Here is a 576,716-nt window from a genome sequence, read left to right on the forward strand (position 1 = left end):
CTTTTTAGTTCCTCTTCACTTTCTGCCATAAGGGTGGTGTCATCTGCATATCTGAGGTTATTGATATTTCTCCTGGCAATCTTGATTCCAGCTTGTGTTTCTTCCAGTCCAGCGTTTTTCATGATGTACTCTGCATATAAGTTAAATAAGCAGGGTAAAAATATTCTGTCTCAAATTAAGAATAAATATTGTCTAATATTTTTGATGTTAATGGGAGATTGGATGTACAGAGATTCGTGCCAGATTCTAAGCGTTAAACAAACAGCACTGTAGAGAGGATGAGTCTAATCAGAGCTCCACCTGGGAGCACAAAGATGCAGACTGTGTATGTGGGAATCAACTTTTCTAGTTTCAAATTCTTCACTTAGAAAAATATGGGGATACAAACCCTGCAGAATATCAGCTCCTGTCTTAAAACTCAATTTGCCTAGTACCTTCAGATGGGCAAAATGTGTCACCCCGAAATATGTCTCTTTGGAATGAGGGTTTATTTAGCCTGACTATTTTTAACATCCAAAAGTCTCAGAAAAAACTTTTGACCTTCTCCCTAACGGCCTAAAATAATTTAAATAAAGGGCTTGTTCCCAGAATAGAGGGCTTCCCTGGTAGCTCAGATGTTAAAAAATCTGCCTGCAATGCAGGAGACCCGGGTTTGATCCCTGGGTTGGGAAGATCCCTGAAGAAAGAAATGGCAACCCACTCCAGTATTTTTGCCTGGGGAATCCCATGGACAGAACCTGGCAGGCTACAGTCCATGGGGTCACAAAGAGTCAAACACGACTGATGGTAACATTTCCACACTCTCAGTATACAACTATTAGAGAGATAGTGTCCTGAGGAAACTCAGGCAGGGGATAGATATCAAGTCCTCTCTATAAAAATATAGATTTCATTGCCTCTACATGGCCCTGCAAATATTTGTTTGCCAACCATTTGCTTTTCTATCTTCATATGAATTGCCTTCCTTCCCTTTGAAGTCCCAAACCACTACCCCCAACATCCTCTTTTATTTAGCTCAAGATGGTATTTAAAGTGAGAGCTTTGGCCATTTTGGTGAGTTTACTCAGTTTTCCTGGGTTTCTCTCATGTACACATGTTACCAAAATTTGGATTTTCTCCTGATAATCTGTCACATATCAATTTAATTTTTAGATCATCTAGCAGAACCTAGAAGGACAGAGGAAAATTTCTTCCTCCTCAGCATTTTTCTTCAGAAAACCCTTTCTAAGTACCCTCTTGCCATACAGTAGTGAATATTCCCTCTGTAGTATCATCAATAGGATATGATGATAGGAATGGCATCATACTATCATCATATGTATCATCATACTATAATAGGGAATGGCATATCATCATACTATAATAGGGAATGGCAACCTACTCCAGTATTTTTGCCTAGAGAATCCCATGGACAGAGGAGCCTGGTGGGCTACAGTCCATGGGATCACAAAGAGTCAGATATGACTTTGCCTGTGTGTACTGAACTGTAACTTCCTCCAATTTTAAAGAAAAACTAGAGAAACATGACAACAAGTGAAACAAGATTGGGCATAGCAGTCATTGTTTTCACACAGTAGAACAGTTTTTAAAACAAGTTTAACCATGGAGTACTTTTTGAAAATAATACATTGATAAAATATTTAAATGTATTAATACAGCCTTAAAATATAGCAGAGAAATGGTTTCACATATTGCCAGTAGAAATGACCAAATTTTTATTAACCTAGTATGCAGTAAATGGAGAAGGCAATGGCACCCCACTCCAGTTCTCTTGCCTGGAAAATCCCATGGACGGAGGAGCCTGGTAGGCTCCAGTTCATGGGGTCGCTAGGAGTCGGACACGACCGAACGACTTCACTTTCACTTTTCACTTTCATGCATTGGAGAAGGAAATGGCAACCCACTCCAGTGTTCTTGCCTGGAGAATCCCAGGGACGGGGGTGCCTGGTGGGCTGCCGTCTATGGGGTCGCACAGAGTCGGACACGACTGAAGTGACTTAGCAGCAGTATCAATATCACACCCATATATGTATTCTACATTTGTTAGAGTTATGTACAACCATAGATGGCATGATTTCCATCGTTTCTATGACAACTGAGATTCAGAAAAGCCAAAGGACTTGCCCATTGCCATACAGCTCGTGTATCAAGACAAACTCAAAACTGGTGGACGCCAAAGCCCCTCTTAATTATATTGATGTCTAGACTAAGATTTTAAAGTAATATTTTCTAGCTTAAAATTTTAACTCACTGTTTGCTACTGTTAACAAAAAGAAAAATTAGACCAATAAAAATCTATCTTAAAGGCATAGAAAATTATATAGTTGAACTTCATTGGAAGGACTGATGCTGATGCTGAAGCTCCAACACTTTGGCCATCTAATGCGAAGAACTGACTCATTGGAAAAGACCCTGATCCTGGGAAAGATTGAAGGCAGGAGGAGAAGGGGATGACAGAGGATGAGATGGCTGGGTGGCATCACTGACTCGATGGCCATGAGTTTGAGCAAGCTCTGGGAGTTGGTGAAGGATAGGGAAGCCTGGCGTGCTGCCATCCATGGGGTCACAAAGGGTCAGGCACAGCTGAGGGACTGAATAACAACAACATATAGCAGATCTGAAAGTACCTGACAAAAGCACTTCCTAAGCATATTTGATGAAGTAGATCTGAAAATATTTATCAAAAGCATGCTACAACAGGAGACTATTGCTGTTTTATTGAGCAACATTGGAAGCCTGTGGCATGCTAGAGAAGAGATGGCTTTTTCCTTTGTTTTGCTGTAGCTACGTTGCAGTTGGGACAGAGTCTGGGAACGTTAACTAGTTTTATCTGCATGGACAGTCAATCAGGAATCAATTCAGGAATCAATCACACGTGACCAATTACTCACAGGACCTGTATCATTTAACTTCAGGCAGATCACGTAATCTCTATGCTTTATTTGCCTCATCTTCGAAAAGAGACAGCAAACCAAATCTTTTCAAAGGCAGTGGTTCTCAAACACTAGTACCCATTAGAATAATCCCACAAATTTTGAAAACTCCTAGAAACTTCCCTGGTTGTCCAGCAGCTAAGATTCCATGCTCCTCATACAGGGGCCCCAAGTTCAATCCCTGGTCAGTGAACTAGAGCCCACATGTTGCAACAAAGACAGAGGATCCTGCGTGTCACAACTCAGACCCTGTGGAGCCAAATAAACAAAAATGTATATTTAAATAAAGGAAAAAATGCCAGTGTCAAGGAAATAACCCATAACAAATAAATCTGAATTTCTGAGTGTGGAATCCAGGTTTCAGCACTTTAAAAATCTCCCCAGACATTTCTAATATACAACCAAACTTGAAATCCAGTGTTCCAAAGGCACCATCTAAGGCGTTTAAGTAAATAGTGCAAGCCTTAGTAGTTGGTTTTCTTTCTTGCTTTCCTTTTTGGGTGATACAAATGTCTGACTTAAGCTTTGATTTCCATCCATTTTAAAGAGGCATCTACTTAGAGATGCAATCTCACTCAAACACACAGCCAGCCACTGGACTAAACCTCCCACCCTGCAGCCTTCCTTCCAGGCTCCTTTGGTTTATCTTGGTTGATTTTGATAATTCACCATTTGGGTCATTTGTTTGTTTGTTTTTTCTTCCCTTGCTTTACATTCCTGTTGTTAGGTTTTCAATTCACCACCAAAGAATGAGTTCTTAAAACTCTAGGTTTTAAGGATTTAAGAACCTGGGAACTCTAGGTTTCCACCCCCGACCCCAATAAAAACTGAACTCCAGGAGCTCTCTTTTGCTTTCTCCCTTCCTCTCTCTCCTCTCCTGCACCTCCAGCAACGTCATTCTGTGGCAGCAGGGGTGCCTTGTGCTTTCCAGGACCCGTGAGTCATAAATCTTTTCTTTTTCTAGTAGTCCTTTGATGGTTATTTGCGGAGGGTGTCTTGCTATCATAACACGAACCACAAAAGTCACTCCAGCCACAACACTGGCTATCAGTAGACCATCAATGCAAAACAAGGTGTTCAGTTGGTCTTCCATATCTATGAGTTTTGTGTCTGCAGATTCAACCCACTGTGGATTGAAAATATCAAAAAAGAAAAATTCCAGAAAGTTCCAAGAAGCAAAGTTTGAATTTACTGTGTACAGACAACTATTTACATAGCATTTACATTGAATTTGCAACTATTTACATAACATTTACATTGCATTAGATATAAGTAATCTACAAATGACTTAAAGTACACAGGAGGATGTGGATAGGTTATATATAAATATGATACCTTTTAATATAATGCACTTGAGCATCTACAGAGTTTGGTCTGGTGGGGAGGTGTCCTAGAACCAATCCCTCATGGACACTGAGGGATGACTGTGTACGTATCAATTCAAATGGAGGTAGTTCACAGAATACCATGGAGTATTACCCAAACTTGAATGTGCTACCGAAATCTCTCCATCCCCATTTTTCTGTCCTGATAGTTATAAGAAAGTTAGCATGCGAGGTTGCTGAATACTATGAGATTACATTCAGTGCCACCCACGGAGAGAGGGTGAAACTGGATTTGAATTTTAATTCTGCTACGTACTGGTTTTGCTGTCTTAGACAAGACACTTAAACTCCAAAAAAGCTCAAACAGAGAAAAACAAAGAAGAAATTACAGTGTTGTAGGTCATAGTGAAAGTGAAAATCACTCAGTTGTGTCAGACTCTTTGAGACCCCATGGACTATCCAGTCCATGGAATTCTCTAGGCCAAAATACTGGAGTGGGTAGCCTTTTCCTTCTCCAAGGGATCTTCCCAACCCAGGAATCAAACCCAGGCTTCCCACATTGCAGGCAGATTCTTTACCAGCTGAGCCACAAAGTAAGTCCTGCAGGTCATGAGTGCCATCTATATTAAAGTTACATGCAGTGGAAAGACCTTTAGAGATGAACCACACCCAGGGAGGATTTCAAGGTAGAAGAGATGGCTGAACTAAATCCTGAAGGGTAAGTGGTATTTATTAACTCAGGGCCAACATGGAGAAAGGATGACCTTGATAGAGGGCCTGATGGGTGTTCTCATTTAGAAGCTACCAACAACATGGCGTGTTTATGAGGGAATAGATTTCAGAGTGTGCTGAATGGGAGACAAAGAGAAGTTGCCAGTGGGGATAAATGAAGTAAGTGAGGTGAGCAAGTGAGGTAAGCAGTGAGGTAAGCAAGAGTCAGATGGTGAAGGGCCTGTGTATAACATTCACCAACTTCGAACTGATTATAAAGCTAATGAAGAATCTCTGAAAACTTCAGAGCCAAGGAATGGTCTGATAAGGTATATATTTTAGGAAGTTCTCTCTGAATGCATTGTAGGAAGCAGCTCAGAGGTAAAGAAGACAAACAGAAGGGTAGCTGGGAAAGGAATCTAGCTAAAGGACAATAGACGTCTTGAGCAAGGAAGTAGAGAGAGGTTTATGAACTATTTGGATTTGAAGCAATAGATCTCAGTGATTAATTGGCAGAAGGGCCTGACACAGAGAAAGAAGTCCAAACAGAGAAATTAGATGAATGGCAGTAATTTCAGGAATGTAGGAAGAGGAAGTTGTCTGAGGATAAATATGATTTATGATGTTTTGTTGGGCTTCCCTGGAAGCTCAGACAGTAAAGAATCAGCCTGCAGTGTGGGAGACCTGCGTTTTATCCCTGGTTTGGGAAGATCTCCTGGAGGAGGGCATGGCGATCCATTCCAGTATTCCTGCTTGGAGAATCCCCATGGACAGACAGAGGTGCTTGGCAGGCTACAGACCATGGGGTTGCAAAGAGTCGGATATGACTGAGCGACTAAGCACAGACCATTGTGTTTTGTAGTTGTTAAATCTCTGATCTACCCAAGTAGATATATCTAGAGCTCAGCTGATCTGATCTGGGAGTTATTAACACATCTGTGAAACTTGAACCCATAGAGTGATGAGCTATATTCGGAAGGTTAGAACGAGAAGAGAACCAAACAGGACCTCCAGAGCAGGAAAGAAAAGTCTATAAGTAAAGTACTATTAATATAAATAAAAGTAAAAAATATAAAGGAAGAATAAAGGACAACTACAAGTCAGGAGAAGAAGCCACTTAAAGAGGATTATCATGGATGTACTTATGTTCCCTTAACTTCACAAAAATGGAGATAAAGCCATAGATCTCCAGGAGTTGTTGAAGAATAAATAAGTCAGGTAGAATTCTAGAGGATCTAAAAGTTCTTACACTTGTCATCACAGATTTTTCATTTAATCACTTTCTCTGCACTCCCTCAGCTCTTTTAAAAGGTAAAATATCCAATAAAAATGAAGTTCAGATTTTTGTGTTTATCAACGTGCCTCCGTGGCTTCAAATACTATGGCACCAGCAGTGTAAGGTGAGGTTAAAAGTCACCCAGATCCTGTCAGTCATTAATGGCTACACATCTGTGAATCTGCCTAGGGAGCTGGTCATTAGAAAGATCATGATTTAACTTGTAAAATGGAACCAATTAAATCTGGACACCATCCTCAGGTTCATATCCCCAGTCTCTTCTATGCCTTCCAGCGCAGTTTATTTCTTGTCCCTGGAATACTAATTATGTATTTTTCAGCTCTTGCCTTCTCTTGTGGCTGGTGATCATTTGGCCCCTACGCAGCAGAGACTATTTTAAAAGTATCAGATTCACTTCTTGGCCTTATATAAGACTATCCTGAAGCACTTTGGACAATGTCATTAAAAATGGCCAGACACTAAAATATTAGTTCCCATATTCAAATTCTGTGACTCTGATGCCTTGATTCCTGATATACTTGTATAAACGCCGCTTGTACGGGATGCTTGGAGAAGGCGATGACACCCTACTCCAATACTCTGCCTGGAAAATCCCATGGACAGAGGAGCCTGGTAGGCTGCTAGTCCATGGGGTCGCTAAGAGTCGGACATGACTGAGCGACTTCACTTTCACTTTTCACTTTCATGTATTGGAGAAGGAAATGGCAACCCACTCCAGTGTTCTTGCCTGGAGAATCCCAGGGACGGGGGAGCCTGGTGGGCTGCCATCTATGGGGTCGCACAGAGTCGGACACGACTGAAGCGACTTAGCAGCAGCAGCAGCATACAGGATGCTATATGTCAGGAGCACAAAGTTCTGGAGGACAAAGTCTGATAATTCAGTGATGTATGCCAAATGCTGGGAACTAGGTTTTCACTGTTTATCCATCATTGAGATGCTTTGAGAGGTAATAAGAGCAAGATCCACTGAATTCTTGAGAAGAATTCAGGTTCTTGCTGACAGAAGTCATTTAAATTTTGCCTATCAAGGGTTCAGATATAATTTTGTGCTCCACAGTTCAGCAATAGGCTCTTGCTCCATTCTTTATATGTTCTCTCTCCTCCGTATTCTCTTCTCTCATCTCCTCTCCCTGGATATTATATCATATCATCTATAGCTCCTATCAAATATCTTGTTCATTTTTATCTACACTTCTCTGAATAGTTTCTTGCATACTGAGTTTCTCCTTCCTTAATTTTCTACAATCCACAACTTGCCATCTGGCCCTGTCTTTGCCCGGAAACTCTTTTCATTGAGATCTTCATGACATCTGAATTCTCAAGCTTTAGGAGCCCATTTCATTATCTTCCTGGACCTGTTTGTACGTTATTCTGTGTTCACCTTTCCCTCTCTGCTATGACTTCTCTTTGATCTCATGATACCACTCTGTTTCCTGCTTGTTTCTGAACATCCCTTCCTCTTCCTATTTAAAAAAGCATCCCACTCTATTTCATTATCAGCCTAACACTTTCCTCCTGCTCTGGAGTTCAAATCCTCCTACATCGTGATTAACAGGGATACATAAAATACCAAATTTAAATACCACATTGAGATATCTGCCATGATTTAGAGCCCCATCATGCTACATGTAAGATGTATCATTTTGTATAAGCACAACAACACATCTTGATACCCTCAAATACAACTTTTTTCTTTAATGTGTTGAGTTTGTTGTTTTATTGACTGTTCCTCACTCTACATCACCCATCAGGTTGTGTTAATCAACTCTTGATGGTCTACTTTACCTTTGCTCTTAATACATCCAGAATTGTCTCAAAAAATAGTAAACAAAATCTTATAAGCAGAACTTAGCCCCTTCCTCCTCTGGAACTCACTAGTTTCTTTCATATATCAAAATTGCTTGATGCGGAACCTCTGCAAGCCTTTAAACTCATCATTTTATCACTCTTTCATGGGACTGTGAGTTCCCCTGGTGGCCATAGCTCACCAATGACTAATTTTGTTTCTTGAGATGGTGACCTTGTAACCATTAGCAGGCCAGGCATTCCTACAAAAAAACACAGTGGGGGGCGGAACAATGCAGGAATTAGAGATGGCCAAAGGTGAATTTTAATCTGGCTCTGCCACTACCAGCAAATTGACATTCAATAAATTGCTTAGTGAAAAATTGAAAATGTTGTCAGGAACATATGAGACATGCTTATGAAATGTTTAGCAGCATGCTTAGATGAGTAACTGGTAATTACTGAGGTTTTTCTCTTTGTTTTCTGTTTTTGGTATTATATTTTATGTCCATGTCCTGATTAGCCAAACTAGATTTTTATTGATTTTTTAATACTCTTGTCCTTGTTAAAAAATTGGGTCTGTCTGTGTGTGTTTCTGTGTATGCATAGTGGGGAGAAGTTGGGAGTATCATTTTAAGACCATGGTCTCTCTGCAGCAAATAGGAGTTAATGTTGAGACTGTGACTAAGTATGGTCTGCTTCATTCCTTGTTCTAACAAGTGAGCAGATGCCTGCCTTGAAACAGACTTATCCTTACGTTTCCGCCTCACTGAACACCCTGAATAACAAGATAAAGTGAGGGACATGTGTAATCATGCCTGTTCATATGTTTGTGGAGATACAAACTTCAAATCTAATTATTTGTATCCTGCCTCTCTCTGGATTCAAACTGGGGGTGAATGTTAGGAAGTTTTTCTCTCAGTTTCTGATGATTCACCAACATGAAAGGTCCATTACCAGCAAAGAGAACAGGACTGCAGACATAAAAGTTATGTGTCTCCAAGACTTAGGCTTACATTTTAGGCAGAATGTAAAATATTTAAGTTATACATTTTAACAGTGATTACTCACAAGCTCTGTTTTCTGGGTGACACAAGTCTAGATGCTTGAAGAAGGAGAGTGATTTGGGAGCACTCCTACGCTATAACTCCTTGGCTCATGATAGCACATGATAATCAAAATAAAATTTTTTTGACAAACCCAACAAGTGCCCAGAGCACAGCAACAGCACTGAAACTGGGCTTCCTTGATTAAATGCCAAGAAGAAAGGAGCCCTTTTGAAACCTTATTAAGGGCTTCTCCTAAAGTTCAGTCAGTAAAAAAATCCGCCTGCAATGCAGAAGACCTGGGTTCGATTCCTAGGTCAGGAAGATCCTCTGGAGAAGGAAATGGCAACTCACTCCAGGATTCTTGTCTGGAGAATCCCGCGGGCAGAGGAGCCTGGTGGGCTACAGACTATGGGATCACGAGAGTCGGACACAACTTAGTGACTAAACCGTGAAATCTTATCATTCTGTTGGCTGAGCTTTTATTTTCAAGGTCAATTGAAATTTTATTTTAATTATTGAACACTGAAATACAGGAACAAGTTAAATATGTGGAAATAAATAGATGTCTCCCAAAACATATTCTACTTTGGGATAAAGACTGCTTGTCACTAAACCTTCTCACTGGGACATGAGCAAAAGCACCCCCGACCACTTGGCACAGATTCTCTGTCTTCCTACTTGCCTGTCCTCTCTCTTCACTGACGCAACTCTCTTGACTACTGAAGTTGTGAATTAATTTTTCATCTTCTGCTCTGTTCTTTGTTCACTTCATTTAATAACTTACTTACTATACTCAATGAGTCTTTTGTGTGAAAGATAATGTGTAGAGTGGTGTTTTGTGATATTTTACACTAGTATGATATTTATAGACAACCCTAGTGGTTCATACCGGAAAGAACTAAAATAATTGCACAGTTTTTATTTAGGTATTTTGGTTTGGTTTCTTTTGTTTTAAAGCAAAGGCTTTGGCTTTTTTTGTTTGTTTGTTTGTTTTCATCCAGCATCGTGCATTGAACCTGGACTGGCATCTCGTTTCATACATGACATTTCACATGTTTCAATGCCATTCTCCCAAATCTTGCCACCCTCTCCCTCTCCCACAGAGTCCATAAGCCTATTCTATACATCAGTGTCTCTTTTGCTGTCTCGTATACAGGGTTATCGTTACCATCTTTCTAAATTCCATATATATGCATTAGTATACTGTATTGGTGTTTGTCCTTCTGGCTTACTTCACTCTGTATAATAGGCTCCAGTTTCATCCACCTCATTAGAACTGATTCAAATGTATTCTTTTTAATGGCTGAGTAATACTCCATTGTGTATATGTACCACAGCTTTCTTATCCATTCATCTGCTGATGGGCATCTAGGTTGCTTCCATGTCCTGGCTATTATAAACAGTGCTGCGATGAACATTGGGGTACACGTGTCTCTTTCCCTTCTGGTTTCCTCAGTGTGTATGCCCAGCAGTGGGATTGCTGGATCATAAGGCAGTTCTATTTCCAGTTTTTTAAGGAATCTCCACACTGTTCTCCATAGTGGCTGTACTAGTTTGCATTCCCACCAACAGTGTAAGAGGGTTCCCTTTTCTCCACACCCTCTCCAGCATTTATTATTTGTAGACTTTTGGATCGCAGCCATTCTGACTGGTGTGAAATGGTATCTCATAGTGGTTTTGATTTGCATTTCTCTGATAATGAGTGATGTTGAGCATCTTTTCATGTGTTTGTTAGCCATCTGTATGTCTTCTTTGGAGAAATGTCTATTTAGTTCTTTGGCCCATTTTTTGATTGGGTCATTTATTTTTCTGGAGTTGAGCTGTAGGAGTTCCTTGTATATTTTTGAGATTAGTTGTTTGTCAGTTGCTTCATTTGCTATTATTTTCTCCCATTCTGAAGGCTGTCTTTTCACCTTGCTAATAGTTTCCTTTGATGTGCAGAAGCTTTTAAGTTTAATTAGGTCCCATTTGTTTATTTTTGCTTTTATTTCCTAAAGACTCCACCAGAAAATTACTAGAATTAATCAATTATTATAGTAAAGTTGCAGGATATAAAATCAACACACAGAAATCCCTTGCATTCCTATACACTAATAATGAGAAAACAGAAAGAGAAATTAAGGAAACAATTCCATTCACCATTGCAACGAAAAGAATAAAATACTTAGGAATATATCTACCTAAAGAAACTAAAGACCTATATATAGAAAACTATAAAACACTGGTGAAAGAAATCAAAGAGGACACTAATAGATGGAGAAATATACCATGTTCATGGATTGGAAGAATCAATATAGTGAAAATGAGTATACTACCCAAAGCAATTTATAGATTCAATGCAATCCCTATCAAGCTACCAACAGTATTCTTCACAGAGCTAGAACAAATAATTTCACAATTTGTATGGAAATACAAAAAACCTCGAATAGCCAAAGCGATCTTGAGAAAGAAAAATGGAACTGGAGGAATCAACCTACCTGACTTCAGGCTCTACTACCAAGCCACAGTTATCAAGACAGTATGGTACTGGCACAAAGACAGAAATATAGATCAATGGAACAAAATAGAAAGCCCAGAGATAAATCCACGCACATATGGACACCTTATCTTTGACAAAGGAGGCAAGAATATACAATGGATTAAAGACAATCTCTTTAACAAGTGGTGCTGGGAAATCTGGTCAACCACTTGTAAAAGAATGAAACTAGAACACTTTCTAACACCATATACAAAAATAAACTCAAAATGGATTAAAGATCTCAACGTAAGACCAGAAACTATAAAACTCCTAGAGGAGAACATAGGAAAAACACTCTCTGACATACATCACAGCAGGATCCTCTATGACCCACCTCCCAGAATATTGGAAATAAAAGGCTTTGGCTTTAAACTAACCAAAATTTAAACCTCAACTCTGTCAGCCAAAGCCAGGCAAATAGTAAATTATATAATCTATAAATCTATGTTCTCCAAATTGTCAGATGGAAAACATTAAATGTATGTTCACGTTCATTTTAAAAACAAATGAGATAATCATTGTAAAGTGCTTAACCCAGCATAGAAACTTGATGAAAGAAAGTGAAAGTGTTAGTCACTCAGTTGTGTCAGACTCTTTGAGATCCCATGGACTGTAGGCTGCCAAGCTTCTTTATCCATGGAGTTCTCCAGGCAAGAATACTGGAGTGGGTAGGCATACCCTTCTCCAGGGGATCTTTCTGACCCAGGGACTGAACCCAAGTCTTCTGTATTACAGGCAGAGTTTATAGTCTGAGTGACTAGGGAATAACAACTTTATTTGGAAAGCCATCAGACCCAGAAGATAGTGAACTAGTGCCCCAAAGAAACACCTTACCAAGGTTAGGAAAATTCATGCTTCTTTTATACTAAAAGAAGAGGGATATGGTTGCTTGTTACAAATTTCTTGGTGTAGGAATCCTTTGTTCTTGCAGCTATTCATATAGGTCTGGTCACGATATTCCTGTAAACCTCCAACATGACAATTGTTATTTTCTGTTCTGCAACTTTTTATCTCTAGATAAATGGAAAAGTGTTAAAAGTTTCTAGGTCAAGCCTGAGAGGCAGAGCCATGAGAATGGGCTATCATATATCCTTCAGGCTACAGGCAACGTTCTTTTAGAAAGGTGCAGAGCCAGCATGACTAAGCACAAGCGACAGAACACAAAGGTTATAGCCAAAGGAGCAGATTCTGTGTTGTTCTTCTCTGCCACACAAGTGCTTAGCTGTTTATCTTCTACCCTTGAGTAAAGATGTAGACAAATACATATATGGGTTGAAGCTCTCTCCAGTAGGTCCTGTGTAGACAAATGGTGAGAATTCCCAACTTGGGCACTAGCAATAATGAACTCTCCAAAGGAAACTTAACATACGGTTTTGCTCACAAGTAAAACTGCAAAAAAAACCACTCCCACCTAGAATAGCACTGTCAATGAAGAAATCAGGAATCTGACATATTTTTTTTTTTTGTCCCCAACACCTATAACACTGCCAAACTGTTATAGCAGCTTCACAGACCAATGAATGAATGGTTAAAATAATGGATAGCTATTTCCCTTCTGCCAACTTGGCCAGTATACTTTCTGGATATTTTGTATTAAAAACAAAAAACAAAAACTTTATGATCTCCCTCTCTCTCTTTCATTCAATACTTTTTGGATCTTTGATCAAAACAAGTGAGTTTGTGGAGTTATTAGAGAATGTGAGTTTAGACTTCACCCTGTCATAAATTAACTCAAGAACTGAGGCAAGTAGCATGACCTATCTAGGTTTAATTGCAAATCTTAGAGCTGAACTATAGCCTATGGCTGTTTTAGCTCCCAAATAATATTATCACTAATATTTCTTGATAAGAGTTAAAGTTTTGTTTTGTGGTTCCAGAATAAAGCTAGGTAATCAACCCAGAAGTCAAACTTTTAAACACAATATACTGTCTTAAACTTCTGAGATAATTAGTCTTGCTCAAGCATTGGCTTTGGACAGTGCATATCTAAAGTAAAGAAAAACAATCAATTATTCTGCGTTCAATACTACATTCTACATATGTTCATGTTCTTTGTTACTCTTTTCATTGTGATAAACAGTAAGAAGAGAGAAAATAATGAGTACTTTCCTCTAGAAGCTTGTCTTTTCTGTTTGTTTGGGGACTGTGGATATTTTTAGCTATTCATTCTTCGGGAAGTTGGATATACAAGATGAAAGGTTGAGACTTTTGTAGAAAATACTCTGTCTTTATCTGAGAAATCTGTGTCATGATGCCTTTCAACCAACAATAATGAGCCAATTCGTCTCTTGTTTCTCAGAGCATTCCCTGCCTTATTAAAAAAAATAGTTTGTTATAAATAAAAGTAAAGACAACAATAGAACATGCAATTAAAATGAAAAGTTCCCAGGGTCCAAAAAAGACCTAATTAATTTAAAAAAGAAAGTAAAGGCCACAAGAGGCAAAGATGTTCACTTCAGTGGTTTGAGATGAGGTCTCACAAGTGGAAAGAAAGTGTTTAAAATATTTACTGATATGTGAGATATTATTAATTATTAGAATATTTTTGTTTGACAAAGGCCAGGAAATATCTCTCAACCATATCATAATGTTGTCTTCTAGCTGTAAGTTTTCATCCAAAGTTTATAAGTTAGGAGGAGAAATGGATAAAAAAACAAAATGTGTTTATCGTCATAAAGTTGTTCTTTTACAATACCATTAGAATGAAAAAAGAAACTTTTTCTCCCATTTCAGGTCATCTTTTTTCATTTGACTATGTCATCAATGCAACAGTTCAGTTCAGTTTAGTTCATTTGCTCAGCTATGTCCGACTCTTTGCAACTCTATGAACTGCAGCACGTCAGGCCTCCCTATCCATGACCAACTCCCGGAGTTTACCCAAACCCATGTCCATTGAGTTGGTGATGCCATCCAACCATCTCATCCTCTGTTATCCCCTTCTCCTCCTGCCCTCATTCTTTCCCAGCATCAGAGTCTTTTCCAATGAGTCAACTCTTTGCATCAGGTAGCCAAAGTATTGGAGCTTCAGCTTCAACATCAGTCCTTCCAATGAACACCCAGGACTGATCTCCTTTCGGATAGACTGGTTGGAACTCCTTGCAGTCCAGGGGACTCTCAAGAGTCTTCTACAACACCACAGTTCATAAGCATCAATTCTTCGGCACTCAGCTTTCTTTATAGTCCAACTCTCACATCCATACATGACCACAGGAAAAATCATAGCCTTGACTAGGTGGACCTTTGTTGGCAAAGTAATGTCTCTGCTTTTGAATATGCTGTCTAGGTTGGTCATAACTTTCCTTCCAAGGAGTAAGCGTCTTTTAATTTCATGGCTGTAGTCACCATCTGCAATGATTTTGGAGCCCAGAAAAATAAAGTCAGCCACTGTTTAATGTATATCTATGTGGCAATTTGTATTTGCAGAATACATTGTACTGTATGGTAAACTTATCAGGTAACACAGACCATAGGAATATAGCTTAAGAAAATAAGATGCTATAAATATTGTGAAATAATTGAAAATGTTGGTAGTATATCTAATAATGAAAATAATACTGATTCAATAGATACTGATGCACAATTTTTCATGTAAATAAAGATTCTCTACGTAATTAATTTTTACAAAAGATATGGTAAAGATAGATTATAGTCATCTACTTTTTTCTGAGAAATGGTTTTCTGGGATAAGAATTATTATCTCATAGTTTAATTTTTCTGTGTTTTAAATTGGACACTATATGTACATTGCCTCATAGACTTGACATATTTAAACCAGATAAACTATTTTAAAAGTATAGTTTAATCTTGAAAGTTCAAAATCATCGACTTGAATATTTTGCTTAAAAATTTAATAATATGTGTGTCACTAGAAGTATAACTTTCCTTTTAAATAAAATTATTTGTGTAGGGTTTCAAAGAGTGAATCATGAATCCCTAGAAATGCTTTTCACAATAGTCTGCATTGTAGCTTTGATTTCATCTTAATTTGGCCTACATTTAATGTTTCAGAAGTATGTTAACTTTTAATTTAATCACTAGGCAAGGTGATTTTAACTTGTAAAATATTTTTTAACCTCAAACACCCTCTTCCAACAACACAAGAGAAGACTCTACACATGGACATCATCAGATGGTCAACACCGAAATCAGATTGATTATATTCTTTGCAGCCAAAGGTGGAGAAGCTCTATACAGTCAGCAAAAACAAGACCAGGAGCTGACTGTGGCTCAGACCATGAACTCCTTATTGCCAAATTCAGACTTAAATTGAAGAAAGTAGGGAAAACCACTAGACCATTCAGGTATGACCTAAATCAAATCCCTTATGATTATACAGTGGAAGTGAGAAATAGATTTAATGGACTAGATCTGATAGATAGAGTGCTTCATGAACTATGGATGGAGGTTTGTGACATTGTACAGGAGACAGGGATGAAGACCATCCCCATGGAAAAGAAATGCAAAAAAGCAAAATGGCTGTCTGGGGAGGCCTTACAAATAGCTGTGAAAAGAAGAGAAGCAAAAAGCAAAGGAGAAAAGGAAAGATATAAACATCTGAATGCAGAGTTCCAAAGAATAGCAAGAAGAGATAAGAAAGCCTTCTTCAGTGATCAATGCAAAGAAATAGAGGAAAACAACAGAATGGGAAAGACTAGAGATCTCTTCAAGAAAATCAGAGATACCAAAGGAACATTTCATGCAAAGATGGGCTTGATAAAGGACAGAAATGGTATGGACCTAACAGAAGCAGAAGATATTAAGAAGAGATGGCAAGAATACACAGAAGAACTGTACAAAAAAGATCTTCACGGACCTAGAGCCAGACATCCTGGAATGTGAAGTCCAGTGGGCCTTAGAAAGCATCACTACGAACAAATCTAGTGGAGGTGATAGAATTCCAGTTGAGCTATTTCAAATCCTGAAAGATGATACTGTGAAAGTGCTGCACTCAATATGCCAGCAAATTTGGAAAACTCAGCAGTGGCCACAGGACTGGAAAAGGTCAGTTTTCATCCCAGTTCCAAAGAAAGGCAATGCCAAAGAATGCTCAAACTACTGCACAATTGCACTCATCTCTCACGCTAGTAAAGTAATGCTCAAAATTTTCCAAGCCAGGCTTCAGCAATATGCCAACTGTGAACTTCCTAATGTTCAAGCTGGTTTTAGAAAAGGCAAAGGAACCAGAGATCAAATTGCCAGCATCCGCTGGATCATGGAAAAAGTAAGAGAGTTCCAGAAAAACATCTATTTCTGCTTTATTGACTATGCCAAAGCCTTTGACTGTGTGGATCACAATAAACTGTGGAAAATTCTGAAAGAGATGGGAATACCAGAACACCTGACCTGCCTCTTGAGAAATGTGTATGCAGGTCAGGAAGCAACAGTTAGAACTGGACATGGAACAACAGACTGGTTCCAAATAAGAAAAGGAATCCGTCAAGGCAGTATATTGTCACCCTGTTTATTTAACTTATATGCAGAGTACATCATGAGAAACGCTGGACTGGAAGAAACACAAGCTGGAATCAAGATTGCCGGGAGAAATATCAATAACGTCAGATATGCAGATGACATTACCCTTATAGCAGAAAGCGAAGAGGAACTAAAAAGCCTCTTGATGAAAGTGAAAGTGGAGAGTGAAAAAGTTGGCTTAAAGCTCAACATTCAGAAAACGAAGATCATGGCATCCGGTCCCATCACTTCATGGGAAATAGATGGGGAAACAATGGAAGCAGTGTCAGACTTTACATTTCTGGGCTCCAAAACCACTGCAGATGGTGATTGCAGTCATGAAATTAAAAGACGCTTACTCCTTGGGAGGAAAGTTATGTCCAACCTAGATAGCATATTAAAAAGCAGAGACATTACTTTGCCAACAAAGGTTCGTCTAGTCAAGGCTATGGTTTTTCCTGTGGTCATGTATGGATGTGAGAGTTGGACTGTGAAGAAGGCTGAGTGCCAAAGAATTGATGCTTTTGAACTGTGGTGTTGGAGAAGACTCTTGAGAGTTCCTTGGACTGCAAGGAGATCCAACCAGTCCATTCTGAAGGAGATCAGCCCTGGGATTTCTTTGGAAGGACTGATGCTAAAGCTGAAACTCCAGTACTTTGGCCACCTCCTGCAAAGAGTTGACTCATTGGAAAAGACTCTGATGTTGGGAAGGATTGGGGGCAAGAGGAGAAGGGAACAACAGAGGATGAGATGGCTGGATGACATCACTGACTCGATGGACGTGAGTCTGGGTTAACTCTGGGAGTTGGTGATGGACAGGGAGGCCTGGCGTGCTGCGATTCATGTGGTCACAAAGAGTCGGACATGACTGAGTGACTGATCTGATCTGATCTGATTTTTTAACCAGTAAATATATACTAATTTGTAGCAGAAGAAATATAAGTCAATCATCAAAAATGTGGTGGTGGTTGTGGTTTAGTCACTAAGTCATGTCCGACTCTTGTGACCCTATGGAAAGTAGCCTGCCAGGCTCCTCTGTCCATAGGATTCTCCAGGCAAGAGTACTGGAGTATGTTGCCATTTCCTTCTCCAGGGAAACATAACATGTAGTAATAACACTGAATACACTGCATATAATACCTATAGTCAAAGTGTCATCTAAACTGGAACACTCTAGCCAAGAACCCTTCTGCTTCTCATCTCTATCAACCAAATGGACATGTCTAATAAGGATCTATAATGCTTAAAGGGGATTTTAACAATTGAAAATGCAAGAGATTAAATCAATGGTAAAAGGAACAATTTTATCATGTCGGCTGGGACTCTGACCAGCAGAACAAGGTAAGTAGGAAGAGATGATCTACGGATTCTGAAATTAAAAAAAGCATTTTTTAAATTCAAGATCCTTTCAGTGTTTCTTGCATGGTGCTGAGTCCCACTGTGATAGTCACTTGTGACTATATATTAGCAATACCTAATCATACATATGGGTTTCTCTGATGGTTCAGATGGTAAAGAATCTGCCTGAAATGCAGGAGACCTGGGTCAGGAAGATCCACTGGAGAATAAATGGCTACCCACTCCAGTATTTTTGCCTGGAAAATTCCATGGACAAAAGTGCCTGGTGGGCTACAGTTCATGGGGCTGCAAAGAGTAGGACACAACTGAGCGACTAACATACAAATAAGTAAACAACTGACAGTTTTCTTGTAATTAAAAAATAATATTTGGACTTCCCTTGTGGAGCAGTGGATAAGAATCCACCTGCCAAAGCAGGAGACTCAGATTTTATCCCTGGTCTGGGAAGATTCCACAGGCCATAGAGCAGCTTAGCTGGAGCTCCACAACTACTGAGCCCATGTTCTAGAGCCTGTGAGCTGCAATTACTGAAGCCCGCGTGCCTAGACCCGCTGATCCACAAGAGAAGCCACCACAGAGAGAAACCTGCTCACTGCAATGAGGAGGAGACCCCAGTTGCTGCCCCTGAAGAAAGTCAGTACAAAGCAACAAGTGCAGCCAAAAGTAAATAAATAAAAATTCAAAATAATAGTCATAATAGTTAAGATACATTCCTACTATCAAACCTGAATATCTCCATTCAGGATACTATTTTTTCAGTAATAGTAATTCACATAAAATATATTAAAGGGAAGGTGCTAGAAATGAAATATAGAGTCTGCTTCCTTAGATCATCATTAACTGAGTGTGTGTGAATATGAAAACTTAAGTGTCCCTGAGGGGGCCTCAAAATGCTAAATAAAACATTCTAGCTTGGTTGCATTTTATGACTCTAATATTCAAGTCAATTGCATCCATATAAAATTAACCTGCACAATATTTTCATGTTCTCTATGTAATCAAAGGGATAATAATATTTCACCTTTAGCTGTAGTCTTAAGGGTTGCTCTTAAAACACATAAGTCATCTGAATAGAAGCAGCTTAATCTGTCATACAGATGATATTTTATTTATAGCATATCATTATGAAATCAGATAAAATTAAGAGAGCTAGATAATTATATGTTTTCAATTAATTTCTTAGCATCTTTAGTGCAATATCAGTATGCTGTGGCCAATTCCTTTAATTTTGCTGGGCATTAATTGAGTCCTATAGGAAGGAGGTTACTGTTAGCCATAGATCATTGTTCTCAAATTTTTGAAATGACAGGCAGTCTATGTTTATAAATCTAAGATGGAAACAGCTCTCTTTTGCATCATTATTTCTCATGGAGTTGAGGCCTTTAATATGTATCATATAACAACGAAATAAATTTGACCCAATCATGATGATAGTAATGATGATGATTATGGTTGCAGAGATGTTGCTGGTGATCATTTTTGCAAATTGATTAAATCAGTGACATATAAATGCAAAAAAAAACCAGAATAATTTTGTTTACTTATGGAAAATTCAAAATATGACTAGGAAGAAAGTACTTTTTAAAAGGGTGTTTCTTAATTGTTAATTATTTAAATAATATTCTATTTGTAATTGTGCCAAAGTTTCTAAGACATTTTTAAAATCAGATTGGTACTAAATCTATAGGGGTACAAAGAATAAGATGGACATTATTATTAAAACTATTGTTATGCTTTGGATAATACAGAAATATTTCACATATATGGAATAAAATGTTGGGCATCTCTTGTAAGCTTAAAATGAACTCTTAGGGAAAATGTTTAAGACCATTGCAGATGTTCTCAGTCAAAATAATGCTCTCGTGAAACATTATTTCAGCTGTTTAACTGATATAACATGAAACCCGAGAGAAAATTAAAAGGACTAGCTTTATGGAATTTAAAAACTAAAAAAAAAATTAAATCTACATGTGCTACTAGTCATTTGCTTTGGAGTTGGGCATCCTAGCCCATAATGGGTATAAACTTAGACTTGAAACATGCTACCTATTAATTTGCTTTCTTTTCCACCTTGGCATATTTTACATATACAATTTAAGAAAACTATATTTATATTTGAGAAAGTTATTGATCTCAGACCTCTGTTAATATTCAGTGACATTGGATTAAATACATTTATATGTCTTTCTGCTGTTAGGACAAGTAGATTTATAAGCATAAGATGTCCTTGTGTGTGTGTTAGTTGCTCAGTCGTGCCTGACTCTTTGCGACCCCATGGACTGCAGTCCCCCAGGCTCCTCTGTCCATGTAGAAGGGTAGTATAGCATCAAGTGAAAACCAAGTGTTCTGTAGCAGGACTATCTCTGTACCTGCTGGGAATCTCCTTCCTCTACTAGCTCTATGATTCGGGGCAAAGTATTTCATCACTCTGTGCCTCAGACTCATCTGTGAAATGAAAATAATTGAATCATTTCCTTATAGGTTTGTTATGAGGATTAAATTAATTGTATAAAGAAGTGCTTTGTACAGTGCTTGTCACACACAAATGTTATTATTATTATTATTAATAATATGTTGTTATTATCATTAATATTATTGATAATAATAATATATTATTATTATCATTTTGCTGGGTCTCATAGTTTTAGAACATATGCTTGAGTTGTAAAAAATCTGGATAATACTTTTAGTCTTTATGAATTCAATCACTATATAACCAACAAAATGATTATAGACTGACCGGTTTACCTAAAAGTGAACAAGATGTGAAAGGCAATTGTTGGAACTCACTAAATGAGAATAACAGGTGAAGGAAAAAAGACTTCCAACAGAGCTAGAGAGATTCTGTCATCCAAAAGGGGAAGGGGAAAATGCTGTCAATATCCATTTGTCCAGTGTTTCCCACAAAGTGTGGAAGGAACATTGCTAATTGAGAGGAAGATCAGAAGGATCTGTTATACAGCTCAATAGTATTTCACCAAACCAGTGCACGGTGCAGAAAATGGTAACACTAGCATCAATTCTGGGGCTCAAATTGTTGGAAATACTGCAATCTTATTCATTTGTTTAATTTTATCTAAAAGATGATAATGTTTAGGGTAACAGATGCTCAAGGTGAAAAAAATTTTACAGGTCCAAACTTGTATAAAAAAGTAAAAGTTATTATTGGCTCTGAAAACTATCCAATGTTACTTATGCAAACAACATTAAGAGCGAAACCACAGAGTTTTTTAGTGGAGAACATACATGCATAGATGTTCACCAGGCAGGACACCAATAGAGCATTATTTCTGCCTCCATTTCCAGATGAGTTGCTCATATAATAGAAACCAGGTTGTTACACTGAATATGATACAACCTCAAACACCATAATATATTACAGAGCTTATTTGGAAACATGAGAACAATTTGTGAGTTTTGAACCCTGTAATTCTCTTAGAGAATATAGAAAAATGAAGAAAGTGGAAAGAATATTGTCAGGATATTAGAAAAGGGATGATGTTGGCAATAAAGGACACGTAAGTGAGAGGCTCAGCTTGGGGCCGCTCAGGGCCCTAAAAAAAATGATTTTTCCTAAGATGTAACTGCGGTAGATAAACTCTGCAAAAGTATCACATGCTTTTGCTCAGAGTATGAAGAAGGGTCAACTCAAACCATCTTCCAGGCCCACAGTGCTTTACATCTCACTGAATCTCATCCATATTCTTTCAGCTTCCCCACTGCATCTGAGAAAGAGCAGACAGGTGAGCAAGGAGAAGGGGAAACGCTGAGCAGGAGGGAGTAGAGATTTACCAGGACCCCATCCTCTCTCTCCACTGCTGGCTTCCAGAATGAAGTAGGTCCTAATTAGGGATGAAGAGAAAAGTTTAACACTGAGTCCATTTAGAAATTTCTATCGATTTCTTGACTGATTAAAAAAGGTTGTAGAAATGTCTGCATTACCTACAAGAGAGCAGAGAAGGTACAGATGTGCAGAGTAGTCAGAAAAAGGAGCTGGGGAACATAAACTTCTCAGAACACATTTTAAAGGGAGGGTATGAAATCTGCATTAAAAATCTATTTTTAACAAAAATGGGATCACTACATGCAGTGCCTTCACTGCTCTAAGTCTCTTCTTTTATTAACCTATTTGTTTAGAAGAATATATTTTTATATCAGCATATGTAGATAGCTCTAAAATCTCTTTCAGAAGATAGAAGTGGAATATTTTCTAACTTATTCTGTGAGACCAGTATTACCCTAATACCCAAACCAGACTACAATAAAAGAAAACTACCAACCGATATCTCTCATGTACATAGATACAAAAACCCTTAACAAAATATTAGCAAATTAAAACAAATAATGTATAAAACAATAATGTATAAAAAATTAAATCAAATAATGTATAAAACGTAGTGTATAAATGTATACACTACTACCAAATAGGATTTTTCAAGTTATTTGAGGCTGGTTCAAGGATGGGCCACCAAGTGAGAGTCCTTGCCTTCATGCAGGAAAGAATTCAGAGAAAGCCAAGGCAAAAAAAAGTTCACTTAGAGATACAAATTTCATAGGCAAAAGAGCCAACACAATATTGAAGGGGAAGAGCAAAATTTGAAGACCAATGTTACCTAAATTCAAGAGTTACTAGAATACATGGTAATCAAATAAAGGAACATTTGTGAAAGAATAGACAGACAAACCAATTGAGTGGACTAGAGCTCACAGAAATAGACCCACATAAATATAGGTAACCGACTTCTGACAAAGGGTACTGGCAATACAATGGAGCAAAAATTTTTTTTTTAATAAATTATTTTGAAACAATCAGGTATCCAAATGCCAAAAAAACAAACAAAAAACTCTAGACACAGATCTTATATCCTTCCCAAGAATTAACTCAATATGCATCATAGATCTAAATGAAAAATTATGAAACTCTTAAAAGGTAACATAGGAGAAACCTATGGCATGACATTCACTTTTTAGTTACAAGACTAAAGACACAATCCATGAGAAAAATAATCAATAAGCTGAATTTTATTAAAATTAAAACTTTCTGCTTTGTCAAAGACAGTTTCAAGAGAATGAGAAGAGAAGCCACAGACTGTGAGAAAATATTTGCAAAAGACACATTTGACAATGGTTATCACTTCAGTGCTCTTGCCTGGAAAATCCCATGAACAGTGGAACCTGGTAGGCTACAGTCCATGGGGTCGCAAAGAGTCAGACAGGACTGAGCGACTTCACTTTCACTTTCTTCTTTTCACCAAAAATTTATAGCAAACTTTTAAAACCCAACAGTAAGAAAACAAACAACCTGATTAAAAACTGAGCCAAAGACTTTACCAGATGCCTCAACAAAAAAGTATATAAATGGAAAATAATCATATGAAAAAAATGCTCAGCATCATATCAGAGAAATGCAAACTAAAATTACATGAGATACCACCACACATGTCTCAGAATGGCCGAAACTGTAACCCTGACAACAGCAAGTGCTGGTATGAATGTGGAGCAACAGGAATTCTCATTCATTGTGGTGGGGTGAAATGTTACAGCCAATTTAGAAGAGTTTACCAGTTTCCTACAAAACTAACCATAGTAAATGATCTTGCAGATGTGCTCCTTGTTATTGATCCAAGTGAGCTGAAAACATGTCCACACAAAATCTTGAACAGAGATGTTTATAGTAGCTTTATTTATACTTGCCAAATCTTAGAATCAAAATAATCTTCCATATGTGAATGAATGAATTGTGTTATATCTAGACATGGAATGATATTCAGAGCTAAAGAAATTAGATATCAAATCTTATAAAGCCATCAGTTCAGTTCAGTTCAGTCGCTCAGTCATGTCCGACTCTTTGCGACCCCATGAATCGCAGCATGCCAGGCCTCCCTGTCCATCACCAACTCCCGGAGTTCACTCAGACTCACATCCATTGAGTCAGTGATGCCATCCAGCTATCTCATCCTCTGTCGTCCCCTTGTCTTCCTGCCCCCAATCCTTCCCAGCATCAGAGTCTTTTCCAGTGAGTCAACTTTTCGCATGAGGTGGCCAAAGTACTGGAGTTTCAGCTTCAGCATCATTCCTTCCAAAGAAATCCCAGGGCTGATCTCCTACTGATGCAAGTTTATCAATTGTAGCAAATATACCACTCTGGTAGGGAATGTTGATGATGGGGGAAGCTGTACACCTGTGGAGGCAGAAGATGTAAGGGAAATCTCTGTAGTTTCCCCATAATTTTGCTGTGAACCTAAAACTGACCCAAAATATTAAAATCCGCCCCCTCAAAAAAAGGAAGACTACTACCTTGAAAGTAGCATCCAGATTTAGAAACAAAAATTATCAAAACCCAGAAATTTTCCTTGTGTCCCATTTCATTGGATAATTCAAAGGTAGTTATTATCTTGCGACTAACATTACCTGATTTTGTCCTTTGGAAAAGTAGAAATATACTGCATGTATGATTTTATCTGGCTTATTTCTCATCACAGTGTTATGTTTGTGAGATGCTTTTATATTTTTGTATGTAGTTATAGATCATCCATTTTTATCCTGCATTGTATTTGTGTGAATATAGTACATTTTAATTTTTACATTAAGTTTCAATCAGTATTTGTGTTATTTCTAGTTTGCAGTCTTACAAATAGTGCTGCTTTAAATATTTTAGTATATACCATTAGAGTTACATTTTTCTTCAGCCTTTAAAATAAAGTATGTATATTTGGTGAAAAGAGGGAAAATATTGTACTTGAATCGAAGTGATGGATACTTAAAATTGTCTTATATTCAAGTAGCATATTTGAATATTATTAGATACACCTGGATTTATACTCTTTAAAATTGTAATCAATGATAAAATACATTAGTGAAAAAGAGAAAAAACGAGAACAGCTACTGCTATAATAAAAAGAGCACATTCCAAAATCATGCAAAAAAGCTCATTGATGCTGGATTTACATCATGAATTAATCATGTCTTTGCTCTTTAAAATTATAGAAGTTACCAAAATTTCTCTGTGCTTCAGGTTCTCAGTCTGCAAAATGGGAATAATGGTAGTGTCTACTCAAAAGCATTGTGGAAATGAAGCGAGTTGATATATATAAAGTATCTCGAGCAGTACCTGAGTGCCAGTAAGTGTTTATTTTTATTGTGCTGAAGGAAAGCTCCAGTTCAGAAAACTAAGAGAAATTTGTAAATAGTTTTTGGTAATGTACCCAATAATTGTGAAGGAATAGTTCCTTACATTAGAATGAAACTTGAGTTTAAAAATTCTTTCAATCTCATTAGTTGTCTTCCAAGAGGAATTATTCCTATTTTAAAGAGGAGAACAGGATGTCTCAACAAATTTGTATACAGTCAGCCCTCATTTCCTGGGTTCTACATCCACAGATTCAACCAACTGCAGATTCAAAATACTTTTTAAAAATTTCCAGAAAATTTTGAAAAGCAAAACTTGAATTTGCCATGATAATTATTTACATAGCATTTACATTATATTAGATATTACAAGTAATCTAGAGGTGACTTAAAGTATAGGGAAGATGTGCACAGGCGATAGACGAATACTGTGCTACTTTATATAATGGACTTGAGCATCTGAGGATTTTTATAACTGAGGGCTTCCCTGGTAGCTCAGCTGGTAAAGAATCCACCTGCAACGCGGGAGGCCTGGGTTGAGTCCTCTGTCAGGAAGGTCCCCGGGGGAAGGGATAGGCTACCCACTCCAGTATTCATGGGCTTCCCCGGTGATTCAGATGGTAAAGAATCCACCTGCAATGTAGGAGACCTGGGTTCAGATTCCTGGGTTGGGAAGATCCTCTGGAGGAGAGCATGACAACCCACTGCAGTATTCTGGCCTGGAGAATCCCATGGACAACGAGCCTGGTAGGCTAAAGTCCTTGGGGTTGCAAAGAGTCAGGAAGGTGATGCTGTGAAAATGCTGCACTCAATATGCCAGCAAATTTGAAAAACTCAGCAGTGGCTGCAGGACTGGAAAATGTCAGTCTTCATTCCAGTCCCAAAGAAAGGCAATGCCAAAGAATGCTCAAACTACCACACAATTGCACTCTTCTCACACGCTAGCAAAATGAAGTTCAAAATTCTCCAAGCCAGCCTTCAGTAGTACGTGAACCGTGAACTTCCAGATGTTCCAGTTGGATTTAGAAAAGGCAGAGGAACCAGAGATCAAATTGCCAGCATCCGTTGGATCATGAAGAAAGCAAGAATGTTCCAGAAAAACATCTACTTCTGCTTTATGGATTATGCCAAAAGCCTTTGACTGTGTGGATCACCACAAACTATGGAAAATTCTTAAAGAGTTGGGAATACTAGGTCATCTGACTTGCCTCCCATGAAATCTGTATGGAGGTCAAGAAGCAACAGTTAGAACTGGACATGGAACAATAGACTGTTTCCAAATCATGAAAGGAGTACCTCAAGGCTGTATATTGTCACCCTGCTTATTTAATTTATATTCAAAGTGCATCATGTAAAACGCCTGGCTGGATGAAGCTCAAGCTGGAATTAAGATTGCCAGGAGAAATATCAATAACCTCAGATATGCAGATGACACCACCTTTAAGGCAGAAAGCGAAGAAGAACTAAAGAGTTTCTTGATGAAAGTGAAAGAGGAGAGTGAAAATGTTGGCTTAAAAGTCAACATTCAGAAAACCCTAACAGTTGCTTCTCAGTATATTCATAGCTTTATTTTGAATTGAGGTTAAAAAAAAAAAATGCCTCCCCTTTAAGGGAGAAACACAGTGAGATAAAGTGGCCTGCATCCTACAGTCATTCACACAATACATAAAAACCCTCAGCAAGCTACAGGTATAATATGACACCCCACCCCCATTGTAGTGAAATGGACTCTTTGTGGGGACAACATAGTCTCTCAGAGTGACATCTCTCAGCTCTCTCTGGCTGGATGCAGGAATGATTTCTTCCGGCAAATCTTTAGTTATCACTAATAGTTCACAATGGCAATAGAGAAATTGCAGTCCTTTACCCATGAGACCTCTAATGTTGAGAAGGGTAACTTCCTGATGCTGGAGAAAATGAACTCCTGATGTGAGATGTCCTACCAGGTCAAGTTGCTGGATATAAAACAGTTCCATGTCAGAAGGGCTCTGAAAGCAGTGTTGAGCCCGATTCCCATTCCCATGTTTTCCTAGATGGTCGACTAGTTATTCAACTGCTTCCAGCTTGTTTTTTATCTGTAAAATAATACTTTTAATATCCACATGACAGATAAGTTATGAAGATCAAATGAGATAATCCATGTAAAGTGCTGAACATAGAGACTAATCCACAGGAAGCACTCAGTGTTAGAAATTTTTAATTTTGTTATTTCTAAAAGAAAATCAGTCTTAGATAAAAACTCTCTCTAGTCAGCCTATCTGGTGATTGTCAGTTTCACTCTTTCCTGGCATTTGTTTCAAATTCATGATAAAACTCAATACTATCTGCCTAGAGGAGAATAAACAGTTTTCTATAGATAGGGGCTCTGGAATTTCACTCAAAACAATTTTTTTCTTCGGAATGGTAGTCTAAACACATTTGTATTTTATGGAGCTTAAAATGACTAGATAACTTGTTAAGGACAAAATATCTGATGACCCTGCTTCTTAAGGTTAAGGTTTAAAATATATATCAGCAATAAAGGAACCTCTAAGAATTATATTTTAAAAAATAGGCAAAGAGTAGTTCATCATACCAATAAACGTTCATCATACCAATAAAGGTCACTAAGTGGAAATAAAGTTTGGAAAGACATAATATTTTAAAAGTTTTGGTGTGATATGAGAAAGAGTAGGGCTTCCAGAGTCCCATTAGAAGAGCACAAAGCCTCTGGAACCCATTTGCTAATAGCCTGGATGCCTATGGCAGGACCCCAAACTTCTTAGATTCCAGGTCCATGTCTGAGTAGGAACAATTTGCTGATTGTCCTGGCTCAGATTCAAAGGGAAGAGTGAGTACTAAAGGGCAGTCAATACACACTAAAAGTACAGTAAAAAACCTAGGTTTTATTTGGTTTCTATTTTAAAAAGTGGTTAAAACACTTGAGATCTATAATAAGGAACCGAAAGTATCTCTGTGGCATCATTGAAGGATTAGTGATATCTGAGTGGTATCTAAAATGCAACAGACATGCTGAAAACAACATAATCAAATTAAGAAGAAAATCGCAATATAAAACAAAATGAGAAGTCACTAAGGGGACTTGTGGGGAATAATTCTGGGGAATGATACTGACCTAATATGGGTTTCTCTTCAGCAATGCCAGGGCACTCTTGAGAGGTTTTAAAAAGATATCTTAACTCAATCCAGAAGGAGAAATATTATTTATGAGAAAAAAAATTTATAGCAGACATTCTTTGGGAACTTTTCTGCTTTTTCACTTTCTAAAACAGCTGTCATCATCCTATAGCCCGTGGACCAAATGTGGTCTGTCATCTGTATTTGTAAATAATAAAGTTTTATTGGAGCAGAGTCACACTCATTCAGCCACACATGGCCTATTCTGCTTCCACAGTACTAGACAGAGCTGAATATTTGCCACAAAGACCCTGTGGAGCTTACAACCTGGTATTTCAAGAGAAAGTTTGCCAGACTGTGTTCTAAAATACACTTTATGCATCTCTGTAAACACAGGTTATATTTAATTAATAATGCAAGCATCAATTTTATACATTAGAATAAGAATTTGCAAATTATGGAATAAAAGTAAAATTAATCTAGTTTATCATGTTGTTAGAGGGTTAAGTATTGAACCTTTGACTTTTACTTTTTCATCTAGTTAGGCCTTATACATTCTCTTTCGTGTTTTTTCTTATATAAAGAGAAGTTGTTTATTATCTTTAATTATTTTTCATGAAACACAAATCATATTTAACCTCTTTGGATACAGGCAGCCTGTGTTACACATTCTTTGTTAATTCTTTCACTCAAATATTATTTTTGTGAGCATCTTACTAACTGCAAAGCAGTTTTCTTGATGTTAAGAATATAGAAATGAATCAAGGAGAAAAGACAGCCCTGCCTTCACTTCGCTTCCCTTTATTATGTAGCCCAGGCCACACTGGGCGCTGGACTAATGTTCGTGAATGACTGACTCCATTGCTGAGTGATACACAATGGCTTCAAATGGCACAGCTTCCTTGTGGGGAGATAAGAGAGGAACTCTTGAGAAATCATCATAATGACTGCATCTCCAGTTTAGACTTTCAAAAACTAAGAGAAGGACTTCCCTTGTGGCTCAGCTAGTAAAGAATCCTCCTGTAATACGGGAGACCTGAATTTGATCCCTGGGTTGGGAAGATCAGAGAAGGGAAAGGGTACCCACTCCAGTATTCTGGCCTGGAGAATTCCATGGACTGTATCGTCCATGGGGTCTCAAAGAGATGGACACAACTGAGTGACTTTCACTTCACTCAGTCAAAAACCAAGAAAAGCCTAACCTCTTTGAGATGTTTACCCATGAGATGTTTATATATATATATATATAAATATAATGTTATGGAAATAAAATTTTTGCCAACCCAATATTTAGTTGGCTAAAAGTGTGTTTGTGTATGTGTGTGTGTGTGTGTGTGTGTGTGTGTGTGTGTGCATGCTAAGTCACTTCAATCATGTGTGACTCTTTGCAACACTGGACTGTAGCCCACCATGCTCTTCTGTCCGTGGGATTTCCCAGGCAAGAATACAGGAGTGGGTTGCCATTTCCTTCTCCAAAGGATCTTCCCAACCCGGGGATCGAAGCCATCTCCCACACTGGCAAGGGGGGGTCTTTACCACTCTGCCACCAAGGAGGCCCCACATAAACACATACATGTTTAATGTCTGTTTCTGTTGACTTACAGAGAAATATACTTAACATATATGGGACTAGAATTCTCTGAAACATGCACATAATTTTAAAAATTAAGACTGTTTATCATATGTAAAGCAATACTTGCATCTGAATTAAGGAGAAAAGTTTGCTCATTTACCTCAAAAAACTGTCCTGTTGGAATTTCTACAAGTGAAATGCTGGAATTCTTACACACTTATATCCACTACCTACTTTTATTTATTTTGATGTATTATTTCTGACAGGTTTTGTGTATATAAAAAAAAATTAAATGCAGTAAATAGCAAAATAAAGAATCATTCAACAAGTTTACAACCTACCACAAATCCACTTCTGCCTAAAGGAATATTCAAATTATCACTATTACTACACACCTAATCTTTTGCTTTGATGTCTGGAATATTAATTTACAACACCATGTCAACCTGGCTATTTGCTTTTCATGTAAAGATGATCGCCAAATAAAAATCTCCTTTAGACTCCGGCTCTGAACATTAGGGCATCAATGAATATTGGATTTAAAAAGTCATATTTCTCAGACTGGGAATCATTTGGGGATTGGTGGGGAGACTACATGCTTACCTTTCACTTTAAAGGAAGTGGATTTTATTTCTGAACAACTATACATTGCTAAAACTTTGGCTTTTGCCCTATTTTCCAAATGATGTTTATCCCTGTGGCCATTATGAAGGATTGCTTTGCCATTTTAATAATCAGATCTGCAAATTTCCATTTACCATCAAATCCAAACAATCCAATCTGCCAGTGATTGACATCTCTGCTTGTGCATCGACATCTATTAAACCAGATGTTTTACTTCTTCTCCTGCCAAGAGTGAGCATCTCTTTATGATCAATTGTCAAGGCAGGTCTGTCAATCAAGGCATCGCTAATGTTTACATAGAAGAGCGTAAGTCACTCAACTGCAGTCACGCTATACCATCCATCTAGGCTGTCACCATTTTGAAATTAGATTTTTTTTTTCAAGAAGAAAATCAGTTGAAGCTTTCCCTGAAAATATCTGCTAATGTCAAAAGTGCCTTCTGACCCTGAACAATATAATCTAATTGCAATCAAAATGAAACTCTTGTTTATGTGAGGGACTAACATGAGCAACAAGACTGCTAGTGACTGTGAAAGTTTCCATAGGTTCCTCTTAAATTTAGATCCCTGCAACAACTTTTCCTTTTGAAAAACACATTTCCTTCTCGATTAAATTCGGTGGTGCAAAAATTGGGAACCAGTGCACAGCTAATAATCTTCTATAGCATCATATTCACATGCTTCTTCCCAACATAAAATAATGCATTGTTGAATGAGTGCAAGAGGATAATGTTTTAACATGGCATGGAACTATGCTGATGACAATATCAACAAGAAAATATTATCTCCTACACTTAAAATAAATTTAAAATATACTAGTCTTCTTCAAAGACTGTTGGCAAATAATAAAGGTGGATAATTTTTCCCTTGGGAGAATACTTCATAGTTATCTGAAGGGGCCTTTATAAAATATTTAGTTCAAACCTTATCCTGAAATGAAATATAAACACAATAGAAACGAATTGTTTATTCTGGAATATTTTAGGAATAGTAAGAAAACCTTTAATCTCAACAGTCAACTCTTATTGCACTCAGTGTTTTTCAAAATCCCAACAATTTTTGGAGTGTATTCTATATATATGTATATGTATGTGATGTGTTAGTTGCTCAGTCATATCTGACTCTTTGCAAGCCCGTACAGTTTATGCAAAATTACTTGAAGGAGTATAAGGGAATAGAAAAATTGATAAATATTTTCAAAAGAACATGGAATGAAAGCAATTAAATATCAAATTCTTCCTTTGAGGTTTAAGAGTGTTATGTTCAGAACCAGTGAATGGCAGGCATGTATGTGTTACTTCATTAACATTAAGTTCATTTACTCACTTATCACATTAAGAATCAGTACTGGCTGAAAACCTCTGTCAATTTTTAGCAGTACTTATGAAAGAAGTCTAAGATTGTACTCAGTTCTGAGATAACTGACAGATGAGAAAGTTTACCTCTCTAGCAACAATTCTTTTAGAGACAGAATCTGGGAAGAGATGAACCAAAGTATGATGATTCTTGCTTACCCCACACATTTAAAGTAGCAGAGTAATAAAACATGGCAAATTTGAAAGCTTGGTGATATTAATTTTCTTGGCCTTTCCCGTTTATAGTACTTTCCCCCTATTCTTTTCACTTCTTTTCTAGACAATGGCAGATCAGCCAAATTCTTTCACAAGAATTAAATCTGAAATAGGAAAGTAGATTAGCAAAACATATCAATTCACATGCTCTGATTAGTTACATGAACGCTTTTAAAGGTTATCTGTATTACCATCATCAGACAAATGGATAAATAAGATATATATATTTATATATATGAATATATATATTATGATGGAATATTACTCAGCCATAACAAATAAGTGATGCCATTTGCAGCAACATGGACGGACCTGAAGATTTTCTTACTAAGTGAAGTAAACCAGACACAGAAAAATACCATATACCATCACATAAGTGTTAGTTGCTCAGTTATGTCCAACTCTTTGTGATCCCATGGACTGTAGCCTGCCAGGCTCCTCTGTCCATGGAATTCTCCAGGCAAGAATATGGGAGTGGGTTGCCATTCCCTTCTTCTGGGGATCTTATCAACCCAGGGAGTGAACCTAGGTCGCTTACACTGCAGGCAGATTCTTTACAATCTGGGCCACATATGGAATAAAACATGATATAAATGAATCTATTTACAAAAAATAAATAAATTCACAGATGTAGCCAAAAAACACAGTTACCAAAGGGGAAAGGAGTGGGGAGAGATAAATTAGGAAGTTGGGATTAACATATACACACTGCTGTATGTAAAACTGATAATCAACAAGGAGCTATGTATAGCACAGGGAACTATACTCAGCATTTGGTAATAACCTATAAGGGAAAAGACGGGAAAAAGAATACGTGTGTGTGTGTGTGTGTGTGTGTGTGTGTGTGTGTGTGTGTAACTGAATCACTTTGTTGTACACCTGAAATGAAAGCAACATTGTGAATCAACTATGCTTCAATAAGAAGTAAAACAACAAAAGATTAAGACAAAAAAATGTTTAGATGTATAGAGTTCACATGAACGGATTCATGTAAATACATTCAGATGAAGTACAGCAGGTAAGGTTTAGTAGAACTCTGGGTAAACTGAGTCTTAGTGGCAGCAAAGCATAGGTTATGTCCAAAAAAGAACACACCTCTTCAGAGTCTCAATAAAAGTGTAAAATTCTTTCAGACTTCTGCCAGTGCATTTCCCTTAACAGGGCACAGCTCACAGTGAAAGACCTGCAGAATGGCCTCCATAAAAACCTGACTGATGGGAACAGAAAGAGAACACCTGCCAGGACCCATGATGGTCACCCTTTGTCTTTAAAACATACTGCTTCTCCTAGGGATGATTTTACACCTGTAAAGACAGACACTTGGAGAAGGGAATAGCAACCCACTCCAGTATTCTTGTCTGGATCGTCCCATGGGCAGAGGAGCCTGGTGGGCTACAGTCCATGGGGTCACAAAAAGTTGGATGTGACTTGAGCACACACAAAGATAAATACCACTTAATTTGGTTTTACATATAGTCTGAGAGGCCTTTGTATGTGGAAGACTAGAGAAATTAGTGAGAGATTTAAGTTAGTGAGGGTTGTCTAGAAGGATCGTGAAACTGAATGAGCCTCTTCAGAACTCTGTGGGAAAGAATACTGGTGGCTGGTGGATCAGAAGAAGAAATCTGGGCTACGCCAATGTTGTCCTAAGATCATCGGCTACAGAGAACATTTTTTTTAATTGGAATATGATTGTTCTACAATCTTGGGTTATGGGTTAGTTTCTACTGTACACGAATCAGCTCTGTACGTCCATGGATCCCCTCTCTCTTTGACCTCCCTCCCAAGCCCCTTCATCCCACCCCTCTAGTTGGTCACAGAGCACCAGACTGAGTTCCCTGTGCTTTGCAGCCGCTTCCCACCAGCTGTCTCTTTCACACGGGGTAGCGGATATGTATCCATGCGTCTCTCTCGGTTTGTCCCGGCCCCCTTCCTCCCAAGTCCGCACGTCTGTTCTTTAAGTCTGCCTCTCTTTTTCTGCTCTGCAAATGATTTCAACGGCACTATTTTCCTCGATTCCACGTTTACGCACTCGTATAGAATATTCGTTCGTCTCTGTCTGACTTACTTCGCTCCGTATGACAGACTCTGGGTCCATCCACGTCTCTACAAATGACCCAGGTTTGTTCCTTTTTTATTCTGGGCACTGTTCGGAAGGTGAGAAAGACCTCCTGCTGCTCGTGTTGTCTTCCTCTTTGCAATAGCTTCCCATTGCAAAATGGTAATGTGAGGGGAGGTTTCTCCCTGAACTACAAGACAGAGGTAAAGAGAAGAGAAGCTTTTGTGATAAAATATGAATTTGTGATTCTTGAAAAAAAATAAGGTAGGACAATTCCTCTTGGTCATTAGTTGGTGTGATTTTCTTTCTTTGTTGCATCCATGAACCTAGAAACGGTGAGGAAGGCAGGAAGAATGGCAGGCTCTTGAAACAAGCGACATCAGCTTTAAAAGGCCATTTGAGCGGTTCAGGACAAGTAAGAGATGTATGCCCAACTTAGTAACAAACTAATCAAAAGGTACGAGTGTATTGAAACAGGTTCTTTTTTTTTTTTTTTTTCTTTCTTAAATGTTTGTATATTTTTGCGATTGCCTGATAGTCTTCACATGGCCCAGATACTCCATAAGCATTTTTTTATGTTATTCTTTTCAAAACAAAACAAAAATGAAAAATGTTAAATGTTACAAATAATCTGAGTAGGCTGAGTCCTTTTCTGGTTGTTTCTTCAGTAAACTTTTAGTGACAGGAAGTTATTTATATATTTTTTTTGTCCTCAGCACCTGAAATGAAATGTCTAACTCATTTCAGGTATGAGACTAGGGATTTATCTTTGTGAGTGCTAACAATGCTCTGTTTAGGGACCTATTTCAAATCTCAAATACATAAATTTTTATGTTTGAGATATCTTTCAGTGAGAAATAATAATTTTTTCAATGGTTTCCTTCTCTGTGGGCAATTAATTGATTCCGATATACTTTTTGCAGTAGGAAAAAAATGAAAATACACACAAAAAATAACACATATGCCTTCAGCGTAAGTTGAAGGCACCTGAACTTCAAAATTACTAAAGAAAAGGTGAATAAATTCTAGGGATCTAATATACAGCATGGTGACAGTAGTTAACAACACTGTAAATTTGCTATGAGAGTAGATCTTAAAAGTTCTTACAACAGAACCAAAAAAGGTAATTATATGAGGTGATGAATATATTAACTAACCGTATCATGGTGATCATTTCACAAAATATGGTACATACATCACGTTCTCTGTCTTCAATTCATGCCATGCTGTTTGTTAATTATATCTCAGTAACCATGAAAAAAAATTACTGAAGGAAAACCCAATAACATAACTAATATTTAAAATTATAACCTAAGAAACTTTCCATGAATTATAAAACATTCAAACATAAACCATTATTTTAAAATAATGTGATATACTCTATGTACTGATGTGGAAATATTTTAAAGGTATATTTGACTCAAATAACTTAATAGTAAAGGGTATCAAAAGAATGTATGTGAATATACTTTGTGTGTACACTTTAAATAAATGGGAAATTTCTAAAAGGGTATTCAAGAAATTATTTTTCTGGATTTATACAGAATATCTGTTCTTGAAAAACTTTAATTTCATTTCACAATATTCATGCATTATTTTTATAGTAATAGTCAAATCAGTAAAAAACTAGAACTGGTTATGTCAACTGTAAGTGCAATGCTAGTTCAGACAAAGAGAGAAGAACTAAGAAAACTAACAAATCATTGTAAGTAATTTTGACAGGTAAAACCTATGAGAATTTGACTGTGTAAACTTTAAAATATAAAACAATGAAGCAGACTCAGTCCCTGCGAAAGTTTGGTCTTCTCAACTCACAGCTAAGAAAATGGAGCTAAATTGTTCTCTGAGCTTGGAATCCCGTAGTTTAGTGTTTGGAGGGAACTTTGTGATCATCTAATAGAAATTCTCATTTTATAGATGAGGAATGTAGAAGATGAAGTGACTTGCCTTGGTTCACACATAATCAGTGACAGAGCTATAATAATAAGGCAGGTTTTCTGATTGCTCCATTGGCCATCTTCCTTCTAAATGACAGAGAACAACCTATTTGTCATTAACAGAGAAAGTGACGCATCTGCTAATCGAGTACCATTACCGAGTAACTTGCATTTGTCATATCATTTCTCTGCTGCTGCTGCTGCTGCTAAGTCGCTTCAGTCGTGTCCAACTCTGTGTAACCCCATAGACGGCAGCCCATCAGGCTCCGCCGTCCCTGGGATTCTCCAGGCAAGAACACTGGAGTGGGTTGCCATTTCTATCTCCAGTGCATGAAAGTGAAAAGTGAAAGTGAAGTCGCTCAGTCGTGTCTGACTCTTCGCGACCCCATGGACTGCAGCCTACCAGGCTCCTCCATCCATGGGATTTGCCAGGCAAGAGTACTGGAGTGGGGTGCAATGCCTTCTCTGATTTCTCTGCTAATAATTGCAATTATGGGAAATGTTCCAAAAGAAGCCAAAAAAAAACAGAAAAAAAACTTAAAAAAAAAATAAGAGAATGAGGACATGTTTTTATCCATGTGTACAATGAGTTTTGTGCAGGTATGGTTTGAGTATGTTGATAGAAATAATCAATTCACTTTTAAAAATTCACAATTAATTGACTTAAAAAATAAAATCAAATGAGTTTTATGAGTAATCAGGGTCTCTAAGGTCCTGTCTCCAGAGGCTCTGAAATCAGAATACTTAAGGTAAAAATAGGCCCAAGTGGTTTGACTTGCCAGTGTCCAACATAACTAAACCCCAGAAAATCTATAAAATGCTTCCAACAACAATTTTCTGCATCTAACTCTGATTGTTGACAAAATCTTTTGTTTTCATAATAATCCCACTTGGTGTAATTTGGTCCCTGTTTTATCTCTAAGAAATTTTCCGATGCCTCTAAACAAGTTCTGGTCTGTTTCTGCCTTCACTTCCCAAATTCTTCTAAGTTTCCTATCACCTTCAATTTGCAGGCATGCTTTGTGAATCTCATCGCGCCTTCAGGAGCCCACCTAGGGATTCAAAACATAATATCAGGTTCCAGTTGTCATCAAAGACTTAGTTTGGAAAGTGACCCAACTTCAATAAGGTCCCAGTTTACCAATTACACAGCTTGATTGGATTGTTAGCGAGGTGATGCTTCAATCACCAACTGGTTGTCAAGAAGAATCAAGAATCTTCGCAAACACTGGCTGTCATTTTCATCAGAATTCCCAAGAAGGAATGACAAATGAGGAGCAGATTCACAATGACCCTGAGCTCCTGATGTCCATGCGAATCTTGAGGCAAGCAAAAGTTTAGAACCTTGGTCACATTACCCCACATTTAGCTGAGTCTGTCCAGAGACATGAGAGGGTAGAGAGAGTGGGGAAGGATGCTTTGTTCCAGAGTCTTCCTCATGCCTGTGGCAACTGTTAGATGCACCTGGGGAAGATGAAGGCAGACTCCAACCCAAGCCATCTCCATCAGAATTCTCCCATGTTGCAAAACTGGCCAAGTGATTTAATGCTCACAGGACAAATTTCCTAGACTCATTTATGGCCGCCTGAACCGCAAATGGGATGAGGGTTCTCCTGCTGGAAAGTTAAGGTATAATGATTCTCCTGGGGCAAAAATTCAATATAACATAAAATAAAAGTCAGTAATAAGACATCCACTGTTGCATTAATGGTGTTGAACTATGGTTATTCTGTCACCTCACTCTTTGAGTAGAGGTCTGCGATGAAGTCATGATTTTATTATTATTATTTATTTTTGTTTGTTTCATCATGTTTTGATTTTGGATGCCCTGGTGTTTAGATCATCACAACCTGAGCTAAGGCCTGAGTGGCCAAACATCTTTTAAAACATCATTTTGCAAGTTATTAGATTTGGGGCATATATAATGTTTTAAAATGGCTAACCTTTCTTTTAAAAAGTAAACTCATCTTTCTCCATTAGACTATTTCTGTAAGAGTCAAATAAAAGGGTCATTAGCATCATCGTGTTGCTCCTTTTCTTTTAGCAAATCCTGGGTGAAAGATTAACATCTAACAGTCCTACAGCACTTACTACACGTCAGAAATTCTTCCAGGGACTGTGCAAATACTAAAACCATTAACCCTTCCAACAACCCTGTGAGAAAGGCACTGCTGTATTTCTCACTTCACAAATGAGGAAACAGAGGCAAAAAATGGTCAAACTACCTGATTAAGGTCATGCAGCTGAAAAGTAACAGCTGCAGACCCCATCACTGGTAGTCACTTCTCCAGACAGAGATCCTCTGTGGGAGGCAGGATAGACCTCTCCCCAAAGAATTCTTGTCCTTTATATCATTGAGGACTGATCACTGGAAGGACTGGTGCTGAAGCTCCAATACGTTGGCCATCTGATGCAAAGAGCTGACCCATTGGAAAAGACCCCAGTTCTCAGAAAGACTGAATGCAAAGGGAGAAGAGGGGGACAGAGGATGAGATGGTTGGATGGCATCACCACCTCAATGGACATGAGTTTGAGGAAACTCCTGGGATAGTGAAGGACAAGGAAGCCTGGTGTGCTCTGTTCCACGGAGCTGCAAAGAGTTGGACACAACCTGGCTACTGAACAACAACAACACACTTGTGAAGGCAGGGAAGAACACAAGAATAAAACAGAAACCCTAAATTAGACACTCAGCAATTTAGACTCTTAGCTTCTAGGCATCCAGATATGTTTCTCACTGGAGAAAGTGAGACCAGGGACTCTGTATTATACAATTTTGCATAATGAACAGCACTTTTCATGAAATTCAGGGCAGGCTCTGATAAATGCTTATGAAATCAGTTTGGACACTGTGCCCTCCTTAACCTCACCAGTGAGTGTGTCCCCTCTGCTTATCTGTGCCCATTTCCTAGGGTTCTGTGTCTGCTCCTCCGTAGGAATGCAGCCTTGGACTGCCCAATTCACTGTTCTATGCCACCTACACAGATTGCCTTTTGAAGTCAGTGTCCCAACCTCTGAAATTATTCCTCTCCTACCTTCCATTAGTAGCTGGAAAAAGATGTAATTAATGGGATGGTGAATTTAATATTTTACTCTCTGGAAAGTATTTTATTATTGTTCTTGTTAATTGTTTGTTTAAAAAAAAGACCCTGTGATGAGACTCTGATGCTTGTATTTAAAGCACAAAAGCAAGATGACAGAGAGGAAAGATTTAAGTGAAAAACCATATATCTGATTTCTGGAATCAGGCAGTATGGTCAGTTCTTGACTCTGCCTACTCATGTAAGTATCGTCCACTTCTGAGGACAATCCTTGCAAAGGAGTTCTGACACTTGAGCTGCTTTTTCAGGCTGACAATCAAACAAGCAATTGCAGTCAAGTTGTGACTTATTACTCTGCCCCTACAGCTGGGTATTGGTGCTGGGTATTAATAGATCCGGTTGAACAATGCTGGCCCCCCTTTCCTGAATATGCAATACTTCTGACCTTTGTGGATGCAGTTTTGCCTGAATAACTTTCCTCCTGCCTGCCCACAACCCCCTACATCCAACCTTCCCCTTACACTGAGTACTGCTATGGGCGGGACACAATTTCAATGAGAACTCATCCTCAAAGTAGTAAAAAATGCATTTCATTTGTGGCCATGTCATACTTATCTCCTAAGTGTCCCCATAAGGACCAGAGTGTACAGCCGCATCACAAATGGACAAAGAACTATTTTCTGTACAGAGTTTCTGAACATAGATAGAGTGTGATTTTTACCTTGGTTAATTTTTCACATGTATTTATTCTTTGCCTTATATTTGCCATTCTCTAAATCAATTGTATCATCTTTCTGGATCTATGTTAACAGTGGGCTTCCCGGGTGGCACAGTGGTAAAGAATCTGCCTGCCAATGCAGGAGACATGGGTTTGATTCTTGGGTTGAAAAGATCACTTGGAGTAGGAAATGGCAATCCACTCCAGAAATCTTGCCTGGGAAATCCCATGGACAGAGGAGCTGGGTAGGCTGCAGTGCATGGGGTTGCAAAAGAGTTGGACACGACTGAGTAACTAAACAACGATGAACACTGAACTCTGCATTATGAAATCAATGAAAAAAAGAGGAATTTAAAGAAAATTATTTTATTTTACTGCATTTTACAATGGGAGAAAAGATAAATATACTCAAATTGCCTAAAAAATTAACCTGAATTTATGCCACTTTGCCAACATGGGCTGCTACTGAAGATATTTTAATTATTGAAGATAAATAAGAAACAAAAGCCAAATATCTTCTAATAGTGTATTTCAATTTAAGTCTATGTTGTACTTATTAAATATTTGCTATGACCTATGTAAGGCTTCCCTGATAGCTCAGTTGGTAAAGAATCTACCTGCAATGCAGGAGAGCCAGGTTTGATTCCTGGGTTGGGAAGATCGGATGGAGAAGGGATAGGCTACCCACTCCAGTATTCTTGGGCTTCCCTTGGGGCTCAGCTGGTAAAGAATCTACCCACAATGTGGGAGACCTGGATCCAATCTCTATGTGGGGAAGATCTCCTGGAGAAGGGAAAGGCTACCCACTCCAGTATTCTGGCCTGGAGAATTCCATGGACTGTAAAGAGTTGGACACGATTGAGCAACTTTCACTTCACTTATGACCTATTTACTTTTTAGGTTTTGAAAATAGAGCTGAATAAGTTCACAACAGAGATTAGGAAGAAAAAAGTAACAATGAATCTGATTTAATGTGCTTTCATAAATGTAAATTTTCAAAAGCCAAAACTAACCTGTAACGGAGGCTAAGTTCTACTGTCTGTACCTTTGTAAGGCCCTCTACAGTCCTGGCTAATTGCAGATACTTGAAGTGGAAAAGACCCAAAGACACCAGGGGTGGATACTTGAGTAAAAGGAGACTATGAAGCGGTGAGAGAAAAGGCCGAATAAAAGCTCTACCCTCTAATTAGGACCTTTAGTGACACCCCGCTGATGCAGATGATACACACCCATCTGGAGTATGACTCCTGAGTGATTCCTGCCAGATTAGTTATCAGTTATCTTCAGGGCATCAGAGAATGAAGAGTGAAGGGAACCAGGCTAGGAAAAAGTGCCGAGTGTGTCAAGAAGGATGAAGGGAAGGAAGGAGGAGAGGAAGGGAAGAAAGGAGGGAGTGAGGAAGGAAAAGAAGGAAGAAAAATGTCTCTAATTGAAACATACACTTGTAATACATCCCTTCACCGCCAATATGTTCTGTGAGCTAATTCCTCTACCTCTTCATTTTCCCACCATTTCATCAGAATGCCCTTCTGAGAAAAGTATTCCCTTTTTGGCTGTCTTGGTGTAAAACGTTTTCCCTCTCCTTTGGTGCAAATAGATAAGCCTATCTGGAGCCTATTTGTTCAGGTGGTTTGGAACAAATCCCATATGAGCTTCTCCTCCATTGAGACATGGCTGAACATTAGGTCATTCCCTCTTCTATTTCCTGTATTTTGGGAAGTCACTCATGCAGCAGCTGTAGCCACTCGCAGAGTGTTCAAGAGGCACTTCTCCTCCAGGTGCCATTTCCCCAGTTGTATTAATGTTTTCCTTCCATATCCTGTGTGTACTGATCAGGTCTTGCCAAGTATAATATTCTCCTTTCGTGTAGAAAATAATTTTCAATCCTAGTATCCATCTGAGAATGACCTAAGAACTTTCTAGAACAGATGACAATTTTGCCAGTGTGAAAATTCTCCTCCGAGGTAATGCTTATAGATGTTCTTACATGTAGATTTTCAGATGCTTCATTTTATGAGTGAAGAAAAATCATTTATCAGAAAAAAATTATGAAGAGAGTGTGGTAGTTTTAATATTGAGAAAGGTGTGTTAGTATAACTGAGATTCTGGCAATTTTTCAAGAAAATAAACTGCTTTATGGAAAAAAAAATGTATGTTGTTACTAGAACCAAGTAGAAGGTCAAAGTCCATTCAGAGAAATAAGAAAAGAAAATTGAGTTAACAGATTTTGGTGTCTAGGTGAGAATGACTCCATCCTGCTCAGGTTTAAATTTCCCTGGATTAAGAAAGGACTAATCTCAGAGCCTGAGATAGACTTTGACCCATGCACAGGAAGCAAGTGGCCAACAGCTGTGGAAAATGGAGGACTAGTACTACTGGGATCATATTTCTTTGTGTAAAATAAAGATAAGTCATACATGCTATGGCCATCACAGTCTCTTAGGTACTCTGGAAAGGATTATCAATAAAGCTGTCCAAATACCCATATTGAAATTAGGTCTACAGAATCTAAAAACTAATATTCATGTGTTGGTGTGGCACAGCATAAGGGTAAGGAATAAGAATGACTTCACCAGGGAAAGGGAACCCAAATGTAACATGAATCAATAAGGCAGACATATTTCATATGAACTCTGTTAACACAATGCTTTGAAAATTATGTCCTAGTTTATTATTTAGATGGAATTCTGAGCCTGCCATGACTCCACAGCGTGAAGTTTCATGAAATTCATTTCTTAGTTTCTATTATCCTTTTTTTTTAATTGGAAATTTGACTAAGACTTGATTTTTTTTATTTTCTTTAAATTTTATTTTATTTTTAAACTTTACAAATTGTATTAGTTTTGCCAAATATCTTAGAAACCAAAAATAATACAAAAGGAGAATTTAAAAGAGATAGAGGGTCACTTGAAAGTTTCTTCAATTCAGAAGCAATAAATATCATTTCTAGTTTCTTTCTGTTGCTTATGTGTTTAATACCATATCCAGACTTTGGGATTCCTTGATTACCCCTTTAGAAATTATGATAGCCTATGAATTATCTTTCAAAACATGAACATTTTGTTAAATTATGACATTAACATGCATGCTTAAGTGAATCCAGCATTATGATTGAATGCTAATAAGAATGTTTTCCTATCAGCCTTTTGGATTAATTTTCATTTTTTTCTGATAAGAAAATCCTTACCAAATGTTACACTCCAAAAAAAAAAAAAAACAGCAAATGGTCAATTGTGCATACTATAATCACAGATAGATTTCACTTAAACCATTACTTAATATATAAAATAAAGCATCAGCATAACATAAAACAAAAATAAGAACATTTTAATTGTGTCAATTTATATTTTTCAGCCAAGTTATATTGAGTAAGTATCTACTATGTTCCAAGTTATATTACTATCTTGCTTATATCCTTTCAATAACTTCTCATTGTCATTAGAATAAATGATGATGTTCTTTTTTTTTGTTTCATCTGTTTATTTATTTATTTTTTAATTTTATTTTATTTTTAAACTTTACAATATTGTATTAGTTTTGCCAAATATCGAAATGAATCCACCACTTCTTAACATTTCCTCCAAGATCTAACCTGAACACATGCATTTCTCTGACTCACTATTTCTCAGCAAGCAGCTCTCCTTTCTGTTTCTATAAATCCCCAAAGTCCAGAGTTTTTGCACTTACTGTTATGTCTTGCCTCTTGGCAACACCCATCCCCTCCCTACCCCAGTGGCCTAAACCTCTGCTCCTAGAATGACTGATTGTTTTTCATACTTTACAACTGAACTCAAGTGTTACTTCTTCAAAGTGGCCTTTTGACAGCCTTCATTTAATTCTATCTTGACTTTTGTCATTAATTGATTTTCCCCCCATCGTTTGTTTACTTGTGTTATTTTTTACTTTCTCTACTTTGAGGGGAAAGAATTTGTAGATGTTGTACTTATTTTATTCTGAATACCCCAAATAGTGTCTATCATAAAGTAGATTATCCATATTTCAATGCCATTCTCCCAAATCATCCCACCCTCTCCCTCTCCCACAGAGTCCAAAAAACTGTTCTATACATCAGTGTCTCTTTTGCTGTCTCGTATATGAAACGAGTCGCCAGTCCAGGTTCGATGCACGATACTGGATGCTTGGGGCTGGTGCACTGGGACGACCCAGAGGGATGGTATGAGGAGGGAGGAGGGAGGAGGGTTCAGGATGGGGAACACATGTATACCTGTGGCAGATTCATTTTGATATATGGCAAAACCAATACAATATTGTAAAGTTAAATAAAATAAAATAAAATAAAAATAAAGTAGATTATCAATAAATACATTTTGCATGTTCTAGATGCTAGGGATTTAACTGTAAACAGAGTTGTGGATTTGACCTTAACAGAGTTTATGATCGCTAATGAATATGATCCAAGTTTCAAAGACATAGTCAAAGAAAGGTATATTGCTGTTTTTGCTGTTATTTATCTACAATACCATCCAATCTTGCCGAGTGAGCACAGAACTGTATATGTATAGTCAAAGCTCTGGCCTTATTGCTGTGTAAGTGAGTTTCTCACACAGCAAAGAAGAAAAAAGGTATCTAGTTCATATTTATTGCAGAGAAAGAAAGTGTTTAGGCTTGGAATTTTTTTCCAGAGAGTTGTAACTCATTTACAATGTCTCATTATTCCTAATATGCAAATATACCTTTATTCTTGCTTGACATTTGTTTCATAATCGAGCAATGCTCACAGTTTAAAGATGCAAGTTTTGGGGGCAAATGTTTTCTCTTTATTATCTTAAAGGTAGATTTTATTGCATTATATGGGTTGATACAATGTTCATATCGTGAATAATGAGTTCAATCCTTCCATTGTTTCATTTCTGAACATTATTTTTTAGATGTAAGTTATAACATCATTCTTTTGAAAGGAGAACAAAGAGATTAGGAGAAATCAATAATAAAAATATTGCTACATTATTGCCATGATGTTTATGGCTAAAGTTGTATTTGCAGGTAAGCAAATATCCAAGTATAAAGTAAAACTTAATTTACTTAAAGTAAAACATCTAAAAACTTAAGATGTTTTAATGTGACACTATTGAACAGATATGTTTCTAAAACTTCTCATATTTTCCCACTCTTTTGAATGAGACTTCAGGAGATTTTTCCCCCCAAAGAAGAAAATTCCGAATGCCTCAACTGTTTGTTTTTACTTTTCTTTATTCTTTATAATTTCTTTTATCATTGTTCATATTTTTGTTCTTTATTTGCTCTACTATTCTAACTTCTAAAACTTACTGAAAACACTATTACTCATATGTGATAAGTAGTTCTTATCTTATTTCCCTTAGGGATTATTGTCGTCATTTTTGTTGTTCAGTCACTCAGTCGTGTCTGACTCTTTATGACCCCATGGACTGAAGCACGCCAGGCTTTCTTGTCCTTCACATTTCCTGGAGCTTGTTCAAACTCATGTCCATTGGGTCAATGATGCCATTCAACCATCTCATCCTCTGTCACCCCCTCTGCTCTCAGTCTTTCCCAGCATCAGGGTCTTTTCCAATGAGTATGGTCATTGACTATCCTCATAGTACCAGGTACATTTGCAATGCTTTTATTCTGTTTGGACCTGTTTTGTACATTTTCTATAACTAGTGTATTTTACGGGCTTCCCTAGTAGCTCGGATGGTAAAGCACCTGCCTGCAATGCAAGAAGCCTGGGTTAAATCCCTGGGTCAGGAAGATCCCCTGGAGAAGGAAACTTGCAACCCACTCCAGTATTCTTGCCTGGAGAATCCCATGCACACAAGAGCCTGGTGGGCTGCAACCCATGGGGTTGCAAATAGTCAGACATGACTGAGGGACTAACACACACACAGTATATTTTAAGATGCCTGAGAACAGGTAGTGTTTTCACTCATAGTTGCATTCACTTAACACCTAGACTGGATTCTGGGTAGTAGCATTATTCAGTACATCCTTTGTAAATTTAATGTCTTTGTGGTTTAAGTTCCAAGAGCATTACAAAAGAGGTTATCTTGAGAACCAGATGTGGTGGACCAGTTTGGATTGACAACTGCATTTGATATCAATAAATCTTGTTCCCTGATGAGTGTGGCATTTAATTTTTCCTGATGTCAATATGGAAAAAAAATGCCATAAATTTAAACCAATAACATATTAACAAGAGAACTGAACATTACAGTTTACTTAATTTCATATTATAACATGTTAAAATACAAAACAGGTACAATTTCCACAAAACATCTCAGTGCCTAGTGACTTTTGAAGAAGAAAAGTTTCTTCTATAGTGATTATTTTTACTTTGCTTGTTAAATTACACGTGGTATAAGCAAACGAGCTTGTTTTCCTCTTTAGATATAAGATTGCCAAATACACAAAGTATTGCTTCCAAGCTATATTTTTTCTAATTTACCATCACTTTATTTTAGACTTACATAATATCTGTCCCAGATTATCAGTTCAGGTCAATCATTCAGGTGTGTCTGAATCTTTGCAACCCCATCCCATGGACTGCAGCACACCAGGCTTCGCTGTCCATTGCCAACTCCTGGTGTTTACTCAACTCACATCCTTAGAGTCGGTGGTGCCATCCAAACGTCTCATCCTCTGTTGTTCCCTTCTCCTCCCACCTTCAATCTTTCCCAGCATCAGGGTCTTTTCCAGTGAGTCAGTTCTTCGCATCAGGTGGCCAAAATATTAGAGTTTCAGCTTCAGCATCAGTCCTTCCAATGAATAATCAGGACTGATTTCCTTTAGGATGGACTGGCTGGATCTCCTTGCTGTCCAAGGGACTCTCAAGAGTCTTCTCCAACACCACAGTTCAAAAGCATCAATTCTTTGGGGCTCAGTTTTCTTTGTAGTCCAACTCTCACATCCATAGATGACCACTGGAAAAACCATAGCCTTGACTAGACGGACCTTTGTTGGCAAAGTCATGTCTCTGCTTTTTATATGCTGTCTAAGTTGGTCATAGCTTTTCTTCCAAGGAGCAAGTGTCTTTTAATTTCATGGCTGCAATCACCATGTGCAGTGATTTTGGAACCCCCCAAAATAGTCTTTCACTGTTTTCGTTGTTTCCCTATCTATTTGCCATGAAATGATGAGACCATATGCCATGATCTTAGTTTTCAGACTGTTTAGTTTTAAGCCAACTTTTTCACTCTCCTCTTTCACTTTCATCAGGAGGCTTTTTGGTTCTCTTCACTTTCTGCCATAAGGGTGGTGTCATATAACCATTCTCTCTGCTCCTAGTGTATCCCATCTCTCACATGTCTCCATATTGCCTTTTTAATATCCAAATATAATCATGTAACATTTGTGTTTAAAAGTTGCCTCCATCTTACTATTTTATGTAGATTTACTCAAAGAAACAAACTTTGAGTAATTCTCACTGGTCACTCTTTCTTGAAGTCACACAATTTTTTTTATTGTTTATAGAAATATTGACTAGGCATTTCCTGTCTCCCAAACCCCATTCTTATACATCATGTGTATATGTCATGTGCTCAGTCACTCTATCGTGTCCCACTCTTTACGACCCACCAGACTCTTCTGTCCATGGAATTTTCCAGGCAAGAATACTGGAGTGAGTTGTCATTTCCTACTTCAGGGGACCTTCCCAATCCAGCAATTGAACTCTCATCTCTTGCGTTTCCTGCATTGGCAGGCGGATCCTTTACCACTGCGTTACCTGGAAAGTCTATACTTTATATTTATCATCATATTTATTCCTTGTAGTGGACGCTGCTGATGCCGCAGCTAGATACCCTTTCCTGGAAGGTACCACCCTCTGTTTCAGTGAGGGTTGGATGCTAACGACTAATAAAGACTAGCCCTGCATCAGATGGAAATCACTTTACACAGGAGGTTACACACTACTCACTCACATTCTTCATCCCACCCTCAGCCTGTGACTGAGGCATCAAAAGCTGGCTGTCTTGTCTCCAAGTGGGAATAGCTCTGGAGACTTCATGTTCTTCAAACTCTCCATCTGATCAGATGAAGGCTGGGGCTGACCCCTAGCTGAGACTCATCTTTGCTTAGATTACATTCCCCTGTCTTATCCATGCATCACGTTTTCTGCCTCCTTAGGGAACTCTTTCCACAAAGCCTTGGCACAAAAATCTGTTTCTCTGGTTCAACCTTCAGGAAAACTAATTTAAATTATTTTTCACTTGAATGCCATGAAGCTGATATTGTTATTGTCAAGTTTTCCTATGAGAAACTTAGGGTTTAAAAAAATAAGTTACTTCTTTCTCTATTCTTTAATGATCATTGATATATTACTTCAGAATAATTGGTAAATTGCTACAGTGGGTCACCAGTACAAATTGTTTTATATTTCATGGAAGTTAATATGCCTGTGAATAGGCTGGAGATAAGACACTATATCTTTGAAATCGTTGTTGAAACGAGATCTCAGTTCACCACAAAATCCATTTAGATTTTATTGTATTTTTTAAAATGACTTTTATAGACAAGAATTGATCTTTGGCTGCAGGTTTGTAATTTCAGTCCCAAAGTCCCAAATGGATAAGGGCATATGTTTCCATATTTTTACTTTCTTTGAGACACCAGATGAAATGATTTGGCATGTGATCGGCTTGAGCCTCCACTGTACCATGGAAACTGGATATTTGTGATAGACAGATGCTGTTGCTTTTGTCCCTGGGAGGCAGCTCTCCCCTCTTACTCACACTCGAAGCGCTTAGCTTGTACCATGATGGCTGAAAAGGTCAGACTCTTTCCTAGTCTTTCCTGTGACTAGGAATGGTCCTGCAACCTCTCCTTTGGAATTCTGGCAATGCATATCTCCTTGGCTAAAAGGAAAAGAAAGTCAATAAGTAAGCCCCATCTATCATTCCCGGTGTGTCTGTGCTCACAGGGATGCTCCAGCCATCTTCCAACCACAAAGGATGACAGCTGGCGACACAGTGACGGTAGAGATCGGGGAGATGGTGAGAGTCGGGGCACCAGAGGAAAGATAAACACGAGCCCTGAACCAATTCTGGAACTCTCCCCTTCAGATGCTTTTGTTTTGTTAGAGAGAGAGAGAGTGAGTGAGAGAATCCACTCTTTGGGCAATCATTGTCAGTATTCTGTTATTTGCAGCAGAAAGCCTCCTGACTGACGAGCTAAGAGAAAAGTCTCAGGATAATTTTAGTGGCTTAATAACTTTTTTAATAGTTTGTTGGTGAGAGTGATAGCATTCAGATTGGGGCCACCTGAGACTTCTGTGTTGGAGAAGGCGATGGCACCCCACTCCAGTACTCTTGCCTGGAAAATCCCATGGACGGAGGAGCCTGGTAGGCTGAAGTCCATGGGGTCACTGAGAGTTGGACACGACTGAAGTGACTTAGCAGCAGCAGCAGACTTCTGTTGCTTCCTTCCAAGACATCATTGTTCAAGGAGACTGCCACATCTTTGTATAGTTCACATTAGGCTTCTTTCAAATACTATGTTGACCAAATGGTCCAGGACATCTGGATCACACAGTGATAATAAGCATAGGGAAGAATATTTTGCTGAAGTATTGAGAGTGAGCACCCAGCTTATTTCTCTTTAAAATATGAAAATAAACTTTTGCTACCTAAAGGAGTTGGACCTCAAAAACTGCATACTTTTCTACCTCCTGTTTACTTTTCTCTTGAAAGGAAATCCATATGAGTGAAGAATAAGACAATTTGATTCAAATATTGATTCTCAAATTTTTGATACATAGGGGATATTTTCCATATGCAGGAGATTTTTCAAAAGGCACATTTAAGTGATCTGGAAAGTTTAGCCCTCTGCCTCAGCACACGTAGTATATAGAAAAAGTGAAAATAAGAATAAAGTAGTCTTTATACTACTGCCTGAAAGTAGTCTCCAAATTCTTCATGAGAGGTAAATACGCATGCGTTTAAATAGAGTTTTCTATAAAATCATCAGTGTTGTTAAGTCACTAGATTGTGACCAACCCTTTTGCGATCCCATGGACTGTAGCCTGCCAGGCTCCTCTATCCATGGGATTCTCCAGGCAAGAATACTGGAGTGTGCTGCCATTTCCTTTTCCAATAAAATCACCATATCATTTGCATTAAAGAATATTTTTCATAATGAAGGTATCCTCTGTTTGAACATTTAAGTTTGAAAGAGTAAGTGATTTTTATGATCAACGTGGCATTTCTATTTCTCAGGACTTTTATCTGTGTATTGCAAAATGCCTACCAGTTTTTATTTATTTATTTATTTTAAGAGAGAGAGAGAGACCTCTGCATGAAACTCAATAATCATGGTCTTATTAATACAGTGAAATTTCCATCTAATATATCATAGATAATCACTGCTACAGTGAAATGCCAGAAAAGTGTAAATACCCAAGAGGAAATAATTTAGAAGGAAGATATTTGTTAACAGGATGAAATTGAATAAGGGCAAATGAAGAATAAACAGTTGATTATTAGAAAGACTTCAATAGTTTCCCAATCAAGAGACAGCAACTATTTCCTTTGGGAAAAATCAGAATAATTTCAAATGTTCCAAACTAATTTGATTAAAAAAAAGAATAATGCTGCTTTTTATATACTCCCCTGCAATTTAAAATGCATTACCATGCACATTTTATCATTTGATTGTTACAATTTTCCTAAAGGGTATATAGGTTAAGGATTATTATTTCATTATGTTACAGATGACAAAACTGAGACACAAAAAAGATACTTGTCTGGGTCACAGAAAGTAATTGGAAGATTTTGGTTTAAACTCAATTTCTATTCTACTGTTTCTAAATTCCACTGTTAGAAGTTCTGAATAACTCAACTTGAATAAAATATAGATTTTTCTGAAGTTTCTATTTTAGTTGCTAAGCAAAAGATGCATTTTTAAAAATATATATTTCGGAGCTATTTGCAATTTTTATTGTATAGAAGAATACAGAAGGTTGAGAATCAAGTTTCTTCCCTTAAAATTGAAAAAGAATAAAAACAAGTAAAAGGAGATAAAACTCTGCAATAAACTGAAAATATTTTATATCTTACTCTAAGTGATGATTACACAGAGCATATATGTGCAAAAATTATCAAGTTGTATGTTTAATATTAATATACTTTACTGAGTAAGATTTATCTTACCTAAAAAGGTTCAGTTCAGTTCAGTTCAGTTGCTCAGTCATGTCTGACTCTTTGCAACCCCATGGACTGCAGCACACCAGGCCTCCCTGTCCATTGCCAACTCTGGAGCTTACTCAAACTCATGTCCATTGAGTCGGTGATGCCATCCAACCATCTCATCCTCTGTTGTCTCCTTCTCCTCCCACCTTCAATCATTCCCAGCATCAGGGTCTTTTCCAATGAGTCGGTTCTTCCCATCAGGGGCCAAAATATTGGAGTTTCAGCTTCACTATTAGTCCTTCCAATGAATATTCAGGACTTAATTCCTTTAAAGATGGACTGGTTGGATCTCCTTGCAGTCCAAGGGAGTCTCAAGAGTCTTCTCCAACACCACAGTTCAAAAACATCAATTCTTCAGCACTCAGCTTTCTTTATAGTCCAACTCTCACATCCATACATGACTGCTGGTAAAACCAAAGCTTTGACTAGATGGACCTTTGTTGGCAAAGTAATGTCTCTGCTTTTTAATAAGCCGTCTAGGTTGGTCATAGCTTTTCTTCCAAGGAAAAAGAGTCTTTAAACTTTATGGCTGTAGTCATCATGTGCAGTGATGTTGGATGCCAAAAAAATAAAGTCTGTCATTGTTTCCCCATCTATTTGCCATGAAGTGATGGGACCAGATGCCATGATCTTCATTTTTTGAATGCTGAGTTTTAAGCCAGCTTTTTCACTATGCTCTTTCACTTTCATCAAGAGGCTCTTTAGTTTTTCTTTGCTTTCTGCCATAATGGTGGTGTCATCTGCATATCTGAGGTTATTGATATTTCTCCCAGAAATATTGACTCCAGCTTGTGCTTCATCCAGTCCAGCATTTCTCATGATGTACTCTGCATATAAGCTAAATAATTAGGATTACAATATACAGCCTTGAACACTCCTTTCCCGATTTGGAACCAGTCTCCTGTTCCATGTCCAGTTCTAATTGTTGCTTCTTGGCCTGCACACAGATTTCTCAGGAGACAGGTCAGGTTGGCCTGGTGTTTCCATCTCTTGAAAACTTTTTCACAGTTTGTTGTTATCCATACAGTTAAAGGCTTTCGCATAGTCAATGAAGAAGAAATAGATGTTTTTTCTTGAACTCTCCTGCTTTTTCAATGATCCCATGGATATTGCCAATTTGATCTCTGGTTCATCTGCCTTTTCTAAATCCAGCTTAAATATCTGGCAGTTTATAATTCATGTACTGTTGACACCTGGCTTGGAGAATTTTGAGCATTATTTTGCTAGCGTGTGAGACGAGTTTAATTGTGTGGTAGTTTGAGCATTCTTTAGCATTGCCTTTCTTTGGGATTGGAATGAAAACTGATCTTTTCCAGTCCTGTGGCCACTTTTGAGTTTTCCAAATTTGTTGACATATTGAGTGCAACACTTTCATAGCATCATCTTTTAGTTTTGAATTAGCTCAACTGGAATTCCATCACCTCCTCTAGGTTTGTTCATTGTGATGGTTCCTAAGGCCCACTTGACTTTGAATTCCAGGATGTCTGGCTCTAGGTGAGTGATCACACCATTGTGATTATCTGGGTCATGAAGATCTTTTTTGTAGAGTTCTTCTGTGTGTACCTTAAAAGTTAAATATATATTATATATAAGTATATATGCATACTAATTTGTATATATATGTGAATGCATATATTTTTCTCTCATTTTATAATGATTTCATGCATACATGTAGAACTATTCTGTATATAACCCTAATGTGGCAAAAACAGCATTGTTCAATGCTCACTTTTTTACATAGCTATAAAGAAATAGTATTTTTAAATTGTGCATATGACAAACAATCAAGAAGAATATAAAACTCACTTTTATGATATGATATACATAGAATCTAAAAAATAATACAAATGAACTTACAAAACAGAAATAGACACAGACATAGAAAAAAAAACTTACGATTACCGAAGGGGAAAAGTGAGATCAAGGATTAGAAGTTTGGGATTAACACATACACACTTCTGTAAGAAAAATAATAAGTCAACAAACACCAAGTATAAAGCAGTGCTCAATACTCTATAGAAACCTACATGGGCAAAGAATCTGAGAAAGAATAATATGTGTATATACATAATGGATCACTTAGCTGTACATCTAAAATGAACACAACATTATAAATCAACTATACTCCAATATAAAATAAACATTAAAACAAACAAATAAGACATTAATCATAAACAAAATGGTCAATTTATATATACAGCAAAACCTTTTTCAGAATGGTTTTATATTCTCCACTCTAATATCTAGAAGACTAATGAGCACCGGAAGGGTATTTAACAAATATATGCCTTCTGAACAAGTGAAAGAATTTCATCACTACAAGCCAAATCTTGGAAGCCTCATTTCTTTCTCTCCCTATTTCCTGACTAACTCATACTACACGTGCTTCTTAATGGTGAAGTCACTGTATCTTCTTTGGTCAATGCCCCTCGATGCTCCAAAGATTTCCATAAAGCTACCTCGGCTTGTTCCAACGAAGCATGCATGCCTACAGTCACAATTTTTGCTCTTATATGTAAAGTGACCTCAGTTAGCTGTAAGAAGGGGATGGGTAAGGGGAGTGTATGTGTGTGTGCAAGTGTGTGTGTATCTGTGCCTGTGTGTGTGTTTGTGTGTGGTAGGGGAAGGTGAGCTGATGACAAATGAGATAATAGTTACTATACTGCATATATTACATATCTTAATAATCCTCACAAAACTGCAAGATAAAAATTGATCTCAAGCTAATTATTTTGCCAAAGTATGTCCATTTGAATAAAGCTGAAAAGAAAAACCAGATATGTCTCACTTTGAGGAAAATTTTATTATTATTCGATTATTATAATAATTTTTATCCATATTCTACTAAAATTATGGAACTCTTTTTACCTTGGGGCTTTCCAGGTATAGATAGATATCAGACTGTGTGAATATTTTATATATTTCTAGACAAACATATATATATATATAATATATATGGTTGGATGACATCATCAAGATGGTTGGATGGTATCATCAACTCAATGGACATGAGTTTGAGCAAACTCCGGGAGATAGTGAAAGACAGGGAAGCCTTGTGTGCTGCAGTCCATGGAACTGCAGAGTCGGACATGACTCAGTGACTGAACAACAACAGCAACAATAAATATATATTCCTCAGACTATTGCTTTCTTGCTTCGCTATAGTCATTTCTGACTCTTGACAACCCTATGGACTATAGCATGCGAGGCTCCGCTGTCCATGGGATTCTCCAGGCAAGAATACTGGATTGGGTTGCCATTTCCTTCTCCAGGGGAGTTTCCCAACCCAGGGATCAAACCCACATGTCTTTCTTCTCCTGCATTGGCAGGCCATGGGATCACAAAGAGTCAAACATGACTGAACAACTGAATAAGAACAACAATCTATATTCCTCAGACTATATACATAGATATATTCCCATAAAAGCAAACTACTCAGTATTCCAGTTAATTAACAAATTAATTAGGACTAATATGTAGATCTTTCAGTTACTATTCATTTCTCTAACATGAAGTACTAAGGTGCTAAATATCCACCCAATAATGCATCACTTCTGCCAAGAGCTAGCAATAGTTTTTAAGACTATTGGAAAGAAAAACATATATAATTTGAAGTAAAAAAATCCATAATGGTGCTATAACTCCAGCCCTCCAATACATGTATCATAGTCATTTTTTTCACTGTTTTTTAATCACATGCATTTTCTCACTTCTCATAGTAGTCACAGAGTTTTTAAATTAAAATCTGTTTTGTTTGGTTTACTTTTTGTTCTTTAATTCTGGGGACGAGCTTGGCATATACTCTGTACACAATACTGGTTGCTGAATGAATGAAGAATGAATGGTCCAGAGGATGGAGAGTGGCATTCTGGTCACCATGATACTAAATGAGGAAGTTTTTTATAACCCAGGGAAGCTTTGAGCTACCTTGAAAATATCACCTATATGACAGCTTACTTAAACGATAGGTAAGAACAGCAGCCAGGGTAGAAATAAATCTGTCATTCCCACAGTGGCTATCTGTCATTACAAGAGGTACACATGCTTTATCCCAAAGGAGAGAGATACAGTGCTTCCATTCACTGGATTTCATTTCAAGAAAAAAAGGTGGTGATATAATTCAGAATATTGGCCAAAACAGACATGTTAGTTTTAATCGACCTATGTGATAAATCATTTCAAAAAGATTATTAGATTTTGTTACAATTCTGTTTTGTTTTGTTTTTTTTTTTCCCACATCTTGCAGCTTGTGGAATTTCCATTCCTCAACCAGAGATTGAACCCATACCCCCTACAGTAGAAGTGTAGAGTCCTAACCACTGAACTGCCTAGGAAGTCCCTGCTACAATTCATTTTATATGCTAATTTATAAGAATAGTTTCCCTATCCCAAAAGGAGTGAAGGTGAGGAGATTGCAGATTCCTTCCATTTTTCTTATAATTGACAAGATCTACCCTTCTTTTCAAAGATCCTTGGTCAATATATCCTTCCTAGGTCAATTAAGATCAGATGCACAACCAAAGTGAGTTTCTTCCCAATAGTCAGTGGGTTTGCTGCATGGAGGTCACTGGGCTTGAGGTTATGGATACAGATGTTGGAAATTGTCAAAGAAATAAGACAGATGGAAGTGGCTGATTTTTTCTTTTTTTCTCATTTCAACAATAGTATGGTCAAAAGTCTGATTAAGGATTCATAGAGCATCTTGGTTAGATTTAATTATATAAAGCAGTTTGTCAAGTCTCTGGCAAATTTTATGAAATGCCATCACCATCTGTAATGACACTGGCAGTCCCTACCCTGAAAACGAATGCCTGGTTCTTGTGGTCACCATGAGAAATATTAACATACAGCCTCACTGGAGAAGAGAAATTAGTTCCTGGGTGTGAAATTAAATGAGTGCATGCGTGTGTGCACGTTCAGTCACTCAGTCGTGTCCCACTCTTTGTGATCCCATGGACCATGGCCCACCAGGCTCCTCTGTCCATGGAATTTTCTGGGCAAGAATACTGCAGTGGGTTGTCAGATCCAGGAGATCTTCCTGACCCAGAGATTGAATCCACATCTCCTGTGTGTCCTGAATTGCAGGTGGATTCTTTACCTCTGAGCCACCTGGGAAGACCATAAATGATGAGGCAGATAAACTATTTTCCTGTTTGTGCTTAACAAGGGCTCTTGCAAAAATTTTATTTGTATATCACTGAACTTCACACTGGGAAGAGATGTAAATGATAAAAGTCCCCTACCCATCTACTGTAGTAGGAAAAAGGAAGAGAGAGTGCATCTTCAAATTCTGTTTTCAAGAAAACAAGCTGCTCCTTTTGAGCTCCCTATAGGCCCTTCTGAAGGCCAAAGACTCCAGGTTGCCTCCTTCCAGCCCTAATGCTGATTGAGTTTAAGCGCTCAAAGTTTGGCAGATTAAGAATGCCCTCTCTTTTTTCTATTCTGTACACTGCTCTCAAGGCAACCTTCTAAATCCACAGCTTTATGCTGTATGTGGTTAGTGGGGAAAGTGCCATTATCCTAGCAGGAATAAGAAAGGACCTTCTTTCTCTGCCCCTTGCTATAAAAACAATTCAGACCTGGACAAAATCCATTTTCTTTCTGCTCTGCCCATTTAGCATGACAGCATCTTCACTACAGGACTATAGTTGTCATATATAGTTTACTCAGATCCAAAATCTACCAATGACAACACCTGGAAGGATTTTTTTTTGTTTTGTTTTGATTGTGTTTTTCCTTTTCTCTTTTTTTTTATTCATTTGTAGCTTTGCAGGAAAATATTTTGTTTCAGAATGACTTAAAGCTATACTATGACATGTGAATTGCATACAAGTTTCTCTAAAGCTACTTTTAGCACTGTGATGCATAATATTCTATTCTTCCTTATTGTGTTTTAATAGTGTTTCCAAATCTTCATGAATAACTAGTAAATATCTTTGGTCGGTTAGAACTGAGTCATTGTTTCAGACCTAATTTTCCCTGTCCTCCTCATTTCCTCATTCCCCTCGCATTTGCTTTTCCTCTTCCTCCTCCCCCTCCTCTTCCCTGCCTCCTCCTTTTTCTTGGTCTTTCCAATTTTAGCTAGGTATTGTTTCACACAGAATTACACATGTGTCTTCTGTATAAGGCTTCTCGCACTGGTGTCTTTATTACTATTTATGGAATATCTCCGTATGTATACCTGTTTAAAGGTGATGGTTTCTTCCTTCAAATTTTTTAAATTGAGTTGAAAAGAATAACAGTACATAATATTGTATCTGTTGTGATGCCAAGAACACAGTTACTAAAGGAGATAATTGAGCAAAAGGATGCAGGTGGGGAAACAGATGTCATCAGGCAGGACAGGGTTTAGTTGTTGAACGGAGATGAATACGGGACATATGCAAAGGCAGGCTGAAGACAGGTTGGGAGGACTTTGCCTGTCAGGTTAAGTGATGTCAAATATTTCCACGTGTCATAAAGCATCACTGTGGATCTTTGATAAAGAGAGGTGCTTACTCAGAGTAGTAGTAGTGTTAGTCGCTCAGTTGTGTCTGACTCTGTGACCCCACAGGACAGAATCCATGAGATGCTCCAGGCAAGGATACTGGAGAGGGTTGCCATTTCTTCTCCAGAGGATCTTCTGACCCCAAGAATTGAACCTGGGTTCTTTGCATTACAGGCAGATTCTTGACCATCTGGGCTCCAGCTTGAATAAAATGTTCACATGGGGTGATAATCAGACTCTAGAGCAAATGCTAGCTACAGAGTAGGGAGAGAGAGACTTAAGAAGAAGACCAATAAAGAGGTGATTACAAAAATTTATGCAAGTGCCGATGAAGGTCTTAACCAGCAGAAACAGTATCTGGGCAACTGCCATACACAATACCAGAGACTTGGGGCTGAAGCAAAGACATTTATTTCCTCACAGTTCTAGAGGCTGGGAAGTCTAAGATTAGGATATAGGCTAATTCGATTTCTGGTGGAAACTTTTTTCCTGGTTTGTGGATGTCATATTTCTGGATGTGTCCTCACATGGCAGAGACAGAGGGAACAAGCTTTCTGGTGTCTCTTCCTATAAGGGTACTAACTCTGTAGGGTCAGGGCTCCACCCTTATGACCTCTAACCTTTCATACCACGTATAGATGCTTTATACCTCCAAAGATGCTTGCTCCTTGGAAGAAAAGCTATGACAAACCTAGACAGTGTATTTAAAAGCAGAGACATCACTTTGCAGACAAAGGTCCACAGAGTCAAAGATAAGATTTTTTCCATAGTCATGTACAGATGTGAGAGTTGGACCATAAAGAAGGCTGAGCACTGAAGAATTGATGCTTTTGAACTGTGGTGCTGGATAAGACACTTAAGAGTCCCTGAGGCAGCAAGGAGATCAAATTCATCAATCCGAAAGGAAATCAAGCCTGAATATTCATTGAAAGTACTGAAGTTGAAGCTCTAATACTTTGGTCTCCTGTTGAGAAGAGCAAACTCATTGGAAAAAACCCTGATGCTGGGGAAGATTGAGGGCAGGAGAAGAAGGAGATGACAGAGGATGAGATCGGTTGCATGGCATCATTGATTCAATGGACATGAGTCTGAGCAAACTGCAGGAGACAGTGAAGGACAGGGAAGTCTGGAGTGCTGCAGTTCATGGGGTCACAAAGAGTTGGCCACAACTTAGCAACTGAACAACAAGAGCAGCCTGCTGAAGGCTCCATCTCCAAATACAGTTATGTTGGGAGTTAGGGCTTCAGTATATAAACTTGGGGCTGCTGCTGCTGCTGCTAAGTCACTTCAGTCATGTCCGACTTTGTGCGAACCCATAGACGGCAGCCCACCAGGCTCCCCCGTCCCTGGGATTCTCCAGGCAAGAACACTGGAGTGGGTTGCCATTTCCTTCTCCAATGCATGAAAGTGAAAAGTGAAAGTGAAGTTGCTCAGTTGTGTCCGACCCTCAGCGACCCCATAGACTGCAGCCTTCCAGGCTCTTCCATCCATGGGATTTTCCAGGCAAGAGTACTGGAGTGGGGTGCCATTGCCTTCTCCAAAATCTTGGGAAGGGGACACAATTCAGTTTATAGCTGAATGGGAGAAACCTCATCTATCTGCTCCTCTCTTCAGGCCTCTTCAATGTCACAATGTCCGAGTTTTGGGGTCATATGTAAATTTATCAGCTCATTCTACTGTTACAGGCACTGGAAAGAACTCTAATATTTGAAAAGCTGCATTTAACACTGGAAATAAGCTTGTGCAGTACTGAAATAAGTTTTATAAGTACAAAACCGGGGAATGTTCAGGACATTGGGAAGGAGGAGGATTCTCCTCGTGTGTGCAAAGTTTCACCTTGGTAACCATAATGGATGTTGACACCCCCCAAGCAGCCTCAAGAGTAAGCTCCTCAAAGTCTCCAGATTTCTGATAAAGAGAACAAGTGGCCTTCCAGCTCCATAACTCCGGGAAATCATGTAGAATTTTTTTTTTTAATCTGACTGTGTAGGGTCTTAGTTGCAGCATGCAGGGTCTTTGGTGGTGGTACCTGGACTCTCTAGTTGTGGCGTGTGGGTTCCACAGAGCACAGGCTCAGTAGTTTTGACTTAGCTGCTCCATGACATGTGGGATCTTAGTTCCAGACCAGGGATTGAACCCGAGTTTCCTGCATTGCAAGGTGAATTCTTAACCACTGGACCACCAGGGAAGACCCATGTAGTATTGTTTGTATCCACACATTACATTAGCTCTCTACAGAGGGAGCCTGAAAATAACTAAAATTCTATGGTTCTAAAACCCCAACTGGGAATGGCTTATTAGTCACATGGAAAAGTTCAAGGAGAAAATTGGAATCCTTTGGTTCCTCCTTCCATGATGATCTGGCAGGAAATCCTGTCTGGTCATAGAACCCACTTTTTGTCCCGAGACCCATGCTGGACTGCTTCTGCCTCTTGCCTCTCATTAGGAGAGAAATGGTGGGTGTCTCTGGAAAGGAGACATGTATGCAGTTGGTGGTATGGTTTTAAAGCATGACCTCAAATCTAAATGCTGGCCTTCACTTCCAGTATCTCTGACTGAAGGTAAATGATGGTTGGACTGTTTCATTCTAGACACAGTGCCATGCTTGTGAGTCCAAGCTATTCCAAATGCTGATAAGAATCCTGAATCCTTTCAATTACAGGACACACGATCATATATCTAATCTTATATATAAACAGCAATGAATGCGACAGGTTTCTCAACCACTCTGCTGTCTGTCCACATGACCTGCATTTTTAAGACCTCCAGACACTTGCATTTTTCCTAGAATTTTCATAATTTAAAGATGTGACATGGTGCATGTGGCTTCCGACCTATCCCCTTCCTCTTATTTCCAGGGAGCTAAACTGGTCTGAGCTGCTAATGGGCAATGGCATAAGAATCAATTGTGGGGAAATGAGAAACTTTCTAATTTTGTTTGACCTTGAACACAGAGGTACATTTGTACTAAGTGAGCATTTATCTACTGTGCCTTGAAGACCCCAGGATAAGATGAAAGTTTTGAGAATAGCTAGTTTGTAGTAATCTCATCAAATCTATAAATTCATGCTGTTGATACAGAATTTATAGTATAGTGAATATAAATATGATGGAGTTTTTCCTGTTATTTATTGGCTTAAGTTTGTGTGATTAGGTGGGGACAATTATTGGAAGAATATCCATTGATTTGGGGATTATTAACTTAAATCATTCTACATGTCATATGTTCAATCCTGAATATATTAGATGCACAATTTTTAAAAGAAATTATTAAGCAGAGTTTAGTTTATATATATATGTGTATATTTTGTATCTCATATGTACATCATATACATCATATATATGTATGTATATATGTGTGTATATCTTGTATATCATATATATATCTTGTATATATGTGTATCATGTATATCTGATGCCACAAAGTATTTAAAGTAAATATAAAGTAAATGGCTTAGGCTATTTGTCCATTTTTACTAACAGCAAATACATTGGATTCTGGCCATTTCACCAGTATGTCTCACTTTAATATAAAGTCTGAAGATTTTTACCCCAATCCCGGTAATGTCCTCCCTGTCTTGATGTCCTCTGCTGTGTTTTATTGGATTGCTTGGGGTAAAATATTAATTAAAGGTAAAAGATGAGGAAGTGCAGCAGCAAATATTTGTCATTCTGTTGAGGACTTTTGCTCTAAAGAGGAAATGAGAAAGTCAGTAGTAGCTGGAGGGGAATATAGAATCAAGTGGGGTTTTGATTTACAGTGAATGTTTTTTGCTTTTTTCATGTTTATCTATTTAACGCAGGCCATTCTGCAGCAAGTTGGCCTTATGTAGAAATAAACAAGAATAAATGAGAGAGAAATCTGACTGCCACTGAAGGAGAAGAGTTGACAATGGTTCCACTGTCTTTAATGGTTAGTCTTTTTCCTTGGCTGGCTATTCTGTAGAAACTGATGTGTGGCTTTTGTTCCAGGCCCCATTATTTAAATCTGCCCTATTTCATTCCAATGAACTTTATTAATACACGGGGCTAGATCATTCCACATGCACTGTTTCATTTAAGCCTTACAGAAACCATGCAAGTTTTAGATGGTCAGTATCCCCATTTTACTGAAGAGGAGACTGAGGTTCAGAAGTGTGAAAGAATTTACTAACAGCCTTACTACTTGAAACTATTGGTTTTGCAATTAGAACTCAGGTAATAACATTTCCTCCAAAGGCTGGCTGTGGTCCTAGTCATGTCACTGGTAAATAAAGCTTTGCAGAGGAATAGGAGTGGCCAGAATTTGGACTCATCAGGGCCAAACTTGTCAAACTAGAGTTTGACACAAGGCTGAAAAGTAATAAAAGACAAGGGACTGTTGACACTTAAGTCATTTCCCCACTAAGTATTAACTTTTAATAAAATTATAGAGGACAATCTGATGAGATGTAGAACAGGTCATCTCATTATGCTGTAATCAAAATCAGCTACCTGAAATAATTACCAAAACTTCTAGTGGCTGGATGCCATTTGATATACCCAGGGCCCGGTTGTTTGAACTTGAATATCTGTAAATTGTTAGAAGCATCACTCCCTCAGTTATGTGAGGATCAGTTACAATGCTGTGCTTTCCATATTTCAGCATTGGAAAACAAAAGAGAGAACTGAAAATATGAGGCAACATGCACACTGCAAGCCATCTGCCAGTGCAGGCTCTTGGAAGAACAGGCATCACCCTGTGTATCCTCTTTAGAACAGCAATAATCCTGGAGTCCATTTTCCTAAAGTTCTGGAGGCAGAATATGGAGGTATTTCATGTTAACATACCTCAGTTCAGTAGAGAAAACCATTCAGATTATATATGAATGAATGCAAGAATTTCTTGGATAATCCAAATATCATTGCTTTTCTTTATTTCTCCATTGCCATGGTACCAGCCTTTTAATTTCTAAAATATTTGTAAGACATATTTAGAAAGTCTCCCTTAACATTTTTACCTCTGACAGAGGCACTGTGATCATATACAGTTGGATCCAAATTGTTTTCTTTATAGAAGAAATATGTGGATTTGAGAAATACCTTTTTTTCTTGAGAATAAACCATGAGGAACTTTCAAGGATGGTGGATTTTTTTTTTTGTAAACAATTTCAGCTTTCATTTATCTGACTGCCAAGAACCCGGGCTACTTCAGTGAATTGAATGGAAGTTTACTTTTCAAAATTAACTCTTTGGGATTATGGTTTATTACTTTACTGCCAAGATAGAATCAATATTCAACGAATGTAAATTAGTTTTGTAGCTTTACATCATGCATTGCTTGGAATCAAAGATTTTTAGAGGGCTGTGCAGCTAAAGAATTATCATGTCCGATCATTACAATCTGTGAATTTGGGAGCAAAATTCCAGGAAAAAACAAAAAACCAAAAAACTACAATACATTTTGTTCTAAATCACAGAGCAGGGAAGAGGCAGAGCCAGGACTAAACCCACTTGTCAATTTTGACACTGAATTTATTCCTGTAGAGCTCTCCTTCACCATCATGACAGGGTTACAGATGAAATGCTGAGTTTAGTTGAAAGGATTAACATTAGACAACATTAGTTGAAAGTACAAAATGCTTAGAAATAAACGGTAATATCAAGTGAGGCTTTGTTCCTGTCTTCTACTGTTTATTAAGAAAAAGCCCAAACACCACTGCTTTGATTTCAATCTACTTAATACTTCAAGGTTATACTGAGAATGTAAGGCTCAGTCTATCAATTCTTTTCTATATTCTTTCTATTTCTTTTCAGTCTATACATTTTTTACACCAAAAGTCTTTTATCAGGGGTGGCATTATCATGGTTTACTTGTATGTGACTCCTGATTATGTCCCTGAAACAAGCTAAATAAGTACATCATTGTAAATGCATTCAATGATGGGGTACCAAGAAAAGAAAATTGTAGTACATTCAACCAGTCCATCCTAAAGGAGATCAGTCCTGGGTGTTCACTGGAAGGACTGATGTTAAAGCTGAAACTCCAATACTTTGGCCACCTGATGAGAAGAGCTGACTCATTGGAAAAGACCCTGATGCTGGGAAAGATTGAGGGCAGGAAGAGAAGGGGATGACAGGACGAGATGGTTGAATGGCATCCCCGACACAATGAACATGGATTTGGGTGACTCTAGGAGTTGGTGATGGACAAGGCCTGGCATGCTACAGTTCATGGGGTTGCAGAGTTGGACAGGACTGAGCGACTGAACTGATCTGAACTGCTCTTGTGTCTTATACTTGAGTTTGTCTCTTCTTAATTTCTTGGGAGGCAGATGAGACCTGGAGTGCCACCAAGCTGTGACACTGTGGCTTGAGAAGGAGTCACATTTCACAGAAACGACCCTGTGGTTAGGATGCCGGGGCTCCCTGCCTCTTCTCCTGGCTGCACCCTCTTGAATGTCCACGATCTGCTTGCTTCCTAATCTGATGTGTTTTCTTCCAGTTTCATGGAAACCTTCTCGATTTTTCCAGTCCATAAAATAGACCTGAATTCCTGCATTTTTCAGGGTCCTTAACATTTTACTAAGTCAGTTTTCTATTGATGTTAAGTAAATAGTTCTTGATAATAGAAAAAAAAAGGTTTATGTAGAAAAATAATAAATTTAAGAAAATCTTAAAAAAACAAAAACATACTAAATCTCCTACCTTCAGGGAATGCTAAGTACATTCTCACACAATCATTGAATGAAATTTACACAACTACTTAAAAAGTTTGTGAACACTGAAATAACATAAGAAAATGTTTGTTTTATACAAAATGAAAAATATATGACTCACAATTATAAATCAGTATGCCTCATGGCTCAAATGGTAAAGAATCTGCCTGCAATGCAGGAGACCTCGATTGGGAAGATTCCCTGGAGAAAAGAATGGCAAACCTCTCCAGTATTCTTACCTGGAAAATTCTATGGACGCAGGAGCCTGGTGGGGTACCATCCATGTGTCACAAAGAGTCGGATATGACTGAGCAACTTTGACTCACTCATGATGATTATAGAGTTTTTAAAAAACTTCTGCAGAAATGTTCTGGAAGGATATACACAAATTTTTTTATAGTATTTTCACATGGGTAGTGGTATTTTGTATGATTAAAAGTTCTTCGCACTTTCCTGTATTTCTCAAATTCTACTTAAAGTATTCACTCAACAAATATTTATAGAACAAAAAATGTGTACCAGGTTCTTTGATAAATGTTGCCAACAGAATTGTGATAGGCAAAGGGAGTCTGCTAACTGCTTACAAGGAATAATGAAAGACAATTCGTATGCAGCCAGAGCATAATTAACTAAGAGCAATGATGAGGTAAGCCAAATTTTGTAACAAAATATGAATATCCCAAATCTGTGAGGAGGTGAAGGAAGGGAATATTGACCAGCATGCCTTCAGCTGCAAATAATAGAAGCCATAATGCAAAATGTTTTTAAAAATAAGAAACATTTTGATTTATGTGGGTTGAATTGTATTCTTGAAGAATATATGCTGAAGTTCTAACACTATACCCATAAACCTTATTTGGAAATAGGGGTTTTATAGATGTAATCAAGTTTAAAATTGAGGTCATTCTGGGTTAGGGTGGGCCCCAAATCCATTGACTGGTGTCTTTATAAGCAGGAAGAGATTTGGAGACAGAGATCCATAAGAGATGCACACATCCAGAGGGAAGCATACGGTGTGATATCGGAGGCAGAAGTTGGAGTGCTGCTACTCCATGCCCTGAAGAGCTGCCCTGAGAGACAAACTTGGCTATAAAAGCTACCTGGTGTCCCCAAGGAATGGCTTAAGGAGAGTTTGGTTCAGTTCATAAAATGCCCACATGCTTGGCACCATTAGGCGGTGCAACCCACTCCACCCCATCCCCACCCCCACCAGCATCTCAGTATAGTAACCTTTTTAATGTTGATTTCATTGCTTCTCTCTAGCTTCCTATTCTGCAGTCTTTTACTTAAGCAGTGTGCTTGATCCATGTTTGATGGAGGCTTCATTGCCTTACAGGAGGCATCATGCAAGGATGGAAACCAAAAGAGCACCCAGTATGTTTTATCTTTGCTCTTTTCGAAAAGACAAGTATATTTTATTTTACAAGAATAGAAGATTAGGACAATAGGAGGTATGTATGGAAAAGTATTCAAGAAAATGATTGCCGGCCATTCCAAAACTCACTGTTCAGACCTTTCCTCTTCAACATTTGGACATAATCAGGGGAGTCACCCGATTCGGTGGTTTTATTGAACACGTTTCACAGGAGAACAGGAGGGCGTTTCCTAGCAAGAGGATGGAAGTTGCGGTTCCTAGGGGGAACACATAGGACAGACGTTTATTTGTTATCATTTCTCTTTCAACAGGAAAGGTAAGTGGAAAGTCAAGGGTGGTTTGGCCGTAAAAATCCACGGTGAAATTCCAGCTCACTGCAATTGTGATACAAGTGCAGCTGAGGAAGAGCAACAGGGCGGACGCCTTGTAGCACAATCGGAGGAAATCAGGGTACGGGACCTTGATCCTGCTGACGAAAAGCGCCACCGAGCTAAAAATCAGGGCCACTGACATCATAAAATTCGCCAGCAGCATCAGGCCCTGCCCATACGAGATTTCATTAGAAATGACCCAGCTTGAGTTGATCTCGCTGTACGTCGGTAACTCAACCATTATGCCAGATATGTTAAATTTTTGCTGGTAGAAAGCTTCCCAGAGTCCAATGAACACGACGGAAACGATGTCGCTGTCAAACTCCCACACTCGCCAGGATCTGCTGTGGGCCAGGCTTAAGCCGAGCACCCAGACCAGATAATTAAGTAAAACGCGGACCGGTTTTAAGAAGCACTTCATTTCGGGTCGTCTAAAAACACGCAGGTAGCCAGAGACGCTAGAACCGCACCGCCCGGTTGCTGCCTGTCCCGCTTGCATGGCTTATTGAAAGATGGTGAGCAGGCGATGTCCTCTTTCTTCTTCCACGAAGAGTGAATTTCAGAAGACGGCGGCAGTGATGTCATGATTGCTGTTAAGAAGCTGTGTTGAGAATCCTTCGAACATTCTCAGTTGTTAGGTCAGGGGCGCCAGGACTACAGTTTCTTTTCTGTTGACCATCCTGGCGCGACCTCTTCATCTTCTGTCTTTTTATCAGCCTGCCCTTGTTCAGACTTCACTTATCACCAGTGTCTTTGTTTTTAAAGCCTAGTTCCTTGGGAAAATTAACAGAGTATTATGCTTACGGATGGTGGACAGGGAATAGGGAATGGAAATGGGAAGATATTCCTAGAAATACAGATGTCCCTTGATGATTCAGGAAAAGAGAAGGGTTTCTACCAACTGGAAACCTCTTCCCGGAGGGCTTGGGAGAGAAGAAGGGGAAGAAGAAAGGAGGGAGGGAGGCAGATAGAAACCTGAGGGTTTCAAGTGGAAAAGGAGAACTAACATTACACAGTATGCTTAGGAGCATTGCCCGGGATATGTCAAGATTCTAAAAACTGTGTGTAACGATGGTATACATGTGGGCAAGTAGAAAATAGGCACTCTCACAAAAACACAGATGCTCTGCTGATAAAGCAGCAACAAAACCCCTGTGGACTTGAAGAGGCCATGCTAATAAGCCCAAGGACATCTCATTCAACCCTGTGAACCTGTGACTAAGACTGACGGTTTCCCTTACTCCTTGATGCCATACACAGCATAGGACTCCACACCTGTTGTTAAGGAAGAGGAAAATTGGGAAAGGAAGACTTGTTTTTTTGTTTGTTTGTTTGTTTGTTTAATCCTGCCACCTAGTAGAATAATAAAAGATAGTTCCATTATTTGCACATCTGAACCTGTGGACTAAAATCCATATCCACCTGCCATTTTAAAGAACTATATTATCAACTATTTCAACTTCAATGCCATTGTCAGGACTTGCACTGTATTTTTCATCTAGCTTGTTTTAACCTGCTAATAAAAAAAAAATACAGCTTTAGAAAACAAATTTTTGTTCATTTTTCTCAAAATAACAGAGAGACATTTACAGCTATGAGGTTGAGACATTCAGGGATGTCATCTGGCACCAAGCGTGTTATTTCCACCAAGCCTACTTAGTCTCACAGTCATGCTTGTGTCATTATCTCAACCTCTGACATTATGTTCATGTTCAAAGTACGTTTAAAAGGGAAGGTAGGTGCCAGATATGCTGCTGCTGCCAAGTCACATCAGTCATGTCCAACTCTGTGCGACCCCATAGAGGGCAGCCCACCAGGCTCCCTCGTCCCTGGGATTCTCCAGGCAAGAATACTGGAGTGGGTTGCCATATCCTTCTCCAATGCATGAAAGTGAAAAGTGAAAGTGAAGTCGCTCCATTGTGTCCGACTCTTAGTGACCCCACGGACTATATCCTACCAGGCTCCTCCGTCCGTAGGATTTTCCAGGCAAGAGTACTGGAATGGGTTGCCATTGCCTTCTCCAGCCAGATATGCTAGAATCTCTTTATTAGAAAAGAAAAAGATTTCACAGGAAGCTCCAGTTCATCTCGTTTAACATTTAATGGTGTGCCTAGCTATACGGGATATTGGAGCTGATTGCTATAATAAATAAAATCAGGATAATGTTAGTAAGGAATCTTCAGGAATGGATATGGGTTATGCAACTGATAGTGTTTCCAACTCACTAATAGAGAAGTTAGACAAGGAAAAAACCCTTTCCTAATTGTCTCCTATTACTTGTCAACAGTCTCTCTCATTTACAAGCCCAAAGTTTACTTGGAGTCTGTACAAGTCTTAGGACAGCACAATGAAGTAGGTAACTTAATATGGCTGTGCACTGATGATGGATTTTATGTTCATTATTTGATTGTTTTCTCACTGCCATCTCTGTTTATCAAACACTGATTGGTATCAGACCTCTAAGCTTCTAATAAAAAAGGAAGAAAGAAAATATTGGCTCTTTTTCTGTTTATTTTCTATTTATACTCTGAATTAAAATAAACTTTAGCTGTGAGTATAAGCCATATTCTGTCAGGGTTGGTGAGTTTTGATAATACTTGACAAATCCTAAATTGAGAAGGTACACTTGAATGCTGATTATGAAGCCTAAAGGCACAGCAGCATAAATCCGTCTATAGTCATTCCCATCTGCGAGGAGAGGGAGCAGAAATGGTGGGGCTTGGGGACAGTGCTTCAGATGGCTTATTTAGCACCCTCTCATTGATGATGGTATGATAGAATCTATCACATTTTGACCAAAAAAAAAATGCCCTACAAAACTGCAAAGTACAGGTAAGCAAGAGGAAAGACGAGAGTGTGATTTTTAAAAATGTTTCTTGGAGTATCATTGATTTATAAAGTTCTGTTAGTTTCAGGTGTGCAGCAAAGTGAAATATTTACACATATACTTAACACATTGGGAAAGGAAGAGTTGATTTTTTTTTTATCCTGCCACCTAGTAGAATAATAAAAAACAGTTACATCATTTGCACATCCGAATTTGTGGACTAAAATCCATATCCATGCGCCATTTTAAAAACTATATTATCAACTATTTCAACTTCAATATATCCACTCTATTTTACAAGACTCTTTTCCCCTCTAGGCCATTACAGAGTACCGAGTAGGTTCTTATTGTCTATTTTATGTATAGTAGTGTATATATGTCAGTCTAATCTCCTAATTTACCCCTCCCCCACCCCCTGAGTTTGTTTTCTGCATCTGTGACTCTACTTCTGCTTTGCATGTAGGTTTATTCGTACTTTTTTTTAAATACTCCACATATAAGCAGTATCGTGTGACATTTGTCTTTCTGTGTCTGATTTACTTCACTCAGTATGATAATCTCTAGGTTCACCCATTGTACTGCAGGTGGTATTACTTTGTTCTTTTTCATGGATGAGTAATATTCCATTATCTTTATGTACCACATCATCTTTATCCATTCCTCTGTTGATGGATTGTTTCCATGTCTTGGCTATTGCAATAACTAGTGTTATAACAAAGAGTGGGGTGAATGTGTCTTTTCAAATTATGGTTTTCTTTGAGTATACTCCCAGGAGTGGGATTGGTGGGTAATATGGTAGTTGTTCTGTTTTCAGTTCGTTAAAGACTATTCTTTCACCAAGTAACTCTTCCTAAGCTAAGAGAATTGATGGATGTCAGCTCTAAAATTAAAACTGATTAAAACTATAAGTTTATATATTTTACTCTTTTGGGAGAAGGATAGACTAGTCCGGTAAAAGCTATATCATATGCTGACTTGCTTTGGCCTTTACATTTAAGCCTATGGTCATACCAAAGCCTTTCTTGAAAAAGTCAACTATGGCCTAAATATGTTAGATCATTTTAATTTTTAAAAATTTATTGGCCTCCGTTCAGATTCAAGCTGTGTTGAAAGGATATTCTCACTCAAAGTTGTGTACACCTGTGTACATGTTTTTGTGTTATTTGTTCTAGAATACTTAGTTGCATTGATTCATTCACTAACTTTTTATTCAACCACCAAACATTTATTTATTATCCACTTACTTGCTTGGTGCTGCAGATCCCGTGGTTAACAGACAAAGGAACACTCTGGTCTTCTGAACTGATACAGCTCTTTGTGCATCACAGCCTGGCACCAAGCAACACACGTGAGCATCACACCTCCTCCCCATGCATAGACATAGCACTGCACCTAACTGGTAGTCAGGTACGGATATGAGAGTTGGAACATAAAGTAGGCTGAGCACCAAAGAATTGATGCTTTTGAACTGTGGTGTTGGAGAAGACTCTTGAGAGTCCTGAATATTCATTGGAAGAACTGATGCTGAGGCTGAGGCTCCAATACTTTGGCCACCTGGGGAAGAGCCGACTCATTAGAAAAGGTCCTGATGCTGGGAAAGATTGAAGGCAGGAGGAGAAGGGGACGACAGAGGACGAGCTAGTTGGATGGCATCACCAACTCAATGGATGTGAGTTTGAGCAAGCTTCAGGAGATGGTGAAGGACAGGGAGGCCTGGTGTGCTGCAGTCCATGGGGTGGCAAAGAGTTGGACACGACTGAGAGACTAAACAACACGTGCTTCAGTTCTTTCCTGACCCCTATCCCCAGACAGAAACACTCTACGTTCTGCCTGTCTCTTAAGTGAAAGAATTAAAAAAACAAGCTCTTTTCAGTAGAGCGTCTCTCTTTGTTTTTATTTTTGTCCTTATTCTAAATTCCATGATTCTGTACAAGAAACAGAAACCCAACACCTGCCTCTGGGTCATTTCAACATAATCATTCTCAATCTTCCATCTTCATTAATATTTAGTTGCCAGTAAAAGGAATTTATTAAAGAAAGCAGGCTTCCCAGAAATTTGTGTCTACCTGCTTCAGATATTTTGTCACTTGGTGCTCTCGTAAAGAATTCTAAGTTTGAGTTAAATGTGTATAAAATATTTGAAAAAAGCTCACAAACTGGGGTAATTTTACAGTGTGTTTATATCGCAGTATAATTCTTACTTGAAAAAATGAAAATCACTTTAATACCATCTTAGATAATGACTTCATGTTAATCCAAGAATGATAATGGTTAAGAATTTGTTTTTCTAGAGCTGAAATGACCTTGAGATTATCTAATTTAACTGCCATCTTTAGGCAATAAGAGATTATTAATTTTATAAAATGCAACAGAGGCAGTAAAGGTTGAACATTTGCTGAAGGCCACACAGCAGGGTTTTATACCAACTGAGCATTTCTGTCCTCCTTTTATTTTACTTTTTCTTCATCATTCTAACTTTTTTATACTAGTAAAACTTGCTTTATGACCTCACATTAATTTATATCCGAAACCTTGATTTATATCATACTAGCAATACAGCTTTCTGCAATCTGCTTAATTTGTTAAATATCCTTATTTTAAAAAATGTGGAAAACTCCTATTCTGAAAGTAGGCTGTAAAGATTGGAAATTACATATGTAAAACCCTTTTAAAAAGATGCCCAAATAATTGTTGCCATTTTATATCATTTAACACACAATATTTACTGAGTACTTAGTCTATGAAACAATATCAGACATTAGGAAAATAAGATGAATAAGACACAGCCATGTGAAAGTACAGCTCACAATCTTAGGGAGGAGCAAAAGCAACATATAATTATTTCACAATACAAAGGCTTCCTTGGTAGCTCAGCTGGTAAAGAATCTGCCTGCAATGCAGGAGACCCGTTTGATTCCTGGGTGAGGAAGATCCCCTGGAGAAGGGAAAGGCTACTCACTCCAATATTCTTCGGCCTCCCTGGCAGCTCAGACAATAAAGATTTCACCTGCAATGAGGAAGACTTGGGTTCAGTTCCTGGACTGGGAGGATCCCCTGGAGGAGGGCAGTATTCTTGCCTGGAGAATCCCCATGGACAGAGGAGACTGGCGGGCTACAGTCCACGGGTCACAGAGAGTCAGACACAACTGAATGACTAAGCAGAGCACAGCACAAGGTCAAAACTTCTTTAAAAGGTGTCTTGAATTCTTGTGAGATACGTAAACCCAGACCTTAACTTCTGTTTTGGTCGCTACAGTGATCTCTAGACATGAAAGTAGGAACCTGCTTTAAGAATTCTGTGAGTTTCCCATAAAATTCCTGGAAGAAAACCTAGATAGTAAGCTCCTTGACATCAGTCTTGGCAATGATTTTTTTTTTTTCATTTGACCCTAAAAGCAAGGCAACAGAAGCAAAAAATACAAAAGCAGGACTACATCAGACTAAAAATCTTTGGAATAGCAAAAAAAAATGGTCAACAAAATGAAAAGACAAACTATGGAACAGGAGAAAACATTTGCAAGTCAGATATCTGATAAGGGATTAGTATACAAAATATATAAAGAACCCAACCAAATCAACTGCAAAAGACACAGCCAAACAACTGGATTGAGAATTGGGCAGTGGATCTAAGTAGACATGTTTCCAAAGAAGACACACAGAGAGTCAAGATGAAAAGATTCCAAACATCATTAATGACCAGGCAAATGCAATTCAAACCTATAATGATGACATATCACCCCATACTTGTTAGAATACCTCTTACCAAAAATACAAGATGTATGTGTTCGCAAGGATGTGAAGAAAAGAGAAGCCTCAAGCACTGTCGGTGAGATTGTAAATCGGTACAGGCACTACAGAAAACAGTATAGACGTTCCTAAAAAAAAAACTAAAATTGCATCTGTTATATGATCCAATAATTTAACTTCTGGGTGCTTATTATACGTATATAAAAACATTAACTCAAAAGATACATGCATCCCATGTTCACTGCAGCATTATTTTTAACACGGTATTTATTTTTTTATGCATTTATTTCTTAGCTGCACCAAGTGGCTTATGGGATCTCAGATCCCCAGCTAGAGATTGAACCCACGCCCTTGGCAAAATGAATAGAGAAAATGTGGAGTATACATATATATGTATGTGTGTGAATATACTTCAGCAATAAAAAATGAATGAAATGTTGCCATTTGCAACATTTGGATGTACGGATGGACCTTGAGGGCATTGTGCTAGGTGAAATAAATTAGCCAGAGAAAGACAAATATCGTATGATCTCTTGTATGTAGAGTATAAAATTTTGTTTCAAAAAGCTCATGGAGATAGAGAACTAACTGACGGTTGACAGAGGCTGAGGCTGGAGGGTGAGCAAAATGGGGAAGTAGGTGAAAAGGTACAGACTTTCAGTTATAACAAAGATGTGGAGGTGTAACATATCACATGAGAACAGTAGTTAACAATACTGGATTTCATATTTGAATATTGCTGAGAGTATATCTTAAAAGATACCATTAAATAATTTAAAAAAATCTGTATGTATGGTGATGTTTGTTGACGATATAGTGTGATGATCCTTCTGCAAAATATACAAATCTCAAATTATAATGTTGTGTACACATAACTAATATAATGAACATAAACTATACTTCAAGTTTTAAAACTCATATGAGTTTCTATGTGGCAGTGATGACCTGAATCACTGAACATTTTTGTTCAGAAAAGTCGACTATTTCTCAAATGTTCTCACTTTTTCACTACGGAGGACTCTCAGTCTTGGATGAGTGGCCCCTACTTCTGCTTCTTTGAGCTCAGCAACATAGCTGGTTAATAACTTGTGGCAAATAGTTCTTTCCATCCTCAGATTTTGCTAAGGTCGGCAAAACCAGGGCACTTCCTTCTGAGTCAGTCTTGCTAAGAGAGGCTTATCTTGCCCCTGGTAAGATATTTGCATAATCTCCTGACCATAATCTTGATTTTCAGAGCTAGTCAGGCAAAAATCTGCAATTCCTCAAGCTGCGTGTGTGCCCTCCACTTCTGTGCCCCTCTGCCTGAATGACTGGCACCGCTGAACCTCAGACCAGCCATTTGAAAGCATTGGGAGGACCCTGAGCCAACCCACGAGAAGTGTGCCCTTTCTGGTCTGGCACCTGCCTGTTCGTTCAGTTCCATAAACTGGAGACTTGCAGGAGCTCCTCACACAATATGTTAGTAATAATCCAATTATTGAAGTTTAGCCAGGACAGCTAATCCCGAACAAAGTAGTGCAGGTTGGCATTCAAAAGAAAGGGGCCAAGCAAGGCAGGAAGCAAGGGGAAAAAAAAAAAAGACTTTGGAGCTGCCAGAGCAGCAGTGCCGCAGAATGACTGATTAAATTCTTTTTGTCTTTTCAATTAGAGCTTTCACATAAAGAGTAAAGAGCATCTCTAGTTGCTGCGAATCTGGGCATCTTTGACAGCGGGGTTTAATTCGGTCTTGCTTTCTGCCTGATGCGGAGTGACACCCTGTACAGGCTGGACAGGCTCGGCAGATGGACGGAATTGCTCGCGAGGCCCTTCAGCCCCCAGGTTCCTGCCCAGCTTCCCAATCTCAGACCAGCAGGGAGGTGCAAGGCCCTGAATCCGGGTCCCGGGAATGAAGGTGACACTTTCTCGCTGGAAGCGACTCCTAGAAGCTGAGGGCAGAACTGAATTGACAGGTGACCTTGCTGATCAGTTTTATTCTGCATTTCAGAATCCTGGTTCAGAGCGCAGGTTCTGAACTGGATTCTGCTCCTTCGCCTGACAAAAGCGATTCCACACCTCTTGGCCTCAGTTTCCTCATCCCTAAAATGGGGGCGATATCAGGTCATACCTCAGAGGCTTATGGGGCTTCCCAGGAGGCTCAGTGGTAAACCATCCACCTGCTGACAGTGAGAATTAATTCCTACCATGTTCTTAGCAAAATAGTGGACAGAAATTGTGGACTGAATTAGTGTTTCCAATCAGCAGAATATATTGTGGTTTAATAATGATAATACCTGGAGAAGGAAACAGCGATCCACTCCAGTACTCTTGCTTGGAGAATCCCATGGCCAGAGAGGGCTGATAGGCCACAGTCCATGGGGCTGCAAGAGTCCAACACGACATAGTGACTAAACCACCACCAATAATAATAATAACATCAATAGTGTGGTTCCTAGATAGAAATAATTTGGATACTTGAATGACACTAGCCTACAGATTGTCTACCTAATGAAAATGGTTACTCTGACCTCTAAAAGGCCGTCAGAATGTTATGCTTTATTTAACATAAGTGAGCTGAGCATTTTGCAGCAGCCTCCATAGGGTCTGTTTATTAACTGGTGAGGAATCAGAAATCCCCAGAAACCAGGCAAGTTGGGCCCTTGCCATGTAAGCCCAGTTAGAGATCTAGGTGGGAATCCAGTTATGCGCAGGGGCAAATTATTATTGCTGAATTGCACTCCAGGAAAAAGATGGGAAGGGCAGATGCTAAAGCTGATCCTTTCACCTGGATTATTCCATTCACAGCACCCCTTGCTCTTTAAATGTCAGAACTCATAGCTTAATGAAGGGTATATATGGTAGCAAAGGGGAGTAATGTAAAGTCTAGAAATCAATGTGGAACTCCAACCACTGTATTTCTTTAAATCCAAGGGAACAAACAACTTTGAGAAACATTTTTCAGCTTCCAAATGTTTCTGTTTCCTTAATTTGGCATTTACAAAAGGATATATGAATTGGGCAAACTAAATAGAAAACAATAGATATAAAATGTGAATTGGCATGAAACTTGTACATGAAAATATTTTCTTGTGATGTGCTTACTTTAATGTGTGTGCACCTAATACATATAAATACAATGTCTTCCCCTTCACTGACCTACTAGAGGTATTTCCTATAATCTCTAACTTTGCTCACCTGGAATATTTAGAATTTTCTCAGGTGGGCTTATATGTTTATGAATCCTGGCCCCAGAGATTCTGTTTTTAACTGATGAACAGCCTCTGGTGCTTCTGTTTTCTAGCCTCCCCAAACAGCTGCTTACCCCACTATCCATATCCATTTTCCACTGTGATTTTGCACAATTCATTGCTAACATTTTATTAGTGATTCAAGAAACACACTTCTACTGAGACTTATAAACAGTTGAAAAAAAAAGGTAACAGTCTCAAAAATAGCTGGCCTAAAGTACCTGAGTCTTTTCTAATATGATTGGTATGTTTACCCTCTTACTTGCCAAACAAATAAGTTATTGAAAATTCTCTCCAAACATTTAATTGGATCCTTTTGTTAACTTTCTTCGTCTTCTACTTTCTCCATCACCACAACTCTGGTCTCCACCTCCCTTTTAAGGAAGAATTGAAGCTCTTGTTACTTAATAATCTTCATTCCAGCTCACTTCTACCAGGTTCCAGAAATGACATGTGTATATTTTAAAAGTTGCTAAAGTACTATATCCCCTTCGTAGATCACAGCCTTGTCATGAAAAGGGGCTTGTGTAACTCAATGAAGCCATGGGCCATGTGGGTACAATGAGCACAATTGTATGGTAGCTGGAAGATTCTTTGGCATGGTCCTTCTTTGCGACTGAAATGAGAACTTACGTTTTCCAGTCCTATGGCCACTGCTGAGTTTTCCAAATTTGCTGGCATTTTGAGTGCAGCACTTCAACAGTATCATCTTTCAGGATTTGAAATAGCTCAGCTGGAGTTGGATGGCATCACTGAGTCAATGAACATGAATTCAGGCAAACTTGGGAGATAGTGAAGGACAGGGGAACCTGGCCTTCTACAGTCCATGGTGTTGCAAAGGGTTGGACACAACTCAGCAACTGAACAACACCATCAAAAGCACTATGTAAAGCCATAAGGTCATCTATCTTGGATTTTGAAATACCACCTACCTCTTCTTTTAAGTCATACTCTGATTCACATTTCTAGAAAAGCATCCCTCTCACAGAAGCAAATCCCAGAGACAACATGGAATGTGGAAAGATCCCTTTCATTTATAAGAATGTAATATATGCATCTTCAATAACTGCAACCATTAACACTTGTAGAGAGCTCACAGGATGCCAGGCCCTGTGCCAAACTCTTTTTTTGCCCCAATTAATAAGTCCTTGCAACAAGCTTTGGAGGGAAACGGTATTATATTTTCCATCTTCCCTTTGAGGAAATTGAGATTTGGAGAAGGGGAGTAATTGACTAAAGGTGGCAGTGGTTACGTTGGGGATGAAACCCAGATGGTCTGACTCGGGAGCTCTCATTGCTGGCACCGAACTGCTACCTGTGTGTTATGTTAACCTGAACCATGTGAGAGTCACCGGGCCAGACAGAGGACTGTCCGTCCATTCATAATGAACTTGGCCTAGCCTCGTGCCTCAAGGTCAACCGAGTTTAAACTTGCCATTTGTGTTCTGACTTTGGTACAGGAAGGTGTTTCATGCAAAGAGAACCAGAGAGAGCCATAGATACAGCAAATACATGACCTTAGAAAAAAATGTTAATATACTTGGGTCTCACTTTTTCATCTGGAAATTGGGAGAAAAATAACTTTCCAACTCTCTCCTATGTCATGAAACACCAAATCTGAAATGTGAAAACTCTGTAGAAATGCCTGCCACAGGCTCATTGTACAGTTATTAGTAGTAGTCTTTTATATGGTTGCATATACCCAAATGTTACTGCAGACAACCAGTCTGTCCATTTCCCTGTCTCTCCAAGGTTTTGCTGTAGCATTTAAGAGTTGCCATTCAATTTATATTTAGCAGAATGTGGAAGATTTGCAGACTGATTTACAAAGAGAAATTTGCTAAGGCGCTGTTTTTCTACATTCAATACCATTTTTAATAGTGTCACACACTCAGTAAAGAGCACGGTTTATATGCTTCCTGTGGAAAGACTGAGGAGAAACTGGCCCCAGGGAAGTTTCTGGCTCTCCATCACTCATATTTTTAGTAATTAGCCTATGGAAACCTCGGTGTAAGTGCAAATATGCTATCAGTCTTGGGGCTGATCTCAAGCTATCCCCTCTGTGCTAAGAGTCTCTGAATCCCTCTGCAGACTTTATTTTCTGGGATGAATTTCAAAGCAGATTCATTATCAAACATCTGCCAGGGTCACTCTGAGTGTGATGTGGGTATTAGCATTAAGTCAGCAGTGAAAAATCAAAGACAGATGCCCCCATTTTTATTCTAAAGGAAAATATTTTTTTTTTTCCCTTAAAAACTAAGTTTATAGCACTTAATTTTATTTCTTTTTAGGCAATCAGTTTATCCCTTCCTACCACTAGGAAGCAGAGAGAAGACCCAAAACTCAACCCCAATAGTCAGAGCTATTTCTGTGAAATACACTATCTCATGTCTCTAGGGGCCGTATGTCCTGAATGCAAACCTTCTTTTTTGATACATCCATGTACTTGACCATACCAGACCATATGCCTAAAAGAAGCACTACAGCGAGGTGTTAGGGTGTCCAACCTTGGTTTTGGTTTCGGTGGCTGGAACTACAGAGTAGCTTAGAGAGGAGTTATGCAGAATGACAAAGCACTTTCACCAGCTAGTAACACAAAAGACCTAAATGGTATTTGAGCACCAAATAGCAGAGCAATAGCTGGAACAACCAAGGTTATCTACTCAGCAATGTTTTCCCATCACTCTGTACTTGACCTGGTACTGAGTAAAACTTCACTAAATGATATATAATAAAGTTAATGCAATAAAACATTGATTAAATGAATAAATGACTGAAGAAAATAGAGAGTAATTAAATCCCTAGGTCAACATTTCACTCTCAAACTGAATCCTCCCCTTCTATAATTTCTTTTTTCCTTTCCGAAAGAAACTTGCAGTTCATTTAAGCAGTCAAAGCCAAACACATATGCACACGCGCTCACACACACACACACTCACACACACACACACTCAAATATGCGCTAATCAGGTGGACAAAGAACGTGCTGGGATTTGTCCGATAGCATTCATGACCTTAAGAATGAACTTGGCTTTGCCCCAAAGCACCTAATTCAGCAACAGACTTCACTGCTCAGTCTCACAAAAAACCAACTCAAGTAGAGGAGAAACAATTGTGTATTTTGTCAGCTGCTAGTCTCAAAATCTCTACTTACCCTTGGCTAAAGGCCGAGGTATGACTCTTGCAAGAGCCTCTCTTTGCTGAAGACAATAATAAGGACAATGAAGGTGAAGGTTTGAACACGGGGCATGTAGCCCAGCTCCTCTGGCTTTCACGCATACCATCCTAAGTAAGAAATGCAGATATAGGTCACCCTCCCTATTGCCATTTATTCTCAGCCACAGGGCTATAAGAAGGAAAAATGCTTTTTAATGGGATTCTCTAGAAATTCTAAAAGATATAGAGGTGGTAACTTGTTTCGGAAGACTGAAGAAAGTTAGAAATGGAAAGTATCTGCTCAAGGTTTGTTGTGCTTCTCCTTGAAAATGACTTGCAGTCTTTAATTGGAATTATAATGTTTAGGTAGAGAAATACATAATTGTATGTTAGAAGATAGAGACATACATGTTATGTACATATATAGCAAATATTATCCATAGACATGTATATTTTTATTTACATTTACACATAAAAATATATATTTAGTACTTCAGCAAGTTCTCGCCTCTCTTGAGGTTTTTAAACAAAGGTCCATGTGCTTTACTGTGTTAATACTGGTAGCTATACTTTTAATCTTTCTTTTTTTTAATTTCCCTCTGAAATAGTGACAGTCCTCTTTTCCACTTGATTTTCCTTCATTTCTTATGTTCTCATGAAGTTGTCAATCATGGTGCCAGCATCCCATGGCCATATGGATGGGCACATAAGCCTGGAGCAGCAGCCACTATAATTCACCCGCTGGAGTACTCTCCCCATCATGACGTCCAGAGTGTTGCTGTGCTCCAGACAGACTCCAGACTCCTCACTTCAATTTTCCCCAGAAAATCCTGAGATGGCCCAGGGACTCCAATGGCCACTGTCTCTTCTAACTTATGGAGAGACTGTCAGAAGCACAAAGCTTCAGAGGAAGAAAGAGACAGAAACACAGCAATCACTTTTCTCCCTGAATTTTGCACTAAGTTAGACCTTAAAAGAGCTCCATGCCTGCCTGCAGGAGCCACAGCAACTGAAGGCATTAAGAATAATATCTTGGTAATAGTTGAGTAACCAGGTGGAAAGTTCTATGGTCTTGGAGTTGGGTATCAGAATTTCTTCTTTATTGGGAAGATACTGGTGAGCCCTGGGGTAAGTCAGCTTGAGCTAAGATTTCTGACTGGGGAAGTATTATTCTACAGAAGGGACAACAATGTGTAGTAGGTGGGGTGTACTGGGAAAAAGGGTATTAAGAGGAAATAGAATAGGAAAGATGGAAATGAGGACTTTCAGGTGAGTACAAGAAGGGATATAGAACATACGGATTACCCTTCCCTGCCCTCCTGCAAAGACTCACTCATGGCCCTGAATCCACTGGAGTTTTGAAGTGTTTGTACTTTTGCATGCAATGATAAGGGGTGATGCCTTCATGATAGGGGCAAATGTTGCATAGGTCTTCACTGGTCACCATCAAATCCTAAGTCTTAGAAAGGGACAAAAAGGTATTTGAGAAGAGATGGGCTTTCACACACAGCAGAAGTAATTCCTTACTAATTATACACAGATTTCCGAGAACTCGACACACACTGGCTGACTTCCGGGTTATAGTTGTAAAATGAATGGATAATACCTTGAACACTGGAAGATGAGTAAAGAGGGATATTTCTCATTTGAAGAAACATCACTCTCTGTAGGCCCATTTCCAAGACTGTGTTCTAGGATTTAGGTCCTTTGCAAACCCTTATGAATAACAATGCTTTAAACACAATAATCCTTGCAGTTTTTTCAACTTTAAATAAATGACATATTGCTTAACCAAATTCTTCTCGCTAACAGCGGTGAAGATTTGGAGCTGTCTTCCTGACCTGCTCTTGTACATCTTTCTCTTCTCAAAATGCATGGTTCATCAAACCCGAGAAAGGACAGAACTAGGGTGGGTTACAACACTGTCAAAATGTAAGGCCACTAAACACCCCCCCTCCTCTTCCCGTTAAGTGTACCCTCCCATGTCAGCTTCCACTAGGCTGAAGAACTTCATTTTCATTGCACGGGAAGGTAGCACTCTAGAAAAAGACGAAGCTTGGTAAGAAAGCATTTAATCTAAGGAGTCTGATCACTCAGCCCCCACCAGCTGGTACCAGTCCTAGAGTCCCCTTCTCATCTTCTGATTTGCTTATCTTCTATTAGATCTTGAACTCCTTTTCTCGGCAAAAATGCCATGTCCAAGCATGCGATGACCACTCATAATTTATAATTTAGTGAAAAACTATCTTCCCCAGGAGCTTTCCAGCTATCTCTTACATCTTCTGCATCATTGATCCAGTTTTCCCTCCCACTTGTTTATTCCCATCAGCACTCAAATATGCGATAATGTTTCCTTACTTAGTTTCTGCTGTCTCACACCGGTCTCAGCTATTATTCTGCTTCCCTGTCTAGTAGAACTTCAGGAGTTGCTTGTCTATACTAGATGCTTCTATTGTCTCTCCTATCATTCCTTAATCCAATCTGAGTTTTTCAGTCCCCCCACCCCTATAACTGAAAGCTACACATGACCTCTACATTATACAATCTGTTTAGTTCTCAGTTCTTTTCTTACTAAAACTCACCACACAGTTAAAGTTGAACAATCTCTAATCTATAATGAGGAACACTAATAAGATACATGCTACCATATGTAAAGTAGATAATCAACAAGGACCTACTGTATAGCACAGGGAACTGTGTTCAATATTCTGTAATAACCTATATGGAAAAAGAATCTGAAAAAGAATGGATATATGTACATGTTTAACTGAATCATTTTGCTGTACGCCTGAAACTCACATATCCTTGTAAATCAGCTCTTCTCCAATATAAAATAAAATTTTAAATAACCAAATGAAAGATACAGAAATTTTAAAAAATGGTACTGCTCACACATATAATACTAGCTATTGCAGGATTGGGGGTCAAATCATGCAGCAAATGTGAAAGCATTTTGTAAAACAATTAGCCATTATATGCAAATTAATTTGTTGAGAATATTATGCAAAACCCAGCTCACTAAATTATCTTTAATACTAACAGAGCTGAGGAAATACAGGTGACCATATGCTATCCCTTATTCTTTATAATCTTGAATTTGTGGCATGAGATTTTATTCTATTTTTTTTAAAAAGCCTTAGTTTTATACCATTTATAATTGTTTCTTAGTCTCACTCTCATTTTGGAAAGCTGTCCTAAAATGAAAATAATGGAATATAAGCATGTAAAGAGACATGCTCTCGGAACAATCTGTGTAAAGTTCACAGTTGTGATTTTACTGTTAGGCCTCTGTTCCTATTTCAATGACCTCAATATTAATCTTCCAATTCCTACACTTTAAAAATAAGACAGAATGTTCCAGTTGGAAGGACACTCAAGAAACAGCAGTTTAAAATCTTAATTTGTAGATAGAGGAGACGTAAAGCCTCATAGCAAGTTTTAGAGAATGGGAACTACTGTGATTCATGGATATTGTTCCTTGAACCCATCTTTCCTTTGCTTTGCCATCTAATCTGCCTTCCTAAGTCAGACTTCAGAAAGTTTGGGGTATGATAAGCCACCGTGGTAGCATATTAAAATAAGAATAATTTGTCATAGTAGCTTCTGGACTAGACTCTTAAGCCCTTCCTTATGTAACTGTAGTGCTTTAATCATAGTGAGAATCCCTTTCACCAAATAGTTTCTAAGAAGACCAAGTCTATAAATTTGGATATTTTGCAACAAAATGACAGGAGTTGGGGGAGAGATCACCTTTGCTTTCTTCGCCCGCATCCAGTAGAACGTTCTCAAGTTTATCTGTTTTCTTCTTTGGAATAGATGCTGCTGGGATTGAGAGTGTAGCCTCTTTAGATTGTAACCTGGTTGCCCCAGGTCCCGGTATTTGCTTTCCTTGCGGTCATGTGAAAAATTACAGCTAAGTCAGTTTCAATTTCCCAACTGGAAAATTCACTTCTTACTAGAGTCTCAAACTTACTTGTTCTTGTTTGTATCTTGCTGATCCCTAAAGATTTTTTTACTGAATCTGAGGATCATTGATCATTGGCTAATTTGTTCCTAAGATCCAATTGAAGAGATAAAATCTATAAGTCATCTTTGACTCAACTAATTTTTCATACTTTGCACAAGAGTGTTTGACTAATCTTCAAACACAATATGCTTTTCTGATGAGATAATTTTAACCAGTGCAGAGATATCTTTGATGACAATGAATTTGAAAATATAGGTACACAATATGTAGCCTCAGCCTAAGTAATGTGATTTTCTATCTCTTTTTTCTAAGAAGAAGAGTCATAAAAATATTCTGTAAAAAAATTCCCATTCATAGACAGATACCCATTGTCCTTTTCATTATACTGCAGATGAGACTTTTAAGAAATTGCCACATTTTGTGACAACTACTATTATTGCTGCTGTTGTTGCTTTTGAGGGCTGTCCAAGAGAGAACAAGCCAGATGTTAGTAAAAGGTGATAAAGGCAGATTTTATTCAATGATAACTTCTGTAGTAGTGAAGAGAGTCCAGGGTAAACTGAGCTTAACATCACCAAAACAAAAGGGAGGAAGGCGACTTTTTAAATGCTGGGTGTGCTAAAAGAAAGACATGGAAGGACATTGAGGGGAAGTGGGTCCATGTGAGTCAGTCATCTGGGTTTGCTAATTACTATTTGCCTGCATGCTAAGTCACTTCAGTCGTGTCTGACTCTTTGCGACCCTGTGGACTGTAGCCTGCCAAGCTCCTCTGTCCATGTGATTCTCCAGGCAAGAATACCGGGGTGGGTTGCCATTTCCTTCTCCAGGGGATCTTCCCGGACCCAGGGATCAAACCTGCATTTCTTACATCTCCTGCCTTGGCAAGGAGATTCTTTACCACGAGGCCCACATAATTACTGCTTATGCAGGGGAAAAAAAGACTGCTCATATCTTGTGACAAGAGATAGTTGTGCAAGTTATAGCAGGGCGCCCAATGAAGTTAGGCCCTTACCCTTCCAAAGGAACTGCAGGTGAGGGCTGGTCTCCTTGAATGTTTGCATTTCAGAGAGACTGTTCCTAAATCCTTGAGAAGACAGTTCTGAGTAGTAGAAGATTTATGTTTCAAACAAGCAGAGAAAAATATATATAATCCCAAACTTTCTAAAGGAACTGCTCTAAGCAACAGTTTAGAGGAACTATTCACCTATCACAAGGTTTCGGCTGGAGCAAACAGCAAATTCCCCTGGCAGTCAAACAGGCATTTAAGGACACCTGGGGTCATGTTAGGAATATGGCCTTAAGTTTCTAGAAGGCATATTAGAGTTTGATCAAGTCTTTGAATGTAGGAGTTCAGATAAAATCATTTTGTGCTGAGTGTTTTGCAGTTCTTAGGGCCTACTCTGAGTCAGGTATAGAATTTGTTGGAACATTGCATGCAATATTGAGTTCACCCCCACCAAAACCCTAAAAGGGACTATTTTCAATTCCTTTCAATGTCTTCATTAATTTAAGTTCATAGAAAGATCTCATGATTATCAGTTGGTAGGCCTAGGAGTTGAAACCAGTTATGTCTTCAATGCAAATCTTACTGATTCTTCAAAAGGTAAAATGTATAAACTCAGTCATTTTTTTCAGATTCTTGTCTGAAGAAAATGTTTTTCTGATAAAAAGTATTTTTCTAAAATTACTTCAAACTGATTTTTTGGGTGGGTATATAGGCTTCACATCCTTTTATCATCTCTTGTTTGCATTGAATTAGATCTTTGAGTAAAGCAAAATTAAGAGAAAATGAGATCCATCTTACTTTTTTTTCCCATTTTTTTAAATTTTATTTTTTAACTTTACAATATTGTATTGATTTTGCCATATATCAACATGAATCCACCACAGGTATACACGTGTTCCCCACCCTGAACCCTCCTCCTTCCTCCCTCCCCGTACCATCCCTCTGGGTCGTCCCAGTGCACCAGCCCCAAGCATCCAGTATCTATTGTGCATCGAACCTGGACTGGCGACCCATCTTACCTTTTGAATTTTCTTTGTGCTCTTTGCTTTTATTTTCTCTATGTAGTCATGCTTTTTTCTGTTAGGAGAAAAAATGGTGACTAGCAGAAGAGAAACATGAGACTGTAAATGAACGAAAGCAACAAACTGCATTTTAAGAATTCTTCAAGTTTAGGTAAAATGAGGAGATTCTCAACCGCGACAGTACTCACATTTTGAATCAGACAGTTCTTCGTTGTGAGGGTTCTCCTGTGTATTGTAAGATGCTTAGCAGCGTCCCTGACCTCTTCCAACTCCATGCCAATAGCAACCTCCCCTTGTAATTTGTTGTAGTTACCAAAAATATTTCCAGATTTGCCAAATGTCCTTTAGGAGCCAAAATGGTCCCCGGTGAATATTATTGGATAAAGTAACCAAAAAAAAAAAAAAAAAGATGAAAAACATCCTACTTAATCTGTGTCTCAACTGCTGCCCTGGTGGGTTAGAAAAGTCTTTTGAATTTTACCCTAGTGCTTCTGGAATATGATCTTCCTCAAACCCTGGCGAGTATCCTCACAAACAAGTTGGCTCAGTTTTCACAGGACTCATGGTCTGGCCCAGGTTCATCGCTGAGTCCTTGCTTTGTTTGGTTCTTGTCTCATACCCTGGTTTCCTTTGATTCAGTTTTTTTTTTCCTTTAACATGGAAATAGCAACATTTCCAGGGATTAAGGTACTGTTCTGCCCCTCCAGCCTCCTTGAGTGAGTGAAATCTTTATTTCCCTGACTTAGCCCACTGCAGTGCTGGTTGCCCACCTGTAGGGTGTTCTGCACCTTTCCTGCCACCAAACGCTTTTGCTGCTGTGCCCTGTTCTCCTGCCTAGGCCTCTAAGCCTGGCACGGGTACTTCATAAATAAAGCTGCTCTCACTGCAGTATGCTTCAAAAATGAAACTATAAGACCCAGATCTAAAAAAAAAATACATAAAATCCTGGAAAAGTTGCAAGGACTGACAAAAAAAAAGAACACAATTGATTTACAGAGGGAAATATGACAAACTTAGCCTCCATGAGGAGACCACCCACTTCCACAGAAAGAGCTCCCAGGCTGCACAGTAGAGCAATCAAAGAAGCAGAACTGAATTTTTAAGAAGGACCTCCACCCCCCACCACTAGTGAATTGCTCTTTCAGTCACTTTACTCTTCTCCCTTTTTATCTGTTGGTAAGGACTTGTTCACTGCTATTAATTATTTTCTTAGTTTGGTTGTGTTCTGTGTTCATGCTCAGTCATATTGGATTCTTTGTGACCCTGTGGACTGTAGCCCACCAGGCTCCTCTGTCCATGGGATTCTCCAGGCAAGAACACTGGAGTGGGCTGCCATTTTCTACTCCAGGGTTTCTTCCTGACTCAGGATCGAATGAGCATTTCCTGCATCTGCTGCACTGGCTTTACCCCCGCGCCACCTGGGAAGCCCTTAGTTTTGTTAGGTGCCTCATATGTGCTCTGTGGTTGTGAGATGCATTTAGAAATCTTTGGTTCTCATTTCCCCAGTATGATTCAAGGCACCACATTATTAAACAGCTGCTGATCCCTCAGTTTCAGTTCTTGAATGGATTATGGGTAAACCAAAGATATCTCCATATTTTGGGGCCTAGTTTTGTTTTGAATGGAGGACAATTTAATTCAGAATTCAAAGTAAGAACATCCTGAAAATTAAATCAACAACTTCACGAATTAAATCAATAAATAAGAAAATCTTTCACATGCAGCTTCTGAAGCTCCTATCAGTTTCTGAAAGTGAAAGTGAAGTCTCTCAGTTGTATCCGACTCTTTGAGACCCCATGGACACCAGCCTCCTCCGTCCATGGGATTTTCTAGGCAAGAGTACTCGAGCAGGTTGCCTTTTCCTTCTCCAGGGAACTTCTCGACCCAGGGATCAAACCCAGGTCTCCTGCATTGTAGACAGATGCTTTACCGTCTGAGCCACCAGGGAAGCTCCAATCAATTTCTGAAAGTGAAAGTGAAGTTGCTCAGTTGTGTCCGACTCTTTGTGACCCCATGGACCATACAGTCCATGAAATTCTTAGGCCAGAATACTGGAGTGGGTAGCCTTTCACTTCTCCAGGGGATCTTCCCAGCCCAGGGATTGAACCCAGGTCTCCCACATTGCAGAGTGATTCTTTACCAGCTGAGCCAAAAGGGAAGCCCAAGGATACTGGAGTGGGTAGTGTATCCCTTCTCCAGGGGATCTTCCTGACCCAGGAATCAAACGGTGGTCTCCTGCCTTGCAGGTGGATTCTTTACCAACTGAGCTATCAGGGCCACATTTAACTGGTTACTGTTCCTTGACCTAGCAAGCACTTAGGGAAATGTATGTCATGTAGTGGGAGCCACCCTTACCATAGTCTCTCTTGATTTAAAACTGGGCTAAAATAATTCAATTTCCTAGATCATCATCTGTTGTTGTTTAGTCGCTAAATTGTGTCTGACTCTTTTGTGACCCCATGGACTGTAATCTATGAAGTTCCTCTGTCCACAGGGTTTCCCAGGCAAGAATACTGGAGTGAATTGTCATTTTCTTCTCTAAAGGATCTTTCCAACCCAGGGATTGAACTGGCATCTCTTGCCTCTCCTGCATTGGCAGGCAGATTCTTTACCACTGAGGCACTGGGGAAGCCCCAGGGCATCTTCCGAGGGCAGACAAATAATATATACTTTCCTTTCGACCTTTACCTGAAAAGTCCACGGAGATAACTTAGCAATCCACATATTTATTTCATCTTTACCAGAAATTCTTGTTCTAGAAGAAATTTAGAACAGAATAGCTTAGAGATACTTAATACACTTATACTAAAGATTAATATATCCAGAAGACACACAGTGGTTTACAGCAATTGTGTATTTTGCAAAAGATATGGTTTTTTAATTCTTTAGGAAAAAATTCTGTCCCTCAATCAGTGATAGGCTCTAATTGCAAGCACTAGGAATCTAAAATTGGTGGTGTATTTCTTTTTGACCTTTCATTATTGGTTACATTAGCTTATTAAGTACATTTCTTGTTCAGAAAAGTCCATTGCTCTACTTACTCTGAATTAGATTTCTAGAAAGCTTATCAGATCGTTTTCTTCTTAAAATAATTAGAAATCATTAGCAGTGATCTCACAAACTATTGATAACACCCAGTATACATACTGCCTGAATTTACAGATTGGATTATGTAAAGCTTTTTCAAATATCTCTTTGGTAAACTTGAAGTTTCAGTTATTTGATAGTGTACTTGATTTTTGCTGTTACATATATTTCTCATTAGACTATCATAAGAGAAAAAAAAATAGTTTAAAGAGAAGTTTTTTTTTTTTTTTTAATAATAGGAAGAAAAGCACCATTTCCACTACTGGTCAAGAAGACAGGTGTGCGTGGCATGCTCAGTTGCTCAGTCGTATTCGACTGTTTGTGACCCTATGGCCTGTAGCCCTCCAGCTTCCGTTGTCCATGAGATTTTTCCAGGCAAGAATACTGGAGTGGATTGCCATTTCCTCCTCCAGGGGATCTTCCCGACCCAGGGATTGAACTTGCATCTCCTGCCTTGGCAGATGGATTCTTAACCACTGAGCCACCTGGGAAGCCCCAAGAAGATATGTTCAGTCCAGTTCAGTCACTCAGTTGTGTCTGACTCTTTGAGACCCCATGAATCGCAGCATGCCAGGCCTCCCTGTCCATAACCAAATCCCAGAGTCTACCCAAGCCCATGTCCATCGAGTCAGTGATGCCATCCAACCATCTCATCCTCTGTCGTCCCCTTCTCCTCCTGCCCCCGATCCTTCCCAGCATTAGGGTCTTTTCAATGAGTCAACTCTTCACATGAGGTGGCCAAAATATTGGAGTTTCAGCTTCAGCATCAGTCCTTCCAGTGAACACCCAGGACTGGTCTCCTTTAGGATGGACTGGTTGGATCTCCTTGCAGTCTAAGGGATTCTCAAGAATCTTCTCCAACACCACAGTTCAAAAGCGTTAGTTCTTCGGCACTCAGCTTTCTTCACCGTCCAACTCTCACATTCATACAAGAAGATAGGAGGTAGTAGAAAAATAGATTTTCTTAAGGGTCCAAAATAATAATAATAACATGCTTAAAAAAATAACTGTGTTTTCAAGTACGGCTAGAGTTGGGCTTTTAGAGTATGAAAGAATTTCCCTATTTCAGAAACTAAGTAATAGCTAATTACAAAGTACATCAAAACCAACAAAGGCCAGTCTACAATGTACAAAGCAGAAGATTTAGCTGTGACTTAACAACATGAACATGAAGAGCAGGAAAGATTCATGAGCAAGGCACAGATTTAGAATGACTAAATATCACTGTCATCTATCATAGTAATATATAAACTAGCAGTGCAATACATTGAATAAGCCAGCACAGACAATATAATCATGAAGCAGGTTTTTTTTTTTTTTTTTTAATATCACACTTATTTTTTCCCCCAAAAATGGAAACAATAATACTTCATTCATTCACTTGAGTGCATGAGTGCTCAGTTGTGTCTGATTCTTTGCCATCTCGTGGACTGTAAACTGCCAGGCTCCTCTATCCATATAATTTTCCAGGCAAGAATACTGGAGTGGGTAGCCATATCCTCCTCCAGGGGGTCTTCTCGACCCAGGGATCGAACCTGAGTCTCCTGTGTCTCTTGCATTGCAGGCAGATTCTTTATCTCATCAGAAGGGATTAGATGAAGTATGGTACATTTATGCAATGGAATACTATGTCATCATTTTACAATGGAGTAGATTCACACAGCTGGACTTTGAAAGAGATATACATATATATATATATATATGTCTTACATAAAAAAAAGATTGCAAAGAGCAAATTCTTTCCTTTCTCTTAGATGAAAATCTGGGAAGCCATTGCAGCAAAACTAATAGTTGGTTGCCATAAGTCTTAAAACACAATCTCCATCAAGTAACAAAAACATCCATCCCCATGAAATCATTAAGGTCAAGATGTGATTTAAAATTCAGTTCAGTCACTCAGTCGTGCCCGACTCTTTATGACCCCATGGACTGCAGTACACCAGGCTTTCCTGTCCATCACCAGCTCCTGGAGCTTGCTCAAATTCATGTCATAAGGGAGGCTTGTTCATTGTCCCACCTAAATCTGGAAAAATCTTAAAATTTGGCAAAGAAAGCAATAGCTTCCTTCCCACACATCCCCTAGCTTCCTTCCTTCCAATCTTTCTAATTTCCCATTCCTTTTCCCCTTTTTGGCCGTCCTATTCCTTACCAGCAGCATCTAGAAAAATAACAAGAGCCGAAGTAATAGATAAAGAAAACTTCTCTGTGGACACTGGATTAACTAGTGCTCTCTAAATTTGGCAGGTATTCAAGGCTGACTCACCTTTACGGCTCTTGGCCAACCTTTCTAATCCATTTTGAGGAATCATTTGTGTGCAGTCCTCCTGACAGGAGTAACTGCCTCTATTTCTGCTGTCCCTTCATCTGTCCTCATCACTAAGGATTGTCCCCTCTATTTTTTTTTTTTTTCTCATTGCCATCTATTTGTCCTTCTAGACTGGGTTTTAGATAAGACCTAAGATCACCCATGGAAGTTCTCGCTCATTCTTGGCCCACAACTGGCTGGACAATACTGCCAAACTCTTGGAGAATGTCTTCTAACACAGCCCAAACAAGCTCTCCCTTTGCTATGGTTGTTGTTCAGTCGCTAAGTCGTGTCTGACTCTTTGCAACGCCATGGCTTGTAGCATGCCAGGTTCCTCTGTCTTCCACTATCTCCTGGAGTTTGCTCAAACTCATGTACATTGAGTTGGTGATGGGATCTAACCATCTCACCCTCTTCTGCCCCCTTCTCCTTTTCCTTTGATCTTTCAGCCTCAGGGTCTTTTCTAATGAGCTATTCCATGTTCAAAACAGCTAGTTAGGAATCTCTTGGCCTTAGGTCTTCCAGGTGTCAGTCAGACCTCAGTTTTTTCATTCCCCAACCTTTAGGAATACACATTAAAAAAAAATTATTTATTTACTTGGCTGTTTTGTGTCTTAGTTGCAGCATGTGGGATCTTTCGCTGCAGTACATGAATTTTCTAGTCGTGGCATGCTGGCTTTGGTAATTGCAGCTCACAAGCTCTGGAGCATGTGGGCTTAGTTGTTCTCCAGCATGTGAGATCTTAGTTTCCTGACCAGGGATCAAACCCATGTCCTCTTCTTTGCAAGGTGGATTCTTAACCACTGGACCACCAGGGTTTAATAGTCCCCCACAGTAACTATTAAATGTTCTCATTGAACCCTCTTAATTTTGTTAAAGGGGAATCAACTTCAATGTTGCACTCCTTTTTGAATAGAAGATAATCCCAGTCCACAAAAAAATGTCTCTGAATAATTCATTGGAAGTTCTTCTAACTGGTTTTGGAATTTGGAGGTAGCCACAAAACTCCCTACCCTTTGGTGGAGCAGGACAAAGAGATTTACAGTACAGCTCATTCCTGATAAATTTTTAAAATCCTCTCTCAAGCTCAAAGTCTTATCACCTGCTATATCCTTGTTATGAGTGAGAGGATCAAAGTTTATGGAACATACTTCAATAGGTATACTAAATGTTTTCATTGTTTTAGCCTCTCCTTTGGTGTAAACCTCACCTGTCTTAATATTTACTTCTGTATTCTGTCTCAGATCAACTGTAGGTGTTCTTTATAGTTTGTATAAATTATTACAGTAGCACAATTTCTTTCCTTCATCTTTTGCTATGATTGTCAGTGCTAGTAAATGTTCTGGGAATGTTTTTTTCCTCACATGGACTTTAACTTTCTTAATCTTCATTAAAGTAGTATCATGTCTCATTACCAAAACAAGTCATTTTCTTTTAAAGTCTTTCATTATTCTTTTTTCTCCATTAAAACATCATCAATCTCATCCTTAAAGTTAAATCATTGTGACTTAAAGAGAAGTTCATCCAACTTCTATAGACGAGTTACAAAATTAATTACAACTTTGTCAAAAAAAAGGAATATAAATTGGGATGGATATATGAAATGACATGATATTGAAATGATATATGTAGTCTGTTGAGTAATATTTGATCCTGCTAATTTCCTGGGAACATTCATATTCTCAATATTTAAATTTCAAGCTATGACAGTTGAGATGAAGCACATTTTATCATCATGGGTAACTATCATTATATGACTATCATTTAAGAAAAGGATCCATATACTCATATTTCAAATCTTTCTAAAACTGGATGCTGTTTTATTGTTTAAAAATTTTGGACAGCTTTCGTGAATATATACACGAGCAAGGAAGATTCTCCTACTTTGTTCTGAGGTTTTACATTCAGGGTAGAAAAGAAGAAATATTTTCTGATATTTTCCCCACTCCACTTTCCCTTTTTTCCTCTCTCTCTTCCCTTCCTTTTTCCTTCCTTTCTCAATATTTGCTTTAAATAAAAAGGAAGTTGATACAATACAAATTTGCTTCTCCTAAATCATTTCCATTAGCAATGTATATCATATCTACCCCAAAGTTTGTTCAAATCACATATACCCTGGCCACTCACTATTTAAAGTTAATTTCTGCAAGTTAGAGAGAGCAGTAGCATTAATGCATGCCATATCACCCAATTTCTTTCCTCTACATAGAGAAAAGACGGAGGGAAATGTTTGTTCCCAAGTGCCTCAAACTGCTTAGTGTTTAGGGGGAAAAAAAAAGGAAGGTAATTGGGAAGTGCTTCTAAGAGAAATTAGTTTCTCTTGTCAACTGTCATTAAGATGAATTACACTCAGTGGCATCGCAGAAGCAGAAATGAAATCTAACATATTTGCAACTAAGACAATAGTGTGCATGTTTTTAAATTGCATCAGGTAGGGCCCATTATTTAAGATTCGTTGCTACTGTCATTGTCACAACATCCTACATTATTCAAGCCAAGCATCAATTCCATTAGTCAGTCTCTCCTTCGCTGTCAGAGATGCAAACATAGGTTTGTGTTCCTTAGAGTAAATGTATCATCTGAATGGAAATGTGTCAGGAAATATTAAATGATATGAGGTATGATTCGTGAAATAAAATCAAATAAACAGATGAGTCCCTCTCTCTCCCCAAAAAGGAAAATTCTTTATAAAAAGCTGTAAGGTTATGAGTTCTTTGTAGATGAGAAGAGTAATACAACCATTTCTGTATTCCCAGTAAATAAGGTGTAGCTGGTGTTAAATAGGTACACAATACATATTTTTTAAACAAATTAATTCAATAAGTAAATGAATGAATAAAGGAATGAAGATCAAAGTAATCTTGCTTAATATATTAACAATACAGTAAGGAAAAAAATTTGGCCTATTAACATCTCCCTGGGTGATCAAAAAATATGAAATAAATATGCATTACTTCAAATTTTCAAATAGCCTATAATGGGTCATATTAGTCAAGGCTATGATTTTTCCTGTGGTCATGTATGGATGTGAGAGTTGGACTGTGAAGAAGGCTGAGCGCCAAAGAATTGATGCTTTTGAACTGTGGTGTTGGAGAAGACTCTTGAGAGTCCCTTGATCTGCAAGGATATCCAACCAGTCCATTCTAAAGGAGATCAGGCCTGGAATTTCTTTGGAAGGAATGATGCTGAAGCTGAAACTCCAGTACTTTGGCCACCTCATGCGAAGAGTTGACTCATTGGAAGACTCTGATGCTGGGAGGGAATGGGGGCAGGAGGAGAAGGGGACGACAGAGGATGAGAGGGCTGGATGGCATCACTGACTCGATGGACGAGTCTGAGTGAACTCCAGGAGTTGGTGATGGACCGGGGGGCCTGGCGTGCTGCAATTCATGGGGTCGCAGAGAGTTGGACACAACTGAGCGACTGAACTGAACTGAACTAACTGTACACATAGGAACTGGCAATACTTCACTCTGATGAGCAAGACTGAAGTGCTCTCATAATTAACTGCATTTGAATGGATTCTATCACATATTTGCTACTTGCATGCTTTCATTAACATGTATATCCAGGAGTTCAAAACACCAGGGAAATTTTATTTTTGTCAGTAAGAAATATTAAATCAAGATCCATTTCATGAGTTAAGGATGAAATGTACAACACTTTCGCCAGAGCTAATTCTCCAGACATCAGAAGTAGCTATTGGTCAACTGCTTAAAAGGTTTTGAGTTCAAAGTTCACAAAAATGATTCTGTTAAAACGTGGAGACTGTCATGTAAATTTAATCAGATTAATAGAATATCTGCTTTGCTTAGAAAACTTATGTAAATGCTGTAAGTGTTTTTATTTATTTGATGGATGATCTAATTCTTTCACACTGTATTATCTATGTAGTTAGAAAACACCACATTTATTTTACTTTACTATAACTATTTATTATATGAATATTTTGCTAAGTACTTTGAAATCTGCATATAATGCCTCATGGAGTCCATGATAATATAAATTTGAAAAACAATTTTTGTAATACTAAGTACTAAAAATAGTGATTATTTATTGCAAATATATTATACCTCATGCAATTTACAGAGTACATCATGCTTCTGATGCCAGGCTGAATGAATCACAAGTTGGAATCAAGATTGCCTCAACAATCTCAGATATGCAGATGATACATACCACTGTAATGGCAGGAAGCAAAAAGGAACTAAAGAGCCTCTTGATGAGAGTGAAAGAAGAGTGTGAAAAAATTGACTTGAAACAACATCCAAAAAAATAAAATCATGGCATCTGGTCCCATCACTTCATAGCAAATAGATGGAGAAAAATTGGAAAGAGTGAAAGATTTCATTTTCTTGGGCTCCAAAATCCCGGCAGACAGTGAATGCAGCCATGAAATTAAAAGACACTTGCTCCTTGGAAGAAGAGCTATGACAAACCTAGACAGCATAAGCAGAGACATCACTTTATGGATAAAGGTCTGTATGGTCAAAGCTATGATTTTTCCTGTAGTCATGTATGAAAGTGAGAGTTGGATCACAAAGAAGGCCGAGCACCAAAGAACTGATTTTTTTTCAATTGTGGTGCTAGAGAAGACTCTTGAGAGTCTCTTGAACTGCAAGGAAATCAAACCAGTCAGTCCTAAAGGAAATCAACCCTGAATATTCATTGGAAGGACTGATGCTGAAGCTGAAGCTCCAATACTTTGGCCACCTAATACGAAGAGCCGCTTCGTTGTAAAAAGCCCTGATGCTGGGAAAGATTGATGGCACGAGGATAAGAGGCAACAGAGGATGAGATGGTTGGGTGGCATCAGCAATTCAACAGATGTGAGTTTGAGTAAACTCCGGGAGACAATGGTGGACAGGGAGGCCTGGCATGCTGTGATTCATGGGGTTGCAAAGAGTCGGACACGACTGAGTGACTGAACTGAACTGAACTGAACATATACACGGGGGCTTCCATGATGGCTCAGGTGTAAAGAACCTGCTTGCAGTGCAGGTGACAAAAGATTCAGTTCCTGAGTTGGAAAGAGTCCCTGAATAAGGAAATGGCAAAAATCAAATTACAAAGTTTTTTTTAAATGACAATTTCATCATGTTTTATCTCAGTGGCAACCTGCTGTATTTAAACCCTGAAAGGAAAAAAAAAATTGTGCCTACAATTTTTTCTTTATGAACATATGGGAAAACATACATTTAACTCTTGCCTGGAAAATCCCACAGTGAAGGAGCCTGGTAGGCTGCAGTCCATTGGGTCACGAAGAGTCGGACACGACTGAGCGACTTCACTTTCACTTTTCACTTTCATGCATTGGAGAAGGAAATGGCAACCCGCTCCAGTGTTCTTGCCTGGAGAATCCCAGGGACAGGAGAGCCTGGTGGGCTGCCTTCTATGGGGTCGCACAGAGTTGGACACGACTGAAGTGAAGTAGCAGCAGCAACTACAAATAACATAAATATTGACATCTGAGTAACTATTTCTATGTCTGGGCATGAAACATTTAATTTTAATATCCTAAATGTTTTACATTAGCATCTGTTTTTGCAAGCATAGTCTTATAAATTACACTGCCATACTGAATAAAGTATATTCTTAATTAGCAAGGGTTAGGTAATCCATAGGGTGCAAAAATATGCATTATCTTTACATTAGACTTGCCTCATGTTTTCCTCAACTAGTCTGTTGATGGAATTACTGTATTCTAACTTTATAGTAATAACCTAGCACCTTTAATATATATGTCTATGTAGCTGGAATTTCCACAACAGAAAAATCACACCATAAAAATTAATTATGACTCAGTTCTGGTGTGTGCCTCTAAAAGAACGGATATAAAAAATAAAATAAAAAAAAAAAAGTAAATAGGATCACTCATGAAATAACTTACTCATCTGGTATGACTATGCAGATTCTTTTGTTTCAGCTCATCCAGGTCTCTACTTCTCTGCTTCCTGCGTTTCAATTGACCAAGCATATGATACACAGGGTAGATAAAGAGCCTTAGTAACTCCAATCCAAGTTTTGGCATTTGAGCAATATGAAATCTCCAAAAATAAATATTTGAGGAGTAATATTAACATGGACTTTTTTTTTTTTTTTTTGGTAAAGATGAAGGTGTGAAAATGAAGTCATTTTCTCAGGTGACTTGATATGTCACAGTATACAGTGGAACTTTTTATTTGCTTGTTTGTTTTTTTTTTCAATCCTTCCGCCATTGTGCTCAAGGTACCGCCTCAGCAAGTGCAAGACATCCGGGAACTGATTCTTCTCAGAGTCCCTTAGCCTCTACAGTGGAATTTTTAGTTAACAAATAAAATTATGAAAACTGTGTTCTTTAGTCATAAAAATACATTACTTTTTTCTTTTTATTCTTATTGTGTATTGAGAATAATAAAATTCCATAAAAATAGACCTACCACAAACTTCCTATATAAAATCTACAGGGGAAAAACAAAAACGTCAGGGTTTTGTAAAGATATATCATGTGGGCATGCATAAAATGACAAGCACGTGTAAGCTGAAAGAAATGTCTTCTAATAGGTAAAATCAGCAAAAATGAGCAAAGATATAATCTAGGGATTTTAAAAGACACTTAAAAATGAACTTTCAGGAGTGGAGGAATTTTCACATCAGTTATTAAATGTTTATGAATGATCATTGGGAGACTTCCCTGGTGGTCCGGTGGATAAGACTTCACCTTCCAATGCAGGGAGTTTGGATTTGATCGCTACTGGGGGAGCTAGAATCCCATGTGCCTTGTGGCCAAAAAACCAAAACATAAAACAGAAGCAATATTATAACAAAATCAATAAAGGTTTTAAAAATGATCTACATTAAAAAAAAAACTGTTAATTAAATAAAAAGATATCATTGGTTTTGCCAAGACTCAGTGATAATTACCTGAGTTAACCTCCCATAGAAGATTCTTACAGAGGTGGACACATTACAGGCACCAACTATTGACACTGGATGAGAGATAGAGCAGGGTTGTGATTCTTAAGAGAAAGGAAACACATAAAGATGAGCTGCATGTTCTCCTGGGTTCTCCCTGGGATCCCTTTTCTAAACTGAGAGGATGGAGTCCTGAAAGAAAGAAGTCATCTTGCCTGGCAGAGGAAACTGAAGTTTAAATTCAGAGATGCAGAAGAAAATGGAAAGAGGAGTGTAGGTTGCCAGAGAGGAGGGAGTCACACAGAATAGAGACTCTAGCAATCTGCCGAGAGTTCCCTTAACTTTTTGACCAAATCTAATAATCTCTTCGGAAGCTTTTGTTGACAATGATGGCTACTCCATTTCTTCTAAGGGATTCCTGTCTGCAGTAGTAGATATAATGGTCATCTGAGTTAAATTCACCTATTCCAGTCCATTTTAGTTCACTGATTCCTAGAATGTCGACGTTCATTCCTGCCATCTCCTGTTTGATCACTTCCAATTCTATTTCTGCTTTATTGACTATGCCAAAGCCATTGACTGTGTGGATCACAAAAAACTGGAAAATTCTGAAAGACATGGAAATACCATACCACCTGACCTGCCTCTTGAGAAACCTGTATGCAGGTCAGGAAGCAACAGTTAGAACTGGACATGGAACAATAGACTGGTTCCAAATAGGAAAAGGAGTACGTCAAGGCTATATATTGTCATCCTGCTTATTTAACTTATATGCAGAGTACATCATGAGAAATGCTGGGCTGGAAGAAGCACAAACTGGAATCAAGATTGCTGGGAGAAATATCAGTAACCTCAGATATGCAGATGACACCACCCTTATGGCAGAAAGTGAAGAGGAACTAAAAAGCCTCTTGATGAAAGTGAAAGAGGAGAGTGAAAAAGTTGGCTTTAATCTCAACATTCAGAAAATGAAGATCATGGCATCTGGTCCCATCATTTCATTGGAAATAGATGTGGAAACAGTGTCAGACTTTATTTTTTTGGGGCTCCAAAGTCACTGCAGATGGTGACTGAAGCCATAAAATTAAAAGACACTTACTCCTTGGAAGGAAAGTTATGACCAACCTAGGTAGCATATTCAAAAGCAGAGACATTACTTTGCCAACAAGGGTCCGTCTAGTCAAGGCTATGGTTTTTCCAGTGGTCATGTATGGATGTGAGAGTTGGACTGTAAAGAAGTCTGAGCGCCGAAGAATTGATGCTTTTGAACTGTGGTGTTGGAGAAGACTGTTGAGAGTCCCTTGGACTGCAAGGAGATCCAACCAGTCCATTCTGAAAGGAGATCAGTCCTGGGTGTTCTTTGGAAGGAATGATGCTGAAGCTGAAACTCCAGTACTTAGGCCACCTCATGTGAAGAGTTGACTCATTGGAAAAGACTGATGCTGGGAGGGATTGGGGGCAGGAGAAGAAGGGGACGACAGAGGATGAGATGGCTGGATGGCATCACTGACTCGATGGATGTGAGTTTGAGTGAACTCTGGGAGATGGTGATGGACAGGGAGGCCTGAAGTGCTGCAATTCATGGGGTTGCAAAGAGTCGGACATGACTGAGTGACTGGACTGCACTGAACTGAACTGAACTGAATAATCTCTTCATTTGCAAGGAATGACCCAGCTATATCATTTGTTGTTGTTCAGTTGCTCAGTCGTGTCTGACTCTTTGTGACCCCATGGACTGCAGCACGCCAGGCTTCCTTGTCCTTTGCCTCTCCTGGAACTTGATCACATTCATGTCCATTGAGTTGATGATGCCCTCCAACCATCACATCCTCTGTCGTCCCCTTCTCCTCCTGCCTTCAATCTTTCCCAGCATCAGGGTCTTTTCCAATGCGTCATCTCTTTGTATGAGATGGCCAAAGTATTAGAATTTCATCTTCAGCATTGGTCCTTCCAATGAATATTCAAGACTGATCTCTTTTAGGATGGACCAGTTGGATATCCTTGCTGCCCAAGGGACTCTCAAGAGTCTTCTCCAACACCACAGTTCAAAAGCATCAATTCTTCAGGGCTCAGCTTTCTTTATAGTCCACATCTCGCATCCATACATGACTACTGGAAAAACTATAGCTTTGATTATATGGGCCTTTGTCGACAAAGTAACATCTCTACTTTTAAATACGCTGTTTGTCATGGTTTTTCTTCTAAGGAACAAAGTTCTTTTAATTTCATGGCTGCAGTCACCATCTGCAGTGATTTTGGAGCCCAACAAAATAAAGTCTGTCACTGTTTCCATTGTTTCCCCATCTATTTGCCATGAAGTGAAGAGAAGGGATGGCATGATTTTAGAGTTTTGAATGCTGAGTTTTAAAGCAGCTTTTCCTCTCTCCTCTTTGACCTTCATTAAGAGGTTTGTTAGTTACTCTTGGCTTTCTACCATAAGGGTGGTGTCACCTGCGTATCTGATGTTATTGATATGTCTCCCAGCAATCTTGATTCCAGCTTGTGCTTCATCCAGCCCAGCATTTTGCATGAAGTACTCTATCACATCATAAATACAGATATAAAATTCCTTAATGTGATTTAGTAATTGAATTCAACAATAAATAAAAACATAATACACAAAAACCAAGTGGAATTTTCTCACAATATCACTAATTATTAGTGTAGTGTGTATACGTATTATTGAGTAATGGAGACAAATTATATGATCATCTCAGTAGATAAAGGAAAATACTTTAAAATACTCAAAATCTATTTATAATTTAAAAAAATCAACATAGTAGAAATACAGAAAAACTGGTCTAATCGGATAAAAGGCATCTGTAAACAACTTGCAGCTAATATAGTTTATGGTGAAAGACCAAACACTTTACCCCTAAGATTTGAAACAAGGTTTTCAAAGACTACAGGAAGTTTTATAGTGTCTCACATGATCATTTTGCTGACAGAAAGGACCTGAGCAGTTTTAAACCCCTAAATGTTATAGGATGAATAAGATAGATAGAGGAATAGATCAAGAGATATAGGTATATAGATACCTGGATATATAAATAATTATATAATATATAAATAATCAACATTAATCATATTAAATCATTATATATGTGCATATAGTTATCTGTTGTTTCACAAACTGGTTCCCATACACAAAGAGCAAGAAGATAGTGAAGAAAGAGACGGACTGCTTCATATCATTAGGCGGCAGGTTTAAGAAGCAAGGGAACTTCTGTGCCAAGTTTGTCTGGGCAGCAAGGCTAGTAGCAGATCCCTATCCCCACCGGAATCTTACAGGTTTATACACAGGACTTACCTGGGTTCAGCCATATATCCAGCACAGATGGTCTCACAGTCCATTGCTCTCTCAAAGCCGTGTCCTTAAAACGCTCCTACTCTGGCAACTGTGGGCAGAATGTATACTCCAAGGACAGGGAAGGAGTGGGGAGCCTAGGAGTTCCCAGGTCCAGCTCGCAGGTCAACTGAAACTCACATTCTCTCCATGATCCCCTCCAATGCTGTCTATCTTCTATCTGTCTGCATCTATCTGTGTTCTATCATCTTTAAACACTAAAGGAAATGTTAACACTATTGTGAATACTAAAATTAATAATCAAATATATCTCATACTTTGAAAACTTCCAAAGAAATAAAACAAGAAATAACAAAGTTACACTCATGGAAATAAACATCTGGCTTCTAAAAGTGTTATTCTGAAGGCGAAATACTGATTTAGATGTTAAGTTTCTCATCTGCCTGCAGACAAAGACAGTTCATTGTTCTTGTTACATATGCTGAATTAATAATAATTAATTGTCACAAGGAAGCTTGCCCACGTAAAATAAAAATATGATATATATTAAAGGCCTCCTCAATATGCTTGCAATGCATATTAGGTGATCAAACAGTCATCATTTATTCCTATGCTTGGAGTCATGCATATTCTGATGAACAAGTATGCCTTAAATCCAAATATCTTCACTAATTAATTAAATTAACTTTTGATACTTTCCACAAGACTATCTACAAAGTGATTTAATTACAATATGATAGCAGTAGTTTTAATCTTAATATAATGCAGAAAAAAGATAATTTTCTAGTGTGAGCAGAAAATTTACAATATTTCAAAGGCATTATTGTGTAATGTCGTAAGAGCTCTGCGTTGAACCCAATTGCTTTGGTTCAAATACGAGCTGTGCTACTTAGTGTTTTTTTGCTTTTTTCTTTAAGCTTGATAAAATTAATTTATCTATGCCTTGGAGTCCTCATTTATAAAGTGTGAGTGATCAGAGTATTCCCATTTCATTGATTAAAGGTGATAATGAACTGATATATTGAAAGTTTTAACTATTACAAGGAAAAGTTACTTCATGACCTATGAGAAATTCTCTATAAAGATTCACCTGTACTTTTATATCTTCTTCCATGGATCTGTTGTGAGATACTCTCTTTAACTGGCCCAGTCTTGAACAGTGGATTGAATCACATCACTATTACATTATTATAATCATGTTAATTATGATTAGTTGATCACCCAATATATACAGGCTACCGTGATAAAAGCTGCCTGCAATGTAGGAGACCTGGGTTCAATCCCTGGGTTGGGAAGATACCCTGGAGAAGGGAATGGCTATCCACTCCAGTGTTCTTGCCTGGAGAATTCCATGGACAGAGGAGCCTGTTAGGCTACAGGGCTATAGTCCATGGGGTAACAAAAAGTCGGACATGACTGAAAGGCTAACACATAATACTGTGATAAAGACTTTATTTTACTTTATTTATTCCTCATTAAAGTCCTATAATATGGCTACTATCCAAGTTTAACTGATGGGAGAAATGAGGTTTAGAGTGTTTAATCAATATTACTTTCAAGAGCTAACATTCAAATTCAGGTTTATGTCAATTTCAAAGTATTATTTCTTTCATTAGGATTACTAATTTATCACATTTTCACTCTCTTGGGCTTCAATCCTCATGTATTTCTGGTTATGAAATAAAAATTTACTGGTTACTCTTTATCAATGAGCAAAACAGGTAGTAAAGTGTGTTTTTCTTGTTCCCTTGTCTACACTATATAATAAGCTGCCAATAATATGCTATGAATAGTCTAATTAGTAGCAGCTGGTGTTTTTATTGCAGGCAGGTAGGTCACTTTTATAGAAAAAAGGAAGAGCTATACTAAACACAATATATTTCCCAATTAAAAGGGTCATTTCTCTAAAAACATTGAAAATATAATAAAATCTGGAGATAAAACAGAATGGCATTCATTGTACTCTGCTGCGGGATCTAGGGGAGACGCGGAGCTCACCTGTGCTATGCCACACAGCTCTTCACCAGGTGGCCTTCTACAGCCCCTCTGAGTGGCTTGCTCTTTGCACAGATCCTTTCTCTGATAATTCAAAGAGGAAGGGTGACCTTTCCATGGAAGTCCCCATTTTCTAGCCATAATTAGTATGATTAAGCCATAAAGAGAGAAAAAGCATCCTCACTACAGGACTCCAGACCAAACCGTGGATGAGTTATAGCTCTGCTTAACCTCAGGTAGTACTGACATTTAAAAAATTGAACTGCTTAAGACATATGCATAAATCTCTAATGTTGGAATTTCAAAAGAAATGTTTTTGAGCAAAACTTTCCCCTTGGAGCCAATAAAAGTGTTACATTTTGGGTGAGAACAGTCATGATTCTTTTTAAAGATAACTTTGAGTTTTGGTGGACATCTTTTCACATTTGGTTGATGCAGTCCTATGATAGCATGACTTGCCATTAAACGTTGCCAACCCAGCATTTTCCAACCCTCTGTTATGGTTGAATCTTTCAACAGAAGACAGAAACTCTCTCTATTGTTATTGTTATTCATTCAAAATGATTCCTCAAACATATACTGAGCATCTTCACAAAGGCAATGAGTGAATACTATTTCATGTCCCTGAAATCTGTCTTCCCTTCCTACTTCCCATAGCCTGGCTAATGCCTTCTAGTCCTTTCAGTCACAGGCAAGATGTCATTGTCTGCAAAGGAGTTTTCAAGAGTCAATAAGGTAATTTTGCACTTCAGCAATGTATTCAAAATCTATTGCCCTCAAAAATGTAGATATTCCTTGACAACAGCAACCATGGCATGCCCACTTTTGTATTCCCAAAACATAGAAAATATGCGTAGAGTGAATCAATGAGAGATACTGTGCGGAAGACAAGGAAGATGGCAGACTATCAGGGGACTTTATTCTTTAATAGGGACTATATTACTGTTCCAGAGAAGACAATGGCAACCCACTTTAGTACACTTGCCTGGAAAATCCTATGGATGGAGGAGCCTGGTAGGCTGCAGTCCATGGGGTCGTGAAGAGTGGGACACGACTGAGTGACTTCACTTTCACTTTTCAATTTCCATGCACTGGAAAAGGAAATGGCAACCTACGCCAGTGTTCTTGCCTGGAGATTCCCAGGGACGGCGAAGCCTGGTGGGCTGCCGTCTATGGGGTTGCACAGAGTTGGACAGGACTGAAGCGACTTAGCAGCAGCAGCAGCATACTACTGTTCATTCATTAAAACTTAAAAGTGAAAAACAAAAACGATGACCTCAAGGGTCAGATGCAGATAAAATTCTCTATAAATGTTTAACACTTTCTATTTCCAATCACAAATCTGGGAAAGGTTAAAGAAAACATACTCTTCCTTATCACACAATTATTCATCATTTTACTTTCTTACAGGAGCCATTATAATCTGAAATAATCTTGGAAAAAATAGGTCCTAGTATTTGTAATATTTAATGCTTATTTTCTATTAAAAACCCCAGAGGAAAATCCGTCAGGTGTTTAATCATGTTGGATTGAATGTTGATTACACAAACAGAAATTGTCACTGGTTACTGTGGAGTATGTGCCTCATAAACTATTGATGCTGCTGCTGCTACTGCTGCTAAGTCACTTCAGTCGTGTCCAACTCTGTGCGACCCCATGGACTAGTGATAGCCTACTTAAAAAAAAAAAAAAAAAGATAAAGTGTATTATTGATGAGATATTAGTGTAAGTAATAAATAAATTAAAATATAGTGTAAGTAATGAATTAAGATAAATTAAGATAATTGCCCATGAGATTCCCAGGTGGCTCAGTGGGATTAATCCCTGGATCGGAAGGATCTGTTGCCGGAGATAATGGCAACCCACTCCAGTATTATTGCCAGGAAAATTCTGTGGACCAAGGAGCCTGGTAGACTACAGTCCTTGGGGTTGCAAAGAGTTGGACAGGACTGAGTGACTAAGCATCCATACACACATGCATGCAACATAATTGAGCATCCTACAATCTGAGGTCACCGCCTCTGGATAGCTGTGTTCAAGTGCATATGCCTTATCTGAAATACTAGCATACATCTTGAGATCAACAGTTAGTGGGATAAGAAATCACAAGCATCAATGTAAAGTGAGGTTGACAGAGAATTGTGCATCCGCACATCCTCTGACGGGAAATATACTGTCAGTATCTGTGAGAAAACTGTCAAAAGTACATGGATCCATCTATGTAAAGTGGGAAAGCCACCATGGTTCTATTTGTTTTGTGATGTAGTTAACATGACTAAATTTCCAGAAACAAATTGTCAAAGGAAAACACACACACACACACACACACAAGTATTGAGAATAACTAAAGTCACCCAATGTCCATATTTTTGAGAAATAATTTTGCCTCTATGATAATCCCCTTTACGGGCTGAAAACAAAATAGTTCAAAAGTGAAGGCACAAGGATACACTACATATCATTCCAGGCTAGAGATCAGTATTCAAATGGCAGAGGAAAAAACCTGGGCATTTTTGTGCATTCTATGGACTTCGAAGACCTAGATCTGTCTTGTCAGATCCTAGGAGGTAAAATAATTGTATCAGAGAGCTTCAGAAGACATAAGGGCAATAAGCATCAGACGGCAAAAGTGTCTTATTCCCACAGGTTGCTTTAGTGGAAGAACCCTGGAGACCTCCATTCTAGGAAGCTAACTGCATATAATCCTGGTGCTTATTAAGTGCAGTTAAGTATTCAATGGCAGCAGGCTGCCTATAGCCAAGCAAATGCCAATCATTTCAAATTACGCTTCTAAGGCCAATTTTGCTTCTTTAGACACCACAGTGAGCCAAAATTCACACCAATACATTAACGTAAAGTTTCATCATCCTACTTTTGAGTTTCAAATTTTTATTCATTTAGAGGACAGTCAAGTGACTTCCTAGAAAAGTCATGGGAGTTCAGAACCAAATTATAAATGATCTTTTGGATCCCTATCAATGCAAAGTCCTGAAATCCAGGTCAATTATTATAAATAAGCTGGTCTCTCACAAATGTCTCTCTTCCCCCTGAACCCCCAGCCCCCACACCCAGGCTTCTCAAGCCTTGCTAGGTGTAAACTGAAACAGATGTCACAAGAGACAGGCCTAACAGAAATGTAATCATCACAGTCAACACATACTGAGCTTTCACTAAGTTCAGGTACTTTCGTATACGTTTGCTCCAACTTTTAATTTTAGAATAGTGTTAGATTTACAGAAAAGTTGCAAAGATAGCACCAAGAATTTCCTTATATCCTGCATCCAGTTTCCTCTATTGTTTAGATCATATATTAACATGATACATTTGTCAGAATTAGTGAACCAATACTGATACATCATGATTTACTAAAATCCATAATTTATTTGTCTTTCTTTTGTTTTGGCTTCCCTGGTTGCTCCAGTGGGTAAAGAAACTGCCTGCAGTGCAGGAGACCCAGGTTAAATCCTGGGTCAGGAAGATCCCCTGTTGAATAAAATGGCAACGCACTGCAGTATTCTTGCCTGGAGATCCCCATCGACAGAGGAGCCCAGTGGGCTACAGCCCATGGGGTCACAAGAGTCGGACATGACTTAGCAACTAAACCACTTTTGTTTTTACCTAATAAACTTGTTTTGCCCCAAGATCCCATCTGGGTACTATGGGTACCATCATCATGTCTCATTAGGTTCCTGTGTAACCATTTCTCAGGCTTACCTTTATTCTGATAATATTGATAGTTTTGAGGGTACTATTCAGGTATGTTGTAGATTTCTTTCAACTAGAATTTGTTGGATGTTTTTCTCACAATTAGACTGGAGTTATGGGTTCGGGCTGGATGAAGCACAAGCTGGAATCAAGATTGCTGGGAGAAATATCAATAACCTCAGATATGCAGATGACACCACCCTTATGGCACAAAGTGAAGAGGAACTAAAGAGTCTCTTGATGAAAGTGAAAAAGGAGAGTGAAAAAACTGGCAAAAACGCAACATTCAGAAAACTACAATCATGGCATCTGGTCCCATCAATCCATGGCTAATAGATGGAGAAACAATGGAAACAGTGACAGACTTTATTTTCTTGGTCTCCAAAATCACTGCAGATGATGGCTGCAGGCATGAAATTAAAAGACACTTGCTCCTTGGAAGAAAAGTCATGATCAACCTAGACAGCATATTAAAACGCAGAGATATTACTTTCTTGATAAAATTCCATCTAGTCAAAGCTATGGTTTTTTCTAGTAGTCATGTATGGATGTGAGAGTTGGACTATAAAGAAAGCTGAGCACCAAAGAATTCATGCTTTTGAACTGTGGTGTTGGAGAAGACTCTTGACAGTCCCTTGGACTGCAAGGAGATCCAAGCAGTCCATCCTAAAGGACATCAGTCCTGAGGCTGAAGCTGAAACTCCAATACTTTGGCCACCTGATTCAAAGAACTGACTCACTGGAAAAGATCCTGATGCAGGGAAAGACTGAAGGCAAGAGGAGAAGGGAGCAGCAGAGGATGAGACGGTTGGATGGCATCACTGACTTGATGGACATGAATTTGAGCAAGCTCCGGGAATTGGTTATGGACAGGGAAGACTGGTATGCTGAAGTTGCAAAGAGTCAGACATGACTGAGTAACTGAACTAAAGCTGAATGGTTTTGGGCAGGGGAAGACCAGAGAGATAATATGCCATTCTCATAACATTATGGGTCTTCCCTAGTAGCTCAGATTGTAAAAAATCTGCGTGGAATGGAGAGATTGCATGTCCTGGGTTGCGAAGATCCCCGGAAGAAGGGAATGGCTACCCACTCCAGTATTCTTGCCTGGAGAATTCCATGGACAGAGGAGCCTGGCAGGCTATGGTCCATGGGGTCACAAAGAGTTGGGCTCGACTGAACAACTGACACTTATCACATCATATCAAGGATATACACTGTCAACATTCCTTAACACTGTTGATATTAACCTTGAACACATGGCTGCAGTAGTGTTTATTAGTGTTTCCCCTTGCATGGTTCTTATTTTCCCATTCTCAGACTGCACTCTTTGGAAGGATGTACCATGTGCAGCTTGCTCTTAAATGGTGGAGAGTTATGCTCCACCTCCTTGAGAGGTATCGAATACATCTTTCACAGATTATCATATTGAATTTTCAAGATAAATACTATGAGGTAATGCTTATCCATTTTATAGATAAGAATGGGTTTCAATAAAGAAAAAGTGCCCCCAACTGCACATCCAAAGTTGGTTGGTCTCCAACAGGAACTTGAGCACCCTGGTTCCAGATCCTGAGCTGAAAGTCAAATGTGCAAGTGAAGTCCAAGTGGTCATCAGAGCATTAAAGTCAAGTGGATGAAAGCCCATCATAGAGAGGAAACTGTATATTTGTACCGGGTACTCCAGGGAGACAAAACAGAACCGATGGATGGAATACAAAAGGAGAAGCACTTCAACACAAACTGTTGAACAATAAAATTAGAATTTAATAAGCTACCTGAGACTAGCAGCACTTGGATGGCAAAATTATTTCAGAAAGAATAAAAGAATAAGAATGAAAACATAAGATCACTTAGAATGGTTCTCCCACTTTTCATAAGTGTTTTAAATGCATTTACTCATATAATAATCACAAGTCTACAAGGTACCTAATATTATTATCTCCATTGTACAAAGATAAAATTGAGGCCCAGAAAGTCTAAATAACCTGCCCAAGTCCACACAGCTAGTAAGCGGCATTCAAACCCAAATAGTCTTAGCTCCACTGTTCTTGGTTTTACCACAGCAGGTTGGTGTAGCCCTCACTCAAAATCTGCTAGATATTGTGGTATCTTCAGTATTCCTAATCCTTAAGTATAAAAGCACTGTCTGCTTATCATTAAAAGTTTTATGAATGCATGTTAATGCTTATAATTTTAAGCTATAATTTCCTTGAATTAGTGTAAAGACGGATCAACTCCTTCCATCTTATTTGAGAAACTAAATCTTGAAATAGGAGACCAAAGATGAAGTCATCAGTTTAGACAAGTGAATACATATTCAAATCAAGAAAAATATAAAACAGGTACATAATATATATCTTTACAATACCACAGTACCCGATGATTTTTTTTTCCCTAAGTGTAGTAAAAGTCTTGCTCCTGGAAATTAAAATTCTCCCTTTTCTTATTTGTGTTTTTGTAAAACAAATGATAACAAAAATCTGTCACTCATTTATTTGGAACCAATTTCAGGGATGGCATCTGGAATTAACTTCCAGTTCCTGGAGCTAAGGGTTTAAAGAAATGTTCAAAAACAAGATTAAAATATATCTCCATTCCCCAAACTGAGTCTACCTAACTGAGTAAAATTCCACTCTTAATGGAGAGAGTTAGAGCAACAGGCTGAGAAGTCAACTAAGCTCAGCAGAAAGCACTGCTTTCCCCTAATCAATATCATGATTACACAAAATTAAAAGGGTGAGAAATCTGAGCTTAAGGCAGAAGAGAAAAGAAGGCATTATTTTGTGAACCCCTACCAGCACTGAATCGTGGCCCGAACAATGTAACAAGCGGAGATGATAAATGCAATCCTGGGGTTCACCTTTCAGGTTTCAGAGCCGGAAGGTTAGTTGAGGTCTCCAGAATTGATCCGGATGCCTGCAAACAGGAGGCCTCCAGGAAGTGGGGTAATGAAAGGCTTTGTCGCCCACCCACACACAGCGCTGGGCTGCTGACAGTGTAGAATCCACTGGGCTTCTCCTGATTGACACATGTGGTTAATTGAGTGTCACATTGTGTTCCTGCTTCCACCTTTTTGAAGCACACAACAAGAGATCACTCCTGACATGTGATAGCTCAGAGCGGGAGCATAAATAAAGCATTTCATGGATCCGGCAAGGGCCGTAGATAGACCCCAGGGCCCATCTCTTTGACAACCCTTGCAAATCCTGAGCAGTGTAATCTTTTTCTCTCTCCCTTCCTTTCCCAGTATGATTTAAACACACGGCCATTTAGATTGATTTACTGGCCACCAAGATGCTGCTGCTTTGTCTACAGCAGGATTGGGAGCCTCCACCCTCCCAACCCACACCCCTGCCCCCTGCCCGAGTCTTTGCATCAGGAAAAGTTTGTTTTCCAGGAAGAAATGCTAGAAGTACTGCCACAAGGCTGCCAGTTGCAGTTACACATGAGGAATCGATAATCTCCTTAAGGGGCTCTGACAGCAAGTGGGTGGGGACATGGGGAGGAGAAGATGGTAGGGAGAAAGGAAGGAGCAGAGGATTAATGCAATGTTGGCTAAATACTCTAAGCCACATGTTGTCCATCAAGCCCTGCCTGACCCCCCTCAAGCACAGCTTGTCACATTAATCATCTGTGTTACCATGGCAACTGAGCAGATCCATTTTACTACATAATCATCTTTTGCAAGTAGACTTTGAACACACACCAAAGTGTGTGCTTTTGGAAAGCTATATTCTCATTGCTTCAGGAGCTATACAAAGCAGAGCAAAGAGAAGGCCTTAACTAAGAGTTTGGTCGAAGAGTGTAATCAACAGTGGGAATCTGTCTGCTCACTGCTCCAAAGCCAATAAAGAGGCTAGGCTGGTGGAAGGGAAGGTGTCCTTTATTTTGGACGGTGGGAACCAGGAGGGCAGACTTCTATCTGAAGACTGACTCCTGTCAGCCCCACCACCCTGCGGACAATCAGTGGGCAAGGGCTTTTATAGAAGGAAGGAGGGGGCTACATGCAGAAACAGCTCTGACAGTCATCTTGAAATTAGTTACGTGGTGGTGTGATCAGGGTCATCTTGACTGTTTTAAGTACAATTAATCTTCAGTTCCAGGGTCTGTTTTGTCCCATCACCTTGAGGCCAGCTCTTGGAATTGTGGCAGCTCATGTCATGGCTACAGTCTGGATATCATGTAGTTAACTCCTTCCACCTGCTGGGGGTTTCAGTATCTATATGGCAGCTCACAGGGTATGGCTTAAAATATTAGCTATAGCCCTGAGAAAGAGCTAAAGGCCCTTGGCTTTGCTTAATGACTAAGCTATCATTGTTTGGTTTCCTTGGAGTTTTCCTTTGTGTCTGTATTTTCTCATTTTTCTGATTAAACATATTCTTTGGCTAAGATTTTCCATAGAGAAAAGGCAGTTGGAGGACATGACATGGAAGGCCTATAGCGTCCCTCTCCATTTCAAGAGTATGTGAGTAATGAAAAAAGTCAATGTTAAGAGCAATCAATAATTTACTAATTCACATAAATTAGAGGTCCTAAAACATTTCAGCCTCAGGACCTCCTTACGCTCTTCAAGTATCAGCCACCTGAAGATCTTTTGCTGATGTGGATGGCATTTAAAAGTATATGCCATATTTTAAAGTCTAAGACAGTTTCGGCTTCCCTGGTGGCTCACATGGTAAATAGTCCACTTGCAAGGCAGGAAACCCAGGTTCGTTAAGATAGTTTGGGAATATTTATGTATTGATTCACTATAAAAGAAGAAGTAAACCCATTATATGATAAGATAAATACTATATTTTATAAAAAATATTATAATTTCTATAATATAATGAATTTATGGGGAGAGTGGCATTTTATTTTTTACATTTTTGTGCATCTCTAACATTTTGCTTATTCAAAGATAGCTGAATTCTCATATTGGTTTCTGCAATCACTCCGTTGAAAAGCCGCACATAATGTGTAACCTGTATAATACACCACTGAACATTTTCAAGACAATGACAGTGATAAAGGCAAATGACTTTGTAGTATTATTATGAAAATAGTGTTCATACTATGGAACCCCTGAAAGGATCTCAAAGACCCTGAGGTGTCCCTGGATGACATTTTGAGAAACTCTAGTAAGTGTTTTTAAATTCTATTCACTTTCAGTGACACTAATTTCCAATGAAATGTTGCACAGAAAAAGATGAGCTAGTCTGTGACGCTGAATCTGAGGGTCCTGTTGGTAAGGCTGTAAAATTTTGCAAAGGTGGGTCTTCACATTTAACTCTTCCACTCACTTCCTCAATTTCTGTAAATTCCATGCTTGAAAATGATTTTGTCACAAAGCAAGATCTAGCCATCCTCAGCTCCATCATCCAACCACTTCCCCATCGGGACCTCTTTTTGCCCACGCATTTACAGTGTCTTGTCTCTCTAGCAAATCCTTGGCTGAGTCCAAAGTATCAGAGAAATGAAAAATTATTCCTTTTCTCCAAAGGTTTGGAAATAAATAAAGGATACAATGTTTATTTTGAAGACTAAGCATAAAAGAGGATTATTATTTTGATTTTTTTTTAACCTGGAAGCCTGAAAATTGCACCTGTCAATCTTGGCTCTTTGTTACTGTCTAAATTTAATTTCAATTAAATAGGAATGAGATTCCCAATACCCTTAATAGCAGAATCGTATGGCCTTACAGCCAAGTATTGCTTAAAAAAGAAGGAGCAAATCAGAAACTCCCCCCAAGGACATGGAAGCTAACCCTATCAAATGGACTATCAATAATTAAGGCCTTTGATGCTTGGAATCATTTAGATAATAAGATTGCTTTGAAGTAAATAAATATCAAATTAGGATTTGTGGCAGTCACAGGTGTTTGGCACAGCTAGCCCATAATCACAGAGAAAATGAATGCATTTTATTCAGCATAATTAGAAAAAGAAATGAAGTTTATATGCAAATTGTAAACCACTTTAGTCCAAGATAACCGGTCAGACTGCTTTTGGTAATTTAAACTTTCATTTAGATGAGAATTTGCAAAGTATCTATTTTCAATGCAATGTGAGTGCAGCTGGTTGCACTCTCAGTCGACTGAGAGGAAAATTTAAATGTCCCTCATAACCCTCCAGTCCTGTTTTGGTGCCGACAGAACAACACATGCATTTTTTAAACTTGACTTCTCTCACTCTTGTCTGTATAAGACGTCAGTTCTGGAAGGTTGTATGGGATTTTTTTAGGGCCCAGTAGAACTCTTGCCTGAAAAATCCCATAGGCTAAGGAGCCTGCTAGGCTGCAGTCCATGGGGTCGCTAAGAGTCGGACACGACTGAGCGACTTCTTTCCCTTTTCACTCTCATGCATTGGAGAAGGAAATGGCAACCCACTCCAGTGTTCTTGCCTGGAGAATCCCAGGGACGGGGGAACCTGGTGGGCTGCCGTCTATGGGGTCTTACAGAGTCAGATACGACTGAAGTGACTTAGCAGCAGCAGCAGCACCAGCTTTAAAGGAACTTGTGGGAGCCAAGATGATAAAGATTAAGAGGAAGAAATGTCTGAATGGATGTAAAATTTAAGTGTTCTAGGAACAAATTAAATATGCAACCATTGCTGGTGATTTCCTTTTTCCTCAGCGAGAGCTACATGCTTCCAAACTTTTCTTAATTTCTTTCTGGTATTCTTCTGCCATGTTGTAATATTTACTTACTTGTCTTTTCTTCTTCCTGTTAGGCTAGAAACTGCTTAAAGCCAGGAAAGTTTGAGCTACTCACCTCAGTTTTGCCTGAGTAGCCTGGACCATTATCTGCCCTAAATAGCTTATTTTTTTCTTTTTCTTTTTCCTTTCATTTACAACATTGTGTTAGTTTCAGGTGTACAGCAAAGTGATTCAGTTATACATATAGATAATATAAACATATACATCCTGTTTCAGATTATTTCCCCTTACAGGTTATTACGGAATACTGAGTAGAGTTCCCTGTGCTATGCAGTATGTCTTTTTTGATTACTTGTTTTCTATATAGTGGTGAGCATGTTAATTCTCACCTTCCAATTTGTCCCTCTCCCCCTCCCCTTTTTGTAATGATGAGTTCTCTATGTCTGTGAATCTATGTTTTATAAATAATTCATATGTCTAATTTTTTCCAATTCTACATATATGTGATATCATATGATATTTGCCTTTCTCTGCCTGGCTTACTTCACTTAGTGTGATCATCTCCAGGCCCATCTATGTCAGAGTAGATGGTCTAAGATGGTGAGATGGCACCTGGGAAATGTCTGGATGACAACACCATACCTTTTTTTCTGCCCCCTTTCATCTACCTATCTGGCACAGAGTCTTGTTTATAACCAGACACATGTAGAACAAGTTTGTAATATTTATCCACATAATTCACAGGCAGAGGTTGGCACCTTCTTGTGTGACATGCCCCCAAAAGAAGGCAGCCTTTGTGGGTCAGAGCCCAATCAGTCAGATGCCACCTACCACACTTTTCATTTCTTCCAACTGTGAAACCTGAGTGTTTTACAAATAAGCAACCATTGACTCTCTAGGAAAATCTTAAGGACAGAGGTGCTCTTGATTTATCCCACTTCCCCACCCCCCACTTTTGTCTTCATTCTTGAATCTTAGCATGGATAAGCAACATGGAACCCAAGATAATAAATCTATAATGAACACTTGTTAATGAGACAAGAAGATGCTTGCTACTGTTCTGTGTGTGCTCAATTGCTTCAGTCATGTCCAACTTTTTGCTGATTCATTTGAAAAGACCCTGATGCTGGGAAAGATTGAGGGCAGGAGGAGAAGGGGATGATAGAGGATGAGATGGTTGGATGGCATCACCGACTCAATGGACATGAGTTTGGGTAAACGCCGGGAGATGGTGATGGACAGGGAGGCCTGGTGTGCTACAGTTCACAGAGTCAAATACGACTGAGTGACTGAACTGAATATCAAACTAACATTTTATTTCCTTTCTTGTGTTCTTTTTTATGTATCTGGAAGCTTATAGTCACCCTCAAAATTATTTTTTATTAATGTTTTCCTTCTACCTGTGTTCACTTTGTCTTTTATCCTTTTTAAAAAACTCAACACCTCCTAGGCATTATAGCTCATTGAGTCCTTAACTTGATGTGAATGGGTTTCTAAGCTGCCATCCTTTCTGACTGGAAAGTCTGGTGAGTCAGAGAACTTGGGAAGGTTGAACAGAACGTGGGGAGTGGAGAGAGCAGCAGGAGCGATAACACACTCAGAGTCTGATGAAGAACAGCTCTGTTGAGATACCTCGCTGGAATCAGAAGACCTGAGGGAAATCCAGTAAGTCCCCTTCAGTAAAACTAAGTGAAACCCCTTCAAAGAACAAAATGCTGTTTTCTAGAATCATTGTTTCTCCTTTTAATCTAACTCTCAGAATCTACTTATATCTAAAGCTGTTGTTAGTCACTCTGTCATGTCCAACTCTTTGTGACCCCATGGACTGTAGTCCGCCAGGCTCCTCTCTGTCCATGGAGTTTTCCAGGCAAGAATACTGAAGTGGGTAGCAATTTGCTTCTCCAGGGGATCTTCCCGACCCAGGGATAGAACCTGGGTCTCCCCCATTAGAGGCAGATTCTTTACCATCCGAGCCACCAGGGAAGCCCATCTAAAGCAGCTGGCCATAACTTATTGCCTAGAATTCATTTTCCAGACCAGTACTGAAATGTGTTGACATCATAGACTATTTTTGCTATTTCCCAACTGATTAGGCCAGATCCAAATCTTCCATAATTAATCTTTCAGCACATTTTTTTCCCTACCAAATAACCTTGCTTATTAAGTTATACTTATATCTTGAGTTGTAGTCTAATTAATACATGCAAATATCAAAAGTAGAATAATTAAAGGAGTATGTATAATACAAAAGAAAAAGTGATGCAGTAACTCGAAGAATTTCTGTTATTAAACCTTATTTACAAATTAACTCCTTCTTGAGTTTTTCTGTATAATGTCTGAGTTGTCAGGGTGTTTATTGTAGAAGAAGCCAAATCTGACTGAGTGATTAACACCTTTGCCTTTCACAGTTTTTAAAGCAATTTTCAACTTCTTAGCACTACCCTTGGCTGCCAATCTTTTATCATCATGATAGCATGGGAGAAGACCTCACAAAGTCAAAAGCTACCAAACACCTATGCTTCAAAGATGTAGGAGTGGATAATTTACATAGCTTTAATGAAAAGAGTAGCTTATTTTTGTTTGCTTCTGGCTCTATACAAAATACTTAATCCTTTTAACTAAATATTGTACTCACAGTAATCCCAAGAGGCAGATAATACTACCATATCATTTTGCCACAGAGGAAATGGATTGTGAGAGACTGGACTTAACCAGGGACTGTGCATCCTGGATTTGCCCCTGTCTGTGTGCTGTGCTTAGTTGCTCAGTTATGTCAACTCTTTGTGACCCCATGGAACGTAGCCCACCAGTCACCTTTGTCCATGGGGATTCTCCAGAATGGAACACTGGAGTGGGTTGCCATGCTCTCCTCCAGGAGATCTTCCCAACACAGGGATCAAGCCCAGATCTCCCGATTGTAGGCAAATTCTTTACCATCTGAGCCACCAGGGAAGTCCCTGCCCCAGTCTGCTGCTACTGCTAAGTCACTTCAGTCGTGTCTGACTCTGTGTAACCCCAAAGATGGCAGCCCACCAGGCTCCCGTCCCTGGGATTCTCCAGACAAGAATACTGGAGTGGGTTGCCCTTTCCTTCTCTAGTGCGAGAAAGTGAAAAGTGAAAGTGAAGTCGCTCAGTCGTGCCCAACTCTTCGAGACCCCATGGACTGTAGCCCACCAGGCTTCTCCGTCCATGGGATTTTCCAGGCAAGAGTACTGGAGTGGGTTGCCATTGCCTTCTCCGCTGCCGCAGTCTACCAAACACCATATCTTAAGTTCACACTTCCTATTCTGCTCTATTTCCCAAACTTCATCCTAAGATCTCAGGAACAAAGACCCCATAGAGAAGCCATGTGCATTCTGGTTTTTGTGTGTGGGGGGGGGGAGGTAGAATATAATATAAATTTTTAATTACCATTTGTGACAGCAAGTGTTTTTAACAAGCTGAAAAGATCTCACTCAAATTACCTTCTTATTGTCTTAACTGAATTCCAAATTTCTAGCTTCTTCTTTTGGTGAAGATTTTCTTTATATCTGTGCTATTTTAGAAGGTTAACTTTTTACAACCTTAATTTTTCAGTTTGAATGAATTTATTACTATTTTTTCTCTCCACCACCACAGAATCTGGAAATATTGAAATGCCTATGACTAAACAATGAGTTGCAATTCCCCGAGTAACATGGGAGAACTTAAGAAAAATACAAACTTCAGCAAAAAACTGTATGCATTCCATTTTCAGATACCTCTATATTAAGGTAATCTGGCAAGAAATAGAAAATAATCTATATAGATTTTGATAATGTGGGTAAGGTGGTCTGAAAAAACATAAAAGTGGGCATTGTTAGAAAGGCTACCAGTGGGTGCCATGGTTTCTCACTTTGCTTAACCCAGTGTGGACTGACCTGACTTTCAAATTCCCTTCTTTAAAACCATGTTGAAGACTTTTTTTTGCATTTTGCAATTTCAGAATGATTGAGCTTCGGCTGAAAGTAAGGCATCATAATTTTTCTTCTCTTATCTTCTAGGTACCTTACGTTATTGTGTTTTTTGCTTTATGTTATTGAAGAGTTGGCTGGATTCTTTAGCCCTGTGAAGATTATGTCATTTTCTTACAGATATTGTAAAAATATATTGCTTATATATATTTTTACCTGTTCATCTTGGTTTATAATCTGGATGAGTAACTAATCACTTTTTTTTTTTTTCCCAATGTCCTTTGTTCATGTTATACAGTAAGTGCCTACGATTCTAACGCAGCAATGTGACTTTGGCAGTTTTAGAGCTTCAATCATACTCAGCATTAAAATGAGATAATGTTTTAAGCCTGCCAGGAATATTATTTTTTTGACCTTATATTTGGCATGAAGAGGTTAAATTAATATCTGGGGAACGTTCATTGCAAACATCAACTGATACTGAGAACTTTGAACTCTCTAGTTTCTTTACAACATAACTTGGTCTCAGAAAATGGTACCAATGAATGTTTTCTGGTAAACTCCATGTACATCAAAGCAAGTGAACTTGATTCTAGGAAGTCATTTAGATTAGGTTTGAGTTTATAATGGACTGTTAAGATCATCCATTTGATTTCAGTTACTATTTTCCCATCTAGATCATGCTCATTAAACATGAAACAGGAGACAGCAAGAGCAGACTAGACTGGGTAGTAATGGCAAATCAGATTATTCTCGTAATACCTGATGAAGTTAACAGAAACTTTTTAAAATGGTGATCGAAGGCGAAAGGAGAAGGCGTGACAGAGGATGAGATGATTAGGTAGCATCATCAACTCAATGGACATGAATCTGAGCAAACTCTGGGAGGTGGAAAAGGACAGGGGAGCCTGGCATGCTGCAGTCCATGGGATCGCAGAGTTGGACGCAACTTAGTGACTGAACAATGGCAAAGCAAATCATGTGGGCAATCAAAACAAGAGCATAGGGCTAACACTACATATCAAAGATAGAGCTATTTTATATAATAGATACAGAGAGAGAGAGAAATAGAGGACAGACACGGATACGAATTTAGGATTACTGCATGAAATTTAGACACGTTGCCTTAACCCCCAAGCCACGAGGGCAACTGCTAGACATTCTTACAGATGTTACTAAGTCTGAGAGTACAAATTGAGTTTTTGTCTATATTTTCATTCTTCTGGCCTCCTAGGAAAACTAAGCAAGGCACAGAAGCCTTGAGGGGGTGGTTCCATAGGTTGACACAAGTTGAAGACCACTTCAGGGAAGGCTTCCTGAAGATGGCAGCCTTCTTCTTTTCTTTCTTCCTTTGATTGTCTATGAGAATATTTTTCTTTCAATTTTTTTTTTTTTGGATGATGATGATGACTCAAGGGAAGAGGAAACATATTTCCTTGGATACCATGATATTCTTTTTCCATGTTTCTTCATCTTGTATGTCTTTCCCAGACACATTGTTTTGTGTCAGACCAGATCCCTTGAGAGCTCTGAAAAGCCACCTGTGCCTGGGTCTGCCTGCTTGATGGAGCTTGATGGGAAGTCCTGTGTGAAGTAAAAGGTACCCACAGTGGGTGCACACTCACTCACTTCAAGGTGCTGACACTGGAGGCATCAAATGGGAAAACTCTTCACCTATGGATGCCTCAACCACCTGTGGACAAGGCAGTCCTGGTGAGCACTTTCTGGGCATAGTGGAAAATGTTCTGTGAATTTCTAGTGGAACCTTTAAGTGGGAGACACTATAAAGATGCTAATTCTATGATGGGAGAGAAGACTCCAGAATCTGAATCAGGGAAAATGTTCTGAAGCCTTAGTATTGGATAATCAGAATTCACCCTTCCACAACAATTGATGAGAATGCTGGTACAGACTTTTGTGATACTTCACAAGGGAGAGAAGTGGGCAAACAGTCAAATATCTTATACAACTTTGTTTCACACATCTTTCTTCTCCATATTCTCAGATTACTTAAATTATGTCAAAATATGAAATACCCAGAAGAAATGAGCTCTTATTCTTATATTTAGGAAGAAAAAATAAATCATATACATTATATCAAAATAAACAGAAGATCTGAACAAAGACATACAAAATGAAGTAAGATAAAAAAAGAATCATGACAACCAAGAAAATATATGTCTTCACTCTCTTCATCATAATCATCAAAAAAAAAAAAATTGAAAGAAAAATATTCCCAAAGACAATGAAAGGAATAAAAGGAAAATAGCATGATAATTTATATGGACAAAACAATCTATAATAAAATATAATGTAAGAATTAAGGTGAAAGTTTCTAAGATATGATTTAGGTTGTAGAAAAAACTTAATAAAAACATATATTCAATAAATATATAATTTAAAAAGATGATAAAATAGCAAAATGAGCTTGCAATGTGCTGAATTATGGCTCCCAAAGATATGTTCATCCAAAAATTTAGCCTGTGGCTTTATTTGAAATAAGAATCTTTGCAGACACAATCAAAGATCTCAGATGCAAGTTCTGTGGATTGGTTGAAACTTAGTTCAAACAAAGAGTATCTTTACAAGGCAGAAAAGGATAGAAACACACAGGAGAAGCAGATGTAGAGAAACAGGAGATAAGGCCATGTGAAGATGTAAGCAAATGTTGGAGGTATTGCAACTACAAGCTAAAAAATGCCAAGGGTTGCCAGTAACCAACAGAAGCTGAGAGAGAGGCATGGAATAGATTCTCTCTCAGAGCCTTAAGAAAGACCCAACCTTGTGTTATTTCAAGCCACTGAGTTTGTAATAATTTGTTGCAGCAGACCTAGGAAATGAAAATAGAGATGAAAAGTGAGATTGCAAAGCTAAAGAAGCAAATCAAAGACTAAACAAGATTATTACAGAACTAATAATTAAATTAGAAGCAGTGAGGATAGATAAGCTAAACATTAAATTAATAACAGAAAATGTATTAGAATCTCTCGGTTTTCTGTCAGTGCCTCTACACACTTTTCCTTGAAAAAACATCTCTCAAAAGACGTTTCCTGGTCTCTGTTGCAACTAGATGGCACAGTGCTACTTAAGTTCTGGTCATGGGGTAAAAATGGAAGTACATGTATATTTTCTAAGGTGCCATTAAAGAATACATACATTAATCTTTCCACTTGCCTACTGGTTGACATGCAAGGGTTATGGATGGAAACAGAGTAATCATCTTGGATCCAGTAACGGTCCATGTTCAGGCTAGTATAGCAACCAAATTAAGCCAGTTGGGTTTCTGACAGTGAAGCACTTCCCTATCAGCCATGAGTGGTTTATGCCAGGCTTGTTGCCTGAAAAACAAATGGGCTTCTACCTTGTTTAAACCACTTATATATTCTGAGCTTTTGTTACTGAAGCCAGAACATTCATGTTAAGTAATGTATCCAATTATGACATAGAGATATATCGAAAGTTATATTTAAAATATGTTAATAACTATTATTTGCTTAACTCTGCATAATATCTTTTTACTTAATAAAAGAAGGAACAAACTTTGAAATTAAACTGAGATTTAAACTATTGAACTGTCACTTGCCAAATGATCTTAGAAGAATCGTTTCATCTATTTGAAACCTGATTCTTCATCTATGAAATAAAGAGAAATCTACCTATTTAACTTTCCCTTGCCTCAGTTTTCTAAACTTTAAATTGGGAATATTAATATTTCCTCTTTCATATGGTTGTTCTCAGGTCCTGTTTAAAGTCCTTAGAGTAATGCCTGGCTCATATTAAGCACCATATGATTTCCAGTTTTCATCAATGTCATTATTGTCATTCCTAAATTTTATTTCCTAACAACAAAAATGTCATTTCCTGGTAACATATGAAATTTAAACATGCTAAAATATATAAAATATTTAGCTTAATTCCCAACAAATAACAAATGCTACATGATAGTCACATTATTTCAATTATTATTTAGTAAGCACATTAAGATGTGTTTTCTCATTAGTCTCTTCCTGTCATTCTAATTGAGGTCACTTAAGATAGATGACAGAGGATGAGATGGCTGGATGGCATCACTGACTTGATGGACGTGAGTCTCAGTGAACTCCGGGAGTTGGTGATGGACTGGGAGGCCTGGCGTGCTGCGATTCATGGGGTCACAAAGAGTCGGACACGACTGAGCGACTGAACTGAAGATAGAACACAATCTTCATTTCCTGTTTAATATTCTGATATTTTTATTTCTAATGGCTTCTCTTTTTTTTCATTTCTTATATGATATTATATATGTTTTAATGCCATTCTCCCAAATCATCCCCACCCTCCCTCTCCCAGAGTCCAAAAGACTGTTCTATACATCTATGTCTCTTTTGCTGTCTCGCATACAGGGTTGTCGTTACCATCTTTCTAAATTCCGTATATATGCGTTAGTATACTGTATTGGTGTTTTTCTTTCTGGCTTACTTCACTCTGTATAATAGGCTCCAGTTTCATCCACCTCATTAGAACTGATGGCTTCTCTTACTTCATTTCATTTTAGTCAATTCTGTCAGGTTAATCCTTTTAAAGCTTGACTTGGTAAAATCACTGTTTTGCACTAAAGGTGGTGTCTTCCCAAAGTACATGCTGAAGGCCAAATACCCAGCTTGATCATATTTGAAGCTGGTGGCTTTGGGAAGCAGTGGGGCTCAGAGAGTAAAAAAAAAAAATCTGCCTGCCATGCAGGAGACCCAGATTCAATCCCTGGGTCAGGAAGATTCCCTGGAGAAGGAAATGGCATCCCACTTCAGTATTCTTCCCTAGAAAACCCCATGGACAAAGGAGCCTGGAGGGCTAAAGTCCATGGGGTTACAAAGAGTCAACAGGACTGAGCAAATAACACTTTCACTTAGATAATGGTGATAGAATCCTCATGATAGGATTCAGTTCAGTTCAGTCACTCAGTCGTGTCTGACTCTTTGCAACCCCATGAATCGCAGCATGCCAGGCCTCCCTGTCCATCACCAACTCCCGGAGTTCACTCAGATTCACATCCATTGAGTCAGTGATGCCATCCAGCCATCTCATCCTCTGTCATCCCTTTCTCCTCCTGCCCCAAATCCCTCCCAGCATCAGGGTCTTTTCCAGTGAGTCCTCTTCACATGAGGTGACCAGAGTACTGGAGTTTCAGCTTCAGCATCATTCCTTCCAAAGAAATCCCAGGGCTGATCTCCTTCAGAATGGACTGGTTGGATCTCCTTGCAGTCCAAGGGACTCTCAAGAGTCTTCTCTAACACTACAGTTCAAAAGCATCAATTCTTCGGTGCTCAGCTTTCTTCACAGTCCAACTCTCACATCCATACATAACCACTGGAAAAACCATAGCCTTGACTAGAGGGACCTTTGATAGCAAAGTAATGTCTCTGCTTTTCAATATGCTATCTAGGTTGGTCATAAATTTTCTTCCAAGGAGTAAGTGTCTTTTAATTTCATGGCTGCAGTCACCATCTGCGGTGATTTTGGAGCCCCCAAAAATAAAGTCTGACACTGTTTCCACTGTTTCTCCATCTATTTCCCATGAAGTGATGGGACCAGATGCCATGATCTTCATTTTCTGAATGTTGAGCTTTAAGCCAACTTTTTCAGTCTCCTCTTTCACTTTCCTCAAGAGGCTTTTTAGTTCCTCTTCACTTTCTGCCATAAGGGTGGTGTCATCTGCATATCTGAGGTTATTGATATTTCTCCCGGCAATCTTGATTCCAGCTTGTGCTTCTTCCATCCCAGTGTTTCTCAGGATGTACTCTGCATAGAAGTTAAATAAGCAGGGTGACAATATACAGCCTTGACGTACTCCTTTTCCTATTTGGAACCAATCTGTTGTTCCATATCCAGTTCTCTAACTGTTGCTTCCTGACCTGCATACAGGTTTCTCAAGAGGCAGGTCAGGTGGTCTGGTATTCCCATCTCTTTCAGAATTTTCCACAGTTTATTCTGATCCACACAGTCAAAGGCTTTGGCATAGTTAATAAAGCAGAAATAGATGTTTTTCTGGAACTCTCTTGCTTTTTCCATGATCCAGTGGATGTTGGCAATTTGAACTCTGGTTCCTCTGCCTTTTCTAAAACCAGCTTGAACATCTGGAAGTTCACAGTTCACTTATTGCTGAAGCCTGGCTTGGAGAATGATAGGATTCAGTTCAGTTCATTTCAGACCCTCAGTCATGTCTGACTCTGTGACTCCATGGACTTCAGCACTGTCCGTCACCAACTCCCAGAGCTTACTCAGACTCATGTCCACCAAGTTGGTGATGCCATCCAACCATCTAGTCCTCTGTCAACCACTTCTCCTTCTGCTTTCAATCTTTTCCAGCTTCAGGGTCTTTTCCAATGAGTCAGTTCTTTGCATCAGGTGGCCAAAATATTAGAGATTCAGCTTTATTAGTATCAGTCCTTCCAATGACTATTCAGGACTGATTTCCTTTAGGATTGACTGGTTTGATCTCCTTGCAGTCCAAGGGACTCTCAAGAGTCTTCTCCAACAGCACAGTTCAAAAGCACCAATTCAGCTTTCTTTATGGTCCAACTCCCATGATAGGATTAATGTCCTTATTTGCAGAGATATCAGAGAGATGATCTCTTTCTACATCATGTAAGAGGAGATCGCTGACTGTCTGCAAGCCAGGGAGAGGGCTATCTTAGACATGGAATTAGCTGACACCTTGATCTTGGACTTCCAAGCCTCCAGAACTGAATGAGATAAATGTCTATTGTGCAAAGCCAGTCAATAATATTTTCATGGGCTTCCCAGTGGTAAAGAACTCACATGCCAATGTAGGTAATGTAAGAGTCATGGGTTGGATCCCTGGGTTGGGAAGATCCCCTGGAGGAGGAAATGGCAACCCACTCCAGTATTCTTGCCTGAGGAATCCCATGGACAGATTTGCCTGATGGGCTATAGTCCATAGTTTCTCAAAGAGTCAGACACAACTGAAGCAACTTAGCATGCACGCACACATGTGGTGTTTGTTATAACAACCTAAAATACCATCATACTCCTTGAAGCTTATAGAATCAAGTAGAATTGCTCATTGTCTTATAAATGTTTTCATAATATAATTCCAACATTGTTTTGCCCCTTTGACTTTTATACCTGTGTTCAACACTCAAGTCAGATAGAGAAGCTGGAGTAGGAAATGGAAACCCACTCCAATACTCTTGCCTGGAGAATCCCATGGACAGGGGAGCCTGGTGGGTTACAGTCCATGGGGTCGCAGAGAGTTGGACACGACTGAGCATGCATGCATTCCAAAAATATTCCTCACAACTTGCCCCATCCACAGCTTTGTTTATGCTATCACTTTCACCACTTGGAAAGTCTTCTTTTCTTCTTCCATTATACACAAACATTAAAAGGTTCTCTAAGCAGTTACTCTTCTACTGGTTCTTTCTGAGCATTTCTGAGTGGATGCACTTTCTCTCTCCTGATTTTTAACCTCTTTGTAACAACAATAGCTATGTTGGATGTGATGAGGACTGGTCCACAAATTTAACTGTTCACTTTTCTCTCTACTTAGTACCATGTAAAATTAGCTACAGACATATAGAAGACAATATTAATAACTAAGTGGGAAATTAATTACCTTCCTCAGTTACTCCCCACTCCCACTAGGTTGCCTAATGTAACATAGACAAGGAAGCCAAGTAACTCTTCCTTTAGGTACAGCATCGATTCTTAAAATGAGAGGGAAAAAATTATTGTGAATTTTGAAATTAGCCAATAATTTAACATAAAAGCTTGTTGCTGTTGCTCAGTAGCTGTCGTGTCTGTCTAACTCTTTGTGACCCGTTGGACTGAAGCATGCCACAGTCTTCGGTCCTCCATTATCTCCCAAAGTTAAACTCCTTACTGACTATTAGAATTGAATTAATTTATTGTGCATAATTGGAGAAGGAAATGGCAACCCACTGCAGTACTCTTGCCTGGAAAATTCCATGGATGGAAGAGCCTATAGGCTACAGTCAGCCCATAGGGTTACAAAGAATCAGAAAGGACTGAGCAACTTCACTTTCTTTCTTTCTATAGTTCCTTTTGGAGAAGGAAATGGCAACCCACTCTAGTGTTCTTTCCTGGAGAATCCCATGGACAGAGGGGCCTGGTGGGCTACAGTCTATGGGGTTGCAAAGAGTCGGACACGACTAAGCAACTAACACACACACACACACACACATTGTGCATAATAAGTAATACCTCAAACAGAGAGATCAAAGGGCCTACTGATTTGAGCTTAAAATATTAAAAACCTCTACTCTACATATTATTCCATAGGTTACAAGCTTTTATGGTTTTGAAAAGTTGTCAGAATCTTTTATGATGGATGTCATATGTTTCAAAGTACATACATAATATGAAGGCAAAGTCTAATGGTGGAAAACATATGCCTTTATGTTGTAAAATAGATGACATCAAACCAGGTGATTGATTTGATACACTGACTACAGAATTGTGGCAGACATTCTCCACACCTCCTTCTCTGTGAGGCAGGGTACTAGATAACAGGGATATAAAGTTAGATAACTTTTTCATGCCCAAGAGGGTGGACTCTAGTGTAGAAGACAAGCTGCTTATACTAATAGCTGTAGTGATATTGGGGGAGTTGATAGGGGAGAGAAGTCCTACATATCTTGGGATAGAATAAGAATCAGGAAAAGCTGCAGAGAGAAAAGGGCATGTGTCATGACTTGAAGACTGGTCAGAGTTTTACCAGCTAATGAAGAGGAATGTATTCATCGGGGTTCTCCAGAGCAACAGAACCAGTAGGATATTTTCTTTATTTATGTATTTGTTAACTGCAGGAATTGGCTCAGGTGGTTATGAAGGCTAAGAAGAACCACGATCTACCCACATTGCTAAGGGTGGATCTCTGCTCAGTCCACAAATCAAACACTAATTTCTCCCAGAAACACTCTCAGAGACTTACCCAGAAATGTTCTTCCAGCTATTCTGGATGTCTCTTAGGCCAGTTACACTGACACATAAAAATAACCATCACAAGGAAGGAAAAAAAAATCCAGGCAGGGGGATAATTCTCTGAACCCTAAAAGATCAAGTCTGTGTAAAGAGTCATGAGATGCTCTGTCCCAGTGGGTGGTAGGAAACGGCAAGTCCTGCCCATGAGGCAGGAGAGCCCAGGGGTTAAGAACATGGCTCTGGTCTCTGATTCCTTGAATTCAAATCCTGACCCCACAGTTTATTATCTGCACCTCACTGAACAAGTGATTTAACCTCTCTGTTCCTTGGTCTCCTCAACTGTAAAATGAAAATAAATTTCTTACCAGATTATTGTGAGGAACATATGAGATAATGTTTGTATTGTGCTTAAAATGATGAAATGTGTCTAGTACAGAGTAAACCAACAAAAAGAGAGCATTAAATGTGTTTCTACAAGGTCTGTATTGTATGAACTGTGCATATTCAGTTCAGTTCAGTGCAGTTCAGTCGCTCAGTCATGCCTGACTCTCTGCGATCCCATGGACTGCAGTACACCAGGTCTGCGCTGTCCATGGGATTTCCGGGCAAGAATACTGAAGTGGGTGTCCATTTCCTTTTCCAGGGAAACTTCCTGACCCAGGGGTCAAACCCACATCTCCTGTATTGCAAGCAAATTCTTTAACACTGGGCCATCAGGGAGGCCTATATATATATATATATATATATATATATACATACATTTGTAATAGAGGGAGGAAAAAGACATAATATATAATACATGTGTGTATATTTGTAGAGGGAATGAATATGAAAATGTCTGGACATATATATATATGTGTATGTGTGTATCCTTGTGTGTGTGTGTGTGTGTGTCTATGTCTGTGTATGGGAGGGGTTCAGAGACATTACTTTGCCGACAAAGGTCCATCTACTCAAAGCTATGGCTTTTCCAGTAGTCAAGTATGGATGTGAGAGTTGGACCATAAAGAAGGCTGAGTGCCAAAGAATAGATGCTTTTGAGCTGTGGTGTTGGAGAAGGCTCTCTAGAGTCCCTTGAACTGCAAGGAGATCAAACCAGTCAATCCTAAAGAAAATCAATCCTGAATACTCATTGGAAGGACTGATGCTGAAGTTCCAACACTTTGGCCACCTGATGCAAAGAGCTGACTCCTTAGAAAAGACCCTGATGCTGGGAAAGATTGAAGGCAGAAGGAGAAGGGGACGACAGAGGATGAGATGTTGGATGGCATCACCAATGCAATGGGCATGGTTTGAGCAAACTCCAGGCGATGGTAAAGGACAGGGGAGCCTGGCATGCTGCAGTCCCTGGGGTCACAAAGAGCTGGACGTGACTGAGTGACTGAACGACAATAATAGGAAGGGTGCAGGGAGAGACAAAGAGAGAAAAGGCACTGATATAATTTTGTAGACAAAAGCCTACATTTTAGATCATGACTTTGAAACAGCTAAACTATAGAAAAGCTTTAATATTTTTTAAAGATGGATTTTTTAGTTAACTGCATATTAGAAAGGGTTATGCAAGAGATAATAAAATGGCTTTCCAATTAACTACAGTAATTCAACAAAACCACTAGGTAAGGTCACAGACTCAAAGGGTCATAAAGATAGAATCAAATTCTAATTCTCGGCCTCCTATTCCTCTATCTTGACTCTTTTTCTTGTGTCATCCCAGATCCCTACAACTCTATGACCCACCCACCAAGATCATGCATACCCATTTTGCTTATTTAGTTCAAAGTTTGAAAACTGAATGTGGAGGAAAGAAGTTCTTAGCCTCTGTCTTTTGTTACTTACTTGGCCAGCCCAGTATCCTCCTGATACCCTAAAACTACTCTCACTCATTCACGTCACTTCCTTTGGCACATCATTTGCTCCATTTCATGAGATGTTTTATCTACTGTGTGTATCCTGGAGAAAGATGTGGTTCCTTAGCTATTCCCTTAAATAACACATGATAAATGAAATTACTCTGAGACATTAACTGCTTAACATGTAATGATAGCCTGGTATATGTGCATTTTTACTTTCTTTATGCCACCTGAGCAAATTCATAAGCCTTCCTTATACCTTCCTCTGGTTAGTAGGAGAGCCCTTCTAAAATCATAACTCTCCACCAACTCCTATGAGTCACAGTAGTCTTGCTGCAAGATCTTTCCTTAATGCCATGTATTGCTGAATATGATGCAGTTGATTCTGCTTATAGGTGAGCTGAATTCAAACCATGAATTAAATCTTAACAGAATTAACCTTCAGTTGGGACTGGGTAGGAGTGTGGGGGAGCTTCTTTTCTTTTTTCCTTTTTGGTATCTTAGTTTGAAAATCATATTTCTATTCAAAAATTTTTTCTTGACAGAATAGAGTTAAGCACATCATAAGGGATACCAGGGTTTTTCCTCTGAGTGTTTTTTTCCTTCATCATCACTGCTTTTTGCCATTCTTTTTAATCTTATTATAATTAGTCCCGTCTGATGCTACTCTGCTTCCTTCAGAAACTTTATTATCTATTTTTTTCCCTCAAAACAAGAAGGACATTGATTGGATTGTAATGCTTGAATGGCTTACAATGTTGCAGTTTTCTTATTAAGAGCATCTCATGTCTATGAACATCCACAGAGAGCCTTGGTGTTTTCATTCACCAAGGATTGAGGCACTCATTTGCTATGCTTTTTGGTTCTCTGCCATTCAGTTTTAAGGGGAGGAAAAAAGTATACAGGGCTGGGAAGACTGACAGAACTGAAATGAAGCGGCTTTGATTTTGAGGTATTGCAAACTTCACCCATGCTTGCAATTTTTAAGGACATTTTAATTTTCTTTGGTGTGGCTTTCATAATCACTTAGACTCTGGGAGAGGCACAGTATCTGACACATGAAACCTCTTTCAAGCACAGAAGAAGAAGGTGCATATTTGAGAGAACACTCTTCAACAAAAATGGGAACACGCTATCAGATCTTTGGTCTGTAATCTCTGGTAAGGTCAGGAATCTTGTCTAATCTGGGGATCACATTTGGCATTTGATAGATGGTCACACAGTCTCGAAAAATTAAAAATAGATCTACTATGTGATTCAGCAATTCTGCTAAGCCACAGAGTGCCAAATCAAATGTAAAACAGATCTTTCATGGGTGAAAGACAGGTCTGTACATATCAAGAAATGGGGAAATGATCAGACGCAATGACTGGCAAGTCCTGACAGAGGATAGAAACTGACTAGTCTTGAAGTTAGGCAGAAGGTACAAGGCCTAACATACAGGAAACAGGGGAATCGGCGTATTTCATCAAATGTATGATGTCACTGATTGTAAGACACATTTTGTGCATCACTAAAGGGGAAAATGGTACCAATTATGTTCTGTGTTATCTCTTTGATTTTTGTAACTTTATATTTATTTAAAAAGCTCCTTTATACTCATTTGGTTGTAAAAGAAGACAAACCATCAGCAGGCACATGAAAATGTGGTCAACATCACTAATTATCAGGTAAATGCAAATCAGAGCCGCAAAGAGCTGTCACTTCACACCTATTAGAATGGCTGTGTGTTGGTGAGGACATGGAGAAAAGGAAACACTTGTATTCTCTTGGTGACAATGTGAATTAGTAAAGTCACCGTGGAAAACAGTATAGAGGGTCCTCGAAAAATTAAAAATAGATCTACTGAGTGATTCAGCAAGTCTGCTAACTCAAAAAGATATCCACACCCTCATGTTCATTTCAAGACTTTTACAATAGCCAAGACATGGAAACAACCTAAGTGTTCAATGATCTGGATAAAGAAATCCATATCATTGATGGATAAAGAAAATGAATGAATAGATAAAAAAAAATAATGTGTGAGTGTATGCCACACACACACATATGTATGTATATATTTTTCAGCCATAGACATTTGCCATTTGAGACAATATGGATGGAGCTAGATAAAGCTCCGAAAAATAAAGTGGTCAAAATGGATGAAGGGGATCAAAAGTTACAAACTTTCAGTTATAAAATAAGTAAGTGCTAGAGATTTAATGTACAGCACCACCATGGTGACTGGTTTACAAGACTGTACTTTGTATTTGAAAATTTTCTAGCCAGAGAACTTGCCAGATGTGAAACTGGACTCTGAAAGACTCATTATAAACTAAATAATCCCTCCACTTGATAACTGAATATCAAATGGCCCAGGTTTATACCAAGTGAAAGTGTTAGTTGCTCAGTCATGTCTGACTCTTTGTGACCCCAAGGACCATAGCCCACCAGGCTTTTCTGTCCATGGAATTCTCTAGGCAAGAATACTAGAGTAGGTGGACATTCCCTTCTTCAAGGGATCTTCCCAACCCAGGGATCAAACCTGGGTCTCTTGCATTGCAGGCAGACTCTTTATGGTCTGAGCTACCAGGGAAGCCAGGTTTATACAAAAGTAACATTGCATGTTATATGCTTTTGTTTTAGTTCTCAAAGAGAGAAGTAAAGGATTTTATTTTTTAAATACCCTCTGGTTCACATAGTGAAGGGGGCGGGCGGGGAAAAAAAAAAGGACATTTCTGTTTTCTCACCCAAATAGCTATGATTTACTTTGAATTTTCATTTAAATCTTCCAAGTGACGGTACTTATACAATATCTCCTTCAAAAAACAACCAACTGCCTGCAGTAAAACAGAAAGAGAACAAGCCAAAAAGAGTGTGGCTCTTCCAGTTAGGAACGATATTTAAGATTCTTATTTCCTACCACCTTTACCATACAGACCACTCTGCTGCAGTGACTGGGGAGTGGATTTCATTACTAAACCTAAGGTCACAGGTGGTTTTGCATTGAAGCATAATTAAATTGTGCAGAAAGAATTTAAGTGGTTTAGCAAATAAGGCCTTCTTAATTCAGGATGAATAGGACAGACAGAATGCGGTGCCATGTTCAGGCTACAACAAGGCAATAGCTGAGCCCACGGAGATTAATCTGGAGAGCAATCACTTGATGATCCCTGACTATGAATACTTAGTTGAAATTATTCCTCAGTCACCCTGGGATGAGGAAAGCAATCACTCATAATTAACAGGTCACTTTTTTTGTAGGAATATTTATGCAGGGCACAGAGAGGATGTCATAAGAGAAACCTCTCCTTGTTTAGGGAAAGATTGCTATGTTAGCTTGGGATGAACATAATGATTAAAAGCTATTAAAGAGAAATGGAATTTATTAAGGATGGAGAAGTCTACTTAATTGCATATTTCTGCATGTGAATTTTGACTTTGGGGAGAGGAAGGGGATGAAAAGTGCCCCTGCTAGGGTAGGTAGCAGGTAGTGAGAAACTTTTCTCATTTTGAGAGGAATCTTTTAGACTTTGAGGAAAGACACAAATAAGCACATTTGATACTGACTGTTCCCCAAAGAACAAGGAAATCTAAATATAGAGTGAATCCTAACCCCTCAGATTGCAAGGAAAAAACAAACAAACAAAAAAAACACAACTGTATCTCTAGTTCAATCCTAATGCGTCCTTTAAACTACTTCTGTGCTGTGCTCTGCTGTGCTTAGGTGCTCATTCCTCTCTGACTCTTTATGACCCCATTGACTGTAGCCCACCAGACTCCTCTGTTCATGAGATTCTCCAGGCAAGAATACTGAAGTGGGTAGCCTATCCCTTCTCCAAGGGATCTTCCTGATCCAGGAATCGAACCGGGGTCTCCTGCATTGCAGGCAGATTCTTTACCAGCTGAGCTACCAGGGAAGCCCAAAACACTTCTACATTACCCCAGTTAGTTACTTGTCAGGGAATTAAAACCTTCAAAATTACCACCTAAAGCTGCACTTTTTTTTTTTTTTTTTGGACATTTCCTTCAAAATATACTATGCAACACTGATTTATAACAATATTTTATATGCATTATGTGTGAAGTGTGTGTGTATATATATGTGTGTAGTATTAATTGTTAAATAAATCCATGAGCAAGTAGGAGAGACCAGCTGTTGACTTACTGGATAGGAAAATGTAATAATTTTTACTAGTGTACCGGAAACACTTAAATATAATGATTTGTCTGATTATTCACCATGTAGGGCTTTTAAAAGATTCAGGCCACCAACTGGATTACTTACACTGCTGAATTCTAAAATTTTCAGTAGAGATATAAATTTTCCTACTGCTTTACTGCTAATCAGGAGCAGAGTTTAACATAGCTGTTAGTTAATTTATTTTTTAAAATACATGCTGTTCTGGTATATTACAAAGGATTCAGAGTATGTAAGTACAAACCACAATTTTTAATACTGTTTAATTTCTTCCTACCTAATCCAAACACCTTATTTCAGGTCGTCATCCAATAGGTGATAAGAGGTAGGTTTTCACAATTAAACTAATTTACATTCACATTGGGTCATAAAGAAAGCTGAGTGCAGAAGAATTGATGCTTTTGAATGGTGGTGTTGGAGAAGACTCTTGAGAGTCCCTTGGACTGTCAGGAGATCAAACCAGTCCATCCTAAAGGAGATCAATACTGAATATTCATTGGAAGGACAGATGCTGAAGCTGAAGCTCCAATACTTTGGCCACCTGATGTGAAGAACTGATTCATTGAAAAAGACCCTGATGCTGGGAAAGATTAAAGGCAGGAGAAGAAGGGAAGGACAGAGGATAAGATGGTTGTATGGCATCACTGACTTGAGGGACATGAATTTAGGCAAGCTCTGGGAGTTGGTGATGGACAGGGAAGCCTGGTGTGCTGCAGTCCATGGGGTTGCAGAGTTGGGACATGACTGAGTGAGGAACTGAACTGAACATTAATGGCTGATGATGTTTTACCTATGCAAGAAATAAAGTAACATTTAAGGTGGATTAATGGGCTTCCCTGGTAGCTCAGACAGTATAGAATCTGCCTGCAATGCAGGAGACCTGGGTTCAATCCCTGGGTTGGGAAGATCCACTGGAGGAGGGCATGGCAACCCACTCCAGTATTCTTACCTGGAGAAGCCCCATGGACAGAGGAGCCTGGTGGGCTATAGTCCATGGGGTCCCAAAGAGTCAGACACTACTGAGTGACTAAGCACTGCACAGCACAAGGTGGATTCATATGAATCTAAATAAATGTGGTAAGCAAATTAACATATATAGGTAGTTTGAAACTATTCAGTAGGCACAGATCGATTCTGGAATTGAAAGCTACTTTTAATACAGTTCATCCTCTGCCTTCTTGGTCAGTTTTCTTTACTGATTGTTACTTTCCCCAGCTTCTCTCTTAAGTTATATACATATATTTGGAGTGTATTTTGTTTCTTTAATATAAAAATACTACATCTATGTTTGCATCTGCATGCATACTCAATCTAAGTAGCGAGAGAGAATGAATTAGTTATGAGTTAAGAAGGACATCCTTTACAAGAGTGAATTTCCCATCAACAAAGCCTGTGTTTTCAGAACTAGAAATAAACCGGAGCTACTCCTCAGTTTGCCTGAGATAGACCGTGTTTACATCTGTTGCCCCACTTTCCAGTCCAGTTTTGCATTTGCTCCTGACTTTCTTCATTTTAAGGGCTTCCCTAGTAGCTCAGGTGGTAAAGAATCTGCCTAACATTCAGGAGATCCCGGACCAAATCCTAGGTCGTGAAGATCCGTTGGAGGATAGGATACCCACTCCAGTGTTCTTTGGCTTCCCTGGTGGCTCAGCTGGTAACAATCCACCTGTAATGTGGGAGACCTGCTTCAGTTCCTGGGTTGGGAAGATCCCCTGCAGAAGGGAAAGGCTACACACTCCAGTATTCTGGCCTGGAGAATTCCATGGACTGTATAGTTCACGGGGTCGCAAAGAGTCTGACACGACTGAGCGGCTTTCACTTTTCTTCATTTTAAAATGTTATTCAAAATACTTTCTTTTGGAAAATTATGGAGAACTCGGGGTGGGTAGTGCTAGGGAGGTCTCCAACGTTGTGCCTTCCCTATTCGCGGTTGCTTTTCTCCCAGTTGGTGGTTACCTATGCTACCAGGGCTTCCCCGGTGGCTCAGAGGTTAAAGCATCTTCCTGCAATGTGGGAGACCTGGGTTCGATCCCTGGGTTGGGAAGATCCCCTGGAGAAGGAATGGCAACCCACTCCAGTATTCTTAGCTGGAGAATCCCATGGACGGAGGAGCCTGGTCCACGGGGTTGCAAAGAGTCGGACACGACTGAGCGACTTCACTTTCTTCTTTTTCTTTCATGCTATTCCTGAATCACCCACCTGGCTGGTTCTCCAGGTCTCCATTCATACAGAGGCCTCCCTCGAGGTAACGAGTTGCATCGCTCCAATGTGACCTCATGCCACTTGGACTTGCCCCACCCATCGCAACTTGCCCAGCCCACTACGGCTTGCCCCACACATCACGACTTGCCCCGCCTATCACGGCTAGTTCCCTGGTTTCCAACAGACAGGATGCAGTCGACCGAGACGACATATACTTGGCGTAGTGGAATTGGTGTCCACTACGCCAATCCTAGGTGGTGAGCAGAATTGTGTTGTTACTCCTAATTACACTTCGATAAGCTGTTATGAGTTTGGTCGACCTCCATTTTCCATCTAGCAGTGTGTGAAGTGCATGTATGGGAAACAAAGTTCCTACTTGAACTCTTGGTAAAATAAGCATAAATGAGCAGAGATGCCTCAGATCTCTTTCTCCCGATCCTTTCTAGTCACATATGTGTACACACACATGTGTATCCTCCACTTTCATTCCAGGGACCAAATACATTCATTTGTATAAGTGCCCTTGAAACAGAAAGGTGAGTGCTTCTGTGCCCCTCTAGTCCCCAGATGCTTGGTTTAGCCGCCAAAATTGCTGTAACCTGTGCACCTTAACCTTTAGCCATGAGCTGGACATCATTCTCCCCAAAAGCACGTAATATATATATGTATGTATTTAGCCCTGCAGGGTCTTAGCTGCAGCACTGAGAATTTTTCTTTTTATCTTTGTTGTAGCACGTGGGATGCTATAGTTGTGGCATGCGAGCTCTTAGTTGTGGCATGTGGGAGCTAGTTCCCTGACCAGGGATAGAACCCAGGCCATCAGCATTGGGAGTGTGGAGTCTTAGCCACTGGACCACCAGGGAAGTCCCCAGTGAGCACGTTTAATGAAAATCAGGAAATTAAAGAATGGCTTTACATGAAATGTTTTGGAAATAGAGGTTGAACGTGTATGAGACATAGTCTGTATGGAGAATAAATGAATGTACTTGGTAGCTGGTTTTGTCATTTATTTTAAGATGTAAATCTATAAATATTCATATTTTTGCTCAGTAACTTATTTTAAGATTTTTTCCAGAGATCCTTTCAACAGAGTTGACCTTTTGAAATGCATATTTAGTAAAAATGTACGTATAGTATTTCATTTCTCAAGAAAGTTTTGTAAATGTGTGAACTGAACAAAATATTGTTGGCATTTATCATCCACCCTGGAGGATGTAGCAAAATCACTGACCACATAAAAACTGGCAGCAGCAGCCACATTAAAAAGTGGTCAGATTTAACTTGTGTTACTGCAGAAGGTGCATTTAAAATCATTCTGGGACTTCCCTGGTGGCCCACACTTTCATTATTGCCCATCAGCAAAGAGTTTAGAAGTGCCTGAGCTATTGAAATACTACTTGTAAAAGTCAACCAGTATATCTCTTAAAGGCACTGCATAACTTTTGAAATGAGTTTTCTCAATTACAGTGGTATATTGTTCAAGGTAAGTTGAAATCCTTAATTAATCAACTAACACAGTGCAAAAACTTCAGATTTTCAAGCTTTTAAAAAATTGCAGTTATTGAAAAAAAAGTATATATAAACAGGAAGTCATTGACAAGTATCCCTAAAAAGCAAGTGAATAGCTAACAAATTAAATGGCAACCCACTGCAGTACTCTTGCCTGGAAAATCTCATGGACTGAGGAGCCTGGTAGGCTGCACTCCATGGGGTTGCTAAGAGTCGGGCACGACTGAGCGACTTCACTTTCACTTTTCACTTTCATGCATTGGAGAAGGAAATGGCAACCCACTCCAGTATTCTTGCCTGGAGAATCCCAGGGACAGAAGAGCCGTGTGGGCTGCCATCTATGGGGTCGCACAGAGTCGGATACGACTGAAGCGACTTAGTAGTAGTAGTAGTAGTAGTAGTAGTAGTAGTAGTAAGAGCACTTGTACTGCACAATATTTAATATTGGAATTCAATAATACAAAGATTCTTTAGAATTTTTCAACATCAAACACATCTTTTAGTTAGAGCTCCATTTATTAATTGTATAAATTTTATTTCATTCAAAAGTCATGCAACTTTGAAACTTCAAAATTTGATGAGCTGTATTTTTAAAGTCATAAATATAAGCAACTGATAAAAAAAATCTAGAAATAGACCAGTACCTATAGCATATTTAAATGAGATATTTACATATATTAATATGAATATATGCAGTGAGGCAGTGACTGTGAAAATATTTTGACTGAAATAGTTACATTTAATATAAATACTGCTGAAATATTCTCTATTCACCGGATTTTATCTTTTAGTAGTCACCTCAGAACCTGAAAAATCGTTTTCTCAATTCAGAAATATCAAGTATTATGTACTATGGAAAAGACAAGTTTTAAAATTACAAATTTACTACCTATAAGACACATTTTGAAGAAAATTATAGGCAATATTACGATTAAAAATAAAGCTATATTTATAAGCATTTTTTATGAAAATACAGGCAAAGTTAAACTGTTTTACTTATGTAAGTAAAACAAAATAACTTGTGCTTGGTTTGTTTCTTTACTGTTCAGAAATCAGTATGCTGCTGCTGTTGCTAAGTCACTTCAGTCGTGTCCGACTCTGTGTGACCCCAGAGATGGCAGCCCACCAGGCTCCCAAGTCCCTGGGATTCTCCAGGCAAGAACACTGGAGTGGGTTGCCATTTCCTTCTCCAATGCATGAAAGTGAAAAGTGAAAGTGAAGCCGCTCAGTCGTGTCCGACCCTCAGGGACCCCATGGACTGCAGCCCACCAGGCTCCTCTGTCCATGGGATTTTCCAGGCAAGAGTACTGGAGTGGGGTGCCATTGCCTTCTCCGTCAGAAATCAGTATAGAGATTTTAAAATTGTGCTTTCATGTACTCAGAGATATATGTTTTTACTTTCAGAAATAATTTTAGTCTTGAAAATACACTTCAGTAGGACTATAAACACAATGTAAATGACATAAGTAAATAATATAAAATAATAAATACACTAAAACCCAAAATTATCATTTTTTAGCATCCTTTTTTAACTTTAAGATTTTTTTTGGTAAGTTTGTATTATAATTTATAGTATTTTCTATGTATAGACCCCATGCTAATAGCAATCAGGGATATTAACCAAATAAACAGTGGTTACAACAATAAAGAAATCCTAATTACTTGTATCCCATGAGTTACTTTTTCATGAGTTCTATCTTTATTATTAGAGGGCCTAGGATGATCCTGCCTTCAAATACTCTGGGTGGCCAGTAGCTCAATGTTCTGCCAAATATATATGCACAGACAATATATTATGTTATCATTTATTGAACAGGCATATACAAATAGCATGCAGGCATTTATCGAGTATCAACTACATTGTTTTTCTAAGTTAAATATTTACATTTTCATTCTCAAGTCCAGATTTTACTTATGAAACCTTCAAAACAAGGTGAATAGACCCTGAATTTGCCCATTAGAAACGTTGAAGTAAGAATTCAGTAGTAAATTTGGAAAAGCAAATCAAACATATTCTTGCCCTCCTTATTAACCCATTTACCTCTTTATGTGCCAGTTAGAAAAAGCTACTTTCTTTGTTGTTGTTTTTAAGTAGACTTTATTTTTAGAGTAGTTTTTTGGCTTCACAGCAAAACTGCACAGAAGATGCAGAGATTTTCTCCTTACTCCCCACCTCTACACACACATTTGTTGTTCTTCTTTAGTCACTAAATTGTGTCTGACTTTTTGCAACCCCAGTGACTATAGCCCACCAGGCTCCTCTGTCCATGGGACTTCCCAGGTAAGAATACTGGAGCGGGTTGCCATTCCCTTCTCCTAGGGAAATTCCCGACCCAGGGATGGAACCAAGTCTCTTGTTTTTCAGACAGATTCTTTACCACTGAGCCACCTACATGACCTCCCCCATAATCACCATCCACCACCAGAGTGGAAACAGCTACTTTTAATCTATGCTTTAAGATACGTTTAGCCTAACTGTGTGTTAAAAGTAGAATGTTTGTACTTTTTTTTTTTTTTAATCCTTTTCCATTAAAATCTTCTTAGCTGACTTTCTCCCCACTATCCCTTAGAGCTTAGCTAGCAAGTCTGTTTAGAGCAAAGGATTGGAGAGAAAGGCTTATTCTAGCTTTCTTTGTTGGCAGAGTATTTACACTGCCAAGGGCATCCCACCCTCTGCTAACTATTGATTTTAATGGATTTTGTTGGTCATTCCTAGTCCATCTGTCTGCAATAAAACAAAGATCCCTTCAACCCCTATAGGAATTTCAGAGCTATGAAAACTCCGAAAATGCCTCCTGGGAGATGACCTCCCTTTTTGGCAAAGATTAGCGTGTTTCTCTGGGATTGATTAGTGCTCACCCAAGTTTTGGAATAGCTACTTTTCTCACAACTCAGGAAAAAAAAAAAAAAAAAGATCCCCAGTGAGATACCCCCCTTACCAACCCCAAAATGCTGGGATAATGATATTCAAATACATGGACTAATGAACATTTCTCTGAGGAGATCTATTGTAGCGGGACCAAGTTTACCTTTAAAAACAGAGACAACATCCTTGCATCTCGTCTTCACTCTGAAAGGGCATCTCCTTTTTTAACCTTCTGTTCATTTAACATCCTTCCAAGTGGCTCAGTGGTAAAGAATCTGCCTGCCAAACAGGAAACTCGATTTCCATTCCTGGGTCAGGAAGATCCCCTGGAGAAGGAAATAGTAGCCCACTCCAGTATTCTTGCCTGGCAAATCCCATGGGCAGAGGAGCCTGGTGGGCTACGGTCCATAGGGTCTCAAAGAGTTGGACATGACTTAGCAACTAAAAAACAACAGTAAATACATAATTCTTGTTTTCCTTCTCTGTGTCATATCACCAGGAAACCAAAAGAGAGTGGAAGAATTTAACTCTGTAGATTCTTTGGCTAAAGTCAAATGTTTTTACTCATTGCTTAACCCAGATTATAATTCCACGATGTTTCTGCACTCAAATCTTAGAAGATAGAGGGGGATGTTGCCTTCTGAATTACCGTGGAAACATCCCAAAGTCTTTGGGCATCTTATCCCAGGGCAAAAACAGTGGATGCTTGAAAGTTTAGGAACAGGTGTAAATAAATTTCAGCTCTTCTATAGAGGCTGAAACTCTGAAAACAACCCCAGGCTCTCTCTCACTTACATCTTTAATTCTTACTTCTGCAACCCAGTGGGAGCAAAATTGACTCCTGGCTCCAGAGCTGCAAGCTTTCAGTTTCCAGAAAACTTGTGGATTTAAGCTTAAGGAAAACAAATGCCAAGATGCTGTAGTGCCTATGATTTATACTTCCATTCATTATCCTTAATATTTTTCTTCTCTATCATAAATGTCTAGAAACTGTCACATGAAATCTAAGGAATGTTATTGCTCAAACAACAAAGGGAATAAAGTGACTTAATGTACTTTATCACTTTATGGGAGGCAAACTAAAGTGAGTAAGTACCAAGCATCATAAAAAGAACCATATTTTTAAAAAGCCAAATAGAGAGGTGCTAATAAAAATGCAAGCTTTCCTAGCTCACTCAGCCCCTGCAGAGAAAGAAAAGGAAAGCATTGAAGCTGAACTGAAGCTGAGAGGCTTGGTACTCTGAGCCAGGGGTCATGCACAGTTGTCTAGGTACTGCTTTTCACCCTCCTAAGATCAAGATCTAAGATCACACATGCCTGTGCGGGGCAGCTAACATAGTCTGGAGGACTATGTCAACTTAGAGGAGATGAGTAAAAGAGGTCCTTGGAGCCAGATATCTTCAGCATGAAAGATCTGTTGCTTTTGCTGGTAAAGCCTGTCCCCAGCCTGGTCATCTCCCAACTCACTTTACCAATGCAGCCACTGTCTGTGAAACACTTCCAAGGTCCAGACAGGGATTGCCCTTCTAGCTGCTGGTCAACAAGCGGGTAATGAGGTATGCATGGTTAACTGACAGTGGCTGCAGAGAAGGCATGGGCTTCCTTCTGGAGGGAATGTCCAGTTGCCTTACCATTACGACAGTCAGGAGATTTTCTGTCCTCCCTATGCGTGCTTGCTAAGTCACTTCAGTCGTGTCCAAAACTCTTTGTGACCCTATGGCCATAGCCTGCCAGTCTCCTCTGTCTGTGGGATTCTCCAGGCAAGAATACTAGAGTGGGTTGCCATGCACTCCTCCAGGGGATCTTCCTGACCCAGGGATCGAACCCGTATCTCTTATGTCTCCTGCACTGGCTGGCAGTTTCTTTACCACTAGTGCCACCTGGGAAGCCCTCCCTATGGAATGAAGCAAGGACAGTCAAAACCGTCTGATTTAGGAGCATGAACTGGGATTCCTATGACGATTTCAAGAGACCAGGATCAAGACTTCCAGTTTGAAGTCATTCAGCACTGCTTGTTATCAACTGCTGGTTTCCCTCAGATTTGTCTTTAATGTTTGGGCATCTACAGGATTGTGCTCCTAAAAGCAAAAGACAGATATTTGCCTTGATGCCCTGAATACAGAGTTGACTGGTCAGTTCATCATATTCTGTATATCTAAAAACATGATATATATTTTTTGAGGGAAAAAAAACTTCCATAGTAGTTCATTGAATATTAATGATTTTCATGGGATAATTCTCTGATTAAAGAGCGAAAAATGTACATGCATATTGCTGCTGACTTAGACTCCAGTAGGGGTAAAAGGGAAAAGTAGACAGCTGAAAGAAGCTAGAGACAGGAAATACATCTGAAGAGGGAAGAAGTGGAATGTCTTACCTGTGATGAAACCCATGGGAGTAATTTGGATTTCATATAGAAAATATTTTCTCTCATCTTTTCCAAAGGGAGTGTAGTAGAACATATTTCCCAGCAAAAATAAAACAATGTATTGAATGGTGGGACTGTGCATAACACTTGTGTGTTAGAGGCTGGCATTGAAAAATATTGGGTTGGCCAAAAAGGTCATTCAGGTTTTTCCATAAGATATTATAAGCTTTATGGCCAACCTAATAAAAGAGTGTATATGGGCATAAAATTTTAGTAAATCTTCTTCATTGGAAAAAGTGATTAAATTTTGTTGTAAAAAATGCTTAAAAAATGCAGTTTCGTATTTGGCCAGCAGAAGGTAGGCTGCGCAAAGGGCTGAATTACAAACTAGCCTGGTACACAGGTCTATAAATCAGTTCGGATAGTAGGTTGAGTTATGTTCTTAATCAGGGAAGGATACTTTCGCTTGAAACTATTCTTTCTCATATTTCTAGTAGTCGCTCTTATTTATGGGCATGCTGGAATCTGGCCAGGGCTTTTCCCCTTGGTAAAATGACAACGTCTTAATTAGGAATGTTTGGTCTGTGGCAAGAGTTGCCAGAGAGCCGTCCATTGTTCTAATGCACAGACATCCATCACCAGCCTGCAACCAAAGCCCACAGCGCAGTGGGAGAAGCACAAGGCTGGAAGACATCGGAATTACTTTTTGGATTCCAGGACTGCCCAGTTATATTTTAAAAAAGGCAAACGGTACTCTCCCTGGAACTCAGCCATATTATCTTTCAAGTGGCTATCCCAATTCCTAGTAGAATTGTGAAAATTAAATAAATTTAAATCAAAGAGATAAGTTCCCCCCATTAAACACATGGGCTAAACAGATGTAATGTAATGTTGATAGTAATCTTTTCTGGAGCAAAGTATTATAATTCTCAGGTGAGCAAAATAAATGTTATGTTACGATTTTAGCTATTAATTCCTTACCTGTATAATAGAAAATCTGAATTTCTTGTAGGCTTGCAATCTACTCATCTTAAAAGTCACAGAGAATGCATGCTGTGTGCTCAAGAAGTATTTGTGAATGCAAAGGAGAAGACTTCATAGCAAAATAAAAACAAGCAAAAACTCTGAGAATACTACAAAACACCCATGAAAGGTACATAGAAGAGCAAAACTTTCCCTGTGAGCATCTGAACATTACATGATATCTTATAAGAAAATGAGCAAGGATCTAAGAAAAAGCTCAAAATGTTATTTCCAACATCCCATGTGTAAAGGAACAGAAAAGTGTTTCTTATTTGTTATATATCTCCTAAGAATTTCTTTGGACTTTAAAGGAAACTTAAACTGGTGTGTGTGTCTGTGTGTCTTAGTGTGTGTCTGTGTGTGTGTCTGTGTGTGTGTGTATGTGTGTCCTGTAAGGAATTGTGTGTGTATTGGAGGCGGGAAGAGTTCACAACTCAGGGCAATATGAGAAAGTGCTGGTCTGTATCAAATTGTAGTGATTTCAGAAATAAGGAAAATTCTAACTTTCTGAAACACACTGGGCTGCACGTCTTATGACAAAATATTTTGTTTTTATAAAGATTGACACTTGTCAAACTTTATTCAAAAGTATTTTAATCTTCAGGCCTGCCACCTTTGTCAAATCCTTTAGAAGTGCAAAGCAAATTTTCCTTCAGAAAGACCTAGGCATATATGAAGGCCTGCTCCGCTAGCACTAGGTAAGAATGCTGAATTCGGAAAGACTTGTCAAATCATGCCCCGAGTCACAATAAAAAATGATGCAAAGATCAGAAACATTAAGATACGTTTTAGATTAAGAATACCAACTCCTTATTAGCAGTGTTTTCAAATCTGGTACCACTTACTGTGATAGCAATAGCTAATGAAATGCAAGAGGCATTTTGTTGATCTAAAACAGGAAAGATTTTTAAAAAACGTAAAATAAGGATGCCACTTCAGCTTTTCTTCATTGATTTCTGTTGTTCATTGTTTTCAAAGATTAAATGCCTGGTCACTCTTAACCTTACTCTTGGAATTTTTTTTTTTTTTTAAGTGATAATCTAAGTGTCCTTTTTTTCATGCTTGTTATTTTCAAATAGGTTAAGACTCACAAGAAGTTGCAGAAATGCTACCCAAAATTCCCATGGACTGTTAACCAGCTTTCCTCAATGATAATATCTTACATAAATATAGTACAATGTCAAAACCAGGAAATTAACATTGGTACAATTATATTAACTTAAATAGAGGCCTTATTCAGATTTCACTAGCTTTTCCATGCACTCTTTTTTTTTTTCCCCCTTCTGGGAATCTTTGAGTTACTTAAATCTCTAACTGGTTATCAATAATAAATATTATATGATACAGAAACAAGTCATTGACCAGCAGCGACACTTAAAATCAACAGTGCTAAAGCGTAAGTCCCATCTGTTTTCACTTACTTCAGAAAGTTTCTGTCTTTAGGCTACTTAATCATTCCTACCCCCTTCCCTCTTCAAGCCTCCCTCCCAAGACCAGGATTCAGAGAGCAACTGCCTAAAACACGATTTGACACTTTTTAGTGTTTTATCTTTGATAAGCTCAAGGGGGTCATTTCTATAAATTCTCCAGATGCTTTTAGGCATTAATACTGACAAATTAAAGAAATGAACACAATTTGTAAATCTAAGAGCTTGTCAAAGATAGAGGACATTTATTTCTACCTGGTGAACACCTGGGTTTAACTTGCTCAGGAACAATGAGCATCATTGTTTGGAACAGAAAAGCTAGTGTAAGGGAGACTCCCCTAGTGCTAAGTGGGCACCAAGGCAGTTCTTTGGCATCCATGAAGATGACATACTGTTTGTGCCATACTTAAAAAATAGGAAAAGAGATCATCGCCATTTGTGACCATTAACTGCATCGTACGTGTTCTTCTGGTTGAATGGTTAAGCATCGTCGCAATTTAGTATATCATAATGAAGGATCAAGAAGTTTTACAGAAAGAGATAATGAACCACACAGACATCAGTGGATAGGTGAGCAAATCATTGCCATTGTGCACAAATGGAGGAAAAATTGACCGATTTAACTAAAATTACGTAAGCTAGATTGATAGTTTAGAAAACAAAAAATGGGCAACTTACGGCCATTTTTTCTAAAATGCTTCAGTGGAGAAGCATGAAACCCTGACTACTTTTTATAAAGCATCAGCCAAACAACCTGGACAAGAGCAAGGAAGTCCACATGAGGAATAATAATAATAATAATACAGACAAGACTGAATTTTTTTTTAACTCCTGGAACATTAAAGCACCTTTTTGGGAGACTCTTTTACTTATTGCTTATGTAATCAGCTAATAGAGGAAAATTAAAAGAGATTATAATTCATCACCCTACTTTCTCAGTCCTGCTTTCTAAGTTCTCAAGTGAAGACTAGAGTTAATAGCATCTATTTTCACTTCATTCTTTCTGCCATAAATGCAGGCAGATGCTGTTGGGCTGTGGCAGGCCTGAGTGGGGAATAGCTTCTGGGGAAGGACAGCCTGAGGTGAGTGGACCCACAAGGTTAGACTTCTGAGTATAGGACACGTAAGAGTACACGCTGGAAGGGGCTTCCAAGTAACAGAAGAGAGTGAATAGCTCTACAGAGATTTCTTTTTGCCTGCATTATGGTTTTCTTTCGCTCTTTGCCCTAAATAGTACTTCTGATAAGGCTATAGGAAAATATCCATGTCAACCTCAGGAATGAAGGACACTGAAATAGAAGAAAATAGAATGATTGGGCATCTTAAGAGTGAAGGGAGATTTACAGAGCACTGTCCCTTGTGGGAACTTTAGAGTCTGCAAAGATATCAAAGAAGGTTGGGCCTTCCATCACCCAACACTTGCTCTCGCAACAATTTATCCAGCTTGATTTACTGGAATATAGATACGTGGGTGTGTGTAATTGCTAGGATCAAGAGGTCTTCTTTTTCAAGCTATAGAATTCAATTGTGAAATAAAAAGTTGTAAAATAGCATCTGAAATCTAATGATTAGCTACTGGCGATCTCATTGGGGTAGGCAAGCTATGGCTATGATTTCAATTTGTGTTTGTCAAATCTAATGTTTAGCTGTTCGGTTCCTTTTATGAAGATACATTTATCATTTTTTAGTCATCAAGTTACTGATAGTTAATATATTGAGTATGTAATATATTAAAAAAAATCAGATACTGAAAATAAACTGTTCTTCATAGACCAAAGTTTGCAGTCTGGGTTTATATAGGCAAGAAAAGATGCAGAGTTCAGTAAAAATGGTAATAAAGTTTGCCCTGAGAGCGAACAGATAGCGTAGGAACCCCGGGCAGTGGGAGGAGAGGGATGAGGGGCCTTCCCAAGGCTCTTATATTCTGATGCCCCTCACATGCACGTGAGTGAAATGAAAACCATCCTCAAAGCTTTGTGATTACCTCTCCTGTCTGATCCCAGAGCGGTGGTTGTCTGTAGCTTTCATGGAGCATTTGCATTAAGTTGTCTTTTCATGTGTATTACTCTGTCATCCTTGTTACACGGTGAGCCCTTTGAAGCCAGAAACCTGCTTTTCTTTTCCAGCCTCACTGGTTACGAGTACTAATGGAGTCATGCTAACAACAAATTTCACAGTGCTCCGCCAGTGTGTCCTGCACATTGCGACCCCATGGACTATAGCCCTCCAGGCACCTCCTTCCATGGAAGGATTTCCAGGCAAGATTACTAGAGTGGGTAGCCATTCTCTTCTCCAGGTGGTCTTTCTGACCCACTATTATTATGTGAAAAATCTCATGGACAAAGGATCCTGGTGGGCTGCAGTCCATGGGGTCACAAAGAGTCGGACATGACTGAGTGACTGACAATTTTACTTTTAGGGATTCCCTGATGGCTCAGCAGAAAATAATCCATTTGTGATGCAGAAAAAAAAGAAAGTATTAGTCGTGTCTGACTCTTTGTGACCCCATGGACTGTCACCTGCCAAGCTTCTCTGTCCATGGAATTCTCCAGGCAAGAATACTGGAATGGGTAACTATTCCTTCTCCAGGGGATCCATCCAGGGATGGAACCTGGGCCTCCCCCACTGTGTACAGTTTTGTTATCATCTGAGTCACCTGGAAAGCTTGTGGTGTGGGAGACTGCCTGGGTTGGGAAGATCCTCTGGAGAAGGAAAGGGCAACCCATTCCATTATTATTGCCTGGAAAATTCTATAGACAGAAGAGCCTGGCAGGCTATACTGTCCATGGGGTCAAAAGTGCTGGACACGACTTAGTGACTAAACCACCATGACCTGTGTAGGGGCAGAGAACTTGATGTCCATAACTAAAATTCTTAAATGGTGGTTTCTGAGTGTTCTTAGAGATTTTTTTTTAATAAAAATTCACTTACCCTCGGATTATCCCCTACACCACCACGCTCCATCAGCCCTCTGCCCACTACTGCACAGCTCTGAAGTATCCTTCTTCCATGGCTGGTACTCACGTGCCAATGACACACCAGCCCTAAGGAGGCTGTCTCTTAACACGGCCCATACCATAGGCATCCTGCTCTCAGATTACCCTCTGCTCCTTGAGCAGTGATGGTGATCTCATTGTGGTCCTTGCGTCTCTGTAGATCTAGTGAAACAGCTCTGCACCTTTTATCTACTATCTTCACATGCTTAATCCTTGAGGCAGAGCCTGGAGACTTGCACCATATGTGTTGCTTCCATTCCCTGGCTATACCTGAAAAATCATAATCACTGCTGAATCCAGCGGCTTTCCTCCGTCCAATAAATCACTTCATGCAAACGGATACCTGAGGTATATTCCTTAGGCTCAGCCTGCACGCCTGCTACGTTAGCATCACTGCTCATGGTCATCTATGAACAATCTCTCGATCAAGAGAGGTGTTTACTAATTGACTCGTGACAACATCCACTATGAGATGGCACCACCTAATACCAGGCAGTTGGGAAAAAACAAAACAAAATGACTTTTTCCTGCTTGGAAACCAAAGCAAATATATGTGGTGTGAACAAAAAAAGGCATCGCACTGTGCCACGAGACTGACAATGTGACAGGAATATGTGTCTGTCCACTGCCACGGCCACAAATTACCTTCTCATTTCATCTCTGGATTTACTGTCATCCTTTGGCTGGGAGTACACTTATGAATGAATTGAAGGTTTTCTTGCATATAGTATTAGAAATCACAGGATTTGTCTCATAGTTGATTATATGAAATCAAATGAAGGAACATTCTTTACTGCATAGGGTATCTGAATGAGGTTTCCGTAAAATCCATATGAAAGTATTAAATGCTATAAATATGGGCACACACACACCCACACACACTGAGGCACACACGCCTGCACAGTCTCTAGTAAATTTACAAGTGAAGATGTGTCCATTGTTTGCTTTAGCGTCTATGTCAGAGTTTCTTGAAAATAACTTAACTATCCTTCATTAAAACGTTTCAATTAGTTGATACTGACTGAGATGAGAAGCAGAATGTTGTTGTTGTTCAGTCGCTAAGTGGTGCCTGACTCTTTGTGACCCCATGGACGGCAGCACCCCAGGCTTCCATGTCCTTCACCATCTCCTGGAGTTCACTCACATTCATGTTGACTGAGTCTGTGATGCCATCCAACCACCTCATCATCTGTCACCCTCTTCTCCTTTTGCCTTCCATCTTTCCCAGTATCAGGATTTTTCCAAATTTTTCTTTGCTTCAAGTGGCCAAAGTATTAGAGCTTCAGGTTCAGCATGAGGCCTTCCAATGAATATTCAGGATCGATTTCCTTTAAGATTGCTTGGTTTGATCTCCTTGCAGTCTAAGGGACTCTCAATAGTCTTCTCCAGCACCACACTTTGAAAGCATCAATTCCTTGGCACTTAGCCTTCTTTATGGTCCAAGTCTCACATACCTGCACGATTACTGGAAAAACCATAGCTTTGATGAGACAGACTTTTGTCAGCAAAGTGATGTCTTTGCTGTTTAGGTTTGTCATAGCTTTCCTTCCAAGGAGCAAATGTCTTTTAATTTCATGGCTGCAGTCACCATCCTCAGTGACTTTGGAGCCCAAGAAAATAAGATAAAATAAAATCAGTCACTGTTTCTACTTTTTCCATTTCTATCTGCCATGAAGTGATGATACCAGATGTCATGATCTTAGTGTTTTGAATGTTGAGTTTTAAGCTAGCTTTTTTCACTCTTCTCTTTCACCTCATCAAGAGGCTCTTTAGTTCCCCTTCACTTTCTGCCATTAGAGTGGTATTATCTGCATATCTGAGTGAAAGTTGCTCAATTGTGTCTGACTCTTTGAGATCCCATGGACTGTAGCCAGGTTCCTCTGTCTTTGGAATTTTCCTGGCAAGAACTGGAGTGGGTAGCCTGTCCCTTTCAGAGGGTACCTTCCCAAAGCAAGGATCAAATCCTGCATATCTGAGGTTGTTGATATTTCTCCAGGCAATCTTCATTCCAGCTTGTGATTCATCCATCCCAGCATTCCATGCGATGTTAAATAAGCAGGGTGACAATATACAGTCGTGACATACTCCTTTCCCAATTTGGAAAACAATGGTTGTTCCACATTTGGTTCTAACTGTTTCTTCTTGACCCACATACAGGTTTTTCAGGAGACAAGTAAGGTGGTCTGGTATTCCCATTTCTTTAAGTCTTTTCCACAGTTTGTTGTGATCCACACAATCAAAGGCTTTAGTGTAGTCAGTGAAGCAGAAGTAGATGCTTTTCTGGAAGTTCCTTGCTTGCTCTATGAGCAAATAAACTTTGGCAATTTGATCTCTGGTTCCTCTGCCTTTTCTAAATCCAGCTTGTACATCTGGAAGATCTCAGTTCACATACTACTGAAGCTTAGCTCAAAGAATTTTGAACAAAACGTTACTCACATATGAAATGAGTGTAATTGTTCAGTATTTGAAGCATTCTTTATACAGTTCTTCTGCATATTCTTGCCAACTCTTCTTAATCTCTTCTGCATCTGTTAGATCCTTACTGTTTTTGTTCTTTACCATGCCCACCCTTGCATGAAATGTTCCCTTGATCTTTCCAGTTTTTTTTGCAGAGATCATAGTCTCCCCTATCTATTGTTTTCTTCTATTTCTTTTCATTGTTCACTTGAAAAGGCTTTCTTATCTCTGTTTGTTATTATCTGGAACTCTACATTCAGTTGGGTTTATCTTTCTTTTCTCTCTTGGTTTTCTCTTCTCTTCTTTCCTCAGCTATTCATAAAACCTCCTCAGACAACTGCTTTGCCTTCTTGCATTTGGTTTTCTTTGAAATGGTTTTAGTCATCACCTCCTGTACAGTGTTATGAACCTCTGTCCATAATTCTTCAGGCACTGTGTCTTCCAGATCTAATCTGTTTAATCTGTTCATCACCTCTACTGTATAATCCCGAGGAATTTAATTTAGGTCATTCCTGAATGGCCTAATGGTTTTCCCTACTCTTTTCAATTTAAACCTGAATGTTGCAATAAGGAGCTCATGATTTGAGCCACAATCAACTGCAAATCTTGTTTTTGCTGACTGTATAGAGCTTCTTCATCTTCAGCTAAAAGAATATAACCAATCTGATTTTGCTATTGACCAGTTGGTGATGTCCATGTGTAAAGTCATCTCTTGCGTTGTTGGAAAAGGGTGTTTGCTCTGATCATTCTGTTTTCTTGACAAAACTCTGTTAGCTTTTACCCTTTTTCATTTTGTACTCCAAGGCAAACTTGCCTGTTACTCCAGGTATCTCTTGACTTCCTACTTTTGCATTCCAATCCCCTATGATGAAAAGGATGTCTTTGTTTGGTATTAGTTCTAGAAAGTCTTGTATGTCTTCAAAGAACAGGTCAACTTCAGCTTCTTTGACATCAATGGTTGGGGCACAGAATTGGATTACTGTGATACTGAGTGATTTACCTTGGAAATGAACTGAGATCCTTTTGTCATTTTTGAGTTGCACCCAAGTACTGCAGTGGGCTCTTCTGTTGACTATGAAGGCTACTCCATTTGTTCTAAAGGATACTTGCCTCCAGTAGTAGATATAATTGTCATCTGAGTTAAATTCACCCATTCATGTCCATTTATAGTTCACTGATTTCCTAAAATGCTCATGTTCACTCTTGCCATCTCCTGCTTGAGCATGTCCAATTTATCTTGATTCATGGACCTAACATTCCAGGTTTGCATGCAGCATTGTTCTTTATAGCATCAGACTTGACCGTCACCACCAGACACGTGCACAGCTGAGCATCATTTCCTCTCTGGTCTAGCCGCTTCATTCTTTCTGGAGCTATCAGTAATTGCCCTCTGCTCTTCTCTGGTAGCATATTAGACACCTTGCAACCTGGGGGTCTTCATCTTCCAGTGTCATATCTTTGCCTTTTCATACTGTTCATGGGATTCTCAAGGCAAGAATATCGGAGTGGTTTGCTCTTCCCTTCTCTAGTGGACCATGTTTTGTCAGAACTCTCCACTGTGACCTGTTCGTCTTGGGTAGTTCTGCATGTCATGGCTCACAGCTTCATTGAGTTATGTAAGCCCCTTTGCCACGACAAGGCTGTGATCTGTGAAGGGGGAGAAGCAGAATATTGGCCCTCATTTATCAAAGGACTTGGCATGTGTATGTGAGTATGTTGAATACAATGTCATGGTATAAAGGTAAGGATACTACTTAATGTCTGAGAATTCTTGTGTCCACGCAGGTAGCTGAATACTCATGGAGACTGTGACAGATTAAATAACTGATGCTTTTTTTTCCCCTCATGGTGTTAACAGAAGTAAAAAGAGTTCACAGGAAACACATAAGCCTTCTTAAGGCCTAGACTCAAAATTCAGAACTATCTCTTCTATGTCATCCCTTCGACCAACACAAAGTTTAAGTGGTCAACGTCAGAATCAAGTGATGGAGAAACGTACTCCGCCTGTGATGATGTTTTGACAAATGTATGGAATAAGGGAAGAATGAAGAATTTAGACCAACAGATCTGTCAGTCGTATCATTATTTCCTGTCACGTTCCTATTTCTGGCCTGCTTTTCTGATGAGCATGCATGATTAGAAAATTCAGTGTTTAAAACAGAGCCTTACTTAAGATTGAGGAAAAATACCTACCACAGTGGTTCTCGAAATGTAATACAAGGTCCACTGAAGGGCTATAGGGAGCCTCTTGAAAAACTCCAAACATAATGGCCACCTCTAGTCTTTAAAAAAAAGAAATTTGTTACTGGAATATGGCTGATGACTGCAGCTCTATAAACGTTTAGTTTTGAATAACATTAAGGAGCATGTATTGGTAAGCCATCAAGTGTGTTATTAAAGGTGACTAAAAGTGAGTCTTCAGGATACTGCAGTGCAAGGTTTGGGTTTTAAGTTCAAGGCTAAAGTCTGGCACGCCATGTTAGCCTTGTGAAACTCCTAACACACAAAGGAACAATAAGGATTCTACCATTTGGAACAAAAATGATGTGATATAAGAATTGTTTCACACTGAAAATGGTTTTAAATTCCCGTTTCCTTTTCAATTATAAATAAGTGTTGATGTATTTTAACCATCATTAACTTTATTTGTTGTATGCTTACCGTTAATAAAACTTATTTGTAGCAGTAGTATTTTAGACTTTTTAAAAACTCTATTTTAAAACACACGCATGTTGTGGTTCAAATAATGGTCATGCATAATTTTGTTTTTATTGTAATTCTAGTCATGCACAGACATCCCCTCATGCACAGACATCATACACACACGCAGACTCCACACACACACACCACACACACACACACACACACACACACACACCCCACATACCCCCCCACACACACACCCCCCCCACACACACCCCGCATACCCCACACACACCACACACACACACACCACACACACACACACACACACCCCACATACCCCACACACACTCCACACACACACACACACACCCCACACACATACCACACACACACACACCCCACACACATACCACACACACACACACACCCCACACACACACACCACACACACACACACACCCCACACACACACACCACACACACACACACACCCCACATACCCCCCCACACACACACCCCACACACACACACCACACACACACACACACACACACTGGAAGATGAGGTAGAAAATTTTCATGACAGGGTAACTTTTCTGATGAAATGTAGGAGTGGACTGATAAGAATAGGGTGCCATAGGATTGTCTGTGCAGCCTAATGGGATGTACTTTCAGAGCTAGTCATCTAGAGCAAAGTATATCATATGATTTGGACTGAATCAAGGAAGGCTGTAAATTCAGCTCAATGTCTGAAACTGCCTTTATTTCTCTCTACAGAGTAGCCCTCATTTGACCTCTGCAGTCTCAGGTATTATAGGCAGCATTTCTGATGATGTGTTTCATATTACAGTAACCTGGTAGCATATAGCTTTAGGTGGTGTTTACTGATGCAATTCCCAAATTATTATTGAAACTCTAGTCATTGGGTCAATCGTCCAGAGGTTCCCTAAACCACAGAGATAGTTCTATGCATACAGTTATTTGATATAAGTGGTTGAACTTTTAAATTTTGATCCAGATGTATTGGTGCTAATTAGTTGTAGCTGTTATTATGAATCTGACCTTTTCAAGTGCTCTGGTATGTATATTAAGAAATCACATGTCATGTCTTCTTTTAGTTCAAGGGTAGGACACCCACAAAGATTTAAAACGATAAGCTGAGATTCGTAAAATTTCTTGACAAAGGCAAAGAATGATGCTGACAGTGTATAATAGCTTGCATATTTATTGACCTTTACATTATATTACTAGATACGACATAGTGTACTTTGAACTGACTTGGTAAAGAATTACTTTGAGTTTCTACCTTAATTCAAGTCTTTAAAAACTTGTGTGGACTAGTTACAAGCCCAAGATTTGCTATGTTGAAGTCTTAGGGCATAAAATTGTTTGTAAGATTAAGTGAGTATTATGCAAAAAAAGTCCCAAACTTTAGGGTCAGGGAGAAATTTTTCATATATCAATTTTAAAACTGTGTATTGTATAATATGGACAAGTCACTTAGCTTTGATAAAGCATAGCTTCCTCACAAATGATATGAGAAAAAATGTCTAGCTTGTAAGATGGTTATAAAGATTAATGGTGGCATATGAACAGTGATTTCCATTAATTTCCCTTAATAAACAGTTTAAAATTAATTAATTTTACTTTAAGTTAGGAAATGATTAGATCTTGTATAGGAAGTCACCACATCAGTTTCATGAATAAACTAATGATTGAATTCTTAGAATGCCTGCTGCTACTGCTGCTAAGTCACTTCAGTCATGTCCAACTCTGTGCAAACCCATAGATGGCAGCCCACCAGGCTCCCCCATCCCTGGGATTCTCCAGGCAATAACACTGGAGTGGGTTGCCATTTCCTCCTCCAATGCATGACAGTGAAAAGTGAAAGTGAAGTCACTCAGTCGTGTCCGACTCTTAGCGACCCCATGGACTGCAGCCTACCAGGCTCCTCCGTCCATGGGATTTTCCAGGCAAGAGTACTGGAGTGGGGTGCCATTGCCTTCTCCAACTTCTCCATACAATGTCTACTTCTCCATATTAGCTTCTTGCTTGGATTTCACATCTCAGTCTTATAACAATTAGGTCTAAGAATGTCATGATGATGAGAGCTGGATTATACTAAAGAGAAATAAAAAGATAATGGGAGATGGGAGTGAAATTGGGTATATAAGCAATTAGAGTAATGATCAGAAGGGTAAATTTTGAAGTTATTCAGAGTAAGATTCAATGGGCTCTAGAGATTATTTTGTTTTCTTACCTTTCCCCTAAAATTATAGGCTAATTCTAAATCCTTTGGGGATGGGAGTTTACCAGTACAAAAGGGCTAATTTCCACCCCCCACAAATATGCTGAATTACTAGTAAAAAATAGTGTATTCTAAGTTGCACCAGTCATTGACTCTTTGCGATCCCATGCACTGTAGCCCACCAAGCTCCTGTGTCCATGAGATTCTCCAGGCATGAATACTGGAATGAGTTGCCATTTCCTTCTCCAGGGGATCTTCCCAACCCAGGAATCGAACCTGTGTCTCCTGTGGCTCCAGCATTGCAGGCAGATTCTTTACCACTTGAGCCACAAGGAAGGGAGTTTAAGGAAAACATTAACATAAGACTCTATCTTTTTGCAACAAAAATATCTTGCAAATTCCTTTTATGTAGCAAAAAAAAAAAAAAAAGATAATTTGATGTTAATTTTCAGCCTTTTAATGTTTTGTATAGTGGGGAGCTACTGCTGCAGTGGGACATGAGGGACAAGTTATGGGATGGGATCAGTGTTTTTGAATTTTGCTTTCTGCAGTTTCACAAACAGTTCAACTAAAAGTAAATAGAATCCCACCATTCTTTTAAAGAGTGCTGAGATACTGTAGTGATGGGAACTGTATCATATATGTATATACTGTATATATGAATGAATATATTTATTAAACATGTCTGTTTTTCTCCAACAATTTATTTATTCAGCTAATGAATCCAGTGAATTGTGACTTTACTCTGCTCTCCTGAAGTGCGGTTCTTGTTTCAGTTATATACTGCCATGTAACAACACATTCCAAAACTTACTGGTTTAAGCAACATTTTATTTGTTTTTGGTAATTTGATTATTTATTTTGATTATTTGAATATTCAAGCTGAGCTAAGCTTCTGCATTTACCTTGCTTTATCTTTGGTAGTAAGATAGGGGAACACTAGTTTTTGCATGGACACCCTCACAAGAATGTTTGTTTAAGAACGGGGTAGGGAAAGACTAGAGACCAAGGACTCAGCAATTATAGGACTTCTGAAACCCAGCCAGGCATATGGCACTTTCCACTATTCCCTGTTCTGGACTACAGCATGCAAGTTAGTTGGGACCCATTTCTCTTCCTCTTCATCTTGGTGTAAGTCTCTTCTTGGCTTGATTTTGAACCTGGACTCCTGACATGAAGACTCTTAAAAATTTTGGTTAAAACACTTAAAACTTAAATTCAACATCGTAACCGTTTTTAAGTGTCCAATTTAGTGGTATTAAATGCATTAACATTGTTGTGCAATCATCACCACCTTCATCATTCATCCCTATAACTTTGTTCATTTTGTAAAACTGAAACTCTGTATTCATTAAATAATAACTTTTCATTTACCCCACTCCTCAGCCCCTGTCAAATATACCCGTGATCAAAATAACATTATTTCCAATAGCTAAAACAGAATCAACTCAAATATCCATTGATGGATGAACAGATAGCAAAATGTGCTGTATACATACAATGGAATATTATTCAGCCTGGACGTTTGACTCTTAATAATTAACATTCCATAAGAAATGATTAATGTTTGTATCTGGGTAGTTTTCTCAAGTCTGCTTCCTCACATTAGAAGTTTTGAAATCCAGAGGCTCATCTGTGCCCTGTACTGTCTCTGTCTCTTTTAGACCAAACTGTTATAATTCCTTTAATAACTTTGAGGACCTTTCAAGACTAAATCTTAACTGCAATTCACTTCATTAGACAAAAGCCATGCCCACAAATCTCTCTTAAGACAGGTCCAACTCCACTTGGACCTAGAGTCAGGAAGCCCTGTAACAGTATACTTAACATTTCCAGAAGCTCTTTCTTTCTAGGTGAGATCTATGAGGCATGCTTTTAATACCACTAGAAGTCCCCTTTTCTGTCTTTAGAGGGTCTGAGACGCTCTGCCTTAAGTCCTTTTGAAGTCTTTACAAAAGTCTTCAAGTCACATCTTTGACTTGATTTTACTCTAAATCCACATTTGGTTTTTGTCTTGAATTGGAATTTTGCCCTGGAGCCATTTCTATTTTGAGAACTTTTTGCTAGATGCAGATGCTATGAATTAAAAGTTTTTATTTTCCAACCCAGCAAGTCCAGATTGGAAATGTTTCCTGTAGATTCTGCTGGAAAAGGAAACAGTTCCTTCTTCAGTTTATTTCTATCTATAATTTCTCATAAAAAGCAAGGAAGCCAATAAGTGCTTGCAGAATTCTCCCTAGAAATCCTCTTAGCAAAATTATTTAGCTTATTAGGAATGTATTATAATTACCATAGATGACAGTTCGTCTAATTAGTCTGTCAGTAAATTATTTAGACTCCTTTCTTCAACCTCAAATTAGGTTTCTTCTTGCTTTCTCAGCCTCCATTAATACACTCCTTGGAGTCCTTTATGGGGGAACAGAACGTGTCACCCCAAAAGATGTCTTTGGGATATGGATTATTTTAGGCAGGTTATCTTTGAAGAAAGAACAGACATGGGAAGAGCTCTGGAAACCAAGTAGAGGGTCCCCTTTATGAAGAGACATTTACATGTCTAAAGAAAATTTTCATTTGTAAGGGTAACTTTCTTGCTGTATAGGCATACCTTGGCAATATTGCCAGTTTGGTTCCAGACCACCACAAGAAAACAAATACTACAATCTTAAAAAAGCAGCTCACCTGAATTTTTTGGCTTCCCAGTGAATATAAAAGTTATGTTTACACTATATTATAGTCTATTAAGTGTATAATGATATTATGTCTAAAAAATGTACATACCTTAATCGAAAAATACTTGATTACTAAAAGATGCCAACCATTGTCTGGGCCTTCAGAGAGTTATAATTGTTTTGCTGGTGAGGATCTTGCCTTGACGTGGATGGCTGCTGACTAATCATGGTCGTGGTTGCTGAAAACTGAGGTGGCTGTGGCAATTTCTTAAAATAAGATAACTGTGAAGTTTGCTGCACTGATTGACACTTCCTTTCATGACTAGTATCTCTGTTACATGCAATGCTGTTCTTTCAAAATTGAAGTCAATCTTAACCCTGGCTGCTGTTTCATCAACTAAGTTTATATAATATTCTAAATCCTTTTTTTTGTTGTTGTTTCTATAATGTTCACAACCTCTTCATCAGAAATAGATTCCATCTCACGAAACCACTTTATTTGCTCATCCACAAAAAGCAAATCCTCATCTGTTAGTTTTATCACGATATTGAAGCAAGCCAGTTCACATCTTTGGGGCTTCCCTGGTGGCTCAGTGGTCAAGAATTTGTCTGCCAATGTCAGAAACACAGGTTCGATTTCTGGGTTGCGAAGACCCTCTGGAGAAGGAAATGGCGTCCCACTCCAGTATTCTTGCCTGGAAAATCCCATGGATAGAGGAGCCTGGTGGGCTACAATCCGTAGGGTCGCAAAAGAGTTGGACACAAATCAGCAATTAAATAGCAACAGTCACATATTTAGACTCCAGTTCTAATTCTAGCTCATTGAAAAAATAAGTGATTTAGTATAGCTGCTGCTGCTGCTGCTGCTAGGTCGCTTCAGTCGTGTCCGACTCTGTGTGACCCCATAGACGGCAGCCCACCAGGCTCCCCCGTCCCTGGGATTCTCCAGGCAAGAATACTGGAGTGGGTTGCCATTTCCTTCTCCAATGCATGAAAGTGAAAAGTGAAAGTGGAGTCGCTCAGTTGTGTCTGACTCTTCGCTACCCCAAGGACTGCAGCCTACCAGGCTCCTCTGTCCATGGGATTTTCCAGGCAAGAGTACTGGAGTGGGGTCCCATCGCCTTCTCCGTTAGTGTAGCTACTTTCATTAATTATCTTAAATAGATCTGGATAGCTTGCTAAAACTTCTCCACCAGAGCTTGCTGCTTCATCTTGCACTTTATGTTATAGAAATAACTTCCCTCTTAAACCTCATGAACCAAATTCTGCTAGCTTCAGATTTTCTTTTCTAGCTTCCTTACTTCTCTGCATCTTCATAGAATTGAAAAATTATGCTCTGGCTTAAGGGAATGTTGTGGCTGGTTTGATTTATCTAAGACCACTAAAACTTTCTCCCTATCCACAATAAGGCTGTTGGACTTATCCTGTGTGTGTCCACTATAGTTTGAATTCACAAGTTGGCTACTGTTTGGTGCAAGAGGCCTGGCTTTCAACCTTTCTTGGCTTTTCCGCCTTTTCCCCTTAGGTCAATCACTACTAGCTTTTGATTTAAAGTGAGAGAATACACTTCTTCCTTCCATTTGAACACTTGAACATTGTAGATCTTATTTCAATATTGTTTTGTCTCAGGGAATAGGCAGACCTGGAGAGAGGGAGAGAGATCAGTTCAGTTCAGTTCAGTTCAGTCGCTCAGTCCCTGTCCGACTCTTTGCAACCCCATGAACTGCAGCATGCCAGGCCTCCCTGTCCATCACCAACACCCGGAGTTCACTCCAACTCCCATCCATTGAATTGGTGATGCCATCCAGCCATCTCATCCTCTGTCATCCCCTTCTCCTCCTGCCCCCAATCCCTCCTAGCATCAGAGTCTTTTCCAATGAGTCAACTCTTCACATGAGGTGGCCAAAGTACTGGAGTTTCAGCTTTAGCATCATTCCTTCCAAAGAACACCCAGGGCTGATCTCCTTCAGAATGGACTGGTTGGATATCCTTGCAGTCCAAGGGACTCTCAAGAGTCTTCTCCAACACCACAGTTCAAAAGCATCAATTCTTCAGTGCTCAGCCTTCTCACAGTCCAACTCTCACATCCATACATGACCACAGGAAAAACCATAGCCTTGACTAGACGTACATTTGTTGGCAAAGTAATGTCTCTGCTTTTGAATATGCTGTCTAGGTTGGTCATAACTTTCCTTCCAAGGAGTAAGCGTCTTTTAATTTCATGGCTGCAGTCACCATCTGCAGTGATTTTGGAGCCCCAAAACAGTAAAGTCTGACACTGTTTCCACTGTTTCCCCATCTATTTCCCATGAACTGATGGGACCAGATGCCATGATCTTCGTTTTCTGAATGTTGAGCTTTAAGCCAACTTTTTCACTCTCCACTTTCACTTTCATCAGGAGGCTTTTTAGTTCCTCTTCACTTTCTGCCATAAGGGTGGTGTCATCTGCATATCTGGGGTTACTGATATTTCTCTTGGCAATCTTGATTCCAGCTTGTGTTTCTTCCAGTCCAGCATTTCTCATGATGTACTCTGCATATAAGTTAAATAAGCAGGGTGACAGTATACAGCCTTGATGTACTCCTTTTCCTATTTGGAACCAGTCTGTTGTTTCATGTCCAGTTCTAACTGTTGCTTCCTGACCTGCATATAGATTTCTCAAGAGGCAGATCAGGTGGTCTGGTATTCCCATCTCTTTCAGAATTTTCCACAGTTTATTGTGATCCACACAGGTAAAGGGTTAGGCATAGTCAATAAAGCAGAAATAGATGTTTTTCTGGAACTCTCTTGCTTTTTCTATGATCCAGCAGATGTTGGCAATTTGATCTCTGCTTCCTCTGCCTTTTCTAAAGCCAGCTTGAACATCAGGAAGTTCACAGTTCACATATTGCTGAGGCCTGGCTTGGGGAATTTTGAGCATTACTTTGCTAGCATGTGAGATGAGTGCAATTGTGTGGTAGTTTGAGCATTCTTTGGCATTGCCTTTCTTTGGGAATGGAATGAACACTGACCTTTTCCAGTCCTGTGGCAACTGCTGAGTTTTCCAGATTTGCTGGCATATTGAGTGCAACACTTTCACAGCATCATCTTTCAGGATTTGAAAGAGCTCAACTGGAATTCCATCACCTCCACTAGCTTTGTTCGTAGTGATGCTTCCTAAGGCCAACTTGACTTCACATTCCAGGATGTCTGGCTCTAGGTCAGTGATCACACCATCGTGATTATCTGGGTTATGAAGATCTTTTTTGTACAGTTCTTCTGTGTATTCTTGCCATCTCTTCTTAATATCTTCTGCTTCTGTTAGGTCCATACCATTTCTGTCCTTTATAGAGCCCATCTTTGCATGAAATGTTCCCTTGGTACCTCTAATTTCCTTGAAGAGATCTCTAGTCTTTGCCATTGTTGTTTTCCTCTATTTCTTTGCATTGATCGCTGAAGAAGGCTTTCTTATCTCTTCCAGCTATTCTTTGGAACTCTGCATTCAGATGTTTATATCTTTCCTTTGCTCCTTTGCTTTTCACTTCTCTTCTTTTCACAACTATTTGTAAGGCCTCCCCAGACAGCCATTTTGCTTTTTTGCATTTCTTTTCCATGGGGATGGTCTTCATCCCTGTCTCCTGTACAGTGTCATGGACCTCATTCCATAGTTCATCAGGCACTCTATCTATCAGATCTAGGCCCTTAAATCTATTTCTCACTTCCACTGTATAATCGTAAGGGATTTGTTCAGGTCATACCTGAATGGTCTAGTGGTTTTCCCTACTTTCTTCAATTTAAGTCTGAATTTGGCAATAAGGAGTTCATGATCTGAGCCACAGTCAGCTCCCAGTCTTGTTTTTGCTGACTGTATAGAGCTTCTCCATCTTTGGCTGCAAAGAATATAATCAATCTCATTTCAGTGTTGACTCTCTGGTGATGTCCATGTGTAGAGTCTTCTCTTGTGTTGTTGGAAGAGGGTGTTTGTTATGATCAGTGCATTTTCTTGGTAAAACTCTATTAGTCTTTGCCCTGCTTCATTCCATATTCCAAGGCCAAATTTGCCTGTTATTCCAGGTGTTTCTTGACTTCCTACTTTTGCATTCCAGGCCCCTATAATGAAAAGGACATCTTTTTTGGGTGTTAGTTCTAAAAGGTCTTGTAGGTCTTCATAGAACCGTTCAACTTCAGCTTCTTCAGCGTTACTGGTTGGGGCATAGACTTGGATTACTGTGATACTGAATGGTTTGCCTTGGAAACAAACAGAGATCATTCTGTCATTTTTGAAATTGCATCCAAGTACTGCATTTCGGACTCTTTTGTTGACCATGATGGCCACTCCATTTCTTCTGAGGGATTCCTGCCCACAGTAGTAGATATAATGGTCATCTGAGTTAAATTCACCCATTCCAGTCCATTTTAGTTCACTGATTCCTAGAATGTCGACATTCACTCTTGCCATCTCTTGTTTGATCACTTGCAATTTGCCTTGATTCATAGACCTGGCATTCCAGGTTCCTATGCAATATTGCTCTTTACAGCATCGACCTTGCTTCTATCACCAGTCACATCCACAGCTGGGTATTGTTTTTGCTTTGGCTCCATTCCTTCATTCTTCCTGGAGTTATTTCTCCACTGATTTCCAGTAGCATATTGGGCACCTACTGACCTGGGGAGTTCCTTTTTCAGTATCCTATCATTTTGCCTTTTCATACTGTTCATGGGGTTCTCAAGGCAAGAATACTGAAGTGGTTTGTCATTCCCTTCTCCAGTGGACAACATTCTGTCAGATCTCTCCACCATGACCTGCCCATCTTGGGTTGCCCCACGGGCATGGCCTAGTTTCATTGAGTTAGACAAGGCTGTGGTCCTAGTGTGATTAGATTGACTAATTTTCTGTGAGTATGGTTTCAGTGTGTCTGCCCTCTGATGCCCTCTTGCAACACCTACCTTCTTACTTGGGTTTCTCTTCACTTAGTTGTATTTCCCTCTAAATAGAATCCCTATCTCCAGATGAATGATGAGATCAGATGATTGAGTCTATGGGAGAGACTGTTAAGTGGGCACCGAAGTGGTTTCCTCGTATGGACGCAGAGCTGGATGGCATTTCCGAGTCCCCAGTGGATGGGAGTAGCCCTATTTAGAGTTCCAGCTAATGCAAAGTGAGTGGAAGGAATGTGTTCCAGTTCCAGGCCTGGCTTATAGACACCTCCCTGTGTGATCTCTTTTCTCTCCTCAGAGGCTGGCTAGTTGGCAACATTTGAGGAACCTAGGATGGGGCATGATGAAATTGGTGGGACTTCTGGCAACTTGGGACACTGAACGACTGTAACTAAATGGAACAGGGGAAACCACACTTCTGAATGTATTTAACGTGACTTAGGAATAAACTCCTATGTGTTAAATATGGTGTTTTGTTATTTGAAGGTTAAAACAAGCATTCATTTTTTAGAGTCTTAAGACAGATTTTGCCAAATTAAGATTTGTTTTCCTTTGATATCAGTTTAGGAAGATATTAATTGATAAACACTAATTGCTAAATTAGTCAAATGTGTGCATGACTAAATAGTTTGTCCTATTCTGATTTATGTTCCTTCTCAGTGTGGCTTATTATTGAAGTATATAAATGCAAAATTTTTATAAAAAGAATAGTACATATAAGATTTTTAACTTGATAAAGATATATGACAAATATATATGTACATATAAATAAGTATATATTATGCTATAAATGTGAAAATTCATGTAAAGGGAAACTTTTTAACTACTGTGTTGAAATGCTATGGCAGGTACTGTCCAAGGTCCTGAAAATATAACAAGATACCACTGAGAAAAAGTTATACCTTTGTGAGTCTTACATTCAAGTAAAGGAAAAATAAAATGATTTTTAGTATGTCTAAGAAACATTTAGTATAATTATTAACTACTCATAACAATTATTGTTTTGATATATTTATATAGTTACATTCTTAGATCTCATTTGTCATACTCAATATAAACCTCTGTGGCCCACAACAAATATTCTTTAATAAGCATGATATAGCTCTAGTCTTAAGGACAACATTCACAGTTTAACAATTTATTTTAAACCAATCACATTTATTTACTTCTATAAACCTGTTTGAGAATATATAGTAGTTGTTATAACTTTATGCACTAACATATTAACTTTGTTGAAGTAAATAATAATTTTCAAGGATAAATTTTAATTAAAACTGTTATATGGAGAAGGGAATATATCTGTATAGTTATTCAATAGATAAAAAAAGGAATTAATTAGTCCTTTGTATCTGCCCATCTTCACATATAACACAGGTATTTGTGGTTTTATCAAGGACATATACTTTAAGTAAATTTTAGTTTGAAATGACTTGCACAGTTGTTTCTGTCTCTTATCTTCATTTTGAAATCTAATAGATAGGTCACAAGTTTTGACACAAACTCTATTTTCCTCTGTGAAGTTTTCTTTAATGACCACTTTCCTTTGCATTTTTTTCCTTGGCATTTCTATGACAACTATTATCCACTGCTCTCACTGATTAACCATCCGTATTTGTTTTCACTTTCAATTATGACAAACAGTTGCTGCTCTTATGTTGCTAAATTTTTGTTCAAGAAGCAAATTCTTAAACTTAAGTGTTTGGCAATAACTGAGTGCAGATAAGTGCTTAATGTCTTCAGATATACTAATGGACAAAATAAAGGTTAATTGGTTAATTAAAATAATTTTAAAGATACTTAAATATCTTGCCAAGACATACTTTGGGAATACTAATGTGGTGTTATCAATACTTCAGAAGAAAATACAATAAAAGACTGCAGTTTGCTTGGAGACACTTTAAGGTATTCTTCCCATGAAATCTTAGTTCTCAAACAAAGAAAAGCTGAAGAAGTTGTTGGTAAGGAAGATAACATTCTTCTACCCTTTATGTTCTTCTGGCTGGTCTAAGAGTTGAACTGAAATGAGACAGATTAACAAAAAAAAATCAAATTTAATTTTGTACATACTAGACTTGCACAACTGGAGAAGGAAGTGGCAACCCACTCCAGTGTTCTTGCCTGGAGAATCCCAGGGACGGGGGAGCCTGGTGGGCTGCAGTCCATGGGGTCGCTGAGAGTCGGACACGACTGAGTGACTTCACTTTCACTTTTCACTTTCATGCATTGGAGAAGGAAATGGCAACCCACTCCAGTGTTCTTGCCTGGAGAATCCCAGGGACGGGGGAGCCTGGCGGGCTGCCGTCTATGGGGTCACGCAGGGTCGGACGCGCCTGAAGCAACTTAGCAGTAGCAGACTTGCACAAACATAAGAACTTCAGAGACAGGAAGGTAAAAGTTATTATATATGCCATCCTGAGCTAAGGAATGAGTTAGGGCCCTGGCTTCCAAGGACAGGAGGATCTTTCTTAGAATGTTAAGAACAGATGTTTGATAATTAGATATTTGCTCTGCCATAAAGACGGAGCCACTCAGATAAAATTTATCTCCAGTAATACCTCTTATCTGGGGAAAAAAATTAAATTATTCTAGGCAGTTAAGGGAGGGCCAGTAGCTTCTCTTGAAGCCTTGGGGTCTCAGTTGCCTTTAGCTCAAAATAATCTGCATGTAAAAGTGACACATTTTGAGAAGGTTCATTCTCAAGCCCCATAAAGTCAACAGAATAAATTTTCACTGAGGTGAAAAGAGTTCCTAATCCTCCTTAGTGGAATCCACAGTAAGCAACTTGTTTTGCTGGCTTGTGGGTTTTTCATCAGTTGATCAAAACCAGTAGGCATATTTCAGCCTGTCTTAAGAGTAGAGGTCATAAAGCTAATAATGTTTCAGCTTAAAGAGGAAACATTTCTTAGGAATGCTCAAGTGAAGTTTTAAAAGGCATCACATTTTTCATTTTACACCAAGTTCTATAGATCTTCATCACATAAATGTATTTATTCTTTTTTTTTTCATATAAATGCAAGTGCTAAGTAGTGCTCTGAGATATGTTAGCATTGTTCAATCTCATTTCTGTCTTTTCTCCCATACACGCAACCCTCTGAGTAATCTAGATAGCTGGTTTTCTTATATGGCTTATATCTTCTCTCATAAATAATCATAGTTTTCCTGATTCTTTTAAAAATATATTTTGAAATATTCTGTGTAAAGGCTTATATAATAGGTTAAGAAATTAAAAAAAAAAAAATAAAGTTAGTACTCCCTTATGTACCCGGAACATACTCCTTTTCCTTACTTTCAAGATAACTACTCTTCTGAATTTGAGATTTATGATTTCCATAAATGATAAATTATTTCTTTATATTTTTGTTACATCCACATTATTTCCTCAAAATCATATGGTTTGAAAACATGCATTTTAATTTTATAGAAGCTATTTAATAACAGTCATAACCTTTTAAAACTTGGTGTTTTTTCACTCTATTATCTTTGTAAGACTAATGTATGTCAATACAAGTGACAAAAACTGTCTAGTTATGCATTTTTTAAAAAAATCCATTTTGGTGTGGAGGGATCACACGGACTCTGTTTTGCAGCCACCTTCATAGATAGGTGGGGCCATATGATTGAGTTTTAGGTAATGGAATGTGAATAAAAGTGACAGTATATTTCTGGTCAGTTAATTTTAAGTAACAAGGAATCTCTCTGACGTTTTTCCATTTCTGCTTGCAGAATGAGAATGATGACAATGTCTTAGAGGATAATGGGACCACAAGATGGAAAATGCATAGTTCCTGAACTACCACTTGGAGAAAAGCTGACAGCTGAGGAGAAATGCATGTGAATAAGGAATTCTTTAGTGTATTTGAACTATTACACAAAACATGTAATGTTCTTCTGACTAATATGACACTAATATAATACAATCACAACTGTAGCTCATTCATTTTGTTGCTCTATTTCAAGTACAAGTAAACTAAAATTATTTATTTCTTCTTCACTTAAAACACATTTAAAAAATTATTCTTATGAACAACGCTGCAATAAATAATGTGTACATCATTATCATTGAAGCTTTATTGATTGTGGAGTGAGGCATAGAGAGGGGAATTGATTAATAACTTGTCATTCACCAGTTGTTTATCTTTGCATATCATCTAATATTCTCATCAATTCTAGAAGGTAAGCAGGAGACCATTAAAAATTTACCTCAAGAAAAAAAATGGAAAGTAATCCAAGTTGATGAATCTGTGACTATATATGGAATTATAGACAGAGCAAATAATACATGCATGGATATGTGTATTTGATCTCGAGCCCCCTTGACCTGCAGTGGCTTGAAGGAAATTGAGGTTGGACCGTGGCAGTGACAGAGCTGAATCCTAGCTGCTAGACTAGAGCTCAGTGACAAGACAAGACCCTGGCCCCCCAGCTTTGCAGAAAATAATTCCCACAAAGATGGAAAGCTGTGAAACAAGTAATGTGTTTACTAGGAGGGAAAAGAACAGTACGCACATGTGGATAGACATATGTGTGGATACACACGTGGGTGGACTCAGACAGCTGTGTGCTTGTGGTAGTTTCAGTCACTTATATGAGGCACTTCTGAGTTTTCTCTGGCCCAGCGTTTTGAGTTGCCTTGTTCTGAGTCCTTATTTGGCACATCTCAGGAGCCTCCCACGTGTGCGCATGCGTCTCATAAGCAAGATGGATTCCCGCAGAATGGCTTATGGGTAATTTGGTGTCACTCCCCTTTTGACCTCCAAGGAGCTTTCTAGTCAGAAATGTCTCCTTGACTTTGAGAATGAAAAATATGTGGTATTTTATTTCTTATCCGGGCAGGGCCCAGCCTCCTCTCAATTCCTATTTTTGCCGTTTCTGTCCACAAGGAATGAACTCAAGCTGCTCACCTTGAAGGGGTTGATCTATCTCCCGCATCAAATTCATTGTATAAAATAATCATAGTATGTAACTTATATAAATACAGAGCATAACATGGAAACATTATGTCAATCAACCAAAAATCAGTAGGGGTCTCTTGTAATTTTAATATTCCAAAGTTTTGTGTTTTTGTTAATATTTCAAGAGTAAAAATAATAATTAACATGAGGGTTTGCCAGCTTAGTGGATTTATGCTAAATACATATGGTGTTTATTGAAAGAATTGGAACTCATTTTTAACTTCAAAACTATGAAAGAAAATCATTTTCGTAGGTCATACTCAGCATTTTGAAAGAATAGGGGAAAAATCAGTATGTGAACTGTACATACTTTGTAAATATTATTTTATAAAATACTTGGTTAAGAATTACCATGAAGAGAAAGCTTTACAGATTTTGTTGTATTAGGTTCAAACATTTCTCCAGAGGAACAGATATCCAAAATGAAGTCAAAAAGCATATCAGAAAAATATAAAAAATTTAAACATTGTGAAAAACAGTATATTGCTGTCAGTAATACACTAATGGTGTCCATAAATGGATGAGAAGTTACTGAATAAACCTGGGCAAAGAACATAAACTGATCATTCACTGAAGAAAGGACAGTAAAGTTTCAGTTGTGCACAGAAATATCCAGATGTCACATGTAGCCTAAAAATAGGTAGTCACAATCTGAAAGTAGAGAGGTGTTTTATTTGGTGGGAATGTTTAGGACTCTGAGCCCAGGAGAGCGTATCAGTGTGTATGTGTGCTAGTCGCTTAGTCGTTTCCGACTCTTTGCGACCCCGTGGACTGTAGCTCGCCAGACACCTCCGTCCATGGACTTCTCCACGTAAGAATCCTGGAGTGCATTGCCATTTCCTTCTCCAGGGCGTCTTCCCAATGCAGGGATTGGACCCAGGTATCAAACCCAGGTCTTCTGAATTACAGGCAGATTCTTTACCATCTGAGCAAAAACTGCTCCAAGGAGACAGGAGGGAAAGTCAGACTACATACAAGTTTGCAATAGAAGGAAGAGGCTGTCTAAATATCAAAGATCAGAAATCAAGTTAAGGGATTTAGCATTCTATTTATGGGAAGATGCAGGCCTCTGGGCTCATTGAATTCATTCCTTTCATATGTAAAATGAAGATCATGGCATCTGTCCCATCATCTCATGGCAAATAGATGGGGCAACAATGGAAACAGTGACAGACTTTAATCACTGCAGATGGTGACTGCAGCCATGAAATTAAGTGATGCTTGCTCCCTGGAAGAAAAGCTATGACAAAACTAGACATCATATTAAAAAGCAGAGACATTACTTTGCCAACAAAGGTCAGTCTAGTCAAAGCCATGGTTTTTCCAGATAGTCATGCATGGATGTGAAAGTTGGACTATAAAGAAAGCCAAGCACCAAATAATTGATGCTTTTGAAGTGTGGTATTGGAGAAGACTCTTGAGAGTCCCTTGGACTGCAAGAAGACCCAATCAGTCCATCCTAAAGGCAATCAGTCCTGAATATTCAATGGAAGGACTTATGCTGAAGCTGACACTCCAATACTTTGGCCAACTGATACAAAGAACTGACTCGTTTGAAAATCCCTTGATGCTGGGAAAGATTGAGGGCAGGAAGAGAAGGGGACAAGAGAAGATGAGATGGTTACATGACATCACCGACTCAATGGACATGAGTTTGAGCAAGCTCCAGGAGTTGGTGATGGACAGGGAAGCCCGGCATGCTGCAGGCCGTGGGGTCCCAAAGAGTTGGAGCAGACTGAGCTACTGAACTGACCTGATATGCTCCTGGGCTATCTGGCCAACTCCATTTCCTTGTTCACCTTGCTTGCATTGCCCCAGTTCTTCAGCAATCCTCTGGATCACAGTTATGGGAGCCCTCATTAACATTTGGAGGCCAGAAATCACTGACGGCTGTGAAATTTCTTGTTTATTGATTCCGTAGGAGATATTTTCATTTCACACACATATATTTAAAACAATGAAATATTAACCTTTTACTACTATATTGCTTTCACTCAAATTAATCTTCAAACTATATAGGTTCAGGACAAATTACAGGAACATAAAATCATCATGGATTTCTTGAAATTGTTCAGCATACTTTTGGTAGGTTACAGAATGCTTAAATAATGGTTACATTTTGGAAGTAGAACTACTTTTCTTATGAGAAAGACATTTTCATCATGTACTCTCTGTTGTCTGTGTTATTTTTATTATATGCAAATATATATTTTTGAATTTGGTGCCTGAATTTTTATTTAATTAATGCAATTATTAAACTAGCTTATTACTGCTTCATCTGTCACAAATTACTACAACTGTAGTGGCATAAAGCAATGTGTATTTATTATACAAACTTTTGTTCTGTTTTGTTTTTTAAATCAGGAGTCCAGATAAAGCTTAATTGGATCCTCTGCTTTCATTCTCATAAGCATAAAATGGAGGTGGCGATTGGGCTGTGTTTTTTACGGGGAGGCTGAATTAGGGGAAAATCTGTTTCCAAGCTTACTCAAGTTGTTGCAGAATTAATCTCCTTGAGATGATAAGACTGAAAACCCCAACCTTTGCCGGTTGTTGTTGAAGGCCAGCCACCCCCAGCTCCTAGAGGTTCCACACACTGTCTTGGTTTCTTCAACATGGTTGCTTCCTTCATCAAGCCATAAAGAAGCATCTCTAGATTGAGTTTGAGAGTCCTTATGGGCTTCCCTGGTAGCTCAGACAGTAAGGCGTCTGCCTACAATGTGGGAGACCCAGGTTCGATCCCTCAGTTGGGATGATCCCCTGGAGAAGGAAATGGCAACCCACTCCATTATTCATGCTTGGAAAATCCCATGGACTGAGGAGCCTGGTGGGCTACAGTCCATGGGGTCGCAAAGAGTCGGACACGACGAGCTTGCTAGATAGAGATTGCTATCACTTGCTTGCTAGGTAGAGATTGCTAGCAAGATGACATTTTATATAATGTTATCACAGGCATGACATCTAATCATTTTGGCCATATGTTATTGGTTAGAACCACTTCACAGATCTCACCCATATTCCACAGAAAGATAATAAAACCAGAAATGGTACTGGCGGTGGGGATCATGTGTGGCCTAGAGTTGATTTACCACGTAAAGAGAATAGAAGGAAATAAAAGAAATGGCTGACATAATAACTATTCTAAACAAGCCATCTCACAAGCAAAAAGACAGAATAAAAACAGTATCTAGCATTTCCTATATGTAATAATCTTATTTACAGTAATCTAAATTGAATGTATTATAAACTTTAGAAAATTTATTTCTTTGCTTTTCAAGATTGTCTAAATGTCTTTATATATAAGATAGAATTAGAATTTTAAGTAAGAGCTGTTTCTCCAAAGATGTGGATATCATTAACCAGATATTCATGAAAAATTTGAATAAATTCCTAGTTACTTAATGGCCATCCACTCCAGTATTCTTGCCTGGAGAATTCCATGGACAGAGAAGTCTGGTGGCTACAGTCCAGTCCATGGGGTTGCAAAGAGTCAGACACAAGTGGCACTTGGGTTTCACACACACACACATAACACATCACCTATCTTTGTTGTTGTTTTTAATTTTAGTTGTGCTGAGATACATACTAAGTCAGTAGGAGAGAGAACTCAGAGAGGTTATGTAAATAACCTTTGGCAATAACACTTGTGAAGCGAACATACATATCAGTAAAAATAATTATCATTTTCTATTCCCCTTTAGCCAAAGATTGCAATGGGTAATTTAAAAAACATTTGAAATACTTGCATACTATTCAGAGTGTTACCTTTTCTTGGGTTCTCAGTTTTAACAGACCAAGCCGCAAAGCTTATGTATATGAGTAAAAAGAAGCCTTCTCATCAGAAAAACAATATTGGGCTTTATTATTTATTATTATCAGGCTTAGACAATAAGCTGACTTCATAAGGTGTCGATGTTTGTCCTTAAGTGTTTAAGGAAATTCACCAACAAAAAGTCTGACATAGATGACAATGTATTACTGTAAGAACAGAAAATCTGTCCTGATTTTATTTGTGTGTCAATACAAAGTCTTCACAAAGAGTAAAACAGGAATATAAATGGCAGCTTTTTTTTTTTTTTTTGGCTATGAAGCATTCAAGTGAAGTCAAAGTCTCTCTTTTTTCCTTTGCTACCCTGTGGACTGTAGCCTACCAAGATCCTCTGTCCATGAAATTCTCCAGACAAGAATACTGGAGTGGGTAGCCATCCCCTTCTTCAAATAGCTCTTTAATTATTCAAATAGCACTTTAACTATTCAGCCTATTTCAGGCATTATTGAAATTCCCTTAGATTTTTTTTAATGCTTGCTTAATTTTTTAATAAGATTCATTTCTTTGCTTGTTTACTTTTGGCTGCACTGGGTCATCATCCCAGCATGTAGGGACATCCTGGCTGTGGGGAGCAGGGGCTACTCTGTTGCGGTGCATGGGTTTCTCATTGCAGTGGCCTCTCTTGTTTCAGCTCATGAACTCCAGGGCACGTGGGTTTCAATATTTGTGGTGCACAGGCTTAGTTGCTCCATTACATGTGGAATCTTCCCAGACTAGGGACCCTGTGTCGCCTACATTGGCAGATGGATGCCCTAATGCTTTTTGTTGTTGTTGTTATTGTTGTCATGCACTTGAATATATGTTAAATGAGATTATGATGTCTCCATCATTAAGAATAGTCTCCATTCTCCATGACTGAAGAATATCATACCCTTTTATTGCAAGGAGGTAGCCACCAAAGGTCCCTTTTGGGACCTATGGTTTTCTTTTGACATTTGATTTCATAAATCTGATTTGTTTTCATTGCCTTGAGGTATTTAGGGGGAATTGCTGTGCTTAGTTGCTCAGTCGTGTCCAGCTCTTTGTGACCCATGGACTGGAGCCCACCAGGCCCCTGTGTCCTTGGTGATTCTCCAGGCAAGAGTACTGCAGTTGGGTTGCCATGTCCTCCTTCCGAGATCCTTCCAACCCAGGAATCGAACCCAAGGTTCCCACATTGAAGGTGGGTTCTTTGCTGTCTGAGACACCAAGGAAGCCCATGTTTATTCTAATGTCACAGATTGGTTAAATGATACATTGAAGGAAGGGAGAAAAGTACCCCAACATGCTGATGTTGGTTTTGTTCTCCTTTGCTTTCTTGGGTCTGTCCTCCTCTTCTTCACTTTCCAGGCTCACACCTTGCTATTCTTGCTTCAGGAATAGATAGTGTATTTTGATTAAATATGTAATTCTCTCTTCCAGATATTCTATGTAAGATGGATTGTGCCAGCTTCCCATTTCTCTGGAACCCCGCCCCTTCTCTACCCACCTGTTCTAAATGTGGGCTTCCTGCTAGATCGGTGATTCTTACCAGAAGGCAGACATGATAATTTAGCTATTCATGACTTAATTGGGGCATTAAATAAGTTAGCGTATGTAAAGCACTTTAAAAAATGCAGGAAGCAAAATAACCATAAATGTTAACAAATATTTGTGATTCTAACTGACACAACTAGTCTACTTTAAGAATGAGCTGAGAGGCAGAGCCTGTGATTTAATCCTGTATTCTCTCAAATATAAACAGTAGCCAATAATTCAATTTTCTGTTTTCTATTGTTAGAAAGACTAAGATAATGAATATTGTTAAATAAATATAGCACTGAACAAATTAAGCAATATTTTACTTGAGAGTGTTGCATAGGGGAGAGAGAGTTCAATTTCTCTCCCCTATGGGGTTCAGGACATGTTACCCCAAACTATGGCATCTTGGCATATTGAATATTTTAAGCTGAAGCAGTTGAGAAAATTGTGGGAGAAGATGGCCACTATGTCCTCCTTCTCCCCTCCCCTTTCTTTATTGAACAGGTCACAAAATCCTTCTGAGAGATATGCCCTTCTATCCTTGTTTCCAAAAACAAAGAGAAGGCAAGAAGAATCCTAAAAAACAGGGCTTGCTACCTTTCTCCTGGACTTCCCAGGTGCCTTGGTGGTAAAGAATCCACCTGCAAATGCAGGAGACACAGGTTTAATCCCTGGGTCAGGAAGATCTCCTGGAATAGGAAGTGGCAATCCACTCCAGTATTCTTGCCTGGAAAATTCCACGGACAGAGGAGCCTAGCGGTCTACAGTCCACAGGCTTGCAGAAAGTCAGACATGACTGAGTATGCAGGCACACAATTTTCTGCCCGTTTTCTCCCATATTCCTTAACCCATCCTATTCCTCTGCAACTGTTCACTCTTCATCAAACCTGAACTTGTTTAACTTTCATCAAACCTGTGCACAAAAATACACAGGTCTAACTTTTTCCTTGGGTCTTTATTTCTTGTCTAAGTCTCCCTTGTCATGTAAAACTTACAGTAAATAATTTGTGTGCTTTTCTCCTGTTAATCTTTTAGTCAGTTTAATTTTCAGATGCAGCTAGGGATCCTAAGAGAATCTGTTTTCCTTCCCTACATACTCTGTTGAAAAAAATGGTGGGGGAGTTGTTCAGAGTTGAGGTGAGCTAGTGGAGTAGTACTGGGGGATGTGAGGAAGGTTGACAAGGAGAGTGAATAGACCATCTGTGTTTGGTATTTGGTGTTTATCTAAGCTCCTACTCTGTCCTGGCTTTCTGATCTTTGAGAAAGACATTTCTGAACTGTAAAACAGGCAGAGAAAGAAAGAAGATTTACATCTCAAAAGAGCACAGACAAAATTTACAGTTGCAAGTAAAGTGCTCTAAGAAAAGGGAGTATTAGAAAACTGTAGTAAAGCAGAAACCTATCTAAATTTTAGTGAAGCTGAGGGAAATATTAAAAGGCCATCTTTGTCAATACAAAGTACTTTATTACAGATGGTTTATAGTATACCAAGATCTCTACTTACCAATAAACATGATGATGATGATGACTTTGTGGGCTTGCTTTTCTTCTTAGGTATTTAATTCCAGATCATAGATCAAATGTTACACAATATAAGAAAGGACAGATGTTTAGAGATGACCTAGTTCGGTTGCCCCACTTTGTAGTTGAGGAATTAATGATCTGTTACAAAGATGCTGAGTAAATGCATTCTTGAATAGAAATTTTGACACCAACAAATCATATCTCATGATAGCAGCTCCAAAGGACATAAAAATAAAAATTGTATTATGAAGAGAGCAAGCAAGTGGAATAAGGAACTCGGAGACTTGTGTTGGTGTGGAAAGTGTTATTTGCTCAGTTGTGTCTGACCCTTTGCAACCCCATGGACTGTAGCCCGCCAGGCTTCTCTGTCCATGGGATTCTCCAGCCAAGAATACTGGAGTGGGTAGCCATTCCCTTCTCCACTGGATCTTCCTGAGCCAGGAATGGAACTTGGGTCTCCTGCATTGTAAGTAGATTTTTTTACCATCTGAGCCATTAGGGGCTGTCTCTGTGTTGGTGTTATCATGTTTAAAAATTAGGCTGCTCAGAGTTGCTTGGTTGCATTAATGTGTCCAAATTGAGTGACCTTTCAGATTAGTAGAAACTGGTGATCCAGAGGGAAAAGGAGATTTTGGACTCTGGTCTCTTTTCAGTCCTATTGGCAGTCCCTGTTTAGAAAAGCAGGGAGACAAAATTATAGGCATAAATAGCCGGCTGCCTTAAATCCATTTAACTTCTTTGCAAAATGGAAAATAAAATTATACAGTGTCATTTTTTCCATCAATTATCAGAGAACTGAGGATTCAGGCTGTTGGTTTTACTAAATTAATCACAGTAACTTCTGGGCCAAGAATATGACAATATCATAAATACATGGAATATTTTTGAGACATTAATATGTGAATACTTTTCCCATGCAGCATTATTTGGCCTTGAATAGACTTTCATCCTTTGTATTTTTTTTTTAAATATATCTTTTATTCTCACCTGGAATGTTTCCTTCCATGACATGCTATCCAGGTAAACATCAACAGGAAGAAGACCATCATTTGGAGTTTCACTTGGAATTGAGCAAACACAGTCAATCATATTATGCTCACAAAATATCAAAATCATCCAGTGGATTATTACTGCTACTATGTTCATTTCTCATTTGAGGAAACTGAACTTCAGAGATAATAATAATGTATCTATGATCCTTGACACTTCAGTAAATGATGACACTCTGGACCAGCAAGCTATTCAGTCTTCAATCCATCAGAGTTTAATTTGAAACAACACATACCTATTATGTGCCAGAAAGGGTGATTGGAGCTCTGGAACACAGGGGTGATTTTCTGTTGTTATTGTGATACATGTGTTCTCCATATTTCACTGTCTCAGCTCATGAGCGTTTTTCTAGTTTATTTGTCTTTCTGACTTTCTGATTGTTATCTTGAATGTCACTTATCTGCATGTCCTTTGGTTTTCTCCCTTTGTCATGATCACTGGTATATTGCTTTTTTGATTTCTTTTTGTTTACACAGACTCACATCTGTTCTTGTCCTACCATGCTGACCAATGTGTATCCTCCATGTATGATACTGGTACCCTCTCTTTACTTGGTCTTAAGGTAATGCTTGATGTGTGTGTTAGCTTGTCTGACTCTTTGTGGCCCCATGGACTGTAGACCACCAGGCTCCTCTGTCCATGGGATTCTCCAAGCAAGAATACTGGAGTGGGCAGCCTCCAGGAGATCTTCTTGACCTAGGGATAGAACCCAAGTCTCCTGCATTGCAGGCAGATTATACTGTTTTATTAATCAGTACTTACCATTTTGGAAGGATGAAGAATATTCTTACTGCGTTTTTATGTGAGTTTTTGCACTTCTCTCTGAGATTTTCCTCCATCTTCTTTCTCCTGCTCATAGTCTAGAAGACAGATAAACAGAGTAGTTTGCATTTCCCTACTGAAGCATACGACTGATCCTTTTGGCAAGTCTTATTGACAGGACATAGAAGAAAACATTAGCTTAGAAAAGTCAATAGCAGTATGTAACATGAGTCTCAATTTTTCTTTCTTCGTTTAAGGTAATGAGAGTAAATTCAATCCAAATGTGTTCCTGCAGTCTGGTTTATTTTAGAGAAATTTAAGCAATAATTCGCTACTGTAAGGCTCACGTTAAACTTTGAAATCGTCAGTTTAGCAATGGTGAGCTATTATCTTCAGGTTAATTCAGATTCAATTTCAGTGGTTAAAAATACAAAGTAACCCAAATTACCATCTTCCTGGTTCACAGATAATTCTGGGAAAATTGGAGCCTAGATGACAGGAGAACATCTTCTCCAAAGTTAATTTAAATTAACAGATTCAGTTTCATATGTGTTACGAGCTACCTGAATTTCCAGATGGGGACTGTAACATTTAAGCAGAAATCCCACCCAGAAGTTAGTCTCTCCACTGGCACATAATTTTGGTAAAATCATCTTTCAGAAACACGTCAACACAGGTGCAATGGAATATAATCAACATAATTTTCCATAACAGATGTGACTTTTCTAGGAATGCAGGAAGAAAAGAAAGGCATTACTGAAGATTTCAGAGGTACTATATTTCAAGCATGTTTATTTTGAATGAGAACAATATTCGATAATATTGCTATTGGATGAAATCAAATAAATATATTGCTAGACAAGACTAAAGCCAGGAATCCAATGTGCAATAAAGAATGTCAAAAATCACTGAAGTATTTATAAATAGTTCTTAATATATAGTTTCTGGAGAGGTTCCTTTACTTCACTTTTACAGTTATTTTATGACTTAAATATAGCAGCTTTTTAATGTTAGAATTGGGGCATGCTAAATTTGAAAATATTTCATTATCTTGTAATAATTGAGACCAGATTTAGGTGACAATAAGAAGAAAAAATATTATTTGCATAAAATATACAGTATGACTGAGGATTTACATGTATATTAAGACATATACAATCATACACAGGCATGGTATAAACGTCTATATTTTAGGTTATAATATAAACTATGTTTTTTCTTTAAGATAAATTAGATTACACCTTCACCTATAGTCAAACTATAGCACTGGGAAAATTAATAAGATTGCCATTTGAATACCCATTGTGTGCCAATTTCACATTCTTTTTCAAATCAAATTCCAAATTGATATTTAGTCATTGACATCCTTGAAGCAACAAGTCATAATTTGAAAATTCTGTCCTTAATCTTACTACTAATCTAGAATTTGCTTTTTCAGCCCTTTCCTTCAGTTTGAACATATCATGTAGTATGTTCTTTTCAGTCTGACCTTTTTTGTACATGTCATCAGTTTTACTTTGTAAGAGTTCAGTAGAAAATCAGTAGACCACAGGGCTGTGTTTTGCCTTGTACTGGTCTGTACTATCTAACCTCTAACCTTCTGACCATCAGAAACTCATGTTATTTCAGTTCGTGCATGCTTTGTTTCCCCCTTCTGATGCCCATATGGTAAACAAGCTAACAGACACACTGCAACTCTCATGAGGGGTTTCTGTCTGTGGATTTCCCACAGAATCTTCTAGCGTCTTTAATGCATGGATATAAGACCATTTACAGTAGTTGGTTTACAAAGATGGCCTTCATATCTATCCTTCTTTCCAGTATTCCTGCCCTCCTATGCTTTCTTCTTCTTGAATCTGTGCTGCCCCTTGAATTCTGAATCAAGAAAATAGATTGTTGTGATGTTTAAGTTCTCCTGAGGCCAAATTAGAAGAAGCTTTGAGGTTTACAGTTGGACCCCTTTGCATTGTTCTTGGGGTAATCCCTCTTGGAAAACAGTCTCCCTGCGGTGAGCTGCCAAGGACATGCAGAAAGGCCAAGTGCAGGTACTCTGATCAATATTCCTGGCTGAATATCCAGTTGACAGCTATTATTGTCTTTCACCAGCTATGTGACTGAGCCATCTTGGACATCTATCTCACCCAAGCATCTGACTGACCGTGTAAGAAATCCCAAATGAAAGCTGCCCAGCTGAGTCAAGTGGACCCACATGTCTGTGAGAGATTAAAAATAAATAATTGTATTGAGACAACCCCATGGACTGTAGCCCATGGGGAAGGGAATGGCAACCCACTTCAGTATTATTGCCTGGAGCATTACATAGACAGAGGAGCCTGGTGGGCTAGAGTCCATGGGGTTACAAAGAGCGGGACATGATTGAGCAACTAACACACAAACACAATAAAATATCACATTTAGACAATAAAATATCAAGGTGATTGCCTACTTAACAGGAACCATGTAAGGAAAATAATAGTTCTGATATTTATACTATTTTTATTAGCCAAAATCTAACAAACTAATTATATACACTGCACTACTAACACTGTAGCCTATTATTTTGCTTAAAATGGTTATTCAACTAATTCAGAAAATTGTTTCAGTTCTTTTTGCTAGCTTCTTTGTTGACAAGACAGTGAAATCAATAGATCTATAATGATGACGGAGCAAGTACAAAGAATTAAATAAATAAATAAATACTGACAGCAAAGTATTTCATGACCTACTGAATAAATTAGACATGTCTGTTCCTAACTGTCAAAATTATACAAAAGTCAGTAAAAGTGATTTAAATTGAGCATTAACCATAATTTATATCAAGTAGTATATTTGTGTGTCTTTAACATATTCGGGCTATTTCCCAGTAAATTTAGTTCAAAGAGTGCTGTTAAAAGTTATTTAAATGAACCCTAAGTGCACATCCTCCCTGTAACTCATGTTATGTCTTCACACCTCTTACAAGGATACTATTTAAAATCTGTGTATGTGTGCAGGTGCATGCGTTCACGTCCACACCATTTACAGTTTCTGTCCTATTTATTTCACAACTCTTACCCATTTTATAGAATGTCTTATTTCCTAGCTTCCTGGTGTTCCCATAACTTCAGAATATAAGCTCCATGAGAGGAGGGGTTTGGTCTCTCTTGTTATCCCCATGATAAATGTCCCACCGTATTCCCTGACACTTGAATGTTGTTGAGACAATCTAGACCTTCAAGAATACTTGTGAATGTACTAATGAACATTAACACAGTAAGGAATGCTTTATGTTCAGGCTTCTATATTGCAGGCAGGAGAAAACAAACAAACAAACAAACAAACAAAAAAACTCTTACACTAAATAAATACTTTTTTCCCCCCGTACTCTGCTTACTTATTCAATATGTATCTTCAAAATATTCTTCTCTTTAGTATATCCCAAAAAGTTTAACTATTTTGTAGGAAAAAACCTAAAGAAACATGGGATCTTGTGCCTGATAGAGATTTCTGACATAAGTTGGGTTTGTGGTCAAACCAAGTGGTAGAAGTTTGCTTCATTTTAGTATTTAAATCATCACAGCCTGTAAAGTGGTACCTGGATTTGTTTCCTCCTGTGTTGTTTTGTGTATCTAACAAAAAGAGTTCACACAGGTATTTTGAAAAGTTAAAATTATACAAAAGTAAAGTAAAAGTATTGCTTACCTTTAATGTTATTCCTATGTCAAACTTAATTACACACACACAGAGACAGATATATATATATATATGTGTGTGTGTGTGTGTGTGTGTATGTGTGTATATATTAGGAACAGTGCACATAAAATTACTTGAGCACAATGTAATGACTTTTTTAAAATTTAACAATATAAAGGCGTTACTTGAGAACTGTTTCTAAAATATCTCACAATATTCGGATAAAGAGTTCACCTAAAATAAAATTGCACATTATCTAGAAAAAACAATTTTGAAAATGTGTAAAAACCACTGGAAGACAGCTGAAGCACAGTTTACATCAAAATGCTTTGTCTATTTTGATTTATTAACATAAACCTATATGCAGGTCAGGAAGCAACAGTTAGAACTAGACATGGAACAACAGACTGGTTCCAAATAGGAAAAGGAGTACATCAAAGCTGTATATTGTCACACTGCTCATTTAACTTATATGCAGAGTACATCATGAGAAATGCTGGGCTGGAAGAAGCACAAGCTGGAATCAAGATTGCTGGGAGAAATATTAACCTCAGATATGCAGATGACACCACCTTTATGGCAGAAAGTGAAGAGGAACTAAAAAGCCTCTTGATGAAAGTGAAAGAGGAGAGTGAAAAAGTTGGCTTAAAGCTCAACATTCAGAAAACAAAGATCATGGCATCTGGTCCCATTACTTCATGGGAAATCAATGGGGAAACAGTGGAAACGGTGTCAGACTTTATTTTGAGGGGCTCCAAAATCACTGCAGATGGTGATTGCAGCCATGAAATTAAAAGACACTTACTCCTTGGAAGGAAAGTTATGACCAACCTAGATAGCATATTCAAAAGCAGAGACATTACTTTGCCAACAACTGTACGTCTTGTCAAAGCTATGGTTTTTGCAGTGGTCATGTATGGATGTGAAATTTGGACTGTGAAGAAAGCTGAGCACTGAAGAATTGATGCTTTTGAACTGTGGTGTTGGAGAAGACTCTTGAGAGTCCCTTGGACTGCAAGGAGATCCAACCAGTCCATCCTAAAGGAGATCAGTCCTGGGTGTTCTTTGGAAGGAATGATGCTAAAGCTGAAACTCCAATACTTTGGCCACCTCATGAGAAGAGTTGACTCATTGGAAAGACTCTGATGCTGGGAGGGATTGGGGGCAGGAGGAGAAGGGGACGACAGAGGATGAGATGGCTGGATGGCATCACCGACTCGCTGGACATGAGTTTGGGTGAACTCTGGGAGTTGGTGATGGACAGGGAGGTCTGGCATGCTGCGGTTCATAGGGTCGCAAAGAGTCGGACATAACTGAGCGATTGAACTGAACTGAACTGAACTGAAGAACTGATTTTAAAAGTGTTTATATTAAGCTTGAAATTTCTAAATACAGAAAAAGAGAAGACAAGGATTAAAAAAGAAAAGAAGTGAACATTAATTCTTGTTTTTATTTTTCAGTGGAAAGCTACTATATAACACAGAAAGCCTAGCCCGGCACTCTGTGATGATGTAGAGATGTGGGATGAGGATTTGGGAGGGATTAGTGAAAGTGAAAGTGGAGAGTGAAAAAGTTGGCTTAAAGCTCAACATTCAGAAAACGAAGATCATGGCATCCGGTCCCACCACTTCATGGGAAATAGATGGGGAAACAGTGGAAACAGTGTCAGACTTTATTTTTCTGGGCTCCAAAATCACTACAGATGGTGACTGCAGCCATGAAATTAAAAGATGCTTACTCCTTCCAAGGAAAGTTATGATCAACCTACATAGCATATTCAAAAGCAGAGACATTACTTTGCCAACAAAGTTCGTCTAGTCAAGGCTATGGTTTTTCCTGTGGTCATGTATGGATGTGAGAGTTGGACTGTGAAGAAGGCTGAGCGCCGAAGCATTGATGCTTTTCAACTGTGGTGTTGGAGAAGACTCTTGAGAGTCCCTTGGACTGCAAGGAGATCCAACCAGTCCATTCTGAAGGAGATCAGCCCTGGGATTTCTTTGGAAGGAATGATGCTGAAGCTGAAACTCCAGTACTTTGGCCACCTAATGCAAAGAGCTGACTCATTGGAAAAGACTCTGATGCTGGGAGCGACTGGGGGCAGGAGGAGAAGGGGACAACAGAGGATGAGATGGCTGGATGGCATCGCTGATTTGATGGCGTGAGTCTGAGTGAACTCCAGGAGTTGGTGATACACAGGGAGGCCTGGCGTGCTGCGATTCATGGGGTCACAAAGAGTTGGACACGACTGAGCGACTGATCTGATCTGATATATATATATATATAGTTATGGCTCATTTGCGTTGTTGTACAGCAGAAACCAACACAACATTTTAAAGCAATTATCCACCAATTTAAAAAATAAAAACAAACTATATATATATATGTATATATATATAGCCACTCTTTTCACTGTTTTTGGTAATATCTCAAAAAAAATGGAGAAGGAAATGCCAACCCACTCCAGTATTCTTGCCTAGAAAATCCCAGGGACAGAGGAGCCTGGCAGGCTACAGTCCACGGGGTCACAGAAGTGTTGGACACACTTAGCAACTAAATGCACTGGTTTTATAAACACATATATGTAACCTAATGAATTTCCACATGTGGTTATAGCTTTTTCACAAAGAAATAGCTCCATTTTTGAATGTGCTGGCATCTTATAAGACAGAACTTCAATTCATGTGCGTGCCCGACTCTTAGAGACCCCAAGGACTGCAGCCTACCAGGCTCCTCCATCCATGGGATTTTCCAGGCAAGAATACTGGAGTGGGTTGCCGTTGCCTTCTCTGAAATATGTGTATACACAAGTACATACATTTATACATATTTATATATCATTATGTACTTATAATAATGTGATAAAATCCAACTCACAAACTTTTAATGAAGATAAATGCATTTGTTATTTATGTTTTCAAGTCTTATTATGTGCTTGCTATACACTATTCTAATTGTGTGAAATAAAGCCCCAAACAAAACACAAACATACCTTTCCTTAAGAATATGTATTCCAATTTAATTTTAAAAACCTATCCAGGTAATGAAACATGCACATTATTTTCATTTTTTTATCAGCAAATTATTTAGATACTGTTAGAAGCATGCTCCTAGAAAGGTCATATTCAACCATCCCTTGTATTCATTTAGCAAACTTTATTATTGCACTAGGTTTTGGGGAAACAGGTGTTACTACTACACAGACCAGAATTATAAGATTCTCACAATCTGTTGGAGGTGTGTGGGGTGGAGAGGAGACAAGAATACAAGTATTGTAATGAACTGCTATTTGTTCTCACGGACTATTTCAGGTAGCACTGGGGCAAACAACTGAAAGATGGCCTCGTGCTGCTGATAGAAAGCTGAAATATGATGAATGATCCTCTTATTACTTATATTTGTGCTGGTAGAAACATATCTGAATGGTAGGATGAGGTAGGTGGCTTGTAATTTTAAGCCACTGTAGATGGCTTCTTTGAAGTCATAGCAAAGTCTTCCTTTTTTTTTTCTAGATTTTAAAAGCCTATCAGGCCTTTAAAGGCAAGATAAATTTGTTATTTGGCTTAAAATCAAATGGAAAATATTCTCTGAAGGGTAGTAAAGCCTGCAAAACATACTGGGAGACATGGTTTAATAAGTCTTTTTTTTATTGGTCCCATGCTGCGTTGCTTGTGGGCTTTCGACAGGCAGAGTATGAAGTCCTAACCACTAGACCACCAGGTAATTCCCCCGCTTGGGGTTTAGACTCCAATTATTGTAAGTAGTTTAATTTAGAATGACAGCAATGGCAAAAGCTCACCTATACGTTTCTCAGAATTATAAGCCAAGAAACAATGAAATATTGTCAGGTACATGGATTTTACAGATGACTCTTTTTCATTTGATGTTGAAAAGTCAGTAGGAGTAAAATCTTTGTGGTTCCATCTTTCCAGTTCCCTTGAGAGATTCTCTGAACATCTATACATAAGAAATCAGAAGCACTAAAACTCAATAGAGCATTTAGTGAAATTGGTGTTGGCGTACATTCTTGGCATACTTTTAAAGCTCATCAATCACATAAGGTTGTCATGTGAAACTTGAAAATAATAGCTTTTAAGATTTAAGAACCATCGGTCATCAGAAATATTTACCTCTTCCTTTTCATGGCAAACAAATGGGGGTTAGTGGGGAATTCTGTCATTCCCCTCTGTTGTGACAAAATACAATTTAAATTGCTGCTGCTAAGTCGCTTCAGTCGTGTCTGACTCTGTGCGACCCCATAGACGGCAGCCCACCAGGCTCCTCTGTCCCTGGGATTCTCCAGGCAAGAATACTGGAGTGGGTTGCCATTTCCTTCTCCAATGCATGAAAGTGAAAAGTGAAAGTGAAGTCGTTCAGTCGTGTCTGACTCTTAACCACCCCACAGACTGCAGCCTACCAGGCTCCTCCGTCCATGGGATTTTCCAGGCAAGAGTACTGGAGTGGGGTGCCACTCCCTTCTCCAAATTTAAATTGAGGTAGCCCTAACAAAAGTACCTCACCAACACATGCATATACTTCCCCTCAGATGTTCCGTTTAATATGTAGCCACTTTGATTTTTTAAAAAGCTCTAGTTTTTTAGTGTAAAGTGTAAAATGTTGCTCTCATGATCAACTTAATCTCTTATTATGAGTTTATACCATTCACACAGAAGAATCCGTTAAAGTGCTATATGTGACAATTCTCTGTAAGTTATTGGGCTTTCAAAAAAGTTTATTAGTAGTTCTTTACCATTTAAGCTTCAGAAAGAATGAAGCACTATGAAATTTTGATGTAGTGACTATAGTAAAATGATGATTTCATTAAGTCAGCTACTTCTCTGGATGCTAAATGGAGAATCTGCTGAAAATGTGGTTAATGGTAAGGATGTGGATGACAGAGCTGTAAAGAAAAGCTAGGACAACGGTAAAAGATATGGAACATAATTAATAGGTGCTCCATACATGTCTATTTCCCTTTGCCCTACTTTATAATTTTGATTTAAGCCAGCAACAAGCAGGATCAACAGCTTTTATATACTTGCCTAGGAAGGGCTCATGAAAATCAATGAAGAAACCTTTGAAAAATGAACATTGCTTCATAATACTAGTACTCTGGTGTAAGTCAGGAATGCAATGTCCTTGGAGTCAACATTATATACTCAGGTTCATCTTATCTTGCTGCGTTCTACATATTCATAGTCCTTTTGGTACGTACTCACCGCTGACAGCTCAACTCATTATAGCCATCCAAGGCAGACCGAAGACGTAGTGCAGACATATATCTCAGGCCCCGCGCTGTCAGTGAAGGACAAAGCAATCACGTAGGGAAATTTCTTCTCATTCAAGTTGGGTAATATCCAGTCCTATGCATCCCATTCGAACTTATACATCAGCATACGGCATTCTGAAATTTTGAATCGGAAATTTAAATAATTTTATATAATACATGAGAATGACTAGAAAAAAAAGGTCAAATGGAAGCATGTAAAAGGCAAGAATTATTATTTTAAAAGGAATCTGAAAGCATTATTTTGATGTGGCAAAATACAGAGAACAGGAGTCTTTCACATTAAGATATAACTAATAATGATTACTAATGAAATGTAATAATAAATTCAATTCATATCTTGTTTATGGCTCATAATTAGCACACTTAGCAATTAACTCACAAGGGGAGATAGACTCATACCACACTATTGTCAAACACTTAAATTGAAAACAATGTTTTTTGGGGAAACAAACTAATAAGCAGAAAAATCCACAGAATACACATGGAATCCTAGCTTTCAGTATACCATGGAGAGAGAAGCTTACACTTGGCAGTCAGGCTGCATGTGCCATGGTCAGGGTTCCAGTAGAAACTGTGTCTAGTCTGTATTTTTAAGGATGCAAGCAAGAAGCCTGAGTATGGATCTAAAATAATGGAAGTTCCTTAATCTAGGTGATGGAGATTGTGGTCTTGGTAGAAAGGGAGGTGTTTGAGGCTCAGGGGCTGGTTCTTTCACTGAACATAGATCTCATCACTTCTACTGACTAAAGTGGGGGCGATGGGCCTTCAAATTGTGTTTTGTCCATCCTCAGTAGGTTTTATAAGCACTTTTATAGATTGGAAAATAGACACTCAGAGCTTAAGAAACTTACCCAAGTCATAGCAGGTTCTTAATGATGGAGTTGAAGTATTAGTAGAAGATGGACCTATAATTTGATTTTACTTATCCGTTCATGTAATGAATTGAGAAGCTTTCTTTGGTATCTTCTGAATCATTTGGGTAAGATACAAGTTTTCAGTTTCTTGTGGGTGTTGTGAAATTCATGTGAGGAAACAACTGGGAGGTTTTTTATTATTTTGGTTTTTAATTTTTTTGTTTGCTTTTGTGTTTTATTTCTGTTAGGAAATAGTGGAGGTAGTCGAGGATTGTTGATTAACAATTCAACATCCTTAATTATTGGTTTGTTTATGTTTCTAATTCTTCTTGAATTAATATATATACATAATCTTTCTAGAGAAATTTTCTTATTGTGTTTTCATCTGTATTATTGTAAAATTATTTTTATAATTTAAAAATCTCTGCTGATCTGTATTCATGTTAATTTTTCTTTCCTATGTAGTTTGTTTTTCTTTTATTTTTATTGATAAATTCTCAAATTTGTGCCTGTTTTACATATCTTCTGGCCATGTCCTCATTATGTTTTCTTTAAGTCATAAACATTTTTGTAATTTTAGCTTATAACTGTTTTAAAGTTTTATTCTGTTCAGTCTGCCATCTTGCTCTTTCTGGATATATTTCTTTTTTTAACTTTATTTTATTAAATTGTAGTTGATTTACAATTGTGTGTTAATGTCTGCTGTAAAGCAAGGTGATTGTTGTACATGTATATGCACATCATTTTTCATATTCTTTTCCATTATGTTTTATCAAAGGATATTGGATATAATATCCAATAACTCCCTCTGTTATTCAGTAGGATCTTGTTATCTATTCTACATATAATAGCTTCCATCTGCTAATCCCAAACTCCCAATCCATCCTTCTCCCAGTTCCACCTCCCCTTAGCAACCACAGATTTGTTCTCTGTGTCTTTGAATCTGTTTCTATTCTGTAGATAAGCTCATTTGTGTCATATTTTAGCTTCCACATATAGGTGACATCATATGGTGTTTGTCTTTCTGTGTTTCTGATTTATTTTACTTAGTATGATAATCTCTATTTGGATACATATTGCCGCCAATGGCATTGTCTCCTTCTTTTTCTTTATGGATGAGTAGTCTTCCATTGCACAAATGTCTTCTTTACCCATTCATCTGTCAACAGACTTTTAGGTTGCTTCCTATTGTGAATAGTGCTTCTATGAACATGCAAATCTGGGTGCATGTATCTTTTTGAATTATAGTTTTGTTCGGATGTATGCCCAGAAGTGAAATTGCTGGATCTTTTGGAAACTCTTATTTTTAGATTTTTTGGGAACCTCCATACTATTTTCCATATTGGCTGCACCAACTTATATTCTCCGGGTGTACATTTATTGGCCATCTGTTTTACTCGATTTGGGTCATATTTGCTTCACATGCCAGTAGTATTTAGTGGACATCTGACATAATGGGTGATTCATTCTTGAATGGATGGGACTTATTATTTTTGTCAGGCTTGATCCTTTCAAGACTTGGTTTTAAGCTTCTTGTAGAGCAAGATTAAATTTCTGTGACTATTCTAGTTTTACTCTTTAAGTTGACTCTTCTCCAGTTTCTATTGATTGCTCTGAATGCTCAGTGAGATTTCTACAATCTGGCTGCTTGGAACTTGGATATCTCTCAGCCCTTTCTTAGGTCTGGACATTGTTCACTTACAGCCCCTTGCATTTGCTATTTGCTTGGCTTTATAGAGTTTCAACTTTACATGCACAAATTAGTATGGATTCAAACATTCAAGGGGACAAAATAAAGATTTGAGGAATTAAATCTCTATCTTGTAAATTCCCTCTGTCTCAGCCTCCTGATAAATGTGCTGTGCTCACTTTCTTTAGTCATGTTAGATTCTATGTGACCCTATTGACTGGAGCCCACCAGCTCCTCTGTCCATGGGATTCTCCAAGCAAGAATGCTGGAGTGGATTGCCATGCCCTCCTCCAGGGAATCTTCCCAACCCAAGGATCCCCTGGAGGAGGGCATGACAAGGATGGAACCTGGGTCTCCTGCATTGCAGGCAGAGTCCTTACCATCTGAGCCACCAGAGAAGCCTTCCTGATAAACATGCTTCTTCAAGTCAGAAATCCCATCATTCTCTGCTTGCCTTCCTCACTTCTAAGCCTTGATCCAGAAATTGCCTCTAAGCAGAAAGCCAAAGCAATTGTAAAACTCACTTGGTTTCTGTTCTCTTGAGGATTATGGCAGAGAGGAAACCAATTCTCACTCCATGTTGGAAACTGTTTCTTTGACTTGCTTTTATTATTATAATCATAGTCAATGGCTTGCCTAGAAGACCCTGCCCCTCTGTTTGACTGTAAACTAAAGTGCCTCTATTCAGCTCCAGGAGAGAGAGCTTTGTCCCTGCCCACCTGTGAATAGAAGAGATTCACATATGGCTTCTCAAGGCTGGCCATCCCCTTGGTGATGTTTTCCAAGACAAAGGCCCGTTCACTTTACTTCCCCACTGCCTCTCTCTCTATTCTGCCTTTTGATTTTAGTTTCTCATTGCTTCTTTCTCTGTGATCTATAAAAGAACCTGCCATCCAGACCTCAGTAAGATGGTTATTTTGAGGCCCTAGCCTGCCTTCTTCTCAGTTTGCCAGCTCCCCGATTAAAGTCTCTTCCTTGCCTCAGCACCTCATCTCTCGGTTTCATTGGCCTGTTGTGAAGCGAGCAGAGCGAACCTGGAGTCAGCAGGATCATAGTCCTGTTCTACTGGTTTCAATGTCTGAAAGCAGTTTCTTATAGTTTGGCCACTTTTCTAGTTGTCTTGCAGATAAGAAAATTCCCATTTAGCTATTCCTTCATGAATGGAAGTAGACCTATATCCCACTAGTTTTAATAACCTTATGCATTTTTTTGCGGTTTAATCTTTGCCTGGTGGTTTAGTCGCTAAGTTGTGTCCCAGTGGGTTGCCATTCCCTTCTCCAAATTTAGTCTTTAAGGCCATGTAATTTTCAGTATTTTTTAATATATTAATTATTTGGAAGTGGAATTTCTAGTTTCCAACAATCTGTGTTCTTGAAGATTATTTTTGTTATTGCATAATCAGTGTATTTCTTTCATATCAGTATTTGTCCTTAGATGTAGCATCCAAAATACCAGTGAAATAATGTGCTTTATTTTACTGTGCATGCAAAGTTGTGTATGTATTAATTATATATTACTGTTGAAATAATTTAATCTGCAAAGATTTGGGCTGTTTATGCTGCAAGGAGGAAGCGAATTCTGACTCCGTGTAGGAAACTGTTTCTTTGGCTTGCTTTTCATCGTTTTTATCACTATAATCATACTCTTCCTTGCCTCAACACCTTGACTCTCAGATTCATTGGTCTGTCATGAGGTGAGCAGAGTGAGCTTGGACTTGGTAACATTTACTCTATCATTTTCAGATTGAAGAGTTTCGTAACATTCCATTGTGATTATTTGATGTCTATATCTCCTCTGTATAATGGTTTCCATGCAGTAAGGTATTTTTTTGGTTCAGAATTTTTATAGCTTTTATTGTATTAATGAGCTTCTCTAGTGGCTCAGATGGTAAAGAATTTGCCTGCAATGTAGCAGACCTGGGTTTGATCCCTGGGTCAGGAAGACACCCTGGAGATGGAAATGGTCACCCACTCCAGGATTATTGCCTGGGAAATCCCATGGACAGAAGAGTCTGGCAGGCTACAGTCCATGGTGTTGCAAAGAGTTGAAAAGGACTGAGTGACTAACGCTTTCACTTTCACTGTATTAATTGTCTTGTTGTTGTTCCATCACTCAGCCCTGTCCAACATTTTCAAACCTATGCACTGCACACCCCAGGCTTCCCAGTCCTTCACCACTTCCTGGAGCTTGCTCAAACTCATGTCCATTGAGTTGGTGATGCCATCCAACCATCTCATCCTCTGTTATCCCCTTCTCCTCCTGCCCAAAATCTTTCCCAGCATCAGGGTCTTTTCCAGTGAGTCAGCTCTTCACATCAGGTGGTCAAAATATTGGAGTTTCAGTTTCAGCATGAGTCCTTCAGTGAATTTTCAGGATTGATTTCCTTTAGGATTGACTGGTCTGAACTCCTTGTAGCCCAAGGGATTCTCAAGAGTCTTCTCCAACACCACAGTTCGAAAGCATCATTCTTTGGCGCTCAGCTTTCTTTATGGTCCAACTCTCATATCCATGCGTGACTATTGGAAAAACCACAGCTTTGACTAGACAGACCTTTGGCTGCAAAGTTATGCCTCTGCTTTTTAATATGCTGCCTAGATTGGTCATAGCTTTTCTAAAAGGAGCAAATGTCTTTCAGTTTCATGGCTGCAGTCATCATCTGCAGTGATTTTGCAGACCAAGAAAATAAAGTCCATATCTGTTTCCATTATTTCCCCATTTATTTGCCATCAAGTGATGATATTAAATGTCACGATCTTCATTTTTTGAATGCTGAGTTTCAAGCCGACTATTTCACTCTACTCTTTCACTTTCATTAAGGGTTTAGTTCCTCTTCAGTTTCTGCCATAATGGCACTGTCATCTGCATATCTGAGGTATTTGATATTTCTCCTGGCAATCTTGATTCCAACCTGTGCTTCATCCAGCCCTGCATTTCACATGATATACTCTGCATAAAATTTTTGTATTTTTTGTATTGCTCTATATATTTTTTATTTTCAGCCTAAAAAAAAAAAAAAGAAAGAAAGAAAAAGAGACTAATACATTTTGTGATTGGAAAGGATTAATTGGAAAAGACCCTGATGTGGGAAAGATTGAAGGCAGGAGGAGAAGGGCATGACAGAGGTGAGATGGTTGGATGGCATCACTGACTCAATGGACATAATTTTGAGCAAGCTCTGGGAGTTGGTGATGGACAGGGAATCCAGGTGTGCTGAAGTCCATTGGGTCACAAAGAGCTGGATATGACTGAGTGACTGCAATGAACTGAACTGAATATATATTTTCTGCCCCCCCACCTTTTTTTTTTTTACCTGAAGAGTCATTCTGCTATTAAAAGAATATTAATTTTCTTCCTGAAAGAACTTAAAATAACTTTAACACATCAATAGATATTTTTCATGGGGTACTCAAGACAAAAATACTGAAGTGGCTTGCCATTCCCTTCTCCAATGGACCACATTTTGTCAGAACTCTCCACCATGACCCATTTGTCTTGGGTGGCCCACCATGGTATGGCTCATAGTTTCATTGAGTTGAGTTAGACAAGGCTATGGTCCACTCAGTTCAGTTCAGTAGCTCAGTTGTGTACGACCCTTTGCGACCCCATGAACCACAGCATGCCAGGCCTCCCTGTTTATCACCAACTCCCGGAGTTTACACAAACTCATGTCCATTGAGTCAGTGATGCCATCCAACCATCTCATCCTCTGTCGTCCGCTTCTCCTCCTGCACTCAATCTTTCCCACCATCAGGGTCTTTTCAAATGAGTCAGCTCTTCACATCAGGTGGCCAAAGTATTGGAGTTTCAGCTTCAACATGAGTCCTTCCAATGAACACTCAATATGCCAGCAAGTTTGGAAGACTCAACAGTGGCCACAGGCCTAGAAAAGGTCAGTTTTCATTCCAATCCCAAAGAAAGGCAATTCCAAAGAATGCTCTAACTACCACACAATTGAACTCATCTCACAGCCTAGTAAAGCAATACCCCAAATTCTCTGAGCCAGGCTATAACAACAGGTGAATGGTGAGCTTCCAGATGTTCAACCTAGATTTAGAAAAGGCAGAAGAACCAGAGATCAAATTGCCAACATCCGTTGGATCATAGAAAAAGCAAGAGAGTTCCAGAAAAATTTCTACTTCTGCTTTATTGACTATGCCAAAGCCTTTGACTGTGTGGATCCCTACAAACTGTGGAAAATTCTGAAAGAAATGGGAATACCAGACCACCTGATCTGCCTCTTGATAAATTTGTATGCATGTCAGGAAGCAACAGTTAGAACTGGACATGGAACAACAGACTGGTTCCAAATATGGAAAGGAGTACATCAAGGCTGTATATTGTCACCCTGCTTGTTTAACTTATATGCAGAGTACCTCATGAGAAATGCTGGGCTGGAGAAAGCACAAGCTGGAATCAAGATTGCTGGGAGAAACATCAATAACCTTAGATATGCAGATGGCACCATCCTTATGGCAGAAAGCAAGGAAGAACTAAAAAGCCTCTTGATGAAAGTGAAAGAGAAGAGTGAAAAATTTGGCTTAAAGCACAACATTCAGAAAATGAAGATCATAGCATCTGGTCCCATCACTTCATGGGAAATAGATGGGGAAACTGGAAACAGTGGCTGACTTTATTTTTAGGGGCTCCAGAATCACTGCAGATGTTGATTGCAGCCCTGAAATTAAAAGACGCTTACCATTTGGAAGAAAAGTTATGACCAACCTAGATATCATATTATAAAGCAGAGACATTCCTCTGCCAACAAAGTCTGTCTAGTCAAGGCTATGGTTTTTCCTGTATGGATGTGAGAGTTGGACTATAAAGAAAGTTGAGTGCTGAAGAATTGATGCTTATGAACTGTGGTGTTGGAGAAGACTCTTGAGAGTCCCTTGGACTGCAAGAAGATCCAAACCAGTCCATCCTAAAGGAAATCAGTCCTGAATGTTCATTGGAAGGACTGATGTTGAAGCTGAAACTCCAATATTTTGGCGACCTGATGCGAAGGACTGACTCATTTGAAAAGACCCTGATGCTTGCAAAGATTGATGGCAAGAGAAATAGGGGATGACAGAGGATGAGATGGTTGGGTGGCATTGCTAACTCAATAGATATGAGTTTAAGCAAGCTCTGGAAGTTGGTGACGGACAGGGAGGCCTATCATGCTGCAGTCCATGGGGTCTGAAAGAGTGGGAAATAACTTAGCCACTGAACTGAACTGATCTGTAGACAGACCAATTAGATCAGATCAGATCAGTCACTCACTTATGTCCGACTCTTTGCGACAAACCAATAGCTTTCCACTATTCACACACCAGTTGAGCCACAGCATTCCATGATCTCCCGCTTAGGAATCAGTTAAATTCTCTACTGAGAGAATGTGTATCATTTGGTTTCACTATTCGTAATATATTTGCCTCTTTTTTTTTCTGTAATTCCAATGCTAATATCAAGAGAGTTCAAAACAGAAATACAGGAATATATAAACTGAAGGAATATTGTACGAATTTACAGACTAGTTACTGCCGATTTTTAAATCTCGTTATTATTATCTGAGTCAGATCAGATCAGATCAGATCAGTCGCTCAGTCGTGTCCGACTCTTTGTGACCCCATGAATCGCAGCACACCAGGCCTCCCTGTCCATCACCAACTCCCGGAGTTCACTCAGATTCATGTCCATCGAGTTGGTGATGCCATCCAGCCATCTCATCCTCTGTCATCCCCTTCTCTTCCTGCCCCCAATCCCTCCCAGCATCAGAGTCTTTTCCAATGAGTCAACTCTTCACATGAGGTGGCCAAAGTATCACTTTCAGCTTTAGAATCATTCCTTCCAAAGAACATCCAGGACTGATCTCCTTCAGAATGGACTGGTTGGATCTCCTTGCAGTCCAAGGGACTCTCAACAGTCTTCTCCAACACCACAGTTCAAAAGTATCAATTCTTCAGCACTCAGCTTTCTTCACAGTCCAACTCTCACATCCATACATGACCACTGGAAAAACCATAGCTTTGACTAGACGGACCTTTGTTGGCAAAGTAATGTCTCTGCTTTTGAATATGCTATCTAGGTTGGTCATAACTTTCCTTCCAAGGAGTAAGCATCTCTTAATTTCATGGCTGCAATCACCATATGCAGTGATTTTGGAGCCCCCCAAAATAAAGTCTGACACTGTTTCCACTGTTTCCCCATCGATTTCCCATGAAGTGATGGGACCAGATGCCACATCATTATTTTTATATGTTCAACCAAAGTTTGCAATTTATTGGCACTTAAAGAAATCTCACTAAAAATCACTTTTACATTTCAGTTCAGTCACTCAGTCATGTCCGACTCTTTGTGACCCCATGGACTGCAGCATTCCCATCTTCCCTATCCATCCAACTCCCAGAGCTTGCTCAAACTCATGTGCATAGAGTCCGTGAGGCCATCCAACCATCTCATCCTTTGTCATTCTTCTCCTCCTGCCTTCAATATTTCCCAGCATCAGGGTTTTTCCCAAAGAGTCATTTCTTTGCGCCAGGCGGACAAACTATTGGAGCTTAAGCCTCAGCATCCGTCCTTCCAATGAATATTCAGGCTTGATTTCCTTTAGGATTGATTGGTTTGATCTCCTTGCAGTCCAAGGGACTCTCAAGAGTCTTCTCCAATACCAGAGTTCAAAAGCATCAATTCTTCAGTGCTCAGCCTTCTTTATGGGCCAGGTCTCACATCCATACAAGACTACTGGAAAAACCATAGCTTTGACTAGACAGACCTTTGTTGGCAAAACAATGTCTTTGCTTTTTAATATGCTGTCTTAGTTGGTCATAGCTTTTCTTCCAAGAAGCAAACATCTTTTAATTTCTTGGCTGCAGTCACCATCTGCTGTGATTTTGGAGCTCAAAAAAATAAAATCTCTCACTGTTTCCATTATTTCCCCATCTATTTGCCATGAAGTGATGGGATGAGATGCTGTGATCTTCCTTTTTTGATGCTGAGCTTCAAGCCAGCTTTTTCACTCTCCTGTTTCACTTTCATCAAGGGGCTCTTCAGTTCCTCTTCAGTTTCTGCCACAAGGATGGTGTCATCTATGTATCCGAGGTTATGGAAATTTTACCCAACAATCTTGATTCTATCTTGTGCTTCACCCCAGCCAGGCATTTCACATAATGTATTCTGCATATAAGTTAAATAAACAGGGAGACAATATGTAGCCTTGACGTATTCCTTTCCCAATCTGGAACCAGTCCATTATTCCACTTCCGATTCTAACTGTTGCTTCTTGACCTGCATTTAGATTTCTCAGGAGGCAGATCTAGTAGTACTCCAGACCACCTGGAGTACCAGGTGGTCTGGTACTCCCTTCTCTTTAATAATGTTCCACAATTTGTTATGATCCACACAGTATAAGTCTTTGGCATAGTCAATAAAGCAGAAGTAGATATTTTCCTGGAATTCTCTTGCTTTTTCTATGATCCAGCAGATGTTGACAATTTGATCTCTGGTTCCTCTGCCTTTTCTAAATCCACATTGAACAACTGGGAGTTCACAGTTCATGTACTGTTGAAGCCTGGCTTGGAGAATTTTGAGCATTACTTTGCTAACATGTGAGATGAGTGCAGTTGTGCAGTAGTTAGAGCATTCTTTGGCATTGCCTTTCTTTGGAATTGGAATGAAATCTGACCTTTTCCAGTCCTATGGCCACTGCTGAGTTTTCCAAATTTGCTGGTATATTGAGTGAAGCACTTTCACAGCATTGTCTTTTAGGATTTGAAATAGCTCAACTGGAATTCCATCACCTCCACTAGCTTTGTTCATAGTGATGCTTCCTAAGGCCCGCTTGACTTCACATTCCAGGATGTCTGGCTCTAGCTGAGTGATTACACCATCGTGGTTATCTAGGTCATGAAGATCTTTTTTTGTATAGCTCTTCTGTGTATTCTTAACGCCTTTGCTTAATATCTTATGGTTTTCTTAGGCGCATACCATTTGTGCCCTTTATTGTTCCCATCTTTGCATGAAATGTTCCCTTGGTATCTCTAATTTTCTTTAAGAGGTCTCCAGTCTTTCCCATTCTATTGTTTTCCTATATTTCCTTGCACTGTTTATTGAGGAAGGCTTTCTTATCTCTCCTTGCTCTTCTTTGTAACTCTGCATTCAGATGGGTATACCTTTCCTTTTCTCCTTTACCTTCAGCTTCTCTTCTTTCCCCAGCTATTCGTAAGGCCTTCTCAGACAACAATTTTGCCTTTTTGCATTTCTTTTTCTTGGGGATGATTTTGATCACTTCCTCCTGTATAGTGTCAGGAATGTCAGTCTGTATTTCTTCAGGCACTGTGTCTATCAGATCTTATCCCTTGAATGTATTTGTTATTTCCACTGTGTAATTATAAGGGATTTTATTTAGGTCATACCTGAATGGTCTATTGGTTTTCCCTACTTTCTTCAATTTAAGTCTGAATTTTTCAATAAGTACTTCATGATCTGTGCCTCAGTCAGCTCCTGGTACTGTTTTTGCTGACTGTCAAGAGCTTCTACATCTTCTGCTCCAAATAATATAATCAATCTGACGTCAGTATTGACCAACTGGTGATGTCAACATCACAAACACCATACAAAAACCATCTAGTGGAAAAACACACTAGACAGCTTTGCAATATAGGTTTTACATGGGAGCATGCTTTAAAAAAAAAAAATCACACTGCAGTGTTCGAGTCACAAAGTAAAATCCTCAAGTCACAGTTAGTCATGCCGACTCAAAAGCAGCTGCACAACATGAGGGTTGTGAGCTAAGTTTTCTCTGGCATAAAATGAGGACTGCATCCTGGGAGACGGTATGTCAGAAAGTTCTGAGAAACTGCTGTAAAGAGGAATGGGGGAAAATCTGTGTATATGTGATTTTGGTGAATGGCAAGTTTATGCAATCAAGCACATATTCTTTTGCAGAAGGTTCCGGCTGGTCGTAAGGAGCAGGCATCACCATGAAGGGTTTTCGTGCTTTTCTAGACCTGAGGAAATATAAAAATTGGTCTCATAAAATCACCTCCTGAAAATATCTATCTGAAGATATATTTTGCCAGTTTTGCTTATATCACAGAGGGCTTCATGTCTGATCTCTACCCTGAACTCTTTCAGGGTGTATTGAAAGTGTGCAGCTATAGCAGCTCGTGATTTAATCCCTGTACTGGTGGATGGCAAGTGCCAATTTGTTGTGGACAGTCATTTCTTCATTCATTCAACATATATTTTGCCTATCCTTATGGAAGTTACATTCTAGTGGGAGAGAGAGTCAATACACAGATTTAAAACAGGAGAGAAATAGGATATCATTATATAGGGATACATGGGGTGAAAGGTAATATAGTTGCAAAGAAAAGGTGAAGGGGGTTGAACTTCCATATAAGTTGTCTAAAGAAGCATCACTGGGATGTTATAGGAACTACCTGAAAGAGATACTTGATAACTGTTGTCAGTATTTGGGGATGGACATTAAGAAGAGCAGGTGAAAATACTCTGAGGCAGGAATGCGTGCTCTGTCGCTTCAGTCCTGTCCAACTCTTTTCAACCCTACAGACTGTAGCCCACCAGGCTCCTCTGTACATGGGGTTCTCCAGGCAAAAATACTAGAGTGGGTCACCATGCTCTTCTCCAGAGGATCTTCCCAACCCAGGGATCGAATCCATTTCTCATGTCTCCTAAATTGGCAGGCACATTGTTTGCCACTAATGCCACCTGGGAAGCCTGAGGCAGGAATACAGCTACTGTGTTCACAGGATAGCTTGGTGACCAGTGTGGCATTATGTCAGAAAGCAGATAGGACAAGAGGAGGGACGAATTATACAGAACATTGCAGGTTTTAATGGGAAATTTGGATTTTTACTATGGGTGGGTGAGACAGCAGGGATTTGACCAGAGAACTGGCATAATCATTTTTAAAAAGTATCTTTGGATGTTACATGAAGTGTAAACTTTATGAAGGCAAAGGTTGAAACTGGAAAACCATCAGGAGGCTGTTGTAAAAAGTAGAGAAGGTTGTCACATGGACTCTGGTGATAGCAGTAGAAAGATGAAAAGAAATCAGATAATTGATACATTGTAAACAGTGCACTGGCTGAATTTACTGATAAACTGGAAGTAGCATGTGAAAGTCATAAAAGAATAAAGGATTTGAACTGAGCAATTAGAAGAATGGTTATTTTTCTAAAAAGCTTAATCTAGGTATATAATAATTCAAATAATTCAAGCCAAAAATTAACATGTGGAGTTGGAATTAATTACAGTGCTTATTGCCAAATCTGGCTGAACAACTGAGTCACTGGGGGGGGGCTATATAAAAATATAGATTCTTGGCTCTGTTTCTAGAGGATCAGATTATGTCTGAAGTAGAGTTCACATGTATATATATATATATACATTTATATATATATATATATATATATGCATGTGTGTGTGCATTAAAACAACCAAGTTGACAAGAGAAAAAATGTAATATAAATTATATTTTACTTTGCATTCCCCAATATAGAGGTATTTACTAAATCAGTAATGGGCAAACTATTGCTTACAGGCCAACTGCCTAGTTGTATAAATAAATATTTTTTGGGAACACATCCATACTTGTCTACATATTGTCTTTGTCAGCTTTCATGCTACAAGAGCAATTTTAAGTGGTTGAGACAGAAAGCACATGACTTACAAGGCTAAGATATTTATCTGGTCATTTAAAAAAAGCTTGCTGATCTTTGCTTAGAAATGTTTTTCATAAAAGAGCTGTGCATTTACATGGCAAAGAAAATGATTTGATGGGTTAAATTCAATAATTAAGAACTAGAAATGAACATCTGAAGCTGGATGTGGATTTTACTAGCTGATTTAATGCAACTCAATAAATAAGCATTGGTCACTTAATTTAAACTTGTTCTCTGTTAGTTGGTCTAGTCTCATGGACAACATGATTGCCATCAGGATCTTCACGGACATACAATCATTTAGATTAAACACTGAACAACTCTGGGGTGCTGTTTACATAGTAGATTATAATATAATTCATGCTCTTTAGTTTTGTGTAATGTGATACCTCTGATTTTCCTGTATATCTCAAATATTCCTCACTTAATTCAGTGTAGCAACCTCAGTATTTGAAAGATCATCTTGAATTTCTGCATAATTTCTAAATGCAAACTTCTTTACCAGCATGCAGAAACTTCAACAGAACATCATCCTCTGGGTCCATGATGTGTAAGAAACTTCTGTGTTGGCCTTTTTCCAGGACTTCCAGAGCAAATCTGCATTAAAATGACTTTTGTGACCTAGAAAATTCTAGATGTGGTGTTTTGCTTGACCTACCTTTACACAATGGGGGAAAAAGCACTTTGGCAGGAAATAGATCAGTGAATAGTTAGTTATTTCTCAACATAATCTGATCACTTAATGTGGTTCACCAAAGCATTTTTGCACTGTAGAAGAAAATAGCAAAAACAAATCATAAAAGCTAATGAATAATTGGTGACTCAAGATTATTTAGATAATGTTTGTAAATAAAGAAATCTTTTAAATCCAAACAATTCATGTTCTACTGCTATTATTGTTTAGTCACTAAATTGTGTCCGAATCTTTTGGAACCCCGTGGACTGTAGCCCACCAGGCTCTTCTGTCCATGGGATTTCCCAGGCAAGAATACTGGAGTGGGTTGTCATTTCCTTCCCCAGTGGCTCTTCCCTACCCAAGGATCAAACCCACATCTCCTGCTTTGGTATGTGGGTTCTTTACCACGAGCCACCATGGAAGCCCTGATCTGTTGTAAGCTAGTCAATATCCACACTAGATGAGTTAAGGAGAGTGGGTGGAAAGTTGATTGAGACTGGGAACTATACCAAAGACTGTCCCTGTGAGCTGTACAAACAAATCATCTGTTGAGCTCTAAAACCTTGCTCATTTCACTAAACCAGTAAATACAAAGAAAAACAATTTTTTTTTTTGACATAGACTCTTGAGAGTTAATTACTCTCCTATTGCTTAGGCATGCATACCTTAATGTGCAATACTTAAAAGCATCTTACCCTTTGGATGAATGGATAAAACTATTTCTTCAAAAGAATGTATAAAACAATTACAAATTAGCAGGTCATCATGAAATGCCGATTACATTCTAGTCACTCAAGACCCCTAGACCCACAGCATGAGCCTTCGTCAAGGTTTCTCAGCAAAAGGATTCAAACTTAGATAGTACAAAGACTTTTTAAAGCTTTTAGAGACTAGGAATAATAGAAAGCAAACAGCCTTCCTGGGTTGAAGTCTACAAGGAGGAAGTGGAAGTATCAGGGGCCTGCCTTTGGAGCCTACATCCTGGAGGACACAGCCACTGCCATCAGCTCAGCACTGAGTCAGAAAGGATCCAGGGAAAAGCATGCTGGTCCTCCACTTATTCTCTATCCTCGGGCAACTTCCTGTTAATAGTGCCTTGCATCTGGTAAAGGCAACCACAAATCAGACTAAGGGATACCAGGGGGGATGAAGTCCAGGGCGGAAAGCAGGGAGGAGAAGGGTGAAGAATGGATCAAGAATGATGAGTGAGTGAAGCAAAGGGAGACCACACAGCATATCGATGTGGAAACAACAGAGACAACATTTCTTCAGTTGATTGCTTTCTTCGGTGTAGTTTTGTTTTGTTTTGTTTTTTTCCCTTTTGGATTGCCCCTTTTGATGTTGTTGTTATGACATGTACATTGTACAGTATTGATGGAAAGTTAATGAAGGAACACTAGAAATTCATTTAGTTTCTTACAAAGCATGCACACTTAAAAGGTATCAACAAGTGTGACATAACATTTACAAATCACTGTATTCTCCATGCAGAACATCAGGAAGCCTGCAAAATGAACTGTACCACAGGTGAAAAGTGCCTTGAGTAGAGCCTAATCAATCTTAGACTAGCGGACAGTTGAAACTGGAAGACCTGCTGAGCACTGATGTGAGAGAGTCTAATCCACTGGATAAATTGTTCCAAGAAGAACTCATCCTTGTGAAAATATACTATCCTGATTGCAAAACCAAGGCCATCATCCAAGGCAGTTACTGGCTTTGTAAATGCCGGTAGCAAAAGTGAAATATACCAGAAGATTGAAGGTGAAGAAAGAAATAGGTGATCAAATAAAACATCCAGAGAGAGGGAAATGCCCGCCTCAGATCTGCCATCCTTATCTCTAAGACGTGGCATTCCTGTGATCTGCCTTGGCTGGTGCCCCCAAACACTGTGTTCAGATGTATGTAAAAGAGAACCTAAGAGAATTTCCTCCATGTAAGTTAATAACTGTATCTTGGGATAAAGCAACTCAGAGGTCACAGAAAGTCCTAAAAGGAATGACACTGGCAATAATAATAACAGATCAGAAGACAGAGTTTATTACAGTCTTGGAGAAGAAATCTTCTTGCCTTTTGCTTTATTTAGTAAACAGCTTTAAACATTACTTTGTTAAAACACTTTATAAAATTTTAATTTACTTGAGTTGCAAGTGCAAGTGTTACTTGCTCAGTTATGTCCAACTCTTTGCAACTCCATGGACTGTAGCCCACCAGACTCCTCTGTCCACAGAATTCTCCAGACAAGAATACTGGGGTGGGTTGCTATGTCCTTCTCCAGGGGATCTTCCCAACCCAGGGATCGAACCCAGGTCTTCCTCATTGCAGGAGGATTCTTTACCGTTTGAGCTACCTGGGCAGCCTTGTGTTACTCCTGCATATATAAAATATAAGTCAAGTTTAATTTCTGGGTAACTCAAGCAAAAGAAAACTAAAGAAAACGATTTTGCTTTTGGTGGGTGAGGGCTGCTACCAACAAAATCAGGTGAGAGCCCTATAATCTTTGACTCACCCAAATCCTTCATCTTTTGCAAACACAGATACAGTTTTAGAACTTGGTGTTTGTCAAAGCAAGGAGACGGATAATCTCCAATTAAATGCAAAGTTGGAGTAACTTTCTGGGCATCTTCAGTGGAAATACCCACAAAGAAAATAATTGGTGCTGTTTGTCTAACTGGATATTGTCTTTGTGTTCATAGATGCTCGTAGACCAGTCGACAGTAGCTGATGAACATGTGTCATGTGAAAACAGGAAAAGATTCAGACTTTTCCACCTTGAGTGGTTTATCTGACTCTGCAGCAGTCTGGTTGTTACATTCATTGGTCTCTTTGCTCTAATTTACCCCTTGTCATCTTTCAGGGCATTTTTGTGCAACAGGATGGTAGAATGATGGTAAAAATGACACTTAAAATTACTTATTTATTTGCTGTACTGGGTCTTAGTTCCAACTCTTGGGATCTCCAATCTTTGTTATGTTGTGTGGGATATTTTAGCTGCAGCACATAGCATCTAGTTCCTGGACCAGGAATCAAAGCCTGACCCCCTGCATTGGGAACACAGAGTCTTAGTCACGGAACCACCAGGGAAGTCCCCCAAATGGCACCTTTTAACCCTGATTCTGATAAGAGTTCTGTCACACTATGGCCTGTCTATGTTATATCCATGACAACTTGTTTCACCTATTTATGCTGCATTTTATTTATCTGGAGATGGTTTATGTAATTACTGATGAAGTAATGAAGTATTTACTAACACACACAGTTTAATTGCTAAATTGTGTCCTATTCTTTCGACCCTGCTCTTCTGTCCATGGAATTCTCCAGGCAAGAACACTGGAGTGGGTTGCCGTTTCCTTCTCCAGGGGACCTTCTCGACCCAGGAATCAAATTGATGTTTCCTGCATTGCAGGCAGATTCTTTACTGACTGAGGTAGAAGGGTAGCCCATATATATATATATAAAACTATATACCATTTACTATACACTAAAATCTAGTATTTACTAGAATATGTGTGGATATATTCTAGTGTGGATATATTATATATATATATAATATAATATATATATTACTATATACCATTTACTATATACTATAATCTAGTATTTACTAGAATATGTGTGGATATATTCTAGCAAAAACCAAATGGTATTTTTTTGAAGACTGAATAATTAATATTCATAAAAAATAGTCAAAATCTTTAGAATCCTTGACTATTATTTAGTTACTTTTTAAGATAATATTTTCTTTTTTTGTTGTTTTTTACTAAAAGCACATGACTTATTTAAATTTTTTAGTAATACATGTTCATTAAGACAATCTGTAAAGTATGAAGACATGAAGAAAAAATGAAACTTTCTCACATCAATGAATATGTAGTCTGGTAGATTTACTTCTTTTCTAGACATATACATTCTGTCACACATACAGACATTTTAATAGAATAAAATTATGTTATTTCACATAACACTGTGCCACATACATTTTCAAACATTTAAACCTTTAAAAATTATTTTGTTATGACATATTGTACCATTCTATTGATTTATCACAATTTAATAAATAATGGCCCTATTTGTAGAAATATAGGCCTTTAAGCTTGGAAGAAAAATTATGACCAAGCTAGATAGCATATTCAAAAGCAGGGACATTATTTTGCCAATAAAGTCTGTCTAGTCTAGGCTATGGTTTTTCCTGTGGTCATGTATGGATGCGAGAGTTGGACTGTGAAGACAGCTGAGCACCAAAGAATTGATGCTTTTGAACTGTGGTGTTGGAGAAGACTCTTGAGAGTCCCTTGGACTACAAGGAGATCCAACCAGTCCATTCTGAAGGAGATCAGCCCTGGGCGTTCTTTGGAAGGAATGATGCTAAAGGTGAAACTCCAGTACTTTGGCCACTTCATGCGAAGAGTTGACTCACTGGAAAAGACTCTGATGCTGGGAGGGATTGGGGGCAGGAGGAGAAGGGGATGACAGAGGATGAGATGGCTGGATGGCATCACCGACTCGCTGGACATGAGTTTGGGTGAACTCCGGGAGATGGTGACGGACAGGGAGGCCTGGTGTGCTGCGATTCATGGGTTGCAAAGAGTTGGACACGACTGAGTGACTGAACCGAACTGAACTGAATGCCTTTAAATGTTGTCTTTTACTTGTTCTTAGAAGCACAACTGTGATGAACATCAGAGATAGGTCAGAATCTACATGGGCACCTCTGTTGATTTTAGGGGCAAATTTTTTAAGAGAACATATTGAGTCAATGTTTAGAAACATTTTCAGGTTTTGATGCATTGAGCCAAATTGCTTTCCTAATGATTTTCATTAGTTTATGCTCCACCTGCATCAGATATTTGCTAAGATTTACATACTTTCCTTGTTTTATGTTATTTTACTAAATAACTTCAAAAATTAGCTAAGGATAAGTAGATAATGTATGGATGTGAGAGTTGGACTGTGAAGAAGGCTGAGCACCTAAGAATTGATGCTTTTGAACTGTGGTGTTGGAGAAGACTCTTGAGTCCCTTGGACTGCAAGAAGATCCAACCAGTCCATTCTAAAGGAGATCAGTCCTGAATGTTCTTTGGAAGGACTGATGCTAAAGCTGAAATTCCAATACTTTGGCCACCTGATGCAAGGAGTTGACCCATTGGAAAAGACTCTGATGCTGGGAGAGATTGGGGGCAGGAGGAGAAGGGGACAACAGAGGATGAGATGGCTGGATGGCATCACCAACTCTATGGACGTGAGTCTGATTGAACTCTGGGAGTTGGTGATGGACAGGGAAGCCTGGAGTGCTGCAGTTCATGGGGTCACAAAGAGTTGGACACGACTGAGTGACTGAACTGAACTGAACTGAAGTAAATAATATCAGAAACTATTACATCATATTCAATATTAGGAGAATCCAATAAGAAATACAGCACACACACAAACACAGATAGAATATACATATATACCTAGAATATAAACATATAGACATACATGTATGTACAAAAGAAACGCATATAAATCAAAGTTCTTACTTTAGTAAGTACTGAAAAAGGTCTGGGTTAATAAGAACAAACAACAAATGTGGTTAAATATCTGATTAGAAAACCTAACATGTTTTGATTGCTTTTCTGCTGTAATGGAGATGGGTTTTATGGGGAATATAAAAACGTGTGATCTGGTTGTGTGACTTTAGGACTGGGAGCATCACATTGAAGCTGTCAGCCTAGCAAATATTTTAAAAGGCTAAAAATAGCAGGTGTTGACATAGGTATGGAGCACTGTGAAGTCTCAGGCACAGCTGGAAAGGTGGAAGTACAAAATGGTCAAGGGCAGAACCACCTTGAACAGATTTCTTTGGCAACAGCTCAGAAGATGAAGGTGTGCAGAGTCTTTGATTCAGTAATCCTGTTCGCTAAGTATCTACTTGAAGGAGTTAATCACATGCCCCAAAAAAACATTATAAGATTTACACTACAGCACTGATTGCATTGATTAAAAAAAAAAAAAAATGAAACCTCATAAAGGCCCTTTGAAAGGAAAACTGTGCTAATAAATTATTGCATATGCATAGTTCTCACATTGGAGCTCTATATAGCAGTTAAAATTAATACATGCAATCATAGATCTTTTTGCAAATAGTGTATTTTTGACACATATTTATTTAGTAAATTTTTGTAAAGTGCATGAGATTGAGTAAAAAAGTAAACCCAGAAGTTACCTTTGAAATGGGAGGGGGGAGTTCCCTGGAGACCCAGTGATTAACACTTAGCCTTCCAATTCAAGGAGCACAGGTTCGATACCTGGTCAGAGTGCTGTGATCCCACATGCCTTGTAGCCAAAAAAAAAAAAAAAAAAAGAAGCCAATAAAATATTAATAGAAGCAATATTGGAACAAATTCAATAAAGACTTATAAGACAATCCACATCAGAAAACAAAACAAAACAAAAAAGCTCTTAAAGTGGGAGCAAATGGAAAAAGATCAAGGAGGGGTATAAATGGGAATAGGATGTTACACTTTCCTATTTTAACACTCTAAACAAGGTAAACGTAAAAATAGCACAGAATGCTAAAACTGGTCAAATTGAGTGGTGAGTACATTAACGTGCCTTATCAGAGTCCATCTTTCTTTGTTTGAAACATTCATTTGATAACCTTTTGAAAACTGCTGATATATCATCAGACAAATCACAGTGTTTGAATATTTTCCTCTCTCATCTAAACACAGCCGCTCCCCCTGCACACCCCCTACCCCGCCCCCAGCCCGCCATCCTCTGTTGGTTTCCTTGTTCTGTGCCTATGAGGAACCGGGTGTGAAGTTTTGTCTTCATTTTCCCAGGACTTCTTTGTTGCCAGAATCTCATAATCTGAAGGCCCATGCTCACGTCTAACCATCACTTCCTACCTTCTTTGTCATCTCATTGTTTATGATTGGTTTTTCTGCCTCTTTCATTTTTCCTCCTGAGATCCTTATCAACCTCCTAGTCCATTGGTCTTTTCTTGATCTTGCAAGCTTCCCCAGTGAATAAAACTATTTTAATATTTTCATTTTAGCCCTACTCATTGTTTAGAGTGCATGTTCTATCTAATACCTGTTGCTGCTGCTGCTAAGTCGCTTCAGTCGTGTCTGACTCTGTGAGATCCCATAGACAGCAGCCCACCAGGCTCCACCGCCCCTGGGATTCTCCAGGCAAGAACACTGGAGTGGGTTTCCATTGCCTTCTCCGATCCAATACCTGCAGTGACCATTTAATATTGAATTAGAATACATCTAATAGAGTATATCTATAGTCAGTGGAATACAATCCAGACTCCTTTCTGTGGCCTAAAAGTCCTACATAACCTGGCGTCTCTAACCTCATCCACTAGTCCTCTTCCTGTAGTCATTAAAATCCAACTGTACTCACTTTTTTCTTCTTCAGACATAAAGCTGTATTTATTCCTCATACCTTTGCATCTTTTCCTCCACTCTGCCTATTATAACCTTTACTCAGATCTTCATATGAATGGATTCTATGTTTCATCAATATATCCCATTAAATGTTATATCCTTAGGGAACCCTTTCCTTACCACTGTATCTTGTCTCCATGCCATCCTTTATTCTGTGGACTATAGCCCTCCAGGCTGATCTGTCCATGGGGTTTCCCAGGCAAGAATACTGGGGTGGGTTGCCATTTCCTTCTCCAGGGGATCTTCCTTACCCAGGGATTGAATTTGCATCTCCTGCACTGCAGGCAAATTCTTTGCCATTGAGCCACTTGGAAAGCCTGGTGGCTTCATTGTCCCCGAGTTTTCACTTTTGTACTTGGCAATTGCCTGTCTTCACACTAGAATGAAGCAACACAGAGAAGACCACACTTTAAAAAAACCTTGTAACCATAGTCAAAAGACTGGTTTTTAGATCCTCCATTTTTTTCCCTTGTCATATAAATATTTATGGAATGATCATTTTGTGTATATACAGTTTATTGCCTTTTTATTTAAATTCTTTTGGGTTTAACTCCATGAGACACTTTAGTTTAAATTGATGGAATAAATGTTTTATGACAAAATTTAAAAAAAAGAGACTGAAAAATTATCTGGTATGTAATTGATATTTAATAAATATTATTGAATGAATGAATGAACTATATGCTTTCCATACCACTGAGCAATGCATGATATTTTTTCTAGTTGATCCTTATCTGAGTGACTAATGCAGCTGTTTTAAAGCTTTTTTTGTGCCCCCAAACTTCCAGGCATGACTTTGCTTCTCTCATTTTCAGATAATCACTATGTTGCCTACTGGACTGTAAACATTAGGCCATTTATTATTTTCTCCCTTTCTTTCTTACAAGGATTTGTCCATGTTTCATCCTTTCTAGTTCCTAATGTCCTGTATTTCTCAGGAAGGCAATTTTTTCCCACTTTGGTTAAGGTTAATCCTTCCATCTTCTGCACGATATTATAAGTCTTCCATCTGTCTATTCTTTAGTTTCTTTGTAGTGTTTCCTATGCACACAGCAAATGTGCTAAATTGGCTGTGACTTGAACAAAAGCAACAACAAAATCTCTAATTCTGTTTCCTCCTCAGAATAGTGTTATCTTTGCTTCTATCGACCAAAGCTTTTCTAAAATGAGTAATTTTCTCATGTTGTATTTGCTTCCTCTTCTGTCATCTAGTTTTCTTTCTCTCGCAGTTTGGATCATCTCTGCTACCTGGCATCTTCCACATGGTGCAGTGGTAAAGAATCTGCCTGCCATCGCAGGAGATATAAGAGGTGCCGTTTCTATTCTAGGCTTGGGAAGATTCCCTGGAGAAGGAAATGGCAACACAAGTCTAGTAATGTTGCCTGGAAAAATCCCATGGACAGAGAAGCCTAGCGGGCTATATTCCATGAGGTTGCACAGAGCTGGACATGGCTGAGTGACTTAGCACACACACACACTATTATCTCTAATTTCTTAATAATCTGCTTCTAAGAATGATCAGTTATTTAGTCACCAAATCCACTGGCTTCATCTAAGAACTTGTACTGCTTATTGGTTGATACTATGTTCCGTCTTCACCCTAATAAACCAGCTCCTGTCACCCAAGGGCTGGGCCTCTGTGACCCTCCAGACTTCCTTGGTTCTTATTCAGCTCTGCCAGAGAGAGACAATACTGTGAGTTTTGAAGGACTAAGATAAAGAAAGGCCATAATTTTCCCGAGGCAGTGTGAAAGCTGAGGCATGGAATTCTGCTCCTGTGTTTTGGTGAGTCGCCTTTTGTGAATCACCCACATCCAAGGTGCAGACACCTGAGATTTTTATCAGTGCTTTTAGGAACTCTGGACTTTCCCTTGAGAATCATTCAAACTTTACCGACCCTTCCAAGGATTGCAAAAGCCTCTAATTATCTGTTTTAAACTCTTTATATGAGATAATTCATACAGCTTATTTTTTCAAGGCTGAAGTTTATGGATACAGTCACCATATTTTTAGAACACTCTGGAATATTAGAAAGTGTTACTGTTTTTCTCGTATTCTCAAAACTGTCTTCTCTTGATTTCTGAGCCTTGCCACACACCTTTTTTATTCTTCTTCCTGGTCTTCATGTTACTGTAACTCATTAGATCTTCTTCTTCTTCTTCTTTTTTTTTTTTTTGCATTTTTGCCTATCTTTTCATTTACTCCTGAAATGAGAGCATTTATTATACTAATCTTCTCAATTCCTTTTTCTTCTTAGTATACTGGCATTCCTCTATTTCACACAATCGCATCGTACCTCTTCTCAAAAACGAATCGAAAATGTATGTCTGGGCTTCACCTGTCTTCTGGATTCTCGACCGTCACTGCCACCTGCTATTAGGTATCTTTATTGGCACATCTCACAGGACTTTGTGCTGTGCTGTGCTTAGTCGGTCAGTCGTGTCCGACTCTTAGCGATCCCATGGAGTGTGGCCTGTCAGGCTCCTCTGTCCATGGAGATTCTCCACACAAGAATACTGGAGTGGGTTGCCATTAACAAACCCACCAAGCCTGCCTAACTCCTCCTGGTCTTATTATGCTGACTAGCGACATCAAAGTTCTCTCAGTTTTTCAGGTTTCATGTTCATACCTCAACTCTACTTAATATTCTTTTTACTTTTTTTAAACTTTTCAGTGCATCTTGCTTCTTATCTTTTTATTTTCTCGTGTTACTATTTAGTTTATTTACTCATTATCTTTGGTCCTAAACAGTTTCCTTGCTCTCAATCACCCCTTCCTACACATTACTCTAATAGCCCTTTTCTCAAACGTTCCTTCTGACCGTGGAACTACCAAGCCCAGTTTTCTAAAGCTTTTACATGAATGCAACACAGAATTTCACATGGTCTGCCTGGAATTTAATGTCTTCTTATATTAAGGACTCAACTTTTTGGCCACCGTTTCCTTCCTATAATTTTCCCTGTCATATGTTCACTCACGTGTATCCTTCCCTTTAGCTGTGATAGATCAGGTACCATTCTCCCAGCATTTACCATTCTTTCCCTGTGGCAGGTGTACAATCCAACCTCAAATACACATTTCCTTCCTTTGTTCCAAATGGCAGATCCATATCTCTAAGTCAATTTAAAAAGCCCGTTCCTCCAAAAAGATACTTCTCAGATCTTCTGGTAACAGTTAATCTCTCCTTTAGGCCAGAGTCCACATTCGGTGCATTTTTGTTCCTTTAGAAAAAAATCTGTTTCATTGGTTTCTTTAAATAAATGCTTTTTCTTGCCAGATTGTGAGAAGCAAAAGCTGGGAGCTGATTCACCCTAGCTTCCCTCCTCAGCACCTCAAAGGGTGGCGGGCACACTGCAGGGGCTCCATACATGCATTTTGGATTTAATTGAATTCTGCTGAAACTTGAATCAATGAACACTCTCTAGTACAGGGATGATTACACACTGGACCTGTTCTTGTCAGCAGCTGGGGCTTGAAGCACATTTTCTGGTCAAACCTCGATGGTAGCAGCCCAAAGGGAAGTAGATGAAAAGAAGCAAAGGGCTCTCCTAAGTGGCGGGAGCAGTAGGCAGAGAGCAAACACGTGTCCTCTGGGTGGGCACTCCCTCCTCTAGTGCCCGAGAGGGAGTGGCGGTTGGAGATTCACCGGTGCTTGAGTGTTTGAGCATGTCGGGCTACAACCTGCTTTGTGACTTGACTGCTCTGATGTTTTTCTTTCCCTCCATTCACGCTAGGCTCATCGAAGGAGATCCTTACAGGCAACAAGTGCAATCAGCAACATCCAAAATGTTGCCTGCTCCAGCCCTTGGAGGCTGCCTTATATGGGCTTGATTTGGGGATTTTGAAATTTAAACCAGGTAGCTAACAGGTAACGAAAAAAATATCAAACAGGGCATCTAGAGAAACTCTTAGTTAGTAAACCACTTTCGTGTGCATGACATTTAACTTTCACAGCTCCCCTGGGGAGCCTGGGGGGGCCTTATATTTTTATGTTTCTATAATGTGCTGCTTAGTTGTGAAGACTGGGGATTTTAGAGTCAAATGATCATAGATTTAAAGTTCATCTCTCTCTTTTTTAGCTTATAAATAAGAGATATTTATTTCTCACAATTTCAGAGCTTGGGAAGTCCAAGATCAAGGCAGTGGAACATTCACTGTCTGGTGAGGCATGCTTCCTGATTCACAGACAGTCGTCTCTTGCTATGCAATTACTAGCATGCACCTTTGGACTTATTGATATACATTTGTGATAGTTAATTCTACGTGCCAATTTGACTAAATCAGGAGCTGCCAGGATATCTGGGATATCTGGTTAAACATTATCTCACTGTGTGTCTATGAGGATGTTTCCAGATGAGATCAGCATGTGAATCAGTGGACTCAGTAAAGTAGGTGGCCCCACTCAGTGCGTTTATGTGGGGATTGTGGGGTGGGGTTGGCCCATTCATTTAGGACCTATGAATAAAACAGGAAGGTAGAAGAAAGAGGCGTGCTTTTCTTTTACTGCTTCTTTGTTTGACCTGTGACGTCTTTCATCTTTTCCTGCCCTTAGAGTAGGATTCACGTTGTCTCTCCTGGTTCTCTGGGGTTAGGGCTCTACTGAAGCATCACCACTGGCTTCCATGGGTGTCCAACTTACAGACAGTAGATCGTGGGACTTCTCAGCCTCCATAGTCGTATGAGACAATTCCCCGTAACACATTTCCTTTTATATCCTCTTTTTTTTTCTGAAATAAAATATTTATGAAACAAGTTTTGTATTTTCCTTTTCTGGGCTAAATTTAAAATTCCATAATGCTGGTATTTCTTACAGAAAAACTTAATTTGCTTTTTCTGAAGAACCCTGACTAATACAGTATCCCCTCGGTCCCTTTCTCCTCTGATTCATTCTCTGGAAAATGGATACTAACAGCATTAATTGTCCATAAGGATGTCTTGAGGAGTAAATGACTAAAGACATTTCATAAGGTTCACTTGGATACTTTCAGATAGTAGAGGAAGTTTGGGATAATGAAAGAAAAGGTCTTCGGGGTGAGAGCTATGTTAAATCATGAGCTAATTGTGGAAACTTGGGTACTTCACACACCATTCTGAGCTCTATTTTCAATACTTGGAGAACTGGGGCTGATCCTTGATCTCATGGCTTGTATGAGGAATAGATGATGTCATCACTTTGAAAGGTACCATCTGGTAGGAAGTTGTGCTGCAGAATTCATTCCAACAAAGTTTCCTTCATCTTTCAATGAGCCTCCTTTAATATTTTATCTATAAAATAGAGATAAATATTATCAGTCTCATGGATTTATTTTTGAGGTCAAATTAGTTTATGAATATACTTTAATACAATTTTAAAATGCTTAGTTTATATTAGGTTTTGATACATCTTTGATCAGGTTTTTACTTATCTATACCCACTGGGGAATCTTAACTCTCTCTCCAAAATATGCCAATAGATTTGGCCACTTTTTACTTTCCCCCTGATTCCACGCTGTCCCCATCTCTGCTCTTTTTCACCTGGATGACCACTTCCATCAGTGCCTCCCACAGGCTCCTCTCATCTCCATAGTGGGGGTGAGCCTTGTGTTAATATATCATCCTGCTTGTCCTGTCATACTTCTGTTCAAACCCTTGAAAAATTCTGCTTTTCACTTAGGGAAAGAAAGAGACTTTCAATGCAATACTTTAAGTGATCTGTCCCCCACAATCAGTTATTTCATTACCTTTCTAGTCTCTTTAACTACAATCCTCTGCCTTGCACATTCCATTTAATTTGTGTCTGCCTCATTGATATTCTTTGATTGTGTCCTGCTAGACTCCTGGTTTGGACCGTTTATAAGGGCTATTCCCATTATCTGGGCCTCTCTTCCTTAGATATCAGGATGGTTAAATCCCTCACCTCCTTCAAGTCTTCACTGAAATATCACTATTTTTATTAAGACCATCTTGACCATGCTATTTAAAATTATATCCTCCTTCACTCTTGATCCCCTGAATTCTTTTTTCCACCTTTTCATCCATCATACTTATCAACTTATAGAACTTATTTATTTGAAATATTTTATTGTCTGTCTTATCCTATGGGAATATAAGTTCCATTAGAGGTTTAATTTTTGTTCACTGATGAATCCAAGCTTCTAGAACAAGCCATCAATAAATATTTGTTGAAGTGAAGTGAATTGATAGGGACAGAGGTCGCCTTTTTAGAAAAAATTCAATTTGCAGATTATCATCAAAGGACTCAGTGCTCAGCATAGCATTATGCATACATGGAGCCATGATCAGACCATTATCACTTATATTTGCTACATTAATTTTTGGTCCTTACAGAAGCAGCCTCTCTCTCCTGTAATTGGAGTTGCTGTCCACAATTGCATTGGCATCTCTAGAGAGAAATAGAAACTTGGAGCTGACTTTTCAGAGTTCTGATAAAAAATGCATTGCTCCATGGCTGAGTGCACTTAATTTTCTTATATATTAGAAGCTAATGCTTGCATCCCACATAAAGGTAAAAGCCATATGCCAAGTAGTTATATATCCCTGGAGAATGGTCCCCTAAATTGTAAGCTAGTTTGCATTTTAAGGATGCTAACTTATCAAATTCTACTGGCAGAAATGTATTGGATATTTTTTAAAAGGAAACAAACCTACTGAATTCTCAATAGGAAAGTAGTCTGCTATATTGCCATTTTTAATAATTAAAAATCAAGCATGACTTTAGATATCCTTTATAATTCATGTTAATGATGATTGTTTGTGAAGCATCTCTGACTTGAAATGCATGTGGTTTTGTCATATCTGGATATTGAGTCTACCTTGAGGTGCTTAGAGTGAAAAATAATATAAAATAAGTGGCTCTGGCAGGAAATTAGGAGATTCCCTTTTAGCCATGAAGCTCTTCCGTAGGGATTATAGGTTGAAAATGTCAGAAGAATCAGAGAGTGAGACTTTAAACTACTCAGGGTAGAAAGAGGGTGAGCACATTGACGCTGCTGCTAAGTCACTTCAGTCGTGTCCGACTCTGTGCGACCCCACAGACAGCAGCCCACCAGGCTCCCCCCATCCCTGGGATTCTCCAGGCAAGAGCACTGGAGTGGGTTGCCATTTCTTTCTCCAATGCAGGCAAGTGAAAAGTTAAAGTGAAGTCGCTCAGTCGTGCCTGACCCTCAGTGACCCCATGGACTGCAGCCCACCAGGCTCCTCTGTCCATGGGGTTTTCCAGGCAAGAGTGCTGGAGTGGGGTGCCATCGCCTTCTCCAACATTGACACTGGAAGGCCTTAAATACAAGAATCAGTGATGGGATTGGGATCCAACGGAAGGTCTTTTGACAGCTTTTTTTTTTCTTATTCGCATCTCAAGGTGATACTTTCATCCTATTCGTCCTCTCCTTTCCTCTTTGTTCTGTCCCGTTCTGTGCTCCTGTTTGTGGGAGTGTGGGTTTGTGCTTCTGTGTACACGTGTGTGCAGGGTTGGGAGTGATGGTGACAATCAAGGTTAAAGACGAGCAGGAAGTATTGACAGTGATTTACAGAAGCGTGGCAGTATTTTTCACTAGTCCATCTTGATTTCTTCCTCTGCCTCTCTTTTTCATGTCTTATTTCCATGTTCTCAGGACAGATCTGCAATTTCTTAATAGTAGAGAAACGTAAGCACCGTTGATAAAACAGCATGCCATTTCTTCTTCTACCAATAAGCAGTAATTCCAGTGAGTAATTTTCAGATATCTTTGGAGAAACTACTTGTTTTGATTTCTTTATATCTTTCTGGACCAGAATTGTTTCAGAAGAAAGACCTAGTCAGATATAATAGGGAAAATAAACTGCCATTTTTAAATCCTTTGAATCAGGTTAAAACAGGCCCAGAGGCCACTACTTGAGGGATCTGCCTTCCCCGACCAGAGAACGACCCTGAGTCATAACAGTGAGAGCACTGGGTCCTAACCAGCAGACCACCAGGAAATTTCCCCATAGGCCACTTTTAGAAGTAATCGTAGGCATTAGGGAAAACTGCTATCCTCAGGAGCTGTGGTCCATTTACCTAATTTGTTAAAACAAAAACCATGGAAGGCAGATTACAAATACAGATGGGTGTCACTGTTGACATTCCTTTGAGGGGACAGACATTCAGAAAGCCCTGGAGTTGCCTCATTGAAGCCAACAGCACTATAATACTGTCAATATGACATACACAGGTCTCTATGAAGGATGAACAGAAGGCAGAGGTCAGCTTTACCGTGGGACTTGTCTTTCTATAGGCAAGAGAACTCTGATAATATCCACAGATATATTGTTTTAATTATCCGAAATAAGACTTTTCATGTTACTCATTTTTCTACAGATGTTTAGAGAGAACAGGAAGAGATGCAAACAGACAAGACAGGGACAGAAAACAAACACAAACATGCCCTTAGTCAAAAAAAAGATTCTGATTAGACATTTTGATTAAAGAAGTAATAAAGAGATGGTGGAATTCATATAGTGGAGAATTCTCAAATCTATGACCAACAGTTCAAGTGACTGCAGGGCATATATTTATGAAGTAATATAGCAAATATTGCTAAATGTCATCTTTCTCCAAAATAGAAGGAGCAACTTTCTCATTGCCATGGCAATTTAAAGAGGGTGGAAGTAGAGAAAAGAAAACTAGCTTGTGTATGTCTTGATTGCCATGATGAGAAAGCTGTGATGAGTTACCCAAATCTCCATGAGAAAAAAACATTTCTAAGAATGAGATTTGTAGGACTGTGGAAAGACATATTGTAGTAAGTCAACTATAGATAAGTATTTTCCAGCTTTTTTCACTAGAGTAATTAAACCATGTGTATTTGCAAATTAAGGTGATAGCTCAAATAAGATGCAGCCTTGACAAAATCCATATTTCAAAACATAATTAAAGGACTGTCAATACACTGCAAAATGCAAAGCATAGCGCATTACTCTGAATGTTTTACTCTGAAGATTTGCAAAATCTTGACAGAACTGAGGGCAACATTTCAAAATAAATACTTCACTTAAACAGGTACGCCATAAAATATCTATGAAAATCTAATGGGAACTTATTCCCTCTGAGTGCCTCATATATCACTATAAATTTTCCCCCACCCAGAGAATCTATTTTAATGAGGAAGAGGAATTCAGCTCTGTGGTGTATTTATAAATTCTGAGAAGAAAGCCAATAACAATTAAAAAAAAAAAAAGAACTTCAGTATTTTATTGAACTTTTTTTTTTTTGGTCTACTTGTGAGAACATAAGCACCAGTTCTTTAAGCCAAATAACTTGTGAAGTAACGATTAACTGTAAGACCATCATGGAGGGTTTAACTATCAGATGCCAAGACTCAATTACTCTACCTTCTTTTCATTTATGTGTGGGTGCATGTATGTTTGTATACATCTGTAACAATTTTTTCCACAGGTAACCATGTAGTATATTTATAAACCATTTAATCTAAATATTAGCTCACAGAGGTCATGACAACGAGATCAATGTTGAGGCAGGCCGAGCGTGGGTTGTAAAAGAATTTCCAGACACAGAGCATTTAAGAAGGGTGTGGGTTTCAGAACAAAGAGCAGAGATAATGAAGGTACTGCAAATGAAGCGAGCAGACCTTCAGACACATCGGGGAGAGTCGACAGTTTCTGTGGGTTAGTAGTCAATTTTTATGGCCTCAAGACAAGAAAAACTCCTGCTGGAAGCTTGGTGTGAGGTTACTGGCTAAGGCACGATAGGGCATTTGCTGGAGTGCGCATCTTTGCCTGATTTGGAGTCAGGAAACTTGTTAGTGATGATCAGGGAGTTTTTGGCAAAGGTTTTAAACAGGCTCAACTAGCTTGGGAGGTGACCTTGGTGCAGGGCTTGCACCTGCACCCCTGAGGCAGGAGTCTGTAGTTTAGACCAGTAAGATTAATTGTCTTCAGCCACTTAAACTGCAACCTCTTCTTACAGTGTCTATACTTATTTATACCTACTGTAGTTGTTGTTCAGTTTAGTTCAGTTCAGTTCAGTCGCTGAGTCGTGTCCGACTCTTTGCAACCCCATGGACTGCAGCACGCCAGGCCTCCCTGTCCATCACCAACTCCTGGAGTCTACTCAAACTCATGTCCATTGAGTCAGTGATGCCATCCAACCATCTCATCCTCTGTCGTCCCCTTCTCCTCCTGCCTTCAATCTTTCCCAGCATCAGGGTCTTTTCAAATGAGTCAGCTCTTTGCATGAGGTGGCCCAAGTATTGGAGTTTCAGCTTCAACATCAGTTCTTCCAATGAATAGTTGATGAGCACGTACTATATCCTAGGTACTTAGTATGATTTACATGGATTATCATTAAGCTTAATGACATTTCTATATTAAATGTAATTTTATCTAAATTTTTCATGTAAAGGAATTGAATCTCTGAAGCTAAATATTCAATATCTTTTAACTAATATTTAGCAGAACAAGATATCTAACTCAAGCCTTTTTTTTTTCCCACTATAAAGCCTATATATTGGAACACATTGTCTTTTGAAATTGTTGGTCATAAGTAAGACTGTACCAAATTTAGGATTAAATTAGAAACTATTTTTATATACTTCTTCAATAAGTAAAATAAATTTCAGAATCAATGTATAAGTGTAGATTTCAAGAAATTAGTCAAAACTTTTTGGAGAAGTCTAGGTCTGTAAGGAAGTGAATTACTGTTTCAGAGTAAAGTTCTGGGGTCTCTAGTCTAAACAGATTAGAAAAGGCAAAGAGAGGTTAAAGAAAATGAGACAAAATATGAGCAGAGGATTAATCATGGCTATTTGACTGTAAGTTTTACCAACCGAGAATAAAGAAATGGCGGCAAGGCAGTCATAAAAGTGATGATCATATGACATACACCAGAGCCAATGAGCATACAAATTATTTATTGAAATAAATAATAAGCACCCATCACATGTCATCAGACAACTTGGGAAATACTTCAAGAATCTTCTGAATTGGAGGGAAGAATGAAAGAAAGATCCTTAAATGTTCCAGAGAGAAAAATACTTTTATACAAAAAAAATAAATAAATAAAAGTCAGAGACTTCAGGTTTTGGTTTTTAGTCTTTATTTCCTTGTTAGCTTTTTGCTTTTATGAGCAAGAGTGGATGCTAGGGGCAAAAAAAAAAAAAAAAAGGAAATGCCCTCAAATTCCAAGGACACACAATTTTGAATCTAGATTCTATACTAAGCTTAAAAAGCCATCAAGGGTGATGATGAAGCACATATTTTCAGACATTTGCAAAGACATAGTCTTAGATTTAATAAATATAGTTTGAGTAACTGCATTATTCCAGGGATTCTTTTCAGCACTGAAGATAATGTGGTGAATGAAACAGGCAAGGCTCCAGCTAGATGAATCCCACATTTGAGAGGTAGGAGTTGGAAAAAATCAACTGGAAATGGAGATGGATAAAAGAGATCACAGCATCTCAAGTTCTCTGTTGATGAAAGCATCAATACCAAAGGTCTTGCCTCAAGTCATGACTGTTCTTAGCATCCTGATTCAGTCTATGACTAACACAAGATAAGTCAAAACTTCTCTGACTGGGAAGTGGTTTGTGTGCCTCTTTCTCTCCTTTTTTTCCTGGTCCTCTTATGTGCTTCTTTTTCATGTTCAGTTTCTCTGGATCTGTGATAAAGCAACATGAAATCTCTCAAAGTAGTCTCCCCTTTTGTTTACCATTAAGCAGCTGTTCTAGACTCTTTGCTACTGTTCTTTCTGAACAAATCCTAGGGCAACGAGTAACTTTGTAAGTAAACCATTTTGCATTACCATTTGTCTCTCTGAATTTAACTCTGTTACTGTTACTACGAGATTTTCTTTAACTCATTATTTCATCCTTAAACAATTGGTAGTCTATTATTTTCGTTTTAAAAACTAGTTTCTTTTTCTAACTCCTGGTAATTCTCTCTCATCTTAGGGTCTGTTTGCTATTTTGGGCAATGCTTGCCCTTCTGCTCCCTGCTGAGATTCATAATTGTTGCTTGGCAGATGAATCTTGGCATGGCTAATCATTACTCTGAGCTTTCCACAAGCCCAATTAGCAAACAGCAGTAGTACAGGGGGCGCTTCTCAAGCAAAACCTCAGAGCCACCCTCTGAGTTTTTAAATTTGTAGTGACTCACTATAATTATAGTTTTTCATAATTATAAGTCATCTGTGTCTATGTAAGGCTTAATCACGGTATTATATTATCCTTATTTCTCTGAGCATCAATGAGGCCAGGGCTTGTTAAGGAGCATTGACCTAACTCCATAAATATTTGTCAGAGATTAGTTGGTGGAATTTTTAATAGTCCAAGCAAAGACATCTTTAATTCAAGTGAAATGGAAACAACAGAGGATTAAAACTTACCAAAAGTCAATAATATTGAAAATAATATCTTAATAGAGAATAATTTACCAAATGAAGAATACACCAGTGAAAGATTATCAGATCTATTTTTCCCTTCCCTCTATCACACTGATATTGATGTGTAAAAGTTCTCTTTTAAAGATACCAATTCTGTGTGATATATCATTCTCAGGTTATCTTGAAGGTTGATTTTGGATATGGCCAAGTAGTTTTGAGTAGTTTAATTTAGCTGTATCAGAGCTTACTCTTCACTTTTGATTCTGTATCTGGCAGGGCTTCCCTGGTGGCTCAGTGGTAAAGAATCCACCTACCATTGCTGGAGATACAGGTTCAATCCCTGGATCAGTAAGAGCCCCGGAGACGGAAATGACAACCCGCTCCAGTATTCTTGCCTGGAAAATTCCATGGACAGAGAAGCCTGGCAGGCTATATCGTCCATGGGGTTGCAAGTGAGTCAGACACAACTTAGTGACTAAACAACAATATCAACAACATCAACAACTGGCAGGGATACAGTGCGGCATAGTGTAAAGGCAAGGAGATGGAGAAACCCATATGGGCATCCTGACTGTGCCCTTGAGAGTTGGGCACTTAACCTTTGGGAGAGTTACTATCATAAATCAGCTGTAGGTACCCAGTACAGGAGTAATAGTGGTTGGCTCATAGAACCTTTATTGAAGTTGAAGACCATGAGATTAAAGCTTAATGCCAATTTATTATTGAAAGTTTGTTGTTAGAAGGCAAAGGTTCAAAGAAAAGGAGGGAGAGATTTATCAAGGTTTTGGTTTGGTTCTCTCTTGAAAGTGAAAGTTTCTCAGTTGTCTCCAACTCTTTGTGACCCCATGGACTGTATAGTATATTCCATGGGACTCATTTTCTGGGGTGGGTAACCTTTCCCTTCTGCATGGGATCTTCCCAGCTCAGGAATTGAACCCAGGTCTCCTGCACTGCAGGTGGAATTGAACCCAGGTCTCCTGCACTGCAGGTGGAATTGAACCCAGGTCTCCTGCACTGCAGGTGGAATTGAACCCAGGTCTCCTGCACTGCAGGTGGATTCTTTATCAGCTGAGCCATAAGGGAAGCCCAAGAATACTGGAGTGGGTAGACTATCTCATCTCCAGGAGATCTTCCCGAGCCAGGAATTGAACCAGGGTCTCCTGCATTGCAGGTGGATTCTTTACCAACTGAGCTATCAAGGAAGCCCTCTTCTCTGATAGCTATCAGGGAAGTTCTCTCTTACTTTATAGTAGTAAGATTTTCAAACTGTTAAGGAATTTAGGAACTGTGGATTACTATGTGTATGAAAGCAATATAACATTTCACTGTGATCCAGGAAAATTTGCTGCTCTGAGCTTAGAACTAACTTTGTTTAAATTTTCACAAAGATGGAAACAGCTATTACTAATTGTTGATACTTGGTAATTCTCTATTAAAAAGATATTGATGTAGATTCAGTGCGATCCCAATGAAAATCTCAGCAAGTAATTTTGTGGATATTGGCAAACTGATCCTAAAGGAATAGCCAATACACAATACTCAAGAAAAAGAATAAAGTCAGAAAACTGCATCATCTGACTTTATGACTTACTGTAAAGCTATAGTGATCAAGCCAGCATGGTTTTGATAAAAGTATAAATGACTCAATGGAAAAAATAGAGATCCCAGAAATAAACTTACCCAAATACAGTCAAGTATATTTGACAAAGGAACAGAGGCAGTGTAATGGAACAAAGATAACCTCTTAAAAAAAAATGGATGTCTACATGCAAAAAAAAAAAAAAAAATCTAGACACAGATTTTATACAATTTACATACTTCACAAAATTTAACTTAAAATGGACCATATACCTAAATGTAAAGCATAAACTATAAAACTCCTGGAGGATACCATAGATGAGAACCTAGATGGCCTTGAGTATGGCAATGACTTTTTTGATAGAACCCCAAAGGCATGACCCAAGAAAGAAGGAATTGATAAACTGGACTTTATTAAAATTAAAAACATTTTCTCTGTGAAGGACAGTGTCAAGTAAATGAGAAGACAAGCCATAGACTGGGAGAAAATGTTTGCAAAAGCCATTCCTGATGAGAGGGTAACGGGCAGGAAGGCCAGGGGTCTCCAAACGGAGGAAACAGGCTGCAAGTGTCAGACATTTTTCTCTCTCTCGCTTAAACAGCAGGAGGAAACAAACTCTTCCTGGAAATTTCTTAAACTATGTTAATGAAACTATGTATTTGCTTTGGAATTTGCCTTTCTTCAGAATGGTTCCACCTAAGACTAATTTTTTTTTTTTTCTTTTCTCAAACCATGGGCTGATAATCGCTCAACAAACCAGTATTCATATCAATTGTTTTATGGCCAGGGGATGACACACCTCATGCCTTCCTATCGCAAAAATGCGCATTGTGGGAGAGGGGCCTGGTGAAACTCGTCAGCCTTGAGGGGTCTCTCTTATCTGATTAATAACTTTCAAACAGACATAAATCAGCTTGCTAAACTAGCAAAGGGGGCACTCTCCATCCCCCTTCTGATGTCCATGTCAGAATATTTCTCTGTCCCTTTTTATATTTTAATAAAACTCTGCTACACAAAAGCTCTTGAGTGCTCAAGCCTGGTTCCTGGTCCCGAAGTTAAATCTTCTTCTTCAGAGATCACAAATCTGACACCATTCACCATCAGCTATCACTGATAAAGAGCTCTTCTACAGTATACACTCAGAACTCTAAAAACCCAACAATTAGAAAGCACCCCAATTAAAAACAATGAGACAAAGACTTTAATAGATATCTCACCAAAAAGAGATGTAGATGGCAAGTAAACATATGAAATTACTCTCTACCTCGTACATCCTGAAGTAAATGAAAATAACAGTGAAATACCGTGGCAAGCAGGGCTTCCTTTGTGGCTCAGCTGGTAAAGAATAAGGCTGCAATGTAGGAGACCTGGGTTCCATCCCTGGGTTGGGAAGATCCCCCGGAAAATGGAGTGGCTACCCACTCCAGTATTCTGGCCTGGAGACTTCCATGGACTATACCAGTCCATAGGGTCACCAAGACTCAGACATTACTGAGCAATTTTCACTTCACTTCACCATTACAAGCTTATTAAAATGACCAAAATCTGGATTCATTGCTGCTAAGAATGCAAAATGGTACACCAATTCAGAAGATATTTTGGCAGTTTCTTACAAAACTAAACATCCTCTTACAATAAGATCCAGCATTTGTACTCCTTGTTACTTACCCAAAGGAGTATAAAGCTTACATCTGCACAAAAACCTACACACAGATGTTTATAGTACCTTTATTCATAACTGCCAAAACTCAGAAACACCAAGCTGTCCTTCAGAAGGTGAATGGATAAATAAATTGCGGTACACACAGACAATGGAGTGTTATTCAGCATGAAAAATAAATGGGCTATCAAGCCAAGAGAAGAGCTGGAGGAAACTTAAATGCATATTTACTAAGTGGAAGAAGTCACTCTGAAAAGGTTACACCCTACAGGATTCCCTTTATAGGCATACCTTGGAGATATTGCAAATGTGGTTCCACACCACCAGAATGAAGCAAATAGCAATAAAGGGAGCCTTGTGAATTTTTGGTTTCTCAGGTCATGTAAAAGTTATGTCTGTGTTATAGTGCAGTCTATTAAGTTTGCAAAAGCATTGCCAAAACATGTATGTACCTTAATTTAAAAATGCAAAAAAAAATTACAATAGAAACGTCAAAGATCACTGATTACAGATTACCATAGCAAATATCAGTTCAGTTCAGTTCAGTTCAGTTGCTCAGTTGTGTCCGACTCTTTGCGATCCCATGAATTGCAACACGCCAGGCCTCCCTGTCCATCTCCATCTCCCAGAGTTCACTCAGACTCACGTCCATCGAGTCAGTGATGCCATCCAGCCATCTCATCCTCTGTCATCCCCTTCTCATCCTGCCCCCAATCCCTCCCAGCATCAGAGTCTTTTCCAACGAATTAACTCTTCGCATGAGGTGGCCAAAGTACTGGAGTTTCAGCTTCAGCATCATTCCCTCCAAAGAAATCCCAGGGCTGATCTCCTTCAGAATAGACTGGTTGGATCTCCTTGCAGTCCAAGGGACTCGCAAGAGTCTTTTCCAACACCACAGTTCAAAAGCATCAATTATTCGGTGCTCAGCCTTCTTCACAGTCCAACTCTCACATCCATACGTGACCCCTGGAAAAACCATAGCCTTGACTAGATGGACCTTTGTTGGCAAAGTAATGTCTCTGCTTTTCAATATGCTGTCTAGGTTGGTCATAACTTTCCTTCCAAGGAGTAAGCATCTTTTAATTTCATGGCTGCAATCACCATCTGCAGTGATTTTGGAGCCCCCCAAAATAACTCTGACACTGTTTCCCCATCTATTTCCAATGAATTGATGGGACCAGATGCCATGATCTTAGTTTTCTGAATGTTGAGCTTTAAACCAACTTTTTCACTCTTCTCTTTAACTTTCATCAAAAGGCTTTTTATTTCCTTTTCAGTTTCTGCCATAAGGGTGGTGTCATCTGCATATCTGAGGTTATTGATATCAATAATAAAAAATTTTGAAATATTGTGAGAATTACAAAAACCTGCCAGAGACACAAAATAAGAAAATGCTACTGGAAAAAATAGCACTGGTTGATTTAGGTGCAGGATTATCCCCATACTTGAATGTATTAAAAACACAATATCAGCGAAGCACAAAAAAGTGAAGTGCAATAAAATGAGGTATGCATGCACATGACCCTTAATTTGCTGTCCAAATATGTGACAGGTGCCAGGCAAGGCATACATATTCTTGATATGCTACATCAGATTTTACGTGTTACATAAACCAGTCATGAGTTTCTTTGAGCTAAGTTGTGAATAATTAATTCCCAGGTTAACTAAGGCAATATTAACACAATATCAGAATGAATGATTATAGAGAAGAGTAAAAATATAGTTAATTTTGTGTTTGTTCAGAGAGAAGGTATATCCCAATAACTATTTCAAATAAGTAAATAAATATCTTATTTTCACTTATTGGGTTTATAACTCTTTAGTTTGTGTGTGTGGACATGATTGGACTGATGTAATGATAAAACTGACCAGCATTTGTGTATGCATATGTTAAATGCCAGATACTACAATAAACACTTTATGTGCATTGACACATTTGATCTTATGATAACCCATGTGTTGGGTAAAATTATTATGTTCATTATACAGGTGAGAAAATTGTGGTTTTAAATGACTGCTTTCCTTTAGATGACATGTTACTCTTTGAGGCATTTCCAATAATGTGAGTCTACAGAAAACAAAGGTAAGGCACTTTTCTAGTAAGCGTCCGTTAGTACAACAAATGGACTGAAACACAGAACTGTCAACAATTAAAAGGAAAGAGAGATTTGTGTATATTGAAGAATGCTTGCATCCCTAGGATAAACTCAATTTGATCATGGTGTATGATCCTTTTAATGTGTGGCTGGATTCTGTTTGCTAATATTGCAAAGAGTTGGACATAGTGACTGAACCACCACAACAATAATATTTTGTCAAGGATTTTTGCATCCTTGTTCATCAGGGATGGGGTCGGGGTGGGAGGGTGAATAAAGATGGAGGGGTATATGTATACTTATGGCTGATTCACATTGTTGTATGGCAGAAATCAACAAAATATTGTAAAGCAATTATCCTCTGATCAAAAATTTTTTTAAAAATGAGAAAAAAAGGAAAGAAAATCATCGGTTGGGCAGGAGCAGGGCAGTAAGGGGTATGTGTAGGGGAGAAGAGTTGTAGACTAGAAATGCATAGATAACCACATCAGGAACCTGGAGTTCCCTTCTGTGAAGATTTGTAACTTTATATTAACCTGTTAGTGAAAAAAGGGCCAGTATATAAAAAAGAAATCAAAGTCCTAGGGGGTTCCTTTTTGACACACTATTGTATTATCTTCAACTAGCATTTCTTAGTGGCTCAGTCGGTAAAAAAATCTGCCTGCAATGCGGGAGACCTGGGTTCAGTCCTGGGTAGGGAAGATCCCCTGGAGGAGGGCCTGGCAACTCACTCCAGTGTTCTTGCCTGGAGAATCCCATGGACAGAGAAGCTTGATGGACTACAGTCCACGGGGTTGCAAAGAGTCAGACATGTCTGATCGACTAAGCACACAAAACATTTTAAGTATTCTATATGTCCCTTCCATTATAATTAACCCCAAACTTTTTAAAAGTAAGGGTGATTGGAAGGAAGTTAAATACTAGAGAACTTTCTGAGGTTAATTGCCAATTACAGAGAATGCTCTTGGAAAAAAAAGTTCAAAAAGCACTCTGCTTCTCATTTATGGAGCTGTTTGAACACAACTCAGGCAGGTCAGGATCTGTTGACCTAAATTTAGGATATTCTCTGAAGATAGAAACAATGGCAGCTACCCTGCAGAGAAGAAATCAAGAGAAATGTCACATTTTAAAGTAGAGAATGACTTGTGTTTTTCCACTCAGTTGATTGCTAGAACTTTGGCTGTGACTGGTTGAAAAAAGCCAACTTGCTATTGAATATATATCTAACATTGTTTTCCAATGATCCATATTCTAAATACTTCAAATGCCTTGTCACTATTTTGTAACATTTCATATTTTAAAATAACTCATGTCAATCGCTATTAACATTTTCTTGTGTTTCTTTCTTGAAATGTTCTCAGAATATACAGACACACATATGGGGGAGTTAACAGTACATGCTCATTTTTGCTTTTTTCTTACAGTTATCAACATATAGTTCCTATAAATCTCTTTCCACAAATTCATACTTTCATGAAATGTAGCTTTATTTTTTTAACATTTCCATTCATGTCTTATTGGAAACATCCATTCTCCCTGGTTGCAGAAACAAGAATCTTGCCAAACTTAGGGACTCTTTATTGTTTATCCTGAAATGGCATTTTAGAAATATAGGAAGTGTTCAACTTGAGGGTTGGGAAGGAAGTAGTTACTGGACTTTCTTCAATCAACATGCGGTAGGGTGCTGCCTACCATCTCAGACATGTCATCTACAGAGGTCACTACTAAGCTCACTCTCATTGCTGTTTGCCCAGCTTCTTTGAGTCAGGCTCTGTGCATCTCCTGAGGGCACAGGAAGCGTTTTTCTGACTCAGCAGGCCGTTTTAGCATGGCAGCATCTTCCCAGATGTATCCTACAGCCATTCTTTCTACTACTTCATACACCCATTCTTTCTACCACTCCTTGGTCAGTCCCAGTGAGCATATGTGATGAGGGGATGGAGAGGCTGAAACTTTGATGTTTTTCCAGCTTCAGCTGGGAACTGAGACTCACATCTTCTGTCTTTTTGGTTAATCTTTTGGTCTTTTTGGTTAAGCCCCAGTCATCTTGGGGCTCTGTTTCTCCATTACTGATGGAGAGTTTACTAGAGTACAGGAGTAAGAATTTAGCCCCAAACAATTTGCATCTCTTGTTATTTTCATTGCTTTAGGGAAGAAGGGCCTAGGTCTTGGCATAATTGGCTTGTTAGCTTCTTGTGGTCTACCTTCCCTGAAACCATGAAGGCAGAATGCTTTACAACCTAAATCTTGAGAAGGTAGGGGAAATAGGAAGTTTGGGGTGGGAAAGGGAATGTTGCATGGGTACATATAGCAAAAGAATACGTGTCCATTACTGTATGTTGTCAGCCTTTTCATAGACATACTATTTTAAGGTTGTTGATAATATTATAATAATTATGTATACTGTATTTTATGTATTTAATACTTTTTCTGTTGAAAGACACTTTTGGCTGATATCAGTAACACTAAAGGAAAAGCCTAATACATTCATTTCCCACATATATCAATATATCTCATTCTAGTTAAATCCCTAAAAGTGGAATTCCTGGGATAGTAAATAAATGCATTTTGCATTTTAAACGTGATTGCCAAAATGCCCTCTAAAGAGGTTGCTTCAATTAAAAATCCCATTTTAAATGCATATTTCATACAATTGAATTCAGTAATGGTCATAACTGATTTTATAAAAGGTATAGAATTCAGAGGCTAAGTTGGACATGCATTTTTAGTTACTTAAAATATAAATGATGATAAGAGTAATCATCATGTTGTGTTTGCATTTTGCAATGAATATCCATACACAATCTCTTTCTTGTGTTAGAAAACACATAAAATTGGTCTTAAAGATTAGCTAGACTATAAAATCTATGAGACAGGGAGCTGGTCTGTTGCTTCAGCATATAGGGATCTGATATATAAATATTTGTTAAATAAGCAGATAATAAACAAATCACAAAACTGATAAACAGTTGTTCCACTAAGATTTTCAGAAATGTTGCACAAAATCAAAGCACTGATGATTCACTTCTCCTTGTAGATAACCTTGTAGACGTGATTACCTGAGCAACGAGCTTTTTAGATTTCTCTTTGTAACAGCTTTTACTAATTCAAATTAAGTATTAATAGTAATGATATGTGGAGAGAGGCATGGTACGGATTTAGAAGTCATCTGCTAACTGCACCTTCCTGAGTACATTCTATTGATAATTCTGTGACTCTGTAACTCAAAGAGATGTAACTGCTGGGATGTTCCATTTTATTCAAGGAAAGTGATGACTGTTAGAAAACTTTTATGTGTATTAAGATGAACCCTGTCCAAATTGGACTTCCCCACTGTTCTGCAGGATTCTTATAAGGACTGTCTATATTTTACTCTTCCTGTATTTGCAGAAATATTTGCATTTCCCAGATTCTCCTTTGGGTCTATCATCCAAGTTAAATAACCCCATATCCTTGTCTTTTTCACCATGATCATTTCAACTTAATTTCATTGTGTTCCTATCTGTACTCTTCTGAGTTGGTAGGAACCTCCCATATAAATAATAACAAAGTAAGTCCTGCATTTAAAGTATGCCTGTATTAAGTATTAGTATATACTGTATTAGTATTAAGTAATAATACTGTATTAGTATTAAGATCTTTGAGAGAGAAGGAGGATATATAAGATCTAAATAAGGACTTGGGTTTTAATACCTGTATGGAGAGAACAAGAGACAGCATACCGCCTAACTGAACTGGAGTAGACTATTAAGATTGAGCATACATCAAGCCAGGCCACTCAAAATGCCTTCTATTATGGAATGTTTGCCTTATTCAAGTTGGTGTCCATGTTGAAAATTAAACTTTCTTGAGAATCTATAATTACACTTCCCCTAAAATTAAAGTGTGAATTTATACTGCCCATGTGGTCTTGGAATCCCTCAACAAAAGTCCTTACATATTAAAATAAATGTAAGTGGTTCCTGGCCACGGATAAACCTGCAGTACTTGTCAGAAACAGAAACAAAATTATGGCTGAAGGTTTATATTCTCAGCTACTGACACACAGCTAAAGCCCTGCTGAAGATAAGCTGAGTCTGAATTAACTTAATAAGTAAGGGGGTGATTATAGCATGAGTGGGAGTCAGAAGTTATAGGAAACAATGGGAAGAACCTCAATAAAAGAATCAAATAGAATCCCTATATATAAAAATGTGAATATTTTCTAATGTTTAAAATAATTGCTATTTTAAATGTTTTTAAAATAATTAAATTGAAAAGATTATTATCTTGGACGAGCATCCTGAAATGAAGCATGGGAGACAAAGAGATGAAAACTATATTAAAAGATTAAGGTATCTGAATGATCAGATCTCTTGATGATTCGGAGTTCATTTATAATGAGTTTATTATGAGTTACAAAAAGAAAGGTCAGGAAGAATGCTAGAGTGGTAAAAATAAAGTAATAATTAATGAGAATTTCTAGACTTGAGAAAGGTAATTATTAGTTCCCAAGACGATAATGAATTTCTAACAAAGTAAATACATGCTCAGTGTATACTTTTTAGTGTATTAGTTGTCTACTGCTATGTAATAAGTTACCCCAGATTATCCCAAAGCTCAATGGCTTGAAATAATATTTATTTTCACACAGTTTATGTAGGTCCAAAATTTGTAGCCTGGTTCTTACTCAAGATCTTTCGAAAGTTTGCAGCCATTATGTTAACCAGGGCCACAGCTATCCGAAGGCTTATCCTGGGCTGGATCCACTTCACAGATGGCTTGTTCACATGACTGGCAATTTCTTCTCCACAAGACTCTCCCAGGAATGCTTGTGAATTCTCATGATACGAGGACCAACTTACACCAGAAAAAGTTATCCAACAGAAAAGAGAGAGCTGTGTCCTTTTTATCATTTAACTTCAAAAGTCACCTAACATCAATTCTACCACATTATAGTAGTGAGAATTCAGATAGAAAGCCTGTTCCACATTCAGACAAGGAGTGTCAAAAATTTGCAGATATATTTGCAAACCACCACATTAGACGTATTGAAATAACATTGCAAATCACCAAAGCAGACCAAAGAACCAAATACCAAGATAAGTTCATAAAATATTCAGAAATGAATTTAAACGAATAATAGATAGAACCTTAAAATCAATAATAAAATTTGGGAGGCAATTAAATAATATCTTCAAAGAGTTGAGAAAATATAACTGCCAACATAAAATTCTAAAATGACATAAACTATAATTTAAAAATTAGAAAATAATATAGATGTTTCAATCAGAAAAGAAGATGAACTAATTTATCATCATAAGGCCTTTTCTGAAAATACAGAAGAAATACTTAGGGAGTGAGACATTGCTGTTAGGAAAAGAAGATAAATAGAAGAAAGAAAAAGCAAATGCATGGTTATGTCTGGATACTTGCAAAATATTTGGAACTAATTTGGTAATTACTAATTTGTTATGAGTGAAATCAAAGGATAGTTAAATACAAAATTAAGACATGGCAAATAGATGGGGAAACAGTGGACACAGTGGCTGACTTTATTTTTCTGGGCTCCCAAATCACTGCAGATGATGCAACCATGAAATTAAAAGACGCTTGCTCCTGGGAAGGAAAGTTATGACTAACCTAGACAGCATATTGAAAAGCAAAGACATTACTTTGCCAACAAAGGTCCACCTAGTCAAGGCTATGGTTTTTCCAGTGGTCATGTATGGATGTGAGAGTTGGACAGTGAAAAAGCTGAGTGCCTAAGAATTGATGCTTTTGAACTGTGGTGTTGGACAAGACTCTTGAGAGTCCCTTGGACTCCGAGGATATCCAACCTGTCCATCCTAAGGGAGATCAGTCCTGGGTGTTCACTGGAAGGACTGATGTTGAAGCCGCAACTCCAATACTTTGGCCACCTGATGCGGAGAGCTGACTCATTTGAAAAGACCCTGATGCTGGAAAAGATTGAGGGCAGGAGGAGAAGGGGACGACAGAGGATGAGATGGTTGGATGGCATCACCGACACAATGGACATGGGTTTGGGTGGACTCTGGGAGTTGGTGATGGACAGGGAGGCTGGCTGCTGCGGTTTATGGGGTCACAAAGAGTTGGACACGACTGAGCGACTGAACTGAACTGAAGACAGAGGAAAGCAGGGATTCTTCAAAGTTAAGGTATTATAAGATCCTGACACTGTTTGGGGATGGCTAATGACTTTTATTAGTTTTGGAATTAACTTCATAAAATCAGATCAGATCAGATTTTACTTCATAAAATAAAGTAGTTCAAACAGAATACAGGACATTGCAGTTAGTATAAAAAGAAAAGGGAATAGTAGTATACTTAATCTTGAGTATTTGCAAGAGAGGGCAGCATTAAAAAAACATGTGTGGTGTGTGTGTGTGCTCAGTTATGTCCCGCTCTGTGACCCCATAGATGGTAGCCCACCAGGCCCCTCTGTCCATGGCATTTTTCAGACAAGAATGCTAGAGTGGGCTGCTGTTTCCTTCTCCAGGGGATTTTCCTGACCTAGGCGTTCAAACCCATGTCTCTTGCATTGCAAGCAGATTCTTTACCACTAGTGCCACCTGGGAAGCTCCCCTGCTCAAAACTCCACATGTCTAAATACTATAAATAGAAAACAAAATATGATGGAGGAAACACTGATATATAATTATCACAATCAATGCAGATTGATTTTCAAATCTGACTAAATTTTCAAATTAAGATCATTTAATGGACAAACTCCATTTATAATATTTGTAAGTAAAGGAAGTGAAAGTGAACGTTTCTTAGTCATGGCCGACCCTTTGCGACCCCATGGACTCTACAGTCCATGGAATTCTCTAGGCCAGGATACTGGAGTGGGTAGCCTTTCCCTTCTCTAGGGGATCTTCCCAACCCAGGGATCCAACCCAGGTCTCCCATATTGCAGGCAGATTCTTTACCAGCTGAGCCACAAAGAAAGCGCAAACTCCATTTATAATTTTCATAAGTAAAATTAAGGAACAAAAATGTAAGAAATAAAATGATTAAATAGAGATCAAGATGGTACAGTAGGAAGATGTGGAACTCAGTTCTTCCACAAACATAAAAAAATACATCCACACGTGGACAGTTCTCGCTGACAACTAACTGGAGATTGGCAGAAAGACCTTGTGGAACAAAGGCTGTGAGAAAGATCTGTATGGGATAAGATGTCTATATGGACCCTGTGGAATGTAGCTTGCCAGGCTCCTCTGTCCATGGACGCCTGCAGGCAAGAATGTTGAAATGAATTGCCATTCCCTTCTCCATGGAATCTTCCCAACCCAGGGATCAAACCCGGGTCTCCTACAGTACAGAGAGATTCTTTAGCACTGAGCCACCAGGGAAGCCCCATCAATATGGAAAAGGTAGGGAAGGAGAGATGCGATCTGGTAGAGACCAGTACACAAAGAAGAGGAAGGGGATTGCACAGACAAAGATGCTCTCTGGGGAGTAAGGAATTTGAACGATATACTGGGCTCCCTATGCTCGGGTCTGATGTCAGGAAGATGAGTTCTTTTTGTTGGTTTGAAAACCAATGGGACTAATAAGAAGGATGTGAGAAACCTAGACTCCTCTCATAAAGAGCGCACGCGCACACACACACACACATACACACACACTTGTTTACAGACATAATAATGATATCAAAAATAAATCAACTTTAATACAAACTTAATATTTGTCAAAAGGTGATTGTTATGTGATGGTGTAAATTTAAGTATATCCATCAGATATAAAATTCTAAACTTGTATTACATGTTTAAATGATCTTGAATTAAAAGCCAGTACTTTTTTTCAAAATTACCAAGAAAAATTGACAAATGGTCAAAGCATAGTGAGGGATTTTATCATCTTTCAGTAACCAATAGGAAAAAAAAGAAAAAAAAATTAGTAAAGCTTTTAAATATTTGAGCAAGGTAATTAAGAATCTTAAACCTATGTAGACTCTAATCTTAAGCTATTGCAGAATATATATTTTATTGAACTACATTTTGGAAACTTCATGAAAATTAACTAAGTATCATATGATGTAAGAATTCCCAACAGATATCAAAAAACTGATATTGTATATTCTCTGTACCTCTGTATATTCAACTGACAAGGAAATCAATTAAAAGTTATATATATATATATATATATACACACACACACACACACATATATATGGATACTTAATAAACATCCTACTTTTCAGATAATAAGATATATTTTAAAATTATATTGTTTAATATATTGCTGTTTTGGTATTAAGTTAGACAGCTGAACAAAGAAAACACAACAGAAAGCCCAGGAACAGACCAAGCATATGTGAAAGCTTGAAATATGACAACTAGGACATTTTATATTAGTAGGAAAAGAAAAACCTATTCAACATGGTGATGAGACAATTGTTTATCCATATGACAAATAAGTTGAGAAATAGCCACAAAAGGTTCTTTTATTATCATAAATAAAAATAATTTCCATATGAATTAAAGGCATAAATCTGAAATGAAAATTTTATGCTTTTAGTGGAAAACAAGAAATTATCTTCATGGCCTTTTGGTAGGTATGAGATTATACAAAAAGAACAAAGAAAAAATGAATGTAGGTTAATAAATATTACTATGTCAGCATTTAAAACATCAATATGAAAAATGTTAACACAAAGGGAAGGAAGATGTTGTAGAATAGGAAAATAAATTGTCAATTGTATAAACAAAAATGAATTATTTTTGCAATATATTAATGACTTCTACAAATCAATAAGAAAAGAGAAAGAGGTGCAAAAATATGCTGTAACAAAACTGATATTATGTATGTAAAGATATGCAAATAGGAATATACACACATAAGCACATTTCAATATCATTAATACTCATAACAGTGCAAATTAAAAGAGCAAAATAATACTATTTTCATCCTGTAAGGCTGTCACAATTTCAACATACATATACCAGGACTCAGAAGAATGTTCTTTTCATTATTGTTTATAATAGTAAAATATTGAAGAAAATCAATAGTGGAAAAGATAAACTTTTTTGTAAAGGATGATTGGCATTGAAGACCGGATCAATTAATTTAGAGAGCAATGTACATATGTAAAGTTCTAAAGTTACTGGACAGTACAATTTGTTAAGTCGTGAAATATACATATAGTCAATTCAATTTTCATAGACTATTAAAATTTATATAATGCCATTTGACATATCTGTGTTTACATTTTGATATATCCACTACTGACATAGGCTATATAATATGAAACATTGCAATTTATCTGCAATTCAGAAGACTGCCTATAATGCAGGAGACCTGGGTTTGATCCCTGAGTCAGGAAGATCCCGAGGAGAAGGAAATGGCTACACACTCCAATAATCTTGGCTGGGAAATCCCATGGACAGAGAAGCTTGTCGGGCTACAGTCCATGGGGTAGCAAGAGTCAGATGTGACTTAGTGACTAAATCAAACCAAGTAACTGGAATCATTTAGCTTTTTATTAGAAGTATACGTTATATTCTTGTGAATTTGTCATTTTATATTTTTATTACAATTCCTTTCACATGCCTTCTATTTCTAACAACTGAAAGTGAAAATGAAAGCTGCTCAGTCGTGTCCGACTCTTTGTGACCCCATAGACTATACTGTCCATGGGATTCTCCAGGCCAGAATACTGGAGTGGGTAGCCTTTCCCTTCTCCAGGGGAATCTTCCCAACCAGGGATCGAACCCGGGTCTGCCTTATTGCCGGTGGATTCTTTACCAGCTGAGCCACAAGGTACAAGAATACTGGAGTGGTAGCCTCTCCCTTCTTCAGTGGATCTTCCCGACCCAGGAATTGAATCCGGGTCTCCTGCACTGCAGGCAGATTCTTTACCAACTGAGCTCCCAGGGAAGCCCATGATTTCTAACAATTACAGTTTACAAATCAATAAAGGGTTAGCCCTCAGATTTTTCTTTGTTATTCAAAACACTTTTTACAAAGTAGATACATTAAAAATGTTTGTTGAATAAAGTACTTATTGTGTCCTTGGATTGTTTGCAAGATTAATGCTTTTTCCTAATGCAGCTGATTAAGAAAAACTAATCAAATGTCCCATCAGTAATTCAAATACTGTGGTGAGAGTAATCGAAGCAGAGTTATAAAGGGCTTTTTTGCTTTTCTCCTACTGATCTTACTTACCATACAGAATTTCTATAGGACTTGGAACACCTCTCTGCACTTACCTATCATTAAAAACATTTCATAGATTTTTCCATGAAATTTAGCCTTCAAGAGTTATCACTAGGGAGATTGTGATAATCATCTTTCCCTTGATAATATATCCCAATCTTTTTCTCAACCAACTGTCCATTTTATTTATGGTTCATAAAATTTCCATTTGATAAATTTTTAATGATTTAAAATAGCTTTATGGAACTGAGTTGTAAGGAAATATTATAATGTTGAACTATTCTGAAGATTCTGAAGTGACAAAAAATAGTTTGGTAAATCTGTTTGCTATCTGTTTCTTTTTACTCTTCTTCCAGTAACTCTAAGAAATATGAATTTGTATAAATTTTTCTTAGGTAAGTTTAATTAACCAATTATAAAATTATTGGAATTGGCAAAGAAGTTAGAAGACTTCAGAAAAAAGGAAAATATTTCATAGCACCAGAAGATATTAATAAAAGATTGCTGTTTTTAGGTATATAATCCTGGCAACATGAAATAGACACGTTTTGGGCTGTGAAAGTGAAAGTTGCTCAGTTGTGTCTGACTCTTTGTGACCCCAAGGGCTATACAGTTCATGGACTTCTCCAGGCCAGAATACTGGAGTGGATAGCCTTTCCCTTCTCCAGGGGACCTTCCCAACCCAGGGATCAAACCCAGGTCTCCAGCATTGCAGGCGGATTCTTTACCGGCTGAGCCACAAAGGAAGCCTAAGAATACTGGAGTGGGTAGCTTATCCCTTCTCCAGCAGATCTTCCCTACCCAGAATTTGAACCAGGGTCTCCTGCCTTGCAGGCGAATTCTTTACCAAGTGCTGACAGTTTAATATCCCACTTCTCACTGGAAGTAATCTCCCCTTTGTCTCCTTCTGAGAAAGATAAAGACATACCACTGTTTTCTCTGTGTGACACTGACCCTTGCCTTGTTGTCCTAGAGTGTGAGCAGCTGACTCAGGCAAAGCCAGTAATATCAGTTCTCCAGGAATTTGGAGCGAGGTTAGAGACACTGATATCAGATTCTCCATACAGTTATAGACTAGAAATTAGAAAGCAGTTATATTATGGTCCTGTTTCTTAATGATGTCTTCCAGTGAATTTCAGAAAACTAACCTAGAAAAATAAGAGTATAGAACCAGTGCAAAGTGAAATTGAGGTGAGTAAAAACTATACATTTACTTTGCATGATTTTCAACAAATATGTTATATTTAATGATAAAAATGGATAAAGCCGTAAATAAAGCATATTTTAATATTTTATAACATTTTAAAGTTTGAATTTCTTTTTTTTAATTTAAATTTATTTATTTTAATTAGAGGTTAATTACTTTACAATATTGTATTGGTTTTGCCATACATCAACATGAATCCGCCACGGGTGTACACGTGTTCCCAATCCTGAACCCCCCTCCCACCTCCTTCCCCATACCATCCCTCCGGGTCATCCCAATGCACCAGTCCCAAGCTTCCTGTATCCTGATCGAACCTGGACTGGTGATTCGTTTCTTATATGATATTATACATGTTTCAATTTCTAAATGAAATAAACTGTTAGCAAAACACAGTTTATAAGCACACACATACACATACAAAATAAATAGAAATTCTGAATATATCTAGTAAAAAAAATGCATTTAAAATAAAAATCTTTTCCACAGGGTAAACATCCAACTCTCAGTTAATTACATAAGTGAAGTTGATCAATTATTTTTTTATTTAACAGTTTTTATGTATTTTTTAAATTTATTGAATAAAAGATTCTTTAGATTCTATAGTTCTTTACAAATTTCACACAGATGACTTCATATGATCCCATAATCACCCTTTTTCCCCTTACCTCTTTATTGTCCCACCACCCTTCCTTCTCCCTGCTGGTAATCACTAGTTTGTTCTCAATATCTGTGAGTCTGTTTCTTCTTTGTTGTAGTCACCAGTTTGTTGTATTTTTTTTATATTCCACACACAAATGAATCTTATTTGTCTTTCTCTGATTTATTTCTCTTTTTAGATTACCCTCAAAGTCCATCCATATTGCTATAAATGGCAAAATTTGATTATTTTTTATGGCTGAGTATTCCATCATACACACACACACACACACACACACACACACACCCCATAGATCTTTACTTCTTTATCTAGTAATCTGTTGATGGGCACTTAGGTTGCTTCCATATTTTGGCAATTGAAAATAATGCTTCTATCAATATTGGGGTGCATACGTCTTTTCAAATTAGTATTTTTTTTCAATTTATATATCTAGGAGTAGAACCTCATGTGAAGAGTTGACTCATTGGAAAAGACTCTGATGCTGGGAGGGACTGGGGACAGGAGGAGAAGGGGATGACAGAGGATGAGATGGTTGGATGGCATCACTGACTCGATGGACATGAGTTTGAGTAAGCTCCGGGAGTTGGTGATGGACAGAGAGGCCTGCTGTGCTGTGATACATGGGGTTGCAAAGAGAAGAAGAAGCTGAAGTTGAACGGTTCTATGAAGACCTACAAGACCTTTTAGAACTAACACCCAAAAAAGATGTCCTTTTCATTATAGGGGACTGGAATGCAAAAGTAGGAAGTCAAGAAACGCCTGGAATAACAGGCAAATTTGGCCTTGGAATACGGAATGAAGCAGGGCAAAGACTAATAGAGTTTTGCCAAGAAAATGCACTGGTCATAGCAAACACCCTCTTCCAACAACACAAGAGAAGACTCTACACATGGACATCACCAGATAGTCAACACTGAAATCAGATTGATTATATTCTTTACAGCCAAAGATGAAGAAGCTCTATATAGTCAACAAAAACAAGACCAGGAGCTGACTGAGGCCCAGATCATGAACTCCTTATTATCAAATTCAGACTTAAATTGAAGAAAGTAGGGAAAACCACTAGACCATTCAGGTATGACCTAAATCAAATCCCTTATGATTATACAGTGGAAGTGAGAAATAGATTTAAGGGTCTAGATCTGATAGATAGAGTGCCTGATGAACTATGGACAGAGCTTCGTGACATTGTACAGGAGACAGGGATCAAGACCATCTCCATGGAAAAGAAATGTAAGTAGCTGCTCAGTTTTCCCAATATCACTTATTAAAAAGGCTGTCTTTTCTCTACCATATAGTTTTGTCTTCTTTGTCATAGATACATTGACATTAAGAGTGTGGGTCACTTTCTTCATCTATATTCTTTTCCACTGATATATAACTGTTTTTGTGCCAGTACCATACTATTAGAATTATTTTACCTTTATAGTATAATTTGAGGTCAGGGTACATGGTTCCTTCAGCTCTTGTTTTTCAAGATTGTTTTGGTTATCAGTCATTTAAGGAAGAAATAAAGACAGTACTTTCAAAAATTTCTTAAGTTAAAAGAAAAATAAAAGTATTTAACAGTTTGTGTGGCCAGTGTGACCTTGATAACAAAATGAAAATAGTGTTACAAAAGAAAAAAAAATACAGGCCAACTTTTCTTGTGAATGTAGTCACAAACAAAACAAGTATAAACATTACTATAGCAAAACAAAATTAATGATACATAATTTAGCAGTCAAAAGTCAATATTGATGAAATGATATATTTTAAAAATTATGGACGTAACAGAATAAAAATTATAATTAATAATTCCAATTGATTATTTGTTGACAATAATAAAATTTATAAAATGGAATTTCATAATTTTTAAATTTACAAATTAAAGAATTTGAAGTTCAATATTTTACTAATTTTAAATTCATGTCTTATTAATGTCCATCCTGCAGTTAATGAGTGCAAGGAGATCAAACCAGTCAATCCTAAAGGAAATCAGTCCTGAATGTTCATTGGAAGGACTGATGCTGAAGCTAAAGCTCCAATATTTTGGCCACCTGATGTGAAGAACTGACTCATTGGGAAAGACCCTGATGCTGGGAAAGATTGAAGGCAGGAGGAGAAGGGGATGACAGAGGATAAGATGGTTGGATGGCATCACCGACTAATGGACATGAGTTTGAGCAGGCTCCATGAGTTGGTGATGGACAGGGAAACCTGGTGTGCTGCAGTCCTAGGGGTCGCAAAGAGTCAGGCACGACTGAACAACTGAACTGAATGTCCACCCCAATTAACTTTCAGTCAGTCAGTTCAGTCAGTTCAGTCACTCAGTCGTGTCCAACTCTTTGTGACCCCATGAATCGCAGCACGCCAGGCCTCCCCGTCCATCACCAACTTCTGGAGTTCACTCAGATTCATGTTCATCAAGTGGGTGATGCCATCCAGCCATCTCATCCTCTGTCATCCCCTTCTCCTCCTGCCCCCAATCCCTCCCAGCATTAGAGTCTTTTCCAATGAGTCAACTCTTCGCATGAGGTGGCCAAAGTATTGGAGTTTCAGCTTTAGCATCATTCCTTCCAAAGAAATTCTAGGGCTGATCTCCTTCAGAATGGACTGGTTGGATCTCCTTGCAGTCCAAGGGACTCTCAGGAGTCTTTTCCAACACTACAGTTCAAAAGCATCAATTCTTTGGTGCTCAGCTTTCTTCACAGTCCAACTCTCACATCCATACATGACGACTGGAAAAACCATAGCCTTGACTAGACGGACCTTTGTTGGCAAAGTAATGTCTCTGCTTTTTAATATGCTGGCAAATTTTATAAATTTTAATGCCCATTTTGATTTAAAAAAATATCTTAGCAAAAAAGAACTTGATGAAATCTTCCTCAGTCCAAAGCAAATATTTTGTAAAAATTCATAATTAATATTGAAATATTAAAAGATTTATATCTGAAACCATAATAGGATTAGAATTCCCAGTTTTATTATTTTTCTTCAGTGTTGCATTGGAAGTCCTAGTCAGTGCTATAAGACAAAGAAAATAAACATGTCTATTCTTAAATATTGGAAATTAAAAAATAACTCTGCCTCTAAATACATATAAGTGAAGTCAGTCAGTCATGTCTGACTCTTTGCGACCCTATGGACTGTAGCTTACCTCTGTCCATGGAATTTTCCAGGCAAGAGTACCGGAGTGGGTTGCCATATCCTTCTCCAGGGGATCTTCCTGACCCAGGAATGGAACCCAGGTCTCCCACATTGCAGGCAGACACTTCACCATCTGAGCCACCGTGGAACCCCTAAATACATACAACAGGGTTATAAATACAAAGTTTTTAAAACTATATATTATTAAAAATTTTAAGTGATTTTATCAAGAATCGTGACAAAACTGGAATAAAAGCTAATTATACTTTCCTATCACAGCAACATACAATTAGAAATGGAAATTATTAACGATTGCATTTGAATAGTAGAGAATTATAAATCTTAGATAAAATTCTTTAATAAATTAACACTTTTACACAGATATATATATAATCCATTACTGAACAAAATATGAAAAATTCTCAATAAATTGAGGGTTACTCCATTTTATTAGATTGGAAATCCAATTGAAAAAATATCAGTCCTCCTCAAATCATTCTGTAGATTTTATGTAGTCCCAGTAAAAAAGAACCCCAGCAGCTTTTCTCCATCTGTGATGATTAATTTTACATGTCCACTTGATTAGGCCACAGAATGCCCAGATAGCTGGCAAAACATTATTGCTGGTTGTGTACGTGAGGGTGTTTCTGGAAGAGATTTGCCTTTGAATCAGTAATGAAGTAAAGAAGATCATTGTTATCAGTGTGGGTAGGGACCATCTAATCCACTGAGGGCAGAATAGAACAAAAATGTGAAAGAAGAGCAAATGTGTCCTCTGCTTTAGTTAGAACATCCATCTTCTCCTGCCCTGGGGTATCAACACTTCTGTTTCTCAGGCCTTCAGATTTGGGTGGGACTCATACCATCGGTTCCCTTGGGTCACAGTCCTTTGGACTTAGCCTGGAATACCACCACCAGCTTTCGTGGCCATTTAGCTTTCAGACAGCAGTTCCTGGCACTTCTTAGCCAATCACTCATAATAAATATCTCGCTCTCTCTATCTATATATATACGGTGAAAGTGCAAGCCACTCAGTCATGTCCGACTCTCTGTGACCCCATGGACTATACAGTTTATGGAATTCTCCAGTCCAGAATACTGGAGTGGGTAGCCTTTCCCTTCTCCAGGGGGTCTTCCCAACCCAGGGACCGAACCCAGGTCTCCCACGTTGCAGGAAGATTGTTTACCAGCTGACTCACAAGGGAAGCCCAAGAATGCTGGAGTGGGTAGCCTATCCCTTCTCCAGCAGATCTTCCTGACCCAGGAACAGAACCGGTGTCTCCTGCATTGCAGGCGGATTCTTTACCAGTTGAGCTATCAGGGAAGCCCCACGTATAAGGTGATATGTAAGTATATATCCATTTTGTTCTGTTACTGTGGAGAACCCTAACTAAACATTCTTCTTTGATGGGAATTAAAAACTTATTCTGAAATTTAGGTGGAAGTGCAAAAGTTAAAGTTGCTCAGTCATGTCTGCCTCTTTGTGACCCCATGGACTATACAGTCTGTGGAATTCTCCTGACCAAAATACTGGAGTGGGTAGCTTTTCCCTTCTCCAGGGAATCTTCCCAATCCAGGGATCGCACCCAGGTCTCCCGCATTGCAGGCGGATTCCTTACCAGCTAAGCCACAAGGGAAGCCTGGAAAGGCAAAGGGTACATATATTTACCAATGAAAAGCAAAGTTGGGAATACATCCACTTCCACACAGAAAAGCTTCATGTGATGGGGCACTTTACGACAATCAAAATGAAAACCTACTCTTACAAGCAACAGGAGGAGTCTCACATACAATGTGGAATTAAGAAAGCCAGAGATATGTGATAATATAGTGAAAATTTGATTGAAAAATATATACTTTCAGGTTCATAGTTCTGTTAGGAGAGGAGAGAGAGGGAAGTGACTGGGGAGAGCATGATGGTAATTTCTGGCACTCATAATACTCCATTTCTTCAATGAGATAATAGGTACATAGATATACTATTTTGTAATCAGTGATTTATATGCCCATTTTTTTCTGCATGCATTGTTTCAATTAAGAAAATGAAAAACAATAAAAACAATTATATATTTCTATCGGCCACTTTATCTTGAAGTCTGCATTCCTAAGCAAAAATATGCATATCTTTTAACACTGCAATAAATAATGCAGCATAGACACATTATATCCAAAATACATAGAGACTGATATATACCTCAGGTTGTTTGGGAGTCAGTTACTAAAGAGCGCCTGTGTAGAAACATGGCCACAAAGCCAGCAGAAGTATGCCCTTTATGGGCTGTTACATAATTGCCTTAATCTTTGGTAGGACTTTTCCCCTGCCAGACGCCATAGCTGAAGAGTAGGAAAGCTGGTAGTGAAAATAGACTCTCTTGTACCCAAACTCAGTAAATTTAAAAGTCCCAAAGGCCATCGAATCATTAGATATATTGAAAATTCTTTGTCTATTATTTGTACATAATCAGGAATAAGAGTTTAACTAATGCCAGAAGGATCAGACCTTCTAACTTCTTGATTCCTATCACAGCAACTGTATATATTAGGCATCCAATCTATAGCATTGACATTTTTGTTAATATATTTTTGTTGTTTTATTGTGTTTGTCTTGGGGCATTGCTGGTTGCCAGGAGACCCTAGATATCCTGTCAGGCTTTGAGTCAAGGTTTCAGTTCCAGGAAAAATGTGCTGCTCTTCCGAGATGGGAGACAGCTTGTAGAGAGTTAAAATGAAATAATCGGTCAAGTAAAAAGTTTCCCTTTACCCAAGATAAACAAAGTAAAATCGAGTGAAATGTGCCCTTTCTCAATTATTTGGGAAATGCAGGCATGTCCACATTTGGAACAGGTGTTTCAGAACCCAGCCATCTGTTTTTCAGGGAAGCTACAAGGGAGAAAGGAACCAAAGTGGACACTGATTCATGCATGAAGAGGTTCTGACTTCCCATCTGTGTACTTAGCAAGAAAGGGAAATATTGAAAGACAAGATGGTAATTCAGTAAGTATCCAAGAGGAGGGGAATTTTATAAAGACTTCCATCTCATTTCATCCCTCCCTGCTGTTGTAAGTGAAGGCAAAGAATCCAAATTCACTATTGGCAGATTTAGAACACACTGATGAAACCCTTAACCTCCATGCACCAGCTTTCTATGCAGTTAAATGCTATCTTAATATCTGATTGTAGGCAACTAACTTTATTTACACCATTTCTATCCAATAAAAAAAATCAATCACTATAGAAATTAAAATGCCAGAAATAGTTTTTAGAGTTAGTAGTAATAGTCACATTTGAAACTCTCAATACTGAGAATTATTCATGAACTGTAATAACTTTAGATTAACATATATAAAAATAGCAATGACGTACATTCTTTAAAGCTTTTGTGAGTAAGGAGAAATCAGAAGCATTTCCATGAAGGCTTTTTGCTTGCTTATTTTTAATATTAGGTTTAAAGAAGTACATTTGAGAACTGAATCACAAGGGGAAATTCAAAACATGTCAATATCCGAGTCTTAATCTTACTTGGTGTTTGTTTGGCAAGGTTCAGTTACTTAACCTACTAATTTTAAAACAAAGATAAAACAGTTACTATAAATATCACATCTTATTTTGTCATAAGAAATGATACTGAAATCAATTTTAACTTGACATCAGCCTCATGACAAATAATGCAACACGTTATTTCTCAACAATGCAATTTTCTTACTTTAAATCTTGTACACCCGTGGCGGATGCATGTTGATGTATGGCAAAACCAATACAATATTGTAAAGTAAAAAAAAAAAAAATCTTGGAAACATCTTTGATTCTTTCTATACCTCACTTCCACATACTACTTTATTTTCAAATCCTATCTGCTTGAATTTCAAACGCATTGCTTGAATCCTCTCTTGATTATTATAAGAGCACTCTAATTTCTTTCTTCTCCTTAGGGCTCTTATTTAATCCATTATACCATCCAGAATAATCTTTGTGATTAGGTCACTCTGCAAATAATAGGTAGAATTTATTTGGAAATTATTATAGTCCAGACATTCAAATGTTTATAAAGAAGTGTCATTTACTCTGTAGTCATTTCAAAGTTACCATTAAAATTAGTATTATTTTGATTATTAAAATTGGGCCTAGAGAGGTTAAGAATGCTTGAACCCAGATCATTTGGCTTCAAAGACCATGATTCAAAATTCCTGCTTTGCACTGTCTCTCCACCATCTTCTTGGAAAAGAATGATATAGCAAGCTCCCATATATTCATCACCAGCTTCAAATATTATCAATTCATTACCAATCTGATTTAATCTTTAACCCCAAATATTTCCCTCTCTTCATACTATCTTATAGCAAATACTAGACATTATTTAATTTTAACTTTAAATATTTCAGTATGAATTATAACTGTACATATATTGAAACTTCTTAAAACTAGAAAACCAGTTTCACAAAAAAGTCTTAATATCATCCATATTTTTTATTGCATCAGAATCTAAATAAAGTCCATATATTGCAGACAGTTAACGTTTGCCTTGCCTCTTTTATTTGCAGAAATCTCCTTGCATATTTCTTCTCTCTCTTTCCCTCACTGATTTTTGATTATTTAAAAAAATATTTCTTCTATCATCCTCTTTTTTCTCCTCTAATCTGCTGACTGCAATTACATATTAGACATTTAAGTTGTTCTGCTGCTCACTGATGCTCTTTTAATGTTACTGAATTTTTATTTTGTACTTCCCATTATTATATCTTTAAGCTCACTAATATTTACTTTTGCCATACTTAATTATTCATTTCCAAATAGGAAAAGGAGTACGTCAAGGCTGTATATTGTCACCCTGCTTATTTAACTTATATGCAGAGTACATCATGAGAAACACTGGGCTGGAAGAAGCACAAGCTGGAATCAAGATTGCCAGGAGAAATATCAATAACCTCAGATATGTATATGACACCACCCTTATGGCAGAAAGTGAAGAGGAACTAAAAAGCCTCTTGAGAGAGTGAAAGAGGAGAGTGAAAAAGTTGGCTTAAAGCTCAACATTCAGAAAACGAAGATCATGGCATCTGGTCCCATCACTTCATGGCAAATAGATGGAGAAACAGTGGAAACAGTGTCAGACTTTATTGTTTTGGGCTTCAAAATCACTGCAGATGGTGACTGCAGCCATGAAATTAAAAGACACTTACTCCTTGGAAGGAAAGTTATGACCAACCTAGATAGCATATTGAAAAGCAGAGACATTATTTTGCCAACAAAGGTCCGTCTAGTCAAGACTATGTTTTTTCCAGTAGTCATGTATGGATGTGAGAGTTGGACTGTGAAGAAAGCTGAGGGCCGAAGAATTGACGCTTTTGAACTACGGTGTTGGAGAAGACTCTTGGAGTCCCATGGACTGCAAGGAGATCCAACCAGTCCGTTCTAAAGGAGATCAGCCCTGGGATTTCTTTGGAAGGAATGATTCTAAAGCTGAAACTCTGATACTTTGGCCACCTCATGCGAAGAGTTGACTCATTGGAAAAGACTCTGATGCTGGGAGGGATTGGGGGCAGGAGGAGAAGGGGACGACAGAGGATGAGATGGCTGGATGCATCACCAACTCGATGGACGTGAGTTTGAGTGAACTCCAGGAGTTGGTGATGGACAGGGAGGCCTGGCGTGCTGCAATTCATGGGGTCACAAAGAGTTGGACACGACTGAGTGACTGAACTGAACTGAATTGTTCATTAATTCCATCCATTGTATTTTTATCTCAGACATTGGAGTTTTAATCTCTCAATTTTTTATGTAGTTACAACATCTTCCATGTTATAAGAAATGTATCATAACAACTATATAAATTCATTATCTGCTAATTTGAATATATATATATATATATATATATAGAAGTTCTAAGTTTCAGTTGATTTATTTTTCTCATTAGAGATCAAATTTTCCTTCTTTTCATTCCTCATTGTCTTTGATTAGATACCAGATATTTCAAATTTCAGAGAAGGCAATGGCACCCCACTCCAGTACTCTTACCTGGAAAATCCCATGGACAGAGGAGCCTGGAAGGCTGCAGTCCATGGAGTCACTAAGAGTTGGATACGACTGAGCGACTTCACTTTCACTTTTCAGTTTCATGCACCGGAGAAGGAAAAGGCAACCACTCCAGTGTTCTTGCCTGGAGAATCCCAGGGACGGTGGAGCCTGGTGGGCTGCCGTCTATGGGGTCGCACAGAGTTGGCCAGGAGTGAAGTGACTTAGCATAGCATTTCAAATTTATCTTGTTGGGTGCTGGATATTTTGGTTTGCTATATATTTTTTCATCATAGTTAAATTACTTGCTAAGTGTTTGAGAACAAGAGCTGTGTTTAATCTAGGACTAATTTTTTCCCACTACTTGGCACAATCCTTATAAGTACCCTACCCAAAGCTGTGTCCTTCATGAAGTTTTTCTGTCTGACCTGTGGGGACATGCACCATTGCCCTGCCTATGTCTAATATGTGCTTTATTGTGGTGATTTGGTACCTAATACACAATATTTCTGAGCAGTGTGCCTATACTTTATTAATATCTTCTACAAGTCTGGATTTGGTTTTACAGCTTGAAAAACATTTGAATAAAGCTCCATTATCACTATTTTCCAAAACAAAACTTATCCTCAAAAATGTCACAAGCATTAACCTAGATGCTATAGTATACTTGGGCCATAGTCTGTGTTGGTAGGCATAGTTTTTTTTTTATATATATTTTTAAAAATATTATTTATTAATTTGTCTTGTCCACACCGGTCTTCACTGCTGCTTAAGCTTTTCTTTCGTTGCTGCAAGCGGGGGCTGCTCTTTAGTTGCAGTGCCCAGGCTTCTCACGACGGTGGCCTCTCTAGTTGCAAAGATGGGCTCACAGGCCATGTGGGCTTTGGTAGTTGCGGCACGTGGGCTCAGTAGCCCTGGTTCCTGGACTCCAGAGCACAGGGTTAGTGGCTGTGAACATGGACTTAGCCGTTGCATGACATGTGAGATCCTCCCGGACCAGGGACTGAACTCGGATCTACCGCACTGGCAGGCGGAATCTTTACCACTAAGCCATCAGGGAAGCCTGGTGGACATATTTTGTTCTTTAGCCGAAATACAAACTGATGATCTCGCCTGAGCAATTGTGAGAGACTTTAACATAAGCATCGTTTCACGATTCGTTAATAAGAAGAATAGCACTTTCCCTACCACTTTAACATCTCATCGTGTGTCATTTATTTAGGTTCTCTCACCCTACCATATGTCTAAATCATCTTGAAATTTATTATTCTACTTTGGAATCATCCACTCATAATATCCTCTGTATTTCTGAGACTTATTCCTTAGACTAAGCTCTTTGAAAGCAAGACCCATACATTTTTATTCGCATCCTTAGCACCTGGAACATTGAAGATGAGTGTGTAAAGTCCTGAGGAAACACTTCAGAAACTTGTCTTGTAGCTCACCAGTAATGAAATCATATTTGATATAACAGAGTTTGTCTCGTTATGGTAGAATCAAGAACACAGCTTAATATTTCTTGGTCTTGTTGGTTCTTGATTATACTGGAAATCATTAAAAAAAGGGTTTCTAAAAGGCCTTAATTACAAGTAGAGGATTAGAATTAGAGAAAGTCATACGTCAATGACATCAGAAGATGGCAATTACTTCCTCTGTTCCATTTCATGTGTAGAAGCAAAATGATCTCTTCTCTCCTTCAATAAAAGAAAACAACAAGAATGACAAGCATAGGAACTCCACTTTCCAACTGTATGTAACAGAACCATTAAAATTATAAAATATTCTTTAAAAACCAGGAATGAGATGCTTTAGTTCGCTCTTATGAATCAGGATTCTTATATTAACTTAATAGAGGAATATACTCTGTGAAATAAGTGAAAAAAATAAAGCACATGTCGTGTTATTGTCTTCTTGCTGATAGGAAACATTTTGACTGCAAGAGTACTGATTAATGGATTTCTGTAAAAATATGTATGCTCACACCAGCAGTGATACAGTTGGTTTTTGAAAATTAAGAAGTTCACCCCATTCTCCATTAGAATGGAAATCTGCATGCACTCATAATACACATCATAAAACTGAATGTATAAAATCAGGTCACAAATTCTAATAGTAAAACTTTTTGAAAACAGTGCTTAATTCAGTTAAAATTAAACCTTTGCAAAACTCAGAGTATGATTGGAGTATAATTGCATGTTTAACCCTTTACTGCTCTGCTCTATTGCAGAAAATTTTGGAAAGTTCAACTGATTTTTTTTTTTTAATGACAGATTTGAAACTCTGGGTTTCATCACATAGATACTTATTTATTTCATGAAAAAGATACTGGAACATTAAATTAAGTATCTTTATTACATATTTAGATAAAACATTTAGAATAATTTCAAGATAATTGTCCCAGATTTTATTTTAATTTTTGCTAATTCTTTTCTTAACCACCCTGGCTCCACCCTAAACTTCTCATTTAGTAACCCTTTTATCCCTTTTTATTAATGTTGTGTCCACCATAGTCCCAGAATATAATCACAATTTTGCTCCCACATATTTTTTTTAATCATCATTTGATAGTTTAAGGCAGATAAACCAATCATACGTTAACCAAGAAGGAGCAGATGTGGCTAGTATTTTTCATCCAGTTGATTGCAAAAAATCCAAGGCAAAAAACACTTCTCAGAACTTGCTAACCTGTTTTAGGCTACCGTGGACTCTTATACCATATAGTTATAAGTAGGAACTCTGCAGTCAGACCATCCTAGTTAGTGGCTGCATCACACTGTGTAACTTACTTTATCTGTACATCAGTTTTCTCAGCATTCACCTGGGGATGATAATAGCCGCTATACCATTATGTTGTTTTGAATATTAAATAGGTTAATACTTGTGAACCGCGTACAGCCATGGTTTTTGCATAGTGAGCTCCCAATAACTCTTAGCTGTTACCAGCCTGCCTTTGCTTTGAGTACCCCCTGGTGTATGCACTGTCTTACCTTATACATTGTCAGTATTTTAGCAACTCAAGATCTGGGAAAATTGTTTTTCTATGTTTGGGCGTCCAACCCCTCATGTTAGCCTGTAACAGTCACTTAAGAAATACGTTTCAGATGCAATCACATTTCATGGACCCGTCTACAGTGACCTCTTCATTCTACCAGGGAGATTTTACAATGTCTTCTGTGCCCACCTTGTTTACCAAGCTGCTCTTTCATAGTACTTTTAAAACTTTAGTGAAAGTATTAGTCCCTCAGTCATATCCAACTCTTTGTGACCCCATGGACTATAGCCCGCCGGGCTCCTCTGTCCATGGACTTCTCTCGGCAAGAATACTGGAGTGGGTTGCCATTCCCTCCTGCAGGGGATCTTTCCAACCCAGGAATCGATTATTTGTCAGTTTATTAGCTTTCTATTGCTGCGTAGCAAATTATCCCACAATTAGAAGCTTAAGTCCACACAAGTTTCTTAGTTCTCAGTTTCTGCATGTCAGGAGTTTGGGTGCAGGTTAGCTGAATCCTCTGGTCAGGTTCTCACCACACTGAAATCAAGGTGTTAACCGTGGCCACAGGCTCGTCTGAGGCTCAGCACTCTTCTCCAAGCTCGTTTGCTTTTTGGCAGAATTCATTAACATACCCTTGTGTGACTGATGTTATGATCTGTTTTCATGAGAGCTCTTGGTGAGGAGCTGCTGTCCGTTTTTAGAGGTCACCCTCAGGTCCTTGTCATATGGTCTCCTTCTCTCATAACACGACAGCTTACTCCTTTAATGGCAGCAAACTAGTGTCTGCTGCTGTTGCTTGTCTCCTTTAACTAATTAGGTCAGACCCACCCAGAGTCATCTACATTTTGATTAACCTGAAGGCAACTGATGTAGGGCCTTAATTAAATCTGTAAAATTTTTTCCAATTATCATGGGAGTGATATTCCATTAGCTTAAAAAAATCCAGTCTACATTCAAAGGGAGGAAGTTATACAGTGTGTGTGTAATCTTGGTGGTCTTCAAATTCTGCTGATCACACTCTGTACCCTATGAAATAATGAAGAAATCAGGTACCATTTTTCTCCTTATTTCTATCACCTAGTGAGAGTCGGACACGACTGGGCGAGTTCACTTTCAATTTTCAATTTCATGCGTTGGAGAAGGAAATGGCAACCCACTTCAGTGTTCTTGCCTGGAGAATCCCAGGGATGGGGGAGCCTGGTGGGCTGCCGTCTATGGGGTGACACAGTCGGACACGACTGAAGTGACTTAGTAGCAGCAGCAGCAGCAGCAGTATAGTATCCAGTGGGTATTTGTTGAAAAACAACAACAGTGAAGAAGAATGAATGAATGCATATTACTCTTGTGGCAATTTGCTTATGCTAAAGATAACGTTGGGCTTCCCTGATGGCTCAGATGGTAAAGAATCCGCCTGCAATTCAGGAGACCTGGGTTTAATCCCTGGATCAGAAACATCCCCTGGAGAAGGGAATGGCAACCCACTCCAGTATTCTTGCCTGGAGAATTCCATGGATAGAGGGGCCTGGCAGGGCATGGTCCCTGGTGTTGCAAAGAGTGGGACACTACTGAGCAACTAACAGCACTACTACACTACACTAAAGACAGCTTACATAGTGCAAACATACATTGAAACTGCTAATTTTGCTGAGATTTTGGACAGTGAAATATGATGCATGACTAGTTGCTTTTGTCGTGTCCAACTCTATGCGACCCTATGGACTATAGACCCCCAGGTTCCCCTGTGCTCCCCTCCAGGGGATCTTCCTGACCCAAGGATCGAACCTGTGTCTCTTATGTCTATGTTCATTGGCAGGGGGGTTCTTAACCACTAGCGCCACCTGGGAAGCCCAGTGAAGTATGGTAAAGTGGTCATTTTGATGCATGTTGATGTATGGCAAAACCAATACAATATTGTAGAGTAAAAAAAATAATAATAAAAAAAATGTTTTCCTGGATTGATTTTAAGCAGTTTGTTACAGTTCTATTTTTCTCCATAAATCAAAATTAGTCAGAATTTTTATGGTTTCTCTACATAAACACTTACTAAAATCAAATCATTGTTTCAAACACATCCTCAAACCACTATCATTGTCTGAAACCCATATCAATCTGAATTCACAACCCCTTCGAATGAAAGTAGGGTTCCAGGATGTTCTAGGAGGTGGCTGGTGTCTAATTGGTTTCCCCTCTGAGTATAAGAGGGTCTTCCCTGGTGGCTAAGACAGTAAAGAATCTGTCTCCTATGTAGGAGAACCAGGTTCGATCCCTGGTAGGGAAGATCCCCTGGAGAATGGAATGGCTACCCTTTCCAGTATTCTTGTCTAGAGAACTCCATGGACAGAAGAGCCTGGTGGGCTACAGTCCATGGGGTCACAAAGAGTTGGGCACAACTGGGCAACTAACACTTTCACACTTTCACAGAGTATAGGAACTATACATCTATCAACTTTGATAGATGTTTGAAGAAATAAATGCATATTTTTTATTTATTTGAATATTCCCTAAGAAACATCCAAATGGAATATAACTGAATGTAAGTACATTGACAATTTAAAACGGGAAAGGACTAGTTGGGCCATATGAATGATATGAACTTTTACTATGTCCTATAACAGGTACGTGAGACCAGAGTCAAACCTATTTGTTTTAATGTTCTCCAAATTCTAAAGATCTCTTTAAAATTTTTCATTTCTAAGTAGTTGGAACAGTATTTACACATAAGGAGAATGGAGTATTTTAATTTCCTTGTTCTGATTGCCTTCAGGAGAGTTCAGGAAAATGCTAACTTCATTTTCAGTTTGCCCCCTCTTCTCCCTGAGACATTTCTTTTCATCTGATTCACAGGTCAGGGTCAACTATTACTGTTTTATATTTTGAGGGACATTCTGAATCTAAATACCAGTGACATAGACCAAACCAATTTGGAACAATGTTAAAAAAAAAAAAAACCACTGTAACACAAATAAAAGAAAAGGCAATAGTGCATTGAAGTGCTTTTTATGCATGCTTTTGCATAATTTTTCTGCATAATTGGCTATTAACCTTTGTTATCCCTCAAGTCCTGTACCTTCAAACTGATTTTCTTTCCAAATGGAGGGGACACTGATTATTATTATTTTTTCTTGAAGTGCCTCCATTTTGGCCCTTATAAACTTTGCCTAGTGAGAAAAATTAGTATTTCCACTGAAGAATATGCATTAAGAGTTCATTCATACTGATTTGCACATAGGAGAAGCCATTTGGGTAAGAATCAATTTACTAGAAGTGTATATATGTTGCACCATGACTTTTGCTTTAAGATATTATCGAAAATATTTTTTAAAGAGTGACAGTTACGAGGTTGCCTGCAATACTTTGAGGAAACATGGATATTTAGAGAGATCTAGACTCTGCCTGTTCTTACCCACCTATACATTTTTGGAAATGTTGCTCCCAGTAAACTCAACACTACATGACAATAAGTGTATCAAATCTTCTTGAAAATCCTGCAACATTACATTATTTCTTAGGTCTTCCCTTGAAACCTTAGTAAATCTGGTTTAGAATAGATTTTAAATAGGCTTGGAAACTTGAAGGAGTAATCTTTAGTTACTTCAATAATACATAGATGGGGCTAATCCCACTGCCAAGTGATTCTTGAGTGAGTACTTAATCTGTATTTTTGAACTGCTTTGGCAAACAAAAATACAAGTTTAAGACATTTGGCATCTCAGAAACCTCCTAATAATAATATAGCTTGTTGTGTTAGGTCTTTTTTACAAATTCTTTTTCTCGGATTTCTCATGATTAAAAAGCAGTACTTCTAAACTCTAGATGTACATCAAATCACTTTATTATTATTATTTTTGAACAATGCTCATATCTAGTCTCTACATCATACCAATCAAATAAGAAATTCTGCAGATAGGACTAGATATTAGTATTTCTTAAAGTTCCCTAGAAACTTTTAATATGAAGACAGGGTTTATAATCTTTGGAATAAGAAGAATGATTTTTCCATGAGTGCACACACAACTGAAAATTACATTGTAATTTTTGTGTCCACTTTTGAGTAATGCTTTTATCAAAGATATCTGTAACATATTATAAAATATATGAACTCAGTGAAAGTCCAACTTTCATAGGGAAAGGGAATATGGCATATGGCATAGGGAAAGATGGTGGATTTGTCACTAAGTTGTGTCTGACTCTTACGATCCCATGGACTATAGCCCATCATGTTCCTCTGTCCAGGCAAGAATACTGGAGTGGGTTACCATTTCCTCCTCCAGGGGATCTTCCTAACCCAGGGATAAAACCCAGGTCCTTTGCATTCCAGGCAGATTCTTTACTGACTGAGCCAATAGGGAAACCCTAGGGAGAAGGTAAGTTGTTTTTTATGCAGTTCAAGGGTGAGACTAGAGATCTCTTCAAGAAAATTAGAGATATGAAGGGGACATTTCATGCAAAGATGGGCTTGATAAAGGACAGAAATGGTATGGACCTAACAGAAGCAGAAGATATTAAGAAGAGATGGCAAGAATATACAGAAGAACTGTACAAAAAAGATTTCATGACCCAGATAATCATGATGGTGTGATCACTCAGAGCGAGATATCCTGGAATGCAAAGTCAAGTGGGCCTTAGAAAGCATCACTATGAACAAAGCTAGTGGAGGTGATGGAATTCCAGTTGAGCTATTTCAAATCCTAAAAGACAATGCTGTGAAAGTGCTGCACTCAATATGCCAGCAAATTTGGAAAACTCAGCAGTGGCCACAGGACTGGAAAAGGTCAGTTTTCATCCCAGTCCCAAAGAAAGGCAATGCCAAAGAATGCTCAAACTACCACACAATTGTACTCATATCACACGCTAGTAAAGTAATGCTCAAAATTCTCCAAGCCAGACTTTAGCAATACGTGAAGTGTGAAATTCCAGATGGTCAAGCTGGTTTTAGGAAAAGCAGAGGAATCAGAGATCAAATTGCCAACATCCACTAGATCATGGATAAAGCAAGAGAGTTCCAGAAAAACATCTATTTCTGCTTTATTGGTTATGCCAAAGCCTTTGACTGTGTGGATCACAATAAACTGGAAAATTCTGAAAGACATGGGAATACCAGACCGCCTGACCTGCCTCTTGAGAAACCTATATGCAGGTCAGGAAGCAACAGTTAGAACTGGACATGGAACAACAGACTGGTTCCAAATAGGAAAAGGAGTACCTCAAGGCTATATATTGTCACCCTGCTTATTTAACTTATATGCAGAGTACATCATGAAAAATGCTGGGCTGGAAGAAGCACAAGCTGGAATTAAGATTGCCAGGAGAACTATCAATAACCTCAAGTATGCAAATGATACCACCCTTATGGCAGAAAGTGAAGAGGAACTAAAAGCCTCTTGATGAAAGTGAAAGAGGAGAGTTAAAAAGTTGGCCTAAAGCTCAACATTCAGAAAACTAAGATCATGGCACCTGGTCCCATCACTTCATGGGGAATCGATGTGGAAACAGTGTCAGACTTTATTTTTTTGGGCTCCAACATCACTGCAGATGGTGATTGCAGCCATGAAATTAAAAGACGCTTACTCCTCAGAAGGAAAGTTATGACCAACCTAGATAGCATATTCAAAAGCAGAGACATTACTTTGCCAAGAAAGGTCTGTCTAGTTAAGGCTATGGTTTTCCCTGTGGTCATGTATGGATGTGAGAGTTGGACTCTGAAGAAAGCTGAGTGCCAAAAAATTGATGTTTTTTAACTGTGGTGCTGGAGAAGACTCTTGTGAGTCCCTTGGACTGCAAAGAGATCCAACCAGTCCATCCTAAAGGAGACCAGTCCTGGGTGTTCATTGGAAGGACTGATGCTAAAGTTGAAACTCCAATACTTCGGCCACCTCATGCAAAGAGTTGACTCATTGGAAAAGACTCTGATGCTGGGAGGGATTGGGAGCAGGAGGAGAAGGGGACGACAAAGGATGAGATGGCTGGATGGCATCACCGACTCGATGGACATGAGTTTGAGTGAACTCCGGGAGTTGGTGATAGACAGGGAGGCCTGGTGTGCTGCAATTCATTGGGTCGCAAAGAGTCAGACACGACTGAGTGAACTGAACTGAACTGAAGTGTGAGGCAAATCAAGAACGGGGTCTCGGGCTCTGATAACTAAGTTGTGAGAATCCTTTCTCAGTATTATCAAAATACAATGCTGCTGCTGCTGCTGCTAAGTCGCTTCAGTTGTGTCTGACTCTAAATACAAACTATAAATACAATGATTTATAGTAAACAAGACTACAGGGATCCACAAAAACTAGGAGCAATTTAATATGTCCATCTTGGTGGTCTTCCGACTGGGACACATACACTTCTGAAAGTATACAAAGACTCTTCATACAGACAGTCTTTAGAAAATAATTTCCCAGACTGTCAGTCTCCACATATACTTTCCTCTAAGATGTATCTTCGAGAGAATGGTACCCACGATCTGCCACTTCTCCTTTCACACCAATTATCTTATTGTATTAAAGACAGTCTGCCACATAGCCTGAATCTTGCTTTCACAGTGCTATACAGGCCTGGTGTAGTTACACAGAAAAAGTGCTATTTAAGAGGGCAGAGCTCCTGATTGAGAGTTCCTGGAAACAAACAAAAGCAAAGAGATGTTCTATAGAAATAGTAACTGGTTTTATGCAAGAAACACTCATGGCAATTTTGTCAGTTCTCTTTATTTTTATATCTATCCATCCATCCACCCATACATTAGATTTATATTTTAGAAGTGAAATGACTGTCATATTGAATTGTATTAGCTTGTTTATTGAACTTAAAAGAAAAAGTCATAAGGGTGCATTTTCTACAGAAAGTCTGATCTAATGGCTTAATGATGAGGTCTAACTTACTATTGAAATTATGTGGCAACACACATTCTCCATAAAGTAAATTAACTTAATCAGCCTCTTCTGATTTTGATGAGGGTATATTTAAATTAATATGCAGACAAGTAATGGAAGAATTCATATTTTATTAATTATAACCTCACGAAAATTGTTAAAACGCCAACTAAACTGTTTGAAGACCACAAGTCTAGCTCATGCTACCTTGGGAGGCAGATTCAGATGGAACTTTGGGGTGTTAATAAAATGCATAAGTAAATCCAAATGAGATGGACTTTGCTAAAAAATAAGATTTTTTTTTTTTAGCTTTGAGTTTGCTAAAGAATATCTAAGGTGTTGCTGACATACAAGGACTGGAAAGTGGAAATTAATGAGATGCTTATCAATTTATGTAGCCTATCTGTTCTAGTCAGTTACATCTACAAGGAAGGAAGCCTCAAAGCTCATTTTCAAAAGTGAATGCCTTTAAGAATAAGTCTGTGGATAGCAACTGAGGCAGACGCCGGAGCAGTGGTGTTGCTCTGTTCAAGCGGGAGACACGCTGGCTTCCTCTTGCCCAGAGTTTTTTAAGTGCCAATGCTGGGAGTTTGCTCAGAAACTGGGAAAACTTCCTCTCTCCCATTTATATTAATGCTATTAAAACTGTTTTCAAATAAAATCATGCTATTTGTATAATTTCAGAGAAATAGTACTTTGCTTTTATTTATTCTCTTCCCCTTTCAGCTGGCTGTGGAACTGGGCCAGGATACATATTTGAACAATAAATATTAAGTTTTTCAGAGTCATCCTTGCTCTCCAGCAGTCCCTAAGGGTGAATTCTCCTGTTGTAACTTCCTTAGTCCTTCTTTTAAACTGTCTAGCAGGTAAGGCTTGGCTGCTGAAAGACTGTTAGACACATGCCTCAATCTCAGTGGTAGACACAAATTGGGTATAAACTGTGATCCACATGACATATATAAAGAATCTAGAGTAGTGGATGACATGTACAGGCTCAACAAAATTAGGTTTCTTTCCTTTATCACCCCTTTTCTATGGCAAATTCAAAAATATTTTAGGAAAAAACTTTCAAAGTGAAGCACACATATAACAGCATTATTTCTAACAGCAAACATCCAACACAGTAAATGTTCAACCACAACTGAATGGCTAATTCTGGCAAGATAAAATTTTATCCTTAAAATGATGTACATTGACCTTTTAACGATAGGAAAATACATAGGCTATAATTCTGAGTAATAAAGCAGGATTATGAATGACAAATACATTATTATATCAAATATATGTATAAAGAAAAGCCTGGATCAAAATGTCTTTCAGTTAACAATAAGACTTCACTGGGTAGTGAGATTTTGCATGACTACTGTTATCTTCTTTGTAGTATTTGAGACTATCTTCCAAAAATTCCAGAGGAAAGGCATATCATCTTTATGTTGGAGAATGAATAACTTGATTAAACAGATGTTCTAAAAGCAGCCAATTTGCTGATGCTTTCCAGAAAGAGGGATTTTCCTGATTATAAGTTCTTCAATCTTTCACTGAAATATTCACCTTTCTGCCCAACTCCTCAGCTATCTTTAGGACAAGTATAGTGGATATATTATTTTAAAAGTCCTCACTCCCTTAGCCATGCCTAATTTGGGAGAGGAAAGAGCTTCTTTTCAGGCTCCTCAAAATCTGGTTTCACCTAATAAGCTGTTTTTCTTAGGACTGTATGTCTTTCTTCATGATTAGAAGTCTTATCTTGATTCTAGGTCTCATTGTTCTTTCCAAACATATCCGCTTCACTGAGGTGCACACTATTTTAAAATAAGGGCTTGATGAAATCGCACCTGGTTTGCTTGTTCTTTAAAACAACAGTCTTTATTCAAGGACATTTGAACTATTCACTAATTATACTCCTGTGGAAGGAAGCTTCTTCTCATTTTGAAATCCAGCTCCTGAATCTAATAAATTCTGTCTCTTCCTCAGTAAGTAACTGACAACTGTAGCTGGAGAGATCCATATTTCACTGATCTTGGTCAAATAGCAAAATTAAACTTGGCTGCCAAATATGATCAATGCAAGCCTGCCTGCCAAGGTACAATCAAAGACTCGTGACAAGTTACATGGTTCTCTAGGCCCATCCTTACTTCCCAAGGGTAGGTAGACAACTCTCTGCCTCTTTCTTCCCTTTTATCCTTCCTTTTAGAAATCCATATATTTATCTTAAATCATTATAAATATATCTCTGAAGCTTTCAGTGTCTAAGACTTAGAAACAAACCAATTTCCTGCTAAGCAAAACATACTACATAATAATGGCTTTAGGCTAATAGTATAGTTTTTGTAGTCAGTGTTCCAAAATGTTTAAACACATTTGCTAACAAAAATTACAAATGGCATCAATCTATAAATAATAATTCATAATAAAGAATTGCCATTTTTTTACTGAGTGATTAAAAAATATGTTAGCCTGTAGGTCATGTCAGCATGCATGCTAAGTCGCTTCAGTTGTGTCCACTTCCGCGACCCTATGGGCTGTAGCCTGCCAGACTCCTCTGTCCATGGGGTTCTCCAGCCAAGAATACTGGAGTGGCTTGCCATGCCCTCCTCCAGGGGTTCTTCCCAACCAGGGATCAAATCCATGTCTCTTATGTCTCCTGTATTGGCAGGTGTGTTCTTTACCTCTAGCACCACCTGGGAAGCCCAGCCTATAGATGAGCTATGTCTAAACAATATAATGCCACAGTTGAATATGTATATATATATATAGGTATATATATATAGTTATATAGTTATCAGTAGAGAAAGGAATGTGGAAGGAGCTTAAGTGGATTTTTCTGGGTTTTTGAAACTCAGGGTAGTTATTGACAGGAGGGATTTACTTATGGTCTACGGAGTGGAAATTGCATGCGGTTGCCTGGGAGGGAAGGCAGGGGGGACACGCTGAAGTGGAGTACAGTACGGGTATTGTTCTCTAGCCCAACTGCAAGTAACAGTTCTGCAAGTAACAGAACCCATGCCTCCCAGAAAGAAAGGTGCTTCTGGAATAAATGTAAGGGGTCCCCATTCTCTAGAATCCATTTATGATTCAGAGGAAAAGGCAATATTGCTTTGAGACAGAGGTAAATGGTACAACACATTTTTTGCTAGAGACACTCTGCTCATTTATGCATGAGATTCAGCATCACAGTGAGAATGAAAAATGGCCATGTAACATTCTACAGCTATAGGACTGCAGCTTTGGTGGCCATGGGAAGAAGCCCTCTAGATGGGAAGACACACAGTCCTCCCTTGGAGAGCAGCACCAGCTGTGAACTGTCCAGCAAGAGAAAGGACGTGGGCCATTGTAGCTGAACACCTGCATGAGACAGGCCTGGGCTGCTCAGAAATACCTGATGAGGCTCCATCTTCATGGACAATTGAAAGCTTGTGGTATCTTATATAAAAACCCCATTCTTATTCACAGATTCCTGAGGCTGATGGCCATTGATTTTCCACAAATTTCTGGTGAAAACCTTGATTTTTTTTCCAACCTTTGCAGTCCTATAGTGAATGCAATAGTGTTCTCATGGTAATACAAATGAATTATATCTCAGAGAGACCAATAAATTTCCCATTCTTACCCAGCTAGCAGATGGTAGGGCAGGGTTTGAAACCAAATCCTTTAATAGTAGATCCCAAATGTTTTCACAGTACATATTAGATCTTTACTTAACATTTTTCTGATTGAAAGGCAAAGATGCTATGTCTCCATATTCTAGGATTATCTCTAGGATTAATTCAGAAATATTCCCTTCTTTTGCATGAGTATACCTTTCACTCTCCCTGAAAGGAATAGCAATGGTGGTTATAACATAGGTAAGACAACTGTACATTTTCAAGGTCAAAACAAGTAACTAATTTAAATAGAGGGAGGTGAGAAATGACGTGTGCAGTTTAGCTCAAACATAAGATTCTTGCTGATCACTCCTGTTTTTCACCATGCCTCATTACCCATGTAATAGGACTATTCTCTGGTTCATCACTCCAACTTGGATTTTCGGGACCTGTTTCACTGCCAACTCCTCTGATACTGAATCTGAAGGACTACTGAAGCCAAGTCTTTCACTTTCCACAAATACAGGAATTTCACATATTTTAAAAGTACAAGTATGTTGAGCCAGGGCCATAAATATTTTTTAATTAATATATAACTAAAGAAGCTGAGTCTGAAATATGACAAGTTTGGTGCAAGGTCATATAGCCAGCAAGAGACAGAGTTGGCACTTTCTCTTAAGATGTAGTCAGAGCCTTCTGTATCTTCCTGAATATCAACATTTAATCAAGTCAAACTACCCATTTGGCCAGAGAAAATAAATGCATTCAGGGAAGTTCATTCTGTGTCCTATTTAGTCATTTCATTAAGGAATTTTTATTACCAATCAATGCAGATTATACCCCTAAGAGCTTCCTGACTTAGATCCCTACCCTTTTTCTACAATTCAAGTCTAGGAAATGTGCCATGGCCTTCTAATTCTTTCTATACATAGAAAAGTTAGCATTCTTATTCAAACTTTGTTCACTATTTTGTGTTTGTAAAGTGCAAGCTTGTTATTTTCCTGGAGAGTGTTGTAATGTTAATTAGCTGAGAAACAAGGCATTAATGGTGATGGTCTTTCAGTGGCTCAGTAGGGTCAATAAGAGCCCTTTATGAAGCAAAAAGATTTACAATAGTCTGTATTATTTGTTTTGTTTTAAATAGTCAGTTTGTACAGAGAGAGGCTATTAAAAAGTATAGTAAATGAATTGATAGTTAGCATTCCCAACATCCATTGCCACTTCGTCTAGCAAGAACCTCAATTTTCACTTGAGAAATCTCCCCTATTTAACTCTTAACTCATGCTGTCTAAATTGACTTCATTCCCACATGACCTCAGTCAAGTCAGGAAGTGCATTGCATTTTCCTGGCCAGTGTCTGGGGTTTAGGGATGGTGGGGAAATATCCAACTTCTATGAGAATGACTAGGAATTCTGTAGGCTTATCTTGAAAACAGAAATATATTTTACTTATGGTACTAAACATGAAAGGGTATGAGACTGAGGTTATTATAGACACATGGTCATCAGGAAGCAGTAGTCTATGGCACTGGGGAACCGCCAAGTGAAGCCTGAGAATGAAATCAGTAGTGAGAAGGCAGACTCAGGAGAACCTAAGTCCTAGTGGCTTTGTTTGAGCCCTGACCGAGACCCTTTGATTTTCACTTATTTGAATTAGGATTTTTTTCTTTCCCCTAAATCATCAAGAGTTTGCAGTGTGTGTGTATTCTGGTTAGAAATAAGTAACCATAACTCATAAAATAAGGAAGCTAAAGTTGCTTACAGGTTGGATAAATGTGTGTTTATCCATCAAGGCAAATTTCATCCTACCTGATGATTCTTCCTTGTCTGAAAAAAAGTAATTGTTGAATATTTTAGATAAGTGGTTGTCATTCTGAGATACTTTAATCTTGTTATTCCATTTCTTTTAGACTGTCTGTTTGGAACCAACAAATTATAGTTTTTTTTTATTTTATTTCTCAGTTCTATTATCACTGGAACTATTTATTAAAGATTTCACCATCACTTTGGAGAACATTCAAAGATATAATTTATTTTTTTATTGAGTTCTACATCAAAAGAGTAGCGTAACTTACATTTGCAAACAGGAACTCTCATGAGAAAACATTTCTCCCCATTCAAAGAAAGAAACGACAATAAGTAGGCGATTTTAGAATCTGCCAAACTAGATATGTAGTAGGTGTTGCTTATATTTATAAATTCACAGAATATATTTGGTTGAAGAGACTATTTCTAGGTGAATATGAGGAAAGGCAAGAGAATTTAATATGTGCATACGTGCTGCTGCTGCTAAGTCACTTCAGTCGTGTCCGACTCTGTGCGACCCCATAGACAGCAACCCACCAGGCTCTGCCATCCCTGGGATTCTCCAGACAAGAACACTGGAGTGGGTTGCCATTTCCTTCTCCAGTGCATGAAAGTGAAAAGTGAAAGTGAAGTCGCTCAGTCGTGTCAGACTCTTCGCGACCCCATGGACTGCAGCCTACCAGGCTCCTCCGTCCATGGGATTTTCCAGGCAAGAGTACTGGAGTGGGGTGCCATTGCCTTCTCCGGCATACATGCTAAGTCACTTCAATAGTGTCTGAGTCTTTGCAACTCCATGGACCATAACCCACCAGGCTCCTCTGTCCATGGGATTCTCCAGGCAAGAATACTGGAATGGGTTGCCATGCCTTCCTCCCCAGGTCTATGGAGTCACAAAGAGTCAGACACAATTGAAGTGACTTAGCATGCATGCACATATTAAATCCTCTTGTCTTTCCTTATATTCACGTAGAATTCCCAAAACTCTTAATAGTGACATCTGTGCCTAAGTGGAAAAGGATTGAATCATACACTTATTGCCGGGTTCAATCCTAGTAACCACAGTCTCATTAGAGCTCAACAGTCTCTGCAAAAGGTAGCCTTGAAATTCATTTGCCCATATCTCCTATGCTTGAAATTGAAGTGTGATGGGATTCCAAAGGAAAAAAAGTTAGTTCTATACACAAACATGCTTCAGGTGAAATGCACCCAAGGATAATCTGTATAGATCTAAAAGAAACAGGAATCTTAAGGTAATGCTCCTAAAAAGAAAAGAAAAATCTCTACTTGCCCTTTGGAAGTTATCCCATTTCTGTGACTCAGGTTAAACATTTGATGCCTTAGCAGCTTCAATAATCCCGAAAGCTCTTCTTAATACAAAGTACAAGAACCACAGGTAAGGCAGTACATTGCAAGTGCCAGCCTGTACCTGAGATGCTTCAGCTCTGTCATCATGTTAGCTGTTTGATAGAAAATTTCTGAATTTAAGGGCGTGTGGGAACATCCTTTAAAAGCCTTCAAGTGTAATTGCTAAAGTGTTCATGGATCCAAGATAAATTAATGCCCTTGGAAATGAGAACAATACTTATGACTTGAAATATATTTTTGCCATTACTATAAAAACATAAGTTATTTCTTACATGCACTTTCTTAATTTCTAAAACAGTAAATAATCTCTGAAAATGCTGAAAAGCTCCAAATGAAAAAAAAAAGTTTATAATCTCATCACCTAGAGGGACCTATTTATAATATTTTCTAGTTTGGCTTTAGTCTTTTACCTGTTGTACTTCCACGTAAAGGAGTTTCACTGTCTGATGGCTTGTACGTAAAAAAAAAAAAAAAAAAATCTAAGGTGCTTATTGTTTGTATTGTGTTTTTCTTATTTCCATGAGAAGGCCCAACTTCATGAATACCAGTTGATCACATGGTTTTTAATGAATACTTATAACACACACACACACACACACACACACACACACAGCTTCCCAGGTAGCTCTAGTGGTAAAGAATCCACCAGTTAATGCAGGAGATGAAAGAGATTTGGGTTCAATCCCTGGGCTGGGAAGATTGCTTGGAGAAGGAAATGGCAGCCCACCCCTGTATTCTTGTCTGGGAATTCCCATGGACAGAGGAGCCTGGTGGGCAATAGTCCATGGGGTTGCAAAGAGCTGGACATGGCAGCACAAACATGCATAGAGCACACACACACATATTTAAACAATCATATGTTGTTATATGCTTAGATTTTTCCAGAGTTCTCCATAATGAGGTAACTCATGTCAAGCATCCTTTATTTCTCTGATACTGAAATTCTTTTTATAAATTTAAAATTTGAATCTTACAGCAAATCAGAAGATATCAGTGGTATTGACTTTCAGTAGGAATATCCCAAGAATATTTTCACTGTTTCTTTGTTGATCAATTTGCTTCTCCTATTAGTATATAGTAATTGGTTGATTATATGCTTATGTCCTGCACTAGACTCTAAGCTCCTTGAAAGCAAGAACTATTTTTTTTTCCAGCTCACCATTACATCAGTAGCATCCCTCATAATATAGCACATTGCAAGGATTCAATACTTATTATTGAGAAAGTGGGAAAAACACAGACTAAGTTTTCTGAGACAATAAGGACTATGATAATAAGAATGTTTCAATGGTAAAATCATGTGTTAAACCCTATTTTTTAGACACTACCATGTTTTAAGTACATTATTTAATACACGTGACTGATATATTACAGTTTATTTTACAGATGAAGAACTACAATCAAGCCCATTAACTAACAAGTTTACAGAGATACTAAGTGGAAGATTCATGATGCAGCATACGGTTATCTAGTTCAAAGTCCATGTTCTCAATGACCATTTGGTACTGGTGGCTTTTTATTGTATTAGCATCTCTATTCCCAAGCTACCTCAAGAGATTTAAATTGATATAACTTACTAAATGTTTGTATATGTAAATAAGTTTCATAAACAAATAATTAAATGAAATTAGATGCATTTTCTCTTGGCAAATACTGAAAGCGTGTCCTACACTATTGTGCATAGTAAGCCATTGTCCCTGCTCTTTCTGCGCCTACCCCCTGGTCCCTCAGTTTCCTCCTTTCAAGATGTGCTACACGGGTACTGTTATATATCATACTGAATCTACATTCTTTCAGATATATGTTCCTGTTTATGTAAGGCTGGAATGTAACTGAAATGAAATGCCATTTTTTGTTGCAATTTTTTTTCTCTCTCCTTCAATCAGTTCAGTTAAGTTGCTCAGTCATGTCTGACTCTTTGTGAACCCATGAATTGCAGCATGCCAGGCCTAACCCTGTCCATCACCAACTCCCGGAGTTCACTCAAACTCATGTCCATCGAGTCAGTGATGCCATCCAGCCATCTCATCCTCTGTCATCCCCTTCTCCTCCTGCCCCCAATCCCTCCCAGCATCAGAGTCTTTTCCAGTGATTCAACTCTTCCATGAGGTGGCCAAAGTATTGGAGTTTCAGCTTTAGCATCAGTTCTTCCAATGAACACCTAGGACTGATCTCCTTTAGAATGGACTGGTTGGATCTCCTTGCAGTCCATGGGACTCTCAAGAGTCTTCTCCGACACCACAGTTCAAAAGCATCAACTCTTCAGCACTCAGCTTTCTTCACAGTTCAACTGTCACATCCATACATGACCACAGGAAAAACCATAGCCTTGACTAGATGGACCTTTGTTGGAAAAGTAATATGCTATCTAGGTTGGTCATAACTTTCCTTCCAAGGAGGAAGTGTCTTTTAATTTCATGGCTGTAATTACCATCTGCAGTGATTTTGGAGCCCCCCCCCCCCAAAAAAAAAAGTCTGACACTGTTTCCCCATCTATTTCCCATGAAGTGATGGGACCAGATGCCATGATCTTTGTTTTCTGAATGTTGACCTTTAGGTCAACTATTTCTCTCTCCTCTTTCACTTTCATCAAGAGGCTTTTTAGTTCCTCTTCACTTTCTGCCATAAGGGTGGTGTCATCTGCATATCTGAGGTTATTGATATTTCTCCTGGCAATCTTGATTCCAGCTTGTGCTTCTTCTAGCCCAGTGTTTCTCATGATGTACTCTGCATAGAAGTTAAATAAGCAGGGTGGCAATACACAGCCTTGAAGTACTCCTTTTCCTATTTGGAACCAGTCTGTTGTTCCATGTGCAATTCTAACTGTTGCTTCCTGATCTGCATACAGGTTTCTCAAGAGGCAGGTCAGGTGGTCTGGTATACCCATCTCTTGAAGAATTTTCACAGTTTATTGTGATCCACACAGTCAAAGGCTTTGGCATAGTCAATAAAGCAGAAATAGATGTTTTTCTGGAACTCTCTTGCTTTTTCCATGATCCAGCTGCTGTTGGCAATTTGATCTCTGGTTCCCCTGCTTTTTCTAAAACCAGCTTGAATATCTGGAAGTTCACCTTTCATGTATTGCTGAAGCCTGGCTTGGAGAATTTTGAGCATTACTTTACTAGCATGTGAGATGAGTGCAATTGTGCGGTAGTTTGAGCGTTCTTTGGCATTGGCTTTCTTTGGGATTGGAATGAAAACTGACCTTAAAACTTCTCACATTAGAGCATAAGGGTATATAATTTAAGACTAATTTCAATTCTGAGCACACATGAAGTCTGCTTTGAATCCCACTGATAGTCTCTACAATTTTTCATTTAGCATTAATGTATTAGTGTTGTCACATTTATATAACCATAAAATTTACAGTCAAATTGGTAGAATTAGCAGAAACAGCAAACACATGATTCATATCAAATCAACATATTTGGATTTGTTTATTATTTGCATGCAGAGGGAGAATATCAACATTTCTAGAAAAACTAGTCACAGAAAATAATTTCCCATTGTGCAATATACGAGAGCCATGAGCTTTTGATGTCTTGTGTTACTGTCCCCATTGCAGGATTTTAAGTTGCTTCTGTACTTTCTTAAAATTTCAAGATTTAATCTAATGAATCGTCTGGATTTTTCTCTTTTGGCCAAAGATCCAGTCAACTATATTTTTCTAGGAGGTTTCTTGGTAAAGAAAAGTCATCCACAAATACAAGGTCTTCAGTGGACCTACCAAGGCAGTTGATGGGTCATTGTGTAGCCATAGCTCAAGATTAAAGTTTTGTAGCCATTTGTCCTTACTGCTATCCCCAAATAAGGTGTTTTTGAGGGGTTATTCATAGAAGGATTAATCAAGATTTATTAAATATAATAAATAGAATCTTATAAAATATTATTTGAGCAAGTTGCCTGTGATTAGTTTCCACATATTACTTCAAAGCTAGTAGAGCGAATGTAACACAATTCACTCTTGGTTCCTAGGTCTGTATGGTTTCACTTTATTATGTCTACTGGTCTAAGAAGGCCTGGTAAAGGCAGCTCTGTGACTGAAGTAACCCCTCTCTAGAGAGCCTCATTATTTTGTAAGTGTACTGGGCATGTTTGGGGGCTATTTCCACCTCCCCTGGGAGGAAGGCTTCAGGTGGGTGACTTCCAACCAGCCCCTCTAGACAAGCAGGTAAGAGGTCTGTTACTGGGAATTATACTTGTCTCGTCCTATAGACTAGCAAGATCGAGACTGGACTTATGTTGGAAAGTTAAGAACTATGTTGGTGGTGGTTTCAGGGTTGTGTGAAACACTGTATTGTAACACTCAGAATCTCATTTTGGGACTAAAGCAGTAGTTTCTGCAGCTGCTGAGAGGGTTGGGGCCCTCAAGCTGGGGTCTAGCCCCAGAAGGTCTCCTTCTGGAGATTATCTGAGTTTGAGAGAGACATTTTGCCTAAGGTCAGGCCTCATCCAGTGACTGGTTGACATGGGGATGGAGGCCTAGTATTTCACACCAACTGAGGCCACTCTGCTATGCCATCCCAAATCCAGCATTCTATCCAATCACTTTCTCGGAGTCTGTTTCCTGGGGAACCAAACATGCCTCAAAGACACAGGAGAAAAAAGAAGATGATAGGTTGCCTTTAATTCTGCAGAACAAGCTATCTCTCAGTCAGAAAGACTTCTCTAAGTTGGTCAAACTGCATAAGAAGGGACTTCTATTAGGATTTGGGTCCAAAGTCTTCAGAGTCACAGACAGAATTCATTTACTAGTCAATATTCACTGCACAAATAGTTTCCCAGTAGATATCACGAGACAAAAAAAAGTATCTAAAAAAGGAGAATTACAAAAAAAAAAAAAAAAACGTCTTTCAGATGTCATAGCAATGATGAGAAATTTTAATGTTACTTTTAGCACTTACAATCACCACCCCCACCTCCCACACACCTCATTACAGTAAAAGGTATTATTTGCAGATATCCATTTTTTTTTATCTTCAACTTCATACATTCTGTTTCTTCTGCATGGGACATCTTCCACCTCTCACCTCCATCTGTCTCTCCTTTAAAATCTGTCTTGTTGTGACCCCCTTTCTAAGATGGGTTTGATGCCCTGTCCCTGCATTTCCAGAGTGTCATATACTCCAAAGCCTCAATGTGAGCCTGTTGTTACATATGTCTACTGTGACTCTTCCACTAGACTTCTAGTGCCCAACAGCATGCCTGAGAGTAAGCATGCAATCTTTTGAGATAGACTCTTTGTCAGATTACTGTTTGCAGCTCCTTATATATTCCCTGTAGATACTATGAATTCTATAGATGATGCTTATTGAGTAGTATTAGAGAGCCCTAAATATCTAAAAATATGATACTGTTATGGTATATTCTCCAGTGAAACTTTCTGAACATCAGTTACTTACTATTAAAATATTGTTATGCTTTTCTACCCTTGTGTTCTCAACTATATCATTGAACTCTCAATTATAAACTGTTGTTGCCTTGGTGCACTTTATTCTGCAAAATAGACTGTAAGCTTTCTATGGACAAAGTCAGAAATTGACATTCCACTGTTTTCCCCCACTCGACTAGTACCCCATTAAATCCACAGCAAAATTTTCATTTTGTAATTTATTCTTTGAGCAGATGTAATGGAATATCTTTATTTTCTTTCATAAATATAAATATTATCCAAAATATCTCTACTTAGGATAAACTAAGAACTTTATTCCTGTTATTAACAAAGGGAAAGTTGCTTTGGTATAAGCATTTTTCTTAAGTTTCTACAATCTCCATTTATTTCACTGAGACAAAATAGTCACAGATAAAAGCTATTTTTTTCCCCCAAATGTACCTAATGATTGCATACACAAAAATATTGCTGAATGTATTAGTTTTTTTGTGTGTGAAAAAATTCATTAGTGACAATTTTATTTTGTAATTTACCTAGAAGTCTATCTATGGATACTGCAATAAGAAGGCTTTAATACTCTTCAAATTTGCTTCCCTAATTATGGTAAATATCATTAGCTGTGATTTCACATGTTCAGGGCTTCAAGATAATTATATGTGAGCTAGTCTGATCTTTATTTTGGTATTTCTTATAAGGAACCGATGTGGTAATAAAGTGCAAACAGTTTGTAATGCAACTATATATACTGTATTTATGTTATGAAAGAACACGTGTTTGAAGGGTCTTAAAGCTTTCAGTTACTCTTTCCTTATATGGAAGAGATATTACCCAAATAAAGACCCTGAGGGATGGGATGGGAGGGAGGTGGGAGGGGGGTTCAGAATGGGGGACACATGTACACCCATGGCTGATTCATGTCAATGTATTGCAAAACCGACTACAATATTATAAAGTAATTAGCCTCAAATTAAAATAAATTAAAAAAAAAAACAAAACAGGAATCCGAATAAAAGTAAAAACAGATTCTGAGCAGTCAGATTAGAAGTCACATACTTTCACATTCAGGTCACTCCTGAAGACAGTCATTGCAAGTCCATTCATGCAATTTAAAAGGCTCCGTTGCTTAGGGTCCCAGTTACACAACATAGAGAATATCACAGCAGAATGAATAGGAGTACCAGTAGAAGAAGCTGAATAGCAGACAATAAAAAACCCACATGGCAGGCAGACACCAAGTTGGGTACTTGTAAATAAGAAAAGGATATATATACATACCTATATATATATAGGTACATGGATCCCAGAGGAGTCACTTAGTGCTATGAATGGGAAAGAAAGAAAAGGAAAGGGAAAATCACTCAGTCATGTCCGATTCTTTGTGATCCCATGGGCTATAACCTGCCAGGCTTCTCTCTCCATGATATTCTCCAGACCAGAATAATTGAGTGGGTAGCTGTTCCTTTCTCCAGGGGATCTTCACAACCCAAGGATCAAACCCAGGTCTCCTGTGTTACAGATGGGTTTTTTATGATTAAATACCATATATATGTCTAATGATCAGTACAGTTCAGTTCAGTTGCTCAGTCATGTACGACTCTTTGCAACCCCATGGGCTGCAGCACACTAGGCCTTCTTGTCCATCATCAACTCCTGGAGCTTACTCAAACTCATGTCCATTGAGTCGATGATGCCATCCAACCATCTCATCCTCTGATATCCCCTTCTCCTCCTGCCTTCAAGCTTTCCCAGCATCAGGGTCTTTTCAAATGAGTTCGGTTCTTCGTATCAGATGGCCAAAATATTGGAGTTTCAGCTTCAGCATCAGTTCTTCCAATGAATATTCAGAACTGATTTCCTTTAGGATGGACTAGTTGCATCTCCTTGCAGTCCAAGGGACTCTCAAGAGTCTTCTCTAACACCGCAATTCAAAAGCATCAATTCTTCAGCACTCGGCTTTCTTTTTAGTCCAACTCTCACATCCATACATGACTACTGGAAAAAACCATAGCTTTGAGTAGAAGGACTTTTGTTAGCAAAGTAATGTCTCTGCTTTTTAATATGCTGTCTAGTTTGGTCATAACTTTTCTTCCAAGGAGCAAGTGTCTTTTAATTTCATGGCTGTAGTCACCATCTGCAGTGATTTTGGAGCTCCCCAAAATAAAGTCTGTCACTGTTTCCATTGTTTCCCCATCTATTTGCCTTGAAGTGATGGGACCGGATGTCATGATCTTAGTTTTCTGAATACTGAGTTTTAAGCCAACTTTTTCACTCTCTTCTTTCACTTTCATCAAGAAGCTCTTTAGTTCTTCTTCATTCACAAACAGTTAATAATAATATAATTTTCATTCAAAAAGTGATTTTAATAGATGCTCAGAGCTGATGGTCAGCGTCCATTTTGTCCTTATCAGATTTTGAAGTCTTTAGTGTTATCACTGCTTGTGTTACCTCTTTTAACCTTTAATTAAGGCTCTCCCAAGTTGCTCTCTGTTGCAATTGGAATTATATAATAAGCAGGTTATCTTTGTCCCTATGCTTTTTATTTTAACTACCTTGTAGGGTGACAGGATAAGTTTACACCCAATAAAAAGTAGTATGTCTCACAAGTGTAATGGGCGAGGTAGGTTGATGTTCTCCAAAAGCTTGTTCTCCTGGTCCGTCAAAAGAATATTTGCTAGGGAATGGCTGCTCAGCCAACGACTCAGTCTCTTCTCCCTGCTTTCAATAGTTTCCTCGTCCCTGCCTGACCCCCTCATGTCTTGCTCCCTCATTTGTGTCACTTCCAGGCTGAAGTGTTGCAAGTGTGCCTGCTCCATATCGCTGTACTCTTATTTCCTAGTCTCAACCCTAGATGACATAACACACAGAGGGAGCGTCCTTAGTGGCTCAGATGGTAAAGAATCCGCCTGCAGTGCAGGAGACCCAGGCTCGACCCCTAGGTCAGGAAGATCCTCTGGAGAAGGGGCTGGCTACCCACTCCAGTATTCTTGCATGGAGAATCCCATGGGCAGAGGAATCTGGCGGGCCCACAGTCTAATCGGTTCCAAAAAGTCAGACACAACAGAGTGGCTAACACTTTCATTTTTTTTTCCCACTGTAGAAGCATTAGTGAATACTTGACATGCAGGTGGAGAGTCTGAATATTTGAAATTCCAGGTGGAAAACCAATTGAAACCCAGAAATAGCAGTACTGTACTGTGTGAGCAAGGAATTTGTTCTAGTGTATCAACATTGTAAGTTTGGAATTTACACCATATTGTTTGGGATTTATTGCTTAAAATAGCTGGTTTTTAACTAATACTCATTCTGTTTAATTAGATAGCAAACCTTTTTTCAGAAGCTTCTAGCAGACTTCTTGTAAGCAATTTGCAAAGACAAGGATATATGTCCAAAGCCATAGGAAGATAAATAGGTTTATAGATTTAAAACTCATTTATTTAACACCAGGAAAAAGGCTAGAGATAACACATTTCTAACATGCAGTACAGCTTCTAAACCTTCCAATATTAAGTTCAGTCTACTCTTGTCTTTGTGGATAGAACAACTAACCCAGTAGAGTTCAAACCCCATGTTAGAGCCTGTTCTCGATTTTAAGTATCCTGCAAAGCTTTTCCCCAGTTCCAATCTCCAAAAACATGAGAATTAGATACATATAAACCTTACTTTTCCCTACAGACCTTATAAAAGGTTCTCTGAGTTTTCTGACTTTTACAAGTTCAATTTTTTTTTCTTGAATCTGATAATTTGGGATATTATTCCAACTCTGGCATTCTCTAGCTATGACGTTATGGACATATTACTAGGGTTCTCAGGCTTTTGTCCCTACCTGTAAAATAACTTGATCCAACTATCTCTAAATTGTCTTCCAGCAATAGAGGATATGTTTTAAAATCTGCAGATATATGTATATAGCAAGTTTATAAAACATCATCCTTTCCATCCTAGTCATTTTCATAAATGCCATCTAGCTCTTTAGTTGGGATCCTTTCTGCACAAAGTATTGTGTAGTTGGCTCTTAGTTCCTGTTCCTTTTCTCCTTCACTGTACTCCAAATTTAACTGAAGGTACTTGTTAAACTTTCATGACATTCCCATGTATTTCCAACAATATAAAGTGCTGATTGAGGTTAAGATCACACATATATGCCTCCACCCTCAATACACACACATTGGAAGTATGTGCTCTTTTCACAAATTTTTTTCAATTTTTTAAAACTTTTAATTTTATATTGAAGTACATTCGTTTAACAATGTTGTGATAGTTTCAGGTGGGCAGCAAAGGGACTCAGCCATACATATATATGAGCATGGATATATTTGCTCTTTCTCTTCTGCTTTAGAGTAGAAAATTTTAAGGAGTTTATAAAGTTATTCAACTTTTTTTGTCATAAAAAGATTAAATTTGGTTAAACCTTACACAGAAAATTAAATTAAACAAAAGTACTCTGTTCCCCAAGCAACAAAATGTTTAAAAAAAAAAAAGTTATAGATGATTTTCAGTGTGTCATACTCGGACCTGCCTATGGAGGTCTCTCCAGGAACATGTTGCATCGTTTAAGCGGCTCATTCCTGTGAAGTTCTGCCTTTGAGGTCTTGAGAAAATAAAATGCTTAGTACTTAGACCATGGAAATGAGTGTACAATTGTTTATTAGGAATGAAAACTTTTGAGCTTCTGAGACGAGCACAATTAAGCATTGTGTGTGTGCTCAGTCCTGTCTGACTCTTTAGGATCCCATGGACTGTTGCCTACTGGCTCTTCTGTCCATGGAATTTTCCAGGCAAGAATACTGGAGTGTTTCCAGCTCCTACTCCAGGGAATCTTCCTGATCCAAGGATCGAACCCACGTCTCCAGGGTCTCCTGCATTGGCAGACTTATTTTTTACCACTGCGTCACATGGCAAGCCCTGTATTAGCATTGTATCTAACAGATAACTCACTGGAAACTGAAGTGAAGTAACCACCCCAGGGAAACCATTGTTAAGGCATCAAGAAATAGCACAAGGTGCTTCCAGTAAGGGGCTTCCCAGATGGCACTAGTGGTAAAGACACTGCCTGCCAATCAAGAGACATAAGAGATGTGGGTTCAGTCCCTGGGTTTCGGAAGATCCCCTAGAGGAGGGCATGGTGATCCACTATAGTATTCCTGCCTGGAGAATTCCGTGAATAGAGGATCCTGGTTGGGTACAGTGCATAGGGTTGCAAAGAACTGGACATGGCTGAAGCATCTGAGCAAGCATGTAGTTTCAGTCAACAGTCTTCCAGTGAAAACTGAGTATGGAGAAAAAGAAGCATGAAACAGTGTGAATTGTTGAGTATTTTCTTTTGACTGTTAAAAATGCTGCATTATTTGATGACTTCCCTTAGGTAGTTGATTGAAATGACTTTGTAACATTCTATGAGCTGTTATGCCACAAGTGAAGTTTGAAGACATTAACTTTGAGATTCATAAAAATGGCTATCTATTTGTGAAAACTTTGTATAAATCGCTCCCATTTTATGAATGGCATTGGACTTTGCTGAATAGAATGTATTAATTATAGAAAAAGACATGTAATATGCCAGCTGTTTTAGAAAGTGAACATCATGGCTATTCCTTGATGGTTTTTAAATTCCTATCATCTCACAGCAAACAGTAACAATATCATTAGCAAGTTAAACTATTGAGGGTGAACTTTATGCAATGAAAAATAGATAGCAAAACATAACATGTTATGACTTATCATCTGGTAATTTCAATGCTTAAGCATGTACAAGTCAACCAGTTTTTGGTTATACTTGTCTTGGATCAACTGAGATTTTAAATTTTAATTAGTGGTTTTAATATTTGGAGACAGCAAGAGAAGGTGAGAGCTGCCTTGGGATCTCATGTCTACCTACTCTAAGATCTTGGGTCATGATAACAAAGTCTGTTTTTACCTTAAATATTCACCATGACCCAGACACTAATCTAATCACTGTCATTGGGTTTTTTTTATGTACAACTGCTTATTAAAGGGGCTTCTCAAGTGATGCAGTGGCAAAGAGTCTGTCTGCCAATGCAGGAGTTCCAGGTTCGATCCCTGGGCCAGGAATTTCCCCTGGAGAAAGAAATGGCAACCACTCCAGTATTCTTGCCTGGGGAATCCCACAGACAGAGGAGCCTGGTGGGCTACAGTCCATGGGGGTTGCAAAAGAGTCAGACACAACTTAGCAACTAAACAACAACAATTTTATGATTACTACTATTGGACACATTTTAAAGGTTACAAAGCCTAGGGAGTTGGTTGTTAGTTTCTCTGAAATAAAAAGTTGATGAAAAGAAAAAATTGTGGAGCAGGTGAGGGCAGTAGAGAAGAGGGTATCAAGTATTTGACATCACTCTGACAAAAGGGTTTCTGCCGATATAATATGTAAATAAACCTCTCTCCTTCTACAGTTGTTTATATTCTTTTATCCTGCTTTATTTTCCTTTATTGCACACATCTTGTTAATGGCTGGCTCATCTCACTATAAAAATATAAACTAAATGAAGGCAGCTGTCTTATTTTTCTTCCTGTTGTGTTCTCTAAGCCTAGAATAGTGTTTTTATAGTAAGAGCTCGGTAAATATTTATCGAGCAAAGTAGTATATTTTCTGGTTTGCCAAGTAATCAAAAATAAAAATATTCAAACTACATAAGTCTTCACTATAAAATAGCAGTGTTGATCATAAATGTTAGTAATGACGGATTCTGAAAGGCATGAGGAGACTTTTGAGGTTTATGGAAATGTTAACCATCTCTTTTGGGGGGATGATGATGGTCAATATTAATAAAACATAGATTGTTATACTGTACACTTCAAATATGTGTCATCATATGTCAGTTATTCTTCAACAAAACCGTTAAAAATAAGGGTAGAGAGTATCATAGAACAACAACAAAAAAAGAATGAATGAATTTGATTTAGGAAAATATCAGCAAATGTTTCCTATTTTAAGCTTCTCTCATTTACTGATCAAACTTTTCTAACAAACTGACATTTAGAATCCAGTGGATAAATAACAGAGGTCCTATAATAGTGATTCCAACACAGGGACTTTTGCTTCAAGGTCAGTGAGCAAATGGCATTGCTCAATGCTTAATGGCAAAACGTCTCACCTTACATGCCTCTATTTCACTTTATATAAAATGGGTTATACTAAAGAAAATGCAGTACATTGAAATTGCCCTAAGTAGCTCTCATCCATACTCTGAATTGTTAGAAATACGAACACGCCATGACACTGTTGTTTTAATGCATATATCTTAAAACAAATAACAGCACTTTGTAATAAAGTTGTAAACAAGATCTTATATATGAATTTGCACTTGCTATTCCCTGCTGTGTCTGAACATCAAGTTTACAACTCATCATTATCATTATTATTCATTATTGTAATTATACTAGTGCCAGGGAAAGATAATCCCAAACAGAATAATGTAAGAGCCACGCATATTTGATTGTAGATTGTCATGGAAGCAAGGGAAATAAGTTTCGATTAAAAATGGAAATCCACATGCAGGCAATCACAATTAGCTGTGTGTCTAAGCTACCATAGAGTTCCTAACGTAATGTTGGGCTTATTGAGTTAACTAATGAAGCTGCAATGAGGGAATCTTATAATAGTATACCAAAAGCATATTTAAGACTTTATTTAATAGGTCCAAGAATGGAAAAAATGCACAGTTTCCATATTTCTAAACACTTTAAGTATATCTTTGATATGGCTAATGAAAATTACTTCAGTAAGTCAAATCATGCAGTAGGTTTCAAATAAGGACTAAATGATAGTTTTATTTTAAATGTTGAATCATTTCACATACATGTCATGTACATAATACTTCATAACATCAGGGCCTGGGGATACAAAGTTGAGTAATCATGTGCTTCCTGCCACCGTCTCTTAGTCGAGCATTGGTCGAGCTGACATTGAAGAGAAGATAATAATTAAATACAGTTTAAATTATCTTTGTATCATGAAAGGTAAGTTTCTATATAAGTAAGGATTTCTGTCTTTATTAGCAAGACATTTAACAGCTGCATAGCTGTGAACTTCCTAGCCTCTTAGGGTAAAATTCATTACCCTTAGTATTTGCTTATAATTGTTAGGGCAGCAAATTTTAATGTTACAAGACTCCTACTAAAGGTGAAACCCATATTTAATTTCATTGGCATGGCAGAATAGGAGAATTACAAAAGTACAATTGTTAGATATGCTGATAGATTTTCCTACCCTTTAAGTTCTTTGATTAGGTAAATGCCTGTTTCAAAAAGTGGACATGAGAGAAAGGCATAGAAATGGTAGGTTTTGCAGCAATCCTCCATATACTACTCCTGACCTAACCCAACATTCATCCTCTCTCTCTCTCTTTCCCTCTCTCTTTTTCTCCCTCTATGCAGCTATTCATTACTTGGGTAACAATCCAAAGATTGCTTATGACAATATCAGCAAGTAGCAAACATGTACTTATTTTACACAAAGGAAACTTGTTGTCTTTCTTCTTTTCACCTCATAACACACCTTTAAGATCTTTTTATACCACTGTATAGAGGAATCCCTCATTCCCCTTTTAATCTGAATGTTATTCAATGGTCTATACACATATGCAGTATGTCTATATATATATTTTGTGACATTGTACAGGAGATAGGGATCCAGATCATCCCCAGCAAAAAGAAATGCAAAAAAGCAAAATGGCTATCTGAGGAGACCTTACAAATAGCTGTGAAAAGAAGAGAAGTGAAAAGCAAAGGAGAAAAGGAAAGATTTACCCATTTGAATGCAGAATTCCAAAAAATAACAAGGAGAGAAAATAAAGCCTTCCTCAGTGATCAGTGCAAGAAATAGAGGAAAACAAGAGAATGGGAAAGACTAGAGATCTCTTCAAGAAAATTAGAGATACCAAGGGAACATTTCATGCAATGATGGGCACAATTAGGGACAGAATGGTATGCACCTAACAGAAGCAGAAGATATTAAGAAGAGGTGTCAAGAATACACAGAAGAACTGTACAAAAAAGATCTTCATGACCAAGATAATCACAATGGTGTGATCCCTCACCTAGAACCAGACATCTTGGAATGTGAAGTTATGTGGGTCTTAGGAAGTGTCGCTACAAACAAAGCTTGAGGAGGTAATGGAATTCCAGGTGAGCTATTTCAAATCCTAAAAGATGATGCTGTGAAAGTGCTGCACTCAATATGCCAGCAAATTTGGAAAACTCAGCAGTGGCCACAGAACTGGAAAAGGTCAGTTTTCATTCCAGTCCCTAAGAAAGGGAATGTCAAAGAATGCTCAAACTACTGCATAATTACACTCATCTCACATGCTATTAAAGTAATATTCAATATTCTCCAAACCAGGCTTCAACAGTACATGAACCGTGAACTTCCAGATGTTCAAGCTGGATTTAGAAAAGGCAGAGGAACCAAGGTCAAATTGCCAACATCCATTGTATCATTGAAAAATCAAGAGAGTTCCAAAAAAACATCTACTTCTGCTTTACTGACTATGCCAAATCCTTTCACTGTGTGGATCACAGCAAACTGGGGAAAATTCTTCAAGAGATGGGAATATCAGACCACCTGACCTGCGTCTTGAGAAATATGTATGCAGGTTAGGAAGCAACAGTTAGGACTGGACATGGAACAACAGACTGGTTCCAAATCGGGAAAAGAGTAGGTCAAGTGTGTATATTGTCACCTTGCTTATTTAATTTCTATGCAGAGCACATCATGAGAAACACTGGGCTGGATTAAGCACAAGCTGGAATCAAGATTGCTGGGAGAAATATCAGTAACCTCAGATATGCAGATGACACCACTCTTATGGCAGAAAGTAAAGAAGAACTAAAAAGCCTCTTGGTGAAAGTGAAAGAGGAGAGTGAAAAAGTTGGCTTAAAGTTCAATAATCAGAAAACTAAGATCATGGCATCTGGTCCCATCACTTAATGGCAAATAGATGGGAAAACAGTGGAAACAGTGACAGATTTTATTTTTTGTGGCTCCAAAATCACTGCAGATGGTGACTGCAGCCAAGAAATTAAAAGATCCTTACTCCTTGGAATAAAAGTCATGACCAAACTAGACAGCATATTAAAAAGCAGAAACACTACTTTGCCAAAAAAGGTCCATCTAGTCAAAGGTATGGTTTTTTCAGTAGTCATGTATGGATGTGAGAGTTGGACTCTAAAGAAAGCTGAGCGCCGAAGAATTGATGCTTTTGAACTGTGGTGTTGGAGAAGGCTCTTGAGTGTCCCTTGGACAGCAAGGAGATCCAACCAGTCCATCCAAAAGGAAATCAGTCCTGAATATTCACTGGAAAGACTGATGCTAAAGGTGAAACTCCAGTAATTTGGCCACCTGATTCGAATAACTGACTCATTTGAATAGACCCTGATGCTGGGAAAGATTGAAGGTGGGAGGAGAAGGGGACAACAGAGGATGAGATGGTTGGATGGAATTATGGACTCAATGGACATGAGTTTGAGTAAGCTCCAGGAGTAGGTGATAGACAGGGAGGCCTGGCGTGCCTAAGTCCATGGGGTCACAAAGAGTCGGACACGACTGAGTGACTGAACTGATACACATATGCAGTATGTGGCTGAGATGGTAAAGAATCTGCCTGCAATGCTGTAGACCAGGTTTAATCCCTGGGTTGGGAAGATCCCCAGGAGAAGGAAATGGCAACCCACTCCTGTATTCTTGCCTGGAGAATTCCATAGACAGAGGAGCCTGGCAGGCTACAGTCCATTGGGGCGCAAAGAGCTGATCACAGAGTGACTAACACATACACACACATGTATAAAAAGCATAAAGCTTTCAAATAATGACTTTTGGTGAGCATGTTGGTCATTTTAAACTCTTGTATTACAAACATGCATATTTTCTAAATATAAAATAACATATAGCTTTGTATATGGGCAGTTTCTTAAACATGAAGAAACATTTGTAGGATAAACACACCAAGGTGATAACTTTTTAAGTCGCCCTTTGTCAATATTGTGTGGATTTAAACTACCATCTGAAATACATAAACGCTGGTTCTTTCTAGCATTTATTTTTGAACAGAGTGTTTTTTTTTCCCCCAAATTTGGATCTTTGCAAATATCCTAGGTTAAACAGATATTTTAATAAGCTTTAATTTTCATTTTTTTCTCACAGTGGGAGGTGGAGCATCCCTTTCATAAGCTACCACATTTATTTTCCATTCTGTGAGTTCTCTGTTTAATAGTTATCATTATTTTTCATTTGAGTTATCTTTTTATTGCATATTTTTAAGATCACTTTATATACCTCCTACTGTGAAATGTGTGGCGAATACTTTTCACAAGCCAAATTTTTCTTTTGATTTTGCTTGTGGTATTATGCCATGTTATCACATATAATTGATACAGATTTTTATGTTATCATTTATACAATTACATGTCTTATCATTTTCATTTAGTTTTCTCAATATCGAGGTATAATAACAAAGGCATTATTATTTAAAACATATAAAGGAATTATTGCTAAGGTATTTTTTGTTGTTTATTAATATTACATTTTTTACATTTAAATTTTGTGATATTTGAAGTATTATAGAATTCATCCTGCTGTACTGTATAAGCCTTAATTTTCATTGTCAGATAACAATTCAGTTTTCCAACATTATTTAATAAGAAGTTCTTCCTGTTAACTGGTTTAACATCAACATTTATCATAAAGCAAATTTCCATATATATTTGGTCCACTTTGCATATTTTTATAGTTTTAAAATTTTTTGTGAGTTATTTTTTCCATCATTTTCTAACTTTTAATACTTGTAATACATTTAAATATATGATAGCTCTGGCCCCTCTGTATTGTTTTATTCTATTTTGGCTTTCATGCTGTTTACCTTATTAATTTACATGTAAACAAACTTGTTTAATTTGCTATTGATATTTACACTACTGTTTTTACTTGTTTGTCTACATTTGTCATGATATATACATGTACATGCAGAAGGAGAAGGGGACAACAGAGGATGAGATGTTTGCATGGCATCACGGACTCAATTCACGAGTTTGCAAGCTCCGGGAGCTGGTGATGGACAGGGAGGCCTGCTGCCATTCATGGGGTCACAGAGCCATACACGACTTAGCGACTGATCAACAGCATATATGTATAAGACTCAAAACCGTGAAGAGACTTTTTCACAAACTTCTTCTGAACCACAAGTTTTCCTAAATTCTGTGGGCATTAATGACGTCTTTTAATAAACATACATTACCAGAGCACTCTTTGTCATAGGTTTTTTTTACTGGTCTTACATATGTGGAAGTAGCAATCATTCTTAGCATTTAGAATCATGGAATCAGGAATCAAATTACACCAGTTAAATTCCAGGGTTGTTTTCTACTTTTGTGACTGGGAAGAAGCAACTTTATCTTCCAGAGTCTCTGTTTTCCCTTAAGTAGAATCTTTCCTCTTTACAGAGTTGTAAGAAAAAGAAAACGGGATAAAACTTAGCTCTTCTAATGAACACTAGGTATTGGAGGTTCTAGTGGGTTAGCAGAGGAGGCACCCACTCTCTTTCCTCTTTTTAGCAGTATCCAGTTTCCTTTTGGGGAATCCTTTTTGTGGTAGGCTTATCACCAAATATCTGAAGGGACTCTGGTGACTTTTTTCAGCTGATTTTGTTCTGACTGACACGCCAAGGAAAAGGTATGTCACATAAGCAAGTGAAACAGAATTTTCCAGCTTGCCAAAACTGCCAGGTAGAACCAGGGACTGGGGGAGTGGGCCAGAGGGAAAAAGATAATTGGAAAAATCATCTGGACAGAAATTGTGACTCAGTGTCAAGAACGTAGATCACTTCCTCTCTTCTGACTCTTCTAAACACATTTGTCTTCCTAACTTTTTATCCTATGAATTTTCTGTATCCTTCAAATAAAGTCTCTTTAGATTAATTTAGCCAGAGTTGGTTTCTTTACTGTGCAAAGATAAAATAATATTATCCAATTCACATAGTTAAGAAGTATTCTATGCTCTACCATTAAACAACAAAATCCAAACTGATGATTTGTAAGTCACTTCTTTAGAGGCCTTTTCCAGGAAACTTCTCCAAACTCAAGGTCTTGAATTCTGCTACAGGTTTGGCTTCAATTCTGTTTTACTGAATATTCTTGAAGGACGTCACCATAACTAATTTTGTTGAGAAATATTTATGTATTCCTTGTCAAGACTCCTAATTGTTGAGAAATGCTGTACTGAAAACCTCCCGAGCAAATTTCATCTATTTCTGTTGTTGTTATATTCCAGTAAAATCTTAAACATTTGACTGAAGTTGATCTTCATTAGTGGATGCAACTTTTTTTTTTACATCTTCATCTGCCATTTCCAGCATGACTGTTCAGTATGCCCAATTACAGGCACTCTATTTACAATGAAGTCAGAGTCCTATTAATTTGCTAATGAACTGATATTGACTTTATTTTCTGCAAGCTGGCAATGCTTCAAAAGGCAGTTACCTCATTTTCAAAATGAGCCCTGGTCAATTTTTTCACTGAAGAAATTGCAAAAAAAAAAAAAAATCAATTAGAAATGCTAATTGGTTCAATAATACCTGTTTCTAAATTACTAGCCTGGCTTGAAGCCAAGTACTCTTGATCTTCAGGAGATCTGAGTGTATACTTCCATCCAGGTAGGGCTCCTCCTGATGCAGGTGAATAAGAGACCTGTGAGGAAACAGGACACCCTGTTTAAGGAGTGACAAGCAGTGGGTCCCCCACTCTGCATTACCAAGCACTGCCTCAGGTCACTGGGTGTTTTGTTGCATATGTGAAAGTTTATTCACTCAGTCCTGACACTCTTTGCAACCCTTTGGATTATAGCCCACCAATCTTCTCTGACCATGGGATTTTTTTAGGCAAGAATAGTGGAGTGGGTTGCCATTTCCTCCTCAAGGGGATCTTTTCCACCCAGGGATCGAACCCTCATCTCCTGCGTTGCAGGTGGCTTCTTTACCATTGAGCCATTGAGGAAGCCCTTTGATTCTATAGTACAATTCAATTATGTAAATATTTTGGAAGGCCTGCTAGATAAGTGAGAAAATATATGGATGATTTTTTCCCTAAACATTGGCTGATTTCTCTTGTGGATAGTCCAATCATCTAGATAATTATGGCCCTGTTGACTTCTCTCAGAGGTGCCTTTTCTCAGCTGCCTAACATTTAATTGGGCTTCCATGATAGCTCAGTTGGTAAAGAATCGTTGGTAAAGAATCTGCCTACCATGCAGGAGACCCTGGTTCGATTCCTGGGCTGGGAAGATCCTCTGGAGAAGGGATAGGCTAACAACTCCAGCATTCTTGGGTTTCCCTGGTGGCTCAAATGGTAAAGAATCCTCCTGCAATGTGCGAGACCTGGCTTCAATCCCTGTGTTGGGAAGATCCCTCAAGAAGGGAAAGGCTACCTACTCCAGTGTTCTGGCCTGGAAAATTCCATGGACTGTATGTATAGTCCATGAGGTCACAGAGAGCAAGACACCACTGAGTGACTTTCACATCAACATTTAATTACTGTCAGGTGTGTTAAAACTGGTGCAGTGAGAACGTTAAAAAGGTAACAGAATAGAAAGAAGGCAAACATCAACCTATAGAAATGATTTAATTTTTATTTCTGGTACATGCACATTGGTGGATTCTACCTGGCAGTTTTTGAAGTCAGCACCTTTCCTTAAGTGGCACCTGGGGCTATGGTAGGTGATGCCCATGGCAAAAATCGGAATCATAAGGGGTTAAGTTTAATTCTGAACATAAATATACTATTTATGTTAGAATTAGCCTCATCCACTTTTGAAACCTTTCTGGGTGAATTCTCTGCCTAACTCTAATTGAAGAACTACCTGTTAGCAAAGAGAACAATTTAATAATAATTTGAGGGGAGGTGAAATGAAAACTCAGACATAAAATCCCAGGGAAGCCAAGTCAGTCACAGCTCTACAAATTAATAATTATTACTTAATCCCTGATGAGTCTCCATTTTCTCTTCTGTATAGTGGGAAGTAAAATCTACCTTAGAGGACATTGCTGAGAATTAAGTGAAACATTTGTGGCTTCAGTCGTGTCCAACTCTTTGTGACCCTATGGACTGTAGCCTGCCGGGCTCCTCTGTCCCTGAAATTTTCCAGGCAAGAATACTGGAGTGTTTGCCATTTCCTGCTCTAGGGTATCTTCCTGACCTGGGGTTCAAACTCATGTCTCTTACATCCCCTGCACTGGCAGTCAGGTTCTTTGCCACTGGTGCCTCTTGGAAAGGGAACCTGTAAAGCACCTAAAATTCTATCTGGTTCTTATATGTGTGTGTAAATATATTTTTTTTCCCACACAGTCTTATACTTTGTATTTAAAAAAGGAAATAGAAAATCTACCGTAAATATTCTAGGCATACTAAAATAGGTGTTGTTGTTAATATTCCTAAAATCTTAAGTATTTTACTGAGGATGACCTTTCCAAGTTCAAATTTTAAAAGACCCTCAATCTCAGCCACTTACAGAATTATAATGAAGTTTAGTCCTCTGAAGATTCACGGATGGATGAAAGTTCAGGTTAGGAGAATGTTAATAGAACCTGACAAGTAGATTATTAACCTGTCAGTGTTCCTTAAAAAGAATAATGCTTATATATTTTGTTGATCAGATACAACTTTTTCTGAGCAAATAATTCAAAATTTGGTCGTATAGAAATGAATCTGCACACTCCTATTTTGCTTTTCTACTAAAGCGAAGTTGGATTTAGAAAATATAATGATTTGAATTATTCAGTACTACAGATGTCCTCAGATTTTCACAATTGTTAGAACCCAAAGACCCAAACAGAGTGAAAATGAGACTTCAGGCTCCAAAGAAATTACAAAGATAAGTCACAAATATGTAATGGACAGATAAAAGGAAAATAGTAGGATGAACTTGTGATAGCTGGCATGTGGCAAGACAGAATCTGAGAAATGAGTTCCATCAAAATGAAAGATGAAAAGTGTGATACATTTTACAGTTACCTATTTGTGCTTTGAAGATTGGATGAGCAAAGCTACCGTTTCTTGCTTATATTAGGATGCAGTAAGTGGATTTTCATGTATGAATTGGTTCAACCGTTCATTTAGCAATGATAATAAGAGGTGTTGCTGACTAGTAGTTAAGAATGTAAGATCTTGAATGAGACAAAAAAAAAAGCTGTGTTTAAAAATACTTCTTCCATTTTTAGAGGAAAGCTTCCTTCTGGATGCTTGATGTTATGTCTTCATGACTATTCCTTTGTTTCTGTTTTCTAATCTATAAATTAAGGATGCCTATCTCATAGGGAACCACTCTCCAATAATTAAAAGGAAATGATAAATAAAGCATTTAAAGTGCTTTAAGTCCACTAACACAGTACGAATTCAATAAGTAATTAAATAATTGTTACTTTTTCTTGAGTTTCTACTATGTGTTAGGTACCATATATAACATTGTATGTGACTTATATACCATTTTCATCTTTGGTTTGGTAGAAAAGAGTTTTCTTTTGAAGATAAGGAATGCTGAGACTCAGAGAACTTACGTAATTTGTCCAAATTCACCCAAAAGTGATAAATCCTTGAACCTATAAATTTCTGAGCTTCAGGTTTTAGTACTAGCTTTCCTTTTCCTTATGATCTTGCTACTTTTCTATCCTGAATTACTCACTTTAAAGACTAATCACTTTATCTGCAACTGTATTAAAATTATTTAAAATTAATTTATGCTGTTGTTCTCTAGAGTTTCTACATGTTTGTCTTCTCCTACAGGCACTTCACTGATTTCCCTAAAGAAAGAAAATGGGTTATAAAGTATTTACATTACCATTTCACTGAGGACAGAATCAACAGGAGCATTATTATAGCTGCTGGATAAATAGCAAAGTAATCAGCGTGGTCTGTATTTTGCTGTGTTTTAATTCAAGTTAAGATTTACATTTCATGCACCTTTGACCTTCAGTTTTCTAGACTACCTAAATAAGTAAAAATAAAAAGAAAAGCCAATTTAACTAATTGAGCAATTAGTTCCAATTAATTATAAAAACTATTCCAATAGGCTTCCCAGTTGGCGCTAGTGATAAAAAGCCTGCCTGCCAATGAAGGAGACATAAGAGACCCCGATTCGACCCCTGAGTTGGGTAAAAGCCTGCCTGCCAATGAAGGAGACATAAGAGACCCCGATTCGACCCCTGAGTTGGGAAGAACCCTGGGATAAGGAAATGGCAACCCACTCCAGTATATTGTCTGGAGAATTTCGTGGACAGAGGAGCCTGGCAGGCCTACAGTCTATAGGGTTTCTAAGAGTTGGACATGACTGAAGCAACTTAGCACTCCTGTGCTTTATTCCAAGACATTCTAATGAAAGAATTGTTTATGTCTTCCCCCATTTAAAATTTCCTCATTTCCCAATAATTGGTATGTAACTATCTTTCTAAAATGAAACTTTTGGAAATGCACAAATCATCTTTGCATCAAATAATACTTGCTTTTGTTCAGGTGTAGTAACTCTGTCTTACAGTGAGATTGATTAATTTCTTATGTTGTAGTTTTCTCCAACATAGAAGTTGACTTATATGAAGTTCTTACAATGAAAACAGAGCAAGCAGTGTCTTTGACATACCCAACTCAGTTTCAGATGTGGGTTCTACAACTTATGTGACCCTGTCCTTTTCTTATTGAGAACTGTCATGATGACTGGACTCTCTTTTGGGGAGAGATAGATGCTTGGATCATCTATACTGGCAAAGAATCACAGTAGAAACTCACACATCCCTACTATGTATGTGTTTGGGTGTAATTATTTGTGTATTTGCATGTGTGTGAAAATTTCTTAGTTTCCCATTTACTGATAAATAATCATTTATTTAGTACATACTCTATAGAAAACATTATTAAATTCTATTGGCATACACAAAAATATAACATAGATCTTGCAATATAAACTTATTCTAAAGATACTGAAGCTTAAGTAAAAATATATAAAACCTTGAAAAGTATGATTTTATCTTAAGGCTATGGCAATCTGCCTGCAATGTGGGAGACCTGGGTTTGATACCTGGGTTAGGAAGATCCCCTGGAGAAGGGAAAGCTATCCACTCCAGTATTCTATCCTGGAGAATTCCATGGACTGTTTAGTCCATGGAGTTGCAAGAGTTGGACACCACTGAGTGAGTTTCACTTTCATGGCATTTGAGTTCAATTCAGTTCAGTCACTCAATTGTGTCTGACTCTTTGTGACCCCAGAATTGCAGCATGCCAGGCCTCCCTGTCCATCACCAACTCCTGGAGTTTACCCAAACTCAAATCCATTGAGTCAGTGATGTCATCCAACCATCTCATCCTCTGTCGTCCCCTTCTCCTCCTGCCCCCAATCCCTCCCAGCATCAGAGTCTTTTCCAATGAGTCAACTCTACGCATGAGGTGGCCAAAGTATTGGAGTTTCAGCTTCAGCATCAGTCGTTCCAATGAACACCCAGGACTGATCTCCTTTAGAATGGACTGGTTGGATGTTCTTGCAGTCCAAGGGACTCTCAAGAGTCTTCTTCAATACCACAGTTCAAAAGCATCAATTCTTTGGCGCTCAGCTTTCTTCACAGTCCAACTCTCAGATCCATACATGACCACTGGAAAAACCATAGCCTTGACTAGACAGACCTTTGACAGCAAAGCAATGTCTCTGCTTTTGAATATGCTATCTAGGTTGGTCAGAACTTTCCTTCCAAGGAGGAAGTGTCTTTTAATTTCATGGCTGCAATCACCATCTGCAGTGATGTTGGAGGCCAAAAAAATAAAGTCTGACACTGTTTCCACTCTTTCCCCATCTATTTCCCATGAAGTCATAGGACCAGATGCCATAATCTTAGTTTTCTGAATGTTGAGCTTTAAGCCAACTTTTTCACTCTCCTCTTTCACTTTCATCAAGAGGCTTTTGAGTTCCTCTTCACTTTTTGCCATAAGGGTGGTGTCATCTGCATATCTGAGGTTATTAATGTTTCTCCTGGCAATCTTGATTCCAGCTTGTGCTTCTTCCAGCCCAGCATTTCTCATGATGTACTCTGCATATAAGTTAAATAAGCAGGGTGACAATATACAGCTTGAAGTACTCCTTTTCCTATTCAGAACCAATCTGTTGTTCCACGTCCAGTTCTAACTGTTGCTTCCTGACCTGCATACAGGTTTCTCAAGAGGCAGGTCAGGTGGTCTGGTATTCCCATGTCTGTCAGAATTTTCCACAGTTTATTGTGATCCACACAGTCAAAGGCTTTGGCATAGTCAATAAAGCAGACATACATGTTTTTCTGGAACTCTCTTGCTTTTTCCATGATCCAGTGGATATTGGCAATTTGATTTCTGGTTCCCCTGCCTTTTCTAAAACCAGCTTGAACATTTGGAAGTTCATGGTTCATGTATTGCTGAATCCCAGCTTGGAGAATTTTAAGCATTACTTTACTAGCATATGAGATGAGTGCAATTGTGTGGTAGTTTGAGCATTCTCTGGCATTGGCTTTCTTTGGGATTGGAATGAAAACTGACTTTTCCAATCCTGTGGCCACTGCTGAGTTTTCCAAATTTGCTGGCATATTGAGTGCAGCCCTTTCACAGCATCATCTTTCAGGATTTGAAACAGCTCAACTGGAATTCCATCACCTCCACTAGCTTTGTTCATAGTGATGCTTTCTAAGCCCACTTGACTTCACATTCCAGGATGTCTGGCTCTAGGTGAGTGATCACACCATAGTGATTATCTGGGTTGTGAAGCTCTTTTTTGTACAGTTCTTCTGTGTATTCTTGACACCTCTTCTTAATATATTTTGCTTCTGTTCAGTTCGGTTCAGTCGCTCAGTCGTGTCCAACTCTTTGCGACCCCATGAATCGCAGCATGTCAGGCCTCCCTGTCCATCACAAACTCCTGGAGTTCACTCAGACTTCCGTCCATCAAGTCAGTGATGCCATCCAGCCATCTCATCCTCTGTCATCCCCTTCTCCTCCTGCCCCCAATCCCTCCCAGCATCAGAGTCTTTTCCAAGGAGTCAACTCTTCGCATGAGGTGGCCAAGGTCCCTACAATTTCTGCCTGTTATTGAGCCTATCTTTGCATGAAATGTTCCCTTGGTATCTCTAATTTTCTTGAAGAGATCTCTAGTCTTTCCCATTCTATTGTTTTCCTCTATTTCTTTGCACTGATCACTGAGGAAGGCTTTCTTATCTCTCCTTGCTATTCTTTGGAACTCTGCATTCAAATGGGTATATCTTTCCTTTTCTCCTTTTCTTTTCACTTCTCTTCTTTTCACAGCTATTTGTAAGGCCTCCTCAGACAGCCATTTTGCTTTTTTGCATTTCTTTTTCTTGGGGATGGTCTTGACCCCTGTCTCCTGTACAATGTCACATACCTCCATCCATAGTTGATCAGGCACTCTGTCTATCATATCTAGTCCCTTAAATCTGTTTCTCACTTCCACTGTATAGTCAAAAGGGATTTGATTTAGGTCATACCTGAATGGTCTAATGGTTTTCTCCACTTTCTTCAATTTCAGTCTGAATTTGAAAATGATATGGAGATTCCTTAAAAAAAAAAAAAAAAACTAGGAATAAAACTACCATTGCTAAGTCACTTCAGTTGTGTCTGACTCTTAGCGACCCCATAGACTGCAGCCCACGAGGCTCCTCTGTCTGTGGGATTTTCCAGACAAGAGTACTGGAGTAGGGTGCCATCGCTTTCTCCGAAAACTACCAATGACCCAGCAATTTCACTCCTAGGCATATACCGTGAGGAATCCAAAATTCAAAAGGACACATGTATCCCATTGTTCATTGCAGCACTATTTACAATATTTAGAACATGCAAGCAACCTAGCTGTCCATTGACAGATGAATGGATAAAGAAGATGTGGTACATATTCATGATGGAATATTACTCAGCCATAAAAAGGAACACATTTGAGTCAGTTCTAATGAGGTCGATGAACTTAGGGCAGAGTGAAGTAAGTCAGAAACAGGAATAAAATATTGTCTACTAATGCATATGTATGGAATCTAGAAAAATGGTACTATTTTTTTTTTTGCAGGACAGCAATGGAGAAACAGACATAGAGAATAGAATTATGGATATGGGTAGAGGGGAGGAGAGGGTGAGATGTATGGAGAGAGTAACATGGGAACTTACATTACCATTTGTAAAATAGACAGTCAATTGTGATTTGCTGTATGTCTCAGGAAACTCAAACAGGGGCTCTGTATCAACCTAGAGGGGTGGGATGGGGAGGGAGATGGGAGGGAGATTCAAAACGGAAGGGATATATGTATACCTATGGTTCATTCATGTTGAGGTTTGACAGAGAACAACAAAAATCTTAATGCAATTATCCTTCAATTAAAAAATGTTAATAAAAATTTTAAAAACAATTAGATATTTGGGCTTCTTTTCACTGAGCATGTGATCTTTTATTTCTGTACTGTTGATATAGGATATTATTTGCATGGTTACTTTTTACCTTTGAAGGTATGAAAAGATTTAATTGTTTTATGTCTAAGACAGGTGACCACTGTTCCTTCAAAAGTTAGGTGTTTTATTGTACTGAATGATGAATTCTCATTTATTATTTCTCAAGAGTCTATGTGAGTAGTATGGTATACAGTATTTTCTAAATAATGTCTTAATTCTAAGGGATTTTAAAATGTTTTATTATGAAAAATATATTATTAATAAAACTAGAATTATTTAACTTAAAACATAAAAGAAACAAAAAAAATTTCAGCTTTTAAAGTAAATATAGAAGGAAAAATCATGAGGTATTTTAAAATTAATACAGTAATATGAGAAGCAGAATGTGAAAAGATTTATTTTGTATTATAATTCTAGGAAAGTTTTATTCACTCAGCTGTGTCTGACTCTTTGCTACCCCATGGATTGTTGCCCACTAGGCTCCTCTGTCCATGGAATTCTTCAGACAAGAATACCGAAGTGGATTGTCATTCTCTTCTCCAAGGGATCTTCTTGACCCAATGAATGAACCCAGGTCTCCTGCATTGCAGGCAGATTCTTTACCCTTTGAGTCACCAGAGAAGCCCCAGTTCTAGAGAAACCTCAAATTCTAGGAAAGAAGGTGAAATATCAAATTTAGAATTCTTACTTTTAGGAGAAATAAAAGAAAATTACTATGCTAAATTAAAAACGCATGCAGTGTTGGTGACCTAGCACCTAAAATATGTATGAGTTTGAGTAAGATTTATATAAATTTTAGGATCCTTTAGAAATAAAATGTAAATATGATTTGAGAAAATGTATTTAAAATAATTTTTGATAACATTAAGTAACATAACACTGTGAGAAGCCCTCATAATAGTACTTATTTAGCATTTAGAAATCAAACCCAGATTTCAAAGCCTCTTGTGCTGTTGATGGGAATGTAAACTGATACAGCCACTATGGAAGACAGTATGGAGATTTCTTTAAAAATTAGGAATAAAACCAGCATATGACCCAGCAGCCCCACCACAGGATATGTACCCTGAGGAAACAAAAATTGAAAATGACACATGTGCCCCAGTGCTCATTGCAGCACGGTTTACAAGAGCTAGAGCATGGAAGCAACCTAGACAGTCACTGACAGGTGAATGGATAAAGAAGCTGTGGTACATATACACAAGGGAATATTACTCGGCCATAAAAAGGAATGCATTTGAGTCAGTTCTGATGAAGTCGATGAACTTAGAACCTGTTATACAGGGTAAAGTAAGTCAGAGGAAAATAAATATCACATTCTAATGCATATGTGCATATGTATGGAATCTAGAAAGACGGTACTTTTGAAATTATTTGCAGGGCAGCAATGGAGACACCCACATAGAGAACAGACTTATGGAATGTGGGGGAAAGGAAGGGGAGGGTGAGATGTATGCAGAGAGTAACATGGAAACTTACATTACCGTATTTAAAATAAACAGCCAGTGCGAATGTGCTGTATGACTAAGGGAACTCAAACAGGGCCTTGTACAAACCTAGATGGGTGGGATGGGGCAGGAGATGGAAGGGAGGCTCAAGAGGGTGGGGACATATGCATACCTTTGACTGATTCACGTCGATGTTTGACAGAAACCAACAAAACTCTGTAAAGCAATTATCTTTCAGTTAAAAAATAAATTGAAAAAATAAATTGAACCCAAATTTCTGGTAATCCATATCATACATGGGGTAACTCCTAGGGATTCCAAAGCAATGGCAGCAGCATAAACCCATGTCTTCCAATATTCTTCAAAAATAAAACAGAATGTGAAGAAGGCCCCATAGAACTACCAACATAAAGCTGTAAGTAAAATGTATGTGTGTTAGTTGCTCAGTCATGTCTGACTGTGCAACCCCAACCTGCCATATTCCTATGTCCATGGACTCCTCAAGGCAAGAATACTAGAGTGGGTAGCCTTTCCCTTCTCTGGGGTATCTTCCCAACCTAGGGATCAAACTCAGGTCTCCCACATTGCCTGCAAAGTCTTTACCATCTAAGCTACTAGGGAATCCCCAAAACTGAAATGTAACTGGTAAATAAAAGATGCCCAAACTTTAAATTGCTTGCACATTAAAATACAAAACAGCAAATCCCAACAGGCAATCTTTCACACTCTTATCACAGCTTTTGTTGTGAACAAGGGTAATTCAAGAAAAGCTTCATGTAAAAGACAGAAGGGAACCTACATCATATCTCAAATGGCTTTATTACTTCTCCATAAAGGGTACCTCTACCCTATGTGTGAAAATACCAAAAGAGAAAAAAAAAGTTTTAGTAGATCAAAGCACTACTTACAGGATTTTAAACATGTGCAATGTGAGGTGGTCATCTTTGAAAAGTATGATTTTTTTGAGGGGAAGTGGAGAATGCTTAAGTAAGTGCCATTGGAAATTGAATGGTTAAAAGCAAAGGAAGAAAATATGCAGATTTTAGGGCACTGAAAAGTTCTTTCAGATTAATACAAAGAAATGGAGTAAAGGCAACTCTTCTCTCTAGTACTAATTACAATATTATAAAACTAAACAAATTGGACTTTCCTACACTGTCAGAAGAGAAAGTGTCAAGGAGACAAAGAAAATACTTTTGCTTCTGAGCAAACTGAAGTAACAGGCATCTGGATTTAACTTCCTACCATAAACAATAATAATTACAAAACAATCTGTGAAATCATGGTTCGAAGATACTGGACATGGGGAAATGAATGACGCTGACTCCTGATGGATAGAAACACACGAGGTGAGTGCTGCATTTGCCCCAGCTTACTGCCTTAAGATAGTTTCCAAGCCATAGGAGAGAGGGGAAACCTAGATAGGGCTCACAAGCCTCTTAAGAACGTGCAGCCTAAAATCTATTTACAAAGCAAAATAGTGACGTATGGATACCAAGGGAAAAGGGGGAGGTGGGATGAACTGGGAGATTGGGATTGACATATACAGTATTGATATGTGTATAAAACAGATAACTAATGAGAACCTACTGTATCGCACAGGGAACTCTACTCAGTGCTCTGTGGGGACCTACATGGGAAGGAAATCCAAAAAAGAGGGGCTATATGTATACATAGGGCTTCCCTGGTGGCTCAGCTGGTAAAGAATCTGCCTGCAATGCTGGAGACCTGGGTTCGATCCCTGGGTTGGGAAGATCCCCTGGAGAAGGGAAAGGCTACCCACTCCAGTATTCTGGCCTGGAGAATTCCATGGATAGTCCATGGGATCGCAAAGAGTCAGACACGACTGGGCAACTTTATTTATTTATTTATTTAGGTATATGTATAACAGATTTACTTTGTTGTAGAGTAGAAACTAACACAGCATTATAAAGCAACTATACTCCAATAAAACTTTTTAAATACATAATAAATAAAAGAGATTTAGGTCCTTGTAAAAATAGACAAAAACATTTATTCTTTAAATACATTAGTGGATCATCTAAGAGTATTTAAGACCTGAAGCTGTGGCTCAGATCATGAGCTCCTTATTCCAAAATTCAGGCTTAAATTGAAGAAACTAGAGAAAACCATGAGGCCATCCAGATATGACCTAAGTTAAATCTCCGATGATTGTACAAAGGAGGTGACAAATAGATTTAAGGGATTATATCTGGTAGACAGAGTGCCTGAAGAACTACGGACAGAGGGTTGTAACATTGTACATGAGGCAGTGACTATAATAAACATCTATTTAAAACCAAAACAAATGAACAAACAAAAAGATGTTGCCTAGAGATCACAGATCAGGGTATAGCTGACACAGTATGCCTGGCTCACTGAATACCTTCATCAATGTCAGACTAGTCTTCCAGCTTCCATCTTTTCCAAGTCAAGTCTGCAGCCTGAACACAGGGGCAGCACTGGCTGCCTCCATTCATTTCCCATTGGTATTGCTATAGTTTCTAATACCCAGGGCATGCTGTCTCTCAGCTCCTCTCTAGTTTCAAACAGCTCTTTCCTACAGCAAACTCCTTGGTTTTCAATACTATCTGGCCTATGTGGAGGTTGATGGGGAGAGTGTAGGGAAAGTATGGAGTAGCTACAGGCTAAAAGTATACAGAATTGAATCATTCTTAACTGCACTTCAGTCATCTGTCTGGAATAAATGGCTCTCAATTTATTATTTGCTTCCAGACCTTTTTTTAAATTTTTTTAAATAATTGCATTTAGTTTTCCATTGATTTGTGAAGGAGGATTATTGGGTGCCTTCCTGTCTCTGCCATTCTGTAATCCTTTTTATCAAAATAGCTGTTATCTATTTCCAGACTGTTTGGTTGAGATGGTCACAGAGAGTCTCCCTGGCTGCCACTTTCTGTAAGCATTGATAATAATGGGAAACTTGAGATGTCCTCAATTAGGGGAAATCCAACCATCAAATTATTTATAATAAGGCTTTACATATGCAGTTTTAATGACATCATATTCATCTGTAGGTGCTTGTTTTTTTAGTTCCAGCTCAGCTCCAAACAATGTATGTGGCATGGGCCATTCAATTTTTGTCTCCAAATCTCAATTTCCTCATGTAGGCTAGAGGTATTTGCCTAGATTTTTAAAAAAGCTTGTTTCATCTCAGAAATTATATGGTCCTGTGAGAAAATAGCTAGGGTGTCAGTTTCACGAATAACACCTGGTAAGACTAAAGTCAATGTAGTTGATGAGGGAAGAGTCTCTCCCTGTTCCCTCATCAACCGAGAGAGAAAATGAGGTTGAATACCTACTATAATATGTGAATATTATTACTGTAATCAGTGTTGAACTTGCGATGTATGTTGTTATACATAACTATCCTTAGATGTCAATCATGAAAAAGGTTGTACTTGCCAGAAATCTTTTTACTGAAAACATTTTAAAAGATGTGGGAGACTGTGTAGAAAGGTACTGGGATTATATGTTAGATGTAATGATCCTGAACTGTCAGGACATAGGCTAATGTAACTTTTGGAAGTTGAAACTCAGTGCTTCCCAGGCTGGATCCTGTAAGGCTCGAACATCATTAAGTTGAACAATTTTCCTTCAAATATTATATTCATTAAGTGAATATAATCTTCTTCATTAATTAAATGTAAAATCATATGATGGCTAAAAGGTCAAATGCTTGCTCCATTTTAAGACATGTAGAACAAACCAAATTGAATGATTTATTATAAAGAAAACTAAATTCATTTTTTCATTTGAGGAAACTACAAAAGATTATCTTTGGTAGTACTGGTAGGCATTCTGAAATACTGGCACTTGACTCAGAATTTGCCCTAGCATTGGTCTCTGGGCTGTGACACTGTGTGACACACGAGCAGAACGTTTATTCTAGATGTCCAAGACTGGAAAGGAGTCACAGTTTCCTAGATCAGACTCCAGAAGTGGTTAATATGAGGAATAAATAATATTTACATATATTTATATTCTGCATTAATTCTCTAAGCAGTACTTTCCACAATAAAGAGGAATAATATTACTATTTAAAAGTTATGTAAACATAAAATGCACAAGTCAATGGATAGTGTGAATAGATCATCTTGACAATCATTTTCAGTCAACTCTCAGCAGTTATTATTTGGGTTTCTTATACATATTTATCATTGGACATATTTCTACATATCATTGATAAGAAGTAAATTTTACAAGAGTTAAGCTATTTGTACTTTAATTAAAATCAAGTTATGATTGTTCAGTTTCTGTTTTCTATCTCCTGATTTAAAAAAAAAAAGTCAATTATCTGAGGATTTTTCCAGATGCAATTCTAATTGGTTTGTGTGTGATAGTCACTCAGTCATGTCCATCTCTTCATGACCCCATGGACTGAAGTCTGCCAGGGTCCTCTGTCCATGGGATTCTCCAGGCAAGAATACGGAAGTGGGTTGCCATTCCTTTCTCCAGGGGATCGTCCCAATCCAGGGATCGAAGCAGGTCTCCTGCATTGCAGGTAGATTTTTTTTTTTTTTTTTACTGTCCAGGGCTAATTCTAATTTAGTAAATCTGAGGTAAGGTCTGAGGTTGAGCATTTCCCACAAACTTCCAGATGACACCAATGCTGTTGGTTCAAGAATTAGACTAAGAGTCACAACAGCTAAAGACAATTTTCAATGTTTTTACATTAAATTTCTCAGGTGGTCACTTAGATTACAAAAATTAATGATCATATTTATGTAGAAATTTTACTTTATAATATTTTTAATGAAAATGTTATAGTGAGATTAGAGAGGAAAAATTAGCAATATTCTTCTGTATACATTAATTTTGTATTGTTTAATGTTTATTTTTTGGTGGTCTTTCCAAGTTTGAAAATGCATTTTACTCAGTTATTATATTACAGCACATTGTTTTTTATTTCACAAAAAATTATCTCATTGTTTTATAACTAAGCATTGTTTCAAGAGGTAGAATTCCCACCAAATGCAGAGGAGTTCTCTTTACCAAAATAAGCATGAGGAAACTGACTTAGATCTAGAAAAGTTGGAAAGGACATTAAATAAGTCAGAACCAAAAAAAATTATATTTGTGCCCAAAATAAATCCATCTAGACCTTAAGAATAGATCATTAAGAAAATGTAAATAATACAGTATTTTTTCCTGATTTGAACTTTAAAGTCTTGGACATGTATCCCCTTTAATGTTTGTCCCATTATTTTCTTATATTAAGGTTGGCGATTCTGTTGAGCAATACTTTCTTTGTCATTGCTTGGACTACTTTTTTTAAAAAATTCTATTCTTTCAGCAACATTTAGAAAATCATCTGAATGTAATCAGTATTGGCTGTCACCTTTATCTCCCACCTCTTTTCTTCCCTTCTTGCTGGCTTGGGCACTTGACTGTGTTATTCCAGATCTTAAATATCACCAGTCCATTCATAAAACTATTCTCCTCTTAAACTTCATCTTGGTATGAAATATTAGGATAGCAGAGACATTGGGAAAAAAAACAGGTAAGATGAAAATCAAAACTTCATTAGAATTAGTTTTTCTCTGGAGATTGGTAATCACTTCAACATTTGTAATCATTGCAAATCACTAAAAATGTTACTCTTAAACAAGCTGATTATAAGCAACAGGAAGTCATGGGGTGACTTCCCTAATGAAGGAGCTCACTTTACCTCCCAACCAACCATAAGCCAAAGGACCTGTGGGTATAGTATCCCTTTCCTGGCTGATTAAAGGCTGATTTTTATTCGTAAGTCCCCCTGCAAAATCTCAGTAAGAGAAGTAGGTGGAAGACTCCCAAAATGCAAATATCACAATGTGGAGTGGAGTGAGGGTTACTGAGAGAAACAAATCTTCTTTGGGAAAAAGAAGACAGTTGTTTGTAACAAGTAAATTTTTACAGTATATATTACTCAAATTACTTATGTTAAGTTTTTGATAGTTTTTATCTCAGATGCATGCAATAAAATTTTTTGTGTGTGCTTCAGTATCCAAGATGCAAGTTACTTGAGGATAATGTTAAGCTGAAGGATGGTACAGCCAGGTCAGAAGGGAAGAAAACCTTATTTGGGTGTGGAAATTTGTTCCCCCAGGCATTTTTTTTTTTTTTTTTGCTTGTAGAGATTTAATAAGACACTGATGGTTGCAATTGTGTGAAAAATCTTCTTGGCTTCATAAAATCCTAACACATACTATTAAAGAGGCATACAAAGAGAGAAATTATTCTGTCAATTATCAAAAAACCATGATGTCATTATAATCTTTAAATGGAAAGAGAAGATCAAGAGGTGAGATCGGAGTGAGCAATTTGTGTTACTGTTTATGCAATAAATGGCAAGGGGTTATAAGAAAATGTAACTAGTATTTTAGGTGAAACTGATATGTTTTATTCCTCTGAGCCAAAAGTACACATGGAGGTTAGGCCAATCCGGCAGAATTAGGAGGTCATCAACTAGTCTGAGTTTGTCCACAGGATCATTCATGTGACATTAAGTAGTAAAGCAGGTGAAATGCGTGAAGGCTTTATTCACATATGGAAATATTTATATGAATATGAATATTATTCACCTCCATGCTGTTCATTGTTTAAATGGGAGTCAGCAGAATTCTGAAATAGTCCACAAATTTCCCACCTTTGTAGAGGCTCTGTATAATGTCCTCCACTTAAGTGTGGACAGGGCTGTGAATAGGATGGACTACATGCACATAATTAGACTATGTTTGATGTCAAAGTGAAGAGATTTTACAAGTTTATGGTCCTGATTCAATTGATTTTACATTATTCAAAACTAAGATTATCAGGTGGGCCAGATCTAATGAGTTGATCCCTTCAAAAATATTGGCTCCTTCCTGAAGTCAGAGACATTTAAAGAATGAGAGAAATTCTCTGGCTGGCTTTGAAATAATACAAAATAGCTAGGTTGTGAAAAGGTCTATAGAGGAAGTCATTTGGCAGGTTACTTTTTTTCCCCTCTATCCCTTTATAGAAGTTGTTTTAAGCTTTTATTCCATGCCATTAATTTGATTTTTCATTGTATCTATTTCATTCTTTGTTTTTTCTTTTTTCCAGTGTATTTATTAGAATATTGTACGTCCAGTACATTTCTTTAGTTTGGCTTTCTAAATGTCTTTTTTTTTTTTCATAAAAAACATTCTGTACAAATATTTTAATGAATTCAAATTATCACCAAATCCTAATCAAGTTCTATTATCTCAGGGAGATTATCTCTTTTGCAGAATTATTTTCTACTCCTTTGGTTTGTCTACATCAGACAAAGTTTGAAGAGTTGCCAGCTTATTTATTTTTCATCTTGTTCTTAATGTGGGCTGCTGAGTTCAGATTAACTACACGTTCTGAAATAATTTGGGCAATTGTTCTTGATGCCTCGTGTAGCTGATCTGGCTGAAACAATAGATATGGTTCCAGCTTTTCCAAGTTTGTGAGATAATATCACTCTCCTCACTCTCCTTTTTCGGATTAGATTGTTGCTGATGAAATTATCACTCTAAGTATGTAAATTTTTTCCTCTACCTAATTATAGATTGAAGAAGGAACTACTTATGAGTGATTCAACTGTTTTCTTTTTTAAATCTTTTCCCAGCATCTACAAGATCATAGAATTAAAGGACAGTTGTCAGGATAATATTTCCCAATGTAAGACCCCAAGACAATGAAGAACAAGAAGATAACGTCTTATGTGTGAAGGTAAGTTAACTAAGCTTGAAAGAAAGACATAAAGCCAAGGTCTTTTTAAAGAACTTGGTAAGAATTTATGCAATGTATTTGGATGTATTCTTCAGACTTAAAAAAATAATATAAAATGCCAGCTCAGTGGATTTCAGTTGTGATGATGAATACAGATGGATTATATTTCTGCTCAAGAACGCACAAGCATGGGTAAATGTGGAAGTAAATCTACATGTGGAAGATTCAAACATACTTTACACATGAAAGTGTGTGTATCTTAATAATCCTAATAAGCTATGTGAGCAGTATTTTGAGGATATGGGCTTAATTATTAAAAAAGATAACATTCATGAACTATATAGATTGAGATCCAATTAACTTGCTGAAGCTATCTTATTAGATGCCAATTAAGTGTATTAATATTTTTACAATTTCATATATTAAAATGAATTTAACTGTGCCTTTATTGCCATTATAATGTTAATTGCATAGCTACACAATTCATCTTTGGCATAATTATTAAGGCTTACTCTCTGTTCCTCAAAAAAATAAAATTTATAGCTCTATAAACTCTGCAGATAAGTCCCCAAAGCATCACTAGTTTCCTGGCATTGTACAGGTCTTTGTTTTGAAGTGAAATGAAGATTTCCCATGGTTTGTACTAGCTAGATAGTGATTCAAAGTCTTTATTGGAAGGAAAATATGCAGCAGCTACCCAGTGTGCCTGAAAGACACTCTTAGGTCTTTCAATTTGTTTTCTTTTCTGTTATAGTTTTGGTTAATGTGTGTCTAGTAATAGAAAGGTTTTCTGACAACTGAGAGCATTTTAATGAAGTGGAATAAGAAGAAAACAGATCATGAAATCCTTATTGCCAAATTCAGACTTAAACTGAAGAAAGTAAGGAAGACCACTACACCATTCAGGTATGACCTAAATCAAATCCCTTATGATTATACAGTGGAAGTGAGAAAGAGATGCCAGGGATTAGAGACAAGAGACAGAGTGTCTGAAAAACTATGGACGGAGGTTTTTGACATTGCACAGGAAGCAGGGATCAAGACCATCCCCAAGAAAAAGAAATGCAAAAAGGCAGAATGTTTGTCTGAGGAGATCTTACAAATAGCTGTGAAAAGAAGAGAAGTGAAAGGCAAAGGAGAAAAGAAAGATATACCTTTTTGAATGCAGAGTTTCAAAGAATAGCAAGGACAGATAAAGCCTTCCTCAGTGATCAATGCAAAGAAATAGAGGAAAACAATAGAATGGGAAAGATTAGAGATCTCTTAAAGAAAATTAGAAATACCATGGGAACACTTCATGCAAAAATTGGCAAAATAAAGGACAGAAATGTTATGCACCTAACAGAAGCAGAAGATATTAAGAAGAGGTGGCAAGAATACACAGAAGAACTGTACAAAAAAGATTTTCATGACCCAGATAATCACGATGGTGTGATCACTCACCTAGAGACAGACAACCTGGAATGCGAAGTCAAGTGGGCTTTAGGAAGCAGTGAGCCGTGAACTTCCAGATGTTCAAGATGGATTTAGAAAAGGCAGAGGAACCAGAGATCAAATTGCCAGCATCCATTGGATCATTGAAAAAGCAAGAGAGTTCCAGAAAAACATCTATTTCTGCTTTATTGACTATGCCACAGCCTTTGACTGTGTGTCACAATAAACTGTGGAAAATTCTTCAAGAGATGGGAATTCCAGACCAACTGACCTGCCTCTTGTGAAATCTGTATGCAGGTCAGGAAGCAACAATTAGAACTGGACATGGAACAACAGACCGGTTCCAAATAGGAAAAGGAGTACGTCAAGGCTGTATACTCTCACCCTGCTTATTTAACTTATTTGCAGTGTACATCATGAGAAACGCTGAGCTGGATGAAACACAAGCTGGAATCAAGATTGCCGGGAGAAATATCAATAACCTCAGATATGCAGATGACACCCTCCTTGTTGCAGAAAGCAGAGAAGAACAGAAGAGCCTCTTGATGAAAGCGAAAGAAAAGAGTGAAAACTGGCTCAAAACTCAACATTCAGAAAACTAAGATCATGACATCTGACTCAATGGACGTGAGTTTGGGGTAACTCCAGGATTTGGAGATGGACAGGGAAGCCTGGCGTGCTGCAGTCCACGGGGTCGCTGAAGGTCGGACAAGGCTGAGCAACTGAACTGAACTGAAGAAGGAACCTATGAGAACACAAATATTTTAGATCTTTTTGGTGAGATATGTTTTATTTTGCCTCAACAATCCTCTGAATATTTAGCAAAAGGGTCTTACCAAGTTTGAGGTAGTTAAAAAGATGGGCTTTCAGTCAGATAATCTGGGGCTCAGTGTCTCTCCCAATTTCTATTTCTTTGTGGTAGAAATTCATGACATTTATGGCATTTATCGTATTTACTCATTAGTAAAATGTTAATGGTAACAACTCTTACATTTGTTTATGTGAATATGAAATATACCTAAATGTGTATGTATATGAAGACATAATGTTAAAAATGTTTTACAAGGACATCTATACTCATCAAAAACTAGCTTTTATTCTTATAATTTCTATATTTTTGAAACAACTTCTTTGATTTGTATATAACCTACTGCCAAATAACTTTATTTATATATGATTTATGAATGAGATGGATCTCAGGGCATCTGTAAGTCTTGAAAGAGAAGTATAAAAAATGTATTCACATGAAAGACAATTTGGATATTCAAGTCTGGATAGGCACAAAGTTATTGCCTTGTTTCATTTATGTCATTAAGATAAAATTTAAATGTTTAATGGTTAACTCTATATTTACACAAGGAGAACCTCTTTCACAGATATTTACTCATGGTTCAACGATCAGTACACTGATGTATCTACATATGAATTATTGAGAGCCGGGATGCCAGAAAAATCTATCCTTATTCCATGCTAACAGGCGGCCGTTGCCTGGAGGCAGGCAATGAGTTTGGCTTGGTACATTTTGCTTTTTTCCTGGAGTTCCACATCATTCTCTCAGGAAAAGTGGCCTGCTCGTCACTGCATTGTTGTATAATATTCAGATATAAGTAAGTTTCAAGGGGGAAGAAATAGCCTTTCCTGTATACTATTCCCATGAACTCCACCCATCACCCCATCCCTGGGTTTTTTCAGCCCTCACATTTCCTGTGTGTGGGAAGACGGTAAGTGGAAGCTACTCCCTGCATCTTCTCCTTCTCTTGCCTAAGCAGTGACGGTCACTTCCCTGGTTGACACCATCACTTGTGTTTTGTTAATCCGTGCCTGTTTAAGTTGTCTATTCAACCTCCAATAAAATCACCTGTAAAGCCACCGTCAGGTACAATAACACATGTCTTGGAAGCAAAGTCACCCGATTGAAATGGAAGGAAACCTAAAATCCTCGTCCATGTGCTTCCCATTAGAAATGTTTCCTCTAGTTCGCCATTATTTATAGCACCGTTAATGATGGAATTCACACGGAAATAAATGTCTTTCTTGTTGGTGATTATTCATGAGGCCCGTGTGCCTATGAGTACGTCAGACAGTGTTCTGTATGGTAGATTGAGACTGAGGGTCACTGGGAATTGATGTAGAAGTCTGAGAAAGGGTTTTAACTATAGCTTCACAACAGTCCCATGGAGCGCTGGGTCTGACTGATAAGGATGAACAATTGTGACCGCCAGAGGGAATTTATGGAAATGGGTTGAACAATTCCAGTGTGGCTCTGGGATATCAAAATTGCAATTTGTACAGGTGGTGAACCTTTAGTCAAATAAGCAATGAAAATAAAGTGGCTGCCACTTGTCAGAGAGCCAGCACCTGGATTAAAAGTTCCTGACGCAGCCTTAGCCCAAACGGCAGGCGGGTTGCAGGCTCTTGCTGGAGTTGAAAGTTGCTAGGTTTTCTTTTCTAGGATTGGATAGCCTACTGTCATATTTTATTTCTCTACAGAGTTCTTCATTTGTAGAGAAATTTCAAGGATCTGTCACCATTTCATAACCTCAGAAGACACCCATGAAAAGAAAAGTCCTAATGATAGCTTTCATCCGTTGACTACACTTCAGGCAAATTTTACATACTCTGGTTCACCAAAAAGCTAGGTTTGTTTTTTTCTTTACAATGATTTGACATGTGAGAAAACTAATGCATGAGAGACTCATCACTGGGTAAGCTATTATCCAAACAATCCAAACAGACTGATTTGTCCCCCGAGTTTGTATGTTCTTATTCCTTGAGCTACACCATTCTGCTTGTGGGAAAACTGAGCAACCTATGAGTTCATCATCACAGATCTCAATCCTAATAACATACACCCACAAGTCCCCATAATTTTCTTCATTAATTACTTTAGTACAGTCCTCTGGAGGAATCTATATAGGTTTAGTTGCTCAAAATTGTGTCCTCCTGTGTTGTCACGAGTATTTTTTTTTTTTTTTTTATAATCAGTGCATCCTCTATCTGGTCTTGAAGCATTCTGCCTTGTAACTTAATTCTAGTAGAATCAATGTGGAATGCTGTGGTAATTCAACCTAATCCTCTGCATCTGACAGTGCATGCATGGTACGGCGTGGTGAGGTAAGCATTCCCTGCCTCAAGCACTTAGTTTCTCTATCCCTATGTTTGAAAATCTTTCATGAGTTGAAACTCCCATACATTCTGTACACTATTTTACATATTTTCTTTTGTACTTTTTCCCCATGGAGAGCACAGTCGTAGTAGTAGTGTTTGTCACTCAGTTGTGTCCACTTTGTGACACCATGGACTTTACCTGGCCATGCTCCTCTGTTCATGGAATTTTCCAGGCAAGAATACTGGATTGGGTAGCCATTCCCTTCTCCAGGCAATCTTCCCAACCCAGGGATTGAACCCAATTCTCTTGCATTGTAAACAGATTCTTTACAATCTGAGTCACCAGGGATAGATATATATGAATAACTGACCTTCTAAACTCTTGATATATTGAGGAAAAGATATAACAATGCTGATTGTGCCAGCAAGAAGTGTGAATTTAGATAAATATTATACTTGAATCTGCTTTCTTCATTCAAATATCCCTGAAAGCATGGTCGATTTATATATATAAACACAATATATATATATATATATATATATATATATATATAGTGTTCCCTTAAAGTTTCAAAAACATGCTCAAGATTCAAAAACTTCAGGATTCACTCAAATTTTCAACATGGTCTCTAGTTTTTATTATTTTTGAGATTTTTGTACAGCATTTCAATTTGTAAACCCCTTAAAGATTTTTCTTAAACATAAATTTTCATTAATTAGCATTTAGTAGCATGTTCCAGATTTCCCAGCAATGCAAGCTGAGTCTATATAATAGAGGCCAATATCCAGGGTTTCTTGTATTGCTGTGGTCTACCTACACTCCTGAGTATCAGATTCATTTCGATATTTGGCAAAATTAATACAATATTGTAAAGTTTAAAAATAAAATAAAATTAAAAAAAAAAGAAAAACAAACAACTTGACTGTCATCAAAAAAAACAAGTCATAAAAAATAATTTTCCTTGTATCTGTCCTATCAAAACATCTACTTACTGCAAGAAACCATTGTTGATCTTGTGGAATGGCTTATCTGATTTAAGACCACAATCTTTCTTTCTAAAAGTTATTTCCTGTCCCCACTGAATGATCCAATCACTCCTGTCCTTCTTAGTTTGCATTATGGCACATCCTGGAATCCAGTCTTCTTGTATTTACAAATGTATAATATAGAGGCAACAGATTAAGTCCAGGAGATTAATTTGTCATGTGAGTGGACATAACTGGCAAAATATCCTCACCCAATTTTCCTGTAGATGAAGGATAAGTTTTACAGTTTTAATCAGAGTCTTGTGTACTAAAATTGTGTACTAAAATCATCTTTTATGCAGATATTTAGGTATATTATAAACAGATAGTCACAACATTTAATAGTGAAAATTTTAGTCACAATATTTAATAATGAAAATTAGAAATCTCTCAGAAGAGAGTATAGGAGAATATATTTATGATATGGCATGAGGAAATATTTCTTAAAGAGAGCACTATTCAAAAAAGAAATGTTTATTAATTTCAATGTCATTGGTATTGAGAATTTGATTTCATCATGGAAAGACACCAGGAAAATACGGGAAACGTGAAACAGGGAAAAGTGATTGCAACACATACATCAGACAAAGGACTTGTATGTACAGAATCCCAGCAAAGAAAAAAAAAAAAAGACAAATACTTTGGAGGAAAAAGGTAAAAACAACAAAAATGCAAAAGGCAGTTCACAGAAGAATATATCTGAATGATCAGTTGTTAGGTCTCTCAGACTTGTCCAACTGTGCAACCCCATGGACGGCAGCAACCCAGACTTCCTGTCCTTCACTGTCTCCCGGAGTTTGTTCAAACTCATGTTCACTGACATGAGTGGTGGTGTGCCATCCAACAGTCTCGTCCTCTGTCCTCCCCTTCTTCTCCTGCTCTCAGTAATTTCCAGAATTCGGGTCTTTTCTAATGAGTCAACTCTGCATCATGGGGACAAAATATTGGAGTTTCAGCTTCAGTAAAAGTCCTTCCAGGGGATATTCAGGGATAATTTCCTTTAAGATTGACTGGTTTAATCTCCTTGCTGTCCATGGGACTCTCAAGAGTCTTCTCCAACACCACAGTTCAAAAGCATCGATTCTTCGGCTATTGGCCTTCTTAATGGTCCAACTCTCATATCCATACATGACTACTGAAAAAAAAAAACAAAACATAGATTTGACTATACAGATGTTTATCAGCAAATTGACATCTCTGCTTTTTAATATGCTGTCTACTTTTTTTAATATATATATTTTATTTTTGCTATCTACTTTTGTCATAGTTTTTTTTTTTTCTAAGGAGCAAGTGTCTTAATTTCATGACTGCAGTCACCGTCCACAGTGATTTTGGAGCCAAAGGAAATAAAATCTGTCACTGTTTCTATTCTTTCCCATCTATTTTTCATGGGTTAATGGAACCAGTTGCCATAATCTTAGTTTTTTGAATGTTGAGTTTTAAGCTAACTTTTTCTCTTTCCTCTTTCTCTTCATCAGTTCAGTACAGTTCAGTTCAGTCTCTCAGTCATGTCTGACTCTTTGTGACCCCATGAATCACAGCACGCCAGGCCTCCCTGTCCATCACCAACTACCAGAGTTTACACAAAATCATGTCCATTGAGATGGTGAGGCCATCCAACCATCTCATCCTCTGTCGTCCACTTCTCCTCCTGTCTTTATCTTTCCCAGGATCAAGGTCTTTTCCAATGAGACAGTTCTTCGCATCAGGTGGTCAAAGTATTAGAGTTTCAGCTTCAGCATCAGTCCTTCCAATGAATATTCAGGACTGATTTCCTTTAGGATGGACTGGTTGGATCTCCTTGCATACCAAAGGACCCTCAAGAGTCTTCTCCAACACCAGAGTTCAAAAGCATCAATTCTTCGGTGCTCAGCTTTATCTATAGTCCAAATCTCACATCCGTACATGACCATTGGGAAAACCATAGCTTTGACTAGTCGGACCTTTGTCGGCAAAGGAATGTCTCTGCTTTTTAATATGCTCTCTAGGTTGGCCATAACTTTTCTTCCAAAGAGCAAGCGTCTTTTAATTTCATGGCTGTGGTCACCATCTATCTGCAGTGATTTTGGAGCCCCAAAAATAGAGTCTGTCACTGTTTCCACTATTTCCTTATCTATTTGCCATTAAGTGATGGGACCAGATGCCATGATCTTAGTTTTCTGAATGTTGATCTTTAAGCCAACTTTCTCACTCTCCTCTTCACTTTTATTAAGAGGCTCTTTAGTTCTTCACTTTCTGCCATAAGGGTGGTATCATCTGCATATCTGAGGTTATTGATATTTCTCCTGGCAATCTTGATTCCAGCTTGTGCTTCATACAGCCTAGGGTTTCTCATGATGTACTCTGCATAGAAGTTAAATAAGCAGGGTGACAATATACAGCCTTGACATACTCCTTTCCCGATTTGGAACCAGTCTGTTGTTCCATGTCCAGTTCTAACAGTTGCTTCCTGACCTGCATACAGGTTTTCAAGAGGCAGGTCAGGTGATCTGGTATTCCCATCTCTTTCAGATTTTGTCGTGATCCACACAATCAAAGGCTGTTAGAACTGGACATGAAACAACAGACTGGCTCCAAATCGGGAAAGGAGTATATCAAGGCTGTATATTGTCACCCTGCTTATTTAACTATCTATCTATCTATCTATCTATCTATCTATCTATCCATCTATAGTTCATCAGGCACTCTGTCTATCAGATCTATTTCCTTAAATCTATTTCTCACTTGCGCTGTATAATTTAAGGGAATTGATTTAGGTCATACTTGAATGGTTTAATGGTTTTCCCCACTTTCTTCAATTTAACTCTGAATTTGGCAATAAGGACTTTATGATCTGAGCCAGAGTCATCTCCCAGTCTTGTTTTTGCTGACTGTATAGAGCTTCTCCACCTTTGGCTCCAAAGAATATAATCAATCTGATTTCAGTGTTGACCATCTGGTGGTGTCCATGTGTAGAGTCTTCTCTTGTGTTGTTGGAAGAGGGTGTTTGCTATGATCAGGGCATTCTCCTCGCAAAACTCTATTAGCCTTTGCCCTGCTTCATTCTGTACTCCAAGGCCTAATTTGCCCGTTCAGTTCAGTTCAGTTCAGTCGCTCAGTCATGTCCAACTCTTTGTGACACCATGAACTGCAGCACGCCAGGCCTCCCTGTCCATCACCAACTCCTGGAGCTCACTCAAACTCATGTCCATTGAGTCAGTGATGCCATCCAACCGTCTCATCCTCTGTCGTCCCCTTCTCCTCCTGCACTCAATCTTTCCATTACCAGGGTCTTTTAAAATGAGTCAGCTCTTTGTATCAGTTGGCCAAAATATCGGGGTTTCAGCTTCAACATCAGTCCTTCCAATGAACATTTTGTCTGTTATTCCAGGTGTTGCTTGTCTTCCTACTGCTTCTGTTAGACCCTTGCCATTTCTGTCCTTTATTGAGCCTTCTGTCCTTTATCTTCGCATGAAGTGTTCCCTTGGTATCTCTAATTTTCTTGAAGAGATCTCTAGTCTTTCCCATTCTACTGCTTTCCTTTATTTCTTTGCATTGTTCATTTAAGAAGGCTTTCATATCTCTTCCTGATATCTTTGGAACTCTGCATTCAGATGGGTATATCTTTCCTTTTCTCCTTTGCCTTTAGCTTCTCTTCTTTCCATAGCTATTTGTAAGCCCTCTTCAGACAACCATTTTGCCTTTTTGCATTTCTTTTCTTGGGGATGATTTTAATCACTGCCTCCTGTAGAAAGTTACAAACCTCTGTCCATAGTTCTTCAGGCACTCTATGAAATCTGCCTTGAACCTATTTTTCATTTCCGCTGTATAATCATTAAGGAATTTGATTTAGGTCACAGCTAACTGGCCTGTTTGTTTTCCCTACTTTCTTCAGTTTAAGTCTGAATTTTGCAATAAGGAGTTCAAGATATGACTCACAGTCAGCTCATGGTGTTGCTTTCGCTGATTGTATAGAGCTTCTCCATCTTTGGCTGCAAAGAATATAATCAGTGTGATTTAGGTGTTGACTGTCTGGTGATGTCCATCTGTAGATTTGTCTTTTGCATTGTTGGAAAAGGGTATTTTCTATGAACAGCACATTCTTTTGACAAAACTCTGTTAACCTTTGCTCTGCTTCATTTTGTGCTCAGTAAGTACCTGTAAAGTTTGAAAAAATCATGCTTAATTTGGAAAGTGCAAGTTAAAATCTCAATGAGATCAGTAATATACCAATTAGACTCATCATAATGGCTGAAATTAAAAAAAAATCTGATAATGCCAAGTGCTGACTAGCATGTTGAATGATCCAAATTACACTGCTAATCGAAATATTGGGCTACCCTATTGGCTCAGATATTAAAGAAACTGTTCGCAATGAAGGAGACCCAGGTTCGATCCCTGTGTCAGAAGTATCTCCTAGAAAAGGGAATGTCTACTCACTCCAATATTCTTGTCTGGAGAATTTCATGGACCAAGGAGTCTGGCAAGCTACAGTCCACAGGGTAGCAAAGAGCTGAACACAGCTAACCAACTAGGACTAATGCAAATATTAATTTCCTGGTGCATTCTGTTATATATTTGCTGCTAAGTCACTTCAGTCGTGTCTGACTCTGTGCGAGCCCATAGACGGCAGCCCACCAGTCTCCCCCGTCCCTGGGATTCTCCAGGCAAGAGCACTGGAGTGGGTTGCCATTTCCTTCTCCAATGCATGAAAGTGAAAAGTGAATGTGAAGTCACTCAGTCGTGTCCAACCCTCAGCGACCCCATGGACTGCAGCCTTTCAGGCACCTCCATCCATGGGATTTTCCAGGCAAGCATACTGAAGTGGGGTGCCATTGCCTTCTCCTGTTATGTATTTACTTATGGCTTATTATCAGGTTTTCTGGTCAGTAAAGTTGCCTAATACTTTATTGCATTAATAAAATAATGCAACAAAAGTTCCTGCAGTGCATGGCACACAGCATTCACATATGATAGTATTTGTGTAGTTATTATCATTATCATTATTTTTGCTTACATTATTTTATAAGCACTCTGCTCATTTTGCCCACAATATATATTAAATGTCTATTTTTAATGTTAAAAAGTCATAAACTGTGCTACATTCTTGGGCTGTCCATATCTATTATCAATTTCCATAAATGGAAAAATGGGAGAAATGATTATAAAATTATCTTGTGCTCTGTAAAACATAATGAAAATTAATGAAAATATAACAATTTTTGTAAATTAAACACATCCACATATTTCATATTAGCAAAACAGGTGTATTTATGTTATTAATTCTTCTTCAAATGTATGCACCCTTGGACCAGTCAATTGTTTAAAATAATCCAACAGTTGTAGTAATTTTACCTATACAGAGCATTTTTTTTAATGTCATGAAATCTAATTCATATGTATACTCTATGAGCCTATTTTACTCAACATTTTTGGTTATGTTAGCACTCATATTTAAGAGCAAAGGGAAACAATAACTCTTGTGTAGTAAAATAATCGTCTCTCGCACCTGTATGTTTTGAAAACCATTTGTGTTTTATCGAGTGGTATGGTCTTTGTACTTCAAATTTGCATCTTTTTTTTCTTAGAAGATGGATTTCTAGGATTGCAAGGACAATGGAGATTTGTACTATAAGGGGAGTCCTCATCTCTCAGAGGAATAACTTGAGGTCTAGAGATGCCAAGAACCTTGTTTGGGATTCTTCGGCAGAGACAACTATAACCCAGGTCTCCTGGCTCATGCTGCCCGTGTGTACCCTCTCTGAGATGGCAATAACAAGAGAAATGTTCAAACAGTAAAGTGGGAAGGATCCATCTTCCATAAGTGGGTTGGTTTCTCATTATCAGAAGATTTTGCTGGTGATAATTTGGACAATGTTTTTCTTTTAAGGTATAAGTCAAAAGCATTGAAAGGGCGTATTTCATATCATTGACTCAGCTCTGTGTTGTTTGTGGTAGTTCTATGCTAGAGGAGGTAGAAAGGATTTTCAAAATAAATACATTATTCAGTAGGCAATGAAGGGGTAAAACCACTTTTTTCATAATCACAGTTCTTTCTAAAGTCATACAGTCCCTATAAATGAGATAATGAAGTAACTCCACATTGGTTCTTTCAGTTCCCTGGAGTTTAAAGTGTATTAATGGCTATTGGATTCTGAATAAATAAACTGGATGGAAAAATCATTATGTGAGTTTTATTTTCCAAATATCAATTTGGTTTCTAAGGACTCCAATAACTTACCCTTAATTTTCAGCTTGAAGCTTCTGAGAAAAAAATAGTTGAAATTTGGGGCATCATTTATTTTTTCCCCTCTTGTAATAATGGGGATGTGAATTCAGCGGCTGAGTTTATTGAATTTGGCATTAGAAGCTGATTCATCCCTTAAAAAAAAACACATATTTTACACACTGAATTTCATCCTTTGGGGGATAGCAAACAATAAAAAATGCATTGGAAAAATTAGTTGAAATGGCTGGATGAATAAACCCTTTCTTCTGTTCATTAAATTCAGTAGAATCATGTGATCCTCAGTTCTCTCTACTAGAATTTAACTTGAAAATCAGTGAACAAAGCTGTTAAACAGAATTATATCTTTCCTGGGATAAATGTTTAAATTTCCCTGTATGCAGTTTGCATACACCGGGGCCTTTATATTTCACATGTCACAAACAGGAAAGGTCAGAAATGTCAGATCCCAGTAGCAGGATAGCCAGTGCAGTGTGTGATCTATATGCATGCAAATACGTGGACCTTCCAGTGACCTGCTGACAATATATATATATATATATATATATATATATATATCACTAAATCTCCTTTTCTAGCAATGGAAGCAATTAATTGGCAAGAATGACAAAAAGATAAATTGCAACACACAACAGTAACAAGCCAATAACTCATAATCTCATTCCAAGGTCTTGTAGAGTGGTCAAAGTATTCACAAAAGTATGTTTCTACATTCAACAAACCATTGAAGGCCTACCACTTGGATATCTATCTCTTGATTATTTTCTTCCCCAAATCTCCTGCTTTTTCACTTGAAAAATCATGAAATAACTAAGTCTTTTGATTTCTTCTACTTTTTTTTTTCACTTCAGTCGATTTCAGTGGAAAATTATTATAGAGATTAAATAAACACATAATTGGAGTACAATTGGTTTACAATGTTGTATTAGCTTGTTAGTTTCTGCTCTACAGCAGTGTGAATCAGCTATTCCTATATATTTACCCGCTTCCTCTTGAGCTTCCCTCCCATCACCCTCCATCCTAAACTTCTAAGTCATCACAAAGCACTGAGTGAGCTCCTTGTGCTATACAGCAGGTTCCCACTAGTGTTCCATTATACACGTTGCAGTGTGTATATATCTGGCCTTCTAACTGGCAAACCCAATGTCTGTTTCCTTCTTCCTCTCCTCTCTGTCTACCTCCATCGGCTCTTTACTCCCTTTCCTTACTTCTGCAAATTTTGTAATTGCCTCAGTATAGAAAAACTAGAAGAACTGAATGAGTTCCCTTAACTTTACCTCCAGAAGACAATAACAGACAATATTTTGATGCAATTGCTTTTCAAATTTTCTATATATTTTAAATGTTTGCTGAATATATAAATATAAAGGTATGTATGTAATAGTCAAGATCATTTAAGGACATCTCATTCATTGACTACGCTAAAGCTTTTGACTGTGTAGATCAAAACAAACTGGAAAATTCTTAAAAAGATGGGAATACCAGACACCTTACCTGCTTACTGAGAAAGGTACATGAAAGTCAAGAAGAAAAGGTTAGAACCAGACATGGAAAAACGGACTGGTTTTTGAGAAAGGATTATGTCAAGGTTGTATATTGTCACCATGCTTTTTTAACTTATATGCAGAATACATCACGTGAAATGCCAGACTGGATGAAGCACAAGCTGGAATTAAGATTGCCAGGAGAAATATCAATAACCTCAGATATGCAGAAGACACCATCGTTATGGCAGAAAGTGAAGAGTAACTAAAGAGCCTCTTGATAGAGATGAAAGAGGAGCGGGAAAAAGCTGGCTTAAAACTCAACATTCTGAAAATGAGAATCATGGCATCCAATCTCATTACTTAATGATAAATACATGGGGAAATAATGGAAACAGTGAGAGACTTTAGTTTATTGGGCTTCAAAATCACTGCAGAAATTAAAAGACGCTTGCTGCTTAGAAGAAAAGCCATGACCGACCTAGACAGCATATTAAAAAGCAGAGACATTACTTTGCCAACAAAGGTCCTTCTAGCCAAGGATATGTGTTTTTTTTTTTTTTTCCAGTAATCATGTATGGATGTGAGAGTTGGACCATAAAAAAGGCTGAGCACCGAAGAATTGATTATTTTGATCTGTGGCATTGGAGAAGACTCTTGAGAGTCCCTTGTACTTCAAGGAGATCAAATCAGTCCATACTAAAGGAAATCCGTCCTGAATATTCATTGAAAGGACTGATGCTGAAGTTGAAGCTCCAGTATTTTGGCTTACCTGATACGAAGACCCAACTCATTGGAAAAGACCCTGATTCTGGGAAAGATTGAAGGCAGGATGAGAAGGGGATGACAGAGGATAAGATGGTTGGATGGCATCACTGAATCACTGGACATGAGTTTGAGTAAACTCCAGGAGTTAGTGATGGAAAGGGAAGCCTGGCATGCTGCATGCATGGGGTCACAAAGAGTTGCACATGACTGAGCGACTGAACAACAACAAATGACTTATTTTTTCATAGTAAGTATGGTTTGGGGTTGTGAACTTATAAAAGATTTCTAGAAGTTAAATTACTTTGTCAGTTCAAAAAATTGAAATATTGACGTTCCATGTGATTCCACAAGTATTTGCCTGGTTTTAAATCTAAGGTGAAGATTGTAAACACATTACTTACATATATATATATATATACACACACACACAAATGCTGCACTTTGTTCTGTAAATGTTAATTTATCTCACCTGTAATATTGATAGCTTTGAGTGACTAAATTTTACAATGATTAGGTGGAATATATATATTTCTCACACTGCTACTTTCTTTACTGAGGCCAGTTTCTAAATGCTTTCTCTTTTCTACGCAGTCAGCAGACTTGTTATAACCCTACTGTAGTCCCTTGAGTTCTTTTCAAATTGAAGCATGTGTACATTATATTGTTTAATAAGACTTGTTTTCACAGTTTAAACTTTCTCTAATGTCTCTTTTAGGAGAAGGCAATAGCACCCCACTCCAGTACTCTTGCCTGGAAAATCCCATGGGCAGAGGAGCCTGGTGGGCTGCAGTTCATGGGGTGGCTGAGGGTCGGACATGACTGAATGACTTCACTTTCACTTTTCACTTTCATGCATTGGAGAAGGAAATGGCAACCCACTCCAGTGTTCTTGCCTGGAGAATCCCAGGGACGGGGGAGCCTGGTGGGCTGCCGTCTATGGGGTCGCACAGAGTCGGACACGACTGAAGCGACTTACCAGCAGCAGCAGCAGCAGTGTCTCTTTCCTGCCTCTCATATACTTCTTAAAGAAAAAGTATAGTGGCCTTTAACTTCCAGTTGTAGGAAACTTACTCAAGATTTCCTAAGCATGCCACGTATTTTCTTCATGGTTCTGGGCAGCTGTGTTGGTTTCTCTTTAGCTTTTCCTGAACTTTTTATACTTATGGCTATTTTTCTTCTCTAACCCTAATTCTGTGCTCTCCCCTAAATTTTTACCCCCTTTCTACATACCCACACTGACATACACACTTATTTTCCAATTTAGTGGGATGTATTCAATCATTCATCAGAGCCCAAACTCTGTGTGACTAGATGAGAGATGGCTATCTTGCCACAAGCCCCAGACTATAGGGGTAGCTGCTGTCTTTAGGAACATGATTTTATATCACATTAATCATCACAGGTTTTGACACCTCATGATTTTTATGCTCTGGGAGGGCAAAATCTGTGCCTTATTTACTATGTATCAGGCATTGCAGTAGGACTTAGAGCTTCTACTGACTGAATGAGTAAATTATTGTGATCAATGTTCATATTTAAGACACAGAACAAAATCCTCTTATCTCTGTGTGAGGCAGGAGGATTGCTTTGGATGGATAAAATGATGAAAAGTCTCAAGATAGAGCAAGCTGAAAGTAAGGACAATTATTTAAATAATTTGAAGGCAGCTTAGCTTATTCATTGAAATCTATCAGAGAGCAATAAACAGTGACTTTCTTGTATAAGGGGAAGAATCAGGGCAATGGTGAATGTACTGATTATTAAGAGGTTAATGAAAAATCCTGACCTACAGTTAAGTGGCCACAGTCCAGCTATTGTCAGAATGTATCTAAACACCCCAAATTCTGCAGGCTTTACTACTAATTCTTTAAGGAAGTTGCATTCTTATTAACAAATAATGTTCATCAGAGCCCAGAAATTTAATGGCGATATCTGGTGTTTTTTAAAAATAAGTATTCACTTCAAAAAGTAAGACATTATAGAATATCTGCCTCCTCAGAACTGATATTCTTCAGTTTTTTTACAATGACTGATTACTTTCTCAAGGAAAAAAAAAAAAGGTACATTTAGGCAGAAATGAATAAAACTGAAGAGAAGAAAAATAGCCACAAGGTTAAAAAGTTCAGGAAAAGCTGAAGAGAAACCAACACAGCTGCCCAGAACCATGGAGAAAAGCCTTCTGGGGATCCATAATAAATGAACATAGGTGATTAAATTTAATTCAGTAGTTGATGGTTCCCAGGGGCCAAGCCTGCCTCTCCGTGTATAAAATATATAACTCTATGTTGGCTTAAACATCCGCTGCCAGGCTGTAGGAAACGCACTTAATTCTACCTCTAACCGTCTTTCACACAAGAGGTAATTTATTAAAAACCTTGCCCTTCTCTTTGCTGTGTAGTTCAGATTACCTGTTTCTCTTCTATCATCATGGTATTTTTTCTCTCCCCGTAATGGTGGTTTTGTCAGGGAAATTTCTAAGGCTAGGGGATGAGGCAGACTGCTTCATCATTCTTTCATTATTGTGGCTCCTAGATGGACTGAAAAAGGTCTTTTGCCTCTAAGTTGAAGCTGCATAAAAATAAGAAATGCTGTTCTTTCCTTCAGCCAACACTTTCTGAGGCCCTGCCATGTGCCATAGGGGTGTGTGACTAAATAAGGCAGCGATTGTACCCTAGGCAAGCTTACATTCCAGAGAGAAGAGTGACATTGGAAAAGAGGAAAGAAAAATGCAAAAACCATAATGTTAGGAGGAGAAGCTCTTTCTTCTGGGGCAGGATTCTGGGTGACCACCGCAAGAGTGCCCAGAGTTTGACTTCTTTGTTTGGTTTCATTTTGTATCTTTTTATGTTCATGATTTGTTTTTATGCAGATAAATGGTGAGAAACAGTTAAAAAGTTAACACTGCCTGTGTAGTTTGGGAACTTAAATCCAGAAAACATAGCCAGTTACTATCGGAACCCAAACTAGTGCTCTGTGACCACGTAGAGGGGTGGGATGAGCCGGGGGGTAGGGGAAGAGGCTCAAGAGGGAGGGAGATATATGTGTAATTATGGCTGATTCGCGTTGTTGTATGGTAGAAACCAATACAACATAGTAAAAATTTAAAAGCCAAAAAATAATAGTAAATAAGTAAGTTTAAAAAACAAAACAAATAAACCACTACAATATTGCAAAATAATTAGCCTCCAGTTAAAATAAGTAAATTTAAAATAATTTTAATTAAAGAAAATGACACTGTAATCATGAAACAGAAAATAACCAATTGTCCATCTATAGAGTTTTGGAACCACAGTTTTCAGAGATTTTTAAAAGTCATTGGCAAAACTCAGATTTCAAATTACTATGAAATGTTATTAAAATATCTCAAGAATATCTTCTATCTTACTTGTGGTTTTTTTTCTGGGTTTCTGGTCATGGAAAATGTTGGCTTACAGAAGTTTTTCTTTTTTTGTTTTGTTTTCCTATTCCACCCTCATTTCAACAAACTGTAAAACAATGTAAGATAGTTTTATAATATCCAAATAATATAGGAGAGATATTAAGAATAAAAAATTTTTGTTTTCAAAAAAGAAATAAGGACACTTTTAACAACCCACTGATTTTCATGTTTTGAAGACAGGGCAATGCTTCACCATAATGCAGTCACTGGAATCACACCTTCTTTCTTGAGATTTAAATAGTCTACATAGACGGCAGGGGATGATTAGCTACTCCTTGCAGAATATTCGACTGATAACTGCACAAACCCTTGCCAATGTACCTCAATACTGAATCATCCTTTTATTTTGAAGACTTAGGGCCGGAATTTCCAAACCAAGTTGTTAATCCATAATTAATGTGTTAGTCCTGTCTGACTCTTTGGGACCCCATGGACTGTAGCCCACCAGGCTCCTCTGTCCATGGAATTCTCCAGGGTATCCTCACAACCCAGGGACTGAACTCAGGTCTCCTACATTGCAAGAGGATTCTTTACCATCTGAGCCATCAGGGAAGCCACCTGATATGAAGAGTAGACTCATTGGAAAGATGGGAAATGCTGGGCAAGATTGAGGGTGGGAGGAGAAGGTGGCAACAGAGGATGAGATGGTTGGATGGCATCAATGACTCAATTGACATGAGTTTGAACAAACATCAGGAGATAGTGAAGGACAAGGAAGACTGTCATGCTACAGTTCATGGAGTCACAGAGTCAGACACAACTCAGCAACTGAACAACAATTGCAATGTGTTAGAATCATGAAAACTTCAATATATGATCACAGTTATCTGAATATAAAATGAATTTACTTCATCTGAATGTATCAGAATGACTGTGCATGTTTGAAATTTCCCTTAGATTAACTTGCCCTTCCCCTTGCCTTGTGGCCATTTGTTGTAGGTTGAGCTTAAATTTTTCCTGAATTTTACACATTTTGGCAATATTATATGTTCATGTCAGAAAAAAAAATTGGCTCTAAGTATCCACATCAACCCTCACCTACAATGCCTCTGTTTATATATCAAATATGATGCATTATTTTTAAAACATACTTTAACAGTGTAAATGTACATAGATTTAGTATTTTAAAATGTGATTATGTTAAACCCTCAAAATTATCTCAGGGTGTTAATTTTAAGCATTGCTATCACATCTTATTTAGTATCTCAACCCAAGAATCTCTAAGGGTGATAAGTCACATTTTTACATTTATTCATATAATTGCCCTTTCAGTCTAATTTTTAAGTTCAGTGCTATCTCATGTTCTTGTTGCTTGGCTTAGTTCTGTGTTTCATAAATCCTATTCTGTTCTACCTTTACAAGAGAATAAAGGATAGAATGTAAATGTCCTTCAGTACTGATTCAATATTTTATCTTATAATCTTTCCTGTCAACTCTTTCTCTCCTTGACACCTCTATTAATTCCATTACCCATTTTTGGATTCATAAAAAATACTGATACATTTTCTTTTGTCATAGAGAAAAAAATGAGGCTCACTAATGAGTGATGAGTGGAAAATTTTGCTGTCATGCAGTATGCCCAGTACAGAGGAGAGTTAAAGCTCTGGGGAATGAGGTTGAGAGGAAGAAAGACTTTGAACTGTCCCTGTCCTCTATTAGGAGAGCAAAGTCTCTGTTCTGATTGGCTGGCGATATCTGGGTTTGTCTATGGGGACGACAGAGGATGAGATGGCTGGATGGCATCACCGACTCGATGGACGTGAGTCTGAGTGAACTCCGGGAGTTGGTGATGGACAGGGAGGCGTGGCGTGCTGTGATTCATGGGGTCGCGAAGAGTCGGACACGACGGAGCGACTGAACTGAACTGAACTGAAGCAATGAATGAGCTGTTTGGAGGTGGTCTGCTGCGTGTGTGATGGGCATATGCTGCATCCATGGATTATGCCATTCAGCTGCCTAAATCAAGATTATGATGTTCAGATTGTTACATACTGCTGACAGACTAGATGATCAAGTTAAGCGTGGTCTGTGTCTTTCATATAAGTTGAATAAAACTGAACATTTAACTGACCATAATTTCCCTTGCTGCTCCCAACACTCTTGTTTCACATATTCATTCTATGAACAAATAGATTCATTACCACAATTATATACATTTGGGGAAAAAAATGATTGATTTTTAATACATGGCTCTCAGCTCAAATGTGTAACAATCAAATGTAAGTGTTTGTAAGCTACTATAAAGTTGTCTTTTTACATCATCTTGAGTGAGAAGAAAATGAGATTTTTTTTAAACATTTTTTTTTCATCTTACAGTACAATTCCTTGAAAAGCACAGTAGAACAGTACAACAGCTGGCATACGGGGGCTGGCCTTGAGTGAGCAGGCAAGAAGAGTTATGACTGGAGGAGGTAGGGCAGGTGGAAGATGGTAGAGCTGAAGGATCCTCAGCAACAGGAGACGGAAGGCAAGCTGCAATTGCACCCACTCATGTGTGACGTTGATGGTACAGGTTCTGGTTCCTTGCTAGATTCAATTCTATCTACCCTTTTGCGAAAATGATCCGGTGATGTCTGGGTCGTAGCTCTTTCCTCCTCTTCATAGATGACCTGGCAGCACTGCACTGCCTTTTGAATGACTGTCGCAACCTTCGTGTACCATTCTATGTTTGGGTCCTCTGCCGCAGAAACTAACAGTACCCCTCAAATAAAAAAAGTCAGCTTGCCGTTCCTGCACTGTGGATCTCAAATAAAGAAAGTCAGCTTGCCATTCCTGCACTGTGGATCTCTCTGGTTCTTCAGGAACTTCTTTTCAGTCTTGTCTCTCTTCATCCTTTCTTGTTGCTCGGTGCTTCTTAGCAGTACCAGCTACCTCACTCTGCTTTTATGCTTGCTTTCAGGCATCCTGGTCTGGAAATAAGGATACAAGTACTGTATTCTATAAATACAGTAAAGTACACAAAAGCACAACCGCTTGTAGAGGATGCTCACACGTGACAATATTTGCCAGATACTAACTTAATTGATTGGACATGTGAAGGCACATTTGCATCTTTGAAAGTTCACAACTTGAAGGTTCCTATGCAGGGGACTTACTTTGTTTCTATTCCTTTTAGTTGCTAACTTAAATAACGCATATTTAAACCTATCTTTATTTCTAATCCTAAGAATAAGACAGATGTTGGTTGTTTTAGGATTCTGAGAGTTCAGTTCAGGTCAGTCGCTCAGTCGTGTCATACTCTGTGTGACCCCAAGGACTGCAGCACCCCGAGCAAGATTAAGTAGATGTATAGGCAGGCTTTTGGTTTGATTTTTTTTTAATTTTTTGAATTGAAAGATAATAGATTTACAATTTTTTCTACTTCTCCCCCTCTTTTGAAATGAAGTCAACCCTAATACCCTTTGCTACTAGGGTACCAGGATTTCTCAAGATCAACACTATTGAAATTTGGGGACAATAAATTTCTTTTGTAAAGGTTCTGTCTTGTGCATTATAGGATATTTCACAGCATCCTTAGTCTTTATTTACCTACTAGGTGCTAGAAGCAACACTCTTTCCTAACTGGCATTAAAAGAAAAAAACAAAAAACTGTCTCCAGACATTGCCAAATGTACATAGTCAGCATAATCATTTTCATTTGAGGACTAGTGAGCAAGGCTGGTAGAAATACCAGTTCTCCATCACTGTTTGATTTCCCTTCTATTTCCTGTAGGGTTATGGAAAGATCTCAAAAACTTATGAGATGCATTCATTTGAAAAGACAGCCACAGGTTTGGCTGGTTATCATTCAAACCTTGTATGAGCCCTCTTAAAGTTCAGTGACTACTTTGGATCATGCTGGGGATGGTGAAAGCCCTGCTGAAGCTGAGAGCCCCATGCCTAGGGTCACCCTCTCTAGTCCTGCTCCACAGCCATCACCCTCTGAGTCCTGTGCCCTCCCAGGTCCCTGCCACAAAGGAGGAAAGGGGTCTAGTAGGTAAGGAAACAGTCCACTCCCTCTTCTGTGAAAATTCTCTTTTCCCTCTTCTAGCTCTTCCAGATCTGACCTTCCTTCTTTCTTTCCTAGTCATACATTTAGAAATGAGGGATGAGGATGGTTGAAAATAAGCATTTTTCTCTTGCAAAGTGCTAAAGTTCAGAAAGCAGAAGATTATAAAGGGAGCACTTTCAATTCTTTAGAATGGGAAGGAAGGAAAAATATATATAGAAAAATATATGTAACTTACAGAATTTGGTGCAGTAACAGAAATCTGTGGCTCAAGAAGTTGTATGTGTTCCCCAGGCAACTGAGTTTTTTATACTTAATATTGTCTTGGTCTCTATCCTTGAATACCAGCCTCTTTTTCTCCATACAGTCAGTGGGTTTTAAGAAATGCACTTATACCAGCCCGTTAAACAGTATGAAGGTAATGGATTCCTCAGTCTAGTCAGAAGGTGTTTCTTTGCTTGTTTGTTTATTTTTATGTGAAACTGATACTGAAAACCCTGGTGTTAATGAAACAAGAAAGCAACATGGTTGGTTATGTGCTTTGGAGCTAGCCTTGCTAGCTCCTTTCATTGTCCAGTTTGTCCATTCTTGAAACACTGTTGATTTCTCTGTGATTCAGTTCCCTCCCTTTAACTTACCTTCTTTTAAACGTGGTTGGACAAATAAGTTAATACGTGGAAAGTTTAGAATGGCTCCTGATCTGTAGTTAGTATTCCATAAACCTAAGTTATCAACTGTATTATTTTCTTGGTAAAAAGGATTATGACTTCCTAACATGAACCAGGCCATCAGGAAGGATTAGAAAAAAGCAACCCAGTAAAGATCATCCACAGTGACTTGGAAGATGTCCTCAGAGACTGTTTGGAATTTATCCGTGCCTCTGCCCCAAATTTTCCCTGGCTCATGTAGTCAAAGCCTGGCTTTTGTCTGCATCTAATCCACTGTTCTGTCTGAACTGATAAGTCAGAAGCAAAATGTACCTAATATGCAACATTTAGGCAATGGCACCCCACTCCAGTACTCTTGCCTGGAAAATCCCTTGGATGGAGGAGCCTGCTGGGCTGCAGTCCATGGGGTCGCTAAGAGTCGGACACGACTGAGCGACTTCACTTTCACTTTTCACTTTCATGCATTGGAGAAGGAAATGGCAACCCACTCCAGTGTTCTTGCCTGGAGAATCCCAGGGACGGGGGAGCCTGGTGGGCTGCCGTCTCTGGGGTCGCACAGAGTTGGACACGACTGAAGCAACTTAGCAGCGGCAGCAATCCACTGTTCTGTCTGGGGACTGATATGTCAGAAGCGAAATGTACTTAATATGCAACATTTAGCTTAACTTTACTCTAGGCTGACCTCAGATGATCCTACTACCTATTTTTTCCTGATTTCAGCTCAATCAGATGTCAACACCAGCTGTTCCATGGGTCTCTTCAGGCTGGCAGCCAAGAAATTAGGAACAATAAATGCTTAGAACCTAGTTAGAGATGCTCGGGAATAAAGAACCCCTTTAAACTTTATTTCACTCAGATTTTTCAAATCTTATCTCACCAATGAGGGTGTTTTTTTTTTTTCTTTTCTTGCATTTTTCACCAAGGGACTATCAATACCTTGTGTAACTGTGGTTCTAAGGACTATAGTTAGAGACAAGATGTTCTAATGTTACCAATTAACATTGATTCATACATGCTCTGTTCTCTGCTCACTTTGGTGAATCTGTGAGCTACTCTTGTATTAGCTTTTGGCCAAACTGTGCTTATAATGGTTTTATCTCAATTCACATTCATTTAACTGTCTCCCTTGGCTCCATATATTATAATAATGTCCAGTCTTATTCCCTGCTTTTCTGGATAAGCCTACTAATTCAGAGCAGCTGCCACCTTACCTGCCACACACACACTTTCTTTCTTTAGCTAATTGCATGCCGTGCCCTCTGTCACTGGTAGCTACTCCTGAGACAGAGGCCATTCGGAGACAACTAGTGCTTCACTGCTTAGTCACTTTGCCTTTAATCATGGTTGACCAGAAAAGGTTCATATTAAATTACAACAAAATACTAATGTGCTTCTCTGAGCTAATGAGCGTCTTGTATCTCAAGAGAAGAAAGTGAAAATACTGCTGGTTTTGTGAAAGAAGGTTCAGCACTTTCAGCATTCAGTTATTTATGGATTGGATAGAAATAGCTCAAATGTACTCATTCTCGAGATATTTCAGGATGCAAGATTTTTAGTAGCTCTCTTCTGGCCTAAGTTCATTTGATTTGGATGAGATCAGCCATTTGGTCATATAACCATATAACCTGAACTGCCAAATTAGAGCACCAGACTCTCCTGATCACAATAGAGAGTATGGGGATGTTACATATGGTGGATGGTGGAAGACAAACCAATGGAAAGCCAACTCTGGGGTTTTGCTGGGACCTATTTCAGAATAAATGGTTTATTTTCCTGGAGTTGCTCAGTTGACAGGAATAAGTAACAGACTTACAGCTTGAATTCATTTCTTGAGAGAGCCAGCATCAATGTGAAGCCAACCTTGGGTGGGAAGCATAGCTAAACTATGTAAAGGGACTGGGTTTAAAGACATTGCTTGAACTTCTGTAAGGAAGTCATGCCTCACAAGAACTACTGCCTGAACTGATCCAGTAAGCTTCCATTTGGCTTCATCAAGTTTAAGTCAAATTTCTGTCACTTGCAAATAAAAGTACTTGGCTGTCCAGACTCTATGCTTTCCAAGTGGCTCAGTGGTAAAGAATCGACCTGCCAAGCAAGAGATTCGAGTTCAATCTCTAGGTTGCGGAGGAAATGGCAACCCACCCCAGTATTCTTGCCTGGGAAATCCCATGGACAAAGGAGCCTGGTGGGCTACAATCCATGGAGTCACAAAAGAGTTGGATCCAACTTAGTGACTAAACAACAACAACAACAAAAGGAAGATAAACCCAAGTGAATGTATTGATTAAACAACAACAACAATCCAGACTCCAATGTACACAATTTATGATAAAGCCATCTCTTGAAATGCAAAGCTGCAGAACAATGAGGCAAAACTTATAAGAACAAATCTAGCAACATTTACATGTAAAAGTGCCTTCTAAAAGATTTTTTTGGGTCACGTATCTCAGTCTATATCACCCATCAGCATATCCATGTCATTAGATAATGGCTAAGGTTCTCATGTGAAGAGTTAACTCATTGGAAAAGACTCTGATGCTGGGAGGGACTGGGGGCAGGAAGAGAAGGGGATGACAGAGGATGAGATGGCTAGATGGCATCACTGACTCAATGGACATGAGTCTGAGTGAACTCCGGGAGTTGCTGATGGACAGTGAGGCCTGGCGTGCTGCGATTCATGGGGTCGCAAAGAGTCGGACACGACTGAGTGACTGAACTGAACTGAACCGAAGGTTTTGATAGGTGAGTTGTTTGTCTTTGAGCTCTTTTTTTTTTTTTTAATATGAAAATTATTGTACTGACCATATAGGAGGAAAATGAAATTTTTGAATGAATAATATAATGCTATGATTAAATCAGGGAGATTTTTTGTTAAAATTATTATTTTGACTGAGTTTTAAAGAGGATAATATTCATATCATGGACAGTTGTTTTCCAAAAGTGAAAACATTAAAACTGGATATTTCTGAGATTTTATTCAAATTTAGGTTGATATATTTAATTTGCATTTTTCCTCTTTGCATTATTTTGCCATCAACTTACACATATTGTTAAATTATTTCATTTTTATATAAAATATCATTGTCAATCTTTCTATAAAACACTTTTTATTACCAGTCACATGACTCCATAGCTCTTAAATAGATTCTATTCCTGACAACATTAATTTACTGTAATTTACATTATTGTCTTCTGATCTTCTTTATCATTTTAGGCCAAACCCTCCAATTCTTTCTTACACACTGCCAGTACTGTTTATTCTTGTTCAGTCGCTTAGTCATGTCTGACTCTTTGCGACCTCATGGACTGCAGCATGCCAGGCTTCCATGCCCTTCACTATCTCCCAGAGTTTGCTCAAATTCATGTCCATTGAGCCAGTGATACTATATAATCATCTCATCCTCTGCCACACCCTTCTCCTTTTGCCACCAATCCTTCCTAGCATCAGGCTCTTTTCTAATGAGTTAGCTCTTTGCATCATGTGGCCAAAGTATTGGAACTTCAGTATCAGCATCAGTCCTTCCAACAAATATTCAGGATTGATCTCCTTTAGGATTGATTGGTTTAATCTCCTTGCAGTCCAAGGGATTCTCAAAAGTCTTCTCCAGCACCACGGTTCAAAAGCATTAGTTTTTCAGCTCTCAGCCTTCTTTATGGTCCAATTAGATACATTCTATAACTTTAATACAATTTGTATTATTCAGCTACCAGCAAGTTCAATGATACACATATAATAAAAAGTAATAGGTTAATATTGATAAGCCATCAAATTGCCAGTCACTCTGAGGGGTTTTTACATTACAATCCTAACTACAAGAACTTGCCTTTCATTTTAAGGTAATTTATTTATTTTTAATTTTATTTTATTTTTAAACTTTACATAATTGTATTAGTTTTGCCAAATATCAAAATGAATCCATCACAGGTATACATGTGCTCCCCATCCTGAACCCTCCTCCCTCCTCCCTTAAACGAGATGCCAGTCCAGGTTCATTGCCTTTCATTTTAAACTTTTGTTTTTTATTATCATAATTACATGGTGACAACCAATAAGCTCAGTTCATTGTATCTTACAACTTTTTTAAAACATAAACAAGTTGAGATACTTGGAATTTTACTGAGCTTTATACCATGCTTCTATGTAACTGTGTGGGCCTATTAGCAATAATATGAGTATTAACTGATACAGAAAGTTTAAAAATTAAGTAAAACATGTAGAGATACCATCATATTACATTAGATTTAACAGTTTTCTGGCCATTAACATTTTTCTCTTTATGTTACAGAATATTATAAAGATAGATAACTTTTCTCTTTGTTGAATTGTATCATAGACCCAAAGTTCTTATAGATCATCCTTAAAGGAGGAGAGAGGGGGATGGAGGTGGAAGAGAAAGCTATAATTTTAGTTTCTCATTTCTCTGTCAGTTTTATTACATATCCATAATAGAAACCTGCGGCACAAGCAAAATATATTTCAATTGCTGGATCTAATGAGAAAGAGCTACTGGTGAAAAAAATAGAAATCTTAAATACAAGTGAGATTTGATGTATTCCTGACATATCTGACATATGCTTATTTATAGAATCAGAATGAAGTTTGAAAAACGTTTGAATTTGAAAGAACAAATTTTTTAGTACTTTTTATTATTCTTTTTTTTTTTTTTAATAACCCTCTCTCCACATCACTCCCCAAATCCCTCTCTGTTTCTCCAAGAAACACACACACACACACACACATACATGCACACTACAGGATAATGTTCCTTAATGTCCTGTACTCAGTTTTCTATTAAGAAAACATCTATTGAGTGCCTCAAATGGGCTAGGTATTGGGCTAGTTCCCAGATCCCAGTGCACATAAAGTTTATGAACTTATGCTCAGCACAGGCATAAACAAAATGTAATCTTGTTCACTCATCATAGAAGTCCTCTCAGGTAGGATTTCCTCCTGTGCCATGGATGAGTAACTTGCTCAATGTCACTTCAATAATTAAGTAAGAGAGGTCTTCCAACTCAAGTATTTCTAGAGATACAACAAGTTTTGAAGTCCATATCTTTTTTTTTTCTTACCATATCACACATATAATTAACTTCGAGAGAAAACCATTTTTAAAACCCAAAGTTTGTTCTGTTGGTTCAGTTGTTTAGTACTTTGTATAGAAAATGTTTTGATCTGTATATCACAACATGGCATTTGCTTTTTTCATCCATGTGTTCGTTGACTTATTTATTCTAGTTTTATTAAGCGCTTATCTGGGACAGATTTTATAACAAGGTAAAACAGATTATAAGTTGCTAAAGTTCAGATGCTTACTATAAATAAAGTGGAGAAGTAAATGAAATATTCATAACCCAGATATCAATCACTGCCACTCTGTTCTTAAAATCTAAGCCAAATTAGACTCTGTTTAAACCTTATAATGGATAATTTCTGTTATTTTATTTTAGTTTAATTTGTATTTTTTGTTTGTTTGTTTAATCATCACAAAACACTGATAACCATTCCTTAGAAAATGGCATCTCAGTATCTTCTCAGACTTCACCTTTTGTTGGCTGTCTCCACGTCAGATGACTCTACCTCTGGCTCCAACTATGAGTATACAGTTCAGGTTGGGCCAATCGGAGCATTTCATTTCTGTATGTATCGTCTGGTTCAGGGTTTATAAAAATGTAATTCAACTAAAACCAAAACAGTTCAGTGAAACCTCTCTACAGCCAATGTAAGAGAACGGATAAGCTTTCCCGCTCGGTTTACGCATGAGAAGTGGAACAAAGAGACGCCCCAGCCATTTCGCCATTTGTAGAATGACCAAGTTCTAAAGAAATGGAGAGAGAAACGGCGTCCTAATGCTGCTTGCGTCCCCGTCGTATTGCATTCAGGACTGCACAGAAGTTTTAAATTATCACCTTAATCCAGTCTTTGCTTTTCTTTTCCTCCCCTATAATTTCCTTTATGTTAACCCTTCACCCCATCGAACCACTTCCATAAGCTTACATAATGGATGTTCAGTGAAGTATGGTGCGCTAACTTAAAGGGATATGGCACCATATGGCAATTAATTTAAAACTGTAAAGATTTCACTTAAAAAAAATGGTGATCAACATGGCCTACTACCATGCCGCATCTCCTTTCTGTCCTGTAGCCTACATCTAATTTTCTTTTTCCACCTTTCCACCTCAGTGGGATTCCTTACCCTTTTCTCTACTCCCCTCTGGTCCTCAGCTTACCCAGCCCCCCAACAAATAGCATAAAAATGAATTCTTCCATTCAGTTTCTGGGCTAAATACAAAACTTTTCTCAGAGGGAAGACATTTTTAAGCTCTCTTCAGTCAAAACGAAACCCTTTCGTTTCCATTCTTTTATATGAAGTTTCTCCAAAAAGGTAAACAAATCTTATAAAATCAGAGCATGCGTGCTTAGCTGAGTCCAACTGTTTGAGACCTTGTGGACTGTAGCCCAGCAGGCTCCTCTGTCCATGGGAATTTCCAGGCAAGAATACTGGAGTGGGTTGCCATTTCCTTCTCCAGGGGATCTTCCCAACCCAGGGACTGAGCCCGTGTCTCCCATGTCACCTGCAATTGCAGGTGGATCTTTTACCACTGGGGCTTCCCTGGAAGCTCAGCCAGTAAAGAATCCACCTGCAATGCAGGAAACCCCAGTTCAACTTCTGGGTCAGGAAGTACCCCTGGAGAAGGGATAGGCTACCCACTCCAGTACTCTCAGGCTTCCCTGGTGGCTCCAATAGTAAAGAATCTGCCTGCAGCGTGGAAGACCTGGGTTTGATCCCTGGGTTTGGAAGAACGCCTGGAGGAGGACATGGCAACCCACTCCAGTATTCTTGCCTGGAGAATTCCCATGGATAGAGGAGCCTGGCAGGCTACAGTCCACGGGGGTCACAAAAAGTCAGATGCAACTAACCATTGAGCCACTGGGGGAAGCTCAATAAAATTAGTGACTTTCCTCCAAACCTGAAGATTGCATCTACTATGTTTAATTGGTCCATAAGTCTGAACATTTTCTTTCAGGCTAGTTTGGATTGATGGTGAAGCAATCAGCAACTTTTTTTCACCTTCACCTTTTTTAGAGGTGGAATTTGCTGGTCTCCTCTCTCTACTATCTCACACATAGAGCATTGATTTGTTTATGTATGTTTAATACTCATTTCTAAATCTAGTCCTTCTCAGTAGCTAAACAAACAAACAAACACATAAGCAGTCAAATACAAACAGAAAAAACTTCTAATCAGTCATCTCTCAATTATTTCAATACTTTGTTTGTTTGGGCTCTTACTCTGTGATTGTCTGCATGCTACATTTTTAGCTGAGATTTAGATCCAGCACATTCCACCTGCACAGTGAGGAGCACTCTGTGAGATACCAGTGAAAATTCTCAGAAAACGATGTTTGCAGTCTCTCACACAGGGTGATTCCATGGACAGTATTTCATTTAAAGAGAGCGGCATTCATGCCTCACACTTGTCCAATATCTTTCTTTTGATGTGCTTGGAGTGATTTACAGGTTTATCTCTTAACAGCTAAATATCCCTAGGAGTCAGACAGGATACAGGTACTAAAGATCAATATCAGTCTTAAGGAAAGACTTTCAAATTTTTAACAGAGACACTTATTCAGTAATCTTTGCACAATTATATGTGTCTGGAGAATTAGTGACAACTGCAGAATCTTAGCTAATTCATTTCCTATGGACATTTTTCCCATGAACTTAAAAAAAAAAATTCCCCCTAAATCTCAAATTTGTCATGCTATTTGTTTTAAGGCTTTTACACTTTGTTCCTTTCTAATGACGTAAGACTGGAAGTGGACTTGGCAGTGTAACAATAACATCGTTTGGCTTGGCCCTCCAAGAATAAATGGCCACTGACTGCACAGAATTAAATCCTCTCCTGGAGACATTGTGGATGATGGTTCTCCATGTCAGAAACAAAGGCAGTTTGTTCTGCAAATGAGGAACTACCAATTCTGAGGACTTTGGATGGTCTGCTATTACAGAGCACCAGATGATTACTGGAAAAGACCCTGATCTGGGAAAAACTGAGGACGGGAGGAAAAGAGGGTGACAGAGGATGAGATGGTTGGATGGCATCACTGACTCAATGGACATGAGTTTGAGCAAACTCTGGGAGATAGTGAAGGACAGAGAAGCCCGGCATGCTGCAATTCATGGGCCACAAAGAGTCAGACATGACTTAGAGATTGAACAAGTTATCTGAATTCCTTTAGAGTGTTCTGTTCTGAGAGCTCAAAAGTAGATGTCTCTGGGACTTGTGTATGCAAAAGTTTGTGGTGTCAAGGTGACTAAAGCCCTGATTCTAGGAAGTAGCTTTGATTGACAGCATTTTCATGATTCTTGCTGCTGCTGCTAAGTCGCTTCAGTCGTGTCCAACTCTGTGCGACCCCAGAGATAGCAGCCCACCAGGCTCCCCTGTCCCTGGGATTCTCCAGGCAAGAACACTGGAGTGGGTTGCCATTTCCTTCTCCAATGCATGAAAGTGAAAAGGGAAAGTGAAGTCACTCAGCCGTGTCCGACTCCTAGCGACCCCATGGACCGCAGCCCACCAGGCTCCTCCGTCCATGGGATTTTCCAGGCGAGAGTACAGGAGTGGGGTGCTAGTGACTTCCCAAGTAAATAAATGAACAGCATTTTGTTTCAACATGGCTTCCAGTGTTACAGTTGTTTCTTTTAAAACATCTTCACCCATAGTAAAATTGATGTGTTAAAAACCAATGCTGATCATCTGAGATTTGATTTTGTACACGTGTTCAGTGTCATTCCAAAGTAGGCAAGGCTAATTACAGAGACTCTTGCACAGAGAACCTTCTTTCTTCCCCTACCCTTACCATTTCACATTTCTTTGTCAGTTTTAGAAGTCCAAAGACTTTATACTGTCGCTGTTACAAAAAACTGTTCATTGAACAGCATTTTAGGAACTTGTATTTATCATCACCATAGACATTTATTGAGTGCCTATAATATGGGAGTGTGGGGGAAAATATGTCTTATATTTGAAAGGGTAGGACTTGAAAGGATAGGACTTCCAAGGTGGAACAGTTGGTAAAGAATCCACCTGCTATTGCTGATGCACAAGATGTGGGTTCACACCCTGGGTTGGGAAGATCCCCTGGAGAAGGAAATGGCAACCCACTCCAGTATTCTTGCCTGGAAAATTCCACAGACTGAGGAGCCTAGCATGCTGCAGTCCATGGGGTCTCAAAGAGTCAGATACAACTGAGCATGCAAGACTTAAAAAGTTGTATTTTCTGTGACAATGTGCACTTAAATTGGTTCAAAAAACTAATTTAATTTATGTCAAAGAGATGATGTTCAAAAAAAAAAAAAAAGAGATGATGTTCAAATTGCTGCAATTTAGGCATTGGCAAAACATGTAAGAGATTAATTCGTGTAACAAGGACATTTTTGCTGATGACTCAGAAATCACACCAACGGTGGGAGCATAAGAAGGTGGAAATGTCTATAAATGTAACTAGGACAGCATTAGAATCCACTCATTTAGGGTCAGCCCAGGGAAACTCAGGGCTTCCAAGATGGCACAGTGGTAAAGAATTTGCCTGCTAACACAGGAGACACAAGAGATGCCAGTTCAATCCTTGGGTTGGGAAGATCCTCTGGAATAGGAAATGACAACCCACTCCAGTATTCTTGGTTGGAAAATTCCGTGGACAGAGGAGCCTGGTGGGCTACAATTCATGGGTTGCAACAGGTTGGACACGGGTTGCAAAAAGTTGTGCCTCTGCATGGGGAAACAACACTTGTTCCCATATATGTGTACTTGTCCAAACACAAATGAAGAGATACATGGTTTTTCCCACATTCATTTTGCCCACCTATCCTCAGAAAAAAGCCTGTATTTTGACAATATTAACCACTACCCATTCTCTCCACATGGTTTAAGCTCTAATAAACATTCATATAGTTATCACTGAAAGAAATAGAATAAAAATGATAAATTTTCTTTGAATTCTCCTTTAGAACAAAAATTTTGTAGAAATTATTTTCTCACTTTTTACTTATTCATATGTTGAGTCAATGTTTGTTAACTTTGTCCTATGTGTCAGGTGTCAGACTCCTCCATTCCTTTTGAATATAAAGACATTTATGCCCTTTGGTAAACATTTTCTACAGGAGGAGTCAGACAGTAGAGTTATATAAACATATTTAGTTTTGCAATATAATAGGTTGTTGTTGTTGTTCAGTCGCTCAGTCATGTTCAACTCTTCTTGATCCCGTGGACTGTAGCACGCCAGGCCTACCTGTCCATCACCAACTCCCGGAGCTTGCTCAAATTCATGTCCATTGAATTGATGATGCCATCCTACCATCTCATCCTCTGTCATCCCCTTCTCCTGCCTTCAGTCCTTCCCAGCATCAGGGTCTTTTCCAATGAGTTGACTCTTCATGTCAGGTGGCCAAATTATTGGAGTTTCAGCTTCAGCATCAGTCCTTCCAGTGAAAACTTAGAACTGATTTCCTTTAGGTTTGACTGGTTGGATCTCCTTTGATTGGTTGGACTCTCAAGGGAGTTTTCTCCAACACCGCATTTCAAAAGCAACAGTTCTTCAGCACTAGTCTTATTTAAGATCCAACTCTCAGACCCATACATGACTACTGGAAAAGCCACAGTTTTGACTATATGGACCTTTGTTGGCAAAGTCATGTCTCTGCTTTTTAATATGCTGTCAAGGTTTGTCACAGCTTTCCTTCCAAGGAGCAAGCACATTTTAATTTCATGGCTGCAGTAATTCTTTACTGTCTGGGCCACCAGAGAAGCCCAATACAATAAGTACAAGAAGAAAAATAAATAGTTTATTATTTTATTTATAAAGCCCATATTATTAAGGATACATTATTTAGGTTCTGTTCCATACTAAAAGACTAAGAATAGCCTTTTAAAATATTTTATGTCCAGCATATGTACTAGAACTTATAGGCATCCAACTAATATCATATGAAATAAGTCTTCGTATGAGTTCACAAGAAAGGAAAGTGTTATTTTGCTTTGTTGGTTGAGAGATTGCTTCTTTTATCTAATACTTAGCACTGTGTATTCATTAAGTCATTCATTTAGAGAAATCAATGACTCGGTATCTAGGAAATAAGAAATAGCTAACTGTTTCAAATGCTACTGAAAGAGTTGAAAATTGAAAAAAAGATATTTTACACAGCAAAATATTCTTACGTTAGATAGCAGGGCCATCATCAAAAAATCTACAAACTATAAATGCTGAAGAGGGTGTGGATAAAGGGACCCTGTTTATGGGAATGTAAATTGGTACAGCCACTATGAAGAAGAGTATGGAGGTTCCTTAAAAAAAATGAAAGAAAGTTGAAAATAGAGCTATCATATGATTTAGCAATCCCATCCCTAGAAATATATCTGAAGAAAATCATGGTTCAAAAGTATCCATGCACCCCTGTGTTCATTGCATCAGTATTTATAATAGCCAAGACATGAAAGGAATCTAAAGGCCTATCCACAGATAAATGGATAAAGAAGATGTGGTATATATATTCAATGGAATATTATTCAGGCATAAAAAAAATCATATAATGCCATTTGCAGCAACATGGAAAGACCTGGAAATTATATTGAATGAAGTAAGACAGAAAGAGGAAGACACATTTCATATGAAAATTGCTTGTATATAGAACTGAAAAAGAAATGGTGCAGATGAACTTATTTGAAAAATAAAAATAGGCTCAAAGATTTAGAAAGTGAACTTTTGGTTATCAGGGAGGATGAGCAGGGAGAGGGATAGATTGGGAGTTTGGAATTGACACACACATATTGCTTTACTTAGGATATATAACCAACAAAAACCGACTCTATAGCACAGAGAACTCAGTTCAATATTCTGTAATAACCTAAATGGGTAAAGAACTTGAAAAATAATAGATACTTGTGTAGGTATAACTGAATCACTTTGCTATATACATCTGAAATTAACACAAGAGCATTCATTAAAAAGAAAGTGTCCATTAGAAATGATGATTTAAGGACTTAGGATGATCTTAACTGAACAAATTCAGTGGTTCCTGTTGTGCAGACAAGAACCATGTTGGGATGAAACATGTTGTAGATAACAATAAGACATCACTACACATTCAGCAGATTGATAAAAGTACAGATACTGATGAGGATGTAGAGACCCTAGAATCTCCCTAGCCTGCTATTAGGAGTATAAACTGGTACAATGATTTCAGACAACCTAATATAGCTTAAACTATGTACACATTTCAAATCTAAATATTCTACCTCAGAATATATATCTTAGATACCTTTCAAACAAGTTCATAGGAAAAATATTATAAATATTTATTGAAGAATCATTAGTATAAAATGTTAACAAAAATACATCTCAAAATATGCTGTTTAGCAAAAAAAGGTAAGTTGAAGAGCCATATGAAGTGTTTTATTTCTAAAAATGGTAGGAAGCATGGAAGGATAAAAGGACAAAGGGAGCAAGTGAGGAAGGAAGGAAGGGAATTCAGAAAGAAAAGAAAAAAAAAAGAAGAAAAACAAATGATATTGATAAAACATTAAAATCTATTAAAACTAGTTAGGTACATGAGTTGGAGATACACATACACACACATATACGTGTGTATACATATATATATATATATATATATATATGTCATTCTATTATATATTCACATGTCATTCTAATATATATGGTATTCTATTATTCTCTATCTTTACTGTATATTTGAAATAACTTATTACCCAAAGAGGGCTTCCCAGATGGCGCTAGTGGTAAAGAACCCACCTGCCAATGCAGGAGATGTAAGAGACAGGTTTCGATCCCTGGGTCAGGAAGATGCCCTGGAGGAGGACATGGAAGCCCACTCCAGTATTCTTGCTTGGAAAATCCTATAGACAGAGAAGCCTAGTGGATTACAGTCTGTGGGGTCGCAAAGAGTCAGACAGAACTGAAATGACTTAGTTTTCAAGCATGCATTACAGAAAGAAGGAGATGAAAAGACAAAGACAGTATGTGAAGATAGTATCTTTTCAGCTTCTTTGACCTGGGACTCAGTGAGCAATAGTACAGAAAAGATGATAAAAGAGATACAGAATTAAAGGAACCAGACTTATATATCTAAAATGATGGGATTGATTTTCTGGAGTGGGTAATCTGTTTCTGGGAAAATATCTACTCTTTCTCCTGGTCATGAGGCAAGTAAAACCTAAGAACAAAATGTGGTCTGCACCACGAGGAAATGTCATTTTCAGGAGATGGCTGTTTCGGGTAAAAAGTCATAGATGAAGCATTTAGAGAAGATAGTGAGGATATGAGATAGGTGACCTGCAAAGGATTAAAATATTTTCTGAGAATTTAGCCATTGTAACCATTCAAGATAGATTGGTTCACAAAACACAACATTTGGCAGGAAAAACTGCCTTAGAAAAAGGGTGAAAGGTACAACAAGGCAAAACAGCATACAAAGTACACACGAGGCAGAAACTGTTATTTTTTTTATTTTTCTAACATAATTTTCAATAATAGAGTTAAAAATAAAAGTAAATGTTCTTAAGCAATACACACAGTCAGAAGACAGCAGGACCAGCTATTAGCATATCTGGCACTGATATAAGACCATTAGGTGGTCTTATATAAGACCCCTGATATAAGACCCTCACTATCTTCATCCTTGTTTCTCCTATTGGAAAGGGAAAATATACCAGATTAAGTTCAGTTTAAGTAAAAGCTGAAGCAACCTCAGTTCAGTTCAGTTCAATTCAGTCGCTCAGTCATGTCCGACTCTTTGCGACCCCATGAATCGCAGCATGCCAGGCCTCCCTGTCCATCACCAACTCCCAGAGTTCACTCAGACTCACGTCCATTGAGTCAGTGATGCCATCCAGCCATCTCATCCTCTGTCGTCCCCTTCTCCTCCTGCGCCCAATCCCTCCCAGCATGAGTCTTTTCCAGTGAGTCAACTCTTCGCATGTAAATATGTAACACTTTTCCATGACTAAAGTTAAACATAAACAATGAATGTGTAGATATTAAAGAAAATAATATGGCTGATGGCCTGTGAATAATGTGATCATTAAAAGTAATCTTGATTGAATTATTTTGATAGGGTCAGAAATTGTGGTAGCCTTTTGATCATAATTCTTTGCCTGCTAAACTCAATTGGGCTTCTAGGAAACTACTCTCAAAATAGTCATAAGCAGATAATAATGGAAATCTTTGTGTTCTGGAGAGCCACAGCCTAGAAGATGCTCCACAGTATCTCAAAACCTGGTAATTATTCCACAAATTAGGTGGAGATAAAGGTAACATGTCACTGAATATAATGTCTTGAATGCTATGCTAAGTGGATCACACATATCTGTTGAATCCTTATAACCTAACCTGGTATATACAATTCTTCCAATTCACAAAGAGAGCAAAAAGTAGGTATAAGCATAGTCTCAAAACGGCATAGCGAGCAAGACTTTGAGTTGGGATTTAAACCCATGAATTTTTGTTTGTTTTGAAGAATAGTTGATTTACAATGTTGTGTTAGTTTCTGGTGTGAAACAAAGTGATTCAGGAATACACACACACACACACACAGAAACACACACACATTATTTTTCACGTTATTTTCCATTATGGTTTATTACAGGATATTAAATATATTGATAGTTCCATGTGCTGTACAGTAGGGTCTTGTTATTTATCTATTTTATATATAGTAATTTGTTTCAGCTAATCTGAATTTCTAATATTTTCCTCCCCCACCCCCCTTTACTTTGGTAACTATAAAGCCTATTTTCTAAGTCTATGAGTCTGTTTCTATTTTGATAAATGAGTTCATTTGTATCATATTTTAGATGCCATGTATAAGTGATGTATTTGTCTTTCTGACTTACTTCTATTAGTATTGCAATCTCTAGGTCCGCTGATGTTGTTGCAAATGACATTATTTCATTCTTTTTTCATGGCTGAGTAGTATTCCACTGAGAGAGAATGCGAGAGAGAGGGAGAGAGCATAGCACATCTTCTTTTCTTTATTTATTCATCTGTAAATGGACATTTAGGTTACTTCCAAGTCTTAGCTTTTGTAAATAGTTCTTCTATGAATATTGGGGTGCATGCATCTTTTCAAATTGGAATTTTCTCTGAGCATATGCCCAGGAGTTGGCTTGCAGGACTATATGGTAATTAGTTTTAGTTTTTTAAGAAACCTCCATTCCCACTAACAGCATAGGAGTATCCTTTTTCTCCACAAACCCTCTCCAACATTTATCATTTGTAGGCTTTTTAATCTTGGCCACTCTCACTGGTATGAGATGATACCTCATTGCAGTTTTGATTTGCAGTTCTCTGAAGGAGGCAAGAATGTACTATGGAGAAGAGGCAGTCTCTTCAGCAAGTGGTGTTGGGAAATCTGGATGGCTGCATGTAAATCAATGAAGCTAGAACACACCCTCACACCATACGCAAAAATAAACTCTAAGTGGTTTAAGAATTAAATATAAGATATGACACTATAAAACTCCTAGAAAAGAACATAGGCAAAACATTCTCTGGCAGAAATCCTAGCAATGTTTTCTTAGGTCAGTTTCCTAAGGCAATAGAAATAAGAGCAGAAATAAGACCTAATCGACTTATAAGCTTTTGCACAGCAAAAGAAACCATAAACAAAATGAAAAAACTTGGAGAAAATATCTGCAAACCATATAACCTACAAAGAATAAATTTCCAAAATATACATACAGCTCATATAACTCTGTATATAAACAAACAACCCAATCCAAAATTGGGCAGAAGCCCTAAATTTACATTTTTTCAAAGAATAACACTGTTGTTGTTGTTTAATCACTAAGTTGTGTCCGAGTCTTTGTGATCCCATGGACTGCAGTACGTCAGGTTTCCCTGTCCTTCCCTATCTCCTGGAGTTTGCTCAGATTCATGTCCATTGAGTCCATGATGCCATCCAACCATCTCGTCCTCTGTTGTGCTCATCTCTTCCATCTTTCCCAGCATCAAGATCTTTTCCAATGAGTCAGCTTTCATATCAAGTGGCCAGTGACTAAACCCATGTCTTTCTGTTGCTAAACCCAAACTTGATGCTCTACTACACTCCTTTTTAATCTCTGAAGCAAGCTGGGTAAAGGAAAACTACTTAACATTTTATGTAGATAATTAAGTAATTTCTGGGAACTCTTTTCACTGACCATTTCAACAGTCAGAGGGAAAGTTATAGACATTGTTGGACATGATGAATAGTCTGGTAGTTCTGTAACGAAAATGAAAATACATAATCTCAACTGGAAATGCTCTCCTCGGTCTACTTTCCTCTTTGCAATTGATGTTGTCACCATTTTATAAGTTTCCCTTGTTTGATAAGGGGCTTCCTAGGTAACTCAGACAGTAACAGAATCCACCTACAATGCAGGTGACCTGGAATCAATCCCTGGGTCAGGAAGATCCCCTGGAGAAGGGAATGGCTAGCCACTCTAGTATTCTTGCCTGGAGAATCCCATGGACAGAGGAGCCTGATGCACCACAGTCCATGGGGTTGCAGAGTCGACATTACTGAGTGACTAACACCCTCACTTTCATTTGTTGTTGTTCTGTAAGTACTGCAACCAAAAGTAGTAGACTGGACCTCTGATTAGAAAATGCTAATTTTCCCAGTATTAGGGGAACCTATCCAGGGGCACTAACTAGCTATGAAGACAATCTCCCAATGGACATAGTTAAGGGCCAAGTCTCTCAGACAGTTAAAAACAGTCAGCAGATTTAATGATAATTTTCTATCCCAGTGTCTCTATGAATATGAATTGGTAGATGATTAAGTGATCACTTCTTTCCAATTTTTATACTTTGACAATGCAGGCACAGTCAGGGTATTACTAAAATAAATCTGATGGCAAACATACTGAGCTCCCCTACAAAACTACAGCAGGGTTTTCTCAGGACTTAATTTTTACATAACACTGCTTAACGTGTAATGTAAACTGTGCTCCTTATTTAGCAGGTAGAGTCTCTGTTAAGAAGGCAGAAGAGTTAAAAGCTGGACAGAAGGTGTGAATAGCTATATTTAGATTCATATCTTATATACAAACTCCCCAGAATGTGCAAATAAAACACTCACCTCCCAAGAAAGAACATTACATCTATGCTCAGATATTTCACTTATGGGAACCTAGAGAAAGAATACAATTTTCTTCAAAGTAGCAATGACTGCAAAAATAAGATCAAGAGCTTGAGCTACTGATAATAAACTCTCGTAAGTGGATTCCAGATGTCAGTCACTGTAGCTCAGCCATGGCCAAAGGCTATTAATCTCTTAAAAACAGTGAGTGCTGAATAGTTCTTCACACCTGAAAACAGATACAAGATATATCCTTTATAACAGCAGCAGCAGTTAGAATGGTCACAGCGCTGGTAATAATAATGACATCCACCCATGATGCTTTTAAGTGGAAAGTGAATATGTCAGGCCCCAAAATATTATCTTTAATAACTGTAATCTTCTGGGATTAAATAGGAATGCTCAAAAATGCGTGACACTACATCCTGGGGATTTACCATTGATTATGCTTTTTAATCTTCTGTGACCCCATTTTCTTTGGAGTAGTCCATCTGTACCTAAACTTTAGGCCCCAAAGTGCTGTAAAGGCTGTGAAGGGAGTGCTTGATTTGACTTGGGAAAAATAGAAACCATTGCTCTTATGATTTGTAAGCATTACTTTTTATTGCTTAGTCTAGAGAGTGATTCAGTTTTTGGTTTGATTTACTTATTTTATGGGTTGCTACAATGGGGAGCATGTTTTCTCATTAGAGATATCTGTATAGTGAGTTAACCTTCTTCTAAAATGTATCTTGAGATACTGTTCTGATCTTGAACTAATATCTGAGTCCACAAATTGGCTCAAGGAGATGAGATAACACTAAAGGAGGGCAATCAAATGGCAAAATTACAGCAAAAACTCTGCCTAAATAAAAATAATGGCTTGGAATAAACTTTAAAATGTATAGAAAGTATATAGTTCTATTTTTGCCTGATGATCAGTTTCCCAAGGACACAAATGTTGTGTTAAAGACAATGTTTATGTCTGACCTAAAATCTCTGTGTTGAAGCCCTAACTCTCAATGTGATGCCATTTAGAGATGTGGCCTTTGAGAAATAATATGTGTTACATGAGGTCATGAGGATGGGGAACTTAGTGCAGGATTAGTGCCGTTTTGTTGTATATTAGTGCCATTTGTAAGTCAGAAAGAAAGCTCTCACCAGAACCTGACCATGCTGCATCCTGTCTCAGATTTCCACCTCTAAAGTTTTGAGAAAATGACTTTGTGTTTTAAGCCACCCACCTAGACTGTCTATGGTCTTTTGTGATGATAGCCTGAGCAGACTAAAGTATGTCCTTCAGTGGATAAAGGGAGTTAACTAATGAGCTATATATTTGAATTTGTGACTGGCAGATCTTCTCACTGAGTGCACTTGCTGGTGTATACTCACAGTACACTTGTTGCCACCAAAACCTTCTTCCTTGCCGCAACCTATATCCTCATATATAACTGAAGTGTCTGGTTTCTAAAAATCTGTTTTCCAGGTCTCAGAGGTTTTAGCATATAATGTGTTTATGAACTTAAATAACCTTTGTATGTAGGTGGGCTTCCCTGATGGCTCAGCGGGTAAAGAATCTGCCTGCAGTGCAAGAGAGACGGGAGACATGGGTTCAATCCCTGGGTCAGGAAGATCCCCTGGAGAAGGAAATTGCAGAAGAGCCTGGTGGGCTACAATCCATGGGGTCGCAAAGAGTCAGACACGACTGAGCCTGAGCATGATGAGGATGCACTTAGATAATTAAGATGTGCTTTCTTAGAGTCAATATTTAATAGTTATGTAATCAGAGGAAATAGTCACATTGTACCCACCAGAAAGCTAGATACCTCGCTTAGTAAAAACTATATAGTATCTCTGAATGTATACTTACCCTGAAAATCGGAACTCTAAATCTGTGCCTCTCCTTGTTAAATATACCTCCGAGCTTCTCTGCTAATGGATCCTGAAAAATACATCTCAGTAAAATAAAAGATGACATCACGGTACAGATTTAGAAGACATCTTAGCCACTGGATGAATTCAGTGAGTTGTCCTTAAGGAAAATAAGATCCTATCGCCAAAGTGGAAAGACGGCGATTTAAGAAACAGGAAACTGAAAGTCGCTCAGTTGTGTCCGACTCTTTGCGACCCCATGGACTATACAGTCCATGGAATTCTCCAGGCTGGAATACTGGAGTGGGTAAACTTTTGTGGGCAGAAAAATCTGTAGGAATAAGTATGGGAGTTGGGAATGGTTTCCTTTACCATGTTAAGAAAGAAGTACTGTTTCTGAATGTATGTGTCTGAGGTAAATGTATCCTTATTAAGAAAATTTCAAAGAGTAATCATATTGAGGTACTTTGCCATGAGCCCAGTCAATTACTGATAGTAGAATTTATAAGCATTTGAGGAATTCATGATTAAAATAATATATTTGGATTGGATTCAAAGCAAAGGGTCAGAAAGTAATTATCCATTAGCAAACATAATCTTTGTTTCTGCCAAGCACCACAAAACAATGTTAATAATATTAATGAGTATTGAAAAGCATTCTTATTATAGTGAGAGGTTCAAATAATGCATTTACTAGAATAAAATTGATTTTAAACATTAATTTTACACTAGCCTAATCAATGGTCACAGAGTAGGCAACATAATTTTATTTAAACAAGGAGGAGCTGATCTATGGTACAATCAATAATGGTGAAATTGTGAACAATAATAGAATTTGTTGAAAAGTAACACTTAGATAACTGTTACAAACCAATGACATTAATAAAATAAATTAAGCCAATGGTGTTATCAGTGCTACTATCAATAGAAATTGTGTAGCTGTTGAATTATTTTTTTAATTTCATCTTATAAAGAACAGAGAAGATATTTTATTGTAGTTTTTATTTAAATAGAAGAATTTCCTATGACATTACAGGGAGCTGATTACATTTTGAAATGATCATACTAAATGAATGAATCATTTAATGATCATTTATTGTTTATTTATAAAACATTAAACTCCCAACAGAACATTAGATGATTTCTTTACAAATAAAAGTAACATTAAAATTGATGAATGGTTGTAGTAGAAAATGTTTACCTTATTTGTGTAATCTTATAAAGGACAAGAAGAGCATGATGTGTATTTGGAATGATTACGTTAATTATGCAGTGAATGTTGATAGTATGTCAACAGACTACTCCAGTGTATTAGCAATGTAGTATGACAGTTTCTCTTGCTGTTTCTCCTAGAAAAGAGCAAGAATAGGTGATCTATTCTTGATAGTGTAAATGGACAATAACTCTTCTTAGCTGCATAAGCATTTATACATGGGATGATCAATTCTTTAAGTTATAGCTCTGCAGTCATTTGCATAATAGACTCAAGAAGATTACAGATAGAAGAAACATGTTAGGTTGAATTTCCTTAAACTTGGTTGTTTTGGGACATCCTTTAAAATTTTTCCTAAGCATATTTATGTAACTCCTGAAATAAATGTGTCATTTCTTAAGATAGTTTGTGTGGTGTGATAGATTTCAAGGCTATTAATTCATTTCTCTAGTGGTCTATTCTAAGGAGTTTTAATTAACATCATCTGAAGTTATATGTTATATTTAAAAGCAGAGACATTACTCTGCCAACAAAGGTCCGTCTAGTCAAGGCTATGGTTTTTCCAATGGTCATGTATGGATGCGAGAGTTGGACTGTGAAGAAAGCTGAGTGCCGAAGAATTGATGCTTTTGAACTGTGGTGTTGGAGAAGACTCTTGGGAGTCCCTTGGACTGCAAGGAGATCCAACCAGTCCATTCTGAAGGAGATCAGTCCTAGGTGTTCTTTGGAAGGACTGATTCTAAAGCTGAAACTCAGGACTTTGGCCACCTCATGGGAAGAGTTGACTCATTGGAAAAGAGTCTGATGCTGGGAGGGATTCGTGACGGGGAGAAGGGGATGACAGAGGATGAGATGGCTGGATGGCATCACTGACTTGATGGATGTGAGTTTGAGTGAACTCTGGGAATTGGTGATGGACAGGGAGGCCTGGTGTGCTGCGATTCATGGGGTTGCAAAGAGTCGGACACGACTGAGCAACTGAACTGAACTGAACTGAAGTTATATGTTAGGATTAAAACAAAATTGGCCCTTTAGTTTTTATATTTTGTGATCATATCTGTTTTCTGTATATAATATATTACATAAATAAATCATTGATTTTGATTGTTCTAGTTTGACCATATGTTTCATTTACCACACATAATTTCTTTCTCTGTGATTACTAAATAAATTTATTTAAGGATGACATAAATGGCAGAATGAAATAACTAGAAATTATTATCAAGGGGAAATTTATGATATGCTAACTTTTATTTTGTAGTTTGTTTTAATCTAGTTAAAATTATAATTTGTTGATATTATATATAAATATATAATATTTTAATGTAAAAGTTGTTTAATGTGAAGAAGAAAGTGTATACTTTTGAGCATAAAAGTTAAAATTTTACTTGCCAAAATAATTTGTGTTGCAAGCCACTTGTGAACTTTGAACTATCTGGAAAGTATACATTCATTAGTTAGAAAAACCACTTTTTGTAATGTAAAAAGCATTAGAAGTTTAGTCTGCACTGAAAATTACACAAAACATTTAAGCCTGAGAAGCTAAGATGCTACCCCCAAAAGGGGGATATTTAAGTTTTACAGAAAGACATTCATGTTGACCCTACAGGAAATAATTTTTAATTCACATTGTCATCACAAGTATTTATTTAATCAAACAGAAAGAAAAATTCACAGACACAGAGTAAAACATAAATGCTATACATATAGAAGCTGTAACAGCATAATAATAACTTAGTGGCCAGCATTGACAGAGAACACTAGGGGAACAATATCTTTTATATACAATATAATTAAAAAAAATCTATTTAGAAATTGGAAGTTTGGGCATCAGGTTCAAGATGGTAGACAGAGCACAGACAATTAACTTCCCTTGCCCCTGAGTTAAATCACAGCAAATATTTATTTTAAGAGAATGAATTCAGGGTAATGAGTGACTGATGGAAAATATTAGCAGAATGGGGATAGAATTTCAATAAATGATGATCTGAACAGACAAAATCACAGCCCAGAAAAATTTTAGAGATGTTTCTCACTGTCCAAAAAAGTCCTTCTAGGCTCCAAACTTTTGTTCCTGTGTTCAAATATATATATATAAAATCGGGCTAATCATATATACATGATTTTACATTATTACAAATTACATACAATGTGTTATAACAAATATACTCTTAGCTGTTGAACTGATTATGGTGTCCAAGAAAGAGCTAGGTTAGTTGGCTCCGCCCACATCATCTCCTTCTATACTTATAAACCTGCCCACTGATTACAGTCTTATTTGTGCCTAAGCTAAAGGAAATTAGTCCTGAATATTCATTGGAGGGACTGATGCTGAAGCTGCAATACTTTAGCCACCTGATAGGAAGAACTGACTCATTGAAAAAGACCCTGATGCTGGGAAAGATTGAAGGCAGGGGGAGAAGGGGATGACCGAGGATGACATGGTTGGATGGCATCACCAACTCAATGGACATGAGTTTGAGTAAGCGCTGGGTGTTGGTGATGGACAGGGGGGCCTGGAGTACTGCAGTCCATGGGGTCTCAAAGAGTCAGACATGACTGAGTGACTGAACTGACTGAAGCTAAATGTGTAGTCATATTCTAAAGATATTGAACTTGTTAGGGCTGAAAACTCCCTTTATTTTTTTCTCTGAGAAGGTACAGAAACTTTCAGGCCTACATTTCTTTCCACAATCTGAAAGTGAGGACTGATGGCAATAAAACAAAATATTCACCATAATCAGCCAAATTCTTCAAAATTATAATGGACAAATATTTGAGAACACCAATAGAACAAGGGTAAAACACCATGAAACACATATATAATAACCAGCCACAGAGACCAAACGTTATCAAACAACTAGAAGACATTTTTATAAAAAGTCCTAATGAATATCCTCAGAAAGATTCAAAGTGATGCTTTATTCTACCAAATCAGTAGTGCTCTGCTATGAAAGAGGGTAAAATAAAACAAGAATATGTTTTGGGGAATTAAAATTTACATCTGTAAATTTAAAAACATAATTTAAAGCATAAAGAAGATACGGTTTAAAAATAGCCCAAATTATACTTTTCAAATTAAAGGAATTTCCTCTTCCAATCGTGCTGGCATTACAGGAAACATTAGATGTTGAGATAAATTGTTGGAAGCTGAATGATTCTCTGTTCATAAAAGGTAATGAAGCATTAGAATCTAATCAGTCATTTCAGTCACTCGGTCGTGTCCAACTCTGCAACCCCATGACTCACAGCACACCAGGCCTTCCTGTCCATCACCAAATCCCGGAGTTCACTCAAACTCATGTCCATCGAGTCAGTGATGCCATCCAGCCATCTCATCCTCTGTCATCCCTTTCTCCTCCTGCCCCCAATCCCTCCTAGCATCAGGGTCTTTTCCAATGAGTCAACTCTTTGCATGAGGTGGCCAAAGTATTGGAGTTTCAGCTTCAGTATCAGTCCTTCCAGTGGATACCCAAGACTGATCTCCTTTAGGATGGACTGGTTGGATATCCTTGCAGACCAAGGGACTCTCAAGAGTCTTCTCCAACACTACAGTTCAAAAGCTTCAATTCTTCAGCGCTCAGCTTTCTTCACAGTCCAACTGACATCCATACATGACCACTGGAAAAACCATAGCCTTGACTAGATGAACCTTTGTTGGCAAAGTAATGTCTGCTTTTCAATATGATATCTAGGTTGGTCATAACTTGCCTTCCAAGGAGAAAGCATCTTTTAATTTCATGGCTGCAATCACCATCTGCAATGATTTTGGAGCCCCCCAAAATAAAGTCTGACACTGTTTCCACTGTTTCTCCATCTATTTCCCCTGAAGTGATGAGACTAGATGCCATGATCTTAGTTTTCTGAATGTTGAGCTTTAAGCCAACTTTTTCACTCTCCTCTTTCACTTTCATCAAGAGGCTTTTGAGTTCTTCTTCATTTTCTGCCATAAGGGTGGTGTCATCTGCATATCTGAGGTTATTGATATTTTCCTGGTAATCTTGATTCCAGTTTGTGCTTCTTCCAGCCCAGTGCTTCTCATGATGTACTCTGCATATAAGTTAAATAAGCAGGGTGACAGTATACAGCCTTGATGTACTCCTTTTCCTATTTGGAACCAGTCTGTTGTTTCATGTCCAGTTCTAACTGTAGCTTCCTGACCTGTACGTAAGTTTCTCAAGAGGCAAGTCAGGTGGTCTGGTATTCACATCTCTTTCAGAATTTTCCACAGTTTATTGTGATGCACGCAGTGAAAGGCTTTGAAATAGTCAATAAAGCAGAAATTGATGTTTTTCTGGAAATTTCTTGCTTTTTCCATGATCTGGTGGATGTTGGCAATTTTACCTCTGGTTCCTCTGTCTTTTCTAAAATCAGCTTGAATATCTGGAAGTTCACAGTTCATGTATTGCTGAAGCCTGGCTTGGAGAATTTTGAGCATTACTTTACTAGCATGTGAGATGAGTGCAATTGTGTGGTAGTTTGAGCATTCTTTGGCATTGCCTGTCTTCGGGTTTGGAATGAAAACTGACCTTTTCTAGTCCTGTGGCCAGTGCTGAGTTTTCCAAATTTGCTGGCATATTGAGTACAGCACTTTCACAGCATCATCTTTCTGGATTTGAAATAGTTCAACTGAAATTCCATCACCTCCACTAGCTTTGTTTATAGTGATACTTTCTAAGGCCCACTTAACTTCACATTCCAGGATGTCTGGCTCTAGGTGACTGATCACACCATCGTGATTATCTGGGTTGTGAAGTTTTTTTTTTGTACAGTTCTTCTGTGTGTTCTTGCCTCCTCTTCTTAGTATCTTCTGCTTCTGTTAAGTCCATACCATTTCTATTCTTTATCAAGCCCATCTTTGCATGAAATGTTCCCTTGGTATCTCTAATTTTCTTGAAGAGATCTCTAGTCTTTCCCATTCTGTAGTTTTCCTCTATTTCTTTGCATTGATCGCTGAGGAAGGCTTTCTTATCTCTCCTTGCTATTCTTTGAAACTCTGCATTCAGATGGTTATATCTGTTCTTTTCTCCTTTGGTTTTCACTTCTCTTCATTTCAAAGCTATTTGTAAGGCCTCCTCAGACAGCCATTTTGCTTTTTTGTGTTTCTTTCCATGGGAATGGTCTTGATCCCTGTCTCCTGTAAAATGTCATGAACCTCATTCCATAGTTCATCAGGCACTCTATCTATCAGATCTAGGCCCTTAAATCTATTTATCACTTCCACTGTCTAATCATAAGGGATTTGATTTAGGTCATACCTGAATTGTCTAGTGGTTTTCCCCCTTCTTCAATTTAAATTTGAATTTGACAATAAGGAGTTCATGATCTGAGCCACAGTCAGCTCCGGTTCTTGTTTTTGCTGACTGTATAGAGCTTCTCCGTCTTTGGCTGCAAAGAATATAATCAACCTGATTTCGGTGTTGACCATTTGGTGATGTCCATGTGTAGAGACTTCTCTTGTTTTGTTGGAAGAGGGTGTTTGCTATGACCAGTGCATTTTCTTGGCAAAACTCTATTAGTCTTTGCCCTGCTTCATTCCGTATTCCAAGGCCAAATTTGCCTATTACTCCAGGTGTTTCTTGCCTTCCTACTTTTGCATTCCAGTCCCCTATAATGAAAAGGACATCTTTTTTGGGTGTTAGTTCTCAAAGGTCTTGTAGGTCTTCATAGAACCATTCAACTTCAAATTCTTCAGTGTTACTGTTTGGGGCATAGGCTTGGATTACCATGATATTGAATGGTTTGCCTTGGAAACAAACAGAGATCATTCTGTCGTTTTTGAGATTGCATTCAAGTAGTGCATTTCGGACTCTTTTGTTGACCATGATGGCTACTCCATTTCTTCTAAGGGATTCCTGCCCACAGTAGTAGATATAATGGTCATCTGAGTTAAATTCACCCATTCCAGTCAATTTTAGTTCACTGATTCCTAGAATGTCGACCTTCACCTTTGCCATCTCCTTTTTGACCACTTCTAACTTGCCTTGATTCATGGAGATAACATTCCACGTTCCTATGCAATATTGCTCTTTACAACATTGGGCCTTGCTTCTATCACTAGTTACATCCACAACTGGGTATTGTTTTAGCTTTGGGTCCATCCCTTCATTCTTTCTGGAGTTATTTCTCCACTCATTTCCAGTAGCATATTGGGCACCTATCAACCCAAGGAGTTCCCCTTTCGGTATCCTATCATTTTGCCTTTTTATACAGTTCTAATCAATCCTTGTTAAAAGTCCTCACTGATAACTAGAGCATTTAGTAGAGATCCTAGAAGGGCCACAGCTTAGCAGCAGGGCTCAACTATGCCATGCTAGATACATACTACAAGGTATGCTGGATCTTTGGCCACCTGGATTGAAGAGGTGACTTTTGGGAAAACACTCTAATGCTGGAAAGATTGAGGGCAGAAGGAGAAAGGGATGACAGAGGATGAGATTGTTGGATGGCATCATCGACTCAGTGGACATGAGTCTGAGTAAGCTCTGGGAGATGAAGCACTAGCATGCTGCAGTCTGCGGAGCTGCAGTCGGACACGACTGAGTGATTGAACAACAATGCTCTATCTCGCTAACAAAGTTTAAAAATAAACCTTGAAAGGAAAAATTGAACAAGTGTTATGGACTGAATGTGTTTTCCCTGAAAACTCACATGTTGAAATCTAATCCCCAGTGTGATGGTATGTAATTATAGAGCCTTTGGAATGCAGTTAGATCGTGAGGGTGGAACCCTCATGAATTACATGAAGTCTCCTTGTTTGAAAAGGTAAGGGAGCTAGCTGGCTTTGTTTACACTGTGTGAAGACATAGCAGAAAGACAGCCATCTGCAAAGAGGAAAAGTGTTCTCCTCAGACACCAAATCAACTGGTACCTTGATCTTGAATTTCCCAGCTTTCAGGATTGTGAGAAATGAATTTCTGTTGTTGATAAGCCACCTTACACTATGTTTCATTCCAAACTAAGACAAAAAGTAACTTAATCTACTACTACAAAAAAAAGTTCAATTATTTTTAAAAAGTTAGAAGGAAATTTAGCATCTGACAACATCAAGCTCACAATCTCCAAAATCCAGTAAAACCAGGGGAAATGTCAGTTGATACAACTAGCTCCAAAAATGATTGGATGGTAGAATAGACAAGCTATTGAAACAGCTATTATTACCATGTTCATATTATGTAAAGAAAAAGATAAACAAATAATGAAATAAAAGATTAAAAAGGAAAAAGAACTTCTACACATAAAAAATGAAATATCATTTAAAATTAATTGGATGGCATGAAGCCCTAAGAAGCCAAGTAGACAAAAACACACAAGCAAACAAAACCCCATAAGAGTTTCTAATTAAATTGCTAATAACCCAATTAGGAAGAGATCATAAAGATAAAATCCAAAAAACACTCAATCCAAAAGAAGGCAGGAAAAAAGAACACAAAGTAATAAAGTGAATGGAAAGTTATTGATTGGTGTGAACAAAATTTCTGGCATTTTTCTTTTAATTTGTACTTTTCCCAGGAGTTTGCTAGGGCTTCGGTAGCAGAGCTTCTGTTCTTGTGAGACCTGAAATACACTAATGATTGATTTGAGGCTTTGGGATTCAAAATAGAGTGTGCGAATCTTCGTGCTAGGGAGCTTCTCAGCATGAGCAAAATTTAGTAATAATAACCTAGAATGGGTGAACCGCAAAGGGTTCCAAAGCTTAGTGTAAATAAGCACACATGATCTTCGATACTTATTCTAACTTCTTTATTTTGGAAATTTCCCAAGAACACCCTCTTCTGGGAGATTATTAGCATTTACTAACTCAGTAGTGGTGAGGAAAATCATGAGAATCTGATTGCCATGTGACCTTCTTAACTGTTAGCCCAAATTATCATCACCACAAAATTTTCCAAAGTGTTCACACCGATTCAGGTTTCAAGTTTGTCTATGATTCTGAAAATACTTCAAGAGTCTTCTTTGTAAATTTATTTTCCATTAATATGATGTGTCTTAAACTTCATATATATATATAACTTTGCTGTTTTCTCAGTAGGAGCTGTTCTGTCAGACATCCAACAAAATCATTTTTTAATCACATTTGTAATGTGTTTCTGTAGTTGGGGAATATCAGACATTTAACAGACTGACTTTCAAGGTGAAGGGGAAACCAAAGCTCTAAAATTTCCTTATAGCAGCCATGGGGTGCATTCCTTCCATAATGATATTTTCAGATTTTCTCCACTTATAAATATTCATAATACTGGTTCACACCAGGCATATTCACTAGGTAGCCTTCTTCCAACCATCGAAGCCCATTTGTCTCCACATGGTGTTCAGTAATCCAGCATCTTAATTATTTATTTCTATTGGTATACTATAACTCAGACTTAACAATGTTTTTGAGTTAAGAAAAACACTAAACCTTCAATGAGTCTGTCTGCAAAGGATCCCTTTGGCAGTGTAAATAAGGTGTAAGATATTTAATCTATTTGTGATAGGTGAATGATACAAGCAACAGTTTAAGGAGGGACCTCATTTTGTCATTCTGTGTGTTAGCTTAAGTTAAAAAATATGAACATGAAGTAGAGATGGATGGATGGAGAGATACATAGGTAAGTAGATAGATAGGTAAAGAGTCTAAGAAACTAAAATTTAACTGGCAGACTTTGACTCTGAAATTTAAGATACAGTGAAAGACTTGAACCAAGTAAAAGCAAACTCAAAACTTTTAACTCTTTTGTTAAAAAAAACTATTATCCTTTACACTGAAACTTGACTGACATTAAAACATTTGATATTCTCTGAAAGAAGACGAATAATTTTGAAAAGATGACTCTTTTCTGATCATGATGAGAGAGGCAGGGTTTGAGAAGACAGACCGTAGGAGGAGGATGACAGATTCAGGAAACACTGAGCCTTAGGAGATTTGGAACCCTAGAGAGGAGACTAACTCCATAGCATAGGGAGCAATTTATTTTCATGTATTTTTTTTTAAATTATTTTTCACAACTCCTTGACACTGAAAATTCTGATCAATATTGAGGTTCGTAAGTGAGCAATTACTGGAAGTTGGCAACGAAAGAGAAGGAGTGTGCTATGTAATATTTGTTTACTTTTTTGATGGACTGTTCTTATCATAATTTATGTCTCCTTTTAAAAGTCAATAATGTACCTTACAATTATTATCTTCGTGGCTTTTAATGCTTATCAATCCTATAGTTTCATCAATGACCTTTTCATAGATACAGAAATTTAGCAGAAAATAATATAAAATTGTATTATTGACCCATGCAGAGATTAGGGTTTATAAATTAAATACTCATTTGTGAAGATTTTTATAGTAGCTAGTAATTTCTTCTGTACCTTTACCGGTACTGCAAGCTGATTGGGAGTAGTAGTCACGCTTTATGAGTGTTCATTGTTTCCATGACACGCTACGTAGTGCTAGGTGGAAAGCGCTGTTGCTGTTTAGTCGCTAATTCATGTCCAGATCCTTGTGACCACATCGACTGTAGCCCCCCAGGCTCCTCTGTCCATGGGATTGAAAGGTTGCCGCGATGAGCTGCAAACGACGCCAGGATTCTTGACCTCCAGAGGAGAGGAATTCGATCTGGGGCCAGTGATGAGGTTTGATCACTCAGAGCTTTTCATAACCAAGTTTTATTAAAGTATGAAAGAGGTAGAGAAAGCTTCTGACATAGACATCAGAAGAGGGCAGAAAGAGTGCCCCCTTGCTAGTAAAAAGCAAGGAGTTACATACCTATTAGCAAGCTGCTAATTAGAGAAAAGAAATACCTCAAGACAGTGGCACCAGGCCCCTCACCCAGAACATGCATTTTGAGATAGCATTGGCACAAGGTGAGCCATCCTGGGCCATAAAACAATTGACATAAATCTTGAAGAAAGGCAGATTTCCAAGTAAATACATAGTTTCAAGAGCATAGCTTAAGGAAAACAAAACACATTGGTAAACTCAGGGTTTGAGAAAAAAAGTTAAGTTCAGGTGGAACCAGGTGTCATGGCAACACAGAATTTTAAAAGAAACCTCTTTTAATTTTGTATAGAGAAGGGGAAAAAATGTCTGACCCTTGCAGTTTGTTTCCTCCTTCCGATTAAGAGAGAGAGAGGAGAGAGAGAAAATAAAGGCTGACCCTTGCAATCTACTTCTTCTGCTTGGGAACCTCTAGCCTTCCTGCCTGTTACCCTCAGTATTTTCCAAGGAAGAATACTGGAGTGGGTTGGCATTTCCTTCTAAAGGAATCTTCCCAACATAGGGATTGAACCTGAGTCTCCTGCATTGGCAGGTGGATTTTTTTATCACTGTGCCACCTAGGAAAATTACATACACATGTCAATACTTATCAAAGTTTATGTTTTAAATATGGACAGTTTATTGTATGCCAATGATATGTCAATAAAGCTGTAAAAAATACAGTTCTATTAATCTAAATTTATGAATGAGGAAATTCCAGAGAGTTAATAATTCTGGGTATACATTGAAGTAATAAGAATTTTTCTAACTAATAAATTTTAACAGAACTAATGAAAAGGAATATGAACAGTACACAGGAAGGACTAATATTTCTGGTATTAATACTTTAAAAAATGGATTCTGGAATAAATGGCATAATTGCTCTATCTCATTTTGCAGTTAAAGTCAGTTATTCATGAGAGAAAGCTAAATTCTTTCTTTTCTCCTTCAATGTTTTATGAACTCCTTATGATCGGAGATCATCTAATATTAACTTAATTATTTTCACTGTGGGCCAGACAGGTACTATCCTCTGTCCTGTGGGATGTAGGTTATTGTATAGGCATATAAGAAATGATAAACCAAATGATATAGTTCCTAACCTCTTCATGAGACTTACACAGTAGTGGCAAAAAAAACATCAACTAACCACACTACAGGACAGAATGAAAAAGCTACTGATAGATGTACCTTTTCATCTTTAAAATATGCTAAGGCAGTGCAGCTATGTGACCTGTGAATTCTGAAGTGAAGCCAGGAATGTAGGCTGGGAAGGTTCTACAGAGGTATGTGAGAGAACTTACATACATGTACGGATAGACCCTGATGTATTCTCATGGTAAGGACTCAGGTACATTCTTGCCCTCTTGTGATAACTCCTGAAGCTGCCTCCTCTCCTAGGCTGCTGTCACTCCGCTCTTTTTTCTTGCCTTAAGCATCCTAGGGCTTCCCAGATGACACTGGTGGTAAAGAATCTGCCTGCCAATGCAGGAGAGGGTCAGGAAGATCCCCTGGAGTAGGAAACGGCAACCCACTCCAGTGTTCTTGCCTAGACGATCTCATGGACAGAGGAGTCCGGTGGGCTATAGTGCATGGGGTTGCAAAGAGTCACACGTGACTGAACATCTGAGCAAACACGAACACTGACATTTCTAAGTACTCCCTGAGTGAAAAGCCTACTGCTTAAGTTCAAGCTGGGTGTTCTTTATTTGCTGAACTTTGGGGCAAGAGACAGCAAAGGAGCTGAAGTCATGCACTTCAAGCCAACTCCTTAAATCATGTGGGCGCAAAATATTCCAGAGACCATAGCAGTTCAAGCCACCCCATAGCAGTAACTCACCGAGTCGGGTTTTTAATTACCTCAAAAACTTGAGTCAACATCGAATGCTATCAGAAGCAAAATGAATGTACGTTAATCACAGAATATTTTAGTCACATGACATCTTTCTTCTCAGGAAAGTTCACAACCCCTAGGTCTGTTTCTCATCACACTTAATGTGAGGAAACAGGATAGCAAGCAGTTTTGAAGAGATTGAATGGGGGAAGGTTGAGTGTTTAATTTAGACAGAGCTATATAAAACTTGCAGAAAGCAAGTACTTTCTTGGTAAGATATCCTCTCCCTCTTCCTTCCCCATGGAAAAATGGGCCAAAGGAACAACTGAAGTCATAACATAAGAGTGGTAATTTCTCAAAGCATTGATTTCCTAATAATAACTAATACAAAATAAACTTCTTTCATGAAAAGAGCAAATTTCAAACTGTGCTCCCTGGACTCTTGTATCCTTGAAGATTTATTCCAAGTCTTCTGCAAATAATGAAGTATTTTCCTTCAAAGAATCAGATCCTCTTAGGAGTTTCTGAAATACTTTTATCACTTTTTTATGATGGGAGTTATTGTTAAATTTTCATTGTAAAAAAATAATCTACTAAGTTTCAAGATTATTCTATTAGAAGAAACATGTATGTGATTTTGGAAAATCAAAAAGGATAAGTTTATTTGATATTTATAGATAACATGAGATTTGAAATAAATTGTGTGCTTACTAAATTATCTCTAAGATAATTATCCTACTCTTCTTTATCTCTGATTATTCTGTGTGGGTCTTGGTTTTAACAAATTGTGTCTTGTCTAAAAGCAGAGTTGAAACTCTGATTCTATAATAAATTTGGGAATAAAGCAAGATCTAATCATTCATTCTGAAATACTTAATGGATTTTAACTCTGATCTAGGCCCAATATTATACTAAGATTGGCTGTGTATCTGTTTTTTAGTGGATCTCAGACTATGGAGAGAAAGATACACCTGTAAATGGATGCAGCTGTGGCATTCTCCGGCCAATCACTCAGACACAATGAAATGTGTCTTTCTGATTCCGCCGTGTTGTTCAGCCGCTAAGTCGTATCAGACTCTTTTGCAACTCATGGACTGTGGCCCCCCAGGCTCCTCTATCCTTGGAATTCTCCAGGTGAGAATACCAGAGTGGGTTGCCATTTCCTCCCCAAGGGCATCTTTTGGACTGACGGACCATGTCTTCTGCATTGGCAGGCAGATCATTTACCACTGAGCCACCAGGGGAGCCAACTTATCTTTGTGATTTTAATCCAACTTAATTTTTATTTCAGATCCTTGCTGCCGTGCAGAAGTGGTAGCTTCATAGTGCTTGCTTGTCTTACCTCACCAAAGGCAGCTTTACCTGAACTTGTGTCTTGCGGTAACTGGGGAGGTTGTAGTGCTTCCCTGGTGGCTCAGATGATAAGGAATCTCCCTGTAATGCAGGAGATCTGGGTTTGATCCCTGGATCAGGAAGATGTCTTGTAGAAGGGGATGGCAACCCATTCCGGTATCCTTGCCTGGAAAATTTCATGGACAGAGGATCCTGGCGGGTTGTAGTCCATGGGATCAAAAAGAGTTGGATACGACTGACTAACACTTTCACTTTGTAGGTCCACTAGTTACCCCATATTTTATCCATCCCCACAAGCAGTTAAGGGAACATCTATTCCTTCTAGTATGAAAATTTTTTCACATTCAGTTCAGTTCAGTTGCTCAGTCATGTCCGACTCTTTGCAACTCCATGAATTGCAGCAAGCCAGGCCTCCCTGTCCATCACCAAATTCCGGAGTTCACTCAAACTCACATCCATCGAGTGGTGGTGCCATCCAGCCATCTCATCCTTGTCGTCCCCTTCTCCTCCTGCCCCCAATCCCTCCCAGCATCAGAGTCTTTTCCAATGAGTCAACTCTTCGCATGAGGTGGCCAAAGTACTGGAGTTTCAGCTTTAGCATCATTCCTTCTTGTTAAATTGTCCCTTTTTGCTGTTTTTAAGGGCTCGTTTTGACACACCAAATTTCTCTACTCACTATATGTCCCTCTTAGGTGCATTCAGGGTTCAATTTATGATACTCAAAAATCAGAAGGAGACTTGCTTTTAATTGGGGATAAATGTTAAAGGTCAGGACCATGAAAGAAAAGTAAGCAACACGCAAAATAAGTAGCAATTGGCTAATTATTTGAATCGTATTATCCCAATACAAGAAATTTCCATTGTGTGAGGTAAGAGCTAAAAACCAAAAATGGTCAGCACAAGAGTGGCATACATACACAAACACGCATACACACATTGGCATTCACAGGGTCAGAGGAGGAGGGCAGTGCTTAGACAAGGCTTCCTAGAGTCAAAAGAAAATGCCCGTTGATGTCTATTCTGTGCTGTCTATTCTAGCTTTTATTCCTCTCAGTTTGATGTCCCTGCATCATACATGTTGCCTAAACTTTACAAAAGAGGTGGTCATTCTTAAGAGAAAGTTTTAGTAGGCTTATTAGCCTGTCCAATATAGAAAGTCTGAAATACTAACATATCTTCCTGAAAAATGTTCTCATGGATTATTCTATTATGATTTGGCAATGCATAGCTAGGAGAACATGAGCTTTGAAGTCAGGTATGTACTGTGGGTTGAAATCTTAACTTATTTAGTAACCAGAGAATCTTATACAAGCTATTTAATTTCTCCCAGATCCAACTTTCTAATCTATAAAATGTGGATAAGAATTAAAAAAAAAGTGGTAGGATGGTTTTTAGGACTCTATATAAAAGCTTAATATGTGGCCTAATATAATACTAAAAACGGTAGTTTAGTATTATGAATAGTAATAATGAAATGAAAAATAATCCCCTCCAATCAGAAGATACTCCATGAATGTGAACCACTTTGGGAATTATGAATTTTTAAAGAAGCTACAATCAATCAAATGATTTTATAGTCTCATAAAATCATAGAACTGGAGAGGATCCAAATATCTCACCTTTAGTAGTAATTCTAATAATTAATCAGCTTTTTCCCCCATATCTCAGAGTAATCCAAAACTTTAAGTGCAGAATGAATTAGCTATTTTTCACTTTTGAAAAGTTGACATTTAGCCTTTTAGCTGAATGATCAGTAAAAATGTAATTATGTTGAATTTAGAGGAAAAAAAATAACAGATTTCCCTTTTAAGGATGATACATAGTTCAGCAGTTCTACTCAGAATTTTTCAATCATACATAAAATGGGTATTTAATGACAAAGTACAAAATTTGTCAATATTCCACCTCAAATTTCTGTTCCTTCTACTAAGTAGGCTAATTTATGAAACAGGCAACAGGCCAATATTTTTTACTTAACGTATATCAAACTCAATAATTCTCTTGATCAGTTCCTATTATGAAACTTAAACAGCATGACCTTACCACAGATGGCTGTAATCAGTCTCAAATTAAATGCTTTATAATGGATGGGGCCATGGAACAACACCTTGGAAGAAGACGAAAATAATCTAAAGGGCTCTAAATTATTCACATTCTAGCCTTAGACTCATAGGTAGAAAAAGACTTAGAAGTCTTCTAGTTTGACTCTATATTTTTCAAAAAAAATTATGAAAATGTATAGGTTTTTCAACCCACAGTCCCTCATGAAAATTATAGTAGGGAAGACACTCCAGGAAGAAGGTCTAATTTGAACAAAAGGTAGATAAATTTTAGGAACATTTTAAAACTTCTGTTGGATTTGGCCTTGAGAGAAACCAGTTACAATTCTAAGTAATCTTATTACTAATAAAACTTTTTAGTGGTCTGTAGTTGATTTGCAATGTTCTGCTAGTTTCAGGTATATATTCATCTGTTATACATATACATGCATCTATTATTTTATTTTGCCACATAGGCCGTTAGAGTATTGACTAATTTTAAACGCAAAAGTTATCTTCATGTTCTAGCCATAACATCCTATTGCACTCCTACAGACTGCACTTTTAAAAATAGTAAAGATGTCCTTGAACTCGGAAAGTTACTGTTTTTACAATTCAGCTTCTAAATATTCCAGTTATTCATTATGTATCATTGTTTTCCAAAACCCTAAATTATGCTTTCATTTTTGTTTTCTTTTTCCATGACTGATAAATTGAATTTGACATTCCTCAAATCAATTACAATTTTGTATGAGTTTACTGTTCTTGGTCAAGTGACCTTGTAATCTATTTACTATGATGATGAATTTTCTGGTTGAATGATGAAAATTTGAAAAATATGAACTATTTTTTCCAGTATTTTCAATGAGACTATGCTATTTGTGATTGCTTTTCAGTTATATTTTGGATAGTCTACTAATGTTTCACCCTTTAGTTTTTTTGTTTTTCTTTTTAATGTCAGCTACAGTTGAATTTTTTTGCCAATCAAACTATTCTAGGTCACCTTTATTAATATTTGTGTGTCTATACTTTGCCAGTCCAGTATCTAGTGGCCAAATCTCAGTCATGATACTTGAGTTTCATGCTGTGGGTGTGCATGCTAAGTTGCTTCAGTTCTGTCTGACTCTTTGTGACCCTACGGACCATAGACTGCCAGGCTCCTCTGTCCATGAGATTCTCCAGGAAAGAATCCTGGAGCAGGTTGTCCTGTCCTCCTCCAGGGGATCTTTCCAACCCAGGGCTCGAACCCATATCTCTTATATCTCCGTCATTGGTAGATGTGTTTTTTACCACTAGTGCAACCTGGGAAGCCCATTGATCAAGCTGCTACTGCTGCTGCTAAGTCATTTCAGTCGTGTCCGACTCTGTGCGACCTCATAGACGGCAGCCCAACAGGCTCCCCCATCCCTGGGATTCTCCAGGCAAGAACACTGGAGTGGGTTTCCATTTCCTTCTCCAATGCATGAAAGTGAAAAGTCAAAGTGAAGTTGCTCAGTCATATCTGACTCTTTGCGACCCCATGGACTGCCTACCAGGAGCCTGCCAGGCTCCTCCGTCCATGGGATTTTCCAGGCAAGAGTACTGGAGTGGGGTGCCATTGCCTTCTCCAAGCTATAAGTCTTTAAATATATATTTTTAAAATTTAAGTTCACTTACCAGTCTCTGTGTAAGTCTTGTTTTTGCAAGCTTTAAATGTTGTAGAGCTTCAGGGCTTAAAAGTAGAACATCTTTTTGTCCCTTTATATTCATTTTCCCTGGGATGTATAGCTTTTTATTTTTTTTATTTATTCTTTTTTATTTTTTGTTTCTTTTTTAAAATTTATTTTCTTTTTTTTTAACTTTACAATATTGTATTGCTTTTGCCATATATCAACATGAATCTGCCACAGGTATACACATGTTCCCCATCCTGAACCCTCCTCCCTCCTCCCTCCCCGTACCATCCCTCTGGGTCATCCCAGTGCACCAGCCCCAAGCATCCAGTATCGTGCATCGAACCTGGACTGGCGACTCAGTTCATATATGATATTATACATGTTTCAATGCCATTCTCCCAAATCATCCCACCCTCTCCCTCTCCCACAGAGTCCAAAAGACTGTTCTATACATCAGTGTCTCTTTTGCTGTCTCGTATACAGGGTTATTGTTACCATCTTTCTAAATTCCATATATATGTGTTAGTATAGTGTATTGGTGTTTTTCTTTCTGGCTTACTTCACTCTGTATAATAGTCTCCAGTTTCATCCACCTTATTAGAACTGATTCAAATGTATTCTTTTTAATGGCTGAATAATACTCCATTGTGTATATGTACCACAGCTTTCTTATCCATTCATCTGCTGATGGACATCTAGGTTGCTTCCATGTCCTGGCTGTTATAAACAGTGCTGCGATGAACAGTGGGTACACGTGTCTCTTTCAATTCTGGTTTCCTCAGTGTGTATGCCCTGGGATGTATAGCTTTAAAAACATCAAAGCCTTCTGAATGTTAATCTCCTCCATCATCACCTCTCTAAATCTCTGCTTGATGTGACTACTTAGATTTAGGAGGTATCTTAATCCTAATATGGTTTTAGCCTAACATTTGATATTTTCACTTATACCTACTCTTTACCAGGTATTTTCAATTTTAGAAAATGATACAACACTGAAATATATCCCAAATCCATCTTTATGACTTTCACTGCTATTTCCCCAACCAAACCACCATCTCTGGCCTTGATTTTGGGGGTTTCCTAATTTGTCTCACTTCTGTCACTTTTGTTTCTACCCATTATATATATTCTTTCTTGCAATAGTCAGTGTGACTATTTTAATATAAAATTTTATTTCTAAACTTCTACAATAATTCCAATCCTTTCAATAAACTACTCCCCACTATACAGTCTGGTTCCTGATTCACTGAAATGCTATCTCTTGTGTTTTTTGTTTGTTTAAGTTTGCCTATTATAGTTTAACCACCTGGCCTTTTGGTTTGCTTGTTTCTGTTTCTCAAACATACTAAGAGTGTTTCCAATGCTTTTGGAAATCTCTTTCACTAGAAAAAAAAAAAAAAGTAGAAGAAACTTCAACCTCTTCCTTCTTGCTTGCCTCTACTCAAATAGTAACTTCTTCCCTGATCCACCTGATCCAAAATAGTCACTCCTATTTCTTCTCTGTTCATATGAGCATACTACTCTCTCAGTACTTGACACTGTCTTATTTATGTGCTAGTTTTCCCACTCTTTATTTTATCATCTATCTTCCTCACTAAAATATTAGGTCAAAGAAGGAAAAATACCACATGACATATTCTTAGAAGAAGAATGAATTAGTGACAGACTGCTTAGATAAATGAATGAGTTATGACCAACCTAGACTGCATATTAAAAAAAGCAGAAACATTACCTTGAGAATAAAGGTCCATCTAGTTAAAGTTATGGTTTTTTCAGTAGTCATGTATGGATGTGAGAGTTGGACTATAAAAGAAGATGAGCCCTGAAGAATTGATGCCTTTGAACGGTGGTGTGGAGAAAACTCTTGCAGTCCAAAACTCCTTGGACTGCAAGGAGATCCAACCAGTCCATCCTAAAGGAAATCAGTCCTGAATATTCGTTGGAAGGACTGATGCTGAAGCTGAAACACCAATATTTTGGCCACCTGATGCAAAGAACTGACTCATTTGAAAAACCCTGATGCTGGGAAAGATTGAAGGCAGGAGGAGAAGGGGATGACAGAGGATGAGATGGTTGGTTGGCGTCACCGACTCAATAGACTTGAGTTTGAATAAACTCCAGGAGTTGGTGATGGACAGGGAGGCCTGGTGTGCTGCAGTCCATGGGGTCGCAAAGAGTCAGATACAACTGAGAGACTGAACTGAACTGTGTAATATTTGTCTTTCTTGAATCTTTTCTCCATTTGAATAGTTTAGGTAACTACATTGTTTGAAGCCTTGTCTTAATTAGTCCATGGAATTCTCCATAGTCCATGGAATTCTCCAGGTCAGAATACTGGAGTGGGTAGCAGCCATTCCCTTCTCCAGGGGATCTTCCCAACCCAGGGACCAAACCCAGGTCTCCATACTGCAGGTGGATTCTTGACCATCAGAACCACCAGGAACCTCTTCATCTGAATAAGTCTAATCTTATACCTTGAGAATCAGGCAATTTAAAAGAAAGATGGGCAAGACCATTTATATTACCTTTAGTTTATAAGGGACTTGTAATAAATAGTACTGCTGCTGCTACAAAAAAAAAAAAAAAAAAACAATCTGGTTACCCTGCTTTTATAATAACTAACTATTGTCCACTTTAGCAGGAGAGATGACCAGAAAATTAATTTCCCCAAGATAGGATGGTCACTTATTATAGAAAAACTTAATAAGGTTTGAAATAATAGAACTTTTCATATTTTTAGGATTTTAAAAATTAGTTCCTCTTTTCTCAGAACACGGAGGAGAAATTTTATGTGCTGACTTTTGTTTTGAATACAGTACCTAAAGAAAACAATTTCCATATTCAGGTTGCTTTCAAGAACTGTTATGCCCTTGAATATGTTTATAATGTTACTAGTACAGAAGTCTTCAATATTATGTGGGAAAATTTACTCAAAATTAGATATCTAATGGATGTTATTGTTGTTAAGTCACTCAGTCATGTCAGACTCTTTGCAACTCCATGGATTGCATCATGCCAGGCTTTACCGTACTTCACCCTCTCCCACTTTGCTCAAACTCATGTCCATTGAGTCAGTGATACCATCCAACCACCTCATCCTCTGACATTCTCTTCTCCTGCATTCAGTCTTTACCAGCATCAGGGTCTTTTCTAATGGATCAGCTCTTTGCATCAGGTGGCCAAAGTATCAGAGTTTCAGCTTCAGCATCAGGCCTTCCAATGAATACTAAATGGTTTGATCTCCTTGCAGTCCAAGGGACTCTGAAGAGTCTTCTCAAACATCACAGTTCAAAAGCATCAATTCTTCAGCATTCAGTCTTCTTTATGGTACAACTCTTACATGCATGCATGACTAATGGAAAGACTCTAGCTTTGACTATGTGGACCTTTGTTGACAAAGTGATGTCTGTACTTTTTAATAAGCTGTCTAGGTTTGTCATAGCTTTTCTTCCAAGGAGCAAGTGTCTTTTAATTTTATGGCTGCAATCACCATCTGCAGTGATTTTGGAGCCAAACAAAATAAAGTCTATCACTGTTTCCATTGTTTCCCCATCTATTTGACATGAAGTGATGGGACTTGGTGCCATGGTCTTTGTTTTTTGAATACTGAATTTTTTTTGACCATTTTTTTATTTTTTAACTTTACAATATTGTATTGGTTTTGCCATATATCAACATGAATCCGCCACAGGTATACACATGTTCCCCATCCTGAACCCTCCTCCCTCCTCCCTCCCCGTACCATCCCTCTGGGTCGTCCCAGTGCACCATCCCCAAGCATCCAGTATCGTGCATCAAACCTGGACTGGCAACTTGTTTCATATATGATATTATACATGTTTCAATTTTTTTGAAGGATAATTGCTTTACAAAATTTTGCTGTTTTCTGTCAAACATCAGCATGAGTCAGTCATAGGTATACATATATCCCCTCCGTTTTGAAATTCCCTCCCCATCCCACCTCTCTTGGTTGATGCAGTGCTCCTGTTTGAGTTTCCTGAGTTTTAAGTCACCTTTTCCACTCTCCTCTCTCACTTTCATCAAGAGACTCTTAAGTCTCATGTAAATAGAATTCACCTGGAGAAATATGATAATTTCTAGTTAGCACTGTCTGTGAAATTAATATTAGAAAGATTAACAAGGTAACATGATTTCACATACTAAAATTAAAAAATATTAGTGTACTCCAAAGTTGACATGTGCACTTGAGGCCTTTTTTGTCACCACTCATCGTTTTCTCTGCCTGATAGAAAGCTTGTTATATTCAGAAAGACACACAGTTTTAAGTAACCTAGCTCATTAAGGCGGTTTTGACATTCCAGAAACCATATTGTAGCCACAGTGACTTATCTGAATAAATCTTCTAAAAAATCTTCCCTCTCTTTAACACGTATTTCATCTTTCCTAGATGTTTCAGAACTAAATAAAGTCTTCCCTTTATTATAATAAATCTAAGTAAATACAATGTAGAGTAAACCAGGCCTAATTCTCAGATGCTCAGTTAAGAAAGAGATTCTATTTCTAAAATGTACAACCACAAGATTAATAATGGAGTCCTCTAACCCAGCATCTAGATGTAGCGAGGACCTTACGGCTACTCTAGGCTGAAACTAGAGTGCCATACAGGAATCTATGTCTTTGTATTAAAAACAGCGGCCTTTCATTGGTAGTGACTAATAAACTACATTATAATATTATAATAATGCATGCTTAGTAATGTACAGCTCTTGGCAACCCTTTGGACTTTTGCCCACTAGACTCCTCTATCTGTAGGATTTTTCAGGCAAAAATACTGAAATGGGTTGCCATTTCCTCCTACAGGGGATCTTCCTACCCAGGAATCGAACCTGCATCTCCTGGGTCTCGTGTATTGCAGGCAGATTCTTTACCTGCTGAGCCATTGGCAAGCCTACATTTAATTTTAGATTTTTTGGTTTAAAAAAATAAGATATTTATTCTAAATTTAATATGCAATTATAAATGTATTCTGATATGACACTTTGATTTTTTTCATTTAATGAAGAATTCATTTCTCAGAGTTGATGTGCCTTTTATTTGTGGAAGGTCATCAAGAGGCCGTTCCTTTCCTCTTATAATGCAGTTTACTTTGCACAACAGTCAGCCTTCACTAGCTGTTTACATTAATTTCTTTTTCCAAGCAATCCTTGGAAGCCTTTGATATGGTAGAACCACACTTACTGGTGCCATGAGGGAAATTGTGACTCTCTGATATAAAATGTTCTGCTTTGAATGAAAAGGATTCCCTAGAAGTGGATTTTAAATCCCTTTAGACATTTTCTGCTGGCTGATAACTCCACATTCATCATTTTGTGCATGATTATTACATGTGATATGCTTCAATAAAAGTTTTACAGGTGATTTTTAAGACCTGCATTTCCACAGATTAACACACTTTCCTGATTATTAGGATCTTCATTTTAATGATTTGCTTGCTAGCATTTTGTATTAGATTGTACAAATTCACTTCAATGGTTGCCCCGGTTTACTCTTCCTCAACAATTATGTATTGCAACCTGCTATTCAAAGGAAACCATTTTTGTTGTTGGGCACCTGACAGGGGAAAAAGTATACATAACCATACACCTTCTATTTCTACTGTAGATGAGACCAAGCACTTAAATAATAATAGTAATAATTTAACTGATTATTTAAATACAATTTTTTATAAAAATGATAAACGGGCAATTCTATTTCATAACTTCTTTTGCAAATAATGCAATGCATTACTTATCACAGTCAAAGAAGACTACTAGAGTTCACTAAGCAGAGTAAAATGAATATTACTGATCTCTTTAAAAGCTGGTCAGTTTAGAGTAGGGCTTTGCTTACAGTAAGTTAGATGACCCTAGGCAAAGAAAAATAACATCTGTATTTTGCTAAATAAGAAATGGAGAATGCATTTTGTGCAGTGATTTTTCAGTTTAGTGGGGTTTTTTTTGATCAATTAAGAGTACAATGACAGATTTTATTTTCTTGGGCTCCAAAATCACTGCTGATGGTGACTGCAGCTATGAAATTAAAAGATGTTTGCTCCTTGGAAGGAAAGCTATGACAAACCTAGTGTGTTAAAAAGCAGAGACATCACTTTCCCAATAAAGGTCCGTCTAGTCAGAGCTATGGTTTTTCCAGTAGTCGTGTATGGATGTGAGAGTTGGGCCATAAAGAAGGCTGTGTGCCGAGGAATGGATGCTTTCAAACTGTGGTGCTGGAAAAGACTCTTGAGAGACCCTTGGACTGCAAGGAGATCAAACCAGTCAATCCTAAAAGAAGTCAACCCTGAATATTCTTTAGAAGAATTGATGCTGAAGCTGAAACTCCAATACTTTGGCCACCTGATGCAAAGAACCAACTCATCAGAAAAGACCCTGATGCTGGAAAAGATTGAGGGCAGGAGGACGTAGTAGTGACAGAGGATGAGATGGTTGGATGGCATCACCGACTCAATGGACGTGAGTTTGAACAAACTCTGGGAGATAGTGAATGACAGGGAAGCCTGAAGTGCTGCAGTTCATGGAGTCAGAGAGTCAGACACAACAGTGATTAAATAATAACAAAGGTACATAAACTGTGTGAGACAACACCTTCAGAATGAAACCATGGCGAAATGGTTGGCGTAGATTCTAACATTGTTGGTTACTGGTCTTGAGTTGAAGTTGGTGGAACTTTAATGCACAGTAAATGAATTTCGCTTTGCCACTTTTTTTGCTTTTCATTGTTTCAGATGCTTTTTTTCCCCTCCAATGCTGCTGTAACCTCTGTCAAAATTCAAGTGAATATTGGATGCTCCTTATTTTAATTTATTCTGTAAATGTCCAAAGATCTCATTCTCTGCTACTATTAGAAAATCAATAAAAGTGTTTATTAATTTTTAAGAACTGTGGGCATATTCAGTCCTTGATCCTGAAAGATGTACCTAGCTGCTTAGATAGAAAATAAATTTTACAATGTACACAAAGACTGTAAAAAGCCTATAGTCTTAATAACATATACCACTTAAAAAAACAACGTTCTAATTTGAGCCTGGTAAACACAATGTAAAATGTGCATCTTTTAACAGAATTTTTAAGAATTTAAAATGGGTCAGTTATTCAGCACAAATGAATAAGTAGACAAAAATCAGTAGATACCAGGGAAGCCCCTGTCTATTTTCCAACTTTCAGTTTCTTTATGAACATACATGGTGGCTAACTGGCTTCAGTGGTTGTTAATTGTGGTGCCTTCCATGGCTGAATGTTCTTCATTCAAGCTTGCTGGGCTACAGTAGACAAAGAATAATTTGTCATCCCTTTTTTGGAATGCATCTTTAAACCTTGAACTAGAACAATAATTGTAATATCTCAACTGATATATTAAGATGCATTTTATTAAAAATGAGAACTGATCCATTGAACAACAAAAATGGTTAAGGTAACCAACAAGTGAATTTCCTTTGTAAATGAATTTAGCCAGCTAAATTGAAATATGTTTAAATGATCTTTTACTTGTGGTTATTGTGCTACCAATAAATTGGACTTGTAGACTTTAATAAAATATGAGGTTTTACAAGAAATATTGCTGCATAAGTATAAGCATTGTATTGTTATTTATATATCAATAAGTATAACCATGCAACAGCCTCATCACTACTTCTTAAATTGTAGAGAACAAAATTCAGAAGAATCTTATAAATATAAACACACAAATTTGAGTATTCTTATTCAGCCAATTATTTAGGATGGCCAATTTTAGAAGAGGATATGAGATATCTACTATCTGTGATCTTTGGCAAATGACTAAATTTCAATAAGCCTCAACTTCATGTCTATCAATAGAAATAGTAACATTATCCCTGCAGTTTCCTTAAGGATTAAGTGAAATAGCATACAGATAACAGTGAGTAAGGTGTCTAACCTTCAGTGAGTGTTCAATAAGTAGATGTTAGTTTTCAAAGTAGCAAGAAAAAAATTGCTTAGATAAGGAATGGCTTTATTAGATGGAGGATAAATATAACAAGTGGTCTGCTGCTAAGTCGCTTCAGTCGTGTCTGACTCTGTGAGGCCCCAGAGACGACAGATTCTGGGATTCTCCAGGCAAGAACACTGGAATGGGTTGCCATTTCCTTCTCCAATGCATGAAAGTGAAAAGTGAAAGAAGTCGCTTAGTCGTGTCTGACTCCTAGCGACCCCATGGACTGCAGCCCACCAGGCTTCTCTGTCCATGGGATTTGCCAGGCAAGAGTACTGGAGTGGGTTGCCATTGCCTTCTCTGAACAAGTGGTCAATGAGTTCATAATTCTTTAAGCCTTTTATTTATAAAGCTTGAATATTCTCTTATCTAGCAGAATTGAAGAAAGGGGAAGTCAAAGATATATGTGTAGGTAAAGCATACATATATCTATTTACAAAGTAATTAGAAAAAAAATGAAACAGAATGTAAAGTGAACTTTACTGTTTTTCCTGCTAATATAATAGACTAGCTATTCAGGGGAATACTTTTTCTTTTTTAAAATTTATTTATTTTAGTTGAAGACTAATTATTTTACAATATTGTAGTGTTTTTTGCTATACATTGATATGAATCAGCCATGGGTTTACATGTGTTCCCCATCCTGAGCCCCCTCTCACCTCCCTTCCCATTCCATCCTTTTGTGTCATCCCAGTGCAGGGGAATACTGCTGATATTGAAAGCTAAATCGCAGATGAAATTTAAGACGAAAGAAAGCTTTACAGATGTGCATTGGGCCCACTGACAAAGCCAGAGAAATACAGGTCATAACGATGTAAGAAATAAAGAAAGAAAACTGTCCATGGGACACAGATAAGCTTTTCTCAGATGACCTGCCAATCTCCAGTAGAGGGGATCTTGTTTTTAATGAGTTTTTGGTTGTTTAGTTGCTCAGTCACGTGTGACTCTGCAACCTCATGGACTGCAGCATGCCAGGCTTCTCTTTAACAATAAAAATAAGACATAAAGGTTAGGACCTGAGCATGATGAAGATTGAGATTATAAACTTTTTTTCATAAAGCTGGAAACTCTAAAAACCTCTTACCAGAGTGAGTATGATAGGAAAAATATGCCTTGAAAATTAAATCACCTGAGAATTACTATCTGCAGACCTACTATCAAGGGGATTTTGAAGGTATATTCATATTACTTTTAGGGGCTCAAAAGTATCCAAGCAGAATGTCTTAAGGTGCTTCTATTAATATACGTTAGTGCCAGTGGACACTTAGCAGAAAAATCAGAGATACTCTTTGTAGGTCATGATCTAAACACAGATGTTAGAAAATCCTCATGCATAGAGCTGTAAAAAATATGAGTTCACAAAGAGAAATCAGAAAACATACAAAGTAACAAGCTACAAGCAGCCAAAGTAAGCAGAGACAAGCAATAGAATCAGGTCTTCATAGACTACAGATATTGAATGAGCAAATACAGAATATTAAATGTTTGTTTAATATGCTTAATTCTTAAAAAAAAAATCATGTTAGATGTACAATGAGTACACTACTGCTATGAGCTAAATTAAGCCTCTTAAAGTTCCTGTTTTGAAGCCCTAACCCTTAGTACCTCAGAATGTGGTTCTATTTGGAAACAGGACCTTTACAGAGGTAATTAAGTTACAATGTGACCATTAGGGTGAGTTCTGATCCAATCTTAATATGTCCTTATAAGAAGGACATACATCCCAGATGCACACACACAGAGAAAACTATGTGAGAACACCGTGAGCTGGCCGCCATCGGCAAGCCAGGAACAGAGGCCCAGAAGACAGTATTGGCCAACACCTTGATCTTGAACTTCCAGTCTTCAGAACTAAAATTTTTGTTTAAACCCTCCAGTCTGTAGTATTTTGTTATGGCAGCTCTAGCAAAATAATACACTATATAAATGAACAGACACATTAGAAAATAGACTTTTAGTATAAAAACAAATTAGATAATTCATGGAGATTAGCCTTAGAATTATCCAAAAGGCTCTTAAAGTTGAAGAATGAGGAGGACAAATTTGCCGTATGTCAAGATTTATCCATCAGCCTTACTAATTCAGACAGAGCAGAATGACTGCTTTGCTGGTGGCTCAGATGGTAAAGAGTCTGCCTGCAATGTGGGAGACCTGGGATCGATCCCTGGATTGGGAAGACACCTTGGAGAAGGAAATGGCAACCCATTCCAGTTTTCTTGCCTGGAAAATCCCGTGGACAGAGGATCCTGGCGGGCTGCAGTCTATGGGGTCACAAAAAGTCGGACACAACTGAGTGAGTTTCGTGTGTATATATATATGGCTGCAAGCATAGACAATGGATGAAATAGTTATATGTGTAGTTTGTGACCCAGAAGTGGGTAGCGATTTATCCCATTTTCTTAGGACATGTTAGTTTACATTAGGTTTCTTGATGTCTCTCTTAGTTCAGTAATTAATATTTTCTTAAATTATCAGTTTGAATCAAAATTATATCACCTGATCTCCATATCATGAAGCTTTGAGGAAAGGGCTAACTAGTTAAAAGTGTTACTTGCAAAAATAACTCACCTATAGGAAAAAAAAATGAAATTAGATGTTTAAACATTGTTATAAACATTGTGAAAGCAATTTAACAGTACATACAGAGGGTAGAAATGAAGCAAATGATTATGTACCCAAGCCTGTGTCCTGACTCTTTTTCTAGTTGGTCTGCTGGAAGGGGAATTCTATTCTAATTGGTCTGTCAAGCAGGAAACATCTGCAATTCGACCTTCCTAGAGAAACACTTAAAAAATAAAAAATTCTCACAAAAAAGTCCTATGTGCCAATGGCGGCTCTGATTAGACTTGAGCTCTGGGTTGTTACCATCTGAGAGAACTGCAATTTTTGGTTATACAATTCTCATTATTGACTCACATTCTATTCACTATTATCTAAAGACTTTAGTCATTTCCATGTGTGGTATTACCTAGCCATTTTCTCCATCTTATTTGAGTATTCCAACTAGTCACTTAGGCCAATGGGTATGCTTTTAGGAGGGAACTATTGTACAAAAATTAGATGGGGAATTCTGAATACATAACTGCATTCCAAGCCTGGATTTGTGACTTTCAAAGAGAGGTGCTTGATCTTTTGGAAATTTGACTTCCAAATCTATAAAATATGGGTGATAATAATACTCCATAGGATTGTGGTGAGAATTAATTAACTCATGTGGAAGTATTTAGTATAGTATGTCACACATAATATTACTTAATGCATGCTGATTCTTGGATTTCTCTTGCTTATTTTTATTAAATTTAACTATTACTATCATTTCTTAACTTCTACCAGTAAATAATAATGTTTTTTGGTTTTGCCATCAATGATATTCATAATTATATTATCTGTGTATTCAAAAATTTAAAGGCGTTTCAGTGCATCATAATCATTGCATCAAATTGTGAAACAGTAAGAGGTCAAAAACCAGAGCTGTGGCATTCCACAGCACACCTCATCCAGAGTAAATATCTACATATTCACATTGGAGATGGTTATTCAACAAGTAATTAAGATAGTATATATTTTCATTACATCCAATGATTGTTTATCACTGTTACCCAAAGTTCTGATTTGCTGAAAAACGGTATAAAAAATTTTATGTTGAGTTTTCTGCATGTAAATCAGAGATTAAGAAAAAAAAAATCTAAGCGCTGTAGTAGGAAAACAATATAAAATATGATATAAAATATCATGACATTTACAGTAACTGTGTTTATATCAACAATAATAATTGTGAATACAGTATATGTCACCATTTTATCTAATTACCTAGAACATGAAGACATTGATATCTCTAATTTTCTTGAAGAGATCTCTTGTCTTTCCCATTCTATTATTTTCCTCTATTTCTTTGCATTGATCACTAAGGAAGGCTTTCTTATCTCTCCTTGCTATTCTTTGGAAATCTGCCTTCAAATGGGTATATTTTTTCTTTTCTCCTTTACCTTTGGCTTCTCTTCTTTTCACAGCTACTTGTAAACCTCCTCAGACAATTATTTTGCCTTTTTGCATTTCTTTTTCTTGGGGATGGTCTGATCCCTGCCTCCTGTACAATGTCATGAATCTCTGTCCATAGATTTTCAGGTACTCTGTCTATCAGATCTAATCCCTTGAATCTATTTCTCACCTGCACAATATAATTGCAAGGGACTTGATTTAGGTCATACCTGAATGGTCTAGTGGTTTTCCATACTTTTTTTAAGTCTGGAGTTTGCAATAACGAGTTCATGATTTGAGCCACAGTCAGCTCCCAGTCTTGTTTTTGCTGACTGTATAGTGCTTCTCCATCTTTGGCTGCAAAGGATATAATCATTCTGATTTCAGTGTTGACCATCTGGTGATTCCATTTGTAGAGTCTTCTCTTGTGTTGTTGAAAGAGGATGTTTTCTATGACCAGTGTGTTCTCTTGGCAAGACTCTATTAGCCTTTGCCCTGCTTCATTCTGTACTCCAAGGCCAAATTTGCCTGCTACTCCAGGTATTTCTTGACTTCCTGCTTTTGCATTTCAGTCCCCCATAACAAGAAATACATCTTTTTTTGGCTGTTATTTGGCTTGTAGGTCTTCATAGAACCGTCCAACTTCAGCTTCTTCAGCATTACTGGTCAGGATATAGACTTGGATTACTGTGATATTGAATGGTTTGCCTTGGAAAGGAACAGAGATCATTCTGTTGTTTTTGAGATTGCATCCAAGTACAGCATTTCAGACTCATTCATTGACTATGAGGGCTACTCCATTTCTCCTAAGGAATTCTTGCCTACAGTAGTAGATATAAAGGTCATCTGAGCTAAATTCACCCATTCTAGTCCATTTTAGTTTGCTGATTCCTAAAATGTAGATAGTCACTCTTGCCATCTCTTGTTTGACCACTTCCAATTTGCCTTGACTCATGGACCTAACATTCCATGTTCCTGTACAGTATTGTTCTTTAGAGCATCAGATTCTACTTCCATCACCAGCACATCCACAGCTGGGTGCTGTTTTTGCATTGGCTCCATCTCTTCATTCGTTCTGGAGTTATTTCTCCACTGATCTACAGTAGCATGTTGGGTACCTACCGACCCGGGGAGTTCATCTTTCAGTGTCCTATATTTTTGCCTTTTCAGAAATGGTAAGGACTTAACAGAAGCTATTAAGAATAGGTTACAAGAATACACAGAAGAACTATACAAAAAAAGATCTTCATGACCCAGATAATCATGATGGTGTGATCTCTTACCCAGAGCCAGACATCCTGGAATAGGAAGTCAAGTAGGCCTTAGGAAGCATCACTACAAACAAAGCTAGTGAAGGTGATCGAATTCCAGTTGAGCTATTTCAAATCCTAAAATATGATGTTGTTAAAGTGCTGCACTCAATATGTCAGCAAATTTGGAAAACTCAGCAGTGGCCACAAGACTGGAAAAGATCAGTTTTCATTCCAATCCCAAAGAAAGGCAATGCCAAGAAAAATTCAAACTACAACACAATTGAACTCACCTCACATGCTAGTAAAGTAATGCTCAAAGTTCTCCAAGCCAGATTTCAGCAGTACATGAACCGTGAACTTACAGATGTTCAAACTGGATTTAGAAAAGACAGAGAGACCAGAGATCAAATTGTCAACATCTGTTGGATTATTGAAAAAACAAGAAAGTTCCAGAAAACCATCTACTTCTGCTTTATTGACTATGCCAAAACCTTTGACTGTGTGGATGACAACAAACAGTGGAAATTTCTTAAAGAGATGGGAATACCAGACCACATGACCTGCCTTTTGAGAAATCTGTATGCAGGCCAGGAAGCAACAGTTAGAACTGGACATGGAACAACAGACTGATTCTAAATCAGGAACGGAGTACATGAAGGGTATATAATGTCACCCTGCTTATTTAACGTATATGCAGAGTACAGCATGAGAAACGCTGGACTGGAAGAAGCACAAGCTGGAATCAAGATTGCCAGGAAAAATATAAAAAACCTCAGATATGCAGATGACGTCACCCTTAAGGTAGAAAGCAAAGAAGAACAAAGAGCCTCTTGATGAAAGTGAAAGTGGAGAGTGAAAAAAGTTGTCTTAAAACTCAACATTCAGAAAACTATGATCATGGCATCTGTTCCTATCACTTCATGGTAAATAGATGGGAAAATAATGGAAACAGTGAGAGACCTTATTTTGGGGGGCTCCAAAATCACTGTAGATTTTGATTGCAGCCATTAAAGTAAAAGATGCTTACTCCTTGGAAGAAAAGTTATGACCAATCTAGACAGCATATTAAAAAGCAGAGACATTACTTTGCCAACAAAGGTCCATCTAGTCAAAGCTATCGTTTTTCCAGTAGTCATGTATGGATGTGAGAGTTGGATTATAAAGAAAGCTGAGCACTGAAGAACTGATGCTTTTGAACTGTGGTGTTGGAGAAGACTCTTGAGGGTCCCTTGGACTGCAAGGAGATCCAACCAGTCCATCCTAAAGGAGATCATCTTGAACATTCTTTGGAAGGACTGATGCTGAAGATGAAACTCCAATACTTTGGCCACTTGATGCGAAGAACTGACTCAGTTGAAAAGACCCTGATGCTAGGAAGGATTGAGAGAGGAGGAAAAGAGGACAACAAGATAAGATGGTTGGATGGCATCACCAACTCAATAGACATGAGTTTGAGTAGTCCCAGGAATTGCTGATGCACAGGGAGGCCTGGTGTGCTGCAGTTCATAGGGTCACAAAGAGTCGGATATGACTGAATGACTGAACTGAACTGAACTGAAGACATTATTTCTCATAGTACTGCATTTCCTCTTTAGGTTAATTTTAAGCTCTGAGAAAACCTGAATTTTCTCTTCTTCACCTTGGCAATTAGAAAATATAAAAGGTTTTATGTTAATAAAACACTCTTTAGTTTTAAAGTATTCAATTATAAATCTGAGTACATGTATATGAACGATATTTCTGAAGGGATATGCAGCTGGGACTAATTTACTTCTTCAAAGATCTGTTGAGATATGAGCAACGGACCAAAGCCTTGTGAACTGCCTCTGCACGCTATAATTATATTGAACTACGTCTGAAAGTAACAAATATATAGGGAACAAAAAACCAGATATATCAGAGAACACAGAATGAGTGAATTTGTTAACTCTACAGACTGGATTTTAATTCTGTCAATCCTTCTAAAATTAGAGAAATACCGAAACTGATGTTAAACCAATAATCTAAAGGAACATATTAAAATTCTCTAAGCCAAATGAAGTACTTCAAAATAAAACTCTAAAGTGGCCAATGCAGATTGACCTACAAGCTCCCTAAGTGAGTAATTTAGCATAATATCCTTTTTTAAGTGATCAAGGTTAAGGGGAAACCAAACAATTTTCCAGTTTCAAAACTGATACTTTCAGTTGAAGCTTGTTTTTGTTCAGTCCTAAGTCACGTCTGATTCTTTGCGATCCCCTGGACTGCAGCACACCAGGCTTTTCTGTTCTTCACTATTTCCTGGTGTTTAATCAAACTCATGTCCATTGAGTCAGTGATGCCATCCAACCATCTCATCCTCAGTCACCATATTCTCCTTCTGTCCTCAATCTTTCCCAGCATCAGGGTCTTTTCCAATGAGTCAGTTCTTCGCATCAGGTGGCCAAAGTATTGGAGCTTCAGCTTCAGCATCAGTCCTTCCAGTGAATATACAGGATTGATTTCCTGTATTAATCTCCTTGATTTGATCTTTTTGCTGTCAAAGGAACTCTCAAGTGTCTTCTCCAGCATCACAATTTGAAGCCATCAATTCTTCTACACTCAGTCTTCTTTATGGTCTAGCTCTCACATCTATATGTGACTACTAGAAAAACTGAACCTTAGTGTGGCAAAAATCTAAACCATGGAGGCAAAGGCATGGGCCCAAGCCAAAAAACACTTGTTATGGAAAGCTGGCTTGTTTTTTGATATGCTAAATGTAACCATCTCATCACAGTTTCACCACTCCCATTATTTCTTTCTTATAAATTAGACATCTTTCTAGAAAAACATTATACCAACTATATTAAAATAATTTTAGAAACAGAAAATAAAATCCGCTGTTATAGTATCAACCAGTAAAATTATTTTCATTTATTTCTATTTTTCTTATATTCTATCAATGTGAAAATATACTTTATATAGTCAGAGTATTACTGAAAATATGATTTTATATGCTAAAAATTATAATCTAATAGACTTTCATGTGGTTCATGATAATGATATTGCTACATCTTATTTTATCACATATTATAATATTATGCCATTTTGATATGTGTGTATATATATGTATTTATATACAATAATCTATAGCAATGGAAAAGACATTCCTTAATTTTTATATGTTTAAAATAGAAGTGCTTGTTTTTCTAGTTTAGGCACTGGCATAGTAAACATATTTTTGGAAAAAATATTTTTTCTTTATTTTTCCCTTTAGGATTATTAATATAAATATCCCTTTTGGGGTTCTTCACATTTTTTTTCTGAAATGAATATGCCAGAATTGAAAACTGCTGTAAAAATCAGCACCATCTGTCATTAATTGAGCACATGTTACTGTGCCAACTGTACAAGGGGCTGGGGATATAGCACTCACCTAGTCAGATAAGGTTCTTACTTTTATGGTATTTACGTTGCAGGCTTGGAGGCAGACCACAATCTATACATTTGAAAAATGCTTAACATTGTCCCAGATAATAAAAAAAACCTATGAAGGCACTTAGACTAATGGGATAAGGTATGTTTGAAAGGGAATAAGAATGGCAAATTTAATTGGGGAACGCTATGGAGGGTCTTTCTGAGTGAGAGGGTATGAAATTTGAGACATCGGAAATGTGTGGAACATGGAAGGCATTGTTAGCCATGTAAAAGTCACTCACGGGATTCAGAACAGAAGGGGCATGATCCAAATTTATATTCTGAAAAGCTCATTCTGGCTATCGTGTGGGCAATGGGATTTTTCAGGTAAGAAAAAAAAAATTAAAAAGCAGAAAGCCCGAATTGGAGGTATCGTAGTATCCATGTGAGAGAGAATGGGGGCTTGAACCATGATATGGAACACTGTGGTAGAAGAGAATGGACTGGAGTTGTATTTTGCAGATCAAGTTAGTTGTGCTCAGTGATAAATTAGAATGGGTATGTGAAAGCATGAAAAGTTGCTGAAGTAATAAACATCAGTGTGCTCACTCTCAAGAACTCAAGGGTATTTCACCAAGAAATTTTCCTTGCTAATTAATAGTGAAAGAAAAAATTTTAAAAAAGCATCAAAGCAAAACAATCACAAACTTCAACATTTTCCGAGTCAATTTCTCCTCAGTTCAATTCCATTCAGTCACTCAGTTGTGTCCAACTCTTTGTGACCCCATGGACTGCAGCACGCCAGGCCTCTCTGTCCATCACCAACTCCAGGAGTCTACCCAAACTCATGTCCATTGAGTCGGTGATGCCATCCAACTATCTCATCCTCTGTTGTCCCCTTTCTCTTCCTGCCCTCAATCTTTCCAAGCATCAGGGTCTTTTCAAATGAGTCAGCTCTTAGCATCAGGTGGCCTAATAATCTCCATATTTCACACTTATTTTCAAAATTAAAATAAAAACAAGAGACAAAATGTGTATTTTATGAATCATCTATTGCCTTGAGGCAGCACTAAGGAACATCTGTAATTATTCTACTGTATGTGGTAAAGCAACTTTGAAACCTGTCTAAATCTACTGAAGACCTACTTATTACAATGCAAACTCACCCAAGTTGATGAAGCAGTGACCCTTGATCCCTCTTTTATCCTCTGCCAATAATTTGAACTGTCATTTAGAAAGGTAAGAAATGAGAACTTGATTAGACTCTCTCAGGAAAAAGATATACTTAACATTGTGTGTGTGCATAGCATATATAAATTCATGTATCTATCTAATATGAACCTTTTCAACTGTAATTCCTATTTGACAGTTAACTGCATCACTTGGAGATGAAGTTATGGAGAATGGAGCAATGACAATAAGAGATCAGAATTTACTGTTAAATCTTTCCAGAGGAAGTTTATTAAAATGGGTTTGTTGAGTAGCACTGAGTTTATTACCAAGAGGCCTTAGTGTTCAGTAACTACCATCCGTCATTCCAGGTCAGGTCCCAGGGAAGAAATGCAGGAGATGAGGTCAGGAAAATAGAAATATTCTTTATTAGCTTAGTGGACTTTGTCTACAAAATCCAGCTTAATCTTTTACTGGACTAAATTAGATTACTTGATAATATAAAGGCTCTTCGTCTTTGATTATGGGTAGATGGATATACAACATACAAATCACTTCTGGTATTTTTCCCTAAAACCTATACCCGAGTCCTGGACCATTAACCCCTGCTGGCCTGTCTGAAGTGAAGTGGAAGTCGCTCAGTCATGTCCAACATTTTGCAACCCTACGGACAATACAGTCCATGGAATTCTCCAAGCCAGAATAGTGGAGTGGGTAGCATTTCTCTTCTCCGGTGGATCTTCCAACCCAGGAATCGCCAACCCAGGAATGGAACCCAGATTTCCCACATTGCAGGTGGATTGTTTACCAGCTGAGCCACAAGGGAAACCCAAGAATATTGGAGTGGGTGGTCTGTCTACATTGAAGAAATTACTCATATTTCTCCTATACTGATGTAAATGATATTGTTAAAGCATGAACCATCAGACACATTCAGTGTCTCTTTCTGTCTTTTAGAAGAGAAGAAATAATAAGAATTGTAGTTACATTATTCTATTAATATAAGTGTCAGAGCAGAAAGCAAGCTAATGGGAACTTAGATTTAATTTTTTTTTATAATGAAGAGAAGAGGCCAGATCTTTATAATTTGTCAGAAATCAATCATTGAAATTACCCATTTTCAAATATTGCTCTTTTGGTTAGAAAGGTCATCTCCTTTTTCAAAAAAGGTGATGTTGCTTTTTCTTCCTACCCTTCCTGCAGAAAGAACAATAATTTGATGCTCATGTTACTGTTTAAATCACTTATTCAGGTTTTATGGAATGCTTTGATGTTCCAAATAAAGCTCATTATACTGCAGATCAAAGAGAATGATGCTTTCATCAAAGAAATATAATACACCAATTAGCATTTCATTTATGGGTATATATATATATTTTTCTCCTTCAGTTCAGTTCAGTCACTCAGTCGTTTCTGACTCCTTGCGACCCTATTGACTGCAGCATGCCAGGCTTCCCTGTCCATCACCAATTCCTGGAGCCTACTCAAACTTATGTCCATCACATTGGTGATGTCATCCAACCACCTCATCCTCTGTCATCCCCTTCTCCTCCTACCTCCAACCTTTCCCAGTATCAGGATCTTCTCCAATGAGTCAGCTCTTCTCATCAGGTGGCCAAAGTATTGGAGTTTCAGGTTCAACATCAGTCCTTCCAATGAACACCCAGGACTGATCTCCTTTAGGATGGACTGGTTGGATCTCCTTGCAGTCCAAGGGACTCTAAGGGACTCTGAAGAGTTTTCCGCAACACCACAGTTCAAAGCATCAGTTCTTCAGCACTCAGCTTTTTTTATGGTCCAGCTCTCACATCCATACATGATCACTGGAAAAACCACAGCCTTGACTAGATGGACCTAAGTCCCATTAGTGCCTACGGTATGCCCAGAATATGTGATAGGATTAAGTACATATGTTTCTAGTGATAGATGAATAGAACTGAGAAAGGTAAAACGTGCTGAGGACAGAAGGTACTAAAATTTTATCCTTATCTTAAAATGCTTCATATCATTACTAATACTAATATTAATAGATAATATTAAGCAGCTATCTTATTCCACAGTTTCTTCCTCTTGAAAATATCTCATAGACTAAGTTAAGATGGTTAAGCAAATTATAGAGGGAACTATTCTTTTTCTTCCATAGCTGAGATTGGAAATCTAAGTCTAAAAGATTAGATTCCAGCTGAGGAAAGGAACACAACTGTCACACATGACTCGGGGTCATCTAAAGAGAATGCCATCTGGATGCACTCTGAAGGGCAGCAGCAGCATTCCCTCCACAGGAAGGTTCTGTGTTTGCTTGTAGGAACTATATGCACAATCTATTGATACAAAGCTGAATTTCACTCCACAGGCACTTGGAGTTGGCGTAAGCCTGAGTTCTGATTGAAGTTTCTACTCGTGAATTTATGATCTGCCTCATTGTTCAAGTCAAGACTATGAGTCTTGCTTCAGTTCTCTTGTCCTCTGGGGAACTGATTCATTTGGAATCCGAAAAGAATGTTTAAAATTCACTATTGCTCATGTTCTCCCACCTCATTTCTAAAAAGCACTGCACTGCTTTCCCCCAGACTACCATCTAATCCCCAAATGATTATCACATGACATCCCCCGCCCAGTTCCTGGCTTAGATAAATTATATCCCTTAATACTACTTGAAAACTTCTACTGGATTCATGAAAACTGATTTCTTATGGGATACAGATTTCAAAAGTATTTTAATATGGTTCCTTCTTACACTTTAAAAAGAGGCAGAAGACTTAGGTGACATATTTCTGTGGGAGACCTGGGTTCGATCCCTGGGTTGGGAAGATCCCCTGGAGAAGGGAAAGCCTACCCACTTCAGTATTCTGGCCTGGAGAATTCCACAGACTGTATAGTCCATGGGGTCACAAAGAGTCAGACGCGACTGAGCGACTTTCACTTTTCACTTTTTCTGTGAGCATCTTTTAGAGTTTCAGTGTATTAGTTATCTATTGCTACAAAACAGATTGCCATAGCACTCCATTGCCTAAAATGATAAACATTTATTGTGTCACTTTTTCTGTGGGTCAGAAACTCCAAAGCAAATTTGTTGGATGATTCTGGCTCAGGTTCTCTCATCATGATGTAGTCAACTTGTTGGCCTGGGTTCCCATCATCTGAAAGCTTGACTGAAACCGATTGGTACCAAAATAGTCCTCTGACAGGGATGTAGGCAGGAAGCCTCAGTTCCTTGTTGTCTGTTGGGCAGTTCTTTGCCACACAGAACCTCTCCTTATGGCTGCTTGACTCCGCAGCTGACTGTCCCCAGGGAGAGTGATCTACGAAAGGGGTCAGAAGAGGCAGTGCCTTTTGTGATCTAGTCTCTGAAGTCTCACACACTGTGTCTCCACCATGTTCTACTCATTAGAAGCAAATCATTCAGTGTAGTTCTTGTTCAAGGTAAAGGGGATCAGATTCCACCTTTAGAGGAGAGGAGAATAGAGTAATTTATGGACCTATTTCAAAAGCATTGCATGATAGAAAGGGCTGGATCTCCTTTGAATCTGGCTTTTGTAGTGTTCTTACAACCTGGAGGAGCTCCTTCACTCTATTTTAGTATTCAAAGTAGAACATTTACACGCCCATGACGGAAAATTTAAATGCATGAGATTTATACATGTTTGAATGTAATAGTCAGTGCACAAGATGCTATACAGAAATAGTCAAGTACATAAGAGTTTATTGTGTACTATTTTCAGCACCAATAATATGTAGTTCAAAAGGCACTTATCTTAATGTCAAAGACAGAAATTAAATCTATGTAGCATCTTTCCTGGCAAGGAGACCTCAGGCAAGTTACATTATCACTTTGCATGTCAGTTGCTTCATTTACTTAAATGAATTCTCACAATAACTCTGTGAGGTGTGTATTATTAGCCCCATTTTATAGAAGACAAAATTGAAGCTCAACAGTATTGCAACTAGAAAGTGATAGAGTCAATATTCCAACGCAAGTTTTGTTGATTTATGCCAATGCTGCTTTGCTGTCTCTTGTACCTTCGAGGGAAGAGAGAAAATGTATAAATTACTCAGTGATGCAGCATATATGAGGCATTTAGTATTTTATTTCTAATAAGATTAGCATGCATATAAAAAGAGTCTCCTGAATATGTTATTCCTATTGAGAAACAGTAACTTTATGTTTATATTAATCAACAGAATTTTAAATACCAGCAATTTCTAAAGATGTTTTTTAACTTAAAATTTTGAGTTAGGATAATCAGTCAAACAATAGACTACATGATAGTGGTAGTCTGTGCATTGCCTTGGTCTGTGATTTCTTATCACAGGCTGAAGTAGTATTGAGGGAAGTGATTCATAGCTTAGTTCTACCAATGCTCTCCAAGCAAATGCCAGATCAGTGGTGCTTTTGGATAGTTTATATCTGCCTCCTTGATTCAAAACCCAGATTCATCAAGTATCTTGATTATGCTATAGATAGAAAAATGGATGTAGGTAAGGTGACCTTTATACACGGATGCCCTGTGTTCATTCACTGTATTCTGCTTTGGACCAAGTATTGAATACTGTAGTTGAATAGCCTGAAATGAAGCTATTCAAATTAAGACGTATTCTAAAAGCTTAGATGGATGCTTGATAACTGAAAATTATTAATTATGCTTTGAACCATCGAGGTTTACCAGAAAAAGTTGAATTTATTGAATATTTAAGCTACTCAGTTTTCTTACATTCTTATGCATTCAGCTAGAAGTATCAGGTAGAGAATCAAATGCTGTCAAAGGAAGGGGCATTGACCAAACAAAGTCTAGAGAGGGACACCATGACCCTGAATGCTGGTCTGTTTCCTTCAGGCCGTAGCTAGCTTGTATTAGAGTGTGACAAGCTACAGAACTATTGAGTATTTAATCTTACTGTAATTCATCACACGACAACATATGGAGGTGGAAAAAGTGATCAATTTTAGAGTTTGTTTTTAATATGTAAGAAGGAGGTTGTATACCGGGCAAGTATAAATCAAAAGGTAATAAATGTCCCAGAAGATTTTAACAAATGTAAATTGCTATATAAATATTAAATAAATTACACAATATTTTTAGGCTCTGAAACATTGAATCACTTTGCAAAGGACTAAATGTCAAATAAATAATGCATGTTTATACATATTTCTTCTATGGACGATTATTACAACTTTAGCAACACTGTTTGCTTTAAAATTTTTATATCCAATGCATATTCATTTTTGGCACTTACCACATACAGCATGATTTTCTTTCAATCACCAATCTTCAATTCTCCAGGGAGCAATGTGAAACTTGAAGCTTCTGTAGCAAGTGGTCTCTCTCCCTTTTGAAGATTGCTAAAGGAAGCTGAAGAATGGGATGATGGTCCTCGGAAAATAGTGGCCCTCAGTATTTGTATGTAGAAGGAATTTGGTTGAACCCAAGTTCAAAGGGAGACTTGGAGAATAAAAATTCATATATTGACAATCTATGTCCTTGGGGGATTATGTGAAAGGAAGTGTGGAAGGAAGAAAACTGTCTTGGTAAGAAAGATATTCCAGTCTGATAATAATACCCAAGATATATCCATAGCTGTTTCATTATTATTATCATTATCACTGATGTTTTGTGTACTTAAATTGTGGCAGGTTTTCATAAATTATTTCACCTTCAAACCTCACCCCCAGTGCCACAGATTTCTACCCTCATGTTTATAGATGAGGGATTTGTCACTCAGAGCAGTGACACTCTGAGACAACTGACTGCCGTCACACAGCAGGGGAACAGCAGTGGTTTTATGTAATCCCAGATTGTCCAACACTAAGACAACGCTGCAGATGTACCCTCCTGACTACCTCTGTGCCGTGCTTTTTAAGACAGCCTGAATCCTTTTCAGTGCCATAAGTCTTGAATGTCTTCTTTTAGGGTGCCCCCTGGAGTATAACCCCCCTGGGGGTTACCTCTCTTGCAGAGTTGCTGAAGGAGCCCAGCATGGCTATCAGTCAGATACACTGGGATATATATTTTCCTTTGCATCCCTCTGACTGAGCAACCCATATGCTGCTACAATACAGGCTGGGATGTAGTGAAGCATTTACTTGTTTCAGCTATGTCAGAGACATGGGTTTGATTTCTGGGTTGGGAAGATGCCCTAGAGTAGGAAACGGCAACCCAGTCCAGTATTCTTGCTTGAAAATTCCACGGACAGAGGAGACTGGTAGGCAACAGTCCTTGGAATCAGATCACAAAGAGTCGGACATGACTGAGCACGTTCACACATAAACACACGCACACACACACATCTGAGGAAACAACCAGGATAGGACTAGGTCTCTCCTGATGCAGACAATGGGATCTGCAGGGATCCCAAAGTCCTCAGGGATCAGGGACTTCAGAATGAGAAAAGTCTTGAGAGAATGCCATGCTGTCAGGAATATGATTTTCAGTAGGCAAAAGGAAAGAATTCTGATTGGAATGTAAAATGAACATTGTGGGGAGGGGAATGTCTGCACATTTTCAAAATTTGGCAAAGGACAGTGAGATTTATGGGGATGCACTGAAGGACTGGCTGGGATTGGTGCTAGAATTTCAGAACATTATCTCAGCACCTTAAACAGGCTTGTAAAACACTGGAGCAGGAAACTGCGTAGACTGCTTCATTATCAAAGCTTCAATCCACAGAAGAAATGTCTTATGCAGAAATTACATGAAGAGGTCAGTAAGGAATCACTGAAGAGGTCAGTTTCTAGAATCAGAGCACCGAGTGAGAGAAGTTGACTTGATGTCCACCTGTCCATTTACTGCATTTGGCTGACTTATCACAGAGCTGACCAAGGGGAAGGTCTTCATCCACAGCTGGGGACTAGAAAGGACTAAGTGGTTTAGCTTTTGTGTAACAGGCATCAGAAAAAGGCAGTTATGCCATTAAATATCATGATGATAAATGAACTCAATTTCTTATGTTGACATTCAATAATCTGCAGATGTAAGCACTTTGTCAATAATACAGCTGAAATTTATGAACATTGTTTATATTTTTTATTCCTAAACAGTGAATGTTTGGATGTTTAAAAACCTGTTTGTAAATTTTACATGTAAAATCTAAATTAAAATGATTATTTCTATTTTTTATTGTCAGGTTTTTGTCTTTGATTCTAAACCATAATGTTTTTGTTCTAGTTACATCTTTACCTAATGCATCTCTATCACTAAATAATATAAATTAGTCAAAATTGATATATGATAATGTTAATAAAATGACAATACCTATCATTTGAGGATTTGATGAAACTGAGTGTGATTAAAAAGTGCCTCATATGAATTACTATGCTTAAGTCCCATGATGGCCTATCTGAACAGGTGGCTTTATTAGTTTCTAGAGAGATTCAGTAAACTCATCTGTGATTATAGGTAAGAAAGAAACATACCAAGGTGCAAACCAAGGCTGTCTAACTCAAAAGGCTTATTCTCAACTGCTGGCAGTATTATAAAATGTAGATACATACCCTACCACTATAAGATTCCTCAAACCCTCTGTCTCATTATGTTTTCAAAAGTCAACTTTTCCCTGAAATGAGAGGGAGGACAGTTATTTTTTTTCCGATTGCCCACCTATCTTGTCTTTCTGCCAATTCACTAAGACAGTCTAAGAGTTAGTTAAAATACTCCCATTTGTTTCAAGCAAAAAATCCATAAGTTTCTAATTCACTGTTTTTATTTTGGCCTTTTGAATAAAAATATATCTTAAAAATTTCAATATATGTGTTCCTTTTAACTGTTTTTGGGGTGTATGGTTGTTTATGATAGTTTCTGCTGTATAGCAAAGTGAATCAGCTATATGGACACATATCCCTCCCCTGACCTCCTCCCACTCTCTCCGTCCAACCCATCTAGGTCATCACATAGCACTGAGCTGAGCAACCTGTGCTTTAGAGCAGGTTCCCACTAGCTATCTATTTTACACATGGTAGTGAATCTATGGGGCTTCCCAGGTAGCTCGGCTGGTAAAGAATCCGCCTGCAGTGCTGGAGACCCCAGTTTGATTCCTGGGTTGGGAAATTCCCCTGGAGAAGGGATAGGCTATCCACTCCAGTATTCTTGGGTTTCCCTGGTGGCGCAGAGGGTAAAGAATCCACCTGCAATGTGGTAGACCTGGCTTCAATCCCTGAAGGTGGGCATGGCAACTCACTCCAGTATTTTCTTACATGGAGAATCCCCATGGACAGAGGAACCTCGTAGACTAAAGTCCATGGGGTCGCAAAGAGTCAGACATGACTGAGCAACTCAGGACAGCACAGCACAGCACAGTATATTTATGTCAATCCCAGTGTCCCAATTCATCTGGTCTCCTCATCCCCCCAGTGTCCACATATCTGTTCTCTGTGTCTGCATCTCTATTTCTGCCCTACAGATGGTTCATCTGTACCATTTTTCTAGATCGCAAATATATGTGTTAATATACAATGTGTTTCTCTTTCTGACTTAATTCACTCTGTATGACAGTCTCTAGGTCCACCAATATCTCTACAAATAATCCAGTTTTGTTCCTTTTAATGGCTGAATAATATTTCGTTGTGTATATGTACTACATCTTCTTTATCCATTCATCTGTTAATGAATATTTAGGTTGCTACTGTGTCCTGGCTCTTGTAAATAATGCTGTGATTAACTCTTTTTTTTTTTTTTTCTTTTTATTGGAGGATAATTTCTTTACAATATTGTGTTGGTTTTCTGCCATACATCAACATGAATCACCACAGACATACATATGTCCCCTCCCTCCCGAACCTCCCTCCCATCTCCCTCCCCATCTGAACGCTATATTAATGCATGCCTATGGAATCTGGAATGATGGTGCTGATAAACCTATATGCAGAGCAGCAGTGGAAATGCAGACATAGAGAACAGACTTGTGAACACAGTGGGGGAAGGAGACGGTGTGATAAACTGAAAGAATGGCATGGAAACATATATATTACCAAGTGTAAAATAGATAACAGGTGGGAATTGCTGTGTGATACAGGGAGCTCAACCCAGTGCTCTGAGATAAACTTTTTAAAAAACATACCAGAAATATCTGAAGCTTGAAAATTTACTACAAGATATCTACCAGGAACAAGATAGATGAAAAATCTACTCTGTCTAGAAAGGAAAATCTTAGAACTTCAGCCTCAAAATACTAAAGTAAACAGGAAGATAAGCCAGCCTAAGTTATATTTCACTTAATTGATTTTGTTGTTTTGAAAATATTTGTAAATGTCATACTGGTGAGCTGGGCTTGATCGACACTTGCTCAGTTAAATGCTTAATTTAATAACAGCAAAGATTATCCTATGCCTCCTCCCACTATTCACCACCCCAACACTTGTAACTTTATGTGCTACCTGTGCTTATTCACGGGAGAAGGCAATGGCATCCCACTCCAGTACTCTTGCCTGGAAAATCCCATGGACGGAGGAGCCTGGTAGGCTGCAGTCCATGGGGTCGCTAAGAGTCAGACACGACTAAGCGACTTCACTTTCACTTTTCACTTTCCACTTTCATGCATTGGAGGAGGAAATGGCAACCCACTCCAGTGTTCTTGCCTGGAGAATCCCAGGGACGGGGGAGCCTGGTGGGCTGCCTTCTCTGGGGTCGCACAGAGTCGGACACGACTGAAGTGACTTAGCAGCAGCAGTGCTTATTCACTGAGTCATGCCTGACTCTTTGAGACCCCATGGACTGCAGCCCGCCAGGCTTCTCTGTCCATGGGGATTCTCTAGGCAAGAATACTGGAGTGGGTTGCCATGCCCTCCTCCAGGGAATCTTCCCAACTCAGGGATCGAACCCAGATCTCCTGCATTGCAGGGGGACTCTTTACCTACTGAGCCACCAGGGAAGCACAGGACAACTCTGCAAGGGGCCCTAGTGAAGGACCATCCTGAAGTTAAGTTCTTTAATGCAGATATTTCCAGAATTCTCAGAAAGCTTGTTTGTTTTGTCCTTTGAGGCCCATTTTAGACCTGTTCCTGGAATTAAAAGCAGAAATGCTCATTGTCACTTCATGCTACACAATACACTTTTTAGATGACAGATGTCTTAGTCACAATTTACTTAGTCACAGCATTTTACTTAAAAATTAGGGTACTGGGAAATAATAAGTACCCACACACTAACTGGAACTGGAACCCACATTGCCTGACTTTCAGGTAACAATAAAACTCTGTTACCTACGTTTTTCTTCCTGAACTTGAGAATCTAAGCTCAACTTTATCTTAGGAATTTTCACATTTGTATCATACATATTAAATGGAATTGGTTTTATAATGACTTACTATATCAAACTGGAGAAGGAAATGGCATCCCACTCCAGTACTCTTGCCTGGAAAATCCCATGGACAGAGGAGCCTGGTGGGCTGCAGTCCATGGGGTCGCTAAGAGTCGGACACGACTGAGCGACTTCACTTTCTCTTTTCACTTTCATGCATTGGAGAAGGAAATGGCAACCCACTCCAGTGTTCTTGCCTGGAGAATCCCAGGGACGGGGGAGCCTGGTGGGCTGCCTTCTCTGGGGTCGCACAGAGTCGGACACAACTGAAGTGACTTAGCAGCAGCAGCAGCAGCATACCAAACAGAAGATACAATTACGACAACATTTTCAGGATTTCTGACCTTTAAATGGATTAGGCTGATCTTTTAGAATTAAATAGAAATGGGGAGGAGATATTGGAAGAATATATATTTTTTTTATCAGTAGTTTTATTTTTTATTTTTTTAATTAATTTTATTCTATTCTCAAACTTTACATAATTGTATTAGTTCTGCCAAACATCAAAATGAATCCACCACAGGTATACACGTGTTCCCCATCCTGAACCCCCCTCCCTCCTCCCTCCCCACACCATCCCTCTGGGTCGTCCCAGTGCACCAGCCCCAAGCATCCAGTATCGTGCATTGAACCTGGACTGGCATCTCGTTTCATACATGATATTTTACATGTTTCAATGCCATTCTCCCAAATCTTCCCACCCTCTCCCTCTCCCTCTCCCACAGAGTCCATAAGACTGTTCTATATGTCAGTGTCTCTTTTGCTGTCTCGTATACAGGGTTATCATTACCATCTTTCTAAATTCCATATATATGCGTTAGTATACTGTATTGGTGTTTTTCCTTCTGGCTTACTTCACTCTGTATAATAGGCTCCAGTTTCATCCACCTCATTAGAACTGATTCAAATGTATTCTTTTTAATGGCTGAGTAATACTCCATTGTGTATATGTACCATAGCTTTCTTATCCATTCATCTGCTTATGGACATCTAGGTTGCTTCCATGTCCTGGCTATTATAAACAGTACTGAGATGAACATTGGGGCACACGTGTCTCTTTCCCTTCTGGTTTCCTCAGTGTGTATGCCCAGCAGTGGGATTGCTGGATCATAAGGCAGTTCTATTAAGTAACATTAAAAAATACATTTTTCCCAGCACAGTGTGAATGTCAGACAGTGGAAATATGTAATATACTAAATCTCATATTTTTTTCAAAATTTCCTATCAAAAAAGAGAAAGAGAACATACTAAAAGAATCTGAGGTTCTTTGGGGACTCTCTCTCCCACATCCCCAAAATATTTATATCTATGTATTAGTTAGCAATACTATTGCCCTTATAATAACTTACCACAAATAACATGACATTAAACAAGTAGGAAAAGGAGTACGTTAAGGGTGCATATTGTCACCCTACTTATTTAACTTCTATGCAGAGTGCATCATGAGAAACGCTGGGCTGGAGGACAAGCTGGAATCAAGATTGCCGGGAGAAATATCAATAACCTCAGATATGCAGATGACACCACCCTTATGGCAGAAAGTGAAGAACTAAAGAGCCTCCTGATGAAAGTGAAAGAGGAGAGTGAAAATTTTGGCGTAAAGCTCAACATTCAGAAAACGAAGATCATGGCATCCGGTCCCATCACTTGATGGCAAATAGATGGGGAAACAGTGGGTAACTTTATTTTTCTGGGCTCCAAAATCACTGTGGATGGTGATTGCAGCCATGAAATTAAAAGACGCTTACTCCTTGGAAGGAAGGTTATGACCAACTTTGACAGCATATTAAAAAGCAGAGACATTACTTTGCCAACAAAGGTCTGTCTGGTCAAGGCTATGGTTTTTCTAATAGTCTTGTATGGATGTGAGAGTTGTACTATAAAGAAAGCTGAGCAGAGAAGATTTGATGCTTTTGAACTGTGATGTTGGAGAAGACTCTTGAGAGTCCCTTGGACAGCAAGGAGATCCAACCAGTCCATCCTAAAGGAGATCAGTCCTGGGCATTCATTGGAAGGACTGATGTTGAAGCTGAAAGTCCAATACTTTGGGTACCTGACTCGAAGAGCTGACTCATTTGAAAAAACCCTAATGCTGGGAAAGATTGAGGGTAGGAGGAGAAGGGGACAACAGAGAACAAGATGGTTGGATGGCATCACTGACTCAATGGACATGGGTCTGGGTGGACTCCAGGAGCTGGTGATGGACAGGGAGGCCTTGCGTGCTGTGGTTCATGGGGTTGCAAAGAGTCGGACACGACTGAACTGAATTGAAACATGTAATGGGTTGGCTAAAGTTCATTTGGGTTTTTTTCTAGAGTCTTACAGAAAAACCCAAATGAACATTTTTGCCAACTCAATATTTATTCTCTCATAATTCTGGAGGCCAGAAGTCCCTCACTTTCCAGGGTTTTGGCAGTTCCACTTCCATCTGGAGACCCTTGGGGAGGGTCTCCCTTCTTGTTTCTAGCTGCCTATAGTTATTAGCATGTCTCCTTCCCCACATGGCTCCAGCCTTTTTTTCTTTTCCTTTTATCACACTTCCTACTACTATTCTTATCTCCCTGCATCTCTTTTACAAGAAATTTTACAATTAACATTGAGTCTACCCATAGGGTCCACTGAGATAATATCCCATCTCAAGATCCTTAAGCTAATTTCTGCAAAATTTCCTTTCAATAACATACTCATAGGTTCTGGAAATTAGAATGTGTTCATCTTGCAGTGGGGTAGGGCGGTGAGCATAATTCAGCCTACTCTGATCTACTGTGAACTTGATAATCTTATTTTGGCTATGCCTCACAGATTTCAGGAGGATTGGTGTTTAAAGTTTGTTCTTTTGCCTGCTGTGACTTCTGTTGGCCCTCCCAGTTACAACACTCCTGTGAGGGAGTGATAGGATTTGTTGTGACAGGAATCCTTTGGTAAAAGGTCAACACTAATCCTATAAACCAATGTGTTATCTCAACTCATTGTTAATAATAAAAATACGCCCAGGAAATGAGACATGAGTCTGCAAGCATTCTATCATTAGAAGTCAATCATTTCAATAGCTTTCTTATTCCTTTACATTTTCCAAATTCATACAAAAATTTATGCCAGCTTAACCCAGGCAGCAAATAAGTAGATGAGAGTGAGAATTAACCTTAATTAAAACCTTAGGATAAGCATAAATTCCATAACCAAATATCTTTGAATGCCCATATTTCATGTACTGATTTTATTTCTAGAGAGTCATTAGTAAGTACCGTTTGTTTTTCACTGTTTTCTATGTTCTTCATTTACTGTATTCATATATATATATATATAATATGTGTGTGTGCATATACATATATGTATATATATATACAAGTCTAGCATATGAGAACTATAAATGTTTGTACCATCTTTTGTGTTTGGTTATTCAAAACAGAGAACAGTGTTATTTTAACACAGAGAACATTTGTTGATTACATTTAGAGCTATGTTTTCTTAAAACAATATGAAATAATATATTTATGAATATGTTCTGTGAGAATTTGTTATGGAAATTTATGCTTATATGCATAAATCTGTATGATGAATGCATGCTAAGTCACTTCAGTTGCGTCCAACTCTTTGTGACACTATAGTCTGTAGCCTGCCAGGCTCCTCGGTCCATGGGATTCTCCAGGCAAGAATACTGGAGTCAGTTGCCATGCCCTCCTCCAAGGAATGTTCCTGGTCTGGGGATCAAACCCATATCTCCTGGCTTTCCCGCCTTGGCAAGTGGCTTCTTTACCTCTGGCACCGCCTGGGAAGCTCCAAGCTGTATGATGCACGTTCGGAAAGAGGATCTTCAACAGCAAGTGGAAGCTTGTCAAGTAGATCCTTCTCCCCCTAAAGAAGGTGCCTCAACGGAATAGGTGTATAAAAACTATACCATGTCATGAAACATGAGTGTGCAGATTGTAGATGGGGTGTGAATATGGAGCAAAACAGAGGTTCAGTTCAGTTGCTCAGTCATGTCTAACTCTTTGCGACCCCGTGAATCACAGCACGCCAGGCCTCCCTGTCCATCACCAACTCCCAGAGTTCACCCAAACAGGCAAATTTGGCCTTGGAATATGGAATGAAGCAGGGCAAAGGCTAATAGAGTTTTGCCAAGAGAACGCACTGGTCATAGCAAACACCTTCTTCCAACAACACAAGAGAAGACTCTATGCACGGACATCACCAGATGGTCAACACCGAAATCAGATTGATTATATTCTTTGCAGCCAAAGATGGAGAAGCTCTATACAGTCAGCAAAAACAAGACTGGGAGCTGACTGTGGCTCAGATCATGAACTCCTTATTGCCAAATTCAGACTGAAATTGAAGAAAGTAGGGAAAACCACTAGACCATTCAGGTATGACCTAAATCAAATCCCTTATGATTAGACAGTGGAAGTGAGAAATAGATTTAAGGGACTAGATCTGATAGACCGAGTACCTGATGAACTAAGTAAGGATGGAGGTTTGTGACATTGTACAGGAGACAGGGATCAAGACCATCCCCATGGAAAAGAAATGCAAAAAACTGGGGTTAGATAGACTCTATTCTAAACAGGATCATTGTGATAACATTAAAAGCTTTTAAATTCACTTCTAAGCATATGTCAACAATGACTCCTTTCCTGCGGTCACCATTGTAGGACAGCAGGAAAGCCAAATGTCTTAAACCCCGACAGTACAGCATGTCTGATGGTTGATCATCCTTTGCCTGAAAATGAGTCACTGAGCATGAATTATTTTCAAGGCACTAAAAGCCAAAAGATGAACAAAATGCAGAGTTGTAAAACTTGTTTTTACCAAAATGAGTCATAGTTTTAAGTTCAGAACCAGGAATATCAAAGTACAGATCATTAAAGCCTTTGCTGAAGCTATATTTAGGGACAGTTTTTCCATGTTAAAGAGATTCACACAATTTTCAAGCTTGCCACTGATCTATGCAGTCAGAAGAGCAGAGAGAGGTTTGAGGGTGCTGGGTAGTCCTGTAACCCTCATAGACTAGTGAAACTACATTCTGTGACCTCCATCCTCTGTTCTAAAATAATATGGATTGTCGTTACTATGTAAACTGAGCAATACCAGCTTGCACATGTACAGCCTTTTAACTGCTGGATTCTTGACTACTTCCAGGGAATGTAGCAGAAAATTCAGTTTGACCATTATAGCCATTTTCATGTCTGGGGCATAAAGAGACTGCCAATCTCAGCAACCCCTGCAACCTCGTGTGTGCATGGCCCAGTTAAGCTGTGCTTTTGTGTACTATCTTGCTGCATTTACACATGAGCCTTTTGACATGGGTAACTGCAATTCTTCACACCACTCGGAAGAAGAGCTCCTCTCAAGAAAACCTTTGGCAGCAAAGAAGGGATTATTTTATGACTGAGTTGGCTGCCGAAATGTAAACTGACTAAACAATTTGGATTCTCCAGGACATTTCAAGTTTCCTGAAACATTTTATCCAACAATTCAGAAGAATAATAGTGTGGATCTACATGCTAGGTTCTCTGATCTGGTGATACCAAGTTGAATGCAAGATTGCCCTTACCTGATAAGCCTATCTTTTGTTTGGGAGAATACATATTTTTAATAAGGGAGATTTGTTCACTGTGCAATTAACAATGACTTAATTTTTTAAGATTTCAAAGCTCTTCTTATGAATATTTCAAATGGAATAAATTGTTTGTCCTACCATATGCCCTAATTTTTGTTTAAAAATAACTATGTTGACCTTAAAATGAGTATTTCCTTTTTAGAAAATAAAATCAGTGTACTTAAGTGTTGGTTTCTTCATTTCTCAACATAACTTTCTGTCCCCCACTCCCAAACCAATGTAATTGACTTTTGAATATTCCCATGGTCCCTCTAGTATCATTAACACTTTTGTTAGTTTCAGATGCTAATTATATGAAGGGAATTAAAAAAAAATTAAGCCAAAATTATACACTAGACTTTGGAAAAGGATATGTGATAATCCAAATTACAGATAATTTCCCCCCAAAAAAACTACGTTTCATTCTGTCTGTGTTGATTGAGCTTCAAAGCCTGGAAAGGAACCAAATTTTGGTCCAGTCCAAATAAAATTTTGCCAAACTCTTACCAGTTTGGAAAGCCAAGCTTCCACATTTGTTTTTCTTGGGTCAGGTATAAATGTTTTCAAATTATGTTATTACTCATTGCTAATGAGCTAAATTTTCATCGGTACAGCTCCCCTTTCTTAATCTAACACTGATTCAGATATTATCCTGCACAATTTTATTTTTCAATGGCAGTTACTAATACCATGTAATTAAATAGATCCTAGTTTATTATTTTAATAGGTCTTTATATATAGTCTTTTAACTGCTAGGTTCTTGATTATGTCCCGGAAATTTAGCAGAAAGTTAAGAGTTTGACCATTATAGCCATTTTCATGTCTAGGGTACAAAGAAACTATTTTGGAAATGGCTTGAGATTTTGGCAGAAGGTGATTAATGGAATTATATATGACTTCAATAGTTCCTTCTCAAATATTAAAAGAATTTCTCCTCCCATCAAGATCTCTTACCTTAAATTCAACCTGATAACCAATTTTTCATGTTATTTGTTTTGTACTTTTCTTTCTTTATCCCCCCGCCTCTCTTTCTCAGGAGCACAATAAATACATTTAGGTAAGTGTTTTTCACATTTTTGGACTTCGTTACATGGTTGTAACCAATTACTTTTAAAACGGTTTTTTACTAAAGAATATTGAAAACATGTATTTCTTGATGTGAGATTTTTCACTTACATCCAACTTTCACTTGATTTGTTATGATACCTGAATGTTACAGAACTAATTCAGCTCACCAACCAACATTATGAAAGTGATGTAAGCTCCTAAAGAAGTCATAACATTCTGAGGTTAAACATAATTTAAGCTTAAAATATCTAAAATTAGTTCCCTATCTGATAATACTTGTTGTATGAATAAGTATGAATGGAAGAACCACTGAAAATAAAAGCTAAATATGTCAACTGCCATTCACACTCAGAGTGCAAATGCAGAAAGCAACTTCTTTTCTTTTGCCTGCATATTCCTATTTTTCTGCCTAAAATGAAACTGTACTCATTAGACAATAATTTGTCTCTATGCCTGAAAAATTGAGAGGACCTGAGGCTTTCAAGAGAGATTACTAGTATTACTTGCTCTGCCAAATGGAAATATAGTTTTCTGTGATTCAGTCATCATCACTCCATCAGATTCCTAGCTTTGACTCCCTTAAACACTTGATGGAGTCAGGGTATAGGAGAACCACACCTGGGAAAGGGTAAAACAGGTAGTTACTCACAGCAGATAAGAGACAGGGCCTCTCTCTCATTGCTCCAGGATACCTGTCCATTGGTAAAAAGTTTCTAGGCACAGGAGACAGGGATAACTGGGAAAAAAAGAAAAGATGCTATTCAAGGAAGCGATTGAAAAGACTTGAGCAGGAAAAGAGGCTTCTAGGAGATTGGCCATGACTCAAAACTGTTATCTGTCTAAAAAGGACATTGGAAGTTAAATAAACAGTATTACTGGGAAAACAAGGGAAGGATAAGCAATTTATGGTGCTGAAAATGCTATTCCATGAAGGAAAAACAGGGCCCCAGGATTCATTTCTGCCATGTGGGATACTATGTTTTATTGTCAAAAGGTTTCTTCCCTTTTTAATTTATCAACATCATCATCATACTAGGAGCTATAATTTATTAAACTCCTAAATGACAGACACTGCACCTGATTAATTTAGCATATACTTAAGTGTCATCCTCAAAATAACTCTCTACAATATGCTATTATCTGAATATTACACACACTCACACATGTATAAAGATACTACAGATACATGTGTGTGTCTTTTTAAAATTACTCAGTTATATAACAAAGCACAGTCATAGCAGCCCAAATTTGACCCTAGGTCTATCCAGATCTACCTAAGGCTTGCCTCTACTAACATAAAAATTGGGAGTGCACTTAATCTTCCATCAGAAGCTTTTATTGGATCCATTAATTCCAAATTATATTTCCTTGAAACAATTGTTGAAAAATACTACCTGGAGTGAAAACAATAAAAAACACAAAATAGATTATTCAATCAAATAAGCTTAGAGAAACGTGCATAAATATATTTTTTTGAGCTTTGTAATGTGTATTTATATATCAATCGTCATGAGAAGTTTTGCAATAAACAAACCAGTTTCAGATTTTTCAATCTCTTTGTCGTGGTTATGTGGATTGCTAACTTCTTGTGCCAAGTTTTACAGAAAACAAACTTTATTAATCTCCATTTTCTTTGCTAAGGTTATATAATGTGTAAATCTCTTGTGCCAAGTAACATCATAAAGAAATTTCTTTGGAAATCCTTTAGGAATTTTATACTATTAACAAGCAATTTCTAGACATAGTAGTTTTCAAAACTTATTTACTAACTCATTGAATGAATGACTGAATGAATGAGTGAGTTAATTTTAGGAAATTGTGGGAAAAAATTGCTTTCCACAAGACAGTAAAAAAATAAGTCTGTCTCTCTCTTTCTCTATTGCTTATAATTTCCTGCCATATTTTTCAGAGCTCTCTGCAGAATTTGTCTTATACAAATCTGTGTTGACTGACTGACTGTCCAAGCCTCACTTTATTGATCCTCATTTGTATTTCTATAAAAATATACTTCTCATAGGGATTTTAATTTGACATTCAGTCGAATAGGAAGAAGAGGTAGAGCCTAATAATAAACGAGATTGTTCCAGCAAAACAAATGAGGAGTGTAGCCTCCTTTCCTTGATGTGCCATATGGACAGAAGAACCTCACCATCACTTCAGTGCATTGTAAGAGCACAGGAGCCTGGCTTGGGGCCATCCTACCATAAAGTACTTACCAACGTAGTAACTGAAATTCAGGAATGCAATATTGCATTGCCTCTATATCCTGAAGCAATCAAAACTAAAATTTGCTTTTTTATCACTAGTAAAAAAGTAGTGATAAAATTTATTTACTAGCTAGTAAAGCTGATTCTAAGGAAACATGTCATTGAGAATTATAAACAGCAACTATTGAAAAGACTATTAACTTGAGTACTCAAGTTAATTTGTGTTAGATTCACTTTTCTTCCGATAAGTTTGTTTTTGTTTTTTTTTTTTAATGAAATGTTTATCTTGAAAACATGGTAAATGTCTTCTACAGGAATTTATAAATTAAGAAGGTCATGTCTTTTTACATGCTCAGCCCAAAGGCGGTTTGTTCTTTCTGATGCATCAAGAGGACAGCAAAAGAAAGCTTTTCACCTCTCCTCTTTCATCTAGGTGCTATTCAGAAACAAACACAGCAAACTGAGGAAAATTCTTCTAGATCTGGGAATACCACACCGCCTTACCTGCCTCCCCAGGAATCTGTATGCAGGTCAAGAAGCAGCAGTTAGAACATGGAACAACAGACTGGTTCCAAATTGGGAAAGGAGTACATCAATGCTGTATATTGTCACCCTGCTTATTTAGCTTATATGCAGAGTACATCATGCGAAATGCCACGCTGGATGAAGCACAAGCTGGAATCAAAATTGCCGGGAGAAATATCAATAACCTCAGATACGCAGATGACACCATCCTTATGGCAGAAAGGCAAAGAAGAACTAAAAAGCCTCTTGATGAAAGTGAAAGAGGAGACTGAAAAACCTGGCTTAAAACTCAGCATTCAAAAAACTAAGATTATAGCATCCAGTCCCATCACTTCAAAACAAATAGATAGGGAAATAATGGAAACAGTGATAAACTTTTTTAGGCTCCAAAATCACTGCAGATGGTGACTGCAGCCATGAAATCCAAAGACACTTGCTCCTTGGAAGAAAGGCTATGACCAACCTAGACTGAATATTAAAAAGTAGAGGCATTCCTTTGCCAACAAAGGAATTGTCTAGTCAAAGCTATCGTTTTTCCAGTAGTCATGTATGGATGTGACAGTTGGACTATAAAGAAAGCTGAGTGCAGAAGAACTGATGCTTTTGAACTGCAGTGTTGGAGAAAACTCTTGAGGGTTCCTTGTACTGCAAGTAGATCCAGCCAGTCCATCCTAAAGGAATCAGTTCTGAATATTCATTGGAAGGACTGATGCTGAAGCTGAAACTCTAATACTTTGGCCACCTGATGTGAAGAACTGATTCAATGGAAAAGAACCTGATGCTGGGAAAGATTGAAGGCAGGAGGAGAAGGGGACGACACAGGATGAGATGGTTGGATGGTATCACCGACTCAATGGACGTGGGTTTGAGCAAGCTCTAGGAGTTGATGATGGACAGGGAAGCCTGGCATGCTGCAGTCCATGGTTTTGCAAAGAGGCAAACATGATTGAGCCAACTGAACTGAACTGAATGGAAACAAAAGAAAACAAAATAAAATTCTGTGATGTAGTTGTTTAGTTGCTAAGTCATATTGAACTCTTTGGTGACTCATGGACTATAACACACCAGGCTCCTCTGTCCATAGGATTTCCCAGGCATGAATACCTGAAGTGAGTTGCCATTTCCTCCTCATGGGGATCTTCCTGACCCAGGGAATGAACCCATGTCTCCTGCATTACCAGATGGGTTCTTTACCAGTGAGCCTCCAGGGAAACCTGTTCTGTGATGTTGAACAGATAAAGGATAGTTCTGCGGTCTATGTTAAAGAATGAAAGCGTTCTTGCTCAGTTAATAGTGAAGTGAACATCGCTCAGTCATGTCTGACTCCATGGACTGTATCTTGCCAGGCTCCTCTATCCATGGAATTCTCTAGGCCAGAATACTGGAGTAGGTAGCTGTTCCATTCTCCAGGGGATCTTCCTGACCCCGGGATTGAACTCAAGTCTCCCACATTGCAGGCAGTTTCTTTACTGTCTGAGCCACCAGGGAGAATTTTGCATTCAAAATTATTCCTTTCCAGTAAGCATCAAGTAATTTTAATGGAATTCTTATATTTAGATAAAATTGCATATGCACTTAATATTTAATAGTATAATTTTACTGATTACAAAGACAAAGGAAGTAAATAGGTTACTTGGAATTCTTGAGTCCCAAAAAATAATTTCTAAAAATATTGCCTTACCTCCTCACCATCCCACTGAAAAATTTATACCAAATTTTTTTTCTTTTAATTTTTTCATATAATTATACATGAATTAGATTAAACAATCCATTACTCTTTGAAAATAATAAAATAATAAATTAAACATCCACATATCTATTCAAGATTTTATGGTCTTTAATGACAAGCTTCTTTCACTTAGGATAATATATTCAAGGTTGAATCATGTTTTAGCATTACTTCATTCATTTTATTACTGGTAATAATTATTTGCATATATTGTCTTGTATTTATTCATTCATCAATTGGTCAACAGTTGGGTTGTTTCACTTTTTGGCTGTACTGAAAGATGTTGCAATGAACATTCATTTGTAAGTCTTTGCTTTGGCATTTATCTTGAATATATAACTAGAAATTGAATTCCTAACTCATATGATAATTCTGTGTTTAACTGGGCTAGTGGTCTTAAAGCTCAACATTCAGAAAACTAAGATTATGGCATCTGGTCCCATCACTTAATGGCAAATAGATGGGGAAACAGTGGAAACAGTGTCAGACTTTATTTTTCTGGGCTCCCAAATCACTGCAGATGGTGATTGCAGCCATGAAATTAAAAGACGCTTACTCCTCGGAAGGAAAGTTATGACCAACTTAGATAGCATATTCAAAAGCAGAGACATTACTTTGCCACCAAAGTCTATCTAGTCAAGGCTATGGTTTTTCCAATGGTCATGTATGGATGTGAGAGTTGGACTGTGAAGAAGACTGAACACTGAAGAATTGATGCTTTTGAACTGTGGTGTTGGAGAAGACTCTTGAGTCCCTTGGACTGCAAGGAGATCCAACCAGTCCATTCTGAAGGAGATCAGCCCTGGGATTTCTTTGGAAGGAATGATGCTAAAGCTGAAACTCCAGTACTTTGGCCACCTCATGAGAAGAGTTGACTCATTGGAAAAGACTCTGATGCTGGGAGGGATTGGGGGCAGGAGGAGAAGGGGACAACAGAGGATGAAATGGCTGGATGGCATCACCAACTAGATGGACATGAGTTTGAGTGAACTCCGGGAGTTGGTGATGGACAGGGAGGCCTGGTGTGCTGCAGTTCATGGGGTTGCAAAGAATCAGACACGATTGAGCGACTGAACTGAACTGAGTGGTCTTATCCCCACAATCTCTGCCTCCCTCTCCCTAACACTTTCTCTGCTGAGTTTGGTCTCTTTCCTATAATGATATCTGTGATGGCTTTTAAAGTTCACCCAGTATTCCAAGGTAAGCTCTTCAATCTCAGTATTCTTAAGTTAATTACATCTGCAAAATCCCTTGTTCTAAATAAGGTAATATTTACAAATTCCTGGGATTAGGACTCGATATCTTTGGCTACTATGCAATATGCTACAACTTTTAAGCACCAGAACCTATACCCTAAGAACGTTTAAAGGCCAGAGTTTTGGAAGGCCAGACTATTGTCTGTTGCTGGGACTAACTACAGTTTTGGATTTAACTTTGTCAGACATTTGTTTTATTTATTTATTTTTATTTTTCCTAAACTTATTATCCCCTAGAAACAGTGTATGTAATTTGTTTTTATTTTTCCCCTAAGTAAGTAAAGTAATAGAAATATCATACTATTTTGGTTTTTACCACATGCATTTAATTCAGACAACTGGGAGATGCCCTGGATGGGAAAACAGAGACTTGGATTCTAGAGTAACTATATGTTAACTGGGCTTCCCTAGGAACTCAGTGGTAAAGAATTCGCCTGCAATGCAGGAGACACACTTTCAATTGCAGTCAGGAAAATAACCTGGAGAAGGAAATGGCAGCCCACTCTAGTATTCTTGCCTGGGAAATCCCATGGACAGAGGAGCCTGGTGGGCTTCAGTCCATGGGGCTGCAAAGAGTTGGACATTACTTAGCAACTAAACAACAATAAAATACACTAACTAGTCATGGGACCTTAGGTAAGTCACTTTCCTGGCCTCACTGTCCTCATCTTGGTTTAGTTTTGTAGTCTTGGCAGTACTTTGTCATTCCAAAACTTATGAACTTGTGTTTATAAACCTCTCTCTTTTATGATATCTCTTGATGGCAAAATAGCTGATCCAGCTGTTTCTTATTATCCATCTCAACTACAACCCAGGTTGTCTGGGTGAATTACTGGAATATTCTAAAAATGACTCAAAATTTGACATTTTAAAGGGGGGCAAATCATTTTGAAATACAGCCAACATATGTTAAATAATGTTAACCCATTTAACACAACAGTTTGTGTCAAAATGAAACAGAATACACCTTAAATCAGGATTAAAGTATCAAATCACAGATGATAAATTCTTCACACTGGACGTATTATAAATTGCAATAAAACAATCAGATTGCATTTTAACAATATGGAAAATTTTTTTCTTATCAGCCCATGTACATAAGAGTAATTTTTCAAAATATATACATAAATATTATGAATCTTTTCAAAATTTCTACAAATAACCACATCTGTTGTCTAATTTGCATGATTAAAATTTCAAACTAATACAATTATGTAAAGTTTAAAAATAAAATAAAATTAAAAAAAATTTAAAAGTCAAGCACCAAAAAAAAAGCCAGTCATTAAATGATATTGGTGATAATAAGTATAATGACTGCAATGCTGAAAAACTAGGAAGTTAGCTTTATTTTGTAGTGATGTCAAAATTATGAGGATTTCAATGGTCTTAATTTGATGTGTCTGAAATTGCAGTGGTTCTTTGTAAGTGGTGCTTAGAGCTATTTAAACTATTTTTTAATTATTTGTATTTGAGGCCACCCAATATTAATTCAGAAAACTCAACTAGATGTTTGTAGGTTTAATGAGCAGCAGTATTTCAAGAAGAGATTCCGAAGCCATTTAAATTAGTTACAGAATATACCTTCATCTCATCCAAGTATCCCCTGAATGTTTCTTTAGTGTATACTGTTACTTTCATATGGGTGGTGGTCTGGTTATGAAGAATTGAATTTAAGAATCAGTTATGAAAACTAGCTTTTATTATTAGGAAAATATTTCAAATGTATCTTGTAGTCTTTTCCCACATCTTCACTTTTAATTATTTAGTCTTGAGTATTGATGACCTGCAAGTGTATTTGCTATACCTGCTTAAGGCATGGTAATCTCTACCAAAATACATGGAATTAAGTTGCTTAATGGGGTTTCTCTTTGTAGATGTTTTAAAGGGGCACACTGTCAGTGTAACCAAACTAGCTTACTAAGATCTAGAACATGCAAATGACAAGAATGTTATAAGAGGGAAGAAGATCAAACTCTCAAGAAAGTCTACAAAGTAAGAGAATTCTATTTTTTCCTTGACTCCTCTTAGACAGTCAGTAAAGTGTGGTATTTGTGAATGGAAATGGATTGCCTGGGCTTGACCACCAACTCCATCACTGATTAGCTGTGTAACACTGGGCGGGTTACTACACTTCACTATGCTTCCATTTCTCCAACTACAGAATGGAGATAACAACTGTATCATGACAAGTTTGGGATGAAGATTGAGTACTAATGTTGAATAAATGATTCATAAATATAAACTATTGATATTATCAATACTTAAAAAGAATTATTATTTTCCATAATTACTTATTTTATTTGTACAGACATGGGAGATAGTGAAAGGCAAGGAAGCCTGGCATGCTGCAGTTCATGGGGTGGCAAAAAGTTGGACATGATTTAGTGGCTTAACAACAACAATAAATACAAAGAATCCATATTCCATTTTCTAAAGCATTTTCTGACTGTGCTATGGTTGGTGGGGCAAATTGTATTTTTCAAAAATATCTACATCAGTATTTTCTGATCCCATGTGCTTTTCGGAACATTGAAACTTTAAAATCAAAAGGAGTTAAATTTACCACATAAGGTCTCATTCTAGTGAATAGAATGTAGAATGTGCTAGAAGAGATGCTGTATGACTTCTGAGGGTAGGCATATAAGGAAATCTAAGGTAGAGTCTCCCTCTCTCCTCTCTGTTCTCTGTGTCTCCAGATGTTTAGTCTTGAAACCTAGCCCATGTGCTGTGAGGAAGCTTAGGCCACCCAAAGAAACCATATGCAATCGTTCCTGCTCATTGTCCCAACAAGAAACTCACCGCCAGCCAGACATGTGAGTGAGAAGGGATTTAAACAGTCTCAGCGTTACAGCTGACACCAAAGTGGAGTTGAGAGGGGCTCTCCTTGCCAGCATCTGCCCAAATTGCAGATTAATGAATAAAATATGTTGCTATTGTTTTAAGCCACGTATCTTGTGATAATTTCTTACATAGCCTTAACAACTGCAATAATAAGCAGTGCAGATACATCATAATTTTAAAAGTGCCTATGAAAGTATAAGAGAAGGTGATGGTTAATTTTATGTGTCAACATGACTGGATTCTAGGATGACCAGATAGTAGGCAAAACATTGTCTTTGGGCTTTTCTGTAAGAGAGGGAGAGGGTGGGATGATTTGGGAGAATAGCATTGAAACATGTATAATATCATTTATGAAATAAGTTGCCAGTTCAGGTTTGATGCACGATAATGGATGCTTGGGGCTGGTGCACTGGGACGACCCAGAGGGATGGTATGGGGAGGGAGGAGGGAGGAGGGTTCAGGATGGGGAACACATGTATACCTATGGTGGATTCATGTTGATATATGGCAAAACCAATACAATATTGTAAAGTTAAAAAATAAAAACAAAAAAGTGATTCTGGAAGAGATTAGCCTTTGAATTAGTAGACTGGGTGAAGAAGATCTATTTAATACTACCCCTATGCAGGAAAAATAAAGAAGAATTGTGCTTGACTTCTATTAACAGATTAGACAATCGACATGGTTATCTGTAGAAATTTTGAAAAGATTCATAATATTTAAGTATATCTTTTTGAGAACCTACTGTTGTGTACATAGACTGATAAGAAAAACAAGAATAAACTTCTGCCATTTTGTTAATATGCATTTTTTTTAAAATTTACAATTTATAATACATCCAACCTATTGAGGGCCTTTATAGGACAGAAAGATAGAGGAAGGGAAAATCTTCTCTCTTTGCTTGAGCCAGGGCATTCATCTTCTCCTGCCCTTGGACAACAGTGTTTGGGTTCTTGGGCCTTCAGACTCAGATTGGACTTGCATCATTGACTCCTTTGCTTTTCAGGCTTTTGACTTTGGACTGGGAGTTGCACCATCAGTTCCCCTGCTTCTCTGGGCCTCAAACGGACTAGGACTGAACCACCAGCTTCCTCAGGTCTCCAGCTTGCAGATGGCAGATCATGGGCCTTGGCTCCATAATTGTGTCAGCCAATTCCTATAGGAGTTCTCCTCTTTAAAATCTCTCTGTAGAGCCCATTGGCTCTATTTCTCTGGAGAACACTAATACAGTGAGGAATGCAAAAGTCTCCACAGGCCTAGGTAATGACGAGGCTTAAATAAAGATATGAAACTGGTGGGTGTCTGTACTTAGATCAGCAGGATAGAGGTCAAGTTTGGGAATCTGGCATCCGTAGTTTTACATCTTAACTCCATCCGTACCATACTGAGAAATTTTGTGCCTACTATCTTTCTGTCCTTTGGCTGAGTGTCCTTGGTCCCGGGTAGAAATAGTACATACCTTTTGGAATTGATGAAAATAAAAATAGATAACAGACCAGAGTAAAACCTTGACAAATGCCAGCTCTTGTTTAAATTCACTTCCTTGACAATGTTTAGCAAGTGTACTCTATGGTTCAGGCGCTTCAATATCCTCTGGAAATACACAAGTAGATGATGTCCCGCCCCATGGAGCTTAGACTGTTTGCACCCAAGACCCACTGTTTCGCTTGTTTATATCAATTCTGGTCTGTTACTAACTTATGTTATTTGTTTTTATTCTGATTCCCTATTTTTTAACCACCCTCCCTATCATCTCCTTCCTATTTTATGTAACACCCTTAACAATAATGATCTGTTCAGAAAGCAGATCTGAGTATATACTTAATAAATCATTAGGCACTTCTCCCTATATCCTCATTATCTATGTATAAGTCTTTCTGATCTTGCTTCCACAAAGTCTATTCATTCTGGTTTTCATTATGCATTTTAGAAATATTACTAAGCTTCATCAAACCGTACAGTGCTGTGGACATTCCTGGAACTCATTGGTCATCAAGATGGCACAGCCCCTACGCTCATGGCCCTTCAGTCTATCTGGGACAACTGAAGAAGCTATAATAATTCTCTTATGATTAAAGATGATCTGGGAGGACAATGAATGGGGAACTTACGTGAAAAGATCAGTGTTTCTGGGGACAAGGTGTTCGTTTTGAGACTTGAGGGATCCATAGAAGTTAGAAGGTGTCATCATCTGCTGATACTAACCCATATTAGTAACAAAATGGCTCAGACTTTTGTGTTCCTGAGGGAGGATTTTTTATTTTATATTTCTTTGTGTTCTCAGTGCTGTCTCTGGAACACAGTAAATTCTCATTAGAAGTGTTTTAAATGAATAAATGCTTAATTCTCAAAAATTAAATTTAATGCTGAATAGCAAATTGAGTTTGTCTTTCTCATAAATGATTCGCTTACTCAAGTTCCCTATAGAATGGAACAATTATAAAAGAAACACTTGACGACACCCTTTATAACACAGAACTATATTAACTCATATACTCAGAGGTAGTAATTTATAATCTGTTTTCTTTTCATAGCAAGAGTGCTTAGAAAATGAAAGACGGTGAAAGTAAACTTCTAAAACAAAATAATGTCAAACATTTGGTTTTGAAATGAAACATGTAAAAGGGAAATTGACTAGCTGGAAAAACCGGTATTTTGTTAATTGTGCTATCAAAATAAGTGGCTTTTTTGAGGGGACTAAGCAGGGAAGGGAAATCACTTAATGTGGTCTTGTCAGGATTTTCTGTAAGTGTTATGCATGTTTTAACCAGTTTAAGGAGGCAGGAGAGTGAGGCAGGAAAGGTCAAGATCACAAAATCTGTACAGTTTGATTTGCAGCTATTTTTTAAAAAAATATGCCAACTGTTCACATTTTTCTGTAAACTTTTTTATAAAAGAAAAATAGCATTTTTCACAGCTGTCATTGGATAATTTGATTTATTGGCGCCACTGAATAATAAGCAAGTAGATTCACACTGAGCATTCTACTGCAATTAGTATTTTTATGGAAATGGCCTGTGTCTGGGGCCTGGACACCCCACTGCCTCCCGGCATGTCTGTTTCAAGGTATTCAGGATTGGTTGTGATTTGCTCTTTTCCAAGAATTTTTTTTTTTTTTTTTAAGACTTTACTTCTTTAGAGTAGTTTTGGATTCATAGCCAAATCGATAGGATGGTACAGAATTTCTTACATACTTTTTGATCGTGCAAGTACAAGCCTCTCCCATTGTCAATATCCCCTAATTGGGTGTTGCATTTATTATAATTGATGAGCTTACATTGATACATCATTAACATCCAAGGTTCAGAGTTTACATTAGAGCTCACTCTTGGTGTTGTACACACTAAGGGTTTGCACAAACGTATCCATTATTATATTACATAGAGTAATTTCACTGCCTTAAAAATTCTCTTGCACTCCACCTGTTTATCTCTTCCCTATAATCCTGGTAATCACTGATCTTTTTAACATCTCATAATTTCACTTTTTCAAGAATGTCATACAGTTGGAATCATACAGAGAGTATTAGCCTTTTCAGATTGGTTTCTTTAATTTGGTCATATGTACTTATATTTCCTCCATGTCTTTTCATAGCTTGATAGCTCATCTATTTTTAGCACTGGATAACATGGCAACCCACTCCAGTGTTCTTGCCTGGAGAATCCCAGGGACAGGGGAGCCTGGTGGGCTGCCATCTGTGGGGTCGCAGAGAGTCAGACACGACTGAAGTGACTTAGCAGCAGCAATATTTTATTAGATGTAACATAGTTTATTTATCCATTCACTTGTTGAAGGACATATTGGTTGCTTCCAGGTTTTGGGAGTTATTAATAAAAGTAGTAGTTGCTCAGTGGTGTCCGACTTTGTGACCCTATGGACTATAGCCTGCCAGGCTCCTCTGTCCATGGAGTTCTCCATGCAAGAATACTGGAGTGGGTTGCCATTCCCTTTTCCAAAGGATCTTCCTGACCCATGGATCAAAGCCAGGTCTCCTGCCTTGCAGGCAGATTCTATATAAGTGAAGATTTTGTGTCTTCAGCTCCTTTGATATCAGAGAATACGGTTGCTGGATTACATGGTAAACTTATATCTGAAACCATCTAATTGTTTTCCAACATAGCTGTGCAATTTTGCATTCTCTCCAGCAGTGAATGAGAGTTATTGCTTCACATCCTTATCATGACTTGGTGGTGTCAGCATTCTGGATTGGCCATTCTTGAAGGTGGCAGTGATATTTCATTGCCATTTTAATTCCCATTTCCCTAATAAAAGGAAAACAGAATTGTGTACTGGCTCTAAAATTCATGATGGAAATAATGTAATTATGAAAGAACAATATGTAAATACAGTAGGGGCTGGAGATTTGAATGAATGTTTATCAACTTAAATGATAAAGTTGACAGGAGATATGTTCATGAATCACATCCCCTTTTTAACCTGAGGAAACTGACACTAGAAGAGATTATTTAACTTGAACTGTGATCACAATTAGGGGCTTCCATGATGGCTCAGTGGTAAAAGAATCTTCCTGCAATGCAGGAGACCTGAGTCTGATCCCTGAGCTGGGAAGATCCCCTGGAGGAGAAAATGGCAACCCACTCCAGTATTATTGCCTAGAAATCTCATGGCAGGGTATACCCTGGCAGGGTATAGTCCATAGATTTGCAAAGAGTCAGACATGACCCAAGCTTCAACAGCGTGATCACAATTAGGGTGACAAAACTGAGGTTTGAAACTCTTTCTGATTCTAGATCATAATCACTGAGACCCTTAACCTCTGTACCACATGGAGACTTCAAGGACAACAATGTTTGCATTTTTCACTTTATATAATCGCATCAACTTTAGAGTTTGGCATACTTACATAGAGAAAAAGTCAGTAAACTCTTATTGCACTAAATCACATTAAAAAAGCCTAAAGTCTTCATACCTGTGAAAACTTCTAGCACCAATCATAGTCTACAAAAAGAAAGAAAAAATATATAAAAAGAAAAGCAAAAAATTCCTTTCTTTGTTTCCAATTCTTATGTTTATTGCTTGTACTGATCATTATTTCTCTATCACATATTTGAACTTCAGTAAAATTTTGAATAATCTTAAAGTATTAATAGTGAATCCTTCTTTTGTGCATTCCTGTGAAGGCAATGCTTCTAATTTTTCATCTCTAAGAAGGATGTTTGCTATATGCTTTGTTGGTTTTCTTAGTATAAGGCTGTTACCTTTAATAAATGCTTTGCAAGAATTTTGTTTGTTTCAGTCATAAATGAACACTAAATTATAAGACAGTTCTCCATCTATTGAAATGATTCTGTAGCTATTAATTTTCCTTTTGATGTGTTAACACCATTAAGCCCAGTTGATACATTTGTTGTTGTTGTTCAGTTGCTAAATCATGTCTGATGTTTGTGAACCCATGGACTGCAATTGGTAAGTTTTCAACTGGGGATGATGCTACCTGCCCTTCCTCTATCAGGAGACATTTAGAATTATCTGGAGACATTTTAAAACTTGTGCCTGGAAGAGGCTTATGCTCCAGTGGGTAGAGGCATCTAGTCAATAGTGACATCTGGTAAGAAGAGGTGAAGGGTACTGTTGATTATCCCATAAAACATGGGATACACTCTCAAGTCAGAGACTCATCCATTCCAAAATGCCAGGAGCACCAAGCTTGAACCACCTTCCTCTAGGTGAATTGGGGACATTCTCACACACTTGCAGAGTTTTGTAATCTTTAAATATATATTGAACATTAATGGCATGCTAAAGTGTACACATGGTTCCTTCTCTGACAGAGCTTATTGTCTGGAATGAGACAGACCCCACAGTAATTCAGTGTGACTTGGAATAATGGGAGCTACAAGACCGTAGGATACAGTATTCATTGGAAAAATAAAGGAGGACATTTGCCTAAACAAGTCACAGCAAGAGTTAAATAGTACATTTTCATTCATTCTTTAAATCATTATTTTACATCAAAACCTCATTAAGGCAATGCTGTTTTATTTTAAATAGCACACTTCAAAGAAAAATTGTACTCCATAGCCAACTAGATGTAACATTGTCAGCTAATAAATAGATGCTATAATCCCAACCACCTCCCTGTCAATTTATCCTTCTTCTCCCCCTTCCACCATCCCATGCCTTTGTCCTTAACGTTTGAAATGAGTTTTTAGTCTTAATACAGAGAAAATAAAAAACTAACACATGTTGGTTTCAGATTAGAAAATATATTTTTTGTAAATCTGTTACAAGATTTTCTATTATTCATTTTTCTCTTCATCTTCAGGGAAATTCTCATTCTCTCTCTCTCTCTCCTGCAATGTTATTAATATCCATTTACATTGACAATAAATAAAAGGCATCTGCAGGGTTGATGATACCCTGATATGTCTTCAAACTTTATGACTTTTCTCCTAGTATTTGAGCTTCATAATGTGCACTTTCTGCTATGATCCAATTAATCTTAAACACAATACCAGGCATGAAGACTGTTTGGTTTTAATTTACTAGGTTATAACTAGTGGTATTTTCTCCTCCAGTATTGCTCTGCACCCATAAATTATTTGGTAGCAATTATCTCTTAAAATGCATCCAAATGCTTTTCACTTGCTTCCTGAATTCCAAGTATGCCATCCGTTAAGATATTCCTAAGAACTTAAAGTTCTATTTGCTCCTTTCTCTAACAGAGAGATATGTGGGTGATTTTTCTTCTTCTTCTTCTTCTTTTTTTTTTTGGTTTTAGCATGCAATGTGTGTAACATGAGGAGTGCCAGTAGCTACCCTCACCAAAAAGAACTCCATCTGTGTATAATGCTTTGCAAATTAAAACCAACCAACCAAACAAACAAAAAAAAACAGGTTTAAACTTCAAAACTCTCTGATAACATTTATCAGCTAAACTATTAAAATCAGAATTTAAAATTGGGGGCTTTTAGAAACATAGTTAAGTGCTATGTTTGATGTAAATAATTAAGTAAATCTTTGAAGTGTGGGCCACAGACATAACTGTGTAAGTGGATGAATCTATAAAAATGTCAATGAGATGCAATAGGAAGAACCAAAAGGGTTCTTATCCTCAGTCTTGTCTTTGAGTCTTTGAAGTGATTCTCATATTCACTTTCACTATAAGCTGTATTACTGTAGCTCCTTCACCCTCTCTAATCATGAGGGTTCTTCCTTGCAAAAAAAGATGATATCTTACCTTGAAGCATTGTTGTACAGAGGAAAAGTCAAGTAATAACAAAGATTATGCTACTATTTTTCTGATCTTGTTACATGTACTGTATAATTTAATACTCAGGAAGTATTAATGCATATAAGAAATGAAATTACAGAGAAGTTAAGTAATTGGCCTCTCGTTTGCACAGCCATTGATATTAATAGGTAGGATTAGGAGTAAATCCAAGCAATGTGGGTCAGAGCCCAAATTTACAACTAGTACACATATAATAGACACTGAATAAATAGCAGGTACGATTATTGAGAAAAAGCAGCATATATATTTGTGTTTAATATTATAGTGAAAAGATTGTTTGATAAAATACTGCAGTCCACTTAATCTGTCTTTTTTTTCTTGCATATTATGGACAATTATAATAACGAACTGTAGCCTGAGTTTCCCAGCCCCACAAATACTATTAACTATACAAGCAAGTTGGCAGTTAAACCTGTGTTACAATAAAAAGCTAAAATGTGTTTTGCTGCAGTGTTTATCTAAGCATCAGGTCTCAGCATCGGTTCCTAAACTCAATTTGCTTTCCATAACTATCTAAGTCAGTTGTGTGAATGGCACCATATCTTCTCAATAATAGCACAACTTTGCACTTAATTTTAATTAGCTAAGCATAAAGTAGCTGGGATGGCAATCAAACAGATGGAAAATTGATACCACAATGGCTCAAATGTTGAAGACCATCACACAGAGAAGATTATTTCTTTTTTCCTCTCTACTCTTGAAAATAAAAATATTTCTCCAAGAAATGCTTAGCAGACCTCATGGATCTACTCTTATTTTAAATAGTGCATGAATAACAGTACATAGGCAGGCTTGCAGCGGTATATATAACACCTGTTCACAAGCTTGGTACTATTAAAATAACACACTTATCATCTGAAGTATAATTTCAGAGCTATGAGTTTTCAAATAGCTAATGAGCCTTGGAATATTTCTGTAAATAATTGAAAAATGGCTAATTAAAAAAATGCCATAAAAGACACCATTGGATGAAGCAATATAAGCCTACCACACAATATTCCAAGAAGCCTTACTGGATGGAACTCATTAAGTTTCTGGTAAATCTACCAGGAACTATGTTCTGGCCCTCATATTTGCAATCTCAGTAAATTTAAAGTTTTGCGCTAAAGTTTATGTTACAAGGAAGATTTAAATTAAACAATATCACATGGATAATGCAGTGATGTATTAATGTACAGTGAAAGATCATTCTTACAGGAAGCTGTATGCTCTAATGCTAGGATCGGCACATTTTCCTATAAAGGCTCAGACAGTTAATAAATATTATAGGGTTTGCAGGAATAATCATCCTTGTTGCCGTTACTCAACTCTGCTTATGCATTAGGTTGGTGCAAATGAAATTGCTGTTTCAGACTGTGAATTTTAAATCATTTTGCATATGTGCGTACTCAGTCACTTCAGTCGTGTCAACTCTGCGACCCTATGGACTGTAGCCCACCAGGCTCCTTTGCCTATTGGATTCTCTAGACAAAAATACTGGATGTGTTGCCATGTCCTCTTCCAGAGGATCTCCCCTACCCAGGAATCAAACTTGCATTTCTTGCATCTCTTGCTTTGCAGGCAGATTCTTCACTCACTGAACTACCCGGGAAGCCCTTTAAATCATGATAACTAGGCTCAAACAGATATTTATCAATCAAAATAGGAACCCTTACAATCAACACTTTTTTTTTTTTTTTTTGCCAATGAGAAATAAGTTTGTTTATTCCTGTAGCATGAAAATCCATGCTTTGGGATTTGACAAAATTTTGAAAAGCATTTTCTGCTTCCTCCTGGTTGTGGAGGCATTTTCCCTGCAAAACATTGTTGAGATGCTTAAAGAAGTGATGGTTGGTGAGAGGTCAGGTGAACATGGAAGATGAGGCAAAACTTTGTAGCCCAGTCCTTCAACTTTTGAAGCGTTGGCTGTGTGACATGCAACTGGGCATTGTCCTGGAGAAGAACTGGGCCCTCTCTGTTGACCAGTGCCGGCTGCAGGAATTGCAGTTTTCAGTGCATCTTATCAATTTGCTGAGCATACTTCTCATATGTAATGGTTTTTCTTTGGGTTCATAAAGCTACAGTGCATCAGATCAGCAGCAGACCACTAAACAGTGACCATGACCTTTTTTGGGTGCAAATTTGGCTTTGGGAAGTGCTTTAGAGCTTTTACTCAGTCCAACCACTGAGCTGGTCATCACCAATTGTACAAAATCAACTTTTTGTCACATATCACAATCCATCAGGAAATGGGTGGCTGTTGTGTAGAATAAGAAAAGATGACACTTTAAAACAAAGATTTTTTTTGATTTCCGGTCAGCTCATGAGGCACTCACTTATCTAGCTTTTCCACCTTTCCAATTTGCTTTAAGTCGAATGATAGTAGAATGGTTGACATTGAGTTCTTCAGCAACTTCTTGTGTAGTTGTAAGAGAATCAGCTTTAATAATGTCTCTCAACTGGTCATTGTCAACTGCCCACAGTCAGCCACCTTGCTCCACATCTTCAAGATTCTCGTCTTCTTTGCAAAAGGTTCTGAACCACCAACGCATTGTACATTCCTTAGCAGTTCCTGGCCCAAATACACTGTCAATATGGAGAGTTGTCTCCACTGCTTTATGACCCATTTTGAGTTTGAATAAGAAAATTGCTTGAATTTGCTTTTTTTCTAACAGCATTTCTCTAGTCTAAAATAAATATAAAATAAACAGCAAGGAATAAGTCATTAGCAAAGAAAGCATGAAGTGAGAAATGCTCATTAAAATGATATATACATAACCACAGTTATTTAAGAATGTATTCCAATATCAAAGGGCAAAGTTCAACAATGTAAAACTGCATTTACTTTCACACCAACCTAATAGAACGAAAGTAGCCATGAGCAATTCACAAATCCATGGCCAAGGTTGTATTCCTATAAAACTTATTTATGAACAGTGAAATTTGAACTCTATAACATTTTCACATTATGAAATATAACTCTTCTTTTGTTTCTATTTTCTAACCATTTCAAAAAATAAAAATGATTCTTAGCTCATGAACTACGGTCTTAGGCTATTGACCCTTGCTCTAATGCAGAGGTCAATAAATTCACGCACAAGTTGGGTGATCATAGAATTTACTGTGTAAATCTGGACACCTTACAGTGGAAGATGCTCTAAAATTATTAAAATTATACATAATTTGAAATGTTATTACTATTTTACAATAGTGCTTTTTTTTTTATACAGTAATACTTCTTTTGCTACTATTTACATAGTTTTGCAGACTGTTTAATTATAACAAATACACAAGCATCAATTCTTTGGCTTTTAGCCTTCTTTATAGTCCAAATCTAACATCTATACATGACAACTGGAAAAAACATAGCTTTGACTAGATGGACCTTTGTCAGCAAAGTTATGTCTCTGCTTTGTAATATGCTATCTAGGTTTGTCATAGCTTTTCTTCTAAGGAGCAAGCATCTCTTAATTTCATGGCGACTGTCACCATATGCAGGGATTTTGGAGCCCAAGAAAATAAAGTCTGTCATTGTTTCCATTGTTTCCCCATTTATTTTCCTGTTGGAAAATAACTCATGTCATCTTGTCCTGTGATGGTACCAGATGACATAATCTTCATTTTTTGAATGTTGAGTTTTAAGCCAGATTTTTCACTCACCTCTTCCACCTTCATGAAGAAACTCTTTAATTCCTCTTCACTTTCTGCCATAAGGGTGGTGTCATCTGCATATCTGATGTTATTGATATTTCTCCCCACAATCATGATTCCAGCTTGTGCTTCATCCAACCTAGCATTTCTTATGATGTAACCTGCATATAAGTTAAAAAAGCAGGATGGTAACATAAATCCTTGACATACTCCTTTCCCAGTTTGGAACCAGTCTGCAGTTCCATGTCCATTTCTTTCTTTCTTTTTTTTTTTTTTTAAGGGCTTATTTGTCTTTATTCTTTTTTTTATTTTTAACTTTACAATATTGTATTGGTTTTGCCATATATCAACATAAATCTGCCACAAGTATACATGTGTTTTCCATCCTGAACCCTCCTCCCTCCCCGTACCATCCCTCTGGGTCGTCCCAGTGCACCAGCCCCAAGCATCCAGTATCATGCATCGAACCTGGACTGGTGATACCTTTCATATATGATATTATACATGTTTCAATGCGATTCTCCCAAATCACCCCACCCTCTCCCTCTCCCACAGAGTCCAAAAGACTGTTCTATACATCAGTGTCTCTTTTGCTGTCTCGTATACAGGGTTGTTGTTACCATCTTTCTAAATTCCATATATATGCATTAGTATACTGTATTGGTGTTTTTCTTTCTGGCTTACTTCACTCTGTATAATAGACTCCAGTTTCATTTCTAACTGTTGCTTCTTTACCTGAATACAGGTTTCTCAGGAGACAGTTAAAGTGGTCTCATATTCCCATCTCTTGAAGAATTTTCCACAGTTTGTTGTGATTCACACAAAACAAAGTCTTTAGCATACTCAATGCAGCAGAAGTAGATTTTTTCTAGAACTCTCTTGCTTTTTTGATGATCCAGTGAATGTTGGAAATTTGATCTCTGGTTCCTCTGTCTTTTCTAAAACCACCTTGAACATCTGGCAGTCCTCAGTTCATGTATTATTGAAGCCTGGCTTAGAGAATTTTTAGCATTACTTTGTCAGCATGTGAAATGAGTGCAATTGTGCTGTAGTTTGAATATTCTTTGGCATTGCCTTTCTTTGGGATTGGAATGAAAACTGACATTTTCCAGCCCTGTGCCCATGCTGAGTTTTCCAAATTTAGTGGCATACTGAGTGCAGCACTTTCACAGCATCATCTTTTAGGATTTGAAATAGCTCAACTGGGGTTCCATCACCTCTACTAGCTTTGTTCATAGTGATGTTTCCTGAGGCCCACTTGACTTCACATTCCAGAATGTCTGGCTCTAGGTGAGTGTGAGTGATCAAAGCATCATGATTATCTGGGTTGTGAAGATCTTTTTTGTGCAGTTCTTCTGTGTATTCTTGCCATCTCTTCTTAATATCTTCTACTTCTGTTAGGTCCATACCATTTCTGTCCTTCATTGAGCCCATCTTTACATGAAATGTTCCCTTGGTATCTCTAATTTTCTTGAAGATATCTCTAGTCTTTCCCATTCTATTGTTTTCCTCCATTTCTTTGCGCTGAGGAAGGCTTTCTTATGTCTCCTGGCTATTCTTTGGAACTCTGCATTCAGATGCTTATATCTTTCCTTTTCTCCTTTGCTGTTCACTTCTCTTCTTCTCACAGATATTTGTAAGCCCTCCTCAGATAGCCATTTTGCCTTTTTGCATTTGTTTTTCTTGAGGATGGTCTTGCTCCTTGTCTCTTGTACAATGTCATGAACCTCCATCTATAGTTCATCAGGCACTCTGTCTATCAGATCTAGTCCTTTAAATCTCACTTCCACTGTATAATCATAAAGAATTTGATTTAGGCCATATCTGAATGGTGTAGTGGTTTTTACCCACTTTCTTCAATTTAAGTCTGAATTTGGCAATAAGGAGTTCATGATCTGAGCCATAGTCAGATCCTGGTCTTGTTTTTGCTGACAGTATAGAGCTTCTCCATCATTAGCTGCAAAGGATATAATCTGATTTCGGTGTTGACCATCTGGTGACATCCATGTGTAGAGTCTTCTCTTGTGCTGTGGGAAGAGGGTGTTTGCTATGACCAGTGTGTTCTCTTGGCAAAACTCTATTAGCCTTTGCCCTGCTTCATTCTGTACTCTAAGGCCAAATTTACCTGTTACTCCAGGTGTTTCTTGACTTCCTACTTTTACATTCCAGTCCCCTATAATGAAAAGGACATCTTTTTTGGGTGTTAGTTCTAAAAGGTCTTGTAGGTCTTCATAGAACTGTTCATCTTTAGCTTCTTCAGCATTATTGGTCGGGGAATAGACTTGGATTACCGTGATATTGAATTCTTTGTCTTGGAAATGAACAGAGATCATTCTGTCATTTTTGAGATTGCATGCAAGTACTGTATTTTACTTTGCCAACAAAGGTTCGTCTAGTCAAGGCTATGGTTTTTCCTGTGGTCATGTATGGATGCGAGAGTTGGACTGTGAAGGAGGCTGAGCACCGAAGAATTGATGCTTTTGAACTGTGGTGTTGGAGAAGACTCTTGAGAGTCCCTTGGACTGCAAGGAGATCCAGCCAGTCCATTCTGAAGGAGATCAGCCCTGGGATTTCTTTGGAAGGAATGATGCGGGATTTCTTTGGAAGGAATGATGCTAAAGCTGAAACTCCAGTACTTTGGCCACCTCATGTGAAGAGTTGACTCATTGGAAAAGACTCTGATGCTGGGAGGTATTGGGGGCAGGAGGAGAAGGGGACGACAGAGGATGAGATGGCTGAATGGCATCACTGACTCGATGGACGTGAGTCTTAGTGAACTCCGGGAGTTGGTGATGGACAGGGAGGCCTGGCGTGCTGCGATTCATGGGGTCACAAAGAGTCAGGCACGACTGAGTGACTGATCTGATCTTATCTGACCATATTTTGGACTCTTTTTTTTTGACTGTGATGGCTACTCCAATTCTTCTAAGGGATTCCTGCCCACAGTAGTAGATATAATGGTCATCTGAGCTCAATTCAGCCATTCCAGTCCATCTTAGTTTGCTAATTCCAAGAATGTCGACATTCACTCTTGCCATCTTTTGTTTGATCACTTCCAATTTGCCTTGATTCATGGACCTAACATTCCAGGTTCCTATGCAATATTGCTCTTTACAGCTTTGAACCTTGCTTCTGTCACCAGTCACATCCACAACTGGGTGTTGTTTTTGCTTTGGTTCTGTCCCTTCATTCTTTCTGGAGTTATTTCTCCACGTATCTCCAGTAGCATATTGGGGACCTACCGACCTGGGAAGTTCATCCATCAGTGTCCTATCTTTTTGCCTTTTCATACTATCCATGGAGTTCTCAAGGCGAGAATACTGAAGTGGTTTGCCATTCCCTTCTCCAGTGGACCACATTCTAAGGACATAAATGAGGAATCAAGTGGAGTAAGAGGTGAGGAAAACGGACTACTTAGCTTTCTAGAAGAGAGGAAACAGGAAAAGAGGGGCTTCCGCTGATAGCCCAGTTTGTACAGAATCTTCCTGAAATGCAGGAGACCCTGGTTCAATTCCTGGGTCAGGAAGATCCGCTGGAAAAGATACAGGCTACCCACTCCAGTATTCTTGGGTTTCCCTTGTGGCTCAGTTGGTAAAGAATCTGCCCACAATGTGGGAGACCTGGGTTTGATCCTTGGGTTGGGAAGATCCCCTGGAGAAGGGAAAGGCTACCCACTCCAGTATTCTGGCCTGGAGAATTCCATGGACTGTACAGTCCATGGGGCTGCAAAGAGTCAGACATGACTGAGTGGCTTTCACTTTCAACAGGAAAAGAGAAGCAAACCTTAGCAGATGTAAGAATCTTCAAGACAAACCTTGATTTGGTTACAGTTTTATTTAGATGCCTATTTTACTGTGATTTTATCTTTCATTTGGTGATGAAACATAATTTAAAATGTTTAACACACACATACACACACAAAAGCTGTTTTTGTCAAAGGTAAGCAAACTAAAAATTTGTAGCTACATAATAATAACACCAGCACTATGACTGGGGTGGCATCCACAACTAGAATGGTGTCTGTAGAGCCTAACATTTCAGTTTATTCAGATAAATAATCCATGCCTCAGAAACAGATTGCTTTTCAAATGCATTTAGCAGAGCTGAAAGGTAATTGACAGCCCCAGAGATAGAATCCCTCCATTAGTTTACAGAAAAGATATCTCATATGCATCATTCTGACTACAATATTGTCTCAAGCAGTTGATGCAACAGTGAGTTTAGTGATTTACATTAAATGACAGAAAAGACTTTCCTTATTCTGGCTGTTTATAATTCAGTAAAACTTCGAAATATACATATACATATTCTCATTCACAACCTGCCAGAGTAAGTGAGGAAGCCTGGTGTGTGTGTGTGTGTGTGTGTGTGCAGTGTTTATCTAATTTGGTTATTACAGTGTTTGGGAATTTGAGTTATTTTTAAAGTATGGCAAATTTATTTTAAAACAAGATCCGATCTCTAATTTTGTTTGAAAAAATTAAAAGATTTGGCAGTAGTGGGCCAAGATGCACACATTATAGATAGAAGGTGAGCTATGGTTGTCTCTTTAAATGAGTTTCCTTTCTCCCTTTTGCCATTTACACTATGTATGGAATGCTGACTTTATTAAGTCACTGATCCCCACCCTGACCCGTGTAGCCATCATGTCCTATTACAGAGCAAAGGTAAATAACACCCAAGATAATTGTTAAAGGTAACAAGGGAGATTTTAGTCAGACTACTGCAATAGGGGAGAGAAACTTCTGAATAAACTGAGTCCAACTTCAACTAAGACACAGGTGACCGAAGTTTTTAAAGGGAGAAATCAAGGGAACAAAACTGGGGTATGTGGGTAAGTGAAAAAGCTGGAACAAAAATGGGCTAGTTAGGCTGTGGGGAAACAAAAAAAAAATGGCTGTGGGGAAATGGAAAATTGAGAGGGAAATGACTAGAAAAATACTGAAAATAGGCAATGAGAGTAGGGACAGAGTTATGTTTTATGCTTTGTCAGTACTGCATTTTCTTTAGCAAAAAATCAGCATAATCTCCTTTAAAGCCATAACCTAGGGCAGGTAGAAGCCAGGTTACAATTTGGACGAATCCCTTGGTACAGTGTTCTGGTATAAAAGTTAATTTTGCATGTCAACTTGCCTGCACTAAAAGGTGCCCAGATAGCTGGGGAAGCTCTATTTCTGGGTGTGGCCCTAAGGGTGTTTGGGAAGAGATCAGCGCGTGAGTCGGTGAACTGAGCAAAGCAGATGGCCCTCCCTACTGTGGGTGGATATCATCCAATCTGTTGAGGCCCAAATATAACAATAAAGAAGAAGGACGAATTCACCCTTCTCTCTGCTTGATCTAGGACATTTTCTCCTGCCTTCAAACACTGGCACTCCTGGTTCTCAGACTTTCTACCTCAGATCAGGGTTTGCCCCATCACTTCCCTGAATCTCTGGCCCTTATTCTCAGACTAGAATTATATCCCACTGGCTTTCCTGGTTCTCAAGCTTGAAAATGACAGACTGTGGGACTTTTGGTCCGCAGATTCCTAGAATAAATCTCCTCTTATATACATCTACTTCTTACAGGTTTTGTTTCTTTGAAGAACCCTGACTAATACATCCAGCAATGTATGTTTGCTATATAGCTGGGTTTTTTGTTTGTTTGTTTGTTTTGCTATATACCTGTTCACAGTTTGCACTTATGCTGCTGCTGCTGCTAAGTTGCCTCAGTCGTGTCCGACTCTGTGCGACCCCATAGACAGCAGCCCACCAAGCTCCCCCGTCCCTGGGATTCTCCAGGAAAGAATACTGGAGTGGGTTGCCATTTCTTTCTCCACTTATGACTTCTTTATAAAAGAAGAGATAAAGCAGTTGAGCAACACGAAGGCAAGGAGAAGAGGAGAGGGGGTGGCAAGGATCTCTGAGCCCATCTGCAAACCTTCCATGTGAAGTTTTGCAAACTAACTGCCTGTATCCACTGCAGGGAGAGGGGAGTTGCCAGGAGGTGCTTGAAACCACAGGATGGATAAGACCCCATTGCCCTTGAATAGTCATTTTACTGAAAAAGCCACTTATTTTGAACACATTTATTTTATTTATTTTTTTAGTGCTTGGAAGGTTACTTTATTTTTTTTCCTTTTTTTTAAAAAAATTTATTTTATTTTTAAACTTCACAATATTGTATTGGTTTTGCCAAATATTCAGGATGGGGAACACATGTATACCTGTGGCAGATTCATTTAGATATTTGAACACATTTTAAAGACCTCCAACTCTACATACTCCATGGAAGAGCAGGACTTGTCTGTATTGCTCACTGTTATTGCAGAGTCTGCCATCATGTGAAGCTCTCATCATTTCACCTTCTCCTCCTCCTCCTCCCTCCCTATCCCTCCACCTCCTCATCCTTCTTCATATATTAATATTTTGTCTTTGATTCTTAAAGTAGTTTATATAAAAAGATGTTCAGAAAATTGAGAGTGGAGATTTCAGTGTGTATTTCCACACTATTAAGAATATAAATCCTTCCAAATCCCTATTTTTAGCAATATTATTATAGTATATAAATGTGTATGTGTAAGAGAGAGAGATGAAAAGAGAGATTCTGGAGTCAAAATAGTTCAAAAGATTGTAATTTCTCTGTGTAAGTTATACGTGCTGAGATTTTCTGTGTGGGCTCAACCTTTTGCTTTACTTCATTTATTTTTGATAAAAGTATTTATGATCTAATTTTAATGTAGAGAAATTCAGTAATTAAACAGAGCAGTTCTGAATGTTGTTAACGCGTAAAAGTCAAGGTGCCAAATAGTCGTTTGGGAACAATAAAAAAAATAGGTTCGGTTTAAATCACTTTTTAAGGTGCTTGGTGTAGGCTTTATAATTTATGCAGATTTTTCTGGTCTCCCAAATATAGCTTGAAAACATGCCGAAAGGGATATAATTCTTCCCCATAACTGTTTGCTCCCATTTGGAATGCAAAGTAGTTCAGAGCAACATCTTACACGGTATTATAACTCTTTCAATTCTGCCGACTGAACTGCAGAGGATAGGAATCCATGTCACTAATATCTGGTAACTTTTTCTAATGTTTGGGGCGAAGTGGAAATTAAGAGGATCAGTGCAAAATAGTAGAAGGACAGGAATGGCTGTTTGAATTTCCATTTCTTGAGTTCACTTGCTAATCCGAGCATTTCATTACTCATCTCCCTTCTTCCTGGAGGGGCTGGTTGACTGGCAGACCTGCTGATATCAGGTGTATGTCTCATAACTTACAAACTGGCATTTCTTCTTTCTGAACTGAATCTTTTGTTAGTGATGATAAATCCCTTTGAGATTTGATTATTTTTTAAAATTCAAAACTGGGGAAGTGAAGCGTTCCCATAGTTACAGCTATTGTATCATTTCTTTCTTTAATGCCAGTCTTTTCATGGTAAAGTGTTTATTTGGGGGGATGATAGGTGAGAGGTCAATATTACAACCTGTCACTGTGTGGTAACCTGAGCTTGTTTTCTATTAAAGATCAGAAAGAGACTTTTCTTTCCTGCTTCTTGAATTGCGTTGAGCATGTGCGGCACTGGTTTCAGATCTTCCTGGTTCTATAACCTCTTTGCTCTCCAGCTACTGTGTGCTCAGGCTTCCCTGGTGACTTAGTGGTAAAAAACCCACCTGCCAACGCAGGAGATGCAAGTTCAGTCCCCGAGTGGGGAAGATCACCTGGAGAAGGAAATGGCAGCAACCCACTCCAGTATTGCCTGGGAAATCCCATGGACAGAGGATACTGGTGGGCTACAGTCCATGGGGTCACAAAAGAGTCAGATACGGCATAGCAACTAAACAGCAACACCCTGTGCTTAGTGATTCTAGAGAAAGAGATACTACTCCCTGGTATGAGTAGCAGGTATTAAGACTACCATTTTTATTGAGAGAGATTTTAAAAAATCAAGATTACTTGAAGAGATAAAATTACTTTTACTGCAATTTTATGAAAAAGAAAGCTAAAGCAAATAGTTTGTAATGATAAAACCTGAGCCCCGAATGTGTGTCAATTACTATGCTGATGTTGAAGGACCTGTAAATAGACCTCATCTTCTATACTCAAGGAGTTAAGAAGTAGGAAAGAAAAACATTTAAACACTGACTCAGGACTCCCCTGGTGGTCCAGTGGCTAAGACTCCATGCTCCCAACGCAGGGGCCTGGGGTTCAATCTCTGGTCAGAGAACTAGATTCCACATGCAGCAATTAAGAGTTGGCAAGCTGCAATAGAAAGACCCTGCAAGCTGCAGTGAAGACTGAAGAGCCCAAGTGCTGCAACTAAGACCTAGCACAGCCAAATAAATAAAAATACATATTTAAACACTGACTCTAAAAACTATGCATAGAATAAACTGTCACTTGTTAGGACTGTGATGGGGAAAATCTAGTGGAAAAAAGGAAAATAAATAGGTTGGGCCTTGAAGTATGCATAGGAGTTCACTAGCCCCAAAGAGGAGAATGGAAAAGGAAGGAGATGGTTCCTTGAGATGGTTCTCCTCAAGGAAAGAGACTTGTCAGGTTGCTGTCTTAATAGCATGGGCTTAGGCAAAGGCAAGCAGAGCCCAGCAAACACAGAAGTGGCCCGCCTGTGGCATGCCTGGGTACCGAAGGAGAGCGGGTGAGACTGGAAGAGACACTTTTCCAAGGGGCCGTGTCCTAAGGCCAGGTAGAGAATAAGCAGGTTCTTGATAAAGGTATACTTAGCCCCGTTCATTCGAATGAGTTCCAAGTGTGTTTGTAAGTCTGGCACATTCGAAAGTATGACAGTTAGCTTAGGTAACACAATCAGCTATATAGTTCAGTTCAGTTCAGTCACTCAGTCGTGTCTGACTCTTTGCGACCCCATGGACCGCAGCACGCCAGGCCTTCCTGTCCATCACCAACTCCCAGAGTTCACCCAAACTCATGTCCATTGAGTCAGTGATGCCATCCAGCCATATCATCCTCTCTCGTCCCCTTCTCCTCCTGCCCTCAATCTTTCCCAGCATCAGGGTCTATTCAAATGAGTCAGTTCTTCACATCAGGTGGCCAAATTATTGGAATTTCAGCTTCAACATCAGTCTTTCCAGTGAATATTCAGAACTGATTTCCTTCAGAATGGACTGGTTTGATCTTGCAGTCCAAGGGACTCTCAAGAGTCTTCTCCAACACCACAGTTCAAAAGCATCAATTCTTCGGTGCTCAGCTTTCTTCACAGTCCAACTCTCACATCCATACATGACCACTGGAAAAACCATAGCCTTGACTGGATGGACCTTTGTTGGCGAAGTAATGTCTCTGCTTTTTAATATGCTGTCTAGGTTGATCATAACTTTCTTGCCAAGGAGTAAGAGGTTTTTAATTTCATGGCTGCATATAGTACGATAGCTATATAGTACTATACAGTAATAGGTTTATAGTACTTTTCACACAAATAATACATATAAAAAGCAAACAAAAAATAAAGAAAACACTTGTAACCTTACAGTGCAATACCCTGAAAAGTATAGTAGTGCAATTCAACAGCTAGCATACAAGGGCTGGCATCGAGTGAGCAGGCAAGAAGAATTCTTGACTGGAGGAGGAAGCAGAGGTGGGAGATGGCAGAGCTGAAGCATCGCCAGCAACAGGAGATGGAGGGCAAACTGCAAAGTCACTCACACCTGCCGTTGATGGCACAGGCTCTGGCTCCTTACTGGCACCAGTTGCACGTCTGCATCTTTGAAAATTCACAACTTGAAGGGTTGTATGTAGAGGACTCACTGTATAACATAGGGAAAGGGCAAAAAGGTTTTCCACACTGTATAAGGAAAATATATTTCTCTCTTTTCAGAAAAAAAAAAAAAAAAAAGACCCAGACGGCTAGATTGCCACAGAAGCCTTACTGAAGGTAGCAGAGAAAGAGAAGAGAAGAGTGTATCAGATGCTACGATTAAGGAGTAACAGCTTTATCTGCAGGGAGCATGAGGGGTCAGTTGCAGGAATCAAAGCAGAAAGAGGACATATGCAGAGCCCGTGTGTAGGAGGATTCATCTGGCAGAGTGATGGCTCAGAGAGACAAACGGGAGGCAGCCAGGGACTGGGAACAAGCTATTAGTTCAAAGCCAAAATGATAAAGGTTGCTATGAGGATGGTGTCTGGGAAACTGAGATCACACAGCGGCCATAAGCAATGACCTTACACACACAGTGTAACTTCTTATTCTCCAGCTCCTCCACTCACCCAAGTTGCCCCCTCTAGTGCGAGGCCAGGATGGACCTGAGACACGGCCTTCCTTCACAGGTGAGCAGTTACTTTTGCAGCACAGATTTCCACTAGATCTTCTGATTTTGAGAATGAACTAGAAAAGACCAGGAGGAGCCGCTTGTACAACCTACAGCAGGAATAAAGGAGGCAATAAACGTTTTCATGTTCCTTTACTTTGGCAGTGAGAGCTCTTCCTCCCTTTCATCTGCTCCGTGCTTGGAGCAGCGAGTCAGAAGACAGCAGATGAGTGTAACTGCAAAGCCTTTGTTTTGCTACCAGAGGCATTAAACATAACCCCTTGTTTCATGACATTCTGTCCCAGAAAAATGGAATACTTCTTCTGCATGGCCTCGGCTTTCTCTGCTCTACTCAGATTCAGTATAAGGAGAAAAACACCAGGGGGTGAAGGGGAGAAGCCAGCCTGATATTCTGTGCACTGTGGGGGAGAATCCTGCTGAATAATTCACTGATAATGCAAACAGGCTCCAACTGGCAAATAATTCCTGTTCATCCAAATGATTTATCTGAAAATTAAAAAGTCTAACTAAAATCAAAATAGCAGTATTAATTTACAGAACTCAGAGCATGAATTAGAGGGAAACATTCAATATGTATACCAAGAGAGCATTTTGGGAATGGAACTAAAACAGGACAATTTTTTAAACTTAAAAAAAAAAAATCTATGAGCAACTGCCATTTATATTCAGTTCAACCTGGAAATTAGATTGCAATGATATATAGATGCTATTAAGGTACAGATAGTAGGGCTATACTCTGGTCCCCAAGAACTGCTAATTGAATTGTTTCTGTGATAATGGATAAATGTTAAAATTGCTCTGTGCAGAAAGAAAAAAAAAAATATATGTATTTCCTGTGATCCATTTTATACTCACGCCACAGGCAAAGCCCACTAAAGACATTCAGCCTTTATTCAGTCTCCTTAAGTCCCCATCCTAAAGGTAACATTTCAACCACTTTTCTAAATGATGATAAATACATGAAGCCAAGATATCCAGAGGATGGAATTATTTTATCAAAGTTAATTCCTCCACAGAATCACCACCTTACCGTTTTCCGTCAAAGGTGAGTGGCCAAGGCTGAGTTGAATTATGTTACCTAGGCAAGAGAAGGATCAGAAATAATGAGTGGAAGATTGGATGCTATCTCTAAGAGGCTTCTTTCTTTCTGACACAGAGGATTTATCTGTTTTCCAGAAATCAGCTAGGCGGATGTGTGTGAGAGAGAAAGTTCCACACATGTGCTTCATACATAATATACCCTAAAATCATTTAAGAGTTTAAAAAATTGGATAATTAGAGTTTCTAAACTTTAGTTGCCCTCCTGGTTTACCAAAGAGTCGAGAAAAATAAGTAGATGGTAATGCAAATTTATATGATATGTGTGTGACAATGAAATAAATTCACGTGAGTTCAAGGTTTCATTTGAGCGCCCGTATGAAAATGCAATAGCTTTCCCGAAACCTTTCTGAATGCAAAATTGGCTCTAGAATTCCCATGCGAAGCAGGCTCCCAAGTGATATTCTTGGCACTTGCGCTGTTAATACCTCCTGGAATCCAAAGGGGAGATGGCACATGAAAATGAGAAAGTATGGTAAAATAGGTTCAAATAATGGCCACAGAAATGAAAATTACAGAAGCCGAATAGCACCCTGAGATTAAGGTTTGGGGGAGGTGCTTGTCTATTTTATAGAAAAGATTATGATTTTTGTAACTAAAATCATTCTCCTTTCTTCTTCTCTTTATATCTCTTATCATCAGATTGTGCCTCCAACAAATTATATTGCCTTGTTGGAGTTATTCATAGGCCTCTGCCTCACTGGTCTTTGTTTATGTACAAAGTAAGGTTTAAGTAGCATTGACATAAGGGGCTTCCTTGGTGACTCAGTGGTAAAAAGGTGGCTAGTGGTGAAGAACCTGCCTGCAGTGTAGGAGATGAAAGACATGTGGGTTTGATCCCAGGGTCAAGAAGATTCCCTGGAGAAGGAAATGGCAACCCACTCCAATATTCTTGCCTGGGAAATCCCATAGACAGAGGAGCCTGGTGTGCTGCAAGTCTATGGGGTCACAAAAGAGTCAGACATGACTGAGCGATTGAACAACAGCACTGAAATAGCCTGTTTTGTCTGCCACCCCCAATTACCTCCTAAACTTTAAGCCCGGTCTCCTTCATTTCTTTATTCCAATGCCACTTCTGCAGTGTCCCTCCCATCCATTAGCCAGAACACATAATCTACTTTATTTTTCCACAGTCATTACCTAATATTAATTTCTTCACTCACAATTTTGTCTTTATTCTTTGATTTCTCTCACTCCAAATACAATCTCTGTAAGGAATGGCACTTAGAATTGTCTCCTGCATGGAGATATTAAATAAATATCTTGTTACAAGAACTATTTTTCTTAGGAAGAACCAACCTCTGGAAGTTTGTATAACCTTTGCTAATGATTGGAAAAATGTCAGCTCTAGCTGCTAATGAATCTGGGAATTAAGTATAACAACAAAAGACAGGAGGAAGTGATGAAAAGTGGAATTTTCTGTTTCTGAGGCCTCCAATTTTAAAGGGAAAAAAAAAGGCAAACTGTATAATTCACTATAATTTAAATTTTGAGGATCCCTACAGAATTTTATAGCATCAATTAGAAATTAACTATCTTCCTTTTGATGGGGACTATTTTTTAGATAAATTTAAGTCCTGCATAAGAAACTAATAGAGTGAAGGAATAGATATTGTTGTTCATATTGAATCTATGACTTTGAAAGAAACAGGAAATTTGGAAAGTAAGTGTGGGTGGTATCCTCTTTATGAGTTATATTTGTAGACCATGATTTCCATATACAAGGACACAGCACTCCTGATGGGTAAAAGCAATCACGCCATTGTGAAGTTGGGAATGCCCAAGGAATACTAGCACTAATGTGATAAGGCACGGGCATATGTTCTCTCTCTTTTGCAAACACACACACACATGTGTGCTTATTCACACATACACATACTGAAGCCCACAGGTGAGCAATCAGAACAGTAAAGATTTATGAGTAACAACTGAAAGATGAGATGTGAATTGAAGGATTTTAACAGCCCTTAGTTAAACATTTTCATGATTATCTAGATATAAGGAGGTCTCCCAGGTGGCGTTAGTGGTAAAGAACTCGCCTGCCAATGCAGGAGACGCAAGAGGGTTCGATCCCTGGGTGGGGAAGATTCCCTGGAGGAGGGCATGGCAACCTACTACAGTATTCTTGCCTGGCGAAGCCCATGGACAAAGGAGCTTAGGGGGCTGCAGTCCATGGGGTCGTAAAGAGTCAGACACGATTGAAGGGACGGCATGTATGCATGCAAGAAGGAGGTTTAGTTTCTGTCTTTTCACTCATTCAATAAACGTTAAGTATTTTTGCCCATTGCCAGGACACATACTAAAGGATATAGTTTTAGATGGTAACAATAACCCTGTATACAAGACAGCAAAAGAGACACTGATGTATAGAACAGTCTTTTGGACTCTGTGGGAGAGGGAGAGGGTGGGATGATTTGGGAGAATGGCATTGAAACGTGTATAATATCATATATGAAATGAGTCGCCAGTCCAGGTTCGATGCACGATACTGGATGCTTGGGGCTGGTGCACTGGGACGACCCAGAGGGATGGTATGGGGAGGGAGGAGGGAGGAGGGTTCAGGATGGGGAACACATGTACACCTGTGGAAGATTCGTTTTGATATATGGCAAAACCAATACAATATTGTAAAGTTAAATAAAATAAAATTTAAAAAAAAATGCACTTGATAAAAGCTTCACCCTGATGAAGCTTACACTCTTGTGAGAAACAGTAGAAACAAATGGATTGAAATGGACTAGTGTATAAAATTAAAAGGAAGAATAATTTAACTTAATTGGAGAACGTGATCTTCAGAAATAAAATATATTTCTTGTGAAGACTGAGCTCTTTATCACTAGAAATAATTGTCTAGAAACTCATGGAAACTTTAAAAATGTTCTCTAAAATCTTACCATATCAGAGAGAGGATAATTCGAAAAGTTTAAGTGTTAGTCGCTCAGTCGTGCCCAACTCTTTGTGACCCCATGGACTGTAGCCCACCAAGTTCCTCTGTCTATGGGATTCTCCAGGCAAGAATACTAGAGTGGGTTGCCATTTCCTCCTCCAGGGGATCTTCCCAACCCAGGGATCAAACCCAGGTCTCTGGCAGTGCAGACAGATTCTGTACCATGTGAGATACCAGGGAGGATAATTTAGACAATTCTTAAGCTACTTTCCTGGAGAAGGGAATGCCAACTCACTCCATTATTCTTGCCTGGAGAATGCCGTGGACAGAGGAGCCTGGTGGGCCACAGTCCATGGGGTCGCAAAGAGTTGGACACACACACACACACACACACACATGCGATAATTTCCAGGCTTCTCTGGTGGCTCAGACAGTAATGAATCTGTCTGCAATGCAGGGGGCCTGGGTTCGATCCCTGCGGACAGTCCCTGGAGAAGGGAATGGCAGCCCATTCCAGTATGTTTGAGTGGAGAATTTCAAGGACAGAGGAGCTTGGCTGGGTTGGAAAAGAGTCAGAGACAAATGAGCAGCTAACACTTTCACTTTTCACAAGGTACTTTTCAACTCATGAATTCTATGATTCACTATTCAAGGGGCTCAGTATCCACAACAGGATTATTTAGTTTATTGATCTATTATATAGCTGTGGGAGAAATTTACCATCAAACTAATTGCCTGGCCCAGTGGCTAAAAATTCGTGCTCCCAATGCAGGGGGCCCAGATTCCATCCCTGGTCAGGGAACTAGATCCCACATACCTCAACTAAGCGTTCATATGTTGCAGCTAAAACAATTCATGTGCCACACCTAAGACCTGGTGCTTCCAAGTAAATAAATCATTCAGTCACTAAGTCGTGTCTGACTTTTTGCAACCCCGTGAACTGCAGCAAGCCAGGCTTCCCTGTCCTTCACCATCTCCTGGAGTTACTCAAAGTCGTGTCCAGTTAGTCAGTGATGTCATCCAGTCATCTTATCCTTAGTCACCCTCTTTTTCTGCCTTCAGTCTTCCACAGCATCAGAGTCTTTTCCAATAATTCAGCTCTTCGAATCAGAAGGCCAAAATATTGGAGCTTCAGCTTCAGCATCATTCCTTCCAATAAATACTCAGGGTAGATTTCCTTTCTGTCCAAGGGATTCTCAAGAGTCTTCTCTATCACCACAGTTTGAAAGCATCAGTTCTTTGGTGCTCAGCCTTCTTGATGGTTCAACTCTCACATCTGTACACGACTACTGGAAAAATCCTAGCTTTGACTATACAGACCTCTGTCAGCGAAGTGAAGTCTCTGCTTTTTAATACACTGTCTAGTTTTGTTATAGCTTTTCTTTCAAGGAGCAAGCCTCTTAATTTCACGGCTGCAGTCTCCATCTGCAGTAATTTTGGAGCCCAAGAAAATAAAATCTGTCACTGTATTTACTAATAAATAATTTTTTTTGTTAATAAAAACATTTATTTTGCATTTTATACAGAACAACCTGAAGTCTGCATCATGACAGTTACCCAGGGGTTTACAGACAGTATTATCCATCTCAACAGCATGGTTCTGGGGATTAGGAATCCACACAAACACAGGCAGGAGTTGCAAGGGAGGAAGGGGGGCACAGCAGGAGTGTATTTTTAATCCTTTCTTAAAAAGGCAGTAAAACCTTCTGAGTCACTTGAAACCTGTGCATATGGGGATTCTAAAACAAACAGTGTACTGTGAGCTCTTGGGGAAGGGACAGGATAAGAACCTTGATAAATAAAGGGATATTGGCTTGTGGCAGGGGATGAGGAGGGAGGTTTACTATTTATAATGTCCTCAGCCCCAGCACCCGATAGTCAAAGGAGACCATGTCCAATCTTAAAAATCATTTCCCTGTTCAGAAAGAGGTACTAGTACTCCTGGGATCAGGCCATGAAGATATCATGCTGGTCTTTCCTAAGTCCCTGTTCTATAGCCCATAGCATATTAAAGGGGAAAAAAAAAAAGGTCAGAGGGTAGTGGTTTGTGTTCCAAGGAAGTAAAAACTTAGTTCACATTAAGCACTGATAAAGCCAAATAACTAGGAAAGACCACATGATAGACAGTGCTGTATATACCTGCTGAAAAGAGGTCTCTAGGAAGGACCAGTAGGGAAGGTCCACAGCAACCTTGGCTTGAGGTGCAGCAGGTATAGAAAGTCTGGAAAGAGGTGAGTATTCAAGTAATGGGGAATAGAACACTCCTAGATCTTAATTTTAATAGGATAATTTTTAAAAAGAAAAATAAGAAAAATAAAAACCAAATATTGGTTGCCAGTCAACAACAAATACCATGGCCTTTATGATCATCTGGTAGCTTAACCAAAAAAAAAAAAAAAGGCCACACCATCACCCAATAGATCTTGCTAGGAAGTGTCTGTGTGCATGGGAGAAGTTAATGGGGCTTAGTACAGCTGACAATCCAACATGATTCCTATGGAAACAGAAGGGGTAGAGTCCTGGTTTGCTGGCCTATTAAAGGGTGGACAGAGTAGAACCAAAAGTTCTGAAGTGATGGCAAATTCTCTGCAACTAGCTTTGACCTAGGGAAAGAGGAGCCAGATTCCCACTCTGAAGATGGGGGTGAGGTGAAACCTAACCCACACTACATGCATTAGTCCTGGTCATCCTACAGTTGGTGGGCAACTCACACCAGGCAGGGGAAAGGAGCTGGTCAGGGAAGAACGGGTTACTTTTCTTCTTTTAAAAATCTTAATTTATATTTTAACCTCAGACTTATCATCAGTGCCTCAGATACAATTTAATCTTAAGTCTTTAAAAGCCCCGAAACAAAAGTATACTTTTTTTTTTTTAAAGATCCCTCACTCTCTGGTGGATAGTTTCCTCCCCATCTTCAGTTTCACCCTGACTTAGAGTCCACAAACTTCATCAGACCGTCTGTGCTCATGGACTTGGGTCTCTCTAGAGGGAAGCCTAGGGCTCGGCTCCAAATGAGCTGTGCTAATACACCTAGTGCCCGTGATACCCCAAACAGGACTGTGTAGTAATTCATCTCCATCATGCCGTAGTACTGGAACAGCACCCCGCTGTGAGCATCTACAATGGGCCACGGATTCTTTGCCTTGCCCTGCTCTAGGAGGATATTGGGCACAATCTTGTACAGCTGAGCAACCAGCTTAAACATGGGGTCCTGAGGCAGGTGTTTCAGAGCAAACTCTCATTGACAGGTATATCGTGGATCAGTCTTCCTTAGTATTGCATGGCCATAGCCCGGGACAACCCGTCCTGAGTTGAGTGTGTTCCAGATGTAGTCTCGTAACTTCTCATCTGACACATCTTTGCCAACTTCCTTCTGAAGTTGTGTCAGCCAAACAAGCACTTCCTGATTTGCCAGTCCATGCAGGGGCCCTGCCAGCCCATTCATGGCTGCTGCAAAGGACAAATAGGGGTCTGAAAGGGCACTGCCCACCAAGTGGCTGGTGTGGGCACTTACATTGCCACCTTCATGGTCACTGTGGATGGTGAGGTACAAGCGCATGAGCTCCGTGAACTGAGCGTCAGTATAGCCTAACATGTTGGTGAAATTGTGGGACCAGTCCAGCTTAGGGTCAATGGCCCCAATACTGCTGCCCTCTCGGTACAGGTTCCAGTAGATCTTTGCCGCAACACAAGGAAGCTTTGCGATCAGATCCATACAGTCTTCGTAAATCAACTCCCAGTACTTGGTTCAGTTGATACCCTCTGAATATGCTCGGGCAAAGTTACTTTCACTGTTGAGAGCTGTAACAGCTGCACTGAGCTGAGACATGGGGTGTAGATTAGTGGGAAAGTTGTCCAGCATGGTGACCACGTGGGAAGGCAGAGCTGCCCTCTTTGCCCACTCCTGTGAGAGCCAAGATACCTGTTCCTCTGTTGGGATTTGTCCAGTTACCAGCAGCCAAAATAAGCCCTCTGGCAAGGGTTCTTCGCCCCCTTTAGCCTTTGGCAGCAGTTTCTGGCATTCAGGGATGCTGTAGCCTCTAAAACGGATGCCCTCATCAGGATCAAGAACTGATGTTTCATATACCAATCCCTTCATGCCTCGCATGCCACCATACATCATGTCCAGTGATCTGGCCCACCACCGTCTTGCCATGTTGCTGCCTGAAGGCCTTCACTCTGGTCTGCTCCTTAGGTATCACATCAGCCAATATGTCTTTCAAATTCGTGGAAGTGCTTCTTCCACGAATTTAAATAAATATTTTTAAAAAATAATTGCCTAACACCTATAAACTGCAGCCCAGTCTCTCTCCTATTATTAAAAGACAATATATGATACAATTTGAACATTGGCAAGTCTGGCTTTTTACTGGCTGTGAAGCAGTTTAATCAGTAATCTGCAATTAAAAAAAAAATGATTGTATATACCCCACTCTGCCCGAAAAAAAAAAAAAAAATCTGCAAGAAAGCTTTTCATTGCTTTTTTAAAAATACCAGAATTGAGCAAGCTGTGGAAATCCTCCAGGACTATGGCTTTGGAGGAGTTATCCTTCACTATGAGTCACAGTACAGATTTTTACTGAAGTCTATTTGATATGATCTCTGATTTATATTGTGCTTGGGAATCCACTTAATGGGGGCTCCTGACAAATGACACCCAGCTTTATTTGTGACAATTGCCAGAGGGATAGTCTGCATGATGCATTCTGATAGCTCCTAATAAATGATAAATGTGGCATTGAGTTTGAGTGTGCATAGCACACCTGGCTCCGCAAACCCACACAGCTGTTGACAGGTGAGAACACTTGTTTACCTGTGTTACTGGCATTTGCTCATGTGAGCCATCTTCCTGGGTTTACCACCGCTGCTAAATGAGGCAAACTTATCTTCATAGCCGTGTTCCCAGTGTCTGTGCTTTCCTGCCCTGCTTAATTTAGAAGAAATCGGTGTAATTGAAGAGTGACTTTCTTACAGCTCATTTTGGTTTGATCTTCCCAGGAGTGGGGACTTGGTTTCCAGGGCACATATCTGTTTACTCTGGGGTTTCTGCCAAAGAAGAGAGTCTGCCATACCAGCAATGCATTTGCAATGATCAGACCTTGCTGGAGGGAAGCGTTCATGAATTGGAAAACTGCCTGAATGTATCCAGGAAGAAAGTTCAGAGAGTGGAGACGAAGGGAACTCTTTCTCCCTCGAGCATTTTACAGCATATTACGGTTTAGATTCATCTGGCAAAGTTTAAAATCAATGGTCTCTCCCTGGGTAATATTTTCTTTGCAACAATTCTACCTCTATACCCTCGAGGATCAGGGTTTCATGTTGGTTATAGGAGTTAAACTTCACCTAAGCTTTCAGGGGGAAAAAAAGGATACTCAAAGGGTTTTTGATACAAATTCCTGTAGCTGTACTGTGAATGTTGTTGGCATGGAGACAATTTGACAGTATTTGGGTTCTCTTTGACAGCCGACACCAGCAGTACACGATTCCCCTCTGTCACTGAGGAGGTGTTCCCAGGTCTGAACGTGACTTGTCATTGGTACAGACCTCAGTGTACAAAGACACTGCTGAAGTGAAACCAGTTTGCCCTTATCTGGGAGGAGGGCACCCAACAGGCTCAAACGGAATTGGATCCGTTAGGTTGTGAGGGGTGAACGGATGAGGGGAGCAAAGTTCAACATCCCTCGTAGACCATAATTAAGGAGCAAAGAGCAGGGCAGAGAACACTTGGCTAAGAACAACTCTCCCGCAGCCCCATGTGACAGGCTTCTGTACATTATTTAATCATGTAGGTCTCACTAAAACTGAAAGAACATTCCTTCATCAAGCAAAAAAAAATTTAATAATTTTATCCATATTTTAAGGACAACTGTTATGAATAATTAAATCAGGTGATGCTTTGACAAGCCAGATCTATATGCCAGGCCTATACATGTGTGCTCAGTCATGTCTGACTCTGTGAGACCCCAGGTACTGTAGCCCCCCAGGTGCATGCCTCTGTCCATGGCACTTTGCAGGCAAGAATACTGGAGCAGGTTGCCATTTCCTCCTCCAGGGGATCTTCCTGACCCAGGGATCCAACCCATATCACCCGCATCTCCCTCATTGGCAGGCATATTTTTCAGCACAGCGCCACCTGGGAAGCCCATTGGCAATCCAGAGATGATTCTACTGAAAAAAAAAAAAAAAATCACAAAAGAGTTGACTACATAAAGGGAGACCCTCAATAGCAAACCAGGTTTCTTAACCAAATGTAATCTTGTTATCTCTGGGCCACTTCTTTCTTAGCAATGGTCATTAATCCTTTATACAGTGCTATTTTCCTGATGTTATTAAATCACCATAGATGATTAAGATCAAATATTAGAACCTACTTATAAAAGAACAGTCAGTTGTTCTTGTTCTGAAGCCAAACTTAGGATCCTCTCATGTTCTTTATAATTAGTCTCTTGGCTCATAGCTTTGCTTCCTCTCTGCTGTTTCAGAGGCTGGTGTCACTGTGAGAAAGACGGGCAGGCCTCATCTTGAGTACACTCTGCTTGGTGATGGCAGGGTTCTAGGGAAGAAACCACACTGTAGGCTGACTTTTAATTGCAAAATTCCTTACAGTTATTTCTCCTTTGTCTCTCAGTTAATGCTGGTGTTACAGTATAAACAAACTCACCTAGGACATTGTCAGCAGAGCATCCCATCGCTTTCCTGAATTGACTACATTCTCAGGGAGTAAGCCGAGCAATTTCTGACACCCCGGGGTGACTTTTCCAGGTACTAATTAAACCCTGTTGGAAGGTAATGTAGAAGGATCCTCGGGGTGTTGATTGAGATTCTGTAGAGCTGAGTACCTGAAAATTACATCGACTTATAGAAATAGAGAAACTTTGAGGGCTTTCCAGGTGGGACAGTGAGAAAGAATCCACCTGCAATGCAGGAGACAAAAGAGATGTGGGTTCAATCCCTGGGTTGGGAAGATCTGGAGAAGGAAATGACAACCCACTGCAGTGTTTTTGCCTGGAGAATCCCACGGACAGAGGAGCCTGGCAGGCTACAGTCCATGGGATTACACAGAGTTGGACATGACTAAACAGGCAGGCACTTGCACACTTGAACCACAGAGTGAAGTTGCTCAGTTGTGTCCGATTCTTTGCAACCCCAGGACTGTAGCCTGCCGGGCTCATCTGTCTGGCAAGAGTACCAGAGTGGGTTGCCATTTCCTTCTCCAGAGGATCTTCCTGACCCAGGGATCAAACCCTGGTCTCCCGCATTGTAGGCAGACACTTTACCATCTGAGCCCCCAGGGAAGTCACCTATATACTGCACAATATGTGCCTTTGTTGTGTTTATTTGCCCATATGCATCTTTCTGAGTCTTCCACAGAAGTGTTTCCTCGCACCCTGTGGCATTAAAGGAAGGAAGAATAATGGAAGAATTGGATTAAGCACATTTCTTTAGCCTATTCTAGAATTTAGGGACCAAAAATATTAGATACAACTGAATACGTAAGAGAAAAGCCTTTGAGCTCCACATATATATAGATAGGTAGATAGATAGAGAAAGAGAGAGAGAGAGAGAGGCTTCTTCTGGTTTTATAAGAGAAATATCTTTGTGTTAGATAAGATTTAATTTACTAGGAGAATGTGAAGGGTCAGTCGCTATGACATTTACCTCTCCAGAAGAATTCATTCAGTTTAATTTCTATCCCTACCACCAAGCTTGCTTCTCAATTTATTTAAACACCAACCCAATTATACTCACTGAATTCTTTTTAAAAATGTGTGTTTATTTGGCTGTCTTGGGTCTTAATTGTCGCATGTGGGATCTAGTTCCCTAACCAGAGACCAAACCTGGACCCGCGCATCGGGAGTGAGAGTCTTAGTCACTGTACCACCAAGGGAGTTCCATGGATTCTTTTTAAATCATTAGAGAAAGCCAAAATTTCAGCAAAACCCTCATCTTGTTGTCACTTAATGCAGTTTCCCATCCTTCAAGGTCTGTATTTATCACACTTCTTGCTTCCTGGGAACACACCACCGATTGCTCTAATCCCAGCCACCAACAGTGCAAGAAAACTCATTGAGTTTCAGTGTGTATGTTTCCTCCCCCCATTTCAGATCAGTTTCCAGCTAAGGAAGAGGTCTCTTCTACATTATATTGAGAATAGAAAAAAAAAAAAAAATCAATAAATCTCTGGAGCTGAGATGACTAGCTCCTAAAAAAAGCAGGCGGAGAGCCTTTATTAAAGGACTTTTTCATTAGAGCACTACTTCAATCATAAAATAATCATAAAGGAATTATGCAAATGTGCTGAAATCATATCATGCATGCTAACATTCAGTTCCAAGTCACTCTGAAGAGAACCTGAGATCAGGCCTTGTTGGGAGAAAACATGAAGACCTTCAGAGTTAGCTGATAAGAACTTGACTGATTATAAAACTTATGACTGCCTGTGTGCTCAGTTGCTCTGTCCTGTCCCACTCTTTGTGACCCCATGGATTGTAGCCTACCAGTGTCCTCTGTCCATGTAATCTTTCCAACAAAGAACACAGGAGCGGGTTGTCATTTCCTACTCCAGAGGATCTTCAAGACTCAGGGACGGAACCCATGTCTCCTGCATGTCCTGCATTGGCAGGCGAATTTACCACTGTTTTCCCTTGGAAAGCCCCAAGTGACTATATTAAGTAAGCACAATTTTAGCTAACATCAAATTAGGTTACTCTTCAGGGAAGAAGTCACTGAATTGTCTGATAGAACATGCGCAAAGGTTTTAAAAATATTTACTCTTTTATCTAAAACATCACTCATTGATTAAGAAGTTACCATGTCAGACAGAATTCTAACCACTTATGTGTATTATCCCAACTAATTTCATTTATATAACAACCTTGTAAGATCCTAGTAGATTTTCCATTTTACAAATCAAGAAAATTAACTTCAGAAAGGTTAGGCAATATGTCCTGGGTTACAAAGCTGTGAAAAGCATATTTTTAAACACTATCCTATAAAATTTGGAAACTTCAGAACATCAAGCCTAGGAGACATTTCAGACATTGTTTTTCCATGTTACTCAAGCTTCTACAAATGACTCAAAACTGAGCCTCACATGTTAATGACTTGCTTGAGGTCGTATATAAAGGCTCTGCCTCCAGGCTCCTACCTCAAAACAACAGCTTTAGCAACTTGTCTTCATCCATTTACCTATTCACATGGGTCAGTGTTGTCATACTCCATAGTTTGTATTATCTCTTACTGAGAAAATGCAGTCTCTGCTCCCAAAGTAAACTTTCTAATGATATTTTTATGCATATTTGTAGAAAAGGCAATTCTGTGACTGTCTTTATTCCAACTTGAATAAGTGAACCTCATTATGTGATGAGCCGCAGTGTGCAAAGACTAACTCCACTTGAAACCTGTACTCCTGTTTGTCTTATGAAATCTTTGTCATTCTAGCTTTGGTTGTTCGGTCACTTAGTCATGTCTGACTCTTAGCGACCCCATGGACTGTAGCCCACCAGGTTCCTCCATCCATTGGATTTTGCAGGCAAGAATACTGGAGTAGTCTGACATTTCCTTCTCCAGGGGATCTTTCCAACCCAGGGATTGCCTGTGCTGCAGGCAGATTTTTTACTACTGAGCCACCAGGAAAGCCCTTGAAATCTTTATACAGAAGAATTAAGACTTCTTAGGACAGCTATCTATTAGTCTAACTCTTTTCCCCACTCCATCCATAAAATCCACAGCATTTGAACTTTTCTCTCCCAAACTTCTATGGGTCTCAGGCAAGATTGACTGAGAAGTGGTTTATGATCAGATGCAAGCATGCTCAGTTGCTCAATTGTTTCCAACTCGTTGTGACCCCATAGATTGTAACCAGCCAGGATCCTCTGTCCATGGGATTTTCCAGGCAAGAATGCTGGAGTGGGTTGCCATTTCCTACTCCAGAGGATCTTCCCTGCCTAGGGATGGAAACTGCTTCTCCTGTGTCTCCTGAATTGGCAAGCAGATTCTTTACCATGAAGCCACCTGGGAAGCCCCAGGTGGCATTCATGAGTACACTTTAGAAAAAAAGAACTACTTCATTTGTAAAAGTGTCAAATGTATTTGTCTCACATGCTAACAAATTGCATAGTTATTAACAATAAAATTCAGAGCTTTTAGAGATCTGTTTATAATGATGGGGATATATATATATATTTTTCCTTATCATCATTCAAGGCCAGTCTATTGACCCTGAGTTAAAGGCCCCTATCCTAAAAAATGTAAACCAAACCAAAACAAGAAGATAATAATAATGAGTGAAAAGTGAGTGAAAGGAAGAACGAGAGCTCTAAAACTTTGATGTTTTCTAAGACTATAGGTTGAATTATATAAACTTTATAATTAGCCTTTAGATGAAAATCCAGGTCACAAGTTAGTTCAATTAACCTCTTGAGTGTCTCATTAATCAAAACCTGCTTAAAGTGATTTTCTCATTCTTAGCACAATGTAATGTGAAATACACTATGTTTATAAATCCCCACTGTTTGCTCCAGCAATGTTATAGCAGACTTTTGTGTGTTTCTGTCTTTGTTTATGTGGTTGGTTTGGGGTTTGTTTACTTCTTTGCCTTATCTTTCAAGACATTTATGAGAAAAGAATTACCTGCCCGTTTCATGGTGTATACCTTTCCATTCACTAGTCCACTGCTTTAGGAAATATGAGATACATACAAAGAGGAAAGTTAGTTTAAATTTAAAATGTGTAAGTCATGGTAGACAAGCAGCTCAGAGATTGTATCAATGCTATTACAGTCACTGACAGATTTGGAGAAAGCAAAAAAAAAAAAATATATATATATATATATATATATATATATATATATATATATATCAGATCAGGACAGTTGGAATCTGCCTACCATTCTCCCCTAACATGTATTAAGTTAGATATGACTGAAACAGTAACTGCAGAATTTTCTCAATCTGTCCATCACTTTACTCAACAGTAGCCACAAAGATAAAAATGACACATCTATAGGTTATGATAACTTTAAAGGAAAATGTGTTATGGTGCACTCGGTAAAATATGCAAATTATCAAGGCAGCAGAGATAATTAAATTTTCTCAAATCAGAACAAAATGACCTTCTTTGATTGAACCCCCCTTTTTTTTTGGAAGAGACACAAATTCACTGCACTCATTGTTATAAGAGCATGTCTTATAATAGTCAAACTTGACAGATGTGGAAATTAAGAAGCTTGAGGATTTATAAGAAAAAAGAATCAGTAAATTGAGGCAAAGAAGATGCTAGATTCCTGACATACGCCTCCTTTTCCTCTCTACTATTTCAGTTGTTTTGATAATTCTTGTATGTACATGCTCAGTCACTCAGTCATGTCTGCCTCTTTTGCAACCACGTGGACTGTAGCCTGTCAGGCTCCTCGCACCATGAGATTCTCCAGGCAAGAATACTGGAGTGTGTTACTATTTCCTCTTCTAGGGGATCTTTCTCACCCAGGGATCGAGTCTGTGTCTCCTGCGTCTCCTGGCAGGCAGATTGGCAGGCAGATTCTTTACCACGGGTGCCAGCTGGCAAGCCTTTGATAATTCATGAAAATGAAAGTGAAATCGCTCAGTTGTGTCCAACTCTTTGCAACCCCGTGGACTGTGTAGCCCACCAGGCTCCTCCGTCCATGGGATTCTCCAAGCAAGAATACTGGAATGGGTTGCCATTTCTTTCTCCAGGAGAATCTTCTTGATCCAGGGATGGAACCCAGGTCTCCCGCATTGCAGTCAGACACTTTAACTTCAGAGCCAGCAGGGAAGCCCCTGATAATTCATAGGTGCTGTTAATTAAATCTAGCAGAGTGCTGTATACAAGTAAGCAGAGCTATGTCAGAAGACGTGAAAATGCTTATTTAATCAGAGGTGGATCTATGATACTTTTATTGAAAATAGATATGCATGCTTTTGTTATTTACATTTTCACTGTGACCTGACACTTAGTGAAGTGAAAGTGAAAGTGAAGTCGTTCAGTCATGTCCGACTCTTTGTGATCCCATGGATGGTAGCTTATCAGACTCCCCGGTCCATGGGATTTTCAGGCAAGAATACTAGAGTGGGCTGCCATTTCTTTCTCCAGGGGATCTTCCCAACCCAGGAATCGAACCCGGGTCGCCTGCATTGCAGACAGACGCTTTACTGTCTGAGCTACTAGGGAAGCCCAGTGAAAGTTGCTCAGTCATGTCTGACTCTTTGAGACCCCGAGGATTATACAGTCCATGGAATTCTCCAGGCCAGAATACTGGAGTGGATAAGCTTTCCCTTCCCAACCCAGGGATCGAACCCAGGTCTCCAGCATTGCAGGAAGATTCTTTGCCAGCTGAGCCACAAGGGAAGACCAAGAATACTGGAGTGGGTAGCCTATCCCTTCTCCAGCGGATCTTCCCTATCCAGGAATTGAATCGGGGTCTCCTGCATCTCAGGCGGATTATTTGTCAACTGAGCTATCAGAGCTACCTTGACACTTAGTAAAATGTTTGGAAATTCAAAAGAACTCAATATTTGTAGAATTAATGACTAAATAAAATAATTAAAAAGTTATTATAGTTTATTGATTCAGTTTCTCATTTCAGACTCAATGTAAATGTCTGTGTGATATTAGTACCAACTAGTGCCACCCAAGTTGTTATTTTCTTTAAGCTAGATAGATTTCTCAGTGAATAGTTGGGCTTGAACAGATTAAAATAAACATTTGAAAGCTCATTTTGTCACAGGTGCATACTAAACATTTTAAAGTCAGTTATCTGCCTACCTTGTCTACTGCACTGATCCTCCTGGTTTTAAGTTAAAACTAGAAATGGTGTGGGTGCACACATGTGAGTGTGCAGGTGTGTGTACACACTCACATGCATGCATGAATGCATGGTTTTCCTAACTGGACATCTTTCGATTTGGCAAACCTTTTGTTTCCTCCTGGGCGATCCTACCTGCACCATAATCAGGACATTAATTTGGCTTTTAAAGTCAGCAATAAGACTATGAAATGAGCTTTGGGTTGTAAATCACTGCTTATATCCAGAATTACCAATTAGAAGATCTGTGACTTGGAGACAGTAATTTCATTTCTCTGGCCCTTGCTTTTCTTGTCAAAAATAAGAAGGACTTAATCTGTAATTACTCTCAATATTGTCCATAGCTATTTTGAGATGCAAAGAAATTTTGGGTTCTAAAGAGCTATAAGTGAGAAATTTTCTAAATTAACCAATATGGTTTCAATAAACTTATTTAAAGGGCTTCCCAGGTGACTCGGTGGTAAAGAATCTGCCTGCCAATGCAGGAAACACAAAAGTCATGAGTTCAGTCTCTAGCTTGGGAAGAGCTCATGGAGAAGGGAATGACAACCCACTCCAGTCTTCTTGCCTGGAAAATTCCATGGCCAGAGGATCCTGGCAGGCTACAGTCCATGGAGTTGCAAAGAGCCAGACGGGACAAAGCAAGTGAGTATGCATACACGCAACTTATTTGAGAAACACTTGTAATGCCTCTAAGAACACATCTAGTTCTATATCTAGCAGTTTGCCAATGAAGATGCGGTGGGCAAGGCAGTGTAGTGGCTGATGTATGTACAAAGGTGGGAGTGGGGGCTTCCTCTGTCACCGCGTTTGTTGTAGCTACAAGTCGCTACACCTTTCTCTCCTTTTAGCCACCTCTTCCATCCCTGGGATTCTCCAGGCAAGAACACCGGAGTGGGTTGCCATTTCCTTCTCCAATGCATGAAAGTGAAAAGTGAAAGTGAAGTTGCTCAGTCATGTCCGACTCTTCGCGACCCCATGGACTGCAGCCTACCAGGCTCCTCCATCCATGGGATTTTCTAGGCAAAAGTACTGGAGTGGGGTGCCATTGCCTTCTCCGTCTTAAAAGTATATATTTTGGAAAACCCCTCCTAAATTAAAAGAAAAAAATCTAGGGCTAAAATACTTAGATTTGATAATGCAAATTAAATGTCTAGACAAATCATGGAAGGGTAAGGAGAAAGTATGACTTGATATGGACATTTCATTATCTTTTTCTGTACAGACTTTCACTTTCTTTACTACAGATATCATGGCTTTGAAGTCATGGTCATGGATTATTCGTCTCTATTTGCACTGCTCAGACGGTGAAGAGTCTGCCTGCAGTGCAGGAGACCCAGGTTCAATCTCTGTGTCAGGAAGATCCCCTGGAGAAGGGCATGGCAACCTACTCCAGTATTCCTTCCTGGAGAATCCCATGGACAGAGGAGCCTGATGAATTATAGTCTATGAGGTCGCAGAGTCAGAGGAGACTGAGCAACATCACTTTCACTTTCCCACTTTATTTTTTCAAATAGCTCACTCTTCTCTAGACATCGATATTCAGCCCCTAGTCAGGAGTATGGAGAATGCAATGACACCCCACTCCAGTACTCTTGCCTGGAAAATTCCATGGATGGAGGAGCCTGGTAGGCTGCAGTCCATGGGGTCACTAGGAGTTGGACACTATTGAGTGGCTTCACTTTCACTTTTCACTTTTATGCACTGGAGAAGGAAATGGCAACCCACTCCAGTGTTCTTGCCTGGAGAATCCCAGGGACAGGGGAGCCTGGTGGGCTGCTGTCTATGGGACTGCACAGAGTCAGACACAACTGAATCGACTTAGCAGCAGTCAAGAGTAAACCCTAAACTTCATAGTCAATAGAGTTCCAAATTAGCTGGGAATCCCTTGCTATGGTGCACAGACATCCTTAAAACTTCTCTTTCCCAATTTCCTGAACATAACAGCCTGCTAAGTACCTCCTACCTGTCATTCCTTTTATCTGTATTTACCATTAGTTTTAGCACATTCTTAGTCTTTATTTTCTGTTGAGCATACATTTCTCATAAGCTAGTTTCCTTTTCCTTCTCCAGTCTCAATCATGTCATGCTTAGTTAACGTTTCTTATTGAAACCAAATTTCATTTCTATCCTGTTCTCTTTTTAATTCACACTATTATGCTCACTTTGCCCCAATCACATTTAATCCTAATTTTCCTTCCTTTTCTTCTCATCTGTAGTGCAAATTCTCAACTGTTTCCTGCCTGAGTCTAAGTTAAGTTCCTGAGTCTAAGTTCTCATCTGTGGTGCAAATTCTCAACTGTTTCCTGCCTGAGTTAAGTCAGTTCTGTCTAATTTGATTTCAAGCTTAAGGATATTCGTGTAGATGAAATTTATGATACTGTATTATAAAGAAAGGAAACTGTTGATATTTAATGTGTTAATTAGTAAAAAGAAACTAGTTCCATTTCTTTCTTTCTAAGATGTTAGCACACAACTAATCCTGGAGAGTAGTTTTAAAAAGATGTTTTAAAGAATGTAAATTGTATACTTATTATTAGTATGGATATTGATAATTTAAAAATATATAATTTCTTGAGGGCAAGGGCTATGTATTATCTTCATAGCCTCAATAATGAAAATTAATTACAGTATCAAACAATTATTATATTCTGTCTTTAACATATCTTGTATAATTGAATCTGGCCTCTTCTATTACTTGGGTCATGACAATTTTATAAATTTATCAATCTTGGTCAACAATGGATCCTACCTAATTGATTCAATTATTGATCTCATGTCAAGTATTTTTCTCAGCACTTGTAGAAAAATAAGTGGTGTTTATATTATATATTAATTGTTTAATAATATAAATTTTCATACTTTATGTAAATATTTTGCAAATACTGCCTAAATTCTTTTGTTCAACCATTAAGTTGACAAGCCCCATTCCTAGTGTTGCCTATATTTGTAGATTGCTCATCACTGTTGCTGCATGGTATTCCCTGACGTGTGTACATCATAATTGCTTGAACTGTTTCACTGTTGATGGATATTTGGGCAGTTTTCAGCTTGGAGTTATTAAAAATAATATGCTGCTATAAATATTCTAGTCCATTAATATGTGAACCATGAACTTCCTGATGTTCAAGCTGGTTTTAGAAAAGGCAGAGGAACAAGAGATCAAATTGCCAACATCTGCTGGATCATAGAAAAAGCAAGAGAGTTCCAGAAAAACATGTATTTCTGCTTTATTGACTATGCCAAAGCCTTTGACTGTGTGGATCACAATAAACTGTGGAAAATTCTTCAAGAGATGGGAATACCAGACCACCTGATCTGCCTCTTGAGAAATTTGTATGCAGATCAGGAAGCAACAGTTAGAACTGGACATGGAACAACAGACTGGTTCCAAATAGGAAAAGGAGTACGTCAAGGCTGTATATTGTCACCCTGTTTGTTTAACTTATATGCAGAGTACATCATGAGAAACGCTGGACTGGAAGAAACACAAACTGGAATCAAGATTGCCGGGAGAAATATCAATCACCTCAGATATGCAGATGACACCACCCTTATGGCAGTAAGTGAAGAGGAACTCAAAAGCCTCTTGATGAAAGTGAAAGTGGAGAGTGAAAAAGTTGGCTTAAAGCTCAACATGCAGAAAACAAAGATCATGGCATCCGGTCCCACCACTTCATGGGAAATAGATGGGGAAACAGTGGAAATAGGGTCAGACTTTATTTTTCTGGGCTCCAAAATCATTGCAGATGGTGACTGCAGCCATGAAATTAAAAGATGCTTACTCCTTGGAAGGAAAGGTATGACCAACCTAGATAGCATATGCAAAAGCAGAGACATTACTTTGCCAACAAAGGTCTGTCTAGTCAAGGCTATGGTTTTTCCAGTGGTCTTGTATAGATGTGAGAGTTGGACTGTGAAGAAAGCTGAGTGCCAAAGAATTGATGCTTTTGAACTGTGGTGCTGGAGAAGACTCTTGAGAGTCCCTTGGACTGCAAGGAGATCCAACCAGTCCATTCTGAAGGAGATCAGCCCTGGGATTTCTTTGGAAGGAATGATGCTAAAGCTGAAACTCCAGTACTTTGGCCACCTCATGCGAAGAGTTGGCTCATTGGAAGACTCTGATGCTGGGAGGGATTGGGGGTAGGAGGAGAAGGGGACGACAGAGGATGAGATGGCTGGATGGCATCACTGACTAGATGGACGTGAGTCTGAGTGAACTCCGGGAGTTGGTGATGGACAGGGAGGCCTAGCGTGCTGTGATTCATGGGGTCACAAAGAGTCGGACATGCCTGAGCGACTGATCTGATCTGATCTGATGTTACCATTTCTGAAGGCAGGTTGGATTCCCCTAATTTTAATTCTTCTATATAATTCAAATAAATTGCCAAACACAAAAGATAGAGATAGAATTCATCTTGACTACATATCCACTTTTTGGTTGAGCCTCATTCCTCTATGAGCTTCCCTGGGGGCTCAGAGGTATAGAATCTGCCTGCAATGTTCAAGAGATGTGGGCTTGATCCCTGGGTCAGGAAGATCCCTTAGAGCAGGGCATGGCAACCCACTTGAGCATTCTTGACTGGAGAATTCCATGGACAAAGGAGACTGACAGCCTATGGTCCATGCAGTTACAAAAGAGGCAGACATGACTGAGTGACTGAGCATGTACACACACACAAGAATTATCAAAACAACTGAAATGATAAAGAGGAAAAGGAAGCCTATATCATGAATCTATCATCTCTTTGGAGAAGGCAATGGCAATCCACTCCAGTACTCTTGACTGGAAAATCCCATGGAGAGAGGAACCTGGTAGGCTTCAGTCCATGGGGTCGCTAGGAGTCAGACATGACTGAGCGACTTCACTTTCACTTTTCACTTTCATGCATTGGAGAAGGAAATGGCAACCCACTCCAGTGTTCTTGCCTGGAGATCCCAGGGACGGGGGAGCCTGGTGGGCTGCTGTCTATGGGGTAGCACAGAGTCGGACACGACTGAAGTGACTTAGCAGCAGCAGCAGCAGCATCTTCTTTGCCTCAATTTATTGATTCATTTTTTTTTTCTTCCTGGGGCAGAGGAGCCTGGCAGGCTACAGTGCATAGGATCACAAAGAGTTGAACACGACTGAAGCAACTGAGCACGTATGCAGGCAGGCATTCCTTACTCCCATTAGGAGAAAATGTCCTACAGAGAGTTATTTATACTTTTTCTCTTTTTTTTCCTTGAAATCTCTCCTAGCTAAAATGAAGTTTCGGATTGTCGAATTGGAGTTAGATGTTTCACTACTTTAAGCATCACTATTAATTTGAAGGAAATAAGCAATCAAGGAGCACACGTGAAGCCAAGTGTCCCCTGTGTTCTTCGCTGCACTCTCAGACGTGAAGCCAAGTGTCCCCCGTGTTCTTCACTGCACTCTCAGACGTTCTCTTTGACCCAGGTCAAAAGTAGTCTCAACTGAAACGGGCTTCCCTGGTGGCTCAGATGGCAATCTGCCTGCAATGTGGGAGACCTGGGTTTTATCCCTGGGTTGGGAAGAACCCCTGGAGAAGAGGATGGGAACCCACTCCAGTATTCTTACCTGGAGAATTCCAGAGGAGTCTGGTGAGCTACAGTCCATGGGACTGCAAAGAGTCGGACAAAACTGAGTGATGCATAGACATATTAACTGAAATAAAAGTTATCTCACACAAGAGGAGAAATTTAGGTAGTGAAAGGTTTCCATTCTAAATTCAAATGGTTACATATTTTATACAGTACTTTTCCAGGAACTCAGACCTTATAAATCTTGTAAAACAATGATACTCTACCAAATTAATTCAATGAGTAAGAACTCTCCTCCAGTACTATAGGTTTATTTGATAAAATATTCTTATCAATGTGCTAAACGGAAAGAAAACTGGAGTCACCTGTGTTCATTTGTCCCTGGAAAGGTAAACAGACCACAAGCCAGCTGGTAATATCTTTCTTTCATACTGCAAGGGAGTATCTTTCCACGCCTATTTATGAAGGCCATCAACGAAACCTAATATATTTTTTTTAAAGTTCAGTGATTCATTCTGGATGCTTTACCTACTTATCTATCAGCAGCAGTTGACATAGCTGATTATCCCACACACTTTCCTCACTTGGATTCCAGGGCAGCATTTATTTTTCTCTGTCTCTCTCTTATTTTGCCTGTCTCACTGACCACTCCTTTTTTTTCTTCTTTATGATTGCTTCTTATCTTTGGGATGCCTTAAAATGGGAATGCACCAAAGGGTATGGTCCTTGGAAGTCTCCTCTCTTATTCCCTTTTTATTTCACACAGTCTCCTGACTTTAATTCCCATCTATAAGCTGAAGATTCCCAAATTTGCATCTTCCTTCCGGTCCTTCACCTACCTTTCTTTTGTTCCCCTAGGCTTATTGAGGTATACTTTACAAATAATATTGTATATGATTAAATAATTAATATTGAATATTTAAATTATTGTATACAACATGGTGACCTGATATAAATATGTATTATGAAATTATGCTTTCTACCCCCACCCCCGATCTCCAGATTTATGCATCCAGATGCCTTTCTAACATCTCTATTTGTACATCGATGACCTATGTAAATTTGATGTGCCCGAAACTGAATTTCCCATTCTTAATCTCAATTCAGTCCCAAATATTCATTGGACGGACTGATGCTGAAGCTGAAACTTCAATACTTTGGCCACCTGATTTGAAGAACTGAACCATTTGAAAAGACCCTGATACTGGGAAAGATTGAAGGCAGGAGGAGAAGGGGATGACAGAGGATGAGATGGTTGGATGGCATCACTGAGTCAATGGACATGGGTTTGAATAAACTCCTGGAGTTGGTGATGGACAGGGAGGCCTGGCGTGCTGCATTCCATGGGGTCACAAAGAGTTGGACACGACCGAGCGACTGAACTGATTCTCAAATATTCCCCTCCCATTGTCTTCTCCATCTGAAAAGATGACAACTCTCCTCCTCTATTAACTCAAGCTAGAACCATGGTGCCTTCCTTGCCCACTTTCCTTCCCTTACACTCACACTGACTCCATTATTGTCTTCTTGATTCTATCATCAACATTTATAAAGAATTAGACTTTTTTTCCCCCCATCTCCACTTTCAAGAGTAGACTTCACTTCAAAGTAATAAAGCTTAAACTTTATAACCTTTTTGTGCCAGCTCTTTATACCCCTCTGGGGATTCAAGAGAAAGTAATCTAGCCATGGGCTGGAGGCACAGAGTACAGTCTGCACTGTGATACCCTCCAAAGGGGGGCCTGAAGCTGGGAATAGGGTGTAAGATGCTAGCAGCACCCTTCTCCAGAGCAACACTTGCTCCTGGCCGATCTTACCAGTGTCTGGACTCTCCCACTCACACCAAGGGGAACTCCCTAACAGCATCATGGTTCTTCTGTCTGCTGGGTGACCGTTATGACCCAGGCTTATCCAGCCCCTAGGGACTGACCCTGTGGGAGTGATGGCCAGGGGAAGTAAGAAACCCCAGGAGATAAAGATTAAGTCAAGATAAACCACAGTATGGGGCCATGGATTTCTCCTCTCCAGTGGTTGAGGAAGGGAGATTAAATGGCTGGAGCTTTTGAGGGCTTCCATCCATCAGTTGGCACAGCCTCAGCAAGAACCACAAAGGGAGTTGGGAAATTAAAAGTTATTTTTCTACACTGTCAAAAATAAAAGGCAAATTTTGTCCAAGCAAGTTTGCACAAAAGAACAAGTTTTGATTTTTCAATGAGAGAATTATCCTTCTATTCTCTCTACCATAAAATTGCTACATGAAATTGTGATCAAGGAAAATGCTTTTAGACATGTAGGGGAAAAAAAACAGCAGAGAAGTGTATCAGGCACCTAATAATAAGAATAATTTATAAATTTGAAGACTTTTATGATGCCTGTGTTATTTGTCAGCTTTTTAACGTTTGTAATGTCTTATATTTTGAGAGGACACCAGAGCAGCCCTTCTGCTCCTCTGCGTTGTTATCACCTGTGTCTAGAGGTCCATCAGTCTCTAGCCTGGATTAACTCAGGAGTCTCCAAACTTCCGATTTGGTTTGACCCGCCCCTCCCCGCCCCTTCCTAGTTAATTCACACAACAGCCGTCAGAGTGCTTGTGTTAAACTCTAACCCAGGCCACGCCCCTCTTCTACTTGAAACCTGCCAGTCCATTCCTGTCTTGCTCAGAGTCAAAGCCAAAGCTCTTACCTTGGTCTGCTTCTTGTCTCGCCTAACTCCCTGAGCATGTCTGTCCTCTCTCTTCTCTTCCTCATTCAGCTTCATTCGGGTCTGTCTCTTTACTGCTTTGGCTACGTATCTTTCTGCCTTGGGAACTTCTTAAATGAATGACTCCCTCTTCCTGGAGGATTCTCCCCAAGACACACAGACAGCCTTTCACCTGGTCTCTTTAGGCTGCTTATAAATAGCAGTGTCTCAGTGAGATCTCCCCGATCATCCCACGTAAAAGTGATTGTTCCCATCACATGCGACGTCTTCTCCTCTCTTTTGTTTTTCCACATACTCTTATCATCTTCTAAAACACTCTAAAGTCAGCTTTCTTATTTCTCCATTCCCTTCTCCTCTCATCGTTCCATGAAGACTGGGGTATTGTTTTCCGGTAGGTCTACTACTATTCTCCCTTCCAATATCTAAGCAATGCCTGGCACATAGTTGGCCCTCACTAAATGTTTTATGCATTCATGAATGAATAAATAATTGGATGAATGACTTATGTTTCCTGTATTCTTGCAGACCAGAGTTTAGAGACAGAAATATCTTAAGAGCTTGTTTGGAGGTTCTGGCAAGGGAGCTCAGTTACTCGTATACCCTTGACCAAACAACAGTCCTCCTCTGTGGGGGAAGGTAGTCCTCTTTGACGGAGAGTGTGGCTTCAGGAGGGACACACATGCAGAGGTGGGGGAAGAAGGGGACACCCGTCTAGCCATCTGAATCAGCTGAATCAATCCTGGCGGATCAACCGGATGACAGGTGTCACAACCAGATCAGCCTCACATATTAAAGATAGAACTATCTCAACAAATATTGTTTTGGTTCTACATGTAACAGAAAGTCGTTAAAGGTTGTTGACTGAGTAAGTAACATTATGAGACCTTTGTTTATGCAAGATGGTTAAGAAAATGTCCCTGAAGATGATCTGATTAGAGTCAGAATAGAGACAAGCAGACCAACTATTTAGGAGTATTGCAATAATGGTCTGCACTAAGATAACAGAACAGAGGCTATAGTCCTTGGCACATTGATGCTGAAAATTTTGTAAATGACATTCTGGGGGTCTCGGGGGGGTGCTTTTCTAATTTAACCCAAATATTTAAGCTGTGTGGGAAAATCCTGAATTTAAAGTTGAATAACCAAAGGGTATCCAAAGGATACCCAAAGAATTCAAATGTAGCATTGGTGGGATGACATGTCTTCAAGATATTTCTTCCAGAAGGGTAAAGTTTAATACATAAATATGCATTTGTTACCAAAATTTTAGCCTTTGAGGAATACCTGTGAAAAATACCACCTTAGCATTTGTTGTAAAAGTACATCCATCAGTTGCGTCTATCTATAAAACAGTAGAGCATAGAGCATCTTATCACATGGGATACAAAAGAGTTGCATGGGAAGAGTAGGTGTTTCTTCATCCTTGGGTCCCAATGTCTGTGGGCATCCCCTCCCCACAAAACTGAAGATAGCAAATTGATTTTCACAGACAAAAACACACGAGAAACTGGTGAAAAAGGAAACCAGATGGAGAGGGAGAAGGAGGGGGTGGAAAGAAATGGAAGCGAAGCACGCTGACACCTGTTTTCCAGCACAATGATCATTAAAGTTATTGCATGTTATGCCAGAAGCTTTATTTTAAGTATCTGTCTGCTACCTTCTGGGTTAAATAAATAGTTTTGAATATGCATCTCATTCAAATTACTTTCCATCACAATCAGTGACTGCAATTAAAGTTACAGTGCTGAGTAGCTTTGAGTTCTTCTAGAAAACGACAAGGCGTAAAAGCAATACTATCCCCATCTTGTTAACTCTGGAACACACCTTGCTCCTGGATGTAGTCATGTTCAGTACCTCAAAAAAATGCTCACTTATAGGGCCTGCTATTAGTATTCCAAAGTCAGTGTCACCACCACCATCATCATCATCATCACCATCATTTCATAGGGGATGAGTAACAGGCAGTTGTTTAGTCTCTGAGCCATGCCCAACTCTTTGTGACCCATCCCTCCATCCATGGGATTCTCCAGGCAAGAATACTGGAATGGGTTGTCATTTCCTTCTCCAGTGGATATTCCTGCCTCAGGAATCAAACACGTATCTCCTGCATTGGCAGGCAGACTCTTTACCACTGACCCACAAGGGGAGCCTGAGTAATGGATTGGGACAGGCAATAATTTGATAGATTAGCACTGGTCCCAAGAGAATTTCTCATCATTAGGCAGAAATTAATCTTCAAATGGAAATATCTGGATATATAAGCCATACTTACATCAACTAATTTTTTTTTTAAACAAAGAAGTAGTGTGTTGTGTTAGCAACTATTTCTCTATATATAAATAATACATACACACACACATATGTATATCAGCACTGGTAAGTACAATGTCCACCTATGTATAGCAAGAAATTTTTAAGTTAGTTTTTATTGATTAGTAAATATTCATATGCTTCACTGTTATCCCAGTAATAATTATATGAAAGTAATAATTGTTGCTGAGCACAACAGTTGGATTCTGTTTTCTCTTGATATTTATATGTTTATTGCAATAAACATATTGATGATCTGGAAATCTTAAGTTCTTACTGTGCTAACACTTAAGTTTCTAAACTAGTTTTTGATATAATTAGTAGTTATAGAATTTATTACAGGCTCTTAGCGTAACTGGTTGCCTGGCAAAATGGTTGTCTGAGGAGGACTTAAAAATAGCTGAGAAAAGAAGAGGAGCTAACGGCAAAGGAGAAAAGAAAAGGTATACCCATTTGAATGCAGAGTTCCAAAGAATAGCAAGGGGAGATAAGAAAGTCTTCCTCAGTGATCAATGCAAAAAAAAAAAAAAATAGAGGAAAACAACAGAATGAGAAAGACTAAAGATCTCTTCAAAAAAAGTAGAGATATCAAGGAAACATTTCATGCAAAGATGGGCACAATAAAGGACAGAAATAGTATGGACCTAACAGAAACAGAAGATATTAAGAAGAGGTGGCAAGAATACGCAGAAGAACTGTACAAAAAAGATCTTCATGACCCAGATAATCATGATGGTGTGATCACTCACATAGAGCGAGACATCCTAGAAGCCAAAGTCAAGTGGGCCTTAGGAAGCATCACTATAACCAAAAGCTAGTGGATATGATAGAATTCCAGTTAAGCTACTTCAAATGCTAAAAGATGATGCTGTGAAAGTGCTGCACTCAATATGCCAGCAAATTTGGAAAACTCAGCACTGGCCACTGGACTGGAAAAGGTCAGTTTTCATTCCAATCCCAAAGAAAGGCAATGCCAAAGAATGCTCAAACTACTGCACAGTTGCACTCATTTCACACACTAGCAAAGTAACGCTCAAAATCCTCCAAGCCAGGCTTCAGCAGTACACGAAACGTGAATTTCCAGATGTTCAAGCTGCATTTAGAAAAGGCAGAGGAACCAGAATGCAAATGGGCCTCATCCACTGGATTATCAAAAAAGCAAGAGAGTTCCAGAAAAATATCTACTTCTGCTTTATTGACCACACAAAGCCTTTGGCTGTGTGGATCACAACAAACTGGAACCACCTTACCTGCCTCCTGAGAAATCTGTATGCAGGTCAAGAAGCAACAGGTAGAACTGGACATGGAACAACAGACTGGTTCCAAATAGGAAAAGGAGTACGTCAAGGCTGTGTATTGTCACCCTGCTTATGTAACTTATATGCAGATTACATCATGCAAATGCCTGGCTAGATGAAGCACAAACTGGAATCAAGGTTGCTGGAAGAAATATCAATAACCTCAGATATGCAGATGACACCACCCTTATGGAAGAAAGTGAAGAAGAACTAAACAGCCTCTTGATGAAAGTGAAAGAGGAGAGTGAAAAAGTTGGCTTAAAACTCAACATTCATATATCAACATGCATCTGCCACAGGTATACACAGGATAAAATAAAATTAAAAAAATAAAAATAAACAAAAAAAACCAACAAAAAACTCAACATTCAGAAAATTAAGATCATGGCATCAAAATTAAGATTCATGACAATCAATGGGGAAACAATGGAAACAGTGAGAGACTACTTTAAGGGGCTTCAAAATCACTGCAAATGGTGACTGCAGCCATGAAATTAGAAGACCCTTGCTCCTTGGAAGGAAAGCTATGACAAACCTAGACAGCATATTAAAAAGCAGAGAGATAACATTGCCAACAAAAGTCTGTCTAGTCAAAGCCATGGTTTTTCCAGTAGTCATTTATGGATGTGAGAGTTGGACTAAAAAGAAAGCTGAGCACCGAAGAACTGATGCTTTAGAACTGTAGTGTTAGAGAAGACTCTTGAGAGTCCCTTGGACAGCAAGGAGATCCATCCAGCCAATCCTAAAGCAAATCAATCCTAAATATTCATTGGAAGGACTGATGCTGAAGCTAAAGCTCCAATACTTTGTCCAGCTGGTGTGAAGAACTGACTCAGTGGAAAAGATCCTGATGCTGGGAAAGATTGAAGATGGGTGGATAAGGAGCCGACAGAGGTTGAGATGGTTGGGTGCTATCACTGACTCGATGGACATGAGTTGAATAAGTGCCGGGAGTTGGTGATGGATAAGGAAGCCTGGCATGCTGCAGTCCTTGGGGTCACAAAGAGTCGGACACGACTGAGTGACTGAACTGAACTGAGTGTAAACATTCACTTTTAGGATATTAATAAATATATATTTAATTTTTAAAAAGTATATTCTTAGATGAAGTTTTGCAAAGCTCTAAAAATATATTACTATTATACAAAGAGCTGTAACCTGCCCCATTGCTATTTCTTGTTAATTCTACAAATTTACTTAATGGAGGCTAACACTGATGTCCTCACACACTGAATAATATGTATGAGTAATTTTGGTAAGTACACAATTAGTTGCTATCCCACCACTCCCTCCTTCCCAAAGAAAACAATCCTAAAATCTAGGCATAATTAAAAAACTAGGCATTGGACAATGATCAGCAGCAGACAGACTCTGGTGGGAAGGATCTGCATTGGGAAAAGTGGAATGATAAAGAGAATTCCAGTCCTAGGATTTAAGCCTGGGGCCAAGGATAATTGGCATAGTACAAGCCAAATGTGTGCTACAGGTGTACTAATACTACTAACTTCAGTATTTTGACCTGGAAGATCAGAGAAGTGAAACCAGGGAAGCTTTGACTATTACAGAGAGCAGGATGTCCCTTAAAGGTGATCGTCTATTCTACCACAGGCTCTGAACTACACATACATGGTACCCACTCAAAGCACCTAAGCTAAAGACAGAAGGCATGGACTGAGATGGGGTTCCATCCAAGAAGCAGCTGCTGCTGCTGCCAAGTCGCTTAGGTCGTGTCCGACTCTGTGCAACTCCACAGACGGCGGCCCACCAGGCTCCTCTGTCCCTGGGACTCTCCAGGCAAGAACACTGGAGTGGGTTGTCATTTCCTTCTCCACCCAAGAAGCAGAGTTTACATTTAAAGTCTACCTAAGGTAATGGCCTGCTAGACAGGAGAAGCAATATCAGGCTGAGAAAATAACAGATTCTTCACAGAGTGCAATTAAAAATTGATCAGTATGTAAGAGGAATAAATAAAATGGAACACTTTTCAAGAGAAAAGAAAACTGACTCTGAAATGTCCTATATGTTGAAACCAGTAAATAAAAGGTTTAAAGTGGCTCTTCCCATTCACCCCAGAGAAGTAAAGCAGGTATAATCACATGAATGAAACTGTAACAAGTCTCAGCAGAGTCATACTGGCAATATAATATAAAAGAAATAGAAATTGTAAAACTATAAAAGGTATACATTATATTAAAATTAAAATTTTTAATGAATTGATTTAACAATGAATGGATATAGTAGATGAAAGATTTCAGTGAACTTAAAAAAGTAATTAAAGAAAGAAAAATAAATATTAAAAAATTATTTAATAGAGCTTCAGGGATCTTTTATAAAATATAAAATAGTCTAATGTTCATGCCTTTAGAGTCCTAGAAGGAAAGGAGAGATAGAATGAACCCAAAGAAAAATGAAGAAATAATGACCGAGGACTTCCTAAATTTGATTAAGGACAGAAATTTCATATATTAAAAGCAGAGAAAACAACATAAAAATGCTCTAGCACATCACAGTAAAATTGTTGACAACTTTCCTGAAAACCAAAAACGGTAAAATCTTGAAATCAGCAAGTGATAAATGACACATTGTATAAAATACATAAATAGGATCAATGACTTGATTAATAATTGACATCATCAGAAGCATACATGACCACTGTAGCATTAACCTACACAGTTGCAAGTTTTACCTATTTTACATGACTGTAAAATACATAAAATTTCTAGTACAACTTTAAATTTAGTGCCTGGTGAAAGCAATAAAATTCTGATAAGAGAAGCGGAGCTAAAAAGTTAACAGGAAAATTGAAACAGTATCTTAAAGAAAATGTTAAATAACTTTAAAAAGGCAGAAAACAGTACTAGAAGAACAAAAATGGGAGAGACAGAAAGCAGATGATAAGAGAGTGGAGCATCCCAAACATTTGTATTAAATGTTCACAGACAAAATCTATCATTGAAAGGTATGAATTGTCAGGGTGGAGTGGAAAGCAAAAATCAAAATATGAACACATGGAAAAGAGAACCACTTTACAGGTGGGCTAGGTGGAAAGACCCTGTAGTCACAACATCCTGCTGCTGCTGCTGCTGCTGCTAAGTCACATCAGTCATATCTGACTCTATTCGGCCCCAGAGAAGGCGGCCCACCAGGCTCCCCTGTTCCTGGGATTCTCCAGGCAAGAACACTGGAGTGGGTTGCCATTTCCTTCTCCAATGCATGAAAGTGAAAAGTGAAAATGAAGTCGCTCAGCCCTGTCCGACTCTTAGCGACCCCATGGACTGCAGCCTACCAGGCTCCTCCATCCATGGGATTTTCCAGGCAAGAGTACTGGAGTGGGGTGCCATTGCCTTCTCCTACAGGCACATAAAGATGACAACTATTCACAGAGCATCTGTCTAGAAGGATGGCCTGAAGACTAGCAGAAACGGTGTTCTTCATCTAAAGATATAAAGAAAGAACTGCAGTGAGCTGAGTGGGAGGGCTGAAGATGTCAATATATCAAGACCCACACTCCCAGAGAAGCAACTCACAAACAGGAGGGTGATTGCAGAGCTTTTCCTGAAGAAGCAAGTGGTCCAAGGTCCACATTAGGCTCCCCAGCCTGGGATTTTTTTACGGGGAAGACAAGATGTAGGATCATTTGGCGTAGAAGGCCAGTGGGGTTTGCACATGGGAAAGACAGGGAACAGAAACTGCTCTTACAGGATGCATGCAAAACCTCTCCCACTCTAAGTCCCAGCACAGGGGCAGTAATTTGGAGGGATTCAGGGTCAGACCCACTTGCTCACTTGGAGAGCATCCCGGAGAAGTAGGAGGCAACCAGGTCTCCCCTTGGAATAGAGTGGCAGCAACAATTTGGGGGAGCACAGGGACCCCAGTGCTGGCAGGCGCCCTTTTGGTCTCTCTCTAGCCTACTAACCCCAGGGCCTTACCTGCCAACCAGCAGGCTGGCACCAGCACTGGGATCTCCATGGCCACATATAGAGTCCTACCAGGACCCAGCCCAACCCACAAGAAGGCCAGAAGCTGCTGCACAAGTAAGGGCTCTGCAGTCAATTGGTTGGAGGACCAGCCCCACTTGTCAGTGAATGCAAAATAGTCAGCCCATCACAGCAGAAGGGTCCATGCAGTCCACAGAGGGGCATGCCTAACCCTGAGAGCATATCGCTCTGGCAACCAGAATGGAGTATGCTGCTGGATCCCATAGGACGTCTCCTATATAAGGCCCCTTTTCCAAGATCAGGAGACATAGCCAACCTACCTAATCTGAGGCTGCTTTCAGGTGCACGCACTCTTGCCTGATTCTGTGACCCCATGGACTGTAACCCCCAAGCTTCTCAGTCCATGGGGTTTCCCATGCAAGTATAGTAGTGTGAGTTGCCGTTTCCTACTGTAAGGCATCTGCCTGACCCAGGGATAGAACTGGAGTCTCCTGCATCTCCTGCACTGGCAGATGGTTTCTTTACCATTCTTCTACCTACCTAGCACATAGACATAAAAACAACTGCTGCTGCTAAGTCACATCAGTCGTGTCCGACTCTGTGCGACCCCATAGATGGCAGCCCACCAGGCTCCCCCGTCCCTGGGATTCTCCAGGCAAGAACACTGGAGTGGGTTGCCATTTCCGTCTCCAATGCATGAGAGTGAAAAGTGAAAGTGAAGTCACTCAGTCGTGTCTGACTCTTCGCAACCCCATGGACTGCTGCCTACCAGGCTCCTCCACCCATGGGATTTTCCAGGCAAGAGTACTGGAGTGGGGTGCCATTGCCTTCTCCGACACAAAAACAAAGAATCAGGCAAAATGAAGAAACAGAGGAACACGGAATACAGTAAGTTCCCTACGTATAAATGCATTGCATTCCAAGAACAGGTTCTTAAGTCCAACTAAGTTAGCTTAGTTCAGTTCAGTCGCTCAGACGTGTTGGACTCTTTTCGACCCCATGGACTGAAGCATGCCAGGCCTCCCTGTCCATCACCAACTCCCAGAGCTTGCTCAAACTCATGTGCATCGAGTTGGTGATGCCATCCAACCATCTCAACCTCTGTCATCCCCTTCTCCTCCCTCCTTCAATATTTCCCAGCAGATTGGTACCCAACTAACACAAATATGATTAATACACTATGCTTATATAAAAATCCCAAAGAATCTAAAAAATTCTACTAAAAATGGTACATGAATTTAGCAAGATTATAGGGTACAAGGTCAAGGTACAAAAATCAGTTGTGTGTGTGTGAATAACACACAAGTAGAACACTAAATAATATTGCACTTCCTTTTAAAATAGCAAAATATATATGAAATGTTTTAATAAATGATGTACAAAGTACTGAAAGCAATACATTTCAAAGGGAAATTTCAGAAGAAGTAAATAAAAACATATACAATGGTTATGAATCAATATAACCATATTATTAATATCATGATTTTTCTTTGATCAATAGAGTCAATGTAATCATTCAAAATCACAGCAGACATATTTTTAAGTTCACATATTGATTCTAAAGTAACTATCTAATGCTATAGGTCTAAAAAGTCAAAGCAAACTTTAAAAATATTAGAAAACACAATATCTGATTTTAATGGTTTACTATGAAAACATAGTGTAATTAAGATAGTGTGGTATTAACATACATATCCCATGGATGGAGGAGCCTGGTAGGCCGCAGTCCATGGGGTCTCTAAGAGTCGGACACGACTGAGCGGCTTCACTTTCACTTTTCACTTTCATGCGTTGGAGAAGGAAATGGCAACCCACTCCAGTGTTCTTGCCTGGAGAATCCCAGGGACCGGGGAGCCTGGTGGGCTGCCATCTCTGGGGTTGCACAGAGTCGGACACGACTGACGCGAGTTAGCAGCAGCAGCAGCAGCAGCATATATATGCATAGCTCATTGGAACAAAGTAGAGTAGACCTATCCATATAAAGATAATTGATTTTCAATTAAAAGCCTGAATAATTCAATGAGAAGACAGGCTCTTTAACAAATGATGTTAGAACAACTGAAATGCAATAGGAATTAAAAAAAAAAAAAAAGAATAAGACAAGAAACTCTCTACTTTTACCAAACACCATTCATAACTAGAAAATGCAAAAGTACACTTGCTAAATTATATCAATGGTTACCTTATCCTAGGAGAAGACTGACAACATAGAGACTCAAGGGGTGTTTTAAGTGTGATGGCAATATTCTATATTCTGATAATGGTGGTACTATTCAATTTTATAAAATTACTAGTTTTACCCTTAAAATGAATAATATTGTTCAGTGGAGTTATATCTCAATACAGATGGATAGAAATTGAAATAATCATATTTTAGGATACTTCTAAATTTTACAAATTAGGGACTTCTCTGGTAGCCCAGTGGTTAAGAATCTGCCTTGCCATGCAGGGGACAGAGGTTCAGTTCCTGGTCAGGGACCTAATATCTCACAGGCCGCAGAGCAGCTAAGCGTGGGCATTGCAACTACTGAGCCTGCCCGCTCTGGAGCCTGCCTGGCACAACTAGAGAGCTCACACTGCAACCACTGGGCCCAAGCACCACCACTAGAGAATCTGTGTATCCCAGTGAAAGATCCCACAGGACCCGAAAAAGAACCCTCATGCTGAAAGTAAGACCGGACACAGCCAAATAATTATTTTTTAAAAAAATAAAATTTGCTGGTAAATAAGGCAGATAAATGTGTTTAAATTATAAATTACAAGTTCAAGATGCTATTATTACCATATCAAGAATATCAACAGTTTTATTAGAAAAATGTATCATATAAATTAAATGCATCCCGTGTCATGTCATTTACATACATCCTCACATTTTCTTGAAATGTACATTTATTATTTTGTCATTTCTAGCAAACACATTGACAGAGTGTAGATGACAGTGAAAAATCAAATGGGCAAGTGAACTGCAGAACTAGGATTGAAACAGAACCTTTCACTATGAAGCTAAAACCCTTTCCGCTTAGTCATTGTACCTTTTGTAGTGGAAGTGTATCGGTTAGGCTTGAATGCCAGACATGTACGTAGGAACAAGTATTTCATAGAAGTTTAGTCATGAACGGTATTTTTTTTTATGCTTATGTTTTTGTCATAATAATTTAAAGATAATCTAATGAAGAATGATATCCATATCTTCAGCAAATGTTTGTGGTTTTTAATACAGTTTATTCAATAGTACTTACAAAACAATTTCCTCCTTGAATTTAGTACAGAAATACACTTGATGATCAAAACAACATGAGTTTAAGTTTAATCTGGGATTTAAATGATGTTTATAGGGAGGATTTTGCCATTCAAAAGCATATATGTAGATATGTGTCTTTAATAATATTTTAAATGGTATTATCATTTTACCCCATGCATTTTATATTTTTAACTTGGCTGACAGGAAGTTTAAAACAAGTATTAACATTCAGTTTTGATGACTCTTAGTCCTAAAATGACTGGAACACCATTCTTCCTTATTACCTAATTACATAGACATTTAATATTCATCTTATATGTGATTTAATATTTTATGCTAACAGTAAAACTTTTGAGGCAGGTAAACTACAAAAGAAAGTTAGTTTAAAAATTGTTTTTTAAGTTTTTGTGTTGTTAATTATCGTTTTGCTCTTAAAATTTAGCATTCGTTGTTTTGGTCAATATCCCAAATCAGGCATCTAGCAGCAAGTGCTTTTAATAAGCTTTATTACAAATTATAATGGTTATTATTCAGCCACTAAGTTGTATCTGACTCTTTGTGACCCCATGGACTATAACTCTCAGGCTTCTCAGTCCATGGAGTTTTCCAGGCAAGAATATTGGAGCGCGTTGCCATTTCCTTGGATCTTCCCATATGCTATTAGGATAACAATTCACATTGGAAAGCTCTTTTGATGTTGTATACCAAAAAATGCACTTGTCTACACATACACAACCGTCTTCCATGTATATATGTTAATCTTTCAACATGTAAGATATACATTTAAATTTGGATAACACACATGTATTCGTTGTACTTAATTCAATTGTTTAACATATGAGTATTATATAAGAAACACATAAATCTCATGAAAGGTAAAAAGAGAAAAACAACTACCAGCTACAGTAATGCAGTAACTTAGTGACATTAGCCTCTGAGCAAAATATTCAAAGAAATGCATAAAATTTTCCCTGTTTGATAAAGGTTGGAAATAAAGGTATAAGAATCAAGTATTATGATACAGAACAATTTTATGAACACAATATTAATATCTATATCACCTATATATGATAACAGACATAGAGATTATTTCAAATTTAATTGACATTATGGGTCATTCTCCCAAAGAATTATCTGTTATTCAGCCACTAGGCTGTGTCTATGACCCGAGGACTGCAGCTTGCCAGGCTCCTCTGTCCTCCACTATCTCCCAGAATTTGCTTAAATTCATGTCCATTGAATCAGTGATGCTATGTAACCATCTATCTCATCCTCTCCAGCTCTCTTCACATTTTGTCTTCAATATTTCCCAGCATAAGGATCTTTTCCAGTGAGTCAGCCATTTGCATCAGGTGGCCAAAGTGTAGGAGCTTCAACTTCAGCATCAGTCCTTCCAATGAATATTCAGGGTTGATTTCCTTTAGGATTGACTGGTTATATCTCCTTGATGTCCAAGAGACTCCAAGAGTCTTCTCTAGTACCACAGTTCAAAATTCTTTGGTGCTCAGCTTTCTTTATGGTCCGACTCTCATGTGACAACTGGAAAAATCACAGCTTTGACTACCTGGACCTTTGTTGACAAAGTAATGTTTCTGCTTTTCAATATGCTGTCTAAGTTTGTCATAGCTTTCCTTCCAAAGAGCAAGCATCTTTTAATTTCATGGCTGCAGTCACTGTCTGCAGGGATTTTGTAGCCCAAGAAAATAAAATCTGTCACTGCTTCCATTTCCCCCCTTCTATTTGCCATGAAGTGATGGGACCAGATGCCATGATCTTAGTTTTTAAGTTTTTTTGAAAGTTGAGTTTTTTGAATTTTGAGTTTCAAGCCAGGTTTTTCATTCTCCCCTTTAACCTTCATCAAGAGGCTCTTTACTTCCTCTTAACTTTCTTCCATTAGAGTGGCATCATATGCATATCTGAGGTTACTGATATTTCCCCTGGAAATCCTGATTTAGCTTGTGACTTATTCAACCTGGCATTTCACATGGTGTATTGTGCATAGAAGTTAAATAGCAAGGTGATGATATACAGCCTTGATGTACTCCTTTCCCAGTTTAGAACCAGCCTCTTGTTCCATGTCTGGTCCTATCTGTTGCTTCTTGATCTGCATTCAGGTTTCTCAGGAGACAGGTAAGGTGATCTGCTTCTCCATATCTTTAAGAATTTTCCACAGTTTGTAGTGATCCACAAGTCAAAGGCTTTAGCATAGTCAATGAAGCAGAAGTAGACATTTTTTCTAGAACTCCCTTGCTTTCTTCATGATCCAGCAAATGTTGGAAATCTGATCTCTGGTTCCTCTGCCTCTTCGAAACCCAGCTTGTACATCTGGAAATTCTCAATTCACGTGCTGCTGAAGCCTAGCTTGAAGGATTTTGAACATAACCTTGCTAGCATGTGGAATGAACACAAGTTACAGTCCTTTGAACGTTCTTTGTCATTGCCCTTCTTTGGGATTGAAATGAAAACTGACCTTTTCCAGTCCTGTGGTTACTGCTGAGTTTCCCAAATTTGCTGACATGTTGAGTGCAGCACTGTCCCAAAGAATTAACCAGGACATATTCATTTGTATGGCATTATAAATTATTAGAGTAGATACTCTGACTAAAAGAGAATACATACATACACAGACCTGGTTTACATTATGCATTTACTAGAAGATTGCAGCCATGAAATTAAAAAAATGCTTACTCCTTGGAAGGAAAGTTATGACCAACCTAGACAGCATATTAAAAAGCAGATACATTACTTCACCAACAAAGGTCCACCTAGTCAAGGCTATGGTTTTTCCAGTGGTCATGTATGGATGTGAGAGTTGGACTGTGAATAAAGCTGAGCACTGAAGAATGGATGCTTTTGAACTGTGGTGTTGGAGAAGACTCTTGAGAGTCCCTTGGACTGCAAGGAGATCCAACCAGTCCATTCTGAAGGAGATCAGTCCTGGGTGTTCATTGGAAGGACTGATGCTAAAGCTGAAACTCCAATACTTTGGCCACCTCATGTGAAGAGTTGACTCATTGAAAAAGACCCTGATGCTGGGAGGGATTGGGGGCAGGAGCAGAAGGGGACGACAGAGGATGAGATGGCTGGATGGCATCACCAATGAGATGGACATGAGTTTGAGTAAACTCTGGGAGTTGGTGATGGACAGGGAGGCCTGGCATGCTGTGATTCAGGGGATCACAAAGAGTCACACACAACTGAGTGACTGAACTGAACTGAACTGAACTGAGCAAGTATGGTAGAGTGAACTAATTCTTGGTAATCTGCTATTCTATGTGTTGTTTAGATGTTTATTTTAAATATCCTCATATCATACTCATGCTGCTGCTGCTGCTGCTAAGTCGCTTCAGTCGTGTCCGACTCTGTGCAACCCCATAGACGGCAGTCTACCAGGCTCCCACATCCCTGGGATTCTCCAGGCAAGAACAATGGAGTGGGTTGCCATTTCCTTCTCCAGTGCATGAAAGTGAAAAGTGAAAGTGAAGTCGCTCAGTTGTGTCTGACTCTTCGTGACCCCATGGACTGCAGCTTACCAGGCTCCTCCGTCCATGGGATTTTCCAGGCAAGAGTACCAGAGTGGGGTGCCATAGCAACCCTAAGTAATATCAAGTACTTTCCCTACTCGTGCCATAAATGTTGATATATAGACACAGGAAGCAAGGTGGAGCCCATTCACAACCAAGGCCACCAGTAATGAAGACTTGGCTTGAAGATCCTAGAAGAACCAGAGATCATATCCTGAGTCTCAGAAGTTGCAATCATATCAAAGATGCTAACAAAGATGAAACATTTAATGGTACCTGAGAAAGGAGGGATGTGAGGGTGAATGGAAGAAATAGAAAATTTGTGATTTTGTAGAACACTAACTTATAGCTTTGACACCCTTATAAGAAAATGAATGTGTTATACTACTATTCAGCTCTTCCTCTGAAAATCCTTTCTAAACTGCTCCATCTACTAATAATCCCTTTGCTTGGAATCCCTCATCCTCCTTCTCTACCTGGTAACTCCTACCTATTCTATATTATCGAATTCACATGGCCCCCCTCCTCTGAGAAGTCTTCTCAAACTGATGGCTGTGCTTAGTGAAAGGTTGTTGTTGAATCACGCGAATACACCGGGATTCTTGGCCCCCCGAGGAGAAGAATTCAATCCGGGGCCAGAGACGAGGCTTGATCGCTCAGAGCTTTTGTGTAGTAAAGTTTTATTAAAGTATAAAGGAGATAGAGAAAGCTTCTGACATAGGCATCAGAAGGGGGTAGAAAGAGTACCCGCTTGCTAGTGTTAATAATGAGGTTATATAATCCAAAGAATGTCTGGAGGTTGTAAAGACCTCCTCCGACCTACTCCCATAATTTACATTTTAAGATAACACTGTCCTCAGGCAAGATACATCCTTGTAAAGACCAGGTATACTCCCATAATTAACATTTTAGAATAACAGAAGGTTGAATCCAAAGACTGTCCTTAGGCAGGATATATTATTGGTATATAATCCTAAGGAATGTGGAGAAAGAAAAAAGTTTGTCCTTTCTTCCTCCTTGAGAATTTCCCCTCTCTCCTTGGGGACCCCTAGACTCCCTATCAACCTGTCTAGGAACTGACTCTCTCATTAGTTGCTCAGTCATGTCTGACTCTTTGTGACTCCATGGACCGTAGCCTCCCAGGATCCTCTATCCATGGGGATACTCCAGGAGGGAATACTGGAGTGGATTGTCATGCCCTCCTCTAGGGGATCTTCCCAACCCAGGATCAAACCCAGGTCTCCCTCATTGCAGGCAGATTCTTCAGCATCTGAGTCATCAGGGAAGCCACCCATGTCAGACTGATGAGATTATTATAGGTATGGATATTCTCTCCTAGATACGCTCATAATATACTGTGTATTCTCTTCTAGATCTTAGCCAACTGAACTATGATTATTTGCTTACATGACTTTCCCATTTAACTACTATGTCCAAGGCACACATTTTGATTATTTTTAGGTTACCATCCCCTAGTAACTGATCCTGCTAGACTTAAACAATGACAGGGAAGCAAAACTAACTTATGAAGAATCAACTGAATATTTTGTGGCAACACTGATATGACCAAAGTATATATAACAGGTCAAAAAGTTCCAACCCTAAAACACAGTCACATTTCAAGATGTCCACCTGGCCAGTTGTTTTCTGCATTACTCATGGATCTAGCTAAAATTGCAAACATTTTTTTTTTTTTAATTTTAAGGCAAACACTTTAGGAACAAATTAAATACTTATTTTTTTAATAAAATTTCCCTGAGTAAAATTTAATATTTTAGTGATTTTACAGAATTGCAATCACGAGTCATAGGATCATCATTAACACTTGCCATCACTGATGAGAACCAAGGTGAGGAAAAATAGAATGTTCCAATGAAAAAGAGGCACACAAGTCAGTTTTTACTATCACTCTGATAGACATATACTTATATGTATGAACTATTATTTAAGTATTCTTCTGGGCAAGGGTATGGATTTCTTTGGGTGACCAATACCATAAAGTTGTGCATTGCACTCTGTATACAGGTAATCACAAGGTTCATGAACTTCTCTGAAGGAAGTACAGGTTGATTAGGTATTTTGTCTCCTTTTTGTAGCTTGTCATAGTTTGTTCCTGATCTACTCAGGGAAATCTATTATCACTGTTGTTGCTATCATTATAGCTAAGTTGTGTCTTACTTTTTGTGACCCCATGGACTACAGCCTGCCAGGATCCTCTGTGCTTGGAATTTTCCAGGCAAGAGTACTGGAGCGGGTTACCATTTCCTTCTCCAGGGGATCTTCCTGACCCAGGGATGAAACCTGCATCTCCTACATTGGCAGGCAAGTTCTTTACCACTGAGCCAGAAGCTAATAATTCATTCCATCACATATACTCTGTTATTTTAAGAAATATTGTTTGATGTGAAGTTTGCCAGTCAGTTTCCAAGTTGGTCCCTGGGTTGGCAACGTCTTACTTTTTGAGTTCCAATATCAGATACACAGCTTTGAATTTGGAATGTTGTTGTCATGGTCTTGAATGTGTCTCTGTAAAATTTGTATGTTGAATCCTAAACCCCCATAGGTGATGTTATTAGGATGTGGGATTCTTGGGGACTGCTTAAGGTCATGAAAGTAAGACCCTGATGAGTGGGATTATTGCCTTTATAGGAGATAGCCCCAGAAAACTCCCTTCTCTTCTGCCTTGTGTAGATAGGGCTAGAGGCCTGTGACCTAGAAGATGGCCTCTGTCTGATCATGCTGACACCCTGATCTCAGACCTTAAGCCTTCAGAGCTGAAAGGAATACATTTCTGTTGTATTTAATCTACTTAATTTTTGGAATTTTGCTATAGCAGTCTGAATGAACACAGATAATTGTTATCTTGACAAATGCAACCATGAAGATTTTGCTACATCTAGGGTCTGGGCCTAAATGCCAATAAGAGTTAATCACTCAGTCATGTCCGGCTCATTGCAACCTCATGGACTGTAGCCCACCAGGCTCCTCCGTCCATGGAATTCTCCAGGCAGGAACACTGGAGTGGGTTGCCATTCCCTTCTCTGGGAGATCTTCTCAACTCAGGGATCAAACCCAGGTCTCCTGCATTGCAGGCAGATTCTTTACCAACTGAGTCACAGCGGTCACTAGGAGAATGAAATAGGGTCTTATCTTCTCTGAAAGTCTTGTACAAACTCGCCTCTCTCCAGAATCTGAGGGTGTGAGACTGAGAAAGGCCAGGTCTCTTGGACAAGTAACCTAATCCTACCCCAGAACTGGAGCCTTGACAAGAGGTCTGTTGTTAAGAGTTCATATGAGGCTGGGAAAGAGAGCCATTGCCAAGCTCTGCTCTCTAGGAAGCCCAGCTAAGGCCACGGGAAAACAAGACCATTTCCAAAGATCACAGGCTTTGAATTAAGGGAACCCAAAGAAAAACACAGAGTGGTGTGAAAGTTATGAACTGAGATGGCTCTGCTGGCTTCATCTGGGTAGCATGAGCTGGTCTGCCTGGCACATTCCACACACGCAGGCCAAACACCTTACTCCCCATTAACAAGTCCAGCCATCAGCGTTTCTAACACAGTTGGCTTTTTCAGTGATGTGTTAACCACTCTTTAACTAGCAAAGTAGGCGGGTAGAGGAAAACTCTGAGGGTGATAAATTCTCAGAAGATGTTAACTTTTAAAACACGATTAATGACACCAATTTTAAGTCAAGCTGGTTTTTAATTATTGATGTTGCGTGGTCGTGACCCTACAGATTTCAGTCGCTCTGTAAACACATTCCTCTAGTTTTGGCCTCAGAATCCCTGTGGGCTAGAAATTACTTGATGGAATTTCTAATTAAAAAAAATAGAAAGGGCTCCAAGCAATTTAACCCCGAGTTTCCTCGTCAAGCATTCATCCTTACACTCCCTGTTATAAGTGTCCCCATAGTCTCTTATTCATATCGACAACTTGTACTTGACAACACCCAGGGAAGAACTGACCATTCTCCTCCAAAAGCAGCACCCTTCATACTGAAGTTGCTTCAACACCTTGAGATTTACCTTTCAGACTGAACGGTTTCATGCAGTGGTTAACACCATTCACAAAGGATCTATTTATAAGATTCCTTGTGCACTTGGGTGATAGTTGCTAAGGTAACTTTTTTGATTTGGGTCAAGGCTGAAAAGAATTTTGACTTTAGAGAACTCTCACGTATTTACACAGGTGTGGGGCCCACGTATATTTCACACACAAGTCTTTGCCTCTCTGTGGTTTCTTTTGGTCTCTTCTCTCTTCTGCCCTGTCTCTGTCTGCATCCTTCTCTTATATTCTAGTTGGCTCTTCATTAGAAAAATGCATTGCTTTAAAGTTGGTGGAAGTTCTGGGAAGTGCACACTGGAAACTACTTTACAATTATAACCTTCAGTAAAATTTCTGATTCCAGATTCTTCTTCCCAAGGTGACTGACATTAAAATGGCTTTATTACATCTATTGACAAGCTGGTCCATCTGACTTGTCTGGAATGTCTCAAAGGTTGTTAATAAAAGGATGGTAACAATGATATTTTTCAGTGTCATCGTTACAATTTGGTTTGGATTCTTGAATGGAGCCAGAGTAATTTTGATATCCAAATCACAATTCTCTGCACTGTGGGATTCTCTTGTTATTATTGTGTGTGTGTGTGTGTGTCTGATTTCTGGTAATAAAAATATGCATTATATACTTAAGAGAATAACTCTAGGATACTTGGAGATCTTCTTAAAAAGGGAAATATTACTGTTTACATAGTCAAAGCTATTTTTTCCAGTAGTCATGTACAAATGTGAGTGTTGGACCATAAAGAAGGCTGAGTGCCCAAGAATTGATACTTTTGAACTGTGATGCTGCAGAAGACTCTTGAGAGTCCTATGGACTGCAAGGAGATCAAACTAGTCAATCCCCAAAGAAATCAACTCTGAATATTCATTGGAAGTGCCAATGCTGAGGTTGAAGCTTCAGTACTTTGGACACGTGATGTGAAGAGCTGACTCACTGGAAAAGACCTTGATGCTGGGAATAATTGAGAGCAGGAGGAGAAAGCAGTGGGGCGACAGTGGATGAGATGGTTGGATGGCATCACTGACTCAACAGACATGAGTCTGAGCAAGCTTTGGAGTATACTGAAGGACAGGGAAGTCTGGCACGCTGCAGTTCATGAGATCACAGAGTCGGACATGACTGAGTGACTGAACAGCAACAACTGTTTACATACACTTGAAATCCACGCTAGGAAACTATGCCCCTGATCGTTTTGTCACAGGTAATCTAATGTCCTTGCATTTTGTTAACTTAGACAATAAAACTGACTTCAAGTAAATCAAAACTCAAAAAAGAACATCCCACTTTGTTCCCTACCAAGATATTTCCCTTGAATCCAAGGCCAAAGAAAGTATCCTTATTGTGGAGGGTTTGTTAGTTGTTGTGGTAGAGATACAGAGTTAAGAAAATGTGTGGTGCCATAGTATATGTAGCCTTTAAAAGTTAAAAGCACTCTAATTATTCCTGAGGGGTAGTGAAACTTTAAGAAGAAATATTACAGTCATAAAACTAAGGAAAGCCTAATTTTATACTAATAGTTCATGCTTTAGATGGGTCTGATTTTTTCTTAGTTTCTTTCTGCTTCTGTTAAAATAATTCTGTTACCACCTGTTCTTTCTGCTGTAGGCCTTTTATATATTGAACACATAAAGAAGTCTGTGTCAGTTAGGGACTGAAGTGCACAGGCTATTTTATTAATAGGGAATTCCATTTGAAAAGTGTGTCTTTTATTCTGTTTAACTATTATTATAAATTACATTAATGGAGATCTACCCTTTGTAAATTTCAGGTAATTACTTTTCCTCCATAAGCATTAAATTTATAAATTTGCTTTGTAAATTTGCAAATTTCAGGTAATTAATTCTCCTTTGCAAGCATTAATTTTCCTCCATAAGCTCATATATTTGTTTTCTTAACTTAGACTAAATGGCTGTGGTTGTGCATATATGTGGTCAGTCATGTTCATCCAACTCTTTGTGACCCCATGGACTGTAGCCAACCAGACTCCACTGTCCCTGGAATTTTCCAGGCAAGAATACTGGAAGGAGCTGCCATTTCCTACTCCAGGGAATCTTCCTGACACAGGGAGCAAACTCATGTCTGTTGTGTCTTCTGCATTGGCAAGCAGACTCTTTACCACTGTGCCACCTGCCTTAGAGTAAGAGGAGATTCTAAATCTTAGACATCACAATTGTGAGGGAGCAAAATTTGCCACCCCAAAATGATTCTTGGGTGTGAGAATTGTTTCAAGCTGAAAATAATCAAGGCCCAAAAGTCTCAGAAGAAACTTTGTCTCCTTTACTGACTAAAGAATGTATGTAGGAAACTTGTTCTGAGAAGGGAGCAATCACTATTGATAACTATAGTATGAATGAGGGGTATAGACATGATGTCACCTAAAAAGTCTGTTTCTTAAATTTCCTCTTTGTGTCTCATTGTCTGTACCTGCATGCATGTTAGGTCACTTCAGTTCAGTTCAGTTCAGTACAGTCGCTCAGTCCTGTCCGACTCTTTGCGACCCCATGAACTACAGCATGCCAGGCCTCCTTGTCCATCACCAACTCCCAGAGTTCACTCCAACTCACGTCCTTTGAGTTGGTGATGCCATCCAGCCATCTCCTCTTCTGCTGTCCCTTCTCCTCCTGCTCCCTAACTCTCCCAGCATCAGAGTCTTTTTCAGTGAGTCAACTCTTCACATGAAGTGGCCAAAGTATTGGAGTTTAAGCTTCAGCATCATTCCTTCCAAACAACACCCAGGTCTGATCTCCTTCAGAATGGACTGGTTGGATCTCCTTGCAGTCCAAGGGACTCTCAAGAGTCTTCTCCAACACCACAGTTCAAAAGCATCAATTCTTCCGTGCTCAGCTTTCTTCACAGTCCAACTCTCACATCCATACATGACCACTGGAAAAACCATAGCCTTGACTAGATGGACCTTTGTTGGCAAAGTAATGTCTCTGCTTTTCAATATGCCATCTAGGTTGGTCATAACTTTCCTTGCAAGGAGTAAGCATTTTTTAATTTCATGGCTGCAATCACCATCTGCAGTGATTTTGGAGCCCCCCAAAATAAAGTCTGACACTGTTTCCACTGTTTCCCCATCTATTTCCCATAAAGTGATGGGACCAGATGCCATGATCTTCATTTTCTGAACGTTGAGCTTTAAGGCCAACTTTTTCACTCTCCTCTTTCACTTTCATCAAGAGGTTTTTGAGTTCCTCTTCACTTTCTGCCATAAGGGTGGTGTCATCTGCATATCTGAGGTGATTGATATTTCTCCCGGCAATCTTGATTCCAGCTTGTGCTTCTTCCAGTCCAGTGTTTCTCATGATGTACTTTACATAGAAGTTAAATAAGCAGGGTGACAATATACAGCCTTGACGTACTCCTTTTCCTATTTGGAACCAGTCTGTTCCATGTTCAGTTCTAACTGTTGCTTCCTGACCTGCATATAGGTTTCTCAAGAGGCAGGTCAGATGGTCTGGTATTCCCATCTCTTTCAGAATTTTCCACAGTTTATTGTGATCCACACAGTCAAAGGGTTTGGCATAGTCAATAAAGCAGAAGTAGATGTTTTTCTGGAACTCTTTCTTCAGTTCAGTTCAGTTAAGTCGCTTAGTCGTGTTCGACTCTTTGCGACCCCATGAAATGCAGCACGCCAGGCCTCCCTGTCCATCACCAACTCCTGGAGTTCATGCAAACTCATATCCATCGAGTGAGTGATGCCATCCAGCCATCTTATCCTCTGTCGTCCCCTTCTCCTCCTGCCCCCAATCCCTCCCAGCATCAAAGTCTTTTACAATGAGTCAACTCTTCGCATGAGGTGGCCAAAGTACTGGAGTTTCAGCTTTAGCATCATTCCTTCCAAAGAAATCCCAGGGCTGATCTCTTTCAGAATGGACTGGTTAGATCTCCTTGCAGTCCAAGTCATGTCCAGTTCTTTGTGCCTCTATTAACTGAAGCCTGCCAGGCTCCTCTGTCCCTGGGATTCTCCAGGCAAGAATACTGGAGTGGGTTGCTGTGCCGTCCTCCAAGAGATCTTTCTGACCTATGATAGAACCCATGTCTCCTGGATTGGCAGTCATGTTCTTTAATCATTAGCACTACTTGGGAAACCCTCATTGTCTGTACATGATGCAGCAAACATTTGTTTACCAAGCATTTGCTTTTCCATCTCCAAGTCAGTTGCCTTCCTCTCCTTTGAGGGTTTCAGCCATTTTGGTGAGCTTCTCAGTTGTCCTGGGTCTCTCTCAAGGATTAATATACTAGTTATCAAACTTTAGTTTAATTTTTTTCTGTTAATATCTCATGTTGATTTAATTCTTAGACCAGCCAGAAAGCCTAGAAAGGTATACGTAAACTTTTTCCTTCCAAATACAATCCAAGAAGCGACTTAAGCCTGAATAATACATCAGTCATAGGTAAAGGATTCTCAAATAGAAGATTATGATTGTGCATTTTCTTTATTATCTTTGGATAGAAGTCTAGATATTTGAGATTGTTGATTACCAATGATGAAATGACCTTGATAAGATTTAAACGTGCAGCTGAATAAGCTCTGATTGTTAAATAAACAAAGCAAGTAGAAATGTTTAACTTTTAGTAGATATAGACTAATAAAATTACCAAGGCTTTAAGGGATATCTAACTCATGAATCAACCAGACTTATATAGTCTAGAGGGTTTCTCAGGTGTCACAGTGGTAAAGAATCTGCTTGCCAATGCTGGAGAGGCAAGAGATGGGTTCAATCCCTAGGTCGGGAAGATCCCCTGGAAGAGGAAATGGCAACCTGCTCCAGTATTGTTGCCTGGAAATTTCACAGACAGAGGATCCTGGTGGGCTACAGTCCATGGGGGTCACAAAGAGTCAGACATGACTGAGTATACACACACACACACACACACACAAACACATACATTCTAGAAATAGAAATTTCTTGACCTTTTGTATTTTGCATTTTGTCTATTTCTGGATTAATTTCAACATATTTAGCTTTATGTTTCTCTCACACTAATGTTTCTTCCCAAAATAATCAAAACAGGGAAAAAAGTTTCCATGGTACCTTATATGACCCTGGCTTTCAGTGGAAATTTATCTACAGCAGCCGAGAGATAGAAAATGGTGGGTCACTGGTGAATTTTAATTATTCTCTGAATATTTTCAAATGCAACTAATAAATATAATAAATTGTTTAATGATAGAAACAGAGAGAACCCCTTCATTTTTTAAATTAGATAGAGAAATGTATTTCTGTATATTTCTATATAGTTTTTCTATTACTAGGCAATATGAGAAATATTTGCTTGATTTTATATATATATATATATAGTAGTTTGAATAATCTTTAATTCTCAAAGATTGTTACAAATGTAGAATGGTAGAGTGAATGACAAAATGCTGTCATTTTTGAGAGATTTTCATCATATTTGATACAGGACATTATGACATAAATTGGAAAACATTGTATTTGCAGGCTTACCGAGATCTAAAGTAAGCAAGGAGTTTGAGAATTAATAACCTACTTGTTCTCAAAACTATTTTTATTTAAGGGCAATCAGCCCAGCCTGACAGAATCAGTGTGCTCTTTATTTAAATAATTCCCAGATCAAGAAACTGTTCTGGACCCATAAATTTAGACACCCACTAACCTAATGTGCATCTAAAACAGGCCCAAACACTAAAGAAAAAGGCATGGACTGGCTTTGAATCGACAGACGCATGTTTGATTTCTGGTCCTTCCTCTTAAATTTTTAAGCCAGATTTTTTTTTTCATGTATACAATGAGGATAATTGTAGTCACCCCATAAAATTGAAGTAAGAAATAAATGAGGTAATGATTTGAAAGTATTTTGCCAAATGTCAGACGATTGGTAAAGCTCACATAAAAAGGATATTATTTTTGTTTCCTTCTCCTTATTAAACATGTGTTGAGAACACACTATGTACAGAACTCTCTCTGAAAGATATAAATATTATATAAATGACGCATGAACAAAAAAAAAAAACAAAAGACAAGGATATTAGCTGTGTTTAGAGAGTGAGAAATTCTCTACTTGTGATGGTACAGAGTATTGGATCAAGGAGGAACTGAACAAGGGGTAAGGAACTGGATGATTATTTCAATATTTTAAGTAATAATAATAACAATAATTTCCCAATGGAAGTACTGGTGGTGAAAATAGAAATAAATGTTTACCATATAAGCCTTAGTACACCTGATGCAAAATTTGAACTCAATTCAGTATCTTACTCCATTGTGATATTTTGGGCTTTTTGCCAGTTGAACACAAGAGTTATTTGAACTTCAAAAGGTAAGGGTGAAGAAAGTCTGCGTGGATTTCAAATGGTATGCATGTTGAGAAACAACAAAGCCAGGAAAGGTAAACTGAATACTTGTGATAAAAATCTTTCAGTGGTAGACTATAGGTTTATCCTTAATCCATCAGGCACAAATAAGGCATGGAAGACTTCAGAACTCTATCAAAATGAGGCATAAGGAAGATTAATCTTGCAGTAGTAGATATCAGATGTATTAGATCAGGGAAGAACTGGACATAGGGAAAGGAATCAGATGATTATTTCAATATTTTAAGTAGTCATGATAACACTAATTCCCCAACAGAAGTACTGGCTGTGAAGATAGAAGGAGGTGAACAAATATTTGCCATAATAGGTATTAGTGTACCTGACACATAATTTAAACCACAATGTAGCTGCTGCTGCTGCTGCTGCTGCTGCTGTTAAGTTGCTTCAGTTGTGTCCGACTCTGTGCAACCCCGTAGATGGCAGCCCACCAGGCTCCCCTGTCCCTGAGATTCTCCAGGCAAGAACACTGGAGTGGGTTGCCATTTCCTTCTGTGCTCTTGCTGTTCACATGTTGATGTTTTTCTGTATCCAATAGCTCAATATAATCATTCTGAAAGTAGCAAGGGAACTACTCATTTGTTTCCTGTAATCACATAACTGCAATGTGTAAAGGTATGCCAAACACATGGGTGGTTAAGTTATCCTTTGCCAGAACCTGCCAAGCACACTGAAAAAAATGCAGAACACATTTGAGAGTGCCACATGAATGCTTTTGGAGCTCTACTTACATTTATTACAGAAGCAATGGCTTCTGTGGCACATAAGTCAAACCAACGTGTGTTTAAAAGGTTGATCACCCTACCGCAGGTCCCTTTTTCACATGACAGATTTTTTTAATGAAGAACCACCTTTGTCTAAACATCCTTTTTCTGTTTATCTACTTGACGAGTAGCAGCCATTAGTGTCCTGCTTCTAGTCCAACAATCATGGCTGCACTATTTGTGATTTAGGATACGGTGGGGAGAGGAAGGAATCAAACATTTATGAGTTTCTGAACATTTCCAGAAACTCATTTTCTACTTCATATACTCAAAAACATTCTTTCCTTTCCTAACGTGTTGTGATCTCTTCAATAGAGATTGAATGTCTTTCCCTTATCTCCCTTTATTCAACTCAGCATTTGCTTCTGCAGTCTGTTTCAGAATCATGCTTTGTCAGAACTCTCTGTGCCACCTCTGAACTGACTGCTCCACACATACATACCTTGGACACCCTGTCCCTGTACTATGATTTTATTCTCCTTTTAATCATGGAGTTGAAAGTGAAGAGACAACAGTTGAGGTTTTATTGTGCCAGCTTCAAAATGTTTCAATAAGGAACCACATGGAAAACAAGGAGTGTAGAAAGGGGGCTGGTAGACAGGGGATCACAAATACTTCTTAACTTCAAAGCAAAAGGAACAGGATAAATAGGTCATTCTGTAGCGATCAACAACATGGATTTATTACCTTTTGAAAATGGCCAGAGGTCCTGAAATATAAATAGAAGGGACTATTTGGAAGCCTGTCACTTTTCCACCCCTTCTGAACTATGCAGAAATGCATTTACTCTGAAAACATTGTACACTTTTAATCCTTTTGTTTTGGCTAAATAAGAAAAAGATGCTTACTTAAAAAAAAAATGTCCATAGTGAAAAATGTAAGCCCTTCTCTGCTTTCTTTTCCCTTAATTACTCTCTGTTTACTATCCCTTTACATTTTTCCTGTGCAAAGAAATATATATCTTATGTGTTCATCTACGATTCTGTGTTGGTCTTTTAAGCAGATTGGGATCAGATTCTTCATTTCCTTGCTCAGCTTGGTACTTTATTTAACAATATGCCGTGGATATTTTTCTGCGTCAGAATCTAATTCAATTGTTTTCATGGCTGCACACTTTCCCATTTATACACATTGTGTAATTCTTCTCTTTCTCTCACTTTTCCTTTTTTCCTAACACTAGCAATGCTGCCATGAGCTTACTCAAACGTATATTTGTATATATGTGTTCAAGTCTTTTGTAGAAAAGAGTCCTACACGGTATTCAACAGTTTGAACACCTTTTCCTCCATCTAATGAATGATATTCATTTATACATGCATATAGTACAGATATATTTTGCCTTTGTCTTCATGATCTCTATAGACTAGAGAGGATCTGTTTGACACATATTTGGGAATTTAAAAAAACAGAGTGCTAAGCATCATTAAAAATAATTCTCATGGATGAAATTTTCTCTGTAAGTTATACTGCCTCCATCCTCTTAACTATGAATATTCACTAAGACACTCAAATACCCTGTCCCCATTCTGTATCTGCACCCGCGGTCGTGTTTGCTTTGTGGTCCAGAATCTTCTTTACTTGACATTCATCAAGATGCTTGTGATTCCATTTTATTTTTTTCCTTTCTTCCAGCAGTTTTAGTATCAGCCTCTCTCTGCAGTAAAGAACAAAGCTACAGTGGAGATGACAGCTTCCCTGGAAGCCATCTAAATACCTTCCTACGCTCTGGGTTTGTTTGTTCTTTTTCAAAGATCAGAGAACACAAGACATGGGCTACATTGACAAGATGCTGGGTTGAACTCTCTTTTAGCGGAAATCATGCTGTGCCTGACAGATTTGCAGCCAGAAGTGTTATTTGGGACACTGGAAGGAAGAATGGGACAGTATACAGTATTTAATATTTTCTTTGTAACTTCATTGTTTTTTAAATGCTTTGTGATATGACAGACATAATTGTCGTTTTTTGGTGGGGAAAAAAAAAAGCCACAGAGTTGAACTGTCATTAACTTTAGAAGAAGATAACCAATTAATTTAGTAATTAAGGGTAGGAGGGCTTCCCTTGTGGCTCAGCTAGTAAAGAATTTTCCTGCAATGCGGGAGACCTGGGTTCAATCCCTGCGTTGGGAAGATCCCCTGGAGAAGGGAAAGGCTACCCACTCCAGTATTCTGGCCTGATGAATTCCATGGACTGTATAGTCCATGGGGTCACAAAGAGTTGGACACCACTGAGAGGCTTTCACTCATTCACTAAGGGTAGGAAGTTTATTTCTGCCTATAATTATGAAAAGACTTAGAGATGGGTATAAAAATTGGAAAAAATAAAGGAAAATGCATTTTACTCAGTTATTGTAAAAGAAATTCTGGAACCATTGAGGTAAATAGAAAGGAATTATGTTTCTAAAACTGTTGTGAGAATTAGGGATGCCAAAGTCTATAAACCACAGGTTTAAAAGAAACATTTATTTATAAAAATAAGAATAATTGTACATTTATCTCGGGGACTTATTTAAATAGACAAACTCTCCTGCTTCTCTGCATATGATAGCCCACAATATATAACTGGAAGTATGTGGGTTACCTCCACAGCCCAAGGTTGTTTTCTCATCAACAAATGGAAGTGATAAGTATATTTATACTGGGTAGCAGTCACATGACAGAAAAAACAAGTGAATCAAATGAATTGTCTTAATATTCAAGAAATTAACTATTCCAAACTCAAAACCACATTCATTTAAGTTGATCAGCACTAGCTGAAAATCATTTTGATGGGATCGTTTGGTAATCTATGCTCTTTTCTATTATCTGTATTATTTGATTTATCCCCTGTAGCACCCACTGAGGCACGAAGACATTATTTATACAGCCTACCTAAATGCCGTTGAGGCTATAAAGTCATTTTAAACTATTTAAGTTTTATTAGTCTGGGAAATCTAAAATTCAGGAAACAATACACTGTGTATAGTTTGATATTTAATAGTAACAAAGAGGGACATAAAAAAGGCAAGATGTTCTTTTTCTTCCCTCATATTTGCATAATCTCTCTATATCCCTAATGAACAGGAGTAAGATTCATTGTGCTCCTCTCTGACGCAGAGGTATTATAAACTAGATAGCTAAGAGAGTTGCCTTCAATATTGAAATTCTGCCAGTCTAAATACAATGCTGCCTTTAACTTCACAACAACTTGAATTCCTCCATGAAAACATCAATTAGCCTAAATACCTGAGCATCTGGAAGAATGTCTTTTTATTTAGAACTTGCCTACTAGACAAATCAAGAATGCACTGTGTATTCAGGATAGGAAGTCCAAACTGAACAGATTCAGAAAAGCCATTGGGCTAAAGTGAAATTGTATCCAATTAATTCCACCCTGTAAATATATTGGCAAATTATTTAGACTGCTCAATAGCTTTGGGAATGTTGCCAACATAACTAAGGTGGGAGGAAATCCTGCTTTTTAACAGTGACTACTTCTTCCACTACAGAATTGAGACCTCATGACTCTGAAATGCCTGATGGTGCTCTGGATCCAAGGCTAATGGAGCTTAAGTGATGCCCTCTTTAAATTCTGGGTCACTTTTTAGCAAAGAGGTACTTATTTATCTTAAGACAAGCTCTCTAGGTTCACTTAAAAGGATGTGAACGTTGAACACGTGATGTTCAATTGTGCCTGACTCTTTGTGACCCCACAGACTGTTGCCCACCGGGCTCTTCTGTCCGTGGAGTTTTCCAGGCAAGAGTGAGTCGGTAGGTCTTTCAGTTCAGTGCAGTTCAGTCGCTCAGTCGTGTCCGACTCTTTGCGACCCCATGAATCGCAGCACGCCAGGCCTCCCTGTCCATCACAAACTCCCGGAGTTCACTCAGACTCACGTCCATCGAGTCAGTGATGCCATCCAGCCATCTCATCCTCTGTCGTCCCCTTCTCCTCCTGCCCCCAATCCCTCCCAGCATCAGAGTCTTTTCCAATGAGTCAACTCTTTGCATGAGGTGGCCAAAGTACTGGAGTTTCAGCTTTAGCATCATTCCTTCCAAAGAAATCCCAGGGCTGATCTCCTTCAGAAAGGACTGATTGGATCTCCTTGCAGTCCAAGGGACTCTCAAGAGTCTTCTCCAGCACCACAGTTCAAAAGCATCAATTCTTCAGCACTCAGCCTTCTTCACAGTCCAACTCTCACATCCATACATGACCACAGGAAAAACCATAGCCTTGACTAGACGGACCTTTGTTGGCAAAGTAATGTCTCTGATTTTGAATATGCCATCTAGGTTGGTCATAACTTTCCTTCCAAGGAGTAAGCGTCTTTTAATTTCATGGCTGCAGTCACCATCTGCATTTATTTTGGAGCCCCCCAAAATAAAGTCTGACCCTATTTCCACCATTTCCCCATCTATTTCCCAAATATCAAATTCATTTTAGATTCTTTTTTTTTTTTCAGGGCTACTACTCACTCATTTGGCACTTCTGTGTGAATTAGAGAAAGGTGCTCCTTAGAGTTGGAGAAGGCAACGGCAACCCACTCCAGTACTCTTGCCTGGAAAATCCCGTGGACGGAGGAGCCTGGTGGGTTGCTGTCTATGGGGTCGCACAGAGTTGGACACGACTGAGAGACTTCACTTTCACTTTTCACTTTCATGCATTGGAGAAGGAAATGGCAACCCACTCCAGTGTTCTTGCCTGGAGAATCCCAGGGACAGCAGAGCCTGTTGGGCTGCCGTCTATGGGGTCGCACAGAGTCAGACACGACTGAAGCGACTTAGCAGCAGCAGCATCAGCTCCTTAGAGTAGACACAGCCCGAGTCAGCATCCCTCAGCCTCCACTTGGCACCCTCATCTGGGCAGCATTTGGCAGCCACAATCTGCCCCACTCTACGTGATAGCCCTGCGTCTTTGAAAAATCTCTAGTTGAATACTTGTCACTTTCCTCCACATGCTCTGAAACATTTTTCCTGATCTCAAAACTTTAGACTATATCCAGATCACTGATCCTTTGCCAAAGATTTCACTTCACATTTTAACGAAATGAATTCTTTAAATGTGATTTGTATTTCTGATTTATATTTCTTGTGATTTATATTTCTTCAATATCTATTTACTCCAGATGAATATTTATTCGTCCTCTTCTTATCTCTGAGAAAGGAGCGTCTCCCTTTCCGTCTGAGATTAATATGTTCATCAGCTCCCCCACCAGCACAGGTTACTTGCTACTCCCCATCGTCTCCTCTCGGTTTTGCACGTTCTAGTTTTCTCTCTGCATGGGATACTTAGTTTCAGTTTGTATATGTTCTCAAACCTCCACTACATGGCCTTGAAAACTTGCTGCTGTATGCTTCATTTTCCCAAAAAGATTGCCAACATCTTGCCAACGAAACTCACATATGTTTCAGCCTCGATTCCATAACTCGAAAAGTAGAATGGTGTGCACGTATTTGGCACTCGGTATGGTGGCTCAGATGGTAAAGAATCTGCTTTCAATGTGAGAGCCCTGGGCTTGATCCCTGGGTCAGGAAGATCCTCTGGAGAGGGAATGGTAACCCACTCCAGTGTCCTTGCCTGGAAAACTCCATGGACAGAGGAGCCTGGTGGGCAACAGTCCATGGGGCCGCAAAGAGTCAGGCACAACTGGGTGGCTAAATACTACCACTTTATATTTTGTAATAATTTGTGGAAGGAATTTCCTATTTAATTGTATAATGCTTTTCTCACTTTTTAGCATTTCACTAATGATTTTTAATAGATTTTATTTTTTTAGAGTTGCTTTAGTTTCACAGAAAAACGAATAGAAGGTATAAAGATATCCTACATAACTTCTGCCCACACACATGCATGCATGCATGCTCAGTTGCTGTCATGTCTGATTCTTTGCACCTCCATGGACTGTAGCCCACAAGTCTCCTCTGTCTATGGGGTTTTTCTGGCAAAAATACTGCAGTGCATTGCCATTTCCTCCTCCAGGTGACCTTCCTGACCCAGGGATCGAACCCACATCTCTTGGGTCTCCTGCATTGGCAGGTGAACTCTTTACCACGAAGCAACCTGGGAAACCACACACATGCATAGCCTCCCCCATTATTAACATCTTCCAACAGAATGGTGCATTTATTATAGTTTATAAACCCACACTGACACATCATAATCAACCAAAGTTCATAGTTTATGTTAGGGTTCACTCTTGGTGTATACATTTTGTTGGTTTGGATAGATGTAGAGTTTTGGGCATGAGATACAGTAATCACTTGGATAGTCCAATGGAATTCACTGCAAGCACTGGCAAATAAGAATATACTGCTTTGAGAGTGTATAATCATTCCATTCATCTTTTCCTAAATGCTTTACATCCTTTAAAACAAAGGTAACTATAAAGAAAATAAAGTGTTAGTGAACTTACCCCAATTTAAGGATGTGTGTTTATATATATGAATTAATTTCAAGCATGTATATATATATAGAAAGAGAGAACAGAAAGGAGAGAGAATAACATAATTTTTCTAAGATGGCTCTCAAATTTAAGCTCTCTTTACCAAGATATATTTGGACACCAGAAGTGAGCAAATACTATTTTCACATATGTAAAAGAATTTGCAATTATTTATCTTGATAAGAGACAGATAACCCTGAATTGAGAACAAGAACATGTTTACTTCATTGCCAATCCTGCTACTTACTATCTGGCCTTGTTAATTTGGATATTCCTCAATATTTACTTGCTTCATTATGTGCAAACTTACATTAATGTAATCTGAATTACATATGGCATGGAGCCATTATGAGACTAAAAGCAGCAACAGAAACATACTATATAAATGCAGACCGTTACACACGTATTTAAGTAGAACTTATAAAATGAAGAAAAGAATCTGCAGTTTCCACATGTATTTACTGAGTAGCCACTATTCTAGGCAAACAGGTTTCAGAGGTGAAAAATTCTGAGTCTCCTGGAGTGTATCTTCTATTGATGGAGACAGAAAAGAAACAAATGTATTGATGTGATTTAATTATATGTTCACATAATAAAATATTCTTTCTAATTCCATCTCAGGTTTTCTTTTAAGCTGAAATTAGAATGAAAATTCAAATTAATACAGTTCTATAATAATAATTTCTTCATTGTGGAGAAATGCATACAAGAAGAGATGCTTTCTTAGAAATACATATCTGAATATTACACTATTTTAAGGTTCATAGTTTAATAAGACCACTTTTATTTACGCTGTTCTGATGCCATAATGTGTTGTCTCATACATAATTCCAGCCTATCTACATTTCAGAAAGTGTATTAAGGTCCACCGATGCTAAGATCCTGCTTGGCACCAGTGGCGTGATTTCAGAGCCCTTGGAGAAGAAACCCTGCCCCATTAGGACTGACGAGATGTTAAACACTTTTCATAGCAGAGACTTTGATAAAATTATGCCAACATAAACTTATCTTGCCTATAAGGAGGTTTTAATAAAAGAGAAGATGGAGGGAAGCTTGAAAATGATGCATATTTACATAGGCAGAGACATGGCTGAATCCAATTAAGAAGGCAGAAGGCAGTCATGGTAATCTCTGTGGATGTTTAAACATAAAATCATGGAGGTAGGTGTTTAATCAGGAAAAGTATTGAGCTTTCACTACGTGTACATCACTGTACTGGGCTTTGACCCAAGATTCAGGTCGGGCCTGCAAGTTGCCTACAGTCAACTGGGGAGAGGTGGTCATGGAAACACACAAGTATCTCGCACTGCTTTACTGTCTTGACAACAGGGAGTCCCAAAGAAGCAGCAGCTAATTCCTTACAGATGGACAGGAACAGTTACAAAAGTAAGTTTAGTTGGTTTTTGAAATAATAGATGTTCATCTGAAAGATGTGATGAGGTATAGCATGGTGGTGGTGGTGGTGTTGGTGGTGGATTGGGTGGGGCGGTGTGAAGAAAGTTTTCCAGACAGATAGCGGGATTAAGCATTTTAAATGCAGGAGAGGCAAGAGACATGGGTTTGATTCCTGGGTCAGGAAGATCCCCAGGAGTAGGAAGTGGCAACCCACTCCAGTGTTCTTGCCTGGAAAATTCTTGCCTGGAAAATCCTGTCAGAGGAGCTTGATGGGCTACAGTCCATGGGTTCACAAAGAGTTGGACACAAGTAAAATGATGAGGATGGTGATAACTTGCATGAAGGTGGAATTTAGTGGGCACTTCTAGACTTACAAAATTTCAGAACATGTTTTTATTATGCCACTCTAAGACATATGTGTGAAAGTTGCTCAGTCGTGTCCGACTCTTTGTGACCCCTATACAGTCCATGGAATTCTCTAAGCCAGAATACTGGAGTGGGTAGCTTTTCCCTTCTCCAGGAGATCTTCCCAACCCAGGGATAGAAACCCAGTCTTCCATAATTGAGGCAGATTCTTTACCAGCTGAGCCACAAAGGAAGCCCAAGAATACTGGAGTGGGTTAGCCTACCGCTTTGCCAGTGGATCTTCCCAACTCAGGAACTGAACCAGGGTCTCCTGCATTGCAGGAGAATTCTTTACCAACTGAGCTATCAGGGAAGTCCCTATGACATATGGACAATTATTATTCTGTAATATTTGATTGTTTCATTTTTCTTGATCTACACATACACAAGAGAGGACCGTAATTTACATACATGTATGTAAAAAAAGAGCTTAATTAAAGTCTTTAGAAAATATTTTTAAAATGGAGAGGGAAAATCTAAGCATCTTTTTAGTGCTTTTATTATCCAGAGAATTATGGGAAAATAAACACTACCTAGCCAAGAGATGGGAATTATTTAAAACTGTAGTTTTCTCCAGTCTTAGGATGTTTTGTATTTTTTGTTTTTCTTCAGTCTCTAAGTTGTGTCTGACTCTTTGTGACCCCGTGAACTGCAGCACAGCAGGCTTCCCTGTCCTTCATTATCTCCTAGAGTTTACTCAATTTCATATCCATTGAGTCAGTGATGCTGTTGGTGCTGCTTTGTATTATGCAATGTAAAATATTCTTCAAAGCTATCATCATAGATTAGCATTGGAGAACAGATGCACAGAATATAAATTCTAACACTAGGGATCTGTTTGGGGTTCTACAAAAACACAAAAGAAAACACAAAAAAAGATGTAAAAAACACAAAAAGATGAAAACCACAAAAGAAGATGTAAAAAGTTATACAGCATCTGAAAAATATTGTATTACTATTCTTTGGACCACTATCACACAAACCCCAATGCTCCAGAAAGTTTTGTCTGTAGGTTTCTGAAATACTTACAAAGCTTGACAAGTCTTGATTCTCACTATTAAAAATAGAGAAGCTACCTTTGCCCACTTAACATCAAATTGCCATTTTGATAGCCAGCTGGTTCAGCAAAGACTGAACGGCCTCGCATAGACCATGGATCTTCCTGTTGGCAAATAAGTTGGTGTTTAGTTCTGAATTAGCTGAATAAAGCTTATCAACCTTTCAGAATATACTGCTATGAAAGTATGAGGGAATAGTTACATGAAATTAGACTGTTTCTTTCCCTAAATATATATATTTTAAGTAATCTTCCATATGTAAGGAATTGGATCTGAAATAAAGTTTGTCCTCCATTCACAATTTGCTCACCTACTAGAAACGCATGCTGTTCTCCATTAAGAAAAAAGCTTCAGCCACACAGATGAGGTGCAGCCCACTTTGCAGTTCCAAAGGTGTAAGTGTGGGGCAGGGCAAGAAGGAACCGTGGAAAATAAAAGGGACTCTGGAGGCTCATGCCCAAGAAGTTTTCAATCACACTTTAAAATTAAGTGTCTCAAATCAGGATTTAATTTACAGTTTAAGATTTAATAACACAGTCATTGCATGTTAATTAAACAGCAATGGATCATTTAGCAACCTGTTTAATGAGGTGTAACAACTATTGCATATAAAACATACCGACATTATTATTACATTGCCATTAAACTTCAATAAATCTGTTTGAATAATTATTGGTATTTAAGCACTATAAAGGCAGTAACATAACTAGGCATACCTATTTATATTCAATAAAACAAGAATTTTATTGTAGGAATAATTAAATTCCCAGGACCACATTCCTACATTTGTATGACACAAAATTCCTCCTGGTAACAGTGGGAGTTGCAGCTCCAGTAAAATGAAGAATTCAAGAGAGAAGAATTCAGCCCACACAGAAGGAACTGTCCTCATCATTAGTTTTAGAATCTCACCTTTCTTTAGGGGCCAAGCTCATCCATAATTTAATTAATAAATATAATTGAAATACCAGTTCCTCCATGATTCTTTGGACTAGGGGATCATAAATCCACACACTACCTCCTTCATGCTCACACAGGATAAATTAGAGAGGCCTGCCTAAGAATGTGACCTGACCAAAGATGCAGAAAAGCTATAACTTTTATGTTGGGAGGACTTGGTGAGCCAGCAAGGTGTAGAGGGCTCTGCTGACTCAAATAAACATAGGGAATGGCCCCCGTTTGGCATATATGTTGCTAGGCTGCCTGAAAGACGAGGAAGGTGTGGTGCCATCGAGAACTGATGTACTCTGAATAATAAAGTACAATGTTTTGCTGCCAGAGAAAATCTCAAAAGGCCTGTGGGTGGAGAGAGCAAAAGAGGATGCTATCCAGACCATGGGAATATGGAACTCAAGTAGATAAATACACTGACTTAAAAATTCTAGATTATTAATACCTATATTTTAAAAATTTTTACTGGAGTATAGTTGATATACAGTGATATACAATTGATATACAATGTTGTATTAGTTTCTGCTGTACAGCAAAGTGAACATAGCTGATCCTCTTTTTTGGATTTTCTTTCCATTAGGTCATCACAGAGCACTGAACAGAGTTCCCTGTGCTATATAGTAGGTTCTCATTAGTTATCTATTTTAAATGTGTGTGTGTGTGTGTGTGTGTGTTACTTGCTCAGTAGTGTCTGATTCTTTGTGACTCCATGGACTGCTGCCTGCCTGGCTCCCCTGTCCAAGGAATTCTCCAGGCAAGAATACTGGTGTGGGTAACCATTCCTTTCTTCAGGAGATCTTCTTGACCCAGGTATCAAACTCACATCTCCTACATTGCAGGCAGATTTTTTTACAGTCTGAGCCAACAGGGAAGCCCATTTTAAATGTAGCAGTGTATATATGTCAACCCCAGTCTCCCAATTCATCCCACTGTCTGCCTTTTTCCCCCTTGGCATCTGTATGTTTATTCTCTACATCTGTGTCTCTACTTCTGCTTTGCAAAAGGGCTCATCTGTTGCATTTTTCTAGATTCTGCATATGATATATATGTTATATATATTTTATTTTTCTGATTTGCTTCACTCTGTATGGCAGTGCCTAAGCCCAGTCATGTCTTTGTAAATGGCACAATTTTGTTCTTTTTATGGCTGAGTAATATCCATTATATATATTTATATGTGTGTGCCACATCTTCTTTATCCATTCCTCTGCTGATGGACATTTAGGTTGCTTACATGTCCTGCTGCTGCTGCTACTGCTGCTAAGTTGCTTCAGTCGTGTCCAACTCTGTGCAACCTCATAGATGGCAGCCCACCAGGCTCCCCTGTCCCTGGGATTCTCCAGGCAAGAACACTGGAGTGGATTGCCATTTCCTTCTCCAATGTGTGAAAGTGAAAACTGAGAAGTCGCTCAGTCGTGTCCAACCCTTAACGACCCCATGGACAACAGCCTACCAGGCTCCTCTGTCCATGGGATTCTCCAGGCAAGAGTACTGGAGTGGGGTGCCATTTCCCTGGATATTGTAGTGCTGCAATAAACATTGGGGTACACATTACCTTGCAATCCCACTCCTGGGCAAATACCCAGAGAAAACCACAACCCCAAACGATACATGCACTAAAATCTAATTTTCATATGATTGTTTTAAATATTAATATTCCCCATTTACCCAGAATGTTTATTAAAATTTGGCCAGAGTAAATAGATAAGTGTGAAATATAGTTTGAGAGCAACATTTTGTGGAAAGCAGATGATATATACTAGAGATATAGACAAGATTACAAATTCAATTAAAGTTGGATACTAAAGGAGAAAATAGTAACCCACTCAAGTATTCTTGCATGGAAAATCCCACAGACAGAGGATCCTAGTGGGTTACAGAACATGGGGTTGCAAAGAGCTGGACATGACTTGATGACTAACACTAACTAACTATTGGAGCTAAATGCTACTAGGGTACCCGTGGACATCCAAAGAACATCATCAATTGTGGATTGGGCATTCAAATTGTTTTATGTATATTTTAATGGCAAGATGGCCTTGTGAAGTCTAAAGATGTGAAAACCTGGCAGCTGACACTTTATATGTAAAGACACATATGTCTTACAAGGGTAAACATAAGCTGTCATCACATTAGAGAGTTAGTAAACAGATCAATGATCGACACAGCTAGAGGGGAGACTGGGAGGTTGGAACTGACGCTTTCAAACTGTGATGTTGGAGAAGACTCTTGAGAGTCACTTGGACTGCAAAGAGATCCAACCAGTCAATCCCAAAGGATATTAACCCTGAATTTTGATGGTAAAGCTGGGCTCCAATATTTTGGCCACCTGATGAAAGGGCTGACTTACTGGAAAAGACCCTGATGCTGGGAAAGATAAAAGGCAGAAGGAGAAGGAGATGACAGAGGATGAGATAGTTGGATGGTGAGTTTGCTGCTGCTGCTAAGTCACTTCAGTCATATCTGACTCTGTATGACCCCATAGACAGCAGCCCACCAGGCTCCCCCATCCCTGGGATTCTCCAGGCAAGGACACTGGAGTGGGCTGCCACTGCCTTCTCCAATGCATGAAAGTGAAAAGTGAAAGTGAAGTCGCTCAGTCGTGTCTGATCCTTAGTGACCTCATGGACTGCAGCCTACCAGGCTTCTCCATCCACGGAATTTTCCAGGCAAGAGTACTGGAGTGGGGTGCCATTGCCTTCTCCACACGGTGAGTTTGAACATGAGTTTACAAACATGAGTTTGAGCAAGCTCCAGAAGATAGTGAAGGACAGGGAAGCCTGGTGTCCTGCAGTGTGTGGGATCGCAAAGTCAGACATGCCTGAGCAACTAAACAACAACAAAAGAATTTTTAGAGCATTGACACTATATACTATTAACATGGTAGATGCATGTCATTATATATTTGTCCAAACCCATAGAATGTACAGCACCAAGAATGACTCTTAATCTGAACCATGGACTTTGGGTGATTATTATGAGTCAATGAACATGGAAAAGGCAAAAAATAGGACACTGAAAGATGAACTCCCCAGGTCAATAAGTGCCAAATATGCTTCAGGAGAACAATGGAGATAAAATTCCAGAAAGAATGAAGAGACAGAGCCAAAGCAAAAACAACACCCAGTTGAGTATGTGACTGGTGATGGAAGTAGTCTGATGCCATAAAGAACAATACTGCACAGGAACCTGAAATGTTAGGTCTATGAATCAAGGTAAATTGTAAGTGTTCAAACAGGTGATAGAAAGAGTGAACATCGAAATTTTAGGAATCAGGGAACTAAAATAGACTGAAATGGGTGAATTTAACTCAGATGACCATTATGTCTACTACTGTGGACCACAATCTCTTAGAAGAAAGGGAATAGCATTCATAGTCAACAAGTGTCTGAAACGCAGTACTTGGGTGCAATCTCAAAAACAACAGAATGATCTCTGTTCATTTCCATCGCAAACCATTCAATATCACAGTAATCCAAGTCTATGCTTGACCAGTAATGCTGAAGAAACTGAAGTTGAATGGTTCTATGAAGACCTACAAGACCTTGTAGAACTAACACCCATAAAAGATATTCTTTTTATTATAGGGGACTGGAGTACAAAAGTAGAAAGTTAAGAGATATCTGGAGTAACAAGCAAATTTGGCCTTGGAGTACAAAATGAAGCAGGGCAAAGGCTAACAGAGTTTTGCCAAGAGAACACACTGGTCATAGAACAAGAAGCACAAGAGAAGACTCTACACATGGACATCACCAGATGGTCAATACTGAAATCAGATTGATTATATTCCTTGCAGCCAAAATGGAGAAGCTCTATACAGTCAACAAAAACAAGACAAGGAGCCAACTGTGGCTCAGATCGTAAACTCCTTATTGCCAAATTCAGACTTAAACTGAAGTAGGGAAATCCACTAGACTGTTCAGGTATGACCTAAATCAAATCCCTTACGATTATACAATGGAAGTGAGAAATAGATTCAAGGGATTCCATCTGATTGATAGAGTGCCTGAAGAATGGTGGACGGAGGTTCATGCCATTGTACAGGAGGGAGTGGTCAAGACCATCCCCGAGAAAAAGAAATGCAAAAATGCAAAATGCTTGTCTGAGGAGGGCTTACAAGTAGCTGAGAAAAGAAGTGAAGCTAAAGGCAAAGGAGACAAGGAAAGATATACCCATTTGAAGGCAGAGTTTCAAAGAATAGGAAGGAGAGATAAGAAAGCCTTCCTCAGTGATCAATGCAAAGAAATAGAGGAAAACAATAGAATGGGAAAGGCTAAAGATCTCTTCAAGAAAAGTAGAGATACCAAGGGAACATTTCATGCAAAGATGGGAACAATAAAGGACAGAAAAAGTATGGACCTAACAGTAGAGGATATTAAGAAGAGGTGGCAAGAATATATGGAAGACCTATACAAAGATCTTTATGACCCAGATAATCATAATGGTGTGATAACTAACCTTGAGCCAGACATCCTGGAATACAAAGTGGGCCTTAGGAAGCATCATTACGAACAAAGCTGGAGAGGTGATGGATTTGCAATTGAGCTATTTCAAATCCTAAAAGAAGATGGTGTGAAACTGTTTCACTCAATATGCCAGCCCAGAAAATATGGAAAACTCAGCAGTGGCCACAGGACTGGAAAAGGTCCATTTTCATTCCAACCCCAAAGAAAGGCATTGCCAAAGAATGCTCAAACTACTTCACAATAGCACTCATCTCACATGCTAGCAAAGCAATGCCCAAAATTCTCCAAGCGCCTTCAACAGTATGTGAACCATGAATTTCCACATGTTGAAGCTGGATTTAGAAAAGACAGAGGAACCAGAGTTCAAATTCCCCACATCTATTGGATCATCGAAAAAGCAAGAGAGTTCCAGGGAAACATCTACCTGTGATTTATTGACTATGCCAAAGTCTTTGACTGTGTGGATCACAACAAACTGTGGAAAATTCTTAAAGAGATGGGAATACCAGACCACCTTATCTGACTCCTGAGAAATCTGTATGCAGGTCAAGGAGCAACAGTTAGAACTGGACATGGAACAACAGACTGGTTCCAAATCAGGAAAGGAGTATGTCAAGTCTGTTTATTGTCACTCTGCTTATTTAACTTCTATGCAGAGTACATCATGAAAAATGCTGGGCTTGATGAAGCACAAATTGGAATCAAGATTGCCAGGAGAAATATCAATAACCTCAGATATGCAAATGACACAACCCTTAAGGCAGAAAGCAAAGAAGAACTAAAGAGCCTCTTGTTGAAAGTGAAAGAGGAGAGTGAAAAAGTTGTGTTAAAGCTCAGCATTCAGAAAATGAAGATCATGGCATCCTGTCCCATTACTTCAAGGCAAATAGATGGGGAAAAAATAGAAACAGTGAGACTTTTTTTGGGGGGGGGGGCGGGGGAGCTCCAAAATCACTGCAGACGGTGACTGCAGCCATGAAATTAAAAGATGCTTGCTCCTTGGAAGAAAAGATATGAGCAACCTAGACAGCATATTAAAAAGCAGAGACATTACTTTGCAAACAAAGGTCCATCTAATCGAGGCTATGGTTTTTCCAGTAGTCATGTATGGATGTGAGAGCTGGACTATAAAGAGAGCTGAGCACCGAAGAATTGATGCTTTTGAACTGTGGTGTTGGAGAAGACTCTTGAGAGTCCCTTAGACTGCAAGGAGATCCAACCAGTCAATCCTCAAGGAAATCAGTTCTGAATATTCATTGGAAGGACTGATGCTGTAGCTGAAACTTCAATACTTTGGCCACTTGATGTGAAGAACTGACTCATTGGAAAAGACCCTGATTCTGGGAAAGAGTGAAGGCAGAAGGAGAAGGGGATGACAGAGGTTGAGATGGTTGGATGGCATCACTGATGACTCAGTGGACATGAGTTTGAGTACACTCTTGGAGTTGGTGATGGACAGGGAAGCCTGGCATGCTGTAGTACATGGGGTCGCAAAGAGTCAGACAAGGCTGAGCTACTGAAATGAACTGAACTGATGTGTCCATGTAGGTTTATCACTTTAAAACAATGTACCACTCTGGTGGGGAATGTTGATACTGGGGAGGCTATGAATGTGTGTAGTGGGATTATATATGGGATATATCTGTACTTGCCACTCAATTTTGCTATGGACCTAAAATTGCTCTAAAAAAAGTTTATTTTTTTTTAAAGTGCCTATTGAAGTTGTAATTATGTGTAGTAAATGTTTCATGGAGCTGAAATTTGAAAAGCGGGAAAATCAGTGAAAACTTGGAAGGCTTTGTAGAGTAGAAATATGAATTATGCCATAAAGAGCAGAAAATGAGCAAGGAGAGATAAGCAGACTGGGTACTTCAAGATAGAGAAAAAGTTTGAGACAATGTAAGTTAATGTGTGGAAACATGTCTTAGCAGAGTATAAATCACACCAATTAGAAGATGGGATCTTTTTGTAAACATAAAAATTCTAAGTGTTCTTATCAGAGTATAATGGGGTAATTATTAAATATCTCATTGTTGAATCAAAAAGGTTTAGCTTTGATACCAAAAGAAATATTGGACCACTGATGGATTTTGAGACAAGAAATGCCATGTCAACTGATGACTTTCCATCTTTATTGTTGTTCTTTATCAAAGGATGGGTAATGATTCACGGAGACCCCAACAGTAATTTAAGTAAATTATTATATCATCTTCACTGCCTTGTATGGCTCATTAGTTTCTGCAAGCAGGTCAATACATATCTTACCTCCAACTTGCTTATGCAAATTCCTTGTCATAGAATGTCCTTGCTACTTTGTAAATTTCATAATAACTTACTCATAATTCAAGTGTATGTGGTCTTTTTTGGGAAACTCTTGATGATTTAGCAGGCCTTTGGTAAAATTAATAGAATGGAGCTGCCTCTCCTTTAGGAGAAGGCAATGGTACCCCACTCCAGTACTCTTGCCTGGGAAACCCCATGGACAGAGGAGCCTGATGGGCTGCAGTCCATGGGGTCGCTGGGAGTCAGACACAACTGAGCAACTTCATTTTCACTTTTCACTTTCATGCATTGGAGGAGGAAATGGCAACCCACTCCAGTGTTCTTGCCTGGAGAATCCCAGGGACGACGGAGCCTGGTGGGCTGCCGTCTCTGGGGTCGCACAGAGTCGGACACAACTGAAGCGACCTAGCACCAGCAGCAGCAGCAGCCTCTCCTTTAAGTTAACCTGCAATCCTGCACTTAGTAATTTCATAGCACCTGCAAATGTGGTTACATGCCACTATTTACATTCCCTTCTTCTGGGTAGGCTAAAGACCTTTGATATCAGTTTAATGTTTTACTCATCTACTATTATATATTTTAATTTACTTTTCCAGCTTTATTGAGATATAAGTTCAGTTTAGTTCAGTCATTCAGTCGTGTCCGACTCTTTTGTGACCACATAGACTGCAGCATGCCAGGTTTCCCTGTCCATCACCAACACCCAGAGGTTACTTAAACACATGTCCATTGAGTCGGTGATGCCATCCAACCATCTCATCCTCTGTTGTCCCCTTCTCCTCCTGCCTTCTGTCTTTCCCAGCATCAGGGTCTTTTCCTATGAGTCAGTTCTTTGCATCAGGTGGCCAAAGTACTGGAGGTTCAGCTTCAGCATCAGTCATTCCAACGAATATTCAGGACTGGTCTCCTTTAGCATAGACTGGTTGGATCTCCTTGCAGTCCAGGGGACTCTCAAGAGTCTTCTCCAACACCACAGTTCAAAAGCATCAATTCTTCGGTGCTCAGCTTTCTTATAGTCCAACTCTCACATCCATATATCACTACTAGAAAAACCATAGCTTTGACTAGATGGATCTTTGCTGGCAAAGTGATGTCTCTGCTTTTTAATATGTTGTCTAGGTTGGTCATAGTTTTTCTTCTAAGGAACGAGTATCTTTCAATTTCATGGCTGCAATCACCATCTGCAGTGATTTTGGAGCCCCCCCCCCCCAAAATGACGTCTCTCACTGTTTCCACTGTTTCTCCATCTATTTGCCATGAAGTGATGGGGCCAGATACCATGATCTTAGTTTTCTGAATGTTGAGTTTTAAGCCAGCTTTTTACTCTCCTCTTTCACTTTCATCAAGAAACTCTTTAGTTCTTCTTCACTTTCTACCATAAGCGTGGTGTCATCTGCATATCTGAGCTTATTGATATTTCTCCAGGCAGTCTTGATTCCAGCTTGTGCTTCATCCAGCCTGGCATTTTCCATGATGTACTCTGCGTATAAGTTAAATAAGCAGGGTGACATTATACGGCCTTAACATACTCCTTTCTCAATTTGGATTATTGAGATATACTTGACATATAACAGTGTAGCAGTTTAAGATGCGTGAGGTGTTGATTTGATGCACTTAGATTTTTCAAAATGATTACTACGTGTGTATGCCTAGTCACTTAGTCATGTTTGACTCTTTGAGACATTTTGGACTGTAGCTCCCCAGGCCCCTCTGTCCATGGGGTATCAGAGACAACAGACAAGAATACTGGAGTGGTTTGCCATTTTATTCTCCAGGGCATCTTTCTGACCCAGGGATTGAACCCATGTCTCCTGTGTCTCCTACATTGCAGGTGAACTCTTCACCTGCTGAGCCATACATCATGTCACATAATTACCTTATTTTGCCGATGAGAACATTGCAGATCTATTTTCTTAGCAACTTTTAAGTACATAAAACATGTTATTATTAACCATGCTCTACATTAGGTCCCCTGAAGTTATCTATCTTATAGCTAGAATTTTGTACACTTTAACCAACACTTCTCATTTACCTTACCTTTAGACTTTGGTAACCATCATTCTGTGAGTTTGTCCTTTTTTTAGATTTCATGTGTAAGGGATATCAAACGATGTTTTCGTTTCTCTATCTGGCTTATTTCACTTATCATAGTGCTCTCCATGTTCATCCATATAGTTATAAATGGCGGGACATTCTTCTTTCTCAAGGTCATGTAATATTATATATATACATATAAATGTCCATATATACCTAATAACACTGCATTATACATATATATGTGTATATCAACACAGCACATGCTCTTTCTCCTCATCAGGTCATGGACACTCCAGTTGTTTCCATATCCTAGCTATTGAGAATGATCTTGCAATGAACAGGGGAATGCAGACACCTCACACTTCATACCTGTTAGGATAACTGTAATCAAAAGACAAGAGATAACAAGTGTTGGGAAGGATGTGAAGAAAAGGGAACTCTTTTGCACTGTTGGAGGGAATATAAATTAGTATAGTTACTAAGGCAAATGGTATGGAGGATCTTCAAAATACTAAAAATAGAACTACCATATGATCCAGCAATCCTATTTCTGGGTATACATCCGAAGGAAATGAAAACAGGACCGACTAATGTATTTTTAGTCTTTATTTTATTGCACCTTGGGATGCACAGATGTTGGTTAATCATAATTTTTGCTTCGTGATATCCTTTCATCATCTTGCTCGTCTTCGTATGCTGTCTTTAACAGAAAATCAGAATATAGTCCATAAAGGACGTATTCAGTGAATTTATGCTCTCTGGATGAATTGTGTCAAGGAGAATTTTATGACAACCTTGTGACCTTTGCTCACTGGTGCTATTTCTATGATCATTTTAATTTGCAACAGTTAATTGTTCTAGTAGACTTAACCTAATTACACAAGTCTATTAAAAGCAAAGTTTTCTCACACTGGAGGAGAGATTGCAAGAATAAGATTACCTCAGACATTCTGTTTCTGGTTTGAAGATGAAGGAAATGACATGAAAGGAAATATAGATGGTCCTTAGAAGAAGCAAGAAGTCCACATCCAGCAGCCCACAGAGCAATGGGAACCTCGACTTACAGCTACAAGAAAATGGATTCCGTCGAAACCCTGAATGAGCTTGGAAGTGATTTCTCCAGAGACTCCAATCAGATCCCAACCTAGAGGGCGTCTCAAATTTGGCCGTTTAAGAACCTCAGCAGAAAACCCAGCCAATCTCACACAGCATTCTGACCTACCAAACTGGGAGAATAAATGAGAATTCTTTTAAAGCTGCTATGTTTTTGGTAATTTGTCACACAGCAATAGAAAAACAAATACACAGAATCACTTTTTCCTTTTATTTTTACCACAGTGTCATAAGTAATGTATTATGTGCATACTACTAATAAATTTGATATGAATAAACAAGACAGCTATTATTCTGGGCTATGAAGAACTGGGTTTTTCATGACTACTGAAATTAATTTCTGATTTATAGAAACTGTCAAATTTTTTAAAGTAGTTATGTTCTTGCTTCAAGAGTGGTATTAGCAGGGAGTACTTTTATTCTGGTTCCTGCTGGACTACTTCTATCCTTCTGAGATAGGAGATTCTTCCTTCCTAACAGAAGATAGAATTTTCAGCACTGACATGGCGAGAGGAGCAACTGAAGATTAAGGGTCTTATGTAGCAGACATCAGCAGTCAGATCAGATGTAAGTCACCCAAAGTAAAGGTACTGAATTAAGAATAGAAGAGGCACAGTTTGGCACAAAATAGGTCAAAGCTAGAGAGTTTATAGGAACTAAAATGAAGGTAATGTTAAAAGAAAGCATTTCTTATCTGCCAAGGATTTTTAAGAAAAATCTTTGATTTATCTTTACCAGATAATTCCAAAAGGCAAAACCTGAGCTTGCACTAAATTCAATGTTTAAATTAAACCTGTTAGGGTAAACAATTGAGATAAGATCTGCCAGGAGTTTGGGCGCAGAGGAATCACAGCAATGTCTAACATAAATAATAGAGAACAAGAAAACAGAGGAACAGCAAAGATGGGACATATTTTAGGAAAGAAGTATAGAAAAGATGGATATGAAAATTATTGAATAGTTTCCTTATCTGTTTTGAAGAGATATGGACCACCACGCACAGAGAACAGGAAATCTCCAGCTGTTAAATATCCCAAGTACTAGAAAGGTTGTTTGGGAAGCTGTGCCATCTGCCCCAGGCTGGTCAGCCAAAGACATTCTTAGATAATAGGGAGCCTCGGGAGGAAAGCAAACCTGGGGTGGGGGAAGTAGTCCTTTAGCCACAGTGACTGCCAGTATTGCTTTTTCCCACATACATGATGCAGGGGAGAGAGAGGACGATGGAGAGGAGGGAGGGGAGAGGGCTAGGGAAAGAGCAATAGGCCATGCTAATTAGAGGAGTGGCAGACTTTCATTCGGAGAAGGCAGTGGCACCCACTCCAGTCCTCTTGCCTGGAAAATCCCATGGATGGAGGAGCCTGGTAGGCTGCAGTCCATGGTATCTCGAAGAGTCGGACACGGCTAAGCAACTTCACTTTCACTTTCACTTTCATGCATTGGAGAAGGAAATGGCAACCCACTCCAGTGTTCTTGCCTAGAGAATCCCAGGGACGGGGGAGCCTGGTGGGCTGCCGTCTATGGGGTCGCAGAGTCGGATATGACTGAAGCAACTTAGCAGCAACAGCAAACTTTAATTACGTAAGAAGTTTGTCTTCTTCAGAATTAAATGAATACTTGCTACAACAAGGTGCTGGCCTAGTTAACTCAGTAGGAAATAGTCTTGGTTATAGGCATTGGATAAAATCAACTGGATTTTGAGGCATCACTCCTTATTTCATAGGACCAGATCCAACACAGCTTGTAGTCCCCTCGGCTTAGACAAAGCCCTATTGGCAGCTGCCTAAAGCGAAGACAACTAAATGTACACCCTGTAAAAAGTGCACAAATGTAGCCTCCTCTCTCTCGTGGGGTGAACGGCTCTTTCACAGGGGGAGGAGGATGAGGACACCACACCAGAGAGAGGGTGGGAGCACTGCTTTAAAGAGGAATTTTGTGAGAATTCAAATGTTCCTATGATCATAGGTAATAAATTATAGGAAGTGGTACTTAGTCTGTTCTAAATACATTTGATGGCAGTCAGTTCTTATAACAGAAAGCTGAGTAACAAAAACCAGTCTCAGAATGACATATTTCCAAGGACAAAAAAAATCTCAAAGAGATGCATGGAGCTGCACGAAATGGCAGCTGAAGGTCTGAAGGTGAAATTCAAACTGCTAGTCATTCAGCAGTGTCTGACCCTTTGCGACCCCATGGATTGTAGCCTCCTAGGCTCCTCTGTCCATGGGATTCTCCAGGCAAGAATACTCAAGTGGGTTGCCATTTCCTACTCCAGGGGATCTTCAACCCAGGGATTGAAACTGGGTCTCCCACACTGCAGGCAAATTCTTTACTGTCTGAGCCACCAGGGAAGGAATAACAGGAATGCAAATTGCTAAGAGAAAGTGGAAACCAGTTTGCTCTAAGCTATAGAAGAACTTTAGGGAAATTAGAAAACCTTTCTCCCCTTAAGTGTAAGTTTGGCTAGGGGGTGGAGGGTTGACAGTCTTTTAGAAGGGAGGAAAAATGTTTTTATCTCTGAGTAGCTACAAGGCTCAAAGCTTTTGTTCCACCCACAAGATATATGACCATTCAGTGTGTTCACAGTGGCCCTAGCTTGGAGAAAAATGCACTACAACACCTGTCTTGGGCTTCAGGTTTATCTGAGAATACAGAATTCATGAGTAGGTGAATAAAGACACAACCCATCAGTCAGGACCTGAGCAGAGCTTTCTGCTGCCTCTGGACTGGCAATGCAATGGTTCACATGTCCACGTGGGGACAAGAACCACAACCAGTTATTATAATACTTGGTTCTACTCAGAAGACCCAGGGGCAAACAAGGTTCAAAGGACTGCAGAATCACCAGACAAGGAGCAGTAAACCAGAAGGACAAATGGACATAATAAACTTTCTGTAAAATATGTTGCTATATTTAATAAATTACTGACTTAAAAAAAGAAAATAAAGATTTTTATGTGTGATTTAAAACAAAGGTTAATTGTGGCTTCACTGGCGGACCAGTGGTTAAGACTCTAGGCTTCTTCTGCAGGAGGCAAGGGTTTGATCTTTGGTTGGGGAACTAAGATCTCACACGCCACATAGTGTAGCCAAAAAACTCCAGAACAAACAAAGCATAGGGTAATAAAAGATAATTTAAGGATCAGGCCAGGAATACCACAGTTATGGGGGAGGAGTGATCAATAGGTAGATATGCTTGCTAATGCTTGCTAAGCTCCTCGTGGGCTCAAAATTTAAGGTCAACCATTGGAAAGGTTGTAAATGTAATTTGAAGCTTCTCTACAGGCATAGTTATAGAAAAGAGAAAATAGAAAACCTTGTCTCTTCAAGCATTGACCAAGCGAAGGGTGGACATGATGGGAAAACAGGGAATCAGAAGCATCATGATGTCAGTCAGGTTTCCTGGGTGGTTTTGCCATGCCAAAGCATGACCCCCATATCCCAGTAGCTTCTAGCATTAAATGCATGTTTTTTGCACACCCACCCCATACCCCAAAAAGGGTCTACTGTGAACTGAGCTTGTTCAGGCTGCTTTTAATCTTTACTGTGGGACTCAGGCTGATGGAAGAGCTTCTAGCTGAGAATCTCCAGTCTTGGGACGGGGAAGGAAGACGTCATGACAAATCACACTGTGGCCTGTAACACTTCTTTTCAGAGATGAGGATTCCTGCTCTCTTTCAAATTTCAGAGTGAAATCAAATCACTTGGCAAGAGTGAAATTAGGGGAACTAGAAAATATCTCACAGGAAGGCACACCATGGTGAGGGGCCCTGCAAGAAGAGGAAGCAGTGATTTAAAAAATTATCCCATTGGACAAGAGAAAGCACTCTATATGACAATATAAGTGAGTCAGAATATATAAATAAATGCATTTATTTATATATAAATAAAACTAGACAAAAATCTATTAAAAAAAGAGTTTACATTTTTGTGAAAAAACAGTGAAATGATAGGTTGCTTAAAAAATCCTAAAATAAAGCAGACAGAAAGTCTAAAAATAGGTGAATCGAAAAATACTTGCGAAGAAATTATCAAATGAAAGTTGCAATAGTAGAAGCAATACAGATAAAAAAATATAAGTGAATGAATTCTAATAGAAGTAGACTCACTAAAGAAAATAGTCATCAAGAAAACATAAAAGTCATCAATGTTTTGCATCTAAAAGCATAGCTTTGAAAATGAAACATCAAAACAATAAATGGAAAGCAACAGAATGGTTGGATGGCATCACCAACTCGATGGACATGAGTTTGAGTAGGCTCCGGGAGTTGGTGATGGACAGGGAGGCCTGGCGTGCTGCAGTCCATGGGGTCTCAAAGAGTCAGACACAACTGAGCAACTGAACTGACTGACCAGAATCTGCAAACACAGGACATTACAGTATGTCTCTCCAAAAATTATAGTTGCAACAAAATTTGGTAATAGTATAGTAAATAAATTAAAACACTGATAAAATTAAAAACATTTGCTTACCTATGTATCGATATGTGATAGAGAGATTAAAGTGAAAGTTGTTAGTCACTCAGTGTAGGTCTCTTTGTGACCCCATTGTCTGTTGATGGAATTCTCTAGGCAAGAATACTGGAGTGGGTTAAGTTTCCTCTCCAATAGAGAGATTGTTGTTGTGGTCCAGCTGCTCAGTTGTATCTGACTCCTTGCAACCCCATGGACTGCAGCACGCCAGGCTTCCCTGTCCTTTACCATCTCCCGGAGCTTACTCAAACTCATGTCCATTGAGTCGGTGATGCCATCCAACCATCTCATCCTCTGTTGTCTCCTTCTCCTCCTGCCTTCAATCTTTCCCAGCATCAGGGTCTTTTCCAATGAGTCAGCTCTTCGCATCAGGTGGCCAAAGTATTGGAGTTTCAGCTTCAGCATGAGGCCTTCAAATGAATAATCAGGGTTGACTTCCTTTAGGATGGACTGGTTGGATCTCCTTGCAGTCCAAGGGACTGTCAAGAGTCTTCTCCAACAACACAGTTGAAAAGCATCAATTCTTCTAAGTTCTAGTCCAACTCTCACATCCATATATGACTACTGGAAAAACCATAGCTTTGTCTAGATGGATCTTTGTTGGCAAAGCAGTCTCTGCTTTTTAATATGCTGTCTAGGTTGCTCATAGCTTTTCTTCCAAGGAGCAAGTGTCTTTTAATTTCATGGCTGCAGTCACTGTCTACAGTGATTTTTGAAGCCCAAGAAAATAAAGTCTGTCACTGTTTCCATTCTTTCACAGTCTATTTTCCATGCAATGATGGGACCAGATGTCATGATCTTCATTTTTTGAATGTTGAGTTTTAAGCCAACTTTTTCACTCTCCTCTTTCACCTTCATCTAGCTCTTTAGTTCCTCTTCACTTTCTGCCATAAGGGTGGTGTCATCTGAATATCTGAGGCTATTGACATTTCTTTCTCTCATACAGAGATTAGATAGATAGATAAATATTTAACAGAGTTATATAATCTTACACCTAACCGATTAGATAAATTATTCATTCAACTAAAAGACACATTGAAATTTACAAATACTGGCCTAACTAAATCAAAGAGTAAATTCAAATAAATCTTACAGAACATTTTAACAATAATGGCCTAGCCTCAATGCAATTAAGGTGAGAAATGAATGTTACAAGTTGTAAATCTGTCGGGTTTCCCTGGTGGCTCAGTGGCAAAGAATCCACCTGCCAATGTGGGAGACGCTTATCTGAATCCAGGTTGGGGAGGATCCCACATGCCACGGAGCATCTGGGCCCCTGCACCGCGACTACTGAGCCTGTGTTCTAGAGCCCGGGACCCACAACTATGAAGCTGGCGTGCCCTGAAGCCTGTGCTCCACAACGAGAGAAGCCATCTCGATGAGAGGCCTGCACATCGCAACTAGAGAGTTGTCCCCACCTGCCTCAACTAGAGAAAAGCCCCCACAGCAAAGAAGACCAAGCACAGCTGAAAATAAAGAAATAAAATTGCTTTTTAAGTTTATAAATTCGTTTATAAGTAAATATACATATTGCATATATTAGAATTAGATGCAACCATTGTTTGCATTGCATATATTAGAATTAGATGCAACCATTGTTTGCATCTAATTCTAATATATGCAATATGTATATTTACTTATAAACGAATTTATAAACTTAAAAAGCAATTTTATTTCTTTATTTTCAGCTGTGCTTGGTCTTCTTTGCTGTGGGGGCTTTTCTCTAGTTGAGGCATTGAAACATGTAAAATATCATGTATGAAACGAGATGCCAGTCCAGGTTCAATGCACGATACTGGATGCTTGGGGCTAGTGCACTGGGACGACCCAGAAGGATGGTATGGGGAGGGAGGAGGGTTCAGGATGGGGAGCATATGTATACCTGTGATGGATTCATTTTGATATTTGGCAAAACTAATACAATTATGTAAAGTTTAAAAAAAAAAAAAAAAGAATCTGCCTGCAATGCAAGAGACCTGGGGTCGATCCCTGGGTTGGGAAGATCCCCTGGAGGAGGGCATGGCAACCCACTCCAGTATTCTTACCTGGAGAATCCCCATGGGCAGAGGAGCCTGGTGGACATGACTGAGTGACTAAGCACAACACACATTGGGGCAAGGGAGCCCTCTTACATAGATCATTGGATTGTAGCATAGCTTCGCCTCTCACACGTGACAATCTGGATATATAGCCCCCTGAATCTGCTACACAAGCACCCAAAGAGACATCTGAAATAATGCTAATTTTAGTATTATTTGAAATAATAATAAAAAAAAATTACAAGCAAAATAGAATGTCTGCTAAGGAATTCATAAATATTATGAAATGTTCATGAAGTATAACTCTGATCTGCAATTGAAATTAATGAACTAAAGCAGCATGAATCAAATGTATAAAATTATGGAACAATGTGCAGTGAAAATAACCAAGTTGTAGAATAATAACCACTACAGTATGAGAACGTTTATAAAAATGTCTAAAACACACAAGTGATGCGGTTGATTGTACATACACATTCATGGATTAAAAGGCAGCAAATTAAGAATCGAATCACAGTTCCATTTTTCAAGAGTAGGCTACAGAATGCATTGCATGGAGACGGTTGCAACTGTATTTATAAGATTTTGATTTTTTAATTAAAACAGTAAAAATATTTGAAGCAAGCATAGCAACATATTAAGCTTTATTAAGCTGGATGGAGAGTATATGGTGGTTTGTCATCTTAGCTCCTTGGATTTTCTGTAGGAGTGAAATACTTCATGATTAGGTTAAAGAAAAATGACTAGATACCTATTGGAAGATGGACAGAAGTCTAAACCTAGAGGCTGTGGCCCAGTGCCCCTTACATGCTTTGACCAGGTAATCAGAATTGCCTGCTCTCTATCCTCTGCCATGGCTAGACCAAACTTTCACCAAGTCTGTTCTCCACACAGGCCCCTGTCCCATGGCTTTCCTCCAGTTTAGCTAACACTAAAGTGCAGAACCGCCCCCGCCCCCACCAGCCCCAGTCATGAGAACTGGCTGGCCACAGTAAGAAGTATTCCCTCTCAGATCACCTGTCCATTCCCCCATCTCATCTGAGCAGGTTCTCCTTTAGATTCCTGCCTGACCTATTCCCCCTCCCCCTCCCTATAAATGTCTTTTTCTCCGACTTTGCCATGCTTGTGGATACTTGGATGGGAGAGTTGCCAGTATCGCACTAGCCTTCAAATAAACTCTCTCCTTATCTAAATCTGGATTTGCTTTTAATTTGACAGTATTAAGGGAATGGGGAAATCAGATATGGTCACAAGCCCTTGTACAGGAACTTGGCCCTGTTTTTGGTACACTTAGAGACTGTACTATACTTCCCCATTCCCTTAAAACTGTTAAAGAAAAACAAATTATCATTGGGGTAACTTTTGTAGAAGCAAAGTTCAATCATTTTTTCAAACCATCTGACTGAATAGATTGCAAATACAAAAGGCTTTTTTTTCCCCCTACAAGATAAGACGATCATACATTCTGGTGTGCATGGCAGTAATATTATAATGGTTTATGCCATTGTATATTGATTGCTATTGTTCAGTTGTCAGGTCATGTCCAACATTTGTGACCTCATGGACTGCAGCGCACCAGGCCTCACTGTCCTTCACCATGTCTTGGAGTTTGCTCAAACTCATGTTCATTGAGTCAGTGATGCCATCCAACCGTCTCATCCTCTGTTGTTCCCTTCTCCTTCTGCAGTCAGTCTTTCCCAGCATGAAGGGCTTTTCCAGTGAGGCAGCTCTTGATATGTGTTAATTACTTGTACCAACCCCTTACTTTTACTTTCAAAGGAGTCCCAGTTTAAATGGCAAATTATGTAGCCAACTTAAAGACATTTAGTCACAATAAACTGTGGAAAATTCTGAAAGAGATGGGAATACCAGACCACCTGACCTGCCTCTTGAGAAAACTATATGCAGGTCAGGAAGCAACAGTTAGAACTGGACATGGAACAACAGACTGGTTCCAAACGAAAAAGAGTATGTCAAGGCTGTATATTGTCACCCTGCTTATTTAACTTCTATGCAGAGTACATCATGAGAAACGCTGGGCTGGAAGAAGCACAAGCTGGAATCAAGATTGCTGGGAGAAATATCAGTAACCTCAGATATGCAGATGACACCACCCTTATGGCAGAAAGTGAAGACGAACAAAGGAGCCTATTGATGAAAGTGAAAGAGGGGAGTGAAAAAGTTGGCTTAAAGCTCAATATTCAGAAAACGAAGATCATGGCATCTGGTCCCATCATTTCATGGGAAATAGGTGGGGAAACAGTGGAAACAGTGTCAGACTTTATTTATTTGGGCTCCAAAGTCACTGCAGATGGTGACTGCAGCCATGAAATTAAAAGACGCTTACTCTTTGGAAGGAAAGTTATGACCAACCTAGATAGCATATTGAAAAGCAGAGACATTACTTTGCCAACAAAGGTCCGTCTAGTCAAGGCTATGGTTTTTCCAGTGGTCTTGTATAGATGTGAGAGTTGGACTGTGAAGAAAGCTGAGTGCCAAAGAATCGATGCTTTTGAAATGTGGTGTTGGAGAAGACTCTTGAGAGTCCCTTGGATGGCAAGGAGATCCAACCAGTCCATCCTAAAGGAGATCAGCCCTGGGATTTCTTTGGAAGGAATGATGCTAAACCTGAAACTCCAGTACTTTGGCCACCTCATGGGAAGAGCTGACTCATTGGAAAAGACTCTGATGCTGGGAGGGATAGGGGGCAGGAGGAGAAGGGGATGACAGAGGATGAGATGGCTGGATGGCATCACCGACTCGATGCACGTGAGTATGAGTGAACTCTGGGAGTTGGTGATGGACAGGGAGGCCTGGTGTGCTGTGGTTCCATGGGGTCGCAAAGAGTCGGACACGACTGAGTAACTGAACTGAAAGACATTTAGATGTTTAAACCTGAGCACAATCTACAACCTACAGAATAATTTTAAATATAAAAAATGTTAAAACAAAACAAGCTTATAGAAACAGAGCACAAAATTGGTGGTTGCCAGAGAGAGGGTTGGTAGCGGTTGGCTAAATGGATGAAGGGAGTCAAAACGTACAAACTTCCAGTTATAAAGTAAGCCCTGGGGATGTCATTCACAGCATGGCCTTATAGTTAATAACATATTCCATAATTTAAAGTTGCTAAGAGAATAGATATAAAATTCTCATCACAAGAAAAAAATGTGTTGTAACTAGGTATGGTGATAGGTGTTAACTTGACTTATTTGTGACAATCAATTTGCAACACATACAGATATCGAATCATTATGTGGTATACCTGAAATGAATACAATGGTATATGTCATTTACATCTCAGTAAAAATAAACACGTACGTGTAAAAAAGTCCAGAAGACAAATCTCATATCGTGCCTGCCTCCTTGCTTGCCCTCAACTCTAGCTTGGCTCAAGGTCGCCTTTTCTTTTGCTTCCGCTATGTTGGAGTGGGCGAGAGAAAACCGGCCAAGGTCCAGTACTAATCTGAAAGTTCTTGTTGCCTGATTTTGGCCATGGAGAGTCTCTGGGTGGGACTTTCTGGGTGTAGGGGTCTAGCCCAGCTCCCCTCTGGGCCCCTTCTGTGTGTTCTTCATGGATTCTCTGCTTGGGGAGGACAGAGCCTCACCAAGACCCAGTTCCCTGAGGTGGGAAATCCCTTCCAGACAGACATCTTTGTTTATTTACAATTTCTATTGAAGTGTAGCTGAGTAACTATGTTGTGGTATTTTCTGTTGTACAAGAAGGTGCATCAGCTATATGGAAACATATGCCCCCTTCTCCTGAGCTTCCCTCCCACCCTCATGCCCATCCCAGCCCTCTGGGTCAGCGCAGAGCGCCAAGCTGAGCTCTCTGGGCTCTACAGCCGTTTCCCGCTCGCTATCTGTTTCACACACGGAACTTGCATATGTGGCAATGCTACTCTCTCAATTCATCCCACCCTGTCCCTCCTGCCATGTGTCCACACGCCCGTTCTCTATGCCTGTGTCTCTATTCCTGCCCTGCAAATAGGTTCATCAGTACCTTTTCTTTTTTTTTTTTTTTTTTGATTCCTCCATATGTATGCTTTGCTATGCTATGCTATGCTAAGTCACTTCAGTCGTGTCCGACTCTGTGTGACCCCTAGACGGCAGCCCACCAGGCTCCCCCGTCCCTGGGATTCTCCAAGCAAGAACACTGGAGTGGGTTGCCATTTCCTTCTCCAATGCATGAAAGTGAAAAGAGAAAGTGAAGTCGCTCAGTCGTGTCTGACTCTTCGCGACCCCATGGACTGCAGCCTACCAGGCTCCTCCGTCCATGGTATTTTCCAGGCAAGAGTACTGGAGTGGGGTGCCATAGCCTTCTCCGATATATGCTTTACCAGACATCTTTAATGGTGGGTGAGGGGTAGAAATAATCGAGCAGTTTAATTCCCCTCTTGAAGAGGTTTTTCAAGTTCCTAAATGCTCGCCACTGTTTGTGATTCAGAGGATACTTGAAAGTTGTCTGCCTTCGTATTTCTCTTCAAGGTAACAGAAACCCTTCATCTGATCGTGCGGTTAACAGTCATGACACTACATCAGAAGGAGACAAAGAAGCTGGTATAGGATCACCTCCGGATCCCGCGGCCACAGTGGAGATGCTCATCGCCTGGCATGTCCTCTGTGGCCCACCGGGTGGCAGGGCTAACCTACCAACACTGCTAACCTGTCAGCTGGGAAGCTCCGACGCGACTCCTGCATTAGATGAAGGAATTGCCCGTCTCTTAGAAGAGGAAGAAGCCCTTGCAGAGCTTAAAAATGTAAACTTAAAAATCTGTTTGGATGTTAGCTGACAGCAAATTTGACTTTGCTTGTCTTTTTTTCCATTTTTTATGACTCTTCATTAGCATACATGTACGAGAGTTAATTATTTCTTTGATTTCTCAGACAAGGACTCATCTGAGTGGAAAGAATCATTATTGGTTAGACATTTGGACAGGGAATGCTCATTTGCTCTATTGAGCAGATGACTCAGGAGAATTTGTGGTTAGTCTTCACTATGCTATCAGCTGGCAGGAAAAACACACCCGAGACAACTGGTGAGCTCGGCTGTGTCTGGAGTCGGCTGTGGGGAAGATGGGCTGGACAAACAGTCTGTTCTTCCCACTTCCATCCAGTGACTCTTCTTGCTGGGTTCTGATTCTTAAGGCTCAGACAGGGCTGACTAGAGGAGGCTGGCATCTCACTTAATTAACTTTGTTTCTAAAATCACATAACGAAATAATGCAATAGGAAGAATAGATCTAATATCCATGGGTGTGTAAGAAAAATTATATGATTACCCAAGCTAATAAATAAAGATAGATTGTCTCTCTCTTGCTCATTTATTATTTTTAAACTAGAGTTGAGTCTATTGACTGATCATGATTTTAATAACCATCTTAAATAAAAGTATATAAATTAATGGTAGTCATTTATTTTCATAAATGCATATTCAGTTCAGTTCAGTCACTCAGTCGTGTCTGACTCTTTGCGAGCCTATGAATTGCAGTACGCCAGGCCTCCCTGTCCAGCACCAACTCCCAGAGTTCACGCAAACTCATGTCCTTTGAGTCGGTGATGCTATCCAGCCATCTCATCTTCTGTAGTCCCCTTCTCCTCCTGCTTCCAATCCTTCCCAGCATCAGAGACTTTTCCTTCTCTTTTCATGAGGTGGCCAAAGTATTGGAGTTTCAACTTTAGCATCAGTCCTTCCAATGAACACCCAGGCCTGATTTCCTTCAGAATGGACTGGTTGGATCTCCTTGCAGTCCAAGGGACTCTCAAGAGTCTTCTCCAACACCACAGTTCAAAACTATCAATTCTTCAGCGCTCAGCCTTCTTCACAGTCCAACTCTCACATCCATACATGACCACTGGAAAAACCATAGCCTTGACTAGGTGGACCTTTGGTGGCAAAGTAATGTCTCTGTTTTTGAATATGCTATCTAGGTTGGTCATAACTTTCCTTCCAAGGAGTAAGCGTCTTTTAATTTCATGGTTGCAATCACCATCTGCAGTGATTTTGGAGCCCTAAAAAATAAAGTCTGACACTGTTTCCACTGTTTCCCCATCTATTTCCATGAAGCTATGGGACCAGATGCCATGATCTTAGTTTTCTAAATGTTGATATATACACATAAATAGCTTACATACAAATATTTGTGTATATACATATGTAGTTTTGGGGAAATTGTTTATAAACGTACTATTTAAGACCTTAGACACTGTAAAAAGGTTTAATATATTGTGCTTGTTTTTTTTGTTAAAAATTAAATCACCATTTTAAATTTTGTAGTTTATCTATATATTATAAAGAATAATAAAGCAGTGAAATTTTTCCGACCCTATTAAAATATGTATGTGAATAAATAAAAATATTTCTTAATATCAAGATTTTAAAAATATATATATGCTTTAGTATTGCCCTACATTCTCCAACAGGAAACTAAGTTCAATTTTTAGATCTCCACAATAAGCATAATATTTAAGTGAATCCAAACCAGTATTAAATATAGATAATCTTTCTCATGCTTATATGTATTCCTGTCTACTATATTTACGTAAAAAACACAGAAATAAACTCAAGTGAATTTTAAGAATGTGTCTTTATAGGAAATCTGAACACTGCTCCTCCAGTTGAAATAAAGAATGTTTCACTTTGTGGACTTTCAGGAAGACATTATTCCCAACAAGATACAACAGGATACTAAGGACAATAAAGATAATGGAGAACAGATGTAGAAATTCTGTGTGAAAAAGCGTGGGAGGGTAAGGGTTTTCAGTCTTCCCATTTGTGTGATAAATAACTGTTTGATGTGCCTTTTTGGGCAGCGCTTTGGACTGCTAACTAAGGGCAGATGGAAGCAAACCGCTGAAATTCTTCCATTTCCTCAACTACAGCTTAGACCCTTCAAAAGTTAGGACTTCCTGCATTTCCTTCTGACTGCAATTACCCAGGTGGAAGGTTAGTATTCAACACCTGTTCTGCTGCTGCAATGCCTAGGCTTAGAAATGCTTGGGTTTATCATCATTTATTAATTACTTAATCAATAAGCTCTGTGAATGGTGACCATAATTATCCCAGAAGGTCACTGAAATAGAGGAGAATAAGCTCCTAGGGCGATGAGGCTCAGGCGTGCATCCATTTATCTGAAGCTACATGACCAGATGCTATTTTTTATTTCTGCCTTGAATTTCAAATTAACAGTCAGCTGAAAAGATTCTGATGAAGAATGAATCCATAATAAAGGGATTTACTTCTTTTTCCTTGCCCTTGTTTCTTTGCTTCCACTGATATTGATTATGGGAGATGTGTGCCTTAAGGGAACACTGCTACTCTTTGACCATCTTCTCTCCAGTGTATGTTAGGATCACATTAAGGTCTTGCATTTCTCAACACTCAAGAGTCAATCAAGTGTTTTAGAAACTATGTGCTTTATAGAGAAAAAGTCAAGAAAGTATCAAAAACAAGGCTTCAGTGTGTTCTCACTTGTGGAAAAAGAATTCCAGGTACATTGTTTTTAACTCTGACTTTCTGTATTGCTGTTAAGTAGCTAAGTATTGTCTGACTCTTTTTGACCCCATGGAGTGTGTACCATGCCAGGCTTCCCTGTCCTGCCCTCTCTCCAGGAGTTTGCTCAAACTCAAATCCACTGAGTCAGTGATGCCATCCAACCATCTCATCCTCTGTCACCCCCTTCTCCTCTTGCCCTAAATCTTTCCCAGCATCAGGGACTTTTCCAGTGAGTCAGGTCTTCGCATCAGGTGGCCAAAGGATTGGAGCTTCAGCTTCAGCATCAGTCCTTCCAGTGGTTATTCAGTGTTGATTTCCTGTCAGATTGACTGGTATGATTTTCTGTATATTGAACATCTAGTTTCTGAAACACTTGATTCCTTTTTGAATGTTGAAAAATGCGAGATAGACAAATAGATGATAGAGATGGGTATATGAATACATTGTTTATAATCTAAAAGTATACAGAGGAGTCATTCATTCTCATCATTATTTGTGCTGTTTTATTTTGTTCATTTTTTAGATAGCTTTTTAATGTATAATTTGCGTGTGATAAAATGTATACATTTCAGTGCACAATTTTATGAGCTTTGTCAGTCTATCCCAATCTGAGTGTGGTGATGATACCACCAAAATAATGAGATGGAGCTAAACTATTCACTAGAGTAGCACCCAAGCACATGAGGTGTTTCAGCACTGCAGCAAGGAGCATAACATTTCAGAGGTATCTGGTTATGTCAAATATATGTGTAATTAAATTTATTTATAATTTTTTTCTTCTTACATTTAAAAATATGGCTGCAAGAATTTTTAAAATCACTATGTGACTTGTATTTAATTCCCATAATACAGAGTAGCATAGAACATTTCACCAACACACAAGTTTCCTCACAAATCTTTTCACTGAATCCTCCCACCTCATCGTCACTCCATGACAACCATAGATTTACTCCCTGTCTCCAGCTCTGACTTTTCTACAATTTTGTATAACCAAGATCTGTGTGTCTGCAGTCTCATCAGTGTGTCTAATCAGCTCCTACACATGTAGTCCACATTGGTATGGTATGTAGTCTCTCTATGATTTTTTTTACTTCTCAAAATATTTGAATAATATGTTTATATTGTCATATCTGTAGTTTATTTTTTTTAAATGCTGAGTAGTACTCCTTAGTACTAGATGCCCATGCTGGGTTTAGAAAACGCAGAGGAACCAACAATCAAATTTACAATATTTACTGAATCATAGAGAAAGCAAGGAAATTTCCAAAAAAAAAAAAAAAAACTACCTCTTTTTTATCAACTATTCTAAAGCCTTTGACTGTGTGGATCACAACAAACTGTGGAAAGCACTTAAAGAGATGGGGATACTAGGCCACCTTACTCTTCTCCTGAGAAACATGTATGTGGGTCAAGAAGCAGCAGTTAGAACAATACATGCAACATTTGATTGGTTCAAGATGAGAAAGGAGGACAACACAGGGCTGTCTGTTGTCACCCTGTTTGTTTAACTTATATGCAGAGTACATCATGGGAAATGCTGGGTTGGATGAAGCACAGGCTGGAGTCAAGATTGCAGGGAGAAATGTCAATAACCTCAGATACGCAGATGACACCACCCTTATGGCAGAAAACCAAGGGGAACTAAAGAGCCTCTTGATGAGGTGAAAGAGGAGAGGGAAAAAGTTGGCTTAAAACTCAATGTACAAAAAACTAAGATCCTAGCATCCAGTCCCATCACTTCATGGCAAATAGAGAAACAATGGAAACAGTGAGAGAATCTGTTTTGAGGGGGCTCCAAAATCACTGCAGATGGTGATTGCAGCCATGAAATTAAAAGATGCTTGGTCAGTGGAAGAACAGTATGACCAACCTAGACAGCCTATTAAAAAGCAGAGACATTACTTTGCCAACAAAGGTCCGTCTAGTCAAGGCTATGCTTTTTCCAGTGGTCATGTATGGATGTGAGAGTTGGACCATAAAAAAGGCTGAGCACTGAAAAATTGATGCCTTTGAACTGTGGTGTTGGAGAAGACTCTTGAGAGTCCCTTGGACTGCAAGGAGATCCAACCAGTCCATCCTAAAGGAGACCAGTCCTGAATATTCATTGGAAGGACTGATGTTGAAGCTGAAACTCCAATACTTTGGCCACCTGATGTGAAGAACTGTCTCATTTGAAAAGACTCTAATGCTGGGAAAGATTGGAGGCAGGAGGAGAGGGGATGACAGAGGATGAGATGGTTGGATGGCATAACCAACTCAATGGACATGAGTTTGAGTAAGCTCCAGGAGTTGGTGATGGACAGGGAGGCCTGGCGTGCTGCAGTCCTTGGGGTCGCAAAGAGTCAGACACTGCTAAGTGATTCAACTGAACTGAACTGAGGCATTTTATATGCATAAAGTATTCATTTAGCATGCTATTTAAACGTTTCATCCCTGTGGTTGCATATATGAATATCTTGCTATTATTATTATTGCTGATACTGTTCCATTGCATGGATGTACCACATTGTTTATCCATTAATCAACTGCTGAACATTTGGGTGGTTTCATATTTTTGGCTATTAGGTATAATGCTGATGTGAGCATTCACATACAACATTTTGTGTAAACATGTGCATTTAACTATCTTGAGTACATTTTTCTCAGTAGAATTTCTAGGTCACGTGGCAATTGGCAATTCAACCTTTAACTTTCTGAGGAGCTGCCATACTGCTTTCCAAAGCAGCTGCACCATTTTAAATACCCTCCCTCCAATTATATATGATAGTTCTAATTTCTCTAAGTCCTCCAAACATTTGTTGCTGTTGATCTTTTACAGTATTCATTCTAATGAGGGTGAAAAAGTATTTCATTCAAATTTAGTCCTTGTTTTCCTAATGACTAATAATATTGAGCATCTTTTCATGGACCTATTGACCATTTTTTTCCCCTGTTGTTATTGTTTTTATGAAGAAACAGCTGTTAGAAGGACCTTCCTCCACAAACACTTCTAATCTCACTTTTGCAATATTTTCCAGTTTTCAATAGGTCTTATTATTTTTTTAATTTATTCCTATGCATTTTATATTTTGATGGTGTATTTTAATACTATTATACTTAATCTATAAATATCATTTTAATTTCAACTTCCAAATGTGCACTCAGTTCAGTTCAGTCACTCAGTTGTGTCCGACTCTTTGTGACCCCATGAATCACAGCATGCCAAGCCTCCCTGTCCATCACAAACTCCTGGAGTTCACTGAGACTCATGGCCATCCAGTCAGTGATGCCATCCAGCCATCTCATCCTCTGTTATCCCCTTCTCCTCCTGCCCCCAATCCCTCCCAGCATCAGAGTCTTTTCCAATGAGTCAGCTCTTTGCATGAGGTGGCCGAATACTGGACTTTCAGCTTCAGCATCATTCCCTCCAAAGAAATCCCAAGGCTGATCTCCTTCAGAATGGACTGGTTGGATCTCCTTGCAGTCCAAGGGACTCTCAAGAGTCTTCTCCAAAACCACAGTTCAAAACCATCAATTATTTGGCACTCAGCTTTCTTTAATAGTCCAACTCTCACATCCAAACATGACCACTGGAAAAACCATAGCCTTGACTAGACGGACCTTTGTTGGCAAACTAATGTCTCTGCTTTTGAATATGCTATCTAGGTTGGTCATAACTTTTCTTCCAAGGAGTAAGCATCTTTTTATTTCATGGCTGCAGTCACCATCTGCAGTGATTTTGAGCCCAAAAAAATAAAGTCTGACACTGTTTCCCCATCTATTTCCCATGAAATGATGGGACCAGATGCCATGATCTTTGTTTTCTGAATGTTGAGCTTTAAGCTAACTGTTTCACTCTCCACTTTCACTTTCATCAACAGGCTCCTTTGTTCATCTTCACTTTCTGCCATAAGGGTGGTGTCATCTGCATATCTGAGGTTACTGATGTTTCTCCCGGCAATCTTGATTCCAGCTTGTGCTTCTTCCAGCCCAGCGTTTCTCATGATATACTCTGCATACAAGTTAAATAAGCAGGGTGACAATATACAGCCTTGACATACTCCTTTTCCTATTTGGAACCAGTCTGTTGTTCCATGTCCAGTTCTAACTGTTGCTTCCTGCCTGCATATAGGTTTCTCAAGAGGCAGGTCAGGTGGTCTGGTATTCCCATCTCTTTCAGATTTTCCACAGTTTATTGTGATCCACACAGTCAAAGGCTTTGGCATAGTCAATAAAGCAGAAATAGATGTTTTTCTGGAACTCTCTTTCTTTTTTTTTTTTTTTTTGATTTCTGCTCATACTTGACTTTTAATCTTTTATTTTTTCTAATTTAGTTTTATATTTTAACTTTACAATATTGTTTTGGTTTTGCCATATATCAAAATGAATCCGCCACAGGTATACATCCAGCAGATGTTGGCAATTTGATCTCTGGTTCCTCTGCCTTTTCTAAAACCAGCTTGAATATCTGGAAGTTCACGGTTCACCTATCGCTGAAGGCTGGCTTGGAGAATTTTGAGCATTCCTTTACTAGTCTGTGAGATGAGTGCAATTGTGCGGTAGTTCGAGCATTCTTTGACATTGCCTTTCTTTGGGACTGTAATGAAAACTGACCTTTTCCAGTCCTGTGGCCACTGCTGAGTTTTCCAAATTTGCTGGCATATTGAGTGCAGCACTTTCACAGCATCATCTTTCAGCATTTGAAATAGCTCAACTGGAATTCCATCACCTCCATTAGCTTTGTTTGTAGTGATGCTTTCTAAGGCCCACTTGACTTTGCATTCCAGGATGTCTGGCTCTAGGTGAGTGATCACACCATCGTGGTTATCTTGGTCATGAAGATCTTTTTTGTACAGTTCTTCTGTGTATCCTTGCCAACTCTTCTTAATATCTTCTCTTTCTGTTAGGTCCATATCATTTCTGTCCTTTATTGAGCCCATCTTTGCATGAAATGTTCCCTTGGTATCTCTAATTTTCTTGAAGAGATCTCTAGTCTTTCCCATTCTATTGTTTTCCTCTATTTCTTTGCACTGATCGTTGAGGAAGGCTTTCTTATCTCTTCTTGTTATTCTTTGGAACTCTGCATTCAGATGCTTATATCTTTCCTTTTCTCCTTTGCTTTTCACTTCTCTTCTTTTCACAGCTATTTGTAAGGCCTCCCCAGACAGCCATTTTGCTTTTTTGCATTTCTTTTCCATGGGGATGGTCTTGATCCCTGTCTCCTGTACAATGTCAAGAACCTCCGTCCATAGTTCATCAGGCATTCTATCTATCAGATCTAGTCTGTTAAATCTATTTCTCACTCCCATTGTATAATCATAAGGGATTTGATTTAGGTCTATTACTATATAAAAAATGCATTAGTTTTTGTTTTCTATTAGTCTTATATCCTATGACCTTTCTAAATTTATTTACTAATTCTAGTGGAATTTTAATAGATAAGTTTTAAGACATTATCATATCATCTGCAAATTATACCAATTTTACTTCTTCCCTTCAAATAAGTAAAATTTTATTTCTTTTTCTTGCCTTATTTTATTGGCCAGAACATCTAGTTTTAATATTGAATTAAGTAGCATATTTCTCTTGTTCTAAATCTTAGGAGAAAAAGAATTCAATCTTACAACTAAGTTTGATGTTAGCTCTATATTTTTTAAAGATGGCTTTAATAGGTTGAGGAAGTTACTTTCTCTTCTAAGTTTTCAGAGAGTTTTATTATAAATGTGTGTTCAATTTTGTTAAATGTCTCTGCTTTTTGCATCTTTTGAGGCTATTATGAAGTTTTGCTTTTTAGTATAGGATTGACTTTGTTTTCTATGGTACGGGTTGTATATTCCAGGTTCTTTGTATGTCTGAGTACTTTTGAATGGATCCAGATATTGTGAATTTTATATATATGGGTCTTGATTTTGTCATGTAACTTTAAATATTATTGATCTTTAATCTGGACACACTGAAGTTACTTAGAGTTTAATATTTTTGAACTCTTTTTTAAAGTAAGCATTTTTAGGATGGACACAGAGAAACCTTACTTACTAACGTAGATTCTATCAGATGCTATCCTATGTATTATATGGTCTTTCTACTCTGACTGGAACACAAATTATTCCCAGTCCGGTGTGAACTCTGGAAATGGTTTTGCCTACTGCTTTCCAGTGATTCTTTCCTTATTGCAGGTACTTTCGTTTCATGCAGGTCATTATTCAGCCATAGTTTCAAGGTTCTCCCCCTCTCTCTATTCAACTTTCCCCTCTGTGATACTCTACTCTGCAAATTCTAGTTACTCTTCCACTCTCTGCCTTTTGATCTTTTCACTTCCGCTCAACAAGTTTGTGGTGTTGTGTTTAGATTCCCATTCTGCTCTTTGGTCTAGAGAATGGAGTCTAAGTAATAATCTGGGGAAATTATTTGCACTTTGATAGTTTTCCCTTTTTCAGAGGAGACAGTCATCCACCACCTACTGTTCATATCTGAAAACTCTCATTTACGAGTTTTACTATTTTATAATACAAACTCTGGGGGATGGTGAAGGACAGGGAAACCTGGTGTGCTGCAGTCCGTGGGGTCACAAAGAGTCAGACACAGCTGAGTGACTGAATAACAACTGTGTTATAATATGTGAGGATAAATCTGATCCCTGTCATCTGTGGCCAAATGGGTTAAACATCTCCCGCTTTTAACCATCTTTTCTAAATGATATGAGTCAGATTTATTTTATAGTTATGAAACTCTTATAGCCTAAAAGGATTATCAATAATATTTGATCCCAAAGCCCCAAGTTGATTTTAAATTATGTCTTGCTTTTAGAAATTACGTGACATGTCAATCCTAGACAAGGCAATGGAACAAAAAGTGGGTTGAAAATTAGGCTTAGGCTAGCCAAGGAAAAGTGAAAGCTATGATGACAGTCCTGAAGAAGTCATGAACTAAAAATATAAGTTTGGCTGATCATTTAGGAGAACAAATGGAGAAGGTTGAGTGAGAATACACAAACAGGTGTTCCAGAAAAATTAATTAAAAAGATTAACAGGGATAAATAACCTAGTCTAAGATATATTAAAATTGTTGCTTTTAAATATTCCTGAAACTTCAGTAGTTAAAGCTTTTATAAAAACAAAAAAAAATAAAAGCTTTTTAAATGTATCTATTTAGAAACATAAAGATGACATGTAACTTCACGAAAATGCAGATGAATGAATGAAGTAGTTTTTATATGCCATCTTGGTGGAATTGTGTTTACCTGGACTGAAACTTTAAGATACACCTATCAATGCAAGATGGGAACAAGTGTTACTATAAATATTTAAATGGTATCTGCTTTCCAAGATAGAATGAACAATTTACATTGCAGCATTATGGACATTTCTTATTGAGGAAGTACATAGTGAAATAAAAGGCCATAGCTTAGAAGGAAAACAAATTTTATCCTAGTGCAATGTTTCTTCTGTCCTGTGATAAGTTTTACATGGAAATTATCTGCAGTTATTGATATGCCTGACTGCTGAAGTATGAACACATTTTTTTTTTCTTTCCTCTTCATCGTACACATCTAGACTTTTCAGTCAGTTCAATTGCTCAGTCGTGTCCGACTCTTTGCGACCCCACGAATCGCTGCATGCCAGGCCTCCGTGTCCATCACCAACTCCCAGAGTTCACCCAAATCACGTCCATCAAGTCAGTGATGCAATCCAGCCATCTCATCCTCTGTTGTCCCCTTCTCCTCCTGCCCCCAATCCCTCCCAGCATCACAGTCTTTTCCAATGAGTCAACTCTTCGCATGAGGTGGCCAAAGTACTGGAGTTTCAGCTTTAACATCATTCCTTCCAAAAAAACCCCAGGGCTGATCTCCTTCAGAATGGACTGGTTGGGTCTTCTGGCAGTCCAAGGGACTCTCAAGAGTCTTCTCCAACACCACAGTTCAAAAGCATCAATTCTTCAGCGCTCAGCCTTCTTCACAGTCCCACTCTCACATCCATACATGACCCCAGGAAAAACCATAGCCTTGACTAGACGAACCTTTGTTGGCAAAGTAATGTCTCTGCTTTTGAATATGCTGTCTAGGTTGGTCATAACTTTCTTTCCAAGGAGTAAGCGTCTTTTAATTTCATGGCTGCAGTCACCATCTGCAGTGACATGCTTTAATTAAGCACTCATGATGTACTCTGCATATAAATTAAAGAAGCAGAGTGACAATACACAGCCTTGACGTACTCCTTTTCCTATTTGGAACCAGTCTGTTGTTCCATGTCCAGTTCTAACTGTTGCTTCCTGACCTGCATACAGGGGTCTCAAGAGGCAGGTCAGGTGGCCTAGAATTTCCATCTCTTTCAGAATTTTCCACAGTTTATTGTGATCCACACAGTCAAAGGCTTTGGCATAGTCAATAAAGCAGAAATAGATGTTTTTCTGGAACTCTCTTGCTCTTTTGATGATCCAGCTGACGCTTGCAATTTGATCTCTGGTTCCTCTGCCTTTTCTAAAACCAGCTTGAATATCTGGAAGTTCACGGTTCACCTATTGCTGAAGCCTGGCTTGGAGAATTTTGAGCATTACTTTACTAGTGTGTGAGATGAGTGCAATTGTGCAGTAGTTCGAGCATTCTTTGATATTGCCTTTCTTTGGGATTGGAATGAAAACTGACCTTTTCCAGTCCTGTGGCCACTGCTAAGTTTTCCAAATTTGTTGACATATTGAGTGCAACACTTTCACAGCATCATCTTTCAGCATTTGAAACAGCTCAACTGGAATTCCGTCACCTCCACTAGCTTTGTTCATAGTGATGCTTCCTAAGGCCCACTTGATTTCACATTCCAGGATGTCTGGCTCTAGGTGAACGATCACACCATTGTGATTATTTGGGTTGTGAAGATCTTTTTTGTACAGTTCTTCTGTGTAACTTTCCACCTCTTTTTAATATCTTCTGCTTCTGTTAGGTCCACACCATTTCTGTCCTTTATTGAGCCCATCTTTGCATGAAATGTTCCCTTGGTATCTCTAATTTTCTTGAAGAGATCTCTAATCTTTCCCATTCTATTGTTTTCCTCTATTTCTTTGCACTGATCTCTGAAGAAGGCTTTCTTATCTCTCCTTGCTATTCTTTGGAACTCTGCATTCAAATGGGAATATCTTTCCTTTTCTTCTTTGCTTTTGCTTCCCTTATTTTCACAGCTATTTGTAAGGCCTCCTCAGACAACCATTTTGCTTTTTTGCATTTCCTTTTCTTGGGGATGGTCTTGATTCCTGTCTCCTGTACAATGTCATGAACCTCTGTCCATAGTTCATCAGGCACTCTGTCTATCAGATCTAGTCCCTTAAATATATTTCTCACTTCCAGTGTATAGTCATAAGGGATTTGATTTAGATCATACCTGAATGGTCTAGTGGTTTTCTGCATTTTCTTCAATTTCAGTCTGAATTACCACAGTCAGCTCCCTGTCTTGTTTTTGCTGACTGTATAGAGCTTCTCCATCTTTGGCTGCAATGAACATAAATAATCTTATTTAACTTATATGCATAGTACATCATGAGAAATGCTGGGCTGGAAGAAGCACAAGCTGGAATACATATTGCCGGGGGAATTATCAATAACCTCAGATATGCAGATGATGCTACCCTTATTGCAGAAAGTAAAGAACTAAAGAGCCCCTTGATGAAAGTGAAAGAGGAGAGTAAAAAGTTGGCTTAAAGCTCAACATTCAGAAAATTAAGATCATGGCATCTGGTCCCATCTCTTCATGGCAAATAGATGGGGAAACAGCGGAAACAGTGGCTGAATTTATTTTGGGGGGCTCCAAAATCACTGCAGATGGTGATTGCAGCCATGAAATTAAAAGATGCTTACTCCTTGGAAGAAAATTTATGACCAACCTAGAAAGCATATTAAAAAGCAGAGACATTACTATTCCAACAAATGTCCATCTAGTCAAGGTTATGGTTTTTCCAGTGGTCCTGTATGGATGTGAGAGTTGGATTGTGATGAAATCTGAGCACTGAAGAATTGATGCTTTTGAACTGTGGTGTTGGAGAAGACTCTTGAGAATCCCTTGGACTGCAAGGAGATCCAACCAGACCATCCTAAAGGAGATAAGTCCTGGGTATTCATTGGAAGGACTGATGTTGAAGCTGAAACTTCAATACTTTGAGCACCTAATGTGAATAACTGACTCATTTGAAAAGACCCTGATGCTGGGAAAGCTTGAGGGCAGGAGGAAAAGGAGAAGACAGAGGATGAGATGGTTGGATGGCATCCCCGACTCAAAGGACATGGGTTTGTGTGGACTCTGGGATTTTGTTGGACAGGGAGGCCTGGCGTGCTGCAGTTCATGGGGTCACAGAGTCGGACACGACTGAATGACTGAACTGACTGAATTACTCACTGGAAAAGATTCAATACCATAGGAAGCTGATTTCATAGTTTTAGGAATATGATGTATTATAAAGAGCTATTATGAAAAGGAGGACAATTTGAAGTTCTTAAATTTCTGTTTCTTTCAAAATTATACCATTTAGTGCAAACAGTTGCTTAAGTACAAGACCTAATTCCATTGATGCAGGAGGTGCTTAACAAATACTTGTTGAGTTGAAAAGTCTACTAGAGCCAATGGTATACAGAGAAATAAGCTCAGGATTAGAAGAGATTCCAGCTGCAGTTTTAAGTGGATGGGGGCTTGAAAAAGTTAACCTATCAATACCATTGGTGTTTTTTATTTTTGCCTCCAATATGAAGAAATTGACCTGAATCACTTCTAAATCCCAGGATTCCAAGAATCTGCACCTTCTACATGTCTAAACATTTTTACATGTCTGGAGGTGTCACCACACCTACAAAAGTTATTTCTCCTAGACATTTTTAGAACTCTTCAAAGGTTATTTCTTTGGGATCCTCAATTTCCCCCTTGCCTGTTCTGATTCTGAATTCTGATGTCCATGTTGAGGTGCCCCTGTCATTGCATGCTTGGCCTAAAATTTACCAGTGACATTTTTGTTAGTTAACGAGTTCTCACTTTCAGGTCTCCTGAGTCTGTTGCACCCAGCATCCCAGGAAGGTTTTAGTGAAGCTTCTATTTTAGTATTTTTCTGTTGGAAGACATCATCGAGAGGACACGATCACCAGTTGACCCACAAGATGGACCGGGGCAATCAGAGTCCCCTCATCCTCTCCCCTGTCCTTGGAATGCACTTTCCACCTTTTTCCCCCTGAGCTAGAAGCTGCCACAAAAACTCGGCCTTGAGAAAGCAATGTGCAGTTGAGACCCCCTGGACAGTTTACATGACTGAACCCTGGTAAGACCTCGATATAAACTTTAAAGATTCTGGCAGGAAGGTATGGAGCATTACCCTGCAGTGGCCCAAGACAGGCCCACTTTGTAAGCTCTTTTGCTTATTAAATCTGCTCCCTACCCATCTGCAGTGTCTGCCTCTCCCTTTGGTCTCTTCTGCCCTCCATGTTTGGGATCCAGTTTGCAAACTAATATCCTCCCTTTCATTGGGCTTCCCTGGTAGCTCAGTTGGTAAATAATCTTCCTGCAATTCAGGAGATCTGGGTTTGATCCGTTGGTCAGGAAGATTCCCTAGAGAAGGAAATGACCACCCACTCCAGCATTCTTGCCTGGAGAATCCCATGGACAGAGGAACCTGGTGTGCTACAGTCCATGGGGTTGCAAACAGTCCGACATGACTGAGTGACTAACACATTCTCACTTCCGCTAATTATTTTAGGATTTCTGAAATAAAATTCTCTTCCCCATAGGACCCACAAATCTTTGCTAAGACAATCAGAGAACAACCAGAATGACAAACATTCTGAGGATCATCTTCTGCTATATTAGGAATCCCTAGACTCTTGCACTTAAACAACCATGAAGGATCTGCATTGCTAGTTTCCCATCTGTCCACGTGTCTATATCCCAGGGAGAGCAGAGCTCAGACTCAGGTTGGACTTTGGGCTAAAGACATGCTCAGAGCAGACTCAGACTGTGATTTTCCTTGGGTGAAATGTAGCTCCCAAATAATATTCAAAGTGTGTGTAGATTTGACAAGATGGGTGATCACTTAATTAGCAACAACTGAACCATTTTCATTCTCTGAGTCACACCAGGTATGACCTTTCAGTTTACAGCTTTGCACTGGCCTTTTCAACTGCAGAAGCTAATATACAATGTGATCTTTAGCAGCTTCAAAGACAGGAGCTCTCATAGGAATGAGAATAGGTAGTAGGCACGGGAGCTTTGTCATTCATGGTGGTAGCCCTGCTACAAATCAGGAAGGAAGTGGCGTGGCATGAAAATCTAAGTGACCAAAACCTGCCCCATTCTTTATATGATATGAAAATCCATGTTTTTTTTTTTTTTTTTTAATGATGACAATTGTTCTTTAGTACTGAAATAAAAGCCCTTAATCAAAAGTGCCAGGTGTCCAACGAATGCTTTGAAGATGAGTTATGTTATTTTGATTAATGTAGAGAAGTTTGTATGTCTTAAACAAGGAGACATGATGAAAATGTCTGAAAGTATGCTCAACTGAGATACTTACAAACTTTTTAGCATATCATTTATTTATTTAAGCTTATTGTTTGTTTTTTTTTCACCAAATCTCCACTCAGTTTCTTATTAATCGTATTCTTTTAAGTGTTTGGCCAGATGAAATTTTTACATTAATATTTTAGTCCTAGAGGAAAGAACTCATATATTCTTATCTTCACTTTCTGGAAAAATAATTAATATTCAGAAATACAATTATTGTACTTTATGTTGCAGGGACATATGCTCAAACAGAAGGAGAAAACCAGCAATGGAGTTTTTAGTGTGCAAATATGACTTACAATGTAAGTCATTACAATTACAACTACAGTGTAAGACATTACATTATTTGTAAGATAAACTTAAAAGTCACTGTTTCCTCACCTCTTAATAAATGTCTAGAAACATAAATTTTATAAAAAGACTTTCTTGGTAATTAATATATGCCTAATTAATTATGGAGAAATAATTAATGCAGAAACTTCCTTCCTTTGTATAGAGCTTATTTTTCTCTTCGAACTTCCCTTGTGAGTCAGATGTTAAAGAATCCGCCTGCAATTTAAGAGACCCAAGTTCAGTCCTTGGATCAAGCAGATTCCCTGGAGTAGGAAATGGCTACCCACTCCAGTATTCATGCCTGGAGAACTCCTTAGACAGAGGAGCCTGGAGGGCTACAGTCCATGGGGTCGCAAAGAGTCGGACACAACTGAACAAGTAATACTTTCACATTTTTCTCTTCATTAGTGGATAATTTACCTTTTGTTGGAAAGGAAACCCTCTGGTTATTGAACATTATAGTACCGAGAGCACTTTCAAGTCTTCTTGGAAAAAGACCACAACAAGCCTTCTTTGTGATCCTCAGAAAATGACAGACACATTTTGAATGCTTTGTGGGGAGAACATATGTTAGGATGACTTTGCTTTAAAATTTTGAGAAATAAGTTTTCAGATAAGCTTTTTGTAATGGAAACACTAACGAGACAGATGTATTTTTATTAAATAAATCATTGCAGAAAAAGAAAAATTTAGAGTTCCTGCATATATATATATATATATATATATATATATATATATATACACACACACACACATACATATATATACACACACTAGCTAAATTATTGAAAATAAACTATAAAAATAATAAGTGCTTTGGTATAAAATAAGTGGTTCTAAGTTATTCATTTTACCTGTTTACATTGATTGAGTTACCTTGAAAATAAAAATAAAAAAGGAAGTTATATGTTTAGTTTTCCATGTTTCCATATGTAGTTAAAGTTCGAGTAAAGGGTAGAAAGGGGGTATTTTCAAATCCATTTCTAAGTAGATTAAAAACAGACAAATTTGCTTTAGGGCTCTAAATTTCCAGAATTATTATTATTATTTTACAGAAACCCACTTAATGTCTTTTAAAATCCAAAACAAATTTATTCCTACTATACTTTCACTTTTAATTTGCAAAAGCATATTTTTGAAGGAAATTTAGTCTTCTAATTTTTCATTTATTTACACTGAAGTCATTAGGGTGTTATTTTGTAAAATCTATTTGAATTTCCAACACTTTTGAGGATTCTAATTTAGGTTCTATGAAGAACCTTTTAATCTTTTCAAGTTACTTCTCTAAGAGCGGTATATTGTGTTTTTTGCCAAGCACAAGTAACCTTGAAGGTAAAAAAGAAAAAGAAAAAAAAGATTCTACATTTCATTTGAAGAATTCAATTACAAACATTTTCTAAGTTACTTTCAAAGTTGATAAAATATTTTATGCAGCCTGAAAATACCACTGCTGATGGTGAGGGAACATACAAGGATTTTCAGCCAGGTAGAGTAATCCACACAGTAGCGTTGCCAATCGACAGTGTTCATAATTGTTAAAAAAGAGTCAAGGCAACACTTTACATTTGATTATATGGAGCATTTCAGCATTTATTATCTCACATTTTAGATGCTATTCTTCAATCTCAAAACAATGCATGTGATTTTCTTCTGTTTAGGCCCCACGCTACCTTCAAGTCCTATCTCAGGTATAGCATTTAACACCTTACCTTCCTTATCGCATTTATTCTCTTCAATGAAATTCTGTCATCAAGGCATTCAGTACAATTTAATTTAACAACAGAATTTTTGTTTCTCCCTCTCTCATGTGGTATTGTTTTATTTTCCCATAAATAGCATAAGTTCTTTGGGAAAAGGAATCTTCACCTTCTACCTACTGTGCCCACTAGGTAGGTAGTTGTCATTTTTCTTATAATGGCATTCTACCACGATTGGAAATTGCTATTAAATCAAGCTACAAGGATAAAACAGCTAAGTGACTTTAGGAAGTCTTGGAAATGTAGAAAAGATTCAAAGTTTTCACCTGGCCCTTAAATTATAAACTAATTATGCTGAATAAATAGTTTGTGTAAAATTATAAAAGGGCAGTGATTGAAACTGCCTACCCTGGTCAGGTCGCTTGCATGATAGTAACTACTTTCTTGAGTTACCTTAAATAGGAGGTCCTGGTAAAGAATGTGGAACTAACAACTACCATCAACCAGAAGAATTTGGGAAAGGTCAAAAAGAGGCCACTCCAGGCCATATGTTCTACCCACCTCTCAGAATCAATCTTGCTGGAATCCATCGTGGCTGGGTGATGGAGTGTACCACCAGGAAGGACCCTGAGTCAGAGCGATTGGCCAAAGACAACCTGGAGAAAGTGAAAGCCACTCAGTCGTGTCCGACTCTTCACGACCCTGTGGACTATGCGGTCCGTGGAATTCTCCAGGCCAGAATACTGGAGTGGGTAGTCGTTCCCTTCACCATGGGATCTTCCCAACTCAGGGATGGAACCCAGGTCTCCCACGTTACAGGTGGATTCTTTACCAGCTGAGCCACCAGGGAAGCCCAAGACAACCTGGAAACTAACCTAATTACCATAAAACCTGAGACTGTGAACCACGTGGCAGAGGAGTCCTCTTGGGTTCCCTTACCCTCTTGCTCTCTGCCCAGGCACACATCCCTGATAAATACTCTTAACTTTTCAGCACATGTGTCTTTTAGGACTATTCATTTCTGAGTGTTAGATAAGAGCCCACTCTTAAGAACTGGAAGGGGTCTCCCTTTCTGTTGTTTCCTTAGACAACAAGTGTTCTACCCTGACTCAGCCTCTACACATGTAGCCTTGACCAAGTCACTTCATCTTTATTGGGCTGCAGTTTCTTCAACTGTAAAATAAGGAAATTGGCCTAGATTTGTGGTTTTCAAGCTTTTCTGCTAAGTACCCTAGGAAAGAGTCTAAGGCATCTTGGAGATGGAAAGGGAAGCTGAATTGTAGAATTCTGGCCCTTCTCAATTCAACGAGAGCAATTCCATCTTTCACTTGAAACACTGCATTTTCCTGTATGGATTCCTTTAGAGGGGAAATATATATTCTGAAGCTAAAAGCAAGTTTGCAAATAATTGAAACATTATTTGTAAAAGTCCTTCCTACTTTGAGATCAACGAATCCTGGTTTTTGCCTTTAACCCCAGGGAAATTGCTTCTAAAAATGTCCTTATGGTTTTGGTCACTGCTTTTCTTTCAAGCCTCCATGATTCTCTATAAATAATCCTTTAATTTTGCACACCAGAAGCAGGAGGAAGAAAGCTCACGTAAGCCCCTACCATGAAATGCAGTCTTTATTCAATTAAAAAAGTAGAGTAAATCAAACGCTGCTTCCTTAACTTTTTTTTTTTCTTTCAAATCTATGTTTAAGCTTTTTATTGCCTTACTGACAGGCTCCTTTAATTAGGCTTTTTTTCTGCCCAATGGTGAATTTACCAGTCTCTCTTTACTCCCTCGAACCATTTTCCTTCCCATTAAGGTGCTTAAGGATCAAGCAGTAGAGTTGCAGTTGAGAAAGGATCAGTTTTCCATAACTATTTCACTGTTATAAACTTCGATTGCCTCTAATGGTGTGGATCTAAATTTCAGACACAAAAGAACATTTGTACTTCTCACTCTTAAAGTGAACTTTAAAAATTTTAACCAAAACCTAAAAAAGTACTAAATGAGTTCATGCTTCATAAACTTATATTCCACAACCAAAAGAAATACGAGTGAATCTTTGGAGCCTTTGTGTAGTTAAATATCCATTTTGCAATTCACAGACTTCTCCCTTTACTGAACAATGCTTGTGACATTTTCCAGGGCTGGCACTGTACACTTTCAACAATCTTTTCACTGATGAAGACAAATGTTACAAAGGTAATGTAGAAATCCTTCTATATCTCTTATTTTCTTTTCATCAGGACCTGCCACATAAGGTGATATATTAATATAGAAGGCAACGTATTACACACTCAAACACCCATACACACTCACACATGCACACACACACAGATATCTGTCAGTGTTATTCGTTTTGCTGCAAACAAAGTTTGCAGCAATAAAATCAATGACATTAAGCATGGAAGATATTAATAGCACTGGCAATTATATCACAGTAAATTACATTTATAGCTTTGAAAATAGCTTTTTATTAAACCCAACGAACATCAATATAACTGCATGTTTGAAAGGATACATAAATCCAGTGAAGGGTGTTGGAAGGGAAGGGGAAAGAGAAAGAGAAGATGACTGAAATTACTTTGACCTAAAAAAGTGTGCAAGATAAAGTGTTAGGTGGATTTGGGGGTCTATAATGAGTAAAGCGAAGCTGGTAATGAATTATCCACAGATTGTGACAATCCATGAATAACGTACAATGTTGTCATTACTGAAACTACTAAAGGTAGACTAGATGCAGTGCCAGCGACGGGCTGGAGAAGCTTGATTTGCTGCAGCATCATTGTCTAAGCAACATCACTTATAGGCCAGCCCCTGGACTGAGTTCTGGGGAGAATGATGTTTAGAACAATCTCTCTAATTACTTCTCTAAATGTAGATAAGCTTAGAGGAGTTTTTGTGAATAAAAACGAATTAAACTTGGTTCTAGGATGCAATAAACATGAGCAAGAGGACATTTAAAGAATGTTAAGAGGACATTCAGTATAATTTAAGTGAGTTTCTTTTAATGGAATTGCATAAAAATAAAATGTGTTGCATCGCTCTAGCGAGGTTCCCTAGAAAGCAATCCCAGACAAGCAAAACGGCCTTTTACTGAAGATTTTTCAGTTCCTGGGAAATTTGTGCAGAAATTGTTTTACCTCTAGGGTTCTTTCAGAAACAGAACCAATTCCAGTCCTTAACGTTGTCTCTGAATTTCAGTTTTCTGATTTGTAAAAATTCAGTCTGATTCCACTGGGTCTCTTGATGCTTTTGCACCTCCAAAGTTGTGTGATTATGATGTAATTTGTCATTTTCTGTTGGGCATGCTGCCTTTATTTCTCCAACTAAACGAAGATGTGTTACCTAGTGAATGTAATACCAATATTCCTATGGATTCAAATTGAATTTGAGAGTAGTGTGATACAGCATAGAATACAGCTCACAGTATGGATTTTCTTATTTCAATATGGTGAAAGTGTTAGTCACTCAGTCATGTCTGCCTCTGTGACTTCATGGACTGTAACCCCCCAGGATCCTGTGTCCATGGGATTCTCCAGGCAGGAATGGTGGATTGGGTGGCCATTCCCTTATCCAGGGGATCTTCCTAACCCAGGGATCAAACCTGGGTGTCCTGCATTGTAGGCAGATTCTTTACCATCTGAGCCACCAGGGAAGTCCTTCTCCAAAGTATTTGCTGTCAATTTTGTGAAGTCAAAGATAGAGTGAGATATAATAACTGACACAAAGAAATAACCTGGGCCAATGAAATAATCTCCACACACACACACACACACACACACACATCTAGTTTGGATGCAAATAACAAAACTCTGCAATGTTTTCTCATCTAGGTATAACTGAAGGGAAACATCCTCAAATAATAAAAAGTCATAGTAATGATAGCAGTTATTATAAATACTAGTAAGTAGTGCCACCACTATGTTAATAATACATGTTATTTTTAGAGGAAAAAATCCTCATATAACACTTAATATATGCTGGGAACTGATCTATACACTCTGCATTTGTTAACTCATTTTGATACTCATGGTAACTCTAGTTATAAGAACTATTGTTATTTGTATCTTTTTTAGGATGAATAAGTGATACATATATAGAGGATATCATTGACTTCAATTTGTAATATGATAACTAATACGATGAAGTGAAAGTGTCAGTCTCTTAGTTGTGTCTGGCTCTTTGAGACCCCACAGACTGTAGCTCTCCAGGTTCCTCGGTTCATGGACTTCTCTAGGCAAGAATAATGGATTGGGTTGCCATTCCCTTCTCCAGAGGATCTTCCTGACCGAGCATTCAAACCTGGGTCTCTCACATTACAGGCAGATTCTTTACCATCTGAGCCACAGGATAAGCCCAACTAATATGATAGACCCTGTTAAAACATTTTACATACTCCATATGCTATTCAATCTTCAGAGAAACCCTGTGGTAAACAATGCATTTTACACTTTATAAATGAGGAAATTGAATAATTTGAATAACCTGCCTAACTTGTTACAATGGTTGCTGCTGCTGCTGCTGCTAAGTCGCTTCAGTCATGTCCGACTCTGTGGGACCCCAGAGACAGCAGCCCACCAGGCTCCCCCCATCCCTGGGATTCTCCAGGCAAGAATACTGGAATGGGTTGCCATTTCCTTCTCCAATGCATGAAAGTGAAAAGTGAAAGTGAAGTCGCTCAGTCGTGTCCAACTCCTAGCGACCCCATGGACTGCACCCTACCAGGCTCCTCCATCCATGGGATTTGCCAGGCAAGAGTACTGGAGTGGGGTGCCATTGCCTTCTCCAACTCTGATGGCTAGATAATCCAACATAAAACAAACAAACAAACAAAAAACAAAAAAGTTATTTATATAAAATAACCAGAGTTTCTAAGCATTACACTTGGAAATTTCCAGGGTTATTCCTTTTTAATAGGTATAGTAATTCAATATCTGGCCATGGGAGAAGATAAAATTAGGGTATTTAACAGTCTTAATAATTACTCAAGCTTCTTCAGATACCAATGAAGCCACTTCACTTTCTAAGGTAAGGTTTACGTGTGATTCAAGGTAGATGGTCTGTAGTTAAACTGAGGTATTACTTGACCCTGTTACAAATTGCTAATATATGCTCATTCTTGACCCATAAAAAACAATGATTTTATAATCTAACATATGATGTGGTCCCTCTAGCAAACTTTGAGCAATAATTTGCAAACTCAATTAAACATTCATTGTTGATTGATTGACAAAAAAGAAGCCCACTGGCAGCTAATTTGTAATATGCACTTTGATTACAATTTAAATCCCCTTGGCGTTATTGCATTTAATGATTCGTGATTTTTGCCTATTTGTTTACTGTTCTTAACACGAATGATTCCAAATTACCAAATGCCAGGGGGCTTCCAAATGTAATAATTTTACCTCCTCGTATTACCAGTCTCTGCATACTTAATATTCCTGCTTTCATTCAAACAAGGAAGAAAACTCCGCATAGCAATAGACGGAAGAAATGAGACGACCACCTGGTGCAGGACCAATCAGCTCCGTGCCTGAGTGCTGATGAGAAAAGCCCTTGCGATGCACTGCCTCACTCCCCCATGGTGCTTATTAAGCTGTTTGTCCTGGCTACAATCCCACCCTTCTACACTCAGCTCTGTGGCCCTGGGGCTGAAATTCTACAAATTATATTTCTTTCTCGTACACTGGCTCCATTTTAGCTTCTGCCAATTGATGCCAGGCAGGGTGAAAGAGCTGGAGAAGGAAATGGCAACCCATTCCAGTATTCTTGCCCGGAGAATCCCATGGATGGAGCAGCCTGGTGGGCTACACTCCATGGGGTCGCAGTAGGACATAGATATGTGGACCTTCCTGGTTTATTTCCTGAGGCTGTAAGAATCACCATGGCAAGCACTTGTATCCAGCATCACCAACGGGGACTAGTAGAAATTGGTTCCAGTTTTCAGTTTCTTCCGCCTATATCAGTACCAGCTTCACGGAGCTCAAAGGAACTGGGCCCAGTTGTATTGTCCAGAGATCTGAATCCAGCTTCTTGGAGTCCCTTCGCTGACATTCCAGGTTCTAAAAAATCCAAACTCCTCCCTTTTAACCTCAGTGCTAGAGGGTTTGGTACCATTACCATCTCTCTGCTCCCCCAAAGTTCTATTTGCTTTTCAATATATGTTAAACCAATTTGCTGTGTGATGTTCTATGTGTTGAAATAACTACTGTGGTTTCTTTTTTTCCTGCCTGATACATTTCCAGTGTTTTGACTGAAGTTGCTGATAGGTTTAGCTTTTTAGCATGAAATAGTTTTTCGGCGTCTCAGGATGAAATGTGAGAGTGGTATTTAGGAGTTGAACATACACTGACTACACAGAATATGGTTGGTAAACATTTTGCAATTCCAATATTTAGTATCATTTGTGGATCATAAGTCAGAAAAGAAAAACAAAACTGTCAACTATAAATTGGCACTTGCCAAGAGCATTGCCAGTGACTGAACAACAAGGGCATTTGCTATCTGCCTCTGCAAAGAGATTGAACCCTGCAGTTACTAAACCTCAACACCCCTGAGGGAGATCAGGGTAGAGTGAGGCACTCTGTGCTCCAGGGAATCTAGAGGGACAGGTCTTTAGATAGATGATTTTAGGAACAGATTTTATGATCTCAATCCTTGCATCTCCTCATATCTAGAAAAGCACTGAATTCCTTCATGGTGACAACAGATCCTCATGACTAGGACAAAATTTTTTCTAAAATGCATGATTAATGAGATTGAAATCCACCTTCATCAGAACCTTATATATTTGTTCAGTCAGTCGCTCAGTCGTGTCTGACTCTTTGTGACCCCATGGACTGCAGCCTGCTAGGCCTCCCTGTCCATCATCAACTCCCAGAGCTTACCCAAACTCATGTCCATTGAGTTGGTGATCCCTTCCAACCATCTCATCCTCTGTCATCCCCTTCTCCTCCTACCCTCAATCTTTCCCAGCATCAGGGTTTTTTCCAATGACTTGGTTCTTCTCATCAGGTGGCCAAAGTATTGGAGTTTCAGCTTCAGCATCAGTCCTCCCAATGAATATTCAGGATTGATCTCCTTTAGGATGGACTGGTTGAATCTCCTTGCAGTCCTAGGGACTCTCAAGACTCTTCTCCAACACCACAGTTCAAAAGCATTAACTCTTTAGCATTCAGCTTTCTTTATAGTTCAACTCTCACATCCATACATGACCACTGAAAAAAACCACTGAAAAGACAGACCTTTGTTGGTAAAGTAATGTCTCTGCTTTTTAATATGCTGTCTAGGCTGATCAGAGCTTTTCTTCCAAGGAGCAAGTGTTGTTTTTTTGTTTTTTTGTTTTTTTAATTTCATGGCTGCAGTCATCATCTGCAGTGATTTTGGAGCCCCTCAAAATAAATTATCTCAGTTTTCATTGTATCTCCCTTTATTTGCCATTAAGTGATGGGACCAGATGCCATGATCTTCATTTTCTGAATGTTGAGTTTTAAGCCAACTTCTTCACTCTCCTCTTTCATTTTCATCAAGAAGCTCTTTAGTTCTTCACTTTCTGCAGTAAGAGTGGTGTCATCTGCATATCTGTGGTTATTGATATTTCTCCCTGCAATCTTGATTCTAGCTTGTGCTTCATCCAGCCTGGCATTTCTCATGATGTACTCAGCATATAAGTTAAATAAGCAGAGTGACAATATACAGACTTGACATACTCCTTCCAGATTTGGAACCAGTCTGTTGTTCCATGTCCAGTTCTAACTGTTGCTTCTTGACCTGCATACAGGTTTCTCAAGAGGCATGTCAGGTGGTCTGGTATTCCCATCTGTTTAAGAATTTCCACAGTTTGTTCTGATCCACAAAGTCAAAGGCTTTGGCATAGTCAATAAAGCAGCAGCAGATGTTTTTCTGGAACTCTCTTGCTTTCTCGATGATCCAGTGGATGTTGGCAATTTTATCTCTGCTTCCTCTGCCTTTTCTAAATTCAGCTTGAATATCTGAAAGTTCATGGTTCACTACAGTTGAAGCCTGGCTTGGAGAATTTTGAGCATTACTTTGCTGGCGTGTGATATGAATGCAATTGTGTGGTAGTTGAGCATTCTTTGGTATTGCCTTTCTTTGGGATTGTAATGAGTTTTCCAGATTTGCTGGCATATATTTGTTAGGTAGTTAGAATAGGAAAAAGGAGTCCCAAATGGTGGTGGCTAAAAAACAAAGAAGGGAAATGCCCATGAAAATAGAGCAAAGGAAGGTCCGAGGACTGTAGTGAGAATCTCAGGTAAAACAAATAGCCTTCCTGGCTAGCCCAATTTACATAGAGTAGGCTCAGGGGACGGAGAAGGCAATGGCACCCCACTGCAGTACTCTTGCCTGGAAAATCCTATGGATGGAGGAGCCTGGTAGGCTTCAGTCCATGGGATTGCTAAGAGTTGGATATGACCGAGCGACTTCACTTTCACTTTTCACTTTCATGCATTGGAGAAGGAAATGGCTACCCACTCCACTGTTCTTGCTTGGAGAATCCCAGGGACGGGGGAGCCTGGTGGGCTTGCATCTATGGGGTGGCACAGAATCGGACACAACTGAAGCGACTTAGCAGCAGTAGCAGCAGCAACAGGCTCAGGGGAAAGAGAAAAAAAAAATACATATAAAAAGAGGAGCTAAAATTGAGCCACGGTCTTCTCTTCATGTCTTTTGAGTTGGCCAGCCCTCACGCCTCTAGCATGTATTTTCCTTTGCTTTCTAAATAAAACTGAGCTGTAACACTGGTCCATCGTTCACTGCAAATTTCTGTTGCTGCAAAACAGAACAGAGGAAATTGCATACTCCCCTGACATATTGACCTTCCTCTTCCTACCTCTTTGCAGCAGTCTCTCAGTGCTATCTGAGGTGCCACCTCCTGGGATGCAGTCCTCATTTTGCCTCAACTCAAACTTAACTTGCAACTCTCAAGTTATGCATCTTTTTGTAGTTGATGCAACAGTAAGTTTGATTAATTACTAATTGAAGGCATAATCCACAGTCAGTTATGAAAGTTTAACTTCTTTCATTTAGGAAGAATGTCAAGGCTGACTTGCAGATAGAGGAGACTCTTTTGTTTGTGTTAAATTGTATGTTTTATATACCTATATTTGCATTTGGTTTGTTTAGTTATATGTTATTTTTAAGGCATAACCATCTCAAAGTATTCTGACTGATGACCTCCGTTTCCATTAATTTTCCACTGAAGTCCAGACCCTTGTATGTATTTTAAAACTGTCAGAAGTAGAAAATTTGTTTGAGTCAGTGTCTTGCTGCATTTTTCCCGTGTGTTTTTTTTTTTTTCCATTTACCAGGCCACATAGGGAGACCCTTTTCCAAAATGATGAGCTTACTGTCAGAGACAGTGACAGTCTAGCCAGTTCCTTGGTTGCTGTGCTTAATAATTGGATCATTACCCACTGATCTAAAATCAACTTTCTCACTAGATCCTTCATAGCATCCTTCGTCCTTCATCCTTTTTTAAGACACAATAATGACCTAAATGTTTAGAGTTATGTTTTATTTCACAGGAAGTTTTAGGGCTTCAAGCCCTGGAGACAGCATCTCAAGTAATACTGAGAAGACTGCTCCAAGGAGTTGAGGGGTGGGGAGCTAGGATATATAGGGGTTTTGCAGCAAAGGGCAGGTAGTAGGGACAAAAAAAAGGCTGTTAATTAAAGAAAACTAGATATCTCAAGTCAAAGAATTTAGTTCTTTTCTGTGTTTGGAAGGGTGCTAGAGTCTGGGCTCACTGATATCATTCCTTCGATATGCCCCTCAACTATCTGGGGCCAGGGTCCTCTGTTTTCACATCCTGAGTCCGCCAGGGCTCACCTTTGGCTGTGGCTGCAACTGCCGATGACCTTGACATTCTTTGTTAATTGATGTCATCTGCAAGTAGGAACTTAGCATCTACCTCTACAAGGCTTGAATTACGAGCCACTACAGGTGCTGACCTTCAACACCCCCTGAAAGGAGTTCAGAGTGGAGATCAGAAATGAGGCACTCTGTGCTTGGGGAGGGAGGGGGGACTGGAAGAACGTGTCTTCACATAGTTAGGTTATTTTCAGGAGATGATTTTTTGAGCCCAGTTCTTGAATCTCCTCATAGTTAAAAAGTCCTTCATGGTGATATCTACTTCTAGTGACTAGCAGTGACCTTCACAAAGCTAGCAGAAACCTTCTGCAAAAAACATGTGCTTAATTTCATGTATTTCCCCTTTACCAACATCATATATACACCACACAGAGACCTTCCCTCCTGCCTCTTTGGAGCAGTTTCTCAGAGCTATCTCTGAGAAAGTTTTCATGCTATTTCCTAAGGTCTGTTTCCCAGAGCTTTATTTAGCGATTATTTATTTCAGACTTGGATTTATGTGTGAGTTTATTATGGCTAGTCCCTTGCTTACATTTGTTAAATCCTTATAGATAAGAAGGCAAAACATGTTAAAGGAATCCCTTTATGATATGGCCACTATCTCTCCACCCTGTTTTCTAAACTCCATCTCTTACCCTCCTGATAAATATGAACTATTAGCGATTCCTGGAACTGTCCTTGTTTTCCTTTATCTCCATTTCTTTACGAATGTTGCTGCTTCTTCCTGGAATATCATCACAACTCATCTTTGCTTTCCACCAACGCACCATTCTCCCATTGGTGAAGGATCAGCTCAAGTATCTGCTTTTCCAGTAAACATTTTATGACTCCTTTGAGTCCCTTCTTGGAGTTGTTACCACAGCACTTTGCATTTCCCTCTCTCATAAATCTTAGTTCAATCTGTTGCAAATACTTTTTATGGCATTCTTCAATTTAATAACTGAAACTTACAAACTTGATATAATATCTATATATATATATATATATATTTAACATATTTTTAGTCTTCTTTGAAGTGGTATTATAAATATACATTGACATACATTTATAGCATATCCACACCTATATAGCCTATAAGATGTGCGTGTGTGTATGTGTGTCTGTATGTATATATATACTTCAGAAACGTGCTTCTTTATTCAACAGTACTGATTGAAATATCTTCATATGCAACTTTGAAATATTAACTACTATGACTAAATATGATTTTATTTTATAAATATGCTAGTTTCTATGTGTCCATTGTCCTGATTTCCTCCTAGAAAATATCATTACCATATATTTCTCAGGGTTCCAGTAATCACATCTATGAAGAGACTAGTCTACGGTCTATGACCACTGTCTTTTTCCTGAAGGCATTCCTTACTAGGAGAGGAGTAAGTTATAAGCCACTCACTTTAACTCTTGTCATCTCCACATGCTCAATAGGTGTTTTCAATATTAGTAATGGAATAATAATTATGATTTTAGAGTATTTTGGCAAATGAAAGGACCTCCCTTCTCATAAACTGAGACCCAGATCTTGAGTGATCTGAGGTGGTGTTTTAACTTTATTTAAAACAAAACAAAAAAGGGCATTTGGGGAATCCTTTCTGGGGCTTCCCTGATGGCTCATATGGTAAATAACCTGTCTGCAGTGCAGGAGACCCATGTTCAGTCCCTGGGTCGGGAATATCTCCTGGTGAAGGGAATGGCTATCCACTCCAGTATTCTGGCCTGAAGAATTCCATGGACAGAGGAGCCTGGTGAGCTACAGTTCATGGGATGGCAAAAAGTTGGACACGACTGAGCAACTAACACCGTTTCACACTTTCACAGTAGTACAGATGAATAACTGCAGAAACTCAGGTAGTAGAGCAAATATCATATAATTATTTAATCAAAATTAAATTTTATTCTCAGTCTCTACTCTGGCTGTATGGCAATACTTTCTCATCTTAAGTTTTTCTTTCTTTCATGACTTATGCAGATATCCTAAGTAATTGATCCAGAGGAAACAGGATCCAGAGGATCTGCAGTCCATGTAGCTGTTGCTGAAATGTCTGTTGCCTGAATCTGCATATGCCCTAGAAATTTTTATCCCTAGAAAGCTGTTGATCCCACTGCTAAGTAATGGATACTTGTAATAGACAGGGTTGTTTTTAGTCGCTAAGTCATGTCTGCCTCTTTTGAAACCCCTTTGTAGTCTGCTACGCTCCTCTGTCCATGGGATTTCCAAGGCAAGAATACTACAGAGGATGGCCGTTTCCTTCTCCAGGGGATCTTCCCAACCCAGAGACTGAGCCCATGTCTCCTGGATTGGCAGGTGAATTCGTTACCACTGAACCACCAGGGAAACCCCTAATACAGGCAGTAATGCTCAGCAAATAGTCCATTTTCATCTGTGAGTTAATGTTCTGTCTTAAAGAGAGGCTGTATGAAACGTTCTCATCAAAATGCTGTGAGTAAAATGGAGATATGTTACTTTGGGGATAAAACGTGGAAAATAAAGTGTTAACCCTCAATATGCGCCTTTCCTCTGCCTCAGTAAACATGAAGTATCAATGCTGAGACAGAGGACCCGCCAGTGGTTTGAGTTTCTGAATAACTATGAAATAAGGATGTGCAGTGTATGGAATGAATTAGACACAAACATTTGTTGTGACAGGCAATTGAAGGATTATTTGTTATTGCAGCTGGTCCCAGCCTAATGCACCAGTATATTATGTCTTTTTATGGCTGTGAGCCTATTTCTCTAGGGTCCAATGATCCTATGATATCATTTAGACACTACCTTTCAAATTTTCATCACTTGCCAGGACCTCTAGAGGAAATCCATCATTAAACTCTACTCCTTATGGAGTTTACAGTCTTTACAGCACTACTCAGACTTAGATGTATTCAATTCTTAGTTTCTCTCTAAACCACTCATATCTCTCCCTTCCCCTAAAAGATTCCAAATATAATCTTGATTTGCTTTTTAGCCTTTCAAAAAGTACAGGAGGATGAATTTTCTTCTCCCAACTTCTCTTATGTTTAAGAAACACAAAACCCTAACTCTTCGTTGCATCATGAAGAAGGAGGTAAAAATTGTTAGGGTGATGTGAGTTGAAAGAGGGAAAATATTTTTCCCCAAAACCTATGGATAGCATCAAGGCATGATTCATTCTAATACTTTTACAGCAGTGAAAGTAAAACAAGAATTTATATCTCAGTAAATCACACTGCCATATATCTAGAGTTCTTAGTGATCTAACCCTGAATCTTGACATCTTACAGGTTGAAATTTAACTTCTAAGCATTAGGCTTGATTGCATAAATGACAATTCAGAGACTTCAAAGGAATTCTCTTTCCCTGTTAAACATCTTGTATGACTCCCACATCACATTTTTGAAGGGTGTACAATATATCTGTAACTCTAGCTCCTATTCAACAGAATTTTCACTCTGTTCTCTTGATTTCTCTTCCTTCTTCTTGTTCACCATTTTTCCTTCAGCAGACTCTTCTGTCAGAGCAATTTTTTTTTCTATATATGGTTTTACTTTTGTCTCTGTTTCTGCAAATGATGAATTCATTCACTGTATAAAGCTGGCTTCTAAAACATAATTTCTCCCTCTACCTCCAGAAAAATTTGCCTAGACTTACTTCTTTAAGGGTTTCTTAAAATTTTAATGGCCAGAAACCTCCAAAGTAGTTGTCTTGACTTCTTTATAATTTAAGAAAACTAGTATCTTAATTTTGTGAGAACTTACAATCTGCTTGGACAAGTGACAGTGATGATCCTTACTATCAGCAGTCTAAGGTACATAATATTGACAAACAGATTGCCAATTCTGGAGTTTCTCTGAAGAACCCTCTCTCCCCAAAATGATTTCTGCTTTAAGCTAGATTCTTTGTGACTATGATATTATTGCTTTTGATGTGCTTTGCATCAGGCTACGGCAATAGCAAAACTGTACATTAAAGAGTCTTCTTATTCAGATTCCCATTTTTGAAATACCTATCACCCCATACTTAAGAATTCTGCTTGGTAATTTAGCAATCTGGAACCTAAATCCTAAAAAAAAAAAAAAAAATCAATTGACTTGGCAATTCCTTTTATAGGATTTTGTTCTAAGGGAAGAGGAGAAAAGTAGATGAAGATGTTTGTTTAATGATGGTAACTGCAAAGATCGTTGCTAAGTCATATCCAACTCTTTGTGACCCTATGTACTGCAGCACACCAGGCTCCTCTGTCCTCCACTGTCTCTTGGAGTTTGCTCAAACTCATGTTCATTGAGTTGGAGTTGCAGAGTTACTGGTAGCAAAAAGAAAGAAGGATAAATAATCTAAATATCCAAAAGTTTGTGGTTAAATAACTGTGCAGCAATTTTAAATGAGAAGAGGGTATGCAGGTTACAGTGTGTGGAAGGATTTTAGGTGATGATGCTGATAACGATGATGATTGTTTATCTGTATTTTTTTTATTTTTATATAACAATTATGCATTACTTATTTTGATTAAAATAAATAATAAAACAAGAATTTTATTTGGTATTCACTGCTATATCATTTAAGTAAACAGTTAATTTTAAAAAAATCACACAAAGAATTAGGATTAATTTGTTATTCTTTTTTTCATAAGTTTTATAATTTGCAAGATAATTACTATCTGTAAATACCAATGATTAACAGCAAAATTGCAATATTATTCTAGAGAATTTCCTTAGTTGGCGTTTATTTTGGTATCTATCAAATGGGATCACATATGAGACCACTTCTATTGCCGGACTGAAACTGATTTCTGGGAGTGAAAGAGTTGTTAACCATATTGATTTTACCATTGAAGATGATGATCTAGAGCACCCTGTGATAATTAGATGATAAGTATTAGAAATAAGACATAATTCATACATGTATCCAAAAATGTATTCACTTCCACATTATCATGTTTAATTTTTGAACAACTGGTTTTATTGGGGGAGTGTATGTAATTTGCACAAAACAAGCTTCTGTTCAGCAGTGATGTACTGTATTGAATTTTGCTGACTCAGTAAGTATTGCTTTTTCTCCTGAGATACAGTAAATCACTTAAATATGTTTAAGTGGGCTATCACTGTCTGGTGCTAACATTTAGAAGAAAAAATACTCAATAGATTATTTTTTTCTTCCCTTTCTCTTTATTCCTTGATTCAATTTTCTTCATTCTGCTGCTATTGCCAAAATCTGCCATATTCCATCTATTCTTTTTTCCACATTTAGGGTTTCTACATGCACACGTAATATTTAGAATATATAGATTTTGTCTTTATAACATATTTCTCTGTGACCAAGAAGTGATATCTTAGCATTGCTAGACTAAATCCCATGAGACATGGATTGTTTCTATTCTGTTCATAGATGTATCCCTAGAGGCTAGAATTGTTCCTGGAACAAAACATGATTGTAATGTGTGTTTTTGACAAACAGGATCCAGTTTTGTCAAATTTAAGTCACTTTAATATTCTTTCCTACCCCTCTCTTTAAACATGAACCTGAGGCCTTAATGTAAATGCAGACGGACGCTTGATTCACATTGGTGTCATGTAGCTCCACCTACTGCAGATTTTCCTTTGAGCTATTCAGCATCTGTGACAATACTCAAAAAATGAGGATAATAATGGTTGCTGTGGTTTTCTTAATACTGTTAGCCGAACATTTCTCACTTTTTAAATTCTAGTATCACGGTGAGATTAGACTTCAATCTTCATCCTTTTATGTTATCATAAGATCTCAGTACTAGTTCTGGCTGATGCATTTTGAAATTTTACAATAAACCAAAATTCTCTTTTCTCATCTTGCTTACTCATGGTTCCAGTCAAGAGAGGGTAGCTGCTTTATTCATCTGGGACCCTGAATGACTCTGACAAGAAGAGAATCTAACACACTCCCAATGGACATGAGTGGGAAATAATTCCCTGCTGTATTAAGTCACAGAGTTTGGAAATTACTACTGCAGCATGGCTTATATCCTAACTGATGCAGATAATTTACTGAAATGTTAAGGTTTTTACGTAGAGTAATTTGAGACTTCCAAGCACTGTTGAAAAACACCAGTTTCTATTATTTGTACTTTTGTATTGACCATTTTAAATGCTGCTCCCAATCCTACTTTTTCCTTTACTCATTCACAACCATCCGTTTATGATATTTCAGGAGACAAGTGTGTATTTGTTAAAATCAAGATGCCTTGAAAGCTATTTTGAATTTTCTCCACCCTGAAATATGTCTGTCCCTCATTGGGTGACACTCTATTGTTGGAATAAGAGCTACATTTATGCTTTGAAAATGATGCAAAATCTTTTCCAGATAACTGCAAATCTATCACCCAATGTTCTTATGAACTTGTGTGAACCAACAGTATAAACTTCAACATGTGTACAGATAAACATTCGTAGCATCCTCTGATTTTAGAAAATGAAAAATAGAGTTTTTATGAGATATGATAGCAAAATAATTTTATTTTGTACTATATAATTAATTTAGAGCTCTGAGTACCACCATTCTTTCTTAAATAACGTTTTGTTTTTATTGTTCATTTGCTAACTACTGTCTGACTCTTTGTGACCCCATGGGATGCAGCATGCCAGGCTTCTCTGGCCTTCACTGTCTCCCAGAGTTTGCTCAAACTCATGTCCATAGAGTCAGTGATGCTATCTAACAATCTTGCTCTCTGCCACCCTCTTCTCCTTTTGCCTTCAATCTTTCCCATCATCAAGGTCTTTTCCAGTGAGTCAGCTCTTTGCATCAAGTGGCCAAAGTATTGGAGCTTCAGCTTCAACATCAGTCCTTCCAATGAATATTCAGGTTTGATTTCCTTTAGAACGGACTTGTCTGATCTCCTTACTGTCAAGAGTCTTCTGCAGCACCACAATTCAAAAGCATCAACTCTTTGGCTCTCAGCCTTCTTTATGGTCCAAATCTCATATCTGTACATGACTACTGGAAAAACCACAGCTTGACTAGATGGACCTTCGTCAGCAATGTGATGTCTCTACTTTTTAATACTCTATCTAGGTTTGTCATAGCTTCCCTCTCAAGGAGCAAGCGTCTTTTAATTTCATGACTGCAGTAAATTGCTTTAAATATATATGTTCTAGACGTTAAATTCCTCAGTAGAGAGTATGTGCTGTCTGATAGCCACTGAATCTGGCTTTGGAGACCGTCATTTTCTGCCTTTCTGAATTTTGTAATCTTTTTTCCAGAGTAAACGTTGTTCTTTTTAAACCACAGAGGAATTCTGACAGATCCACTCTAAGACTCTTCATATTTTTTCAATCAACATATTAGACAATGGATTAGAGGCATTGTTCTACTTTCCATTAGGAAGCATGTGAACCAGATTTTTAAACTGCGTCTGTAATGAAAAGAAGATGGGAAGAGGGGAAGGAAGACTTTGAGTCACATTAAGCAACTTAAATGGTCAACATTTCCTTAAAATATTTCCTGTGTTTTTATTTCTTTTAAACTATAAAGATATATTCTTGAAAGAAAGATAAAATAGATCTTCTGAGGCTTTGTGTCCCCTTATTATATTTAACAGTATGGTTGCCAGATAAATAACAAGACTCCCAGTTAAATTTAAATTTCAAAACTAAATTTTCAAAAAATGTATTCATATATAATGAATATATATTGCTAGTGTAATTTTGGTACATGAAATGTTTGGGAGTTACTTATCCTAAAAACTACCCATTATTTATTTGATATTCAAATTGAATTGAATTTTGTATATTTTTACTTGCTAAATTCAACAACTGTAAATAGCACACACTGAAAAAGAAAATCACTCGACAGACTCAAACCCCAACTCCTCTCACCATGAATGCAAGATCTAGAACTGGAATTAGACACAGAGTTTTCTAATTCCCTGCCCAGAGATCTTTTCTGCACATTAAACCTGTCACGACAGATACAGAAGATCATTGCATCAGCCCTGCAAAAAACCTGCCCAGCTCAGCTGTTGGATACACCACTTACTAGCTGATGGATTTTGGATGACTTACTTGTCTTCACTGTTTTTCAATGTTCTCATCAATGCCATGGGGCTTAAAGTAACATTAAGATATGCAAGACAACATATTTAAGTTGGCAATAATTATTATTTCACAGAAATAGAAACTGTATGCATTTCTTATTTGCTTTTTTGTGTTCCAAGTCCCTTCTGGGTCTGATGAAATCTAAGTCACCCTCAAAAGAAAATACTGTAGTCACAGATCATTTTCCTAACATTTTCAGAAAGTTATAAAGTCTCTGGAGCCCAGGTTCCATGAAGATGGAATATACATTTTAGAACCCTTTCTTTTCAAAAGACAACTTTGTTAAATGAGGTTGCCTTATAAACCCCTAAGACATGCTCTTTCACCAAAGTAGAGCTGTCATTTCTTAACCTTGGAATCCCCAATAATTCTTCCTTATAAAGGGCTGAGGCAGTGTAAACCCGAGCTGAGTTGATTGCATATTGCTGACTGATGCATTCTCTAGAGGGCTTCAAATTCACTTACAGCATTTTGCTAGTTGGGCACACATTTAATTTTCTTGGCACTGTATTCAGTGATCTGTAGCCTTGAACTTAAATTGTGAATTTTTCAGGGACACTTAATCATGCACTTTACACAGCAGAACACAAACTATAAAGGGAGACTCTTCAAAAAGTGTTCTTGGAGTTTAATTACATAACCCAGTATGACTTCCTATTATGTATTATCCAAGTATACTTTGTCTTAGAAAAGAATAGTCATTTATTTTCTAAATTAAAAACAATCTGTATTATTTTATCATTATTTTCATCCCACTGCTACCACTGGGAGTAAAAGGGATATCGGAGCAAACATAAATTGCACATTTATTTAACTAGTGCTACATACTTGAATGCCACACTAAATTGCACAAACTAAAATGTAAGTCTTTGTCCTTAAGATGGTCAGAGCTATTAACTAAAAGCCAGATCCATTCTGTAAGGACTGTCATGTCTAGCAACATGCTAGATGATAGAAGACTTGCCAGATGGATATCTATGTAAGAGGAACTTGCTCCAGTTAGCAATAAAAGAGCAAAGGAACAGAACGGCTTCAACCAGTAACAGGATTCACTTCAATCATGTGACAGGACTTTCATCATCAGACACTATTATGAGATGACATTATTGAACACAGCAAGGTCACTAGCCAGTAAGTTGTTCAGCAAAATTGTAATGTAGACAGGCAAGCACTATGTAACACTTGTTGCTGCTGCTAAAAGCTGGTATTTATTGAACACATATGCAAATTGAGCTAGGGGTTTTCTCACCTACTTTTTATTAGTGAGCTTTATTGAGATATAATTGATAAAACAATAGTATATTTATAGTATACAATATGATGATTTGATAAATGTATACATTGGGAAAGGAGTCCCACCATCAATTCAACAAATACATTTATCACCTCACATATTTACCTCTTTATTTTTGGTGAGAATTCTTAACTTCTACTCTCTCGGTAAGTTTGAAGTACACAAAGAGTGTTACCAATTATAGTCACCATTATTACACATTAGTCAGAATTTATTCACCTTATGGGAGCACAACATCCTATTCTCTGTTTCTATGAATTCCACTCTTTGAAAATTCCATATATGACCAATATCATGCAGTATTTGTCTTTTTCTGTTTGACTTATTTTATTTAAAATAATGTCCTTGGTGTTGTCACATTCATGTTGTTCACAAACCTCAGGACTTCCTTCTTCATTAAATCTGTTATACACACATGCACACTCACAAACTCACACATATATATCTCATATTATTCTATCCATCCATCAATGAACACTTAGGTTGCTTCCACAGCTTGTCTATTGTGCATAACTCTGCAATGAACGTAGAAACAAAGAAACCTCTTTGAAATACTGATTTTATTTCCTTTGGCTATATACCCAGAAGTGATCATTGGTAGTTCTATTTTTTTTAATTTAAATTTATTTATTTTAATTAGAGGCTAATTACTTTACAATATTGTATTGGTTTTTTTAATGTCTTGAGACCTCCACACTTTACATACCCAACAAAGTATAGGTGTTCCCTTTGCTCCATGTCCCACCTACTATCTGTTATCTATGATCATTTTGATAATAGATGGCCTAACTGATGTGAGGTATCTCACTGTGGTTTTGATTTGCATCTATGGAGATGATTGTTGTTTTTGTTCTTCAATATTTTAATGTGGTATATCACACTGATTGATTTGTGGATGTTGAGCCATCTTTGCATCCCTATAATAGCTCTCATTGATCATGATGTTTGTTTCTTTTAATGTGCTGTTGCATGTACTTTCAACCCCTCCCAAGGGATTCACAGGAGGCTTCTCCCTCACATTATGTACTTGGCTGCCTTTCAAATCTTTGTGACCATCCAAGCTGCTCTCTTTGTTATTAGCACATCCCAGTAGTTAAGCACTTGTCAAAACCCACCAGTGTCCCAAAGTGGAGGAGTGATATCAGTACAAGATGCAGGTTGATTGGAAGCAGGACTTGCAGAAAGCAGCTGCGAAAGGATGCAGTCAAACTCCTTCCAGGATAAATTGAGAGACAGGCATTGTTACTTGCTCCCTGGGCAATAAGCCTTGGTGTACAGCCCAGCCATGAAGGTGCTTTTCCACCTGTTTGAAAACTACTTCTTTCTTCACTATAGTCCTGTAGGACTCATAAATGTAAGCCCCACTGACTCTCAGAGTTAAGTGATTCAGGGATCATCCCTCAGATGGCAGATGGAATTGCTCCGTGTAGCTGAAAATTCAGGGAAAATTCAGGATCATTATACATCATATCTGATAAACACAAGTAAAAGCCCAAGCTTTCTGTATATTTTTGAACAAAGCTTTGCTTCATCTTAGCAGTATAAGGAAGTGGGTGCCTGTATCATGTCCATTTCAAGAATGAGAAATCTAAGTTTTAGAAACACTTAAGTTGTTCACTCAAACAAAGATTAGCAAGGGATGAATCTAGGATTTTAAATTTCACATTCCACCAATTTCTAAGGTGTACATTTTTTTTTTTTTTTTTGCACTTTGCATCCTGACATTAGCATTCACTTATGATCACCTTAAGTCAAATAATGAGGAGGACAGACTTGTCATTTCTTGTCAGTGATTTACCTGGTCATAGCAATTCTCTATGTCATTCCTTAACTGAGTTATATACATTGTTAAAACTACAGATGTTGAGTGTAATTGCCATCTAAAATGTCTTCAAAGATGCATTATTCTACAGTTCAACAGTGAAACTAAAAGTTATGGTTTGGGCATTTTTTCCTTGCAATGTGTTACATAAACTAATGTCATATTTTACAGTTGAGCCATTTAGATTTGCCAGAATCAGATAGGTAGGCTTGTATTCAAAGCTGTAAAATAGGCATAATAATATTTCTATTAGATATTTTTCCAGGCTGATATTATATGCTATTGTGTAAATGCCATTGAAGTGTATATATAACAGCACCATTGAAAACAAAGATGCATAATTAAAAGCAAAAATACTCCATGAATTATTTGGTGTTATTGAGCATGCAGACAATTAATAAAATTAAAAAAAAAAAAAAAAAAAACTTTGTTATTCAGGTTAGTTTCCTTTTTGACCATCTTGGTTACTTTTTAACTATTCTGAGACTGGATCAACCAGTGAATAGAGTTTGTTAAGTTATGTGCAAAGACCATACCATAATATACTTTTAAACTTTTTCTTTCTGTGAGCATAATAAATTTCAGAAAAAGATCTGTATTGAGAAGTGTATTTTTTCTTCTTCTAACAGCCCAGGGTACCCAGACACATGTTCAACTTTTAAAGGAGAATAACTTGACCTTAGAAATTAAACTAAGTAGTTAAAATCCCACTCTGGTATTATTTCAAGTAGATTCTCAGCAACAACAACAAAAAAAAAACCCACACAAATTCCAAAAAAATATTTTAGATATAATAAATAGCTGAAAATCAGATATTGTTTTCCTCTAGCTTCTCTGCCTAGCAAATTTCTTTTACAACCTCTATCATTTTCACATTGTGCTAATGATATCTGTCTGCTATTGATAATTAATCTAGATAATGACATTCCTGAGTATGATGCCACATCTCTGGACACTGAAGTGTGTCCAACCTGCCATTAAAATCCCATTAAAGCTTTATTTACCAGTCTCAAATTAAAAATAAACATTGGTTGTCCATAGGGCAGAATAATGATCACATTGACCTTGGAATGTTCATTCCCCAAAACCTAAGGACTGAAGTAATGGAGAACTAACACTGGAACATTTGGTGATGGGAATCCAACTAGTAATCTTGGCCAAAGAGCCAGAATATATGTAATTTCTTACTTGTCTTTAGCAAATACAATTTAGGATATTGCCTAAATAAGATGCAATATCAGAAGAAAAATTTCCTGGATTGCATTTTGCTTGTTGGTTTGTTTCTTAAAGAAGCCATGATATAAATGACTTAATACAAGTTTATTACATACAAAAGGGGCCTGTGTGTGCATTTAGCCTCCGACTTTAGTTTCAGATGTTTTAATTTTGGTGGGAAGTCTTAGTTTAAGTACAGGTTGAATTTAGAGTAAACAACTGCCATCTGGTAAAGTAGTGATATTAGATCCCACATGTTTTTATTTTTTTTGAAAGCTAGAGAAATTTTGTAACAGAATTCCAGTTCTGGTTAATCCAGGAGATTTATCTTCAACTTAATGTGTTTAAAAAACCAACATAGTAAGCTACTGAGTGTCTGTTTGCAGGGGACGCAACCTATCTCCACGAGAGAATTAATCCTAAAGTGAGAAATAGGTGATTGTCATGAATTTAATATAGCTACCAAGTCTTGATTCTTAGAAGATACAGAGTATTTATGTGCATAGCTCAATGGTTGTTATTGAAATATGTTCTTTTCCTATCCTTCAGGCTGTGTAACAAGGTCCTTAAGAAAAGATGATTTCCAGTAAGCACATTAGTGCCATTTGATTAAGCTAGGAACTATATTTCAACCCAAGCTTTCATTCTTTGTGACCCAAGAGATCCGATTACAGTATAAAAGGATGTATGGACTCGTCCTAACTCTGCCATGAGATATCATACAGCTTTGAGGACTTGAGGGCTCAGTGGGTCCCATGGAAAAGCTGGGAAAAAAAATCTTAGACATGAGTGGCCAATAAAAATAGAAATCTATGCACTTGTTATAAAATCAAAGGCTGCACGCCCACACACCCCCAGGGAACTGCTGATCATATGCAGCATCCAGGGAAACCATGGTGTATAGGAAAACAGGACTGAGGGATGATGCTAATGCCTGATTGGCAAAGCAACACAAGACCCCTCAAAAACACAACTTCAAAGAAATGTTTCAAGGAAGGTAGAACTTCACTGGGGCTAGAGTCAGTGGTCAGCAGAAGATCCTTTGTTGTTGTTCAGTCGCTCAGTCACGTCTGACGCTTTGCGGCCCCATGGACTGCAGCACGCCAGGCTTTCCCGTCCTTCACCAACTCAAGGAGCGTGCTCAAACCCATGTCCATTGAGCCTGTGATGCCAATCCAATTATCTCATCCTCTGTCATCTCCCTTTCCTCCTTCTTCCACTTATAAGCCAATCATTGCAGGCCTTTCATACCTTAATGATAATATCATGTTATCTCCAAATGTATTGATACAATTCAGTGAAGATCCTCTTAGAACATTATTAAGAAGAGTGTTGGTTCAGATGCAGGATACACTGCCTCAAATGAGTACAGGTACATACTTAGGACATGTAGTCCTATCTTCTGGTACATTCCAAATATGAGAGTCAGGATGAATGTAGCATTTAATCTGTTCTTGACAAAATACCCCATGTGTCTGCTTGTGGTTTACCAACATAGTTCCCATGAAGCCTGGATGTGCTCAAAGATGCCAAATGCTCACAATGTACACATTTTTCTGCAAGCCCCAGGGGCCATCCATGCATTTGATGGACCAGCTATATTTCAGAGGCTCCCACAACCTCTCCTCAATTTTGACAGTCTGCTAGAATGAGTCACTGAAAGTCACTTGACTCGGGAAATCACTCTATGTAAGTGAACCAGTTTATTTTAAAGAGTGCACCTCAGGAAAAGACAAATGGAAGAGATGCACCGGACGAGGCGTGGGGTGGACCAAGATCTTCCGCATCCTATTTTGGGCAGCTACCATCCCATCATGTCAGTGAGTTCATCAACCCAGAAGCTCCCTGAGCCCCAACATTTACGGGTTTTATGAAGGTTGCGTTATATAGGCATATTTGGTTGAATTGCTGGCTATCAATGGCTGAAGTCAACTTCAGCCCTTTTTCCCTCCCTGGAAGTCGGGAGGTGGAGTTGAAGGCTCCAGCTCTTTGGCCAACACTTGCTTTCTCTGGTGGCCATCCTCCATTCTGAAGCTACTCAGCTCCCACCCCTCATCCTCCCAACGGTTATCTCATTAGCATGAAAACAACAGTAAATTCCATAGGTTTTAGGAATTCTGTGCCAGGGCACAAGGCCAAATATTAATTTTTTTATTACATTACAGAGAGGAAGGATAATTTCTCACTATTAAATATTGCACCGAGGGTAGGAATACATTACAGCTTCCAAACATTCTCTCTGAGGCACTGAGGAACTATCCGCTGGTGCCTGGTACGTAATTGTTGCAGACTTTGAAACATTGGCAAGTTCATTTTTAACTTTTATTACTCTTACATGATTAAGTGTAAAGCCCGAAGAGAATATTCTGAACATTGAAAATATATCTTCTGGACAAAGAGAAAGAGGAAAGATGTGGAAGATAACTTTCTTCTCAATCCAAGATTGGACTAGTGGTTAAAAAAATAAATAAATAAAAGAATACAGAGAGCAGAATCCATGGCTGTGTGTGTGCTCGGTCACTTGGTTGTGTCTGACTCTTTGCGACCCCATGGACTTGTAGCCCACCAGGTTCCTCTGTCCATGCTTACCATTTCTAAATAAGAACCAACAGGCCGAGTTCTGGGGTCATAACAAGAAACCAAGGAGACTGCATGAGGTCACATATACAAAGGGAGCTGAGAAAAGTCAGCTTTTCTCCAAAAGAAAAATCCATGTGAGATTCTCTGATCACTTACTGCTCCATTCTGGTCTTGGGTGGTCAAACCAGGAGGATTCAAACATTATAAAAGCTGACTTTGTGTAAGGGGCCCGATTTTCAATATAACCAGGCTAAACATAGATCAAAATGTTTTACAAAGATGTCACACTAACTTCTGACAGTCTTGATCATCAAAAGCATCAGACAAGCCACGCATACAAAATAACCCAGGATTAAATACGTGACACAAACAAAAATCCACGGCAAAATAGGGGTGATCCCAGCAAAACAAAATTCTATAACCATGCAACATATTTCTTCTAATTCATAAAATGTGAAGTTTGAATCAAAAATATACTTCTTGTTTCTTTTTAGATTTATTGTTTAAAGAGATACCATGGAAGGCATTATAAAAAGTATTAAATGGAAACAGAGATTTTTTTTTTACCAATTGAATCATTAGATTAACATTTGAAATAGCAAGTCATCATTTTAAAGGAATTTTTAAAAACTAGATTCAGTTCAGTTCCGTTCAGTCGCTCAGTCGTGTCCGACTGTTTGCGACCCCATGGATCGCAGCACGCCTATGCAGAGTACATCATGAGAAACGCTGGACTGGAAGAAGCACAAGCTGGAATCAAGATTGCCGGGAGAAATATCAATAATCTCAGATATGCAGATGACACCACCCTTATGGCAGAAAGTGAAGAGGAAGTAAAAAGCCTCTTGCTGAAAGTGAAAGTGGAGAGTGAAAAAGTTGGCTTAAAGCTCAACATTAAGACAACAAAGATCACGGCATCTGGTCCCATCACTTCATGGCAAATAGATGGGGAAACAGTGGAAACAGTGTTAGACTTTATTTTTTGGGCTCCAAAATCACTGCAGATGGTGACTGCAGCCATAAAATTAAAAGATGCTTTTAATTAAGAAAAGTTATGCTTAATTAAAAGATGCTTTTAATTAAGAAAAGTTATGACCAACCTAGATAGCATATTCAAAAGCAGAGACATTACTTTGCCAACAAAGGTCCATCTAGTCAAGGCTATGGTTTTTCCTGTGGTCATGTATGGATGTGAGAGTTGGACTGTGAAGAAGGCTGAGTGCCGAAGAATTGATGCTTTTGAACTGTGGTGTTGGAGAAGACTCTTGAGAGTCCCTTGGACTGCAAGGAGATCCAACCAGTCCATTCTGAAGGAGATCAGTCCTGGGATTTCTTTGGAGGGAATGATGCTGAAACTCCAGTACTTTGGCCACCTCATGCGAAGAGTTGACTCATTGGAAAAGACTCTGATTCTTGGAGGGATTGGGGGCAGGAGGAGAAGGGGATGACAGAGGATGAGATGGCTGGATGGCATCACTGACTCGATGGACGTGAGTCTGGGTGAACTCCGGGAGTTGGTGATGGACAGGGAGGCCAACAAAGCTAGTGGAGGTGATGGAATTCCAGTTGAGTTATTTCAAATCCTAAAAGATGATGCTGTTAAAGTGCTGCACTCAATATGCCAGCAAATTTGGAAAACTCAGCAGTGGCCACAAGACCAGAAAAGGTCAGTTTTCATTCCAATCCCAAAGAAAGGCAATGCCATAGAGTGCTCAAACTATCGCACAATTGCACTTATCTCACACGCTAGTAAAGTAATGCTCAAAATTCTCCAAGCCAGGCTTCAGCAATACGTGAACTGTGAACTTCCATGTTCAAGCTGGTTTTAGAAAAGGCAGAGGAACGAGAGATCAAATTGCCAACATCTGCTGGATCATGGAAAAAACAAGAGAATTCCAGAAAAACATCTATTTCTGCTTTATTGACTATGCCAAAACCTTTGACTGTGTGGATCACAATAAACTGTGGAAAATTCTGAAAGAGATGGGAATACCAGACCACCTGACCTGCCTCTTGAGAAACCTATATGCAGGTCAGGAAGCAACAGTTAGAACTGGACATGGAACAACAGACTGGTTCCAAATAGGAAAAGGAGTACGTCAAGGCTGTATATTGTCACCCTGCTTATTTAACTTCTATGCAGAGTACATCATGAGAAAAACTATATTACAAGTATCTATAAAATGGTCTGAAATATGCTTTATTATCAAACAATAAAAATCTAAATTTACTGGATTAATCTTATGCTTTTGGAAGTTACTTAAGAAATGGGAATAGTAAAATATGAAACAGTTTTTATTAATTAGACATTAAAGATGTTTAAATAATGTAGTAACTACTGACTTAAATATAAATTTATAGTCCCTTACAGTCTATATATTCCAGTGATTTCTTTTTCTTATCAGCCATCTCCCAAAAGCTTTCATTTTTCTGAAAGAAGACAGTAGATAAGTGAAAATGTTTTAATATATTCTCATACAGTGCTCCCTGCATAGTTCATTTTTATTCTCAAAGTCAGTTGGGCCAATTTAAAATGCCAGAAAAATTTCTAAATGCCTCAGTGACTCCTGGTTGTACATTTAAATCACACAAACATAGGGGAAAATAAGACATAAAGGATACACCTGTAATTAAGAAAGTTAGCTTTTAAAATATCTGAAATATTGGTCCCAGAAAGAATTTTGAGTTAGGGAAAAGGATTCTGTGTGACAATCTCTTTATAAGATATCTCAAAATAATGCTGCCTGCTCTTAAAACACTTGCAATGGAATGCACATCTCTGCCACTAAGAGTTTCAGAGGACTGGCTTACTAAATAATTATGTATATAAGTTTGTGTGCAGGTATGTGTGTATTATGAACACAGAAGTGAAAATAGTAAAGGTATCCAACATTTGATTTCCCTCTAATTTTGATTTCCTTGTTCAAATTGTTGCTTTTCTTCTTTTCTGGTTGCAACTGAAATAAAAATAGGACTTTTTCTGACACAGAATCTTTGCTCTCTGGATGCATTATAATATTATTCTCTTGCTCCTCTCAAAATCCCTTAGCTCAGTAAGGCTCAAGGAATTCACAGTCCAAGAAAAATAAGTGTATAAGTAAGTCAGAGGCCTCCCAATCTAACCAGACAGAAGTAGGCTGAGCCCCCTGCATGAGTGGTCAAGAGAGGGCTTGTGCCTTAAGATTCTCTGTCTTTATGATAGGTTTCGGGGAATGTATATATCATGAAAATACATGAATCCAGGTCAAGACGATGCTATCAGTAATGATCAAGGCAGTTGAAGGAATTTAGAAAATGTGAGATGCAAGAGAAATACTTCAATGTAGCTTTGCTGCAAAATTCTCAGCTTTGCAGGGCTTTAGGGGATAAAGAGAATATATTGAATAGAATACTAAAAAAGAAATGAAAAGCCACCATTTAACAACAGGAAGTAGAGAAAATTATTTGAAATATATTTTGATACACTTTCCAATGACAGAGTGTAAATTGAATTCAGGGTACAAGGCTGAAAAGAATCATATAGCTGAAAAAAAAAACTACTGCATTTTTATTTACTATTGCTTCTCATAATCTGAACTAAAAACACTATATGTGTGTATAGCACATGTAATGTTCAAAGATGTTTCAGAATAAGTATCTATTTTTGTCTTCACAAATGTATTCTGGAATTGTAGAGATTTTAATATTTACCATTCTGCAGATGAGAAAACAGTTTAAATAAATTGGTCAGAGTCTCTTGAAATCACACGATGAGTTGTGACAGATCTGGAACTCAAATACAGATTTTCTAAAACTCAGGAAAAAGTTAAGAAAGATCCTCTTCATGTAATGCACTAGATATAAAATATTGCACATTGCTATTCTTTAAAAAGAAATTAAAGTAAAAATTTTTCAGTGTCCTTAGAGAACATTTGATGTTCTCTCAGGATACAGATTAGTAGTTATACAACCTTGGTCAAGGTGCCTTGCTATGTTTTGGAACCGCAGGCCCAAAGGCTCTTTCGGAAAAGCTTTTCTTGGAAATCAAAAGTTTTGTTTTTTTTTTTCCATTCATCTATTAGGGGAATATATATATATTATATGTATATACACATACATATAGTATATTATTACACACATATATTATATATATAATATATTACATATATTATATATAACTTATATTATATATATTATATATAACATATATTATATATATATACACACACACATATATGTATATATGTGTGTATATATATATATACACACATATATATATATGGTGCTTCCCTAGTGGCTCAACCAGTAAAGAATCCACAGGCAATGCATGAGACTTGGGTTTGATCCCTGGGTCATGAAGACCCCCTGGAGAAGGGAATGAATACTCCTGTATTCTTGCCTAGAGAATTATGTTGTCAGAGGAGTCTGGTAGGCTATAGTCCATGGGTTCTCAAAGAGCTGGACACGACTGAGCAGCTAAGCATGCACACATATATGTGTGTATGTATATGTATATATTCATGAAACTGAAATAAGATCGTGTATATAAATTTCCTGGTAAATGTACAATACATACGAGGCAGTTACTATTTGAAAGCAATTATAATTGCAATTATTTTCCATTTCATGAAAGAATGGATGTGCTATTTTCTGATAACCTCTTTGTGAGGGTCAAGTGTAATCCTCTGAAATAGCTGAAGCACTATCTCCAGATCTGTGACACAGGGACACCTATTTTTCCTACTAGATTACTGTAGTAAAATAAGTGTTTGTTTTATGGTATGTTATTTTCCAAGGAATGAGGATGTGCAGGGGAACACAGATGCAACAAATACTACTGAGGCAAATACAACAAGTGGACAAGTCCTATTTGTCATATACAGGCTGTTCTTTGCCTATATATGACATGTGCTATTTGGGCAAAGATGACAAGTGGAGAACACCCAGAGCTCACATGGCCAAAGAGCCATCCTCAGCCCACAGAGAAGGTGTTTAGGCTGAATGTAGCTAGACAGAAGGCAGCATGCAAGCATTCCCATAGAGAGATTCCCTACATGTCTATAGCACTCTTTCCATTTACAACAAAAGGAAGGCAAGGGGCAGTCAGTGTCTGCGTAGCAATGCCACTTCCTCATCCATGAAAAGGGCCAGGTTAGAAAGGAAGCCCTCCAGAGCCCAGCTGATCTGCCTTTCATTCTTTGTGCGAGCTCCCTCTGCTAAGCCTGCTCTTTGCTCTGTTCCAGAGAAAACAAAAGAAACGAGCCTCTGGGGATGTCTTTATTTGTCTCTCCTCTAATGGTTAGCTTTCAGAGCAATTTTGTTTCACACTTTTCATGTTGTTAAAAGGAAAGTGTGTGTGCTATGAAGGCAAAGAACAGCCTGTAACCTAAACCAGTCCAATATACCTTGGTGTGCTGTGACACCATCTCTTGGGGGCCGGTGTTTTGGGGGATGTTGGAAGATCTGATTTGGATGTTTGCCAAATGCCATGGGATAAACCACCTGCTTTTTCTGATTTCAGACTACCCACATGGCTTTGGAAAGAGCCGTACATGCAGAACTTGTGCCAGCTGGGAGGAGCCTGCTTCTCCACACTGTTGAGAGAACACATGTGTCACTAAAATGTACAGTCTTGGTAGTTAAAGTAACACTGCTAGCATTTAAAGCGGAACAACAGGTGTGAATCAGAACAGGTCCAGACCAGTAGAGACACGAAAACGCTGGAATCCTAATAGGATGCAGGCATCTAGAAGACACCCAAGGAACCTTCTTGATGTAACTTACACCTTCGAGATTCCTCTGGTTTGACTGGATTGAGAACTGTTTAAGAATTTGATGAAGGTTTGTCAATTTCTTTTCCTTCCTGAATTTTGAATGTGGATCAGAGTTTCATAGGATAAAAAAAAAAAAAAGACTTGGCTTCCCTTCCCTACTCCCTGACCCTGGAATCCCCAAACTTCCCTTGAAGAGACTTTAATTTCGATAGTTTCATTGGAACTACCCAAGTCCAGTATTTATTGCAATCCTATGGCTGTTCAGTTTAGCTCTGTTTCACACTTTGAGGTCCCGTATAAATTTCCCAAAAAACACTTCCTTTTCTTTTCATTTCCTTACATTATCTAGAGTCAGCTTCTCTTGCTTGTTGTTGTTGTTGGTTTAGTCACTAAGCTGTGTCCAACTCTTGCGACCCCGTGGACTGTAGCCTGCCAGGCTTCTCTGTCCATGGGATTCTCCAGGCAAGAATAGTGAAGGGGTTGCCATTTCCTTCTCCATCTATTGCTTGTGATGCCCATTATAATGGCACTGTTGGAATGAAATAACATGGAAGAAACATGTCCCTGGGTCTTCAGACAAACTTTGGAATACTGGAGATGCTGTCCCCCAAGTCCTATCAAAAGTCCAAGCACTTCTTGGAGGGAGGGGAGAATGTTTCTTATGGGGAGAAAGTTCTTTAAAGAAAATTTAGAAACTTATTTGTGCAAGCTGTCTTAAGAAGATGAAAAGCAACAAAAGTCATTTCTGAGAATAATGTTTACAGACCAGGATTCAGTCAAATATTTGATAATAATTGTCTGACATTACAAAACTAGATGATAAAAGAGACAGTTTCTGATCTGTGCACTTTCTCCTGAGCTGGCTTGTAGGTCACACTTCTTACAGGTGTTTGAGTCAGGTTCCTAGGTGATAATGTCAAGGTAATTTGCTCAGTGTATACATCTCATAGGGCCAAAAATCAAACCTACTTATTCTCAGTTTTGTTTGTCTGTTTGTTTGGAAATCCACTTTTCTAAGAACACATGAAAGAAAATTCTGTAACCTTTTTTTCTCAATGGTATGCCACAAAAATCAGTATAAATGTATTCAGAAAAAGGCACAAGCTTTCATAGACAGTCATTCATTTATCCCTACAACATCAAACTTCCTTACCAGTGGGCTTTTCCAACACTTAAAAAGTTGAGTAAGTCATGGGAAATTTGGAAACTCCTTTTTGCTTCCATATAAGCTACATCACCTACTAGCTTTCCAACAATAGAGGTGGTATTTTCTCTATCTGTTTGCTCCTTAATCTTATTTCTAAAGTTCAGAATTCTGGTAGGGAACTTGATTATTTTTCTGCATGCTACGAATGATCATTTTCAGTTGCAGAGTTAAAAGTGACAGTACCCACTGCTGGCTTTTAGAAACAGCCCAGATTTCTATATTTGACTCCATCAGTGGCTGCAGAACTGTTATCCTTAACGTTTTACCCTGCCAGTGCTTGTGTCGCTGTTTGGAAGACAGTACGCAAGGCTAACTTCTAACTCTTCTAATTGTGCTGACCTTTTCAGACATACAAATCAAAGTGAAAAATAGACGGGCATCATGCACTGCACAAAAGGGGTAAGAAGAAAGCAGGGTATCAGCAATATTATCTCATAGAGAGAATGCATTGAAAGCAAATTAGTTGGATTCCTTATATTATTTTTAATGTATTCCTTCTATATTCAAGTTGAAATTGTCAATGAAGCCTTAGCATAGCTGATAAAAATGAGAGAGACAGTAATTGAAGAAACAAAAGAATCTGATGACCTCTGTTACTGAAGTCTATACAAATCAAAAATAATCCATAGCAATTTGCTGTTTAGTTGTTTCCTCTGTGGTCATTAGTTTTCAGAGATTGCAAGCGCCAAACACACTTTCAGATATAAGAAGCATTTAAAATACAGGGCTGGACTCCACATACAAAAAGCAGTCTAAAAAGGGGTAGGTTCTTCTTATCTCACATTCATGCGCTCTTTTTTAGGATCCTAGGCAAACAGGTGGCCCTGTTTGTCTCCAAATGGCCCCAACTAACGGGATTGAAACTAAAAGTCTTCTTGATGTAAAAAATTAATTTTATACTTGTATGCTCTTTTACTATCTTAAAAGGCAAATGTCTTCTTTGTTTCTTAACACATTTTGTTTAAGCATTTCAAAATCATAGGAATCTACAAACATCATGGTTATAATTCTACTGAGCTTTTACTAAGGCCTTTGCATCTATGGTCTCTGTTTTTCCCTCTTAAGTAAGAACTCTGGTGTAGGTATAATGACCCTGTGTTTGCTAGCAAAATCCTGAGCATCCAAAAAGTTCAGTAACTTTCTTAATTTCACACATCTTGAAGGGGTCACAGTCAGAATCAAATCAGTCACATTCTTGTCATCCAAGTAAAAGTGTTGTTTACATCTTAATGTCCTTCCTTCTGTGTGTGTGTGTTGGTATGAAGATCGGTATAGACTGTTATAAGAGTATAGATAAATTTATATCCTACTTTTTTCTTATTATAATATACTGCCTACCTTTGTAAATATTCTTAATAAATCTTACTTTTAATAATAGGTTGGAATCCCCCTATCTGAGCATCATTTATTTACTCATATGTTTGATATTGGTTGTTTCCATATTTTTTCCTCTTTGATAATACTGTGTTGGGCGTTTTTATGCTTCAACTGCTGTTCAATTTTTTGAATAGAGGTAGAAGAGTAGATCAAGTGGTTATAAAAACAATAAAATACTTGTAATTTTTATTATAAAATTCACAATTGTATTAATAGATGATACTAAACTCTGCTCCTGCACTTGATATGAAACACATATAATCATGCACATAACTGAAAGCCCAGGAGCTACACTGACTACTGGTCGTGACCCCGGGGAGACCAATGAGATATTATGTTGGTGGCTGTGCCGTGGAGCACGGCCAGTCCTTAGTGGACATAGGGTAGTTGACACGGACTCTGCACACGGAGCAGGGACAGAGCAGAGGCCACTTATGAAACAGGAAGTTGGGACAAAAGCCTCTGTTTAAAGATCAGGCTGAGAGTGACAACCCTCTGCCGTACTCTGTCAGGACTATGTACAAAATGTTGATGTTATGTCAGGGAGGAGAGTGTCTTTGCTGAGAATTCCTAACTGTAAGCTTATTCTCAAAAGGATTTGAAGGCGGGATCCACACTACTTGTGTGGTCCAAATATCCAAGCTCATATTTAAAATCGCTTTAGGATTTCCTATACCCACAAGGAGCATAGCAGAGTTAAAGTTCACAGTCTTTCTGCAGAAGTATCTTATATCAGGGCTCAAAAGAATGCTTAATGAAAAAACTGTCATAGACCATGAGCTCAAATGAACTAACCTTATATCAGAGAAAACAAGTCACTATAGAGAAACATAATTATATTCCTGACTAGTCAAATATGTTGGAATGATCAAATATGGAATGTAAATGTATTTCACAGGTTTTAAATGAGGAGTCAAAATAGGATTAAGCAATGAAATACGATGCAGAATGGTCAGGCAGATTAGAAAGGATCCACTTGTGGGTTGCTGCTGTTCAGTCGCTCAGTCGTGTCTGACTCTTTGTGACCCCATGGACTGCAGCACACCAAACTTCCCTGTCCTTCACCATCTCCCGGAGCTTGCTCAAACTCATGCCCATTGAGTTGGTGATGCCATCCAACCATCTCATCCTCTGTTGTCCACTTCTCCTCCTGCCTTCTCTCTTCCCTATCACTTTCTCCTCTTTTAGGAGAAATTCTAAAACTCTTAGAAGTGAATAGTCTGGTAATTAAAATTAAGAATTCAATGGAGAGATTAAATAACTAATTTGAAAGAAGCTGAAGAGAGAATGAATAAATGAGAAATAAACCTAATAAAATGAAGTATAAAGGAGACAAAGAGAAAGAAGTCTGATTGAGACCTCAAGTTTTCTAAGTCAGAATAAAAGTAAAAAACACCTATATTCAGATGATCAGAAAATGATGATGCCAGACACTGGTAACTTGGCCCAGAGTGATGGTTCTGAACCAAAATGGAACACATCAAGCAGCTCCTCTAGAGATGTGAAGCAGGAAATTGATGGTTTCCGTGTTGATTTGTTTCCTAGGGCATGAAAATGTAAATTTAGCAAGGGTTGATAGGCTTGTACACTAAAAGACTGTTGTTTTAAGCACACTACTGACTAATCCATACTTCAGTTTACTCAAATATAAAATCAGTGCAGCGATCAACCTCCTATCACTTTAAATCAAGCCAATGAGATGGTGTATATAAGTCCCTTGGTATGTCAAATGACACATGATAAGTGATCAATACACATCAGCTGCTTTTGAGGCTATTGTTCAATCGACTTATTGTTTTATGAAATGCTGTGTTAGATGTAAGGTAGGAGATCCCAATGCAAACAAAGACAGAAGGGTCTTCCTAAGTTCCTTAGAGCAACCTAGACCTTTGACGATGATGAATTTTGTGCTCTTTTATTTCATTTGTAAAATGAGCTGAAGTGAGCTTTGTTACTGTCATAGATATGCCCCAGATAATACAATTCTAGAGTAACATTACAATGTTGGGGGTCTAATAAAGATCATCCCTTGTTTTGAAGATTCCTATTTTTTGAGTAAATGACCCAGCCTATACAGAGTGCTAATTCACTGTGTATTCTTGACCCTATAGCTGCTGGTGTAAGTAAGTGGCATATTCATATTGATAAATAATAATGATGAAGAAGACTTTTTTTATGTTTCAGCTGATTTTTTAATTTATTTTTTAAAATATAAATTTATTTATTTTAATTGGAGGTTAATTACTTTACACTAAGACTTTTTCAAAATGAATGGAAAAAGAGGCACTCTCTCTGAGGCACATGTTTTATTAGGATGAGAATTTACAATAGCAGAATAAAAACACAGGATGTTCGAAAAAGGAATCTTCATCTCTGTGATTCATTCACATCAGATCTAGAGAACTGACTTTAAGTGGCAGCACCCTGGGCACCTCACCAAACCCCAGATCATGAACTGGCACTTTCTCTGTCTTGGATGTAATTCACCATCAGGCAGAAGTCTAGTCCAGCTAGAGCAAGCGCTAACTTCCACTCTCCCTGTTGCTTCATTCCCTATTCCAAGTCCAACTTGTCAAAAAGATCTTTAAATGTAACATAGAACCCAATTGCTTCCTAAAAATAAATGATTAAACAAAAAATAGATAGGATATTGACATCTTGATTGATGTGACATATTTTTGTTAGTGTTGCCCATTATGAGGACAAACAAGTCAGAAAAAACTCAGAAATCAAGTCTGTAGAAACAAAGTAGTGTCTCATGGAAAGTTACAAGCATTACAATCCCTGTGAAACACCAAATACCATTCACATTGAAGATATGTTTCATGCATTCACGATGACAAGCAGCGAAGTTTACCTTTACTGACATATAAAAGTTATTGTAGAGTGTTATGATATATTATTTCTAGCTGCCTATTTTTCCTTAATGACTTTCCTAAGACAATGTGATACAAATTGCTACCAGCATAAAATGCATTTTTAGCTGTAGATAAAAGCAGATTTGGGGCTGCAAAAAGCAAATATTTCAATACCTGCTTTGGGCAGAATACATTGAATTTTATGCCCTTTATGTTATTTGAGTAATGTTATCCCTGTTGTTTCTCTCTGGGGAGTTCAAATATTAATATCTTAATTTTCAGACATCAATATTAGTTTGATGAGTGAGACATAATTGTAAAAATTGCTAACAAGGTCTAAAGGAAAATGTCTTTAATAAAATAGCTAGGTCGGAAACTTAAAGTTTACCAGTTTTAAACTTTACCAGAACATAAATCATCAACTCTCTCTAGAATCAAAGTCAATACAGAGAAAGAGGTTTTTTTTTTCCCTTTATCAGTTGATTCACAATAGGTTTACGGCCCAAGATTTCTATATGAAAAATATTACCTTACAATAAAGCAACATTTTTAAGAAACTACATTTTATTAATTAAAAAAACTATCAAATAATACTAAGTGCTATTAACCTGATGTCTAGAACTATGAAGAGAAATAATTCAACAGTGTAGTTCTCAAAGGCAGTCTTTAAAGGAATCAGGCAATACATCCCGCAGAAAAAGTGTTACAGGTGGGCTTCCCTGATGGCTCAGTCACAAAGAATCCACCTGCCAACGCAGGAGATACAGGAGACGTGAGTTCAATCCCTGGGTTGCAAAGATCCCCTGGAGGAGGAAATGGCAACCCACTACAGTATTCTTACCTGGAAAATCCCATGAACAAAGGAGCCTGACAGGGAACAGTCCTTGGGGTTGCAAAAGAGTCAGACGTGACTTAGCAACTGGGCATGCACAAGTAAAGTGGGATGCCTCAGGCCAGTATTGGCAATGGAGTGCAGTAAGGTCAGGGAAAATTTCCCAGAGCAGGTAATGTCTAAATGGTCAAATAAGAATCACATCTATGGTACTACAGAGACATAGTTACAGAGGCTTAGGGCTGAATGTGAAGCTGGTATGCTCTGGGAGCTTCATAAGCTTCTGCTTGGTTTGAATATGAACATGAGGCAGAGATGCTAACTGAGCGTCAGTCATGAAGTGCAGCGGGTACCATATTCAAGAGAACAATTTTCTTCTAAAGCTACAGAGAGCTAACAAAAAAAGGCTTTCATGCATTCTGATTTGTGATCCACTCTGGCAACAGTATTCACAGTAGATGGAGGGGGTGTGGCTGTGTGGAGGCAGGACAGGTGTTACATTAATCATGCAACAAAGGATAAGATCCCTAATTGAAGCAAATATAAAATGTCAGTAGTGGCAGATTTTTTTTTTCCTGTTTAGTAGAATTCAGTTTCACGAACTTGCTTAATACATTTAATACGCTCAATAATTTATAGACAATAAAATGATTATCAAGTAGAAGACTGCAGAGAGATGCAGATCAAGAATACATGTATTTACAATAGCATGGTCTTTTAGTCCCAGGCGAGATGATCAGTTTTGCCAAAACTTATTACAATGGGAAAAATAAAGGTAGCATACATTGGTCCACAGATATAAAACAACTGTGGGATTAATTCTGTAGACTTCGTCTTCTTTAATTCTGACCCCAAAACCTGTAAGTGGGGTGTTTCTCATTCTTCTCATAATGGTGAAAAAAAAAAAAAAAACAGAGATAGATAGAGGTGTGTGACTTTCCAAGGCTTCAGAGAAGATCCTAGAACGGAAATCTCTTCTGTCTGACTTCAGGGAACTACGGTCTTAATCTCTATGAAATATGCCCCTTCTTAGAACTTATGTCCCACCTACAGCAAATTCCACACTGAAACTGAAATTGAGTGCAGCACCTAAGACTTCCATCAGACAGGTGATTGGATGCCGGCTTGTGTAAAGGTGTCAGGCAATAGAGACTTTTGCTTGCAGGTGCCAAGCCTGCACATTTTTAGCTTAATGAACAAGGAGAGCTGATGACAGCCACGGTGACAATCATGGCTACAAGGGAAGGTGTGGCAATGAGTCCAGACTGCTCTGAGAGGAGCACAGAGGCTGGAAGCACTAATACCGTCAATATTAATGCCGGTCAAAACATGAGCTCCGCGCCAGAGAGGCTGGTGAAGGAGGCACCCAGGAGAGGCTGATAACCACATCTGATCATCAAAGGGCAGATGTTAAATGTGATTCAGATGAAAAGTGAGAGGAAGTGCTGACAAGGGCACAGCTGAGAGATAGGCAGATGCACATGGTGGAAATTGTCAGATACACGTGTCATCCTGGAGGAAAGCAGGGTACTGGGGGTGGGAAGGGCAGAGGGGCTCACTCATTCCTCAGAACTCATCATTTTAGCTTTTACTCAAGCCAAGGTCAAACAAAACAAAGAAACACATGTTTATTATTTTTTTACATTTTATTTCATTTTGTTACACTTTACAAAAGTCGTTTTACAAAGTCCTGCTATTTTCTGCTGTAGCTCAAAGTGAATCAGCTCTGCATAAACATATATCCCCTCCCTTTTGGAATTCCTTCCCATTTAGATCCCCAAAGAGCACTTAGTAGAGCACCCTGTGTTGCAGAGTAGACTTTCATTAGTTGTCTATTTTATACATAGTATCTATACTATGTATGTGTCAGCCTCAATCTCCCAGTTCCTCCCAATCCCTCTTTCCCCTCTTGGTATCCCGTACCTTTGTTCTCAACATCTTTGTCTCTATTTCTGCTTTGCAAAGATCATCTATACCATGTTTCTAGATTCCATAGATATGTGTTAATACACACTATTCATTTTTCTCTTTTTGACCTACTTCAGTATGTATGGTGGTCTCTAGGTAGAGTTTAGTTCCGTTGCTCAGTTGTGTCTGACTTTTTACAACCCCATGGACTGCAGCGCGCCAGACCTCCCCGTCCATCACCAACTCCTGGAGTTTACTCAAACTCATGGCCATCGAGTCGGTGATGTCATTCAACCATCTCATCCTCTGTTGTCCCCTTCTCCTCCCACCTTCAATTTTTCCCAGCATCAGGGTCTTTTCCAGTAACTCAGTTATTTGCATCAGGTGGCCAAATTAGGGTATGATTAAAAAAAATAATAATAATTGGAATATGATAGCTTTACAATGTTGTGTTAATTTAAGCTGTACAACAGTGTGAATCAGCTGTATGTATACTTATATGTCCTCCCTCTAGAGTGTCCCTCCAGTCACTAGCAACACATGTTTAAACATATTCACCACAGACTTCCCTGGCAGTCCAGAGGTTAAGACTGCACTTCTGCTGCAGGGGACAAGGGTTCGATTCCTGGTTAGGGAACTAACCAGGAATTCTGTTTACCATGTGGCATGCTCCTCACTCCCCCCCAAAAGAAATATACATATTGACCAGTCCCAATAATTAAATAAAAGGCCCAAACACGTGGTTTCCTCCAAAGAAAATATTACTGCACATTGATAGGTATAAATTCTTCCAAAAAGAGTTCTGCTGAGTGAAGAATAGAGTGAACAAAAAACAATGCTGCTATTATTTGTTTCTTTTGTTTGCATCCACATATCCACAGGTGACTTTTAAGGTGTGTCTGTTTTTCATCTGCTTTGAACCTTTGTGTTTTGTTGGTAAGGAATGATGATGAAGCTGGCAGGAATTTCTCATTGGTGACTCTGAAGTAGTCATTGCTAATCAGTGAATTGTAGATTCACAGTGCTTCAACCAGTTTACCTATTAATACAAAAGATTCCCATTTCAAAGAATGCAAAACGTGATGTAATAGTGTGCCCGAAAGCATGAAACCATATTTAACTTTGACCTTCTCCATCATCTCCAGGGCAATGAAGTATCTTCCACTGCAGCTAACATCACTACTCAGTAATGTTTCTGTAACTAATACAAACCATGCTTCCAAGCAGGGAACTGTCTTCAGATGCCTGATGAGTAGTTGTAGCTGCTCGTGAATGTCTACCCAAGGCAAGTCATTGTAGAAGCAAAAGTGAAATGACCATTTCAGTTATTCACAATCTGATAGCCAGACGCTAGATCACCCTCCATATCGGAGGGAGCTACATCAAGAGTAGGAATAAAAAGTTGTGAAGATAAGGCTTATAGTGACGTTTAGCATTAGAATAGCTGCTTACTTTGTACAGTTAGATACATGTCACGTTTACTTGAATTTGGAAAAGAAGAGGTATGTGAGGCAGAGAAGTGAAAAAAAAAACAAAAAAAGACTTGGAGCAAATATAAGATGATAAAACGCAGAAGGGGAAAAATCATTAAATTAAGAGTAATGCAGGTACAGATATGGGTCTTTAATACACAATATCTTTGTAGATAAAACAAGAAAATAAACTGACACCTGGAGGAGGAAGTATAAGACGTCAGCAGCTTTCGAGCTTAGTCTTGTTTTCAGTCTGCATTGTCAACCTCAGTTCCCTATAAATTTCATATAAACCTCTAATTCAGTTAGATCTGTTACCTCACGTTAAGATGAACTGTATCTCTGCCTAGAAGATGTTCTGGAACCTGATACCTCGCATACAATAAGTAACTGATGAGAACCTACTATGTAGCACAGGGAATTCCACTGGATGCTGTGTAGGGGCCTGAATCAGAAGGAAGATACATGTAATCATAAGTAAATTTCATGATAAAATCATGAAAAAACTCTCCTTTAGATTATACTTGGTCTTCTCATAAAATGTTCCTTAAGTACAAATATTCATTTGTACTTCTAGATAAAGTGGTCAACTGGATGCATTCAGTCAATCTCCAAATTATATCAAAATGACAATAAACAGATTCTTAAACATAATAAAATGAGAGCAAAGAAGAGGGACAGAAGAGATATTAAAAATAAACAAAGGAAGCTTGAAGTGAAAGGTAACTGACTAAATATCCACGGAAGAAAGACTCTAAACTGCTGGTGGGAGATATGTATTAAGTCAACCAGTTAGTCCAGACATCAGTGGAATTCAGGGTTTTTGAAAGAAGTGAGATTGAAAAGGGAAGAGAAGTTGTTTAAAAAATTAAAGGAAGGATCAATACTGAGAGTGGGAGAGGGAAATAGAGAGGAAGAGAGAGAAACAGAGAGAGAAGGCGTGAAGAGACAGAGATGATCTATAGAGAGGGGCCAGAAACAGATTGGAAAAGACACATAGAGAAGGATAGAGGTGAAACTTCTCTAATTTTACTTTGTTTTGTGGAGGAGACTTTGCCTTCATGTAGGTAATTATAAAGCAAAACCAATTTACTATAAATACTAAAAATAAAAAGAATAAATAGATGAATCTGTATGTTTCAAGTGGGATAGAACCAGAGAGGAATTATTTTAAGTGGTATTTCCAACTGTCCTTTGACAGGACACTGCTAATAGAATACACACTTAGTCAAAAAAGTAAACCAAAAACCGTATGAAAGTCTTTTACTAATGAAATCATTTTCATATTATTATTGATTCTGTAATAAACCATAAGGACAATTCTGTTGGTGTCACTTGTGACCCAGTTTCAGAATAGGAGAAAAGCGTTTAAGATGTAAGTTTGATGAAGTTGAGTAACAATCCTATAGTTCTGAATATGAATGGGGGAATTTAATAAGAAATCATGTTGTGTTTAACTTTAAAAAAACAATAATAGCTACTTCCTGAGTGGAGCAAACTCTGGGAGATAGTGACAGGGAAGCTTGGCGTGCTGCAGTTCCATGGGGTCACAAAGAACTGGACACAACTTAGTGACTGAACAACAACTCTGTACACTGTAATGACCTAGAAATAATAACCAACATAGTGGCAGTGAATTCTCTATGTCTCAGGTTATGGCCACTATATACCGGTGGTTCTCAACTGGCCTGATGAGTTAACTCTTCCCTGCACAGTAATGACAATGTTATTTTATTTATGTTAGCATAGACTCTTTATCTTTTAGACTTCATATCAAAATATTTTTAAAAATTCAATAATGTCTGAGATCTGCTTCTACATTATGTGATGGAAGAATGGAAATGCACCAAACTATTGAAATAAGATTGATCATGATGCAGTAATCATTGAAATTATGTGTTTGGGGGGTATTATATTAGTCTAACTGCTATAAACTCTTTAGTCTAGCTACTAAAAGACCCTGATGCTGGGAAAGTTTGAAGGCAAAAGAAGGGGGCAGCAGAAGGTGAGATGGTTATATAGCATCACCAACTCAATGGACATGAACCTGAGCAAACTCTAGGAGATGGTCAAGGACAGGGAAGCCTGGAATGCTGGAGTCCATGGGGTTGCAAAAAGTTGGACATGACTTAGTGACTGAACAACATCTACTATAGATTAACAATTTTCAATCATTATTTTAAGATAAACATAGCAAGCAGTTAACTCTACAGAATTCCTGTTGGTGTGGGTGAGTGCCTCTTTCCTACTCAAATTAAACACAAGACTGGAGGTTTACCCTCTGATAGAATAGACTAGATGGACCCAGAAGCGGGAAGCAATACACAAGGATGAAGATTCCACATTGAAGCAGGAAATTTTCTGATAGCCTAATACTTAACAATAGAACCAAACACCTACTTAATGGGCAGTCCCTAAAACCAAATAAACAAACAAGGATGCAAGTTATTAATAATAATGATTGAAAACATTTTCTGTATCTTAAATATGAATGGAATATGTTGCCTCCAAATGCAATCCACCCCTGCAAATTGCCAGGAATGAAAGTCTGTTTTACTGGTATTCTGTGCAAGATGAAGGAACTTGTTTTTCACCTTGAAGGAAATATGCCAACTTGGCAGCATGTTCTAGACAATCCAACACCCAGAAACTTCATCAAGACAGTGGACTCTGAGCTTTTGTGCGGAGATATCTTGAGATTATGCAGATAACCCATTCTTCTTTGATATTTCTTCCACTGGATTTAGTATTCATTGATGATTCTTACTTGAATAAATTGTTAGTGTAACGTTTGTGAAATAATGATATTCTGATATCTTCATGCCTTGTATTAGTTAGTATTCTACTTTAGCCAGAATTCCTTTCTTCTCCATATATTATTAGTTCACTTATGTAAGAATGGACTATATCAGTAATTCATTACCATCAGTATGTATTTTGATGTTCTAGTTGTCCCAGATTGGGCCGAGGTAGTTCCTTTAAGACATCATCTTTGTTATTTTGAGATCTCATAATTCTTTGAGTACTCTCTTATCAAAATACGTTTTAAGTTCATCTTAAGTGTTCCTATTCTAACCCTGAAATCAGTTGTTGGAGCTCTGATTCCTTTTAGTGGAAAATAGTGTTCAAAAACTAAGATCAAGGTTTTTTGTTTTTTGTTTTTTTTCTTTTTGTCTACATTCTCACAATGGCCTGGAGAAGGAAATGGCAACCCACTCAGTATTCTTTCTGGGAAAATCCCATGGACAGGGGAGCCTGGTGGGCTACAGTCCATGGGGTCTCAAAGAGTCAGACATGACTGAGCCACTAAACATCTCACAATGGCCAGAGCTAAGATATATATGTAGGCATAGCATGAACACACACACACACACACACACACACACGTGTGTGTGTGTGCTTGCCTAGCTGCTCAGTCATGTCTGACTCTTTGTGATCCTTTGGATTATAGCCCACTAGGCTCCTCTGTCCATGGGATTCTCCAGGCAAGAATATTGGAGTGGGTTGCCATGTCCTCCTCCAGGGGATCTTCCTAACCTAAGAATCGAACCCACGTCTCCTGTGTCTCTTGCATTGCAGGTGGATTCTTTACCCAGTGACCCATCACACACACGAACAGATATTTCGACAAATACATACATACATATCTACCTGTTTCTCTATAATCTATTAAGAGCTGAGCTTATCAATATCTCTTAACCCAATCTGGTGCTATGAAGTTTCTGTCTTCGTATATTTCCACATCCTTTCTCTAACAATGAGAAATCTGCCACTTAGTGTTTCTAGCATGTTCACTTATTTTCTCAAATCCTCTTATAAATGTCTCGTGATAAGGTGGGCTGCTTTGCAGGATCTAAACCCACAAGTCCTGTCCATGCAGATTGTTTTCTTGACTCCAAGGCCACTGAACAACTGGCTGAGTCTTCTGAATTCACTCTGGCCTTCTGATGTTACGATGGAATAGCCACACTGGGATGAACCTAGAGCCTATTATACAGAGTGAAGTAAGTCAGAAAGATAAAGATAAATATCATATCCTAACACTGAACACACATATATGGAATATATATATGTATGTATATATATATATATATATATATATACACACACACATATATATATGGAAAAGGAAATGGCACCCCACTCCAGTACTCTTGCCTGGAAAATCCCATGGACAGAGGAGGCTACAGTCCATGGGGTTGCGAAGAGTCAGACACAACTGAGTGAATTTACTTTCATTTTTCACTCTCATGCATTGGAGAAGGAAATGGCAACCCACCCCAGTGTTCTTGCCTGGAGAATTCCAGGGACGGGGGATCCTGGTGGGCTGCCATCTATGGGGTTGCACAGGGTCAGACATGACTGAAGCGACTTAGCAGCATATATATATATATATATATATATATAATCTATAAAACTGGTATCGATGAACATATTTTCAGGGAAGGAATGGACACACAGTAGAGAATGGACTTATGGACACAGTGGGAGAGGGAGAGAGTGGGACGGGTGGACAAAGCAGTGTCAACATATACACGCTCTCAGGTGTCAGATGGACAGCTGGTAAGAATGTAGCCCAGGGTATCCCGTCTAGTGCCCTGTGATGGCCTGGAGGGATGGGATGGGGGAGGGGAGGGAGATTCTGGAGGGAGGGCATGTATGTTTAATTATGGCTGATTTGCCTTGTGTAGCAGAAACCAACACAATCTTGTAAAATTAAAAATACAAAAAAAGATTAAAAAATATTAAAAAAAAAAAGAAATAAAGAAAAGCCACACTGATAGAGTTCTAGCAAGGCTCTCAGCTGGAGGAAGGGTCTATGAATTCATTTATTGAAGCTTATGTTAAATATGAAACAGACACCGTAGTGTAAGTACCAAAATAGAAATGTTTTGATTCACAGTTCAGATTATATAGATTATAACGCAGTGTTTTGCTTTTTTTTTTCAAAACATAAAAATTGGAGAGGAAAAGATTTTAAATGACAGGTTAGATTTTTCAGATGTTTCCTAATGTCTTAGTTCACAAGGAAGGAGGAGGAGGAGGAGGAGGAGAAAGGGTAGTGAGAGGGGGAGAGAGAGAGGGAGGGGAGGGGGAGAGAGAGGAGGGGAGGGGGAGAGGCAGTGGAGAAGCAGTGCTTCTGCATGTAGCTTGCTGCAGATGTTTAGTTAACACGTGGTTTGAATCTCACAAGCTCAGCGAGATGTTCAACAACAAGGGAGACGTCAAGAACAGAACTGCGCAACCTGACTCATTCTGAGGCAGCAAAAATGCTCGCCTTCTTTTGTTGTTTAAACTGTTCACCTTTAGGCTTTGTTTCCCCGCAGCGTTTGTTTCTCTGAGGTAACACCATCACCTACCCACCCCCATCCCTCAAAACTGCAGTGGCTTCAAGGTAGCAGCTCCTCCTGCCGCTCGCAGGTTTTGCTTGGATGCACCTGGTGTGAGGCCTGTCATCTGACCATTTTGAGGCTTTTATGGAGCGAATCACCTTTGCTCATTTGTACTGTCGCCTTCATTCGGGCTTCATTTTACTCATCCCCTCACTGAACTCATACAAGGCCATTGTGTCAATGGACATGCACTTCAATTTTCTAAAGAGGTAAATGCAAGGTTTACCTATCAATTCAGTATTGACCTTTGAAGTTTAAACATAACAAGAACATTCTAGTTCTATAGGAAAGAGCAGTTTAAAATATCTTCAAAAAATATTGTCCAATATAGACTTTTCTCTCTGTCAAAAGCATCATTCACTGCCCTTACTTCCCTGCCCTCTTCAGGGAAATATATGCTTCCTTTGAAAAACACATATAATATATTTTTGGCTTCAAAAGGAAATTAAAAGCAGCAGAGCATGCTATCATGGTCTTAAGGCTTTGGATAGGCTTAAAAGTAGGTATTGTGAAGCAGATTATTTTTCGAACCAAGTTCATAGTACTGCATTTTTTCAAGGTGTTATCTGTTTGACTTTAAGATTCGAACCAAGTTCACAGTACTGAATTTCCTCAGATTTTATACATTCTTACATTTGAGGTGTCATCTGTTCCTTAGCACAAAATATGGAATTATTTGAGATTAAGCCATCTGATGTTTGGTGACAATGACAGAGTAAAGTGATTGTTCGAAATTTCCCACAAATGATAAGAACGGGATTAAATTTGAAAATGAACAGTTTAGAAGAACGAGAATATATCTAAAAGGTGACAGCAGCCAGAGATACATAAAAATAGGAGGAAAGCTATGAAGGTCAGAATATTACAAATATATTCAAATCATGAAAAAGGAACGGTTCACTGAGAATCCTATATATGGAAAGTTTCCTGTAAACAGATACTGAGAATATCTGGAGGCTGCAGATAGGATTTACAAGCAATACTAAAAGTGGAGTGTGACACAGAAGGCAGCTTGAATTTCAGGAGGCAGTGATGAGCACTGGAAATTGTAAATATGTGGATAAACATAGCATGTTGTTAGTCAAATGTTTACCATTTCTTTTCTTAGTTTCCTTTAGAGAACATTATCTGCTGAAAGCAAAATTGTAAGGTGCTGTTGAGAAATTAATAGTATACATATGACCATAGTGACACAAAACACAGAGGAGAGTGTAAAATGGAATATGTGGCTGGGAGGCTTCTAGGTTTTACTAAGAGTAAGTCACAATTAACTCTAAGTAGATTGGGATAAGTTCAGATACATATTTTGACTTCTGGATCCTAAAAGTATATATTTACAGGCTAATTTTTAAAAATAATTCAAAGAAATATAGCTAGGCTGCAGAAAGAGGAAATAAAGCAGAATACTAAAGAAATATCTGATTAACAGAAACATAGGAAAAAAGGAACAAACAACAAAAAAAAGAAAGTGGAAGACAGTCAAATGGTATATCAAACAACAGTTTTTATTACATGTATATAGACTACATACATGTTTTAACTTGTTAAATTAATATTTGTTAAGTGGATCTCATGGTGCCAGAAGATAAGAAATTCAACAGAACACAAAAGAAACTGAAATAGCGAAGTTTTTTTCACTCAGAGGTTCTGGAGGAAGCATAGGACTATGTGTCTCAAGTACTCAAGAGAAAGAGGCAGGACTGAGCACATACCTTTATTAGGGCCCACGGTGGACTGGTTTCAGCTTCCCAGGCCAGAACTGGATCGGTCAATGTAATCCAAAAGAGTAGGGGTTTTGATCTAAGGGGCACATAGGCTTGCAGGAGCTGGAGGGCAGGAGAGACTGCTCATCACGAGGGCTGCTGGGGCAGTCCCATCAGGAACTCACATTTGCTTGTGGCCCCTAAGGCTGTTATCCAGTGCATGCACTTGCGTAGGGGCTGATATCAGTTTGTTTTATTTTTTTTCTATTTTATTTTATTTTTTAATTTAAATGTATTTATTTTAATTGGAGATTAATTTACAATATTGTAATGGTTTTGCCATACATCAACATGAATCCACCATGGATGTACACATGCTCCCCATACAGAACCCCCCATCCCACCTCCCTCCCTGTATCATCCCTCTGGGTCATCCCAGTGTACCAGCCCCAAGCATGAAGAAAAACACCATACAGTATACTGACATATATAGATGGGATTTAGAAAGATGGTAACGTTAACCCTGTACGCGAGACAGCAAAAGAGACACAGATGTATAGAACAGTCTTTTGATATCAGTTTAAAATGCAACACAGTAGTCACATACAGATGTGAGAGCTGGACCGTAAAGAAGACCGAGCTCCAAAGAATTGATGCCTTCAAATTGTGGTGCTGGAAAAGACTCTTGAGAGTCCCTTGGACCACAAGGAGATGACACCAGTCAATCCTAAAGGAAGTCAACCCTGAATATTTGTTGGAGAACTGATGCTGAAGCTGACGCTCCAATACTTAGACCACCTGATGCCAAGAGCTGATTCATTGGAAAAGATCCTGATGCTGGGAAAGATTGAGGGCAGGAGGACAATGGGGAGAGAGGATGAGATGGTTAGATAACTTCATAAACTCAATGGACATGAATTTGAGCAAACTCCAGGAGATCGTGAAGGACAGGGAAGCCTGGAGAGCTTCAGCCCACGGGGTCGCAAAAGTCGGATGTGACTTAGCAACTGAACAACAGCAACCATGGAATAGCTCAAGCTCAGCTAAACTCTTGACAACACTCAAAATGCAGTGATTTTTAGATTATTTGTGAAAGCAAGAGCCAAACCTATGTAGTCTAAAAGAGACAAGCTTTAAATATAAGACCCAAAGAGAAAGAAACATCTTTAAAAAAAAATTCTATATAAGCAGTAAACCAAAGAAAATTATCAGAGTCATATTTCAATCAGGGAAAAAGTATACCTTTCTCAGTCTTTCCTAAAAAAAGTAAAAACTAGTCAAAACAATATTGGTAATGAAGATATATATGACCTAAATGACACTACTAACCATCTTTTAAGTCACTGACTTCTACAAAAGACTATGCATCCAAAGTACAGAATACACATATATAGAAAATATGTTAGAAAAGATAGTTCTGAATTCAATTATTAAAGCTATCTTTAAAGGAAACTAGAAAAAGAAAGAGAAAATTTAGCATTAAGTGGAAGGATACATATAAAGATTATAAAAATAAAATAAAGCAGAGAAATAAAAAAATAAAATACTATTCTTTAGAGAGACCAAGAAAAACTATCACACAAAAATGCTCAACATCATTAGTTATAGGAAAAAGAGCCTTTAAACTGTAAAGAAACATTACTATATACCCATTAGTGTGGCTAAAATGAAACGTATTTATAATGTCGAGTGTTAGAGAGAAAATGGAACAACTGAAAGTCTCGTACACTGATGGATATTAAAAATATTACACCATGTGAAAGAAGTCACACTCAGGAGTCCAGGCCATGCAATTCCCTTTATATGACATTTTTAAAACTGGAAACTTTTTATAGTGATGGAAAGCCAACCGGTGATTGCCTGGAGACTGACAGCAGAGAGAAGAATTAAGTGCAATGTGCTCAAGGAAACTTTTGGGAGTGATAAAAGTGTTCCATATTGTGATTGTGGCTGGAGTTTGTGATTGTGTATGTCTATCAAACGCACTGAATTCTAGATGTTACATCTTGCAGTGTATTAAACATCAGTTACACCTCAATACAGTTTGTCTCAAAAATAAATGGAAAACTAGGCAAATAAAAAAAAATTGTCATGAGGAGGCTGGTTAATTTATTCTAGAATCAAGTCACTGTAAGTGAAATATGTGTGATTGGGAGGAAGGTATGTAAGGGAATGGAAGACAGGAACTGTGAAGTGGTGGATGCCTGTAATGGGATCAGAAATTCACCAGTCTACTCGAGTTCCTCAGTGGCATGCTAACATAGGCGCTCTACTCAATTCAAAGACGAGAAAACTCTTCAGTAGCACTTATTATAGGATGCCATAGGATAGGAAGTGTCTAGGTCACTCAGACCTTAAAGATTGCACTCTTTATGACCTCTCTCTGCTGCCTGCTGCTCACCATAATATTTTGTGAAAGTTTTAATGAAAATGGCTTGAAAAGATCGTATTTATTTTTATTAATAAACAATCTGGAGTAGCACAGATAGATGAATTTTAGAAAGCAAAGAACTGGACTTCCCTGGCGGTCCAATGGATAAGAATCCACCTACTGATTCAGGGGACACAGGTTTGATCCCTGACCTGGGAAGATCCCATAGGCCGCAGAACAACTAAGCCTGTGTGCCACAACTGCGGAGCCTGCACCCGAGAGCCCAGGAGCTGCAACTCCTGAAGCCCGTGGGTCTAGAGCCTGTGTCCCACAGCAAGAGAAGTCGCCGCACTGAGAATCCTGTGTACTGCAAGCACGAGTAGCCCTCGCTCGTCCCAACTAGAGAAAGCCCACGTGCAGCAGCAAAGACTTAGCCAACCAAAGGTCCGACACAACCAAAGATAAATACGTGAATAAAATTACAAAAACGAAGCCAAGGACGAGCACAGCCTCCATGTATTTTTCCTCATTATAACAATCTCCTGTCACTAGCAGTGCTGTGCTGGGAAGTGTTTAAACAACCAGTTTGGTTAAAAGGGAAGAAGAAAAACCTACATTTTGAGCATTTGATGATTTCCATCATACGAATGTTCTCAGCATGCCAATTCTAGAATGCAAATACCAAAATGGAAAGAAATGTGAACTCTGGCTTCTATCTTGGCTGGTGCAAACCAGCTCCAATGCCCCACTGCGTTTAGCCTATGTAATAAATAAACAGAATGGATCAGATTTGGTAAGTTCATTTTCCTTCACAGCTTTATCATTAATAGTGAATTTCTTTGGCAGGTGTTAAAATAAATTTAGCTTCGTACGCTCATTAATAGAAGTGAAGCTCATTATCAGGTTTGTGTTACTTACAAGAGGGAAACTTCCTGATGACAAGGTAAGCTAGTGCGTGAATAATACAAGTGACTGCAGTCTTCAAACACAGCTCTTTGGGTGGTGAGACCTCTATAAAAAGAGGTTCGCCATGAATTTAGGGAAACATCTGATTAGAGTCCCTGTCTCGCTTCATGTTAGAGGATTGTTTTGTGTCTAAGAAAAAATATCCCGAAGGAGAACATTTAATAAAAATGAGCCAGTAAGAAAAAGATCTGCCCAAATCTCTGTTGCTAGAAATGGAACAGAAAGGAATTATAAAAGTTTGAGTTACCATCATAGGATTTTTGACGGTGCTACAATAATTATTAAAACCCCTGTATGCTTAGATATTCTGTGATAAATTTAAACAGATTATTTTACACATTCTGTATGATACATTTGTTGATGTCATTAAGTCTTCTAGTGTAACTATAATTTAATTAAAAAATAGTTATTTAAAACCCAGTAAGTTGGTCATGGGCTAGAAAACTTGGATATGACAGAATACAACACATGATACACATACATGAGAAGTATTAGAAAAAAAGCATATGAAAATTACAAGAAAATCAATAATGCACAAATCGTCTACTAAGTGCCAAAGATGGAACACAAAATGGAATATCAAAAGGATGTTTGGAATATGGAAAAACTTGTGTGCCTGTGCACTAAGTCGCTTCAGCTGTGTCCAGATCTTTGTGGCTCTATGGGCGGTAGCCTCCACCCTCCAAGGAATCTTCCCGACCCAGGGATCGAACCCGTGTCTCTTATGCCTCTTGCATTGGCAGGTGGGCTCCTGACCACCAGTGCCATGTGGGAAGGCCATGCAAAGCCTCAAGAGAAGAGTAAAAAGAGTTTTCGTGCTGACTTGTGACACACAGAGAAATCTCCACAGAGCAAGCGAGGGTTACACTGAACTTTCACACAGTAACTTGTGGTACAAAGCAAAGCAAAGTTTAGTTCAGTGCAGGTCAGTCACTCAGTCGTGTCCGACTCTTTGCAACCCCAGCGCACCAAGCCTCCCTGTCCATCACCAGCTCCTGCAGGAAAGTTACCCTTGATAAAATACTGCACTCTTAGAGTTAGTCTTCTCTAAGAATCAGTGCCTGATTGATTTGGTAATAAAATATATCTTATCTCCATTTATTATTTTACTTAAAATGAATCTTTTATTTGAAACATCACTAAGAACAGGAGATGATCAGTTGAGAACGACTATATTCCTCCTTCCAGGTGAGGAGTCTTTCACTCTATTGTCCACAGATTATTATACTACAAAACAACTTTAAGGAGGGCTGAGCAATAATCATAGATTTGCACAACCCTGGTGTCTCCATTCATCACACGGTATTCTATGAGAAAATCACCCTTTGGAGAATGACCTCAACTACAGTGTGAATGAGGCTCTCTGGGGCCTTTCTATTGGGTGGGGTCCTGACAGAAATGGATTTCTTTATAATGAGCCCTTTGTAAGCAAATAGGCTTACAGTAGTTGCACAGTCTGGGTTCTTCCAGAGAACCAATAGGAGCTTGTATACTGAGAAATTTAGGGCAAGGTATTTATATAAAATGGGGTCTGACTAGACAAGCTGGGCAGGCTTAATGGAAGGGCAGGTTGAAGCTGCAGTTTGCAGACAGAATTTCTTCTGGGACACCTCATTTCTGCTCTTAAAGACGTTCAGTTGATTGAATTGTGTCCACCCAGATTATTAGGCTAAATTTCCTTCACTTAAAGTCAACGGATTATGAACATTAATTACATCTACAAAATAACCTTCACAGCAACACCTAATTTAGGGTTTGATTGATAGACTGGGAACTATATCCAAGATGAGCCATAAAGCTCTCACAGGTATAGACAACTTTCATCTTTCTCTGTCTTTGTTGTTCTCTTCCTGCCTGTGTTCCCTTTTTAGATGCCCTAGCATTCAATGCCATGTTTTTGGATTTATATCTCTATTTTATTAGGAAATATGTTGTCACTTTCTTCTGCATTTGTTAAAAACTCATATCATCTATGTCAATACTCATTACAATTATGCAGTATACAGGGCTTCAATTCTCTGTCCTTCACTTTCTAATCTGTTAGTTATGAATGGATGGACTTAAGAATCATTCAGAAAACTGTAAAAGAAATAGTGATTCAGGCCGTCAACTTAGACCCTTAAAACAGAAACTTCAAAATTGGTGGCAAGGAATGCACATTTTAAATAAAATGCTTCCCCCTGAAGATTTATATATATATATATATATATATATATATATATATATACACACACACATATATGTGTATATATATATATATATATATGTATATAGTTAGTACTGACAAATGTTGTTATAATTTCATGGGTGTTATCTGTATTCTTTCCTGAGTGCAGCTAAATAAAAACTTTAACACTTCCCCCAATTTTTCTTGCTTTTTTTTTCCCTTTTGTTCATTTTTGGTAAAGTTAAAATGGGGTACTTTTCAGAGCAACCCTTTGCTTGGAATTCAACCTAAAGACAGATATTTTATTCAGTTCAGTTCAGTTGCTCAGTTGTGTTTGACTCTTTGTGACCCCATGAACTTCAGCACATCAGGCCTCCCTGTCCATCACCAACTCCTGGAGTCCAGCAAAACCTATGTCCATTGAGTCGGTGATGTCATCCAACCGTCTCATCCTCTGTCATCCCCTTCTCTTCCTGACCTCAATCTTTGCCACCATCAGGGTCTTTTCAAATGAGTCAACTCTTCACATTAGGTAGCCAAAGTATTGGAGTTTCAGCTTCAATATCAGTCCTTCCAATGAACACCCAGAACTGACTTCCTTTAGGGTGGACTGGTTGGATCTCCTTGCAGTCCAAGGGACTCTCAAGTGTCTTCTCCAACACCACAGTTCAAATGCATCAATTCTTTGGCACTCAGCTTTCTTTATAGTCCCACTCTCACATCCACATATGACCACTGGAAAAACCATAGCCTTGACTAGACAGACCTTTATTGACAAAGTAATGTCTGCTTTTTAATATGCTGTCTAGGTTGGTCATAACTTTCCTTCCAAGGAGTAAGCGTCTTTTAATTTCATGTCTGCAGTCACCATCTGCAGTGATTTTGGAGCCCAGAAAAATAAAGTCAGCCACAGTTTTCACTGTTTCCCCATCTATTTCCCATGAAGTGATGGGACCGGATGCCATGATCTTAGTTTTCTGAATGTTGAGCTTTAAGCCAACTTTTTCACTCTCCTCTTTCACTTTCATCAAGAGGCTCTTTAGTTATTTGCTTTCTGCCATAAGGATAGTGTCATCTGCATATCTGAGGTTATTGATATTTCTCCTGGCAATCTTGATTCCAGCTTGTGCTTGCTCCAGCCCAGCGTTTCTCATGATGTACTCTGCATATAAGTTAAATAAGCACGGTGACAATAAACAGCCTTGACGTACTCCTTTTCCTATTTGGAACCAGTCTGTTGTTCCATGTCCAGTTCTAACTGCTGCTTCCTGACCCGCATAAAGGTTTCTCAAGAGACAGGTCAGATGGTCTGGTATTCCCATCTCTTTCAGAATTTTCCACAGTTTATTGTGATCCACACAGTCAAAGGCTTTGGCATAGTCAATAAAGCAGAAATAGATGTTTTTCTGGAACTCTCTTGCTTTTTCTATGATCCAGCAGATGTTGGCACTTTGATCTCTGGTTCCTCTGCCTTTTCTAAAACCAGCTTGAACATCTGAAAATTCATGGTTCACATATTTCTGAAGCCTGGTTTGGAGAATTTTGAGCATTACTTTACTAGCATGCGAGATGAGTGCAATTGTGCAGTAGTTTGAACATTCTTTGGCATTGCCTTTCTTTGAGATTGGAATGAAAACTGACCTCTTCCAGTCCTGTGGCCACTGCTGAGTTTTCCAAATTTGCTGACATATTGAGTGCAGCACTTTCACAGCATCATCTTTCAGGATTTGAAATAGCTCAACTGGAATTCCATCACCTCCACTAGCTTTATTGAAGGGTAATTGCTTTACAGAATTTTGCTGTTTTCTGTCAAACCTCAACATGAATCAGTCATAGGTATACATATGTCCCCTTCCTTTTGAAGCTCCCTCCCACCTCGCTCCCCATCCCACACCTCTAGGTTGACACAGAGCCCCTGTTTGAGTTTCCTGAGCCATACAGCAAATTCCTGTTGGCTATCTCTTTTACACATGGACGTTTCCATGTTACTCACTCCATGCATCTCACCTTCTCCTCCCCTCTCCCCATGTCCATAAGGCTATTCTCTAAGTCAACCTAAAAACAGGCATTTTTAAAAAGAGATTGTTGTTCAGTAGCTAAGTCATGTACAACTCTTTGCAACCCTATGGACTGTAGCATGCCAGGCTTCCCTGCCCTTCCCTGTCCCAGAGTTTGCTCAGACTCATGTCCACTGAGTCCATGATGCCATCCAACTGTCTTATCCTATGTTGCTCCCTCCTCCTGCCCTCAGTCTAGCATCTGCATCTTTTCTAATGGGTTGGCTCTCTGAGTAAGGTGGCTAAAGTATTGGAGTCAACATGAAACTGTATGTGAGACATCAATAAACACACATCTTGGCCTTCCATAGAGGCCCAGGAAAGTTCATTTCTGAATTTTATGTGTACTGTGTTCAAATTATACTCCCTCCAAATCTGCTAATAGATGTTACATTTTCCCAGTAGAGACAATATCCAAAAGGAAGAAGCTTCCAACTGTACTAAGTACTGAGGGCTCTCTTTGAACTGTACCACATGGAGATGGATCTGTTTTTCTCAGATTTTCCTTTTTGTCAGGATATGCCAGAGAAACAGAACCAATAAGATATGCATGTGTGTGTGTGCACAAGGAGATTTATGGTAGGAATTGGCTCTTAAGGCTATGGGGGCCCCAAAGTCTCATAATCTGCTGTCTGCAAGCTGGAGAACCAGGAAAAAAGCCTCTGGTAAAGTTCCACCCCAAGACCGAAGGCTGGAGAGCCCGTGCAGCCTCTGGCCTAAGTCTGAGCCCAAGGTCAAAGTCCTGAGAACCAAGCAGCTGCTGCTGTCAAACCCCGGGGTCCTAAGGCATGAGAATCAAGGGCTCTAAGGTTTGCGGGCAAAAACGCTGGAGATCTCAGTTCAAGAAAGAGGAGGAAATTCATCCTTCAGGCCCCCAGTGGACTGGGTGGTGCCCACCCGACTTCCTGAGGGTGAATCGTTTTACTCACCCTACTGAATCCAGTGCTCACCTCTTTCAGAAATGCCCTCCCACACACCCCCAGCAATAATGTTTTCCCAGCTAACGGGACACCCCTTAACCCAGTTAAGTTGACATATAAAAGTAGCCAACACAATTGTTAATCCTTATCTTACACTTTCAGCAGTGTATAATTGGTCTATATTGGGGCAAGATTTGACCTTTTCATAAAACAACTATAGATCAGAGTAGGAAAGGTCAGCGAGGCGGCAGCATCAGGCTGTGCATAGCAAAACAACCGGATCACTTCAAGGGCATCTTTTATCTTGATTCTGCAAATCTGTTTACTTCTATTTACACCTGTAGTTTAAATGTATAAGGTCTCACCTCAGATTTTCTTAAAAAATATCGCCCCCCACCACCACACACACAATGATGTTTTCAAGTAGTGTTTTTTTTTTTAGGTTTTAAATGACTGAAAAATTCTTTTTTTTTGTTTGTTTCTAATTTATTTTATTTTATTTTTTAACTTTACAATATTGTATTGGTTTTGCCATATATCAACATGAATCCACCACAGGTAAGACAAGTGATGTTTGTATGCAAAACAATTCAGGAAAAGAAGTATGAAATTCTTTGCTGAGGAGCTGCAGGGCAGTTAATGACTAACTATTAATTAACACTCCCAGGACCCACCAGGTTACAATAGCTAAGGGTTATTATTTCTAGGAATAGCTAGTTTTAAGCATTAATTGCTATTATAAACTATTTTCTCTAATTCAAAAGGGACCGCTGGTTACTACAGTAACAGATGATAATGACAATTTAGTCAGTTCGGTGAGTTCTTTAATAATTTCAAAGAGTTAGACTTTACATGCTAAGTCATGAAAGATGTAGTGACTAGTTTTATAAGAATAAAGATGAGGAACTAGAAGAGATGCTATCCCTACATTTGTAGAGAAATAAATTAATTTACTACCAAAAAGTGCTACAAAATGCACGTCTGTCCATTTCTAAAAGATGTTGGTGATGATAATGATGATGATTATGAAGATGATGGAAAAGGAAAGAGAAGCAGGGAAATGTTTAAGATGGAACCCATCATTTTGGTGTTAGCCTCACATATTAGCATGTAAATTGATTTTATTATTATTAGTCTTGACAAATATTATTAGCCTTTTAATAGTTTAAATATTTAAGATGAAAAGACCAGAAACTCTTGTTGATCAATTTCATCATAAATAGAACTACAGAACTGTATTTTGAATTATTTAAGTTTCGGTGCATGCTTGCTCAATCACATTTGACTCTTTTGAGACCCCATGGACTGTCCACATGGGTTCTTCTGTCTATGGGATTTTCCGGGCAAGAATACTAGAGTGGGTTGCCATTTCCTCCTCCAGGGGATCTTCCCCATCCAGGGATCAAACTTTATGTCTCCTGCATCTTCTTCATTGGCAGGTAGATTCTTAACCCCTGGGTCATCTGGGAGGTCCAGATTAAGATGCAGACTTTGCAAAAGGAAGTTGAGGAGGAATGAAAAAATTAGAAATCAAAGTAACAGTATGTATTTTGTTTCACTCCTCAA

The 576,716-nt window shown here is 38.5% G+C and overlaps 2 protein-coding genes across 2 annotated transcripts; both read right to left on the reverse strand.

The window, feature by feature from the left end:
• Nucleotides 1–65,994: 65,994 nt before the first annotated feature.
• On the reverse strand, nucleotides 65,995–67,749 carry LOC113899543. Its single transcript, XM_027552837.1, has one exon. It carries the CDS (start codon nucleotides 66,767–66,769, stop codon nucleotides 66,047–66,049), a length of 723 nt encoding a protein of 240 aa, XP_027408638.1. The 5' UTR covers nucleotides 66,770–67,749; the 3' UTR covers nucleotides 65,995–66,046.
• Nucleotides 67,750–426,958: 359,209 nt separating this feature from the next.
• LOC113899665 (citrate synthase, mitochondrial-like) lies at nucleotides 426,959–445,248 on the reverse strand. The gene is given in 5 exon segments (XM_027552886.1): nucleotides 426,959–428,251; nucleotides 428,253–428,363; nucleotides 429,097–429,170; nucleotides 429,414–429,467; nucleotides 445,174–445,248. Coding segments are annotated over 5 exon segments (1,521 nt in total). The 3' UTR covers nucleotides 426,959–427,044.
• Nucleotides 445,249–576,716: the final 131,468 nt, after the last annotated feature.

Source organism: Bos indicus x Bos taurus, chromosome 10, assembly GCF_003369695.1.
Source record: "Bos indicus x Bos taurus breed Angus x Brahman F1 hybrid chromosome 10, Bos_hybrid_MaternalHap_v2.0, whole genome shotgun sequence".
NCBI lineage: Eukaryota > Metazoa > Chordata > Mammalia > Artiodactyla > Bovidae > Bos > Bos indicus x Bos taurus.

Coding starts and splice junctions, on each gene's coding strand:
- LOC113899543 (XM_027552837.1), bottom strand. CDS start 66,769: ATGCAAGCGGGACAGGCAGCAACCGGGCGGTGCGGTTCTAGCGTCTCT.